This window comes from Ranitomeya imitator, chromosome 7 (genome assembly GCF_032444005.1).
Source record: "Ranitomeya imitator isolate aRanImi1 chromosome 7, aRanImi1.pri, whole genome shotgun sequence".
In the NCBI taxonomy this organism is placed as follows: domain Eukaryota; kingdom Metazoa; phylum Chordata; class Amphibia; order Anura; family Dendrobatidae; genus Ranitomeya; species Ranitomeya imitator.
This window is the reverse complement of record NC_091288.1, coordinates 65,105,531-65,552,614: the sequence shown is the minus strand read 5'-3', so window position 1 is coordinate 65,552,614 and position 447,084 is coordinate 65,105,531. Positions and strand designations below refer to the sequence as shown.

At 43.0% G+C, this 447,084-nt stretch overlaps 2 protein-coding genes across 2 annotated transcripts; one reads left to right on the top strand and one right to left on the bottom strand.

Moving 5' to 3' along the window:
• Positions 1-19,941: 19,941 nt before the first annotated feature.
• On the bottom strand, positions 19,942-273,506 carry ABCA12 (ATP binding cassette subfamily A member 12). The gene is made up of 58 exons (XM_069735561.1): positions 273,190-273,506; positions 251,294-251,387; positions 193,162-193,288; positions 191,385-191,467; positions 189,819-189,877; positions 188,489-188,641; positions 180,614-180,735; positions 180,357-180,460; positions 179,376-179,473; positions 178,818-178,932; positions 177,525-177,642; positions 170,802-174,773; positions 163,203-166,139; positions 151,077-156,566; positions 149,312-149,433; positions 148,946-149,034; positions 147,722-147,960; positions 146,247-146,332; positions 144,894-145,018; positions 142,325-142,480; positions 142,030-142,215; positions 135,291-135,477; positions 135,061-135,200; positions 134,128-134,256; positions 132,294-132,384; positions 131,483-131,662; positions 130,764-131,061; positions 130,538-130,652; positions 124,086-124,415; positions 122,601-122,670; positions 121,117-121,251; positions 120,888-121,034; positions 119,991-120,171; positions 115,528-115,746; positions 104,341-104,537; positions 102,469-102,626; positions 97,403-97,639; positions 93,046-93,181; positions 91,512-91,764; positions 90,954-91,037; positions 89,862-89,955; positions 81,930-82,057; positions 76,097-76,178; positions 73,017-73,122; positions 66,959-67,010; positions 63,273-63,450; positions 60,679-60,794; positions 60,413-60,584; positions 57,123-57,376; positions 54,841-55,057; positions 52,113-52,222; positions 51,875-52,025; positions 50,968-51,102; positions 41,520-41,623; positions 34,296-34,388; positions 30,276-30,381; positions 24,165-24,302; positions 19,942-22,122 (listed from the first exon to the last, which is right to left on the bottom strand). Exons 1-58 carry the CDS (start codon positions 273,256-273,258, stop codon positions 22,033-22,035), a joined length of 20,157 nt encoding a protein of 6,718 aa, XP_069591662.1. The 5' UTR covers positions 273,259-273,506; the 3' UTR covers positions 19,942-22,032.
• Positions 273,507-420,955: 147,449 nt separating this feature from the next.
• Positions 420,956-441,990, top strand: ATIC (5-aminoimidazole-4-carboxamide ribonucleotide formyltransferase/IMP cyclohydrolase). Its single transcript, XM_069733404.1, has 16 exons — positions 420,956-421,058; positions 424,630-424,756; positions 425,160-425,236; positions 427,282-427,348; positions 428,096-428,184; positions 432,499-432,650; positions 432,720-432,876; positions 433,439-433,564; positions 435,012-435,119; positions 435,245-435,330; positions 436,698-436,787; positions 437,358-437,486; positions 440,019-440,111; positions 440,308-440,490; positions 440,568-440,720; positions 441,804-441,990. The coding sequence occupies exons 1-16, from the start codon at positions 421,046-421,048 to the stop codon at positions 441,921-441,923; spliced, it is 1,770 nt and encodes a 589-aa protein (XP_069589505.1). The 5' UTR covers positions 420,956-421,045; the 3' UTR covers positions 441,924-441,990.
• The last annotated feature ends 5,094 nt before the right edge of the window (positions 441,991-447,084 follow it).

Sequence of the window (447,084 nt, the reverse complement as noted above, 5' to 3'; positions counted from 1 at the left end):
CTCCGTCCACAAAAATATCTAAAAGTTATGACTCTCAGAATGTAGAGACGAAAAAAAAAAAATTGTTGACAAAAGTAATAATGTAAAAAAACAAAATAAAACCTACGGTACTTGGTACGGCCTTAATTGTGCATGTCATTAAGGCTAGAATTACACATCCGAAGGAGTATTACCATCCAAGAGAAATGGATCAAACTTTTACTCTTCGTCACGACAGCACCCCACATGAGAGAGAGGGATCCGCCCATAGGAACAGGAAACCTACAGAATAAAAGGAGGCGGTCCCCTCTCCTCCTCAGTTTAGGTTTCCTGTTCCTATGGGAATCCCAGGACGTACCTACAGAAGATCCTGGGCCATGCACCCGCCTGCGTCGGTATCTGTGGGAACGGCAGGGGCTGCGGTTCCAGAAGCAGCGGCGGGGGAGCCACTGTGTTCAGCCTCCCCCCTCGTCTGATCGATGGCCATGGTCCGGGGTTGGTGCCGCTGGTCCGCCCGGCTCCATGAGGACGCGCGCGCTCAAGCGGCCGGCTAAATGAACGCAGCCGCCGCATGGAGAGGTGAGCGGCGCGTCTAAGCTGGAGCACTTCCGGGTTCAGGCCGGGGAGGCAGGAGATTCGGCGCCATATTTAAAAATGCAGCACTAGCGTCGGCTGGTGTGTATGTGAGCCGACGAAACGCACCTTGCTGTGCCAGAGCGTTCTCCTAGTAAGGAGCAAAGCGCCAGAAGCAGCACTAAAGATGGTGGTCGACAGGAGCGATCTTCCACCAAACCAAAAGATCCCTCAAAGAATCCGCCTCCAGATCCGGTACCTGTCAGCTTCTCTGGGTGAGTTTAAAGACTTCTCTACCTATATGCTGATGTATGTTCCTCCTATGTCCCCTTCCTTTAGTCCAGGAAAAAGGCACACAAATCCAAGCACAAACAATGTGCTTTATGTATACAGCCCCTACCAGATTCCTATATGAAGAGATTATGCTCAGATTGCATCATACTGACCCTATGTCAAGAAAACATTACGACTCCATCTGACGTTAGAGCCATGATTCGGGAAGAGATGCAGGGACTGACGCAGGCCAGTAGCACCAGTTCCCGCCATCCTAGCAAGTCCCCATCTCCAGAAAATTCAGAGTCCGAGGAGATACATAAGTCCTCAGACGAGTCAGAATCTCGGCCAAGTTCATCCGAAGATGAAGGAGGGTTATGTCTGCCTAACAGCGTGGACAACTTGGTGAAAGCAGTCAGAAACACGATGGGGTGTCCAGATGAAAAAGGGAAAAAGTCAGCTCAGGACATTATGTTCGCGGGGTTAGGACAAAGGAAACGTAGGTCCTTCCCCGTTGTTACCACTGTAAAAGAGTTAATTAAAAAAGAGTGGGACAAACAGAGCGCAAGAGGATTTTTACCATCATCCTCTAAAAGGCGATATCCCTTTAGTGATGAGGAGCTGAATACTTGGGCAAAAGTGCCAAAAGTAGATGCAGCCGTAGCCTCAACCTCGAAGCAATCGGTCTTGCCTGTGGAGGATTCAGGGATGCTAACTGACCCATTGGACCGTAAAGCAGAGGCCTTACTTAAAAGATCTTGGGAGGCCAATACAGGGGCATTTCGACCAGCCATCTCTGCTACCTGTATGGCGAGATCGCTGCTGGTTTGGATGGAACAACTGGAGGAGCAGATCAAAGGTAGAACTGCAAGAGACTCCATTCTACCAAAGATCCCTCTAATGAAGGAGGCTGTAGCATTCCTGGCGGACGCCTCAGTGGATTCGCTACGCCTAGCAGCCAGGTCAGCCGGCCTAGTAAATACAGCCCGGCGAGCACTCTGGTTGAAGAACTGGAAAGGGGACGCACAGGCAAAGGCAAAACTTTGTGCGCTCCCCTGCCAAGGTGAGTTCCTTTTTGGAAAGACTCTGGATGAGCTTTTAAATAAAGCGGGAGAACGGAAGAAGGGTTTTCCTAACCAATATCTTCCGTCTTACAGGAGAGCATTCAAAAGACGACCCTTTACCAGAAAACCGTTTGAGCAAAGGGATCGCTGGGAAGCGAAAGACCCTAAGCAAAAAGGAGCTCTGTTTACCGGATCTTACAACTCAAAACGTGGCAAGTACCGCTAACCTTGAAGTGGGCGGAAGGTTAAAATTTTTTCTATCCAAGTGGGATCATATAACATCCAGCCGTTGGATTCTGGACATTATGAGAGATGGTCTAAAATTAGAATTTTTTAGAATCCCTTGGGATTCTTTTATAATAACATCACCAAAGGGACGAGAACAACAAGAGGCTCTAGAGTCCGAGATCATATCTCTTCTATCTAAGAAAGTGTTGGTGGAGGTTCCCCAAGATCAAAAAGGAAGGGGATTCTACTCCCCTTTGTTTTTGATCAAAAAACCAGATGGTTCATTCAGAACCATCATAAATCTCAAAAAATTAAATTCCTTTTTATATAATCGAACTTTTAAAATGGAATCCATTAGTTCTGCCATCAAGCTCTTGTTTCCTAGGTGTGTCATGGGCGGAATAGACCTAAAAGATGCCTACTATCATCTTCCCATACATGCCGAACACCAGCAATACCTAAGGGTAGCGGTCATCCTGGCAGGACAGGTTCGTCACTTTCAGTATGTAGCAATGCCCTTTGGGCTTTCTATGGCTCCCCGCATCTTTACAAAGGTGATCCTGGAAGTGATGGCTCACTTACGCCAGCAGAACACTCTAATAATACCCTACTTAGATGATTTTCTTGTTATCGGAAATTCCATATCCCAATGTGAAATGCGGTTGTCTAATGCGATCTCATCCTTGCAGGATCTAGGTTGGATCGTGAATTACGAAAAATCCAGGTTGAATCCAGACACCATCCAGATATTTCTGGGAATTCAACTAGATTCAGTAAGTCAGAGAAGTTTTCTGCCACATTCAAAAAGAATAATTATACAATCAAAGGCGTCAGAGGCAATGTCAAAACCCTGCATGACCCTGAGGAAGGCCATGTCCTTACTAGGATCACTGTCCTCATGTATACCAGCTGTGTTGTGGGCTCAATATCATACCCGTCAATTGCAGTATGAAATATTGTCTATCCAAAAGGAAGTACGACATTTAGAGACTAAAATTACTCTTTCCAGTGATGTAATTGAATCCCTAAGCTGGTGGTTAGACATGGATCACCTTTCAGGGGGTGTACCATGGATGATAAATCCTTCTAAAACAATTATCACTGACGCCAGCCCTGTGGGTTGGGGCGCACATATGGGAGATAGTCTGATCCAAAACACCTGGAATCAGGCAGAGCTGGAGTGTTCTTCAAATTGGAAAGAGTTAAAAGCAGTAGAATATGCCCTAAGTCATTTTCTCCCACAGGTTCAGGGAATGCATGTGAGAGTTCTGTCGGACAATTCCACCGCAGTGGCGTACATAAACCGTCAGGGAGGTACGCGATCAGGAACCCTGATGAACGTAGCAGCAAACATCCTCCAGTTGGCAGAGTTTCATCTTCCATCCTTAACAGCCCTGCACATCAAGGGGGCAGAAAACATCAAAGCGGACTACCTCAGTCGAAACAGGCTACGACAAGGAGAGTGGTCTTTAAACAAGGACATATTCAACATGATAGCAAAAGCATGGGGCGTACCCCAAATAGATCTGTTTGCCACAAGAGGCAACAGACAGGTAAAGAGATTTGCTTCCCTGAACCTCAGGGATCACCCAGACATGTTGGACTCTCTTCACCATCCTTGGAGCTTCAAGCTAGCATACGCCTTCCCTCCAATGTCTCTGATACCTCTAGTGATCAGGAAGATCAGGAGGGACCAAGCCAGAGTAATCCTGATTGCGCCCTTCTGGCCAAAAAGACCATGGTTCTCATGTCTCCAGAGCATGTCTCTATGCGATCCATGGATCCTTCCTTTACACAAGGAACTGCTGTCTCAGGGCCCATTTTTCCACCCGCAAGTGAAAGGTCTTCACTTGACGGCATGGAATTTGAGAGGCAGTTATTAAAGTCAAGAGGGTTCTCAGAACAACTAGTTAACACCCTGATGTTGAGTAGGAAAAGATCTACCACCCTATTATACAGTAGGGTATGGAAAAAGTTCTTAGATTTTCATACAAGACCGTTCTCTAGGCAAATTCCGATAGTTCTGATTCTAGAGTTCCTACAAAAAGGTAGAGAATTAGGTTTATCGGTAAACACTCTAAAGGTTCAAGTCTCAGCTTTAGGAGCCTTGTATGGAGACAACATAGCAGCTAACAAGTGGGTCTCCAGATTTATTAAATCCTGTGAACGTTCCAATCCGGTCCATATTCCCCGTCTACCTCCGTGGGATTTGAATTTAGTCTTAGAAGCCTTAACTGACTCCCCATTTGAGCCACTAGATGCCATACCTCTAAAGGTCCTAACATACAAAGTCGCCTTATTAGTAGCCCTAACCTCAGCTAGAAGGGTTAGTGACATCCAGGCCCTATCGGTAGACCCACCTTTCTTAATGGTTTTTCAGGATAGAATTGTCTTAAAACCTGATCCCTCATACCTCCCTAAGGTAGCATCCATCTACCACAGATCTCAGGAAATAATTCTGCCTTCCTTTTTTAATACACCTGTAACCCCAGAACAACATAAGTTGCACACCTTAGATGTCAGAAGAGCCATCCTGACGTATTTAGAGAAGTCTCAGACATGGAGGCAGAGTAGGGCTCTGCTTGTCTCCTTTCAGGGCCGCAAGAAAGGACATGGGGTCACAAAGGCTACCATTTCTCGATGGATTAGAGAAGCTATCTGTCTGGCCTACACATCGAGAGGTGAAATCCCGCCAGTGGGGATAAAAGCGCATTCCACGCGGGCCATGGCTTCCTCTTGGGCAGAACATGCGGATGTACCGATCCATATGATATGTAAGGCCGCAACCTGGTCCACACCTTCTACCTTTTACAACCATTACAGACTTGACCTTTCTGCTTCCTCTGATTTGACCTTTGGTAGAGCTGTTCTTAGTACAGTAATCCCACCCAAATAATGAATCTCTGAAAATCTCTCATGTGGGGTGCTGTCGTGACGAAGAGTAAAAAGCCGGATTACGTACCGGTAATGCTCTTTTAATGAGTCCACGACAGCACCCATGTATTACCCTCCCTAAATTCTGTGTAGTTCTTTCCTTTAAGTTCAAAAAAGTAATGGTTGTATAGGGTTAAGAATTTTATGTTACTGAATAAGAATGAATACTAACACTTTTGCGGTTCCCTTTTTATACTCTGTAAACTAAACTGAGGAGGAGAGGGGACCACCTCCTTTTATTCTGTAGGTTTCCTGTTCCTATGGGCGGATCCCTCTCGTGTGGGGTGCTGTCGTGGACTCATTAAAAGAGCATTACCGGTACGTAATCCGGCTTTTTTTTTTTTTTACTGAAGCGGTGTACTTGCTTCCAAGCGAATAAAAGACCCCCAATAGGTCAAGTTTGTATTCAAGTTTATCACTCAGTAACAGATTAATTCATAGGGATGCAAAGCGGAAGCCTTCTTATTTGCATCCATGTCTCATGGATCCCTACAGATCTGACTTGCAAATTGGATCAGAATATAACCAGCTCTGTCTTGCAGATCTCCAGCTGGGATCCATGATTTTAAACAGATGTGTGAATACATACAATCTATTTTATGGCCAAGTAAAAACTGGACAGCACTCGGATGTGTCACGCAGATATGTGAATGTAGTCTTATACTGTGCCCTGAACTTTATAAAATTGAAAACCAAAAACACAAATCCTCAAAAGTTGATGTTAATTTTTGCAAATTTCCCGAAAACTGATTTATAAAAGCTAATCTATAAATATGTACATCAAAACAGCTCCATTAAATAATACAACTTGTGCTGCAAAAAAGACAGAACATCAACAGAGGAATAAAAATGTTATAGCTCTTATTGGGGTTAATCATAGAATGGTAGAGTTGCAAGGGATCTCTTGGGTCATCTGGTCGAACCCCCTGCTCAAAGCAGGATTCACTAAACCATGTCAGACAGATGTCTGTCCAGCCTCTGTTTGAAGACTTCCATTGAAGGAGAACTCACCACCTCTCATGGCAGCCTGCTCCACTCATTGATCACCCTCACTGTCAAAAAGGTTTTTCTAATATCTTATCTGTGTCTCCGCCCATAGTATAACGACTTAGACTAAGCAGGGTCTCCAAAAGTAAAAATCATGTAGTAACCCAAATATTCTTTATTATTAAAATCAAGGCAAACCATGCCACGATAAGTGACCAAACAAAAAAACAAACCAAGTTTTCAACCCAATTAAAATCTATGGGGTGGTACTAGGCAATCCCTAGATAGGACCCTAGATAAACCCTACCTGCCAGCGGAGGTTGACACCCTAGGGGGGAACGTATTGGCGCCCCCGCTCCACAATGGCTGACCCTAGGGGCCCTGATGAACCCTGCAGCCGCTAATGAACCCCTCTACCCGCAGACTACAGGGCCTCTATTGCTAGACAGAGAAGTGCTGTCCTAGGGAAAAAAAACTAGACCCCAAGAAACCATAAAAACAATATGAACACAAATAGGGCAAAAGATTGGTGTGATAGATGTTAGATATCAACAGAAAATAGTGACCACTCTGGTGGCTGGTATTAAATATATACCCCACCATATTCAGGGTTACGTATACCCAAAGAGGTTTCATGCTACTTGCATTTTGTGCCCTAGACCTTTGCAATCAGGGGTCTAATTTTAAAAAAAATACAGAAAGGCACATAAAATGGTTTAACAGCCAGTATATACACACATGCACCAGGTACTGAATGCCTTACAACCAATAAGGTCAAGATACAGGCCATAGATGCGCATCACCACTTTGATACATATGCCAAATATCCATAGCAGTTAGGTTTATATAGATGCACCTGGTACGATACCTCATATTGTTTTTATGGTTTCTTGGGGTCTATTTTTTTTTCCCTAGGACAGCACTTCTCTGTCTAGCAATAGAGGCCCTGTAGTCTGCGGGTAGAGGGGTTCATTAGCGGCTGCAGGGTTCATCAGGGCCCCTAGGGTCAGCCATCGTGGAGCGGGGGCGCCAATACGTTCCCCCCTAGGGTGTCAACCTCCGCTGGCAGGTAGGGTTTATCTAGGGTCCTATCTAGGGATTGCCTAGTACCACCCCATAGATTTTAATTGGGTTGAACACTTGGTTTGTTTTTTTGTTTGGTCACTTATTGTGGCATGGTTTGCCTTGATTTTAATAATAAAGAATATTTGGGTTACTATATGATTTTTACTGTGTCTCCGCCCATTCAGTTTCATCCCATTACTTCTCATCTTTCCTTGTGCAAATGAGAATAAAGATGATCCTTCTACAATGTGACAGCCCTTGAGAAATTTTGTAGACAGCTATTAAATCTCCTCTCGGTCTTCTTTTTTGCAAGCTAAACATTCCCAAATCCTGTAAGGCCATGTTCACACAGTGCGTTTTTTACCGCGGAACCGCGGCGGTTTTGCCGCTGCGGTTCCGCAGCTGTTTTCCATGCAGGGTACAGTACACTGTACCCTATGGAAAACAGGACACACTGTGCACATGGTCCGGAAATTGTAAAAAAAAAAGCCGCGCTGAATAGCTCCCGGAAAAAAGAAGGAGCATGTCAATTCTTCTTCCTGAACCGCAGCGGTTCTGCACCCATAGACCTCCATTGTGAGGTCAAAATCGCAGTAAAACACGCAGATCAAAAATATATCTGCGGGTTTTACTGCGATTTGATGTGCAGAACCGCTGCAGCAGGAAGTGCGGGGGAGCGGGCGGAAGTGCGTGGGCGGAGTGTGGCTGCCCCCCCGTGCTCCGATGCCACCCCCGTGCTCCGATGCCCCCCCCCGTGCTCCGATGCCCCCCCCCAGTGCTCCGATGCCCCCCCCGTGCCCTAATCTCCCCCCCTTATACTTACCCGGCGTCCCGGTGTCCGTCCGGCCGTCTTCTCCCTGGGCGCCGCCATCTTGCAAAATGGCGGGCGCATGCGCAGTGCGCCCGCCGAATCTGCCGGCCGGCAGATTCGCTCCAAAGTGCATTTTGATCACTGAGATATAACCTATCTCAGTGATCAAAATAAAAAAATAGTAAATGACACCCCCCCCACTTTGTCACCCCCATTGGTAGGGACAATAAAAAAATTAAGAATTTTTTTTTTTTTTTTTCACTAAGGTTAGAATATGGGTAGGGTTAGGGGTAGGGTTAGGGGTAGGGTTAGGGTTAGGGGTAGGGTTAGGGGTAGGGGTAGGGTTAGGGTTAGGGGTAGGGTTAGGGGTAGGGGTAGGGGTAGGGTATTTTCAGCCATTTTAGCCCTAAAAAGCTTCCTAGGAAACACAGTCTCTGCATAGAAAACTGCATAAAAAAAGGATAAAAAAACGCATCAAAAAAACGCATCAAAAAACGCATCAAAAAAGGACAAAAAAAGGACCAAAAAAAGGACCTGCGTTTTCTGCCAAGAGCTGCAGTTTTTTAAAAAAAACTGTCCTGAAAAAAAAAGGATGGAAATCCTGAACGTGTGAACATACCCTAACTGTTCCTCTAAGAACATGGTTTGCAGACCAGTCACCATTCTGGTCGCTCTTCTCTGAACTTGCTCCAGTTTGTTGTTGTTGTTTTTTTAAAATGTGGTGTTATCCGTAAGACATAGAGGGTGTTAATTATTAACAAGTTATATTTCCATTTTCATAGCAACTTAGAACATATAGTTACAAAACAGAAGACAATCCCCCTCAACGAACTTGTGAGCAAACCTCTTTCTTTATACACTGAAAGCTCTCAACAGAGGGTAAAACAGCATCAGCGTTGTAGGTTACATGATATGCGACATCGACTCCTTTCAGGTGGCTACACACACACTTAAATCATGATCAAGTTCATGATTAAGGGCCGCATATCATGTAACCTACAGCGCTGATGCTGTTTTACCCTCTGCTGAGAAGTGAATAAAGAAAAAAGTTTATTCACAAGTTCGCTGAGCTGGATTTTTTTCTGTTTTGTGTTTGACACATGCCTTGACACTGCGTTTCCTGTGCTCCGAACACCTAAGGATGTTTATTACTTTGAGCTGGACTTATTTCTATCACATATAGTTACACCTGAAATAATTCTGGATTGCCCCCATAGGGCAGTGGGGTACTCGGAACCAGGTCCTTCGGTTCTCAAGGGGGATGTCACAGTGGCTGACCTGGTCCGTGGCCCTCGGGACGTCCGTTGTAAATGGGGGGGAAAGGTCTTTAAAGGGATAATGTTCGTTATGCCACCTGTGGTATTCGGTCAGGGTGACCGACGCTGCTTAGGGGTCCACTGGGGTGATGTTATGGCAGCTAGATGGTGTACCTTCCCACAGGGGAAGTATGTCCCCAGGGCTTCCCAGAGTGTAGATGGTGAATGGTGAAAGGCACAGTGAAGAACGAGGACACAAGGTTGCAGTCTCTTTACCTTTACTGAAGGCTTCAGCGTCCACAGTCCAGAGCACCGGATCACAGGGCAGGCAGAGTCCGGCCGGTCTGAAGGCAAATCCAGAGTCCCCCTTATCCAGGTGGAAATCAGTAACCTTCCTCTAGCGCCTGGATATTGTAGTACCTTATTGCTGAGCCTCTCATAATGTCCTCACAACTGTTGAAGATGTTCTAGATGTTATGTCTTTCTCTCTGTCCCCCAGATGGATAGGAACAACCCGTATGACTGATGGCCTGAGGCTTTTTACAGGGACTCTAGCACGCCCCAGCCCCCACAAGTTGTCACCGTGCCTCCTGGATATAGGTCGGGCAGGTAACGTGGAATTATCTGTCCTGCCGGTCTCTGGAGCAAGGCATGGAGACGATTGCTCCCTCGGTGTTCCGGCCACCAGATGCTGCGCCTCAGAAGGAGGCAGCCTTATACAGGGCAGAACTCCTTCTGGTTTCTGCTCCTTTTGCTATGACTTCGTTTCTCACCCTCTATAATACAATTCTCTTTCGTGTCCTTACTTAGGATGCTGCCGGACGCCGGGCCGACGCAGCTCCGTGATCTTCTGTCTAGGCCTCTGACAGGATCCCACCCCTGTCAGGGACCCTCCTATCTGCAGCTGTTAGATGTTCCTCCTTTCCCACTGGCTGCCTGACAGGTGCTGCCTGGGTGAAGCCCAGTCAGCTTCTGCCTAACTTCCTATCCAGACTACCAGTTTTACCGAATTGTGAAGAGTGCCCTACTAAATAGGAGCATAGCTCCCCCTGGTGGACTGGAGTGTGAAGTGTGTTGAATGGTTTGTGATACCTGGTAAAGTGATCTCCTTTATTGCCTTCAGACGTAACACCACTCCCCCTGGTGGAAGAATGACATTACTGCAATGACCAGGATCCTGGGGCGCTGCACTTCCAATCCCCCCTTTTTTTTAACTTAGGTTATAACAATGTTCTTCTCTTTTCCTCCAGTGCCATCAGTATCTGCTGCCGATCTGTGCACAGGAGAGTGCAGGCTGCGCTATACAGCAGCATGCATGTCACAGGCGGTGTGCAAGCTCTAGGCCATTGTGGGTATGTAAACTGACTGGCCACATAATTTTGTATGTATTTGGCAATTTTACCTGGAAAGTCATGTGACCACTTGCATGATTAGTAATAGCCATGCATTTTTTGCAGGTACAATTGCTGTTTACCTGCTACATTTTTCATCAATTAGCAACGTAAATAATGTTGTAACTACATTTCTGCCTCCTTCCTTTTAGCTGGGTACGACATCTGCCTCATGTATCTGCACCTTTGTTCTGAAATCTACAAGACAAATCTGTGACAGAAAAACAAATCCTGGGTACGTGTGATACTTCTCAATTTCAACCATGGTTTTCAGGACCCCTAGGGGATAATTCATCGAACAGTGTAAAAGACACATTTTTACGTAGTGCATAGTTGTGCAATGCTGAGAAGGGGCAAAGCTATACATTCACTATCCTTTACAGAAACTGCTATAAATGATAGCAGAAATACACTCCAGTCCAATACATTGTTTCATTCTGGCCTGAAAAATGCCCCAAATTCATGAAGATAATTAAGTCTCTGGATGAACTGAATGACACATCTTATTTCAGCAGACTGAACCATCTTGATGAATTATCCCCTTAATATTTACTTCTACTTGTTTCTTAATTCTCCCCAAAATGTTCCATAGCTGATCAGCATCAAATAGAGAAAACCACAGCGCCATATATCTCTGTGTAGTTGACTCCCTGGAATTAAAGCACATCTTAAAGGGGATCTGTCAGCAGAGCATCATGATGTAGAAGACACTGATTCTATCGATGTGTGACTTATTAGGCTGTGTTTTGCTGTTTCAATAAAATCATTATTTTATCAGATGGGGAAAAAAACACTACAGGACTAGGTTTCTCGTGCCTACTAGTCCAACCACAACCCCAGCACTAATTAGCAGCTTCCTGTCGACATAGTGTGCACAAAGCTGTCAAACAGTGATATGGGTGAGGTTATCAGGGCTCAACATTCCAAGGTCCGCGGCAGAGAAAACTGTGATTTTATCATAACTGCTGCACCCAGTAACCTAAGTGACACATCACTAGAATCAGGGTCTCTGTCACCACATTATGCAGCTGTCAGATTACATAGTAAAAACCTGCTGACCGATTTCCTTTAATTCATTAAATAAAAGGATTTTATCACAGAATAGATAGAAATTTCACTTTTTAAAAACTTAAAATGATAAATGAAGCTAGGGACCATGAAAAATGACATTGGGGCAACTGTTATATTAGAAATTGATGGAAATGGAAATTATAATTTCATATCAGCTTCCTCTGCCAAAATGAAGTGATTATTGATCATTTTTGGTTCCCTGTACGATGGTAAGGATGGCGCCTTTTTTTTTTTTTCTTGTAAAATATGGCCTAGCGATAAAAGGCCGTGTTGTACTATTGTATCTGCTCCGTGGAAGGTTAAAATGAAGAATGATACAGCAGCAAATAGATATTACGCCTTTCCTGGTACAACAAAGCCCATCTGCGTTCTCTACTTTTTCTGTCCTCGTGTGTTGTGTGGAGATTTTTCTTCACCTACGGTAGTTCTTTTGTTTCCGAAAAGTGATGAAGCGCCCTAACTCCGCGCTTCTCTGATATATTTAATGCCATTTATCACACACGCTCTGTCGCTGATATATTCCTGGACGGTTTTTTTTTTTTTTCAATCTATTCCCTTAGTTTTTTATCTTAGGCTATCTACAGATACCACTCCAGGAATATTCTTTCTTTTGTGTGTGTGGTGCAATTACTGAAGCGCATAAAATGGTTATAAGAAAAATTTATCTCTTTCAGGTTCGATAGCAAAACCCCTAACCAAACAGAAGAGTGTCAGCGCCAGACACAATTTATAATACATCCTTAGACATTTTATGTCTCCGAGCAAATAAGCATCTTGCCATAAATCTAGAAGCAAATGTGATTAAGAGATGGCAGTATTCTTGCAGGAACGTAAGGATAAAAGACTTTTACATGCAAAGCAGTGGAAATTGCTTAAGTAAACATCTGACAGTAAAATGCTTTAACAGCTTGAAGTTCCAACCAGCTGCAAGAACAACCTCCGGTATTCCAGATGTGAATATGAATAAACCTAACCAAAAAAAGAGGACACCCCTTTTTCAGCCATTAATGCCCAGAGATAAGATTGTAACCTTTCTTATGAGATTGCAGTGACTGGTTTCATGATTTCTTTAAAGGGAACCTGTCACCCCCAAAATCGAAGGTGCGCTAAGCCTACCGGCATCAGGGGCTTATCTACAGCATTCTGTAATGCTGTAGATAAGCCCCGATGTATCCTAAAAGATGAGAAAAAGAGGTTAGATTATACTCACCCAGGGGCGGTCCAGTCCGATGGGTGTCGCGGTCCGGTGTGGCACCTCCCATCTTCATCATCATATCTTCTTGTCTTCACTCTGCGGCTCCGGCGCAGGCGTACTTTGCCTGTCCTGTTGAGGGCAGAGCAAAGTACTGCAGTGCGCAGGCCCCGGGCCTCTCTGACCTTTCCCTCAACAGCGCAGACAACGTACGCCTGCGCCGGAGCCGCAGCATAAAGACAAGTAGAGGACGTCATCGTAAGAAGATGGGAGGCCCCGGACCGTGACGCCCATCGTACCGGGACCGCCCCTGGGTGAGTATAATCTAGCCTCTTTTTCTCATCTTTCAGGTTACATCGGGGGCTTATCTACAGCATTCCAGAATGCTGTAGATACCGTAAGCCCCTGATGCTGGTGGGCTTAGCTCACCTTCGATTTTGGGGGTGACAGGTTCCCTTTAAACCAGATGCTTATTATTAGTCATGCACTGCTAACTCAACACTGAAAGGCGAGATATGTTTATTCCACTCATGGGGCTGGAAAATATCTTTCATACAGCTTAAAGGGTTACTGCCATCTGCCCCGCTGGGCATTATTAGATAGCGTTTGTAAAATTAAAGAAACAGTAACGGAAGCAATGGGTTAATCTGCGCTGCCGTGGAAAGGAATATTAGATGCAAATCCAAGTATGAGTAGTTTAATCGTCAACGCGTTTCACAACTTCTTCATCAGGACAAACCACGGTCAACCCATTGCTTCCGCTTCTGTATCTTCCATTTATATTGTGGGTCTGCAGCAGTCTTTAACTGTCAGTGGCTGTGCGCACACAACAGCATCCGATGAGCACCACTGAGCATGTTCTTAAGGTACCGTCACACTAAGCGACGCTGCAGCGATACCGACAACGATCCGGATCGCTGCAGCGTCGCTGTTTGGTCGCTGGAGAGCTGTCACACAGACCGCTCTCCAGCGACCAACGATCCCGAGGTCCCCGGTAACCAGGGTAAACATCGGGTAACTAAGCGCAGGGCCGCGCTTAGTAACCCGATGTTTACCCTGGTTACCATCTAAAAAAACAAACAGTACATACTTACATTCAGCTGTCTGTCCCTTGCCGTCTGTTTGCTGCACTGACTGCTGGCCGTAAAGTGAAAGCAGAGCACAGCCACAGCGGTGAGTCACCGCTGTGTGACTCACCGCTGTGCTGTGCTTTCACTTTCACTTTGCGGCCAGCAGTCAGTGCATCAAACAGACGGCAAGGGACAGACAGCTGAATGTAAGTATGTACTGTTTGTTTTTTTACGATGGTAACCAGGGTAAACATCGGGTTACTAAGCGCGGCCCTGCGCTTAGTTACCCGATGTTTACCCTGGTTACCAGTGAAGACATCGCTGAATCGGTGTCACACACACCGATTCAGCGATGTCTGCGGGGAGTCCAGCGACGAAATAAAGTTCTGGACTTTCTTCCCCGACCAGCGATCTCCCAGCAGGGGCCTGATCGCTGCTGCCTGTCACACTGGACGATATCGCTAGCGAGGACGCTGCAACGTCACGGATCGCTAGCGATATCGTCTAGTGTGACAGTACCTTTAGATTACTGTTTAACCCAGATAAGACCCTATTTGCTCTTTCTATTCCTTCCAGCTTTTGTCTTCCTGTTTGTAAAATGAAGCACTTTTGTAATTTATTATTGAAATTCCCCTGATATTACCAATTTTATTTTGTGTTTTTGTTAAGGGGACTGAAAATGTACAGTGCTTACAAGCTCTTTTCTATTGAGCTCGTAAGCACTGCACTGCAGCTAGCCAGGATTAGTGCATGATCACATCCACTGCTCTTTCGATGCTGCAGAAGCTACATCATTAGCGCTCAGTCAATCAAGCATAAGTGCCCTTTCCCCTGAGAATAGGAAGTCGGGAAACTCGTGAACAGTGCGCTTCTGAACTGAGAAGATGGAGTGAACCAGGGCATATAACTTACAGCTCACAATGACAAGTCTTAGCAACATTGCGGGCTTGTATTTTTAGGCTGGGAAGGGCCCAATAACCAGGGACAGTCCCAGGCTGATAATATAAACCTACAGCTGTCTGCTTTATCTTGGCTGGTTGTTAAAAAATAGGAGGGACTTCGCGTCATTTTTTTTAAATTATTCATTTTATAGGTTTTATAAGGTTAAACATCCTTTAGTGCCACACAAATGGCACTAAAGGGTGCTAGTTTATTATATGTAGGAGGTTTGTGACATTAAATATTTATCTATTTTAAATATCTATTCTAACTGTTCGGGCTGTGAATTTCCTTTGAGATGTGTGAGTAAAAATCGGGCAGCACCTGCATGGTCTGTGTGCCGTTAGATTTTTTTTTTTTTTCTTGATTTGGCGAGTGCTATCCGATTCATGCATCCACTCACAGCTCGCTGCAATTATTTTGTCAGTCCGAATAGAGCTGAGGAATAACCACCAGGTGAGCACTGACTCATTTACTAACATTGGTTACTGCAATGCAATGAATTCTGGCATTGTACTGCTCCGTATTATAGGCCAGTGTGAATGAGCCCTTACAGTCCTGCATGACCCCATTATGGCTGTTATTGCAGGGGTTTGGCTTACGTATTTAAATGATGTGGTCAGCCTCCTTTAGGCATGTCACTCACTCACAGAGGAGAAGGAAGGTCAAAGCAAATGTAGAGCTGCAGGGAAGGCAAGAATGGTGCTGAAATAGGAGCATATTTAGCGGGAATCTGTGAGGTCAGGCAGCACGAATCATCTGATATGTTTCCTTTTGGAAATAAAGTATGGTATATATTAGTAATTGCAATTACCATATTTTTTGGATTATAAGACAAACTTTTTCCCTAAAAAATTAGGGGGGGGGGGGGAAATGGGGGTGCGTCTTATAATGTGGATATACCTTACCGACCGCTGTGGAGCAGGATCCCAGGGTCGCTGCTGGAGGAGGCAAGAGTGGAGCGTTGCTGCAGCCTGGGATGCGGGAGTGTTGGTGCACGGCTGCGGGTGCGGATGTGCGGCGCACCGCTGCGGATGTTTGGTGGTTCGGGGGGCTCTGCCGACATTTTGTGAAAGCCCAGAGCCCTCACAGTTACATGGTTTCCTATGCGGTGGAGTCCGGGAAAATGGCTGCCGGGGTGGCGCAGATGGAGATCTCAGCACCAAGATCTCGCGCAATGAGATCTCATCTCCCGAGATCTTGGTGCCGAGATCTCCATCTGCACATGCACCGCCCCCGGCAGCCATTTTCCCAGAGTCCACCACATAGTAAACCATGAAACTGCAGGGGCTCTGGGCTTTCACAAAATGTCGGCAGAGCCCCCCGCACCACCGAACACCCGCAGCAGTGCACCGCACATCCGAACACCACCTCATCCCAGCCTTTGGCCTGCAGCAACGCCCCACTCTTGTCTCCTTCAGCAGCGACCCTGGGACCCCCCTTCAACGCAGCCACCACCCCCGGTAAGCAATAAGACGCATGGATTATAAGATGCCTCACCATTTTATTAAAAAAAAAAAAGTTTTTTTCCTATTTTCCTTCTCAAAATTTGGGGGGTGTCTTATAATCCGGTGCGTCTTATAATCCGCAAAATACGGTAAATAACATTTCACTCACAATGGAAAATGTGTTCCTAGAAAACCCCTATAAACAGATAAGAGTGCCTGAACTGGGGTTGCATGCAGAAAAAGTGAAAGCTTGAATATGCTGTACCAGATGCAAGCTATAGGCTGGTGGTAAAGGCTGAATATTACGGGCCTCTCTATCTGTATCTATAAATATCAGTGTGGGCACCATCATTATCACCATCATTATCACCATTATCATCACTATCAGAGCCTAGTTGTTTTTTCTTTATAACGATGTGCCATCCCTAATATGATGATGCATATGTACAAAGGACAGAAGTCTGACCAGCAGAGCAAATTACCTTCCTCTCATTAAACTACACTTTTAGAATTTATAGAGGAAATGTATCATCTGTACGTCAATAGGTTAACTGGTCTGTGACCCAGAAAAACTGCAGTCACAGGATCCTCTTCTTGGAAACCACCTAGAAGACATGATATCGGTAAGGAAGGCATCATAAAGAGATGTCACTGCTAAAATTAATTAGGCAGAGGGCAGTAGTGATGTTCAACCAGACCCAGAAGGACAGAGGTGCGGACAGAACCGAAGGCCTTATTTCTTATTGCACGCGGTCCTGTGAAAGCGAATGTGATCAATGCGTCTGTTCCACAGATAGAGCACTACATAGATTCAGTTCCAGTGGGTATTACATGACGTACCTGTTACTGCAGTGCATATGTAGAGATGAGTACAGTTATGAAAGTGAAGCTATCACTAGGATTGTCCATCCCATAAAATAATGACTGTACCCTGATTCTAGCACTTTATTTTTTATTTCACAGCCATTTTTTAAAATCCACGGTTATCTGTTCCTCATATCTGTCAGCTACATCTCGCTGCCATTACCCTCTGTTTGTGAGCTTTCTTCCGATACTGTGTATAGGGTGTGGTATGGCGACTGGTCATGTGGTTAATGGGCGGTATGTATCACAGACGTGGTGGCCCTGTGATGGAAGCCTGAGCATGTCTTCTCAGCAGATCTTCTGCTGAGGGTTTACCATACTTTGGGAAGGCTTTCAGGTGACTTGGAGAGATGGTTGAGTCCAGTCACCTACATACCCCACTCAAGGGGGTGTATCTAGAGAATCAAGATGGAGTCTGTGTGTTTGTGTACGGGCGGCAGTGCTTGAGAGTCTGAGCGGGAGTGAGAAGTGTTTGGAGGATGCCACTGAGAATAAGAGGTATCTGGGGAAACCTGTGCAGGGTTTCTGACAGGTAATGGACTCCAACCAGTATTATGCATACCAGAGCTTAGCGAGGACCATGGGTTCTATGAGGCCGAATGGTTGCTGGACGATGTACGGGATGCTGTATATTACCACGTTCCTGAAAAGAGATTTATGCTGTGTATGAATAAACCAAATGACTTTTAACCTTGAGTGTCCCGGTACATTCCTCAATGACCAGCCAGGTGAGTACTCACTGATCACCGATGGTGGAGGCACGCCACAAGGTATATATATATATATATATATATATATATATATATATATATATATATATATATATATATATATATATATATATATATATATATATATATATATATATATATATATATATATATATATAGCAGATGGTGGGCAGGGTAGCTGCTAGTCATGACACTGACAACTCTGCAGCGCATGCACATAATCAGGAGGACTCCATTGTTGCTGCAAATAACCAGGGATTTTATGAAAATGGCTGCAAGAGAAATACTTTATACTTTTTTTTCTGAACATGATGGCTGTAGTGAAATGTGTGTGTATATACAGTATGTGTGTGTGTATATATATATATATATATATATATATACCGTATATTATATATAATATGTATTTTCTGGAGACAGCAGACTTCTGTCTCCAATCTCACCAGGGGGTTGTGCTGGGAACCAAGAAGAAAGGGAACATTTGACACCTCCTAGCTCTTTGGAAGAGAGATGTCAATTGCAGCCTGACATTGTCTATCTGGGAACTTTTACACAGGGAGTCTCGGATGAAATGGTGTGTTCATTGGGGAGCGGCCGCTGTCCAATCAAAAACAAGCAGTTATGGTGTTGGCCTGAGGGGCAGACTTGGAAGTTTGACCTCCAGAGTAAATCTATAAATTAGGCCTGTATACATAGAATCGTGTTCACATGTGAGGGCAGCCTGGGAAGCTGATGTAATCCAGTCTATATTCATCCTACCCTCAGGGAGCAGAAGCAGACTACCAGTTAGCTATTTCTGTAAGTTTTCTCCTGTTTATTTTATACTGTTTTGCATACCTGTATGTCTTTTTTTATTACCATATGTTTGTATCTTTTTCTTACTGTAAGCACTGTACGTTTTGTATTAAAGCATAATCTTTAACAGTTAAACCTTGTATGTTCTAAAGAATCCATAGCCTAAGGTGTGTGAGCCTTATGAGTGGTAGACAGTATTAGTAGTATTTCCGGGACTCATCGCCCATGTTTCAGTGAGTGGTGGCAGCGTTTATGAGCGGGTGTGGCTTGGGTCAGTGTGTGATTTATGCTGCCATTACAGCATAGGACAGAGGCTGAATGTTGGACTGACAGAGGGGAGGCAGGCACAACTCCAAGTCACGTGCGGAGAGATGATGCGTGACGAATTAACGGCAGCACGGAGAGGGATCTGTGACAATGGAAGATTCCCCTTAAAGGTAGAGAATAAAACACAGTTTTCAGTGATGCCAATCTCATCAAGCTGTGAGGTTTTGTTTGCTGACAATGATTGTTTTAGCACCAGGAGCTTATCATTGCTGTGACTAGCTGGTCACTGTGAGCCCTGGTCTGACACGCCCCCTACTGTGATTAGCAGCTCACTGTCTATGGACATTGTATATAGAGAGACTGGTGTGGGCTCTGATTCATTGCCAAATCTCTGATTGTGTGAGAATGGCTGCACCCAGTAATCTAAGTGATACATCGGTGGATTCAGCTTCCCTTTGCCAGATGAGTTAGCAAAATCCTGCTGACAGATTCCCTTTAAGAAGGAAGGAATACAGATAAGCCAGAACTATATAACAGAACCAGAGGACACGGTATTTGTGAGGACATGGCTGTTTCATTTCTCCAGCAGAGACACAGGACGTAAATTTCTTTATTAGTGCATTGGTATATTATTTATATTGTAAAAACATTAAAATCCTGAAATTAGGTGAAGAAATTACTTTTATGCACCTTATTTAGCCAAAACAAAATGTGTGTGGAAAAGAGAAGTAGTAGGCTTTCCCTCTCTGTAAGATCCATTTGGATAAAAGCCAGGGGCAGACTTACTAACGGACCATGCACCAAAATTATGTCTAAATTTGGTCAGCAGCACTGTATAGTGTGGGTCATATATTAAAAAAAACTTTGCAATAATGGCAGTTACACTTATACTAATTTTGTGTAATAGTTAATCTGCCCCACGTTGTCTAAAACTACACCCTGTGTGATCCTGGCCATGAGGCTAAAACAAGATAATCCATAAATTGATGAAAACTACCGTGAATAAAGAAACATTACAATTTATTGTAAACTTTTTTTAACAATCATTTTTGTAGGCATCAGATCAGTTACAATGGCACTGTTAACATAAATGGGCAAATATCTGGAAAAGTTTTGTTGCTGCTCGCAATCAAGAATCCTTCAGTAACTACATTTGTTTGTTTTTTTTAAAAAAATGCCATACACACGCATGGTTTCCATTCCTTGCATGCTTAAAAATGCCCATATATACTATATACTAAGGCTACTTTCACACATCAGGTTTTCCCTGTCAGGCTAAATCCGTTTTTTTTTGTTTTGTTTTTTAAAAACGTTTCAGGCGAATGTTGCCGCCGGATCAGGCTTTTTTCCCATAGACTTGTATTAGTGCCGGATTGCACCGGATGACATTGCATTTCGTCCGGTTTTCACCGGATCCGGCAAGTCTGCCGCTTCCGGTTTCTTGAAAAAACGTCCATAGCAACGTTTTCTGTGAAAAAGCCTGAAGCGCCGGATCCGGCGCTTCCGTCAGTTTGCTAGAATGGAAGCCTTAAGGAGCCGGAAGGTGCCGGATCTGGAAAAGGGCAGATTCGGCGGGCTGATCTGGTTTTTTAAACTGAGCATGCTCCAAATTTTTTTTCTTCATCCAATAATCTAGATAGGCTAGCCGGATCCGTCAAAAAAACGGATCCGTCGCATCAGTTTTTCACAATCTGCGCCGGGTCCAGTTTTTCCAACATTCGCCAGATTTAGCCTGACACTGAAAACCTGATGTGTGAAAGTAGCCTAAGAAACAACAACATGAAATCAAATGGTCACGTAGGGCAGCTTGTACAAAACGGAGTATGGAAGAGTCTGCCTTTCGACTCTACATCAAAAAAATAAACAAATTATAATATACATTTTTCTTTGTAAGTCAGTGCAATAATTTTCTTTTTTTCCATTAAATTAATTAAAATCTAGGTAGTCAACATGAATATACAGTACTGTGTTAGCATCTACTTGATCTATCCACTTTTCTGGATGCTATCAGTCTTTTTGTATAGACATTCAATCCTTGTATTGAAATACACAGACCAGCAGTAAAGGAACCTCATACATAACACAATGCATTACACAAGGTCCGTAGAGTAACAGGAAAACATCACATCATTTTTGCCAACATAATATTTATGGGGATAGCCAAAGAAGGGAGCCACGTGTCCATGGTGCTGGGTGCTCAGAGGTGATAACACGTCACTCTGCCCCAGGTGAAGGAAAGTCTAGCTATGCATCTGGCAATATTTTACATACTTAATAGGACTGATGAGTATTATAAGTGCTACAGGCTTCATTAGTGGTAATTAAACTTGTCATATAGAGATTGGTTGATATCACTGCCAGAACCATTCACTGAAATAAAAGGCTGGCAATAGTTCTCATTCGTCTTGCTTGCCATGGCTCTTGGAGTTGGGTTGTCATGTCGGGATGGAGCAAGGGCATATGTGCCAAGTTTTGACCACCATTGTTTGGTATATTCTGTCAGTTCACAGTAAATGTGACAAGCACAAATAAATTACACAATTCGGGGGTTTTCGTTACATTTCGAGATCACTCACTGGGAGCAGGTTGACCTAGAACTGGTTTCTGTAACTGGTTTAGCTTGAAAACCCATTGCCAAGGGTCTTAATTTCCTTTATTAATATAAAAATTGCTAAAATTTAAACATCTGTAAAACTTCTACCTGCAGAAGGGTTTAGTCTTATTGGTCTTCAGAATGTTGATACTTTTTGTTTCGACTGAAGAAAATTCTAAATTCACGATGCGTGTGTCGATTCTTCATCACCAGGGTCCTGTCAGTGTAACGATGAGACAGACCCCGCTGGTAGTGTCGGATATGTTGGGGCGTCTTTTGCACGATCATAGAAGCCGTTACTCATTTAAAAGCATCTCGGAGCTACTTTGTAAGTATGAGGTATCAAAGTGCAAAAAGTACAAATATCACCTTTTTTTAAAAAAAATAATTTTTGCTTGTTGAATATTAATAATGCGACATACAGCCACGTTTTATCAGTTTTATCAAGTGACCATGCCTTTGAAAGTGCTTGGGAGAAACATTCAAGCCAGGATGAGTCCTCTACGCGACCACCACCTGCTGTGGTGTCTCATCACCGCTTTCCCTGGAGTTATCAGGACTTGTCTGAGATTGGGCAAAGTTGATGAAAACCTGGAGAACAAAACCAGCAATAAGCCAACAATGCAGCCATTAGGTGATATAAAAAGGCAGAAGTTTGTAAAAAAAAAATATATATATATGTATATTAGCATATCACTATTTATATTAAAATAGAATTAAAACCAACTTGTAATTTTTCTCACCACTAAACCTTAAGGGTATGTGCACACGTAGAATGGTCCTCTGCGGATTTTTCCGCAGCGGATTTGATAAATCCGCAGCGGTTTTTACTGCGGATTTATCACGTTTTCTATTGCGGATTCCGCTGCGGATTTACATCTGCAGTTTTCTATTGGAGCAGGTGTAAAAATGCTGCGGATTCCGCAAAAAGAACTGACATGCTGCGGAAAATAAAACGCTACGTTTCCGCGCGTTTTTTTCCGCAGAATGGGCACAGCGTTTTTGGTTTCCCATAGGTTTACATTGTACTGTAAACTCATGGGAAACTGCTGAGGATCCGCAGCTGCGGAAACGCTGCGGATCCGCAGCAAAATCCGCATCGTGTGCACGTAGGCTAATACTACACTCACACTTTCTGTTCAGCAATCTCATCAGCATAGTGACAGATAAAACTTTTATACATCAGGTAAATAGCAAAGGAGCCATAGGAGCATGTAAAAGTTTGGGTCCCCCCTGTCAACATTACTGCTATTGTGAACAGTTAAGCAAGTTGAAGATTAAATGATCTCTAAAAGGTCAAAAGTTAAAAATGACACTTTTCCCTTTTTTTGTTAAGGTGTTCAAACTTTTGCATCAGCGCATTTCCCTTTTTGTAATATTTAAAATGTAAAAAATTACTATATATATAATTTTTTTTTCCTAAAATGCAGAGGAAATGTGTCATGTTTAACGTTAGGCCTTTTAGAGATCATTTCATATTCAACTTGTTTAAACTTGCTTAACTGTTCACAATCGCAACAGTAATCAGAGTAGTTACCCATCAGAGAAGCGTCACCTTGCCGTAGTTGATGGGCCCACATGAATTGGCCAATTTATGCGCTAAGAACCTTCATTTTTGTAAGTGCATTTTATGTAGCAACAATGCATTCTAGACCTGCTGTATTCAGTGTTTGCATATACTTTGGCCTTTATAGAGTGCTGCTTTATCTGAAGGTGACCTGAACTACTGTACAGGCATCTACCTCTCCAAATTTTAATCTAACAAAGTCAGGGGATAAGAAAAATCAAAAACCTCTAGTTACTGAAGAACCCTGCAGACATTATTGGACCCAACTATGCCGGCTATCACTTAGAAGTAGACAATAATAGGAAGTTTGACCGAGGGCTGACGGTACTGCTCATGTCACCTCCTGGAATATTTGGTTGTAGAGCAAGGACAGAAAAAGACCATTTACTCCCACATATGATTTTGTGAAAGTTATGGTTAATCTGGCCGCGGATTTTTGCTATGTTTTCTGACAGCAGCATGAGGTAGGGAGAGAGACCCCGATTCCAATGATGTATCACATAGTTTACTGGTTGCAGCAGTTGTTATATAATATAACCCCACAAACACCACAGCTTCCTGCGTACATTGTATAGTGACAGAGAGCTGCTAACTAGTGGTTGGACTAGGAGGCCCCAGGACAGTTGTCCCGTAGTGATAATCTCCTGCTGATAAAATACTGATTGTATTGCAACAGTAAAACACAGCACAATAATTGGCACATCCCTGTAACCAGGCTCTTTGTCACCTCATTATGATGCTCTCGGATTACATAGCAAAAACCTGGTGACCGATTCCCCTCAGATACTTTGGTAAGGTCAGAATGGTAACTATTGCACAGTTTACATTGTTGCTACATTTTTGGAAAGTCAGAGACAGTCAGCTAAGTAGACCACTACATTTTCAAAGGAAATATTTTTTTAACCAAGTTGACCAAGTGGCAGAAACTACCTCCCCACCAACCTGGCGTGTCACAGAAGCCTGATCAATAAGGTAATGTACTGTATTCAAGCAGTCATACCAAGAGATTACATAAATAAGACACTTTGCGAAGAATTGTGTCAAGAAGTAGAAATTCATTAAGTACCTCATCAAGTGTCGTCTGACTGACTGAGAAGTGAATGATGTTCAAGTGTTTCTTGTTGGATTCCAGCTGGTCAAATATACTGGCGACTCCTCCTGCAGATACCGGAACATGGTACTCCGCCATAGTGAAGTGTTGTTCCTGTAAAAGATGTTGGATTACCACCAGTGTCCAACGTACTGGTGCCAGTGTAGGAGACTGGCGATGACTTCCAAAATAGGCTGTGGATGGTGTTTCTCCTATCTATGGTATGACGGGGGCAGGACGCTCCTTATGGGTCATTTGTCAGATCCCAGGAGAGTCCTTACAGTATTCGATATGCCGAGAAATAACATTTTAAAAATACGAATACTAAAGGGGGATATTAGTCTTTCCGCAGATTCATCTAGCAAAGCAGTAGATTGGGTATATGTTTATTTCTGTACAGGGATTATAGAAACTTTATTGCTGCAACACCAGGCGCAGCCCATGGACTCCAGTGGTCAGTGGTGGTGTTTCTGGAGGAAACGGACATGTTTTTCTAATCCCTTACAACTTGTTTAGACATACAGGTCCTTCTCAAAAAATTAGCATATAGTGTTAAATTTCATTATTTACCATAATGTAATGATTACAATTAAACTTTCATATATTATAGATTCATTATCCACCAACTGAAATTTGTCAGGTCTTTTATTGTTTTAATACTGATGATTTTGGCATACAACTCCTGATAACCCAAAAAACCTGTCTCAATAAATTAGCATATTTCACCCATCCAATCAAATAAAAGTGTTTTTTAATAACAAACAAAAAAACCAACAAATAATAATGTTCAGTTATGCACTCAATACTTGGTCGGGAATCCTTTGGCAGAAATGACTGCTTCAATGCGGCGTGGCATGGAGGCAATCAGCCTGTGACACTGCTGAGATGTTATGGAGGCCCAGGATGCTTCAATAGCGGCCTTAAGCTCATCCAGAGTGTTGGGTCTTGCGTCTCTCAACTTTCTCTTCACAATATCCCACAGATTCTCTATGGGGTTCAGGTCAGGAGAGTTGGCAGGCCAATTGAGCACAGTAATACCATGGTCAGTAAACCATTTACCAGTGGTTTTGGCACTGTGAGCAGGTGCCAGGTCGTGCTGAAAAATTAAATCTTCATCTCCATAAAACATTTCAGCCGATGGAAGCATGAAGTGCTCCAAAATCTCCTGATAGCTAGCTGCATTGACCCTGCCCTTGATGAAACACAGTGGACCAACACCAGCAGCTGACATGGCACCCCACACCATCACTGACTGTGGGTACTTGACACTGGACTTCAGGCATTTTGGCATTTCCTTCTCCCCAGTCTTCCTCCAGACTCTGGCACCTTGATTTCCGAATGACATGCAAAATTTGCTTTCATCAGAAAAAAGTACTTGGGACCACTTAGCAACAGTCCAGTGCTGCTTCTCTGTAGCTCAAAAGTGGCTTTACCTGGGGAATGCGGCACCTGTAGCCCATTTCCTGCACACGCCTGTGCACGGTGGCTCTGGATGTTTCCACACCAGACTCAGTCCACTGCTTCCTCAGGTTCCCCAAGGTCTGGAATCGGTCCTTCTCCACAATCTTCCTCAGGGTCCGGTCTCCTCTTCTCGTTGTACAGCGTTTTCTGCCACATTGTTTCCTTCCAACAGACTTACCATTGAGGTGCCTTGATACAGCACTCTGGGAACAGCCTATTTGTTGAGAAATTTCTTTCTGGGTCTTACCCTCTTGCTTGAGGGTGTCAATGATGGCCTTCTTGACATCTGTCAGGTCGCTAGTCTTACCCATGATGGGGGTTTTGAGTAATGAACCAGGCAGGGAGTTTATAAAAGCCTCAGGTATCTTTTGCATGTGTTTAGAGTTAATTAGTTGATTCAGAAGATTAGGGTAATAGGTCGTTTAGAGAACCTTTTCTTGATATGCTAATTTATTGAGACAGGTTTTTTGGGTTATCAGGAGTTGTATGCCAAAATCATCAGTATTAAAACAATAAAAGACCTGACAAATTTCAGTTGGTGGATAATGAATCTATAATATATGAAAGTTTAATTGTAATCATTACATTATGGTAAATAATGAAATTTAACACTATATGCTAATTTTTTGAGAAGGACCTGTATATGGAGGAACACTATATGGACAATAGTATTGGGGCAGTATACATTACAGGAGCTTTTATGACATGCCATTCTAAATCCATAGGCTTTTACAAGATTTTAGATGAGGTGAAGCTCAGGGCTCTGTGAAGCTCACTCATGTTCTTCCACATCCAACTCTCCCACCCATGCCTTCATTGACCTTGCTTTGTGCACTAGTGAACAGGAAATGGTCTTCCCCAAACTGTTCCCACAAAGATGGAATCCTAAAATTGTCAAAAATGTCTTTTATGCTCTTGGATTAAGAGTTTTCTTTACAGGAACTAAGGGGCTTAGGCTGACCCCTAGAAATCATCCCCATAGTGTTATCCTTCCTCCACTAAACTCTACAGTTGGCACAATGCAGTCAGCAGGCGATGGTCTTCTGACATTTGCCAAGCCTTGACTCATCTATCAGATTGTTGTTGGGTAGAAAAGCATGATCTATCACTCCACAGAACACTTTCCCACGGCTTCAAAGTCAGGGGTGGTGGCTTTACACCGCTCCATCTGAATGTTGGCTTTGTGCTTGGTGATGTAAGGCTTACATGTAGCTACACTCAAATTTACCAAGCTCTTTATTCAAACTATTCTTTTTACTAAATGTTAGTAAAAACCCACTGCATGTTCAAACTATTCTTTTTACTAAATGTTAGTAAAAACCCACTGCATGAATTCAATGATTAAGAGATAATTGAGAAATATGTCCTGTTAATCTATACCATAAATTGTATGCGTGTAAGGAATCTCCTAGGTTGAACGGAGATATAGGCAGAACACTATACTTTTCTTTTCAAAAGCCCTGAAAGCTAAAAAAGTTCTTTCTGCAAATATGCTGTGTTTTTTTAGTGGATAAGAAATGGGCTTTATTCTTGTTTAAAACGTGGCCTATTGAGGAAAAAAAGACTATTATTTGCAGCTGGAGGGACCATTCCAGATAAATGTAATTTCTCTGTGTTTCAGCTCCAACTCGCATATGCTCGGCGCTCACAGTCCAGTGCTTTACACATAATAGAACATCCTCTGCACAAACATGTTATTTACAGAGCAGAGAATCTGTGTGCTTACAGCAAACAATAATCTTTTATTCTGAATAATCCATTCACATTGCCAGAAATCACCAACCCTATACTTTGTCATTTTTACATTCAGTACCATTGAAATATATATATTTTTTTAACTTGTTTTAACTCTTAAAGAATGAGACCGACCCGCCAGTAAAAGGAAGAAAGAAGTCAATTATTTTGAAGAATAAAGTTTCAAAAGAATAATTGTTTTCTACCATTCTACTTCATTTCTATAAAGAATCATTTAACTGTATGGGGCCCATTATCCAAGGTTTCTCCTGAATGGTAATACGCATATAACACAAATAAAACCCCATCAGGGGCGATTAATTAAACGATCGGCTTTTGTTTTACTTGATACTAGAAAGCCGACACGGAATTATTAAGACGTATCGCAGCGGAGGTTGTTTTTTCACTTTGCTCTTTTGCTGCACAGACACGGCTCTAGGCGAAAACAAAGTAGGATATTTGTTTTGGCAGCAAGTGCTCGGAGAGCATCATTATGAGAACCGGCTAAGGGAAAAGCTCTCAGCAGCCCAACATCATAGCCGAATCTGGCCATTACGGAGCTATATCTCCCGTTATCCTCTGTCAGATGAGAGCCAGGAGGCTTGTAACTAAACAGTTGATGGAACATATCAACAATCTGGGGTCAGAATTAACGATTGTACATGTTAGCCGACTTTCCAAGAAGCGTTAAATGGGACGTGTAATAAGGAATGGAAAAAAATAATGAAGTAAAAGGTCCATCCTAAATTCCAAGATACTCGTTTTCTAAAATTCCTAAAAGATTGCAAGCAAATAAAAAAACCTGCATAACTAATGTACTTTTCCAAATGTTTAAACTCTGTTGGTGCCAGTTAAATATTTCTTTAAATTTTTAGTTTATTGATTTGATTTGTGTACATCCAGCTGCAATTGGATAATTAGCCACAGTCGCTAAGAATAGCTATGAAAGACCATAGGGACGAGTCAAATCTTTTCCACCAGAAAACTGGTATGAAAGCTTTGAATAGTCACCAAAGTTTTGTACAACAGAGAGTTGCATAAAAATGTTGTAACTTTTGGCGTTTTCACAACAGTTTGAAGAAGCTCCGCCGAAGTAGGCAGAAAAGCAGTCAAGGCAGGAGATGGGCATCCCTGGCTCTAGTAACATTTAAGGCATGGCGCACACTACTGAGAAGAGGAGCCAAGTTCATTAAATGGCATGCGCTACGCCAGTCTGGATGAATCTGACCCCCTATGTGTGTGTCCAAATACCAGCAACAGTAAGAGTGGTTCGTAAACAGCATCTGGACTTTGAAGATGCCTCTTACATCATGAAAAATTTTGAAATAATTTCTGTATACTTCTTATCAAGCCACATCCATCTGTTAACGTGGCTGTCCTTTATGTGGACAAATTAGGACTTACTGGGGAACCTCTCCATGATATAAGTATGCCTTCACAGGGTATCCGGGCAAGCAGCTGGTAGGTAAACCATCAAATGATAGGTCTGCCTCCACTAAGATAACATAAATGTACACAGATCACTGGAAGACCAAAGAAATGACATTATCCAAGGGCTGTGGCATCACTTCTGTACATTATTTCTATTTCTGTTATGCTCTGTGTTACTTCTGTATATGATTCCTCTACAATAACAGCACTTTAAGAATTATTTCTGTGCTGTGATATCACTTTTGAGCTTACTGCATATACTCTGTTAAACCTCTTTCAGACCACCTCCCAAGACTGCATCAGAAAATGTGGTCTTTTGGAGGGTTGCTCTTAATGAATATAGACATTATGTAAAATATATGGTGAAACTTGTGATGACACAGTGTTTATTCTTATTTAAGCCAGACTTATTGTTAAGTAGATCAAGGGACACGATCCATTGTTCATATGAGCCTGTACGTTGATCTGTGGAATGTCTGCCAATTGCGTATTGTATCATCCCCCTGCAGTTTACTATTCTACACACCTTGAAGGACAAAAATTCAGGTTAATTGAGGAATCGAACGATGAGGGATTATCTTCCCCCACATTCCCCCATTCCCGTGGGAGAGTGCTGTGAGTGATAGCTGTGGAATATAAAAAAGGCGCCTACTCTGCCTACAGGGAGACTCTACATGATCAGCCCAAGGAACCATGGCTCCATCTGGTGGGATACAGATCTGCTCCACTGCCCATCACTGAACCCATGAAGATGTTTGGAGAACCCAGGTTGGTACAAACAGGTCACTTGCCCACATACCTCACTGTACTCAGTCAGCCTTCTATGCTTGCCGCTAGCTACTCTCTGTTGGTGTCCACCAAAAGCGTGGTGCTAGTAGTTGGGGTTGTTGGTCTTGGATGCCCCAAAGTCATAGTTTCTAATCCCCGGTGAGACAGCTAAGGCTGAGACTTTGTCATTTGCACCATCTTTTGTACTTGTGGGGACTGTACTTTATGTTGTTGCTGGCTGGAGCTGGATGTACGCACTACGGTCATGGCATCCGTTGTCTGGAGGAGCATGGACTGTGACTACAGACTATACCAGTGGGATATACAAATCTGTGGGCCAAACAAAAGTTGAGAGACAGTTGCTATTGCCTATTTTGGGGCAGTGGAACTACCGGCCCCGGGTATGGATCTTGTCTGTACAAGTCCCCTCTATAAGTTGTAAAGCGCTGCGGAATATGTTGGCGCTATATAAATAAAAATTATTATTATTATTGTAGACTGGGGGTATTGCATTGTGGCCATCTACCTGGAGTTGCTATAAGACTATGGATGTAAGGAATAAAAAATGGTTGCGTCGTTAACCTGCCTATTACAACCCACAACCTCAGATCTTCACAAAACGTAAAATATGTTAAATAAAATCTACTTTAGATAAGGGGTGGTGTTTACAGTAAACAGTTTGCTAAATTGTACCTTTAAATATGTGTTGGGAAATTGTGCGTGCATAAAGTTCGTAATTGTCTCAATACTGACGGAGAAGTCCTTCAAATGCATCTTCACCGTGAACCCACTTCCAAATCTGAAAATAAAGCAGAGGATCATCGCATTTTAATAAACTGGAGAGAGCACCGTTCGCATGTTACCATAGAAGCCTGGAGCTTGGAAACAAATCCAGTCTTATAGTGAGAACTGAATGATGGGGCATCAAAGCCACAACTGAAAACATCAGGAGCTCACATAAGATTTACAGTACGTCACACAAAGACTTGACATTGTGATTGCCCCTGGGATGGAAATTATTAATTGCAGGTAAACGCTTTATTATTATATTAATGCATTCGCCACTATTTAGAAGCCTGGAATTTGTTGTTCGTGATTAGTAAATTCAAAGAGGTTTTCTGGAATGAAACCGAACTGAGAAGAGGCTGCAGCACCCACAGCTTTTCAGTAAGGATTTGATATTGATAACCTATTATAATGAAGCTATCAATATTCTGATTCTGGAAAACTCCTTCAATAGTTAATATGATGGGACCATTCTATTAAACAGGTTTGACAAACAGCGTTCGTGGAACCATCTCACAAGAACAAATACAAAACGAGGAGCAATATTAGCTTCTTTTCTCATCCAATATTTGGTGGCTTCTATTGAAAGTGTTTGTTGGGAGGACTTCCAATGTATACCTCTGATGGAAGGGATACAATGAATAATTGGCATACAGGTCCCAACTTGATACATATGAGCATTAAGGGCTGATTACCCACATATACTGGTGGTGAACGTGCCCCAAAGTCCCTGGCAGACGCAGCAGATTTCCTCCTTTATCACGAATGGCTGCTGGTGTGGAACTAACCTTCCCTCATCTCTTATTTCTAACCCATAGCTTTTTTTTTTACTGGAATATGTTACGGAATAGTGTAGACTAAAGGTACCTTCACACTGATCAACTTTCCAACGATCACGACCAGCGATACGACCTGGCCGTGATCGTTGGAAAGTCCTTGTGTGGTCGCTGGGGAGGTGTCACACAGACAGCTCTCCAGCGACCAACGATGCCGAAGTCCTCGGGTAACCAGGGTAAACATCGGGTTACTAAGCGCAGGGCCGTGCTTAGTAACCCGATGTTTACCCTGGTTACCTTTGTAAATGTAAAAAAAAAAAACACTACATACTTACATTCCGGTGTTTGTCATGTCCCTCGCCCTCAGCTTCCCGCACTGACTGAGCGCCAGCCGTAAAGCAGGGCACAGCGGTGACATCACCGCTGTGCTTTACGGCCGGCGCTCACAGTCAGTGCGGGAAGCTGACGGCGGGGGACGTGACAAACACCGGAATGTGAGTATGTAGTGTTTTTTTTTTACTTTTACAATGGTAACCAGGGTAAACATCGTGTTACTAAGCGCGGCCCTGCGCTTAGCAACCCGATGTTTACCCTGGTTACCCGGGGACTCATCGCTGGATCGGCATCACACACGCCGATCCAGAGATGACAGCAGGTGACCTGACGACAAAATAAAGTTCTGGACTTCTAGCTCCGACCAGCGATGTCACAGCAGGATCCTGATCGCTGCTGCGTATCAAACACAACGAGATCGCTATCCAGGATGCTGCAATGTCACGGATCGCTATCGTTCAAAAGTTGCTCAGTGTGAAGGTACCTTAAAAGTCCATTTCATACCATTGTTTGGTAATGCAGTGATGTTTACCAGCCAGACAGTGGAATTAAAGACCATTTGTTGCCTTCTATCTGGCAATAGAGCTCTATGGACACATGTTGCTTGTATGTTAGGAGGTTTCACATTGTAAACACTAAACATAGGGCAAACACTTTATTTGAACAGCACCAAAGTCTATTTTTCTTTTTTCATATTTTTTACATCCACTCCTGTTACATAAACAACTGCACCAAGAACAACGTGTGTGATTCCAGGCCAAATAATACCCGACAGCATTTTCCTGATATCCTAAAATGAAACTCACTGATCAACTAATCATATCAAAATCTTGTATTTTTTGCGTTTTCAGACCTTCACAGATGTATAATTTAGTGTGAAAAGTTTAATAGTAAAAGGATGAAGAATTTCCTCGATATCCTTGTGAGTGAAATACTGTAATGTTCTGCACTTCATCGTGAAATATAAATTTTCCTTCTTGTGACCTCTACAAAGCCTTCCATAGAATTGTGGTTAGCTTTGTTACATGGATTTTAAAGACTTCTCACTAGCATAATAAGTGAGCAGTATATCTACATGATACTGAAAACTTAGCAGTACCTACTTGCTCCCACTGGAAACAAATATTTTAGTCGTCAGAGAATTAAAAGGAGCTGGTCATGTCCCAAAACGCTATTAACCTGCAGATGTGGGGTTAATCTGCAGGCTAATACTGTTCTAAAGCCTTGTGGCCACCGTACTGAAAGCCCGGCTTCCCTGAGGAAAGTAACTTTATTCCTCCTGTCTGCCTCCAGCTTTCAGTCTAGAGGCGCAGGCGACTTCAGTCATCACTCACTACATTGTCAACGGTAATTGAAACCATGCCTCGACACTGACTGACAGCCGACCTTGTACTGTTGAACTACTTAGCTGGCTGTCAGTCAGTGCCGGCGCCGCGGTTACAGCCGCCTTTCACTATGGACTGGGACTAAGGCTGTGCCCTCATGACTGAAAGTTGGAGGCTGCAGAGGAATAAAGTTAGTTTCCTCTTGGCAGCCAGATGCCAGACTGCTTAAGAACGTTATTAACCTGCAGATTATTCCTCTATCTGCAGGTTTATAGCATGTTTTGACATAACAGGTTCCCCTTAAGTTTATGTATGTGTTTGGGATCATATAAGAAAAACAACCCTTTTTTTGTTATTATGGAATGGTGCACTCATTTGCTCTTGGCAAAATGGTGCTCTATGCCTAAACCACGTGTAATATTTTATATAGATGCCAGTCATTTCTAAGGGTTAAATTTAGATAGGCATGGCCGATATTAATTGAATTTAGCAGATGATAAAAATTTGTTCTGCCAATCAACAGAGTATTTAATATCGAAAACAAGAAGTCAAGAGGGCACTAACCATCATTATACAAACTTCGGTCACGATTCATCAAAGATTTAAAAAGTTGTAAAATTTAGGCAAATTTTGTCGTTCTCACAACAGTTTCTGTCATCTCTATCAAAATAGGTGGAGCTGGGTGGGATCGGGGGCATCATGTCACTGCTTGTCTAAATCATGACAAGCTGTGGCATTTCTTATGCCAGAAATCTCACTCTAGTATCCGAGAAGAGTAAATTTTCTGGCGTGGCGAACATCAGATGCTTCAGATTCATGAAGAGGGATGAATTGGGAGCGTCTGACTCCAGCACGCCTGCTCAACAAGACTGGCATGAACAATGTCGATCTTGATGAATGAGACCCTTCATGTTTATTTCATCTTCATGAAAACAATAAGTGATACCGCTAGCAGTGGAGAGATCAGGAGCCACAAGGCAACGGCCGTTTCGCATTACGTTTCCACTGGTCTTTTAGAGCCTCCCGAAGGCCAGCAGAAGCGTATGTAATGCGAAACGGCAGTAGCCTTGTAGCTCCTGCTACTTCCCGTGCTAGTGCTGTCACCTATTGTTTTAATGAAGATGGAGTAAAGATGAAGTTTTTATAGCGATGGTGAGTTCCCTATTGACCCCTTGTTTTGGATATTTGCATATACTGTTTTTTTATTTTTAGAAATTAGAGCACCTATGATATAGCATAAGTGAAAAATTCCCCAGGACTAAGCAGTGCCGATGCATACTTTTTCTCTCTTGTTGCATTAAGAGAGTTTTTAATGAATGTGCCACATATCCTCATTAGTGTAATGAAGTAGACTGGTACTGCTGATCCATATTATATTTATATATGTACAGTATGCAATGTATAATTATTTCAGCATGGCTACATTTTCAACCTCCATTTAAACCTTATCTAAATAAGCAGAGAAATGGAAAAGAAGCATAAAAGACACTGACCTGCTCTTTATGTGCTGCAGAGAACCAATGCATTGAAATGTTCCTCTCACCATTATGGCCAATCTGGTACACAGCGCCTCACACTCCTCCATGCTGGGAGCAAGGAATAGAGAGAAAAGCAGTATATGCAATTAGTAAAATAAGGTTGCTTTTTTAAGACCACATATTGTCTAGCATGCGAATATTGACAAATAAGTTATTAAATTCACATATTGAATTAGACAGTATGATCACATGTGTATCACATAGAAACCTTTTAGTAACCATCCACCCTTGAACACCGTTTTGTATTTTTGAATCTCAATTATGTCCAATATTCTGTAATTTCTTAATAAATCTTTATAGGGCTGAGCTAAATCCTGGTAGCAGGAATCTACCTGCATCGAGCAGACAGCAGATGGCCTAACAGTTAGCAGAAGAGCCATGTTCACACTATGTGGTTCTTGCTGCTTTTTTTAATGCAAATTGAAAGCTGCTTTTTACAGTACCAGCAAAAGCCATGAAATCAGAAATCTCATGCACATACTTGTTTCTTTCCCTAAATAAATTGGAAAACTGCTGGGTTTTTCTAAACTTCAGCATGTCAATTGTTTCAGCGTTTCTGCAGCGTTTTTTCACTCGTAGAAAGAATAGGACAGTACAAAAAAGCAGTAAAAGTGAATCAAAAACACTGCTAATCACTTTTTGCAGTGTTTTGGGGGAAAATGCAGGTATAGCAGGATGTGAAATCAATTGATTTTTGTGATTTTTCTCAAGTTTAAACCATAATGTTTTGGTGTCCTCACCTGACCATGGCTTTTAGTATTAATACATTTTAATTTAATTAGTGATATGTGTGAAAGTAAACAATGCCCTTCTAACTCAATGCCATACCAATATGTTAGGTAAACAATGCCTGACCAACTCAATGCTCCACCAATGGGTTAGGTAAACAATGCCTGACCAACTCAATGCCCTACCAATGGGTTAGGTAAACAACGCCTGACCAACTCAATGCCCTACCAATGGGTTAGGTAAACAATGCCAATTCAACACCCCCAGGGTTTTTACATTTGCAATTGTGTATATTTTAATGACCTCATATATCCTTAGATCACTTCTGCACTTTATACATGAAGCCAGCTTTTTGTTTCAGAAGTCACTATTTTTCCAGAAATAATAAAAAAAAAACCTTTCCCCCTAAATAATTAGATCAAATTTCTCTTTTTTCAAAAATGTTTTATTGTTTTACATACATCTTGCTTTGGTGGTCTAACACCTTGTATTGTTTGTGCTTGCCAGATGGAATTAAAGTGTTCACTTTGGTAATCCTCAAAAATGCAGCAAGAAAAGCAGCATGTGTTTTATCTGCAACTTTTTTTTTTTTTTTTTTTACTGCCAAGTGATCATGTTTTGGCTGCATAAAAAAACATGTGAACATAGCCTTACAGCTTGTTGATGTGTATGTATTTCCTCTCTTTGGTGAATTATGACTTCTCTGATTTGCTTACGTCAGTTCTCCATTGTTATCCTCCATGTATTGATGATGAAAATGCTTACTGTAGAAAAACATTTAATTCTCCCACAAGATCCGAGTGCTGATGATTCCGGTGAAAGCTGAAACCTGCAATGCTCTACTCTTTTTGCCTAGTATGGCCACTAAAATACAATGTTATAAACTGGCCAATGATTGGCGCTTGCTACATCTGTACAAATTTCATGGGTGGAAATTTATTTTTATTAAGGAAGCTGTCCCATGAATAGATTGTGAAATTGGAATTTGTCCCATTAATAGATCTTGGAATAATTGAATAATAATTTCCACAATTGGATGTGTTTATAAAAGTGTTTCTGTGCCGAAATAATCTTATAAATGTGTCTCTGCAATGTATTGTGTTATGGACAGAGCTGCTCCATTTCATGATCGGCACATACCACAGCACCTAGCCAGGGGAGATTGTATACTGTATTATTATAAGTGACTTATGCTGACGAAACAACAGGAGCTCTCAACTGTTATTTTCTGATTTAACACATGTTCCTGCCTGTTTTATCACAGGAGTGAGTGTTTCTGCCGTGTTACCAGTCCTGTGAGCTCATCATAAATCAAGTCTGTGACATAAAAGTTTCGTGGCCACCGGAACTCATGTTTCTGACTTGATTTATGATGAGCTCAGAGAGCTGGAGACACTCACTCCTGTGATAAACCAATCTGATAAATGTGTTAGCTTAAAAAGTAGCATCTGCTTACCCATGCTGTTTTGTCTGTATACTCACTTATCATAAGTCACTGGCTACGAGCTGTAGTATGTGTTGACTGAACTGGAGAAGATCTGCATATCGGACACAACACATAGCAAGGGCACATTTATGAGATTATCTCAGCAGAAGAATATTTTTTTGACACATCCAAATGCGGAACTTATTATTATTCCAAGATCTATTGATTAACATGTATTTTATTTGTTGAATAACCCCTTAAGGTACCGTCACACTTGACGACGCTGCAGCGATACCGACAACGATCCGGATCGCTGCAGCGTCGCTGTTTGGTCGCTGGAGAGCTGTCACACAGACCGCTCTCCAGCGACCAACGATGCCGGTAACCAGAGTAAACATCGGGTAACTAAGCGCAGGGCCGCGCTTAGTAACCCGATTTTTACCCTGGTTACCATCCTAAAAATAAAAAAAACAAACAGTACATACTTACCTACAGCCGTCTGTCCTCCAGCGCTGTGCTCTGCACTCCTCCTGTACTGGATGTGAGCGTCGGTCAGCCGGAAAGCAGAGCGGTGACGTCACCGCTCTGCTTTCCGGCCGCTGTGCTCACAGCCAGTACAGGAGGAGTGCAGAGCACAGCGCTGGAGGACAGACGGCTGTAGGTAAGTATGTAGTGTTTGTTTTTTTTACTTTTAGGATGGTAACCAGGGTAAACATCGGGTTACTAAGCGCGGCCCTGCGCTTAGTTACCCGATGTTTACCCTGGTTACCAGTGAAGACATCGCTGAATCGGTGTCACACACGCCGATTCAGCGATGTCTGCGGGGAGTCCAGCGACCAAATAAAGTTCTGGACTTTCTTCCCCGACCAGCGACAGCACAGCAGGGGCCTGATCGCTGCTCCCTGTCACACTGGACGATATCGCTAGCGAGGACGCTGCAACGTCACGGATCGCTAGCGATATCGTCTAGTGTGACGGTACCTTAAAAGTAAATTTCAATTACGGTAAATGTTCATTACATGTTCGTGAAACACCCGAGTAGCAAACATGCTGGAGACGACAATGGGCTTTCATATTTCCTTCTGCTAGGCACACACTTTTTTCGGGAGGTGCAGATTTTACTTTGATCAGCGAAATAGAAAAAAGGAGCAGCATCCATTCCAGGTGAAAAATATATGGAGTCTTTATTCCACCACCATCATACAACGTTTCGGCCTGGTATGGCCTTTGTCAAGTACTTAGGCCATACCAGGCCGAAACGTTGTATGATGGTGGTGGAATAAAGACTCCATATATTTTTCACCTGGAATGGATGCTGCTCCTTTTTTCTATTTCGTGAGTTTTTGTCCGGTGGATCCATGGACGTTGGAGCGGGCATCCTGACCGATTGAGTGCTGCTGGTTGCTGTTTTTCTACATATTTACTTTGATCAGCGTCTTCTACTTGGGCCTTTATGACTGTACTAAAGGAGTATTAAAACAAAGTATAAAACGCATTTTTTTCCGCTGCAAAATGATGTGTTTGTTCATGTTTCTTTCTTGTGTGTACAACATTGCCTCCATTAAACAATTCCTTAACCCCTCTCTTATTCCTGCACACCCGATTCACATCTCATCGTATTCTTTTACATTTTTAAAACCAATTACCCTTCCTGTTGCCCTATGTGATGACAGGCTATCACAGCGCTCGCCGTTCCCCATTCTCCCTTCCGTTATCGTCTTCACCTCCTATCACACAGCTGCTCTCCAACCTTTTCCCCACACAAAGAATAAAAAGCAAATTGGAGCAAACATCTTAATTTATTGACACAGCCCAGCCAGGCCTTCCTGCTTCACTTTTCAATTTCTTAAGCTTGACATGTGCACCTCAATATGTCATATTATAGTAAAGAGCAAGAGGGATTTTATACGGTGCACAAAATACTGCAAAAACTAAGACATGTGCAGTCATTATGTGATGGAATCACAGCACTAAATCAAACAGAGTCGGTGCGCTGGGTCCATCTGATTTATTATCACTTGTACATACTCTTCCATATCCTCTCAGAAGACATCGGCTATGCAATCCCAGATCTTTAATTTCAGATTCCGGAGAGGCTTATTAGGTGATAAAATGGAAATCAAGAGATAAGAAGAAGCAAGAAGCAGCCGAATCAAATCGTATAGAAAAGATTAACAAAGAAATATACTTCTTTTTTTTTTAATGGTATTATTTCATTTCCCTGCATCCACAGTTCTCACAATAACTAATAATGTTAAGATCCGAAACAAAACCACTGATGTACCATTGTGCTGTATCAATTGTACGTCTTCATAAATAGCGCCGTTGCTCGCTTTAAAAATATCCCATTCACTGTGTGTTGTGCGCATAGTGCTTGCACAGCTAGTAATCAGATACTCCCTATTTGATATGGATGCATTTGTGGCAGATGGATTTGATATGGATGCAGTTATGATTCTGTTTTTTTATCCTTGAAGATTAAAACTCTCAATTTACCCTTAGTAAAACAATTAAAAAAGGACCTCTGTTGCCAAGTGGATTATAACAGGTTCTCCAACCTACTACCTGATTGAAAGGGGTTGTGCGACTCTAGGCAACAAGTCTGCAGTCACTCTGTGATTGCAGACTTGTGAATCCTCGCATTGCATGCATTGGGTGCTGTGAGGATTCTCCAGCGTTGGTAATGGCAATTTACATATATGCAGTCACATGCCAACTAGACGTGCACGGCTTTACTCAATGCAAGTGTATTGAGCGACGCCGGACACGTCTAGTTGGAATGTGGCCAGAAGTATGAAAATGACATTGTTGCGGTCACATGACTCGCAGCTCCTGGCAGTAGAGAATACTTAAAGCTCACAGTAACTGCAGATTTGTAGCCTAAGGTGAGACAACCCCTTTAATTTCAAGTTATTGAATATGTGGTGTTTAAAGAAAAGCAAGAATCCCTTTATGAAACTCATAGAATCCAATAAAAGAGTTAATATACTGGAAAAAAGTTTGCCAGGAGTCAATAACCAACTGTACGCTATAAGCATCCTCCGGCACCAGACAAGTATAGGATTTCCGTACATTCAGTGACTTGCCAACTAGATGTGCGCAGCCTCCCTCAATGCGAGTGTATTGTGCAAGGACAGACACAGTCTAGTCGGAATGTGGCCGGAAGTTTGTAAAGTACATTCTTGCAGACACATGGCTGCCCGCTTCCTGCGCTGGCACCGTAGAATCCTCACAGTGCGCAGTGCGTGTGATGTGAGGATTCACAAGTATTCCAGCAGAGTGACTGCAGACTTGTAGCCTAAGGTCAGATATTCAGATTTATAGGCAAAAAGACATGGCAGTCATGTATCATTGTGAGTCCTCCTGTTGTATAAAGTATATCTCAGCAATATTTCGGGGGGTTTGTTACTTTACAACTTTGACCATGGTCTGAGCCTGTTGTATCTAGCATGGCATTTGACATTGTGGAAGTGTACAGCATGGTAAAATCAGTAAAGTGCGGCTTATGAAAAGGTTGGTTTAGCCCAATCATAGACAGCGCAAGTCGATGTATACAGTCATGTCTACAGGCCAGGAGTGAGGAGCCCAATTGTGGCATAGCACTGCAGACTTTTCTTATGAAAAGTTGTAACATTTTAGTAAGGTCAGGTTCACGTTGCTTTAACAGCAGCCCGTTCAGCACACGCGTTAACGGGCTGCTGTAAACGCAAGTGCCGATATGTCACATCGCTAGCGCAGATAGAGATAGCAGATGCTCTATCTGCGCTAGCAGTGACGGACCCGGAAATGCTGCAGCCCGCGTCCCAGGGTCCATCACTCAATGACGGCACATCGCTGGTGCACGCCCATTGTGGGCATGCGCTAGCGATGCATCCGACATATGACTTAATGGTGGTGTTAATGGACTACGTTACACCGCGGCATAACGCAGTGTAATGTAGTCTGTCTAATGTGCCATATAAACGCAATGTGAACCCGGCCTAATTCACTGATTCTAATTTGGAAATACCCTCTTCAGAGAGGAAGAGGACAGGAACTCTAGTGCCACCTATTGGAGGTACCAATCCTAAAAGTCAATATACACCCTTTAAAAGGATTCTATCACCCAGGTTTTTTCTCCCTTATTTGAGAGCAGCATAATATAGAGATAGAGACCTGATTCCAGTGATGTATCACTTACTGGGCAGTTGGCTGTAGTTTTGATAATCTCCTGCTGATTAAACAGTAATTGTATCACTACATGGCTAGTAAACCTGCTGCTATGTAGTCCTTCATGTTCAAGAGCTCTATATAATCCCACCACTGATTGTCAACTTTCTGCCTCTGCACAGTGTACACAGAAAGCTGCCAATCAGGGTTGTGGACGAGCGAGGGATTTTATCAAAACTGTAGTGACACCTTGATGGAATCAGGGTATCTCTGAGTTTCTGCCCCTACATCATGCTGCTCCAAGAGAGGGTAGCAAACTCCTAGTGACAGATTCCCTTTAAGGGGCCTTGGCCACATGACTTGAGATAAGAAAGCAAACCAGAAACTCCATTTGCAGACACTTGTTTCGGGGTGATTGCCCACCATCGGGGCAAAGACTGATTTGTCTGGGTGAGAGGCCTCTGACAAGTCTAAGGGGTAAAGTCTCTCCTTGTGGCAAGTGCCAAGTTGACGATGAAGTTATTCTCTGGGAATTTAAATATGGAAAGAGCCTCTTCAGAGAGGAAGAGGACAGGAACGTTAGTGCCATCTTTTGCAGGTAGCAATCCTAAAAATGCTTTAGATTGTTTCCATTAATTGTTAGTTGGCAAAATGCTTTTGCATTACGCACATACATACAGAGAAAAAGGCTACCTGTTTGCTCCGCAAATTGTATACGATAATTGTGGTACCGTCTTTGAGCCAAAATGACACGTACTGGAGTATAGATAAGTCCAGTTTTCTCTTTTACAATAATGGAAACCAAGTAAATAACAAGGCCAGGTTGGTTATTTTCTTATGGCTCTGGTTATTGTGCTTATCATACGGTTTCTTACCTGTGAGATGTCAGGATAACTGCACGTTTTTCTTTGACTTCTTCAGAGATGATTTTCCACAGATGTCTTTTTGTTTTAGGGTCCATTCCTGAGCTTGGTTCATCCTGGAAGCCATGAAAAGTAATGAATAAGTACATAATTCTATTGGTATATGGCAGAAATATTGTGTCTTTGGACAAACATTTGAAAAAATAGACGACGGGGCCGAAAAAATACTGAAACCAAGGACTCAACTATGTAGCTCCATAACATATGAGACAATGTCCTCCTACTGTAAAATGTAAGAACATTAGCAATAACCAAGGAGTTCCTTGACCATATATACCAAGGAAGGTGACGGGCACAAGGGGGCATTCTTTGCGTCTGGAGGAGAGAAGGTTTTTCCACCAACATAGAAGAGGATTCTTTACTGTTAGGGCAGTGAGAATCTGGAATTGCTTGCATGAGGAGGTGGTGATGGCGAACTCAGTCGAGGGGTTCAAGAGAGGCCTGGATGTCTTCCTGGAGCAGAACAATATTGTATCATACAATTATTAGGTTCTGTAGAAGGACGTAGATCTGGGGATTTATTATGATGGAATATAGGCTGAACTGGATGGACAAATGTCTTTTTTCGGCCTTACTAACTATGTTACTATGTTACTATGTTACATATAGAGCTGACGGATGCAGTGAAAGTACATTTATATGGGTGGTGGAATCACATGATTACTACTAATATTCATAATTTATAGCCCAGGTACACTATTCCATATGGCACCTCAGCTGCTGAAGGGGTCATTTTCACATTTCATGCTTGGGATAGGGGATAACTTCTCCATCGTTGGGAGGTCCAACTGGTGTGATCTCAGAATCAGGGCTTTTCAGAGCTCCATTCAGTGAGGCCTCAGCATCAGTCAGAATAAGGGATCAGGGCCCCCTGTTCTGGTCATAAATACATAGGTTATACCCACATCTATTAAACATGTATGGTACATCCTGTGGATATGTCATGAGACAACCCCTAGTGTCTCAGATGCCTTTAGTCACCTCTAGTTATAATTGTAGAGAATCAGGCCCGGATTTAGGGGGTGCCCAAGGGGTCCAGGCCCTGGGCCACCCACCAAGCGGGGCCTCCCACCAATATAGGGATAAATATCTCAAAACATCTATATACATAATTGTCTAAGGGGTACTTCCGTCTGTCTGTCCTTCTATAACAGTTATTCGTTCGCTGATTGGTCTCGGCAGCTGCCTGTCATGGCTGCAGCGACCAATCAGCGACGCGCACAGTCCGGAAGAAAATGGCCGCTCCTTACTCCCTGCACTCACTGCCCGGCGCCCGCATACTCCCCTCCGGTCACCGCTAACACAGGGTTAATGGCAGCGGTAACGGACCGCGGTGTAATGCAGTCGGCTACCGCTGCTATTAACCCTGTGTGACCACTTTTTTTACTATTGACGCAGCCTATGCAGCGTCAATAGTAAAAACATTGAATGTTAAAAATAATTTAAAAAATTAAAAATTATGATATACTCACCTATGCCGCCTTTCCCGCTCCTCGCGATGCAACCGTCACGCTCTGGTCGCACGGATGGTCTGGCAGAAGGACCTGCCATGACGTCACGGTCATGTGACCGCGACGTCATCACAAGTCCTGTGTGCATGCGCGAAAAGGACCTGCCGTGACGTCACGGTCATGTGACCGCTACACGGTCATGTGACCGCGACGTCATGGCAGGTCCTGCACAACAAGGACCTGCCGTGACGTCACGGTCATGTGACCGCGACACGGTCACGTGACCGCGACGTCTGTTATGCAAGGCAATTTCAGTAACACAATGTACATAGCGATCAGAGCCCATACAGTGATCTGACAATAACCCAAAATAATAGAACGAGCTCTGAGACGTGGAAACTCTGTAGACCGCAATTCCTGATCCTCTCCAAACACAACTAGAGGCAGCTGTGGATTGCGCCTAAGGCTCCCTATGCAACTCGGCACAGCCTGAGAAACTAACTAGCCTGGAGATAGAAAAATAAGCCTACCTTGCCTCAGAGAAATACCCCAAAGGAAAAGGCAGCCCCCCACATATAATGACTGTGAGTAAGATGAAAAGACAAACGTAGGGATGAAATAGATTCAGCAAAGTGAGGCCCAATATTCTAGACAGAACGAGGATAGGAAAGATAACTTTGCGGTCTACACAAAACCCTAAAGAAAACCACGCAAAGGGGGCAAAAAGACCCTCCGTACCGAACTAACGGCACGGAGGTACACCCTTTGCGTCCCAGAGCTTCCAGCAAAACAAATAGACAAGCTGGACAGAAAAAATAGCAACAAATAGCAAAGAAGCACTTAGCTATGCAGAGCAGCAGGCCACAGGAATGATCCAGAGAAACACAAGTCCAACACTGGAACATTGACAGGAAGCATGGATCAAAGCATCAGGTGGAGTTAAGTAGAGAAGCAGCTAACGACCTCACCAGATCACCTGAGGGAGGAAACTCAGAAGCTGCAGTACCACTTTCCTCCACAAACGGAAGCTCCCAGAGAGAATAAGCCGAAGTACCACTTGTGACCACAGGAGTGAACTCTGCCGCAGAATTCACAACAGTACCCCCCCCCTTGAGGAGGGGTCACCGAACCCTCACCAGAGCCCCCAGGCCGACCAGGATGAGCCACATGAAAGGCACGAACAAGATCGGGAGCATGGACATCAGAGGCAAAAACCCAGGAATTATCTTCCTGAGCATAACCCTTCCATTTAACCAGATACTGGAGTTTCCGTCTTGAAACACGAGAATCCAAAATCTTCTCCACAATATACTCCAATTCCCCCTCCACCAAAACCGGGGCAGGAGGCTCAACAGATGGAACCATAGGTGCCACGTATCTCCGCAACAATGACCTATGGAATACGTTATGTATGGAAAAAGAATCTGGAAGGGTCAGACGAAAAGACACAGGATTAAGAACCTCAGAAATCCTATACGGACCAATAAAACGAGGTTTAAACTTAGGAAAGGAAACCTTCATAGGAATATGACGAGAAGATAACCAAACCAGATCCCCAACACGAAGTCGGGGACCCACACGGCGTCTGCGATTAGCGAAAAGTTGAGCCTTCTCCTGGGACAAGGTCAAATTGTCCACTACCTGAGTCCAAATCTGCTGCAACCTGTCCACCACAGTATCCACACCAGGACAGTCCAAAGACTCAACCTGTCCTGTAGAGAAACGAGGATGGAACCCAGAATTGCAGAAAAACGGCGAAACCAAGGTAGCCGAGCTGGCCCGATTATTAAGGGCGAACTCAGCCAAAGGCAAAAAGGACACCCAGTCATACTGATCAGCAGAAACAAAGCATCTCAGATATGTTTCCAAGGTCTGATTGGTTCGTTCGGTCTGGCCATTAGTCTGAGGATGGAAAGCCGAGGAAAAAGACAAGTCAATGCCCATCCTACCACAAAAGGCTCGCCAAAACCTCGAAACAAACTGGGAACCTCTGTCAGAAACGATATTCTCTGGAATGCCATGTAAACGAACCACATGCTGGAAGAACAATGGCACTAAATCAGAGGAGGAAGGTAATTTAGACAAGGGCACCAAATGGACCATCTTAGAGAAGCGATCACAGACCACCCAAATGACTGACATCTTTTGAGAAACGGGAAGGTCAGAAATAAAATCCATAGAGATATGTGTCCAAGGTCTCTTCGGGACCGGCAAGGGCAAAAGCAACCCACTGGCACGAGAACAGCAGGGCTTAGCCCGAGCACAAATCCCACAGGACTGCACAAAAGTACGCACATCCCGCGACAGAGAGGGCCACCAAAAGGATCTAGCCACTAACTCTCTGGTACCAAAGATTCCAGGATGACCAGCCAACACCGAACAATGAAGTTCAGAGATAACTCTATTCGTCCACCTATCAGGGACAAACAGTTTCTCCGCTGGGCAACGATCAGGTTTATTAGCCTGAAATTTTTGCAGCACCCGCCGCAAATCAGGGGAGATGGCAGACACAATTACTCCTTCCTTGAGGATACCCGCCGGCTCAGATAAACCCGGAGAGTCGGGCACAAAACTCCTAGACAGAGCATCCGCCTTCACATTTTTAGAGCCCGGAAGGTACAAAATCACAAAGTCAAAACGGGCAAAAAACAACGACCAACGAGCTTGTCTAGGATTCAAGCACTTGGCAGAGTCGAGATAAGTCAAGTTCTTATGATCAGTCAATACCACCACGCGATGCTTAGCTCCTTCAAGCCAATGACGCCACTCCTCGAATGCCCACTTCATGGCCAGCAACTCTCGGTTGCCCACATCATAATTTCGCTCAGCAGGCGAAAACTTCCTGGAAAAGAAAGCGCATGGTTTCATCACTGAGCAACCAGAACCTCTCTGTGACAAAACAGCCCCTGCTCCAATCTCAGAAGCATCAACCTCAACCTGGAACGGAAGAGAAACATCTGGTTGACACAACACAGGGGCAGAAGAAAAACGACGCTTCAACTCTTGAAAAGCTTCCACAGCAGCAGAAGACCAATTGACCAAATCAGCACCCTTCTTGGTCAAATCGGTCAATGGTTTGGCAACACTAGAAAAATTGCAGATGAAGCGACGATAAAAATTAGCAAAGCCCAGGAACTTTTGCAGACTTTTCAGAGATGTCGGCTGAGTCCAATCATGGATGGCTTGGACCTTAACCGGATCCATCTCGATAGTAGAAGGGGAAAAGATGAACCCCAAAAATGAAACCTTCTGCACACCAAAGAGACACTTTGATCCCTTCACAAACAAAGAATTAGCACGCAGGACCTGAAAAACCGTTCTGACCTGCTTCACATGAGACTCCCAATCATCCGAGAAGATCAAAATGTCATCCAAGTACACAATCAGGAATTTATCCAGGTACTCACGGAAGATGTCATGCATAAAGGATTGAAACACTGATGGAGCATTGGCAAGTCCGAACGGCATCACTAGATACTCAAAATGACCCTCGGGCATATTAAATGCAGTTTTCCATTCATCGCCTTGCCTGATTCTCACCAGATTATACGCACCACGAAGATCTATCTTAGTGAACCAACTAGCCCCCTTAATCCGAGCAAACAAATCAGATAACAATGGCAAGGGGTACTGAAATTTAACCGTGATCTTATTTAGAAGGCGGCAATCTATACACGGTCTCAGAGAACCATCCTTCTTGGCCACAAAAAAGAATCCTGCTCCCAATGGCGACGACGACGGGCGAATATGCCCCTTCTGCAGGGATTCCTTCACATAACTGCGCATAGCGGTGTGCTCAGGCACGGATAAATTAAACAGTCGACCTTTTGGGAATTTACCACCAGGAATCAAATTGATAGCACAATCACAATCCCTATGCGGAGGCAAGGCATCGGACTTGGGCTCATCAAATACATCCCGGTAATCAGACAAGAACTCTGGAACCTCAGAAGGGGTGGATGACAAAATTGACAGAAATGGAACATCACCATGTACCCCCTGACAACCCCAGCTGGACACCAACATGGAATTCCAATCCAATACTGGATTATGGGCTTGTAGCCATGGCAACCCCAACACGACCACATCATGCAGATTATGCAACACCAGAAAGCGAATAACCTGATGTGCAGGAGCCATGCACATGGTCAGCTGGGTCCAGTATTGAGGCTTATTCTTGGCCAAAGGTGTAGCATCAATTCCTCTCAATGGAATAGGACACTGCAAGGGCTCCAAGAAAAAACCCACAACGTTTAGCATAATCCAAGTCCATCAAATTCAGGGCAGCGCCTGAATCCACAAACGCCATGACAGAATACGACGACAAGGAGCATATCAAGGTAACGGACAGAAGAAATTTTGACTGTACAGTACCAATGGCGGCAGACCTAGCGAACCGCTTTGTGCACTTAGGACAATCAGAGATAGCATGAGTGGAATCACCACAGTAGAAACACAGCCCATTCAGACGTCTGTGTTCTTGCCGTTCAACTCTGGTCATAGTCCTATCGCACTGCATAGGCTCAGGTTTAATCTCAGGTAATACCGCCAAATGGTGCACAGATTTACGCTCACGCAAGCGTCGACCGATCTGAATGGCCAAAGACATAGACTCATTCAAACCAGCGGGCATAGGAAATCCCACCATGACATCCTTAATGGCTTCAGAGAGACCCTTTCTGAAAATGGCTGCAAGCGCAGATTCATTCCATTGAGTGAGCACGGACCATTTTCTTAATTTCTGGCAATATAGCTCTATCTCATCCTGAGCCTGACAAAGAGCCAGCAAATTTTTTTCTGCCTGATCTACTGAATTAGGCTCATCATACAGCAATCCAAGCGCCAGGAAAAACGCATTGATATCACTCAATGCAGGATCTCCTGACGCAAGAGAAAATGCCCAGTCCTGAGGGTCGCCACGCAAAAAAGAAATGACGATCCTAACCTGTTGCGCTGAGTCACCAGAGGAGCGAGGTTTCAAAGCCAGAAACAGTTTACAATTATTCTTGAAACTCAGAAATTTAGTTCTATCTCCAAAAAACAAATCTGGAATAGGAATTCTCGGTTCTAACAAAGAATTCTGAACCACAAAATTTTGAATATCTTGAACTCTTGCCGTGAGCTGATCTACACATGAAGACAGACCTTTAATGTCCATTGTAACACCTGTGTCCTGAACCACCCAAATGTCTAGGGAAAATAAAGACAAATCACAGTGCAAAGAAAAAAAAATGGTCTCAGAACTTCTTTTTTCCCTCTATTGAGAATCATTAGTACTTTTGGCTTCCTGTACTGTTATGCAAGGCAATTTCAGTAACACAATGTACATAGCGATCAGAGCCCATACAGTGATCTGACAATAACCCAAAATAATAGAACGAGCTCTGAGACGTGGAAACTCTGTAGACCGCAATTCCTGATCCTCTCCAAACACAACTAGAGGCAGCTGTGGATTGCGCCTAAGGCTCCCTATGCAACTCGGCACAGCCTGAGAAACTAACTAGCCTGGAGATAGAAAAATAAGCCTACCTTGCCTCAGAGAAATACCCCAAAGGAAAAGGCAGCCCCCCACATATAATGACTGTGAGTAAGATGAAAAGACAAACGTAGGGATGAAATAGATTCAGCAAAGTGAGGCCCGATATTCTAGACAGAACGAGGATAGGAAAGATAACTTTGCGGTCTACACAAAACCCTAAAGAAAACCACGCAAAGGGGGCAAAAAGACCCTCCGTACCGAACTAACGGCACGGAGGTACACCCTTTGCGTCCCAGAGCTTCCAGCAAAACAAATAGACAAGCTGGACAGAAAAAATAGCAACAAATAGCAAAGAAGCACTTAGCTATGCAGAGCAGCAGGCCACAGGAATGATCCAGAGAAACACAAGTCCAACACTGGAACATTGACAGGAAGCATGGATCAAAGCATCAGGTGGAGTTAAGTAGAGAAGCAGCTAACGACCTCACCAGATCACCTGAGGGAGGAAACTCAGAAGCTGCAGTACCACTTTCCTCCACAAACAGAAGCTCCCAGAGAGAATCAGCCGAAGTACCACTTGTGACCACAGGAGTGAACTCTGCCACAGAATTCACAACAGACGTCAGCACACCCTCGGACCGGAAGATGCCGCCTGCACCCCACAGAGGCGACAGTGCTACAATGCGCCTGCGGAAGGTGAGTATGTGTTTATTTTTTATTTTTTTAAACCTGTGTCATACGTGGCTGGGCAATATACTACATAGCTGGGCAATCTACTACATAGCTTGGCAATATACTACATGGGCTGTGCAATATGCTACGTGGCTCTGTGCTGTAGGCAATATACTACGTGATTGGGCAATATACTACGTCACTGGACAATATACTACGTAACTGGGCAATATACTACGTGGCTGAGCAATCTACTACGTGGCTGGGCAATATTCTACGTAACTGGGCAATATACTACGTGGCTGGGCAATATATTATGTGGCTGGGCAATATACTACGTGACTCGGCAATATACTACGTGACTCGGCAATATACTACGTGGCTGGGCAATATACTATGTGGCTGGGCAATATACTACGTGGCTGGGCAATATACTATGTGGACATACATATTCTAGAATACCCGATGCGTTAGAATCGGGCAACCATCTAGTGTAAAATAAACGTCTCTTTGCTGTGAACCGTTTCTAATGAGAAGAAACTATTGAAAGTGTAGGGGCCTGGCTCCGGTCCTACATCTCAGTGGCTGGCGCAGAGCAGCAGAGTCATAGCACCTGACCTGCGTCAGCATCCATTGACCTTGCTAGCCTAGCCAGACTTCCTTAGTACCCTCCCTGTACCTAATGCTTAGCTTATGGCATGCGGCAGCCTTCTCCGATCCCAACAGAAGCTTCTAGGTGCTACCTATTCAGCTATATGATCGCTCCATCGGATTAGATCAGATGAGAGTTTGTTCAGCTACCTTCAAGGAAGGAGGCGGAGCCACGATGTCGGTGCGAGAAGAGGATTCTCCACTGCAGAGCGCGGCAGGACTTCACTCTGGATCTTCAGTCACTGAAGATCCAGAGGTGAAGTGGTTCAGTCTTCAGAGTGTCACAGTGGGAGAGTATGATCTCTGTGTGTGTGTCTGTCTGTCTGTCTGTCTGTGTTTGTGTGTGTATCTTTCTTGCAGCTCCTGTCCTACACAGTACCATACTGTATATACAAGTCCACACTATATCCTGCATTACAGTGTGTCTGTGTATACTGTATGTATATAGTGTGGACCTGTATACAGTATGGTGCTGTGTATACACTTTATACAGCCCCTCAGCCTCTATTCTATATACAGCCAGCACAGCAACAGCCTCTGATATATACAGCAAATATTGAGATCACTCTAAGGACATATCTAATTTTGATGGTAACAAACTGCAGTTCCTTCTCAAAACTCAAATTAGTTGAAAACCGATTAAGGACATGCATGAAGCAGGAACGACTTGTAACTTTGGCGATCATGAGCATCGAGTCAGATATACTGCGTGAATTGGACTTTAGTGACATCGTTAGTGATTTTGCAGCACGAAAATCAAGATAAGTGCCTGGATTGTAAAAAATGAATGCTTTTACATGAGTTACTCTGCGTAAATGATTTTTGTAAATAAACTTGCGTTCGTTTCATTTTGTGTTTTTGCATTACATATTGCAACACCTTGAAAAATGGTCCTCCCTCCAAAATGGTCCCCGGGCCACCCACCTCTTAAATCCGGCCCTGTAGAGAATACAGATATACCAAGCACCAATCTACACAGGTAAATCTTTACATCTGCTTGAAAAGGGCACCGTGGCCATGCTAATTGTAACTGTGGAAAACTCCAGCAGCAGTGTTACATGGCTGTTACCTTGGTGGTCGCAATATCAGTTGTCAGAAGCCAGTGAAATAAATTATACATAGTGTATATGAAGATTGTTGTATTTACCAGAAGAAGAATGGACGGTTTTCCAACAAGGGCAAGCGCTGTAGAAAGTTTTCTCCTAGTGCCACAGCTGTAATTGGCAGTAATTCTGTCCTTGTATTGTACAAGTTGTAGTTTTCGAAGTAGTTGATTTGTTACCTGGGAAATCAAGCACAAAATACAAACATGAATGCAAATATTAGAGGACTTCTCTGGTATGGACAAGCCCTTTTCAGATTGCAAGTTCACTTGAGACAAGTGAAGAATGGACAGTCTTCCTAATAATTCCAAATTGCAAAGTACAAGAAATGCAACGCTTACAAGCTTCTTACAGTAGAGCTTGTAAATGCTGCTCTGAAGCTGGCAAACTTCATTGTACCTGTGTGCCAACAAAGGCATTGCTGTCTTATATAGCAGCACCTGAAAGTGCACAGTTCTGTCCAGCAGTCAGTAGGAGCGTACAACCCTCCAGGAAAAAGGAAGGCAGGAGGCAGAGTGGCAATGCGCTCCTAAAAGTAAATGATATGACAACCACCTTATGGAATGCTTATGTAAAAGTTTATTCTATCTTTATTAGGTCTTCTGCAATACTCCAGAAGTGAGAGATGTACTAATTTTGAATATTAGCTAACATTACGTAAACTCTAGTAGAGCATGTAGCAAATCATTTTCCCAATAAAACAACCAATTAGACAATTCTGTATATAACAACAATTGTTCTGATTGCCACACACGGGAATGAGAAGTAGTCTGATTGCCATATGTGGAGTTGGGAAGGAATTTTTCCCCTAATATGAAGCTATTAGTATTTGCCACCTAGGGTTTTTTCCTCCGTCTGGATCAACCTGTTAGGCTATAGGTTAAACTTGTTGGACTTAAGTCTACCTTCAACCTTGTAAAACTCATTATATTTAATGACAAGCTTAGTTACATGCTTGAGCTTTTTTTCTGGAACTCCATATATTCTGGCATAATAATATAAATGCTCTTCTCCAGTCATCAGTTCATCCAGTGCATCCTCCTGTGGACAGTACCCAAAAGAAGACCAGTCTCTTTTGAACCCTAAAACATTCACCAGATTCCTAGACAAATGAAAAAAAAGCCAGTAAGTAATGCTCTTATGGCAGAATAATAAGACTATTGGATAGGATTTCACAAGCATCACGAACCCGATGTGATTTCTGATTTGGATGTTTCCACTTGATGGTGATAAATCTCCGGTAAGCATTTTGAATGTTGTTGTTTTCCCAGCACCGTTCACGCCAAGGAGTCCAAAACACTAAAAAGTAAAATATATTAATTTACAAATTAGTAAGGTAGACATTCTAGTGTTAGGTAGTTAATATAAAAAGTGTAATTTTAGAAATGTTAATTGGTAAAAATAATTATATACGGTATATCTCACCACAGTCTTCATTCCAACCCTAAGGGTATGTGTCCACTCTCAGGATGGCCGGCGGTATCGTCGGAGCGGCTTAGCCGCTCTTCGGTAAGCCCCGCCCCCTTTCTGGGACGCGATGATGCCGGATGTGTTCACAGCACACATCCGGGATCATCGCTCTCCACCATAGGGCCATGTGCTATATCTTGCGGCGACGCAGCGTCGCCGCAAGATATACGGACATGCTGCGATCTGAAAAGACGCGCAGCATGTCCGGAGTCGCAGGGCCACCGCGTGCGTGTTACCACGCATAGTGGAGACGGGATTTCATTCAATCCCCTCCACTATGCTGTAACATCTGGACGCTGCGTGTTTGACGCTGCGTCCCTATGCAGCGTCAAACACGCAGCATTTACTGCACGTGGACACATACCCTAACACACCTCTTCAACCTTTCACTTACAAATGGTGTCTTCCCCTCATCCTTCAAGCATGCCTCGATCACACCCATACTCAAAAAGCCCTCCCTCGACCCATCCTGTGTATCTAGCTATCGCCTGATATCTCTTCTCCCTTATGCCTCAAAACTACTGGAACAGCATGTTCATCTTGAACTGTCCTCCCACCTCTCTTCCTTCTCCCTCTTTGACCGCTTACAATCTGGCTTCCAACCACATTCACTCAACTGAAACTGCCCTAACTAAAGTCACTAATGACCTACTAACTGCCAAGAGCAAACGACACTACTCTGTCTTCCTTCTCCTGTACCTCTCTTCTGCCTTCGACACTGTCGACCATTCCCTCCTTCTACAGATTCTTTCATCTCTTGGCATCACAGACTTGTCCCTATCCTGGATCTCGTCATATCTAACACCGAACATTCAGTGTCTCCCTCTCCCACACCACCTCCTCACCTCGCCCCCTGTCTGTCGGTGTTCCCCAAGGCTCAATCCTAGGGCCCCTGCTCTTTTCCATCTACATATTTGGCCTGGGACAGCTCATAAAATCCCACAGTTTACATTATCATTAGTGATGAGCGAGTATACTTGTTGCTCGGGTGCTCACCGAGTATTTGTTAGTGTTCGGAGATTTAGTTTTCATCACTGCAGCTGAATGATTTACAGCCACTAACCAGCTTGAATACATGTGGATGTTGCCTGGTTGCTTGGTTGCTAGGGAATCCCCACATGTAATCAAGCTGGCTAGTAGCTGTGAATCATTCAGCTGCGGCGATGAAAACTAAATCTCCAAACACTAACAAATACTCGGAGACCACCTGAGCATGCTCGGAAAAACCCGAGCAACGAGTATATTTGATCATCTCTACGCCAATGACACGCAGATCTACCTCTTTGGACCTGACCTCACTTACTGACCAAAATCCCACAATGTCTGTCTGCTATTTCAGCTTTCTTTTCTGCTCACTTTCTAAAACTGAACATGGACAAAACAGAATTCATCATCTTTCCCCCATCTCACTCTGCTCCTCCACGAGACATATTCATCACTTTCCCCAGTCCCACACACTCGGTGCCTCGGGGTGATGCTCAACTCTGCCCTCTCTTTCAAGCCACATATCCCAGCCCCTGCCTCCTCCTGCCGACTCAAACTCAAAAATATTTCCCGGATCCATGCATTCCTTGACCATGAAACCACAAAAACACTAGTGCACGCCCTTATCATCTCCCGCTCTACAACCTCCTACTCTCTGGCCTCCCCTCTAGCACCTCTCCAATCCATCCTACACTCTGCTGCCCAATTAATCCACCTGTTTCCCCATTATTTCCCAGCCTTCTCTTCTGCCAAGACCTTTACTGGCTTCCTATTGTCTAGAGGCTCCAGTTCAAAACCCTAACTATGACATACAAAGCGATCCACAACCTGTCTCCTCCATACATCTATGACATGGCCTCCTGGTACTAACCCACACGCAACCTTCGATCCTCTCAAGATCTCCTTCTCCACTCCCCTCTTATCTCTTCTTGCCACAACCGGATACAAGACTTCTCCCGTGCTTCCCCCATACTCTGGAACTCTCTACCCCAACACATCAGACTCTCGCCTACCACTGAAACCTTCAAAAAGAACCTGAAGACCCACCTCTTCTGACCAGTCTACAACCTGCAGTGATCTTTAGTCTTCTGAACCGCCGCACAACTAGCTCTACCCTCTCCTAATGTATCCTCACCCATCCCCTGTAGACTGTGAGTCCTCGCGGGCAGGGTCTTCCCTCCTTATGTACTTATGTGTGCCTTGTTTTGCTCATATTTATTGTACTTGTCTATAATTGCCCATTCCACGTGTAAATCGCCATGGAATAAATGGTGCTTTAAAAATGAATAATAATATATAGTTTGTATCTAATGAACATTTTGAGTCTTATTTCATCACTCATGAACAAACTTTTAGAAGTAGCTATAAACTAACCAATTATTAGAAATCTCTGAAATCATAGGTACAAGCATTACCTAGTACACCGAATACTGTATATCAATGCATAGAAAGCTGCCATTTACCTCTCCGGGTGGAATACCAAGGGTCATGTTGTTTACAGCAATCGTATTTCTTTGGACCTGATGGAAAACTTTGGTGAGGCCTTTCAGAAGCAAAAGATCTCTGTAAGCATTGCCAGACTCAACCCGATTCCTTTCTGCTGTGACATCTTCATCCTCATCAGGATTCTTTGCTCCTATACTGTAGTAAGTCTTTAGGCAAGTATTCTTAAAAAATGTCCTTAAAAAGAATAAAATAAAAAAAATCACCTTGATATGTGATCCAAACAGCAAACTTTATAGTTTTGAGCTAATTTCCTTCTCTTCCTTGTTTTTCCCAGCAGAAAATCATTGGATACAAGAACATGGCAGCTACTGGAAATAACAAGCTAAAAAGAAATATAGTGCTGCCTTTAAAATGATATTGCCTAATGGCACACACACAATATTTTTCTTTGCATCCCTCTTCTACAAAATTAAAGGTCATCCTATCAAAAACTCTGTGCAATAGCCTATTATACCCTATATTATTTACTATGACTTACAATACTCTATTTAATTAGTAGTGAGTGGAAATAATGAAAATTGCAATAGAATGTGACATTTTCTAGTGAGACAAGCAGCCAATGCAATGGCTGACTGCCAACGATAAAATTACTGTTCTCCACCCTAATCTCATAGATACTTTGCATCATAATAATTCATCAGTGTTCCTTGCTCCAATCAAATGTGAAATGCCAATGCATGTAATATTGCTATGTATTACTATTGCTATCATTATACAAAAGTTTATCTTATAGACCAACTTAAAGTGGATCTGTCACCGATCTTCACCATGCAAACTGCTCATGTTAGTAAATGAGTCAGAGCGGATTATGGGTCACTCTAAAGAGCCTGACTGACAGCTGCAGCTTGTACAGAGCAGTGTGAGATCGAAGCAATAGCAGGGAGGAAGGGCACTGAGGATCTGTAAATCAGACTAGGTGGGCAGAGATTAAATTTAAATTTTGATAGTTACATCCCAGCCTGGACCTGTTTCTGTGACGTCTGTCACCAGGTGACGCCATATTCACCCTGTGAGTAGCTCTAGTGTTAGAGGAGATGTCATTGCCAATATCACTGCGAGGCTCTATCCACTGTCCAGCCTGGGATCCTGCTGTGGTTTGGAACTGTAGTGCCATCCAGTCACTTAGAATACATGTGTGCTGTCTATCAGTTCAACAGGAGTAATCCGCGCCCCTCTCTGGCCATTAGGGAAAGGCCACACACTACACACATGATGGGAGTTGCCAGTTATTGCTTAGATTTATCTCTGTCCTTTGGTTTTGTTTTACAGTTCTGTTTATACTGATCTTGACCTGTCTTGTTATCTCAACTACATCAGTCTCTTTATCAGAAGCCTTTCTGACTTTGACCTCGGCCTGTCTGACTTAGCTTTTTTTTCTGATCTGCTAATATCTTACTCCGGCTATTTCTTAGACTATAGTTTTGACTTCTGTTTTTTTGTGTCTGGTTTTGGTCATCCCTGATACTGACCCAGCTTGGTTTGACCACCCTTGCCTCATACTTGCTTCTCCGACCAGCATCTACTCTGAGGATAGAACACAGGGGTCCCTCTTGTATATAAGTATTATAGGGGGAAGACCGAAGTTCCTTTGGGATCTGCTAGACTGAGTGGCTTGTGGCAAGTCTGTCTGAGGTTGCTTTATTTCAGATGTTGGCCTCTGCCAGACGTTACACTGTTATGGATTTTCAAAGTAAGAACACCACCGTAAAGTCTAAGGGTACCGTCACACAGTGGCATTTTGATCGCTACGACGGCACGATCCGTGACGCTCCAGCAACGTAACAATATCGCTCCAGCGTCGTAGACTGCTGTCACACTTTGCAATGTACGACGCTGGAGCGATAATTTCATGACGTATGTGCGATGTAGAAGCCGTTGGTTACTATGCGCACATCGTATACGATATCATGCACACCTTTGTTACACCATGCGATCATGCCGCCACAGCCGGACACTAGACGATGAAAGAAAGTTTCAAACGATCTGCTACGACGTATGATTCTCAGCGGGGTCCCTGATCGCAGGAGCGTGTCAGACACAGCGAGATCGTAACTATATCGCTGGAACGTCACGAATCGTGCCGTCGTAGCGATCAAAATGCCACTGTGTGACGGTACCCTAAGGGATCCACTTATCTGGTGACAGATCTGTTTTAATCTATGTACCTAACCATAGAAACTATATATACAGTATATATATTATTTTGCCAATTATAGCAGTGCTCATCAGAGATACTTACTTTACACTGTAGATAATGCCATCACTAATCAGTAGTCGTAGAATGAAGCAGAATGTTCCTTGGACAGTCATGGCTACATACATATAGCCCAAAATATTCATTCCAAAAACATCCGCCTTTTCATAATTTCCAAAGATCTCTAATTGATCTGATATAGCTTGTTGTTGTGACAGTGAAATCAACCCATATCCAAAGCAAAATTGGGGGAAGATCTTAAAAACGTTTATGAGGGTGTTATAGGTTCCATTTAGGCTCTGTAAATAAAAAAGACAATGTCATAGAAACAAGGGCTGGTAAAGACATGAAAAACTATATACTGTAAATCATAAAAGAAAAATCTATTTTTATAGTGTGATTAAAATCTATTTTTATAGTGTGATTATGTCCATAAAGCAGTGAAAGTGCCCCAAGAATTCTTGCATGCTAGAATTATTTTAAAAAAAAGGTAAGAGCATTTTAGGAGTTTATCATGGTTAACTTAAAATGTTTAAGGTATTTTACTTAAAATATTCTAAAAACCTTGATAAGGACAAGAGAAATCAATAAATACAGCAGGACAATCAGGAAAATATTTATTCACAAAAGCTACCCAATAAAGGGAACCCGTCATGTGAAAAAACACAATTAACCTTCAGGTATGGGATAAATTTCCAGGTTAAAGGGGTTATCCACTACTAGGACAACCCCTTCTTTATCTAAATGTTTGGCTCTGATAAGATAAAAACCTATATTCACCACCCGTGCTGGTGCCATTCCAGCAGTGTCAGCACTCGTGGTCCTGGAGGTCTCGTACAATGTTGTGACACGTGATCATGGCACCCAATCAGCACTTGCATCACTGTCTCCACCTTCATACAGACTGAACATGAAGAGGAAGCCAGGGATGCAGCTTATTCCTGACTTCTCATGTTCAATCCGTATGAAGGCGAGTCTGTGATGTCAGCGCTGATTGGGCACCGAGCACCACGTGTACTGACACCGCTGGAATGGCTCCAGAATGGGAGGTGAGTATAGGTTTGTATATTTTATTGGGGGACAAACATTTAGTTCAATGTTATTCTAAAGTTTTGCGGTTGCTACATTTCGAGCCCATCTGTCGGGTGGAAATTAACTTTATTCTAATCTGCAGCCTTAGGCTTTCGGCCATAAAGGCTTGACTGGCCTTGGCTCAGCCACCGCTCAATCCATACACCACTTTCCAAATTATTATGCAACTTGAATTTAAGTATCAAAGATTTTTTTGTTTTTCAAATAAACACATGGATGGTTTGTGTCTCAATGCTCTTTGTGTCCCTGAAATCAACCTCAAACGCCTGTGATAATTTGTTTGCCAGTTGAGCCCAATTAAAGGAAAACTACTTAGGAAGGACGTTTCACATTACTAAGCAGGACACAGGTACAAAGCAATATGTGATAAAAAAAACAATCTCTGAAATCTGAAAAGCATCAAATGGTGCAATGCCTTCAACAAGGTATGAAAACATCAGATATTTCATGAAAACTTAAATGTGATCATTCTATTGTGCGGAGATTTATGGCTGATAAACAGCACACACAGGTTTGTGCAGATAAAGGAATAATGAAGAAGTTTTCTGCAAGACAAATTCATTAGATTAAGAGAGCCACTGGTAAAATACCATTGCAAAGCAGCAAACCGGTATTTGAAACTGCTGTTGCCTCTAGAGTCCCACAAACCTCAAGATGTAGGATTTTCCAGAGGCTTAAAGTTGTGCATAAACTTATGCTTTGGCCACCCCTAAACAGTGTTCACAGGCAGAAATGGTTACAGTGGGCCCAGACATGCATGAAGGCTAATTGTAAAACAGTCTAATTTACTGAATAGGGTCGTGCAACCCTGGATGGCCCAGATGGGTGGAGTAGTAGATGGTTGGTGGATATCCACCAAGTCTCAACAAGGTTGTGGCATCAGCAAGGATTATGGGCAGAGAGCTGGTAAGCTCCTCTTAGGTCCCTGAAGGTGTAAAATTGACCTTGTCAAAGTATACAGAGTTTCTGACTGACCACTTCCATGGTACAAAGAAAAAAAACAGCCATCCATAGAAAAATCATCTTCATAAATGACAATGAACCATCTCATGTCACAGAGAATACCTCCAAGTTATTGGCTGCTATGGGCATAAAAGGAGATAAACTCATGGTTTGACCACCATCTTCCCCTGACCTCAACCCTATAGGGAACCTTGGGAGTATCTTCAACCAAGAGATCTGTGAGGATGGGAGGCAGTTCACATCAAAACAGCAGTTCTGGAGGCTCTTCTGACATCCTGCAAAGAAATTCAAGCAGAAACTCTCCAAAAACTCACAAGTTCAATGGATGCAAGAATTGTGAAGTTGAAGTCAAAGAAGGAGTCCTGTGTTAACATGTAACTTGGCGTGTTAAGAAGTTTTTGATTGGAAAAGCTATTGATTTCATTAAATGTGAGTCTTAGGGTAAGTTCACACAGGGTGTTTTTGCTGCGTTTTTTATGCTAATTTTCAGCTGCTTTTTACAATACCAGCAAAGCCTATGAGATTTCAGAAATCTTATGCACACACATCGTTTTTTTTTTTATCAGTGTTTTGTGCTTTGCTGCGTTTTTTGGACATAGAGCATGTCACTTCTTTCAGCGTTTATGCTGTGTTTTTTTCACCCATTGACTTCAATGGGTGTTGAAAAAAATGCAGCAAAAACGCAGGTATCATTATTTGCTGCGTTTTTGCTGCTGAAAATCCAAGGACATTAGCATGGACAACAAGGAAAAAAAAAGCACCAAAAAAACGCAGCAAAAAAATGCACCAAAAAACGCATCAAAAATGCACCTACACCTGCTTTTTTAGCGCAGCTTCTTTCCTGCCAAGAAGGTCAGGTTTTGCTGCAGAAAAAAAAGCAGCAAAAACGCCCAGTGTGAACTTACCCTTAATGTTGCAAATTCAACAAATGACCATTTTCATTTTTTACAACCTATGACATTTTTGGAACCTCTGTTCTGCATAATAATTTGGAACAGTGCATTTTGCCTTTTGTTAGTTTTGAAAAAAAAAATACTGTGATCATTTGGAGGTTTGTTCAATAAAATTTGATTGATACTCTTAACGGTTGCTGATATTAACATTGTATTGACTTATTTGCATCGACCATTTAGGAAAATCGGAGAAAAATGGCATTTGCCTCATAATTTGGAACACGGTGTAGTAAACTTCAGCAGATGGCCCAATATCAAGACCACTCTAAAATACCTTTGTCGTTTATTTATTCTGTATAGTTTGATGAAGGGACAAGGGATGAATACCTTGAAATCACTGTCAGTTGAACTCTTTTGCTGAGTGAGCATATAAACTACAGAAGAAGAGATGATGGTGTTAATGCCAATGAACAGGTTGATACAAACGTAGGAAATGAAAGCCATTCCGGGGTTCTTAAAGGTTCCCGCTATCAAATACATCCATGAGAACGTTGCATAACTAAAAGACAGAAAAAGAAAGATTTTGGCTCTCCCATTTTAGAGATAAGAAAGCGTTATTAGCTTGTCCAAAGGCAATTAACTTAATAACTTACCCAAATAAAATAAATAGTATTGACACTGCTCCTAGGTTGGGAAACTCATAGAACGCCGGTAGTTTAAAGGCCGCTATCATTGCTAAAGAAAGTGCCACTGGTATGAAGTAGATCGCCTAAATAAAAAAAAATGTATAGGTTGTCTGTTAGTTACATACAGAAACTTTGATACTGAAGGGGATTTTACATAATATTATTAAATATTCCCTAGAATAAGGAATCCCCCACGTTTCCAGAACGGGCACTTTGTGATTGATAGATGGGCTGTCATCAGTTGTGGTACTTGTGGTGATGGGACACTGTCTCCTTATTTAGGGCATGGTTATACTTTTGGCTGCCTGGTTTTGTCGTGTCGTGTCTGGTTTTGGTGCTCATTCACATTCAAGTGGATGGAGCTATGCTGTGCTGAGATACAGTTATTGAACGAGAATGGTGCAGTTTGTGGAACAGAAACAAAAGCAATTTTCCTAATCCTGAAAAGCAACTTTTGTATTTTTGCTAATCTTTTAGAACAATATTTTACCAGTGAGAAGTTTGAATTTACTAAATTAATTTTCCACTTCTAACTCATTTCCCGCTGCTAATATTTGCTCAGGATTTAGCGCTGTTATTCAACTTTTTGATGCCTCGTCTATAAAAAAAAAAAGCGAAATAATTAAGAATTTGAACTCGCATTAAAAATTGAATTTTGTAAAAGTTCTCAAAATAAAGTCATATAGTAATGTATGATAACATAAGTTGTATCCAAACCTACAGAACGTTCTTATTCCACACAAACGTTATGTGCTGTGTATATGACTTATGAAACCTTTTAATTGTATAAATCCTACAGTCTCTCAGATTGATGTCCAAACACATGGCCGAGTGTGAGCCGCTTCTATTCCTCATAAGTTCATTTTTATTTTTGTGTCTCCGAGATGCTCAGTCAGCAGATATCAGCCTCCAGTCCATAAAGCGTAGTGACAAACACATGACAAATGGCAGGGACCCGTCCTTCACTGATCTTCTTAGTGATGTACCCTGTCACTGGCAACGCCAAGGTCGGTCATGGAGTTTTGGCGGTGACTGGGCCAATTAGGGTTAATGAGGTGTAAGAGACAAGCAGAATAGCTACAGTGGCGCAGACAGAGCTGGATGACTGGAGACATTTGACTTGGCTTGGGATGCAGCTTAACTTTCCTAAACGAGGGCTTAAGGCAGTTGTCGGAGGTGCTCAGATGATTTCTATTAAATATTCATATCTGGTTTTCGAAACATTACACTATGTATTCAGGGCAAGACTGCTAGCCTTTCACTTCTTAAGTTGCTTCAATCAGAAGCGTAAAAACGTTAACATGGATTCTACATTCTGTAGCGTAAACAGGTTCTGAAATAAAAAAGTAGTGTAAAACGCCAAAATAGTAAATATTTAGAGTGTATGTATACATATTATATCTATATCTTTATATTTAGAGTATAAATGTTTATTTATACATATTATGTCCATATATTTATATTATGTCTATATACAATACATATTTATATAAATTATGTCTATATATTTATATTTAGGGTATGTGTGTGTGTATATATATATATATATATATATATATATATATATATATATATATGTATATGTCCATATATTTATATTATGTCTATATATATTTATAGAACCAGAAACACATGGGCTACTTGCACAATGAACAAGTCTGTAGGAACCTGTTCACACACCACCAAGAAACTTGAAGACACAAAAGAGCACAGTGAGGTCAAAAATACTGTTGTAAAAAAAATCACAGTAATAAGCAAGTGGTTGTCAAAAGATGGAAAAAAAAATATCAACTAAATACCCTGTTTTTTCCATTTTTTGACAAGCACTTGCTTATTACTGTAATTTTTTTACAACAGAGTATTTTTGACCTCACTGTGCTCTTTTGTGTCTTCAAGTTTCTTGGTGGTGTGAACAGGTTCCTACAGACTTGTTCAATGTGCAAGTAGCCCATGTGTTTCTGGTTCTATAATTGTTCTCTTGTTTCTACAAGACTGGGGAGTCCACCACTCCTTATGGGTCATTTGCATTTAAGCTGTTCCATCTTCATGTCCACATGGATATTCCTTCTCTGAACCCTGCTTATACAGGTACTATACAGATGATCAGGTTTTTAAATACATCAGATAGGGATTATATACATTAGATAGGACTGCTCTATAAGGGTATACCTTGACGATTGGTGGAGCAGCTTAGTATACATTTTTTTGCAAAAAAAACGTATCAACTAAATACCCTGTTTTTTCCGTCTTTTGACAAGCACTTGCTTATTACTGTGATTTTTTTTTACAACAGAGTATTTTTGACCTCACTGTGCTTTTTTGTGTCTTCTATATATATTTATATATATATATATATATTATGTCTCTTTATATTTAGGGTATATAGATATACATATATCTTTTACGTAGAGTATAAATATATGTTTATACATATTATATATTATACATAGCTATATATTTATATTTAGGGTATATATATTTATACATACTATATCTATATATTTAAAATTCTAATATATATACATATATATATATAGATTTATATTTATATGCATATTTACCAAGTCATAAAGAAAATTTGTCAGCCAGTAGCAGACTTCCCCGATGCCGGCAATGTGCTGTAACCTCTTTGACCCATTGTCGTACTCTTTTACTACGTAGGTGACAAAACTTGCAGTGGTGATGGAGTAGCCCACCAGAATGGAGAGAGCCACCAGCGTATTCACCAAGATAGTGGTCCTGCAAAGCGAGAAGAATGAGTGTCTAAGGTGGGAGCTTGCATTTAGCAGATGGGAGCCGTACAGTTCCCGGGCTTCTTCATTTCTCAGCTATTACTTATGAATAAAAACGCAGAAAGGACTGCTACATGGTTGTTAAAGAGATAAATAACGGTGCCTAGAAAACCAGACAGGTAAATACATCTTCTGCATTACTGCAGCACGGCTTTTAAATTATGAGTGTGACCATAATACCCAGAAACGTATTAAAGTCCTAACGGAAAGAAGAATTTCTAGAATTCTGGAATCCCAGAGGAATATGAGGCTACATAAAAGACGGCAATATATTTTGTGGGAAGCTGAAATGTTTGCATGCAAGCTCTGCTGCCGGATGCTTCTCTGTGCTGTGTCTTTCACTAGCCGCAAAATGACAAAGAAGAAATTATTTTGAGATCTGTAATTAACTAACCATTGATCTGCCATGCTCCATGGAGCTTTTAACAGTAATACACTATGTAGAGGCAATATGTATATAACATTTACTCTCTATACTCAGTATTTATGGGCACCCAGCTCATACAGTTATACTAATAGGGTTATACCCTAGTGAGTGCTGGTTGTATTCACCATGCAGCTCAAGGACAATTGTACCAACGGTTCAGAAACATTGTACTGTGCGTCAAACTTAAAAATAATGTATAGTGAATCCTCATCAGCAGTGAATGGTAACATTTATACTCACCTCTGGTGCCGGTGCTGTGCCATCGGGGTCATCACTGGTTCTCCCGAGTCTAGCGTGATATTGTTATGTCATGCTATCCTTGAAGCCAATCAGCTCTGGCTTCACTCTCCCCTTCTTTGGACAAATCACATATATCCGGGGGAAGAGGGAGTACTTGCTTTCCTCTCACTTCCTCCAGGTGTCAATTAGGTTCATAGGAGAGGAGAGTGGAGCCAGTGCTGATTGGCTGCAGGGATCGCGTGACATAATAATGCCACGTGAGCCCTGGGACAGCCAGTGCCGACACCACCGGAACGGCGCCAGCACTGGATGTGAGTATAAGTGTTATTATTTTACTGCTGGGGAAACAGGGATTCAGAAGGGGATGACCGAGTAGTGGACAGCCCCTTTACGTGGCAATCTATATTTGTATGTCCTTCGTTATGTTATTAAACAGGTGCTGGTAAAGGCAGCAAAGTTTTCTGTGAGCTACTGCTAAAAGTAGCTGACAGCTGTAGGGGAAATTATTCCTTAGCTACAGTGTACTTTTTGTACTACTAGAACAGCCCCTTCTTAAACTAAATGTTTGGCCCCAATAAAATAATAAAGCATATGCTCACCTTCCATGCTGGCACCATTAGAGGCATCGACACTCTTGGTCCAGGGGCTGTGATGCGGTGGAATGATACATGATGCCCAGCACCCAATCAGCGCTGGTGTCACTGTCTCCACCTTCGGACAAGCTGAACATGAAGAGGAAGTCTGGGATCAGCTGCAGCCCTGGCTTCCTCTTCATGTTCAGTCCATACATAGGCGGAGACAGTGACACTGGCGCTGATTGGGTGCCTGGGTCACGTGTCACAACACCACATCACAGTCCTGAGGAGAGCAAGTGCAGACACCACGGGAATGGTGCCGGCAGTGGAGATGAGTACAGGCTTTATTATTTTATCTGAGCCAAACATTTAGTTTAAGAAGGGCTTGTCCTAGTAGTGGACAACCCCTTTAATATTAAAGGTAGGTGGGCCTTATATTGATATTTTTAGAACATTCTGGGGTGTGGCCCTCTCCAGGGCTCAGCACCCTAATGAGCACATCTTTCCAAAGCAAGTTTTTAATTGCAACTACGCCTAGTTTCTCTTCATTTCCCAGTGCACATGACGCCTAGTTTGGCACATGGAGAGGCAGGACATTAATGATAAGGACTATCCATATTTAGGCAAACCTTGACGTGGTTGGATGGTTTTTGCGCTTTTTTTTTTATAAAAAACACTTATGTTTTTAAAGTGTACAGCAATATTGGAGTTCATGTGTTCATTAGTCGCAGTTTGCTGACCCATCGTGTATATATATGGTTGTAACGAGAAATAAGTAGATTTGAAAAGTTGATTATGGCAGTGCAGCAGAGATGGCTCGCAGAGCTTGAAAATGGGGATTTTTACTATATAGGAAGGAGAGGTAGTGGACATATTGGAGACAATTAGGAAATGGAGGGGCATGAAAGGGACTGCGCAAAAGCTGTGCATGAAACAGATCCTCAGCCTTATCTGCTTTGTTTGCAGCAGTTCACAGCTAACAGAAGCATAGTCCACCTCACCTCCTGTCATTCTTCTCTGCTACTCTGTTAGTAGCGATGGATCTAACCTAACAACAGGCAGCAGACAGCAAACTCGCTAGATGGGAAACTCTAGTGACCAGCATTTTAGGGCATTTTTATAGGGGTGCAACAACATTCTCTATAAGTGAAGTTGTTTATTATTTTGCCATTTAGGACGTTGAATACCAAATGCAAAAAAATGTATTGAAACACAAGTGACCATTTAATTTTCTTTCTGGCAGTCATAACTTTTTTTTTCGTTTTACATCTTGGTAACTGAGATCATGTATAGTAAACTTATAACTTAGTAATACATATAGATTAATATGTTATGCTCAAAAATGTTGCATAAATATTGATGGTGGAGAGGCTGCAACTTCTGCTGGGCTTTGAAACCTGAAAGAGCCAGATAGGGCACTGTATTGGGAAACCATTAACACATATGACTTATGATAGTTTGGGGGCGACCACTGATTTTACATTTGAGGCCATGAGCTGTAGGCTATGCCACTTGTCCAGAACTTTTTATTTTACAATGTACCTGCCTGTTGTACACATCTACAGCATAGAGCAGTCAACAACCGCTTCTGCCAGCGATTTAGCTGCTCTACAACAACAGAGCAGTTCTTCCTCTTCCGGGTTGCTCTGTTGACGGGGCGTAACTTCCCGCAGTTCAGCAACAGGGCGCCCACAGTCAATCAGCATGATGTCAGCAGTCACACCCCATCAACAGAACAGAGCAGAAGTGAAGCCACTGCTCAGTTTATGTAACATCAACCAGGGCTATTGAATCGGTCTGTGACCGCTCTGTGCTGGCGGAGTCCAGCACCGGGCACAACAGGCATGTTGATTGCTACTACCTGCCTGTTAGTTCTTAGGCACATTATAAAAATACGGTCCTGGATATCCCCTTTAAGGAAAACTTCCAATAATGCAAAGTAGTAATTATGGCTCTACTACAATTTGTCTGGCTTGTTAGAGTCTCAGAAAGGGAGACTTTGGCAAAACAATATTTTTAAGAACATAGTTCTTTTTAACACTTAGAGTACAGACAGGTCACACATTCAGAAACAGTGCAAGAAATCATCCTTTTTGTTACTAATTATGAACTTGAACAAGAAACCGGGAGCCAGAATTTCATGTAGGATAATTGGTTAAGAATGAAAACATTGAATCTGTATGTAATTATCAAGTGAATAGAAATGTTCTTACGTGGTTCCTTGTGCTATATTTCCAGGTAGAGGCTTGCTGTACACTGAAATACCTACAAATATAAACATATATCATAGTTATATCATGCTTAGTGTTTTTAATGATCTTAAGGATCCTACTGTATTCTATAGCATGGGGACTAATTGGGTATTGAATGAACAGATACAATATACAATAAGTAATGGGTACAATTTTATAATAGCGCAAAGGACTTTCCAATAGCAGCCAATTAGGTCACTACAATAATTCTTCCAAACCCCTTAGAGAAGTCGCTAGATGCACAAATGACAATACTGAATCTTATTATGTACATAACAGAAGACCGTCCAGTTTTCTGGAAAAGATATTGCAAATTCACTTTGAATTAACCCCTTCATGCCGCAACCCATTTCCGTTTTTGTGTTTCTGTTTTTTTGCTCCTCTGCTTGCTAGAGCCATAACTTTTTTATTTTTCCATCAATATAGCCGTGTGAGGGCTTGTTTTTTGCGAGATACGTTGTACTTTTGAACGACACCATTGTTTTTACCATATTTTGTACTGGACAACGGGAAAAAAATTCCAATTGTGGTGAAATTGCAAAAAAAAGTGCAATTCTCCGACTTTTTTTTTTTTCTTTACCATGTTAACCAAATGCTAGAACTGACCTGCCATTATGATTCTCCAGGTCATTACAAGTTCGTAGATACCAAACATGTATAGATTGTTTTTTAATTAAGAGGTGAAAATAAAATCCAAACTTTGTTAAAAAAATTGTGCCATTTTCCGAGACATGTAGCGTCTCCATTTTTCATGAACTGGGGCTGGATGATGGATTATTTTTTTGCACGCTGTGCTGACAATTTATTGATACCATTTTGGTATAGATATGGTCTTTTGATTATTGCATTTTAATGCATTTGTTGCAACGACCAAAAAAACGTAATTCTGGCGTTTTGACTTTTTTTGCTACGCCGTTTACTGATTGGATTAATTCTTTTCATATCTTGATAGATCGGATGAATCTGAGCACGGCGATACCAAATATGTGGGTTTTTTCTTGTTGTTATTTTCAATGGGGGGAAACGGGGTGATTTGAACTTTTACATTTTTATTTTTTTTAATATTTTTAAACTTTTTTTTTTTTTACTTGCTTCAATAGTCTCCATGGGAGACTAGAAGCTCCTCTATGTAGCAGAAATGCTCACTTGCTATAAGCGCCAACCGCTGGGCAGTGCTCATAGCAATTTGGCAATGATAACCACAGGTGTCTGCTCGAGTAACGAGTATACTCGCTCATCACTATTGAAATCCTCTCCAAACTAGACACTGTCCACTTAGCAGGATGCAAAAAAAAGTTTTAGTAACAACTATTCAAACGTCTTCAGGAAATGCTACAAGAAAAGGAAAGCACCTCCAAAAAAGAACATTCCTTAAAATGATTTTCACTTGATAAACTTTCATTTTTGAATGCCCGAACAAAAACTTTGTGTGAACATACTGCAGCCTAAGGCCTCTATCACACTTCCGTCTTTAGCCATACGTCGCAATCCGTCGTTTTGGCAAAAAAATGGATCCTGCAAATGTGCCCGCAAGATGCGTTTTTTGCCATTCACTTTTATTGACGATGGATTGCGACGAATGGGCACACATCGCATCCGTCGTGCAACGGATGCGTCGTGATTTTGCGGCCCGTCGTGATGAAAAAACGTTCAATGTAACTTTTTTCGACCGTCGAAACCGCCATTTCCGACTGCGCATGCGCAGCCAGAACTCCGCCCCCTCCTCCTGGAACTCATAATGGGCAGCGGATGCGTCTGAAAACTGCATCCGCTGCCCACGTTGTGCACTATTTGCACAACGTCCGTCGGTACGTCGCACCGACAGAAATGTGAAAGAGGCCTAAGCCCACAATGTATTCTTGTTTTAGTAGATAGAAGGTAAATTAATATTTGTCACTTCTCCCAATTACCTTAAAATTTGCCAATGTTTGATGTTCATTGCTAATGGTTAGATCCTTCTGTAGTCTTTCACGAGTAGCTGAATGTCCAGGGTGAACATACTGTATATAGTGCAGACCAGAGAGAGCATTGTGTGTGAAGATACCATGGCATATGTGTAGTAGGCCGTCCATCACTCATCTGTGTTTATTGGCTGAGAACAGCCACAGCCTCTGGTAAATATAGTTTTAGAAGGCATGTAAGAGTCTGTGCTGGACACACTTCGATAGCTGAGGCGGAGTGCGCAGTCAGCTGTCAACTTTCTCTCTAGACCACCTAATACACATGAACACTTGACTTCGCAGAATGGTTATTTGTTTGGGAGGGGAGAGTGAAGTGGCTCTGCCAGCGGCTTATTTCTGAATAACAAAAGTGTTGAGGGTTAAAATTGAAACTACCTGATCCTTATCTCTCTCGACATTAGTTGGGCGATCCCACCCATATTGGACGGTTCAATCAACTTTAATGTAATATATTTTGAGGCCTTCACTCTCTTCACTTGCAAGAATAACATCCACGGAGGACCAAAAAGTGATCATTAAATGTCACCGTAAGTGATTACTGGCAATAAAGTGTTAAATGGGTTGTCTAACCTTAGGCTAACAGTGTGCAGTCAATATATGTGATTGCAGACTTGTAAATCCTCACATTTCGTGCACTGTCAGTATTCTGTGAGCACTGTCAGGTGTCAGAAACTCCAGTTTCAATACATGCGGTCACATGCAGACTAGACGTGCGTTGAGCGAGGCCATACACGTCTAGTTGGAATGTGGCCAGAAATATGCAAATCACATACTTGCGGTTGCATGACCCGCTCCCGGCATCGGAGGATTCTCACAACTCGCGGTGACCGCAGACTTGTAGCCTAAGGCCGGACAACCTCTTTCATTTAAAGTGAAGGAATATGTGGCATTTAAAAAAAAGCAAGAATCCCTTTAAGACATTTGTATACCTCAATAACAAAGTTGATATACTTGAAAAAAAGTCATAGTTTGCGAGGAGTCAAAAACCAACTCAAGATATCCTTTTTCATATGGGAGCCGAGTGTAGTAGCTATTCATGTTAATGTCCGTGCATGTAATACCTGAAGGGCCTGAGTCTGCCTGAGTGGCTCCTTGTTCTGGGCGTTTTAGTTACAGAGTTATACATCTCTCCTCCCTTTATAATGTTCATATTTTAAAATGCATACGTCATAGTGTGGGACAAGAGGAATTGTATATTGTTTAATCATATTAAATTGTTAAAGAGGTCTAGAATGTAAAGAGGTTGTCCCCTCTCAGACAATGATCTGCCCCAGCTACTGCCTGTTAAAAAAACTACAAATCCTGCTGTACTCAGTTTCTCTGAGTCCACCGGCAAGTCTCGGTCACCGCTTTCTGTGTCTGACATTGGTTGGAGCGCTGATGTCATATCAGTAGTGTGGCAGCCAATCAGTGAGCTTAGAGGCTCTGCCAGTGCAGGAGGAACTCCTGCTTCCGAGCTGCTGATTGGCTGCCAAACTATTCATGTGACATCAGCCCAGCAACCAATGCCAAAAACAAGATGCAGCAATGGACCTGGGGTAGGTGAGTACAGAACGGTTTGTTGCTTTATACAAATTACACCCGTGGTTAAACACTATCTGAAAAGGAACTATCCCTTTAAAGCTTAGTTTCTTTTAACGATTTAGAAACCAAAACTGACAGCATCTAAAATACTGACAAGTGGCAATAGTAAGGACTGTATGTTACTAATTCAGAATAGTGCATTGTCACAGAGCCAACACCTGTACTTTTAAGAAAATAAGCACTATTCCTGGACTGAGAGACTCTCAGCGGACTCCAAACCGCACAATGGACGCTGTATTTCTTATTTATTTCACAGGTTGAATAATTGCAGTGAAATCCAAATGTCCGGGCCAAACCCATGATCCAGAGTTCTAAAGCTGGAAAGTGACAGGGTGAAAATCCCCTTTATTGGACTTTTTATGATTATTTTTTTTATAGGAAGCCTAAATCCAACCTCGAAAATAGGATTTGATTCCCTTTCAAATCACTAAAGCTGCAGCAGACTTTTATCAGGCCATTTTAATCCCTCCTTTTTCAAGTGTCAAAAGCTCTTCTACTAGGAGGGATTTTTGATGCATTGTACTTTAGAGTAGTTTATCTCCATTCATTGTAGCACAGCCTGTCGTTTATTCTCGACGGGAAAGTAAAGGAACAGAGAGAGCAGCAGTAAGGACAATGAATTGTACAGTATGAGTGGCAATCAGAGAGTGGATAGAAGACCGGCCCAATGGTTCCACTTATAAAAGCAGAACCTTTTGGGATGCCAAAATATACAGTATATGGGGCGATCTTGAGGTATGTGACTGGACAAACTAATCATATTCAGCTTGTTAAATATTATATACTTCTGGAACATAATATTTTTTTTTCAGCAAATTCTGAATTGCCGTCCTCCTTCCTTGCTTCATGTGGATGACGCATCTTACGTCATCCACACAGTGTCCCCGTTACGCTGATGGCAGAGTAAAGTACTGCAATGTGCACGCAACGGCTTTACTTACGCTCTTTACATCAGCGCTCTTTAGCCTTTTGTGGCACATGCGAATTACAGGCAGCGCAGACAGAAGTGCGCCTGCACAGGAGCACGATGGGGACACTGCGTGGGCTATGTGGGATGCGTTATCCACACGAAGCAGGGAAGAAGGAAGGTGATTGTGGGAAGAGAGGAGGCGTCGTATCAAGATCAGAGACTGGACTGCAGAGTGTGGGCATAGTAAAAGGTCTTTTTTTGTGCTATGCATAGTTTATTTTGGGAAAACCTGGTGACTTATAGGGTAGCATCAGAGAGCCAGCTTCCTTTTTCCTGTGGGGAAGACGACATCCACCTTATAATACACCAGGTCAGAATATGATTATTAGTCTATGCACTTTCTAAACCATCATGCATTAGTCCTTAGCTCAAAATTTGGTTTGGAAAGATTAGATATGTACAATCTCGCAGTGAAAAACCTGGTGACTTATAAGGGCAGTACCAGAGAGACAGCTTCCTTTTTCCTGTGGGGAAGAGGACATCCACCTTATAATACACCAGGTCGGAATACGATTATTAGTCTATGCACTTTCTAAACCATCATGCATTGGTCCTTAGCTCAAAATTTGGTTTGGAAAGATTCTTTCAAAATGAACCATGAAGAATGAAGCAGGCAAAGCATCTGTATTTTATCGGAGATAAAGCCTGGTTATTTTTAGCAGAACAGTGGCACAAGTGCAGGAGCAGTTAGGAAACTGACTCAAGGGAATCTCCCTGGCGATCTGGAGGAGAAGCTAAAAGCTATAATCATGATGGATTGTGGTATAATTAAGCTGTAATGTCAGTGGGATTGAATGCAGGACCTGCATAATGGCTTCTCACTGTAAGATAAATGCAGACCTAAATCTAACGTGTTTATGGAAAATAAGCGGTGCCTAGAGATCATCAAAATGCTTTATTTTCTCAGCATAAAAATAAAAAAATCTCAAGTCCTCCAAGAATGACTTCTACCACCGCTATTGTTTGCTCTGTTGCTAAGAGACTAAACTTTTATCAAATATTTATTGGGTGCTGCCCACAGCTCGGTGGGAGGTTTCGGCATTTAATTAGAGGTCTACGTTTCAGATGGAAAATTGAGATTTTTTAGCTCCATTGAAGACGTCTTTATTGGGAAGTAAAATGCATATTTAGACCCTAATGAGAGACGTAAAGAAAAAGCAGAAAAAAGATTCAAGTCTTTTAAGCACTACGGGGTAGGGGCCTAGTTGCCTTGCATGTGAAGTAGGATACAGCTGTGTGAACAGCGTGCTGCTCATTCATATTCAACCCATGGAAGTACCTTGCTTCATTCATGTAACTTCAAACACTGCCGCTGAGCATCAATTTTACATGAAGTGTCGGATACTGAACTTTTATGTACTAGTTGTCCTTGTCTGTGCAAGGAATCTTGATATCTTCAGCTTATGATACCAGAATAAACTCAAGTATCACATACATTTACCTTACGGTCCTCTTGGTGACTTTTTTTTTTCTAAAAGTGATTATTTAATACTTTTTTACTTACTATACTGTGAAGATTCGGTGCTTGGCAGATTGGCCCTCAAAAGGAAGTTACTAAAGCTGTTCAGGAAAGATGGCAGACTGTGAGGACCCTCATTGTTGTACCAGACCTGGACACCAAGAGAAACAGTCATAAGTAATTAGTAGCAAACAAATCCAGGAATTTAAGGGTATAAATAATTGTAGACTCTAATCTATCATTTAAAGGAATTATTTTAATGAATTAACGGTGACCTTCCACTGGGCCTTTTAAATTTAAGCTGAGTAGCTCATTCAATTGATGCTGCTCCATTTATTCTAGCGCAGTTTTTTTCCCCATCCATTCCAACGTTATGTTCCCCTGTAATAAGGGTGTAAATTGTCCTTTCAACCAATTGGGCACATACACAGAACGTTTCTGTGAGCGTTTGTTTTTTCTCCTCTGACTCTGGCCAGTCAAAATAGCCTTGCCCACAGAGAAATTCTGTGCTATAGGCCCAGTTGTTTGAAAGGCCAATTTGCATCTTTATTAATAGGGTTCATCTACATACAAAGTGAAAAAGATCACACCCCCACTATAGCTTAGAGTTGGCGTTGTGTGAGACATAATGACACAGTCTGCGCTCCTCAATGTTGTCGGCACTGCCCTTGCTTTGGCAATGCGAATGTGTATTTGGTCCCGCCAATAAAACTCATTTGAATTTGAGAGAAGAGCAACTGGAAGTGTTTGTAATGAGACACAGCTCTGCAGCACTGCCTTTCCCCCCACACTGACTGCCAGAGATGAGAGCTGAAATCTGTCAGTTAATCACACTCAGATCTGCTGTGCTCCAGCACGTCATCACTCTGCAGTGAGGAGAGCAGACTGTAAAAGCATGGCTCACACTGAGTCTGTTCTAAGCTATTGTTGCCGAATACTTTGAGCATTAATATCTCCGCAATAGAGGAGCAAAACAATACCGTAATAAAAAAGTTTTATTCTGCTCTGCAGCATATATTACATTGTGTGTCCTGTTTACCATGAAACTATTGATAAAACTTCCTCTCTAAGAGGGATATTCTGGTCTACAAACTTTATAAGCTATTATTCGATCATAACTGATTTATCGGTGTTGGTCCGGCCACTAGTGATGAGCGAGTATACTCGTTACTCGGGTTTCCTCGAGCATGCTCGGGTGATCTCCGAGTATATGGATGTGCTTGGAGAATTAGTTTTCGTCACCGCAGCTGCATGATTTGCAGCTCCTAGAGAGGCTGAATACATGTGGCAATTCCCTACCAAACAGGCAACCCCCCACATGTATTCAGGCTGTCTAGCAGTCGCAAATCATGCAGCTGTGTCGACATAATCTCCGGGCACATCAAAATACTTGGAGACCACCCGAGCGTGCTTGGGGAAACCCGAGAAAAGATTATACTTGCTCATCACTACCGGCCACCAATCCAGACTCACAAGACTCTGAGTAAATCGAATTGAACAGAATGCAGATTGTGCATTCAAACTACCGCTGTTCTCAAGCTGTGAGGGAGAGATCAATATAGCCAAGCACAAGACCCCTGTCCTGTGTGATCCCAAGTCTAGTGGTTGGACCTAAGTCTATCAAACTTTTATCACATAGCCAATGGTTAAGTGATAATTTATGTAGACCGGAATACATCTTTTATCTGGTTAGCCAACATTTTAAAAATAATAGGGTTGTCCCATTAGGGCATATCGTTGTAGACTGAGACCCCCGGATAAGACACCCTTCTACAAGACAAAGTGTAGGACCACTAAACAAGCAGCAGCTATCACACTGGTAAAATTGCAAGTCTGAATGGCCACTATGCAGTACTGCATTTTCCCTGCTGAAGTCGTTGCATACGAAATCAAGTTACAGCAACTTCTGACTGGCAAATCTTGAAAGCTCGCCCTGGGGATATTGGCAGCTCACATGTTATAAATTTGTCTATAGTGACACAACCCCTACAAGGAATAGTAGGCCATCCTTGGTTTTCACTATTGTCCGGTCAGCAATCAGAACATAATTAATGATCATATATTGTCAAATTGAAAATACAAAGATTAAAGGAAAAATGTCTCACTAATGAAATTAATCTATCTATATAATCGTCTAAGGGGTACTTCCATCTGTTTGTTTGTCACGGAAATCCTGCGTCGCTGATTGGTCGTGGCCAGCCGTGACCAATCAGCGATGGACACAGTCCGGCTGCTAAGTCGCCCCTCCCTACTCCCTCCAGTCAGTGCCCCCTCCCTACTCCCCTCCAGTCAGTGCCCCCATGGCGGTTTAGCAGTCCGTTAAACAGACTGCGTTATACCGCGGCATAACGTGGTATAACGCAGTCCGTTAATGCTGCTATTAACCCTGTGTGACCAACTTTTTACTATTGATGCTGCCAATGGCCTGTGTTATATACTGCGTGAGCTATGTTATATACTACGTGGCTGTGCTATATACTGTGTGGGCTGTGTTATGTACTACGTGGCTGTGCTATATACTACGTGGGCTGTGTTATATACTGCATGGGCTGTGTTATATTCTGCATGGCCTGTGTTATATACTACGTGGCTGTGCTATTTACTACATGGCTGTGCAATATACTATGTGGCTGGGCAATATACTATGTGGGCTGTGCTATATACTACGTGGCTGTGCTATATACTACGTGGGCTGTGTTATATACTGCGTGGGCTGTGCTCTATACTAATATACATATTCTAGAATACCGGATGCGTTAGAATCGGGCATTCATCTAGTGTAATATAATCCCACAACTGTTTTTTTAATTTTATTGACTCAAGTAAACAGTAAGAAAATAATATATTATAATTGAGAATTTACAACTGGTTTTACCCAATATATTTCCTTTTGAACTTATTTTTTTTTTACAGCTGAAATGAGTAAACGTCTGTAGAAACTAAATAAAAACATCAAAGCTGAAAGATATTTCCCAATAAGACCTTGAAGACTGCGCATGATGAAAAAGCGGATATTTTGAAGACCACTTGAGGTGAAAACATTTTTACTACTAAATATAGCACACAAGAAAATTAAACTTTCACAAGATTGAAGTGTATCGTTTTGACTTGTATTTTTATATTACCTTATTCAAAGTCAGATTTTCAGACACTGATACAAAGCTAATGATCTGTGATGCTGGAATTCCAAAACTCCATCCTCCGTACCTACACAAAAACACATCCTCATTATTATCAGTCATATCGATTATCAACTCCTAAACATTGGGATGTAATTATGTAATTGTAGTTGTCAGCAGTATCCCTTTTTTCTCCAGGAGTGAACAGAGGGTCGGGTCTGTGGGACCTTTTTCATCAGCATACCTGTTACTTACATTTTCTTATGTTAAAAAAAAATTACTGACAGGTAAAATGTAAGTAAACTTTTTTTTAGTATTTAATTACTGATCAGGAGTCTATAATCCAAAAATTAATTCCAATATAAATAAGAGCACACAGAATAAAGATATAAAAATATACAAGTGTTACTCCAAAATAAGCATGAATCAGGCAAGTGTATATAAACAATAAATATATCATTGAAACACACAGCAACACACAAAAAAAAAAAGAAAATTGATAAGTAAAATCAAGAAGCAATGAAAGAAAGGAGAGGGCAATGAGAAACACAAAATATTAAGGATAATACATAAAGAAACCACCCAATGGCAGTAAACCAAAGCATAATGATCACAGGTTTGTACAAGTGCTTCTCACTAAATTAGAATATCATTAAAAAGTTAATTTATTTCAGTTCTTCAATACAAAAAGGGAAAATCATATATAGAGTCATTACAACCAGAGTAATCTATTTCAAATGTTTATTTCTGTTAATGTTGATGATTATGGCTTACAGCCAATGAAAACCCCAACAGTCATTATCCCAGTAAATTAGAATACATTATAACACCAGCATGAAAAATGATTTTAAAATCTGAAATGTTGTCCTACTGAAATGTATGTTCAGTAAATGTGCTCAATACTTGGTCGGGGCTCCTTTTGCATCAATTACTGCATCAATACGGTGTGACATGGAGGTGATCAGCCTGTGGCACTGCTGAGGTGTTATGGAAGCCCAGGTTGCTTTGATAGCAGCATTCAGCTCGTCTGCATTGTTGGGTCTTATGTCTCATCTTTCTCTTAACAATACCCCATAGATTCTCTATGGGGATAAGGTCAGGCGAGTTTGCTGGCCAGGGAAGCACAGTGACACTGTTGTTTTTAAACCAGGTATTGGTACTTTTGGCAGTGTGGACAGGTGCCAAGTCCTGCTGGAGAATGAAAAAGCTTGTCGGCAGAGGGAAGCATGAAGTGCTGTAAAATTTCTGGGTAGATGGCAGCGCTGAGTTTGGTCTTGTTAAAACATAGTGGACATACACCAGCAGATGACATGGCTCCTCAAACCATCAGTGATTGTGGAAACCTCACACTATGCCTCAAGCAGCTTAGATTGTGACCTCTCCACTCTTCCTGGAACCTTAATTTCCAATTGAAATGCATAATTTACGTTCATCTGAAAACAACACCTTGGACCACTGAGCAACAGTCCAGTTCTTTTTCTCCTTTGCCCAGGTGAGATGCTTCTGGCGTTGTCTATTGGTCATGAGTGGCTTGACACAAGGATTGTGACACTTGTAGCCCATGTCCTGAATACATGTGTGTGGTGGCTCTTGTGAATCTCCCACAAATTTTTGAATGGCCTTTTCTTAACAATCCTTTCAAGGCTGCGGTTATGCCGGTTACTTTTGCATCTTTTCTACCACACTTTTTTTTCCACTTAACTTTTCATTAATATGCTTGGATACAACACTCTGTGAACAGCCAGCTTCTTTAGCAGTGACCTTTTGTGGCTTACCGTCCTTGTGGAGTGAGTCAATGACTGCCTTCTCGACATCTGTCAAGTCAGCAGTCTTCCCCATGATTGTGGAGCCTACTGAAACAGACTAAGGAACCTTTTTAAACACTTAGGAAGCCTTTGCAGGTGTTTTTTGTTAATTAATCTAATTTATTGAGATAATGACTTTTGAGTTTTCATTGGCTGTAAGCCACAATCATCAGCATTAACAGAAATAAACACTTGAAATAGATCACTCTGTTTGTAATGACTCTATATAATGTGAGTTTCACTTTTTGTATTGAAGAACTGAAATAAATTAACTTTTTGATGATATTCTAATTTAGTGTGAAGCACTTGTATATGTAAAAATGTATATCTACAGAATTAATAGTGATATAATTCAAAACGTTAAATCTATAAAGATTGGTGCAATATCATGCACACAATTAGTGCAATGTTATACACAAATTTGAAACATTAGTGAGGAAATAGAGAGGCATTACAATATGTCATCACATTGGCCCCTAGGCTCTGAAGCCGATGTGGTGACACATTCTATTTTTAATTATGGGTTTGTTTTACTTGCCGAAATTGAACCAATCTTTATATATTTAACTTTTTGAATAATATTGTTATTAATTCTGTGGATACACACACATGCACTTTTACGTATACTTTTTGTATGTTATGAATTTCAATAAAATATTTGTTTATACACGCTTGCCTGATTCATGATTTTTAACGACTAACATTTTTATGTGATTTTCTTTATTACTGATCAGGCTTTGCAAACTTATAAATCTTTGCAATATACTCCACTATCTTATTTTGCTTCCTTCTCTCTCAAATGCTGCTGAAAGTGCCGTTATAACTCCCTAGTTCCTGCTCTTTCAGGGTATACACACGCAGTGGTTTTTTTTTTTTAAGCAACAATTTTTCGAGTAGAATCCGCTTCAAGAAATGATCTGTCTTTTGAAATTTTTGGTGGTGTTTTTCGTTTCCTGACGTTTTAAGAGTTTTAAAGAATTTTGGTGGAGTTTTGTTTTTCTCTCTGAAGCATCTTTTGCAGCCTTTTGAATGGCCAGTGGCTAATTTAGAAAGAGAAAAGAAATTCTCAAAAAATTAAACATTTGAACAGTAATTGATTTTACTATAGAAATAAATAGAAAGAGTTCTTCAAGCTGTTTGTAAGTGATTTCCCAGCATTTTAAGCAAATACGCTTCCACAATCTAAAACAAAAATGCTGCTCTAACAAGAATCCGTACTCAAGCACTATTGGAAAACACTGTCCCTATGAGATCTTCTCTGCGCTCATACTCAGGCAGTGACTGTGTTTGTATATAGTGTTTGAGCTTGGATTTCTGCTATAGAAGCAGTTCAAAGCAGCTTCTAAAAGCACATCAAGTAGGCAGTTAAAACAGTACTTTCAGGGTGTTATTTAGGAACGAAGAAAGCAAAATGAGGTCATAGAATATACAGTGGGGCAAAAAAGTATTTAGTCAGTCAGCAATAGTGCAAGTTCCCCTACTTAAAAAGATGAGAGGCGTCTGTAATTTACATTATAGGTAGACCTCAACTATGGGAGACAAACTGAGAAAAAAAAATCCAGAAAATCACATTGCCTGTTTTTTTTATCATTTTTTTTGCATATTATGGTGGAAAATAAGTATTTGGTCAGAAACAAACAATCAATAATATGCAAATAAAATGTTAAAAAAACAGACAATGTGATTTTCTGGATTTTTTTTTTCAGTTTGTCTCCCATAGTTGAGGTCTACCTATGATGTAAATTACAGAAGCCTCTCATCTTTTTAAGTGGTGGAACTTGCACTATTGCTGACTGACTAAATACTTTTTTGCCCCACTGTATAATTATAAAAATGTAAAACGTTTCAAAGACTGATCAACAATCAAATAATAAAAATAACTTTACGTATTAATGACTGGTATTATCTCTTATAGGCGGTACTCTTTAGTGATGGTAGTCTATGCTAGGAAAAGGGTTAATGGTAACATCCCTGATAGTCTAGGCCCTAGACTCTAGGCCAATCAATGCACTGCGCCGAACAGTGAATCATTGTGCAGAGAACTAGCTGTGATCGGAGTGACTGAGCCTGTGTGACACGTAGCACTTTGCTCATTAGTGGACTTACATAATGCTATACAGAGTGAATACTGGGTAGTGTCATTATTTGTAGGTTAATATCAAACTCTTCACTGGATGTTTGTTTACAGTCTGTAAATTGAAAATAATCATTTTTTATGATCTGTACAGTGGATGTGATATGTAATTGTGGGTTTGAGTTCTAGAGCTGTAAAGTGGTTAAGGCTACGCTCACATTTGCGTTGCGTCGGGCGCAGGTTCGGCGACGCATAGCGACGCATGCATCATGCGCCCCTATATTTAACATGGGGGCGCATGGACATGCGTTGTCTTGCGTTTTGTGATGCATGCGTCATTTTTGGCGCAAGCGTCAGGGCGCAGAGGACGCAGCAAGTTGCATTTTTTTGCGTCCAAAATCATGCCAAAAAAGGACGCATGCGTCACAAAACAATGCGTTTTGCATGCGTTCTTGTTTGCGTTGTGCGTTGCGTCGCCGACGCAGCACCGCACAACGCAAATGTGAACGTAGCCTAATACAGATGTGCGGACCCAAGCAGAAATGTTCGGCGATTGCAGCGGACAGTCAATTTTCGGGTCTGAACACAGAGACAGAAAGATAATTTTTCTCTTTTCTTAGCAGTTCGGCTGTCCGTTATTTTCAGTTGCGTTCGGGGTTCTGGTGGAAGTTCGGGTACTGTTCTGATACCCAAATGGAACCTTCTAAAAAGTTTGGGTAAGGTACCAGAACCCGAACTTCCACCGATGCACACATCCCTAGTGGTTAATTGTGGCATTGTTTATGGGTTAGGACAGTGAAAGAGGCTATGATGGCATCCCTGGCGGTCTACAGACTGCTCCTACACACAGATATGACATCATCAATTATTAAAATAATTGTCCACAAAAGGATAACACCTTTTCAAGGAGCCTGCCAAAATGAAAGAAAGCATACTTACCTCCTTGACTGGCGCCAATCCTCCATTTCGAGCAATCTTTCCCTTCAGTGATCTTGTAACATTGTTTTCATGACGTGAGCTCTGCAGCTTATCAGTAACCACTGATGGGCTGCAGCTGTCACCCTTCCATCACAAGAGAAGATATTGACTCCTTCTCTGACATCTTTTAACGGGGTTGTCCACTACTGGCTGACAGAAGTGCGAAAGCATGCTCCTTACCGAGTTTATTATCTACTCTGAGACTGCAGGGTGGTCGGTAACCTAGGCAACGAGCTGTACACTAGAATAAAAAAAATCCCTCTTTTTTTGAGACTGGAAAAGATTTTCAATTTTGGGTACATTACAAAATTGATTATTTTTACAAGTGTTTTGCAATTTTAGCCATTTAAGATCTTGAGAAAAGCCCTTTAAGAAGATCTTCCATACAAATCTACTTGTGGCGATGATGATCCTGATTACATAGAGCTCGCTGGAAGGAAAGCAGGATGCGAATACACTCCACACTAAGGGCACACCTGCTGTTATTGCATATGTTTGTCTGAAGAAGGTGCGTCTCCAAGGAGATAGGAAAAAAAAAACTAGGTTAAAGATGCCAACACAGACATTACACCAATTGTTTTCTTGTTTTCCTCCTGTGCAGACATTTGAACATTCGCGGAAGCAAAATGGAAAAATAGTATTTTTTGCTTTCACTTGAGCAGTGAATCTCTGAACTCATAAATACATATATCCACGTATCGAGCATAGCTATGTGCTGCTGGATGATGCGCAGTTCTGTATGACAATCGATCCAACAATTTACATTACAAAAAAAGTGAAAAATGCTGCTTATCATCTCTATTTCTATAGTGCTATAGATCGCACTATTATGTTTCATTTCTACCACACTTAACAATGAATTTGAAGCCGAGAATATCGTCAATTCACGAGAATACAGCCAGAAAATAAATCCAGACCTAACAAGGGAGGACAGTGTTCAAAAGTTAGAAGGAAGATGGTAAGTTAGAGGTAAGAAACTTACCGTTTCTGGACAAATTGCAAGGCTGTTGAGATTAGATAGCCCTCCGTGCTTTTCCCTGAGAGATCGTACAACGTCTGTTTAGAGTAAGTCATCCGATGAGGAGGGACGACACCCGCTGCGTTACATGCCTGGATAATAAAACACAGTGCACTCAAAACATGATGCAAATATATATTTCAAATATAATTACTGGGCGCCACAGTCAATACATGTCTATTACAAACTCGCCATTAACTTGGTCACTGAAAGAGGATCAATCACTTGGAAGAAATATATATATATAGAGTGGCATGTACAGTAGAGTAGGACCCATCAGAGGGAGATCACCTTTCCGTGGTTGATGGGCACACATGAATTGGCCAATTTATGCGCTAAGAATCTTCATTTTATCTATAACTGTAAGTTTTATGAAAAAAAATTTTTTGAAAATTTTTTATGAAAAAATATTTTTGAGTAGTATGATTCATATCGAATATTTGTCTGTGTTTTCACATGGCCTAGATTCATATACATGTGCTGCTGTGTTTCTTTATATCTATATGATACAGCTTGCAGCTTGCATGTGTTCACATTGGGAGTGCTGGTTGTTTTTTTTTTTTTTTCTTTGTTTAGTGTATGGATGTGGCTGCATCCAGACTGATCTTTCACTCCTCCCATTGACCTTGCAGGTGGCGGTACTCATCTCTACTTGCCCATAAATTGTAGGTTTAGCCCAGAGTGACATGTTTGTCCTAAGTTGTAGGCTGGTGGCCCAAGAGTGGCATGTACAGTAGAGTAGGACCCATCAGAGGGAGATCACCTTGCCGTGGTTGATGGGCACACATGAATTGGCCAATTTATGCGCTAAGAATCTTCATTTTATCTATAACTGTAAGTTTTATGAAAAAACATTTTTTGAAAAAATTTTTATGAAAAAATATTTTTGAGTAGTATGATTCATATCGAATATTTGTCTGTGTTTTCACATGGCCTAGATTCATATACATGTGCTGCTGTGTTTCTTTATATTTATATATATATATATATATATATACTAGATGGAGGCCCGATGCCATCACATTGGGCGGCGGGGGAGTCCCAGCTGCTGGTGGTCCGGCGATGACCCACTGGTGGTACTGCGCAATGGCCTGGTACCATCAGCGGGTGCCATATTGGAATACCCATCACTTGGGTACTCCAATATGGCGGCGGCGTACTTCCTGTGCGGCGCGGTGGATTGTGGGATTCGAGGACGTCCAGACGGAAGTGGATGACAAGCAATTTAAGGTAATTATATAAATAGATATATATAATATATATAATCTGGTGTAAGAGCCGCAGTATTCTGAATTCGATGTTGTTTTTCTTTTGCTCCTGTGCCTCTGAATTCCTGAGATATGGCTCGCTCTACCTTGTATGCAAATCCAGTCTTTATAGCAAAGTGGGCGTTGTCCTCAACTTTTCAAATTTTTCCTTGAAGACCACACCCACCTTGCTTAAAAGATTAGATTTATATGCAGTGACAAGCGAAATATATCTCAGAAATGGAGTGGCGCAGAAACTAATAACGTATAAAACCAGATTCAGGATTACATGGTCATTTGCACCAGGTAAAAAAAATGACATTTTCATACAAATAACAGATCCTTTTTAATCTTTTCACGCACCCTGTCTTACATGTGCAGTCGGGGGGAGTGTGCATGGAGCAGGCTCAGGAGCTGCACAGGTCATTTCCTGCTGTAATACATAGCTGGCATCTGCCTATAATAGCAGCGTTTGGCTCTAGATGCTATTTAACTATTTAAACGCCGCTGTCAAACCGTAACAGTATCAATGAATTCGCATTAGTGGCAGTGTACACGCTCCCTGGCACCGCCCTTCCTTCCGCAACACCCCATCACTGCCATCTTAGTACTCCTTTTCAAGCTTAATACTCTTCCGAAGCTTTCGCCTGGAGCATCAAAGGCAAACGTGATTTATACTATAAATTGCAACACTGTAGTATAGCACTCTATAGTAAAAATGATTTCAGGTTCAAGTCCCTTAGAGAGACTAAAACATAAAGGAAAAGATTATAGACAGAAGTTTTAAAAAATATAAAAAAAATATAAAAGTTTAAAATGATCTCCAATCTTCCCAGTTTTAAAATAAAGAATCTACTATATAATTATCTAAGGGTCACTTCCATCTTTCTGTCTTCATTGGTCGCGGCCTCTGTCTGTCATGGATTCCAAGTCACTGATTGGTCTCGCCCAGCTGCCTGTCATGGCTGACGCGACCAATCTGCGACGGCCACAGTCCGATTAGTCCCTCCTTACTCCCCTGCAGTCAGTGCCTGCCGCCCGCTCCATACTCCCCGCAGTCACTGCTCACACAGGGTTAATGCCGCGGGTAACGCACTCCATTACTGCCGCTATTAACCCTGTGTGACCAAGTTTTTACTATTGATGCTGCCTATGCAGCGTCAATAGTAAACGGATCTAATGTTAAAAATAATAATAAAAAAAAAAATCATTATATACTCACCTTCCGCCGCCTTTCCCGCTCCTCAAGATGCTCTGGTAACCGCTCCATGCAAGCGGCAGGTTCCGGTGGCAAGGATGGTATGCGACAAGGACCTGCCATGACGTCACGGTCATGTGACCGCGACCTCATCACAGGTCCTGCGCGCCTGCGCGAGAAGTACCTGCCATGACGTCACGGTCATGTGACTGCGACGTCATCACGGGTCCTGCGCTACCAACCCTGGGACCGGAAGCTGCCGAGTGCCCCACACACAGGCGACATGACTACAAGGGCTCCCTCGGAAGGTGAATATATGTTTATTTTTTAACCTGTGACACCCGTGGCTGGGCAATATACTACATGGCTCTGTGCTGTATACTACATCGCTGTGCAATGTACTACGTAACTGGGCAATATACTACGTGGCTGGGCAATATACTACGTGGCTGGGCAATATACTACGTGACTGGGCAATATACTACGTGGCTGGGCAATATACTACGTGGCTGGGCAATATACTACGTGGCTGGGTAATATACTACATCACTGGGCAATATACTACGTGGCTGGGCAATATACTACGTGGCTGGACAATATACTACGTGGCTGGGCAATATACTACGTGGCTGGGCAATATACTATGTCACTGGGCAATATACTACGTGGCTGGGCAATATACTATGTCACTGGGCAATATACTACGTGGCTGGGCAATATACTACGTGGGCTGTGCAATGTACTACATGGACATGCATTTTCTAGAATACCCGATGCGTTAGAATCGGTCCACCATCTAGTTAATAATAAGCATAAGGCTACATTGATGGAAAAATGAAAAATTATGGCTATTGGAAGAAGGGGAGGAACCCCCCCCCAAAACAAATGGTTTTGAAGGGGTTAATCTTGCATAGATTCATGATGTTACATAATAACATTGTTTTTGTACATTTTCTATCATGCCACAATATTTGAAACATCATAACACTACAAATAGAGCTAAGCACCAGGCGCCACAGTGATCAGTAGTGGGGGTTGGAACAGAATTTCAACATGTTGGATCAGATGTTCTGGCTTCATGGCAACCTTTATGTACATCTTAAGTTTGTATTAAGGTCTCTATCAGGGATTCCAGTTTTTTACAGTATGAGTAGTAGAGGAATCAGTAATATGCTTACTGTCAAAAATAATGGAACCCCAATGGAAATCAGACTGACCCCATTGTAATTCAAAATTACGGACTTGTTGGAATCTCTTGAAAAAACAATAGCTTATAGCCATCGCGGCTACCGAAGTCCCTGGTGCTAGTATGAGCACAGCAAGTTATACGGCATCTGCACCAATTCCTGAAAGTTTTGACCTGTACTAAGCTGCTGAGACAGACACATAGGAGACCTTGAAAGCTGTTTGAACATATATTTCTGTACATCCTCAGAATAAGCTAGAAAAAGTTTTAATCCCCATTGTACCATAACCGCAAGTGCCCTGGAGGAGCAAACTACATGTGTACCGCCCCAACTCTCTGAACTGAGCACTCCCCAATCCCGCGCCTTTACTAGAGCCCTCACTCATGTCATAGAGGGGTAAGGGAGCGTTCGTGAACTTCAGGGCCCTTGCAATCATGGGTTCTCGTATTTCGTGATGCATAAATAAAGGTGTTTAATCGTTCTTCCAGGTCTTGTATCTAACACTCAGTAGTTTTACAACTGCCAACAGACATACTTTTATATTAGGGAGAAGGCACATCATTTCCAGTAATAATATGCACTGTTAGCGCTGTAGTTTTGTGTCACGGGAAATAATGGCTCTTTGTTGAATAGAAACTAAACAAACAGAAAAAAAATGTTTGCTCTCTGAATGCCGCTAATTGTTTTATTTACAATGCACATCACAAAAGGGACAGTAATTAAGAATTGTGCTTGGTAGTCTCAACAAAACAGTAGTAAAGGTTATTCAATCAAATTCCTATTTAGCCATAACTTTGCATTTATGTGCATTGGTAACGGTGAGGTTCTGCTGTTAGTGACATCAGTCCATTCCAAATTTCATCTGCACTGTACTTTTTCTCCATTTTATAGCAAACATAAAATAAGAATTATGAAAGTCTTCTTAGCACATTATTCCATTAGAGTGGTTCCGAGAGCACAGTTTAATGTAGATGACCTTAGTATATCATGTGTTGGTGAGTGGCATACAGAGAAACCATGTGGCCCCATGAGACAAATTAAGAATTTTTTGCCCTAGATGTTACAGAAAAAAAAAAGAAATGTTCTGCAAGCTGCTCAACTCTGTTCAGTCACAATCAAGCTTCTTTCGGCTCAGTCGCTAACCCCTCTTTCTCCTTTTTCAAACACGTTACTACCTTCAAATTTGCTATTACCGTACCTAAATTGAGCTGAGATGGGAGATCACAAAAGGAGAGAGAGCGGGAGACCGAGCCGACAAGTAGTTTGCTGTCAGGATTGAGACTGAGATCAGTCCCAGGAGCGCTGAAGGAAACTCAGACAACATATGTAGTTTACCACAATGCGTTTCAACGGTAACCACCGTCTTCTTCAGGTGGGAGAAGACGGTGGTTACCGTCGAAACGCGTTGTGGTAAACGACATATGTTGTCTGAGTTTCCTTCAGCGCTCCTGGGACTGATTTCTGTTTGATACATGCTCTTATCCTCCTTTGGAGGTATTCAGCTGGAGCTGCGGTGGTGCTCTACAACTCCCTTTGATCTCCCCTGGGTCGATTCCTCTGCGCTCCCCTCTGACTGCTTTCACTTATCTTGAGGATTGAGACTGAATCAGACAGCTTGCAGTGTGCTGACATTCATGCAAGCTGCAGGAAAAAAACAACCAAATATCTTTAATTAAATTGCAGAAATATTTTATGCCACATCAAAGTTACAGGGCACAAAACTAGATGCAAAGCTGTCCATACCTAAACCAGGTCCACCACATATCATTACACTGATAAGAGCTTTTTTTTAAATCCCAAACCTAATGGTTCCCTTCTCACAGTTTCTGGGCTCGCTTACACCACCGTGCAAACTGGACAAGTGCTATCTGATTTTTTCTATTGGATAGCCAAGGACCAATATTATTCAATGCTGCTGACGACCAATTTTTTTTTTCAAGTACAGAATTTGTGGGGTAAAAAAGAGCGCAACATGCTGTGATGTGACTCCAAAATCGGATGGGTGCAAGAATAAAAATCGGATGCCATTATGAGCCACAGTAAAGAATCGGATATTTATGGATACATTACAGTTCTGTAGCATAGGAAACTGTAATTGGTTCTGTAAACGATCACTAACTGCTCTAAAAAACGGATACAGATGACAAGTGAGAAAACAATTGTCTCACTTTTCTAGATGAAAATCAGACCGATTTTTAATATGCTCTTGCGACCCTAGCCTTAGTGTAAGTCTGAATGCTACAGAATTTTTTCACTGTAGATCAATTTACAAATCCACAGGGAATTCACAGCTAAATCCACACGTGTTCCATGCAGATTTTGGAGGGGATTCATTGTAGATTTCTCCACTGCTTCACTGAAAGCAGCGACGTCAGCAGTGAAAATCTGAGCCATTTATGCAACAGAACAAGTATTTTATGTCATTTTTGTACATATGCTCAGAGGCGTAACTACCACGGTCGCAGCGGCAACCGCTGCGACCGGGCCTGGCAGGTCAGAGGCATTCAACTCCCCCCGCCGCACTGAACTATCCCTGCGTCTATGACGCCAATACAGTTCAAAGCAACAGGGCTGGCGTTAGGGGCAGGCAGCTGCCTAGGGCCCCCGCTTCCCCAGGGGCCTCCAACTGGCGGCACATCACGCAGCTGCTATGGGGCCCCTGAGAGGCAGGGGGGCCCGCCTGCCGCCACAGCCGACTCCCCCCGCATTGAACTATACCGGCGTTTGCCAGTACAGTTCAAAGCAATGATGGAGGAGAGAGCTGACGTTCCCTCTCCCATCATTCACCGCTCTGCCTCTGACACTGCGGGTACACAATGACGTCATCGCGCACTCACTGTGTGCCAGGCAGTGCAGCCATTGAGACAGGAGCAGAGAGCAGCGCAGGCACGAGGAGAGGTGAGGAGTGTTTTTTTGTTTTTTGTTTTTCTTATAGTGAGTACTGGACTGTGGGGCCATTCTCGAGGGGGGAGCTATATACTATTCTTGCAGTGCTATATACTACGCAGGCAGCACTATATACTATGCGGGCAGTGCTATATAATATGCGGGCTGTGCTATATACTATGCGGGCTGTGCTATATACTACGCGGGGTCTGTTATATACTATGCAGACTGTGCTATATACTACGCGGGCTGTGCTATATACTACGCGGGCTGTGTTATATACTATTGGGGGGAATATTATATTCTATGGGGGAGGCTGTGTTATATACTATGGGGGGTATATTATATTCTGTGGGGGAGGCTGAGTTATATACTATGGGGGTACATTATATTCTATTGGGAAGGCTGTGTTATGTACTATGGGGGTTGCATTATATTCTATGGGGGGCTACATTATATACTATGGGGAGGTGGGCTGTATTATATTCTGTCGGGGTGTGGTGAAATATGTATATATATATGTGTGTGCAGTGACCTTATGTATTATATTATATGGAGGACTGAGGAGTGAATTATACTATATGGACGACTGACGAGTGTATTATACTATATGGAGGACTGAGGAGTGTATTATACTATATGGAGGACTGAGGAGTGTATTATACAATATGGTGGACTGAGCAGTGTATTATACTATATGGAGCACTATGAGGAGTGTATTTTAATATATGGAGGACTATGAGGAGTGTATTATACTATATGGAGGACTATGGGGAGTGTATTATACTATATGGATGACTATGAACTGTGCAGTATATTATATGGAGGACTATGGGGGTGCATTATATTATAAGGAGGACTATGGGGGTGCATTATACTTCTTATATGGATCCCCATGACGTCTATGTAAGCCCCTGATGAGTATAATGGTTTATTTTCTTTTATACATTACATAACGGCAGTACGGGGGACAAATATATACCAGGATGGGGCACCGGATAGTTACGACACTGAGGTCACACTATACAACTTTGCAATAAAGCTACAGTGAGCGAAATGAATAGGGAAAATGTGAATTTGGGTGGAAAATATTTTGGCGGGGCCTATTTGAAAGTTTTCATCCGGGCCCATAACTTTGTAGTTACGCCACTGCATTTGCTCAAATAATTGCGGCCAAATGACGAGCACAGACTTCATGGAAGTATATTGTGTCATTTAATTCATTTTTATGAAATACTTTTGGAGTTTTTTGGAGTTCATCTTTGTGAATAGCTGAAAATTACCGCACAGACGTATTTCTAAAAGTTAAAGTTGCATTAGGTTGTAAGAGCTACCAAAATAATTCCAGAGCAGAACTCGCAGGTCCCGTTACACTTACCGAATATCCAGTTGAGCAGTTGCAGTTACCATATGTAAATGTCTGGTCGCCTGTATAGTTCCATGACCCCAAGCTGTTTTCAGCCAAGCATTGCCTACAAGGAGAGTAACAGATGTAACACATCATTCCACTGGTGCATTTTCTAATCCATTACATATCTCAACGCACGACCCATTACGCTCGGGAAACAATGTTTTACGGTTTTATATAGTTTTGTTTTATGCAGTAATTTTACTATAAGAAATAATAAACCCCTTCTATGTATGATCATGAATATTACAAATTGCTTTGAAGATCTGTTTTCTCTGTAAATGTACTCTGTTGTCGACCTGGCGCTTTTATACAGTCATAAAAATCCTTGGTGACTTATAATATGTTTATAATTTACAGCAAGGAGGACATCATGCCATATACAGTATTTTTCATTTTATATTGATTTGTTCTGCACCTTCTTCCACCCATTATGTTTTCCATAATGTGGATTTATTTAGCTCTCTACGGCAGAGGTCTTCAGCTTCTGTCTCTTTTACTGTTGCAAAACAACAACTCTCCGTATGCTCAGTCAACCAAATGCCAAAATTACAATTTTAGGCTAGTTTCACATTTGCAGTCGGGAGGGCTGCGGATAGCAGCGTACTTCCTCCATGAAGCCCCGCCTATACTCCGCCTGCTTCTCCATGCGTCCTGCGTTGCCCTGCGTAGCTATCTTTAACATTGGGTGCACAGGGACATGCATTGTATGTGATTTGCCATCCTCAGCCCTCCTGACCGCAAATGTGAAACTAGCCTTACCTTCACTTCCTTATGGACACAAAAGTATAGAAAAGTGGTATTATAGTGTTGGTTCTATGTGATCCCAGTGTGAGAATTAGATGTTATGAGAAAGGAGAATTTTTTATTTGGTAATTTACTGATGTTAAAATTCTAAAATTTTTGCATCTCATAGTTCAAAACAGTAAGTCAATTCAATTTCAAGTAGTAGGACCCCAATGGACATCTTTTCCGATCAACCGAATTTACTCAATGGACTCTGCAAACTGCTCATTTTGTTAAAACAGTGGTTGACTTGAAAGAGTGAGCTACTGTGCTTACGAGTTTTGGTCCAAGCAGGCGTTGTCTATGCCAGGAAACGAGGACATTGCATTCATCAGGTCTTCACTTGTGTTATTAGACAATCTGCAAAATGAATCGAAATGCAATTTAGAAAAACATGAAAAATGTGCTGTCATGAAGAATAAAGTTCTGACAATAGAAACAAAGGCTGTTCTGATGCCACTTCACCATCATGAGTTTGTAAGCATATAAATCATGGTAAAGAATATTAATCTACATTTATATGCACTTTCTTTACTAATGTATTTAAATTATATAATCCAATCAGATGGATCGTTGTTCTGCTTGTACCTGAGATACAAAGTACCTATGATCTGTACAACTGCACCTACAGAGGTAGATGTATCCCTACCAGTTTCTTTTCCAGCAGATCCCTGTAGGAGAGCATCTCCATGATACAGTGTTATACAGTGGCCCCATACTAAGTCATGGCAGTAGAACGCTGCAGGAGCTCCATGTGCCTCCATATATGCTACTTGAATGGTGCTTCAGGGCTTCTTTGTTAAAAATAAATTGAAATACATAAATCTTGCTCACCCAAACACTACGACTTGCTCTTTGGTGCCATACAGCTCAGGAGTCAATAAGAGTTCTGGGTATTCTGCATATCCCATAGAGAGTGATCCCAATCCCATGGCAGCAATGACAAATAATATTGGAAGCAGAATTTGAGAAATCAAACCCTTCCAGTTCCTTTTGGAGTTGTGAAACCTCTTTATGAACATGGCCATAATCTTCTTCAGTAGCAGCTTGAAACCTTTCGCATGTTCCATCCTGGTCAACGGTTGATCTGTGCAATGACATGAATACAGCTAAAGTATACAACTGTCAAGGACATGAATTGATTGACAAATTTGTCTGGATCAATAAACCAATGAAACAGGGCAAGTTGACATTTCTGTATCAATGGATGCTACTTTTTATATGCAAATGATGTCCAGGACAAATTAGTAATGACAGGTGGCGATGAGCGAACGTGCTTGGATAACGTCTTATCTGAGCATGCTCGGATGTTATCCGAGTATCTTGAGCATTCTCATATATTATGGGCAAGTCCCCGCGGCTGCTAGACAGACACAACACATGTGGGGTTTCCCTAACTAACAGGCAATCTCTGCATGTTTTGAGGTTGTCTAGCAGCCACAAATCATGCAGCCGCAGGGACTGGAACATAATGTACGAGCACCCCCGAGATACTCTGATAACACCCGAGCATGCTTGGGTAACAGGTTATCCGAGCACGTTTGCTCATCACTAATCACAAGGTCTACAATAGCATAGTACTGTGCTCGAATGTTCCAATGTGTGTATCGTTTTATGCTCTCAGGTGCTTCCTACCGTTTTCATCTGTGATCTGCATGTTGGATTTCCACTACAGCTTTATATCATGAAGACTTTGAGACCTCACCTCAACCAATGCTCCCAGAAAAGCAAAAACGAGCACGCCATCCATTTCTGTCACCTCTTATTAATATAATTTTTGTGTCTTCAGAGCTAACCTTGCTATACAATTTTTGGCAATTACTCCCATGAAACTTGAGGAAAGCACTGAGGAAGCCACTGTTCAGAGGTGATACGCAAGGGGTCTTCCTCTTCCTCTTCCTCATCCTATCATTGCCTACTATACAGGTGTTTGGCTTTATATAATGCCACTTGACGATTCAAGTTTCAATAGTTAGTGCACTGTTGGTCTAGGTTGTGCCAACAAACATATTAGTTTCCCTTTTTGTGGAACACTATTTTATGTGTTTTTCACTCATGTTTTATAGATTTTTTGATTTGTTATATGTATGTGGATATTCTCTTAATAGCCATTGCTGTGGCAGACATATATCAGACATTTATATATTTATGTATCACTGATATTATCCTGTATACATCTTTATCTAGTCAAATGAAGTTTATTATGGGAACACGTAGCTTTGTACCTAGGACCTGTTGGTGTTTTTAATTGTTTTTATATGTGTTTTTTAATGTCTTTTTCTATAATTGAAAACAGTCTATTTGCTGGTGATCCCTTTATTCTAGGCATACTTCTTATCTCGCCATGGTCCACTTCCGTGAAACTTACCATCTCTGTTAAAAAAATTGTATGAGTTTGTAGAAGATTCATCATCTACTATATGATTGTCATTTTTAGAGATAGGCACAACCCTTGAAGTTAGATCATTTTCTTCGTCCAGCCCATCAGTTAGTTTTAGGAACACCTGCCAAAAAAATAAATGCAGTAAACCAGTGTACTGGGTATTTAATATAGAGTTTTATATTTTCTTCTCTGTTTGTGTGGCTTTACTAGTAGTGAATAAATTGTTTTCAATTAGGAGAAGGCTAAGTAAAAAATGTGTTAATGGCCCTTTAAATTAATGGGTTTATCTGGGACATTATCTTACGGCTGGCGGAACGCACCGAGTAATGATATGAATTGTTATTGGTGCGTTCGCAGCCCGGGGTCCACCGTGCAGGAGAGAAGCCTGCTGCAAGAGGAATGGCGGCCCTATATGGCGGTATAATGTTAAATTAGACGCGAGTTCCGTCACTCGGTCAGTATAGCATGACCCCTGTTGCTTCACAGGGTCGTGGAATAATAAGTGGGACTAAAGACCCTAACTAGGGTTGTGCTTGCTCTGGAACTCTTCTGTGCTAACCGCACACATGAAGGAACCAGATGCTAAGCCAAGCGACTAATTGCCCCACTGACACTAGCTGCCTGCCTATAAGAATTTCCACGGTTAACGGACACTCTCCACGTGTAGCCTGAGTGGCAGAGTATGACTGGTGACAAGCAACAAAATACAAATGATACTAGTGCATGGCCGTGCAAACCTTTTATAGCTGCAGCAACTTCCGGACCTTCCTAGAGGACCAATGGGAGCTGCTACAGGACCTGAGCATGTGACCCCTGACCTCCAATAAGAGGTCCTTCCTTGGGCATGCTCAGAAGGGAAAAAGCAGGACTTAGTCCCAGAGACGTCTGTTCGCCGCAGACCAGTACTGGCTACAATGACTGAGCCTGGAAGAGCAGCAGTAACCAAGCGCAGAATATCAGCCTGAGCCAGACGCTGGGACCGACGTCTCCGTTGAGCAGACTCCACTGCGGCTGGAGGAAAATGGGAGACCGCAGCGGAGGTGGTACGAGATTCCCCCTGTGCAGCGGCGGGAACCCGACACCTAACACTTTGTTTATTTTTTCCTATGAGGGAACTTGCAGGCAATTAGTTATTAGCTACTAGCCTGTTCTCCACTGGCTCACAGCGAGTATGGACTATTCCTGCTGGCAAATCTGCTGCTTCATTTGACCTCACTTCAACAGAGCAGCTCTTTCATTTCTGGTCTACTAAGTTGATGGAACTTCATTGCTGACTTCATGTTGATTGACAGTTGGCTCCCCACAGTTAGGCAGCAGGGAGCCAACTGTCAATCAGTATGACGACATTGACACTCTTCCATATCCAGCCCAATAGGGAAAAATAAGCAAAGTCCCACATAACACCTTTAATTTTCTCTTTGATTTATTAAACAATAAAAAAGGAGAGCAAAAAAAAAAGGTGACGGCACCACTTTGCAGCAAAGTCTGATAATCACATATGTGGCGGCACACATGCGTCAACTATACCATAGGATACCGGGTGCTTATCCAAGAAAAAACATCATAAGGAGTATGCAAAAAATAGAAAAAACTTGCTTTATTTCAACGTTTAAAACATCATGGCCAGGAGAACAGATGGAGTGTGTGAGCCAGTGCTGACGACGGCTGTTTCAAACTTAACAGCGCTTCTACGGTGAGTGCTATCCGTTTTTTTCTATTTTTTGCATACTCTTTATTAAACAATAATAATTCTGGAGGACCCGCCTTTCTCCAAACATTACATGGACACCTTATCAATTTCAATAGGCAACATGTAATCTCTTATTATCCCGTGTTGGTACTGGAAGAACATTGAACATTTGCTTTCAGTTGCTTTTTGGGTCTTTTATAGTCATACTGTATTTTAGCTAAAATGTACACTTGTTTTTCTTTGTTACAGGCATTATAGAATACACTACTAATAATAATTCAATTTGTGAACCTGCGCTGATAACTTGTTTTTGGAGTACAGTCACAAATTATATTTTTACACTTTGTAGATGATTAACTAGACTGTATATATATGTTTCATTTTTAGAAAACACCACTGAAAGGGCAGCCATTGGAAGGAATGTTCACACAGCTGAAGACATTATTAATTTTATGTTTGTTTCCAGGCACTAACTTACTGCACATTATATGTTTATTTCTTAAGCATTATTTCTAAATTGGAAAGCAACATGAGCGGAAAATGTCAAGAGAACAAATGTACCAGCAAGCATTGTTGTTTTTTTTTTCTTCCAATGATATTAATATAAAATATAGTACTCTTGGCTATAAGTGAAAATGGTTTTCTTTTAATCTTGTAGTTACCACTCACTTCATTGATTTTAAAGGGATGAATATACAGTAAAGGGGATAACGTCTCAATCACTGGGGGTCTCACTGTTGGGACCCCTACTAAATCAAGAACTGGAGCTCTGCAGGGCTCAGTGCATATGGAGTGGTAGTCGACCATGTTCTCATCAGCTTCGTTCATTAACTATGGGACTGCTGGAAACAAGCGATCCCTGCACTTAGCTGGTTTTCATTAAGAATTAATGGAGAGCAAGGGCGCACGATTGACCACCGATTCATTCACACAGGGTTCTTCTGATTCCCAGTTCTTGGGATTTGTGGGAATGCCAGTGGTTGGACCACCAGCAACTGGGATAGGAGATATGTTCCAAACTTGAGACAACATCTTTACGTGATGCTCATCAGTTCAGTGATGTTAGTTAGTCCTTTTGGGTGAAGGAAATTTTTAATTTACCGTTATAACTATTTAATAATCAAAAATATTATTTAAAAAGGATCCTTCAGCAAAATTGGAGAAACCCTTATTCCCTGGAGCTGGGTCACTCTACCCATTGTACAGTATTATACTCTGTGATGGTGTGATATGGTGTGTGGGGTATCATTCTGTCTATGTTCATATTTTTACTGATTTTAGGAGTGTTGTCTTTTGCTCTGTATCATTCTGTCTATTCATTATCTTGTCTAGAGTCTTAATTACCTTACAAAAGGTACGATATTTGAATTAGCTCAGTTACCATCTGCAGCCTGAATGTGTCCATGCCTCTTGATGAACCTGTGCTGACATTTCCTGACTGTCCATTCATGACCCCTATGCTTTCCAAATGCCGCAAATCACCCCATGTAGTGCCTTGATCTCTGAAGCACCATTCTCAGGTCTGGGGGGCCTGAAAACAATCGACCCTGTCTGCCTACCCCTGGATATAAGGAGGGGACCTGAGGAGGACAGATAGACAAGTAAGATCGATCCTTTGTGGGATAATGATGCTAAGACTAGCACCCAGAGAGACTTGGAAAAACTTGGGATTACCCTGGAAAATACTGCTGGAGGAACCCTTATGGAGACGTATCAGGAGCCGCACTGCCATATCGATCTACAAGCGGAGGCTTTGACTCATCTCCCGGGGCATTTATCCCTTTACTGGACTGTATCCGTGTTCTTGGACTGTTTTATCCTCTGTGTGGTGGATTGTTTTATGGATATTTCGGTTTGCATGTAATAAAGGTTCTTGGGACTTTTCATTCATTTCACGCTCTGTTGATTGTGTGATACCGGAGTAGGACTCCATGACATATACCCCTGACCGAGCTGAGATATTCAAGACCTTCATATTTTCTGTGTGCTGCTTTGTAGCATTATTTATGTGTACAGTATGGCAGCATTATTTACATACTTAGGCTACTTTCACACTAGCGTCGGAGTCGGCCCGTTACAATGCGTCGGGCCGAGATTCCGACGCTAGCGTTTGATGCGCTGCACAACGGAGGCAGCAGATGCATTTCTCCGGTGCATCCGCTGCCCCATTATGAGGTGCGGGGAGGTGGGGGCGGAGGTCCGGTCGCGCATGCACGGTCGGAAAAAGCGGTCCGTCGGTAGCAAAAAATGTTACATTTAACGTTTTTTGCTCCCGGCGGTCCGCCACAACACGGCGCAACCGTCGCACGACGGTTTGCGACGTGTGTCAATACGTCGCAATGCGTCGGTAATGTTACTCTATGGGGCAAAAACGCATCCTGCAAACAACTTTGTAGGATGCGTTTTTTCTCCTAAACAACGCATTGCGACGTATTGAAAACAACGCTAGTGTGAAAGTAGCCTTACTGTGTATAGTGACAGTATTAATTCACCTTAAAATAGGGTCAATGACTGTCTCTTTCAAATATATATACTATTCGTAATTGCGTATACTACAGAAGTGACAGATGTAGGTTATTCATGTACAGTGGAGTCTTGTGGATGTGGTTGTCTTGACTTTGATCAGGGAGTAAATGTATTGCCTATGCTTACCTCTTCTATGGTGGTGTCTGAGATGCCGTAACAGCCAATATGCAGGTCACTCAGGTTATTATCCAAATCATGGAGGAGTGAAAGGTAGGCACCGGATACCTCTGCACTGAATGGTGGAAGGACATACGCTAGTTCTCCACCAACATCTTCCTTCAGTTTAGCTTCAGGAATATGGGATTGGATTAAAGCAGTCACTCTTTCTGAATCGCAGACGTTTTCATCTTTTTGATCAGGCAACTGTAATAAAATATTGCATGTTAAAAACTTGATTTTTATCTTAATATATTTTTTCTTCAGTTTTGGATGAAAAGATCATCTTGATATTATTCTAATGGCTGAGTTATCATTTAAAGGGAACCTGACAGCAGGGTTGTGCATAGTAACCTACAGACAGTGTCAGGTCGGCACCGTTACACTGAATAAAATGATACCTGGGTTGATGAAATCGGTCTTGTGGCTGTTTCTTAATCTTTATTATTATTTAAGTAAGTCTCCTGATCTGAACCCAATTGCACACATATGGCAAATTCTGAGGAGACAAGTTGTTATTACTCTCCATCCTTCATCCAGGCTCTAGCAGAGGTCGTTCTTGAAGAATGGAAAAATATAGATGCAGCAATATGTCGCCAACTTGTTCGTTCATTCCATTCCTAAAAGACTTGATACTTTCCTTAAAAATCATGGATGTGTTACAAAATACTAGATGCAGTAGTTTTTTTTTGTTATTTGGGGTGTATTCATTTGTGCTTCAATTAATTTGTGTAAAACTGAAGGTTTTGTAATGAAAGTTATATTATTAATCTTATTTTCATGTTATGGGTAGTGATGAGCAAGTGTGCCCGTTACTTGAGTTTCTCCGAGTATTTCAGCGTGCTCGGAGATTTAGTTTCTGTCTCCGTAGCTGAATCATGTGCGGCTGCTAGACAGCTTGAATACATGTGGGGATTCCCTAACAAACAGGCAACCCCCACATATATTCGAGCTGTCAAACAGCTGTAAATCATGCAGCTGCGTCGACAAACTAAATCTCCGAGCACGCCGAAATACTCGGAGACCACCCGAGCATGCTCGGAGAAACTCGAGTAACGAGCACACTCGCTCATCACTAGTTATGGGTTAAAGAATGTTTAATAAAACTCAGACTTGTCAAAATCTTATTCTTGCGTTCAGTGAGATATTGATTAAAATCTTACTTTTCATCGGGAGTGTACGCATTTATATTGAGCACTGTATTTCCATCTGTTTCCTTTCTTATGTGACCAGGTAGATTGCGATCTAAAGTATGCAGCCTATGTCAAAAGTATTCCCAAGTCTGCATTTACCCGATAGAGTATAAAAGAATATCCTTTGGTCTTCACGGGGCTTGTATACCTTTGTTTGGGCAGTATGGAAAAGCACTAGTTTTCTGGACTGATTCTTGCAGAGGTATTTTGCAAAAGACATACTGCGCACCCATGTTTGTCCCTGTATGGCTTAACAGTGACATCTGTTGGGAAATCCTGGCCACATATATATCCGAGGTCCACTGCAAATACAGGGGTGCATGGACAGTATCAGCGCAATGCTAGCAACGGCCACTTGGGCCACATGGCTTCAGTCTATGGTCTGGCGCCAATGATTGTCACATTGTGTCAGCCTTCTCCACCTCTTCCAAAGCCCCATTGTGCCCCAGATAGCTTCAGAGTCCACCACCAACCAATCTTAATATCATCTGTGCCATTATAAATACAGTTCCATAACCCACTTTAGTTGTTTTTAACTTCCACAGACATTTAAAGAGTTTGGTTTTGTTTATTCAAGGTCATTCTGATAACAGGGCATTGCAGAATGGATACAAATGAGATTATTAATTGGTTTGCAAAACCCTTGCATTTACCATACAGTTTTCAGCTACCGGTTGTCGGGTTTCCATGGAAAAAGAGCAGCATGTCTGTGTCTAATTGTTTGGCCTTGTATATCTCCAGTGCCTTCATTAATGTATGGTCTCTGTATTCAATCGCAAAGTTCTTTTATCATAGGCTGATGGAGCTATGAAAGTATAGTCAGAATCTGCTCCTTGTCCTGGCGCCCACTTATCATGGCTTTATGCATGCACGATGCATCATTATTCTGCCTTTTGCTTTTATTTCCTGGCCTTGTGATTAAGGCATGTCTGGATTGTGAATTAGGACTTCTGGAGTCGATAAGCTGGTTCACATTTGAGGTCAACCCAATAAGATGCATCAGTCCTGGTATTTTAAGACCAGAGAAGAATTAATTTGTTTGGTAACTTCTGTTCTCGGAGTTTGTACTGAGTTGGGGAAGAAGATTGGAGAAGAAATCTTTGTTAACTCTTTTCAATCTGGGTCTGGTGGTTTTTTTTTCCATATAAAGCCTCTTCATTTGATTTTATTTAGAAAATTGTCTCACTAATATGTATAGACCATAATGACAGCACTGACTCGTATTGAATTGATGAGCTGCAGTCACATGAAGGAATGAATAATGAATGGCATGAGAAAGTGCCTTAGTTATCTCATTTGTTCTTGCCGAGACTAGAAAATGTCTCCCTGCTGATATAAAAGCACGAGGGACATTTTATATTCTAATATGTATACACATTTGGCTCACCAATAAAGCTGTGATCACACCGGCTTCCATTTTTTAAAAGAGCTCTCTGGGAACAAAAATTATCTATTGCCCTGTTCTTCAATAGGAGCTGATTTTCAGTACCCGGCAGCGGTGGCTACTCATTACATGAAGCTCCATTCAGTGTTCACATCCGGCTGCCACTGAAGGTAATAACAGCTGGTCAATGGGGGAGATGGATGTTGTACTCCCACTAATCTGATATTGATGACCTATTCTAAGGAAAACCCCTTTTAAAGGAGAATTATCACTTTTTGAAGTTATCCCCTATCTATTACACAGACGGTAACGTTCCTATCACTGCGGTCTGTTTGCTGGGACCCCCATCGATTCTAAGAACAAAGGATCTGAATTGTCTCTTGTGATTTAAAAGGTGATCGATTATGTGCGCTGCCGCGACATTCTTACGGCGAAGACCCGACGATTGGTGTGCTAAGCTATCTCTGCCACTCCAATTGAAGGGGTTGTCCAGGCCTTTTTTTCCCTATGGGGATAAGAACTTATGGGTAAGTAGAAGTTAACTACCTTCCTGTTCTGCCTTATGACGATCCCTTCTGGCTCAGACGGCGATTCTCCTGCTTCCTTTGACCTCACATCGACAAAGCAACTCTTCCGCTCTACTCTGTCGACAGGGTGATTTGACAGCTGGCAGTAAGGCAGCAGGGAGCCGGCTGTCAATAAACATGATGTTGGCAGTGATGTCCCATAGATAGAGCAGAGTGTAAGAGAAGAATATGCTCTGTCGACATGAGTCGAATGACCGTCAAGAGTGGCCCGTGACCGGGATGAGATCGTTGCAGGGCAGAAAAGGCAGGTAATTAGCAACTACCTGCCAGTAAGTTCTTAGCCCTGCAGGGAGAAAAAAACAACAAAGTCCTAGAGAATCTCTTTAAGAATGAATTGAGCAGAAGTTCACATGATCAACCAGCGGTCCATCCACATGGGGCGAAGAGTCCCAGTTCTTAGCATCGATGGGCGTACCCCAGAGATCGGTACGATATCTCCTATCTTGAAAATACCCCTTTAATGGTAGGCTTTCAATGAATAGACAAGAGATTACAGCTCTGAAGGGAAAGCATAGTGATTTTGAAGTTTCTTGCAGTCCTCTGTTATCAGCCTCTTTATATATCTAAATTACCCACAAACCATCAACTACGAACCAATGGGAGATTCACATGCAGTCAATATTTTTTGGTGACATTTATTGAAGTGGCTTATTTATTTTACTCACTTTTATAGCGCTATCATGTTCCACAGCACTTTACTGACATCATCATCACTGTCCCCATTGGGGCTCACAATCTAAATTCCCTATCAGTATGTCTTTGGATTCAGAGTGTAGGAGGCAACTGGAGGAAACCCACGCAAACATGGGGAGAACATACAAACTCCTTGCAGATATTGTCCTAGCTCTGTAAGGATACAATGCTAACCACTGAGCCACCGTGCTGCCTCAGGAAACTGCGGTGGTTAGCCACAAATATATTAGCCATTTTGGATTGGGCTAGTTTGTGGGCAGACCAAAAAAGAGACCCGCAACAGATCAGACTACAAATCCACAGCAGAAATCCGAGAGTCGGCCTCCTAATTGTGGGGTGGCTTTCCCTAAAAATACACTTTGATTTGTAAAGACTCCACGTGAACATACAAGTAAAGTGGCTCCTAAACAGGCCAAATACAGAAGTAGCAGCTTACCGACTTTATAAGAGAGCTTTCAAACAGCATTTTTGTCCACTTTCATGGGTCCCGTCTGGGACCCACCACAAAACGGGATTCAGACGTATGTGCTGACGGGGCCATAGACTATCATGGTGCTGACAGAGTCACCGTGTGCTCTGCAATGCATCATTTTTGGGCATATATGCTTACCTGACTCAGATGTAGTAGACTGCGTCTGGGTGTCCGCCTCTAGTAGGCGTACATGCCTGAAAACGATGCATGAAAGAGCACACGTTGGCACCATTATAATCGGCGCATGAGCTTGAATCCCGTTTTGAAGGGGATCCGGACGTAAACCCTGATGGGGCCAACAAACACGGGTAAGAACATTGCATGAAAGCACCCTTAGAGCGACTGAATTACACAGATTTCTTCTGAACATTCGTTGCTCCAGATCAACGTTTGTGAAGCCATGAACATTCATGAACGGAGAAAGTACGCAGCCCTCCACAGCTCTGCCCTACACAAGTGTGAAACCAGCCTAAGAAAATCTTGTATCATCACTTTTCTGGAATTTTCTTCAGTAAAAACATTTCCAACATGTCCAATATTATTTGCACAGAGGATTAAGACAATTTCAAAGAAAAAATTAATCCTCAGACCTGTCATATGAGCCTCATTATCTCCAACTATTGACAGCTCAAAAAGACAAAGTTCCATACTATTTCCACACCATACTGTACCGTAATAACTTTTTTTCCAGATTTAGAAAAATTTACCTTTTTGGTGAGAGTGAGACGGTAACCACTTCCAAATTTCTCTTTGAGGAACCTTGGTGTACCACAGCACCTCAAACCTCCCCTCTCAAGGAAAGCAATGCGATCGCTTAGAACTTCTGCCTCATCCAAATGGTGAGTGGATAAAATGATTGTTTTATCTGAAATAGCAAAGCAAAAAATCTTTTTTATTTCCATGCAAGAAAAGCAGTCAGAGCTAGACTTCACCCGAGACAAAAATCGAGTTCTCTGCGCTCCTCACACTGTATCTAGATACCTTGGTTTAGCCAAAGTGGTTTATTGATGCACTTCTGACAATCTGCCCCTCAGGTACACACCTCGTTTGTCCCAACTCTGTTATCTTCATCCCAAGGAAAAATGGAAAAAAATTGTGCAAAAACACAAAGGTGAAGGCTTCAGTTCTGCTGGACTCTGCTGCATAGGCTGCCATTTGTGATATGGAAAAATAGGGGAGAAAAGCAGTCCACCTCTGCAGAGATTTTTTTTGTTAATAAAGCACCATTCCAGTGTTTTTTTTAACTGCACAACTGGAGTGGTGCTTTAAATGTAATTCCCCTGCTCCCCGTTTCGTACTCACCTGCCGCCTCCTTCATTGTTTTCCTGCATCACTCCTGTCGGTCTCCGGCGAAAAGTGACCTGCCGGCAGCTCTTGTGTTTCATGGAGCGGCACGGAGGTCACTTTTCAATACAAGTCTATGAGAGCCTCGTTCTGGCCTCGTTCTGGCTCACATAGACTTGTATTGAGAGGTTGTGACATAGCTTCTGACCAGTCAGGAGCTGGGCTCACAAGATGGTGCCGCAGGACAGGAGCATTGTGTCGTTTGACTTTTATAACCTCATGGTTTCTCTGCACATTCAACCTTGATATGGACTAGGGTCCTACATCAGCTCAAAAATCATAGATAAAATAATTACAAACTCTCCTATTGGACTACAAATATTGAAAAACTAGACAAGTGTGAACAGGTACGAGCTAAGAGAGACTCTCTATAAATGACTAACAAGCCAAAGCTGCATTCTGTAACGCTATAGTATGCAAACATTGAATATATGAAATTGGACCTGCATTACTACTGTAGAAAACATATTATAAAATATAGGTACTTAGCGCACAAATTGGCCAATTCATGTGAGCCCAACAGCCAGAAACAAGGCGTACCCCTTTGTTGGGACCCTAAACCTGACATGTTGCCTTTCCCGGGCTAAAAGCCTACATTTATATGGGCAGGTAGGATAAAGCTCTATTTAAAATCTCCTTAAGCTGATGGTAAAAGTGCTGAGCGCTCTCAGATTAGACAATGCAAATGATTTAATGGATCAGCCTTAAAGGGGATGTCTGGCCTTAGGGTGCAAGTCTGCAGTCTCTCTTTGTGACTGCAGACTTGTGAATCCTCACGTCCAACACTCCATGCTGTGAGGCAACTCCGGTGTCGTTGGTGGGCAATTAACGGCAAGTATGTGATCTACATACATGTGGTCACATACCGACTAAATGGTGAAGCTTCACGCAATGTAAGTGAATCGAGTGAAGCCGGACATGTCTAGTCGGAATGTGGCCGGAAGTATGCAAATAGCAGACTTGCTGTTACGTGATCGTCCGCTCCTGGCACTGGAGAATTACAGTGCACGCAATGTAAGGACTAACAAGTCTACAGTCACATAGGATGACTGCAGATTTGTACTGCTGGACAACCCCTTTAATGCTCCTCAACCTCAATGCTAACTTTTTGCCAGGGTTGAATTGCTTTCCTTTTATGGGAGACCGCTTAAGACCCCTTTAAACACTAGGACCTGTGTACAACCACAATCATTGCACTCCTTCAGCACAATCTTCAGTGTTATAGGTCTTCTTACCCTTTTTATTTTTGGAAATGACTTCCCAGATACTTCGCCTTGAACAAGGATCCACCCCAGTGGTCGGTTCATCTAAAATGACCACTTTGGAGCCACCAATCAGTGCTATGCAGATAGACAGCTTCCTTCTCATCCCACCAGATAAGGCCTTTACTGGTTTGTGACGATGCTTGTATAATCCAGTGTCTTTAAGTGTCCTGAAAGCAAAATAGCAAAAATATGGAAGCTTAATATTAATATGTCAAGAAGCGGTATTACTCTGTGTGACTTTATGGAACACTGTATGTGTGAGGATTACATATTCTTCAAGGAGCATTTCATCTCTCTGCATATTTATATTTTATTAAAGAGTGGGAGCTGCTGGTGATTGCGGAAAGAGCGGCGTTCTAGCTTCCAAAAGAATTCAGTGTCAACTCTGGTCACCAGTGAAAGAGCGACACCCAGTGGCCAAGTGTTAAATAGCTTCTTAGCTGCAATTTCTAGTTTTCTGAATATTTTTGAAAGCAACAATTAGATTTACATTTTTCTGAGGGCAAAAACAATGTAACATCCAACATAAAAAAAAAAGCTAGCACATTTTATGCTACAAATGCCAAGAGTCAACGTTCAGGGGTTTTACATATTTTTTGTGTTGTATGCAGCCTTTTATGTCCTATAGTTCTAGGTTTGCAAAAAATTAAAATATATTTCACGAGACATAATATTAACTGTACCTAGGTGCTGGGCTGACTGTGTGTGGTGGAGGCTTAGGAGCATAGTTGTCTCCATACGCGGCCAACACCATCTATATAAAATAGTTGGCCTCTGTCTCTAACTGCCGCAGCCACAGCTGAGATCAAACAGCAGCTGTTAACGATTTAGATGCTGCTGTCAGTCTCTTTATATGCTGCTGTCCTAGTAACCCACTAGTGCCCCCCTATGCACAATCCCTGTCATTGCTATTTGGGGCTCTTTGAAGCTCAGATATATGCTGTTCTTCTTAGGAGCCTTTGATTTTTACTATGTACCTCAGCACTGCTGATGATTGCAGGTTCATTTTCCCTAAGAGAACTAAATAATAAGTGGAAAAGTTAAAATAATGTTTTAACCCCTCTTTGACATCGGGTGTAATAGTATGCCGATGTTGGACTCCCCCTGTTTGGTGCGGGCTCCGGCACTGAGCTTACACCTTTCTGGGCACATGTCAGTATATATATAAAGCTGACATGTGCCCACAACAGCCATGGGTGGAATCACAATCCACCCGTGGCTATTAACTAGATAAATGCTGCTGTCAATTTCTGATCAGAAGCACGTCGTAAATCCTGCCCATCGGTGACCCATCACATGATCGTGGGTCACCAATGAGTTGGCATGACAACCAGAGGTCTCAAGCAGACCTCTATGGTTCTCATTGCCTGATTGTTATGAGTTACACCCGATGATCGGCATTCATAGCAAGGGAACATTTCTGCTACACACAGGCGATCTGATCATCGCTATAGGGTGATCAAAAGATCGTATCTGCACCAAAATGGTATCAATAAAAATGGCTGCTTGACGCGCAAAAAATAAGCCCTCACCCAGCCCCAGATCATGAAAAATGGAGATGCTACAGGGGTCCTGAAGTTGTCAGGATCTAGCGATCTGTCCAGCTTCAGAGCAGTGCTTACAAACTCAATAGAAAAGAGCTTGTAAGTCCTGCACTCCTTATCAAAAAACACCTGCCGTCAATGGGCAATGAGCAGTACACTATGAAAATAAAACTCAATCTATTCTTAAACTAATAAGAGATAAAATGTAAATTTGCTTGTTTTTACAAGCACTTAGTAATTTTTCCCATTTGAGAAGGTGACAAATCCCCTTTAAAGAAAATATGCCATCATGCAGAATCTAAAACCTAATATCTACAGTTAGTGAAGAGTAAAATAATATATCAGTTAAAAGCATGACGATTGGACTGGAGTCCCAAACTCATCTGATTTAGGCTACGTGCTTTCTGCTCTCTGCTGAGCACAACATCCGAAAAAGATGGAGACCAGAAGGAATCTAAAGTGACTCCATCGGCCTCGTAATAGTGAATGGCTCTGTCGCGGTTTCTGGTGTTTTTTTAGGGATTCCGATTGAAATCCTGATGCAATTCTTATCGGAGAGCACCGTAAATATGTGAACCTAGCTTATTTACTCATTTTACTTACTGTACTTACGGTAATTCTGAAATAAACAGGTTGGAAAGCTAATTCCTAACTGACATACTGCTGCTTTAGTAGCCCCGATTCTCTAGAGCGTAAAGAACCTGCTCTGCAGTACCCAGGAGCAGCCACTACACTCTGTACACTGCCCATATATGGAGCTGGTAACAGCTGATTGGTGGAGATGACGGGCATCAGAACCCCACCGTTCTAATATTAATGACTTATCCTACAGAACAACATTTAAGCTCAATCAGTGCTAGAAGTAAAATAAAACTATGCTAATATTTTTGTTTAGCCTGGGGATATTATTTTTTACTTTTCCTATGCAATATTTAGACAACTGCTTCTTCTGAGTATGTGATTTTAATTGTTGAAGGTGTCATTATAGAGAGTTATTGTTGAGCACATAACTATTCAGCTTACCCGTACATAACAATGACAAGAAAAAGCAAACCCTACTTACACACTACATCTTCCAATTACATTTGTCTAAATGAGACAATGAATTAATTCATAATATCATTAGTTTTGCAGTAATCTGCTTCTTGTAAGAGATTTACACGCCGTTCACTGCAGTGAAGGAAATATATCCACCCTGATCCTGATGCCGTGTCTGATACATGTACATAGGATCAATATCATCTGAAACACATGCGTATTATATAAAATAGTACTACAGGGTGTGCCATGTATATGGATACACCTAAATAAAATGGAAATGGCTGGCTATATCAACTTCCTGTTTGTGGCACATTAGTATATGGGAGGGGAAACTTTTCAAGATGGGTGGTGACCATGGCGACCATTTTTAAGTTGGTCATTTTGGATCCAATTTTATTTTTTTCAAAGGGAAGAGGGTCATGTGACACATTAAACTTATTGAGAATTTCACAATGGTGTGCTTGGTTTTAACGTAACTTTATTCTTTCATGAGTTATTTACAAGTTTGTGACCACTTATAAAATGTGTTCAAAGTCCTGCCCATTGTGTTGGATTGTCAATGCAAGCTAAGTGGCTGGAAGATATATGAAAAAATACAAGGACTGTAGTACAATTTCAATCTCCCTACAATGATCTCAGGAAAAGTATGGCAGCAATAAAAAGGACTGCTGCACACAGAAGTGTGGACAAATAAACAAGATAACTGCAGAAAGGAGCAACAGGATTTTTGCTTTTAAAAAAGCAGTTGGTTTGCACAGCAGCGTGCAAACAGCAATGCAGCTATCAGGGAGCCTTATAAGGCAGCCTAATAAGCTACAGAGCTGATACACAAAAATATAGCCTCCACTGTCCCTGCAAACAAATGGTGGTGTTGGACAGTGGAAATCTCTACAGCACAAGCAGTTTGGGGGTTAATCTTCCCTCCCTAACTATATCCCTTCTTCTGATGAAGCTGCAGCAACCTCTCCCTATGCTAAGATCGGCAGAAGTAAGATGGCGGCCGGCGTGCACGCCCCTTTATAGCCCCTGTGACACCGCAGAAAGCAAGCCAATCACTGTCATGCCCTTCTCTAAGATGGTGGGGACCGAGACCTATGTCATCACGCTGCCCACACTCTGCGTCCTCCTTCATTGGATGAAAAATGGCGCTGAAAGCATCATACGAAACGCGACTTTTGCGCGCAGATCGCAGACCTCATGGCCGATCCCACACTAGGATCGGGTCGGGTTTCATGAAACCCGACTTTGCCGAAAGTCGTCGATTTTTGAATTTGTCCGATCCGTTTCGCTCAACCCTAGTCACCTCCCATCTTGAAAAGTTTTTCCCCTCCCATATACTAATGTGCCACAAATAGGAAGTTGATATCACCAACCATTCCCATTTTATTTAGGTGTATCCAAATAAATCGCCGCAAGGTTCCGCTCCATTAGGGCGGTAGGACCCACTACGAGGTTAGCCGTGACATGGCAGTGGGCTTCATACAGTCTGATCAGAATGTTAAACTAAGAACCTCATGTTCAGTTATATAAATTTTTGCCTAGCGGCTTTAGATCAACGTATGACTTTTGGAGGTGCTGTCCATTCTTTTTTTCAGCATATTGCATGATCTGTCCTTTTTTTTCTTCGGATGTGCATTCCTCCCATTTGGCACAGGTGATTTTAATTAGCAGGAGACTGCAAAGTAAGGGGTCTAGCCCATTTTGGCTCTCACTGAAGAGCTGGAGGAAGGTGAGTTTCAATGCTCCTTTCATTTTGGTGTTGGTGCTGTGTGGCGGCCATTGTTGCTGTGGCTTTGTGCTGGTGGGGCGGCGCGGTCTGGAGTCATGGGGACTCAGTCTTGCAGCATGGGTGCTGTGGGGCACCAGGCCGTCCGCCCTGCTGGTGCATTGCCGCTGTGAAAGTGATCGCTGCACAGCTCCACTCCGTTAGGGCAGTAGGACCCACTATGAGGTTTGCCGTGATGTGGCAGTGGGCTTCATACAGGCTGATCAGAATGTTAAACTAAGAACCTCATGTTCAGTTATATAAATTTTTGCCTAGTGGCTTTAGATCAATGTATGACTTTTGGAGGTGCTGTCCATTCTTTTTGTCAGCGTATCCATAAAAATGGCCCGCCTTGTATATACAGTACAGCCTAATGCCCAAAATCAAGGCTGTAGTGTGTTTTCCACTAGGACACTCCTTATTAGATAATTCCTACAAGAAACATGGAGTCCAAGTCCATACATATATAAAATATATCACATTTTATTACATAAAGGTGCAACGAAAACAGGCAACAATTAGACATAATTATAAAATTGTGATAACACAGGTGTTTATGGCACGTGGCCCACAAAAAGTGGCGGGCATGGGTGGTGTAGTTCCTAAATATATATTATGTTATGTTGGAGTAGTAATATATCCTTACCCCCATGTAATGATGTAAGGATTTAAAAAGACATTAGAAAAAATCCTAAATGTCTAAACTAATGGATCTAATAAAGTGCATGTGCATCTGACCTGGGAACATAAAGCATGTCGATCATTAACCAGACTCTACATAAGTAAGTGCAAAGATAATTATACTAATGGGGAAAAGAGTTGGCACCAAGGTAAAGAAACACCTTACCCATCACAGACCCATGTGGACCCACGCTAACAGCAGTACCAAGACTGTTTTTATAATTGTTTATGGTTATTGTTTGATTTTGTATCTTTATGTAATATATCTATAATAATATAATATATATATATATATATGTATATATATATATATAATATATCTATATAGTACTATATCCTTACCCCCATGTAATGACGCAAGAATTTAAAAACACATTAGAAAAAATCCCATGTCTAAACTAATGGATCTAATAAAGTGCATGTGCATCTGACCTGGGAACATAAAGCATGTCCATCATTAACCAGACTCTACGTCACAAAACAATTCAAAGCACATAAGTAAGTGCAAAGATAATTATACTAATGGGGAAAAGAGTTGGCACCAAGGTAAAAAAAAACACCTTACCCATCATAGACCCATGTGGACCCGCGCTAACAGCAGCCCCAAGACTGTTTTTATAAATGTCTAATTATTGTTTGTTTTTGTTGTATCTTTATGTAATAAACTTTGATATATTTTATATATATATATGGACTTGGACTCATGTCTCTGGTAGGAATTACTGATACATGTACAGTACAGACCAAAAGTTTGGACACACCTTCTCATTTAAAGATTTTTCTGTGTTTTCATGACTATGAAAATTGTAGATTTACACTGAAGGCATCAAAACTATGAATTAACACGTGGCATTATATACTTAACAAAAAAGTCTTAAACAACTGAAATTATGTCTTATATTTTAGGTTCTTCAAAGTAGCCACCTTTTGGTTTGATGACTGCTTTGCACACTTTTGGCATTCTCTTCATGAGCTTCAAGAAGTAGTCACCGGGAATGGTGTTCCAACAATCTTGAAGGAGTTCCCAGAGATGCTTAGCACTTGTTGGCCCTTTTGCCTTCACTCTGCGGTCCAGCTCACCCCAAACCATCTCAATTGGGTTCAGGTCTGGTGACTGTGGAGGCCAAGTCATCTGCCGTAGCACCCTATCACTCTCCTTCTTGGTCAAATAGCCCTTACACAGCCTGGAGGTGTGTTTGGGGTCATTGTCCTGTTGAAAAATAAATGATGGTCCAACTAAACGCAAACCGGATGGAATAGCATGCCGCTGAAAGATGCTGTGGTAGCCATGCTGCTTCAGCATGCCTTCAATTTTGAATAAATCCACAACAGTGTCACCAGCAAAGCACCCCCACACCATCACACCTCCTCCTGCATACTTCACACTGGGAACCAGGCATGTAGAGTCCATCCGTTCACCTTTCCTGCGTCGCACAAAGACACGGTGGTTGGAACCAAAGCTCTCAAATTTGGACTTATCAGACCAAAGCACAGATTTACACTGGTCTAATGTCCATTCCTTGTGTTCTTTAGCCCAAACAAGTCTCTTCTGCTTGTTGCCGGTCCTTAGCAGTGGTTTCCTAGCAGCTATTTTACCATGAAGGCCTGCTGCACAAAGTCTCCTCTTAACAGTTGTTGTAGAGATGTGTCTGCTGCTAGAACTCTGTGTGGCATTGACCTGGTCTCTAATCTGAGCTGCTGTTAACCTGCGATTTCTGAGGCTGGTGACTCGGATAAACTTATCCTCAGAAGCAGAGGTGACTCTTGGTCTTCCTTTCCTGGGGCGGTCCTCATGTGAGCCAGTTTCTTTGTAGCGCTTGATGGTTTTTGCCACTGCACTTGAGGACACTTTCAAAGTTTGCCCAATTTTTCGGACTGACTGACCTTCATTTCTTAAAGTAATGATGGCCACACATTTTTCTTTACTTAGCTGCTTTTTTCTTGCCATAATACAAATTCTAACAGTCTATTCAGTAGGACTATCAGCTGTGTATCCACCAGACTTCTGCACACTTAAAAATCCCACTTATTAAACCTGACAGGGCACAATTGTGAAGTGAAAACCACTCCTGGTGACTACCTCTTGAATCTCAGCAAGAGAATGTCAAGAGTGTGCAAAGCAGTCATCAAAGCAAAAGGTGGCTACTTTGAAGAACCTAGAATATAAGACATAATGTCAGTTGTTTCACACTTTTTTGTTAAGTATATAATTCCACATGTGTTAATTCATAGTTTTGATGCCTTCAGTGTGAATGTACAATTTTCATAGTCATGAAAATACAGACAAATCTTTAAATGAGAAGGTGTGTCCAAACTTTTGATCTGTTCTGTACATGTCTGCAAAAATTTAAACCTGCATGAGTGACGGCCATCATATACCACTTATGGTGTGGAAGAGTGGGGTTTGTAGGGCATAACAGAGCTGAGTTTACCATTAGTACAGCTTATTATAGTGGTGTACATACTTTTACATAGAGCTACACATTAACCCTATATCAAAAATGCAATACCCAAACTGAGAATATTCCAAACTGTTCAATGACAAATTCAGCTCGCCTACATCTGGACGACATATCCATATAAATAAATATCACGCACCCATATCTCAAGCAGTCTGCCTGGTAAAGATATTCAGCTATGGTAAGAATACATTACATTCAGACCATTCCAAGTGCACTGGGACGGAGCCCTTAATGGGAATTTGCATTTATATTGTGTTTTATGTGTATACAGCATCCCAAACTGCTCCACAACATTTTGCAATCAATATAGGATCATCCGGTAGAGAAAAAAAAACGCAATGAGGCATCTTTTTGCCATCTTCTATCATTTTTCTGGACCATTGATCAGAAAGTTTTGAGCCGCAGATATTTAACTGAGATAAATCAGTACCTCCGTCTCTAACTTCCACATGAGACTGAAAGGAGGAAAAAAAAGCTAAAGTGCTATCAGATACTCACTGAAGAAAAAAGAAAAACAAAATGATCTTCTGCTGGACATGTGACTGATGATAACAGTTTGTGACGGCAAAAGTCTCTAAATGAATTTATCAATTATTGTATAATTTACCAGATGATTAAGATTAGTTATCAGCTGCAAATCTGCAATGTTACTGTAATAAAATGTATTAATAAAATGAGTTACGGTATATAAAAATATGTAAAAAAAAAATGGATGCTCGGTGCAAGGACTTTTCAGGCTATTATAGGTGCAGTATATTTTAGTCATGGAAAAAAATCTGCAAAAATGTAATTCAAACGATTTGCTTGAATTATATTTGATTTCCATCCAATTTATTCACTACAAAGTAAATGTGCCTTAGAGCAGGGGTGTCAAACTGCATTCCTCGAGGGCTGCAAACAGGCCATGTTTTCAGGATTTCCTTGTAGTGCACAGGTGATAATTTAATCACCAACTCATTATTTGTGTAGGTGATTAAATTATCACCTGTGCAGTACAAAGAAATCCTGAAAACATGGCCTGTTTGCAGCCCTCGAGTAATGCAGTTTGACACCCCTGCCTTAGAGGGAATCCATCAGCAGGCTTTTGCTATGTAATCTGGGGACAGCATGAGGTAGGGGTTAAAACACTGAACTCAAGGACGTATCACATGTCTTGCTGTGTGGTGTTGTTTACTTACACCAAAGGATAAAATAGATGGTGATTAACATGGCTCTGACTATCAGGCATGTAGGCAGTCATCTGACTCCGCCCCCTTCTGAGATAAGCAACTCACTTTCTATAGACATTGTATATACAGAGCCTGATGTGGGCAGAGTTAGCTTCATCAGCTCTGATTCTTTCACAACTGCTGCACCCAGTAATCTAAGGCTACGTTCATATTAGCGTTGTGCGGCGCAGCCACGGCGACGCATGCCTCATGCGCCCCTATATTTCACATGGGGCGCATGGACATGCGTTGTCTTGCGTTTTGTGACGCATGCGTCATTGTGGCGCAACTGTCAGGGCGCAGAGGGCGCTGCATGATGCAGTTTTTTCTGCGCCAAAAATCATGCAAAAAATGAATGCATGCGTCACAAAACCCTGCGTTGTGCATGCGTTTTGCATGCGTTGTGCGTTGCGTCGCCGACGCATCGCCGCACAACGCTAATGTGAACGTAGCCTAAGTGATACATTGTTGGATTCAGCTTCTCTTTATCTACATCATGCTGCTGTCAGATGAGGTAGCAAAAACCTGCTGACAGAGTCCCTTTAAGATCCATTTATGCTGCATGATGCACAGTATTAATAGACTGCCAACCTACAAAATGTTTGCTTGTCAGTGGTCGTTTAATAGCCTGTTTGCACAGGACCATCCCGCTTCAGATTTGCATTGAACAATCAGTATTACTTATCCATTCCTGCACGCCCTCGCTGCTTCTCTCCAGTCTTCAAGTGTTCTCTCCCATTGTGTCCCAGCATTTTTGGCCTGTTCACACCTACTAGACCTCAAAATGTCAGAATGTAATCCAGGGGCCAAAAATGTCTGGATGCATCAGGAGAAGACATCTTAAAGAGTCTACGGATATTTGGTGATTTTTCACTTAACAAAAGTGGTCAGAAGAAGTAACCGCAGTGTCCCCTAAAAGGATCCAACTTTCTAGCAAAAGTGTGACCTAAACTTCTGGGTTGTGTGGTCCCGCAACCCTCCATGGCCGCTCTTGCTTTAAAAAGAGCGATATCTTGTGAGATAATAATAATTTTATTTATATAGCGCCAACATATTCCGCAGCGCTTTACAAATTATAGAGGGGATTTGTACAGACAATAGACATTACAGCATAACAGAAATCACAGTTCAAAATAGATACTCTCTGCACTAACCCAGCACTCCCATGTACCTTACTAAGCTATTACTCAACGGTAACATTAATAGAGCAATGACATTGATAGCGCTGGACAATCTCTGCTCCTGCTGTCACTGTGACTGGTGTATAGAAGGCAGACAGTGCCGTGAGAACTCCGCCATGCCTCTCTGCACGCCGGTCACCAGAGCCGCTCCTGCACCGCGCTGTCTGTGGCTAAGGTATCATTCTACCATTCTAATTGCCATAAGAGTGTTGTGCAGACTCCGCTCCTGCACTCCTCTCACGGTGTCGGGTGGTACGTCCATACACCAAGCATCCATCCAGTCGTCACCGCATCTTCTGATCACCACTGATGGTGCTGAAATCCTCGGGACTTCTAGCTCCGATGAGGCCCTTGAGGGTTTTGCCAAAACACCTCATTTGAGCTGCAAGTCCTGGACTATCGTGAAAGACTTTGTGATTCCTATGTGAGTGGCGGTGATCAGAAGATGTGTCGTGGATCGGACAGAGATCAGTGAGGAAAAATGGCGATGGAGAAGTCAGCGGCACGGTAGGTATAAGGATTTTTTTTATTTTCTAACCTTTTGGTGGCCTCTTATTGTTCAGAAAAATGAGGGCCAGCCCGCCCCCCCCCCCCCCAAAGAAATCACATATTGGTGAAGGTGGATGATTGTAAAATTCAAGTAGAATTCAATTCCACTCAAATTTATTCACTCATCTCTTATATACAGCAATAAAATTAAAAAAAACAACAAGTTTTATTATTCTTTAAACGGAATATGTCACCAGATTTTTTTCTATAATTGTAGGGTACCTTTATTGACTGGGTACACATGCTACAGATTGAGATCTTCAGTTGTAGAAAATCCTGGGGGAAATCATCAAGCGTCCTTCATTTTTAATAAATGCCAGGAGTTCAACATTTTTTTTTTTTACAAAAAATACCAATGAATCTTTATTATCTTAATATTATCTCAATATTTTTTTTGCATTGTTTTCTACAACTGATTTATGGCCCTAATTTGCCTTAGTTTATTAACCTTTCTTTTAGAAGAGATGTAATTTAATGTTCTGTCAACTATCCGAATACTAATAACTCTTAGGCTTAATACATTGTCTTCAGTCACTATTCAATTTCTCTTTCATACATTGCAATCTTTTAAGATAGGGAGATATGTTGTATATCAAATATATAACGTTGTTTTATTTAGTATTTTTTTTCTTTCTTTACTAGAACAAACTAACGTTCACCAAAAGTAGTTGTTTTCTAACTAAGCTTCACACAGACTCTATAGATCACCAGGTATCAGGGACGTACCTCTTCACTTCCTCGTGCAGCTGCCGCTTGCCCCATTGTGGAGCTTTAGTAGATCCATATAGCAGTAAATGTTCCTTTGTGGTGAGATAGTCAAATAATACATCGTATTGCATGCAGACTCCCATATTCTTTCTGGCCTGGTCAAGATGTGTTCTTATGTCATTGCCATAAACATATATGGTTCCCGAGGAGGCACTGAAGAGTCCTGTCAACATGGAACTGATGAAAAAAAAAATAGACAATAGTAAATGATTTTACAGGAATTGAAAATCATAATATCTTGCATATGTCCTTACAAACTAAGACTGATGTGGCCAGCTTAGGCTTCTTTCACACTTGCGTCGGTATGGGTCCATCGCTAAGCGTCGGCGCAACGTACCGACGCACGTTGTGAAAATTTGGCACAACGTGGGCAGCGGATGCAGTTTTTCAATGCATCCGCTGCCCATTGTAAAGTCCCGGGGAGGAGGGGCGGAGTTTCGGCCGCGCATGCGCAGTAGGAAATGGCGGATGCGACGTATGAAAAAACGTTACATTGAACGTTTTTTAGTGATGACGGTCCGCCAAAACACGATGCATCCAGTGCACGACGGATGCGACGGATGGCCATCCATCACAATCCGTCGCTAATACAAGTCTATGGGAAAATGCAGGCTCCTGCATTCTCAAAAAATGACGGATTGTGACCAAAGCTGAAAAACACAAGTGTGAAAGTAGCCTTATTTCTAATGCACTGAAGCCCCTTCATACTTGCACTGGTGAGTTCATTTCGCCATTTCATGGTAGTACTCTCCAGTTTCTAGAATTTCTGCTACCTGTATGATCTGTGCATGATATCCACCCCCTCCTTCCTTAATTAGAGCAAAGTTTAGCTGGATGCTATTCTTCCTTAGTTAATCTGAGTCCTAGGCACAAAGAGAGGTGGGTCTGCTTAAAAGAGCTCAGAGTCGTTGGCAGATGGACTCATACACTTTGATTAAAATATACCGTACACCAAGGTGACTTGCAGCCCATCATTGGTTGTTTTTATGATAACATGCTGCTCCAGTCAGTTGAATGCTGTAGCCAATCACTGATCGCAGCGGTCCTGCTACTGATTGAACAGTGACACCTCCTCTTCCGGTACCAGCACAGACCTTGGATCGGCCTACACTGGATTCACCCGGATGTCGGTAGGCAATTATTAATTAAGGTAAATAAAAAAACTCTTTCACTAAACATGTTAGTAACTTGCCCAGCTGCCTAGTTTGGTGGACAACTACTACCTGTTGTCTGAAAATTGTACGCAAAGGGTAAAGGTACCGTCACACTAGACGATATCGCTAGCGATCCGTGACGTTGCAGCGTCCTCGCTAGCGATATCGTCCAGTGTGACAGGCAGCAGCGATCAGGCCCCTGCTGTGCTGTCGCTGGTCAGGGAAGAAAGTCCAGAACTTTATTTGGTCGCTGGACTCCCCGCAGACATCGCTGAATCGGCGTGTGTGACACCGATTCAGCGATGTCTTCACTGGTAACCAGGGTAAACATCGGGTAACTAAGCGCAGGGCCGCGCTTAGTAACCCGATGTTTACCCTGGTTACCATCCTAAAAGTAAAAAAAACAAACACTACATACTTACCTACAGCCGTCTGTCCTTCAGCGCTGTGCTCTGCACTCCTCCTGTACTGGCTGTGAGCGTCGGTCAGCCGGAAAGCAGAGCGGTGACGTCACCGCTCTGCTTTCCGGCCGCTGTGCTCACAGCCAGTACAGGAGGAGTGCAGAGCACAGCGCTGGAGGACAGACGGCTGTAGGAAAGTATGTAGTGTTTGTTTTTTTTACTTTTAGGATGGTAACCAGGGTAAACATCGGGTTACTAAGCGCGGCCCTGCGCTTAGTTACCCGATGTTTACCCTGGTTACCGCCATCGTTGGTCGCTGGAGAGCGGTCTGTGTGACAGCTCTCCAGCGACCAAACAGCGACGCTGCAGCGATCCGGATCGTTGTCGGTATCGCTGCAGCGTCGCTAAGTGTGACGGTACCTTTAGAGAGAGTGTGCACATACAAAACCCACATAGGGCTGAGCCTGTAATCAGATTACTAATAGTACTAATAAAATAGAGCTGTAGCAGAATAATAGTGCGTATTGTATCACCATGTATGGTTTTATGCCCAGGGGGTCAATATGGTGTATAACTACTAATAATGGAAATTTTAAAACCTCATTTATAAGGATGATCCCTGACTATAGAGGGGAGAGTAAATAAGTATAACAATAAATAATAATAATAATAATATGGTTCGTTTCTAAATGAGTGAGATCAGTGTCTCTGAGTGTCAATGGTATGAATGGTATATAGGAGAAAAAAAATGTTTTACCTGCTGCACCACTGATAGGAGATAAATAGCATTCACAGTCTCTGTTTCTAATCTTCGGGAGAAATAAAGAGAGGTACCATGGTCCACTGATCTTGTGTTAGAATACCAAAGGGGTGCAAGGCATCCAACTGATCCGGGTAGTGGGTATCCAAGTGTAGAGGTCAGCCAGACCCGTAGTCATGGCTGAGCTTATAATGTTTTGCGTGCCCTGACCTCCCTCCACATATAAATCACGTTTCACTTTCAGCGTACTTGTTTCTCTGTACACTGCGCAGTCAGGGTTCTTCTTTGGTTCTCTAGAGTCACCTTTTGCCATTTGTGTAATAACAGAGACAGAGTCCAGTAGTAACTCATAACGCAGAGCTTTACTTTCATAACTTCGCAGCACATCCAGGTTCAACGCAGCATCCTCCGCAGATTTCACATTACACGTCATTACAGATTTCCCCTCACTTTTCTCCCTGTCACACAGCTCAATATCAGGTCGTACCACACTGTACGTTTTCTCAGCATCCTCCCTGTCCAGGCTCACTTCCACTGGGGATTCCTTCAGCCATTTCGCACCGGATCTGAGGGCATCTACCCAGGCCAGAACCTGCCACATAGTGAGCGACCCACCTGTCTGTCCTGCTGTGTCTACCTTTATAGCTTCCAAACTTGAAGCTCAATCTTCTGTAACCTCTGTAGCTGCGTCTGTGCTGTTTCCCACACACTGAATGACTAGGTCTTGAATGACTGGGCAGCAGTCTTAGTGGTTAGCACTGCAGCCTTGCAGCGCTGGAGTCCTGGGTTCAAATCCCACCAAGAACAACATCTGCAAGGAGTTTGTATGTTCTCCCTGTGTTTGCGTTGGTTTCCTCTGGGTACTCCGGTTTCCTCCCACATTCCAAAGACATACTGATAGGTAATTTAGATTGTGAGCCCCATTGGGGACAGCGATGATAATGTCTGTAAAGCGCTGCGAAATATGTTAGCGCTATATAAAAATAAAGATTATTATTAGCGTTACAGGGTCTTACAGTTGTCCAGGCTTAAAGCCCACCTGAACTCTATGGGCGCCCTCGCCCTTCTGCCTCTAATCAGGAAGCTCCCTTCCTCTTACTATGGTGACCCCTCCTACAGTTAACTATCTACAGTGTGGAAGCCTATCTTTCCTAATGGGGGATCTAGTGGCCAAAAATGGGCATAAAAACTCTCTCTTACACTAATATCAATATAATACATTACAATATATATATATAGCAGAATAGAAAACTGAAAGGGGTAGACTTTACATCCCCGTAGACAAGTTTCAGAGTTCAAAGTTTGTGCGACAAGTCAGAAGCAGCAGCGCAGCCTCAGCCATGTGCAGGAGGGAAGAACTTGCGTGCTGCTGTGTGCGGGAGATGCGTTGGATACCCACTACCCGGACCAGTTGGATGCTTTGCGCAACTATGATATTCTAATACAAGATCAGTGCACCTCTCCTTATCTCTCCCGAAGATTAGAAACAGAGAACACTATTTATCTCCTATCATATCACAGATATGCCCATATACAGTATTAATAAGTCACGATATTTTGAAGCAGCACAAATCCTGTGCTTATCACCCAATGTAAACTTATAATAAAGGTTTCTCTGCATCAGATAACCTAAGGGTACCGTCACACTATACGATTTACCTACGATCACGACCAGCGATATGACCTGGCCGTGATCGTAGGTAAATCGTAGTGTGGTCGCTGGGGAGCTGTCACACAGACAGCTCTCCAGCGACCAACTATGCCGAGGTCCCTGGGTAACCAGGGTAAACATCGGGTAACTAAGCGCAGGACCGCGCTTAGTTACCCGATGTTTACCCTGGTTACAAGCGAACGCATCGCTGGATCGCATCGCTAGATCGCTAGATCGGTGTCACACACACCGATCTAGCGATGACAGCGGGAGATCCAGCGATGAAAGAAAGTTCCATACGATCTGCTACGACGTACGATTCTCAGCAGGATCCCTGATCGCTGCTGCGTGTCAGACACAGCGATATCGTAACGATATCGCTGGAACGTCACGAATCGTACCGTCGTAGCGATCAAAATGTTATAGTGTGACGGTACCCTTAGAAAAGTACTTACAGTGTTGTTGTTTTTCCAGCTCCATTATGTCCCAGCAGTGATGTTATGTGACCTTCGTAGAACTTTAGGTTTAGGTTTTCCACAGCTGCTTTCGACTGGTAGATCTTTGTCAGGCCATGAAGAGACACTCCTACATTAAGATCTGAGGGTTCCTCCTCATTATGTGGATAGAGGTCGTCTCCTGCAGAAAAAGTTTGTGAAAATATAAGTACACCTCATATTTTGATCGGGTTTTACAATGTTTGATATTAACACCTGGACATTGAACTTTAAAGTAATATCCATAGACTCAGTGGTGTAACTCAAAGCTCATTGGCTTGAATGGAAAATCTCCAATGGATCACAGGTCTTTAATATTAATAGTCTTTTCGTATTGCCAAAGGAACCCTTTGAGTCCCTTTAGGATCCAGGCCTGGGTGTATGTACAACCCATGCACTTACTATAGTTACACCCCTGCATAAACTTCAACATACTAGTAAGTGGCAAACAATTTTTCTAGGGACAGTTTATATTTTATATTTTAAGATGATATTTTCCAAGTAATTGAATGGTTAGTGCTTGTACAGAAACAGATGGCTGTGTTCCTCCAAAAAGAGTTCTAAACCCATCCATGGGTTATAGGTGGTGTTCCAGCTAACTCCATTCACCACAGTGGAGCTAAGCAGTAATTCCAGACACAACCTACGGCAGTGCTTCATGTGGAAGACCGCAACTGCAGGAATTAAAAATAACATTAAATCAAACGTTCTACGTATAGATGAACGGTAGGACGGTTTATAGGACCAAAGTCTTGATTTTTTTCTGTACACTGAACAATAAATAATGAATATATAAATGTACTGTAAGATTTGAAGCAACTATCTAGAGATCTTCTACTTTGTCACTTTTCTCCTTACCCTTTTTCTCAGGAATGCCATGAGCTACAAGATTAGAGATCATCAATCCACTTGGTTTCATGGAACAGACATTTTGTAATCCACAACATTCCTTCCAGAAGGATGGGAGAACAGGATAATACCAGGGAACTGCAATGCCATATTTTCCTTTAATAAAGCATATATAATTAGTATTAATGGCTAGTTAACAAAACAAAGAAAAAGATCTAATCAGTCACATAATTCTTACCAGGGAAAACTATCCTTATGTACCAGCCAACAATAAAATAAATCATAGCATCTATCAGCATAATCCAGCACAACCAGCCAAAACAAAACGTGTCACTGGCCATGGGGGAGGTATACATGTTATGCCACTGAATCCCTGCAATGACAAACAAAGAGTTAATTCTGGTAAGGGCAAAAAATAGTAAATCTTAGTCTTTTGAAATAGAAAATATCAACAATCCTTAAAAATGACAACCGAAAAGCTATTTTTATACTTGTCCACATTCTAGACCTATTTAATTTTATCTTTGGATCTTAATGGATTTTAACACTTGAGGAAGCTTTATTCAAGCTAGATGAATCACAAGTAACGTCCCATTGTTAGATGTGTACAGTCCCAAATGCAGTGCTTGGATTAGGCCAAGTTCCAAAAATGTCAAATATATATATATATATATATACATATATATATATATATATATACACATACTGTATGGCACAGTATGGGGTTACTTCGGTTTCGCTCCGTCTTTCTGATGTTCCAGTTCACGTGCTGTTTCACTTCATCAGGAGCAGTACACAAGGGCTGTGGATGGTGGACCACTCTGTATTTTCAGGAAGCACTTTTATTATACTCACAGACACAGACACGATCCTAAAAATTTCTGTTACAGAGCGGGAAAGCTCATCTCCTCTCTAGCCCAACTAAGGTTTTGCCTATTCGGCTTCTTCTGAGTATAACAAAGCCATTTGCGAAGATATCGGACAGTCCACAATGCTTAAAGAGATTATCCAGTTCATCTTCAATTTAACAGATTTGTTGAGGACTTAAGTTTGTATAACAAAGATTTTTTTTATTCTAGTGTCATTTTGTGAGCATGTCTTTTTTTACCCTTTTTTAAGTCCTATAGAAAAATGTATTTTAATAATGGCAAATGCCCAGACCCTTACCCTAAACACACTGGATTACAAAAAGACCAAAACCTGTCTTTGTCATACTCTCTTATTTTTATATATTAGACATGTGTATTTTTTCGACATTGACTGGGCTAGTAACAACTAATTATATTAGCAGTGACTTTTTTTAAACTTTATATTTAACAACTTTTACTTTAATTATTTTTAATTTATTTCTCATAGTGACCCCCATAAGGTCATAAAAAACCTTGTTGGGGGAGGGGCATTCAACATTTAAATACTTTTTTTAAATCTGATTTCTCCTGTAACTGGAGCTGGTAGATTAGCCCCAGTTACATTGGGAATGCAGCCTCATGGCTCACGCAGCCGCACAATCTCATGCAGCTGCACTTTTATGCAGTGACGTTTTAGAACGCCTCTGGAGATTAGAGCGCGGACATATTAAAGCTATGGTTGGTCTAAAGGCGGTGAAATACCAATTTTTCCCATAGTGATATTTTGTATAGAGATTGCATGGCTAATATGCAGATTGGACAGATGTATCATTGAAATGTTATGTTTGTCTACAAATGTTAATGAGATTCTTACCTTCATCCTGTTCCTCATAGCGAATGATATACTGTGTGGCATAGCTCAAAGCCGTCGGAGAGAAAAGACTCTAAATATAATTAAAATAATGACAAGATGTTAATAGTTGAATCAATTCATAGCATTTGTGTCAGGCTTACCATGATGCTAAGGAGCAGTTCACACAATGTTTAGTGTGAGCATTCAGTATACTTTTATTTTTAAAGTTTAATTGGACGGCTTAGATAGCTTTGGAATTCGAATGTATCCGACAAAAATGTGTATATAGCGAAGGGTACATTTGCTTAAAATTTGAGTCAATGGCAATTGAATGTAGCGTTATAGCATAGGTCCATGATGTGATGTCACTGTTCAAGCAGCCACTGGACCGCTGCAGTCTATCATTGGCTAGAGCAGTCAAGCAACTTTGTGCAGCAATCATCCTAAAACAGCTAATAATGCGCTGCTCAAAGTCACCTGACCTCTGCTGCCAATCACAGTGCAGAGCAGTCCATGAGCTGTGAAATAATGATATTCCAGCTTTCTTTATCTACAAAGACCATGGATCCACCTGCATAGCAACCAGGTGGGTGAGTATTACTGAGAATGTTATTTTCTATGTATTATGCCCAGACAACCCCTTTAAAGGGAATCTGTCACCTCAAATTGGTGGGCTATGTAAATGTCCTGCGTCCGGTCCGATGGGCGGTATTTCTGTCCGTAATATCTTTGTGAATTTGAGTAGGTGTCCTCCATAGTTCGCGCGTGTGCGATGCAATCTTGCGCTGGCGCGCTATGTCCCGGAAGATTTTGCTGTGTTCCAGGACATAGGGCGCCAGCGCATGCGCAGTAATGCTTTTCGGCTTTGCCTGCAGTTGGGCAAAGCATACTGCGCAAGGCAAGATTGCATTACGCACGCACAAACTATGGAGGACACCTACTGAAATTCATGAAAATATTGCGGACAGGATGGGGTGGAGAAAAGAAGACGAAATATCGCCCATTGGACCGGACACAGGGAATTTACATAGCCCGCCAATTTGAGGTGACAGATTCCCTTTAATAGTTTGTAAGCTATTATTTTTTTAGCATCTTAGAAAACAAAATCTGTTTTTTTTTCCCAGTTTTCATTTTTAACCACAATTTACTGGTAGGTAGAGATCTACTATGTACCAGTACCATATTCCTGTAAAGAAGAAGAATACCATTTAGATCTTTAGGTAGGGAAAATCCTCTTTTACAGAACAATGCTGCCAGTAACTCATTTTGAATGTTTCTGCCTTTTATGCTACAGGTCCTAAGTTTATGTTCTAGATAAGATCAACTTTAAGAATAATCAAATAATGAATTAACCCATTTAGAGGCATCTACTGAATACAGTCAGTAGATGGCCAATCCCTAAATGTCCTGTGTGGTCAGAGGAGAGATGATAGAACATACAGGGTAGATGTGATATATTCACCCATGCCATAAATAATTATACCAGCAAACAAGGTTCAGACTCACCAGTAAGGTTTTTCCGGCAAAAGACAAGCCTGTCTCCTTAGAAACCACAACAATGAATGGAAAGAAGGTGATGATGTATATGAGACTGCCACTAAGAGCAGCTACATTCGTGTTGTGGAAGAAAACGCTGATGAGGTAACTCATTGCTATCACTGTCAGGCTGTAATCCAGGAAGAAAAGGAACATAAGGAAACCATTGCTGTGAGGCAGAATTTTGCCAAACTTTAGAATGAGGATAAGAATGGCAACAGTGATTATTAGGAAACAGGCACATTCAATGAACCAAGCGAAAAAGTGACTGCAGGAGTTGATTCCCATCATCTTCATGAACTGCAAAAAGAAAGAAAAACTCAATTTGCATCAAATTTTACATAGTAATACTAGACTGGAAATGAAACGTGATGTCACCCACAGAAAAAAAATGGCAGGGCTTTACAGTAACTGGACTGTGAGACTCAATGACCGTACATCCTGTGTTTTTCTTGCTTTAGGTTGTTAGTCAACATTGCTTTATAAGTTTCAAATTCAGGCAAAGTTCCTTATACATCCAAACATTTGTGTTAATACCATCATCCTACCTACAGCAACCACTAGAGGGAGCTCAAAAAGACCCTCTCACCAGGATTTTATACCCCAAACTGATGTCATGTGTAGACAAGTGCTTTAATGCTGATTAAATCCCTACATTTCGTATAGAAATCCGTTTTGCTGTTTAGGAGAAATCCAGAGATGAAATTGTATGCTAATGAGTTGGAAGAGCACTGATACCATCCCTCCCAACTTTTGAAGATGGGAAAGAGGGGCAAAGACTGCGGTGCGCAACGCGCGCCGTGGCAAATTTTAGGCCACACCTCTGACCACACCCATTCATGACTAGTCACACCCATATCCACGTCCCAACCACACCCATTTAGCACTGCTGATCACACTATTTCATAAAGAATAATTATAAACAAAAAAATATGGCCACACAGTGCTCCATACTGCATAAAGGCCACACATGATGCTCCATACTGTATAATGACTGCACATGATGTTCCATACTGTATATTGGCTGCACATGATGCTCCATACTGTATAATGACCGCACATGATGCTCCATACTGTATAATGGCCACACATGATGCTCCATACTGTATAATGGCCACACATGATGCTCCATGCTGTATAATGACTGCAGATGATGCTCCATACTGTATATTGGCTGCAAATGATGCTCCATACTGTATAATGGCCACACATGATGCTCCAAACTGTATAATGGCCACACATGATGCTCCATACTGTATAATGGCCACACATGATGCTCCATACTGTATAATGGCCACACATGATGCTCCATACTGTATAATGACTGCACATGATGCTCCATACTGTATAATGACTGCACATGATGTTCCATACTGTATAATGACCGCACATGATGCTCCATACTGTATAATGGCCACACATGATGCTCCATACTGTATAATGACCGCATATGATGCTCCATACTGTATAATGACCGCACATGATGCTCCATACTGTATAATGGCCACCCATGATGCTCCATACGGTATAATGACCGCACATGATGCTCAATACTGTATAATGACCGCACATGATGCTCAATACTGTATAATGACCGCACATGATGCTCCATACTGTATAATGGCCACACATGATGCTCCATACTGTATAATGGCCACACATGATGCTCCATGCTGTATAATGACTGCAGATGATGCTCCATACTGTATATTGGCTGCACATGATGGTCCATACTGTATAATGACCGCACATGATGCTCCATACTGTATATTGGCTGCACATGATGCTCCATACTGTATAATGACTGCACATGATGCTCCATACTGTATAATGACCACACATGATACTTCGTACCATATAATGGCCACACATAGCTACTCCTACACATGCGGCTGCGCTCCGTACACTTTGCACACACGGCTCCGCTCCGAACACATGCGCTGCGCTCCATACACCTCGTACACACTCGGCTCCCCTCCGTACACCTCGTACACATTTAGCTCCGCTCCATACACCTCATACACACACGGCTCCACTCCATACACCTCATACACACACAGCTCCACTCCATACACCTCATATACACACAGCTCCGCTCCGTACACCTCATACACATTCAGCTCCGCTCCATACACCCCATACACACACTGGTGTTCATCTTTCACTCTGCAATCACACAGCACTGAGCAGCCGAGGCAAACAGAGGAGGCTGTGAGATCCCACCCTGCTCAGCCCCACTCATTCCACGCAGATTACTAGCCAGGCATTAGCTCCAGTCCACTGGTCTTCTGCTGCTTACTTTGCGGCACCCAGGCTGTGTTCGGCAGGTAAGCCCTGGTAAGGTGGTGACTGTTACGTACCTCAAAGAAGTGTCCCCTCTGAGCCCTCTCTCTCCCTCTCTGAACTGTACCGCACACACACACTGGAAGACTCAGGAACATACGGAAGGGGAAGGGGCGTGGCCTAACACAAGGGGGCGTGTGACGGCTGCTTCTCCTGTTGTCTGCGGGAAGCAGAGTGTCCCGTGCGGGACAGTGGGGAAAAGCATCAAAACTGGGACAGTCCCGCACAATGAGGGACGGTTGGGAGCTATGTGATACAGGAGTGACCGGTCCAGTCAGAGACAGGAGGCAGACAGTAGGTGGGAACAGGGAAAGAGGCAGGAGAGCTGGAAGTGCAGCGTCCACCCCACTGCACTGGCTCCCTCTAGTGGCGGCTGCAGGTAGCCAGAAATCCACAACTTAAAGTGGATATCGATTGAAATATAATATTCTTTGCAGTGTTTCTAACATAGATACATAAAACTTACTCATGTAATCAACTGCACCCTTCATTATCTAAAGATATTGCTGCAAGTTCACTTCTGGCTTGTGCTCAGAAGTCGATTTCCTGAGTCAGCACAATATTAACGCTGCTTCTAAAGGGGACGGTCTAACCCATTGAAATGAACAGGAAGGCCTTGTGGTATAGGGTATTACATAGGTTATTTAGGATATAAGATAATAGCTTAGGGTATTTATATTTATTAAGGGGTCTCTAATTTCAGGTGGTGGACAATCCCTTTAACTGTATGCAGGGGATTTAGAACTTTAATCACAATAAACATATATTGAGAAATTCATCAACACAGAATTTGGGGCCTATTTAGGTTGGTAAAATAAAAGTGTTGTTCAATTTTGATTTTTTTTTACATGGAATTATAGAAAGCCTAAATTTACACAAGGGAAAATCACCTGAATTAAAGACTAACTACATTTTTTTAATAGAAATGAACAGTAAAAGTGAAAATATGAAACTTTATAATTTATCTTTTTCGAGAAAAATGCCTCACTCTCCACAATCAGTCACGTCTTCTCTCCCTGCACAGAATATTTTATTCTCAAAAACTATTCAAAATATTTACGAATCTGTTTTTAATGAGGGACCAAATTACACCTGCTGCTTATAGAAGTCTATGGAGATGGGAGTAGGGAGAAGGTGTGGGAAAAAAAGTGAGAGTACACAAAGGGAAGCTGTGGAGGGGAAACAGATGAATAATGTAGGATACAAGCCATATAATGGCCAGACATAGTGTTGTACCTTATACACACACACACATACGACACTTTACTCTGAAAAGTCACCCGACTTTAGGTAACTACGGTATATGTGGTCCTGGTGGACTAAAATATGAGCAAAAAAACTTTTCATAAAAATGAAGCCTGGGTATCTCTATTATTCTGAAATCTATATGGTCTGAGAAATTCATAACTACAGATTAGCAGCAATAAAAAAATCTCCTTCAGTTTAATCCGCAAATCTCAAATATGGAACCATATTTGTCCCTATATTTTAAGGGGTTGTCCAGTGAAGAACTCTTATCACCTATCCCGGGGTGGACATATCATTGGTGCCACCAGTGTGGCCACACAGGGGCCCAAGAGGTAGAGGGGCCCATTTCTACCTCCAACGCCAGTGGAATTATGCATTATAATGACCTGATGGACTGCAAAGGGTCCATATATTGTTCTTGCTCACGGGCCTTTTCTATCTGTGTCTGCCAGTGACCTATCCACTTGTTGATCGGTGGTGGTCCAACCGCTGAGACCTGCACGGATCGGCAGAAGAGGGAACTTTTATCTGTGTTAAAATAGAGTGGCAGACCGCCATTCCATTCATGCCCTATGGGCTGCCGAACACTGTGCACTGCTTTTTTTGGCAGCTCAATAGAGAATGAATGGAGTGATGGTAAGGCGTCTGCTTCTCTGTTTTGTAACGGGATAAAATTGCCATGTTGTAAAAGGCTACCTCGGACAGACTTGGTACAAGCCACTCTGCCTGGAAGATTTCAGTGGAATCTGACCTTCACCCAGTAATCAACATAGGGGAAATACAAAACTGAACACAGGAGCCAAATAACAGAGAGCACAAGCCTAGCTGAAACAAACTAATAACTCTCAGTGACTGCTGGGGTTTACATAGAAGGGAGCCCTGCTCATGGCTCACTGCAGAGAGCTAATTACCTACCAGCTTACTGCAGCAAAACACAAGTGTGTAAAAGGGAGAACTAGCATCAGTAATCTAAAAGCTGGACACCCACACGCCGTGGCTGCCAGCTGTAACAGTAGTGTTAGTGCGGCGCCACCTACCGACCAGGTCAGAGGTTGCAGCAGTACGTTCAGACATGGATGTGACAGATAATCAGACAACTTGTTTTCACTGGATAACCCTTTTAAACTGGTTGATCCAAGTTACAGTGGGGCAAAAAAGTATTTAGTCAGTCAGCAATAGTGCAAGTTCCACCACTTAAAAAGATGAGAGGCGTCTGTAATTTACATCATAGGTAGACCTCAACTATGGGAGACAAAGTGAGAAAAAAAAATCCAGAAAATCACATTGTCTGTTTTTTTAACATTTTATTTGCATATTATGTTGGAAAATAAGTATTTGGTCAGAAACAAACAATCAAGATTTCTGGCTCTCACAGACCTGTAACTTCTTCTTTAAGAGTCTCCTCTTTCCTCCACTCATTACCTGTAGTAATGGCACCTGTTTAAACTTGTTATCAGTATAAAAAGACACCTGTGCACACCCTCAAACAGTCTGACTCCAAACTCCACTATGGTGAAGACCAAAGAGCTGTCAAAGGACACCAGAAACAAAATTGTAGCCCTGCACCAGGCTGGGAAGACTGAATCTGCAATAGCCAACCAGCTTGGAGTGAAGAAATCAACAGTGGGAGCAATAATTAGAAAATGGAAGACATACAAGACCACTGATAATCTCCCTCGATCTGGGGCTCAATGCAAAATCCCACCCTGTGGGGTCAGAATGATCACAAGAACGGTGAGCAAAAATCCCAGAACCACGCGGGGGGACCTAGTGAATGAACTGCAGAGAGCTGGGGCCAATGTAACAAGGCCTACCATAAGTAACACACTACGCCACCATGGACTCAGATCCTGCAGGGCCAGACGTGTCCCACTGCTTAAGCCAGTACATGTCCGGGCCCGTCTGAAGTTTGCTAGAGAGCATTTGGATGATCCAGAGGAGTTTTGGGAAAATGTCCTATGGTCTGATGAAACCAAACTGGAACTGTTTGGTAGAAACACAACTTGTCGTGTTTGGAGGAAAAAGAATACTGAGTTGCATCCATCAAACACCATACCTACTGTAAAGCATGGTGGTGGAAACATCATGCTTTGGGGCTGTTTCTCTGCAAAGGGGCCAGGACGACTGATCCGGGTACATGAAAGAATGAATGGGGCCATGTATCGTGAGATTTTGAGTGCAAACCTCCTTCCATCAGCAAGGGCATTGAAGATGAAACGTGGCTGGGTCTTTCAACATGACAATGATCCAAAGCACACCGCCAGGGCAACGAAGGAGTGGCTTCGTAAGAAGCATTTCAAGGTCCTGGAGTGACCTAGCCAGTCTCCAGATCTCAACCCTATAGAAAACCTTTGGAGGGAGTTGAAAGTCCGTGTTGCCAAGCGAATAGCCAAAAACATCACTGCTCTAGAGGAGATCTGCATGGAGGAATGGGCCAACATACCAACAACAGTGTGTGGCAACCTTGTGAAGACTTACAGAAAACGTTTGACCTCTGTCATTGCCAACAAAGGATATATTACAAAGTATTGAGATGAAATATTGTTTCTGACCAAATACTTATTTTCCACCATAATATGCAAATAAAATGTTAAAAAAACAGACAATGTGATTTTCTGGATTTTTTTTTCTCAGTTTGTCTCCCATAGTTGAGGTCTACCTATGATGTAAATTACAGACGCCTCTCATCTTTTTAAGTGGTGGAACTTGCACTATTGCTGACTGACTAAATACTTTTTTGCCCCACTGTATATAATTCACGTCTCAAAAATTATTATAGGTCATGAAAAAGTCATATTGTATGGGAGAACATCTATCCTGGTGTGTCCTACCTCATGTAGCCTAAGTTCTTTCTCATGAACAAGCTTCTTTACAAAGGCCGCGATGAAAAGAACCCATGAAATCATCAAGGCGATGGGAAGGGAGAAGGACATGCTGTAGAGAAAACTGCCAAAACAAAAAAGGACGGAGTTGTTAGTGCTGCCTATTTCCTATAACATGGTGATGGAGTAGTGAGGTGACTGAGAGGATGAGGGACACATTACTGCACGTGCTTACCTGTTCTTCTTGTAGCAGGGGAAAGGCATGGGCTGGTATTGCACGCCAACATCATCCAGGCTCTTGTTGGTCTGCATCTCAATGATAGCTCGGTCAATGTTTTCCTGCAAATACACAAAGCCACGGCTGTATTTGTTCACAGTGGTATGTGGCCCGGGAACCCAGTAAGAATCTCTGATGTAGTTGGTGTCCTCCGATAGCAGCGAGCGCATGGTGATACTATAAGTTATGTGCTTCGGCAGGCCAGAAGCTGAGCGTGTATTCCTACTGGTGCCGGAGGGAAGGTTGAAGGTAACCGCTGTACGGACAAAGAAATTACGGTTTTAGAAATGATTTAGTCTTACAAAAATATAAATGGCTCTAAAGTAGTGATGAATGAACGTGCTGGGATAAGGCATTATTCAGGCATGATTGGGTGCTAACCGCGCGACTTCGGCATTCTCGAATAATATGTTCCGAGTCCCAGCGACTACATATCTCGCGGCTGTTTGACAGCCTCAAGAAATGCAGGGATTGTCGGTTTATTCAGTAAACCCTGCATGTGTTGTGGCTGTGTAACAGACAAGAGACACGCAGCCGCTGGGACCCGGAACATATTATTCGAGCACGCCAAAGACACCCGGTTAGCACCCAAGCATGGGTGGATAACGCCTTATCCAAGCACATTTGCTCATCACCGCTCTAAATTTAGAGCAAAAAACTTTTTTTCTAGCCGTCACCTGCAAAGAGCTCATTGGTCTTCTGCAGCTCATCGGCCTTGGCCAGCATTTCTGTAGCACTGCTGAAAGGTTTAATCCGATTATACGACATGCAGGACAGAAGGTTGTCCATGACCTGACTTAACGCTTGGCTCACTCTAAGGTAACTTTCATTATCAATCAAGAATTGGATATAACTGTCTGCGGAAATAGAAACGAAGAAGATCATTAAAAATGAGGCCGCATCTGGAAAAGTGAATAGTTTAACTTTTTACTATGATTCTTATGCTATGTAATCTATAGACTAGAACTATTAACACTGACAAACTTCTCGTGGCACATCTGACTCTGAAAATTGGCATCTACGGAAATATCCAATTTACATAGTAAACTACCTTTCCGGCACCTATAAACAACTTACCTAAATGATGGTCATTTCAGAAAGAATCACTATTTTCTACATGCATTACTGTTCTGTATAATTTTCTAGAATATATATAAATTTCTAGATTAAAGAAAAAAAAACCCTTGCTGGTGCAGGTGAATGGAGTATTATATTATTAGTCACGTTATTACAGGTTTTATAACATTTATATAGAATGTTATGTAGAAAAATATAGGGTTATATTAGCTATTGTTATTAATTATTATTATTAGCTACTAAATCCAAATAGCCATGAAAAGTGCTGTATATTGAGACTGTTCCGTGGTACACAGCACCTTCTAGTGCATAAATACAGCATTGCCTTTAGGAATGAATCTCCTTTGTTTTTTATAGGTAATAAACTTTCTGCACCACAGACACAATAGGAGCGCAGGCAGAGTCACTTACTGGCTGTAGTTAATTTTGCAGATAGATCGGTTGTATTAATCTGTAGAAATTCCTCCAAAAATCCCTTGATGACTGTATTGTTCAGAATTCCCTATGGATTCAAATGTTATTATTGGTACAAATCAAAATCTTTTTTCTTAAATATTCTAATAGTTACAATTGTAAAGTGCTGTGGGATATGTTGGCGCTATATACCGTAACTAAAATTATTATTAGTTATAATATTACAAGACAAAAAGATTTCTGTTACCACATTAAGGCACGTGACTTTTAGACAGCTGAAAGGATTCAATAAAGCAGATCTTTATCTGAATTGTGAAAACATTAAAGGGGGTGTAATATTGATGGCCGATCCTTAGGATAGGTTATCAATGTCTGATCGGTGGGGGTGACACCCAGCACTGATCAGCTGTTCCTGGTGTCAGTGGCACCCGAAACTGCAAAGTTACAAAGTTGTATATTGAAGGTGGCCGGGTACTACACATCGCCACGTATTCAAGTTAATAGTGGGTGGAAGTGCAGTAAACAGATAGATCTGTGCTGTGCAGCTCCATAACGTTGAAGTTCCAGCCAGTGGCAGTGCTGGGTGTTGGACCTCCACCGATCAGACATTGATGACCTATCCTAAGGATAGGCCATCAATGATAAACTCCTGGACAACCTCTTTAAAGGCTTTCTTCAGTAAAGACATTGATGGCGTCTCAAGGAATATTACACCTGATCCATCTGATGATTTTGGATTGGACCCCTGTGAGCTTGTAGACCGTGGCAAGAATGCTAGGAAACCTTGATGCTTTCTTGACTCCTGGCAGCACATGCCCTGTTGCCTAGAAAAGAGCTAAAGCCGCTCAGCACTTTCCTAGCACTGTAGTCCTAGCGATCTGCGGGCTCACGAAGGGCAATTAGTCTTTAGTGTGTAACCTAACAACATAATAGACGCTATAGTATACAGCTGCATAAAAGTAGTAAATGGTAGTTATAGCGCTTCCACTAATATGAGCTATACTCTGATCATGGCTCTTCTGCAGATGTATTCACAAGTTGCTACAACCAGGGGTACAGCATAATCTAATTTTGCAAGTAGTCAGAGCGGCTATTGTAAAAAATAACATTTTTCAAGGTTCAGAAATCTCGAAGGTTCAGGCTAATTCAATGAGTTTTTATGCTTCTTGCGCTTAGAAGTAAAAGTAAGTAATAGTTTATTAGGGACAATATAATAATGTATACCGACTGGGCCGATTAGAAAGTAATTACGCTGCAACTGATTTAAAAAAATAAAACATATTACAGACTATATACAGACCACCTCAACCCCAAATCAAGGAACTGAATTCCTGCAATAGGATATGTGAATATTTTTCTGCCCAATGATGACAGAAGTATTCTAGGAGTGATACCTTTATTGGCTAAGCAGAAAATAATATGTTTGCAAGCTTTCAGAGCACAGTGGCTCCTTCTTCAGGCAAGATTACAAATAGATTAATAAGAAAACTTATTGCAAGCTTTCAGAGCACAGTGGCTCCTTCTTCAGACAAGATTACAAATAGATTAATAAGAAAACGTATTAATCTATTTGTAATCTCGCCTGAAGAAGGAGCCACTGTGCTCTGAAAGCTTGCAAACATATTATTTTCTGCTTAGCCAATAAAGGTATCACTCCTAGAATACTTCTGTCATCATTGGGCAGAAAAATATTCATATCGATTTTTCTGGCTAACACGGTACCACAATACAATTTGTTATTGTACATCATGCAATAGTATATGAATTTTACAAGCCAAATGTCACGTCAAACCCCTAGGTAAATCTGCTACCAGATTAGACAAGCACTTGCCTGCAATGTGGCTATCAGCTTGTCAGCTTCTGTTATGTATTTCCAGTTATCCATAAGTTTCAGAATTTTGGTGGATATAGTGTTGAATGTTTTCTTGTAATTTTCCACTTCTAGTATCTTGTTGCTAGTCTGGAAAACATTAGAAAATGATAGATACTGTATATTTCCTTTTATAAGAATAGAAAATACAGTGAACATTTGATCTGTATAAAACAGTCACATTGGGAGTATATCGGTCTTACAGTAAGGGCTCAATCAGACATCCATTTTTTCACATACAAGAATAATGGGCTGCATTTCATCAGTGTTTTTGATCAGAGTGTCATCAGGAGTTTGGTCAGAGTTTCATCAGTTTTTCTTGGAAAAGAAAAAAAGATGTTTCTCCAGCTTCTCCTATCAACCAGTCCAGGAAAAGCAGACAGCACATGGATGCCATCTGAGTGCACTTCGATTTTTTCACGCCCATAGACTTCAATTACCGATTTTGAGCTGAAACCTAGAGCAGTATTGGACATGTCTCCACAATTTTGCATGGAGCACTTGATCTGACAAAAAAATTGAAGAGCTCCATAGTCTATAATAGATATGAGTTTTATCCATAATACTCGTATGTGAAAAACGGACATCTGAATGAGCTCTAACATGATCAGCGAGCCCGACATACCTCTACATACCTGTCTTGCAACAATTTTAGTGACGGCAGAATATCCTATTAATTATATCAATGATATATGTATTTTCTAAAACCTGCACACATGTGGGTGCACAGCATCATGTACAGGAGTAGCAAGCATCAAACTAAATTGCATAACATGACTGCGATGTTACATAGTTATTGGCCATAAAAGTAGCACAAACAGAGTGAGACCAACACAATCATTTGGCGCTTGCTACATCTGTATGTAAGTTTTTTTTCTTCATGTGGTTTTGTACCTTCTCCATTATCTTCTGAGTTTCCGCAGTGTTTGGTGAGTAAAGAATTTGTCCATATAACAACGGTTTCAGCAGAATCCAATAACTGGCTCCAGAAGACGTCTTCACCAGATTTGTGAATAAGTCTAAGCAAAATGAGTCTGAAAAATAGACAGTTATGAAATAGGGGTGGAAACAAGAAGTAATGAGCACATATAATACCTCTAATATCCTCCCGAGTCCGGACTTACTGTTGGTAGGTATGCCATATAACTGGTCAAGCGTCTTGGCTCGGCTTTGTTTTGCAGATGATTGTAAAGTAGGGTATAACGAGTAGAGGGCCTGGCTCAGTCCCCTATAGTTCCCACTACACAGAAGTTTTGTAATATCAGTAAATGAGGCAGTGATCGCCCGGTTACTTGGATCGAATGGAAGATCCTGAAAATAGAAAGCATATGACAATACGTCTTTAAGGTATATACCATGGCATTTGAAAAAAGGAAATTATGCAGCTTTGTAAATTGACTTGTTTAAAAATTATCCCAGTGTTTTCTCTCTACAGCTCATATGCAGACCCATGTGCCTCCTTACAAACCTTGTGAAGACGGATCTTGCAGTCATACTATGTTCTATTTGCATTGAATATAATGCTAGTAAGAAAAAGTGGACAGACTGAAGGGAGTCGGGCTGTCTAAGAATTGTGTGTAGACTGTATTTCAGCCATGGGGAGCTGGGTCTGAAGAGGATTCACCACACTGTGGAATATTTGCATGAAGACTACTTGTAAGGTTGTCAAGTTAGTTTTATTGTAGATAAGTTACAGTAATACAAGAAAACAATATATACTGTATATATATTAGGATTTCTCTCTCACAGGTAGGGATTAAGCATTAGGCCTTAGGTACCATACATACAGGCAATGCAGTTTGGTCCAAATGTGCAGTTTTTATTGCTTTCCACAAGTTGCACATCACCAGAACAAACTCATAAGGAAATCCTTAGCCTTGTCTGGGCACTGGGCTATTCATACATGGCTCAGCTAGCCCCAGCTTGGTCAAACAAAACAGCCATTGTCCATAGCAACCACTGATACTTGCAGTTCTCTGTACAGGACCTGTGTGGTCTCTTCTCAGAGAGGGATTCTGGACTTTGCTACATTCAGTAGACTGACTGACTCCCCAGCCACTCCATTCAGACAGAGGCCCTGACAAGCCTCTCTCTCTCAGCTGCAGCTCACATTTTTGCTGGTCACCTGCAGCACCACTCATCCAGCAGACTAACACTCCCGCAGGAGACTGAAACTCCATGAAGCTACTTCCTGGTTCTTATCTAAACCCTACAGGTGTATCTAATCAAGACTGCAGAGCTTGGATTTAACACTGCTCTTCCCAGCTATGCTAATATATATATATATATATATATATATATATATATATGCTAATATACTGTATATATACAGTACTCAAACAAATAAAGGGAACACTAAAATCCCACATCCTAGATACTGAATTAAATCTTCCAGTTGCAAATCTTTTTTCATTACATAGTGGAATGTGTTGAGAAGGTTGGAACATAAAAATGATCAATCTAAATCAAAATTAACATCCCATGGCGGCCTGAATTTGGAATAGTACTCAAAATCAAATTGGAAAGTCAAATTACAGGCTGATCCAACTTCAGTAGAAATGCCTCAAGACAAGGAAATGATGCTCAGTAGTGTGTTTGGCCACCAAGCACCTGTATGACCTCCCTACAATGCCTGGGCATGCTCCTGATGAGGCGGCGGATGGACGCGTGAGGGATCTCCTCCCAGACCTGGACTAAAGAATCCGCCAACTCCTCGACAGTCTGTGGTGCAATGTGACGTTGGTGGATGGTGCGAGACATGATGTCCCAAATGTGTTCAATCGGATTCAGGTCTGAGGAATGGGAGGGCCAGTCCATAGCTTCAATGCCTTCATATTGCAGGAACTGCTGACACACTACAGCCACATGAGGTCTGGCATTGTCCTGGATTAGGAGGAACCCACGGCCAACCGCACCAGCCTATGAAATCACAAGGGGTCTGAGGATCTCATCTCGGTACCTAATGGCAGTCAGGCTACCTCTGGCGAGCACACGGAGGGCTGTGTGGCCCTCCAAAGAAATGCCACCCCACACTATTACTGACCCACTGCCAAACCGGTCATGCTGAAGGATGTTGCAGGCAGCAAATTGCTCTCCACGGCGTCTCCAGACTCTGTGACATCTGTGACATGTGCTCAATGTGAACCTGCTTTCATCTGTGAAGAGAACAGGGCACCAGTGGCAAATTTACCAATCCTGGTGTTCTGTGGCAAATGCCAAGCATCCTGCATGGTGTTAGGCTGTGAGCACAACCCCCATCTGTGGATGCCGAGAACTCAAACCATCCTCATGGAGTCGGTTTCTAACCGTTTGTGCAGGCACATGTACATTTGTGGCCTGCTGGAGGTCATTTTGCAGGGCTCTGGCAGTGTTTCTCCTGATTCTCCTTGCACAAAGGCTGAGGTAGCGGTCCTGCTCCTGGGTTGTTGCCCTCCTATGGCCCCCTCCAGGTCTCTTGGCGTACTTGCCTGTCTCCTGGTAGCACCTCCAGCCTCTGGACACTACGCTGACAGACACAGCAAACCTTTCCACATCTCACATTGATGTGCCATCCTGGAAGAGCTGCACTACCTGAGCCACTTGTGTGGGTTGTAGAGTCCGTCTCATGCTATCACGAGTGTGAAAGCACAACCAACATTCAAAAGTGACCAAAACATCAGCCAGAAGGCATTGGTACTGAGATGTGGTCTGTGGTCCCCACCTGCAGAAACACTCCTTTATTAGTGTGTCTTGATAATTGCCAATAATTTCCATCTGTTGTCTATTCCATTTGCACAACAGCATGTGAAATTGATTGTCAAACAATGTTGCTTCCTAAGTGGACAGTTTGATTTCACAGAAGTTTGATTTACTTGAAGTTATATTCTGTTGTTTAAGTGTTCCCTTTATTTTTTGAGCAGTGTGTGTATATATATATATATATATATATATATATATATACATGCCTAAATTGGAGTAGTGGAGAGGAGGGGGAACCTAACTGCCAGCCCTCCCATCAGATGACTTTTATCAGATCTGCCTTATATAGTGATGAGCAAAAGTCTAACAAGGTTTTGAACTTTTGACTTTCAGGCTCCATATCTCACTATCTACTACTGCTTCGATCGTGAGAATAACATAATTTTATAGGCAATCATCTTGGCTACCTCATACATAAATTTGCATTGCAACTATTTAGCATATTATTAGTTGTGCAGACTCTTGTAATTTTACTGCATTGTTACTGTTTTGCTCCTGGTGGTGGAAAAATCTTTTTGTTCCTAAATACTACAAATTGCAGCCTGTTCTCCTATTACCTAATAGCTCAGTGTGTTTTTAGGTTGATTACCAAGCGAAAGGTCCATTTATTCATTCAGAAGCCAAGAAGTGAACATCCAGGCAAATTATCAAAGTCAACAAGTCATCTTACCCTCCCTTCCTTTGAGGTGCACTCTGTGCGCATCTACTCCCCCTCCAACCTCAAACTGGCTGTTATCTACTGCCCCCCAGGGCCAGCCACCACCTTCTTTGACCACTTCACCACCTGGCTACTTCATTTCCTTTCCGCGGACATCCCTACTATCATCATGGGCGACTTCAACATCCCTATTGACACTTCAGCTGCCACTAAACTTCTATCTCTCACTTCCTCCTTCGGCCTCACTCAATAGTTTTCTACAGCCACCCACAAAGATGGCCACACACTGGACCTCATCTTCACCCGCCTCTGCTCCCTATCTAACCTCTCTAACTCACCTCTTCCTCTCTCTGACCACAAACTTCTCACATTCTCTTCCCTCTCCACTCCATGTCTACAATCCCCACCCCACAAACTTTCACACCCTCGCAGAAATCTTAAACACCTTGACTTACACTCATTCTCTGAATCAATCCTCCCTCTGACAGATATAAGTTCCTTACACAATGCGGATGACGCTGCCGCTCTATAACACCACAATAGCTGCAGCTTTGGAATCTGCTGCCCCACTTACAAATACCAAAGCTCGCAAAATCAACAGACAGCCTTGGCACACCAGCCTGACCAAAGAACTGAGGCAAGCTTCCAGGGCTGCTGAGCGCAGATGGAAAAGATCCCACTCCAACGAGCACTTCATCGCATTCAAACAGTCCCTCACTACTTTCAAGACCACACTCGCAACAGCTAAACAAACCTACTTCTCATCTCTCATATCCTCCCTGTCTCACAACCCTAAACAGTTATTCAACACCTTCAATTCTCTCCTCCGTCCCCCAGCACCTCCTCCCTCCCCACTCATCTCAGCTGAAGACTTTGCCTCATTTTTCAAGCAGAAGATTGATAACATCAATCACTTCTCCCCTTTGCCTCCAAGCTACTGGAACAACATGTCTACCTTGAACTGTCCTCCCATCTCTCTTCTTGCTCCCTCTTTTACCGCTTACAATCTGGCTTCCAGTCACAACACTCCACTGAAACTGCCCTTACTAAGGTCACCAATGACCTCTTAACTGCCAAGAGCAAGCAACACTACTCTGTCCTTCTCCTCCTGGACCTGTTGGCTGCCTTTGCCACAATGGACCATTCCCTATTATTACAGACCCTCTCATCCCTTGGCATCACAGACTTGGCCCTATCCTGGATCTTATCATACCTAATAGACTGGACATTCAGCATCACCCACTCCCACACCACCTCCTCATCTTGCCCCCTGTCTGTCGGAGTCCCACAAGGTTCAGTCCTAGGGCCCCTGCTCTTCTCCATTTACACCTTTGGCCTTGGACAGCTCATAGAATCTCATGGCTTTCAGTATCATCTCTATGCTGATGACACACAGATCTACATCTCTGGACCAGATATCACCTCCCTACTAACCAGAATCCCTCAATGTCTGTCCACTATTTTATCCTTCTTCTCCGCTAGATTTCTGAAACTTAACATGGACAAAACAGAATTCATCATCTTTCCCCCATCTCACGTGACCCCCAATGAACCTATCCATTACAATAAATGGCTGCCCACTCTCCCCAGTCCCACAAGCTCGCTGCCTCGGGGTAATCCTTGACGCTGATCTCTCCTTCAAACCACATATCCTAGCCCTTTCCACTTCCTGCCAACTTCAACTCAAAAATATTTCACAAATCCGTTCATTCCTCAACCAAGAATCTGCAAAAACCCTAGTCCATGCCCTCATCATCTCTCGCCTTGACTACTGCAACCTCCTGCTCTGTGGCCTCCCCTCGAACACTCTTGCACCTCTCCAATCTATTCCAAACTCTGCTGCCCGACTAATCCACCTGTCCCCCCGCTATTCCCCAGCTTCTCCCCTCTGTCAATCCCTTCACTGGCTCCCCATTGCCCAGAGACTCCAGTACAAAACCCTAACCATGACATACAAAGCCATGCACAACCTGTCTCCTCCATACATCTGTGACCTTGTCTCCCAGTACTTTCCTGCATGCAACCTCCGATCCTCACAAGATCTCCTTCTCTATTCCCCTCTTATCTCCTCTTCCCACAATCGCATGCAAGATTTCTCTCGCGCATCACCCCTACTCTGGAACTCTCTACCACAACATATCAGACTCTCACCTACCATTGAAACCTTCAAAAAGAGCCTGAAGACCCACCTCTTCCGACAAGCCTATAACCTGCAGTAACCACAGATTGACCAAACCACTGCATGACCAGCTCTACCCTCACCTACTGTATTCTGACCCATCCCTTGTAGATTGTGAGCCTTCGCGGGCAGGGTCCTCTCTCCTCCTGTTCCAGTTATGACTTGTATTGTTTAAGATTATTGTACTTGTTTTTATTATGTATACCCCTCCTTACATGTAAAGCGCCATGGACTAAATGGCGCTATAACAATAAATAATAATAATAATCTCATCACAAAGTCTATCAATTCTGGAACAACAAGCATGGCAGGTGGCTTCTATGCATCGTAACAATGAGATCACAGACGTCCATGCTAGCACCGTGTGGTGCACATTACATAATTCTGGAATGGTGGCCCAAAAAAAAGGTGTAGAGTCCTCAATAGGAATAAGAAGCAACGACTCGAGTTTGCCAAAAAGAATTAAATTCAATATCTGGCTCTGATGGGTGAAAATGGGTCTTGAAGAAACTAGGGAAAAGGGGCTAAGGATCGAGAAATTGAAGGCAATGTCAACTTCAGTGGAGGAAGCTGAAAATATGGGGTTGTTTCACAGCCAAAGGCATTGGATACTTGACTAGGATTGATGGTAGTCTCAATGCTGAGCTATATGTGAGTATCCTACAAGACGAGTTACTTTGTTCAATCGAGTACTATGAGTATGAAAAGGATGACATAGTGTTCCAGCAGGACAACAACCTGAAGCATATGTCAAGATTGGCAAAGAAATGGTTCAGTGGCAATGAGAGGGAGATGCTGGCTTGGCCCCCACAATTTCCAGACCTCAGCCCAATTAAAATACTTGTGGGTAGAGTTGAAGGAAAACTGTCTACATACCCAAGTGAGTCAACCAGTATGCACCAACTTTGGTAGTAAAGGCCTGGGATCAGATTTCAGTCAAGACATGCTAATCTGATCAAGAGCTGCCCAGAAGGATTCAGGCAGTGTTGAAAGTCAAAGGTGGATTTACACAGTATTAACCAAATAATAAAAATTAAAATTTGGTATTTACGAGCATAACAGTAACAATGCAGTCACATGACAAGAATCTGCATAAGTAATTATGTGCTAAATAGTTGCAAGTCAAGTTTTTGCATGAGATTACCAAGATGATTGTCTATAAAATGATTGTTTTACTTTTGAAGCAGTAGTGGGTGGTGAGATATGGAGCCTGAAATTAAAAGTTCAAAACATTGTTACCCTTTTGCTTGTCCGTGTATACCATTAAATTCATTTATGAAAAACTTACCACACTTCTTCTCTGCCTGAGTGATCGGGTCTGTACACCCAAAAGTCTCTTCATGATACCCAGCAGACTGTTTAGCTCCTCTTGGGAAGGCAAGTCTGCAAATATCTCATCCATTTTCTGGAGCAGGTTAATCAGTGCCGCTTTGATAATATCAAGATCCTTTTGCCATGTTGATGGAACCACCATCTACAATACGACATAAGTCTCTGTAAGGTGTAGCCTTAGCTAAAAATATAAACAATATATATACACTAATGCAGGCCATATATAATCATTGTTAGTGTGTGCCACTTACCCTGTATATTAGTTGAAGAATATCTATATTCTGGAAAAATATTATGGCCGTTTGGTATCCTTTATCTGGAGGTAAGTTACAAAATACTTGCAGTGGTTCAGCCACCAGAGAGAGGTTTGTACTACACTGATACAGAGTGATGAACCAGTCGATAATCTATGGGGAAAGAATTAAAAATATGACCATGATCCAGCTTAAAGTGAGAGTCGTTTACTGGTAGACGTAAACTACTAACACTAGTAATTGCCTAAAAAAAGAATGGAATGATTGACGCTTACTTCTGAAAAGTTAATGCCTGTTATATGTAATTACATGAGATTGATTGGTAATCCTGTCTGATATAAAGAAGTGCAGAAACACCTTTGGACCCGTAAACTTCTTCAGGTAGTACCGCATTAGTATTAGTATCTCATTGCTACATACTCAATTGGCCCCCTTCCTAAATCATCTCCCTCTCAGGTTTCGGTGAGTGGCACTGACGATGGAGGGGGTGGTGATAACGTAAGAGCTGGGCGGCGCTCTTTCTGCCCGGCCTGGTATTCTAATAAGGTCTGTTCTGCTAGACAGTATGACTGATGAAGGGCAGTGTTCGGTAGCCAATAGCACATCACGGCATCCTGCCCCTTATCAGTGTTTATTCTCATCCTGGCGCGAAATTCCTGATCGCTATTTCTGATATCTGACACAATTTGTCAATTACTGCTCTACCATCTTACTTGGATAGATGCTCGCACTTGCTTTCTGGCATCATCTTTAATTATATCACTTTGGTTTCTCTTGTTCTTGTACCTACCCCAAGATCACTAGCATTAATACCGTCCCTGCTGCCAACTCAATTCACCAGCCAGCATCTACTCTGTTAATGGAACCTAGGGGTCTTTTCACTGAAGGCTAAATCTCTGTACAAGGGGGGCAAATAAGAAAGTGTTCTCTGTGATCTGCTAATCGGTGTGGCTAGCACAGAAACCATACATGGAAGACCTCTTATCAGTTGCCAGAATCCAAGGACAGGCCCATAAGACGCATCACTTTGAGAGGAGGACCTGTAAGTTAGTATTGTTTCTTAATAAAGGGCTTGAGTTGGCATCTTAGAGGGATGGGAAGGCCATAGTTATCCACTGTTTTAGAAGTCTTATGTGTTTTCAAGGGACATTATTTTAAAAATAGGCTAAAGTTGAAAGAGCAAATTATGCAGCTATAATATATTTTAAAAAAATACAAAAGATGGTGACGCTTCCCACAGGTGAATTGGGGTCCCCCAGGGCTCCCGGTGTGCTGGGCAGTTATGGTGTATGCCGGCAAATAAGTGGAGGACACAGAGTTGTCACGTCTTTACCTGGTTTATTGGTTGTAAGCAGGCCACAGTCCAGGGTACCAGGAACAGGTGGTGATATGGTCCGGCCGGCCTGGAGGCAAAGGTGATCCCTCTCCCAGGTGAGGTCAGTAAGCCTTTCTACTCATGCTCGTATGCGAGGTTCTTGCTGCCTGTGGCTTCCATACAAAGTCCTCTCTCTCCTGTCCTGGGACAGTTACCTGTATGATGGGCAGTGTGAGCCTTTTTATAGGGTCTCTATCACGACTCGGGCTCTTAGCGTACTGCTTCACCTTCAGGTGTAGGTGTGGGCAAATTACATAAAGTCCTATGCCCTCCGGTTCTGCCGTGTGACCTGGAGTACAACAGCTTCGGGCTCCCGGTGCCCGGTTCCTGCGCTTCGACTCTGAGGGTGCCCAGTCAAGCCCTCTCCTGCTCCTGTGCTTCTGTCCTCAGATGCTTCACTACATTCAACCCCTCAGGTTCACTTCCTTTCCTGGGGCTGCAGCTCAGTCCTGGCTGCACGGCTCTGCTGTCTGCTCTCACTCCTCACTCCTTCACTCTCTTTTCCAGACTGAACTAACTCCTCCTCCAGACCAGAACCCTTAAAACTGGGGAAGCTCCCCTGAATCCGGGTACAGAGCTCCCCCTTCTGGCCTGGATTCAGAATGTGTTGTATGTAGGTGCATTACCTGGTAAAGGAAATTCTCCTTGCCTCCAAGCATAATATTGCCCTCCCCGAAAGGAAGGCAACATCACTGTAACAACCGGTTACCTGGGGTGTTACACACAAATCAATCTACAGTAGCTTTGATCAGAGCAGTCACAATCTGCAGTCTGTAAATGGTTCTCAGTACCCATGCTCTCTAGGACCAAATAATGATTTTTTATTATTATGCATGAGATTTCATTTATCCTTTTTTTTAAACAGTAGATCCCCATTCATCAAATGATGTTCTCTCTTAGGCTGGGGTTACACTTGCGAGTGCAATGCAAGAAACTCATGCGAGTCTCTCGCCTCAATACCCACACTGCAGCCGGCACTCGGGACCGGAGTTTGCAGCTGCATGTATTTCTATGCAGCTGAACACTCTGGTCCTGAGTGCAGTGCTGGGTATTGATGAGAGACTCACGCGAGTTTCTCGCATTGCACACACAAGTGTGACCCCGGCCTTATTCTGAAAACATGACGACGGGACTTCATTGTTTGTCTGGTTAATATACAATCATTAAAAAATAATTTAATGAAAAACTCACATCAATCTTGTTACTTGGCATCTGCACACTCATCAGTGCACTGACAGTTGGTTGACTCAGGTTTACTACTTGTCTTAACTGCTCCTCGACATGGCTGCTGTTGTGGAATATGCTTCCTAAAGGTACTAGGATAAAATAAAAGTTAGTATTGCTACTTATTTTATTATTTAGTTGCTTCATATGTATCACATGTAAAGACCAGAAGAAATATCCTCTAAAGTGCATACATTTTGTATGGCTATAGCCTTATTATGAGGACTTATTGGTTTCATCTCATTATCTCTCTTCGGAATTGAATCAGCTCAACAACCTGATGCCTTCATGTTGAGGGAAAGTAGGGGCTTTCAATAATACTTTTTTTCTACTGAGAATTCCCTAAACTGTATAATATCATGCCTTAAAATTGCTACGTTAAAGAAGGACAAATAACCCTCAAGATAGTGCCAGCGAGGCCACGTCTAGGAGAGGCCTTAAGGTCTCCGTACACATTAAATTTGGGCAACTGGCAATTTGGCAGATAAGAAGGATAGGGCAGCTGGAATTTCAACAGCTGATTCTTTTATTTTCAAGACTAATAAGCTGCTGCCAGAAGAGTCTGGCAGAAGCTTTCCCTTCTCTCCCCATGAAGCCACACGAACGAATGTCCAAGTGTGGTGTCGGGAAACATAGCTGTAGGTCAACAGTCATCTTATGTGTATGGCCAGTTTTATTCAGTTACAACATTTATTTATGTCTAAAGGGGTTTACTCTGGTAAAAATAAAAGTTCCTCAGGGGCTTGGAACTGTAAAAAATAACAAACTAAACAATACTCACCGACATGGATCTGGCGCATTGTGCTCCTTTATCTGTGCTGACACAGGAAGAGGAGAAATCATCATTCCGCCAGCAAAAAGATTGCTGTGGCCTGTGATTGTCTGCAGTGGTCAGGTGATTTGTACAGCATGACCTCTGATATTTTTCTGATGACAGGCTGCTCAAGTCTCCTGACCGCTGCAGCCAATCTCAAGTACAGCAGTTCAATTACTTAAGGAATGGTGATGTCTCCTCTTCCTGTGACAGCACAGACCACAGAGAGCTGTGTTAGACCCATGCGGGTGCCAGTAGGTGAGTATCGTTTAGATTATTAATTTTTTTACTATTCTTTTAGCCATGACCACCCTTCTAATGGTTTGTTCTTAAAAAAAAAACAAAAATGTAAGTGATGCGATTTCTTCCAATGCAAATCATCAACCTAAAGGATGAGAGTGATGGCTCAGTTTCATGACTAACGTATCGTGACTTTTAGTGCCAGAGTGACCAGATCACTCACAGTTCGCCCCTGGTTAAAATGATTACTTTAATTTGCGGCGTACCTTGAATATCCTCACTTGTTCCATTAGTTACGTTGGCAAAGTTGATTAGCAACGAGGTGATGTTTGATAAGTCACTTACTGGAAGCCTGAAAGAAAATGCAGGAGATAATTGTTCAATTAATCACAGAAATGTTCAACACTGAAAGAAAACTAGGGTTATATTGTAAATGAGAATCAGAAATGAAAAACGAAATTGTCCCAATTTTAATCACATTGGAACACTTTTTATATAACTGGAAGGCTCCTTCAAAGGGAATCCGTCAGCAGGCTTTGACTACTCCATCTGAGAGCCGCATAATATAGGGACAGAGACCCTGATTCCTGCAATGTTACTTACTAGGCTGCTTGCTGTAGTTTTTATTAAATGCTGTCATTTGCTGCAGATCTAGCAGTGCCCTAAGTGCTGAGATCTGTATAACTCCGTCCACATGACTGACTTTCAGCTTTCTGTGTACACTGTGCATAGGCAGAAAACCTCCAAAAAGTAGTGGGAGTGGAGCTATACCCAGCTCACAAATATGTAGGATTGCATAGCAGCAGGTTTTACTAGTCCTCTAGAGATAATCTCCTGCTGATAAAACAGTGATTTTATGAAAAGTACAACAAGCAGTGCAGTAGACAACACATAGCTGGAATCAGGGTCTCTGCCCCTACATTATGCTGCTCTAAGATTAGATGAAAAAACTTGGTGACAGATTGACTTTATACTCAATGAGTCTGTAGAATACCATTTTTAATTTGTTGCCCGTAGTCACAACATTGTGCTGAAAAAATGCATTTTTATTTTACAAAACGGTGTACAAATGGAAATGATTTCTTTATCACATACTATATGCAAATTGCCTCTTCAGACGGGAAGAGGACTAGAACTATAGTACCACCTATTGTAAGTAGCAATCCTAAAAGTCAATATCGACCCTTTAATGAGCCCTGTCACATGACTTAGGATAAAAGCCAAAATAGAATCTCAGCAGACACGGTGTTTCGGGATGTTGCCTCTCATCAGTGCAAAGTATGAGATCTGATTTGGCTAGGTGAGAGGCTCTGGACTGGGGACTAAGGGGTAACGTTTCTCCTTGTGGAGAGTGACAAGCCAGGCCTGGCATGTCAGAGTGAGGAGACTTAAAGGCCATGCATGCTCCTCTGGGAAATTAAATATGCAAATTGTCTTTTCGGAGAGGAAGACGACTAGAACTCTAGTGCCACCTATTGGAAGCAGCAATCCTAACAGTCAATATTGACTTTTAAACATACCCAAAGTTAAAATGTTTTAAAATGTATTAGTAATGCATTATTCAGTGTAAATGGGGCCTTCATTTATGTAATAAAAAGAAAAATCAGGCCATTTACACTATGTCTGTGTAACCTGTAGGAAATGAATAGGCGCACACGTCTAGTATGAATGTTACAAATGATCGAGCATAGTCTTACAGCCTTTATACGACATCTACCATCTCATCGGTACGTTGACTTACACAGAGCTGATCATTTGGTTTAGGTCGCTCTCGATGCTCATAAGTATGCTGTCCAGTACTGATTTTATTATTGTCGGTGCACTCTGCCTTTGAGCGGTCTGGACAACTTGAATTCCCGCTGTTGTGATATCAGCCACATCTTGGAGCAACGTGAAGTACTGACATGACACATAGCAGTACGCATTGTTTGACCCATTCAATCCACAGAGTATAGCGGTGACATTTTGCAGTTGATAAATCTGTAGGAAAGAAAACATTAGAGTGAACGATGTAAAAAATGTTAGTGAGTTCAGTGTGAGACAGTGAAGGGAGAGGATGTGAGGAGAGCCTGGGAGTGGAGCTGCGATTGAGCTCACCCCATGATTGAGGGCAAGAGAGCGGACACCGGAGTCTGTGGTTGTGAGGGAACTACAGGCCCCACAGCCAAATCTGGAGGACAGGAGATTGCAGGTCTCCTGGCCACAACTGACACCCAAAGGCACCACGAGGGAGTGACACCTGGAAAAGGCTCAAGCCGCCTGCCATGCGGGCAGTGTTTCACTAAGTTGACAGACTGAGAGAAGGACTTGAGGAGAACTACAAGCATCAGGAACCAAGAACAGTAGGGAGGCTTCCAACCCCACCTGGCTAGGGGAATTCTGAACTGCTTCCAGGCTGCCCGGAACTCTAATACCACCTGTTAACTGTGCTCCGGATTGCACGTACAATTAAAGGTAAAAAAAACTATAGTCCCTGTGTCCTTCAATTATTCTTGCACCCCAATGTCCACAACCCCTCATAGACTGATCTGGCAGCCCTGGGGCTACGCTCCACCTGTAGGGAGTCAAACCAGCTGCAACACCACCGATCCCAGCGGTCCCCTTTAGCAGCGTCGGCCATCTCTAGCCGAATACCACAGGTGGCGTCACGAATAATCCCCTACAAACATTTCCCTCATCCCTTTTATTGGACGCCACGGACCGGGTCACTGCTGTCGTGACCACCCCTTTAAGACCAATCCGACCCGGTTACGAGTATCCCACGGCCCTAGCGGGTGTTGCATATGCAGAGAGGTGTACAGACCCATAGACTTTCTATTAAGCTCGTACACCACTCTACGCACTCTCAAGCATGCTTCTGCCCCTTGGTTTGAGCCATTGGTGGGGGACCCAGATGAGTACTATTGGTAAGTTAGGGGTGGGTAACATTTCGTGATTATTATGTATACGATATGACATTGCTTGCCTTTTTATTGAGTAACTCCGGAACCATTGATCCATTTGCTAATTCATTGCTTGGAGTAAACAAATCCTGTATTGCCACGTCAAGGTGCCCTAAAGAAGATAAGATGATTAATAAGAGACTTTACAAGAAGAAAATCCATACTGAAATCAGTTCTTTAGTGCACATTCTCAAATCCTCGGTAAGTGCATTAATTGCAGAAAAATCTATATTGCATTATAGAATCCTGCTTAATTAGTGGTTTTCCTGTCTTGGCTATTGGAGCTATTTATTATAGTTTAGTGCCAAGACCATTTAAGGTTCCTACAATAAATGGCTGAAATGGCTGAAGACATTGAAATGTTGGCTACAAAGTCACATTCACTATACCCGTTTCATGATCAGTGAGGTCGGCGGCCACATTTTTCACACAGTTCATGGCAGTTTCATAAGGTTCTGTCAATGGAGGAATCTGCACAGTAACCGTGAATTGTGTCGTGGCATTCGTTAGTCTGCAAAAAAAAAACAATATATTTGTGACTAATATTAGTAATTTAGGTTCTAAAAAGAACACAATTAAAAGTGATAACTTTATATGTGCCTGATTAAAATCGAAATCACATAGTATAGGACTAGAGTATTCTATTGTACCAGGAAATGGTGGCATTTTGCAGCACGGCAACATTTGAATAGAGTTACAGTATGTTGGAGTTACCATAATGTGCATTTACACTGCATGATTACCGTGGGCAAGAATTCCTAGTTGGAGCGGACATATCTCTGGTGCAACGTGTACAACCAGGGGCTCAAGAGGTAAGGGGGCCCATTTTCAGCTTCGAATCATGAATCAGTTCTTTTCCCATACACATATACTGTTCTTTCACAGTGCCCCTTCTGCACAGAAAAAAAAGCTGCCAATAACCTGACGAATAAGCAAAACACTCGTTCATCAGGTTACATGATGCTCTGGATTACCCAAAATATCATTGTTCTTGGCAGCCTATGCTCACTGAAGTTCTTTTAGTAGAGATGAACAAATGTATTTGAGGATAATTGAATTGTCTTCAGATTTATCAAAAACTTGTTATTCTTCTGATCCAAAGTTTTTGCAATTAGCCATTTGCCAGTTCAGCAAAATGTTGGCCACATGGGCCGCCATTTTGCTAAATCGTGGAGGATCGGGAAAGAGTTAAAAAAATGATGTTCTGTCTCATCCTCCTCATTTGTTTTACTTGACAACAGGGCTCGAAGCACTAACTAAGTACAAAAGCTTGGCAGCACGTCATATGTGGCACCAGAACATCCAGCACGATGTCTAAGGCCTAGTCGGTGCCGTAAGTCTATGTGCCGAGAGGTGAAGGCCAAGGAAGTTGATGTACACTTGTCAACTTTGGAAGAGTCCAGAGTACACCGACGACCAGGTAGTGGTGGCAGACCAGACGAGTGGTGAGGTGAGTACTCATTTTCTTTTATATTTATTATGCTCTATGGTCAGGAGAAAGAGACCCCCGGAACATAATAAGGAACAGTCAATTCACAGCAAATAACTTCAATATAAATCAAATTTTCCTGCCAAATTTGAGTGAGCTGCCAAATTTGAATCTCAGTCAATTTGCTCACCTCTTTCTATTACTTATCGTTCTGTAGGCATATTGAGTGTTGGTCATCAAAGAGGTTGATTATCGGTCGTTTAGTGCCACAAATCGGCATGTGTAAACTGACCATTACGGGGGCTGATCAGATGTGCTGATATTTTAAAGAAAAAACAAAAGTGACTTTGATCTCTTTGTTTTTAGGAGCAACAAAGGTCTCAGAGGTCACACCTTTGCCAAATGTCATGGTATTTCCTTACAGTAGGAAATACCAATTTACCAAACTCTAAATGTCTCTTTTTATTAATTACAGAAATAATTTGGCAGCCTATTATGGGTATGTAGCTCAAGTCACCTATATTGTTGTTTTGCATTTATAAAAATCCCATTTGGTGATGCATTATTACGGTAACAGTTACAATAATAGTAATTTGAGTCACCTACAATGAAATCTTCAGGCCTATTTGAGAAGACTTCATAAAGTCTACCATAGTGGAGTCTCAGGGGTCTCATTAATGCAAATTTCAATATATACACTTAGTCCAACAATCCCAGATACTTACTGTTGAATTATTCCACTGCTGTTCGTTAAGCTGTTGATGACATTTGCCATATCTAGCAAGAAATCAGACAACACTGAAATTCCTTGTGAGTATGATTCAGCTTTAAGGCTTCCTGACAGTAAATTAAAAAGACCTGCTTCTAAAACAATGACTTGGTGATCCTTAACAGTATTGACGGGACTTAATAGAATGGAGGTTACATTTCTTACAGGAATTTTTTCCAACCAGTCGGCTATAATCGCAGTGTTATTAAAGATCCTCAATTCTTGGATAAATAGTTCATAAACGCCAATTATTAACTTCTCCTGGGAGATATTTGGAAACTGAAAAATTTCCAACACAAATGAAATGATCTTCTCAATAGCGGTGAAATAGCCATTCATTTCTGCCGGTACGTAATTTGACAAATTTGATAAAATATTGTTAATGATTTCCAAATTCGGAGTCCAGGAATAATTTGTTGATTGTATATAAAGTGTATTACAAGCCAGGAAACCAAAGTTAGAGAGAAGTTCTTCCATGTTTGATGGGTCTTGACCGAATATTGACCAAATAGAGTTTGAGAAGTTGGCCACAGCATTCACAACAGCCGTACATTCTGCTACAGAGGATATTGTGGGATTAATCAGCTGAGCATTGGTTACATTAAAGAGGACAGAGAACATTGGATTTTTCATCAATAAAGCTATGGCCTGATGGATCTGGAGTGCCTTATCATCCGTAACACCATTTATAGAAACCAGTGCTTTTCTCAAGGTTTCCAGCAAGGAAAGAGACACATCAATGTTGGAATCTGTCCAGCTCATGGATATATTATCCAGATTCTGCCAGGATTCCAACCTGTTGGGTTGTATTGTCAAATTCACCGCAGTCTCAATGAGTTCATAAATGTGACCCTCAACTGTTCCGTTTGTTATAACTATAGTCTTAACGATCTTTGATATTTGTGTCCATACCTGCTGTAAGTCTGAAGTCTGAAGGGTGGAATTATAATGTTGCCTAATAAATTGAATAAAAAGGTGGACTGGGCTGGACTGATTGAACAATATGACTCCTAGGTTTTTCATTATCTGTGTTTCTGTCTCGACTGTAGAATTATGATCTGGAATATTGTTGAAGATAAAGGTGACACTATCATTAAGGGACTGAATCAGAGGTGCTTGAAAGCCAGATATGATGCTTAACTCTGCCAAGACATTTGTGGACATCCTCATCACTTGTACTAAGCACGTCAGCTCTTCAGCCAGTGGTAGTAGGTTGTCTTTACTGCATACGGTATGGAATATTGGGGAGCTTTGTAATGCCAGATAAATCATGTCATCCAATGTGTGGTTGCTGCTTGCTGTGGCATCAGAACTATTAAAAATGAACTGCCAGTCGCATGTTGCCAACTCCTGTGACTTATTGGTGGTGCTATTCTTGAATATGGTCTGTATCAAAATTTGTAGCACCTCCTGTGCAGTGCAGTTTCCACTATATGCCTGAGAACTATTATTGCCTAAAAACGGTGTCATTGCTAAGTAGAAGACATCCAGAAGCTCAGCTTCCATTGCTGATATGTTTTGAAATGGAACCCAAGACCATTCATCTTGTACCAATAAATAGGTAAAGTTGTACATTTGGTAGATATCCTCTTTTCCTATTGTCCCTTTAGCTTGGATGTTATTAAGAATCTTTATTCCTTCTATGATTATTGTGATTTCTTTTTGGGAGATTATATTATTGTAAAATGTATATTCCAAGCCAAGGCCTTTCATATCCCGTAAAGTCTGTTGCAGTTGATTTATGGAAGTTAAAATCAAAGATATGTTGGCACTTTCCATTTCTTGTAATAGTAGCCATGTAACTTCAGAATCTGGTTGTATGCTCTCATTAAAAAGATTCCAAATAAAAGAGATATTGATAAAGCCCAAATCAAAAAAATCATTTAATGAAGTCATGATAAGTTCAACATCGCCTAAAATCAAGCTAATATTTTGGTTATTCTTTTCGATCCACTGAACTATTGAGTATATAGTATTTCCAGGCAAAGAACTATTAAAATTCCATTTTGTTTCTACAACTTGTAGCAATAGCCAGTTCATGGTATGTAGTTGTGATTGCATGGCTTGCAGAGCTCCACTGATATTGCTTTGTAAAATACTGGAGATGTTGTCTATGCGGGGACCAGAATCGAATAGTTGTATCATCCCAGAAAGAATGGTCATGGTAATGTCTGTTTCATTCACGCTAATATTCTGTAGAATACCCATGTCATGTAAAATATATGTGATATTTATCAAACTTGTGTTTATTGCTTGTAACGTGAACTGTTGGTCAAATGCTAGGATGGTCACATTGTAGAGATCAAGGAGCTGTTGGTAGCTCGGCATATTCCTATCTAGATGACTTAACCATTGTCTGATTATTGAAGAGATGATTGAAATGTTGCCACGAGTTGTCTGTGCCAAGGGAAGTTGGCTTAGAAACTGTGTGAGTTGCAATGTCATGTTTAATTTGCACAAAAATGGTTCCACATCAGTCTGGTTGGTACAACTTGACGTGTTGAGCAGAATTTCGACCTGACAAAGAACCTGACTAATGTTGATGGACGTTAATACTTCAGAAATGCTCTGAAGGTAAGTAATGGTGACATTCAGGTCTTCTTCCATTGATGTATTGGGGAACATGCTTTTCAGTTTCAGGAGATCTTCATATATTGTATTTTGGACTGTAGAAGTGTTGTATGTATGACCCATTGCATATGAAAGCATCATAAATAGTTCATTTACTAGGACAATCCGTGACTGATTATATGATTCAAACAGCAGAAGAGAGTTATTTGCCAGGGTTCTGTTGTGCACAAAAGTCTCAAATAGGGCTACATCCACCAAAAAGTTCTCCATTCCTTTAATAAGATCTGAGCAGGTTTCTGATTTACCAACACATGCCTCCATAGCCTCGATGACAATCAGGCTTGCATTTGCTGCTTTCTCAAACCTTTCTTGATCTTCTGGTGGTGCATGTCTAGAGATAATGTTGACAAGCCAATATATTATTTGACTTATATTAGTATTTTCATTTAGTAGAAGGTTGGACTGTAAAAATGGTAACATTTTGATAGCAGTACTACTTATGTTATTTGATTGCCCAAGTGTTAAATTGTTAAGATATTGCCAAAGGTTAAAGACGGCATTTAGAGAATTTGGTGCTTTGTTAGTGGTTTCTGAATTAAATTGTAGATATTTCACCAAAATTGCAGAAAGATCTTGAACAGTAACATTGGAATTCATCTGATCAAAATTATTAAACATCTTTAGTGCATTGAGTAACTGCCTATAATTGGAAACAATGAAGAACTTGATAAATTGTCTTATTTTAGGTATGATGCTAGATTGATTCAAGGCTGAAAGAAGATTGAGTAGTTTAGTAGGATCATTGGAAATATCTGATTGAAATGTCAAAAAATTGTTAATGAATATATGAATTTGTTTAATCGTGTCTGGCCCAGTTACGTTAATGAGAAACCTTGTTACATTAAGCACAATCTTTAAAGACTCTATTAGATGTTCATCTTCTGATTGTGGTAAGAAAGCATCCAACAGATCCTCCACTATCGTCTTCAAAGCATCTATAGTAGCGTTAGGGGAAAGAGGGTTGAATGAGTTGACCACAGTCTGTACATCTCTTATCAGTATGTTAATGTGTTGGTAATTATTAATAATCCATTGCGCCACTATATGAATTATGTTGGCTCCTGAAGAATTGGCGATAATTCCGGTTTGATTTTGTAAGTGAAGCATCAACCAGTTGGCCATGTCCAACTTCAATTGTATAGATTCTAGAGATTCGCTGATGTTATATTGTAACAGGCAGGAGAGGTTATATATGTTTGGTCCAGACTCAAGTTGTTTTATCATCTCTGATAAAATGCTGGTGGCTATTTCTGTTTCCTTCATACTTATATTCTGCAGTAAACCCATGTCTTGTAGGATATGTACAATATTCACCAGAGATGTGTTTATTGCTAGTAGTATAGGCTGGTGATGAAGGGTTAAAATCGTTACGTTATAGAGATCAATGAGCTGCTGGTTGGCCGTGCTATCAGAATTAAAGTTAATTATTACCCATTGTCTTAATAATGAAGAGATAACTAATACATCGCTTTGAATTCTGTCGTCTAATGGTACTTGACTTAGAAGTTGTGCCAGTTGAAGTACCACCTTTAATTTACATAACAATTCATTGTTGCCGGTCTCATTGGCACAGGCGGAGCTTTCAAGAACATTTTCTACTTGGAGTAATAACTTGGTTATGTTGACAGAGTTTAGTACGTCTAAGATGTTTTGAGGAGAAAGGGCGGTAGTAAAATTTGGATTATTTTCCATTGTTGTGTTAAAGATCCAGTCTTTCAGCGTAAGAACATCTCCATAGATTCCATTCTGGCTTGATGCATTATATGGAAGACCCGTTGCATATGAAAGTAGCAGAAATATTTCATTTATCAATGTGATCTGCGATTGATTGTAGAATCCAAAATGCAGGAAAGAACTATTTACCAGACTTCTGTTTTTCATGAAAGTATCAAGTGTATTTACATCTGATATAAAGTTCTGTATTCCTTTAATGAGATCTGGGCAGGTCAGTATATTAATACTACATGTCTGCACAGCATCAATAAGGTGTAGGGTAGCATTCGCAACTTTGTGTAACTCATCTTTTTCCGCTGTTGGTATATAGTTAGAGATAACGTTGACAAGCCAAGACATTAGTTCACTAACATTAGTATTTTCATTTACTAGGGACTGGAACATTGGTAGCATGAGTTCAGTGATGTTATTCAGGTCAATGGACTGTGCAGCTGTCAGATTGTTAAGATACTGCCACATATTAAGGATGGCATAGAGAGATGCTTGTGTTTCATTGTTGGACCCTACAAATATGGGTAGATAATTAGCAAAGATGGCGGAAAGTTCTTGAACAGAAATGGTGGTATTCATCTGGGCAAATTTGGTGACTATCTTTTGTGCATCCAGAAACAGTTCCATATACTTTGTATTATTAGAACTCAGGAGAATCTGGGTATATTTCAAGATAAGGTTGAAAAGATTAGCTTCAATATTGATGGCGTTGGTTGGCACCTGCATTGTAGTCACACTGCTCAATAACAGTTGAAGTTCACTGAAAATCATTGACATGTTCATCCCTGTTTGAGCATCACCCAACCCCAGCGTAAAGTTCTCAGGCTGTGGTACAAAAGTCTCCATGAAACTATTCAGAGCCATTTGTAGTCCTGTTATGGTCACGTTTGTGCTTCCATTAGAAACGATAATTGTTGTATCTGAAATCAGTGAATCTGTGATATTAAATACGAGCTGCAGCAGATGATCCAGTAGAATTGCATCCCCAGAATTTGCAGAACTATTATTCAGGACAAGGTCATGGACTACTGAGATTATTGCACTTTTCAAGCCATTTTCATTGATGGAATCCCAAACTTGTTTTAGCAAGCTGAAAAACAAGTTATAAAATCATTATTATTTAGTGCTTAGTGAGTAGGAAACACGTCAGTAGAAACACAAACCATGTATTTAACATTGCACAACTATAATTTGAAATACAACCACTATTACAATTTTTTTTTTGGCTGTATATAAGGTAAAAAGGTCAGGCACTTAATTCCTTCCTGTGCTTTCTAAGCAATCGGCTTTAGAGTATAAATGTCAGCCAAAAATTATCTAACCTGCATGGCTGGTTTAATTAAGCACACATCGTTGTAGGAGTCAGTCATAGTCAAAAGTATTGGCCCCTTGAAATTGCGAAAAGAAAATTAAGTATTTCTCCCAGAAAATTATTGCAATTCTTGTTAAACACATGTTTATTTTCTTTGTGTATATTGGAACAAGAAATAAAAACAAGAAAACAAGGCAAATAGGACATATTTTCACACAAAACCCCCAAAATGGGCCAGATAAAATTGTTGGAACCTTTCCAAAATTATGGGTAAACAACTTTGTTTCGAGCATGTGATACTCGTTCAAACTCACCTGTGGCAAATAACAGGTGTGGGCAATATAAAAATCATACCTAAAACCAGAAAAAAAGGGAGAAGTTGACTTAATCTTTGCATTTTGTGTCTGTGTGTGCCACACTAAGCATGGAGAACAAAAAGAGGATAAGAGAACTGTCTGAGGACTTCAGAACCAAAATTGTTGAACAATATCAACAATCTCAAGGTTACAAGTACAAGTACATCTACAGAGATCTTGATGTTCCTTTGTCCACGGTGCACAACATAATCAACAAGTTTACAACCCATCGCACTGTTGCTAATCTCCCAGGATATTGACAGCAGAGAAACACTGATGAAAGGTTTCAATGCAGGATAGTGTGGATGGTGGATAAGCGGCCCCAATCAAGTTCCAAAGAAATTCAAGCTGTTTTACAGGCTCAGGGTGCATCAGTGTCATGGTGAACTATCCATCGAAATTTGAATAAAATTAAATGCTATGGCAGGAGACGCAGGAGGACCCCACTTCTGACACAGACATAAAAAAGCTAGACTGCAGTTTGACCAATTGAGGGAGCTAACAATTTTATCAATTTTGGGCCATTTTTTGAGTTTGCGTGAAATTATGTCTAATTTGCCTTTTTTCAGTTTTTTTTGTGTTATTCCAATACATACCAAGAAAATAAACATTTGTATAACAAACATGTGCACTTGCAATAATTTTTTGGAAGAAATACTTTATTTTCTGGAACAATTTCAAGGGTGACAACACTTTTGGCTATGACAGTAGAACCTATAAAAATTACACCTTTTGTGATCTAATTGTTGCATCCGTTCTACAGAAATTGAAGTTTAATCAAAGTATGCTGATTAAGATGATAGGTGCCAAGACGCTTAATGCATTCTACCTGAAAGGGGATTGGAGATTATTTTTTCTGACAGAGCTATAAATCCATTTCAGATTTCACAGCCATCTACAGCCACGGCTGAAACAAGCTTGCTGCTCCATAGAAAGCAATAAGAAATATATCTATATTATTATTATTATTATTATTATTATTGCACCATTTATTCCATGGCGCTTTACATGTGAGGAGGGGTACACATAATAAAAACAAGTACAATAATCTTAATTAATACAAGTCACGACTGGTACAGGTGGAGAGAGGAACCTGCACGCGAGGACTCACAATCTACAGGGGATGGGTGAGAATACAGTAGGTGAGGATAGAGCTGGTCATGCAGTGATTTGGTCTATTTGGTCTATATTCTATAGTATCCTTCTTCTTATGGTTGCTGTTGGCATTATTTAACTCTATTGTGGCAGGTGGCTTAAGCACACCATATACATTAGATAAATATACATGTTAGTGGTGTTTTTAGCCAACATTAGTCTAACGTATATGTGGGACTTTAGAGTATTACTTATTTGGCTGAGTCCTGAAGCAGTTTGTGTCCTGTTCTTGATAGTGGCCCTGACCACACACTACCATTTAATAATTTTAAAAAGTTAATGTATTAACTTTACAAGTCCAGAGTGTTAAAGGCATTGTTCACATCACTCTAAATGTTTGCCCTCTAAGATAAAAAACACATATACTCACCTTCCATGCCGACGCCTTTCTAGCGGTGTCGGTACTCAAGTTCTCATGGCTCATGTGAGGCTGATATGTCACGTGAGCCTTGCGCCCATTCAGCAACAGCATCACTGTCTACTTCTTCGGATATATACAGTTAGGTCCATATATATTTGGACAAAGACAACATTTTTCTAATTTCGGTTACAGACATTACCACAATGAATTTTAAACAAAACAATTCAGATGCAGTTGAAGTTCAGACTTTCAGCTTTCATTTGAGGGTATCCACATTAAAATTGGATGAAGGGTTTAGGAGTTTCAGCTCCTTAACATGTGCCACCCTGTTTTTAAAGGGACCATAAGTAATTGGACAATTGACTCCAAGGCTATTTCATGGACAGGTGTGGGCAATCCCTTCATTATATCATTCTCAATTATGCAGATAAAAGGCCTGGAGTTGATTTGAGGTGTGGTGCACGCATTTGGAAGGTTTTGCTGTTAAGTAGACATGCGGTCAAAGGAGCTCTCCATGTAGGTGAAACAAGCCATCCTTAAGCTGCAAAAACAGAAAAAACCCATCCAAGAAATTGCTACAATATTAGGAGTGGCAAAATCTACAGTTTGGTACATCCTGAGAAAGAAAGAAAGCACTGGTGAACTCATCAATGCAAAAAGACCTGGGCGCCCACGGAAGACGACAGTGGTGAATGATCGCAGAATAATCTCCATGGTGAAGAGAAACCCCTTCACAACAGCCAACCAAGTGAACAACACTCTCCAGGAGGTCGGCGTATCAATATCCAAATTTACCATAAAGACAAGACTGGATGAAAATAAATACAGTAGTGATGGGTAATTCGTGAGTGAGTAGTTCAAAATGAACTAATCTTCAGAGTGAACTAGTTCATCTAGTTCACCATCCTGACAGAGATTAGTTCATTATGAACTAAACAGCAAGTGGGAGGAGACAGAGAGTGATCCCTCACACAGCTCCTCACACTGAAGATCCCTGCTCTCACACTTGCTCTTTATAGCTCCTGATGCTGGAAAAGAAGGTAGTAAAACACTATACCACACATCAAATAGTAAATACAAATATAATAGTAATAATAAAAAATGAAATTGTACAGTAGACAGACACAGCTCATGTGTGTATGAGAGAGAGTGTTCTGTGGTGGTTCATGCCCCTCACCAGTCTGTGTGATAAGATCCGCCTCCTGTAGAGGATCGGCCTCAATACAGAACATCTAGTTCAGCAGTTCACATAGTTCATTTAGTTCACATGTCACATGACATGATGCATTTCCTATCAGCTCCTCCCAGGATAGGGTGGAGAATTATCAGGCTGTCTAATAGGAAGATTTTCTTTGCCCCATAGCAACCAATCACAGGTCAGCTTTCTGATACTGCAGTAGTGCAGTGCTCTGCCAAGTGAAATCTGAGCTGTGATTGGTTGCTGTGGGCAGCAAAAGATCCATTTACTGTGCGGCAGCTTGGTAAATCTGTAGTTCTGTGTAGTTTCACCACATCTCTTCCATTTGCCACCTATTGCAGTGGTGTGAAATGAATCCTGTCTGACTGCTCAGTGCTCAATACCAGAGACTGCAAGTGACCGTAATGTGTGCAGATAATGCACTGAAGAGAAAGAGAAGCCAGGTATGGAATCATTTCACACTTAGGCTACATTCACATTTGCGTTGTGCGCCGCTGCGTCGGCGACGCAACGCACATAAAAACGCACCAAAACACATGCAAAAACGCTGCATTTTGCGACGCATGCGTTCTTTTTTGCCAAAATTTGGACGCAAGAAAAATGCAACTTGTTGCGTTTTCTGCGCCCGACGCTTGAGGAAATAAAAAACGCATGCGTCGCACAACGCATGTCCATGCGTCCCCCATGTTAAATATAGGGGCGCATGACGCATGTGTCACCCGACGCAAACACGCAAAACACTAATGTGAACATAGCCTTAGTGGAGATCAGAAGAAAGCAAAATGTTCTTACTGCTCAAATGTGATAAGTGTAGCCTGCGGTTCTGTGGGCAATCTGTCACGCCATTTAAATAATATTAATAATAATAAATATTTCACAAAGAAAAAAAAAATTACTAACTTGAATAAATAACTTTTGAATTTTTTTTTCTCCAAACTGAGTACCCCTTTAATAAGAGTTTGTTATGTAATGATCAGATGTATTAACTATTTCTGATCATTTTAACAAAACTATAACTCATCCTAGGAGCCACAGCTTCTGTGTAACGAACTAGAACTGATCCATCTCTTCTCAGCAGAATCCAGAGAAATACTGAACTAAATGAACTAAATGAACTAATCTTTTGAACTAATCTTTTCAGTGAACTAGTTCATGGTGAACTAATCACCAAAATGAACTAGATTTCCCATCACTGAAATACAGAGGGTTCACTGCACGGTGCAAGCCACTCATAAGCATCAAGAATAAAAAGACTAGACTGGACTTAGCTAAAACATCTAAAAAAGCCAGCACAGTTCTGGAAGAACATTCTTTGGACAGATGAAACCAAGATCAACCTCTATCCGAATGATGGAAAGAGAAAAGTATGGCGAAGGCGTGGTACAGCTCATGATCCAAAGCATACCACATCATGTGTAAAACACGGCGGACGCAGTGTGATGGCTTGGGCATGCATGGCTGCCAGTGGCACTGGGTCACTAGTGTTTATTGATGATGTGACACAGGACAGAAGCAGCTGAATGAATTCTGAGGTATTCAGAGCCATACTGTGTGCTCAGATCCAGCCAAATGCAGCAAAACTGATTGGTTGTAGATTCATACTACAGATGGACAATGACCCAAAACATAAAGCCAAAGCCACCCAGGAGTTTATTAAAGCAAAGAAGTGGAATATTCTTGAATGGCCAAGTCAGTCACCTGATCTCAACCCAATTGAGCATGCATTTCACTTGTTAAAGACTAAACTTCAGACAGAAAGGCCCACAAACAAACAGCAACTGAAAACCACCGCAGTGAAGGCCTGGCAGAGCATCAAAAAGGAGGAAACACAGCGTCTGGTGATGTCCATGAGTTCAAGACTTCAGGCAGTCATTGCCAACAAAGGGTTTTCAACCAAGTACTAAAAATGAACATTTTAGTTAAAATTATTGAATCTGTCCAATTACTTTTGGTCCCTTTAAAAACAGGGTGGCACATGTTAAGGAGCTGAAACTCCTAAACCCTTCATCCAATTTTAATGTGGATACCCTCAAATGAAAGCTGAAAGACTGAACTTCAACTGTATCTGAATTATTTTGTCTAAAATTCATTGTGGTAATATCTATAACCAAAATTAGAAAAATGTTGTCTTTGTCCAAATATATATGGACCTAACTGTAAGTAATCAAGAGGAAGTGAGAGCTGTGGTGAATGCTGACACTGCTGGAACGGTGCTGGCACGGAAGGTGACAATAGTGATGTGGACGACCCCTTTAATACTCTGGACTTGTAAAATTAATACATTAACTAAATGACAGTGTGTGGTCAGGGCCGCTATCAAGAATAGGACAGCTACTTCTTCAGGACTCTGCCAAATAAGTAGTATTTTTGAGTATAGATGTTTTTGTCTTAACAAGGGCAAACATTCAGAGTGAGAAGGGGTTGCACCAGTAGTGGACAACCCCTTTAATGATCCCTTGCTGACCAGGAATTATATTGTAATGTTTTATAATAATGAGACAGAAGTATATACTGCTAGGCTTCTTAATAAATATCTGAATGATCATCATCCTTAACATGTAGAATGTTCTTCTTCTCAATGTTTCAGCAAGTCTAAGGCACAATGTTGCAAGACACTTAATGTTGTCACACAGACATATTGATCCAACTTGGGCAGATACCAAGGTCCAATAGAATTGGAGTTCTTGGTTCAACTTCCACCATTCTTAAGCCAAACCGAGGTAGACAATGGCCTACACATTGAGTATCTGGCAATGTTCTGATTCAGGTTTGTAATTATATGCAATAATACTGTGGCAGGGGAGCTCTGGTTGGTTTCTGAAAAAATCAACCAATCATATGTTTGAGTCTATTTGGTACACCCTAGTTATACACCTCCGCAGGTGCTTTCCAGTGCCTTGTTGATTGGGGAGGGAAGGGGAGCACATGAACAGAAAACCCAACATAAGGCCTAGGGATTGTATAAGATTGCAATCACCAATCTTTGATGTTGTATCCATCCACTGAGTGATCTTTGATGCATATTCATGTCACTGTTATCCCCTCAGCCCTATCTACTGTTATGTGGGTCAATATATGTCTGTACTCTGCTACTTTTTGGTACAAGGCAGGTTCATGTCAGCAGGTTAGTGGTCATATGCCTCTGATCTGCTACATGCCTAAAGCCAATAACGTGGACAACATTACCATTGACTATGGCCAGATGCCAATATTTACTTTCAGTAAAAAACCCTTTAATCTTCATTTAGAAAACTAAAATGGTAATATGATTATCTTCAACTACTGTTTCTTAATATATGACAGCAATTATTAGGAAGTTCATAAGACGTGGAAAAAAAACTTACGGCTCTTCAGAAGAAGAATCTTGTGTACCATTCATGATGATTTTTAGAACATCCAAAGCAAATGACACCCAGGCTTTATACGAAGAGGCAGGTTGGGCCACGAGCATGTCTTGTATATCCTGTACCATTGTAAAGGTAAAATTTTGTACTTTGAGGAGCAGAATTTCTGTGGAAGAAGAAGAAGTCCAAGCGAGATCCAATAAGAAATAAGCAAGCTTCTGGAAAGTTCCATTTTGTATCCAGTCCATTGTGTTATTAGTGAACAGTTCACTAATGGTTGGGACAACACTTAGGATGTTCATTATGTTCTTATGTGTAAGGGCTGGCTCTGCGATGAACTCGGGTGCCACCTTAAGGATGTATTCTACAGCATTCAAATATTTGCTCATGTTATCAGTTACGAGAGGAATTGCATAGGAAACTAACCCTCTGGAGGTTTGGAGCAAAGTAAGCCAATCATCCTGGGAGTTATTCCATTGCAACAATGTACAGACATCAAAAGTGAAGTTTGAGAAAAACAGTTCATCCACCCTTGTACTTGTCTGGTTGGAGGTATTCAATATTATTTTATATACAGCAGTAAATATTCTGGAAATATTATGGCAGTCCATCGCTTGAAGCGAATCCAGAGTGAATTTGAGAAACTCTGTGAGGTTCATGTTTTCGGTAAAATAAATCTGATTAAGAATCTCAAGGAATAAATTATAAGGTTGAAGAAATTCTTCACCCTCTGTAGTATTGTGTTTTGTAATCACAGCCTGCAAAATCTTCACCATTTCATCTATCTGTGTCCCATTAAACTCTCCGGACATTAGTCTATTGATAATTTGCCAGATTGTTGTAAAGTCCGCAGTGTTAAGACCTTGAATTGAGTTGATCTCCTGCAGAATATCTGATAAGTGAATCACATTTTTTAGTTGATTTATTGCCCCTGTCTCATTTGTGGACAATAACTGAATCATATTTTCTATTTCATGGAATGACAAATTGGACATGTTCAGGAACTCAACCCAGTTTTGTAAACTTGACAAGATATCTATCAGTGAGATCTGTATTAATCTGTAAAGAGCATATGGGTCACCAAGCAAATTATGATTTTCTGTTAGATTTTTTATATATATGATGTACCACTCTATGATCTGGACTTGACTTTGCACATTTTTCAGCTGTGTGCTGTTGATGTTGAGTGAAGTTAGAGATGCGTTAAGGAAGTTCCCATCTTGTAACACCTTAAAAATACTTAATGTAAGGTCTTCTAAAATGGAGAAGGATGTGTTCTCCATCTTTATATCCTCAATGGTCTTTGAAATATTTGATAATGTCCAGAGTATTTGTTGGAGTGTGGGTTCATTTAGTAATGCAACGCTTGTAAGCTCATACATGGTAATCATTTGTTGGTATACATCAGCAGTTGTGTTTATTTCACTCAACCAAAATTGAGCAATTGAAGATCCCGCCAATACTTGTTCCATCAGTGGTTTAGGAACTTGCAATGTTTCCAGGAAATGCAAGAATTCGGAAGTGAAATTTAGTATGCACAACAAATTTTGGTTTGCACACTTGAAGTCCTTCTGCAAATTCATTATCTGGAGGAGGCTGTGTGTTACATTGGCTGACGCAACTTTTTGAAAATTACCAATTAATTGTGTAAAATTCTTGAGCTTTTCCAAGTCTGAATGAAATGCGCTGGCATTTGGGTCTTTAGTGATGTTAAGAATGAGTTGACTTACTGAAAGGATATCTTGGTAGACATTCTGTAGATCTCCAGACAAAGTGTCAGTGGTATTTTGCAAGTTCCAAAACAATGAAAAAATATGATTTATCAGAGACATCTGAACATCAGTTAGTTTTTCCATTTCCATCAGTGTTTCATTAGAAATCTCCAAGTTAAGTGTTCCGTTTCGAATGTTGGTAATGACATTAACCACATTTATAGCCAACACTTCAAAGCCAGATACTGCACTGTCACAAGCCATTGAGTCATTGTTGCATTTCTCTATTAGCTCCATAAGTAATAATATGGTATCAGTGAAATTGGTAATGGCAGGTTGTTGGTCAAGAGGTATGTTTGAGGACAGAGCATTAAGTAATGTGGCGACAAGGCTGCTACTACCTTTACTAATATTGTAAAGACTGGACGGGTAAAAAAATGTCAGTAACTCTAAAGCAGCACTCCCAATTTCGCTGGTTTGAAAAGATGATAATTTTTGACTTGCAGTGAATAAGAAACTCAAGTCTATGATGGTTTGGTTTATTTGGCTATTGGATATAAAGCTGGACAGCTGCTTAATGTATAGTTCGAGTATATTCCTGTTAACGGTCTTATTCAAATTTAGCAAATCATAGAAAATTTCTAGAGTGTTGACCAAGCCTGGAACATTTATGGTGCCATTACGAAAATTCAGGAAATAATGTATTGCTTTCATAACCTGATCTTTTTCACCTCCAGCAAAAAAAACAGCAAAAACATTGAGCAGGGTGGTACTGTAGTTATAATAGAGTTCTGTAGAGTTTTGAGAAAGCAAGTTGTTGAGTAAACCTTCAAGTTCCTTTACTGCTTCATTCGATCCATTCTGAGGAAAGGTTATAACCAGTGACACATTATTCCAGTTCTGGACAATCTGTAGTATGTCAGTTGCTAGAGAGAAGATCACTTTGGTGATATCCCTTTGTTCCACAAGGCTTTCCATTGCATAAGTGCGATTAATGTTCCTGACAATATTCTGTATGATGTTGAATACTAGACTGTTGTAAGATGGTGGCTGTAGTGCAATTTCAGAGATTGTTTCATTGACGACAGATACAAGAAGACTCAATAAGTTCTGCGTCATTTTCTGCTCTTCCGATGAAAGGTTGAGGATTTGATTTTGTATAGACTTGATGAAAATGTTCTGAAGGCCACTGTCTTGGAAATATGTCAATATCTGACCCAGAATCCTAAGAATAAAAAAGAGGATATATTTTATGTACTGATTATATGCTTTTTACTTTTGTTTACTTTTTTTAATCAAGCTTTTCATTTTTATAGCAAATTCTATGATTATTGTGCATTTTGTGTGATAATTCTAATGCTCGATATCCTCAAAAAGGCTGCTAGGTTGGATTTTTAACAAAAAAGTGGCTTTACTCTATGAACTGCATATATATAGTACAATTGTCAGAATCGTTCTTTTCATGACAAAAGAGATCTTATAATAACACATAACAGTAGTTTAAAAAATCAAACACCTTGTGTCTGAGGACAGATAAAGGAACAACAGGGAACTGTCATTCACCACGTCGTCCATTCTGTATCATCATACAACCCTGCACATAAAGGCAGCAATTCTGAAGACATATACTAAGTACATAATTTCTTATTATAGTCAAATTTCCATAAGTCAGCCTTTACAGAACCTAAGGCAGATGCTGGTCTAAAAGTACGTGTGAATTAGAATTTTTCAGATTAACCTCTTCCTGACGTAATAGCACATCTAACGTCGGGTTCCAATGTATGTTGCGGATTCAGCAGCTGAGTCTGCACCGTACCTGGCAGATGCCGGCTGTATGTAATAGCATCAGGAGCTCGCGCTGATCACTGCTGTTTAACCACTTAAATGCAGTGAAATACAAAAAGTCATCTAAGAAGGCTAAAAATTAAGGTAAGTAGGAATAAAAAAAGTGTATATATAATTGGATTAAACATGAGAATGTTTGGTACTGTTGCTTCAATAAAAGTCCAATTTATCAAAATATAAAATGAATGTTGAATTTGCTAAAGAGAAGAAAAACAGTATGCCATAATTGTGTTTTTTTCTAGCTATTGCAACATCGTTAAAAAAGCACAATAAAAAGCAATCAAGATTTTACGTGTACTGCAAATTTCTATACAAATGTCAGCTCAGCCTTCTAAACTCACTTAGCTCCATGTGTGGAGTAAACATTTTACGGATTTCAAACAATAGAGACTCAACCAAATTTATTTTTGCAACATAGATGTTTCCAAACTTTTTTTCATCACTTAAAAGAGTTTTCCAGTTTAAAAAACCCACTCTTACCTAGTTGCAATTTGTTGAAAACAAACAATCTGCGCTTTACTCACCCTCTTCACATCCAGTGTTGAGTCTCCACCACTGATCCTGGTGTCGGTTATTGCCTATAGCAGAGGTCCCCAACTCCAGTCCTCAAGGCCCACCAACAGGTCATGTTTTCAGGATTTCCTTTGCATTGCACAGGTGATGCAATTATTACCTGGGCAAGACTAAGGAAATCCTGAAAACATGACATGTTGGTGGGCCTTGAGGACTGGAGTTGGGGACCTCTGGCCTAAAGGACCTGGTCCCTCTGCCGACTTGGAAATAGCCGACTTTGTGTAAGAAAGCTAAATCCCAGTGCACAGAAGGACCAGGTCCTTTAGCCGACTGGGATTTAGCTTTCTCTATACTGAGCCGGCTAAATCCAAGTCGGCAGAGGGACCAGGTCCTTTAGGCCAGAGGTCCCCAACTCCAGTCCTCAAGGCCCACCAACAGGTCATGTTTTCAGGATTTCCTTTGCATTGCACAGGTGATGCAATTATTACCTGGGCAAGACTAAGGAAATCCTGAAAACATGACATGTTGGTGGGCCTTGAGGACTGGAGTTGGGGACCTCTGGCCTATAGCACTGTCAGTGTGACGTCAGCGCTGCAGCCAATAACTGAGCTCAACAGGTCTAACTGATTTCACAGCATGCGCCGCTGAGCTCACTGATTGGCTGCAGCGCTGTCAATGTATGATCAACAATTAATATAATAACAGACAACAGGAACAGGGACTGAGACTTAGTGCTGAACCCAGAGATGGTGATTAAAGCACAGTTTAATTTTCTAAACTATTTGGAGATAAGGATGACGATTTTTCCAAAATCAGAGGAAACCCCTTTAAATATAAGAAACCTATATAAGTTTGGTATCACATAATCTCCTGTAAAATAATGCTGCCAGGTCAATGGAAACCATAAAAATGAATCAAAATAACAAAGACGTAATTTATGTTTCATTTCCCCTGGACTCATATTCCTTTGTTTTCCAATATATTATATGATAAAACGAATGGTTTCATTCAAAACTGAAAGCCTGCCCTGCAATAAACAAGCCCTCATATGACTATGTGGCTGAAAAAAATTTAAAAAATACAACTCTTGGAACTAGGGGAGTAAAAAACAAAATAAAAAAAAAAATCTCAGTCATGAAGGGTTTAAAAGACCTTTACTCTGTATCATTTTAGATGTATAAGTTATACCCGAGAGCCACTAATGAATGTAAATGTTACAGACGTAATCTTCTATTTACTAAGCCTTTGGGTTCACCGGCTCGGCATACATTCTTAATCAGGTTGTTGAAATGGCTCTAGGCAAATGTTAAAAGTAAATACCCGATACATTGTCACAGAAATAGAAGCTGTCAGCTGGTGAAAAATGATGAAATAGCTTTAGACATGAAGGTCATACGTACATTCTATCCAGATTTATCATGAAAAAAAGAGGTCAGTCAATGCAGCGACATGAAATACGTGGTGTGAAGGCAGAAGCATGGCCGAAGGAAGCCTTCAACTTTTACAACTGGTTTGAAGATGGGTTCACTGTATTACCTGCAGTCAGGTACGGACTGGGGCGGAAATTCAGTCCTGGCATTTGAAATCACACAGGCCCGTGTTGTCCCCATCCCCAAGTACCAGATGGGACATATTACTAATATTACCCTGGATGGAGGAGAGGAAGATTTTCAATATGACCAATATTTCTAATGATACCCGTGGCCTGCTGGGGTAAATGAGGGAGTCAGTGACTTTGTGCTCCATCACAAGTCTTAACAGTATGGGTGTCTTGAGAACACCGATTCTGTTAACATCATAGCAGACAAGGCAGCCCATGACCAGACAGGCTATCTGGCATTTGCCAGAATTGCCAGATGGCCAGTTTGGCCCTGCCTGCAGTGGAAACTATTTGCTAATACTATAACTAGAACTTCCTTCTCTGAACCTTATCGCCTGCAGACATAAAGGTCTGGGTATGTTGAAGTTCAGCATACCTAAATTTTATTTTCTCGGGGAAGCTTCAAGCGATTCCATACTTAATAAATAGCTGTTCCAACCTCTCCTAATCGGTGAAGACTTTTGTCTAGTGTCTATGTTCAGCTAAGGGCTTGGGGATGGACTCTGAATGGCAGCACCCAGAGTCATTATTGATCTTTATTATGTCCCCCTTGGAATGCCATGAGCTAACATACATTTGCTTTATATGAAGAATGGATTCATATTCATATATCATTAAAGTGTACTAATGCCCTTACTGTCAGAATGCCCCAACTGAACATAATGTGATTCGTATTTTTACAGGTAGTACATACTCACCTTAATGCACCACTCAAGCTTTTTTTTTTAAATTTCAGCACTGGAGTGATGCCGCTAATCTAAGTTCCTTGACCTTAGTCGTATACCTTCCAGTGGCTGCTCCGGTCCCGCACAGCTATCTTATGAACACTACTTCTGACTGACCGGAAGTCATAGGTAATGGTCACAGGCTCTCAGTGTAAGTCTATAGGAGCCTTGTTCTGGCCCCATCCAGATCACACAGCAAACACTAGAGTGATCTGGCAGGTCACAAACTGCTGGAGACAGACCGGAACTAGTAAGTATGAAACTAGGTGTAGGAAACTTAGATAAGTGGCACCACCCCAGTAGTAAAATTAAAAAATATGCGATTGGGTGGTACTTTAATGAGAATGTACAAATTTTCAGTGGAGTTTCCGATCGAAGGACAAGATAAGCAAAAAATAATTTTTTGCCATATCAGCTAGACACGTGTTTACAAAGTTTCTCAAGATTTTGTATGGATAATATCTAGATTGGTGTTCACTTATGTACAATAACTAGAGATGAATAAATCTTGAAATTAGAATTTGCCAGCTTCGTCAAATTTTTCCCCAAAATTTGATTTGCAGCAAATTGCAAGTACTTTAATTGCCTTGAAAATATGTGTATCACACTCTGAGGTCTCCTAGAACTATATCAAACTAAACTAATTTTAAGCTCTTTAACGCAAATACATTATTAGTAATATCAAAGTGACCTAAAAATTTATGGCTATGGATAAAAGGATGGTTACTGTTCTTCACTACCTGTAATGTTTATTCGTTGGTTTTCTCTCCCTGACTCTATTGCTAGGCTGTGAGCTGTGATGTATTCTCATCCAGATTTCCTCCTAATTGGTCGCTGCATTCCCTGCCTCTGCTTTTATACAAGGATTGTTCCACCTGAATGGCTATGTTATATCATGTGATGTGATAGTTGCAAGCTATTATGGGGAAGCCGCTTATATGTGCTTGAAATCATGTGAACCTTTTCTGGTTGATACAATCTTCTGTACTGGGTAAAATGGTGGTGGGCATGTTTGACAATGAAGGGCAAATTGTTTACAAATTGTTCAAATTCACGGAGTCCTGCAAAATTTCAAAAAAATTCAACACAAACTTGGTTTGCATGGAATCGATTTGCTCATCTTTAACTATAACTTTTCAATTATATGCATTTTTACAATACAAACGAGACTGGCTTGTTAATTAAAACTTGAAATGACACTTACTTTTCAGCAAAGTTATCCAAGGGCAACGCACTGTTTTTAAAATCAAAGTACACTTGAAGGATATCAGAAACAAATGCAAACATCTCATCATGTCCAGTGATATTGAGGCTTTTGAGAAATGCATGTGCAGCTTCCACCACATGGACTGAGAAATTATCCACTGCAGATCCAGAGTTACTGTTCATACTTGACAATACTTGAGTGACTGCAGACTGTAAAGAAGTAATCAAATCATGTAGAGCTTGGAATACAATTGTGTTCATTTGAGGATGTCTTCTAATGAAAGTTTCAACAATGGATGTCACAAAGGTTTCAAAATTGGCTGCGCTGGTGAAGGTCACAAACTGAATGAAAGAGGAGATTATTTTCATTGTTGCATTTGTCTGGGTGCCTGGTTCTAAAGAAACTATCATATCTGTAATTTCTTTCAATTCTTTTAGCCAATCGGAAGAAGAAATATTGCTGAATAACACGCTGCATGTCCTTGAGGTCAAGTTGGAGTAGAAGGGTTCACTCAATGATAAGTTTATGCTACTTTGATAAAAAGTGATAAAGGTTAGAAATGGGTTTTCACAACTTTCAATTGATGTCGCATTCACGTCTAAAGTCGTAAGTTTTATAAGATTATACATGAATATAAAAAAATGTTTTTCAAAAATATTAGGGATGGAAACATGAGACCCGCTTGAGTTCACATGAAGGCTGGCAACTGTAAGATCGATAACCCTGTTTACGATGGTAGAAAATTCTCTAAACCCTTCAATTGCTCCAATGTTGGTTGAGACATTGCTCAGAATGTTGAGAATTTCTGATGTTAGGATCCATTCACTTGAGTTTGGGTTGATTTCAAGTATCTGTAACAGGGTATCATTCCAGAGAGCAACCAAAGTATTGTTCAAACTAAGGTCACCTTGAGTGGCAGCATAAAGCTTTATAACGTTAAACATTTCATTCATGTATTCTATATACTTAGAAGGATTGAGACTGGAAGATGTCTGGCCAGATAGTAGAGGAACCAGAGATTGCAAAAAATCTGTCTGGTTTTCAAACAGCTGATGAATAAAATAAGCCATATTTTTGTCTATTGTAAGACACGTGACATTGAAGGTAGATAATCTGTCAGTAATTTTGACCAAAGCTCTGTCCATCTCAGGAATCCAAGTAGTATTGAGACTCAGGTGATTGTTCACTCTAGAAACCAATTGGAGAGTTATGTTCAGCATTTTAGTAAGGCATGCTAGTTCTTCTGTAATGGCAATTTCTGGGTTGGCTATACTGATATTTACCAGCCATGTGGAATTGAAGATGTATTCCAAGATGCTATTCATTGTAACATTCTCTTCTGTTTTAGGAAAACTCAAGTTTGTCTGATTACTGAACTCAAGGAGTATCAGTTGTGCAACATCTACTATGTCTGTAAGAGAGCAGTTCTGGGATGGGGAAGAATCTGATCTCTCCGACAGACACTGCATACTTAAATTTAGAAGAACCATCACGTTTTTCTTCAACATGGGAAACTCCTTGAAGATGCTTCCATTCCAACCTTCCAGTAGCAAACTATAAATATCATAAATTAACTTTTTGTTTATACTGAAGGTATGATCAGCGTTATAAAGAATGCTAATAATTCCTTGGGATATATTACACACAGTTTGCAAGTTATAATCAAAGGTTGTCGCTGGGTATAAGACATTGACAAGAGATTCCACTGTTACAAGAACTTTCTTAGTGGCCAATAAAACTGATGACAGATTTGCTAGTTGTTCATTGTCATATTCTTGTAGAAGCTGAATCACAAAAGTAATATCATTCTCGGTGATGTTATTAAGTAAAGGGGTCCAGAGAGTGCCATTGACAAACTCTTGTTGGATAATCATTTCAATGACTGAGGCAGTATGATTGATTAATGTCTCTAAATTGTGTCCTCCATTTTGCAGGGAAGCATCCAGTACACTTTTAAGACCAGGTATTATTTGATACTTCTGTAACCAATTCATGACATTTAGTATTTCACCTGCAATGGGCACCAGGGAAGGATTGCTTTTCATACTAGAAAGAACATTGCCTAAGATCACTTGTGCCATTGTAACAAAAGCATTTATACTTCCAGTGGCTTGAAATGCATCAGTCTCATTCTTTATAAAATTAATGTACCACTCTATAGTCTGTACTTGTGTTTTTAGCATCTCCAGTCCTTGACTAGTTTGCAGTAGCCACAATATTGGTAATGTATAGCTAACATTGGCAAGTTTAAGAGTCTGCAGCAGATCTTCAATCAATGTAGTGGTTGATTTTGATGTCGCATTTAATGTTTTTCTTAATTCTTCCAATTGTTGCACAATATTGAGAAGACTTGTCTGTATTTCCATGAAAGTAGACTGATTCTGGAATGCCATGCTTGACAGATTGTGAAGATAATCTAGCTGGTGATAAATATCCGTTGTTCCATTAAATGCTACAAGCCAGTTTTTGACAATGGTAGATGCAACAAGAAGAGTCTCATTTGTAGACTTTGGAAATGGTAGTTCTCGGAGGCAATCCACAAGGCTCAAAGACAATTCCATAGTACATTGTATGGAATTACCTGGTGTGTTTGTGTAACATGTAGAAAATTGTGTGATATTATCAAGCTGAGAAGTCAACTTTGTAATATCTACAGATTCAAGCACCTGGGATATGCGGTCAACATTTTCTTTGACTTGGTCTAAAATTGGAAGTATGGAAACAAAGTCTGAGCCATTACCCAATGACATGTTAATTATTGAACTGACTTGCTCTACTATTGTGTTATAGAAGTCTTGTGTAGTTGAACATGAGACATTTGCATGTGCTTGTGAGCATGATATCATCTGGAGCATGGCATTCACAATGGCAATCTCAGCATTTCTAAGGTTTACAAAGTTAAGGGTAATGTTATTGTTAGAAATGGCCTGTGTGTTTCCAGAATTAAGATTGTTAATATACTGTATGATATCTGAGAACTGTTGTTCAAACACAAAGATATAGCTGGTACAATTAGAAAACTCTTTCTGGCAGGTGGAGACTAAGTCAAGAAGAGTTCTAAAGGTAGTTTCTACTTTAAGGAAAGTTCCCTTTTCTTTGGTAGGAATGAAGCCAGAAATGAGCTTCAGCAACTCCAAGGATACATTATTGGGGTTCAAGCTGATGTCCTGTAAATTTGAAGGTGTGAAATAGGACAAAATGTTTCCTGCATAACTTCCAAAAGCTTCAGACTGTAAAAAATCAAGTTGAGTGCTGTTGAGAAAGAAGTTTAGGAAGGCGAGATTGTTTACCAAGGAAACATCTGTTTTAAAAAGTTGAAGGATTTCTTTTATGAACACGTCTACAGTTATCGAGCTGTTAGTGCCACTGGAGTTACTCATCAACTCCACCAAAAGATTAAATGCATGAATGACGGTTTGTGTAATATTGGAAGAAATGGGATTGAAGTTCAGAAGTGTATGGATGGTTTGTTCTAGTTCCTTAAATGCTGGGTGGTTAACGACAGCAAGAATTTGGAATAATGTTGTGCTATTTGTGGCAGACATTTCTGAGTTCATGGTGGACAATACATTGATTAAAGTCTGGAGGTCTACCAAAGATTGACTGGACTCGTTAGATGTTGAAAGTAAACCACTCAGATTCATCAAATATTGAACCCCTCTAACAATACTCTGGGTTATGTTAGTCGTAATTTCAGTGCTGTTCGGTAACTGCATGTTCAGGAGTTCGGACCCAATAAGCGCATTCATCTGATCCAATAACGTCTGCAGGACCGCCAGGTATTGGCCTGTGTTTGACTCTGTGGTTAGAGGTCCAGTAGTATTGAATATGAGGCGAAGAAGCTGTGTGAGGACTCTCTGCAGTTGGGGATTGGAAGGGTAACTGACAGCAATGTTTTGTTCTAGTTGCTGGAGTATCATTGAATCAGATCTGTTTAGCTTTAAGATGGTCCATGCCTGTTGCAAATATCTGTGAACACCAAAAAAAAAATAAAATTAGATTGTAATATGCATCGGACTGTCATTGAACAAAAATTATATATTTTTCTTATGTATAATATTGCAAGAATAAATGCATTTTCACCAGGGAAATAATGGGAAGATAAAAACTTTTGTATTCATTATTAGAAGAAATATCTGGTGAAATCAACTGGATGTCAGGAGCTGGACCCATGATGATCTGCTGATCACCTCTGAAACTATGATATAAAGAGTTAAAATGGCTTAAAGGAGAGGTCCAAATACAAATTAATCTTCATACTAAATCACTCTCTATTTAATGCCATAATCTAGATTATTTTCTCATATACTTTAATTATAAATTCCCTATGCTTCCCTAACTAAACTATCTAACTGCTTTTCTTTTTTTGACAACTTAGTAAGAAGATGCCTCTAACACAATGGCAAGGCCACCACCAAACCGGTATAGGACAAAGACCATCGACTTTTTTCTGACTCAGCTTTGCTTAAGAAAATCTTGGCGTGTTTGCTGGCTTCTTAAGGACAATTTGTGTACATACCCTTAAAGGGATTATCTTGGGCTAGAATATATAGCCACTTTTCTCCACAAACAGCTGGTGTATTTCAGCCCAACTCTAGTCAAGTGAATAGGATTTACTGTCAACTGAACCTGCCGATATCAACGGGTTTGGCTGAAGGTCTAATGTGCATGGGGTGCTTTGGACAATTGATTGACGGGGGAGTTAAGGATCCAGCATATCAGATTTCAGACGCCTGCAGATCCATTTGTTTTTCAGGAGCTAAACCACCGGCAGTGATGTCTTCTGACAGTGTCTCTCGTAGAGACACAGGAGTCCTTGGTCGAACAAGTGCTCCTGTGTATAGGAGAACCGGCTGAATGATTGGAATAAACGTTGTTTATCTGACAGTCATCTAATGTGTCTGGTGGGTTTAACCTGCAGTACCAGTTTTTTCCATGGATAAAGTGGGGATGTTTCTTGAAAAAAAACCTGTCCTTTTGTTCTTATTTCAGACAAACCCAATAAGTAATTAATTAAAGACTAAATAGTAATGATGAGCGAGTATACTCGTTGCTCGGGTTTTCCCGAGCACACTCGGGTGGTCTCCGAGTATTTGTGACTGCTCGGAGTTTTAGTTTTTGTTGACGCAGCTGCTAGCCAGCCTGAGTACATGTGGGGGCTGCCTGGTTGCTAGGGAATCCCCACATGTAATCAAGCTGTCTAGTAGCTGCAAATCATGCAGCTGCGGCAAGGAAAACTAAATCTCTGAGCAGCACAAATACTCGGAGACCAACCAAGCGTGCTCGGGAAAACCCGAGCAACGAGTATACTCGCTCATCACTACTAAATAGTTGTTACAAAGATATAACAATTCAAGCAATGTTAATTGTCACAATGTGTATAGGCCTTTATGTGGGCAAATTATGATAAACGAAAGTGATTTTTTTTTAAGCTTATGGACTGATCATTTATAAAATTAACTTCACATTGGGGACATCACATGCATGACAGTATGACTTATAGTAACACTGGGACATGCTGTCATGCTGTGGTTTCCTGTGTAACTCTGTATATTTATAGCCTGTACTATATGTTTGACAAATACAAGTCTGGAAAAACCTGTCCATTCTCATTCTTCAAGATTAACAGGAAAATCTTAATATCACTCAGAAAATAAAGCTTCTTTCACCTGCCATGTGACAAAATTCTTTTGCATCACTTTGTACTATGTAGTGTCCTAATACCAAAATAATATAAGTACAGCATTCAGGACATGTCCCAACAATAGCTGTCATTACCCCGGAGATATACGGTACATACGACCGACAAGCATTTGCAGACTACTTGTATAATGTGCTAATACTAATATACGGTAACGGTACATTAAAAACAGAACACGTTTCAGCTGAATAACAGCCTTCTTCAGGTGCTACCATAGACATAACCTAGACACCTGAAGAAGGCTGTTATGGAGCCGCCATGCATTGTGTTTTAATTGTTTTTAATATTTATCTTTTTTTGTAGGAAAACCAGTTCATTACTCTCATTTCCAATTCTCTTTCTCGTGATGGGACCGCCATATTCCTGGATCCTCCTTTCTCAAAACAGAATTTAGATTTTTGTTATATATTTTATCGTTTTGATAATGTAAAAAATAATCCTGATTTGTTTTTCCACATTCTAGGACTTATGATTTTTTTTAGCTGCTTAAACTATGCTATGATGTGTCAAATTGTAGAATTTGCTTTGCAAAGTAGAGCTGGAGTTTACAATGGTACCATTTTGACATGCATTCATTTATATTTTTTTTATCACCTTTTATGCTATTTTTGAGGTGGTGAGTTGACAAGAAAATGCAATTCTGCCATTTTGAACTTCTAAAAAAACAATACCCAAAAAACAATTGTGGAATTGAGGGGTGTTTGTCTTTGCAGTTTAGCCACATTTTACATTTTTTCCCCTCATTTTCTAGTATATCTCATGATAAAATGGATGGTATCATTCATAACTACAATTCATCCAGTAAAAACAAGCCATCGTGTTGCTTTGCAAAAAATAAAAATAAAAAAGTTCTGTATCTTGGAAGTAGGAAGGAGAGGACAAAAAATGAAAGCGAGGAAAGGAAATTAAATTTTTCCAAACTTTCAAAGAATCCCAAAAGCGTGTTACATTTAAAAGTTTGTATAATGCATAATGTCTTAATACCAGTAAGATTGGACCAGATATATTAAAGTGCTCACCTTATTATAGCATCTGATGAATTGTTACTAATCTCCTTCACTACATCCAACACAGACTGAAGAAATATATCGAGGTTGATTGTACCATTACAAGTGATGTTCACACCATTAAATTCACCTGAAGGTAGACCAAATAAAATACGTCAGTATTAACTAAATTATAGGACATTGCAGGTAAAAAAAAAATCCCTGTAAAGATTAAGGGTAAAAACATGTAGAGCACAACAGGTCTGGGTCTATTACAGGTCCCTAATCAGCTTTAGCCTAAAGCAAATACGATGGGCGTCCTCATTACTCATAACTAGATATCATTCATTAGATATTACTATCTCTCCCTGCTTGATAGAATTGATCAAATGTAGACTTGATCCTGAGGGACGTAGTCTCTAGTGGTGGGAAATATCTTTGGGAACCAAAAATTTGGGAATCCTCAGTCTGCAGGGTTTTTTGCAGCGTTTTTTTCCTGCAGAAAATGGATACCACCCAGAACAAAAACTGTGTCAAATGCCATCTCAACATTTTAAAGTATGAATACTATTGTCAATTCTTTGTATACGATCTATGATCTAGAGTAGGGATCCCAAACCTTTGGGTCGGGATCGACACGTGGCTCGTAGGCCTATGATGTGTGCCTTGTGGCTTTCTGATAACTTTATGCATTAGCACAAGGTCTAACAAACAGCTATGAAGAGCAGGTGTCCAAATAGTGACCTTTGTGAGTAGCCCTCACAGAAGAGCTAATCTGCATACACATATTCTTGTCTTGGGTTTGGAGAGATTAATTAAGTATGGTACTCTGCTGATAGGATGGTAACTCCAGATAGAGGAGGTGGTGGAGACTGCATGTGATAGTGTGGTGGAAGAATACCGAATGAGGGTAGGGTGGGAAGTCCTGGAAGTATACTGCTGCGGTGGTATTCTGTGATTTGTCTTTCATGATACTGGCAATGTGGGCTCTGGTTGTCACTAATGTGGGGTAGGTGGGAGCTGGATGTTACTATTCAGAGGCGGCTCTTAATGTGGCTCGCGACCCTCTCTGAGCTGAATGTGGCTCTCAAGGTGAGAAATGTTGGGGACCACTGATCTAGAGGAATACATGAAGTATTGAAATAACTCAGGTTCTGCCTTGAAGGACAGAATAACATGTGAAATAGAGTGCTCTGTGCTTGGAATTTGTATGTTCTCAGATATAATCACTCGAAATACCTTGAATGCAAGTGAAGCTGGAATTCCAACCTTACGCCATATGTAAATATACGGCATTGTTGACTAATAACCTTAAGCTTGACTTACAGACATTACTGGAGGTTTTGTTCGACAGAGATGACATCAACCAGTAGATTTTTTCCAATGTTTGTTCCATCTCCAGCCAGCACTGACTAGACCCACTCAATCCACAGGGCACTCTCTGCGGGTGGAAGTAACACCATGTATAAATACATCATTATAATAACTATGTGATGAGAGGTGTGACGTAGTATTGTCACTGATCACTAATTACAACCAAGGGTAAAAAGTCAACCATGTAGGCATGGCTAGAGCTACGTAGAAACTCTGATAGCAAATGTATATGACACAATATATGACTGATTGGCCTTCTTCCTTTACCATTTTACCCTCTTTTTCCTCATCATATTCTTCTGTCTTTATGTGGAAAGTCTTAGCTATACAGGGTGCAGAAGTAACTGAGAGGTGCCTAGGGACCCTTATGTCACAAGAAGACACCAGTGATATATACGGCACATGGTAGCTAGCAGGACCAGGAACTTCACCTTCCACAACTCAGATAATATTTTCCTACAATTCTGTTGGTATAATAGAGGACCAGGATAACTATTGTAGGATTATTACCTTAAACGTGGAAATACAGGATTTCATGTCATTCATGTTTTGGTCTAAAACAATCTCCAAGATTCCGAGTGGATTATTTGTAGATGACCGGTTCTGCACTGCATTACACATAGAAATCACACATTAAAAATGACATCTATTCTAAAGAAATAGCATAATAACACCAAAAATATATCAAAGGGAATCTGTCATTGAGTTTTTGCTACCTTATCTGAGAGCAGCATGATGTAGGAAAGTTGACCCTGAATCTGGCGATGTATCACTTAGTTTACTGGGCGCAGCAGTTGTGACAGACTCAGAGGTTTTAGTTGTAGCTTGTAGCAGAGCTCAGAAAGCTTCCACGGCCCAACCACAGCTTCCTGTGTATATTGTCTATTGACAGTGATCTGCTTATCAGAGGAGGAGGCGTGGTTAAACAATTTGGCACAAGAGAGCTTGGCTGGGCATTGATAATCTCCAGATGATAAAACATTCATTGCATGGGATCAACAGTACACAGCCTAATAAGTGACACATTCTTAAATTCAGTGTCTCACCCCCTACCTCATGCTATCCTCAGATTTAAAAGCAAAAACCTCCTAACAGATTCCCTTTAATAAGCAGACCATTATGGACGTTTTAAATTTCAAAAACCATTGAAGACATGTAACCACAAGTGACACCAAGAGTACTAATATATCTGGATATCTAACGTCTCCTACAGAAGAGCTGGTCTCTGGTTCAGATCTTTATAATCTGTAATATTGAACACTTTGATCAATTTTCAAACTTTGCATTGATCTGAATGGCGGCATAGTATATTTCTACTACGAGGATGGACACCACCCGAAGGAAGGTCAATTTGAATTCAATGTTTCATATTTTGGACCCTGCCTTCTAAAAGTTATTAATAAGACACTTATTCCTTGTTAGCAGTGCATCATTTCAACAAGGTACACACCATTAATACATGTATTACAGTATGAACAATTCAATTCTTACCTCCATTTATGGTTTTCACTATGTACTTTACACAGGACTGTAAATCTGCCAGTTCTGAACTGATTTCTGGGAACAGTAGATGAAATTCTCCTTCATATATTAAACTATAAGAAATAGAAACACACCGTATTCATGGTAACAGCCAACAAGCAAACTATATAGTCCCATCCACAGTAATATTAATATTGCAAAAATGCAAGCAAAAACGCTAAAAAACATGCGAACAAACCCTAATAAATCAATAGAACCTTTCTTACCTTGGATTCTTGATCCATTCTGGCAACATTAGCAAAATATTCCAAAGCGCCGTGTTACTCTGCACATTTTCTATCTGCGTTGCGATTATGTGTAATGTCGTGAAGAAATTTGAGCCACTCGCCTTGAAAAATGAATAAGAAAATAAAATAACATATTTGGAAACATGATAGATGAATTGTACAATTCGATGCATTCAGATCGAACTTCCCCGGACACGTCATTCTTTTGTCAATGAGCACGAGAAGAAGCAAAATCTAAAATATAAAGCTGAATGTGTGTATATATGTGTGTATGTCCGAGATTGGCATCTGCACCGTCGCAGCTACAGCCACAAAATTTTGCACAGTCACACGTCTGGACCCCGAGAGCGTCATAGGCTATGTTGTGAGGCGAAATTTTAACCCCGCGCTTTCCAATTCACCAAACAATTTTGCCCCTATCTACATAATGGGGAAAAAGTGAAAGGAAAAGTGTTGGAGGCAAATTGACAGCTGCCAGATGTGAACAAGGGGGACTTAAAGAATGAGAGCGATGGCGCCAAAGAGTATATACCGTACAGTTGCTAAGGTGGGACCCTGACATGGGATACTCACCACACACGGGGATATGAACACACACACAAAATGCGCCACACACTACCACGTGCTTGAACACATATCACCCTCAGCACACATTTCACCACACATACACCAACCTCGCCACATAAAAGTCGAAACACAAAAGTTATCACTCAAAACTCGCAACGCGCAAAATTCGCCACATGCAAAACTAGGCTCACGCAAAACTCGCCACACGTGCAAAACTCACCTCATGGAAAACTCGCCACAGGCAAAACTTGCACACGCGGAAAAATTGCCACATGCACAAAAGTTGCAACACATGCAAAAGTTGCCTCACACAAAGCTTGTACCTACTCAAAACGCACCACACATAAAACTCGCCATGCGCAAAACTTGCTGCACACAACTTGCTACATTAACCTGTCACATGCAACTCGACACACAAAGTTGCTACAGGCATGTCGCCACACAAAACTCATCTCACAAAAGTCGCTACATGCATGTTGCCACATGCAACTCAACACACACAACTTGACAAATGAAACTTGCCCTAAAACACACACAAGTCTGGTATTATCCTTCAAAAATAAAAAATCTTATAAATAAGCAGACAAACTACAAGAGCAACAAATGTACCATATAGGAAATCCGGCAGCTGTCAGTCACATGACCTGTCTATTATGTGTATGTGTGAGCTAATATATACTGCCAGGGGGGAGGGCTTCCTGTTGGCTGGGGATTTATCAGGCTGCCAATTTAGCTTACAAATACGGGGTAAAAATACTGACCAAATAACATGTGAACGTGGTCTAATACAGGAGGAGATGTTATACAGGTACATATTATATACAGGGGAGATGACATACAGGTATATATTACATACAGGAGATGACATACAGGTATATACTATATACAGAAGAGATGACATACAGCAGGTATATACTATTTACAGGGGAGATGACATACAGGTATATACTATATAAAAGAGGAGATGACACATAAGTATATACAGGAGGAGATGACATACAGCAGGTATATACTATATACAGGGGAGATGACATACAGGTATATACTATATACAGGAGATGACATACAGGTATATACTATATATAGGAGGAGATGACATACAGGTGTATACTATATACAGAAGAGATGACATACAGGTATATACTATATACAGGAGGAGATGACACATAGGTGTATACAATATACAGGAGGAGATGACATACAGCAGGTATATACTCTTTACAGGGGAGATGACATACAGGTATATACTATATACAGGGGAGATGACATACTGTACAGGTGTATACTGTATACAGTAGATGACATACAGGTGTATACTATATATAAGGGAGATGACAAACATGTATATACTGAGGGGAAATGAGAGGTGTGAGGTGAAAATGAGAGGTGTGAGGTGAAAATGAGAGGTGTGAGGTGAAAATGAAAAAGTGTGAGTGCAAAATGAGAGGAGTGAGGGAAAATAGTGGAGTGATCGGAAAATGACAGATGTGAGGTCGAAATGACAAGTGTTAGGGGGAATGAGAGGAGTGAGGGAGGAATGAGAGGAGGGGGGAAAATGAGAGGTGTGAGGGAGAAAATGAGAGATGTGAGGGAGAAAATGAGAGATGTGAGGGGGAAAATTAGAGGTGTGATGGGAAAATGAGAGAAGTCAGGTGCTAAATGAGAGGCCTGATGGGAAAATAAGAGAAGTGAGGTGCTATAACTAACCACAGATATTTACTATGCCCAGGCAACGCCGGGCTCTTCAGCTAGTAGATACTAAAAATGAATGACTTGTAATCATTATTTACCAGTACATCAAGAAATGAGCGCTAATAGATAAGTAATTGATGTGGTTTTATGACTATTCCCATACTAGGCAAGAAAAATGAAAGGCTCTTTCCATGGTTCAGCAAACATGGTAGATATTAATAGTCTGTGTGGGACACACTTGGTGAAACGTGTGTTTACAGGTAGGGCAGGGTCATTTTGCTTCTGTAATTAATGCATACCCTGCTATTATAAAGATATAAATAGAGGGAACCTGTCATATAGAAAATGGGATCTGATCTTCATACCAAGTGTTATAGAGCAGGAGGAGCTGATGAGATTTATATACATTTTTGTTGGAAAAGTTTAATTAAAACGTTCATTTTAATTGAAATCCCTCGTATTTTTTAGGCATATAAGTTCAGTCATTACCAGTCTTTCCTATATGACTGTGCATACAGAGATATACAATGGATGAAAAAAAAGTCTACGCACCCTTGATAAAACGTCAGGTTTTTGTCATGTTTTTAAAATCATACCAAAAGGAATAATTTCAGAACTTTCTCCAACTTTAATATTACCCATAATCTGTACAAATACATTGAGAAACAAACTGGAATATTCTGAGGTGGATTATAAGAATAACAAAACTATAATAATGTGGTTATAATTGGGGATGTGGTTGTGTTCTGAAATAGGGTTCAGTCGGACGGCCGTATAAATCGGACGGAGATCAGAATGCTATCCTCGGACTGTCCGGAATCTCTACCGACCCAAATGTGGCTGCTGCATAGAAATACATGTAGCTGTCACGCTTTGGTCAGGAGAACTCCTGGTAAGGCTGAGCATTGCATTCCGATCTTCACTCGAATTATACAGCCGTCTGATTGCGCCCTTAGCCAATCACATTTAAACTCATGTTAAATAGTAGTCAGTACACAATTGCCGTCAATTACAGTAATTCTGATTAATCCCATATAGCCATGATTCCAAAAGGTATGTTTGGCACACTGTGCATCACCAAAAGAACACCCTAGCTACAGTGAAGCATGGTGGAGGCAGCATTTATGCTTTAGGGCTGTTTTTCAGCAGCTGGAATTGGGGCTTTACTCAAGGTGGAGAAAATTATAAACAGTTCCAAATATCAGTCATTTTTGCAACAAAACCGTCAGGTCTCTGCAAAAAGCTGAAGATGAAGAGCAATTTCACATTTCAAAACAACAACCACAACCCTAAGCATACCTCCAAATTAACAAAAGAATGTGTCAGACAAAAAAAGATTAACCTTTTGGAATGGCTCAATGACAGCTCAGGCCTGAATTCAGTTGAAAATCTGTGGGTTGACCTTAAGAGGGCACTGTACCCAGGAGATGCCCTCGCAATTTGGCAGATTTGTAGCACTACTGCAAAATAGAGAGGGCAAAGATTGCCAATTCTAAATGTGCTATATTTATAGACTCCTACCCAAAAAGACTGAATGCTGTCATAAATCCAAAGGCTATTTCAATAAAGTATTGGTTTTAGGGTGTGCATACTAACACAACCACATTGTTTTAGTTCTTTACTTTTCTCTTTCCACCCTAAAAAGTTCAGTTTGTTTTTCAATTGATTTGTACAGATAATGGGTGACCTTAAAGGTTAAAAAAATTCTGAAATGATTCTTCTTGATATGATTTTACATGACAAAAAAACTTGCATTTAATAGGGGGGGGGGGGTGTAGACCTGTTCACATCTACTGTAGCTCTAAATTACTAGTAGTATTTCCCACTGGACTCATATACATGCAAACACCAGGTATTGCAATTAATACAATATTGAAGTTGTACTGAATCTTATCCAATAAGCCTACATTCCATTCTCCTCAGCTTCTCCTTCTCTCTTTCATGTTGTCCACAGAGCAGACGGATTGTAGGACGTGACAGGTTCCCTTTAATAAACTACTACAGAAAACCTCTAATAGCTTGTACTCTCAACAGTGTTTAGGTTCTACCTAAAAATAGAACAATATTTTCTTTGAAGGGTAAAAAACGTGTGCCGGCTCCTGGCCTGGAATCTGGCCAAACCAGCCACCAGCCTTAGCTATGTTCTGTGACATCTGCATTGATGTCAGCCCTTACATTCTTGTTTGGCCATGACCAATGTATTGAGAGACAAGTGGATTAATAGCTTAACAGTTATGGCAAAAGAGTATTGGTTTGTGTGGAAGACAAGTTTCTTAATGGTTCCAGTACAGACAGCAAGCTACGCAAGATAGACACCTTGCTTTCTACAACAATTCAATTGTCTATTGTGCGAATGGCCCTGAACCATAAAAATTATTGTTACAGATCACAGAAATGGCTCATAATTGAGATTGGTAATGTTTCCCGAAAGGACCCACAAATTTCTCCAAAGAAAAAAATTACGGCATTCGCATTATTATTATATTTAAACCAATAAATGACCAAACTGGAAACTGTCCAAAGTAGAACCTTTATTGTAACATATTGACCTTGTGTTGGTTGTCCTCATCTGACTGTGACTGTACCTGACTGCAGGTTGAACTTTACCAAGTCTTGTGTCCAGTACAAGACCAGGGATGGGATCCATTCTGTTTGTGTCGGTTCTTACCATTTGCTAAACTATTAGCTCGTTCTGGGAGCTGAACAGTAGAGAGATTCTGACCAGCTTTTCGGTGAATTCAATTGTATTGCCGATCTTAGGGTACAGATACAATTGAAATACCTGCCACTGTCAAGTTCAAGTGATCCCTTGGTTTCATGCAGCGTTCCCGTTGGCATACATGTACCACCAACATATCATCCTGACACCTGCGATGTTCTGTAGTAGCCAGGCCTGGCCAGAAGTGGCCAGACCTGCGTAGATGGAAGACAGTACAAGAACTGTCAAAGGATGAGTATTGTCAGATTGCACAGGGTACGTTATTATTTATTCAGGGGCATATTGGACATAATTAATAATTTCAGGACATTAGTGTTTAATGAAAGGGGCATGGTCTACAATATTATATATTTCAGGAGGCACAGTTTAGATTATTATTCATTTAGTGCATATTATTCTTTTCGGGGGTACAGTGTATATTTTTATTCTTTCCAGGGAATAAAACATATATTATTATTCTTTCCAGGGGCACTGCGTATTATTATTCTTGTCAGTGGGTCACAGTGTATGTTATAATTTTCATGGGGCACAGTGTATATTATTATTTTTTCATGGGGTACACTGTATATTATTATTGTTTTCACGGGCACAGTGTATATTATTATTCTTTTCAGGGGGTATAGTGTATACTATTATTCTTTTCAGTGGATAAAGTGTATATTATTATTCTTTTCAGTGGGTACAGTGTATATTATTATTCTTTTCATGGGGTACAGTGTATATTATTATTCTATTCATGGGGTACAGTGTATATTATTATTCTTTTCATGGGGAACAGTGTATATTATTATTTTCAGTGGGTACATTGTATATTATTTTTCTTTTTAATGGGTACAGTGTATATTATTTTCAGTAGGTACAGTGTATATTATTATTCTTTTCTGTGGGTACAGTATATATTATTATTTTCAGTGGGAACATTGTATATTATTTTTCTTTTTAATGGGTACAGAGTATATTATTTTCAGTGGGTACAGTGTATATTATTTTCAGTGGGTACAGTATAAATTATTATTCTTGTCAGTGGGTACAGTGTATATTATTATTTTCAGGGAGTACAGTGTATATTATTTGTTAGTTCAAGGTGAACAGTTCACTTTTTAATTTTTTTTGTACAGCTTATCACAAAAATCACAGACATTTTTTTACTGACACATTGAAAAGCCATAATAAATCATTAAGATTCTAAGTGATGCGTATCTCTGAAGCTCGTACTTCTGATATGAAGCCATTAGCGGCATTCTCTGTGAACTGTAAAATGATGATAATTACAGTCTTAATAATCAGTACAAGTTTCTTCAGCTTAAAAAAAATGTTTGCATCGAATGTTTTTTATTGACAGAGGAAAAAGTGACCTATTTGCACGGGGTATCCAGGAAATTTTAGATGGTTTTCAACCCTGCCTCCACTCCATGCATTGTCCATAGATGACAAGAAATTGCTGCTTGCAACTTAATATTTTAATCTTGGCTCATATTAGAAAAAGTTGTCGGTAAAGTTTTTATACTTAGTGCTATGTCATTATCGTATTTGTATTGATTTACATTATTACTGAGGCAACCAGGATAAATATTGCAGCTCAGCAACAGTACGGAGCTGATGAAAAGGACAGAAGAACCTTGATTGCTAATAGACTACAACAACATGTTCAGTAAGTCTCAAGTAGATTTTCAAAAATGAATAATCCCTTTAAGAAAGCTTGTAAAAACGGGCACAATACATGAGTAATATATGAGTAGTGTCATCTGCATTCTTAAAGCCAATTTTAGATATTCTTATATTTTAAGATTTGTTGTCTTTTCCTGATAGATTATAACCATTTTACTAGTTGCATAGAATCGATGGGTTTTACCAGAAAATATGATTAACAGCTAAGTTCTTCTCCGTGAATCGAATGCTCACTGTTATGCTCTGGGTTCTTTGTAAACCACAGAGGATAATAAATGTAACATGTAAAAAATAAAACCCAATACTCACCTCACTCCTGCAGCTTCTGGTTCCCGCTGCTCACCCATCCATTCTTCATGTCCTACAGTACACGCGTAACAGTGTCTTCCATCTAGAACAAGACTTCTGGCCTCTATCAAGCCTTGGAGGTCACAGCATGTTGTAACAAAATGACTTGCTGTTACCTCCAAGGCCTGTTCGTATCTGGAAGTTGTGTTCTGAAATGAAAACACCGGTGTGCGACTGCGGAAAGAAGAGGTCCTGAACATGATGGTTGGCAGCACTCACCAGAGGAAGCTGGGGTACTACTTCACTAGCTCTTAGCAGATCAACAATATGGCAACCATAGCTGGCCACAATTTTGCTGGATTCGTGCGAAATACAAAAATTCTGTATTCAGGCATTCTCTAACCATAAGGTTTGCATCGGTGAGTGTAAAAGAGCATTAAAAAAGTGCCTTTCAACATTGGGCATTGGCAAAGAACAGAAATCTACACATGTAGGTTCCCAGGACATTAAGGCCGCGAATGATCAAGACCGGTGTTCTTCATGCCATTCTTGATGCGGGTGTGCCGTTTAGTCAGATTGATATAAAGGTGCATGCCTCTTAATAAGTCAGGCGTGTCTCCAGAGTGGTTTGTACTTCCGTGCGCCTCGCCACAAATCTTACTCTTGTAAGAGACGTGAGTAACATTTGTGGCATAAGGTACTTCACAAAATGTCATGAATTAGAAGAGCATGTGCTGCCATGCTTCATCCTTCCCCCATCTTGCACCAGCTCCACCAATTTCGACATTGGTGTGAAAACATCAACATTCGTAAAAATTTTGCGACTTTTGCAATCAATGAAACAACAGCCATGATTTTACCATTGAGGCGTGTAGTTTATATTGCGTTATTCTTCTGAAATATCTCCATATTTACGATACCTGCGAGAAGAGCAGCTGCAGTCCTAAACTTGTCAACGTCTGGTTAGAATTGCAGAATGTCCGAAACGTAGACTGCTGTGCAGGGGGCAGCAAAGTAATAGTCGTACACAAAGCCCTCTTGATGTCTCCTGAACTTAACTCTTCCACTGCCGTCTACAAGAAAGCAAGTTAGGACGAAAAACATTAGCTATCACCTTACAATGCACATATTCAGCTTCTCAGTGACTGGTAGTGAAGTTCCTTCATGCACCATAGCATTGTAGGCAAAAGTCATTTTTCAGAAATAGCATTTGTATGGTTGAAATGTTGAAACCAATGTGGTGGCACTTAATGAGACTCTGTCAGTAGTTAAATGCTGCCTGAACCATGAACAGCATGAGATCCCAACAGAGACCCTGATTACAACGTGCGACATTGGTGAGCTCATTGAGATTACTGTATAATCAGACCATGTATTGTTTGTATTCATAACGGGTAGTATATGCACAACACACTGACCAAAGCAAGTCTATAGGTTGGTTCACATGAATGTTTTAACACATGGACCAATGGTCTTTGTGTAAAAAAAATCACTTATATGGCCCCATTGATTCCACAGCACTTTACCCACTTTATAATCACTGTCCCCAATGGGAATTCACAATTTAACTTCCCTATCAAGATGTCTTTGGAGTGTGGAAGAAAACCGGAAAAACTGGAAGAAACCCATGCAAATATATGGAAAACATACAAACTCCTTGCAGATGTTGTCATCAGTGGGATTTAAACCCAGAAACCCAGCGCTGCAAGGATACACTCTTAACCACTGAGCCACCGTGCTGCCCCACTGTGACTGAATTGTCTAGTTCTATCTGTCCTTTTAGGCTACGTTCACATTAGCGTTGTGTCGGGCACAACCGCGGCGACGCATGCGTCATGCGCCTCTATATTTAACATGGGGGGCGCTTGGACATGCGTTGCACTTGCGTTTTGTGATGCATGTGTCACTGCAGCGCATGCGTCAGGGCGCAGAGGACGCTGCATGATGCAGTTTTTTCTGTGCCAAAAACCATGAAAAAGTGAACGCATGCGTCACAAAACGCTGCGTTGTGCATGCGTTCACATTTGCGTTGTGCGTTGCGTCGCCGACGCAGCACCGCACAACGCAAATGTGAACGTAGCCTTACAGTGATCAGAAATATAAGTGCAATGTTGAATGGCAGTTTCATTCTCAATTATTTCAAGCCACGTGCAATAAGATACGCCAATGATAAGGTAAGATTACATGTTCTATTATTTGTGTTAAACCGTATAATTTATAAAATTGAAAAATGCATTTTTGAACACTTACCTTCACCACACTGATGTTATTTAAAATATTTTGCCAGTTCTTTCCCGCTGTGCCGTCCCCTAAGTGACAAAAATAAGTTAGTTTTTTTTTCACCTGAATTCTACTCCATTTGCGTTTATGAGACATATTGCATAAAGAGCAATTTCTATGAAAACTGGTTAAATAAAGTTTCATCTTTGGGTCACACATTGGATAAGGTCCACCTTCTAAGGTTTTTAATCTTTTGAATTATTTTTTATTTTTTAGGTTGTGCAGACCTAGATCTCCTGTAATTACCTGGAACAAGCAGGTTAGGAGGTGTTGGAATATTATAATATGTTTTTTTTTCTCAATGTTATAACTATTATGTTCTAAAACCATAATAAAGTATGGGTTGTTAGATAACATTAGGGGTTTTTTTTCAAAGTCAATATTGAAAAACATAAAAAATTGAAAAAAAGATGTAAAATGAGTATTTATCTACAGCTAGCTCTGTTGAGATCATGTTTAAACCACACAAGGAAGGGCTCAGAAATTAGAAAAAAAAATATTAGAAAATGCAAAAACGGAATAAATAATTTAAAGATCTAAATGTTTCTAGAAGAATGAACTATTTTTTGTTCTAAAACATTTTTAGTTACGGTACTTGTTACATCAAATTAAAGATAGAGATGTGTTTAGTAGCAGTTAGTTAAATGACATATATTAATTTAGGGGTAAGGGATGAGAGACAAGTGCCTATATGAACTTTATTTCAATCATAACAGAAATTAAATGGATTCTGACAGCAGAAAATGACTGTGCAAACCAAGCTGTGCAACTTGTAGAGGGCAGAGTTCTAATAAAATCATACCTTTACTGCTCAAGTAGTTAGTGTTTGTCACAATTTGCTCAATATGCTAATGATGTGCAATTGGCATGTCCAAACAGTTCAATGCTCCTTCCTAATTACTTGTTTTCCATATGTCTCTGCCCCCATCTTTCTTGAATGACAGCTCTGGCTTGAGAGAAACCATAGAATGGAAAAGAAAGATGGAAAGTGCTCTGAACAATTTTGGCCAAAGGTGAACTGAGCAGCATTTTGTTAGAATATTTAAATAAAGAACAATTTTTCACAATTAATTTTGCCATTAATGGTATATTTTTTTTTATAAAGGCTATGTTGTTTACAAGATGCTGTGCTTGGTTCGAATAGTTAGTATGTGCTGAAAGACTCCATTAAGTTGTAATTTTATGATGGATATTGTTTATCACTAGTGATGAGCGAATATACTTGTTACTGGAGATTTCCCGAGCACCGAGCATTTTTTAGTGCTCGGAGATTTAGTTTTCATCACCGCAGCTGAATGATTTACATCTGTTAGCCAGCATAAGTACATGTGGGGGTTGCCTGGTTGCTAGGGAATCCCCACATATACTTATGCTGGCTAATAGCTGTAAATCATTCAGCTGCGGCAAAGAAAACTAAATCTCCGAGCACTAAAAGATACTCGGAGGTCACCTGAGCGTGCTCGGGATAGCTCGAGTTACGAGTATATTCGCACATCACTATTTATCACATATACTCGAAGAAAGGGACTAACTTACATAAAGTCGCTATTTGATCATTTGAAGATCCAATCTGTGATATGTTACTTCCACCACCAGAATCAACAGATCGCTTCTGTAATCTAGAAATAGAGAACAACAGATACAATTCTCTAGTAATAGAACATATTACATCTGGTATTGAGAACTGCAGGTGGAACGCCAACTTTTATACAGGGTCAAGAAAAAGGATGCCTTATGTTAGATGGGTCACTTTGCAACCTCAGTAAGCCAAAAATGTTCTTAATCAGTCATGCTCAATTCAACCTCCAATTATGTCTTAAAGTGGATCAGTCTCTAGATTGCCCCATTGAAACTGTGTACATTGATAAATAGCCATCGTAGACCTGAAGACGCTGGTGTATTTACTCTGAAAATCCATGTCATAATGCTGGATTAAGATGATTCCTGCTATAGAATGAAACAGATCATGAGCCCAAGTGTCTTCTATCTCCAACCTCCAAGCCTGACTGATAACTGCAGCTTGTACTGAGCAGTGAAAGATCTCAGCAGAAAGAGGGCTGCTGAGAAGCTGTCAATCAGGCTTAGTCGGCAAGATTGAGTTACACTTTCATAACTTTTGTACATTAACTGTGTCACGGAAAGTAAAGGCCCAACAGGGGGTCGGACAGCAGACGGCACACACACAACTGGATGGAAATGGGGAGAGGAAGGCTCTACCAATAGGGAATGAGGGATGGTCACCACCTGAGCTCAAACCTGAGCCTGTCACTGCACTCCTCTAATGCCCTAAGTGGGTCCTTCCCCCACCGCCATCAGGAACCTTGTCCCTCGCTGTCATCTAGCACGGCCCTAGCTAGTGCACTGGCCGGCAAAGGCGCTAGCCTTACCACTGCAAAAGATACAACACAGGGGACATTGACAAACACGCAACAGACAAGGAGAAAACACCAAACTTAGCTTAATAGCCTTCTCTGTGGCAAAGCACCGCACAACAGAAGAAAGGCACCCAGACCAGCAGATTCACCACTGCAACCAGAGAGCTCCTTACTCCAGGCTTGGTCAACATAGATTGCTCTATCACTGACAGTCAGCTGATGCATCAGGTGACTATTTAAAGGATGGTGGAAGTGGTCACCACCCACATCAGCTGACCTAGCAACTCTGCAATTGCAGTACATAACCAGCAAGGGAATCGGACATTAACCCCTGCTGGCTTGAAAGGAAAAAAAGCTACATTTAAATTGTAGTGGAACCAGAGCTGCCACGCATCCAAAAATGGATCGTGACAGTACCCCCTTTCAATGAGAGGCCTCTAACTCTCAACACCAGACCTCACTAAAAACAGCGTATGGCGAGGATGCCTCGATCCACTAGGGTTCACCTCTGCAGTCACCTGATCCTCAGGTTTACGGCAAACGCAGCCCAATGGAGATGGCAATAACGTAGGCTCCGGAGGCGCCACAATCTCCAGAGCGCCGACCTGTGGAATACATTATTGCCATCTCCATTGGGCTGCATATGCTTTGACAGTTCTGGTTTCATAGAGCCAGAAAAGGGCAGAGGTAGATGGAAAACAAGCAGATGGGAAGATGCACCTAAATGTTTGGCTCCATCATGGTGCCCGGTCGCCTGCACTTGGATTGAAGAGTCATTCTGTGCTAACAGACTCCCTTTAACTGGATATTTTGGAATATAAAGATAAGTCCAAAGCAACAGATACAGATAAGCTAGCTTACTAATATACTCAATGTCTGAACTCCGGGACATTGTCACCAATGTGTAACCTCATCACAAACATTTTTTTTCCTCCTACCTGTTGCTTGTAATTAATGTCTTTGGTATGTATGACTTGTTTGCACATTTAACATCTGAATCACAGAGAAAGCTCTGTAGAAAAGGGACCATCCCCGTACTCTGGAGATTTCTGGGAGCCAGGTAACCTGCAAAGAAGAAGATGGGGATCAACAACAAAGAGATGACAGTCATATACTTCACATTATGAATGCATCAACCTAAATATTAATCCGGAGTCCCCTAGTGATGTGGGGTATAATCTCATACATTTTTAGTCCACCTCTAATAGTTTATGATATAAAAATGATCTGCATCATTAGATGTCTAATAGTTGCCTACAATCAAAGTAATATTTTCAATAGCACATACATATATATATTTCTGTTTCTAGCATTAGTAGTTATCTGATTTTTAATAAATATGTAAGTAGAGAACAATCAAGACCAGACAAAATTAGTAATTCTTTTCATATTTTATCTGCCAAACGCGCTGTCGGGAATTCTGTAAAGCATTTAAATATAACTTTATGTTATTATTCAGTCTTATAGTATTAGGATTTAGCATAATTAAGCTTCCATCGCTCCCATCATAAAAATAAGCAGAGAATAATAAAAGCCATCAGTTGCGTCACTGAAGTAGCGAGTTCCAAACCATGATCTAATGAAAACTTTGTCACGCCAGTTTAATTAGTATTTCTTGTAGCGTAATGAATATATTTCCTTCCTCGGTTATGTAACTTCTTCTCATGACTTGCAGAGCTGCATTCCGAAGCTAATAATTACCCCACCTATTGACATTTACATAGGTGGGACTGAAAGAAGGAAAAATCACACCAAAAAGTCCTACTATAAACTACCTTTCCCTGACAGGTGGTGATAACCAGTGACAACTACGTTATAATTATAGTTTAGAAAAAGTTATTGCTTACTTTTAGGGCAGGTGCAGATGATTGTTTTCTTTCCATACAAGAAAATCGGCACAATTATGCTAATCGGACTCTGATCAGAGTGTGATCTGATTTTCTCAGAGGTTGAGATAAAAAAAAAGATGGACCATACTAGAATGCCTTTTCGAGTGTTGTCCATTTTTTTTCACGGATCCATAGACATGAATAGGAGAGTGCTATCCAATTTTCGGAGACAAATCTTGCATGCTGCGATTCTTTTCCTCAGACCGCTCGGTCCAAGGAATAAATCAGACGTGCAGAGCCCCATGCAACAATCCCAGGAGACACCGCTGCCATCAATTGTCAGGACAATGACCCAATTGACTGACGAATAATGGACAAGGTAATGGCTGCTATTGCTACTGGGCAGGTTATTAGACAGTGAACATGTGGTATACACACATCTAGTTCCACCCTTGATCAGCAACCGTCCAGAGGAAGTCAACACACATGGGTATATATATATATATATATATATATATATATATATATATATATACTAGATGGCAGCCCGATTCTAAAGAATCGGGAGTCTAGAATCCATATATACTTTATTTATTCAAATGTAAGAATAATACAATCTAATATATAATTGCCTAGAATACTACTTCCTGCAATTTGTGCCAACTTCCGTGGCTTTGTCCGGAGCTAATGTCCGGAGCTAATGTCCGGAGCTAATGTCCGGAGATAAGTGACGTCAACAGTGTCCAGTGTCTGATTGGTTGCCGCCTGCTGCGAGCGACCAATCAGAAACGTGCCGTACTGTGACACACTCCGCCCGCCATTTTGGTGTGATTTTTGAATTTTTACCTCACAGCAAGTTTCTACTGCGTGGAGGCGGGCCCAGTGACGTTGCTCTTCAAGCTCCTGCCGAATTTCGTCAAAAAAATGATAATACCATTTACCAAAACTATATATATTTATTTGTGAAGTGGTTCAGTGACATTTTCACACCAATTTTGAACTTTTGTTTGGTGTTTTCTCCATATACTGCCTATTATTTTTGTTCTTTCTTACTATTATTTATTAATTGTATTATTCTTACATTTGAATAAATAAAGTATATATGGATTCTAGACTCCCGATTCTTTAGAATCGGGCTGCCATCTAGTTAATAAATAATAGTAAGAAAGAACAAAAAATGGCTGCACTCACCAGCTCTTGACAATTCTTGTTATTTAAGGTACAGTTACACAGGATCCATGAACATGCTTATGAGGGGAGGGATGAAAGACATAAGACGACAACTTTGCGTGTTGTGGCAAATGCCACAACAACGGTTCTTTGCTTAAGAACAATAATGTAAATAATAAATAATATGTCGGCGTCTTTTTGCTCTGCATTATTAGTATACTTTCTATCAGACCTAATCTTACGTGCGCCATCAGCAGCTTTGGGCTCTGTGTCATTAGTATCCTTACTATTAGAGCTCATGTTGGCTAAGCTAAACAGCTTTAAGCGTGGTGGTGGCAAACAACAGGTTAATAAGAGGCAGTGTCAGGTAGTAGGAAAATAGCCAGTTAATAATAGGCAATAGTTCTTTGCAGGAATGCAGATATTAATAAATAGGCAGTTTATATTGCAGAGAAATTGCTGGGCAATAATGGACAATGTCCTTATGTGGCAAATAATAGAGCAATATACCCAATGTGGCAAAGAAGAGGTTAATAAACGGCAGTCTCTCAGTATAACAGTCAGTGAATAATAGGCAGTATATGGAGAAAACACCAAACAAAAGTTCAAAATTGGTGTGAAAATGTCACTGAACCACTTCACATCTAAATATATATAGTTTTGGTAAATGGTATTATCATTTTTTTGACGAAATTCGGCAGCAGCTTGAAGAGCAACGTCACTGGGCCCGCCTCCACGCAGTAGAAACTTGTTGTGAGGTAAAAATTCTAAAATCACACCAAAATGGCGGGCGGAGTGTGTCACAGTACGGCACGTTTCTGATTGGTCGCTCGCAGCAGGCGGCAACCAATCAGACACTGGACACTGTTGACGTCACTTATCTCCGGACATTAGCTCCGGACATTAGCTCCGGACATTAGCTCCGGACAAAGCCACGGAAGTTGGCACAAATTGCAGGAAGTAGTATTCTAGGCAATTATATATTAGATATATATATATATATACAGTATACAGTTATTGCCAAGCTCCACAATGACCAAAGAAAAACTAGCTTCCACCACCAATCGTTTATTGCAGGCCGATTGGACGCCCATCCCTGGTAATGTTGAGCCTCACGAGGCTTCAGGGGTGCGATTGATAGAGCGAGAAGAACAAAGCTATTAAATTTGATATATTTCATCCATAAATTAGGCATTACTAATATACAAGAGATGTTGCAAAGGGGACAAGACAATATAGTATATACAGTTACATAAAAATAAAATGGAGAAGCAAAAGAATATTACTAGACCTGTTGTCACAGGAATGTTGCAGATCTTACAAAGGAGAGCGCTCCATTTATAAAATGGCGCAGTCCTTACAGCACGCTGTATCTGCCAAAACTGAACAATGGTTCTAGGTGAGAACCTGTTTTTACCAGGAACCATCCACTCCCACCTTCCTCCACCGGTGACCTCAGATGGGGTCAGTAAATGAGATGCAGGCTCAGGTATCACAAATTATGAGATCCTCAATCATAAGGATATTTGTCCCTCCGGAGGTCCCAGGCGGGAGATATTAATGCCATATTTCTGATCACTATTTTTGCTTTCTATTCATATGAGACATGGTATAAACAACTTTATTCATCAGGTCATTGTGAAAGGGAACCTGTCACCTGAATTTGGCGGGACCATTTTTCGGTCATATGGGCGGAGTTTTCGGGTGTTTGATTCACCCTTTCCTTACCCGCCGGCTGCATGCTGGCTGCAATATTGGATTGAAGTTCATTCTCTGTCCTCCGTAGTACACGCCTGCGCAAGGCAGGCTCTCCAGTTTCCTCCCACATTCCAAAGGCATACTGATAGGGAATAGAGGCTGAAGGCAACCTGAATTTAAATTAATTACCCTGTCTTTATTTTTAATTATTAGCTTTTCCAAAGTTATGAATTTTTGCAGTCTACTTCATTACCTTATTTTGCCTGTCCCAAGTACTATGCTTCCGCACTATATTAAGTTTTTGGTTGAAGTTCACTAAGAATCTGCTTTCAACTGTTGCTGGACAATAATCAATATTCTATATACAGAGTATTGGACTTTCCCTATCTGAGCCCTTCAGCTCTATGGACCCCATCACTAGAGATTTCTTGTAAATAGAGTAAGGATTCTTGCTGAGCAGCAGATGAAAGCAGATTCTAGGGGTATGTTCACACTGAGCCTTATACCAGTGGTCAAAAACAACAGTTTTTCACTCTGATGTTTTCTTGGCGTTTTCTAAGCGGAATAATTTTGTGGTAATTTCTTAAAGCGCTTTGTCGACTTTTTGTCCACCGACATTAGATATTGGAGCAAAATTTGGCCATTTTAGCAATTAAACATGATTTGAGTTACCGCTATAGAACCCACGCCCAGAGATTCTATAACCTTTATCAGGATCATATTTTTTAATACCATTGTACTACCAACTGTTCTTTTCTAATGAGTCGTGCAAATGTGCTCTTTCTTAAGTTTTCATATATTTTTCTTTTTTTCTCTTCCTCTTTTTTTCATAAATGAACAAGTCTACTCATTTTTTTTAAATCTTGGGTAAGAATTCACCAATATTTGGAAATTGTTATTTTTTTTCCACCAAAGTGGAATAAATTATTTTTGGCGAATATTCAGAAATTACAGATTTTTTATCGAAATTTCTGTGACTGTCATTTCATCTAAATTACACTTGCAGAAATCCTTGTGTTTTGCTCCAAACCAACACCATTCACATGAATGGAACTGATTTTGATTTGCAGAAATGTCAGCAACAAAATTGCCGAGTCTGAATATACCCTTAAGCCCACCACACACATTACCTTACAGTTGGGCTAACCATGTTATGACTACTTTGTATATTCTATGTAGTGTGCAAAATGTATTGATTCCTAACATATTATACCTAACCATAAGCACACAAACTAATGTTACCTATCACCAGTTTTTTGCTACCCCATCTGAGAGCAGGGTGATATAGGGGGAGAGACCCTGACTCCAGAGATGTGTCACTTACTTGGCAACTTGGTGCCGTTTTGATAAAATCACAGTTTTATCTACTGTACTCTGTATGCTGAGCTCTGTACAACCCCACCCACACCACTGATATGGCGGCTTTCTATGCATAGGCAGAAAGCTGCCAATCAGTGGTGGGGGCAGGATTATACAGAGCTCATGATTATGGAAGACTACATGGCAAAAGGTTAGTCCTAATCTACTTCTAAGGCTGCCGTCACACTATCAGTATTTGGTCAGTATTTTACATCAGTATTCCTCAGCCAAAACCAGGTGTGCGTGATAAATGCAGAAGTGGTGCATATGTCTCTATTATACTTTTCCTCTAATTGTTCCACTCCTGGTTTTGGCTTACAAATGTAAAATACTGACCAAATACTGCTAGTGTGATGGCAGCCTAACACTGTGATTTTATCAAAACTACAGCAAACAGCCCAGTAAGTGACACATCACCAGCATCAGTGTCTCTGCTGATGGTCAGGTTAAATGGCAAATACTCGGTGACAGATTCCCTTAAAGATCCGTGAAATTTGGAGGGCAAGGCAATACCATGATTTTTTGTCATGCTCCTTAAACTATTTCTTTTTTTGCAGTGTAGTGGTGCCCATTATCCTGGTAAAGAGGCCACAGCCACACACTGGCATAATGTGGTGCACTTGATCAGCAGAAATGTTCATGTAGGTGGTATATATCTATGAAATACCCTCTTACATTCCGGCCTCTTCTGACGTGCCATCTTTAGTAGTTAGAACTGTTGCCTTGCAGCGCTGGGGCCCTGGGTTCAAATCCCACCCAAATGTCATTGTAATCAGATAGGATGAGATACTCTTATGGCTGAGATATAGACTATATGCGAGTTTGATGCAGAGTCACTGGAGAAATCAATGCTTTGTTGTTATAATGCATGTAAATTCTCTATGGTTTGATATAATCATTCTATGTGTTGGCGCTGGATGTCATGCGCCCACCCAGAAATAGGTTTAAAGGGGTTTTCTCTCTCTTTAGAATTGTATTAATTATTGATCTTTACCTAGTGGTCAGAATCTAAACAGATTGCACAGCGCTGACAGGTTCTTTGCTATGGAGCTTGTAAGCACTGTCTGCGCAGACTTCTACAATGCAGTGAGGTCATTACGGGGTTAGTGTTTATGGACGACTCAGGTGAAGGTGCCAGATAAATGTAATAAGCGTAATAAAATAATTTAGCTTTATGGCAGAATTGTATCTACTAAGTGATCTTATGTGTCCTTTATGTCTTCTGCATCTATATATAGAGAAGACTCCTACCTGCATGTAAGAACCTGTTGTATCTCCCAGCTAGAAAAGTGTACAAGCTTCTGACTCAGACTGGTAATTGGTGGTTTCGTCACTGCAGTCTTTGGTGTGTGAGACCCAGATATTAGACAGGTTCAGCAGGGTTATGTCAGAGGGATTTGTTGTGTTTTTTAGTAGTCAGACAATTAGGGATGTGAAGAGTGTGCCAGGCCGGTGTGTTCTTAGCTCCGCGGCAGGTCCCGTGTGTCACTGTCCTGATTGTTGACTTTCTCTCATGATGTCCTGGGAGTGACCTGCCCTCCATTCAGGGATAATGCTACTAATGGCACCGTGATGATTGCTTTACTTTTTCATTGCCAGTGGGGTGGAGAGTGCTACTTACTAAGTGCATCTCATCCCGGTGTCACTCCACGTGATGTGCTGGGGATATCGACTGACTGCTATGTAAATACATACATTATATACAGAGGAGAGCGCAGTCTGTCATCTGACATTATAGTCATAGATAGATAGATAGATAGATATGGGATAAATAAATATACAGTACAGACCAAAAGTTTGGACACACCTTCTCATTCAAGATTTCTCTGTATTTTCATGACTATGAAAATTGTACATTCACACTGAAGGCATCAAAACTATGAATTAACACATGTGGAATTATATACTTAACAAAAAAGTGTGAAACAACTGAAATCATGTCTTATATTCTAGGTTCTTCAAAGTAGCCACCTTTTGCTTTGATGACTGCTTTGCACACTCTTGGCATTCTCTTGATGAGCTTCAAGAGGCAGTCACTTTCAATTCACAGGGGTGCCCTGCCAGGTTTAATAAGTGGGATGTCTTGCCTTATAAATGGGGTTGGGACCATCAGTTGTGTTGTGCAGAAGTCTGGTGGATACACAGCTGATATTCCTGCTGAATAGACTGTTAGAATTATATTATGGCAAGAAAAAAGCAGCTAAGTAAAGAAAAACGAGTGGCCATCATTACGTTAAGAAATGAAGGTCAGTCAGTCCGAAAAATTGGGAAAACTTTGAAAGTGTCCCCAAGTGCAGTTGCAAAAACCAACAAGCGCTACAAAGAAACTGGCTCACATGAGGACCGCCCCAGGAAAGGAAGACCAAGAGTCACCTCTGCTTCTGAGGATAAGTTTATTCAAGTCACCAGCCTCAGAAATCGCAGATTAACAGCAGCTCAGATTAGAGACCAGGTCAATGCCACACAGAGTTCTAGTAGCAGACACATCTCTACAACAACTGTTAAGAGGAGACTTTGTGCAGCAGGCCTTCATGGTAAAATAACTGCTAGGAAACCACTACTAAGGACAGGCAACAAGCAGAAGAGACTTGTTTGGGCTAAAGAACACAAGGAATGGACATTAGACCAGTGGAAATCTGTGCTTTGGTCTGATGAGTCCAAATTTGAGATCTTTGGTTCCAACCACCGTGTCTTTGTGCGACGCAAAAAAGGTGAACGGAAGGACTCTACATGCCTGGTTCCCACCGTGAAGCATGGAGGAGGAGGTGTGATGGTGTGCGGGTGCTTTGCTGGTGACACTGTTGGGGATTTATTCAAAATTGAAGGCATACTGAACCAGCATGGCTACCACAGCATCTTGCAGCGGCATGCTATTCCATATGGTTTGCGTTTAGTTGGACCATCATTTATTTTTCAACAGGACAATGACCCCAATGTTATGAGAGGCAATTCAGTATCACAATGGACATGGAGGTCAGAGCACATACAGTGATCTGACAATAACCCAAAATAATAGAACGAGCTCTGAGACGTGGGAACTCTGCAGACCGCAATCCCTGATCCTCTCCAAACACAACTAGAGGCAGCCGTGGATTGCGCCTAACGCTACCTATGCAACTCGGCACAGCCTGAGAAACTAACTAGCCTGAAGATAGAAAAAATAAGCCTACCTTGCCTCAGAGAAATACCCCAAAGGAAAAGGCAGCCCCCCACATATAATGACTGTGAGTAAGATGAAAAGACAAACGTAGGGATGAAATAGATTCAGCAAAGTGAGGCCCGATATTCTAGACAGAACGAGGATAGGAAAGATAACTTTGCGGTCTACACAAAACCCTAAAGAAAACCACGCAAAGGGGCAAAAAGACCCTCCGTACCGAACTAACGGCACGGAGGTACACCCTTTGCGTCCCAGAGCTTCCAGCAAAACAAATAGACGAGCTGGACAGAAAAAATAGCAACAAATAGCAAAGAAGCACTTAGCTATGCAGAGCAGCAGGCCACAGGAATGATCCAGAGAAACAACAAGTCCAACACTGGAACATTGACAGGAAGCATGAATCAAAGCATTAGGTGGGGTTAAGTAGAGAAGCACCTAACGACCTCACCAGATCACCTGAGGGAGGAAACTCAGAAGCAGCAGTACCAGTTTCCTCCACAAACGGAAGCTCCCAGAGAGAATCAGCCGAAGTACCACTTGTGACCACAGGAGGGAGCTCTGCCACAGAATTCACAACAGTACCCCCCCTTGAGGAGGGGTCACCGAACCCTCACCAGAGCCCCCAGGCCGACCAGGATGAGCCACATGAAAGGCACGAACAAGATCGGGAGCATGGACATCAGAGGCAAAAACCCAGGAATTATCCTCCTGAGCATAACCCTTCCATTTAACCAGATACTGGAGTTTCCGTCTTGAAACACGAGAATCCAAAATCTTCTCCACAATATACTCCAATTCCCCCTCCACCAAAACCGGGGCAGGAGGGTCAACAGATGGAACCATAGGTGCCACGTATCTCCGCAACAATGACCTATGGAAGACGTTATGTATGAAAAAAGAATCTGGGAGGGTCAGACGAAAAGACACAGGATTAATAACCTCAGAAATCCTATAAGGACCAATGAAACGAGGTTTTAACTTTGGAGAGGAAACCTTCATAGGAATATGACGAGAAGATAACCAAACCAGATCCCCAACACGAAGTCGGGGACCCACACGGCGTCTGTGATCAGCGAAACGTTGAGCCTTCTCCTGGGACAAGGTCAAATTGTCCACTACATGAGTCCAAATCTGCTGCAACCTGTCCACCACAGCATCCACACCAGGACAGTCCGAAGACTCAACCTGTCCTGAAGAGAAACGAGGATGGAACCCAGAATTGCAGAAAAATGGCGAAACCAAGGTAGCCGAGCTGGCCCGATTATTAAGGGCGAACTCAGCCAAAGGCAAAAAGGACACCCAGTCATCCTGATCGGCAGAAACAAAGCATCTCAGATAGGTTTCCAAGGTCTGATTGGTTCGTTCGGTCTGGCCATTAGTCTGAGGATGAAAAGCCGAGGAAAAAGACAAGTCAATGCCCATCCTACCACAAAAGGCTCGCCAAAACCTCGAAACAAACTGGGAACCTCTGTCAGAAACGATATTCTCTGGAATGCCATGCAAACGAACCACATGCTGGAAAAACAATGGCATCAAATCAGAGGAGGAAGGCAACTTGGACAAGGGTACCAGATGGACCATCTTAGAAAAGCGATCACAGACCACCCAAATGACTGACATCTTTTGAGAGACGGGAAGATCTGAAATAAAATCCATAGAGATATGTGTCCAAGGTCTCTTCGGGACCGGCAAGGGCAAAAGCAACCCACTGGCACGAGAACAGCAGGGCTTAGCCCGAGCACAAATCCCACAGGACTGCACAAAAGAACGCACATCCCGCGACAGAGACGGCCACCAAAAGGATCTAGCCACTAACTCTCTGGTACCAAAGATTCCAGGATGACCAGCCAACACCGAACAATGAACCTCAGAGATCACTTTATTTGTCCACCTATCCTCGACAAACAGTTTCTCCGCTGGACAACGATCAGGTTTATTAGCCTGAAATTTTTGCAGCACCCGCCGCAAATCAGGGGAGATGGCAGACACAATTACTCCTTCCTTGAGGATACCCGCTGGCTCAGATAAACCCGGAGAGTCGGGCACAAAACTCCTAGACAGAGCATCCGCCTTCACATTTTTAGAGCCCGGAAGGTACGAAATCACAAAGTCAAAACGGGCGAAAAACAGCGACCAACGAGCCTGTCTAGGATTCAAACGCTTAGCAGACTCGAGATAAGTCAGGTTCTTATGATCAGTCAATACCACCACGCGATGCTTAGCTCCTTCAAGCCAATGACGCCACTCCTCGAATGCCCACTTCATGGCCAGCAACTCTCGGTTGCCCACATCATAATTCCGCTCAGCAGGCGAAAACTTCCTGGAAAAAAAAGCGCATGGTTTCATCACTGAACAATCAGAACCTCTCTGCGACAAAACAGCCCCTGCTCCAATCTCAGAAGCATCAACCTCGACCTGGAACGGAAGAGAAACATCAGGTTGACACAACACAGGGGCAGAAGAAAAACGACGCTTCAACTCTTGAAAAGCTTCCACAGCAGCAGAAGACCAATTGACCAAATTAGCACCCTTCTTGGTCAAATCGGTCAATGGTTTGGCAATACTAGAAAAATTGCAGATGAAGCGACGATAAAAATTAGCAAAGCCCAGGAACTTTTGCAGACTTTTCAGAGATGTCGGCTGAGTCCAATCATGGATGGCTTGGACCTTAACAGGATCCATCTCGATAGTAGAAGGGGAAAAGATGAACCCCAAAAATGAAACCTTCTGCACACCAAAGAGACACTTTGATCCCTTCACAAACAAAGAGTTAGCACGCAGGACCTGAAAAACCGTTCTGACCTGTTTCACATGAGACTCCCAATCATTCGAGAAGATCAAAATGTCATCCAAGTACACAATCAGGAATTTATCCAGGTACTCTCGGAAGATGTCATGCATAAAGGACTGAAACACTGATGGAGCATTGGCAAGTCCGAATGGCATCACTAGATACTCAAAATGACCCTCGGGCGTATTAAATGCAGTTTTCCATTCATCGCCTCGCCTGATTCGCACCAGATTATACGCACCACGAAGATCAATCTTGGTGAACCAACTAGCCCCCTTAATCCGAGCAAACAAATCAGATAACAAAGGCAAGGGGTACTGAAATTTAACAGTGATCTTATTAAGAAGGAGATAATCTATACAAGGTCTCAGCGAACCATCCTTTTTGGCTACAAAAAAGAACCCTGCTCCTAATGGCGACGATGACGGGCGAATATGCCCCTTCTCCAGGGATTCCTTCACATAACTGCGCATAGCGGTGTGCTCAGGCACGGATAAATTAAACAGTCGACCTTTTGGGAATTTACCACCAGGAATCAAATTGATAGCACAATCACAATCCCTATGCGGAGGTAGGGCATCGGACTTGGGCTCATCAAATACATCCCGGTAATCAGACAAGAACTCTGGAACCTCAGAAGGGGTGGATGACGAAATTGACAAAAATGGAACATCACCATGTACCCCCTGACAACCCCAGCTGGACACCGACATGGATTTCCAATCCAATACTGGATTATGGGCTTGTAGCCATGGCAACCCCAACACGACCACATCATGCAGATTATGCAACACCAGAAAGCAAATATCCTCCTGATGTGCAGGAGCCATGCACATGGTCAGCTGGGTCCATTATTGAGGCTTATTCTTGGCCAAAGGCGTAGCATCAATACCTCTCAATGGAATAGGACACTGCAAGGGCTCCAAGAAAAACCCACAACGCTTAGCATATTCCAAGTCCATCAAATTCAGAGCAGCGCCTGAATCCACAAACGCCATGACAGAATATGATGACAAAGAGCAGATCAAGGTAACGGACAGAAGAAATTTTGACTGTACCGTACCAATGGTGGCAGACCTAGCGAACCGCTTAGTGCACTTAGGACAATCAGAGATGGCATGAGTGGAATCACCACAGTAGAAACACAGCCCATTCAGACGTCTGTGTTCTTGCCGTTCAACTCTGGTCAAAGTCCTATCGCACTGCATAGGCTCAGGTTTAAGCTCAGGTAATACCGCCAAATGGTGCACAGATTTACGCTCACGCAAGCGTCGACCGATCTGAATAGCCAAAGACATAGACTCATTCAAACCAGCAGGCATAGGAAATCCCACCATGACATCCTTAAGGGCTTCAGAGAGACCCTTTCTGAACATAGCTGCCAGCGCAGATTCATTCCATTGAGTGAGCACTGACCATTTTCTAAATTTCTGGCAATATACCTCTATCTCATCCTGACCCTGACAAAGAGCCAGCAAATTCTTTTCTGCCTGATCCACTGAATTAGGCTCATCGTACAGCAATCTGAGCGCCAGGAAAAACGCATTGATATTACTCAATGCAGGATCTCCTGGCACAAGAGAAAATGCCCAGTCCTGAGGATCGCCGCGCAAAAAAGAAATAATAATCAAAACCTGTTGAACTGGATCACCAGAGGAACGAGGTTTCAAGGCCAGAAATAACTTACAATTATTTTTGAAACTCAGAAACTTAGTTCTATCTCCAAAAAACAAATCAGGAATAGGAATTCTTGGTTCTAACATAGATTTCTGATCAATAGTGTCTTGAATCTTTTGTACTCTTGCCGAGAGCTGATCCACAAATGAAGACAGACTTCTAATGTCCATCGCTACACCTGTGTACTGAACCACCCAAATGTCTAGGGGAAAAAAAAGACAAAACACCAAGCCAAGAAAAAAAAATGGTCTCAGAACTTCTTTTTTCCCTCTATTGAGAATCATTAGTACTTTTGGCTTCCTGTACTGTTATGAGAGGCAATTCAGTATCACAATGGACATGGAGGTCAGAGCACATACAGTGATCTGACAATAACCCAAAATAATAGAACGAGCTCTGAGACGTGGGAACTCTGCAGACCGCAATCCCTGATCCTCTCCAAACACAACTAGAGGCAGCCGTGGATTGCGCCTAACGCTACCTATGCAACTCGGCACAGCCTGAGAAACTAACTAGCCTGAAGATAGAAAAAATAAGCCTACCTTGCCTCAGAGAAATACCCCAAAGGAAAAGGCAGCCCCCCACATATAATGACTGTGAGTAAGATGAAAAGACAAACGTAGGGATGAAATAGATTCAGCAAAGTGAGGCCCGATATTCTAGACAGAACGAGGATAGGAAAGATAACTTTGCGGTCTACACAAAACCCTAAAGAAAACCACGCAAAGGGGCAAAAAGACCCTCCGTACCGAACTAACGGCACGGAGGTACACCCTTTGCGTCCCAGAGCTTCCAGCAAAACAAATAGACAAGCTGGACAGAAAAAATAGCAACAAATAGCAAAGAAGCACTTAGCTATGCAGAGCAGCAGGCCACAGGAATGATCCAGAGAAACAACAAGTCCAACACTGGAACATTGACAGGAAGCATGAATCAAAGCATTAGGTGGGGTTAAGTAGAGAAGCACCTAACAACCTCACCAGATCACCTGAGGGAGGAAACTCAGAAGCAGCAGTACCAGTTTCCTCCACAAACGGAAGCTCCCAGAGAGAATCAGCCGAAGTACCACTTGTGACCACAGGAGGGAGCTCTGCCACAGAATTCACAACACCCCAAACACACCTCAAGGCTGTGTAAGGGCTATTTGACGAAGATGGAGTGTGATGGGGTGCTACGCCAGATGACCTGGCCTCCACAGTCACCAGATCTAAACCCAATCGAGATGGTTTGGGGTGAGCTGGACCACAGAGTGAAGGCAAAAGGGCCAACAAGTGCTAAGCATCTTTTGGAACTCCTTCAAGATTGTTGGAAGACCATTCCCGGTGACTATCTCTTGAAGCTCATCAAGAGAATGCCAAGAGTGTGCAAAGCAGTCATCAAAGCAAAAGGTGGCTACTTTGAAGAACCCCAGAATATAAGACATAATTTCAGTTGTTTCACACTTTTTTGTTAAGCACCGTATTTTCCGGCGAATAAGACGACTTTTTAACCCCCGAAAATCATCTCAAAAGTTGGGGGTCGTCTTATGCGCTGGGTACGGCATGTGTAGTATGGCGTGTGCAGGAAGCGGTCCTGAAAAAAAAAAGAATAAAAATAACAAATATGGATATACTTACCCTCCGACGGCCCCCGGCTCTCAGCGGTGCAAGTGGCGGCCTCAGTTCCTAAGGATGCATTGCGCGAAGGCCAGAAATGACGTTGCAGTCGCGTGACCGCGACGTCCTCTCAGGTCCTTCACTCAAGGAGCCGAGGGCCGTCGAAGGGTAAGTATATCCATATTTTTTATTTTTATTTTACATGAATATGGATCCCAGGGCCCGAAGAAGAGTCTCCTCTCCTCCAGACCCTGGGAACCATCCGGACCGTACACGCTGTATAAGACGACTGGGCATATAAAATGACCCCCGTCTTATACAGCGAGTATATCCCAAACTCCATATCTTATATGGAAAAGTTGGGGGTCGTCTTATACGCTCAGTCCTCTTATACACCAGAAAATACGGTATATAATTCCACATGTGTTAATTCATAGTTTTGATATCTTTAATGTGAATATACAATTTTCATAGTCATGAAAATACAGAAAAATCTTTAAATGAGAAGGTGTATCCAAACTTTTGGTCTGTACTGTATATATATATATATATATATATACTGTAGATAGATATTATATATAATAAAAAGATAGATAATAGATAGATAGATAGATAGATATTATGGATAGATTTTTAAGTAAAAATGGAACAGCACAATTTTCAAAAGGTGGGCTTGATAAAGGCTCAGGGTGAGCCAAAACGTCCCCGTGCCATGTGGGCCTGATAAAGTCCACCTTATTTTTCAAATATACCTTGGAGTGCTGCTTCCAGATTTTTGGTTTCTAGATAGATAGATAGTTAATAGAGAGATAGATAGATAGATAGATAGATAGATAGATAGATAGATAGATAGATAGATAGATAGATAGATAGATATGTAATTCTACATTACATTATTGGCCTTGTTGGGATGTCCTTGTCTTGGTTAATACATTAGGCAGAGCCTTTATAATTAGCGTATCTCCATACCTGTATACATACTGATCTGTAAAGTCCTTAAAATTGCATCTGTTTGTATACGAGTCCTACATGTTGTTTGTGCTTGGTAATGCAAACCCACACCCAATTACCATCCAGCAGATGTTCCTGGAATAGCCATCAAGGTTAACAAATATATTTCAATCAATCAGACAAGTAATGCCATGTAATTGTCAAAAGGTGGGATTGGGATAAGAGATAGCAGTATGTGTGAGATGTAATCCTAGTAATTGAATATACCATACTCAATTATACATTCTACATTATGGATGAAAATGTCCATGTCAGACGTTGGCCATGTAGTATTTTAGTGGGTGATGCAATGAGGACCTTAGTTGTATCTTTTTTTTAATATACTAAGTGAAACTGGGCCAGAAATGGTAACTATTACCATAAGGAAATGAATGCTATTATAACATATAAAAACACTGTTAACCTAGCTGTTACATGTTTATTATTAGCGCCCTTGGGCATATGAGCCGGGAACACCCTTTTCTAATGAACCTGAAGAAGCAGGTTATTGTGTTACCAAGATCTGTATCATACATACTGTAGTATAGGAAACTGTTCTCTGACTTAAAATCTATCTTGTAACACCCAATGAATTCCTCTCTTGGCAGGAAGATTCTTTGTTTGAGGCTGAGAAGGTTTTGCTTAGCAGTTATTGGCGAGTCAACAAGTTGTACAGTCAGGTATGGTTTCGAGGCTCAAGCCTCTGAAGACCGAGGATTGCTAGAAAGCTGTGACGCACTTAAGGTTTTGAGCTCTGGATCTAATGTGCCTCCAGGGTGATTCATTGTGTCACTTGTTTTGTACAACAAATGTTCCTGTTATAATATCTAAAGCTGAATAAAGCCACAGAGAATGGGATTATTAGAGAAATGAAGGACCTCCCTGGAGAGAAACAAGAGATTTCTTTTCAAAAGATCATTTATAATAATAAGACTTTTTCTTCCTCTCTGCCATGAGATGAGAATGTTTATGCATCTATTTGATAGAATATTAGATGATGACACTGTCAGTACCTAATGAAAGCAATCAGACTAGAGAAATGGAATGTAGATGGAATCCAGTGCATGTAGATGTAATGTGGCACGGGCGGTAGTTGGGAGCGAGGTACTTGCCTCTTGCGCCCTGGCATGGTACATGAAGTTGGGGTCCTGGCTGGGTATGTGGACTTGTTCTGTAGGGGCACTACGCTCTTGCAGGCAGCATGTAACTGATGACTTTGGTTTGCCAGGACCAGATGTTTGACAGTTCAATGAGGGAGGCCACCAGTCAAAAATAAGCTTTTAACTCAACAATATACAGGAGGTAGCAGGTAGACAACTTGATGAACATTTCCTTGACAATAAGGAGCATTTTCTACACATAGTTTCAAGTCTTTCCTCTTTACTCGCTGATCCTCTATCTTCAGCGTTCCTTTCTACTTCACCACAGCCCAATTCAGTACTACAGTCTACTAAGAGTGTCCAATTCTCAACCCGCAGTTCCTCGTTTTCTTTTCTCTGTAGGGAGCTATATTGCCAGTATGGCCGTTACTTATCTTCTCTGTCTCTGATGCCCTAGATTTCCTGCCTGGGGCGCTCTCTTTGTCATACGTACTCTGTTCCACTAAGGCCCACTACCTCTGAGAGTTATAAACTCTGGGCCGTACTGCTAGGCCTCCTGACCAGGACCCGATCACTCTGTTCTTTCAGTCACTTTTCTCTTACTCTCTACTAGGATCTCACTTTCCTCTATCTCTGTCTTCTCTCTCATTAGGGACACTACTTCTCACATTAGACCTTTGGTCTTCTTTCTAACACTCTAACAGGAGTCCGTCTCTGTCCTTTCAGCTTGGTCCTTCCTTCTCTGGACTAGTCCCAACCAGGCTCCGAATGGCCCATAGGGTAACAGGGGAATCCCCCGGTGGCCCCAGTGCAGATCTGGGCCCCCAACCCCACTATATAGGCATTATTTGGCATAATTAAATTGATTCACTCTGTACATAAAAAGTAGCATCTCACCACTGATTAACCAAACTACCCAGTTTATTATTATATAGAGATATAGGTAAATTTGTGAATGAGGGGAGTGTAATATATGCATGCATGTGAAAAGTAAGCCCCTAAAGTCAATATTACTGGTGGGCCCTTACCACCCCAGTTCGACACTGGTCCCAACCATTAGCTGTTAATTTCCTACTGTCAAAAAACACCCATCATTAACACATCGCAAAATTCCCATTGTACAATATAACAATACACTTGTTCTTCAAGGCAGAAACGTGGGCAATATGTCCATCCCCTTAAATTTATGTCAAGTTCTGTATAGATTCTAGCATTATAGGGAAGCATCAAATTTGGGTGTGGTCAGTCTGACCAAGCCAATGAAGCTCACTGTGTCCAAACTTATGTAGAACTTGGATTGGACAAGTACAAACTCTTGAATCACTAATTTTAATATTTAGACATGAGAGGTTTCTGCAATGTTATTCTAATTGATTCATTTCAGGAAAACAAGTCTGAGAATGTGAGTAGGTCATGGTCATATGGTGATCAGAGGTGGGTGAAAATGACATTTTGCTCATATCATTTTTTTAGATGTTGTGGAGGACCATTGTATGAGATAAAATGATAAGCGAGTGAGCTTGGAGGCAGCTGGTGTGTCTCAATGGGCATGTTGAAGTCACCCATGGTGATGGTGGGGATGTCAGCAGAAAGTACAGAAACAAAGAGGTCAAAAGCTCGATAAAGGCAGTGGCAGGGCCCGGAGATCAGTATTTGATGGCCACTTAATGGTTGGAGTGAAAGTTAATAAGGACAGTGAGTGCTTCAAAAGAAGGGATAGAACGTTGGTAGGAGTGAGATTGGGTTGAAGGAGTAATTGTAAGACAAGTGAAGACCAACTCCTCCACCATGTTTGTTTCCAGGGCAAGGAGTGTGGACAAAATTAATGAAGGCTGCTATAACACAGTAAATGGGTTTAACTCAACATCTACAGGCAGTATGGAGGCTTCACGTAATTGAAAGGCATGAAGAGCATATAGGAAAAATGCACCAAGGAACCAAAGGGTAGAAAGATGAAAAATAATATTTATTACTGCATATTAATAATGTAAAGGGTATTATGGACAAGGGTAGTGACAAATGAAAGAAACCAAAGAAATGGCACCACAGTAAAACAAGGTAATTGATAACTACATACCATGAAAAATGCAAGAAGTGTTTACAATGAGATGTTTTACCAGATAGCACTGGCCCAGTGTTATACGATGGGGCAGTGCAGATCTTTGGGTTTTTTCTCTATTCGGCATGGGGAAAAAAAATTGTAGATACTGTCACTTGCTCCGGAATTTAGATTGCACTCACCATCATCAATACGATTCTATGGGTGCGTGTGAAACATTGGACTGCGCTCCGATGTTATCTGAGTGCAGTTCGACATCCGTGGATAGAGGCAATGGACAAAATGGAGAAATTACTTCCTCCAGATTATCCACATCTGTGCTGTGATTCTTTCATGTGAGAGAATCCGAGTGTAAGGAGGAAGACCATCCTGCAAGTACCAGACCCGGCTCAATACAGGAAGTGCTGAAGCTGCGTCCCTTGTTTTCTGGGGGAAGGCAAAAAGGACTGGACCGGGGCTCTGACCCGGAAGCTGGGGGCACGGTTATAATTGAAAGTGCGCACAGCATTGGGCAGTTTGCCAATGGCGGTGACAGAGGCAAGGTGCGTGTGCAGAGGTCTCCAAGGGGTGCGCAGCTAGGTCGCAACAACATGCGGCCGCTCCGATGCCAGGACGCTGCCGGAGCCCTCCGCTGTAATAAGGAAAGAGCCAGGAGCCCCTGTTCAGTTAAGTGCCGCACGCCAGCCTAAGAGCCAGGGCAGAGTTCAGGACTGTTCACTGCTGCCCTCGTCGTACGACCGGGATCTGCAGTACCCCGCCAGAGAAGCAGCGCGCCAGTGGTTGTCGGCGCTTCAGTCTTGGTGGGAACAGTTAGCGAGCAGCATAGAGAGAAAAGTGCAGCGTGCCCCGTAGCTGGCAGAGATCGAGGTGCCGTGTGCTTTGTGACCGTGAGTGCAGCGCACGTGCTGCAAAGAGAGACCCGAGTACTGGATAGACTTTGAAACCCACCTTACCAGCATATACTTTCCCGCCCACGGGAGACCCTGATTGTGCTGCGGCCTTGTTTGCTGCGGCCACATATGTTCATGGACAAGGGGCTCACTGTCGCCAGAAGATGGGGCATCGTTGCCCACAGGACCCCACTGGAAAAGACAACGCGTCAGCCATTGTCGGCGCTATTCACTTCATGGACTTATGAACCACTGACTTTCATCAGAACTGTCTTTATCTGAACTGTTGTTCTTCATCTCACAATATCCTTTGCCATTTGAACTGTTTAATCCCCAGTTTAAACCTTTACCTCCCTGTATGGAGTATTCCCCTGTTATTAAACTTGTTGACCCTTGCTCTGCCTCCTGTCCGTCACTGCATCCCGCGCACCTGCTTACAGAATCACACTCAGATGATACTCGGATCAAACTCTGGCAGAGTTGCAGCCAAGTGGCATTAGCATACTTGTCCCGATTCTCTCGCATGAGAGAACATGCGACCATGTGACGCCAACCTTAAAGACGCAGCCCTTTTTGTTTTTGCATTTTTGTTTTTCGCTACCTTTCCTTCACAGAGCCATAACTTTTTTATTTTTCCATCAACAAGGCCATGTGAGGGCTTATTTTTTGCGGGACGAGTTGTACTTTTGAATGACACCATTGGTTTTACCATGTCTTGTACTAGAATTGCAAAAGTGCAATCCCACACTTGTTTTTTGCTTGGCTTTTTTGCTAGGTTCATTAAATACTAAAACTGACCTGCCATTGTGATTCTCCGGGTCATTACTAGTTCATAGACACCAAACATGTCTAGTTTCTTTTTTATCTAGGTGGTGAAAAAAAAATTCCAAACTTTGCTAAAAAGAAAACAAAATGTGCAATTTTCCAATACCCGTAGCGTTTCTATTTTTCATGATCTGGAGTTTGGTGACAGCTTATTTTTTGCGTTTCAAGCTGACGTTTTTAATGATACCACTTTTCTGCAGATACGTTCTTTTGATCGCCCATTATTGCATTTTAATGCAATGTGGCGGCGATCAAAAAACCATAATTCTGGCATTTTTAATTTTTTTCTCGCTACGCTGTTTAGCGATCAGGTTAATCCTTTGTTTTATTGATAGATCGGGTGACTCTGAACGCGGCGATACCAAATATGTGTAGGTTTCATTTTTTTTTAATTGTTTTATTTTGAATGGGGCGAAAGGGGGGAGACTTAAACTTTTATTTTTTTTATTTTTTTCCTATTTTTTTAAAACATTTTTGTTTACTATTGCCATGTTTCAATAGCCTCCATGGGAGGCTAGAAGCTGGCACAACTCGATCGGCTCTGCTACATAGGAGCGATCATCAGATCGCTCCTATGTAGTAGATTTACCGCATTGTTATGAGCGCCGACCACAGGGTGGCGCTCGCAGCAATCCGACGCATCGCTAACCCCAATCACCGGAAGCGGTAGTTAAATGCCGCTGTAGTGATTCCACCTGCCGCTATTGTGCGCACATGTCAGCTGTACAAAACAGCTGACATGTCGCGACTTTGATGTGGACTCAGTGCCGGAGCCCACATCAAAGGGGGAGACGCGACATGCGCCGTACTAGTACGGCACATGTCGCGAAGGGGTTAAAGGTAATCTGTCACCAGGTTTTTGCTATCACATATGAGAGCAACATGATGTAGGATAAAAGACCCTGATTCCAGTGACTTATCACTTACTAGGCTGCTTGCTGTGGTTTTGATAAAATCACAGTTTTCTCTGCTGCACCCCCCTGACGAAGGACACTGTTGTGAATTCTGTGGCTGAATTCACTCCTGTGGTCACAAGTGGTACTGCAGCTTCTGAGCTTCCTCCCTCAGGTGTTCTGGTGAGCTCGTTGGCTGCTTTGTTGTTTAACTCCACCTGATTCTGTCTTCCTTGCTCCTTGTCAATGTTCCAGTGTTGGATCTGAGCTTCTGGATCTTTCCTGTGGCCTGCTGCTCTGCTTAGATATGTGCTTCTTTGCTTTTGTTGCTACTTTTTCTGTCCAGCTTGTCAATTCGTTTTACTGGAAGCTCTGAGACGCAAAGGGTGTACCGCCGTGCCGTTAGTTCGGCACGGTGGGTCTTTTTGCCCCCTTTGCGTAGTTTTTTGCTTTAGGGTTTTTTGTAGACTGCAAAGTTCTCTTTGCTATCCTCGCTCTATCTAGAATATCGGGCCTCACTTTGCTGAATCTATTTCATCCCTACGTTTGTCTTTTCATCTTGCTAACAGTCATTATATGTGGGGGGCTGCCTTTTCCTTTGGGGTATTTCTCTGAGGCAAGTCAGGCTTGTTTTTCTATCTTCAGGCTAGTCAGCTCCTCAGGCTGTGCCGAGTTGCATAGGTAGTGTCAGGCGCAATCCACAGCCGCCTTTAGTTGTGTTTAGGTTAGGTTCAGGTATTGCGGTCTACAGAGATTCCACGTCTCAGAGCTCGTTCTATTGTTTTTGGGTTATTGTCAGATCACTGTATGTGCTCTGATTGCTGGCACACTGTGTCACTGGATTGCCTACATAACAGTACAAGGAGCCAACCTAATGATTCTCAATAGAGGGAAAAAAGAAGTTCTGACATCATTTTTTTTTCTCAGCTCTGTGTTCAGTCTTTTTTTCCCCTAGACATTTGGGTGTTTCAGGACACAGGTGTGGACATGGATATTCAGGGTCTGTGCTCTTCAATGGATAATCTCGTTACAAATGTACAAAGGATTCAAGATACTATTGATCAGAAATCTATGATAGAACCAAGAATTCCTATTCCTGATTTGTTTTTTGGTGATAGAACTAAGTTTCTTAATTTCAAAAATAATTGTAAGCTATTTCTGGCCTTGAAACCTCATTCTTCTGGTAATCCTATTCAACAGGTTTTGATTATTATTTCTTTTTTGCGCGGCGACCCTCAGGACTGGGCATTTTCTCTTGCGCCAGGAGACCCTGCATTGAGTAATGTCAATGCGTTTTTCCTGGCGCTCGGATTACTTTACGATGAGCCTAATTCAGTGGATCAGGCTGAGAAAAATTTGCTGGCTTTGTGCCAGGGTCAGGATGATATAGAAGTATATTGTCAGAAATTTAGGAAGTGGTCAGTACTCACTCTGTGGAATGAATCTGCGCTGGCAGCTTTGTTCAGAAAGGGTCTCTCTGAGGCTCTTAAGGATGTCATGGTGGGTTTTCCTATGCCTGCTGGTTTGAATGAGTCTATGTCTTTGGCCATTCAGATCGGTCGACGCTTGCGCGAGCGTAAATCTGTGCACCATTTGGCGGTATTGTCTAAGATTAAACCTGAGCCTATGCAGTGCGATAGGACTATGACCAGAGTTGAACGGCAAGAACACAGACGTCTGAATGGTCTGTGTTTCTACTGTGGTGATTCCACTCATGCTATTTCTGATTGTCCTAAGCGCACTAAGCGGTTCGATAGGTCTGCCGTCATTGGTACTGTACAATCCAAATTCCTTCTGTCCATTACCTTGATATGCTCTTTGTCATCGTATTCTGTCATGGCATTTGTGGATTCAGGCGCTGCCCTGAATCTGATGGATTTGGATTATGCTAAACGTTGTGGGTTTTTCTTGGAGCCTTTGCGGTGTCCTATTCCGTTGAGAGGAATTGATGCTACACCTTTGGCCAAGAATAAACCTCAGTACTGGACCCAGCTGACCATGTGCATGGCTCCTGCACATCAGGAAGTTATTCGCTTTCTGGTGCTACATAATCTGCATGATGTGGTCGTGTTGGGGTTGCCATGGCTGCAAACCCATAATACAGTATTGGATTGGAACTCTATGTCGGTATCCAGCTGGGGTTGTCAGGGGGTACATGGTGATGTTCCATTTTTGTCTATTTCGTCATCCACTCCTTCTGAGGTCCCAGAGTTCTTGTCTGATTATCAGGATGTATTTGAAGAGCCCAAGTCCGATGCCCTACCTCCGCATAGGGATTGTGATTGTGCTATCAATTTGATTCCTGGTAGTAAATTCCCTAAAGGTCGATTATTTAATTTATCCGTGCCTGAACACGCCGCTATGCGCAGTTATGTGAAGGAATCCCTGGAGAAGGGACATATTCGCCCATCGTCATCACCACTGGGAGCAGGGTTCTTTTTTGTAGCCAAGAAGGATGGTTCGCTGAGACCGTGTATTGATTACCGCCTTCTTAATAAGATCACTGTTAAATTTCAGTATCCCTTGCCATTGTTATCTGACTTGTTTGCTCGGATTAAGGGGGCTAGTTGGTTCACTAAGATAGATCTTCGTGGTGCGTATAATCTGGTGAGAATCAGGCAAGGAGATGAATGGAAAACTGCATTTAATACGCCCGAGGGTCATTTTGAGTATCTAGTGATGCCGTTCGGACTTGCCAATGCTCCATCTGTGTTTCAGTCTTTTATGCATGACATCTTCCGTGAGTATCTGGATAAATTCCTGATTGTTTACTTGGATGACATTTTGATCTTCTCAGATGATTGGGACTCTCATGTGAAGCAGGTCAGAATGGTTTTCCAGGTCCTGCGTGCTAATTCTTTGTTTGTGAAGGGATCAAAGTGTCTCTTCGGTGTGCAGAAAGTTTCATTTTTGGGGTTCATCTTTTCCCCTTCTACTATCGAGATGGATCCGGTTAAGGTCCAAGCCATCCAGGATTGGACTCAGCCGACATCTCTGAAAAGTCTGCAAAAATTCCTGGGCTTTGCTAATTTTTATCGTCGCTTCATCTGTAATTTTTCTAGCATTGCCAAACCATTGACCGATTTGACCAAGAAGGGTGCTGATTTGGTTAATTGGTCTTCTGCTGCTGTGGAAGCTTTTCAGGAGTTGAAGCATCGTTTTTGTTCTGCCCCTGTGTTGTGTCAACCAGATGTTTCTCTTCCATTCCAGGTCGAGGTTGATGCTTCTGAGATTGGAGCAGGGGCGGTTTTGTCACAGAGAGGTTCTGGTTGCTCAGTGTTGAAACCATGTGCTTTCTTTTCCAGGAAGTTTTCAGCTGCTGAGCGTAATTATGATGTGGGCAACCGAGAGTTGCTGGCCATGAAGTGGGGATTCGAGGAATGGCGTCATTGGCTTGAAGGAGCTAAGCATCGCATGGTGGTATTGACTGATCATAAGAACCTTACTTATCTCGAGTCTGCCAAGCGCTTGAATCCTAGACAGGCCCGTTGGTCGTTATTTTTTGTCCGCTTCGATTTTGTGATTTCGTACCTTCCGGGCTCTAAAAATGTGAAGGCGGATGCTCTGTCTAGGAGTTTTGTGCCCGACTCTCCGGGTTCATCTGAGCCGGCGAGTATCCTCAAGGAAGGAGTCATTGTGTCTGCCATCTCCCCTGATTTGCGGCGAGTGTTGCAAAAATTTCAGGCGAATAAACCTGATCGTTGTCCGGCGGAGAAACTGTTCGTCCCTGATAGGTGGACTAGTAAAGTTATCTCTGAACTTCATTGTTTGGTGTTGGCTGGTCATCCTGGAATCTTTGGTACCAGAGAGTTAGTGGCTAGATCCTTCTGGTGGCCATCTCTGTCACGGGATGTACGTACTTTTGTGCAGTCCTGTGGGATTTGTGCTAGGGCTAAGCCCTGCTGTTCACGTGCCAGTGGGTTGCTTTTGCCCTTGCCGGTCCCAAAGAGGCCTTGGACACATATTTCGATGGATTTCATTTCTGACCTTCTCGTTTCTCAAAAGATGTCAGTCATTTGGGTGGTCTGTGACCGCTTTTCTAAAATGGTCCATCTGGTGCCCTTGGTTAAATTGCCTTCCTCCTCTGATTTGGTGCCTTTGTTCTTCCAGCATGTGGTTCGTTTGCATGGCATTCCTGAGAATATTGTTTCTGACAGAGGTTCCCAGTTTGTTTCAAGGTTTTGGCGAGCCTTTTGTGGTAGGATGGGCATTGACCTATCTTTTTCCTCGGCTTTCCATCCTCAGACTAATGGCCAGACCGAACGAACCAATCAGACCTTGGAAACATATCTGAGATGTTTTGTTTCTGCAGACCAGGATGATTGGGTGTCCTTTTTGCCGTTGGCTGAGTTCGCCCTTAATAATCGGGCCAGCTCGGCTACCTTGGTCTCTCCATTTTTCTGCAATTCTGGGTTCCATCCTCGTTTCTCTTCAGGACAGGTTGAGTCTTTGGACTGTCCTGGTGTGGATTCTGTGGTGGACAGGTTGCAGCAGATCTGGACTCAGGTAGTGGACAATTTGACCTTGTCCCAGGAGAAGGCTCAACTTTTCGCTAATCGCAGACGCCGTGTGGGTCCCCGACTTCGAGTTGGTGATCTGGTTTGGTTATCTTCTCGTCATATTCCTATGAAGGTTTCCTCTCCTAAATTTAAACCTCGTTTTATTGGTCCGTATAGGATTTCTGAGATTCTCAATCCTGTGTCTTTTCGTCTGACCCTCCCAGACTCCTTTTCCATACATAATGTATTCCATAGGTCGTTGTTGCGGAGATACGTGGCACCTATGGTTTCATCTGTTGAGCCTCCTGCCCCGGTTTTGGTGGAGGGGGAATTGGAGTATATTGTGGAGAAAATTTTGGATTCTCGTGTTTCTAGACGGAAACTCCAGTATCTGGTTAAATGGAAGGGTTATGCTCAGGAAGATAATTCCTGGGTTTTTGCCTCTGATGTCCATGCTCCCGATCTTGTTCGTGCCTTTCATGTGGCTCATCCTGGTCGGCCTGGGGGCTCTGGTGAGGGTTCGGTGACCCCTCCTCAAGGGGGGGGTACTGTTGTGAATTCTGTGGCTGAATTCACTCCTGTGGTCACAAGTGGTACTGCAGCTTCTGAGCTTCCTCCCTCAGGTGTTCTGGTGAGCTCGTTGGCTGCTTTGTTATTTAACTCCACCTGATTCTGTCTTCCTTGCTCCTTGTCAATGTTCCAGTGTTGGATCTGAGCTTCTGGATCTTTCCTGTGGCCTGCTGCTCTGCTTAGATATGTGCTTCTTTGCTTTTGTTGCTACTTTTTCTGTCCAGCTTGTCAATTCGTTTTGCTGGAAGCTCTGAGACGCAAAGGGTGTACCGCCGTGCCGTTAGTTCGGCACGGTGGGTCTTTTTGCCCCCTTTGCGTGGTTTTTTGCTTTAGGGTTTTTTGTAGACTGCAAAGTTCTCTTTGCTATCCTCGCTCTATCTAGAATATCGGGCCTCACTTTGCTGAATCTATTTCATCCCTACGTTTGTCTTTTCATCTTGCTAACAGTCATTATATGTGGGGGGCTGCCTTTTCCTTTGGGGTATTTCTCTGAGGCATGTCAGGCTTGTTTTTCTATCTTCAGGCTAGTCAGCTCCTCAGGCTGTGCCGAGTTGCATAGGTAGTGTCAGGCGCAATCCACAGCCGCCTTTAGTTGTGTTTAGGTTAGGTTCAGGTATTGCGGTCTACAAAGATTCCACGTCTCAGAGCTCGTTCTATTGTTTTTGGGTTATTGTGAGATCACTGTATGTGCTCTGATTGCTGGCACACTGTGTCACTGGATTGCCTACATAACAGGACACGTTCCGAAACGCGCGTCGTGGTGTGCGCTGCACCAGTGACCGTCAGACACTCAGGTAATCTATTGTGCCTCTGCTCACAATATCCTATCTCATTCTGATCCAATGTATGTACAGGCATTGCATCTCCTGCTCGTATTCATTTGCTCTAAGTGATTCACTGTAATTACCATTACTTTTTTGATCGGCGTGTGCATCTTATATTGATTTCTTACCTGGTCTCCTGTATTTTGGACACGCTATACAACTATTGAGTGACATACTATTAATGTCGATATATAGATTTACACTATTGTGATATTTCCTTTTACTGTACATTAATTATTATTATATTTTCTATTTTTACCTTCATACTCTGATATCCACACGATTGCTTCATTATCCCAGTCACACTGATACTGTAAGGCACTTTCCTTGTGGGCTTTCTTGCCATTTATGCTGATATACCTGCATATTATCATTTTGCATTTATTATCTAGTGTTTCGGCTTTTACTATATTTTATTGTTTTGTATAATCATGTTTTATTACTTGTTCGGCACCTCTTTTGCTTGTAGTGACACGTCTCATTACCCTCACAATTTTCCTTGACCATATGTTTGGTCTTTCTCTTCTTGGTTTTCACAATGTTCCCGAATGGTCCGCCATTCTCCTTTATACAGAAGATATATACCACTCACTCTTTATAGAGTCTATTATACCATTTCTCATGATTAGTGATATGCATCCATTGCTGTGTTAAGTTTGTGTTTGAATTTCTGCTGCAAATCTAGCAGTTCTCTGATTGCTGAGCTCTGTATAACCCCGCCCACACCACTGATTGACAGCTTTCTGTGTACGCAGTGCATAGGCAGAAAGCTGCTACTTAGTAATAGTGGGGGTTATGCAGAGCTAATGAATATCGAGGACTACAAAGCAACAGGTTTACTAGTCCGCTAGAGATGATCTCCAGCTGATAATACAGTGCTTTTATCAAAATTACAGCAAGCAGCCTAGTAAGTGCCATATTGCTGGAATCAGTGTCTCTATCTATACTTTATGCTGTTCTCAGATTAGGTTACAAAAACCTGGTGACAGATTCCCTTTTAACGTTCTCATTTCCAATAGTAGTAGATATGTGGATAAGACTCTGACTATTGGCACCTTTCTCCTTGTTTTGCACACTTCTTGCCAGTTTTATTGTGAACCTTTGTCCTGAATTCTGAATGTTCTAAATACATGTCAGCGACCAATGTTGTTTAAAGGTGAACCACGTGACAAGTATTTCGCTCTGAGCACAACATAAACACCTCTGAGATTAAAAGGAATTTACAATTCACATGATTAACAATGGCAATGCAAAATTGAAATTCATGGGAAAATTGCAAAAATTAATAAACCGCTTTAGCCAGAATTACAATTTATTTGAAATTTCATTTTTAAAATCAATGTGTAATGTGCAAATCACCGTTCAGCCTATATTCAATTAACATCAAGTTATCAAGAAATTCTTATCAAAAGGAAAAGGACAACCTGAACAAATGAAGAGCAGATTTGAGGAGGGTGACTAGAACCGGAGCTTAGTATTTTAAACTAGCAGGAGCTGATGGGAATGAAATACCTACACTCAAAAAGAAAACCCCTTTAAGGCCCTTATTCACATGAGCAGAAAATTGACCAAGCCCACTACCCGATGTTTATAGGGGCCTCCAAACTCTTACCCGTAAATGGTGGTTAGGAAATAAGTTTTAAAAGGAATCTAGCAGCAGCTATTTGCTATCAATGAAGAGAAAAAAGTATTGCTGCACAGCCTGAATGTAACGTACTGGTAAGAACACAGTCACTTGTGGGTGTAGGGCTTCAGTAACTGGAGGTGCTCGCATACGAAAAAACAAACAATCCAGTATAAATATGAAAGAAGAAGAACTGCGGCAGCACTCACCAGATAGCGTAGATCAAACCTTTATTGAAGGTAAAAAATCCATCATGACGTGTTCACGGCTCGGGGGAATGCGGACATAGTGGAAGTGAGCAGGGGAAGACAACAGCTGTTTCACGCTCTACCAGCTTCATTTTCCCCCTCACATCTCTCATTTTCTCCCTCACACCTCTCATTTTCTCCCTCACTCCTCTCATTCCCCCCTAACACTTGTCATTTCAACCTCACATCTGTCATTTTCTGATCACTCCACTATTTTTCCTCACTCCTCTCATTTTGCACTCACACCTTTTCATTTTCACCTCACACCTCTCATTTTCACCTCATCACCTCAGTATATACATGTTTGTCATCTCCCTTATATATAGTATACATCTGTATGTCATCTCCTGTATATAGTATATACCTGTATGTCATCTCCCCTGTAAATAGTATATACCTGCTGTGTGTCATCTCCCCTATATATAGTATATACCTGAATGTCATCTCCTTCTATATATAGTATATACCTGTATGTCATCTCCTCCTGTATATAGTATATACCTGTGTGTCATCTCCCCTGTATATAGTATATATCTGTGTGTCATCTCCTCCTGTATATAGTATATACCTGTATATCATCTTCTATATATAGCATATACCTGTGTGTCATCTCCTCCTGTATATAGTATATACCTGTATGTCATCTCCTCCTCTAAATAGTATATACCTGTGTGTCATCTCTCCTGTATATAGTATATATCTGTGTGTCATCTCCCCTGTATATAGTATATACCTGTGTGTCATCTCCTCCTGTATTAGACCTCATTCACACGTTATTTGCTCAGTATTTTTACCTCAGTATTTGTAAGCTAAATTGGCAGCCTGATAAATCCCCAGCCAACAGGAAGCCGTCCCCCTGGCAGTATATATTAGCTCACACATACACATAACAGACAGGTCATGTGACTGACAGCTGCCGTATTTCCTATATGGTACGTTTGTTGTAGTTTGTCTGCTTATTAATCAGATTTTTATTTTTGAAGGATAATACCAGACTTGTGTGTGTTTTAGGGCGAGTTTCATTTGTCAAGTTGTGTGTGTTGAGTTGCGTGTGGCGACATGCATGTAGCGACTTTTGTGAGATGAGTTTTGTGTGGCAACATGCGTGTAGCAACTTTTTGTGTGTCGAGTTGCATGTGACAGGTTAGTGTAGCAAGTTGTGTGCAGCAAGTTTTGCGCATGGCGAGTTTTGTGCGTGGCGAGTTTTATGTGTGGTGCCTTTTGAGTATGTGCAAGTTTTGTGTGAGGCAACTTTTGCATGTGTTGCAACTTTTGTGCATGTGGCAATTTTTCTGCGTGTGCAAGTTTTGCGTGTGGCGAGTTTTCCATGAGGTGAGTTTTGCACTTGTGGCGAGTTTTGCAAGAGCCTAGTTTTTGCATGTGGCGAGTTCTGCGCGTGGCGAGTTTTGAGCGGCGACTTTTGTGTTTCGACTTTTATGTGGCGAGGTTGGTGTATGTGTGGTGAAATGTGTGCTGAGGGTAATATGTGTTCAAGCACGTGGTAGTGTGTGGCGCATTTTGTGTGTGTGTTCATATCCCCGTGTGTGGTGAGTATCCCATGTCGGTGCCCCACCTTAGCAACTGTACGGTATATACTCTTTGGCGCCATCGCTCTCATTCTTTAAGTCCCCCTTGTTCACATCTGGCAGCTGTCAATTTGCCTCCTACACTTTTCCTTTCATTTTTTCCCATTATGTAGATAGGGGCAAAATTGTTTGGTGAATTGGAAAGCGCAGGGTTAAAATTTCACCTCACAACATAGCCTATGACGCTCTCGGGGTACAGACGTGTGACTGTGTAAAATTTTGTGGCTGTAGCTGCGACACCTCCAACACTTTTCCTTTCACTTTTTCCCCATTATGTAGATAGGGGCAAAATTGTTTGGTGAATTGGAAAGCACGGGGTTAAAATTTCACCTCACAACATAGCCTATGACGCTCTCAGGGTCCAGACGTGTGACTGTGCAAAATTTTGTGGCTGTAGCTGCGACGCCTCCAACACTTTTCCTTTCACTTTTTTCCCCATTATGTAGATAGGGCCAAATTGTTTGGTGAATTGGAACGCGCGGGGTTAAAATTTCGCCTCAATACATAGCCTATGACGCTCTCAGGGTCCAGACGTGTGACTGTGCAAAATTTTGTGGCTGTAGCTGCGACGCCTCCAACACTTTTCCTTTCACTTTTTTCCCCATTATGTAGATAGGGCCAAATTGTTTGGTGAATTGGAACGCGCGGGGTTAAAATTTCGCCTCACAACATAGCCTATGACGCTCTCGGGGTCCAGACGTGTGACTGCAAAATTTTGTGGCTGTAGCTGCAACGGTGCAGATGCCAATCCCGGACATACATACACACACACACACACACACATTCAGCTTTATATATTAGATATATATATATATATATATACACACACACACCCACACCCCATCACCTTTCAGTGCTGACATATAGTATACTATAATGCTGTATATCTGCCCCCAACTCGACCTGCAAGAGAAGAAAAATAACTTTTATTATACTCACCTGCGAGGTGGTCTAGTCCTAGGGGTGTCGCTCTTCTTGGTCCTCCCATCTTCTTACGATACCGTCATCCTGCTTGCTTCGTGTGGATGACATGTCCCTGCATCATCCACACAGTCTCCTCGGCTCAGCGCTCCTGTGCAGGCATACTTATCTGCCCTTTTGAGGGCAAAGCAAAGTCTTGCAGTGCGCAGGTGCTGGAAAAGATCAAAGAGCCCTGGAAGAAGGCAGAGAAGTACGCCTGAGCGGGAGCTTGGTGCCGAGGGGACTGTGTGGATAATGCAGCGATGTGTCATCCACAAGAAGCAAGCAGGAGGACAGCGATCATAGGAAGATGGGAGGCGCTGGACCCAGAAGAACGACACCCCTCGGACCAGACCGCCCCGCAGGTGAATATAATAAAAGTTATTTTTCTTCTCTTGCAGGTCGGGCTGGGTCAGATATACAGCATTATAGAATGTTCTATATAAGCCCTGAAAGGCAGTGGTCGTATTTCTTATCGGCCAAACCTGGTGACAGGTTCACTTTAAGTGTATTATGACACCATCAGAACACTGCAATGCAACTTACAATATCTATTCAACGTCCTAGTTATGTGCACTGTCTTTTTCTAACAGCTAAACAACATCTGATGAATAATGCTTAGCCGGATACAGTCACTGTAAACAATGTTTCTGTTTGTCTTCACTCTGACCCCAACAATCCTTCACTTTCTACTACCCCCCTAATCCCTACACCTAGTAAGGAACTGTTATCTCTCCCTCCATCCTCCCCACCCATCTCACCTCCTCCTCAGAACTGTTCCTCAACATACAATCCTCTGTCTCCAAACACAGACAGCCCCCTCGTGCCCTATCCAGCTCCCACCTGCTAACACTTTCTCTGCTCCTCCTCACTGCCGGCGAAATCTCTCCAAATCCTGGTCCTCCTCACCACATCCCCACAGTCAGTTCTACCTCCCATCCACACTCTATCACAGATTTCCGTAACCTCTCTAACCTTATATCCATTCGCCCAGCCCCCGCTTCCCCAGTCCCACTAACAGGAGCTCTATGGAACGCTCACTCTGTCTGCAACAAACTTGCCTACATCCATGAACTTTTCATTAATCACAAACTTTCCTTCCTCGCTATCACCGAAACCTGGCTTATCCCCTCTGACACAGCCTCTCCAGCTGCACTTTCATATGGTGGATTCCAAGCAGCAAGCATGGTGGAGGAGTTAGTTTTCTCCTGTCAGATAACTGCTCTTTCACCCTCATCCCACTGCCAACCTCTGTTACCCTCCCTTCCTTTGAGGTGCACTCTGTGAGCATCTACTCCCCCACCAACCTCCAACTGGCTGTCATTTACCGCCTCCCAGGTCCAGCCACCACCTTCATTGACCACTTCACCACCTGGCTACTTATTTTCCTGTCTGCTGACATCCCCACTATCATCATGGGTGACTTCAACATCCCCATTGACACTTCCTTCTCATCTGCCACTAAATTTTTATCTCTCACTTCCTCCTTCGGCCTCGCTCAATGGTCTTCTCACAAAGATGGCCACACACTGGACCTCATCTTCACCCGCCTCTGCTCCCTATCTAACCTCTCTAACTCACCTCTGCCTCTTTCTGACCACAACCTGCTTACATTCTCTTCCCTCTCCTCTCCAGGTGCACAATCCCCACCGCACAAACTTGCACACCCTCAGAGAAATTTCAAACACCTCGATTTACATTCACTCTCTGAATCTCTTCTCCCTCTTACAGACATAAATTCCTTACACAATGTGGACACGGCTGCCGCTTTGTATAATACCACAATAGCTGCAGCTCTTCAATCGGTAACCCCTCTCGCACATACCAAAGCTCCCAAAATCAACAGACAACCCTGGCACATCAGCCTGACAAAAGAACTGAGGCTTGTCTCCAGGGTTACTGAGCGGAGATGGAAAAGTTCACACTCCAATGAGGACTTTACCGCATTCAAACAGTCCCTCACTAATTTCAAGACCGCATTCGCTGCAGCAAAACAAACCTACTTCTCATCTCTCACATCCTCCCTGTCTCACAACCCTAAACAGCTATTCAACACCTTCAGTTCTCTCCTCTGTTCCCCAGCACCTCCTCCCTCTCCACTCATCTCAGCTAAAGACTTTGCTTCATTCTTCAAACAGAAGATTGATAACATCAGAGAAAGTTTTGGCCTACAACCCCCACAACCCCTATTCCTAACTACTCAGCCCTCCTCCTCCAAAACCAGATTCTCCACCATTACAGAAGACCAACATTCCACCCTACTCTCAAGATCACATCTCACCACCTGTGCACTTGACCTGATCCCATCCCACTTCATCCCAAATCTCAGCACAGTCTTCATCCCAACTCTAACCCATCTCTTCAACCTATCAATAACAACTGGTGTTTTCCCTTCACGCTTCAAACATGCCGCAATCACACCTATCCTCAAAAAGTCCTCTCTTGATCCATCCTCTGTATCTAGCTATCGTCCAATATCACTTCTCTTTTTTGCCTCAAAACTACTTAAACAACATGTCCATTTCGAACTGTCCTCCCACCTATCTTCCTGCTCCCGCTTACAATCTGGCTTTCGGCCGCATCACTCTACTGAAACTGCCCTACCTAAAGTCACCAATGACTTGCTGACTGCCAAAGTCAAGCAACACTACTCTGTCGTCCTTCTCCTAGACCTGTCCTCCGCCTTTGACACAGTGGACCTCTCCCTATTACTATAGACCCTCTCATCTCTTAGCATCACAGACTTGGCCCTATCCTGGATCGCATCATACCTAAAAGACCGGACATTTAGTGTCTCCCACTCACACACCACCTCCTCACCTCACCCCCTATCTGTCGGAGTCCCGCAAGGTTCAGTCCTAGGGCCCCTGCTTTTCTCCATTTACATCTTCGGACTGGGACAGCTCATAGAATTTCACGGCCTGCAGTATCACCTCTATGCTGATGACACACAAATCTACCTCTCTGGACCAGATATCACCTCCCTACAAACCAAAATCCCACAATGTATGTCCGCTATTTCATCCTTCTTTTCTGCTAGATTTCTAAAACTTAACATTGACAAAACAGAATTCATCATCTTTCCCCCATCTCACTCAACTGTCTCAACAAACCTATCCATTAAAATGGCTGCTCACTCTCTCCAGTCCCACAAGCTCAATGCCTCGGTGTAATTCTCGACTCTGATCTCTCCTTCAAACCATTTGTCCAGGCCCTTTCCACCTCCTGCCGACTTCAACTCAAAACATCTCCAGGATCCATACATTCCTCAACCAAGAATCTGCAAAAACTCCAGTGAATGCCCTCATCCTCTCCCATCTTGACTACTGCAACCTCCTGCTATGTGGCCTCTCTTCTAACACTCTCGCACCCCTCCAATCTATCTTAAACTCTGCTACCCGACTAATCCACCTATCCCCCACTATTCCTTGGCCTCTCCTCTCTGTCAATCCTTCACTGGCTCTCCATTACCCAGAGACTCCAGTTCAAAACCCTAACCATGACATACAAAGCCATCCACAAACTGTCTCCTCCATACATCTGTGACCTCATCTCCCAGTACCTACCAGCACGCAATCTCCAATCCCCACAAAATCTCCTTCTCGACTCCCCTCTTATCTCTTCTTCTCACAATCGCATACAAGATTTTTCCCGCACATCGCCCCTCCTCTGGAACTATCTACCCCATCATATCAGACTCTCGCCTACTGTGGAAACCTTAAAAAGGAACCTGAAGACATACCTCTTCTGACAAGCCTACAACCTGCAGTAACCACCTATCCACCAAACTGCTACATGACCATCTCTGCCCTCGCCTATTGTATCCTCACCCATCCCTTGTAGATTGTGAGCCCTCCCGGGCAGGGTCCTCTCTCCTCCTGTACCAGTCATGACTTGTGTTGATTAAGATTATTGCACCTGTTTTTTATTATCTATACCCCTTCTCACATGTAAAGTGCCATGGAATAAATGGCGCTATAGTAATAAATAATAAAAAATAAATATATCAGCTTAATGGGCGCCACTATCAGAACTAGGCACGTCCCCGTCATAGTCTCTGTACACTCATCTGATCAGCCTAGTGGGGTCCACCAGTATTTCCCACTAGGCCACAAGTCCTAGATATGCAAATCACTGGGCATACAGTGTGCTTGAGGCACTGGCTGTCTCTGTTCCCTGAAGCAAGGCCCCAGCCCACACCCTGTACCGCACCTCTGTGCTGGAAGTAACGGCCCACCAGAACAACCATCTGCTACAGCCGGATCATCTCCCGTGCCTGGTTTGGATCTGGTCACAGTCTGCTTATGGTCTTCTACTGGCACTGTGTACAGTCTTCTATTGGTGCTGCGTACAGTTTTCTACTGGCTCTGATAAGGATCTTCTCCTGGTGCTGCTTACGGTTCTTCTACTGGCGCTGCTTATGGATTTTCTACTGGCGCTGCTTACGGATCTTCTCCTGGCACTGCTTATGAATCTTCTACTGACGCTGCTTATGATCTTATACTTGTGCTGCATACAGTCTTCTACTGGCGCTGCACACAGTCTTCTACTGGTGCTGCTTATTGGTATTTTACTGGCTTTGCTTACAGATCTTCTATTGGAGCTGCCTACAAATCCTCTACTGGCGCTGCTACTGGTGCAGCTCACAGATCTTCTACTGGCACTGCTCATGGATCTTCTACTGGCACTGCTACTGACGCTGCTTACGGATCTTCTACTGGAGCTACTCACGGATCGTCTACTCAGCTCAGGCCTTCGCCAGCATCGGACTGCTCTGAAATGCTTCGGTGACTATGGTGGCTTTATGCCCACTCTGCAGCCACATGGCATGCCTGGTCCAGGTTCTGGCCCCAACTCCTCCCTTCTCTGCCCACCCAGGACTTTTATAATTAGAACTGCAACACAGGTGTCACCTGACCTGGTGTCTTCTTCAAATTCTTCCTCTGGAAACATAGGTTCTCACTTTTAGATTCCTACTAGTGTAATTCCTTCTTTATTTCACTTTTGCCTTTGACCAACAGATGGTGATGTGCACTTGCAGTTACAAGGCATAAACTAGACTCATCTTCTGTCTTGTCCACTTCCTTACACACAGATCGATCTGCTACTGAACATTCTGTTCACATCATAAATGTGCTTAAACAGCATAAAAAACGACTGCTAATAAATAAACATAGTTGCCGATCATCTCCTCATGGCATTACAATCCACTGCAAATGTAACATGGAGAATTTAAGATCCCAAATCTAACAATGATGTTCTGTACATTTCACCAGCTGCAACTAAAGGCAGCAGTACATAGTGCAAAAAAGTCAGATGAAAAATCTGATTTTGGTGAGGAGCTCAAATAGTTTAGTTAATGGGCATAAGACCATCACAACTCTCCCACTAAGAGTTTGCTCACCCCATCTTATAAATCGGACGAGTGCAATCCAATAAAATAAATCACGTTGCGCTCGGACCAATGTTATTCATTGAGGTAGTGCAGATCTGAGTATTTTCTTCTTAGCTGTAATCAGCGTGTGAAAAAAATCATATCCTGCTGCAATTTCACTCCAAAATCTGCACAGTGCGAGAAAAAAAAAATCGCATGCTATCCGGACCATCGGTATACCATCCGTTTTTTACGGCTACATTACAGTTCTGTAACATAGAAAACTGTAAATGCTCCTGTAAAAAAATTAATAGCTGTTGAGTAAAAAAATGGATTGTATATGAATAGCACATGGATGACAAGTGAAAAAAAATCGTCCCACTCTCCTGGATGAAAATGGGACCGATTATTTTTATACGCTAGTGTGAGCGAATCTTAACAGAAAATCTCATGGGAGAGAAAGGCTGAACAAGTTGAATTTTAAAGCACAATCCTTTTTGTGCTCCGTGACTGCAGATTTGTGAATTCTCACAATGCGCACACTGCACGCAGTCAAGATTCTCTGGTGCTGACTAAAGGAATGGCTGATCATGTGACCGTATTGTGAGATATGCATGCATACTTCTGGCCACATTACGACTAGATGTGTCCATCCTCACTCAATTCACTTGTCTCAGTTAGGCGGCATGTGACAGCATGTATGCAATTCACATACTTACGGTGACGCACCTGTCTGCTCCCAGCGCCGGTGAATCCTGACAGAATGTGCACTGCGTGCTGTGAGGATTCACAAGTCTGCAGTAACATAGAATGGCTGTAGACTTGTACCCTAAGCATGGACAACCCCTATAAGCCATATGGGTATTTTTATATTGTATTCAATAATATCATAATGAAAGAAGAAATTGATTGCTCATTTAGTGCTTCTATCTAGGCAACTAAGACACAGACCAGATGAAAGCTGTAAAGCACTGGGATGCTGCTCTTTCCATGGGGAGCAATTATAAATTCAGCACATACTCTAGAGAAACGTCACCCGTAATGGTATCATGGATGTTTCTCTTATGCTTCCTCGGTCGGTTCCCTCTGCTGAATAACATTTCCAAGCAGTCAGGATTAGGGTTGAGCGAAACGGGTCGAACATTTTCAAAAGTCGCCGACTTTTGGCTAAGTCGGGGTTTCATGAAACCCGATCCGACCCCTGTGCGGGGTCGGCCATGCGGTACGCGACTTTCGCGCCAAAGTCGCGTTTCAATGACGCGAAAAGCGCCATTTCTCAGCCAATGAAGGTAAACGCAGAGTGTGGGCAGCGTGATGACATAGGTCCTGGTCCCCACCATCTTAGAGAAGGGCATTGCAGTGATTGGCTTGCTGTCTGCGACGTCACAGGGGCTATAAAGAGGCGTTCCCGCCGACCGCCATCTTACTGCTGCTGATCTGAGCTTAGGGAGAGGTTGCTGCCGCTTTGTCAGAAGCAGGGATAGCGTTAGGCAGGGTCCATTAACCACAAAACCGCTTGTGCTGCAGCGATTTGCACTGTCCAACACCACCCTCGGTGTGCAGGGACAGTGGAAGTTTTTTTTTTTTTTTTTTTCCCCTCAGCGCTGTAGCTCATTGGGCTGCCCTAGAAGGCTCCCTGATAGCTGCATTGCTGTGTGTACGCCGCTGTGCAAACCAACTGCTTTTTTCAAAGCACAAATCCTCTTGTTCCTTCCTTTCTGCACAGCTATCTTTTTTGTTTGTCCACACTTTTTATTTCATTTGTGCATCAGTCCACTCCTTATTGCTGCCTGCCATACCTGGCTGAGATTACTGCAGGCAGGGAGATAGTAGCTGCCTGCCATACCTGGCTGAGATTACTGCAGGCAGGGAGATAGTAATTGTAGGACATTCCCTGTTTTTTTTTTTTTTTTTTTTTTGGTGGGAGATTAAGATTGGCAATTTGGCATTTCTGCTAGAGTGCCATCCCTGTGTGTGCCATCTCTCTCACATAGTGGGCCATAGAAAGCCTTTTCATTTTTCTGTATTTTTTTTTGTGGGGTGTATAAATTCTCCCTGATAAAAATACAGTGGGAGATTAATATTGGCCTTTGGGCTTGTGTGCCAGTCCTGAGTGTGCCATCTCTCTCACAAATAGTGGGCCATAGAAAGCCTATTTTATTTTTTTTTGGGTTTTATAAATTCTCCCTGAAAAAAAGGGAGATTAATATTGGCCTCTGGGCTTGTGTGCCAGTCCTGAGCGTGCCATCTGTGCCAGCCCTGAGCGTGCCATCTCTCTCACAAATAGTGGGCCATAGAAAGCCTATTTAATTTTTTTTTTGGTTTTATAAATTCTCCCTGAAAAAAAGGGAGATTAATATTGGCCTCTGGGCTTGTGTGCCAGTTGTGAGCGTGCCATCTGTGCCAGTCCTGAGCGTGCCATCTCTCTCACAAATAGTGGGCCATAGAAAGCCTATTTAATTTTTTTTTTTGTTTTATAAATTTTCCCTGAAAAAAGGGAGATTAATATTGGCCTCTGGGCTTGTGTGCCAGTTGTGAGCGTGCCATCTGTGCCAGTCCTGAGCGTGCCATCTCTCTCACAAATAGTGGGCCATAGAAAGCCTATTTAATTTTTTTTTTGGTTTTATAAATTTTCCCTGAAAAAAGGGAGATTAATATTGGCCTCTGGGCTTGTGTGCCAGTTGTGAGCGTGCCATCTGTGCCAGTCCTGAGCGTGCCATCTCTCTCACAAATAGTGGGCCATAGAAAGCCTATTTAAATATTTTTTTGGTTTTATAAATTCTCCCAGAAAAAAAGGGAGATTAATATTGGCCTCTGGGCTTCTGTGCCAGTCCTGAGCGTGCCATCTGTGCCAGTCCTGAGCGTCCCATCTCTCTCACAAATAGTGGGCCATAGAAAGCCAATTTTTTTTTTTGGGGGGGTTTTAGAAATTCTCCCTGGAAAAAAAAAGGGAGATTAATATTGCCCTTTGGGCTTGTGTGCCAGTACTAAGCGTTCCATCTCTCTCTCTCTCTCAGTCAGTGGGCCATAGAACGCCTATTTTTGGTTTTATTTGTTTTCTAAATTCTCCCTGAAAAAATCATTTTATTTTATTTGGTTTCTAAATTCTTCCTGATAAAATCATATTTTTTTTATTATTTTTTTTTCTAAAGTCTCCCTGAAAAAAAAAAAAAAAAAAAAAAAAAACAGTGGGAGATTAATATTGGCCTTTCTGCTTGTGTGCCAGTCTTGACTCCTGGGTGCGTCATCTCTCAGTCAGTGGGCCATAGAACGCCTATTTTTGGTTTTATTTGTTTTATAAATTCTCCCTGAAAAAATCATTTTATTTTATTTGGTTTCTAAATTCTTCCTGATAAAATCATATTTTTTTTATTATTTTTTTTTTCTAAAGTCTCCCTGAAAAAAAGAAAAAAAAAAAAAAAAAAAACAGTGGGAGATTAATATTGGCCTTTCTGCTTGTGTGCCAGTCTTGACTCCTGGGTGCGTCATCTCTCAGTCAGTGGGCCATAGAACGCCTATTTTTGGTTTTATTTGTTTTATAAATTCTCCCTGAAAAAATCATTTTATTTTATTTGGTTTCTAAATTCTTCCTGATAAAATCATATTTTTTTTATTATTTTGTTTTCTAAAGTCTCCCTGAAAAAAAAAAAAAAAAAACAACCAAAAAAAACAGTGGGAGATTAATATTGGCCTTTCTGCTTGTGTGCCAGTCTTGACTCCTGGGTGTGCCATCTCTCTCTCTCTCTCTCTCTCTCTCTCCAATTGTGGTCCATAGAAAGCCTATATTTTTTTTCCTTGATTTGGGTTCCAAAATCTACCAGAGAAAATAACTCCATCAATCATTGGTAGAAAAATATTGGCCTCTGGGCTTGTGTGCCACTCCTGATTCCTGTGTGCGTCATCTCTCAGTCAGTGGGCCATAGAACGCCTATTTTTGTTTTTATTTGTTTTATAAATTCTCCCTGAAAAAATCATTTTATTTTATTTGGTTTCTAAATTCTTCCTGATAAAATCATATTTTTTTTATTATTTTTTTTTCTAAAGTCTCCCTGAAAAAAAAAAAAAAAAAAAACAACCAAAAAAAACAGTGGGAGATTAATATTGGCCTTTCTGCTTGTGTGCCAGTCTTGACTCCTGGGTGTGCCATCTCTCTCTCTCTCTCTCTCTCTCTCTCCAATTGTGGTCCATAGAAAGCCTATATTTTTTTTCCTTGATTTGGGTTCCAAAATCTACCAGAGAAAATAACTCCATCAATCATTGGTAGAAAAATATTGGCCTCTGGGCTTGTGTGCCACTCCTGATTCCTGTGTGCGTCATCGCTCACTCAGTGGCCCATAGAAAGCATATAGTTTGTTACATTTGTTTTCTAAATTCTCCCTGCAAAAATCAAATTTTTTTTTTTGGGGGGGTTTCTAAAGTGTTCCTGAAAAAAATAAAAATAAAAAAAAAATAATAGTGTGACATTAATATTAACATTTGTGCTTCAGTGACAGTCCTGCGTGTGGGGCATCTCTCTAATTTGCAGCCACCAAAAAAAGAGTGTGTAACATTGGGCCTGATTTTCGCTGTGGTCTCACCAACCTGTAAAGGGGTAGCTAAATCATACTGAAGTTATAGCTCACCGTGTAAGTTGTGTGACTGCAACAAATAACGTTAGTTTGGTTACGTTTTTAAAACAATGAGGAAGTCTAGTGGAAGAGGTCGTGGCCGGGGGCGTTCATTGTCAGCTGGTAATGAGGGTAGTGGTAGTGGTGGAGCATCAGGTGGTCGTGGGGAAAAAAATATTGCACCTAAGTCTGGAGCTGTGGAGCCAGGTTCGTCGTCCGGCTACACAAGGCCTCGAACGCTCCCTTTTCTGGGATTAGGAAAACCGCTTTTAAAGCCGGAGCAGCAAGAGCAAGTTTTGGCTTATCTTGCTGACTCAGCCTCTAGCTCTTTTGCCTCCTCTCGTGAAACTGGTAAAAGTAAAAGCAGCGCGTCGTTAGTGGATGTTCACGGTCAGGGACAAGTCACTTCCTTGTCCTCTTCAGCAAAAACAACAACAGAGAAGAATGCAGCAGGCGACACAACGGGTTACTCCATGGAGCTCTTTACACATACCGTCCCTGGCTTAGAAAGTGAAGCAGTTAACAGTCCATGCCCATTACAAATTGAATCTGACATGGAGTGCACTGACGCACAGCCACAGCCAGACTACTATGCTGGTCCTTTGACTCAGACCACAACATTGCCCTCGCAGGGTGCTGATCAAGAATCAGACCCTGATGAGACTATGTTGCCCCATCACGAACGCTATACCACCGAACGACACGGTGACACAGACGAAGTTGCGCAGGAGGTACAAGAAGAGTTATTAGATGACCCAGTTCTTGACCCCGATTGGCAGCCATTGGGGGAACAGGGTGCAGGCGGCAGCAGTTCTGAAGCAGAGGAGGAGGAGGGGCCGCAGCAGGCATCAACATCGCCACAGGTTCCATCTGCCGGGCCCGTATCTTGCCCAAAACGCGTGGCAAAGCCAAAACCTGGTGGAGGACAGCGTGGCCATCCGGTTAAAGCTCAGTCTGCAATGCCTGAAAAGGTATCCGATGCTAGAAAGAGTGCAGTCTGGCATTTTTTTAAACAACATCCAATTGATCAGCGCAAAGTCATCTGTCAAAAATGTTCTACTTCCTTAAGCAGAGGTCAGAATCTGAAAAGTCTCAATACTAGTTGCATGCATAGACATTTAACCACCATGCATTTGAAAGCTTGGACTAACTACCAAACGTCCCTTAAGGTTGTTGCACCCTCGGCCAATGAAGCTAGTCATCAACGCAACATCCCTTCCGGCAGTGTAGGACCACCATTTAGCGCACCACCTGCTGTATCTGTGCAGGTATCTTTGCCAGGCCAAAGCAGTCAGGGTCAGGGAATCACCAGTTTCGTAGTAGGAAACACTGCATCTAGGGCACCGGCGGCAACAATACCATCTCCCACCGTCTCTCAGTCTGCCATGTCCACCGGCACCCCCGCTAGTTCCACGATCTCCATCTCTCCAGTCCAGCTCACCCTACATGAGACTATGGTTAGAAAAAGGAAATACTTAGCCTCGCATCCGCGTACACAGGGTTTGAACGCCCACATAGCTAGACTAATCTCGTTAGAGATGATGCCCTACCGGTTAGTTGAAAGCGAAGCTTTCAAAGACCTGATGGACTACGCTGTACCACGCTACGAGCTACCCAGTCGACACTTTTTTTCCAGAAAAGCCATCCCAGCCCTCCACCAGCATGTTAAAGAGCGCATCGTCCATGCACTCAGGCAATCTGTGAGCACAAAGGTGCACCTGACAACAGATGCATGGACCAGTAGGCATGGCCAGGGACGTTACGTGTCCATCACGGCACACTGGGTAGATGTGGTGGATTCAGGGTCCACAGGGGACAGCAAGTTTGGGACAGTTCTGCCTAGCCCACGGTCTAGTAAACAGTTGTCTGTAGCCGTTCGCACCCCCTCCTCCTCCTCCTCCTCCTCGTCCTCCTGCAGAAGCAAGAGCTCGTCCACAGACCGCAGTCGCACAAACACTCCATCCGCACCTGCCACTGTTGCACACCAGGTCTCCCATTATGGGGCAGCTACTGGCATACGTCAGCAGGCTGTATTGGCTATGAAGTGTTTGGGCGACAATAGACACACCGCGGAAGTTCTGTCCGAGTTCTTGCAGCAAGAAACGCAGTCGTGGCTGGGCACTGTAGATCTTGAGGCAGGCAAGGTAGTGAGTGATAACGGAAGGAATTTCATGGCTGCCATCTCCCTTTCCCAACTGAAACACATTCCTTGCCTGGCTCACACCTTAAACCTGGTGGTGCAGTGCTTCCTGAAAAGTTATCCGGGGTTATCCGACCTGCTCCTCAAAGTGCGTGGACTTTGCGCACATATCCGCCGTTCGCCTGTACACTCCAGCCGTATGCAGACCTATCAGCGTTCTTTGAACCTTCCCCAGCATCGCCTAATCATAGACGTTGCAACAAGGTGGAACTCAACACTGCACATGCTTCAGAGACTGTGCGAACAGAGGCGGGCTGTTATGTTTTTGTGGGAGGATACACATACACGGGCAGGCAGTAGGATGGCAGACATGGAGTTGTCAGGTGTGCAGTGGTCGAAGATTCAAGACATGTGTCAAGTCCTTCAGTGTTTTGAGGAATGCACACGGCTGGTTAGTGCAGACAACGCCATAATAAGCATGAGCATCCCCCTAATGCGTCTGCTGATGCAAAGTTTGACGCACATAAAGGATCAGGCGTCTGCACCAGAGGAAGAGGAAAGCCTTGATGACAGTCAGCGATTGTCTGGTCAGGGCAGTGTACATGACGAGGTACCGGGCGAAGAGGAGGTGGAGGATGAGGAGGATGATGGGGATGAGTATATTTTTAATGAGGAAGCTTTCCCGGGGGCACGGGAAATTGGTGGCGTGGCAAGGCCGGGTTCTGGTTTTTTGAGGGACACAAGTGACGTAGATTTGCCTGCAACTGCCCCTCAACCAAGCACAACCGCAGATTTGACAACGGGAACTTTGGCCCACATGGCGGATTATGCCTTGCGTATCCTCAAAAGGGACACACGCATTACAAAAATGATGAACGATGACGATTACTGGTTGGCCTGCCTCCTTGATCCTCGCTATAAAGGCAAATTGCAAAATATTATGCCACATGAGAACTTGGAACTAATATTAGCAACAAAACAATCAACTCTTGTTGACCGTTTGCTTCTGGCATTCCCTGCACACAGCGCCCGTGATCGTTCTCACACGAGCTCCAGGGGCCAGCAGACCAGAGGTGTTAGAGGGGCAGAAATCAGAAGTGGCGTTGGCCAGAGGGGTTTTCTGACCAGGTTGTGGAGTGATTTTTCTATGACCGCAGACAGGACAGGTACTGCAGCATCAATTCAAAGTGACAGGAGACAACATTTGTCCAGTATGGTTACAAACTATTTTTCATCCCTTATCGACGTTCTCCCTCAACCGTCATTCCCATTTGATTACTGGGCATCCAAATTAGACACCTGGCCAGAATTGGCAGAATATGCATTGCAGGAGCTTGCTTGCCCGGCAGCTAGTGTCCTATCAGAAAGAGTATTCAGTGCTGCAGGTTCAATACTAACAGAAAAAAGGACTCGTCTGGCTACCCAAAATGTAGATGATCTAACCTTCATTAAAATGAACCACAACTGGATTTCAAAATCTTTTGCCCCACCCTGCCCGGCTGACACCTAGCTTTCCTATGAAAAGGTCTTGCCTGTGGACTATTCTGAATGACTTTTCCAATCTCGTAATTTTCTTCACCTGATTGTCCAGCATACGACATGTTTCCACCTCACGAAATGGCCAAACTCCCCACACGGGGCCGTGCTATCGCCACTTTGCGCTTGGACCCTTGAGAGTGCTGTTTGTCTGAAGAGGTGGGTGTGGCCGCTTTTGGTCGACGGCACTGCCACTGGGTCCCTCATAGTACAATAAAGTGTCTCTGGCGGTGGTGGTGCGCACCCAACATCAGACACACCGTTGTAATATGAGGGGCCCTGTGCCTGTACCGCCGGCCACAAGACAGTTCCCCCCCCCAGCTCAAACAGTGCTCTACCACTAGCAAAATTATCTCTCACAGCTTCACCAATGTGTAGTCTAGGCGCTGACATCCTTCAATGCCTGGCACTGACAATACCATTGTTTTGACATTTTTGTTATGTTAGGCCTTCGAAGCCTGTCTGCGGTCCCTTCTTTCTACAACTACTACACTGACCAGGCCACTGCTGGCCGTGTTACCCTGGAACCAATTTAAAAGTGCCTACAGTCAGCCCAATTTTGTTATGTTAGGCCTTCGAAGACTGTCTGCCGTCACTCCTTCCACTAGACTTCCACTGACCATACACTGCTGCCCATGTACCCCTGGAACCAATTTAAAGTGCCTACAGCCAGCCCAATTTTGTTATGTTAGGCCTTGGAAGCCTGTCTGCGGTCACTCCTTCCACTAGACTTCCACTGACCAGACCACTGCTGCCCGTGTACCCCTGGAACCAATTTAAAAGTGCCTACAGCCAGCCCAAGTTTGTTATGTTAGGCCTTCGAAGCCTGTCTGCGGTCACTCCTTCCACTAGACTTCCACTGACCAGACCACTGCTGCCCGTGTACCCCTGGAACCAATTTAAAAGTGCCTACAGCCAGCCCAAGTTTGTTATGTTAGGCCTTCGAAGCCTGTCTGCGGTCACTCCTTCCACTAGACTTCCACTGACCATACACTGCTGCCCATGTACCCCTGGAACCAATTTAAAGTGCCTACAGCCAGCCCAATTTTGTTATGTTAGGCCTTGGAAGCCTGTCTGCGGTCACTCCTTCCACTAGACTTCCACTGACCAGACCACTGCTGCCCGTGTACCCCTGGAACCAATTTAAAAGTGCCTACAGCCAGCCCAAGTTTGTTATGTTAGGCCTTCGAAGCCTGTCTGCGGTCACTCCTTCCACTAGACTTCCACTGACCATACACTGCTGCCCATGTACCCCTGGAACCAATTTAAAGTGCCTACAGCCAGCCCAATTTTGTTATGTTAGGCCTTGGAAGCCTGTCTGCGGTCACTCCTTCCACTAGACTTCCACTGACCAGGGCACTGCTGCCCGTGTACCCCTGGAACCAATTTAAAATTGCCTACAGCCATGTGTTATTATTTTAGGCCTTCGATGCCTGTCTGTGGTCACTCCTTCCACTAGGCCTCCACTGACCACACCACTGCTGCCCGTGTACCCCTGGAACCAATTTAAAATTGCCTACAGCCATGTTTTATTATTTTAGGCCTTCGATGCCTGTCTGCGGTCACTCCTTCCACTAGGCCTCCACTGACCACACCACTGCTGCCCGTGTACCCCTGGAACCAATTTAAAATTGCCTACAGCCAGCCCAATTTTTTTATTTTAGGCCTTCGATGCCTGTCTGCGGTCCATTCTTTCAACTACTACTACACTGACCAGGGCACTGCTGCCCGTGTACCCCTGGAACCAATTTAAAATTGCCTACAGCCATGTGTTATTATTTTAGGCCTTCGATGCCTGTCTGTGGTCACTCCTTCCACTAGGCCTCCACTGACCACACCACTGCTGCCCGTGTACCCCTGGAACCAATTTAAAATTGCCTACAGCCATGTTTTATTATTTTAGGCCTTCGATGCCTGTCTGCGGTCACTCCTTCCACTAGGCCTCCACTGACCACACCACTGCTGCCCGTGTACCCCTGGAACCAATTTAAAATTGCCTACAGCCAGCCCAATTTTTTTATTTTAGGCCTTCGATGCCTGTCTGCGGTCCATTCTTTCAACTACTACTACACTGACCAGGGCACTGCTGCCCGTGTACCCCTGGAACCAATTTAAAATTGCCTACAGCCATGTGCTATTATTTTAGGCCTTCGATGCCTGTCTGCGGTCACTCCTTCCACTAGGCCTCCACTGACCACACCACTGCTGCCCGTGTACCCCTGGAACCAATTTAAAATTGCCTACAGCCAGCCCAATTTTTTTATTTTAGGCCTTCGATGCCTGTCTGCGGTCCATTCTTTCAACTACTATTACACTGACCAGGGCACTGCTGCCCGTGTACCCCTGGAACCAATTTAAAATTGCCTACAGCCATGTGTTATTATTTTAGGCCTTCGATGCCTGTCTGTGGTCACTCCTTCCACTAGGCCTCCACTGACCACACCACTGCTGCCCGTGTACCCCTGGAACCAATTTAAAATTGCCTACAGCCATGTTTTATTATTTTAGGCCTTCGATGCCTGTCTGCGGTCACTCCTTCCACTAGGCCTCCACTGACCACACCACTGCTGCCCGTGTACCCCTGGAACCAATTTAAAATTGCCTACAGCCAGCCCAATTTTTTTATTCTAGGCCTTCGATGCCTGTCTGCGGTCCATTCTTTCAACTACTATTACACTGACCAGGGCACTGCTGCCCGTGTACCCCTGGAACCAATTTAAAATTGCCTACAGCCATGTGTTATTATTTTAGGCCTTCGATGCCTGTCTGTGGTCACTCCTTCCACTAGGCCTCCACTGACCACACCACTGCTGCCCGTGTACCCCTGGAACCAATTTAAAATTGCCTACAGCCAGCCCAATTTTTTTATTTTAGGCCTTCGATGCCTGTCTGCGGTCCATTCTTTCAACTACTACTACACTGACCAGGGCACTGCTGCCCAAGTACCCCTGGAACCAATTTAAAATTGACTACAGCCATGTGTTAATATTTTAGGCCTTCGATGCCTGTCTGCGGTCACTCCTTCCACTAGGCCTCCACTGACCACACCACTGCTGCCCGTGTACCCCTGGAACCAATTTAAAATTGCCTACAGCCAGCCCAATTTTTTTATTTTAGGCCTTCGATGCCTGTCTGCGGTCCATTCTTTCAACTACTACTACACTGACCAGGGCACTGCTGCCCAAGTACCCCTGGAACCAATTTAAAATTGACTACAGCCATGTGTTAATATTTTAGGCCTTCGATGCCTGTCTGCGGTCACTCCTTCCACTAGGCCTCCACTGACCACACCACTGCTGCCCGTGTACCCCTGGAACCAATTTAAAATTGCCTACAGCCAGCCCAATTTTTTTATTTTAGGCCTTCGATGCCTGTCTGCGGTCCATTCTTTCAACTACTACTACACTGACCAGGGCACTGCTGCCCGTGTACCCCTGGAACCAATTTAAAATTGCCTACAGCCATGTGCTATTATTTTAGGCCTTCGATGCCTGTCTGCGGTCACTCCTTCCACTAGGCCTCCACTGACCACACCACTGCTGCCCGTGTACCCCTGGAACCAATTTAAAATTGCCTACAGCCAGCCCAATTTTTTTATTTTAGGCCTTCGATGCCTGTCTGCGGTCCATTCTTTCAACTACTATTACACTGACCAGGGCACTGCTGCCCGTGTACCCCTGGAACCAATTTAAAATTGCCTACAGCCATGTGTTATTATTTTAGGCCTTCGATGCCTGTCTGTGGTCACTCCTTCCACTAGGCCTCCACTGACCACACCACTGCTGCCCGTGTACCCCTGGAACCAATTTAAAATTGCCTACAGCCATGTTTTATTATTTTAGGCCTTCGATGCCTGTCTGCGGTCACTCCTTCCACTAGGCCTCCACTGACCACACCACTGCTGCCCGTGTACCCCTGGAACCAATTTAAAATTGCCTACAGCCAGCCCAATTTTTTTATTTTAGGCCTTCGATGCCTGTCTGCGGTCCATTCTTTCAACTACTATTACACTGACCAGGGCACTGCTGCCCGTGTACCCCTGGAACCAATTTAAAATTGCCTACAGCCATGTGTTATTATTTTAGGCCTTCGATGCCTGTCTGTGGTCACTCCTTCCACTAGGCCTCCACTGACCACACCACTGCTGCCCGTGTACCCCTGGAACCAATTTAAAATTGCCTACAGCCAGCCCAATTTTTTTATTTTAGGCCTTCGATGCCTGTCTGCGGTCCATTCTTTCAACTACTACTACACTGACCAGGGCACTGCTGCCCAAGTACCCCTGGAACCAATTTAAAATTGACTACAGCCATGTGTTAATATTTTAGGCCTTCGATGCCTGTCTGTGGTCACTCCTTCCACTAGGCCTCCACTGACCACACCACTGCTGCCCGTGTACCCCTGGAACCAATTTAAAATTGCCTACAGCCATGTGTTATTATTTTAGGCCTTCGATGCCTGTCTGCGGTCACTCCTTCCACTAGGCCTCCACTGACCACACCACTGCTGCCCGTGTACCCCTGGAACCAATTTAAAATTGCATACAGCCAGCCCAATTTTTTTATTTTAGGCCTTTGATGCCTGTCTGCGGTCCATTCTTTCAACTACTACTACACTGACCAGGGCACTGCTGCCCGTGTACCCATGGAACCAATTTAAAATTGCCTACAGCCATGTGTTATTATTTTAGGCCTTCGATGCCTGTCTGCGGTCACTCCTTCCACTAGGCCTCCACTGACCACACCACTGCTGCCCGTGTACCCCTGGAACCAATTTAAAATTGCCTACAGCCATGTGTTATTATTTTAGGCCTTCGATGCCTGTCTGCGGTCACTCCTTCCACTAGGCCTCCACTGACCACACCACTGCTGCCCGTGTACCCCTGGAACCAATTTAAAATTGCCTACAGCCATGTGTTATTATTTTCGGCCTTCGATGCCTGTCTGCGGTCACTCCTTCCACTAGGCCTCCACTGACCACACCACTGCTGCCCGTGTACCCCTGGAACCAATTTAAAATTGCCTACAGCCAGCCCAATTTTTTTATTTTAGGCCTTCGATGCCTGTCTGCGGTCCATTCTTTCAACTACTACTACACTGACCAGGGCACTGCTGCCCGTGTACCCCTGGAACCAATTTAAAATTGCCTACAGCCATGTGTTATTATTTTAGGCCTTCGATGCCTGTCTGTGGTCACTCCTTCCACTAGGCCTCCACTGACCTGTCTACTGCGGCCCGTGTACCCCTTGAACCAACCTAATAAAATATTTAAAAAATTAATTTGATTATAAAAAATAAGATCGTGTTGAGATCTCAAATGCAGACATTTTAACAATCAAAACAAACACACAACAAATATCTGGAACTGTACTACAAAGGTCCAACAGCTACAATTTCTTTCTCCTGCAAGAAGTTAACTGAAAGTTTTTTGGAGTTGTTAACACAGATATGGCATCCACCGAGTGTTGTCCTGTCGCGTCTCCTTTAAATTATTTCCAATAAGATGTTAAACTATTAATTTAATAAAATCAATAATTAAAAAAATTATTGAGTAAGTCAAAAGCACATTGCAAATAAACATTAATTACAAATCAAGAAGCATGGCGCGTCCGAGGGTGAGTAGATACCGAATAAGAATATAATCACCCTCGGACGCGCAATGCTTATTTACAACAGCCTTCCTTCCTAAGAATCAGCCCTTCCGTGGTGTAGAGAGAGGTTGTTGTTACACTCCAAGGTGTTCCCCAGGTTGCCTTTCCTGAGCTTCGATCTTCCGGCTCTCGTTTAGTAGCTGTTGGAAACTACGCTGCATTAGGCCTACTAATTGTGTATGGGTGAAACAGTGGCGCATCTGCGGTCCCTCCTTCCACTAGGCCTCCACTGACCTGTCTACTGCGGCCCGTGTACCCCTTGAACCAACCTAATAAAATATTTAAAAAATTAATTTGATTATAAAAAATAAGATCGTGTTGAGATCTCAAATGCAGACATTTTAACAATCAAAACAAACACACAACAAATATCTGGAACTGTACTACAAAGGTCCAACAGCTACAATTTCTTTCTCCTGCAAGAAGTTAACTGAAAGTTTTTTGGAGTTGTTAACACAGATATGGCATCCACCGAGTGTTGTCCTGTCGCGTCTCCTTTAAATTATTTCCAATAAGATGTTAAACTATTAATTTAATAAAATCAATAATTAAAAAAATAATTGAGTAAGTCAAAAGCACATTGCAAATAAACATTAATTACAAATCAAGAAGCATGGCGCGTCCGAGGGTGAGTAGATACCGAATAAGAATATAATCACCCTCGGACGCGCAATGCTTATTTACAACAGCCTTCCTTCCTAAGAATCAGCCCTTCCGTGGTGTAGAGAGAGGTTGTGTTACACTCCAAGGTGTTCCCCAGGTTGCCTTTCCTGAGCTTCGATCTTCCGGCTCTCGTTTAGTAGCTGTTGGAAACTACGCTGCATTAGGCCTACTAATTGTGTATGGGGTGTAGAGACAGGTTGTGTTACACTCCAAGGTTTTCACCAGGTTGCCTTTCCTGAGCTTCGATCTTCATGCTCTCGTTTAGTAGGTGTCGGAAAGTAGGCTGCATTAGGCCTACAAATTGGGTATGGGGTGGAGAGAGATGGTGTGTTACACTCCAAGGTGTTCCCCAGGTTTCCTTGCCATTGCTTCGGTCTTCCGACTCTCGTTTAGTAGTTGTAGAAAAGTACACAGCATTAGGCCTACAAAATGGGTATGGGGTGGAGAGAGATGGTGTGTTACACTCCAAGGTGTTCCCCAGGTTGCCTTTCCTGAGCTTCGATCTTCATGCTCTCGTTTAGTAGGTGTCGGAAAGTAGGCTGCATTAGGCCTACAAATTGGGTATGGGGTGGAGAGAGATGGTGTGTTACACTCCAAGGTGTTCCCCAGGTTTCCTTGCCATTGCTTCGGTCTTCCGACTCTCGTTTAGTAGTTGTAGAAAAGTACACAGCATTAGGCCTACAAAATGGGTATGGGGTGGAGAGAGATGGTGTGTTACACTCCAAGGTGTTCCCCAGGTTGCCTTTCCTGAGCTTCTATCTTCAGGCTCTCATTAAATTGTGGTTAAATGGAACAACTGCATTTGGCGTACTAGTTGGTTTGGGGCCTACTATCGGTGTCTGCCACTCCTTGCTGTTCTCCTGGTTTCCTGTCCTGAAATACCATTTTCAGCCTCTCGTTAAGTAGTTGTTAATGTTAGACTGCATTTGGCCTACTAGTTGGGTTGGGGCCTACTATCGGTGTCTGCCACTCCTTGCTGTTCTCCTCCACTGAACAAAGCTGTGCCGCCTGTTTACTACGGTTGCCAATTTTGAACTGCATTTCGACTACTTACTGATTTGGCCCTACTCTCTGTGTCAGCCTCTCATTCCAGTTGTCCTCCACTGCAATGCCCCCTGGTTATTCCTGTGTTACCAATTTTGAACTGCATTTAGCCAACTTTATTCTTTGGGTCTATATCTGTGTTTCCTCCTCATCCTGCCCATTGCCCAGCCAGTGATAGATGAGTCTGCTGGTACATTGACCCATAACGCAACATTCCCCGTGCACGCTACACAACAACATTGTGACCCTGCTGAAAGTCAGGTTGCTCTTCCCGCATACCATACCACCTTACACGGGGACAAAGAGGAAGGTGCAGATGAAAGTGCAGGTTCCTTCATCAGGTGGGGGGAGGAATACTAGTTGGCGACGTCACTGGCACAGGGCCTCTCATAGTACGCAAAAGTGTTGCTGCCGGTGGGAGGCACCCCCGCCGTGCAAACACACCGCTGTACTTTGAGGGGCCCTGTGCCAGTGCCAATGCCAACGAGTGGGCCCCCCCTGCTTGCTCAGGTTCACAGCACTTGCAAAGTTGAAATACTTACCTCTCCCTGCTCCACTGCCGTGACGTGGTCCAGATTTCCTGGGCCCACTAATTACTTGAACCAGCCCTACCCCCCACAACTTTAGCCAAATGACCCCCAATTTCAAATGCCTTCCAATTATTATAAGGTAAATTACGCTTGACAAGCTTCATTAAGAAGAATGGATGGTTTTGACATTAAAATGGGCACTCTAGGTGTTTTCCTGGCCCCCACTCACTGCCGACTATGCTGCCCCATTGACTTGCATTGGGTTTCGTGTTTCGGTCGATCCCGACTTTACGTCATAATCGGCCGATTTCACTCGACCCGACTTTGGACATAGTCGGGTTTCGCAAAACCCGGCTCGACTCTAAAAAGGTCAAGGTCGCTCAACTCTAGTCAGGATGGCTCACTGTACACTGGTTTCAGGGTTGTTGCACTAGACAGGAGATCCATCACAGATCAGCACAGAGGATCGCCTCAGCCGGCCATGCAAATGTGGGTTTTGTTTCCAGCTTACTATTTTTTACTGAACAAATTCTAGGATTTTAAATAATGCCAGTCTATCACATTCCCTTGTTTACATGAAGATGACACAAAGAAGCGATAGAAATAGAAACCATCAAACCTAGTAAAGCTCTTCTGCCTCTTATTTATATGGAAGCTTCTTCTTTTAAATACCGCATTTCCATCGGTGCCAGCCTTGTCTACAGTGGCAGCTTTAGGCCGGAGTCACACTATAGCAAGATACGGCCGAGTCTCGCAGGTTAAAACCAAGCTCTGGCACCGGCACTCCGGAGCGGAGCGTGCGGCTCCATGTATTACTATGCGGCTGTACACTCCGCTCCGGAGTGCCGGTGCCAGAGCTTGGTTTTAACCTGCGAGACTCGGCCATATCTCGCTGTGTGTGACTCCGGCCTTATAGTGATGTTTTATCAGAAGCTAAAGGTCAGCAATACTCCAAGGTTCAAAAACAAAACCGGGATAATTTATAGAAAGCAAGTATTAAAAGAGCTTGTTCAGGACTATTTTTTTTTACTATGGGCCTGAAAAGGCAACTATCTGACTGTTCTACCCGGTGAAGGCTCTGAGCGGTCACTGACCTCTCCTGCTGGTAATCCAGCTGCTACATGTGAACAGAGCAGCTCTTCTTCTTCTGGGCTGTTCTGTCAATGTGGACTGCTGACGTCATGTTTATTGACAGCTGCTCTGTCAACATGACGTCAGCGTAAGCTGCTGAATCTTTGACCACTTTGTGCCAGTAGAGATTGGTGCTGGGCACAACAGTCAGGTGGTCAGTAACTATTTGCTTGTTAGTTCTTAGGCCAATATTAAAAAAAAATAATTTGTCCTGGATAAACCCTTTAAACGTATTGTGCTGCCACTACAATGAAAGCCCAGCGACTAAGAAACAATTAACTTCATTCCAGCCGGCAGCCTCGGGCTTTCAGTCATGGAGGCGCGGCTGGCACAGCTTCAGGCACCACTCTGTACACACAAGCAGACACTGACTGACAGCCGGCTCTGTACTGATGCACTGCTGAGGCGGCTGTCAGTCAGTGTGGGGACATGGTTGTAGCTCACTATGTACTGAGTGATGACTGAAGCCATGCCTCTACTAATGAAAGGTGGAGGCTACCAGGAGGAATAAAATTCACTTCCTCCCAGTGGCTTTAGAATGCTATTAACCTGCAGATTAACCCCATATTTGCAGGGTAATAGTGTTTAGGTACATTATAGATTCCAATTAAATTAAAAAAAAGAAGAAAGAAAAAGAAATTTTAATAATTGTGAGAGCAGCAGCAGTAATAAAAGAGCAAACCCTGACCACGTTTGTATATGCGGCAGGTCCTCTTTAAAGCAGAATCAACCGACTATCTAAGATAAATGAGGTTGACCTAACATTTCCTTGATGAAATTGTAGATTTTAAGGCCAATCCTTTATTATAATGAGGATAAGAAACTGGTAGCTTGCATCAGCTTATTCACTTCCTTTCACTGAAACATGCAAGCTCACTAATACAGTGAGCATACAAATGTGCAGCGCCCCAAAGTCCTGGTCGTTGCAGTAATGTTATTTTTCCACCAGGAGGAGTGATGTTACATCTGAAGGCAATGAAGGAGATCTTCTGTCCAGGTATCACAACCACAAAACACACTTCACACTCCAGTCCGCCAGGGGGAGCCATGCTTCTATCTACTAGGGCACTCCTCATACTTGGGTAAAACTGGTGGGTTGGTTAGGAAGTTAGACAGTCTACCCCAACCGAGTTTCGCAGAGGCTGGTTGGAGTGGGTTCCAGCCAGCTCCAGACTGTGGCCTGCGGGAGGCGAGGGTACACGGAGCTGCACCTGCATCCCATGCGGCAGCATCCCAAGAAAGAGACATTGAAAGGAATTGTGTTGCAGTGAGTGAGAAACGAAGTCATAGCAAAAGGAGAGTAACATCAGAGGGAGACCAGCTAGAAGCAGGCTGCCTGCTTCTGAAGCGCAGTACCGGTAGCCAGAACACCGAGGGAGTAAGGATCTCTATCCTTTACTTCAAAGACTGGCAGGACAGTTGATTCCATGTTGGCTGCCCGACCATATACCCTGGAGGCACGGTGGCAACTTGTGGGGGCCGGGACGTCTCTGGGGTCCCTATAAAAAGCCTCAGGCCACCAGTCATACGGGTTTGTTCTATCCATCAGGGGGACAGAGGAAGAGACTTAACATCTGCAATAGTTGTGAGGACTTTACCGAGTTGCTCAGCAGGGAGGTACTACAACACTCAGGCGCTAGAGGAAGGCTATTGAATTCCACCTGGATAAGGGGACTCTGGATTTGCCTTCAGACCGGCCGGACTCTGCCTACCCTGTGGTCTGTACCCTGGACTGTGGATGCTGAAGCCTTCAGTAAAGGTAAAGAGACTGCAACCTTGTGTCCTCGTTATTCACTGCGCCTTGCATCATCCACCATCCACCATCTACACTCTGGAAAGCCCTGGGGATACACTTCACCTGTGGGAAGGTATACCATCTAGCTGCCATAACACCACCCCAGCGGACCCCTAAGCAGCGTCGGTCACCCTGACCGAATACCACAGGTGGCGTCACGAACATTATCCCTTTAAAAACCTTTCCCCCAATTTATCAACGGACGTTCCCCTAGGGCCACGGACCGGGTCAGCCACCGTGACATCCCCACTGAGAACAGAAGGGCCTGGTACCAAGTAACCCCTAGCTCCTGGGGGCGCTTCATATGTATATGAAGAGGTTGGGTAGGGGGTAACTATAAGCAGGACATGGGTTGATCTGATGTAGCTACCAGGAGGGCAGAGTGTGTGGTCGCCCCGGGCACCATGCTCAGTGGGGTCACCAGGAGCTACGCTACCCTTAACTGTATCGGCGTGCTTACAGAAAACTTTTGACCTCTGTCATTGCCAACAAAGGATATATAACAAAATATTGAGATTAACTTTTGTTAATAACCAAATACTTATTTTCCACCATAATTTGCAAAATAAATCTTGCCAAATCAGACAAGGTGATTTTCTGGATTTGTTTCCTCATTTTGACTCATAGTTGTGGTCTACCTATGATGTCAATTGCAGGCCTCTCTCATCTTTGTAAAGTGGGACAACTTGCACAATTAGTGGCTGACTAAATACTTTTTTCCCCACTGTATGTGTCGTTGTTGTAATCTCTCTACACAAGTCATGGCTGGAAGAAGTTGTCATGTCGGTCTGGGCCAGAAGGAAAAGATGAAAAATTGATGACTCAATCAGAAAGAATGTCAGCTGTAAGTTACTTTATATAACTGTTGTAAGATGGCCGCCGGACAAGTCTTCGAGGGGAGATGTGTATTATCGAGGTTGGTAACTTTGGTGATGTAAGACCGGGAAAGCAGTTTCCAGCATGTATAGTGCTGAGAGAGTTAATAAGTAATATCAGAGCCAGGCTTACGAGCAGTCAGAGAGATGGGGGAGACTGGCTGCTCACATATCCCCATCCCGGAGCTTAGTACGGCAGATAAAATAGAAGACCAGTTGTCTCGTTCAAGGTCTATGTGTGGAGGTGTGCAGACTTCCAGTGTTGGTCCTGTTTAAAGTGGACATTTTTCTGCAACCTCCTCCTGTGCCTACCTCAAGCATAACCGAACGAGTAGAAACCCTACACCTTACTGTAATTACTTGTATGTTCCGTAGTACTGGTATATACAACAATATGTCACCATATGGTGGTAATATCAGTGTGCCATCATAGTTGTAATCAGGGTTACCGGTTAGGGGCCCACTCAGATGTTGTGCTCCTCCCCGAGCTGAACTCCTAGCTACGCCTCTGATTTGACAGCTGTCTAATATGTATGGCTGGAAAGAACATATTTACTTTGATCACCACAGGCCCCAAAATGTCAGTGTGCCCTGACATCTGCCCTGGTCTGAATTTTTATAAAAAAAATATTTACATAGACATAAAATCCTTAAAGGGGTTGTCCTATGAAACAAGTACATTTAAATCACTAGATCTTGGAGTAAAAAAAAAAATTCCACAGTTGGATGTGTTATAAAAATGTTCCTGTGCTGAGATAATCTTATAAATGTGACCCTGCTGTGTACTGTGTAATGGCTGTGTCTGACTGTGCCAGAACATGGTCTGATCATACCAAAGCTCCTGGGCGGGGGGGTAAGCAAAAGAGAATATACAGGTATTACAGCATAGCATCACTGCTGATTCTGTTTGTAAGCTAAAAGCTTTCCCTGCCTGTTTTTAAACAATGTTTTACCTCACAGAAAGAATCAGCCTCATTCCCATGTTGTCCTGTCTGTATACTTTTTTGCTTTCCCCCCTGCCCAGGAGATGTGGTACAATCAGACCATGTTCCTGCACAGTTAGACACAGCCATTACACAGTACACAGCAGGGGCACATTTATAAGATTATCCCATCACAGGAGCATTATTTTAAACACATCCAATTGTGAAACGTATTATTATTCTAAGATGTATTAATTAAAATGAACTTTCTTAGTCGGACAAACCCTTGATGATCTAAGGTAAGAAGAATGGATAATGGCAAGAAGATTTTCCAAAACATAAATACATTCAACACATTTCTGAAAGGCAACAGATTCTTGTCGTTGTTTACTGTACAGATTGCCAGATTACATGACACAGTAAAGGCCATTGTTACGGATCCATCTGATACTCACAGTCTGATACTTGTGTGGGAGGATATCTAATCCGCGTCATTGCGAAGATGAAAAATATGACAACAGGCCAAAAGATGAGGACCACAGACCATACCTAAAATACAAGGAAATAAAACCAATCAGGACTGGACAAAGTGATAGAGACAGTATGAAGTATACAAAAAGAACAATTGTTAAAGACTTAACTTCTCTTGCATGTTATGATTTAAAGGGAAACTGTGAGGTGAAAAAAATGCTATTAACCTGCAGATATGGGGTTAATCCGAAGTATAAAAGCTTTCTGAATCTGCCCTGTGCTGGCACTTAGACCCCAAATACTGCCAGGAAATTAACTTTATTCCTCCCGGAAGTGTTTGGGTTTCAGCCATAGTGGCAGTGCCATCACAAATTCAGTCACCGCTCTATGTATAGAGAGTGACGGCTGTAACTGAGCCCCTGGTACTGACTGACAGCCAGCCCTAATGCTGAGCTGCTGTCAGTCAGTCCTGAGGGCGCGGTCACTGCCACCACTCTATACACAGAATGGTGACTGAAGCTGCGCCTGGCCCATCCCCGTGACTGAAACCCAAACACTGCCAGGGGGGGAATAAAGTTCACTTCCTCCCGGCAGTGGGGGTCTAACTGTGGGAGCTGGGCAGGTTCATAATGCTATTAACCTTCAGATTAACCCCATATGTGCAGGTTAATAGCGGATTTTTTCACGCGACAGGTTCCCTTTAACAGGTTTATAACAGATAAAAGCTGCTTGCTGCCAGTAATCAGATACACTAAAGGACTGATTGAAATTCATTAAAACTGTATTTTTATCAACATTAAAAGTGGCTATCCGGTCACAAGGATAGGACATCAATATCAGATGGGTGGGGATCCGGCACCCGACTCCCCCACTGGTAATCTGTTATAAACTAAGGCAGCGGCTGGATGGATGGATGGAAACATGTTGAATAGAGCATTGTGCACATTTCTCACTGTTTTCATGTTAGTGATTGGAATCATTCATTGTGTTCATCCAGACACTGAAAGCTTCTTTTAACAAAGGTGTAATGTTAAAGGGCCCCAAACTTCGGAAAGCATGAATCAGACACTGGCGGCACAATTGCAGATATAGATTTGTTACTCTGAAGTGACGTTTCAGAAAAATCTTACTTTGAAAGACCTTCCAGGGACTCCCCAGGTCTAACTGAAGACTGACAAGTCTCTCCCTATGTATCTAAATAGGAAGAAACCTATCAATCTAAGGGATCGGGGTGAGGAGAAGCTGTCAAGGGACCTGGTTTGGACTAGGCCATGCCTGTTTTGTTAAAGTAGCAGCATGAATCTGATGGCCGGTTAGCGCTCAGACAGACTCCAGGATTGCTGAGTATTATACTGTAGTTCAGTGAGTATTTTTGACACAGTATCACAGTTAGGTAAATAGCATTAAAATCTAGTTAGGCTTCCTTACTTGAGCAGCAGCCACAGGGAAAAAGATGAACTTATATCCTCCCTGAAGCCACTCCCTTTCAATCCTCACTGCTGTGCTGAGAGCGATTAGACCGGGTCACACTTGCGAGTGCAATGCGAGAAACTTGCGCGAGTCTCTCTCATCAATACCCGGCGCTGCCGCCGGCACTCAGGACCGGAGTGTGCGGTTGCATGTATTTCTATGTAGCTGAATGCTCTGGTCCTGAGTGCTGGAGGCAGTGCCAGGTATTGCACTCGCAAGTGTGGCCTCGTCCTTACTTTCATCACTCACTTCTCAGTGAGCGTGTTGTAATCATGCCCCTGCACATTGATTGACAGCTTGCTCTCCAGCGTGTGTAGTGTTTGTAGCTTGTGTGCAGAGCAGGCCGCTGACGAGTGATTACACCCATTGCTTCAATGACTGGGAGCAAGCAGCTACAGGGAGGATATAAGTTCATTTTCTCTCTGCAGCCGTTGCTCCAGTAAGGCACCCTACCAGGATTTTAATGCTACTTACCTGCAGACTACTCCTTTGCAGGTAAGTAGCATTTTATGGATGTGACAGGTTCCTGTTAACAATGCTATCACGTTCATATTAATATTTCAAGTTATAAACATCTATTCAAGGGATTTTGCATTAAAACATTACATTTGGGAACCTGATTTCTGAAACATCTCACAAATCCTCACGGCCCATCAAAATGTTTTCTTTCACATTGTTCATTGTTGGGGCTTCCTTTCAGATATGTAATAACATTACATGATGGGAATAATATATTTAAGTGGAAGATAACTTTGGCACTCATATTTGCAGAAAAGGTTGATAATTTTATTTAAGTGAACCAACCCATAAAATATAGAAATGAGCCAATGTTTTGGCCACATATGACCTTTATTAAGTTGTATCTGTACAGGATCTGATCGGGGTATCCTGAGCAATGCAGATCTTAGTTGTGCACGGGACCGGAGTGTGCGGCTGCATGTATTTCTATGCAGCTGAATGCTGCGGTCCAAACCGCCGCCGGCAGTGCCGGGTATTGAGGCGAGCGACTCACATTGCACAAGGAAGTGTGACACCAGCCTAAAGGATAGTAAAGGAACAACCACATACTAATAGATACTAATAGTTATAATATTATTAGCTGATTAGAGGCTCCTTCTATAATCTTGTGTAATTTACTTTAGTTTGCATAGATATTGGCATGCTATCGCTTACATTACGCCTTGTTGTGTATGCATGCTAATTAGGACATGATTTGTTTCTGTCATTTTCCAATAAACACAACATAAAAACCTTTGAATAGGTGCCAATTTAGAACAATTTGGAAAATAAGTAACAGCAAAAGAACATAAAAGTATATAAAAAAAACCTCTTTGCAGAGACAGTAAACCTTCAGCCAGATAATAATGTTCACATTGATTTTTTGTTTTTCAGTTAAAAAAACACAAGTTTTCAGGAAGCTCTCATTTTTTAAAAAGGTTTTGAAGGAGTTTTCTCTGCTCCTGGTCATGTGCACACAACGTCTTTTTCAGGTGGATTCAGCACATAGTCCGAATGAAACAGCATTGCAAAACCACCTGAAAAATGGACATAATCCACAGCAATGTCCAAACAACTGTTTCCAGTTCAGAAATCCTGGCCTGGTAAGAAGAAGTAATATGATCATTCATCACCCGACTTCGTTTGGAACCCACCCGTCTCTTAATAGAATATATAGATAAAGGAGCACAAACATACTGGCCGAGTCACTTAAGAAAAGAAGTCGCCAGATTGTTCCTGAAGTGGTTTTGTGAAAGAAAACTATGGCCATCGGTTTGAAAAAGCCGTGTGCACATAAGGGCTCGGGCACAAAACCAATTTTCTCAGACGAGCGCTATCCATGATTTTCATGGATAACACTTGTACCTCTGATATTCCGTGGAGCTGTACACATGTTCAATATTTTCCTTGGGGTCAGTGGTTCACGGAAAAAAATTGGAGACATGTTTGATTTTGATCCAAGTGTCAGATCAAAAAACATCAATGCAAGTCTATGGGTCCATGAAAAAAAATTGGACCAAACTCGAATGACATCCCAGTGTGGTCTGATTTTCACAGACTGATAGAATGTGGAAGGTGGGGAAACTTTTTTTTTAATCTCCACATCCAAGAAAAACTGATGCCACTTTGATCAAACTCTGATCAGAGTAACTGGACCGTTTTTTGGATGTGGAGAAAACCGTAATGTGATCCTACCCTGATAGCTACGGAAATGTTTCCTGAAGCTGTGTTCAAGAATTTTTGAAGCGCTTTTTGCAACTTTTCTAAAATATTCAGTGTGACTATATCCAAGGCTGTGATAAAACTGAGTTTATTGTGGCATTTTTTTTAGCAGATTCTCTCCAAAATCCTCCTCAAAAACTGCTTTAAAATCTGTTCAAACAATCTTCTTACTCATTTCTTTGGGAAACCCACTTTGCAGCAGTTTGTATGATGAGTGGGATTTTTTTTTACCTTTTTTTTCCCGAAGAGGTTTTGAAAAATATCTATTGGATAAAAAGAAATTATGCAGTCACTTCTCCGAAGAGCCCCTGGTGCCGGTGGGCTTAGCTCATATTCGATTTTGGGGGTGACAGGTTCCCTTTAACTCCTCTCTGACCTTAGACATACTATCCCGTCGAGGTGACCTGGGCCTATCTGACCCTCGACGGGATAGTACGTCATAGCGATCGGCCGCGCTCACGGGGGGAGCGTGGCCGATCTCGGCCGGGTGTCAGCTGCCTATCACAGCTGACATCCGGCACTATGTGCCAGGAGCGGTTATGGACCGCTCCCGGCACATTAACCCCCGGCACACCGCGATCAAACATGATCGCGGTGTGCCGGCGGTATAGGGAAGCATCGCGCAGGGGGCTCCCTGCGTGCTTCCCTGAGACTCCCACAGCAACGCGATGTGATTGCGTTGCTGTGAGGGTCTCTTACCTCCTCCTCCTTGCAGGCCCGGATCCAAGATGGCCACGGCATCCGGGTCCTGCAGGGAGGGAGGTGGCTTCACAGCGCCTGCTTAGAGCAGGCACTGTGAAGCCTGCAGCTGTGCATGTCAGATCGCTGATCTGACACAGTGCACAGCAAAGTGTCAGATCAGCGATCTTACACTATAACATGATGCCTCCCCTGGGGCAATGTTATAGAGTAAAAAAAAAATTTTCACATGTGTAAGAAAAATAAAAAAAAATTCCCCCCCCCCAAAAAAAAAAATATTGTCCCTATAAATACATTTCTTTATCTAAATTAAAAAAAAACAATAAAAGTACAGATATTTAGTATTGCCACGTCCGTAACGACCCCACCTATAAAACTGTCTCGCTAGTTAACCCCTTTAGTGAACACAGTAAAAAAAAAAAAAAAACGAGGCAAAAAACAATGCTTTATTATCATACCGCCAAACAAAAAGTGGAATAACATGCGATCAAAAAGACTGAAATAAATAACCATGGTACCGCTGAAAACGTCATCTTGTCCCACAAAAAACGATCTGCAACACAGCATCATCAGCAAAAAAATAAAAAAGTTATAGTCCTCAGAATAAAGATGAAGACACAAAAGAGAATGGTAAAACCAAAAACACTCAGTTTGAAAAAATGTTTGCAGTAATCCGCAAGTGCTAGTAAAAGATGTAAATAACAGGGTATTTGGTTGATACGTTTTTTGCAAAAAATGTATACTAAGCTGCTCTACCAATCTTCACGGTATACCCATATCAGAGCAGTCCTAACTAATGTATGCAATCCCTATCTGATGTATTTAAAAACCTGATCATCTGTATATTACCTGTGTGAACAGGGTTCAGAGAGGAAAAATCCATGTGTGCATACAGGGCAGAACAGCTTTTGTGCAGCTAGCCCAAGAGGAGTGGTGGAACTCCCCAGTCTTGTAGACACAAGAGAACAATCATGGAAACAGGAACACATGGGCTACTTGCACAGTGAACAAGTCTGTAAGAACATGTTCACACACCACCAAGAAACCTGAAGACACAAAAGAGAATGGTAAAACCAAAAACACTCAGTTTGAAAAAATGTTTGCAGTCCTCAGAATAAAGCGATGCAAAAATAATTATTTTTTCTATAAAATAGTTTTTATCGTATAAAAGCGCCAAAACATAAAAAATGATATAAATGAGGTATCGCTGTAATCGTACTGACCCAAAAAATAAAACTGCTTTATCAATTTTACCAAACGCGGAACGGTATAAATGCCTCCCCCAAAAGAAATTCATGAATAGCTGGTTTTTGGTCATTCTGCCTCACAAAAATCAAAATAAAAAGCGATCGAAAATTGTCACATGCCTGAAAATGTTACCAATAAAAACGTCAACTCGTCCCGCAAAAAACAAGACCTTACTTGACTCTGTGGACCAAAATATGGAAAAATTATAGCTCTCAAAATGTGGTAACGCAAAAATTATTTTTTGCAATAAAAAGCGTCTTTCAGTGTGTGACGGCTGCCAATCATAAAAATCCGCTAAATAACCCGCTATAAAAGTAAATCAAACCCCCCTTCATCACCCCCTTAGTTAGGGAAAAATTAAAAACATTTAAAAAATGTATTTATTTCCATTTTCCCATTAGGGATAGGGTTAGGGTTAGGGCTAGGGTTAGGGTTAGGGTTAGGGCTAGGGTTAGGGTTAGGGCTAGGGTTAGGGTTAGGGCTAGGGTTAAGGTTAGGGCTAGGGTTAGGGCTAAGGTTAGGGTTAGGGTTGGGGCTAACGTTAGGGTTGGGGCTAAAGTTAGGGTTTGGATTACATTTACGGTTGGGAATAGGGTTGGGATTAGGGTTAGGGGTGTGTTTAGGGTTACCATTGAGATTAGGGTTAGGGGAGTGTTTGGATTAGGGTTTCAGTTATAATTGGGAGGTTTCCACTGTTTAGGCACATCAGGGGCTCTCCAGATGCGACATGGCGTCCGATCTCAATTCCAGCTAATTCTGCGTTGAAAAAGTAAAACAGTGCTCCTTCCCTTCCGAGCTCTCCTGTGTGTCCATACAGGGGTTTACCCCAACATATAGGGTATCAGCGTACTCAGGACACATTGGACAACAACTTTTGGGGTCCTATTTCTCCTGTTACCCTTGGGAAAATACAAAACTGGGGGCTAAAAAATAATTTTTGTGGAAAAAAAAAAGATTTTTTATTTTCACGGCTCTGCGTTATAAACTGTAGTGAAACACTTGGGGGTTCAAAATTCTCACAACACATCTAGATAAGTTCCTTGGGGGGTCTAGTTTCCAATATGGGGTCACTTGTGGGGGGTTTCTACTGTTTAGGTACATTAGGGGCTCTGCAAACGCAATGTGACGCCTGCAGACCTTTCCATCTAAGTCTGCACTCCAAATGGCGCTCCTTCCCTTCCCAGCTCTCCCATGCGTCCAAACCGTGGTCCCCCCACATATGGGGTATCCGTGTACTCAGGACAAATTGGACAACAACTTTTGGGGTCCTATTTCTCCTGTTACCCTTGGGAAAATACAAAACTGGGGGCTTAAAAATAATTTTTGCGGGAAAAAAAAGATTTTTTATTTTCACGGCTCTGCGTTACAAACTGTAGTGAAACACTTGGGGGTTCAAAGTTCTCACAATACATCTAGATAAGTTCCTTGGGGGGTCTAGTTTCCAATATGGGATCACTTGAGGGGGGTTTCTACTGTTTAGGTACATTAGGGGCTCTGCAAACGCAATGTGACGCCTGCAGACCATTCCATCTAAGTCTGCATTCCAAATGGCGCTCCTTCCCTTCCGAGCTCTCCCATGCCCCCAAACGGTGGTCCCCCTTCCCACATATAGGGTATCAGTGTGCTCAGGACAAATTGGACAAAAACTTTTGGGGTCCTATTTCTCCTGTTACCCTTGGGAAAATACAAAACTGGGGGCTAAAAAATAATTTTTGTGGGAAAAAAAAGTTTTTTTTTATTTTCACTGCTCTGCGTTATAAACTGTAGTGAAATACTTGGGGGTTCAAAGCTCTCACAACACACCTAGATGAGTTCCTTAGGGGGTCTACTTTCCAAAATGGTGTCACTTGTGGGGGGTTTCAATGTTTAGGCACATCAGGGGCTCTCCAAACGCAACATGGGGTCCCATCTCAATTCCAGTCAATTTTGCATTGAAAAGTCAAATGGCGCTCCTTCCCTTCTGAGCTCTGCCATGCGCCCAAATAGTGGTTTACCCCCACATATGGGGTATCAGCGTACTCAGGACAAATTTTACAACAACGTTTGGGGTCCAATTTCTTCTCTTACCCATGGGAAAATAAAAATTGGCGGCGAAAAGATAATTTTTGTGAAAAAATATGATGGTTTTTTTTTACGGCTCTGCATTATAAACTTCTGTGAAGCACTTGGTGGGTCAAAGTGCTCACCACACATCTAGATAAGTTCCTTAGGGGATCTACTTTCCAATATGGTGTCACTTGTGGGGGGTTTCAATGTTTAGGCACATCAGGAGCTCTCCAAATGCAACATGGCGTCCCATCTTAATTCCAGTCAATTTTGCATTGAAAAGTCAAATGGCGCTCCTTCGCTTCCGAGCTCTGCCATGCACCCAAACAGTGGTTTACCCCACATGTGGGGTATCAGCGTACTCAGGACAAATTGTACAACAACCTTTGGGGTCCATTTTCTCCTGTTACCTTTGGTAAAATAAAACAAATTGGAGCTGAATTAAATTTTTTGTGAAAAAAGTTAAATTTTCATTTTTATTTAAACATTCTAAAAATTCCTGTGAAACAACTGAAGGGTTAATAAAGTTCTTGAATGTGGTTTTGAGCACCTTGAGGGGTGCAGTTTTTAGAATGGTGTCACATTTGGTTATTTTCTATCATATAGACCCCTCAAAATGACTTCAAATGAAATGTAGTCCCTAAAAAAAATGGTGTTGTAAAAATGAGAAATTGCTGGTCAACTTTTAACCCTAATAACTCCCTAACAAGAAAAACATTTTGGTTCCAAAATTGTGCTGATGTAAAGTAGACATGTGGGAAATGTTACTTATTAAGTATTTTGTGTGTCATATCTCTGTGATTTAATTATATAAAAATTCAAATTTGGAAAATTGCGAAATTTTCTAAATTTTCGCCAAATTTCCATTTTTTTCATAAATAAACGCAGGTGATATCAAAGAAATTTTACCACTATCATGAAGTACAATATGTCACGACGAGAAAACAATGTCAGAATCACCGGGATTGGTTGAAGCGTTCCAGAGTTATAACCTCATAAAGGGACAGTGGTCAGAATTGTAAAAATTGGCCTGGTCATTGATGTGCAAACCACCCTTGGGGGTAAAGGGGTTAAAGAAAAAACGTTGTGATCATACCTTTTTAATACTTTTCTCCTGCAACTTCTAGAAGTGATAACAGTGGATCGCTGTGGTTTGCAGTAGCAAAATTATGGTTGCATTCTGAAATATTTTTTTTTCTGTTAAAAAAACCCCTGTAATAAAGGGGACCTCTCATCTCTCCTGATATTTCTATATATATACAATTTTTTGAACGTTACATTGTGCCCATCCTCTGTTATTCTTCACACAAATTTATAAAGAAGCAACTGGATTTTAACATTCCCTGTGTCAAGAGGGTCTGTCCCGACAAAGCGTGGCACTGTCAACACTGATTGGACAATGCCAGGTTGTGAAGAAACACCCCCCGTTGGTAACACCCATATGTCAATGTCAATGTATTAATAAACTCTTAGTAGTATTAACAGAGGAACGGGAAAATGCCAAATTCTAAGGAAGACGCTGAAGTATTGTAATTTCACAGGGGATATAATTATTTATTCATTAAGAATAGGTGAAAGCCTTTAATTCACACTAATATCATCTTAATGCTGTGAGCCCACAATGAGTTTTTGGTGAGTTTTTGACGATGCGTATTGTCGCTGCATCTAAAACACGGCATCTTAGGTCCTGTGCACACGTTGCTGATTTGTCCTTTTTTTCTGCACAGATTTGTCATAAAACCTGAATGAGAATCCGGAAGTCTCATGAATGTGTTGCCTTATTTTTTACTTAAATCCTCAGCATGTCAATTCTTTCTGCTTTTTTTTTGCTGCAGATTTCACTCAAACTAATGAGTGGGGAAAAATCTGCATCAAATTGTAAAAAAACGCATAAAAAAATGAGGAAAAAACCCTAATTTACACAACTTTGTACCTGCAGAGAGATGCAGAAATGGGCATATACTGTACCCTTCACAGTTTCAGCAAAGTGCATGAGATTTATAGAAATTTCATAGTCACTGTGTTTTTCTTTAGTGTAATCTGACCTGCGGCACGCGTTTCAAAACTACAACATGTCAATTTCTTTTGTTGGTGCACTGAGTGTCATTTGCAGATTTTTCACACATTCTCGCATTAGATATGTTTTTAGTGTATTTCCACAGTGAAAACGCACTAAAAATGCATGTAATATGAATATGTCAATAATGTTTTGCCAAAGCAAAACACCAGGAAGTATCAGAAACAAAGCAGCATTATTTAAAACATATTAGCAAAAATTGTCCAAAATTAGAACTGGCACTTCAAACACAATCATAAATCCACCATTCTACTGACAATCTTCAATAGAAGTATGAAGAGATCCAGAGTGTATAAAAGATATAGAATTTATTCATTAAAAAATGACAACAATAGAAAAAAATAAAAAATAAAAATCAGAAAATGCCTCACACAAAAAGGGACGCCACAAAATCCATAAACATAACTCATCATAAATTATAACCAGGTGTATCAACAGCCAAATCCATTTACATAATTTATCATAAATTGAAAACCAGGTATAACAGTCTGTAAGTACAATTAGGCAAACTAGTTGTCATTAACAATCCCCTAACGATAAATTATGTAAATAGATCTGGCTGATGATACACCTGGTTATAATTTATGGCAAATTATGTTTATGGATTTAGTGGCGTCTCCTTTTGTGTGAGACATTTTCTGCTTTTTTATTTTTTATTTTTTTTATTGTCATTTTTTAATGGATTATTAATAAATACTGTATATTGTATACACTCTGGATTTCCTCATACTTCTATTGAAGATTGTCAGTAGAATGGTGGATTTATTTAAAACATGACACACCAGAGTCAAAAACCGCAGACTCAAAAACATGGTAAAAACACACTTTATAAAACACACTAAAAATCAATGAATAAAACGCAAATAACCTAATTTACACAATAAGTGCAGAAATAATTCAGAAAATCTGCAATGTCAAAAATTCATTGAAAGCACATTGTGGCAACATGGCCTAAACAGTATGAAACCAGCCATTACTATCTCTTTTGTGTTGCTATAGATAGGCAAATAAGATTTATCTAAAGATCACATACAAGTGCTTCTCATAAAATTATAATATCTTCAAAAAGTGAATTTATTTCAGTTCTTCAATATAAAAAGTGAAACTCATATATTATATAGAGTCTTTACAACCAGAGTGATATATGGCAAGTGTTTATTTCTATCAATGTTGATGATTATGGCTTACAGTCAATGAAAACCCAAAAGTCATTATCTCAGTAAATTAGAATACTTTATAACACCAGCTTGAAAAATGATTTTAAAATCTGAAATGTTGGCCTACTGAAATGTATGTTCAGTAAATGCACTCAATACTTCGTCAGGGCTCCTTTTGCATCAATTACTGCATCAATGCGGCGTGGCATGGAGGTGATCAGCCTGTGGCACTGCTGAGGAGTTATGGAAGCCCAGGTTGCTTTGATAGCAGCCTTCAGCTCATCTGCATTGTTGGGTCTGGTGTCTCATCTTCCTCTTGACAATACTCCATAGATTCTTTATGGGGTTAAGGTGAGGCGAGTCTGCTGGTCCATCAAGCACAGTGATATTGTTGTTTTTAAACCAGGTATTTGTACTTTTGGCAGTGTGGACAGGTGCCAAGTCCTGCTGGAGAATGAAATGTCTATCTCCAAAAAGCTTGTTGTCAAAAGGGAAGCATGAAGTGTTCTAAAATTTTCTGGTGGATGGAAGAAATGACTTTGGACTTGATGAAACACAGTCTACCTACACCAGCAGATGACATGGCTCCTCAAACCATCACTGATTGTGGAAACTTCACACTAGACCCAAAGCAGCTTGGATTGTATGCCTCTCCACTCTTTCTCCAACCTCTGAGAACTTGATTTCCAAATGAAATGCCAAATTTACTTTAATCTGAAAACAACACCTTGGACCACTGAGCAACAGTCCAGTTCTTTTTCTCCTTGGCCCAAGTAAGATGCTTTTGGCATTGTCTAGTGGTCATGAGTGGCTTGACACAAGGAATGTGACACTTGTAGCCCATGTCCTGGAAACCTGTGTGTGTGGGGGCTCTTGAAGCAATGATTCCAGCAGCAGTACATTCCTTGTGAATCCCACCCCCCCTCCCCCCCGAAAAAAAAATTGTGAATGACCTTCTCTTAACAATCCTTTCAAGGCTGTGGTTATCCCGGTTGCTTGTGCACCTTTTTCCTACCACACTTTTTCTTTCCACTGAACTTTCCATTAAAATGCTTGGATATAGCACTCTGTGAACAGCCAGTTTCTTTAGCAATGACCTCTTGTAGCTTACCCTCCTTGTGGAGTGTGTCAGTGACTGCTTTCTGGACATCTGTCAAGTCAGCAGTCTTCCCCATGATTGTGGATCCTACTGAAACAGACTAAGGGACCTTTTTCAATGCTTAGAAAGCCTTTGCAGGTGGTTTTTGTTAATTATTTTAACTAATTTACTGAATTTATGAGTTTCACTTTTTGTATTGAAGAACTGAAATAAAAATTAACTTTTTGATGATATTCTAATTGTGTGAGAAGCACCTGTATATATATTATTTTACATTGCTGAGGTGTTATATTTCCAGAAAAGCCAATACAGCTAAAGTCTGTGAATTTCGCATGAAAATTCATCTTGTGAACTATGGATCAGAATGTCAGGTTTTGGATTGAGCAATGTAAGTGCAAACAGGTTCTTGGGATGCAACAGCACAGAAGATGGGGACACAGGGGTAACTTGACTAAAGATTTATTACTCTAACACAACAGTTTGAATATAATAATGATAATAATTTTTATTTTTATAGCTCCAACATATTCCGCAGCACTTTACAATTTTAGAAAGGAACTTGTACAGAAAATAAAGACATTATAGAATTGACATAACTGAGATACCAAAAGTAAATGGTAAAATGTGCAAAATACTAAATAGGGTATGCACACAATGCTACATGAACCTGTCACCAGCTAGTATGTGTACAGTACAGACACAGGGCTATTAAGTGCATGGAGGGTGTGTGAACAGATGTTACAAGGGTCATGATTTTTAAGAATATCTTGTATGGCCAAAGCGGGAGTGAGCTGAGGTGATAGGCCATTCTAAAAAAATGTATTTTTAGGCCACACTTAAAACTGTGGATATTGGGAATTATTCGAATTGTCCTGGGTAGTGCATTCCAAAGAATTGGCGCACCACGTGGGAAGTCTTGGAGAGAGGAGTGGGAGGCTCAGGTTATTGAGGATTTAAGTTTTAAATCATTAGCAGCAGGGAGGACACGAGTAGGGTGGTAATGTAGGGATGTGGACTGTCTGACCCCGTTGCTGCACCTGAAGGCAACAGACACACTGTGTGAATACCGTTGTGCAGTTTTATATGTGAAAGTAATGTGTGTCTAATGTAAAGTGATAAAATGTATTATGGTGATGTTCAGTATATAAAGTGTTAGCGCATAATGTGAATGTAGCATAAGGATAAGCTTAGGGTATCATGGGATGTAGAACAGCTTAGCATGCAGATAGGAAATGGTTAAGGTTGAAATTAGCCCAGTTGGAGGGCACTAGTGCTGATAAGAATGGGGGCATTTCCTGGTTAGAGGGAATTTAGTGTCAGCAAGGGAAGTGTGGAGAAGAGTTCAAGTTGAGGTGAGGGGTGTTGCTAGGGGCAGCATGGGCCAAATGTTCAGGGCAGTAAGCGGCCAAATGGAGATCCCTGATGGACATTCCATCCACCTGATAAACTTGGACTGTTTAGTAAAAGTTTGACTGTTACAAAGAACCTGGTGTCTAATGCATTGAGTGTGGTGTTTCCTACGGATACAAGCCTGGAGGCTGCAGAGACCCGCTGCCTACAAGTGAGTGTGATATACCCACACCCTACAGCACACTGGGACACCCCTTGTCTGTCATGTTTCAGAGCGCAATCACGACTACTGCTCTGCAGCACTTTACAGTAGACTGAGACGACGGAGGAGATGTAGGGTGGTGCTGAACCGTGAAGCGCTTTGTGGGTGAGAGTGATAAGTTCATATTGAACTTTTTATTAGATAGGCAACCAGTGCAATGACTGTCACAAGGTAGGGGCATCGGTGTAGCAGTTGGAAAGGAATATGATCCTGGCTGCTGCATTTATAATGGATTGGAGAGGGGAGAGTTTGGTAAGAGGGATACTGATTAGTGATGAGCGAATATACTCGTTACTCGCGATTTCTTGAGCATGCTTGGGGGTCCTCCGAGTATTTTTTAGTGCTCAGAGATTTAGTTTTTCTTGTCGCAGCTGAATGATTTACATCTGATAGCCAGCATAAGTACAGTACATGTGGGTGTTGCCTGGTTGCGAGGCAACCCCTACATGTACTTATGATGGCTATCAGATGTAAATCATTCAGCTGTGGCAAGAAAAACTAAATCTCCGAGCACTAAAAAATACTCGGACACCCGAGCGTGCTCGAGAAATCTCGAGTAACGAGTATATTCGCTCATCATTAATACTGATTAGTAAAAAGTTGTAATAGTCCACATGAGAATGATAAAGAAATATAGAAATATATTTATTATTATTTATAGGAAGTAGAATAAATTGATACTTTGATATTTACAATCTGATTAATGGTTCCAGACAAATCTTAATTTCTTAAGATTTCAATGATAGTAACATAGTAACATAGTAACATAGTTAGCAAGGCCGAAAAAAGACATTTGTCCATCCAGTTCAGCCTATATTCCATCATAATAAATCCCCAGATCTACGTCCTTCTACAGAACCTAATAATTGTATGATACAATATTGTTCTGCTCCAGGAAGACATCCAGGCCTCTCTTGAACCCCTCGACTGAGTTCGCCATCACCACCTCCTCAGGCAAGCAATTCCAGATTCTCACTGCCCTAACAGTAATGAATCCTCTTCTATGTTGGTGGAAAAATCTTCTATCCTCCAGATGCAAAGAATGCCCCCTTGTGCCCGTCACCTTCCTTGGTATAAACAGACCATCAGCGAGATATCTGTTAAGATCTATGGGCCAGGCAGAAATCTCCATAAGAATCTGCCTCCTGAGCTTTTTTTTTAGGAAAGGAGCATTACCAGTGTTAGACATGTAATGACTAACAATTTACACTGGTTTACTCCCAGTACACACTAGGCATAAAGAGCAAAGGGTCCAAATATGACTATATAAGTAAAACAGCAACTTTTCACTCTATAGAGTCCTTATCAAGCTGACAGAAAAATGTACAAACACATCCATATATAGGGATTAAATGCGGTAATCAACCAACGATAGATTGTATACTTTTATGTCCAGCAGTGGCACATGTGGATTTATGGACCCACTGTGCCGCAGGGCCGGGCCTGCCCAGGAAGGGGCGTAGCTAAGCGGCTACCTAGTGTTCACTGAAGCTCCTGATGGTGGAGACAGACTGGGCTGCAGGTAGGCACCACGTACCCCTCCTAGGCAGATTCTGGTACTGCAGCTGCTGACCCCAGGGTTCAGGTTCGCTAACACTGGTTTGAGCTATGTTCAGAGACAGTGGTCTGGGACACTGGATCAGGGACTTGCCACTCATGAACTGAGGGACAATGTGCAGACACTGGCCCACTGGTACCAGAGGACTCCAGGAACTGGACTGGCTAAGTGGACTTTGGAGTCAGGACTGGCCACTCCAGGGCCAGGGGACAACGTTAAGGCACTGGCTGCACCGGGACCAGGGGACTTCAGGAACAGGACTGGACTAGGGGACAGCATTCAGAACCTGGCCGCACATGGAGTAGGGGACAACGTTCAGGACATTGGCCACACTGGGATCAGGGATTTGGATTCAGGACACTGACCACATCAGGATCAGGGGACCTCACAACGACATTGGTAAGACACCAACTACCTAATGATTGAATTCATTGCTTGGCGACTTAAAACGAGAGGGGGAGTCCTTTAAGCAGGATGACTCTTAATTACACAGTTTTAAAATATTATTTATGACCAACACAAATATATCCTAAAAACACCAAATATTAACCTGATGCACAGTTTTGATTCTTACTAGACCACATTTGTGGCTTATGAAACCAGATAGAAGTACTGTTCGTATATCCAGCCTGGCTATTATGACAATGGTTAAAAAAACGTAGGGCATATTAAAATGCTACTCTTATATCTCAAAGTATGGCTGCTGGTATGGATTAACAGATAAAATGGAAAGATCTCACTTAGTCTAGTTGCAGTAATCTCCTTCAGTCAGATATCCAAGCGACGCCTGCCTTCTGGAATGGATGTATAGAAAAGAGGGGAGGGAGATCTGGGTCTAGCCTTGGTATGCACTATTCAATGCTATTTAGACCTAGGGCCTCAAGACACCTGCCCTTACAAGGGCAGTCCACAGCTCACCTTAGTGTGAAAATGCCCCCGCAAGCAATACTATGTGCCTCCCGATGCGTTTCCCCTTCATAGGTCTTCAAGGGAGAAAAAAATGCACTTTACCATAACTTAGATGGGCTTCTATTCCCCTGTCCATTCACTGTCTGTACACCAAATGCTAAAGGATGACTGATAACCAAAGTTCCCTGGTGACATATGATAATTGTAAAGCAAAAAGTGTAAGTATATAACACTACATCCTATAAAGAAGAGACAAAGAACCTCCAAATAACAGAGTAACTGGTCAATGGTGTGTATTGAGGTATAGAACATACTTGTCAACAATGGACACCTAACACATGCATCAACCATATCTCAATGTAATGTTAAATGTCTGCAACAAGTATTGCACCCTTACCCATAATAGAAGGTGGTTGTCACCAGGTAATATAAACCCCTACGCGTGTTTTGCATCTTTTGTATTGTAGCTTCCTCGGAAAATAGGACCTTTCACTATCTTATAACCGCTAGGACCTGCGGTCATATGGTCAAGTAAGACCAATCACAGATGGGAATATCGGCGCATGCACACATCAGCTGCACCGCACACAGCAATCAAGGGAGGCCATGCATGGAGGGTAACCATGACTCCCGGTGAATGCATGTCCACCATAAAGATGCCAGAAGCAGCACTGAAACACGGGACAGCAGGGCACGCACGCGCACACCAAAGGCTGATACCAAAACAGACCAGATGTATCTGGACAATTGCAGGGCTACATAACAGCAGTCAGAATAGGTCACACCCAAAAGTACAATAATGTGACAAATAACAAATATAACAAGACACCATTGTATTCATAATCCACAGCGTGTGATTGCCTGATCAGTTGAGTTGAAGTCTGTATATGTATATTATAAAAGTCCTTGGCTGGTTCACGACATATGTTCATACAATAGAAGTAAAATAAATAACAGGTAAAATCAAAGCATTAATAATTCCTAAAAAGATATATACATTAAAGAAAGGAGGTGAGACTCAAGGATACGTTTAAACCACTGGAAGCAATAGTTACTAATTCTATGTTCCACTTCATGTCTCTTTGGGCCAAAAATGTCTTAATTTTCCCACCACGTATAACACCATGAATTATGTCAATGCCACGTATCATAAAACTTTTTGGATTGTGATCATGGTACAATCTAAAGTGGCGTGGTATCATCTTCAATGTTGCTGTGCCAGCCACTAATGTCACCAATGTCTCTCACATGCTCTCATACTCTTATGTGCAGTTCCCTGGATGTAAGGCCTATATAAATTTTGCCACAGCCACAAAAAGTAGTGTAGTAGATCACGTGGCAACTACTGCAAGCAATATAATGATTAATTGTATATTGGCGATTACCAGAAGCAGATTCAAATACCTAGTAGCGAGAGAAATTGGTGTAGGACAGACAGCGGCGCATGGAAAACACCCATGTGTTGGACCCCTAGTACCATAGGGGTTACTTTTAGGTGGAGTATAGTGACTCTTAACCAAGATGTCCATGAGATTTTTTACTCAATTTTCAAGGGAGATGACAAAAGATGTGACTTACCAGAGGGTTCAGTGAGAAATATAGAGTAGTGTCCCTCCAGAATAGATCTCATGACAGCCCAATCTTGATTATAAGTGAAGATAAATCTCAACTTTCATGAACTTCATTCCACTTCATTTTAGAATGTAAAAGTTGGCAGTGGGGGTCGATTTAGCCCTTTTATAAGCCTGTTTAATGCATCTTTTACTACAGCCCCCCTCAGCAAACCTAGCTGATAGATCCCTAGTTTGATTCTCAAATTTTTAAATCAGACAAGCAGATCGGCTTCATCCTAAGGAATTGGCCAACTGGGACATTGTTGATAAGTATATTCTATACCTTGATGCACAAAATTGACTAGTACCATGTTATTTGGAGGTGAACGACAGCATTCATGTTTTTAATCATAGAACTTAGACTCACTGCACCTCATGGAGCAATAGGGTCAACGATAAAAATCTCTTTTGATCAAAACGTCACAACTGAAGGCAAAATAAATGTGATGCAAATTCACTTGTGAACCACTGTCCTTATTTATATTTTTGGTTTTGGACGTGTTCTGAGAAGGACTTCTTGGATGTGACATGCGCTTCACCTTTGGGTAACGTTGACCCTATTGCTCCATGAGGTGCTGTGAGTCTAAGTTGTATGATTAATCATTCATGTTTTTATCTTGCATCCAATGAAATTACATCCTACGCACCAAATTGCTTTCAGCTGGACTGTGTTATCGTTATACTCAATGAGTGTAGTGTATACAGTGTCGGACTGGGGTGCCAAGGGCCCTCCAGTACTCTGTAAAGGAATACGTGGACATTGACTTAGAGGGGGCCCACTTTTCACCTGTACACAAATCATACACTACTCTCATTCACAAATTTACCTATATATCTATATAAAAATAAACTGGCTAGAATTATTCCAATTACTGCCCATACAGTGGGGTTAGGAGCCCAGATCTTCACAAGGGCCCACCGGGGAATTCCCCTGTTACCCTATGGGCCAGTCCGAGCCTGAGTGTATATAATACTGGAAGAGGCTTGATTACTCCTTGTATAAAGCTGTCGTTCCACTTTAGATAAATGTAAATTCACATGATATCTGTTTTTCCAGTGTGTCGGACAGGGAGAAGAGGCGGCTCATTAGTTAGCACTGTTGCTTTGCAGCACTGGGGTCCTGGGATTAAATCTCACGAAGGACAACATCTGCCTATCATGTAAAAGTAGCACCATTTTTTTTTATCACAAATTCTGCATAACGTTACAGTATAGGCTTCAATTCCTACAGGTCTGTTGTGTGCATCAGGCCTTATAAAGACCTGTGTAAATGTTAATAAAGTAGTAGCAAGTATTTATAAAATCAAGCAAAAATCTCATCAAGCAGATATTAAAAAAAAGTTTTTGCTCACTTTCTTTTACATCACATTACAGATTTCCGTTCTATTTTATGTTTTTAGAGCCAATTATCAGCCAAAAATAGTGCAAATAATATGAGAAAACCTAATAATACACCCAAAAATGTATAATGGCATCATAAAGCAAAAATATTACATATTATAGCTATAATAAATACTGTATAAGCCTATTCACAAAAATATAGCCAAAAATGGAGGAAGTGTAAAATATAAACCTTGATTAGATAATAATATAGACAAAAATGTTTTTTCAATATTAAAACGCTGGATCCGTTTTTTGTCATAGAGTTGTATTAGCGCCGGATTGTGCCTGATGTCTGAATGTTTCATCTGTTTTTTTGCCGGATCCGTCAAAAATTAGTTTTCTGGCGGATGGAGAAAACATCCAGAGCAACGTTTTTTCTGTCCGGCGGAAAACCGCACAACGACTGATCCAGCCAAAAACATATGAAATGCAGGCATAAATGGCCGAATCCAGCGACCGGATCCAGCTTTTAGAGGAAACAATTCCTCAGCAAATATTAGCTGCATTCTCCTCCAATGACTGATCTAAAATCAAAGTACAAGAATACTTCAGACGTTTGATTTTTTCACAAGAAAAACGGATCAATTATTCTGATTAGATTTTGATCAAAGTTTTATCCGAGTGTGGTCTAAGCGTCATCTGTTTTACTTGTAAAGAAAGAAATTACAAAAAGAAAAGTTTCTCCACCTTTTTCTTTCTGACAGTCCAGGAAAATCGGACCGCACTTTGATGTCATCTGAGTGCGGATTTATTTTTTTCACGAACCCATTGACTTGCATTGCCAATTTTGATAATAGAATCATAGAATGTTAGAGTTGGAAGGGACCTCAAGGTTCATCGTGTCCAACCCTCTGCTCAATGCAGGATCCACTAAACCATCTCAGACAGATGTCTGTCCAGCCTCTGTTTGAAGACTTCCATTGAAGGAGAACTCACCACCTATCTTGGCAGCCTGTTCCACTCATTGATCACCTTCACTATCAAAAAGTTTTTCTAATATCTAATCTGTATCTTCTCCATTTCAGTTTAATCCAACCCTCATATCAAAATGAGATATGTCTCCGCGATTTTCCGCAGACCGCAAATGGCCCCATAGACTATCACGGGTACGAGTGCTATCTGTGAAATACAGTCTATGGGGTAATTCACATCTCTGACTTTTTACTAAGACCGAGTGGTCTGCACAAAAGCAATATTGATCCAAGCGTCGGATCAAACTTTTCAAAGCAAGTATATGAGTCAGTGAAAAAAATGACGTAATTCGGATGTTATCCGTATGCTATCTGTTTTTTATGGACTATTTATTAGGTGATAGAAAAAGAAGGTCAGCACTCCGTATAAAAAGAGGTGCTCATCAGAAAAAAAGCCAAAATTGTTTAGATACAACACTCTTTGCATCAGCAGTAAATTTTTATTGTAAACTCAGTTATTATAATAAGAAGACTGTGACTTTTAGTGTTATGATGACGCTTCAGATCATAGTATGTCACCAAGTTTACACCAAGTCCGAGGGCCATAGGAGATCAGGCTTGTCTGCGTATGGTATTATGGCAGATGTATTTGGCAGCAGCCTTGGTGTAAACTTGGTGACTAGTTCTTACCACCGTGACTATGTGACCAAGGCTCAGGATGTGTCGAAACGTCATAAAATTGAAAGTCACAGTTTTCCATTATTAAAGTCATTGTCTTCGTACTATATTAACTGAGTTTCCAATAAAAATTGACTGTTGATGCCTTTTTTTCTTATGAGCACCTCTTTGTTCTTACGAGTGCTAATCTTTTTCTATCTCCTACGAAATAGTCCATGAAAAAAAGATAATATACGGATAACGTCCGAATGATGTCCTTTTTTTTCACAAACTCATATACTTGCCTTGGCAAGTTTTATCCGACACTTGGATCAATATTGGACAAGTCTCCATGCTTTTGTGGAGAACACTCGGTTTTAGTAAAATTCAGAGATGTGAATTTCCCCATAGACTATCAGAAACTGACGTCTGAATGAGCCCTTATATTGAAATAGCTTTTTAGGACTTGAGTCCTTCAGAAAAGCAATAGTTATGATTAGTCGGGGTCTAACGCCAGTCTTCTGACCAATCAGTGCTTGAAGTATCGCAGTCTCTTTAGTGTCATGAGTCTGACCAGCTCTGATCAAATATTGATGACCCATCTAAATATATATAAGGTTCTACATGTGTTCTTGGTATAGAAAAACTCAGTGGACACCATATTTTAAGCATAGGGGTTTCAAAGTCTCTTGGCCCGACATATGCATACAAATATTTGTCAAAGTGAATTGTGCTTAAATGTGTTATTTTGGTGTTTTCGAGCAGTTGTGCTGTCTGTTATATTTGCAGGAATTCGTAGTAGTTTCATATAAGAAATGACAGACCACCCCGTAACGGAAAGTCCTGGGAACACATGATAGTCATCTACTGTCACATTACCAAACTCCATGGACCTTTTACTGATGCCTGGAGCTATAGAGGCTAGAAACAACCCAAGAAAAGGACCCTTCTAATTCTAATATCAACTCCGAAGATTAACGTTTCTCACGTGAAATGGACTGGAAACATTTAAAGCCACAATATCAGACTAAAGGACTGGATAAAGAAGGTTTTATATTACTAATAAATTAACTCACAATTTTTTTAAGCAGAACGACAAAACTCATTAAACAAAATCCTTGACTAATGACCCCATGGACTAGACTAAATTACTTTCTCATTAACTACTTTAATGTATGCATAATACAATTTTACAACTTAGTAATAGGAGACTGCGCTTACCGGCTGCCTGAAGACACTTAACCAGTTTTTCCAAAGTAGCACCTTGAGTTGATGTAGAAATGACGCCATTATCCGCCTCGGTTAATTTACAATAAAAGTTTGAAATAAATAAATAAATTGCATTAATTTAAAAAAACTAAAAAAAAAATCAGTCTGGCATTAGCTGTTCATGTTGAGTTGACTGGAGAGCGAGTTTTATCACTCCAGATTGAAGCAGTCTCTGAGGTCCTGATTGACTGGTTGTGTAAGGCTGGGAGATTTCGTTGCTAACCAGCCCTGCCTGTTGTTGGTGTCTTGTTAAATGGAAAGCAGAGATGCTACTGATTCACAGTATGGCCTTAAAAACACACACCTGCCGTCTTCCCTCCCCTTGCCGTGCAATGACACACCTAGTGCAATGTGTCACATCGAAGCAAGCAGATAAGGTGTGTTACTGTACAATTTTTTTTCTAGGTTCATACTCCAGAAAACGAAGTAACTGGATTATATTACCTAAGTTAATAAAATAAATCCCGAGGCTGAGATTTACAGAGAACAAGTACATTGTCTGGTGATATTACAATCCATATTATATTACAGGTCACTTTCTAGTTTTATTACAGATTTATTACAGATTACTTTTTTAGCTTTATTATATCTGTGCAGTAAATGTAAAGTTCAGGACATAATAAAAAAATATAATTTAATGATAAATGTTATGATATGTTATCACATATCCATAGTTTAGGCGGTAACTTGCTGATCATTGGGGGTTCGACGACTCTGACCCCCCCCCCTCAATCCTGAGAACTTGGCTCTTGAATGCTCCATTCTCATTGTCTCTATGACCACTAACGATAGCTAAGAATTTTCAGAGTCCTATCCTCAGATCGGTGGGTATCCTGTGGATAGATCATGACATGGGCAGGTGGTGATAACCCTTTAATCTTTTTGAGTAATACTTTAAAGGAGTGGTCTGGCACCTAAAAAGTATTTTCTAACTACTGTATCTATCCTTGCACCATACCACTATTGTAATTTCCTTTATTACACAATTCCCTACACTTCTTATCTATCTAATATCTAACTACGTTTTTTTAACTTCACTGCTTGTGTCTCAAAAGTGACATCACAGGAGGCTGGGGCTGCACTCACTCCCTGCAGCATCCATTGCCCCACCTGGAATAGGACATCTCAGGGGCCAGAGCTGCAGTTACTCCCTAGTTTCTTGCATTGAAGCCCCCTTTGAAGATTTCCTGGATCCTGGGTGATGGGTGCTGTGGCTGATGTGAAAGAAGATGTCATCAGGGGCGGAGGTAGAAGCAATGAGTGACACCAGCACCACTCCACAACTTCTAGCACCACCCCTGTTGTGAATTCTGTTGTCGGGCTCCCTCCTGTGGTCATGAATGGTACTTCGGCTGGTTCTGTCCATGGACTTCCTCTGGTGGGTGTTTCTGAGTTTCACAGGTGTCTAGGTTTATTCGTTAGCTGCTGCTCTATTTAACTCCACTTAGATCTTTGCTCTATGCCACCTGTCAATGTTCCAGTATTGGTCTAGTTCTCTCCTGGATCGTTCTTGTGACCTGTCTTCCCATCAGAAGCTAAGTTCCAGCTTGTATTTCTTGGGTTTTCTATTTTTCTGTCCAGCTTGCTATTTAATTTGTTGTCTTGCTTGCTGGAAGCTCTGGGACGCAGAGGGAGCAGGGGTCTTTTTGCGCCCTCTGCGTGGTCTTTTTGTAGGTTTTTGTGCTGACCGCAAAGTACCTTTCCTATCCTCGGTCTGTTCAGTAAGTCGGGCCTCACTTTGCTAAATCTATTTCATCTCTGTGTTTGTATTTTCATCTTTACTCACAGTCATTATATGTGGGGGGCTGCCTTTTCCTTTGGGGAATTTCTCTGAGGCAAGGTAGGCTTTATTTTTCTATCTTCAGGGCTAGCTAGTTTCTTAGGCTGTGCCGAGTTGCATAGGGAGCGTTAGGCGCAATCCACGGCTATTTCTAGTGTGCTTGAAAGGTTTAGGGATTGCGGTCAGCAGAGTTCCCACGTCCCAGAGCTCGTCCTTATTATCAGTAACTATCAGGTCTTTCCGTGTGCTCTTAACCACCAGGTCCATTATTGTCCTGACCACCAGGTCATAACAGTACAGGTGGCCCAAAGTACTAATGCATCTCAATAGAGGGATAAGAGAAGTTCTGAGACCATTTTTTTTTTCTTTGCAGTGTGTTTTGTCTCTATTTTCCCCTTTACCTCTGGGTAGTTCAGGACACTGGTGTAAACATGGACATTCAAGGTCTGTCCTCTTGGATGGATAATCTCACTACAAGGATACAAAACATTCAAGATTTTGTGGTTCAGAATCCGATGTCAGAGCCTAGGATTCCAATTCCTGATTTGTTTTTTGGTGATAGATCTAAGTTCTTGAATTTCAAAAATAATTGTAAATTGTTTCTTGCCTTGAAACCTCGCTCCTCAGGTGACCCTGTTCAACAAGTAAAGATCATTATTTCTTTGTTACGTGGTGACCCTCAAGACTGGGCATTTTCCCTTGCGCCAGGAGATCCGGCATTGCGTGATGTTGATGCGTTTTTCCTGGCGCTTGGATTGCTTTATGACGAACCTAATTCAGTGGATCAGGCAGAGAAAATCTTGCTGGCTCTGTGTCAGGGTCAGGATGAAGCGGAGATATATTGTCAGAAGTTTAGAAAGTGGTCTGTGCTCACTCAGTGGAATGAATGTGCCCTGGCAGCAATCTTCAGAAAGGGTCTCTCTGAAGCCCTTAAGGATGTCATGGTGGGGTTTCCCATGCCTGCTGGTCTGAATGAGTCTATGTCCTTGGCCATTCAGATCGATCGACGCTTGCGTGAGCGTAAAGCTGTGCACCATTTGGCGGTACTATCTGAGCATGGGCCTGAGCCTATGCAATGTGATAGGACTTTGACCAGAGCTGAACGGCAAGAACACAGACGTCGGAATGGGCTATGTTTTTACTGTGGTGATTCCACTCATGCTATCTCCGGTTGTCCTAAGCGCACTAAGCGGTTCGCTAGGTCTGCCACCATTGGTACAGTCTAAATTTCTATTGTCTGTTACTCTGACTGGCTCTTTGTCATCCTATTCTGTTGTGGCATTTGTGGATTCAGGCGCTGCCCTGAATTTGATGGACTTGGAGTATGCTAGGCGCTGTGGTTTTTTCTTGGAGCCCTTGCAGTATCCTATTCCATTGAGAGGAATTGATGCTACGCCTTTGGCCAAGAATAAGCCTCAGTATTGGACCCAATTGACCATGTGCATGGCTCCTGCACATCAGGAGGATATCCGCTTTCTGGTGTTGCATAATCTGCATGATGTGGTCGTTTTGGGGTTGCCATGGCTACAGGTTCATAATCCAGTATTGGACTGGAAATCTATGTCTGTGTCCAGCTGGGGTTGCCAGGGGGTACATGGTGATGTTCCATTTTTGTCTATTTCGTCTTCCACTCCTTCTGAAGTTCCAGAGTTTTTGTCGGATTATCGGGATGTATTTGATGAGCCCAAAGCCAGTGCCCTACCTCCTCATAGGGATTGCGATTGTGCAATTAATTTGATTCCTGGTAGTAAGTTTCCTAAGGGCCGATTGTTCAATTTATCTGTGCCAGAACACGCCGCTATGCGGAGTTATATAAAGGAATCCTTGGAGAAAGGCCATATATTCGCCCGTCGTCATCACCGTTAGGAGCAGGGTTCTTTTTTGTGGCCAAGAAGGATGGTTCTTTGAGACCTTGTATTGATTACCGCCTTCTTAATAAAATTACAGTCAAATTTCAGTATCCTTTGCCGCTGCTGTCTGATTTGTTTGCTCGGATTAAGGGGGCTAGTTGGTTCACCAAGATAGATCTTTGAGGGGCGTATAATCTTGTGCATATTAAACAAGGCGATGAATGGAAAACTGCATTTCATACGCCCGAGGGCCATTTTGAGTACCTGGTTATGCCATTCGGGCTTTCCAATGCTCCATCAGTATTTCAGTCCTTTATGCATGACATCTTCCGAGAGTACCTGGATAAATTCCTGACTGTGTATTTGGATGATATTTTGGTCTTTTCGGATGATTGGGAGTCTCATGTGAAGCAGGTCAGAATGGTGTTCCAGGTCCTTCGTGCGAATTCCTTGTTTGTGAAGGGGTCAAAGTGTCTCTTTGGAGTTCAGAAGGTTTCATTTTTGGGGTTCATTTTTTCCCCTTCTACTATCGAGATGGACCCTGTTAAAGTCCAGGCCATTTACGATTGGACTCAGCCGACATCTGTGAAGAGCCTGCAAAAGTTCCTGGGCTTTGCTAATTTTTATCGGCGCTTCATCGCTAATTTTTCTACTGTTGCTAAACCGTTGACTGATTTGACCAAGAAGGGTGCTGATGTGGTCAATTGGTCTTCTGCGGCTGTAGAGGCTTTTCAGGAGTTGAAGCGTCGTTTTTCTTCTGCCCCTGTGTTGTGCCAGCCAGATGTTTCGCTTCCGTTTCAGGTTGAGGTTGATGCTTCTGAGATTGGAGCAGGGGCTGTTTTGTCGCAAAGAAGTTCTGATGGCTCGGTGATGAAGCCATGTGCTTTCTTTTCTAGAAAGTCTTAGCCTGCTGAGCGTAACTATGATGTTGGTAATCGTGAATTGTTGGCTATGAAGTGGGCATTCGAGGAGTGGCGTCATTGGCTGGAAGGAGCCAAGCATCGCGTGGTGGTCTTGACAGATCACAAGAATTTGACTTATCTTGAGTCTGCCAAACGGATGAATCCGAGACAGGCTCGATGGTCGTTATTTTTCTCCTGTTTTGATTTTGTGGTTTCGTACCTTCCGGGCTCTATGAATGTGAAGGCTGATGCCCTGTCAAGGAGTTTTGTGCCTGACTCTCCGGGTGTTCCTGAGCCGGCGGGTATTCTCAAAGAGGGGGTAATTTTGTCTGCCATCTCCCCTGATTTGCGGCGGGTGCTGCAAAAATTTCAGGCTGATAGACCTGACCGTTGCCCAGCGGAGAAACTGTTTGTCCCTGATAGATGGACTAGTAGAGTTATCTCTGAGATTCATTGTTCAGTGTTGGCTGGGCATCCTGGAATCTTTGGTACCAGAGATTTGGTGGCTAGATCCTTCTGGTGGCCGTCTTTGTCGCGGGATGTGCGTTCTTTTGTGCAGTCCTGTGGGACTTGTTCTCGGGCTAAGCCCTGCTGTCCTCGTGCCAGTGGGTTGCTTTTGCCCTTGCCGGTCCCGAAGAGGCCCTGGACGCATATTTCTATGGATTTTATTTCGGATCTCCCCGTCTCTCAAAAGATGTCGGTCATTTGGGTGGTTTGTGATCGCTTTTCTAAGATGGTCCATTTGGTACCTTTGTCTAAATTGCCTTCCTCCTCTGATTTGGTGCCATTATTTTTCCAGCATGTGGTTCGTTTACATGGTATCCCGGAGAACATCGTTTCTGACAGAGGTTCCCAGTTTGTTTCAAGGTTTTGGCGATCCTTTTGTGCTAGGATGGGCATTGATTTGTCTTTTTCCTCGGCTTTCCATCCTCAGACAAATGGCCAAACTGAACGAACTAATCAAACTTTGGAAACATATCTGAGATGCTTTGTTTCTGCTGATCAGGATGATTGGGTGTCCTTTTTGCCGTTGGCTGAGTTCGCCCTTAATAATCGGGCCAGCTCGGCTACTTTGGTTTCGCCGTTTTTCTGCAATTCTGGTTTCCATCCTCGTTTCTCTTCAGGTTGAGTCTTCAAACTGTCCTGGTGTAGATACTGTGGTGGATAGGTTGCAGCAGATTTGGACTCATGTGGTGGACAATTTGACATTGTCCCAGGAGAAGGCTCAACGTTTCGCTAACCGCCGGCGCTGTGTGGGTCCCCGACATCGTGTTGGGGATTTGGTTTGGTTGTCGTCTCGTTATGTTCCTATGAAGGTTTCCTCTCCTAAGTTTAAGCCTCGTTTCATTGGTCCGTATAAGATTTCTGAGGTTATCAATCCTGTGTCATTTCGTTTGGCCCTTCCTGCTTCTTTTGCCATCCATAATGTGTTCCATAGGTCGTTATTGCGGAGATACGTGGCGCCTGTGGTTCCATCCGTTGATCCTCCTGCCCCGGTGTTAGTTGAGGGGGAGATGGAGTATGTGGTGGAGAAGATTTTGGATTCTCGTGTTTCGAGACGGAAACTCCAGTACCTGGTCAAGTGGAAGGGTTATGGTCAGGAAGATAATTCCTGGGTTTTTGCCTCTGATGTTCATGCTGCCGATCTGGTTCGTGCCTTTCATTTGGCTCATCCTGGTCGGCCTGGGGGCTCTGGTGAGGGTTCGGTGACCCCTCCTCAAGGGGGGGTACTGTTGTGAATTCTGTTGTCGGGCTCCCTCCTGTGGTCATGAATGGTACTTCGGCTGGTTCTGTCCATGGACTTCCTCTGGTGGGTGTTTCTGAGTTTCACAGGTGTCTAGGTTTATTCGTTAGCTGCTGCTCTATTTAACTCCACTTAGATCTTTGCTCTATGCCACCTGTCAATGTTCCAGTATTGGTCTAGTTCTCTCCTGGATCGTTCTTGTGACCTGTCTTCCCATCAGAAGCTAAGTTCCAGCTTGTATTTCTTGGGTTTTCTATTTTTCTGTCCAGCTTGCTATTTAATTTGTTGTCTTGCTTGCTGGAAGCTCTGGGATGCAGAGGGAGCGCCTCCGCACCGTGAGTCGGTGCGGAGGGTCTTTTTGCGCCCTCTGCGTGGTCTTTTTATAGGTTTTTGTGCTGACCGCAAAGTACCTTTCCTATCCTCGTTCTGTTCAGTAAGTCGGGCCTCACTTTGCTAAATCTATTTCATCTCTGTGTTTGTATTTTCATCTTTACTCACAGTCATTATATGTGGGGGGCTGCCTTTTCCTTTGGGGAATTTCTCTGAGGCAAGGTAGGCTTTATTTTTCTATCTTCAGGGCTAGCTAGTTTCTTAGGCTGTGCCGAGTTGCATAGGGAGCGTTAGGCGCAATCCACGGCTATTTCCAGTGTGCTTGATAGGTATAGGGATTGCGGTCAGCAGAGTTCCCACGTCCCAGAGCTCGTCCTTATTATCAGTAACTATCAGGTCTTTCTGTGTGCTCTTAACCACCAGGTCCATTATTGTCCTGACCACCAGGTCATAACACACCCCTTCTTGTAGCACAGCTAGAAATGAGTCGCCATTGGAGGGGCAGCGTTAGGGTCACTCATTGCTCTATCACCACCCCCAGATGATGACTTAATTGAGAAAAAGTAATAAATGTAATAAAGACGATTGCAAAAGTGGTTAGGGTGTAAAGATATACGTCTTCTAACAGAAAGTTATTAATTTCCTTGAAGGGGCCATAAATGTAACAAACTATATAAGAACTATGATTAACGATCCCATACTTTTCTTCATAGATAACAACAATTTTCACAACAGCCAAATTTGACATATTTTAATTGATTAACTTTTATGATGTGCTGATAATCCATGAACACAGTATTTACTGTTAGTCACAGACAACATTTTTATGCTGGCTCTTGAGATTACCAATCAATCCACCATTATTATTGAACCATTATTATTGACATTAAATTATCATTTTAACATGTGTGCCAATTTTGACATATTTACAAGTATATGTGTCACTTTTTTTTCCAAAGATCACAAAACTTTCAGTCGATGGTATACCACTAAATGAAAATTTGGGAAGAGCTTCACCGTGTGGTAAATGTAGCATTGCTCCTTGTTAAACAGCATGGATCCAATACCGATGACCACTGGAGAAAATTGACATAAAAAGGAAGAGAAGGATCCACATGGCCGTATGGATAAAAAATATTTAACTTTATTTAACATGGTTAAAAAAGGTGTCCCAACAATTAAAAAACATTGGCTATTCCATTGTATGTTTCTGGTCAAAGCCGTTAGTCACATATTCACATTCTATGACTAAGGGCTTCAGCCAGAAACGTATGTCAGATTGGGCAATGTTTTTTTAACCCCTTAATGTTCGCCGATACGCCTTTTAATGGTGGCAGTTACAGGTACTTATTCCTCATCGCCGTTTTTTAACAGCACTGAGAAATAAGGTTATAGCGCCCTCCAGCGTCAGAAATTCTCTGGGGTCTCGGCTATCAAGAGTAGCTGAGACCCCGGAGAACATGATTCGGGTTGGTTTTTACTGTCCCCAGTGTTGTGATCACCGTTATTCATGAAATAACGGTGATCGCAAAAAAAAGGCTGATTTCCTATTTATTTCTCTCGCCTCTGATACGATCTAGCACATCAGAAGAGAGAGTAGTGGGGTTCCCTAAGCCCCCCGGTACCTCCGGCACTTCCTGCATCCCCCAGTGATGTCCCCCAGCCCTCGGTGTCTTCTTCTGTGAAGAAAATGGTGGGAGCATGCGCAGTGCGCCTGCCAAGATCTGCAGGCCAGCAAACTCCCCTTTGTCACCCCCTTAATTAGGTAAAAATAATAAAATAAAAAAGGATTTATTTTAATTTTTCCATGAGGGTTAGGGTTGGGGTTAATGTTGGGGTTAGAGCTAGGGTTAGTGTTGGGGCTGGGGTTACAGTTGGGGTTAGAGCTAGGGTTAGGGTTAGAGATAGGTTAGGTTTGGGCTAGGATTAGGGTTAGGGCTAGGGTTAGAGCTCGGGTTAAGGTTGGGCTAGATTTAGGGTTGGGGCTAGGGTTAGAGCTAAGGTTAGGGTTGAGCTAGGGTTAGGGTTGGGGCTAGGATTAGGGTTGGAGCTAGGGTTGTGTTGGGGTTAGGGTTATGGTTAGGGTTGGGATAAAAATTAAGGGTGTGTTGGGGTTAGGGCTGGGGTTAGGGCTGTGTTAGGGTTGGAGTTAGAATTTGTGGGTTTCCACTGTTTAGGTATGTCAGGGGGTTTCCAAACGTGATATGGCACCCGCCATTGATTCCAGACAATTTTGCATTCTAAAAGTCAAATGGTGCTCCCTCCCTTGTGAGCCCTGCCATGCGCTCAAACAGTGGATTTCCCCCACATATGGGGTATTAGCATACTCATAGAAATTGCACAACAGATTTTATGGTCCATTTTCTCCTGAGATCCTTGAGAAAATAAAAAAGTTTGGTTCAAGAGTACATTTTTTGTGAAAAAAGTAAAATGTTCAATTTTTCCTTCTACATTGCTTTAGTTCTTGTGAAGCACCTGAAGGATGAATGTGGTTTTGCGCACCATGAGGGGTGCAGTTTTTAGAATAGCGTCACTATTCGGTATTTTCTGTTATATTGACCCCTCAAACTCACTTCAAATGTGAGGTGGTCCCTAAAAAAAGGTCTTGCAAATTTTGTTAGAAAAATGAGAAATCGCAGGTCAACTTTTAACCCTTAAAACTTCCTAACAAAAAAATGATGTTTCGAAATATGTGCTGATGTAAAGTAGACATGTGGGAACTGTTATTTATTAACTATTTTGTGCAATATGACTCCCTGATATAAGGGCACAACAATTAAAAGTTTGAAAATTGCTAAATTTTCAAACTTTTTGACAAATTTCCGTTTTATTCATAAATAAGCGCAAGTCATGTAGAAGAAATGTTACCTCTAACATGAAGTAGAATACGTCACGAAAAAACAATGTCAGAATCAGTGGGATCCATTGAAGTGTTCCAGAGTTAATAACCTCATAAAATGACAGTGGTCAGAATTGCAAAAATTGGTTTGGTCATTATAATAATAATATAATAAACTTTATTATTAATATGTCATTAAGTCCAAAATTGGCTCTGTCACCAAGGGGTTAATTGTCCGAACAACTTTTTTTTTTTTAATGATGTGAAATAAAGTTGCATATTTTTTATCCATATGGCCATGTGGATCCTTTTCTTCCTTTTTTTGTCAGTTGACAGTATAATTGTACTAGTAATCATTATGAAGGCTCAATACTGAAATTCAAAGAAAAAAAACGTCAGGTGTATCAGGGTGAGCTATGGTCGTATTCCCTGGATTTAAAGGGGTTATTCACTTTGACACAGAAACAAAATTTAAAAAGCTCAGAATATTTCTTGTTCCCCCTCGTTATACAGGATATGTAACAGGACACCCACTCACCTTTCTCAGTGATTTGCTTCAGTGAGGTAAGTATTGCTTAATTCTTTTATTTATATATTTTTGTTTGTATTTTAAAACTTTAAAAAAATGTTGAAGTGTACAACCCGCACTTCATAGATTTGGGTCACAAGACTGTATTTTCTCTCATCCAAGAAAATCGGTTTGATGATTCTGATCCCACTCTGATCAGATGAGACTGTCATCAGAGTGAGGTCCAATTTTGCTCAGATCAGAAGAAATGGGAACAAACAATTCTCGTTCTTCCCCATTCTGTGAGTCTGTGAAAATCTTATGCAGTGGAATGTCATCCGAGTGCAGTCTAATTTTTTTGACAGGAACAACACCGTATGCACTACCCGAAAAGGTGCCCAAGTAGGGTCCAACACCATATATCAAGAGAAAATAAACTTAGGCACTCAACTTAGCGGAGTTTTGTGATTTAATGTAGTCATCAAAATAAACGTTTCGGCCACAATAGACGGCCTTCTTCAGTAACTACAAAAGAAAATAAATATATACACACCAGTATAGACATTAACATTGGTGTCCCAACACCATAAAGATCCAAAACAAGAAAAATCAAAACAGTAATACAACATAAAATATAATAAATAAAGTATATACAAGGTTGTAGGGAGTTCGAATAAGTAGGCCACAGAAACTCTATGTACATTCTGAACAACAGGGAAACTGCATACAGTACATTGCTCAAAACATCATTAGTGAAAATCTTTATTTCATAAAGAAATATTGAAAGCCGCAGAAAAGGAGACAACAATAGCTTGAATCTAGGGACCCATACAGATAAAAGTACGTGTGCTAGGAGAAAATGTATCTAAAAATGACCTACCAATGTGCAGGATTAGAGATATGCGTGAATGACCGCATGTAAAAGTGTCCCACATCACCACTGTAGCTGTTGATACTGAAAGTAAAAGGTGTTAGGTGCCTTTATTAACCCCTTCATGACCCAGCCTATTTTGACCTTAAAGACCTTGCCGTTTTTTGCAATTCTGACCAGTGTCCCTTTATGAGGTAATAACTCAGGAACGCTTCAACGGATCCTAGCGGTTCTGAGATTGTTTTTTCGTGACATATTGGGCTTCATGTTAGTGGTAAATTTAGGTCAATAAATTCTGCGTTTATTTGTGATAAAAACGGAAATTTGGCGAAAATTTTGAAAATTTCGCAATTTTCACATTTTGAATTTTTATTCTGTTAAACCAGAGAGTTATGTGACACAAAATAGTTAATAAATAACATTTCCCACATGTATACTTTACATCAGCACAATTTTGGAAACAAAATTTTTTTTTGCTAGGAAGTTATAAGGGTTAAAATTTGACCAGCGATTTCTCATTTTTACAACGAAATTTACAAAACCATTTTTTTTAGGGACCACCTCACATTTGAAGTCAGTTTGAGGGGTCTATATGGCTGAAAAAACCCAAAAGTGACACCATTCTAAAAACTGCACCCCTCAAGGTACTCAAAACCACATTCAAGAAGTTTATTAACCCTTCAGGTGCTTCACAGCAGCAGAAGCAACATGGAAGGAAAAAATGAACATTTAACTTTTTAGTCACAAAAATTATCTTTTAGCAACAATTTTTTTAATTTCCCAATGGTAAAAGGAGAAACTGAACCATGAAAGTTGTTGTCCAATTTGTCCTGAGTACGCTGATACCTCATATGTGGGGGTAAACCACTGTTTGGGCGCACGGCAGGGCTCGGAAGGGAAGGAGCGCCATTTGACTTTTTGAATCAAAAATTGGCTCCACTCTTTAGCGGACACCATGTCACGTTTGGAGAGCCCCCGTGTGCCTAAAAATTGGAGCTCCCCCACAAGTGACCCCATTTTGGAAACTAGACGCCCCAAGGAACTTATCTAGATGCATAGTGAGCACTTTGAACCCCCAGGTGCTTCACAAATTGATCCGTAAAAATGAAAAAGTACTTTTTTTTCACAAAAAAATTATTTTAGCCTCAATTTTTTCATTTTCACATGGGCAACAGGATAAAATGGATCCTAAAATGTGATGGGCAATTTCTCCTGAGTACACCAATACCTCATATGTGGGGGTAAACCACTGTTTGGGCACATGGTAAGGCTCGGAAGGGAAGGAGCGCCATTTGACTTTTTGAATGAAAAATTATTTCCATCGTTACCGGAAACCATGTCGCGTTTGGAGAGCTCCTGTGTGCCTAAACATTGGCGCTCCCCCACAAGTGACCCCATTTTGGAACCTAGACCCCCCAAGGAACTTATTTAGATGCCTAGTGAGCACTTTAAACCCTCAGGTGCTTCACAAATTGATCTGTAAAAATGAAAAAGTACTTTTTTTTCACAAAAAAATTCTTTTCGCCTCAATTTTTTCATTTTCACATGGGCAGTAGGATAAAATGGATCATAAAATTTGTTGGGCAATTTCTCCCGAGTACGCCGATACCTCATATGTGGGAGTAAACCACTGTTTGGGCACATGGCAGGGCTCGGAAGGGAAGGCGCGCCATTTGACTTTTTGAATAGAAAATTAGCTCCAATTGTTAGCGGACACCATGTCGCGTTTGGAGAGCCCCTGTGTGCCTATGCATTGGAGCTCCCCCACAAGTGACCCCATTTTGGAAACTAAACCCCCCAAGGAACTTATCTAGATGCATATTGAGCACTTTAAACCCCCAGGTGCTTCACAGAAGTTTATAACGCAGAGCCATGAAAATAAAAAATAATTTTTCTTTCCTCAAAAATGATTTTTTAGCCTGGAATTTCCTATTTTGCCAAGGTTAATAGGAGAAATGGGACCCCAAATATTGTTGTCCAGTTTGTCCTGAGTACGCTGATACCCCATATGTGGGGATAAACCACTGTTTGGGCGCACGGCAGGGCTTGGAAGGGATGGCACGCCATTTGGCTTTTTAAATGGAAAATTAGCTCCAATCATTAGCGGACACCATGTCACGTTTGGAGAGCCCCTGTGTGCCTAAACATTGGAGATCCCCCAGAAATGACCCCATTTTGGAAACTAGACCCCCAAAGGAACTAATCTAGATGTGTGGTGAGGACTTTGAACCCCCAAGTGCTTCACAGACGTTTATAACGCAGAGCCATGAAAATAAAAATAAAAAACTATTTTCTCAAAAATGATCTTTTAGCCTGCAATTTTTTATTTTCCAAAGGGTAACAGGAGAAATTTGACCCCAAAAGTTGTTGTCCAGTTTCTCCTGAGTACGCTGATACCCCATATGTGGGGGTAAACCACTGTTTGGGCACATGCCGAGGCTCGGAAGTGAAGTAGTGACGTTTTGAAATGCAGACTTTGATGGAATGCTCTGTGGGCGTCACGTTGCGTTTGCAGAGCCCCTGATGTGGCTTAACAGTAGAAACCCCCCACAAGTGACCCCATTTTGGAAACTAGACCCCGAAAGGAACTTATCTAGATGTGTGGTGAGCACTTTGAACCCCCAAGTGCTTCACAGAAGTTTATAATGCAGAGCCGTGAAAATAATAAATACGTTTTCTTTCCTCAAAAATAATTATTTAGCCCAGAATTTTTTAATTTTCCCAAGGGTAACAGGAGAAATTTGACCCCAATATTTGTTGTCCAGTTTCTCCTGAGTACGGTGATACCCCATATGTGGGGGTAAACTACTGTTTGGGCACATGCCGGGGCTCGGAATTGAAGTAGTGACGTTTTGAAATGCAGACTTTGATGGAATGCTCTGTGGGCGTCACGTTGCGTTTGCAGAGCCCCTGATGTGGCTTAACAGTAGAAACCCCCCACAAGTGACCCCATTTTGGAAACTAGACCCCGAAAGGAACTTATCTAGATGTGTGGTGAGCACTTTGAACCCCCAAGTGCTTCATAGAAGTTTATAATGCAGAGCCGTGAAAATAATAAATACGTTTTCTTTCCTCAAAAATAATTATTTAGCCCAGAATTTTTTATTTTCCCAAGGGTTACAGGAGAAATTGGATCACAAAAGTTGTTGTCCAGTTTCTCCTGAGTACGCTGATACCCCATATGTGGGGGTAAACCACTGTTTGGGCACATGCCGAAGCTCGGAAGTGAAGTAGTGACGTTTTGAAATGCAGACTTTGATGGAATGCTCTGTGGGCGTCACGTTGCGTTTGCAGAGCCCCTGATGTGGCTTAACAGTAGAAACCCCCCCACAAGTGACCCCATTTTGGAAACTAGACCCCGAAAGGAACTTATCTAGATGTGTGGTGAGCACTTTGAACCCCCAAGTGCTTCACAGAAGTTTATAATGCAGAGCCGTGAAAATAATAAATACGTTTTCTTTCCTCAAAAATAATTATTTAGCCCAGAATTTTTTAATTTTCCCAAGGGTAACAGGAGAAATTTGACCCCAATATTTGTTGTCCAGTTTCTCCTGAGTACGGTGATACCCCATATGTGGGGGTAAACTACTGTTTGGGCACATGCCGGGGCTCGGAATTGAAGTAGGGACTTTTGAAATGCAGACTTTGATGGAATGGTCTGCGGGCGTCACATTGCGTTTGCAGAGCCCCTGGTGTGCCTAAACAGTAGAAACCCCCCACAAGTGACCCCATTTTAGAAACTAGACCCCCCAAGGAACTTATCTAGATGTGTGGTGAGCACTTTGAACCCCCAAGTGCTTCACAGACGTTTATAATGCAGAGCCGTGAAAATAATAAATCATTTTTCTTTCCTCAAAAATGATGTTTTAGCAAGCATTTCTTTATTTTCACAAGGGTAACAGGAGAAACTGGACCCCAGTAATTGTTGCGCAGTTTATCCTGAGTATGCTGGTACCCCATATGTGGGGGTAAACCACTGTTTGGGCACACGTCAGGGCTCGGAATTGAGGGAGCACCATTTGACTTTTTGAATACGAGATTGGCTGGAATAAATGGTGGCGCCATGTTGCGTTTGGAGACCCCCTGATGTGCCTAAACAGTGGAAACCCCTCAATTCTACCTCCAACACTAACCCCAACACACCCCTAACCCTAATCTGTTATGCTGTGCTATCAGGCAACACAGTGTGCAGTAATCAGCGCACATACAGTGATATGGCAGTAACCCAAAAACAATAGAACAAGCTCTGAGACGTGGAATCTCTGCAGACTGCAATACCTGAACCTATCCTCACACAACTAAAAGCAGCAGTGGATTGCGCCTAACACTACCTATGCAACTCGGCACTGCCTGAGGAGCTGACTAGCCTGAAGATAGAAATACAAGCCTGACTTGCCTCAGAGAAATACCCCAAAGGAATAGGCAGCCCCCCACATATAATGACTGTGAGTAAGATGAAAAGACAAAACGTAGGAATGAAATAGATTCAGCAAAGTGAGGCCCGATATTCTAGACAGAGCGAGGATAGCAAAGAGAACTATGCAGTCTACAAAAAACCCTAAAGCAGAACCACGCAAAGGGGGGCAAAAAGACCCACCGTGCCGAACTAACGGCACGGCGGTGCACCCTTTGCGTCTCAGAGCTTCCAGCAAAAGAGAATAGCACAGCTGGACAGAAAAAACGGAAACAAAAACAAAGTAACACTTATCTAGCAGAGCAGCAGGCCACAGGAAAGATGCAGTAGCTCAGATCCAACACTGGAACATTGACAAGGAGCAAGGAAGACAGACTCAGGTGGAGTTAAATAGCAAGGCAGCCAACGAGCTCACCAAAACACCTGAGGGAGGAAGCCCAGAGGCTGCAATACCACTTGTGACCACAGGAGTGAATTCAGCCACAGAATTCACAACAGTACCCCCCCCTTGAGGAGGGGTCACTGAACCCTCACCAGAACCCCCAGGCCGACCAGGATGAGCCACATGAAAGGCACGAACAAGATCTGGGGCATGGACATCAGAGGCAAAAACCCAGGAATTATCCTCCTGAGCATAACCCTTCCATTTGACCAGATACTGGAGTTTCCGTCTAGAGACACGAGAATCCAAAATTTTCTCCACAATATACTCCAATTCCCCCTCCACCAAAACAGGGGCAGGAGGCTCCACAGATGGAACCATAGGTGCCACGTATCTTCTCAACAACGACCTATGGAATACATTATGTATGGAAAAGGAGTCTGGGAGGGTCAGACGAAAAGACACCGGATTGAGAATCTCAGAAATCCTATACGGACCAATAAAACGAGGTTTAAATTTAGGAGAGGAAACCTTCATAGGAATATGACGAGAAGATAACCAAACCAGATCCCCAACACGAAGTCGGGGACCCACACGGCGTCTACGATTAGCGAAAAGCTGAGCCTTCTCCTGGGACAAGGTCAAATTGTCCACTACCTGAGTCCAGATCTGCTGCAACCTGTCCACCACAGAATCCACACCAGGACAGTCCGAAGACTCAACCTGTCCTGAAGAGAAACGAGGATGGAACCCAGAATTGCAGAAAAATGGAGAGACCAAGGTAGCCGAGCTGGCCCGATTATTAAGGGCGAACTCAGCCAACGGCAAAAATGACACCCAATCATCCTGGTCAGCAGAAACAAAACATCTCAGATATGTTTCCAAGGTCTGATTGGTTAGTTCGGTCTGGCCATTAGACTGAGGATGGAAGGCCGAGGAAAAAGATAGGTCAATGCCCATCCTACCACAAAAGGCTCGCCAGAACCTCGAGACAAACTGGGAACCTCTGTCAGAAACAATATTCTCAGGAATGCCATGCAAACGAACCACATGCTGGAAGAACAAAGGCACCAAATCAGAGGAGGAAGGCAATTTAACCAAGGGCACCAGATGGACCATTTTAGAAAAGCGATCACAGACCACCCAAATGACCGACATCTTTTGAGAAACGGGAAGGTCAGAAATGAAATCCATCGAAATATGTGTCCAAGGCCTCTTCGGGACCGGCAAGGGCAAAAGCAACCCACTGGCACGTGAACAGCAGGGCTTAGCCCTAGCACAAATCCCACAGGACTGCACAAAAGCACGCACATCCCGTGACAGAGATGGCCACCAGAAGGATCTAGCCACTAACTCTCTGGTACCAAAGATTCCTGGATGACCAGCCAGCACCGAACAATGAAGTTCAGAGATAACTTTACTAGTCCACCTATCAGGGACGAACAGTTTCTCGGCCGGACAACGATCAGGTTTATTAGCCTGAAATTTCTGCAACACTCTCCGCAAATCAGGAGAGATGGCAGACACAATGACTCCTTCCTTGAGGATACTCGCCGGCTCAGATAACCCCGGAGAGTCGGGCACAAAACTCCTAGACAGAGCATCCGCCTTCACATTTTTAGAGCCCGGAAGGTACGAAATCACAAAATCAAACCGAGCAAAAAATAACGACCAACGGGCCTGTCTAGGATTCAAGCGCTTGGCAGACTCGAGATAAGTAAGATTCTTATGATCAGTCAATACCACCACGCGATGCTTAGCTCCCTCAAGCCAGTGACGCCACTCCTCGAATGCCCACTTCATGGCCAGCAACTCTCGGTTGCCCACATCATAATTACGCTCAGCAGCAGAAAATTTCCTGGAAAAGAAAGCACATGGTTTCAACACTGAGCAACCAGAACCTCTCTGTGACATAACCGCCCCTGCTCCAATCTCAGAAGCATCAACCTCGACCTGGAACGGAAGAGAAACATCTGGTTGACACCACACAGGGGCACAGCAAAAACGACGCTTCAACTCCTGAAAAGCTTCCACGGCAGCAGAAGACCAATTAACCAAATCAGCACCCTTCTTGGTCAAATCGGTCAATGGTCTGGCAATGCTAGAAAAATTACAGATGAAGCGACGATAAAAATTAGCAAAGCCCAGGAATTTCTGCAGACTTTTCAGAGATGTCGGCTGAGTCCAATCCTGGATGGCCTGGACCTTAACCGGATCCATCTCGATAGTAGAAGGGGAAAAGATGAACCCCAAAAATGAAACTTTCTGCACACCGAAGAGACACTTTGATCCCTTCACGAACAAGGAATTAGCACGCAGTACCTGGAAAACCATTCTGACTTGCTTCACATGAGACTCCCAATCATCAGAGAAGATCAAAATGTCATCCAAGTAAACAATCAGGAATTTATCCAGATACTCACGGAAAATGTCATGCATAAAAGACTGAAAAACAGATGGAGCATTGGCAAGTCCGAACGGCATCACCAGATACTCAAAATGACCCTCGGGCGTATTAAATGCCGTTTTCCATTCATCTCCCTGCCTGATTCTCACCAGATTATATGCACCACGAAGATCAATCTTAGTAAACCAACTAGCCCCCTTAATCCGAGCAAACAAGTCAGATATCAATGGCAAGGGATACTGAAACTTAACAGTGATCTTATTAAGAAGGCGGTAATCAATACACGGTCTTAGCGAACCATCCTTTTTGGCTACAAAAAAGAACCCTGCTCCCAATGGTGATGACGATGGGCGAATATATCCCTTCTCCAGGGATTCTTTCACATAACTGCGCATAGCGGTGTGTTCAGGCACGGACAAATTAAATAAACGACCCTTAGGGAATTTACTACCAGGAATCAAATTGATAGCACAATCACAATTCCTATGCGGAGGTAGGGCATCAGACTTGGGCTCTTCAAATACATCCTGAAAGTCAGACAAGAACTCTGGGATGTCAGAAGGAATGGATGACGAAATAGACAAAAATGGAACATCACCATGTACTCCCTGACAACCCCAGCTGGTTACCGACATAGAGTTCCAATCTAATACTGGATTATGGGTTTGTAGCCATGGCAACCCCAACACGACCACATCATGCAGATTATGCAGTACCAGAAAGCGAATAACTTCCTGATGTGCAGGAGCCATGCACATGGTCAGCTGGGCCCAGTACTGAGGCTTATTCTTGGCCAAAGGTGTAGCATCAATTCCTCTCAACGGAATAGGACACCGCAAAGGCTCCAAGAAAAATCCACAACGTTTAGCATAATCCAAATCCATCAGATTCAGGGCAGCGCCTGAATCCACAAACGCCATGACAGAATACGATGACAAAGAGCATATCAAGGTAATGGACAGAAGGAATTTGGACTGTACAGTACCAATGACGGCAGAGCTATCGAACCGCCTAGTGCGCTTAGGACAATTAGAAATAGCATGCGTGGAATCACCACAGTAGAAACACAGCCTGTTCAGACGTCTGTGTTCTTGCCGTTCAACTTTAGTCATAGTCCTGTCGCACTGCATAGGCTCAGGTTTACTCTCAGACAATACCGCCAGATGGTGCACAGATTTACGCTCGCGCAAGCGACGACCGATCTGAATGGCCAAGGACATAGACTCATTCAAACCAGCAGGCATAGGAAATCCCACCATGACATCCTTAAGAGCTTCAGAGAGACCCTTTCTGAACCAAGCCGCCAGTGCAGATTCATTCCACAGAGTGAGTACTGACCACTTCCTAAATTTCTGACAATATACTTCTACATCATCCTGACCCTGGCATAAAGCCAGCAAATTTTTCTCAGCCTGATCCACTGAATTAGGCTCATCGTAAAGCAATCCAAGCGCCTGGAAAAACGCATCAACATTACTCAATGCAGGGTCTCCTGGCGCAAGAGAAAACGCCCAGTCCTGTGGGTCGCCGCGCAAAAAAGAAATAATAATCAAAACCTGTTGAATAGGATTACCAGAAGAATGAGGTTTCAAGGCCAGAAATAGCTTACAATTATTTTTGAAGCTCAGGAACTTAGTTCTGTCACCAAAAAACAAATCAGGAATAGGAATTCTTGGTTCTAGCATAGATTTCTGATCAATTGTAACTTGAATCTTTTGTACATTTATAACGAGATTATCCATTGAGGAGCACAGAGCCTGAATATCCATGTCCACAGCTGTGTCCTGAAGCACTCTAATGTCTAGGGGGAAAAAAAAAAAAAAAAAAACTGAAGACAGAGCTGAGGAAAAAAAAATGATGTCAGGACTTCTTTTTTCCCTCTATTGAGAATCATTGGTTTGGGCTCCTTGTACTGTTATGCTGTGCTATCAGGCAACACAGTGTGCAGTAATCAGCGCACATACAGTGATATGGCAATAACCCAAAAACAATAGAACAAGCTCTGAGACGTGGAATCTCTGCAGACTGCAATACCTGAACCTATCCTCACACAACTAAAAGCAGCAGTGGATTGCGCCTAACACTACCTATGCAACTCGGCACTGCCTGAGGAGCTGACTAGCCTGAAGATAGAAATACAAGCCTGACTTGCCTCAGAGAAATACCCCAAAGGAATAGGCAGCCCCCCACATATAATGACTGTGAGTAAGATGAAAAGACAAAACGTAGGAATGAAATAGATTCAGCAAAGTGAGGCCCGATATTCTAGACGGAGCGAGGATAGCAAAGAGAACTATGCAGTCTACAAAAAACCCTAAAGCAGAACCACGCAAAGGGGGGCAAAAAGACCCACCGTGCCGAACTAACGGCACGGCGGTGCACCCTTTGCGTCTCAGAGCTTCCAGCAAAAGAGAATAGCACAGCTGGACAGAAAAAACGGAAACAAAAACAAAGTAACACTTATCTAGCAGAGCAGCAGGCCACAGGAAAGATGCAGTAGCTCAGATCCAACACTGGAACATTGACAAGGAGCAAGGAAGACAGACTCAGGTGGAGTTAAATAGCAAGGCAGCCAACGAGCTCACCAAAACACCTGAGGGAGGAAGCCCAGAGGCTGCAATACCACTTGTGACCACAGGAGTGAATTCAGCCACAGAATTCACAACACTAATCCCAACTGTAGCCATAACCCTAATCACAACCCTAACCACAACCCTAATTCCAACCCTAACCCTAAGGCTATGTGCCCACGTTGCGGATTCGTGTGAGATTTTTCAGCATCATTTTTGAAAAATCCGCGGGTAAAAGGCACTGCGTTTTACCTGCGGATTTTCCGCGGATTTCCAGTGTTTTTTGTGCGGATTTCACCTGCGGATTCCTATTGAGGAACAGGTGTAAAACGCTGCGGAATCCGCACAAAGAATTGACATGCTGCGGAAAATACAACGCAGCGTTTCCGCGCGGTATTTTCCGCACCATGGGCACAGCGGATTTGGTTTTTCATATGTTTACATGGTACTGTAAACCTGATGGAACACTGCTGCGAATTCGCATCCAAATCCGCACCGTGTGCACATAGCCTAATTCTAAAGGTATGTGCACACGCTGCGGATCCGCAGCAGTTTCCCATGAGTTTACAGTTCAATGTAAACCTACGGGAAACAAAAATCGCTGTACACATGCTGCGGAAAAACTGCACGGAAACGCAGCGGTTTACATTCCGCAGCATGTCACTTCTTTGTGCGGATTCCGCAGCGGTTTTACAACTGCTCCAATAGAAAATCGCAATTGTAAAACCGCAGTGAAATGCGCAGAAAAAAACGCGGTAAATCCGCCATAAATCCGCAGGGGTTTAGCACTGCGGATTTATCAAATCCGCAGCGGAAAAATCCGCAGAGGACCAGAATACGTGTGCACATACCGAAACCCTAACCCTAACCCTACCCCTAACCCTAACCCTACCCCTAACCCTACCCCTAACCCTACCCCTACCCCTAACCCTACCCCTAACCCTAACTCTACCCCTAACCCTACCCCTAACCCTAACCCTACCCCTACCCCTAACCCTACCCCTAACCCTACCCCTAACCCTACCCCTAACCCTACCCCTAACCCTACCCCTACCCCTAACCCTAACCCTACCCCTAACCCTAACCCTATTCTAACATTAGTGGAAAAAAAAATTCTTTATTTTTTTATTGTCCCTACCTATGGGGGTGACAAAGGGGGGGGGTCATTTATTATTTTTTTTATTTTGATCACTGAGATAGATTATATCTCAGTGATCAAAATGCACTTTGGAACGAATCTGCCGGCTGGCAGATTCGGCGGGCGCACTGCGCATGCGCCCGCCATTTTGGAAGATGGCGGCGCCCAGGGAGAAGACGGACGGAGCCCGGCAGGATCGGTAAGTATGATGGGGTGGGGGGGAGCACGGGGGGGATTTCGGAGCATGGGGGGGAATCGGAGCGCGGCAGGCATGGAACGGAGCACGGGGGCGTGGAACGGAGCACGGGGGGGCTGGAACGGAGCACGGGGGGTGGAACGGAGCACGGGGGGGTGGATCGGCGTGCAGGGGGGTGATTGGAGCACGGGAGGGTGATTGGAGCACGGGGGGAGCGGACAAGAGCACGGGGGGGAGCGGAGCACTGGACGGAGGGGAGCCGGAGCAGTGTACCGGCCAGATCGGGGGGCTGGGGGGGCGATCGGTGGGGTGGGGTGGGGGCACATTAGTATTTCCAGCCATGGCCGATGATATTTCAGCATCGGCCATGGCTGGATTGTAATATTTCACCCGTTATAATAGGTGAAATATTACAAATCGCTCTGATTGGCAGTTTCACTTTCAACAGCCAATCAGAGCGATCGTAGCCACGAGGGGGTGAAGCCACCCCCCCTGGGCTAAACTACCACTCCCCCTGTCCTTGCAGATCGGGTGAAATGGGAGTTAACCCTTTCACCTGATCTGCAGGGACGCGATCTTTCCATGACGCCACATAGGCGTCATGGGTCGGATTGGCACCGACTTTCATGACGCCTACGTGGCGTCATGGGTCGGGAAGGGGTTAATAAATCCCAAAAATGGGGTGTGATCTTAAAAGGGCCATATAACATACCAGAGTGAATCTGCAGGGATGTGAAATGTCCAAAAACCGGGTAACCGGTAATACATGGGAGCCTGTAGAGAACGTGCATACTTAGTTAATGTATTCTGTCGTTTTGTATAGTGTAGCGCTGGAGGTAATAATATGGTAGACTCACCCAGGTGAACGGCGTGCCGGCGTGGCAGGCAGAGAAGCAGTATCCACCGCTAGTCAGAGCTGCTTAGAAGGGGAAGTGTATGGCATATAACGCCGGTGGGTGGGACTATTGAGCGATCACATGATCACACAGAGCTGCATACAGGAAATAATAGTGGTGACGTCACAGGGAGGTGCTTGTCTATGCGTTCCAGGACTGATAGCTTGAATTCCAGCAGCCCTTGTGAGGACGTCACTGTGTGGAGGCCATTTCTACTAAGTAGTGCACTATTGGTGTCAGTGCTCCATAGTAACGTTAGACAATGGTGAGATGTGAGCACGGTAGCCGGTATAAAGGCAAGATTTCAGTGGTGGGTCCAAGTGAGAGTGCACTAAGGCAGAATCAATATAGACGGCTCTGTAAGAAAGGAACAAGGATGTCAGTAAAAATATAATACACAGTCATATAAATATCACAAAAAAACACAGTCTAAGGAACAAAGTGAACAGTTAGATAGCCTGGCAGTCAGAAATTAAGAGGAATTACATGATCATGCTGCAAGGGAATTGCTGGATAAATCTAAATAAGTGACATAAGGTCATAATCTCTATTTAAGCCCCAGGGATGCAGAGTATTTAAGGTGTGGATCCAGAAGGCTAAATAAGGCTAAAAAAAAGTCTATCCCTAGATCGCAGACACAGAGGATCAACCACATCGTCTCTGACGATATTACACGTCAGCTACGACAGCAGGAACTACATGCTAAGTTTCATGATAGAAGTTATCCATAACACATTCTCCGATCCTCCATTGATACTAACCCACACCCTAAAGTCTGGGTATTAGAACAAAAAACCTATTCAGACCTCCTAATGGCTCTCATGCTTTGGAGGCCTTTATAGGCTTTGTGAATAAATCCTTTTCAGATCTCTGTAACAGCGTGGATCGTGGGTTATTGCACTATCCTCCTAATTTGTCTCCTATTGACCGTCAGGCTTTAAAATCCTTACAAAATGATCGTGATCTGGTTATCAAACCAGCAGACAAAGGGGGCGCCATAGTAGTCATGGATAAGTCTTACTATATTCAGGAAATCCAGAGACAGCTCCATGATAGTACCATCTACACTGAGTTACCCAGAGACCCTACACAACAGATTTGTGAGCTTATTACTGAAGTATTGTCTAAGTATACTGGCCTGGGAGTGTTAGACATTAAAACCTGTGAATTTTTAACAAAAAACCACCCTATAACCCCGGTATTTTATATTCTGCCAAAAATACATAAAAATCTGGAACAACCCCTGGGAAGACCGATCGTGGCATCTACCGAGTCTATTTTATCTCCATTGTCTATATTTCTGGAGAAAATTCTAACTCCCCTGATGCAACGCACTCCGTCTTTTATACTTGCCACTGCTGATTTTCTAAGTACTATTCGTACATTACATACTATACCTAGTGATGCTCTTCTAGTGTCCTTAGATGTACGAGATTTATACACCTCTATAGACCACATGGAGGGAATTAATTCGGTACAGAAAATGCTATCTAACTTGGGTATGGACTCCGATCAGGTGAATTTATGTGTGGAACTCCTACATCTAGTACTCACTAAAAACTTTTTTCTTTTTCAGGACAAGTACTATTTACAAAACAGGGGGACCGCAATGGGCTCAAATGTTGTGCCTCCATACGCTAATTGTTACATGGCCGACTTTGAAGCCACCATCATCTATAACAATCCCCTTTTTGTATGATATGGAAACGGTACATAGACGATGTTTTCTGCATATGGAAAGGTTCCCGTGATAACCTTCAATCATTTTTGAGTTCCCTAATACATCCTGGCCAGGACTTTCATTTACTATGGCAGCAGACCCATATAAGATTAATTTCCTTGACACTTTGGTCATTAAGAGCGATAATGCTACCCTCTCCAAAGATCTCTACACAAAAAGCACAGACCGCAATAGCTTACTGCATTTTTAAAGTTTTCATCCCAATCCCATAAAAAAGTCTATCCCTAGATCGCAGACACAGAGGGTCAACCGCATCGTCTCTGATGATATTACACATCAGCTACGACAGCAGGAACTACAAACTAAATTTCATGATAGATGTTATCCAGAAAACATTCTCCAATCCTCCAGTGATACTAACTCACACCCTAAAAAAAATCTACACGAATTCCATTTGTACATTTGTATCACCCTTACATGTACATTCTTCATAGAACGATAAGACGACACTGGCATTTACTGGGGGAAGCATACCCCACCATCATTGAATTCAACCAACCAACCCTTTCTTCCCTGCTTCAAAAGAGCCCCTAATATCAAGGACAAACTGGTTTCGCGCCCGACACAGAGCTACGTGGAAGCGCTCTGTCGGGCGCGAAACGGCCGTGTCGGTACCTGCACACTTCTTTGTTTTGCACACCCCTGAGCCGTGTAAGGCTTTTTATTATGATTGAATAAAGGAACCACACTACTTCAAGAATCGGTGAGTGCTGTCGCATTTTTTCTATTCGTGGATTAGTATTCCTATATTTTCTTCAATTTACATTTCCTGTTTTACATATCTTTGTAATGTAATATTTTCATGTCTTCTTTATGCTTTATTATAAAATAAATATTGCCATATAAATATTGCCATATCAGAAATTATATTTTATCTGAAACATTCAGAAAACAGTTTACATGGTTGGAGAAATGTATTCAATAAAGTCATGTTGCTGTGTATTGATTTTTTTTAATCTCAGAAAGAGATATGAGTTAAAAGGCGTTGGTCACTTTCTACTTCTTTTATCAAATAATGTTTGCACATTAGGGGCTCTGCAAATACGACATGGCTTCTGCAATCTATTTCAGCCAATTTTGCACTCCAAAAGTCAAATGGTGCTGCTTCCCATCCAAGCCCTGCCATGCGCCGTTACCCACGACATATAGGTTATCGGTGTACTCAGGAGATATTGCGCAACAAATTATATGGTCCACTTTCTCCTGTTACTCTTGTGAAAATGAAAAATGTGGGGCTAAATCAACATTTTTTGTGGGAAAAAAATTAAAATTTTCATTTTTTCTTTCCATATTTTTTAAATTCCTGTGAAGCACCTAAGGGGTTAATAACCTTCTTGAATGTGGTTTTGAGCACTTTGAGGGGAGCAGTTTTTAAAATATTGTCACTTTTGTGTTTTTCTGCCACACCCTTCAGAGTCCCTTAAAAAAATTTTTGCTAATTTTCTTGAAATTTAAAAAAGAAAAAAAACACTAACTTTTAGCTTCCAAACAACAAAAAAATGTTTTATGAAAAATTATGCTGATGTAAAGTATACTTGTGGTAAATGCTATTTATTATCTATTTTGTGTAGTAAAACTATCTGGTTTAAGGGCATAAAAATTCAAAGTTTAAAAATTATGATTTTTTTTATATTTTCAGAAATAAACACAAATCATATTGTCAAAAATGTACCACTAACATGAAGTACAATGTGTTGCAAAAAAAAAAATCTCAGAATTAGTGAGATTTGTTGAAGTGTTCTAGAGTTATTATTTCATAAAATGACTCTGGTCAGAATTGTAAAATGTGGCCTTGCCAGGAAGGTGAAAAAAAGTCTGGGATTGAAGGGGTTAAAATAAGCTCTGGAGGCAGGTTCTCAAGGAGATTAGTGTCCCAATTTACTGTAACATTATGTTTATATGGCATTTGGGATATTAGTGATCTGCAGCCTTTGGCTTTTAACCAATAACAAGTTACAGGGAATCAATAACCCAATTTGACATATCTAAGCTATTAATATGGGCATACAGGTTACAGACCACTGAGGAGAATGATACCTGTATGTCTCATTTCAGATGCCTTGTTGTTGATAAATCATCTTTAGTCCATTTGTGTAAATTACCTCTTCCAGGCTATGGGGAGGACTCTGAACAACCCAATACCAATAATGCGGAATCCCAGAGAAAAATATATATACCAAAACAGAAAAACAGAGATCCCTAAAAAATAACTTTTAATAATGTAATTAAAAAGACTATATTTACCCACAATATTAATACCCGTAGAGGAGAAAAAAAACAAAACAAAATAGAAAAATGAACCTAAGAAAAATAATATAAATAACGAAAAAGATGGCACTTTACTCTACCAGTATACCATAGAGAGCAAACAAAGATACTATGATGGGGAAAAAAATAAATTGTTGCCCTCCAGGTAACATATAATAGAATACTTCAACCTAAATACGGGTATACTGGGTGCAATAATATTTATGTCCACAAAAAGAGACCCAGCACTTAAATAAGGTCCACTCTTGTTTTGTTTTGTTGTTTTCTCCTCTACGGGTATCGGTGGTGTTTGTGGGACAAAATCTTTTTGTCTATCCCGTATTATAGGGATTACTAGGGACCCTAGGGCTAGCCGCCGCTGAGTGGGGGCGCCTACCGCAGAAAATTAGGGTGCCTACCTCCACTGTCAGGCAGGTGACCATCTTAGGTATTATGAGTAGGGCTAATTTAGCCTTTCTTTATTATAGGTCCTTATAGGGCTTGTAAGGGTGAGCCGTCGAGGAGTGGGGGCGCCAACCGCAGAAAAGTAGGGTGCCAACCTCCACTGCCAGGCAAGACTCATTGTAGGTATATCTAGGGTCTACTAGGTACATTTAATACTGTTTTATTAATATTGTGGGTAAATATAGTCTTTTTAATTACATTATTAAAAGTTATTTTTTAGGGATCTCTGTTTATCTGTTTTGGTATATATATGGGGAGGACTCTGCCTGGAAGAAAACTCTGCCTCCGCACTTCATCTCCATGTATCTTGACTCCCTTCAGCCTTACTCTGTCCCTGTGATGTCAGCCACTTGAGAGGAATTCTCGCTCATGTAAGGTGGCATGGGGGGTAGCCATGGGTGAGGCATTCATCTCTTACACCCCGCTATGTTACATGAAGGTGGAGGTCCTGTCTGGATGTGTAGACTTGTGGCGTGGGGACGCTATGCCCTTGCAGGTCGCGTGTAACAGATTATTTGGGTTGGCCAGGACCATGTGTCTGACAGTTCAGTAAGGGAGACCACCAGGGAAAAATAAACTTTTACTTAATGAAAACTTGACAGGGATTATATACAGAAGATAGAGGGTAAACATCTTGGTGAATGTTTTGTTTAAAATACAGAGCACTTTCAATACAGTTTCAATTTCTTACTCTTTACTTGCTTGTTCTCTATTTTTACCGTGCCTTTCTACTTCACCACAGCCCAGCAAACTACTACAGTCCATCAAGCAAGAGTCCTTTACTTAACCCACGGTTCTGTGTCTTCTTTCACCCGTAGGGAATTATATTGCCAGTATGGCCAGTACATATCTTCTCTCCCCGGGTACTGTTTTCACCTCACATACTCTGTCCCATCTAGGCCCGATACCTCTGAGAGTTATTAATTCTGGGCTGTACTGCTTGATACCCTGACCCAGGACCCTTCTTGGATTTATCACTCTGTTCTTTCGGCCACTTATCTATCTTTCTCTCCTCCATGATCTTGCTATCATTTGCCTCTGTCTCCTCTCTCATTATGGACACCCACGTCAGGCAGCACTGTTCACATTGGACCTTAGGTCATTTTTCTATTCACACTGGGCCCTATCTATCTTCCTGACAGGAAGCTACCTCTGTCCCTTCAGCTTAGCCCCTCTTACTCTGAGCTAGTCCCAACCATTAACTCTTACTTTACTTAATGTCAAACAACAGACATCATTAACACCATTAATGCATCGCACAATTCACATTATACAATATAGCAATACATTTGTTCTTCAAGGGGGATTGTTGGGCAATATATCCATCCCCTTACATACGTGTGTTTTTCCTTTTCTCCACAGTCTTCTGCCCTTCTGTAGGCATGGGAATCGAGTGCCTTATCCGCAGGTATCTCTCCTAATGTTCTCTTGCACAGGCATCTAATCACGTTGGGAACACTGGGCACATATTGATAACCTGCAGCTTTAAAGGGAACCCGTCACCCCCAAAATCGATGGTGAGGTAAGCTTACCATCATCAGGGGCTTATCTACAGCATTCTATAATGAAAAAGAGGTTAGATTATACTCACCCAGGGGCGGTCCTGCTCCGATGGGTGTCTCAGGTCCAGAACAGCGCCTCCCATCTTCATTCCGTGACATCCTCTTCTGGTCTTCACGCCGCGGCTCCGGCGCAGGCATACTTTGTCTGCCTTGTTGACAGCAGAGCAAAGTACTGCAGTGCGCAGGCGCACGAAAGGTCAGAGAGGCCCGGCGCCTGCGCACTGCAGTACTTTGCTCTGCCCTCAACAGGGCAGACAAAGTACGCCTGCGCCAGAGCCGCGGCATGAAGACCAGAAGAGGTCGTCATGGAATGAAGATAGGAGGTGCCGGAGCAGACCTGAGACACCCATCGGACCACACCGCAGCGGGACCGTCCCATGGGGAGTATAATCTAACCTCTTTTTCTCCTCTTTCAGGTTACATTGGGGGCTCATCTACAGCATTACAGAATGCTGTAGATAAGCCCCTGATGATGGTGAGCTTACCTCACCATCGATTTTGGGGGTGACAGGTTCCCTTTAATGACATACTGGAACTTTTATTATCACAGTGGATAGAGAGCTACAGACTGTAGAGTGCTGCTGAAAACTGTATGAAAGAAAGAAGATCAGGTGCCGAGTCAGACCACACACAGCAAAACACTACCTTCCATAAGGCTGAAATCTCCAATGAGAATGTTATGCTTTTAGCAAATTATAATTATTGAGAGGCCATATTTGAGACGTTATTATCTTTTCTCCAGTCTCTTCCCTTGCACATTACTGCCTTACTTCCCTTGCACAATTAGCAACTAGTGATAAGACAAGACTTACACGATTGTGGGCTGGAGTAATTTGCTTTCTCAGAATTACATTTTCTCCCTATTATAACTAATAAAGGTGTCATTCCTGCTCAGCATTGGAAGGGTTACATGTGCACACGTCCTCTGTATGTTGTACTCCCTTGGAGAATTATGTATGATACTCGATTCTCTTCATTACTGGATAGCAGTAAAGTAGAAGCTCCTTCGACGACCAGTATACACCTTGGGGACGACTGGGAGGAAAGTGAAACCCACACACGTTTTACAATGTATGTGGTAACTAATGACAGGCAACTCCTTACTGCACGACCAAGGTTTTCAGGCTTCCCACTCCATGAGATGAGATGATTCTAAACCTGGAAATGTCTATAATGTGTGTTCAAATAAGTAGATATGGAAGTGGCAAATTTATTGTAACTAGAGATGTAGAGAAGAACTCATTCATCAACAATGGGATTAGCTTCTAATCAGTTCGCTAGGCATCTATTACCATCCATATGGAAGAGAACCATTACATGTATGTTCATATATGTAATAATGGAAATTTATAAATACATTACGCATCAGGTATCATGTAATTATAGAAATTCCAGAACAGTACTATAGAATTTCCAAGTGTTCACGCTACAACATTTAATGAAAACATTTTCAATTCTAGTAACTTTATTTTTATATGGTGTTTTAATTAGACTGTTTAAAAAAAGAAAAATTAACAACCCTCACCAATGCATCCACCTATTGCAGCACCCATCCTCTTCTCCATTCCCTGGTCTACCCTCAACATTCAAGAAATGGCCATAAATGCCCACTAAGCCAACCAATGTCTGCCGGGGTGATCCCTCTGAGCCAGTGTTTAGCTCAGTAAGATCCCACGGACACCTTTCATTTAATGACATTGGACCAGGAAACAGAGAACAGTGGGGACTGGGCAAACCCAAAAGTAAAAAGGTCTTAGGGAATCTGAGTTTTAATTTTTTTTTATTGAACAGTACCTAACCTATAAAAACATAAAGATCAGAATAGCAGTGATATGCATCGTTTTACCCTCGTGTTGCCAAGAATTTATGCTACAGTGGTTACGAAAAGTATTCCCTTTAAATTTGTCACTCTTTGTTTCATTGCAGCCATTTCGTAAATTCAAAAAAGTTCATTTTTTTCTCATTAATGTACACTCTGCACCCCATCTTGACTGAAAAAAAACCTTTTGAGCTAGTACAGCCATGAGTCTTCTTGGGAATGATGCAATGAGTTTTTCACACCTGGATTTGGGGATCCTCTGAAAATCTTCCTTGCAGATCCTCTCCAGGTTGAGTGGTGAATGTTGGTGGACAGCCATTTTCAGGTCTCTCCAGAGATGCTCAATTGGGTTTAGGTCAAGGCTCTGTCTGGCCCAGTCAAGAATGGTCACAGAATTGTTCTGAAACCACTCCTTTGTTATTTTAGCTGTGTGCTTAGGGTCATTGTCTTGTTGGAAGGTGAACCTTCGGCCAAGTCTCAGGTCCAAAAAAGTCTGGAAGAGGTTTTCATCCAGGATATCTCTGTACTTGGCCGCATTCATGTTTCCTTCAATGGCAACCAGTCATCCTGTCCATGCAGCTGAACAGTACCCCCATAGCATGATGCTGCCACCACCATGTTTTACTGCTGGGATTGTATTGGGCAGGTGATGAGCAGTGCCTGGTTTTCTCCACACATCCCGCTTAGAATTTTCACCAAATAGGTCTATCTTTCTCTCATCACACCAGAGAATCTTATTTCTCATAGTATAGGAGTCCTTTATGTGTTTTATAGCAAACTCTATGAGGGCTTTCATATGTTTCGAACTGAGGAGAGGCTTCCGTCTGGCCAATCTGCTATAAAGGCCCGACTGGTGGAGGTCTGCAATGATAGTTGATTTTGTGGAACTTTCTCCCATCTCCCTGACTGCATCTCTGGAGCTCAGCCACAGTGATCTTGGGGTTCTTCTTTACCTTTCTCACCAATACCCTTCTCCAATGATTCCTCAGTTTGGCTGGACGGCCAGGTCTAGGAAGACTTCTGGTGGTCCCAAACTTCTTCCATTTAAGGATTATGGAGGCTACTATGCTCTTATGAACCGTAAGTACTGCAGATATTCTTTTGTAACCTTGGCTAGATCTGTGCCTTGCCACAATTCTGTCTCTGAGCTCCTTGGCCAGTTCCTTTGACCTCATGATTCTCATTTGGTGTGACATGCACTGTGAGCTGTGAGATCTTATATAGACAAATGTGTGCCTTTCCAAATCAAGTCCTATCAGTGTAAACATAGCTGGACTCCAGTGAAGGAGTAGAACCATTTCAAGGAGGATCACAAGGAAATGGACAACATGTGACTTAAACATGATTGTCTGAGTACTTATGACAATGTAATATTTCAGTTTTTATTTTTTTATAAATATGCAAACATTTCAACATTTCTGTTTTTTTCAGTCAATATGGGGTGCAGATTGTACATTGATGAGAAAAAAGAACTTTTTGAATTTACCAAATGGCTGTAATGAAACAAAGAGTGAAAAATTTGAAGGGGTCTGAATACTTTCCGCACCCACTGTACTTTTGCCACTCACCGACCTGTGGTTCATTTTCCTTAATAAAAATAAATTGACAAAGTCTCATATATTGACTCATTTGTTTTATTTGGTTTCATTTATCTACTTTTAGGACCTGTGTGAAAATCTGATGTAGTTTTAAGTAAAATGTCTACAAATTATTCAAAAATAAGGAAAATTCTGAAGGGTTCACAAACTTTCAAGCACTGCTGTGTGTCAGGTTAATGAGGCTTTATGGATATTTTTAGCATATGTGCTCCAGATATTGAAGATAGCCACCCTATAAATGAACGCCCAATATTTTAACAAGCCTTTCAGCACGCAAAATGTAATGCTGGTTAAAAGGTTGGACACTGACTGGCTTATAAGGTAGGTATGTAGTTCTTCTTCAGTCTTGGAGAAAGTGACGTTTCATACTTTTTATTCCCATGGAGAATTGCCAATAAAACTCCTTACACTACTTTTCTCTTTAATGAAAGTACCTCCTCCCAAAACTGTCCCAATGTGATTTTAGATGTAGTTCAATGTGCTTTTAAATAACATTATTTGAACAAAAATTTAAACAGCATTTTTAATTTTTGTGGGAGTCAGTGGCAAATGTATACTACAGTATGTGTCACTCATCGTAATACCCAGAAGTAGAGTAAAACTAGCCTTACCTGTGTTTGTTTCATACACACCTTATTTCTGGTTGTAACCAGTAATTAGAAATGGAAATAGGTTTTGCAATTGTATTTGCTGAAAAATCCTAAATATAAAGGAAGCAGGAAGTAATATAGCGTTTTGCATGTTTGCAAGTTTTTCAAGTTTTATGCAGTCACTGTTTACAGTTTATGGATGGATTATTGTACTTTAACAAGAGTGGATAATCTGGATTTATTTGAGCCTGACGGATTTCAGGTAATTTAGATAGTATGAAAGATTTGGAAAAATGGAAGTTATAATATGTGTCAGGATGCAAAAGCATTTTGTTTTTATGATTACAAATGTTTTAAAAATGAACTGTAAATTACAGATCATAGCGTTAATGCGGTTGACCATTGAAAGCAAGTAACTAGAGATGAGCATAGAGATTAAGTTTTCCCAATAAATTAAATTTACGACAAATAAATTCACTGTAACCTCAATACTCAATATTGGAAAGCTTGTAATTGCTTGAAAAATGCAAATTTCTGGAAGTTGAGAGAAATGACCCCCCTGACAAAAAAAATCTTTCACTCTGCAGGAGAGAGAGGACCTAGATGACTATAACAGCTTACACTTTCCAGGTAAGAGAGAGGAGGCGAACCCTGCTGACCATAAGAGCTTACACTTTATATGCGAGAGAGAGGACCCTGCTGACCATAAGAGCTTAGAGTCTCTACATTAGAGACACTTACCAAGTGACTCTGGAGATGGAAAACAACTCCACCATACAAACTGTGTACAAATCTTTCACTGGGAAGCCGTGTACTGATCAACACTGTACAAGGCATGATAATCCATAAGATGTGATTGGTACAGGACTTTGGGGAGGCCCGCCGAGAAAGACAAAATGAAAATGAAATAAAACTGACACATAATTTAAGTTGTATGGTGAACATGATAAGAAAACAAAATAGAACACTGCAAAAATATTTTATCATACACCACAAAAAAATTTAAATAAAAAGTGATCAAAAAGTCATAACTAGGTATGAGCGAACCCGAGCTGTAAAGTTCGAGATTCAGTACCGGGCCCCAGACACAGACTTTTAACAGGCTGTCCAGTTTACTGTTCGAGTTCAGATGCCTAATAAAGTTTGTTGAAAGGCTGCAGCGCAGTGAATCAATAATGTTTTAGTTTGTGGGCATTTCCAGAGATATTACAGCCTTGACAAGTATTGACAAGGCTGTGATTGGTCTGCAAGGTCTGTATAAATGCCGAATCCATAGTGCCACAACCATTTGGCTTTGATTAGTGTAGAGATAGGATGCAGCTGGAGTGAGGGACAGTGTTATGTACTGCACTCTGCCTTTAAGCTGCTGTGTATACTCTGCACCCATATCTGTGGGAGTACTGTATCAAACGCCGCTGTGTGTACTCTGCACGCCCTCCTGTGGGAGTACTGTGCCAAAGACCACTGTGTGTACTCTGCAACCCCCACCTGTGGAAGTACTGTGCCTTTCAGCTGCTGTGTGTACTCTGCACTCATATTTGTGGCAGTACTGTGTCAAAAGCCACTGAGTGTACTCTTCAACCTCACCTGTGGGAATACTCTGCCAAAAGCTGCCATGTGTACTCTACTACCCTGCCTGTGAGCGTACTGTGCCAAAAGCCGCTATGTGCACTCTGCATCCTTGCCTGTGGGAGTACTGTGCCTTTAACCCCTTAATCCCATATGACATACTATCCCGTTGAGGTGACCTGGGACTTAATTCCCAGTGATGGGATAGTACGTCATATGTAATCGGCCGCGCTCACGGGGGGAGCGCGGCCGATCGCCACTGGGTGTCAGCTGACTATCGCAGCTGACATCCGTCACTATGTGCCAGGAGCAGTCACGGACCGCTCCTGGCACATTAACCTCCGACACACTGCGATCAAAGATGATCGCAGTGTTCTGGCGGTATAGGGAAGCATCGCGCAGAGAGGGGGCTCCCTGCGTGCTTTCCTGAGACCCTCAGAGCAATGCGATGTGATCGCATTGCTCCGAGGGTCTCTTACCTCCTCCTCCCTGCAGGCCCTGGATCCAATAAGGCCGCGGGGCTGCTTCCGGGTCCTGCAGGGAGGTTGCTTGCAAGCGCCTGCTCAGAGCAAGCGCTTGCAAGCGTCCCTGCAGTGCCTGTCAGATCGCTGATCTGACACAGTGCTCTGCAAAGTGTCAGATAAGCGATCTGACCCTATGACATGATGCCCCCCCCCTCCCCCCGGGGTAATGTTATAAAGTAAAAAAAAAAATATTCACACATGTAAAAAAAAAAATAAAAATTCCTAAATTAAGGAAAAAAAATATTGTTCCCATAAATACATTTCTTTATCTAACAAAAACCTCCTAAAAACAATAAAAGTACACATATTTAGTATCACCGCATCCGTAATGACCCGACCTATAAAACTGTCCCACTAGCTAAACCCTTCAGTGATCACCGTAAAAAAAAAAACGAGGTAAAAAACAACGCTTTATTATCATACCGCCGAACAAAAAGTGGAATAACATGCGATCAAAAAAATGGATATAAATAACCATGGTACCGCTGAAAACGTCATCTTGTCCCGCAAAAAGACCCGCCATACAGCATTATCAGCGAAAAAATAAAAAAGTTATAGTCCTCAGAAGCGATGCAAAAATAATTATTTTTTCTATAAAATAGTTTTTATCGTATAAAAGCGCCAAAACAAAAAAATGATATAAATGAGATATCGCTGTAATCGTACTGACCCAAAGAATAAAACTGCTTTATCAATTTTACCAAACATGGAACGGTATAAACGCACCCCCCAAAAAGAAATTCATGAATAGCTGGTTTTTGGTCATTCTGCCTCACAAAAATCGGAATAAAAAGCGATCAAAAAAATGTCACATGCCCAATAAAAACGTCAACTCGTCCCGCAAAAAACAAGACCTCAAATGACTCTGTGGACCAAATTATTGAAAACTTATAGCTCTCAAAATGTGGAGACAGAAAAACTACGTTTGCAATAAAAAGTGTCTTTTAGTACGTGATGGCTGCCAATCACAAAAATCTGCTAAAAAACCTGCTATAAAAGTAAATGAAACCCCCCTTCATCAAAATAATAAAATAAAAAATGTATTTATTTCCATTTTCCCATTAGGGTTAGGGTTAGGGTTGGGGCTAGGGTTAGGGTTGGGGCTAGGGTTGGGGCTAGGGTAAGGGTTGGGGCTAGGGTTAGGACTAGGGTTAGGGTTGGGGCTAGGGTTAGGGTTGGGGCTACAGTTAGGATTGGGGCTAAAGTTAAGGTTAGGGTTGAGGCTAAAGTTAGGGTTAGGGTTGGGGCTAAAGTTAGGGTTAGGATTACATTTACGGTTGGGATTAGGGTTAGGGGTGTGTCAGGGTTAGGGGTGTGGTTAGGGTTATGGTTGGGATTAGGGTTAGGGGTGTGTAGGAGTTTGGGGTGTGGTTAAGGTTGGGATTAGGGTTAGGGTTCTGTTGGGGTTAGGGGTGTGGTTGGGGTTAGGGGCATGTTCGGGTTAGGGGTGTGGTTAGGGTTATGGGTAGAGTTTGGATTAGGGTTAGGGGTGTGTTTGGGCTAGGGTTTCAGATAGAATTGGGGGCTTCCACTGTTTAGGCACATGAAGGGCTCTCAAAACATGACATGACGTCCAATCTCAATTCCAGCCAATTCTGCATTGAAAAAGTAAAACAGTGCTCCTTCCGTTCCGAGCTCTCCCGTGCGCCCAAACAGGGGTTTACCCTAACATATGGGGTATCAGCGTACTCAGGACAAATTGGACAACAACTTTTGGGGTCCAATTTCTCTTGTTACCCTTGGGAAAATAAAAATTTGGAGGGCTAAAAAAAACATTTTTGTTGGAAAAAAGTTATTTTTTAATTTCACGGCTCTGTGTTATAAACTGTAGTGAAACACTTGGGGGTTCAAAGTTCTCACAACACATCTAGATAAGTTCCTTGGGGGGGTAATGTTTCCAATATGGGGTCACTTGTGGGGGGTTTCTACTGTTTAGGTGCATCAGGGGCTCTGCAAATTCAATGTGACGCCTGCAGACCAATCCATCTAAGTCTGCATTCCAAACGGTCTCCTTTCCTTCCAAGCTCTGCCATACGCCCAATCTGTGGATCCCCCCCACATATGGGGTATGAGCGTACTCAAGACAAATTGGACAACAACTTTTGGGGTCCAATTTTTCCTGTTACCCTTGGGAAAATACAAAACTGGGGGCTAAAAAATAATTTTTGTGAAAAAAAAAGAATTTTTATTTTCACGGCTCTGCGTTATAAACTGTAGCGAAACACTTGGGGGTTCAAAGCTCTCACAACACATCTAGATAAGTTCCTTAGGGGGTCTACTTTCCAAAATGGTGTCACTTGTGGGGATTTTATTGTTTAGGTACATCAGGGGCTCTCCAAATGCGACATGGTGTCCCATCTCAATTCCAGTCAAACGGCGCTCCTTCCCTTCCGAGCTCTGCCATGCGCCCAAACAGTGGTTTACCCCCACAAATCGGGTATCAGCGTACTCAAAAAAAATTGCACAACATCTTTTGGGGTCCAATTTCTTCTCTTACCCTTGGGAAAATAAAAAATTGGGGGCAAAAAGATCATTTTTGTGAAAAAATATGATTTTTTTACTTTTACGGCTCTACATTATAATCTTCTGCAAAGCACTTGGTGGGTCAAAGTGTGAACCACTCATCTAGATAAGTTCCGTAGGTGGTCTACTTTCCAAAATGGTGTCACTTGTGGGGGGTTTCAATGTTTAGGCACATCAGGGGCTCACCAAGCGCAACATGGCGTCCCATCTCAATTCCAGTCAGTTTTGCATTGAAAAGTCAAACGGCACTCCTTCCCTTCCGTGCTCTGCCGTGCACCCAAACAGTAATTTACCCCCACATATGGGGTATCAGTGTACTCAGGACAAATTGCACAACAACTTTTGGGGTCCAATTTCTTCTCCTACCCTTGGGAAAATAAAAAATTGGGGGCTAAAAATCATTTTTGTGAAAAAATATGATTTTTTATTTTTACGGCTGTATATTATAAACTTCTTTGAAGCACTTGGTGGGTCAAAGTGCGCACTACACATCTAGATAAGTTCCTTAGGGGGTCTACTTTCCAAAATCGTGTCACTTGTGGGGGGTTTCAATGTTTAGGCACATCAGGGGCTCTCAAAACGCGACATGGCGTCCCATCTCAATTCCAGTCAATTTTGTATTGAAAAGTCAAATGGCTCTCCTTCCCTTCCAAGCTCTGCCATGTGCCCAAACAGTGGTTTACCCCCACATATGGGGTATCAGCGTACTCAGGACAAATTGTACAACAACTTCTGGGGTCCATTTTCTCCTGTTACCCTTGGTAAAATAAACAAATTGGATCTGAAGTAAAGTTTTTGTGTTGTGAAAAAAAGTTAAATGTTCTTTTTTTCCAAACATTCCAAAAATTCCTGTGAAACACCTGAAGGGTTAATAAACTTCTTGAATGTGGTTTTGAGCAGCTTGAGGGGTGCAGTTTTTAGAATGGTGTCACACTTGGCTATTTTCTATCATATAGACCCCTCAAAATGACTTCAAATGTGATGTGGTCCCTAAATGAAATGGTGTTGTAAAAATGAGAAATTACTGGTCAACTTTTAACCCTTATAACTCCCTAACAAAAAAAAATTGGTTCCAAAATTGTGCTTATGTAAAGTAGACATGTGGAAAATGTTACTTATTAAGTATTTTGTGTGACATATCTCTGTGATTTAAGGGCATAAAAATTCAAAGTTGGAAAATTGCAAAATTTTCAAAATTTTCGCCAAATTTCCATTTTTTTCACAAATAAACGCAGGTAATATCAAATAAATTTTATGACTATCATGAAGTACAACATGTCACGAGAAAACAATGTCAGAATCATCAGGATCTGTTGAAGGGTTCCAGAGTGATAACCTTATAAATGACAGTGGTCAGAATTGTAAAAATTGGCCCAGTCATTAACGTGCAAACCACCCTTGGGGGTTAAGGGGTTAAGCTACTGTGTGTACTCTGCAGCCGTATCTGAAGGAGTACTGTACCAAAAGCCACTGTTTCTACTCTGCACCCATAACTGTGGGAATATTGTGCCAATAGCCACTGTGTGTAATGTGCAATCCCATCTGTGGGAGAACTGTGCCTTTAAGCCACTGTATTTACTCAGCAACCATATCTGTGGGAGTACTGTGTCAAAAGCCACTGTGTGCACTCTGCAAGCTTGCCTATGGGAGCACTATGCCAAAAGCCACTGTGTGTACTCTGCACCCATATCTGTGGGAGTACTGTGCCATAAGAAGCTGTGTGTACTCTGCAAGCCCAACTGTGGGAGTACTGTGAGAAAAGCCACTATGTGTACTCATAGTATCCACGGTATTCACGGTGGAAAATGAAATGCTAGGTGAAATCCCAAGAAACAATGAAAACCCTATATTAAGGGTCACCAATCTAACCCAAGAAGAGGTGCGAAACCGGCTAAATAAGATTAAAATAGATAAATCTCCGGGTCCGGATGGCATACACCCACGAGTACTAAGAGAACTAAGTAATGTAATAGATAAACCATTATTTCTTATTTTTAGGGACTCTATAGCGACGTGGTCTGTTCCGCAGGACTGGCGCATAGCAAATGTGGTGCCAATATTCAAAAAGGGCTATAAAAGTGACCCTGGAAATTATAGGCCAGTAAGTCTAACCTCTATTGTTGGTAAAATATTTGAAGGGTTTCTGAGGGATGTTATTCTGGATTATCTCAATGAGAATAACTGTTTAACTCCATATCAGCATGGGTTTATGAGAAATCGCTCCTGTCAAACCAATCTAATCAGTTTTTATGAAGAGATAAGCTATAGGCTGGACCAAGGTGAGTCATTGGACGTGGTTTATCTCAATTTTTCCAAAGCGTTTGATACCGTGCCGCACAAGAGGTTGGTACACAAAATGAGAATGCTTGGTCTGGGGGAAAATGTGTGTAAATGGGTTAGTAACTGGCTTAGTGATAGAAAGCAGAGGGTGGTTATAAATGGTATAGTCTCTAACTGGGTCGCTGTGACCAGTGGGGTACCGCAGGGGTCGGTATTGGGACCTGTTCTCTTCAACATATTCATTAATGATCTGGTAGAAGGTTTACACAGTAAAATATCGATATTTGCAGATGATACGAAACTATGTAAAGCAGTTAATACAAGAGAAGATAGTATTCTGCTACAGATGGATCTGGATAAGTTGGAAACTTGGGCTGAAAGGTGGCAGATGAGGTTTAACAATGATAAATGTAAGGTTATACACATGGGAAGAAGGAATCAATATCACCATTACACACTGAACGGGAAACCACTGGGTAAATCTGAAAGGGAGAAGGACTTGGGGATCTGTTGTGATAGGCAATTCAGTATCACAATGGACATAGCGGTCAGAGCACATACAGTGATCTGACAATAACCCAAAATAATAGAACGAGCTCTGAGACGTGGGAACTCTGCAGACCGCAATCCCTAATCCTCTCCAAACAACACTAGAGGCAGCCGTGGATTGCGCCTAACTCTGCCTATGCAACTCGGCACAGCCTGAGAAACTAACTAGCCTGAAGATAGAAAATAAGCCTACCTTGCCTCAGAGAAATACCCCAAAGGAAAAGGCAGCCCCCCACATATAATGACTGTGAGTAAGATGAAAAGACAAACGTAGGGATGAAATAGATTCAGCAAAGTGAGGCCCGACTTTCTTAACAGAGCGAGGATAGGAAAGATAAATTTGCGGTCTACACAAAACCCTAAAGAAAACCACGCAAAGGGGGCAAAAAGAGCCTCCGTACCGAACTAACGGCACGGAGGTACACCCTTTGCGTCCCAGAGCTTCCAGCAAAACAATTAGACAAGCTGGACAGAAAAAATAGCAAACAAATAGCAAAGAAGCACTTAGCTATGCAGAGCAGCAGGCCACAGGAATGATCCAGGGAAAAACAAGTCCAACACTGGAACATTGACAGGAAGCCAGGATCAAAGCATTAGGTGGAGTTAAGTAGAGAAGCACCTAACGACCTCACCAGATCACCTGAGGGAGGAAACTCAGAAGCCGCAGTACCACTTTCCTCCACAAACGGAAGCTCCCAGAGAGAATCGGCCGAAGTACCACTTGTGACCACAGGAGGGAGCTCTGCCACAGAATTCACAACAGTACCCCCCCCTTGAGGAGGGGTCACCGAACCCTCACCAGAGCCCCTAGGCCGACCAGGATGAGCCACATGAAAGGCACGAACAAGATCGGGAGCATGGACATCAGAGGCAAAAACCCAGGAATTATCTTCCTGAGCATAACCCTTCCATTTAACCAGATACTGGAGTTTCCGTCTTGAAACACGAGAATCCAAAATCTTCTCCACAATATACTCCAACTCCCCCTCCACCAAAACCGGGGCAGGAGGGTCAACAGATGGAACCATAGGTGCCACGTATCTCCGCAACAATGACCTATGGAATACGTTATGTATGGAAAAAGAATCTGGAAGGGTCAGACGAAAAGACACAGGATTAAGAACCTCAGAAATCCTATACGGACCAATGAAACGAGGTTTAAACTTAGGAGAGGACACCTTCATAGGAATATGACGAGAAGATAACCAAACCAGATCCCCAACACGAAGTCGGGGACCCACACGGCGTCTGCGATTAGCGAAACGTTGAGCCTTCTCCTGGGACAAGGTCAAATTGTCCACTACATGAGTCCAAATCTGCTGCAACCTGTCCACCACAGTATCCACACCAGGACAGTCCGAAGACTCAACCTGTCCTGAAGAGAAACGAGGATGGAACCCAGAATTGCAGAAAAATGGCGAAACCAAGGTAGGCGAGCTGGCCCGATTATTAAGGGCGAACTCAGCCAAAGGCAAAAAGGACACCCAGTCATCCTGATCGGCAGAAACAAAGCATCTCAGATATGTTTCCAAGGTCTGATTGGTTCGTTCGGTCTGGCCATTAGTCTGAGGATGGAAAGCCGAGGAAAAAGACAAGTCAATGCCCATCCTACCACAAAAGGCTCGCCAAAACCTCGAAACAAACTGGGAACCTCTGTCAGAAACGATCTTCTCTGGAATGCCATGTAAACGAACCACATGCTGGAAGAACAATGGCACCAAATCAGAGGAGGAAGGCAATTTAGACAAGGGTACCAGATGGACCATCTTAGAAAAGCGATCACAGACCACCCAAATGACTGACATCTTTTGAGAAACGGGAAGATCTGAAATAAAATCCATAGAGATATGTGTCCAAGGCCTCTTCGGGACCGGCAAGGGCAAAAGCAACCCACTGGCACGAGAACATCAGGGCTTAGCCCGAGCACAAATCCCACAGGACTGCACAAAAGTACGCACATCCCGCGACAGAGATGGCCACCAAAAGGATCTAGCCACTAACTCTCTGGTACCAAAGATTCCAGGATGACCAGCCAACACCGAACAATGAACCTCAGAGATAACTTTATTCGTCCACCTATCAGGGACAAACAGTTTCTCCGCAGGACAACAATCAGGTTTATTAGCCTGAAATTTTTGCAGCACCCGCCGCAAATCAGGGGAGATGGCAGACACAATCACTCCCTCCTTGAGGATACCCGCCGGCTCAGACAAACCCGGAGAGTCGGTCACAAAACTCCTAGACAGAGCATCCGCCTTCACATTTCTAGAGCCCGGAAGGTACGAAATCACAAAGTCAAAACGGGCAAAAAACAGCGACCAACGAGCCTGTCTAGGATTCAACCGCTTAGCAGACTCGAGATAAGTCAAGTTCTTATGATCAGTCAATACCACCACGCGATGCTTAGCTCCTTCAAGCCAATGACGCCACTCCTCGAATGCCCACTTCATGGCCAGCAACTCTTGGTTGCCCACATCATAATTTCGCTCAGCAGGCGAAAACTTCCTGGAAAAAAAAGCGCATGGTTTCATCACTGAGCAATCAGAACCTCTCTGCGACAAAACAGCCCCTGCTCCAATCTCAGAAGCATCAACCTCGACCTGGAACGGAAGAGAAACATCTGGTTGACACAACACAGGGGCAGAAGAAAAACGACGCTTCAACTCCTGAAAAGCCTCCACAGCAGCAGAAGACCAATTGACCACATCAGCACCCTTCTTGGTCAAATCGGTCAATGGTTTGGCAATACTAGAAAAATTGCAGATGAAGCGACGATAAAAATTAGCAAAGCCCAGGAATTTTTGCAGACTTTTCAGAGATGTCGGCTGAGTCCAATCATGGATGGCTTGGACCTTAACAGGGTCCATCTCGATAGTAGAAGGGGAAAAGATGAACCCCAAAAATGAAACCTTCTGCACACCAAAGAGACACTTTGATCCCTTCACAAACAAAGAATTAGCACGCAGGACCTGAAAAACTGTTCTGACCTGCTTCACATGAGACTCCCAATCATCCGAGAAGATCAAAATGTCATCCAAGTACACAATCAGGAATTTATCCAGGTACTCTCGGAAGATGTCATGCATAAAGGACTGAAACACTGATGGAGCATTGGCAAGTCCGAATGGCATCACTAGATACTCAAAATGACCCTCGGGCGTATGAAATGCAGTTTTCCATTCATCGCCTCGCCTGATTCGCACCAGATTATACCCAACACGAAGATCTATCTTGGTGAACCAACTAGCCCCCTTAATCCGAGCAAACAAATCAGATAACAATGGCAAGGGGTACTGAAATTTAACCGTGTTCTTATTAAGAAGGCGGTAATCTATACAAGGTCTCAGCAAACCATCCTTCTTGGCTACAAAAAAGAACCCTGCTCCTAATGGCGACGATGACGGGCGAATATGCCCCTTCTCCAGGGATTCCTTCACATAACTGCGCATAGCGGTGTGCTCAGGCACGGATAAATTAAACAGTCGACCTCTTGGGAATTTACTACCAGGAATCAAATTGATAGCACAATCACAATCCCTATGCGGAGGTAGAGTATCGGACTTGGGCTCATCAAATACATCCCGGTAATCAGACAAGAACTCTGGAACCTCAGGAGGGGTGGATGACGAAATTGACAGAAATGGAACATCACCATGTACCCCCTGACAACCCCAGCTGGACACCGACATGGATTTCCAATCCAATACTGGATTATGGGCCTGTAGCCATGGCAACCCCAACACGACCACATCATGCAGATTATGCAACACCAGAAAGTGAATAACCTCCTGATGTGCAGGAGCCATGCACATGGTCAGCTGGGTCCAGTATTGAGGCTTATTCTTGGCCAAAGGCGTAGCATCAATTCCTCTCAATGGAATAGGACACTGCAAGGACTCCAAGAAAAACCCACAAAGCTTAGCATATTCCAAGTCCATCAAATTCAGGGCAGCGCCTGAATCCACAAACGCCATGACAGAATACGATGACAAAGAGCAGATCAAGGTAACGGACAGAAGAAATTTTGACTGTACTGTACCAATGGTGGCAGACCTAGCGAACCGCTTAGTGCGCTTAGGACAATCAGAGATAGCATGAGTGGAATCACCACAGTAGAAACACAGCCCATTCAGACGTCTGTGTTCTTGCCGTTCAACTCTGGTCAAAGTCCTATCGCACTGCATAGGCTCAGGTTTAAGCTCAGGTAATACCGCCAAATGGTGCACAGATTTACACTCACGCAAGCGTCGACCGATCTGAATGGCCAAAGACATAGACTCATTCAAACCAGCAGGCATAGGAAATCCCACCATGACATCCTTAAGGGGTTCAGAGAGACCCTTTCTGAATATAGCTGCCAGCGCAGATTCATTCCATTGAGTGAGCACGGACCACTTTCTAAATTTCTGACAATATACCTCTATCTCCTCCTGAGCCTGACAAAGAGCCAGCAAATTTTTTTCTGCCTGATCCACTGAATTAGGCTCATCGTACAGCAATCCAAGTGCCAGGAAAAACGCATCGATATTACTTAATGCAGGATCTCCTGACGCAAGAGAAAATGCCCAGTCCTGAGGGTCGCCACGCAAAGGAATTGACGATCCTAACCTGTTGAACTGGGTCACCAGAGGAGCGAGGTTTCAAAGCCAGAAATAGTTTACAATTATTTTTGAAACTCAGAAATTTAGTTCTATCACCAAAAAACAAATCTGGAATAGGAATTCTCGGTTCTAACAAAGAATTATGAACCACAAAATCTTGAATATTTTGAACTCTTGCCGTGAGCAGATCCACACATGAAGACAGACCTTTAATGTCCATTGCTACACCTGTGTCCTGAACCACCCAAATGTCTAGGGGAAAAAAAAGGCAAAACACAGTGCAAAGAAAAAAAAATGGTCTCAGAACTTCTTTTTTCCCTCTATTGAGAATCATTAGCACTTTTGGCTTCCTGTACTGTTATGAAAGGCAATTCAGTACCACAATGGACATAGCGGTCAGAGCACATACAGTGATCTGACAATAACCCAAAATAATAGAACGAGCTCTGAGACGTGGGAACTCTGCAGACCGCAATCCCTAATCATCTCCAAACAACACTAAAGGCAGCCGTGGATTGCGCCTAACTCTGCCTATGCAACTCGGCACAACCTGAGAAACTAACTAGCCTGAAGATAGAAAATAAGCCTACCTTGCCTCAGAGAAATACCCCAAAGGAAAAGGCAGCCCCCCACATATAATGACTGTGAGTAAGATGAAAAGACAAACGTAGGGATGAAATAGATTCAGCAAAGTGAGGCCCGACTTTCTTAACAGAGCGAGGATAGGAAAGATAACTTTGCGGTCTACACAAAACCCTAAAGAAAACCACGCAAAGGGGGCAAAAAGACCCTCCATACCGAACTAACGGCACGGAGGTACACCCTTTGCGTCCCAGAGCTTCCAGCAAAACAATTAGACAAGCTGGACAGAAAAAATAGCAAACAAATAGCAAAGAAGCACTTAGCTATGCAGAGCAGCAGGCCACAGGAATGATCCAGGGAAAAGCAAGTCCAACACTGGAACATTGACAGGAAGCCAGGATCAAAGCATTAGGTGGAGTTAAGTAGAGAAGCACCTAACGACCTCACCAGATCACCTGAGGGAGGAAACTCAGAAGCCGCAGTACCACTTTCCTCCACAAACGGAAGCTCCCAGAGAGAATCGGCCGAAGTACCACTTGTGACCACAGGAGGGAGCTCTGCCACAGAATTCACAACAGGGATCCTAGTTAATGATAAACTTACCTGGAGCAGCCAGTGCCAGGCAGCAGCTGCCAAGGCAAACAGGATCATGGGGTGCATTAAAAGAGGTCTGGATACACATGATGAGAGCATTATACTGCCTCTGTACAAATCCCTAGTTAGACCGCACATGGAGTACTGTGTCCAGTTTTGGGCACCGGTGCTCAGGAAGAATATAATGGAACTAGAGAGTACAAAGGAGGGCAACAAAATTAATAAAGGGGATGGGAGAACTACAATACCCAGATAGATTAGCGAAATTAGGATTATTTAGTCTACAAAAAAGACGACTGAGGGGCGATCTAATAACCATGTATAAGTATATAAGGGGACAATACAAATATCTCGCTGAGGATCTGTTTATACCAAGGAAGGTGACGGGCACAAGGGGGCATTCTTTGCGTCTGGAGGAGAGAAGGTTTTTCCACCAACATAGAAAAGGATTCTTTACTGTTAGGGCAGTGAGAATCTGGAATTGCTTGCCTGAGGAGGTGGTGATGGCGAACTCAGTCGAGGGGTTCAAGAGAGGCCTGGATGTCTTCCTGGAGCAGAACAATATTGTATCATACAATTATTAGGCTCTGTAGAAGGACGTAGATCTGGGGATTTATTATGATGGAATATAGGCTGGACTGGATGGACAAATGTCTTTTTTCGGCCTTACTAACTATGTTACTATGTTACTATGTTACTCTGCACGCATATCTGAAGGAATACTGTGCCAAAAGCCTCTGTGTGTACTCTGCAACCCCGCCTATGGGAGCACTGTGTCAAAAGCTGCTGTGTGTAGTGTGAACCCATATCTGTGGGAATACTGTGCTAAAAGCCACTGTGTGCACTCTGCAACCCCCCACCTCTTTGAGGGACAAATCACACACCATGTAGGACCTGTGGACATTGATCATACAGCAGACAGATGAGTGATTGTTACTGGTGAACCTCAAGCCCGGCCTGGTGGTGTGCGACAATGTGCGAAATCTCGTAGCAGCTTAGGGCCTAGTTGGTTTGATACACATCCCTTGCCTGGCACATATGCTGAACTTGGTAGTCCTAATAAACTACTCACATATGTTAGAGCTGCGGCTTAAAGTGCGGGAACACTTTTAGTGTTCTCAACCTGCTGCTGCTCGCATCTGTGTGCTGCAAAGTCACTTCTGCCTTCCCGCTGATATGAGATGTGCCAACAAGGTGGAACTCCACCTCGCATATGCTGGAGAGACTGTGTGAGCAGCAGCAGGCAATAGTGGAGTTTCAATTGCAGCACACACAGTGGAGTTGCTCTGCTGAACAACACCACGTCACCATCAATGAGTGGACCTCCATGCGGTACGTGTGTGCTGTGTTGACCTGCTTTGAATATTCCATTAATTTTGCCAGTGCAGATGAAGTCATGATCAGCGTTACTCTATGCCTGCTGGAAAAAACTATTCAGATGATGAATGAGGTGGTGGCACAGGAGGAAGATGAGCAGGAGGAGCAGAGTCAATTCACACTGTTATCATTGCTGTCATCAACACATGGCTTGGAGGGTGGATAACTGTTCCAACAGTGGCCACGTTCCCAAATGTACAGCCAGGGGACAGTATGGGAGAATGAGGAGGAGGACAAGGAGGAGGAACAACCGTGTTCACAACAGGGTGGCGTTCAGAGCAGCTCTTGGGTATCACTTGAATGTGGCTGGGGGATACAGAGTACCCAGATGATACACCACCAACTGAGGACAGCTTGTCATTGCCTCTGGGTAGCCTGGCACACATGAGCCAATACATTCTGCTGTGCCTCCCCAAGGACCGCCAAGTTGACTGTATTGTTACCAGTGCAGATTACTGGGTGTTAAGATCTTTGTCAGGCCCATAGATCTTAACAGATCATTTACATATTAAAAAAACATGGATTTCTTGGGATTAAGACATCAGATCTTTCTGTGAGTTATTTAGAAAGGAGAATTCATCTCTGTCTGTGTACTGTGTTTAGGAGAAATCATAGCAGCTAGTCTCCACTCACTAGCTCAGACAGAACTAAAAATTAGATATAGGGCATGTAGAGGGAAAAACTGGTGATAATGCAAGATACAAGTCATAAAATGGCCAGAAATTGTATTACTTCTCATGTTTACACACACAATAGCTTATTTTAAGAGTTTCCTTAAACAGATACACCAATAAACCAATAAAGTGAATATTATTTATTTGCAGATAAAGGGATTGTCCACAAGATGGAAAATCCCTTCTGAATCCCTAAGTTTCCTCTCAGTAAAATAATAACACTCATCTCTCCTAGGGCTCACATGACATAACATCAGCACTGACTTCACTCTCCCCTCTTTTGGACAAATCAAGGCATCCGGAGGAATTGAGAGAGCAGCCGCACTTCCTGTGGATGTTTGGGGTGTCCAAAGGCTGGGAACAGCGAAGCCAGAACCAGTGCCGACACCTCTGGAATAGTTCCGGCATCAGAGGTGATTATTATTTGATGAGAGTGCTTCTTTAAAAGATTTTTAAGTAGTGTATTTTACTACAGTAAAAATAGTAATTTTACCATAATTTTGGTTTAATTATTATAGTCTTTACAAGGGGGCGTTCCTCACAGGGTAATAATGCAGAGCCGACTAAAGACACGCCACTAAAGAATCCTGTGAGCATAGCCCCCTTGGTACAGACCTGAAAATTTGCTCTAAATAAAAGACCCATATCTATGAAATCATGTGGAGGATTTGAAAAAGGAAATTAACCAAGCAAAAACACAGAATACTCAAGGAAGCAGCAGGAATAAAATTGCACACTTTTAACTTGGTGGCCGGTCCTCTTTAATCAATTATTTTGTTTGTCAGCAACTCAAACCGCACCTCCACCATCCCCCACTCACTTTATAAAAAGGAAGTAAATGTCCATTCTATCTGCTTTGCCTCTTAGAAGGTGCTCAGGCTGCTTGTTCTCAGTGAAATTGAGAATACCTGTAGGCACAAAGCCTCTGCCTATTGAGCAATTTTTACATTTCAGACTTCTCTTTTAGCGGACTTAAAGTTACAGACATCTTGGAATATTTCCCAGAGCAGTAATATTATGTGACTTGCAGAGCAGGTAAAAGATTACAGAGGATGAGCAATCTGAAGTCACGAGACGTCCTACAAATATGACTTGATTTATTATCCACGTGTTCAGGTGATGTTACGCAACAAGCAATAGTGTCAATCTTCTTCACATTGCTTAGCAAGGACCTGCACTAAGTGGCAATAAAACGCATATAAAGCATTACATTATGCAGTCTGTGAACGCCTACTTTGCATCTGCGTCAGTTGATCATGTCAGCCATTAAAGTGAACTACACGGGTTAAACTAGTTTTCTCATTATAAATGGGTAAAATTGCAAAGTGCTTATAAAAAAAACAAGTAATTTTGCAAATAACCTCTTAAAAAACCTCTCGCCTTCTCTAGAGTAGAGAATAGTTTACAGATTGTGGCTAGCAGTCTAGCAGAGGTGGCTGATATCCAAAGCAAGAAGTGCAGCGCTTGCAAGCTTTTGACTTTATAGCTTAAGGTACTTTAACATTGCATTCCAGCACCCGTTCGTTGGCCTCGTCAGGTGCCGGAACGCAATGTGAAAGCTCCTTAATAAGCCCTGCTCTGACACTTTCCAGATCACTGGTTTGGGCCAACTTCAATGTCCATGAGTTCCTCTGATGCTGCAGTGGCATCTGTCTCTGCTTGCTGCCTTGGGAGAGCTCAGAGTTTCAGCCAGTGGCGCAACCATGCTACTGGCAATCATCAGGAGTAGTGATGAGCGACTCTACTCATTGCTCGGCTTTTCAGGAGCACGCTCGGGTGACCACCGAGTATTTATGACTGCGCGGAGATTTAGTTTTCATGGCGGCAGCTGAATGATTTACAGCTACTAGCCAGGCTGAGTACATGTGGGGGTTGCCTGGATGCTAGGGAATTCCCACATGTAATCAAGCAGGCTAGTAGCTGTAAATCATTCAGCTGCCGTGATGAAAACTAAATCTCCGAGCAGTCATAAATACTCGAAGGTCACCCGAGCGTGCTCAGGAAAACCCGAGCAACGAGTTGTTGTGAATTCTGTTGTCAAGCTCCCTCCTGTGGTCATGAATGGTACTTCGGCTGGTTCTGTCCATGGGCTTCCTCTGGTAGTTGTGAGTGGGGCTGCGGCTTCTGAGGTTCCTTCCACAGGTGACGAGGTTAATTCGTTAGCTGGCTGCTCTATTTAACTCCACCTAGATCCTTGTTCCATGCCACCTGTCAATGTTCCAGTATTGGTCTAGTTCACTCCTGGATCGTTCTTGTGACCTGTCTTCCCAGCAGAAGCTAAGTTCCTGCTTGTTTTTCTTTAGTTTGCTATTTTTCTGTCCAGCTTGCTATTTTGATTGTTGTCTTGCTTGCTGGAAGCTCTGGGACGCAGAGGGAGCGCCTCCGCACCGTGAGTCGGTGCGGAGGGTCTTTTTGCACCCTCTGCGTGGTCTTTTTGTAGTTTTTTGTGCTGACCGCAAAGCTACCTTTCCTATCCTCTGTCTGTTCAGTAAGTCGGGCCTCACTTTGCTAAATCTATTTCATCTCTGTGTTTGTAATTTTCATCTTTACTCACAGTCATTATACGTGGGGGTTGCCTTTTCCTTTGGGGAATTTCTCTGAGGCAAGGTAGGCTTTATTTTTCTATCTTTAGGGCTAGCTAGTTCCTTAGGCTGTGTCGAGTTGCATAGGGAGCGTTAGGAGCAATCCACGGCTATTTCTAGTGTGGTGTGATAGGATTAGGGATTGCGGTCAGCAGAGTTCCCACGTCTCAGAGCTCGTCTTATATTATCAGTAACTATCAGGTCATTCCGTGTGCTCTTAACCACCAGGTCCATTATTGTCCTGACCACCAGGTCATAACACGAGTACACTCACTCATCACTAATCAGGAGTGCTTCACCCCTGACTAGCAGGAAACTGGGAGGTTTTTTTGCATGGACTGATCCTGAAAATTAATAAACAGATCCCTTTAATTACTGATTTGTGCTTTTCTGATATGAGAAATTACCATAGGACAAATAGTTTTTAAGAAACAATGTATTGCTGACCTTCCCTGTGAAAAAAATAAAAGTATGATCCACCTACAAAAAGTCTCGCATCTGCCAATATCTAAATTTCATAATTTCTATTTTATTATAGAAGCGTATGCTTCCTCATAACAAAATTTTTTTCTGACAATTAACTTTATGCATCTTCTAGAGACAAATGAATCAGAAAATTTCTAAGACTCATGATTGGTTTTTCAAGTGCGATAAAATAATAAGCATAGGGGAAGATTTACTGTTACTTGTGCAATAAATATGTGAGACTCATCCCCCAATGAAGCAGGGAGTGAAGCAGGGAGCTAAAGAGAAAGAAAGAAAAGAATCATTAATATGTAAGAGCACTGGTCCTGAAGGTTTGAGGTTATCTCTCACGCATACTACTGGTTGTTTTTTACAAGTGTCTTTGGTTACCAAATCTGGAGTTATAGTTACCTCTGCATTTGGTGACACAGGTTCCATCTTAGATCTCATTGACAATTGTTTTGCTATGTGTGGGTGCACTCTTGGTCAACGTATTCGAGTAACCTGACTGTAGCGAGTAAAGAACCTGAGGTTCTGCGGTCGGAGACCTGCGTCAAAACACTTGGCATGGTAACAGAGGAGGACTAAGAAGCAGCAGATGCGATTGATGGGGGAGTTGATGGTTGTTGAGGTCTGCTGGTCCACATTTTAGCGCAGTGAGATTCTCAGAGTAATGCATGTTGATTGCCCATGTGAAGATTCATCCACGTAGTAGTCAAATTATTGCACTTTTTCCCGCTACTCAGTTGTTGTTTTTTTGCAAAGTTGGCAGATTATGTGAGTTGGCTCATCTTTTGTGGTGCAACATCAACAATAACTCTTTTCAAGGATAACTATTAAACGAATACATTTTATTAATACAATGAGCATAAAAAAACAAGGGTTTATAAAGACATAAATAAAAGACTAATGGGAAGAAACAAAATACAGGAGAAAAGGGGTGGGTATGGCTTAAAAATGGCAAAACATGCATGCATAAATAAGAGGGTGCAATACTACATTACACAAAGTGCAAATGTCTACATAAATTCGTATGCAATATAACACCCACACTGTAAATGTGCAAACAAATGCTGTAAGAGAAATATATATATATATATATGTATATATATATATATATATATATCTATATATATAATTGCCTAAGGGTTTTTCCGTCTGTCTTTCTGTCTGTCTTTCTGTCTGTCTGTCCTGGAAATCCCGCATCTCTGATTGGTCGAGGCCGCCAGGCCTCGACCAATCAGAGACCGGCACAGCATCGACGTAGAAATCCAGCGTCTCTGATTGGTCGAGGCCGCCAGGCCTCGACCAATCAGCAACGGGCACAGCGACGATGATGTCATAAAGGACGTAGACATTACGCGTCTCTGATCGGTCGAGGCTGCCAGGCCTCGACCAATCAGCAACGGGCACAGCGACGATGATGTCATAAAGGACGTAGACATCTCACGTTTCTGATTCAGCGACGGGCACAGTATCGACGTAGATTTCATAATGGTTGCCATGGCAACGATGATGTCATAAAGGTTGCCTCGACCAATCAGCGACGGGCACAGTCTGCCGCGAATTCTGGAATCATCATTGTCCATATACTACGGGGACATGCATATTCTAGAATACCCGATGCATTAGAATCGGGCCACAATCTAGTATATATATATATATATCTATCTACCGTATATACTCGAGTATAAGCCGACCCGAGTATAAGCCGACCCCCCTAATTTTGCCACAAAAAACTGGGAAAACTTATTGACTCGAGTATAAGCCTAGGGTAGAAAATGCAGCATTTACCGGTGAATTTCAAAAATAAAAATAGATGCTCCATACCGTTCATTATTGCCCCATAGATGCTCCATATACAACTGTGCTATATAGAATGCTCTGCACCGTTGATTATGGCCCCATAGATGCTCCTTATAATGCTGTGCCATATATGCTCTGCACCTTTGATTATGGCCCCATAGGTGCTCCTTATAATGCTGTGCCCCATATATGCTCTGCACCTTTATGGCCCCATAGGTGCTCCTTATAATGCTGTGCCCCATATATGCTCTGCACCTTTATGGCCCCATAGGTGCTCCTTATAATGCTGTGCCCCTTATATGCTCTGCACCTTTATGGCCCCATAGGTGCTCCTTAGAATGCTGCTGGTGCTGCCATAAAAAAAAAAAAAATCACATACTCACCTCTCTTCTCAGGACGCCGGCGCTTTCAATATTTACCTGCTCCTCTGCGGCTCCGTCTCCAGCACTGACGCTCAGCAGAGGGCGCGCACTGACTACGTCACAGCGCCCTCTAACCTGAGCGTCACTGCTAGAGGACGCTGCAGACGGAGCCGGAGCGAGGAGCAGGTAAATATAGCGCTGCGCTCCCCTTACCTGCTGCGGCGCGGTCCCTGCAGTCCCTGGCTTCTCCGGCGCTGCAGCTTCTTCCTGTAATTGAGCGGTCACATGGCACCGATCATTTACAGCAATGAATATGCGGCTCCTCCCCTATGGGGGTGGAGCTGCCTATTCATTTCTGTAATGAGCGGTGCCATGTGACCGCTCAGTGCAGGAAGAATCTGCAGCGCCGGAGAAGCCAGGGACTGCAGGGACCGCGCTGGGAGCAGGTAAGTATGACTACACAGCCCCCGCTCCCCCTCCCCTGCTGACACCCGGGTATATGACTCGAGTATAAGCCGAGAGGGGGACTTTCAGCCCAAAAAAATGGGCTGAAAATCTCGGCTTATACTCGAGTATATACGGTATATATATAATTGCCTAAGGGTTTTTCCGTCTGTCTGTCTGTCTGTCTGTCCTGGAAATCCCGCGTCTCTGACCAATCAGCGACGGGCACAGCATGGCGACGATGATGTCATAAAGGTTGCCTCGACCAATCAGCGACGGGCACAGTCTGCCGAGAATTCGCCTCGACCAATCAGCGACGGGCACAGTATCGACGTAGATGTCATAATGGTTGCCATGGCGACGATGATGGCATAAAGGTTGCCTCGACCAATCAGCGACGGGCACAGTCTGACGCGAATTCTGGAATCATCATTGTCCATATACTACGGGGACATGCATATTCTAGAATACCCGATGCGTTAGAATCGGGCCACAATCTAGTATATATATATATATATATATATATATATATATATACACCGCTCAAAAAAATAAAGGGAACACTTAAACAACAGAATATAACTCTAAGTAAATCAAACTTCTGTGAAATCAAACTGTCCACTTAGGAAGCAACAATGTTTCACAATAATTTTCACATGCTGTTGTGCAAATGGAATAGACAACAGATGGAAATTATTGGCAATTATCAAGACACACTCAATAAAGGAGTGGTTCTGCAGATGGGGACCACAGACCACATCTCAGTACTAATGCTTTCTGGCTGATGTTTTGGTCACTTTTGAATGTTGGTTGTGCTTTCACACTCGTGGTAGCATGAGACGGACTCTACAACCCACACAAGTGGCTCAGGTAGTGCAGCTCATCTAGAAAAGCATGGCATGTCTTTAGGCATTTCAACTGAAGTTGGATCAGCCTGCAACTTCATTTTCCACTATGATTTTGAGCATCATTCCAACTCCAGACCTCTGTGGGATATTAGTTGTGATTTACGTTGATCATTTTTAGGTTTTATTGTTCTCAACACATTCCACTATGTAATGAATAAAGATTTACAACTGGAATATTTAATTCAGTGATATCTAGGATGTGGGATTTTAGTGTTCACTTTATTTTTTTGAGCAGTATATATATATATATATATATATATATATATATATATATATATATATATACACATATACAGTACAGACCAAAAGTTTGGACACACCTCATTCAAAGATTTTCTGTATTTTCATGACTATGAAAGTTGTAAATTCACACTGAAGGCATCAAAACTATGAATTAACACATGTGGAATTATATACTTAACAAAAAATTGTGAAACAACTGAAATTATATCTTATATTCTAGGTTCTTCAAAGTAGCCACCTTTTGCTTTGATAACTGCTTTGCACACTCTTGGCATTCTCTTGATGAGCTCCATTTGGACCTGGAGGAAGACACATGTGGTGTCGAAACATGTCGTCCATAAGGGATTGAATGTATGCAATATTTTTACTGAAGAAATCTGGAACTTTTTAATGGATAAATGAAAAGTATATTTTACTCTACCATTGGACTGATCGCTGGAGAAGCAAAAAGTTTTCTCTTTACATGTGTGGATTTGTCCCAATCCATTTTCCGTGCGAACTGTAACCACAGGTTGGATGTATTCCTGTTCCTTCAAAGCGGTAACCTGGTTTTGCCAAAAACTCATGTGTATATATATATATATATATATATATATATATATATATATATCTGTATATATACAAAAATCAGCAAATGAAGGCAGCACTCCAAATCCTTTCAAAGGTGAAGAATGTGACTTTTATTGAACCCACATCTCTGTGCGACGTTTCGGCTCACACTGAGCCTTTTTCAAACCTTATATATATATACATTATGGGTGTCAGGTCCGAGCATTCCTACATGAACAGTTTCCTGGAAAGTGGATTGGTCGTCGTGGGCCAGTTGAATGGCCACCAAGGTATCCTGATCTGACCCCCTTAGATTTTTATCTTTGGGGTCATCTAAAGGTAATTGTCTGTGCTGTGAAGATACGATGCTGTGCAGCATCTGAAACAACGGATTCCATGATGAAATCTAGAAACTTTTGAAGTACAAATCATGCAAGCTACAGTATATATTGCAGACCATTAGGATAGTTTTCCTTGTTCCCTAGATGGCAGCCTGATGTATATTGTGCTCAGTTGAGACAAAACATTTGCATATTGGCATCCTTTAAGGAGTCAGGTACTATTATTTTTTAATTTCTGAATTTTTTTTACACCATAACTTTAGCCCATTCTGGTAGGGGGATTTGATGGGGGCCCATGCTACTTGTTGTCTAATTGTGCTTTTTCCATACTTTGTAAAAAAGGTTGTGTAATTTTTAGGACATGCAGCTGCCTTACCATCGAGTGACATTTTAGATGGTCACTGTATATTAGAACATAGACCACTTGGCTGTTTCAAGTTTTTGGGTGGTCCGCAAGTACAACCTCAATTTCAGAAATGTTGGGATGCTGTGGAAAGCCGAAATGCAATAATTTGGAAAGTCTGTTACAGCCATATTTAATTCATAACAGAACATAGAACACAGATCAGAAGGTGAACGTTAGACATTTTTACATTTTGTTTGAAAACATTAACTGATTTAGAAACTGATAGCAAGTGATACAGCTCAAAAATGTTGGGGCAGGTTTAATAATAAAATTCCAGAAATTTAAGTGCCACTAATGTCACAGGACTGTGTATAAAAGGAGCGTGTTAGAGAGGCAGAGTCTTTCTGAAGCAAAGATGGTCAGAGGATCACCAATTTGTGAACAGCTGATTCTAAACATTGTGGAAAATTGTCAGAAAAATGTTTCTCAATGTACAATTGCAAAGACTTTGAATATAAAACCATCCTCAGTCTATATCATCCTCAAAACATTCATAGGTTCTGGAAACATTAATTTGTACAAGGGACAATATGGCACCCCAGGAGTTCAGGTACCACAGTGGTATTGCCTTCCTCTCGGGGAGGGTGATGCCATGCCTGGAAATAAGGAAAATCCCTTTGGCAGGCAAGGCTACGTTCACATTTGCGTTGTTGGGCGCAGCATCGCCGACGCAACCAACAACGCATATACACAACGCTGCTTTTTTTGACGCATGCGTTGACATAAACTAGTATATTCATGAATTTTGGCGCAGGGAAAACGCTACAAGTAGCGTCGTCCGCGCCCTGTCTGGTGCGTCAAATTGACGCATGCGTCGTAAAATGCAATACAACGCATGTCCATGCGCCCCCCATGTTAAAGATAGGGGCGCATGACACATGCGTCGGTATGTGTCGACGACGCTGCGCCCAACAACGCAAATGTGAACGTAGCCTAAGCTATACATTCAACACATTCTGACTCCAGGCCAGAAGAGGGAGCTCTGAACCTGGTTTTAGGGGAGCTTCCCTTGATAAACATTCTGGTCTGGAGGAGGAGTTAGTTTGGTGCAGACAAGGAACAGAGAAGGAGCACAGGAGCAGTGAGGAGCTAGAGGAGAGCTGCGAGTGGGCTCCCTCTAAGCTAGAGCACAAAAACCGGGCACCGGGAGCCCAAGGATGTGAGGAACTACAAGTCCCACGGCAGAACCGAAGGGCAGGAAACTGAAAGGGACTTGCCCACATTACACATGAGGTACAGCAACAACCAGAGCCCAGAGTCACCGTGAATAGAGACCCCAAGGAAACGGCTCGAGTTGCCTACCGTGCAGGTACTGTCCCAGGAAAGGAGAGAAAGAGTACCTTGCCAGAAAGCCGCAGGCAGCAAGGGACTAATATTCAGTGCATAGTGGAAGGCTCCCAATCTGACCTGACCAAGGGGGTTCAATCCGTTTCTAGGCTGCCTGGACTCTACCGTCACCTGTTGCCAGTACCCTGGACTGAAACTGACTACCAACAGTAAACCAGGTAAAGACATTGCAGCCCCATGTCCTTTGTTTATTCTAGCAATACACCACTCTGGCCAAACGCACCGGGAGCCCTGGGGACCCCACTTCACCTGTAGGAAGTGATACTATCTTTGCTGCAGCACCATCACCCTCAGAGGACCCGTTTAAGCAGCGTCGGTCATTCTTGACCGAGAACCACAGGTGGCATCACAAACTTTTATTCTTTTCACATCCCCTTGAAAGACTGTTCCCCTTTTACTTGGGCGCCCAGGGCCACGGACCAGGTCGCTGCCACCATGACCTCCCTTTTAACAACGACCGGACCTGGTACCGAGTACCCCTAGGCCCTGGCGAGCAACTCAACAATAATTGATGCTTGTCATCTCAGGGGCCCCCAGGTAACACTGCATAAAGGACAAGCATAATTCGAATGATTGCAAGGGCTCTGAAACAGAAATCATTGCCCGAGAACTTAGTTCACTGTATAATCCACAAATGAAAGTTAGAGTTCTATCATGCAAAAAAGAAGTCATATATTAACACAATTCAGAAAAGCTGCTGTCTTCTCTGGGCCTAAGCTCAGTTTAATGAACTGAAGCAAAATGGAAAACTGTTCTGTGGTCAGATGAATCAAAATATTACATTATTTATGTAATCCAGAGATGCCGTGTTTTCCAAACTCAAGAGGACAGCGACCATCCAGCTTATTCAGTGCACAGTTTTAAAGACTGCATTTCTTATTCATTGCATTAGTGCTTGTGGAATGAGCAGCTTAAACATCTTAAAAGGTACAATCAATGCTGAGCATTAGGTTTTAGAATGCTATATGGTCCATTCCAAATGTTTATTTCTAAGAAGGCCTTACATATTTCAGCAAGATAATGCTAAATCTTAAACAGCATCCACCGCAACAGTAGTGTAAAGTGGTGCGGTGGCTGTGGGCGAGGTACTTGCCACTTATGCCCCCGCACGTTACGTGAAAGTGGGATGTCCTTGCTGAGTATGTGGATTTGTGCTGTGAGAGAGTTTTGCCCATGCAGGTTCACCATTTGAAAATAAACCTTTTACTGAACAGGAACTTCGTAGGGAATATATATATATATATATATATATCTATAATATAACGCTGGGAGCGTCACTCTGTCCGAAGCCTTTATAGACTGCGCAGGCGCAAGCGCCGGCGCAGTCTGGCCCCCACAGAGTGACGCTCCCAGGAGATCGCGGTATGCGTAAGCACTGAACGCATACCGCGATCTCCACCGGAGAGTCAGGGACCGTGGACGCGCCAGGAGGGAGGGTAAGTATATTCACCTGTCCTCCGTTCCAGCGCTGCGTGCGGCTCCATCTTCCGGCACCTCTGATGTGACAGAGCCCAGTCACAGGCAGAGGAGCCGGAGTGTGTGTTCAAGAAAATGGCGCCGGAAAGCGCGGACTGCGCATGCGCCGATTCCTGCTGCCGGAATCGGCGCCTGCGCAGTCCGCGCTTTCCGGCGCCATTTTCTTGAAGACACACTCCGGCTCCACTGAAGGTGTGTCTTCAAGAAAATGGCGCCAGAGAGCGCGGACTGCGCAGGCGCCGATTCCTGCTGCCGGAATCGGCGCCTGCGCAGTCCGCGCTTTCCGGCGCCATTTTCTTGAAGACACACCTGCAGTGGAGCCGGATGATAGGTGAGTATGGTATTTTTTTTTTTTTTATATGGCAGCAGCATACGGGGGCATATAATACAATAGTGGCGCGGGATGGGAGCAGCACATGACAGAACGGGCGCAGGATGGCAGCAGCACATGACAGAACGGGCGCAGGATGGCAGCAGCGCATGACAGAACGGGCGCAGGATGGCAGCAGCACATGACAGAACGGGCGCAGGATGGGAGCAGCTCATGACAGAACGGGCGCAGGATGGCAGCAGCACATGACAGAATGGGCGCAGGATGGCAGCAGCACATGACAGAACGGGCGCAGGATGGCAGCAGCGCATGACAGAACGAGCGCAGGATGGCAGCAGCACATGACAGAACGGGCGCAGGATGGGAGCAGCACATGACATAACGGGCGCAGGATGGCAGCAGCACATGACAGAATGGGCGCAGGATGGCAGCAGCACATTACAGAACGGGCGCAGGATGGCAGCAGCGCATGACAGAACGGGCGCAGGATGGCAGCAGCACATGACAGAACGGGTGCAGAATGGGAGCAGCACATGACAGAACGGGCGCAGGATGGCAGCAGCACATGACAGAACGGGCGCAGGATGGCAGCAGCACATGACAGAACGGGTGCAGGTTGGCAGCAGCACATGACAGAACGGGCGCAGGATGGAAGCAGCGCATGACATAACGGGCGCAGGATGGCAGCAGGATGGGAGCAGCACATGACAGAACGGGCGCAGGATGGCAGCAGCGCATGACAGAACGGTCGCAGGATGGCAGCAGCACATGACAGAACGGGCGCAGGATGGCAGCAGCACATGACAGAACGGGCGCAGGATGGCAGCAGCACATGACAGAACGGGCGGAGGATGGCAGCAGCACATGATGGAGACCATATACCAATATAAATGCTCGCCACCCGGGCGTAGAACGGGTTCAATAGCTAGTCTATAATATAACGCTGGGAGCGTCACTCTGTCCGAAGCCTTTATAGACTGCGCAGGCGCAAGCGCCAGCGCAGTGTGGCCCCCACAGAGTGACGCTCCCAGGAGATCGCGGTATGCGTAAGCACTGAACGCATACCGCGATCTCCACCGGAGAGTCAGGGACCGTGGACGCGCCAGGAGGGAGGGTAAATATATCCACCTGTCCTCCGTTCCAGGGCTGCGTGCGGCTCCGTCTTCCGGCTCCTCTGATGTGACAGAGCCCAGTCACAGGCAGAGGAGCCGGAGTGTGTGTTCAAGAAAATGGCGCCGGAAAGCGCGGACTGCGCAGGCGCCGATTCCTGCTGCCGGAATCGGCACCTGCGCAGTCCGCGCTTTCCGGCGCCATTTTCTTGAAGACACACCTGCAGTGGAGCCGGACGATAGGTGAGTATGGTATTTTTTTTTTTTTATATGGCAGCAGCATATGGGGGCATAAAATACAATAGTGGCGCAGGATGGGAGCAGCACATGACAGAACGGGCGCAGGATGGCAGCAGCACATGACAGAACGGGCGCAGGATGGCAGCAGCGCATGACAGAACGGGCGCAGGATGGCAGCAGCACATGACAGAACGGGCGCAGGATGGGAGCAGCACATGACAGAACGGGCGCAGGATGGGAGCAGCACATGACAGAACGGGCGCAGGATGGCAGCGGCACATGACAGAATGGGCGCAGGATGGCAGCAGCACATTACAGAACGGGCGCAGGATGGCAGCAGCGCATGACAGAACGGGCGCAGGATGGCAGCAGCACATGACAGAACGGGCGCAGGATGGGAGCAGCACATGACAGAACGGGCGCAGGATGGCAGCAGCACATGACAGAACGGGCGCAGGATGGCAGCAGCACATGACAGAACGGGCGCAGGATGGCAGCAGCACATGACAGAACGGGCGCAGGATGGCAGCAGCACATGACAGAACGGGCGCAGGATGGCAGCAGCGCATGACATAACGGGCGCAGGTTGGCAGCAGGATGGGAGCAGCACATGACAGAACGGGCGCAGGATGGCAGCAGCGCATGACAGAACGGGCGCAGGATGGCAGCAGCACATGACAGAACGGGCGCAGGATGGCAGCAGCACATGACAGAACGGGCGCAGGATGGCAGCAGCACATGACAGAATGGGCGCAGGATGGCAGCAGCACATGATAGAACTGGCGCAGGATGGCAGCAGGATGGGAGCAGCACATGACAGAACGGGCGCAGGATGGCAGCAGCGCATGACAGAACGGGCGCAGGATGGGAGCAGCACATGACAGAACGGGCGCAGGATGGGAGCAGCACATGACAGAACGGGCGCAGGATGGCAGCAGCGCATGACAGAACGGGCGCAGGATGGCAGCAGCGCATGACAGAACGGGCGCAGGATGGCAGCAGCGCATGACAGAACGGGCGCAGGATGGCAGCAGCACATGACAGAACGGGCGCAGGATGGCAGCAGCACATGACAGAACGGGCGCAGGATGGCAGCAGCACATGACAGAACGGGCGCAGGATGGCAGCAGCACATGACAGAACGGGCGCAGGATGGCAGCAGCACATGACAGAACGGGCGCAGGATGGCAGCAGCACATGACAGAACGGGCGCAGGATGGCAGCAGCACATGACAGAACGGGCGCAGGATGGCAGCAGCACATGACAGAACGGGCCCAGGATGGCAGCAGCACATGACAGAACGGGCGCAGGATGGCAGCAGCACATGACAGAACGGGCGCAGGATGGCAGCAGCACATGATGGAGACCATATACCAATATAAATGCTCGCCACCCGGGCGTAGAACGGGTTCAATAGCTAGTATATATATATATATCAATCAGAGATAGCCGGTACACAGTTTTATGAACATTTCCTTTACCATTCGATATTTTCCACACACAGATTCCCTCCTCTTTCTTCTATTATTTTCCTTTTGACGTGTTTCCTTTTTCCTCTTTACTTTCTCTACTTGTCCTCTGTCTCCACTGTTTCTCACTTCTTCACCACAACTCAGCTCGACCTTACAGTCCTGCCTAGCAAGAGTCCTTTACTCTCCTCACAGTTCAGTGTCTTCTTTCCCCTTAGGGTACCAGTATAGTGGGGCTTAGCTTCAAGTTCTCTGATGCTCTAGAACTCCTGTGTGGGACTTTCTACTCATCTCACGTACTTAATCCTGTCCAGGATGGTTACCTTCAAGAGAAATAAACTCTGGACCTTTCTACTAGGTGTCCTTCCCAGGACCCGTCTCCAATTGATTACTCTGTCTCTTAGTCACTTCTGCTCCGGATCTCACTATCTCTTTCCTTCGGTCTCTTCTCACTTTTGGAACCCCCCAGAATGTATCACTGCTCTCAATGAGCCTTGTGTCCTCTTTCTGTGCCCTCCAGGCCCCATGTGGCTTCCTAACAGGAAATTGTCACTTTCCCTTCAACACAGCTTCATATTATATATATCTATACAGCTGTCATGCTTGGGTCAGGAGAGCCGTGGCAAATCCATGCATTGCGGTCTGCGGTCTCCCTTATTGAAACATGGGGATTTACACAAGTAATACTCATAACAACAATAATTTCTCTCTTTTTTCTCTCTCTTTCTCCTTAATCAAGGTTTCCTTATCTTCCCCAAGAAACCCATCATCAAAAATTATTAATAGCAGGAAATAGCTATTCATTGCAGCGATGTGGGTGGAACAGCAGGTAAGACAGCCGCCACACCCGGTAACTGTTACGTCCGAATGGAGGTGTTGATCATTAGAATCACATGCTGCTGGTTGAGGAGTGGGAGTTATTGTTGGTTCAGTTCACAGAGAACAAGCTATCTGTAACTTCACAAAAGATAGAAGTCAGGGTGTGGGATCCACATACAACAGGCGCCCTCCCATGCTATTCACTTAAACAAACTATGGTTACCACATGCTTTGCACTGCAGAGCTTTGGCCCGGTATTAATGAGTTTTCATGTGACTTATGACGTAAGTATGTCATAACGTGTCATGTGAGAACCTGACACCTGAGTGATATATCACCCACAGGTAAATTTCTTGTACAGAGGTTATGTGGAATCTAAATTACTAATACTAAAACTCATGGCACCAGTTATTTCACAATCAGGCTTTTTGTAAGTTTATCACAGAATTGTGCTTACAAACTCAAAATGAGCGAATATGTCAAGTGGAAATTAATTTTAATAGAAATTCACACAGATCTGCACATGGTGCACAATGGGACCTTTTATGCACTCGTGCAAAATACTCCTGGACCTCATCAGAGCAGGAAGTCACAGACTCAAATGAGAGGCCTGGAAATTTCAGTTTGAGCTGCAAAATTAAGAAGAAAAGTCGAGGACCGGAGAGGTGGCGGTGAGGGGCAGAGGGTCCAGAGAGGTGGATGGTAAGGGGGCTTTATTATTTTTTACATCTTACTTTTATTATAATCTGTGGTCTGGAAAGATCCGAGACCCTAGGGCATAATAAGGAGCATTCAATTTGTAGACAACAACTTAAATTTTGCCTGATTTGTTCATCTCTATTTCACAGAAGTCATTGACTTTAGTACCAAAATATTTTACCATAAAAAACATACAGCAATTACCGTACTTTTTTCAGATAAAATAAAGTGATTGTTGACGGCTAAGGCTGCTTTCACTCATCAGTTTTTTGCCATCGGTCACAATCCGGCAAATTTTGAAAAAAACGGATCCAGCGAATGTTGCAGCTGGATTCGTTTTTTTCTCATAGATTTGTATTAGCAACTGATAGCCTCACGTTTCATCCGTCATTCGCCGGATCCGTCGAAAATTGTTTATCTAGCAGCCGGAGAAAACGAACATAGTAACGTTTTTTGTGTCTATCAAAAAAGCAGAAAGCGACGCCATCCGTTGTTTGCTAGAATGATAGTGCATTTGTTTGAGGCCTAGGCAGGAAAGCATCTCTGCCTTATTTTGCTGTTTTTTCTCATTTTTGGAGGATCTCTGAATCCTCTTTTTGTCCTCTTGCTATTTAGAATTAGGACTCATGAGCGTGGGAACCCTTGTCGCGGGTCATGAGCTTCCGTATTTTGGCCAAAATATCAACTAATACCTCACATAAAGAATTTTTTTATGTGTTTTTTTTTCGGGGTGCAGTTGGGCCCATTTTCGTCTTGTAAACTGTGGTGTCTGTTCACATGGGGTGCATTTGTTTAGCACTGGGCAGGCCCGCCTGATCTAATAGAAGGGTCTCACTACTAGGCTTGCCTGGATGCTGTGCATCTCCATTGTGTGAACAGTGCCACATACAAGTCTTTTATGTGCAGCAATGTGCCAAGCAGCCACCCCCTCCATTAGTTTGGCAGGTCGAGAGTGGCTGCCTCATCGGTTATGCTGCACCTGTGTTTTTTCTATCTTAACCACATGGGTCACACCTCACCACTTGCACTTGCATCCATCCCATCCCACCTCCTCCCCAACCTCACCACCACACTAATCCAATCCCTAACCCATCTCTTCAAATTATCACTAACTTCTGGTACCTTCCCCACTGCTTTCAAACATGCCACAATCACACCTATCCTCAAAAAGCCATCACTTGACCCAAGCGCTATGTCCAGCTATCGTCCCATATCTTTGCTCCCATTTGCATCCAAACTCCTTGAGCAGCACGTCCATGCTGAACTTTCCCCTCACTTTGCATCTAACTCTCTCTTCAACAACCTACAATTTGGCTTCCGTCCCCACCATTCCACTGAGACTGCCCTGACCAAAATTACTAATGACTTACTTACAGCCAAAGCTAACAGACAATTCTCTATACTCCTCCTTCTAGACCTGTCCTCTGCCTTTGACACAGTTGACCACCGCCTCCTACTACAGATCCACTCTTCCTTTGGGGTCAAAGACCTCGCCCTATCTTGGATCTCCTCATACCTTACCAACCGCACATTTAGCGTTTCCTACTCCCATATTACCTCTTCATCTCATCCCCTCTCTCTTGGTGTCCCTCAAGGCTCTGTCCTTCGGCCCTTACTCTTCTCGATCTATACACTTGGCCTAGGACAACTCATAAGGTCTTATGGCTTCCAGTGTCATCTATATGCTGATAACACTCAGATCTACCTCTCTGGCCCAGATGTCACCTCTTTGCTCTCCAGAATCCCAGAGTGTCTATCAGCCATATCCTCCTTCTTCTCCTCTCGATTCCTCAAGCTCAATGTGGACAAATCTGAACTAATTATCTTTCCTCCATCTTGCATATCTTCCCTACTTGATCTATCTATCAAAATAAATGAAATCACACTTTCCTCTGTTCCCAAAATCGGAGTAACCCTGGATTCTGCCCTGTCCTTCAAACCGCACATCCAAGCTCTCGCCACCTCCTGTCACCTCCAGCTCAAAAATATTTCCTGAATCTGTCCTTTCCTCAACCCTCACTTCACCAAAATGCTTGTGCATGCCCTAATCATCTCCCACCTCGACTACTGCAACATCCTCCTCTGTGGCCTACCTTCTAACACTCTCGCACCCCTCCAGTCCATTCTTAACTCTGCTGCCCGACTAAATAATCTCTCTCCTCGCTACACTTCTGCTTCCCCTCTTTGCAAATCCCTTCACTGGCTCCCAATTTTCCAGCGTATCCAGTTTAAACTAGTAACACTGACCTACAAAGCCATCCATAACCTTTTTCCTCCATATATTTTCAAACTAATCTCTCAATATCTTCCCTCACGTAATCTCTGGTCCTCCCAAGACCTCCTTCTCTCATCCACGCTTATTCGCTCCTCACCCAATCACCTCCAAGACTTCTTCCGAATATCTCCCATCTTCTGGAATTCTGTGCCCCAACACGTCCGGTTATCTACCACATTTGGATCCTTCAAAAGAAACTTGAAAACCCACCTCTTCAAAGATGCTTACAACCTGTAAAGACCACACGGCCACCTCAACACCATCGGACCAACTGCTACCCTGAACCTACTGTCTCCTTCCCCATAATCCTTTCGAATGTAAGCCCGCAAGGACAGGGTCCTCTTCCCTCTGTATCAGTCTGTTATTGTTAGTTTTGTTTACTGTAAGTGATATTTGTATTTTGATGTAACCCCTTCTCATGTACAGCACCATGGAATTAATGGTGCTATATAAATAAATAATAATAATAATAATGATAGTGACCTGGTCGGCTTTTAAATATATATTTTCTTTGAAAAGTCGCAGGGTTTCATTGTAAAAAATGAAACAATGAGTCAGTGACTGATTCATGCTGCCTCTGGTTCGAGCAGCATGAATCAGCTGTCAAGTTCCCCTTAAAAAGATATCTCAACAATTAGCTCATAAGAGGCCACTGAATCTTCATAACCTTTCCAAACATGGTGCTACACAGAGATTAGTAGTGGAAATCAGTGGTTCGTCTGTTTATTCTACAGATTTGCCACATCACAAGAAGACAGCTACATAGAAATTTCTTACGTAATTTTACACTAATTTTGGCACATTTCCTGATATTAGTTCTTGCACACGGTATCTAAATTTATGTGCACAATACAGTTTTTTAACACAAAACCTAAATGATATATTGTTCAGGAATGCTAAGGCTATGTGCACACAGAGTTTTTTGAGGTGGCCAAAAATAATAAGTTTTCTAGTGGAAATTGTTGCAGGAAAAACACCTTTTGGGGGACATTTTTAGAGGAATATTTTCATTCAACTGAAGCAGTTTTTGAGACCTTTGTTTTTTTCCCTGAAATGTTTTAAAGACAGACTTAAAGCCACTTTTCCAGTAAGCATTTGTCAAAACATGAAATCCAATGCTAAAAAAGCTGAACATATGAACAGCAAAGTGGTGGTACAATAGAAATGATTAAGAAGAGTTTTTCTTGCATTTTTAAGCAATTTTTCCAAAAATTCTCAAAAAACAAATGTGCACCTACCCTTACATGTGTAATACATAAGCCTCCTGTGTATAGTGCTGCATTTTACTACATGCTCTATTATCAAATATTAACAATAATTAATATGATAATATATGAAATTATGTTGATAATTACACAACCATGACCAGAAATAAAAGAAGTGGAAAAACATGACTGCATGGAAATTGCTCAAGCGTAGATAAACTCTTTCCATATACACCAATAGCCAGAGCAAAGTCCCACTTGAAACCCTAGCTCTTACTCTGGCAGACCCAGCCTTCTCATACATAGAATGAATGGCTGGAATGTAATACAATTTTTTTTTGCCGTTTCTTGATGCAATCACATTATGAAACAATTTTCGAGGATTATCTTCATTGTGTGGTACTGCATTCAAAAGTAATATAAAAAATCCACAATGCACATACTACATTTTAGTGAAAGTGAATCCTCTAGGCCATACCTAGTGTACAAGCAGTGGCTTCATATACAGTAGTATCATTTTGATCTTTCTGGTCCCACTGATTTCAATACTGATCCTTGTTGTCCCCACTGCTCCCAGAACTGATCCTTGTGGCCCCACTATTTCCAGTACTGATCATTGTGATGCCCACTGCTCTCACTACTGATCCTTGTGGCCCCCACTGCTTTCAGTTCTGATCTTTGTGATCCCCACTGCTCCCAGTACTCATCCTTGTGCCCCCACTGCTTCCTGTACTGATCTTTGTGATCCCCGCTGCTCTCAGTACTGATGCTTGTGGTTCCCACTGCTCCCAGTACTGATCTTTGTGGCCCCAACTACTCCCAATACTGATCCTTGTGGCCCCCACTGATCCCAGTGGCCCCTGTGTTTCCAGTGCTGATCTTTGTGATCCACATTGCTCCCAGTACTGACCTTTGTGGCCTCACTGTTTCCAGTACTGATGATTGTGATCCCCACTGCTCTCAATGCTGATTCTTGTGCCCCCCACTGCTTCCAGTACTGATCTTTGTTATCCTCACTGCTCCCAGTACTGAGCCTTGTGCCCCACTGCTTCCAGTGCTGATAATTGTGTTCCCCATTGCTACCAATACTGATCTTTGTGATATCCACTGCTCCCAGTACTGATCCCTCGGGGAGACTCGGTGTTGGATGTTTTGGTCTCCCCGAGGCCAATCATCTGTGCCTTTATAGCCTTTTTACTAGGCACTGCTCCTAATAGCCATATTCCTACTCCACACTGATGAGGGGCAAAAACCCCCAAACAGCTGTTTGTGGATGGATACCATGCTTGGCATAGGTGGCTTTCCTTCATAGGATGCTGCCCTTCCCGTGGTTGTTCCTTCCCGGGGAAAGGCCTGGCTATTCACTGCTTGCGTCGAGAAACACGTGATGGTGTCTCCGCAGCTTCTTTACATGCATCAACATGTTGATTAGACACAAATGTACTTTCATGAGCTCTTGCTAGTTGTCAGTTACATTATTCGCTGCAATATATTTTTGCAAGTCATCTCTGCACACCACTGCTATCAAACTTACCAGACGTTGAGTAACAACAATACAGTTTACTATAAAGAAACAAAAACTCGCAGCACAATAGAACAAAAGCAAGTGTGAACAAGTGCAAGCCACTGTGACTGTATGACACACAAACCAAAGAATACAGCAGCTTCTGTAAACGCTAAGATTTACACTGTATTATTGTAAAATACAGTATAGTTATAAAATGAAAGTACTTAGCGCACAAATTAGTCAATGCCTGGGAGAAGTAAGTCTTATCGAAATGGTTAGATTCTACTGATGGGTGAACCTGTGGATGTTTAGGCACGCTATGTTCTGCCAAACATCTAAAACAAAGTTTGGGTCAGGTACCAGAACAGTGCCCGAACCCAGACCCATTCAGATGAATGGTGGTCTCGAACATCTGTTGTTTGCCGTGATGTCATTCAGCGTGGCAAGCATGGGCTCTGAGCGGCGGTAAGATCATTATCACCGGTCAGAGAACTGCAGATGACTGCATGAGCCAGCAGCTGTGACCTGCAGTTAAAAGGTTACCGCCAGTCACAGATAACAGTGAGAGCAGGCGCCGCTGATGGGAGTTTTCATCAGCTGGCGCCTGTGCGCTATAAGTAAATAAATAAATAATAAAAAAATGACATGATGTGTCTTCTATTTTTGATAACCAACTCTGGCAAAGCTGACAGATGCCGACTGCAACCCTCAGCTCTCAGCTTTATTGAGGCTGGTTATCAAGGAAAGAGGGGTCCCATGCAGTTTTTTAAAATTATTGTTAGAAAGTTCTCATGCACCGGCAAAAAAACGCCGCTAAAAATTACTACATGTTGCATTTCTGCAACACAACGCATGCATACAAAAGATGCATGCGGCGGCAAAACGCATGCAAAAAAACGCATGCATTTTTAATGTTAAGTATAGGAAAAAAAACATGCGTTTTATTGCGCTAAAACGCAGCGGCAAAAAACGCAAATGTGAAACCAGCCTTACCTGGCTGGAATGTGCAGATTAAATTTTCTCCTTCCCTTTTCTAGCTAAAAGCTCCAGTAACTTTAAAATATCCCTCAAAGTTTCCCATGAGGTTTCCGGGCCTTACAGCTGCCGGGAGACCTGGTGGCTAAACTTTTTCAAGCAGCGAGCGGTGTCTTAGGTGAGGTCACCGGCGTTCATCAGCTATGAACTCCAGTGAAATTTCCCCAGGCAGCTCAGGGCTAGACACTGCAGGAGCGATTATGCTCCTCTATAAATGTGAGCTGGCTGTCAGGAAGAGTAGTCACTGATGCGAATGCTCTCCAAATCATCTGGACCCTCGTGGGACAGCATTATCTTCACATCAGCCAGGAGAGGAATATGATTGTTTAATATTTTTCTTCTTTTTCAGGGGATATGGACAGTGGTGAATTGGGAGTAAAGCTGAGTAAGATGGTTGTTTGTTATTTTCTGTATTTTACAGGTGACATGGGCCTCAATGGATTAGGCGTAAAGGTGAGTATAAGGCTACTTTCACACTAGCGTCGGAATCTCCCCGTCGCATGCGCGGTCGGAAAAGCGGTCCGTCAGGAGCAAAAAACGTTACATGTAGCGTTTTTTGCTCCCGACGGTCCGCAAAAGCACGACGCATCTGTCGCTCGATGGATGCGACGTGTGGCAATCCGTCGCAAATGCGTCGTCAATACAAGTCTATGGGGAAAAAACGCATCCTGCAAGCACTTTTGCAGGATGCGTTTTTTCTGCAAAACGACGCATTGTGACGGATTGCAGAAAACGCTAGTGTGAAAGTAGCCTAACTGTGTTTTTTTTTTATTTCAAATAAAGGAGTGTGGGTCATTATTTCAAATTTTCAAATAAAGGATTTTATTCTGTGTCTTTTTTACAATCTAACTTTTGGTTTAGTAGTGGGGGGCGTCTTATAGATGCCTCTCCATTACTATCCTGTGGGATTGATGTAAGAGGCCATAAAACACCCGACATCAACTCCACAATCATTACCCCACTTGCCAACGCACCAGGGCAAGTGGGAAGAACCGGGTAGAGGGCCAGAATTGGCACATCTAATTGATGAACATTTTCTGGGGCGGCTCCAGCGTGCTATTTTTAAGCTGGGGTGCAATATATGAATCTGATAATACCGGCATCCAACTCTTTGTTTTAGCTTGGCTGGTTGTCAAAAATGGCGGAGAGGACCCAAGCTGTTTTTTTTAATTATTCATTTAAATCATTAGAAAAAACTGTGGATCTCCTCTATTCTTGATAACCAGCCATGATAAAGCTGACAGCTGAGAGTTGCAGCCGACAGCTGTTAGTGTTGCCTATACTGGTTGTGAAAAATAGAAGAGACTCCAAGTCATTCTTTTTAAATGTCTCTATAGTGCACAGGCACATCAGTGGCGCCTGGTCTTGCTGCCATCAGTGAGAATAAATAACACGAATCAAGGGTACCTCCCAAGAGAATATATTAAAGTATCTTATATTTGTATATATATATATATATATATATATATATATATATATATATATATATATCGAATATATAAAATATATAAAATATCAAGGAGGTTGGACCGATAAATGAAAGGACAGCCGGTAATGCAAGCAAACACCTCAAAGAAAGAAAGAACGACAAAAAAGTCCAATTTTATATCATAACCATATAATTTTTATTAGTAAATAGCTTAAAAACAATGAGATAAAAAAAACATACTGTACATATAATAAAATGTTTAAAAATACTTTCTGTATATTACTAGGGTTGAGCGAAACGGATTGGTCAAATTCATAAGTCGCCGACTTTTGGCAAAGTCGGGTTTCATGAAACCCGACCCGATCCCTGTGTGGGATCGGCCACGCGGTCGGCGATCTTCGCGCCAAAGTCGCGTTTCATATGATGCGTTAAGCGCCATTTCTCAGCCAATGAAGGTGGACGCAGAGTGTGGGCAGCGTGATGACATAGGTCTCAGTCCCCATCATCTTAGAGAAGGGCATTACAGTGATTGGCTTGCTGTCTGCGGCGTCACAGGGGCTATAAAGGGGCGTGCACACCGACTGCCATCTTACTTCTGCAGATCTGAGCATAGGGAGAGGTTGCTGTAGCTTCGTCTGAAGCAGGGATATTGTTAGGAAGGGAATATAAACCCCCAAACCGCTTGTGCTGTAGCGATTTCCACTGTCCAACACCACATTTTCTTTGCAGGGACAGTGGAGGTTTTTTTGGTGCATCAGCGCTGTAGCTTATTAGGCTGCATTCTAAGGCTCCCTGATAGCTGCATTGCTGTGTGTACACCGCTGTGTAAACCAACTGCTTTTTTCAAAGCAAAAATCCTGTTGCTCCTTCTTTTCTGCACAGTTCTCTTGTTTCTTTGTCTACACTCTTGTGTGCAGCAGTCCTTTTTATTGCTGCCATACTTGTCCTTTGATCATTGTAGGGAGATTGAAATTATACTACAGCCCTTGTATTTTTTGATATATCTGTCATCCACTTTCTGCCACTCAAACTGTAGTGTAATACAGTGGGCCTGATTTTTTTCTGCTGTCTCCCACACATAAAAAGGGAGATTTATATTGCCACTGAGTGCATCTGCATCAGTCCTGTTTGTGGCATCTGTCATCCACTTTCTGCCACTCAAACTGTAGTGTAATACAGTGGGCCTGATTTTTTCCTGCTGTCTCACACACCTATAAAGGGAGATTTAAACTCACAACAAGTTTACGTACACCTTCTAACTGGTTTTACAGTACCATATAACGTTTGTTAGTTTGGTCACATTTTTCCAAGAATGAGGAAGTCTGGTGGAAGAGGTCGTGGCCGTGGGCGGTCATTGCCAGCTGGTAATGATGGTAGTGGTGGTGGAGCATCAGGTGGTCGTGGGAAAAGCAGTAAAGCACCTAAGTCTCGAGTTGTTGAGCCAGCGTCATCGTCTGGCTACACAAGGCCTCGAACGCTCCCTTTTCTGGAAGTAGGAAAACCGCTTTTAAAGTCGGAGCAGCAGGAACAAGTTTTGGCTTTCCTTGCTGACTCTGCCTCTAGCTCTTTCGCCTCCTCTTTGGAAAGTGCAAAATTTAAAAGCAGCGCGTCATCAGTGGATGCTCCCGGTCAGGAACAAGTAGCTTCCTTGTGTCCTTCACCCAGAACAACAGAGAAGGATGCGTCAGGCGACACAACAGGTTACTCCATGGAGCTCTTTACACATACCGTGCCTGGGTTAGAAAGGGAAAGTGTTAACAGGCCATGCCCATTACAAGATGAATCGGACATGGAGTGCACAGATGCACAGCCACAGCTAAATTATTATGCTGTTCCATTGACTCAGATCACTACATTGCCCTCGCAGTGTACTGAGCCACGATCTGACCCTGATGAGACTATGGTGCCCCGTCCCGAACGCTATAGCACTGGCTTACACGGTGACACAGAGGAAGGTGCACAGGACATAGAAGAGGAGGTGATAGATGACCCAGTTGTTGACCCCGATTGGCAGCCATTGGGGGAACAGGGTGCCGCTGGCAGTAGCTCTGAAGCAGAGGAGAAGCCGCAGCAGGCATCAACATCGCAACAGCTTTCATCTGGCAGGCCCGTATCTGGTCCAAAACCTTTAGCAGACCTTTAGCAGAGGTTGGAATGTCAAAAATTTAAATACAAGTTGCATGCGTAGACATTTAACCACCATGCACTTGTAAGCCTGGACTAACTACCAAACTTCCCATAACGTTGTTGCACCCGCTCACAATGAAGCTAGTCACTGACCCAGTCCCAGCACACAGCGGTGGTGAAGGTGATGGTTCTGACACGAGCTGCAGGGGGCAACATGGCACAGGTGTTAGAGGTGCACAAATCAGAAGTGGCATTGGACAGAGGGGTTTTCTGACCAGGTTGTGGAGTGATTTTGCTATGACCGCAGACAGGACAGGTACTGCAGCATCAATTCAAAGTGACAGGAGACAACATTTGTCCAGTATGGTTACAAACTATTCTTCCTCCCTTATCGATGTTCTCCCTCACAGGTCATTCCCCTTTGATTACTGGGCATCCAAAATAGACACCTGGCCTGAATTGGCAGAATATGCATTGCAGGAGCTCGCTTGCCCAGCAGCTAGTGTGCTTTCAGAAAGAGTATTCAGTGCTGGTGGTTCAATACTGACCGAAAAAAAGAGTCGTCTGGCTACCCAAAATGTTGATGATGTGACGTTCATTAAAATGAACCAATCATGGATTTCAAATTATTTTGCCCCACCTTTCCCGGCTGACACCTAGCTTTCCTGTAAAAAGGTCTTGCTTTTGGACTGGTCTTACTGACTGCTCCAATTTCTCCATTAGCAGCTGCTGTATGTGCAGCATACACCATTTTTACACCTCACCAAATGGGCTGACTCCCCCCACGGGGCCGTGTTCACCACTTGGCGCAAGCACCCGTGCGAGTGCCGTTTACCTGAAGAGGTAGGTGCGTCCACTTTTGGGCGACGGCACTGGCACAGGGTCCCTCATAGTACAATGAAGTGTCTCTGGCGGTGGTAGCGCACACCCAACATCAGACACACCATAACATGAGGGGCCCTGGGCCAGTACCGCCGCCCACGAGAGAGTGTTCCCCCCCAGCTCAAACAGTGCTCTACCACATGCAAAATTATCTCTCAATGCTCCACCACTGTTTAGTCAATGCGGTTAAATCCTTCAATGGCACTGCCAATACCAATTTGTTGACATGTATGATGCTAGTAAAAATATTCAGGGGCCCTTTCCTACATTTACACCAGTTAATACTTTGCACCAAATACCACTGTCTGCAAGTCAGCAGAGGAGCCCACCCCTGTACCAAGGTATGCCACCTGTTTATTTGTGAAATTTTGTTTGGGCCAGATATTAACCTCACTTTATTGTTTTGGCCTACTAACTGGGTAAGACACTCCTTCCAATTGTCCTCCGCTGACCACACCAATGCTGCCTGTGTACCCCTGGTACCTATTTAAACCTGCATGGAGCCAATTTTTTTTATTTTAGGCCTTGTCAGTCTGTCTGCGGTCCCTCCTTCCAATTGTCCTCTGCTGACCACACCAATGCTGCCCATGTACCCCCGTAACCTTTTTTAAACTGCATTGAGCCAACTTTGTGGTGTAAGGCCTACTACCAGTGTCTGTCTGCGCCACTCAATACAACTGTTCTCCTCTTAAAAAAGCTGAGCTGCAATTGTCAGGTTTTCAACCAATCGGAATTTGACAACTGCATTGGGGCTACAAGTTTGGTTGGGTTCTACTAACGGTGTCTGCCGCTCCAAGGTGTTCTCCAGGTTGCCTATCCTGAGCCTCAATCTTCAGGCTCTCGTTAAATAGTTTTTAATCTAACACTGCATTTGGCCAACTAGTTTGGTTGGGGCCTACTAACGGTGTCTGCCGCTCCAAGGTGTTCTCCAGGATGCCTTTCCTGAGCTTCAATCTTCAGGCTCTCGTTAAATAGTTTTTAATCTAACAACTGCATTGGGGCTACAGGTTTGGTTGGGTTCTACAAACGGTGTCTGCCGCTCCAAGGTGTTCTCCAGGTTGCCTTTCATGAGCTTCAATCTTCAGGCTCTCGTTAAATGGTTTTTAATCTAACAACTGCATTGGGGCTACAAGTTTGGTTGGGTTCTACTAACGGTGTCTGCCGCTCCAAGGTGTTCTCTAGGCTGCCTTTTCTGAGCTTCAATCTTCAGGCTCTCGTTAAATATTTTTTAATCTAACACTGCATTTGGCCAACTAGTTTGGTTGGGGCCTACTAACGGTGTCTGCCGCTCCAAGGTGTTCTCCAGGATGCCTTTCCTGAGCTTCAATCTTCAGGCTCTCGCTAAATAGTTTTTAATCTAACAACTGCATTGGGGCTACAGGTTTGGTTGGGTTCTACAAACGGTGTCTGCTGCTCCAAGGTGTTCTCCAGGTTGCCTTTCATGAGCTTCAATCCTCAGGCTCTCGTTAAATAGTTTTTAATCTAACAACTGCATTGGGGCTACAAGTTTGGTTGGGTTCTACTAATGGTGTCTGCCGCTCCAAGGTGTTCTCCAGGTTGCCTTTTCTGAGCTTCAATCTTCAGGCTCTCGTTAAATAGTTTTTAATATAACACTGCATTTGGCCAACTAGTTTGGTTGGGGCCTACTAACGGTGTCTGCCGCTCCAAGGTGTTTTCCAGGATGCCTTTCCTGAGCTTCAATCTTCAGGCTCTCGTTAAATAGTTTTTAATCTAACAACTGCATTGGGGCTACAGGTTTGGTTGGGTTCTACAAACGGTGTCTGCCGCTCCAAGGTGTTCTCCAGGTTGCCTTTCATGAGCTTCAATCTTCAGGCTCTCGTTAAATAGTTTTTAATCTAACACTGCATTTGGCCAACTAGTTTGGTTGGGGCCTACTAACGGTGTCTGCCGCTCCAAGGTGTTCTCCAGGATGCCTTTCATGAGCTTCAATCTTCAGGCTCTCGTTAAATAGTTTTTAATCTAACAACTGCATTGGGACTGCAAGTTCGGTTGGGTTCTACTAACGGTGTCTGTCGCTCCAAGGTGTTCTCCAGGTTGCCTTTCCTGAGCTTCAATCTTCAGGCTCTCGTTAAATAGTTTTTAATCTAACAACTGCATTGGGGCTACAAGTTTGGTTGGGTTCTACAAATGGTGTCTGCCGCTCCAAGGTGTTCTCCAGGTTGCCTTTCCTGAGCTTCAATCTTCAGGCTCTCGCTAAATAGTTTTTAATCTAACAACTGCATTGGGGCTACAGGTTTGGTTGGGTTCTACAAACGGTGTCTGCCGCTCCAAGGTGTTCTCCAGGTTGCCTTTCATGAGCTTCAATCTTCAGGCTCTCGTTAAATAGTTTTTAATCTAACAACTGCATTGGGGCTACAAGTTTGGTTGGGTTCTACAAATGGTGTCTGCCGCTCCAAGGTGTTCTCCAGGTTGCCTTTTCTGAGCTTCAATCTTCAGGCTCTCGTTAAATAGTTTTTAATCTAACACTGCATTTGGCCAACTAGTTTGGTTGGGGCCTACTAACGGTGTCTGCCGCTCCAAGGTATTCTCCAGGATGCCTTTCATGAGCTTCAATCTTCAGGCTCTCGTTAAATAGTTTTTAATCTAACAACTGCATTGGGGCTACAAGTTTGGTTGGGGCCTACTAACGGTGTCTGCCGCTCCAAGGTGTTCTCCAGGATGCCTTTCCTGAGCTTCAATCTTCAGGCTCTCGTTAAATAGTTTTTAATCTAACAACTGCATTGGGGCTACAAGTTTGGTTGGGTTCTACTAACGGTGTCTGTCGCTCCAAGGTGTTCTCCAGGTTGCCTTCTCTGAGCTTCAATCTTCAGGCTCTCGTTGTTAGGGTTGGCGGAACGCACCGAATATATTTATTAAGTGAGATTGGTGCGTTCGCAACCCGGGATCCACCGTGCAGGAAAGAACCTGCTGCTAAGTAAATGGCGGCACTATATGGTGGTATGAACCAGCTCTGTTAGCTTCACAGAGCAGCCGAGAAGGCAAGGCTCTGTGCCCTGTTAGACTTTCACAGAAGCACAGGCTAACTACCCAAATGAGAGCAGTCAGTGGTCCTGCATGCACACAAAACTCCTCGCCGGAGGTGCCAGCATTCTAGGGGCTTATTTCAACCGGGTCCCTGAACACACATAAACACAATCTTCTCGCCGGAGGTGCCAGCATTCTAGGGGCTTATTTCAGCCGGGTCCCTGAACACATGCAAACACATGAACACACTGGCGCAAAGCACATAACATAAGAAGATACTAGCGCATGGCGATGCGGCCATGTGAGCCTTAAATAGATGCAGCACGTACAGGACCTTTCAAAGAAGGACCAATGGAGTTGCTGCAGTACCTGAGCATGTGACCCTAGATCTCCACTGAGAGATCTTGCCCTGGGCATGCTCAGTGTGTGCAAAGCAGGACTTAGTCCTAGCACCTACAGGACCTTCCAAAAAGGACCAATGGAAGTTGCTGCAGTACCTGAGCATGTGACCCTAGATCTCCACTGAGAGATCTTACCCTGGGCATGCTCAGTGTGTGCAAAGCAGGACTTCATCCCAGAAAAGCCTGCTCGCCGAAGATCAGTGCAGGGTACAATAGCAGAGCCTGGAGAGGCAGCAATAACCCTCTGCACAGTATCAGTCTCAGTGAGACGCTGGGAGCGACGTCTCCGCTGAGCAGGCTCCACTGCGGCCGATGCAGAATGGGAGACCGCAGCAGACACGGATCGATATTCCCCCTGTGCAGCAGAGGAAACTCGACTCCTAACACTCGTTAAATAGTTTTTAATCTAACAACTGCATTGGGGCTACAAGTTTGGTTGGGTTCTACAAACGGTGTCTGCCACTCCAAGGTGTTCTCCTGGTTGCCTTTCCTGAGCTTCAATCTTCAGGCTCTCGTTAAATAGTTTTTAATCTAACACTGCATTTGGCCAACTAGTTTGGTTGGGGCCTACTAACGGTGTCTGCCGCTCCAAGGTGTTCTCCTGGTTGCCTTTCCTGAGCTTCAATCTTCAGGCTCTCGTTAAATAGTTTTTAATCTAACACTGCATTTGGCCAACTAGTTTGGTTGGGGCCTACTAACGGTGTCTGCCACTCCAAGGTGTTCTCCAGGATGCCTTTCCTGAGCTTCAATCTTCAGGCTCTCGTTAAATCATTTTTAATATAACAATATAACACTGCATTTGGCCTACAAGTTTTGTTGGCCCTACTAACGGTGTCTGCTGCTCCTTGCTGTTCTCCTCCACTGAACAAAGCAGTGCCGCCTGTTTACTACTGTTACCAATTTTGAACTGCATTTAGCCTACTTACTTATTTGGGCCTACTCACTCTGTCAGCCTCTCATTACATAGTAGATATAGAAAAACTGACTGAACAGCAATATAATCTGAACTGGTGCATAACCAAAAAAGTCATATAGCAAATAGATTAATGGCTGCACTCAAAATTAATCTGTGCTAGAGCAAGGAAATGTGTAATACTTGAAATGGGAATAGCATAATGGCTTGTGAAATATATGAAAAAACACATGAGATTCTTAGCACAAGATTTGGCCAAAAATTGTGAGCCCATCCACCAATCGTCAAGGTAATCTCAGAACGGATGGGTAACTGAGCTGACTGCCTAGTGTGAACACTTACCTGGCTAATAACGTGGTAAAGCCTGCTTATATAGGAAGCTCAGAACCAACTGTCTTAGGATGTAATTAAAATCACAGCATGGTGAAGGGCGGGGCGTTCAAGTCAGAAAAAATGTACATAGTAGATATAGAAAATCTGCAATATAATCTGAACTGGTGCATAACCAAAAAAGGTTGGTTCTGAGCTTCTGTGACGCCCAGGAGACCGGGATACCCAGCACCGGACCAATGGGGTCTGTCTCTTGAGGGGGATGTCACAGGTGGCTTGACCCGGTGCTGTGGCCTCAGGCAATGCACAGTGTAAGGGGTATCGTGAGGGGACAGGCACTTACTTGATCAGCAGCAGGTTCTCCCAGCGGTGACGATCCCGATCCTGGATAGATGGCTATTGTCCAAATGAAAGACTGAGGCACTGAAACGTTTAACCAGTTTACTTTAACATAAAAGGATTTACAACCAGTCCTGTCACCGGAGTCTGTATGGGAACTCTGAGTTACTTTGACCCTGCCGGGGTCTTCGCCTCTTATTGTGCGCAATTTCTGTGTGGCCCTGCTGCTGTATGTGAACTGGCTGCCGGCCCAATCTGTCCCCTCCGGGTCCTGGTTCGACGGGCAACCCGAGTCCTTTTATCGGCTTACCCCCTCCGGGAGTACCGCTGAACTCTGTGTCTGTTGCTGCGTCCGGCCCTAGTGAAGCTGATATCACCTCACGTTTTTCCGGTTGCTGTATTATATATAATGAATACAGCCACGGATCCGGTATCCGTCTTTGCGCCTGTTCTGGGTAGTGATTAATGCTACCCGGTTCTCACAATGTCCCTTTTCTCTGTCCCTCTTCTCCTCAGGCCGGTGATTTGGGCCTGGAAACCGTCATAGGGCTGTTAGAAATTCAGCTGTATGACCTCTCACTATCAGCTCCTTAGCCCAACTGCCATTTCTTCTCTCAGACCAGAATGGATTAAGGGGAGTTTCTGGAGCTCCCCCTTCTGGCCGGAGGTGGTAGTGCAGTTTTGCTATCTTAATATTTGTGTTTAGTGTCAGTAACTATTTTTGTGGCAAATACCCCTAGGGGTGCCACATTCCCCCTTAGTTAAGAACAGTACTCCGGGACTGTGGGACGATAACATTTTGAAATAACAATTAATATGTACAGAGTCTTAAAAATGAAAAGTTACAAAAACCACTCAAGGAAACAAAAATAGAGTTCTGTAAAAAGTCACTTCAAATAGCGTCCATTAATACAGTTCTACCCTTGAAGGTACTCAATAGAAAGTCTAAAGAAAGTTCAAAAAGAGCAAAAAGCAAAGTTCAAAAAGCAGTCTTTCCGGAGCTTTGATTTAGTGCCTCCGGGCTGATAACAAGTTCAAGAACATGCAAGAAGTTCATACAGACAAGTCTCTGTAGGTACTGGGCTTAAACGTTGCAGACTGATAACAATGACTATACTACATTTTCTGTTTAACTATATATGGCATAACATATATACAATTCACATTATGAGCTTTATAGTTGGTAATCTGCATACCTGGCCGGTAATTGGCCCTGGGTACTACGCTGTGATCTACGTAATAGCGGTATCTCTTCATGTGGTGTACTACTGTCTACTGCGGATGTAGTATCTGCCCGCTCTGCTAAAGATAATTCCACGGCTATGGAGTTGGCAAGTCCACCGTGAATGGGATTACTCTGATCAGGAATCTGTTCTTCCTGGCCTGGAACCTCCTGTAGTACGGGGTCAGCCTCTTCCTGTCTTGGGACTTCTGGTATTGGGTTCGGTGTTGGGTAAAAGGCCACCATGGGAACCACTACTGCACCATGGTATGTTAGTAGGGTTTTGGGAAAGTCTCCTATACAGGTGTGATACATTTCCTCTTCTTTTTCCGTTACTGGTTGAACCTGTATGGGTTGAATAACTTCTGGTTCTGGCTGGACAACTTCTGGCTCTTTCAATGCTTCCGGACACAATTTAAGATTGTCTCTTGACACTAGTACAGATGTTAAGCCTCCGTTTTTGCTAATGAGACACATTTTAGGATTATCCATTCTTGTTGGTAAAACTGTGTAGGGTACGGCTTCCCACTGATTGTCTAGTTTATTGGTTCTACGATTTCTCTTGAGCACTTGGTCACCCAGTCTTAATGGGGTCGCTAGAGCATTCTGGTTGAAAGTTCGCTCTTGTCTTTCTCTAGTTTGCTGAAGGCTTCTTTCCACACTCTCTTGCACTTGGCGATACTGCTTTTGCCGTATGATATCCCAATTGGAGTCTTGAACTTCTGCGTCTGGTTTCAGAATTCCCATTTCTAGATCGATTGGTAATTGGCCGGGTCTTGCACGCATAAGGTAAGCTGGGGTGCAGTTGGTGGAGCTTACCGGGACATGATTATATAGATCTACCAAGTCAGGCAATTTCTCTGGCCATTGATTCCTTTCTGTCTCAGGTAAAGTCTTTAGTAGGTCTAATATAATATGGTTCATCTTCTCGCATAAGCCGTTTGTTTGTGGATGATAGGCCGTCGTCCGGATCTTTTTGCAACCATACATATTACAGAATTCTCTGAAGATCTCTGATTCAAAGGCTGTACCTTGGTCGGTGAGAACCTGTTCCGGATATCCATGGGGTCTACAAAAGTACGTTTGGAACGCTTTGGCTGCTGTTTTTGCTGTCAGATCTTTTACGGGTACTACTACCAAGAAGCGTGAATAATGGTCCACGATGGTCAAGGCATAGACATAGCCGGACCGGCTTGGTATTAACTTCACGTGGTCTATGGCTACAAGTTCAAGTGGTTGTTTGGTGATTATGGGCTGCAGTGGTGCTCTTTGGTTCTTTTGATCGTTTCTTCTGAGGTTGCACGGGCCACAATTTCTGCACCACTGTTCGATTGATTTTCTCATCCCGACCCAATAAAATCTTTCTCTTAGAAGTACTTCTAACTTTTTCCAACCAAAGTGACCAGCACCATTATGGTAAGCTTCGAGGACCATCTTGACATCTTGTTTAGGCACGATAATCTGCCAAACCAATTCATGTGTTTTCGGATTGGTGTACCTTCTACAGAGCTTCCCTTGATACAGGAACATTTTGCCTCTCTCTTTCCAGAGTTGATGCGTCTCTTCTGGGGCATCCTCATCGGGATATGCACTTTGCTCAGTTAACAGTTCCTTCACCAACTTCACAGCCGGATTGCTGTCTTGGGTGTCAGCCCATCTATGGTGTGCTAACGGATTAAAATTCACCTCTTGTTGTTTCTGATAGGTACTTGACTGATGATGTTTTGCCTTGGGATGATGGAAGGCTGGTAGTTCAATTTCTTCAAGCTCCCCCGTTTCTTCTTCTACATCTCTCAAGTGTGGCATCCGGGATAGGGCATCGGCATTTCCATTCTTGCGACCTGCTCGATACTTGATCTTGAAGTTGTAATTAGATAACCGGGCTATCCATCGCTGTTCTAACGCACCTAATTTGGCTGTGTCCAGGTGGGTCAACGGATTGTTGTCAGTATAGACAATAAATTCTGCAGCGGCCAGATAGTGTTTGAAACGTTCCGTCACAGCCCAAACTACTGCCAGTAGTTCCAATTTGAAGGAGCTATTATTTTCTGGATTTCTTTCAGTAGGCCGGAGCCTTCTACTTGCAAAGGCGATGACTTTCTCCCGACCTTCTTGCTTTTGTGACAGCACCGCTCCTAGTCCCACATTACTGGCATCGGTGTAGAGGATGAAAGGTTGATGGTAATCTGGGTATGCCAGAACCTCTTCTCCGGTTAGTGCCTTCTTTAGTTGTTCAAAGGAGTCTTCCCTTTCGTCGTTCCACTGGAAAGGAGGGTTTCGGTTTGAAGGTTTCTTCGTCTGCCCTACCAAGGCGTCTTGCAAGGGTGCTGCCAACTTGGTAAATCCTTTTATAAATCTGCGATAGTAACCCACCAATCCCAGGAATTGTCTCACTTCTTTTGCGCTGGTAGGTCTCGGCCAATCCCTTATGGCGGTTATTTTCTCGGGATCCGGTGCTACTCCCTCCGAACTCACGATGTGTCCCAGGTACTGTACCTTTGGCTTGAGAAGGTGACATTTGGATGGCTTGATTTTCATGCCATACCTGGATAAGGCTTCGAACACTTCTGCCAAGTCTTTTAAGTGTTGTTCGTAAGTCTTTGAGTAGACGATCACATCATCTAGGTACAGGAGGACGGTCTCGAAGTTCTTGTGTCCGAGGCAGCATTCCATCAGCCGCTGGAAGGTACCGGATGCATTGCAGAGTCCGAACGGCATGCGATTAAATTCACTTAGACCCATTGGTGTGGTGAATGCCGTCTTTTCCTTATCTCTCTCAGCCACAGGGACTTGCCAATACCCGCTTGTTAAGTCTAAGGTGGAAAAATAATTAGCAGATTTCAAAGCAGTCAAGGACTCTTCTATCCTAGGCAAGGGGTAGGCGTCTTTATGGGTGATGTTATTAATCTGCCGGTAGTCTACGCACATTCTCATAGTTCCATCTTTTTTTTTGACAATCACTAGAGGGGCCGCCCAGGGGCTACAGCTGTCTCTTATTACCCCGGCCTGTTTCATTTCCCTCAGCATATCTTTTGCACATTGATAGTGAGCGGGCGGTATGGGTCTATATCTTTCTTTTATTGGGGGATGGTCACCTGTGGGGATTGTGTGTTCTACCCCTTCTATCCGTCCGAAGTCCAATGGGTGTTTACTGAAGACTTGTTCATATTCCGTCACTAGCCTATACACCCCTTGTTTTTGATGGGTAGGTGTTGAATTTATGCCCACGTGTAGCTGTTGGCACCAATCCTCCATTTCTCCATCTGAGCCATTGCCTTCCACCTGACAGGTTGGTTCTAAGGGCTCAATGGTTGTGATGGCATTGTTGTCAACAGTATATAGCTTTGCCATTGTAGTATACCTTGGCAAAGTGACCTCTTCCTCTCGACAGTTCAAAAGTCGTACCGGCACTCGTCCCCGGTGTACCTCGACTATCCCTCTTGCTGTGAGTATAGTGGGCCTGCTGTCGGTGTACACTGGTTCTATTAAGGCTTGATAATCTCGTCCCTTAGTACCAATGGCTGCTCTACACCATACCAGCATTTCTGTTTTTGGTGGGATTACAATAGACGTTGGATCACTTACCCTCACACTGCCGATTTCTCCACCTGCAACTTCTACCTGTTGCCTTAACATCAATACTTTTATTTCCCTCCGGAGAACTCTCTGCTGGCAGGATTGGGCAGTTTCAGCAATTTGCTGTAAGACAGAAATGACTTCGGAAAAGCAGTTCTCTAACACATTCATTCCTATCAATACAGTTGGTTCACAGTTCCGCCGGTCAACATCAACAACAATTATACCCTGTTTCTTCAATTCTACTTTACCAATCTTTATGGTCATCTCCCTGAATCCTAGTTTCGGTACCAACTTACCATTACTGGCCCATATATCTAGTTCAACATCAGAGGGCCCTTTATCAATATCTGCATCAGCCCAGTACCTCTTATAAAGGTTATACGGTATAGATGAAATCTGGGAACCTGTGTCCAGCAAAGCGTTGAGGGGCATTCCGTCCAGCACGATAGGGATAATGGGTCGTCCTCCGATGTACCTGTCGTGCCAGAGTGTTGGGCCTTGAAAGTTCATTCCTGCGAAGCGGCCCGCATTCCCAGGGGATTCCCGTTTAAATCACAATCTCGTGCAAAGTGGCCTGGCTGCTGGCAACGGCGGCAAATGGGCTGTCCATCCGGTTGGTAGCGGTCGCGGGGTCGTCCTCTCCATGTCGGGTATCTCCGGGGTCTCATCCATGGAACACCTTCTCTACGGTTTGACAACTCCATCTTGGGTCCTCTCATCTCCTGCATGGTTTTAGCCATTGAAGCAACAACATCAGTTAAAGAGTCAAGCTTTTGTTGAAAAGCCTCATTAGTACTGGTCCCCAGGGGCTTAGCAATGGCCCCGGACATAGCTGATGTCACTGGTACTCCATGTTGTTGAGGAGCCTCTGCCATGAGTTGCGCAGGCTCCTGATCCCGAGGTGCCTCTGCCAGCTGGAGACGGATAACGCTCTCCTTTAATTGGGCAAATGTCAATTCAGGGTTCTTAAAAACAAGCATGCTCACATGCCCCCGGTGAGAAGGGGTGTAGAGTCCCTCAATAAATTGATCTCTTAGCAGTTTATCCGCTCCGGTGTTAAAAATGGGTCCAGCCAGTGTAAGTGATTTAAGGGCTTCCTGCAGGTTTAAGGCAAAGTCTCTCACGCCCTCATTAACTTTTTGTTTGCAATTAAAGAATCGTACTTTAGCTTTGCTGCTGGCAGTGGTTTCAAATGTAGCTTTTAATCCAGCAAATATGCGTTCAACAGTGCCTTTTAGATCAGCTGCCCATGCTGTGACTTCTCGCTTAGCATGGCCACTTAACGGCATCATCAGGAGACTAACACGCTGAACTTCACCCACGGGGAACATGTCAAAATGGGCCAGCATCTTTTCTCTGAAATCGTCAAGGGTATTAGGCTCACCTTCATACATTGGAAGCCATGGGCCACCCGGGGTATATGGCATCAGCACCGGCATGATGGGCGCCACTCCTTGCACCGCTGCGCTACCGGACTCTCTATCGACACTCTGTCTTTCAGCTGCATTAGCGTCGCCGGATGCTGCGGCGTCTCCGTGCTGCGACATACTGTGCCCCCTTAGTTAATCCGGACCCTTCCGGTCCTCCGCTTCCGTCGGGATAGTGTAGATTCGTTCCGCTGTGCAGTAGGATCGATTTTCCCCTTGCTCTGTCAGAGCGCTCAGCTTGGTGCCGCCCACAATGACACGCCCCCTGCTGCTCCTGCCGGCCGCGCGCTCTGTAATGGTGGATTCTGAAGTTTTTCAGTTAGACTGGGGCTCAGGTGATGGCGTAGCTCAATTAACAGTCTCGTGCCTAACGGTTATGAGGTGATTACTTCAGGGGATGGCGGCCATCTTTACTCCATTATAACCAATGGGGAAAAGTCACTTTCAATAGTTTTCAATGGGGAATGGATTTTTCTTTAATAAAGTCAATTTTCAAGATTTTTCATCCAAGTTTTCACAGTTTTGGGCTCCAATCACGGCACACAATACCCGGTATACGGGCTGGCTAGATCCTGTTCGTGATGCCAATTGTGACGCCCAGGAGACCGGGATACCCAGCACCGGACCAATGGGGTCTGTCTCTTGAGGGGGATGTCACAGGTGGCTTGACCCGGTGCTGTGGCCTCAGGCAATGCACAGTGTAAGGGGTATCGTGAGGGGACAGGCACTTACTTGATCAGCAGCAGGTTCTCCCAGCGGTGACGATCCCGATCCTGGATAGATGGCTATTGTCCAAATGAAAGACTGAGGCACTGAAACGTTTAACCAGTTTACTTTAACATAAAAGGATTTACAACCAGTCCTGTCACCGGAGTCTGTATGGGAACTCTGAGTTACTTTGACCCTGCCGGGGTCTTCGCCTCTTATTGTGCGCAATTTCTGTGTGGCCCTGCTGCTGTATGTGAACTGGCTGCCGGCCCAATCTGTCCCCTCCGGGTCCTGGTTCGACGGCCAACCCGAGTCCTTTTATCGGTTTACCCCCTCTGGGAGTACCGCTGAACTCTGTGTCTGTTGCTGCATCCGACCCTAGTGAAGCTGATATCACCTCACGTTTTTCCGGTTGCTGTATTATATATAATGAATACAGCCACGGATCCGGTATCCGTCTTTGCGCCTGTTCTGGGTAGTGATTAATGCTACCCGGTTCTCACAATGTCCCTTTTCTCTGTCCCTCTTCTCCTCAGGCCGGTGATTTGGGCCTGGAAACCGTCATAGGGCTGTTAGAAATTCAGCTGTATGACCTCTCACTTTCAACTCCTTAGCCCAACTGCCATTTCTTCTCTCAGACCAGAATGGATTAAGGGGAGTCTCTGGAGCTCCCCCTTCTGGCCGGAGGTGGTAGTGCAGTTTTGCTATCTTAATATTTGTGTTTAGTGTCAGTAACTATTTTTGTGGCAAATACCCCTAGGGGTGCCACACTTCCTATATAAGCAGGCTTTACCACGTTATTAGCCATAGGTAAGTGTTCACACTAGGCAGTCAGCTCAGCTACCCATCCGTTCTGAGATTACCTTGACGATTGGTGGATGGGCTCACAATTTTTGGCCAAATCTTGTGCTAAGAATCTCATGTGTTTTTTCATATATTTCACAAGCCATTATGCTATTCCCATTTCAAGTATTACACATTTCCTTGCTCTAGCACAGATTAATTTTGAGCCTCTCATTCCAGTTGTCCTCCACTGAACAAAGCAATGCCCCCTGGTTAGTCCTGTTACCAATTTTGAACTGCATTTAGCCCACTTTATTCTTTGGGCCTATATCTGTGTTTCCTCCTCATCCTGCCCATTGCCCAGCCAGTGATAGATGAGTCTGCTGGTACATTGCCCCATAATGCAACATTCCCCGTGCACGCTACACAACAAGATTGTGACCCTGCTGAAAGTCAGGTTCCTCTTCCCGCATACCATACCACCTTACACGGGGACAAAGAGGAAGGTGCAGATGAAAGTGCAAGTTCCATCATCAGGTGAGGGGGGGATTCTCGTTGGCGACATCACTGGCACAGGGCCCCTCATAGTACGCAAAAGTGTCGCTGCCGGGGGGGAGGCGCCCCCGCCGTGCAAACACACCGCCGTACTTTGAGGGGCCCTGTGCCAGTGCCAATGCGAACGAGTGGGCCCCCCCTGCTTGCTCAGGATCACAGCACTTGCAAAGTTGAAATACTTACCTCTCCCTGCTCCACTGCCGTGACGTGGTCCACATTTCCTGGGCCCACTAATTACTTGAACCAGCCCTACCCCCCACAACTTTAGCCAAATGACCCCCAATTTCCAATGCCTTACTATTATTATAAGGTAAATTAAGATTGGCAAGCTTCAGTAACAAGAATGGATGTTTTTGCCATTAAAATGGGCAGTGTAGGTGTTTTCCTGGCCTCCACTCACTGCCGACTATGCTTCGCCATTGACTTGCATTGGGTTTCGTGTTTCGGTCGATCCCCGACTTTTAAATGGCCGATTTCACTCGACTCGACTTTTGATATAGTCGGGTTTCGCGAAACCCTACTCGACCCTAAAAAACTAAAAGTCGCTCAACCCTATATATTGCTATAAAGACGCAAACAAATCCAGTGTAACATAAATTATGGAATACACTGACAATAATAGTTGGCTTTTAAATGTGTATTGAGATATATATATATAGTGCACATATAGTGTAAAACTCATGTGCAAAAAAAAATGTAAAGATTGGTAAAAAACTATTTGATATGTATACAACCGAATATCAAACATAAGTGAAAAAGGAGTGCAATATATAAGGATAAAAATATATGGATAAAAAATAAATATAAATATAAACTCTATCAAAAGTGCAAAAAGTGCAATTCTCAAAGCCGTCAGTAGAGGTCAGTGTTTTCCACATGTAGATATAGTTAGACCAGAACAATATCATAACTGAAAGCTACATGTTCGCACAGCATATTACATCTTAAGTTGAGCTTTGCTTGGCTGACTGTGGTGCGCGCGCTGTGTTGGGGGTCGTCCGGGCATTCCGCGTCGGACTGCGTCTTTCCAGTCCCCTTGGCAATAACTTGCCGTGGGGACCTGACGCGCCTGGTTCGGATTTGCCTGGTGGACCTGCTGCGCTGCGTGCGCCAATATGCTTTCGGTCTCGCAAACCTATTGCTTCTGTCATCAGCTCATCCACACTCTGTTGCGCATTACAATGATGTGGATATACTTGTAAATAAGATTATTATGTGTGTGGTTCAGCTTCTGGCTATGTGCTGTTTTTCTCTTATTTTTAGCCATTATTACTTCTTGTAATTGTCTTCAATGTGTTTCATATTAGTTACATTATGTGCCATTATAGCTTGAGTTATATAATTGTATGGCCCTTTATGTATATAACTTACATTGCCCCGCCTACCATGTTGATGTAATGGGAACTACTTCTTCTGGTTTCCATGGTGTTATTTTGCGTTAGGATTCAGATATAACAAACTGTTTCCGGTCAGGCGCAAACTTATGGTTTATACTTGCGGGGTTATGGGATAATATGTTAATCTCTATGCGTAACATAATTCACATGCCGGTCTATTTATATCATGGCACCATATCCATAGATGGATTCTATTGCTTTATATTCATATATTATGGCAAAGCAGGTATTATTTTTTTCCAGTAAACACCGGTCGCGTAGTTCTTCCGGTCTTGCGCAGTCTAGTGTCTATCCTCCATCCAAGGATTAGGGTTTAGGAAATGGTGTCATGCGCATTTGTAACATATTGGTAAGGTGATGCAGGACGGCATTCTTGTCATGCGCAATAGAGGCTCTAATGATGCCCATGTTACTGGTTTTCGGCCAACACACCTTCCGTTCTGATTGGCTGTACGTTTTGTTTATGCAGGACGACATTCTTGTCATGCGCAATAGAGGTTCTAATGATGGCTCTTTTCATTGGTTCTCGGTTTACACACCTTCCGTTCTGATTGGTTGTATGTTCTATTTATACTTACCTCTCTCCTAATGGCACCACCCCCTGACGAAGGCAACGCGCCGAAACGCGCGTCGGGTGTTGGACGCCATACTAGGAGACCAGGTAGACTTTATATTGTTCTGTGAGCATTCCATTACTTTTTACTCCTCATATTTGGGGCTCTAATTGGAAATATGTAGCTTTCAGTTATACTCGTCTAACTATATCTATATGCACTGACCTCTACTGACGGCTTTGAGAATTGCACTTTTTGCACTTTATGCACTTTTGATAGAGTTTATAGTTATATTTTTTTATCCATATATTTTTATCCTTATATATTGCACTCCTTTTTCACTTATGTTTGATATTCGGTTGTATACATATCAAATAGTTTTTTTTACCAATCTTTACATTTTTTTTGCACATGAGTTTTACACTATATGTGCACTATATATATATATATATATCAATACACATTTAAAAGCCAACTATTATTGTCAGTGTATTCCATAATTTATGTTACACTGGATTTGTTTGCGTCTTTATAGTAATATACAGAAAGTATTTTTAAACATTTTATTATATGTATGTTTTTTTGATCTCATTGTTTTTAAGCTATTTACTAAAAAAAATTATATGGTTATGATATAAAATTGGACTTTTTTGTCGGTCTTTCTTTCTTTGAGGTTTTTGCTATCAGTGAGTGTAGACATAGGCTGATGAAAACAGTACTTTCTCATCAGCTGATGCCTGTGACCAACAATAACCTTCTTACTGCTGGTCACAGCTGCTGGCTCATGCTGTCATCTGACAGCATGGGAACTGCAGCTCTCTGACTGGCGGTAATGATCTTACCCCCAATCAGAGCTGCTGGTGTTTCTCATACTGTCATGTGGATGACAGTATGGGACACACCCGTAGTTTGGGGTGCTGAACCCAAACAGTAACACGGACTTCCTGGAGAAGTCTGTGTTCGAGGTCCATGTACGATCACTAGGTGTTCGGTACAGATCCCGAACTTTATTGCTCGTGTTTGCCCATCTCTATTGGGGTCCCATCAAAAGAAAGATTGCTTTGCCATGGCTGGTGTGCAAACACAAATTGGTCAATTTGTGTTGCAAATACCTTCATTTTATAAGTATATTCTACACTGCTCAAAAGCATAAAGGGAACACTTAAACAACGCAATGTAAGTCACAGTCAATCAGACTGTGAAATCAACCTGTCCAGTTATGAAGCAACAGCAATTGTGGATCAATTTCTCCTGCTGCCGTGCAAATGGACCATACAACAAGTAGAAATGATAGGCAATTAGCAAGACAATCCTTATAAAGGAGTGATTTTGTTTGGGGTGACCACAGACCAGTTCTCTGTTCTCTTCCTTTTGACTCTTGTTTTAGTCACTTTTGCATTTTATTGTTGCTCTCAACCCTAGAGATACTGTATAGTAGTATGAGGTGGTATCTACAACCCACAGAAGTTTCTCAAGTAGTGCAACTCATCCAGGATGGCACATCAATGCAAGCTGCAGCAAGAAGGGTAGGTGTGTCTGTCAGCACAGTATCCAGAGCATGGAGCAGATACCAGAAGACAGGCCAGTACACCAGGAGACATGGAGAGACCCATAGGAGGGCAAAACTCAAGCAGCAAGACCGCTACCTCCTCCTTTATTGCAAAGAGGAACGGGAGAAGCAGTGCCAGAGCCCTGCAAAATGACCTTTAGCAGGCTACTAATGTCCATGTGTCTGATCAAACTGTCGGAAACAGACTCCATGAGGGTGGTATGAAGTCCCGATGTCCACAAGTGGGTATTGCACTTAAAGCCTAACACTGTGCAGAATGATTAGCATTTGCCAGAGAACACAAAGATTGGCAGATTCAACATTGGTACCCTGTGCTCTTCATGGATACAAACAAGTTCACACTGAGCAAATGTTGCAGACATGACAGAGTCTGGAGATGACTTGAAGAATGTTCTGCTGCCTGCAACATCCTCCAGCATGACCGGTTTGGCAGTGGGTCAATAATGGTGTGGGGAGGCATTTCTTTGGAAGGCCGCACACCCACCATGTGCTAGCCAGAGGTACCCTGACTGCCATTAGGTACTTTGAGTAGGTATTGAGATCGTCAGACCCATTGTGAGACTTTATGCAGGTGCAGTGGGCCCTGGGTTCCCCCTGCTGCATCACAATGCTAGGCCTCATGTGGCTGAAGTGTGTCAACAGTTCCAGCATGATGAAGGCATTGATGCTATCGACTGGCCCGCCTGTTCCCCAGGCCCAGGAGTAGACTGATGATTTAATCCAGGTCTGAAAGGAGATTCCTCGGGAGAACATCCGCCGCCTCATTAGGAGCATGTCCAGGCATTGTAAGGAGGTCATACAATAAGGAGAAAGACTGGACCATAAGTACCTGCATCCCAGGTCTGGAACTGAGAGGGCTGCATCCTCTGTTCCTGGGGGAAAGCATTGAGGAGGCGGACCTTCCCATGCAGCCTGGGGGAAGCTGTAGTGAGACGGAGTTTCCTGCTGCCTCAAGAAGGCGGGGAGAGCTAAAGAAGCGCGCGCAACAAAGAAGTAAGAGAGGAGGAAAGCGCATGAAGCAGAACAGTCTGGCACCGGCGGAGAGCAGCGCAGAGAGCAGTGTACAGAACAGTGAGCGGAGCGCTCTGCTTTCCCCACCTGATTTAATGTGTCCAAATTTCCCCGCCTGAGAGGACTAACTTGGTGTCGGGCCATACAGAAAGAGCCCCTGCTGCCTGTGGAGAGAGCTGTGCCAGCAGAGAGTGCCATGTTGAGCAGATTCTTGCAGAGCCATGCCCGCAGAGCAGAGCCAAGCTGCGTGATGGAGCAGCCAAAGAGTGGATTGCTCCATCCAGGGAACACCAGCGCCACACAGACCAACGTTGGCGGGCAACAGCGGGGACCAAAGAGAGAGAGACGTGGAGTGTGTGCCTGGTGACCGCCATAAAGCCAGGTGCCAGTCGCTCCAGGACAGTGAGTACCACATGCGTGCTGCTTGACAAAGACCGGAGTGTGACCGTCAGCTACCCCTGACTGTGCTGGTTAATATCGGCACCCAGACACTTGTGACCTAACCTTGCCAGTGTATGTTAGCAGGGCCACACTGGGCTCGTACAGGACTGTGGCCCTCACCGTTAGTTAGCCACTACAGTATACGGACTAGGGGCAGTGGAAGATACCGGAGACTGACCACTGTCACCAGGAGACAGGGTATTGTTGTGTGCTGAACCCCATTAGTAAGGACACTGGACCCGCCATTGCCGGCTGCCACAACTTGATCGGTTCTGCTACATAGAGGCGATGCTCAGATCGCCCTTATGTAGCATAATTACTACATTGCTATGAGCGCCGACCACAGGGTGGCGCTCATAGCAATCTGGCATCAACAACCATAGAGATCTCAAGGAGACCTCTGGTTGTTATGCCGACGACCGATGACCCCCGATCATGTGATGGGGGTCACCGCTGCGCGCATTTCCGGACAGATATCCAGAGGCGCTTGTTAAATACCGCTGTCAGAGTTTGACAGCAGCATTTAACTAGTTAGGCTGCCATCACACTATCAGTATTTGGTCAGTATTTTACATCAGTATTTGTAAGCCAAAACCAGGAGTGGAACAATTAGAGGAAAAGTATAATAGAAACATATGCACCACTTCTGTATTTATCACCCACTCCTGGTTTTGGCTTACAAATACTGATGTAAAATACTGACCAAATACTGCTAGTGTGATGGCAGCCTTAATAGGTGCGGGTGGATCGTGGTTCCACCCGTGCCTATTGTGGGCACATGTCAGCTGTTCAAAACAGCTGACATGTTCTGGCTTTGATGCGGGCAAACCATCAAACGCATCAAAGCTGGGGTTCTGCCATCAGACGTACTATTCCGTCCGAGGGCAGAAAGAGGTTAAAACTCTGGAGGTTATTCTGATATCCTGCAAAGAAATTCAAGCAGAAACTATCCAAAAACTCATAAGTTCCATGGATGCAAGAATTGTGAAGGTGATATAAAAGAAGGGGTCCTATCTTAACATGCAGCTCAAGTTAAAATGTTTTTGATTGAAAAAGTTTTTGAATTCAGCAAATATGATCTCATAAGTGCTGCAAATTCAACAAATTACCATTTTTCAATTCTTTACAACCTACAGAAAGTTTGGAAACTCTGTTGTGCAGAATAATTTGAATGGTCGATGATTTGAACATTGTATTAACTCATATGCATCAACCATTTAGAGAAAAATAGTGTTTGCATAATAATTTGGAACTTGGTGTATATTTAGTATAAATACATATCTGATTCCAGCCTGAATAACATGCCTAAATAATGAAACCGAATAAAACATGTAAAATATAAAAGATTAGTACAGATGAATAAAATGCAAAGGAAGGGGAATAGCCCAAGTGAAGAATGAAAATAAATTGGGTAAAATCCATCACTGAGTCCATTGCTTCTTTAAAATGGTAATGTCTTTATTTCATAATGATAAATATCCACATAGACAGATAAAAAGAGGTTCTAGCCAGAGAGCTCTTCTGGATCTTAGGATTAGATACCAGAACGCTCTGTAGCATAAACTACCAAAATGACCTATTGTATGTTTACTGAAAAAAGATTCTTTAAACTATCATATAAGAAAATGTTTATGAAATGTGTTGTATTAACAAGTGATCATAAATATTTTTCACTACTAATTTGTATTATACTTTTCTCTCTAATACTTACATGTGTTTCAATCAAGTGACAAATTTAGATAACAGGCTAAGAGGTTTAGTTTTGCAATTATTAATTTCTTTTAAAGTATGCATTTTTTACTGTTCAAATCACACCATAAGTAAGAACTGTATTAATTCTAAACATGTAGGTTTTCATTCCTGGCTGTTACTGTTACTGTTTCAATGAAGCACTGGATTACGTGATGGGATTTGTCCAATTTGCTTGATGTCCTGACTGCTGGTTCCTCGCACTCTCTTTGATGACTATAAACGGCTGAGAACTTTACATTACTACGATGTAAGCACGTGCCTCACTTTTCTTGTACCTTAAAGAATTCAAATTCTCCTCTAAAAATATATGTAGAGAAATGAGATCTAGAGATATCCACATGTCGTCATATCTTTCTAGAAATATTTCTACCTTTAGGCAAAGATTCCATAATGAAATCTAGAAACTTTTGAAGTACAAATCATGCAAGACCATTAGGATAGTTTTCCTTGGTATCTGGATGGCAACCTGAAGTATATTGTGTTCAGTTGAGACAAAACATTTGCATAGTGGCATCCTTTAAGGCCATGTTCACACTATGCGTTTTTTACTGCGGAACCGCAGCGATTTTGCCGCTGCGGGTCCGCAGCTGTTTTCCATGCAGGGTACAGTACAATGTTACCCTATGGAAAACAAGAACCGCTGTGCCCACATTGCGGAAATTCACTAAAAAAGCCACGCTGAATTGCTGCGGTAAAAAAGAAGGACCATATAACTTCTTTGTGCGGAACTGCAGCGGTTCTGCACCCATAGACCTCCATTGTGAGGGTCAAACCCGCAGTAAAACACGCAGATCAAAAAATATCTGCGGGTTTTATGCGGTTATGGGTGGAGAAACCGCTGCAGCAGGAAGTGCGTGGACGGAGTGTGGCTGTCCCCCCGTGCTCCAATCCCACCCCCCCATGCTCCGATGCCACCCCCGTGCTCCGACGCCCCCCCCCGTGCTCCGACGCCCCCTTGTGCCCTCATCTCCCCCCCTTATACTTACCGGGCCTCCCGGTGTCCGTCCGTCCGTCTTCACCCTGGGCGCCGCCATCTTCCAAAATGGCAGGCGCATGCGCAGTGCACCCGCCGAATCTGCCGGCCGGCAGATTCGTTCCAGGCATATTTTGATCACTGTGACAACCTCACAGTGATCAAAATAAAAAAAAAGTAAATGACCCCCCCCTTTATTACCCTCATAGGTAGTAACAATAATAAAATAAAGAATTTTTTTTTTCCCCCACTACAGTTAGAACTAGGGTTAGGGTTAGGGGTAGGGTTAAGGGTAGGGTTAGGGGTAGGGTTAGGGGTAGGGTTAGGGGTAGGGTTAGGGTTAGGGTATTTTCAGCCATTTTAACCCTTACTTCCTAGCAAAAAAACTTCCTAGCAAACCCACAGACAATCTGCAGAGAAAACTGCATAAAAAACCGCACTAAAAACCGCATTAAAAAACGCACCAAAAAACGCACCTGCGTTTTCTGCCAAGAGCTGCGGTTTTTAGTGCAGAAAAATCCGCAGGGAAATCTGCAACGTGTGAACATGGCCTAAGAAGTCTGGTACTATTATTTTTTAACATGTCTGAATTTTTTTTTACACCATAACTTTATCCTATTCTGCAAGGTGGATTTGATGGGGGCTGATGCTACTTATTGTCTAATTGTGACTTTTCCATACTTCTTAGAAAAGGTTGTGTAATTTTTAGGACATGCCTCTGCCTTACCATGGTTAATATTTTCTCCCCCTGGAGTAACATTTTATATGGTCACTGTACAGTGTAGTAGAACACAGACCACTTCGATGTTTAAATTTTATGGGCGGTCTGCAAGTGCAACCCCAATTTCAGAAATGTTGGGATGCTGTGTAACATGTAAAGAAAGCCGAATGCAATAACTTGGAAAGTCTCATATAGCCATATTTAATTCGTAACAGAATATAGAACACAGATCAGACCCTGTCACAACTTTTTTGAGATGTGTTGTCATCAATTTCCAATTGAGTTAATTCTTTTCAAATGAAATGGAAAAATGTCTAACATTCAACTTCTGATCTGTGTCCTATGTTGTCATGGGAATAAAATATGGATGTAAGGGATTTCCAAATGAAAAATGGTGGCCCCATCTCAGTATGACTCTCCAACAGTATAATTAATGGCTACCAAATGTGCTCCATACAGTAAAATGGGCCCACAATGTCCTCCATACAGTATAATGGGGCCCTGCATTGCCATCCATACAGTATACTGGCCCCATATAATGCTCCACATAGTATAATCGCTCCACATCGTGCTCTATGCAGTGTAATGGCCTCACATAGTCCTTCATACAGTATAATGGCCCCACATAGTGCTCTATACAGTATAATGGTCCTATATTTGCTCCATACAGTAAAAATGCCTCAAAAAGTGCTGAATACAGTATAACAGCACCACATAGTGCTCCATAAAGTATAATGGACTCTCTTAGTGGTCCATACAGTATAATGGCCTCATATAGTGCTCTATACAGTATAATTTGCCCCATACAATGCTCCATACAGTACAATGTGCCCCATATAGTGCTCCATACAATATAATGGCTCAATTTAGTGCCCCATACAGTATAATGGTCCCACATATTTCGCCAACAGTATAACGGCCTCAAATAGTGCTCCCTACAGTATATTGGCCCCACATAGTGCCTTATACAGTAGGTCATGGGTGAAACACCCTCACCCTGTGGGACACAATTCACCCGCGGTTCTGAGATTGACATATTTACCTTAGAATGTATTCACAAGCTGCTGCTATGTTGCATTTTAGCAGCGATTTTTCAAAAAATCACAGCAAAACTATGCGTTTTTTTTAAAGCATCATGACAGCTGCATGTGGATACAACCTTAGCAAAGTAAGCGTTGCCAGTCTTCAAAATCAGAACACTGTTTAGATTTTGCAACGAATGGCATGATTTGCTGTCACAATTTTGATGTTTATTAGCAGTGTCTGCCAGTGGCCATGTACATAATTAGATCGTAAAAGGTTGTCCAACATCTTATATCAAGGTGTTGCAAATGTTATTTTACCTAAGTAAAAAGCATATCCTACAATGGGTGAAATTTACAAGCGGCAAATTTGGCTTTTGCATCCATCAGATGAGAGCTTGCATAAAGTTATGAGATTGCAGACAAAACAAATCCCCTTCACATGAATGGAACCGATTTTCAGTCACAAAAGTTACAGCAACAAATCAGCTTTTTGTGAATCTACCCTGCATGGTTTGCCCAACAATAAAAAAAACTGTCTATTTTTTTTCTTCAGAAACACTGCCACTTTTGTTCATGGTTTTGTCTGGTGTCCTGGCTCATCTTGATATAGAAGAAAATGGAATCTTATTTCTAAGCCTCACTCAGCAACCACTTAAATTCAATTACATAACCTGTACAGGGTTAATTAAAATGTGATATTTTAACTCTTAAGGTACCGTTACACTAAACGACTTACCAACGATCACGACCAGCAATACGACCTGGCCGTGATCGTTGGTAAGTCAATGTGTGGTCGCTGGGGAGCTGTCACACAGACCGCTCTCTCCAGCGACCAACGATCTGGGGAAAGACTTCGGCATCGTTGAAACTGTCTTCAACGATGCCAAAGTCCCCGGGTAACCAGGGTAAACATCGGGTTACTAAGTGCAGGGCCACGCTTAGTAACCCGATATTTACCCTGGTTACCATTGTAAAAGTTAAAAAAAAAATACACTACATACTTACATTCCGATGTCTGTCACGTCCCCTGCCGTCAGCTTCCCTGCACTGACTGTGTCAGCGCCGGCCGTAAAGCAGAGCACAGCGGTTACGTCACCGCTGTGCTCTGCTTTACGGCCGGCGGCGCTGACAGTCAGTGCAGGGAAGCTGACGGCGGGGGACGTGACAGACATCGGAATGTAAGTATGTACTGGTTTTTCTTTAACTTTTACAATGGTAACCAGGGTAAATATCGGGTTACTAAGCGCGGCCCTGCACTCAGTAACCCAATGTTTACCCTGGTTACAAGTGAACACATCGCTGGATCGGCGTCACACACACCGATCCAGTGATGACAGCGGGTGATCAGCGATCAAAAAAAGGTCCTGATCATTCCCCACGACCAACGATCTCCCAGCAGGGGCCTGATCGTTGGTCGCTGTCACACATAAGGAGATCGTTAGCGAGATCGTTGCTACGTCACAAAAAAGCATGACGTTGCAACGATATCGTTAACGAAATCGTTATGTGTGAAGGTACGTTTAGGGAACATTCAGATGACCGTATGAATAAGTGCGAGTGCTGACCGCAATGCTCGGACTGGCTTTGGATCTCACAAGCTGAGCGTGACATCTTCATATTATATATCTCTTTGCAGCTGTCATGCTTGGGTCAGAGGAGCCATGGCTAGTGCATGCATTGTGGTCCACGGTCACCCTTATTGAAACGGGGAATTACACAAGTAATAGTCATAACTAGAGTTGATCTAATATGTTTGGAATCGGTCATTGAATTTGAATTTGACATAGATTTGCCATATTGGTACCCTATTCATGCCAAATTTATGTTTGACGATCGGTTCTGAACATATTCAGTCATTTCTACTCCCATTGACTCCAATGACGTTCGGCTGTGTTCTGCAAATATTGCAAAAACAATATTTGCCGCCGATCATAATCGGAACCAAATTTTGAAAAATTCGCTCAACTCTACTCATAACCACAATAATTTCTCCCTTTTTTTCTCTCTCTCTTTCTTTCTCCTTAGACAGGGTTTCCTTATCTTCCCCAAGAAACCCATCCTCAAAAATGATTAATAGCTATTCATTGCAGAGATATAGGTGGAACAGCAGGTAACAGTGCCGCCACACCCGGTAACTGTTCCGTCCGAATGGAGGTGTTGATCACTAGAATCACATGCTGCTGGTTGAGGAGCGGGAGTCATTGTCGGCTCAGTTCACAGAGAACAAGCTATCTGTAACTTCAAAAAAGATAGAAGTGAAGGTGTGGGATCCACATACAACAGGCGCCCTCCCATGCTATTCACTTAAACAAACTATGGTTACCACATGGTTTGCACTGCAGAGCTTTGGCCCGGTATTAATGAGTTTTCATGTGACTTATGACGTAAGTATGTCATAACGTGTCATGTGAGAACCTGACACCTGAGTGATATATCACCCACAGGTAAATTTCTTCTACAGAGGTTATGTGGAATCTAAATTACTAATACTAAAATTCATGGCGCCAGTTATTTCACAATCAGGCTTTTTGTAAGTTTATCACAGAATTGTGCTTACACACTCAAAATGAGCGAATATGACAAGTGGACATGAATTTTAATAGAAATTCACACAGATCTGCACTCGGTAAAATGCTTATTTTTTGTCATTTTCTTGTGCTCAAATTCGGCAAAATGAAAAGCTATGAATATTATTTTTCTGAACGTTAGAGAGTCATTGAAATGTTGAAAAAATTAAAAAAATTATTATTCTCACCTTACTACTCTTCTCTTTACACCCTCACCATCACTTGTCTGAGGATTCGGAGAGGTGGGTGGTAAGGGGACTTTATTATTTTTTACATTTATTAGGATCTGGGGTCTGGAGAGATCCGAGACCCTAGGGCATAATAAGGGGCATTCAATTTGTGGACAATAACTTCTTTACAGATCGAATTTCCCTGAAAAATCCTAGCAAATAGGTGAATTTGAATTTTGCCTGATTTGTTCATCTCTATTTCACGGAAGTCATTGACTTTAGTAACAAAATATGTTACCATAAAGAACATACAAAAATTACATTTTTTTCAGATAAAATCTGAAAATAAAGTGGTTGTCGACGTTTAACACATTGATGACCTAATCATAGAAAAAGTCATCAATATAAAATTGGTAAGGGTCCTACAATTGGTTCTCCCATCGATCAGCTGATATCTGCTATAGCAGCAGGTGGATGTAAGCAAAGAATGAAGCGAAACACTGAAGCTGTTTAGTGGCTGCCTCCGAGTGCAGCAGTTTATCTCCCACTCACTGTTTCTCCTGGCTTGTATGCAATGTAAATGCTGCAGCCAATCACTTGTGGATAATTGGCTTCAGGGCTCACATGGTACCATCACCAGGTGTTGATGCTAACAAATGGCGGATGTTCCAGTAAGTATGGAGGAGAGCAACAGTCGGGAAGTATCTAACTTTTTTTCCCGTTGGGCCTGTTGATATGGGATTGTACAATAGTGGACAGCCCCTTTAAAAGGACTGTCTTCATTATTAAAAACCTGACAGCTAATACATGCTGCCTGAACCATAGGCAACATGTAACAGTCACTGACTACATCCTTTCAACAAAACATGATCTACTCTGAATCACTGTAGCGTTTCAGGGAAAACTTACATTTCATAGCCGGTTGGGGACCATGCTGCTCCGGTCAGTAGTCCCCTTGAGTGACAGTTCTCATAATGACCTGGTCATCTTTTAAATATATATTTTCTTCGAAAAGCATCAGGGTTTTAGTGTAAAAAATGAAATAATGACTTAGTGACTGATTCATGCTGCCTGTGGTTCCAGCAGCATGAATCAGCTGTCAAGTTCCACTTAAAAAGATATCTCAACAATTAGCTCATAAGAGGCCACTGAATCTTCATATCCATCCAAACGTGGTGCTACACAGAGATTAGTAGTGGAAATCAGTGTTTAGTCTACAGATTTGCCACGTGTCACAAGACAACAGCTACATAGATATTTCATACATAATTTTACACTAAGGTTGGCACATGTCCTGATATTAGTTCTTGCATACGGTATCTAAATATCTGTGCTAAAATACAGTTGTTTTTTTAACACAAAACCTTAATGACATATTGTTCAGGAACAGCAAGGCTATGTGCACACAGAGTTTTTAGAGGTGGACAAAAATAATAAGTTTTCTAGTGGAAATTGCTGCAGGTAAAGCACCTTTTGGGGAGCATTTTTGTAAGGGTATTTTCATTCAGTAGAAGCATTTTTGAAGACTTTTGGAAGAGTTTTTTTTTACCTGAAATGTTTTTATCAGATTTGTTAGAAATTACAAAAATAATTAGAATTGAGAGTCCTCAGTGGTTGATACCTTTTAATGGCTAACTGAAAAGATGGTAACAGATTGCAAGCTTTCGAGACTACACAGGTTTCTTCATCAGGCAAAGACTAAAAGAAATTCTGAAGAATCACATATTTATGCAGAACATAGCACAGAAAAAAAAGAAAAACCATGGATAAGACAGGTGACATGAGGCAGAATTACCATGAGAGATAAACAGTTATGTCCATAAATATTGGACCACTTCTTAGATAAGGAATGTTTTATTGTCCTCTGATTAGGGTCTGGTTCTGTTGTAATGACCCCACATGGTCTGAGGGGCAAGTTCCTTAGTTGATGTAAAAAGACATAAATCCATGCGACACATTCGTTCCTGCACTAAGACTATCAAAGGTCTTCATCAGCTTATATTCCCAGACTCTTCTATCTCTTTTAGATTTGAAGCTACCTTTTAAAACAAGTAATTTCATGTCCATAATGTCATGATTTGGGAGACAAAAATGTATTGCCACAGGTAGATCCATTCTTTTTTCTCTTATTGTGTGGCGGTGAGAATTCATTCTTGTTCTAAGTTTTGCCCTGTCTCCCCCACATACAGACCCCCAGTTGGACATTTAGTACAAATAATTAGGTAGTAGGTAATTAGAAGTGACGCAGCTGAAAGTACCTGGTATCTTGTAGTCCTGATGTGAATTGGGGATCTTTATCTTGTCTGTGGTCATTATAAATGGACAGGTTTTACATTTTTGCAAGGAAAGGTACCTGCAGCTGTTGGAGAGGACAGGGAGCTCTTGACAATGATGCTTCTTAGATTTGGTGGCTGCCTAAAACACAGTAGTGGGGGAGTTTGGAAAAATGGATTGTAAGCGGGCATCTTTTTGTAGTAAAGGTTGTAATTTTCATGCAGCTCTCCTTAGCACTTCCAGATTTGGATTGTACAGTAGGTAACTAATAGAGATTCACAGTTATTTTCTTCTTTAGCTTTGTAATTTAGCAGGTGATTCCTTGATCTTTTAATCTGGTTTTCAATTGTTCTTGGATGGTAGCCTTGATTCAAAAAGGTCTTTCTGAGGCGACCAAGGTGTTCATCCCTATCCATTGGGTTGGAACATATACGATTGTATCTGATTGCTTGGCTGTAGACAGTATAGTTTTTTATGTGTTTTGGATGGAAACTGTCCCATTTAAGGTATGTTGGATGGTCGATTGGCTTCTGATACAGGGATGTCTCTATTTTATTGTTCTGCAGCTTAATGATGGTGTCCAAAAAGTTAATTTCAGTACAGGAGTAGTTGAGTGTCAAGTTGATGGTAGGATAAAATTGATTAAACTGTTCATGGAACGTCTTTAGCTGTGGTTCAGACTCCATGCAGATGATTAAAATATCATCAATGTAACGGTATTAGGCCAGAGGCCTGATGGGACATGAGGACAAAAAGTCGCTTTCAAGCTTGGCCATGAAAAGATTTGCATACTGTGGGGCCATTTTATTTCCCATTGCTGTGCCAGTCTCCTGTAGATAGATCTTGTTGTCAAATTCAAAGTAATTGTGGGTGAGGATGAATTTTATAAGTTTCACCACAGAATCCGCATCAGTCCCTGCATTTTCCAGGAAGAATTTGCAGGCATTTAATCCATCCTGGTGTGGGATATTGGAGTACAAAGATTCCACATCCATGGTGGCCAGGGTGGTTCCTTCTGGTAGAGGACCTATTGCTGATAGTTTATTCAATATGTCATTTGGGTCCTGAATGAAGCTGGGTGTATCCTTTACCAGGGGTTTAAGAATACCCTCTAACCATCCAGATATCTGCTCAGTAAAGGTGCCCACACATGAAATAATTGGTCTTCCTGGATTTCCATACTTGTGGATTTTGGGAAGTATGTAGAATGACCCTGTTCTTGGACTTTCTGGTATCAGGTCATTGGCTCTTATGGATTCATCGGGCACACAAGATACCAACTTGTTTAGTTCCTTGTAATAGTCCTGTGTAGGATCCGACTCCAATTTTTTGTAGTAGTGTGTGTCCATAAGTTGTCTGTTTGCTTCTTTCATATAGTCTGATGTGTTCATCATGACTATTGCACCTCCTTTGTCAGCAGGCTTGATAATGATTTCTTTGTTGGTTTTCAGAGACTGTATGGCCTTTCTCTCCTGGGCACTGATGTTGGATGCTTGTCTCCTGTTAGTATCTATGATGGTGCATTTTATCAAATGCCTGAAGGAGTCTATATATTTATCCAAATGAGGGTTGCGTCCAGGTGGAGGTGTCCAGTCTGACCTCTTCTTGGTTGTTAGGATCCCTTTTCCTTCAATCCAGATGGGATCTCAATCTTCTGTATCATCATATCCCCCTGTGCCAACTTTCACGCTTGACCTCAGTGCCGAGCTCTGCTGCATACCACTGCACTGCCACCTCCATTCCAAGCACTGCCGGACACCACTACAGCACCACCACCATGCTGAGTGCTGTTGGACAGCCCACTGCCACCACCATGACAACTGCTGCTCCTGCTTGGACCTCCTCCACTGACACCACCATGCAGCAGCAGCAACAGCAGCAACCGGACCCTGCCATGGCCTTCCCCACCACCACCTTGCAGCAGCAGCAGCAGCTGGACCCTGGAATGGCCTTCCCCACCACCACAACCATGCAGCAGCAGCGGCACACGGACCCTGGCATGGCCTTCCCCACCACCACAACCATGCTGCAGCACACGGACCCTGACAGGTCGTCCATCATGGCCAGGGCGCTAGAAATGAGCCCAATGAGGCTCCCCGTACCGCAGCGCAGATCCCAAAAAGGGAAAGGAAAAAAGAAAGAGAGGACTATCGCTTCCCCCCTCACCTCCCAATGTGTCTGTAATGTCTGGTTTGTCTCACCCTTCCAGTGTGTCTCTGCCCTCTCATGCGTCAAGCCCCATCCCCGAACTGCCAGACCCCAGTAATTTAATTGCCCCTTCTCCTGTCACCCCTGCGTCATCCACAGTTAGTCAAGCTGCACAGCTACATATCCCCCATTTCCGGTACTCTACCCCAAGCAGGCGTAGTTAAAAAAAATTTTGTGTAAAAATAAATAATGATTTTTGCCCCCAATAATGTTTGGTCAATTGTGTATTTTGCCGCCGGCAACACATGCCGTGCACCAAATAAGACATTGCGCCGCACACTTTATTTTCTTGCCACCTCATAGCTCCAGTAGTTAGTGAGTACAACACTGCAGCTTTGTGTGTGTTTGGTATAGAGATATGAGGTGGCCCAAAAACATAATAATTGTATCTTCTCCATAATCTTTCTTCTGCTTACTCTGTGACTTTGTATTGCAGACTGAAGAGAAAATGGTGGTAATACAAAGCAGAACTATACTCAACAGGTCATGTGTCCAAAAACTCATTAGTTATGATACCTGACCTGGTAAGTAGAGAACTGCCTTGTATAACCTCCATTTTCACTTCTGTGTACGTAATCTATTTCACACAAAGTGAAGGGACGATGGAGGTCATACAAGGCATATCTATACTCACCTGGACATGTGTCAGAAATAGTGAATTCATGAGGCTGTTATTTGTGCATCATGAATTCATTATTTCTGACACCTGACTTGATGAGTATAGATCTGTTTTGTAAACAGCCATCGTCTCTTCAGTCTGTGTCCAATGAATACTGCAGAACAGAATCATGATGCAATAACGTTAACAACCTTACCACTAGCAACCTAAGTAGTTTGTAGAGAAAATACATAGGAGACACAGTCAAGATAACAAAACATGTAGTTTATTAACAACAAATATTAGTAACATTTAAAACATAACTGGTACAGACCCAAACCCAACAGGACATTTTACACAATATTGTCCTTCCATGCCACACGTCCAATATCAGAATCAAAAAAGGCAGCAAATTGTTCCCACATGTGGCCAACTTCAACAGTTGATGCTGGTAATCTGGCAATGGGTTTGCAACTGGTTCATCCTGTTCAATGTTGGGTCGCTCCTTAGCCATAATGTAATTGTGGAGAACCACACAGGCTTTGACCACCTCATCGACTGTCTCCATTTTTAGATTAATGGCTGTTGCAAGAATGCGCCATTTTGAGACTAGAATCCCAAAGGTAAACTCTACTGTTCTTCGGGCCCTGGTCAGTCTGTAGTTAAAGATCCTTTTAGTGTGGTTCAAGTCCCGACTGGAATATGGCTTCAGTAGGTTTTCACACATCTGAAAGGCCTCATTCCCAACCATAGCAAATGGCATCGGTGGGCTTTGAGTGTTGGGGAGAGGTCACGGCCATGGAAAATTACAATTTTTGCCATACACACGTCAGCCCATATCCGAGTTCTTGAAAGTCTGGGAATCGTTGCCACGGCCAAAAGCTCTAATGTCCACGGCGATGAAGTGACAGTCCGCATCTGCTATTGCCATGAGCACAACAGAAAAATATTTTTTGTAGTTGAAGTACTCCGATCCAGTTCTGGTGGGTTTGATAATGCGTATGTGCTTTCCATCCACCGCACCCAAACAGTTGGGGAAATCACACACACTCCAGAATTTCTCTGCAATTCCCATCCACATGTCCTCGGTGGGTATGGGTATAAATTCATCCTGGAGAATGCTCCACAAAGCCCGGCAGGTGTCCGCAACTATTCCAGACAGGGTGGAAATTCCAAGCCGGTACTGGAAGTGGAGGGATGATAAGCTCTCTCCAGTTGCCAGAAATCTGTAATAAAATAAATAAAAAAAAAATTACAATCAATTCTATTTATGGTGTTGTTCTGCTAAAGACATAAAGGAAACTACACAGAATACATGTCAGACCAACAATAATTATTACTGGCATTTGTTTAGAATTATTACGTACCTTAATGTAACCAGCAAACATTCCTCTGCAGGAATCGCTCTACGGAGCTGGGTGTCCTGGCTCCTTGGACACGACCAAGCAAATCCTGAAGAGTCTTGCGACATCCGGGTATTTTCCGGGAATTCGTCCGGGTTGGCATTAAGCTCGCCATATAACGTGTGATAGGCTCCACGGCTCTCCTGGAGTTCGATAATGGGGTGTCGCCAAAGACGCCGATGCCGTGTCCTTCTCTGTCTTTCTCAATTTCTTTGTTGCTCCCAAGCAAACGCACAGGCAAGAAACAGCCTGATGCTTAAATCCAGGTTGAAATAAAAGCTCTCCATGCTAAGATCCATCATGACACAGGATACAGTAGCACACTGTTAACATTTCAGCAGTCCTAGGGTCTATATATAGATATCCCATAATACATGCCCTCTGTAGTCTCAATGGCGGTGTCTGGTTATCTAGATTTTTCTCCTGTAAAATTTTCCACCATGCGCACAAAAACCGCAAACGCATGCAAAACGCATGCAAAAGCATGAAAATGCCGTGTTTTTTAAACCGCATGTGTTACCGTAAGCATCTAAAATACGCTGCGTTTGTACACGTTTCCATGCAGTTTTTCCTTCATTTGCGCTTGCAGATTAAACGCTGCGGATTCTAACGCAAATGTGAAACTAGCCTTAGTGCAGGAATGAATGTGTCGCATGGATTTATGTCTTTTTACATCAACTAAGGAACTTGCCCCTCATACCATGTGGGGTCATCACAACAGAACCAGACCCCAATCAGAGGACAATAAAACATTCCTTATCTAAGAACTGGTCCAATATTTATGAACATAACTGTTTATCACTCATGGTAATTCTGCCTCATGTCACCTGTCTTATCCATGTTTTTTTTCTGTGCTATGTTGTGCATAAATATGTGATTCTTCAGAATTTCTTTTAGTCTTTGCCTGATGAAGAGACCTGTGTAGTCTTGAAAGCTTGCAATTTGTTACCATCTTTTCAGTTAGCCATTAAAAGGTATCAACCACTGAGGACTCTCAATTCTAAATATTTTTCTATCTACTGGCTAACACGGTACCAAGATATTTATCTTTCCTGTATTAGAAATTACAGCAACTTTCTTTTTTTCCCACCAGGCATTTATCAAAACCTGAAAACCAATGCTAAAAAAATTGAACATATGAACAGCAACTGGTTTTACAATAGAAATCATTAAGAAGCATTTTTCTTTTTGAGCAATTTTTCAGACGGCCAGCTCCCAAAAAATTCTCAAAAAAAAAATGTGCACCTACCCTTACAGGTGCAATACATAAGCCTCCTGTGTATAGTGCTGCACTTTACTGCATTCTCTGTTATCAAATGTTAACAATAGTTAATATGACATTATATTGCTACATACACACCCAGAACCAGAGGTAAAAGGAGTGGAAAAACATGACTCCATTTAAATTCCTCAAGCATTAATAACTCTTTCCATATGCACCATTAGCCAGAGCAAAGTCCCACTTGAAACACTAGGTTTTTTGCAGTTTCATGATGCAATCACATTATGAAACAGTTTTTGAGGATATTCTTCATTGTGCGGTACTGCATTCAAAAGTAATATAAAAAAATCCACAATGCAGTTATTACATTTTAATGAAAGTGAATCCTCTAGGCCACAACTATTGTACAAGCAGAGGCTACATATAGTATAATCTTGATCCTTGTGGCCCCAGTGATTTCAATACTGATCCTTGTAGTCCCCACAGCTTCCAGTACTGATCCTTGTGGTCCCCTCTGCTCCCAGTTCTGATCCTTGTGGACCCCACTGATCCCAATAAAGATCCTTATGGTCTCCTCTGCTCCCAGTAATGATCCTGGTGGCCCCACTGCTCCCTTTACTGATCCTTGTGGTCTCCACTGCTCCCAGTACTGATCCTTGTGGACCCCACTGATCCCAGTACAGATCCTTATGGTCCCTTCTGCTCCCAGTAATGATCATTGTGATCCCCACTGCTCCCAGTACTGATACTTGTGGCTCCACTGCTTCCAGTACTGATCTTTGTGATCCGCACTGTTCCCAGTATTGATCCTTGTGGCCCCACTGCTCTCAGTACTGATCCTTATGGCCCCACTGCTCCCAGTACTGATCCTTGTGGCCCCCACTGCTCCCAGTACTGATCCTTGTGGCCCCCACTGCTCCCAGTACTGATCCTTGTGGCCCCACTGCTCTCAGTAATGATCCTTGTGGCCTCACTGCTCCCAGTATTGATCCTTGTGGCCCCACTGCTCCCAGTACTGATCCTTGTGACCCCCACTTCTCCCAATACTGATCCTTGTGGCCCCCACTGCTCCCAGTACTGATCCTTGTGGCCCCTCTGCTTCCAGTACTGATCTTTGTGATCCTCACTGCTCACAGTACTGATCCTTGTGGACCCACTTCTGACTTTATACCATTTACAGAGTTTACTATTTACAACAACTCTGTTTCCTGTCCTTTGGCAGTTTTTACCCAGGTGCATATAGTGTCCCCTAGTGTCTGCTTCTGAAGCTTCAGTGCAAGGCTGTTGTGTGCTGCAGTATCAAATGCCTTTGTAAACTCCAGATATATAATGAACTGCATGACCAACATCCAGATTCACAATTATTTTCTCATAGCTGATCAGACACAAATGTACTTTCATGAGCTCATGCTTGTTGTCAGTTACCACATTATTCTCTGCAATATATTTTTGCACACCACTGCTGTCAAGCTTACCAGATGCTGAGTAACAACAATACTGTATACTACAAAGAAACAAAAACTGACCATCACTTTCTAACAGAATAAAGCAAGTGTGAACAAGCAGGGCCACCATCAGGGCATTACTGCCCTTACTGCTGTATGGGGTCCAATGAACAGCAGTACACAGAGGGGCCCGCAGGTCCGGGGCCCCGCTTATGTGCTTCTGTCTATCGGGCCCCATCGCCTCGGGGCACACCTCAGCGCTGGGGTCCGGGAGCTTTCTCGGAGCTATGCACGGCCGTCTTACCTTGACAGCTGAGCAGCTCCCGCTCCCTCCATCTTCTGTGTACTTCCTGTCAGGTGACAGTTCGTATGCAATGACATAATCGCGCATGCGCCGCCCAACATGTACTGGACGCTGGAGGCAGAGCCGCGCTGCTGGGGAGCGACTGTGAGGTAAGTATAAAAAAAGTTTTTGTTTTCTGTATAAAAGGAATTAAATGGGAGAGGGGAGGAGGAGGAACTGCAAATGATGACATGGGGAAGGAGTAAAGGGGACTGCACATGATGATTTGGGTGGGGGTTTAATGGGGACTGTACATGATGACGTGAGGGTTAAAGAGGACTGCACATGATGAAGTGGGGGATTAAAAGGGACTTCACATGATGAAGTAGGGGGTTAAAGTGGACTGCACATGATGAAGTGGGGGTAAATGGGACTGCACATGATGAAGTGTGGGGGTAGGGGGATTGCAAATGATGAAGTGGGGAGGTGAGGGGGACTACAAATGATGAAATGGGGTGAAAGGGGATTGAACATGATATAGTAGGGGTAAGGAGACTGTACATTAAGTGAGGGAAAGGACTGCACATGATGAAGTGGGGGAAAGGGGGGCTGCACATGATGAAGTGGGGGGAGGGGACACGAGACTACAAATGATGATGAGAGTGAGGGACAGAGACAGCAATTCAATTGAAGGTGGGGGGTGGCAAGAGCAAATGATGATCTGGGGAGAAAGCAAATAATAATGAATTTTGAGGATGGGGAGTAAATGACAATAAATTGGGGCGGAAGGGGCAAGTAAATATAATGAGTCGGGGGGAGCGGGAGGTACATAGAAGGGGGCATTGAGTATGCAGTGACTGGTAATGAATTGAGGGAAAGAGTACATGAGCTAATTAATTTACATATTTATGAGGTGGGGAAAGTGGCTATGTATAGCTAGAAGGGGCTCAGTGGTGTATTATAATTTATATTTGGAATGGTGAGTTGTATAATATCCAATTATGTATTAATGGTGGGTGCATATCTGTATTCAGATGTGTAATGTAGAAGAAAGGAAAAAAGTGGGGAATGTGCTCTGGAAGCTGTGCTCTAGGTAACTATGTGTTATTTTATGCAGAGACGAGTCCTGGCTGGAAGAAATGATGGCGGTCTACGCTGCATGAAAAAAGCAAAGATGAAGGACTTCACCTAGAGACGTCACTGGTGAGTCAGTGTGTTACCTGTACACTGACACTATACACTGTATTACTGTACAGAGCTCCTGTGTATATTGTCACCAGTTATCACTATATTATCTGTACACTGACACTGTATACAGAGGTCCTGTGTATAATGTTACTGGTGATCACTGTATTACCTGTACACTATATACAGAGCTCTTGTGTATAATGTCACTGGTGATCACATTATTACCTGCACACTGACACTATATACAGTGCTGATCACTGTATTACCTGTACACTGACACTATATACAGAGATCCTGTGTATAATGTCACTGATGATCACTATATTACCTTACACTGACACTATATTCAGAGTTTCTGTGTGTAATGTCACTGCTGATCCCTGTATTATCTGTAAAGTATACACTATACACATAGCTCCTGTGTATTATGTCACTGCTGATCCCTGTATTACCTGTAAACTATGAGCTATATACATAGCTCCTGTGTATTATGTTACTGGTGATCCCTTCGTTATCTGTACACTGACACTATATACAGAGCTACTGTGTATAATGTCACTGGTGATCACTGTATTATCTGTAAACTATACACTATATAAATAGCTCCTGTGTATTATGTCACTGGTGATCCCTTCAGTACCTGTACACTGACATTATATACAGAGCTCCTGGGTATAATGTCACCAGTGATCACTGTATTACCTGCGCACTGACACTTTATACTATGTGCAGAGCTTCTGTGTATAATGTCACAGGTGATCACAGTATTACCTGAACACTGACAGTAATTACAGAGTTCCTGTGTATAATGTCACTTAATATTGTGTGTTTTTTTTTTTAATGATCAGTATTGTAGCATTCAGTCACTATGTAGTGGTAATATGTGGTCTGACCATGGTGTGGTGGTATTTGTTCCTTGTATGTGGTATTATTTGGTGACTATGTGGTAGTAATATGTGCTTTGGTCATGGTGTGACGATATTTGTCCCTTGTATGTTGTATTAATGGTATTTTTTTTAAAAACGTATGTGACTCATTCCCTTAAAGAAAAATACATAAAACATATTTATATTTAATAGGTTAGAGTACAGTAGAGCCGGCAAAAAGAGTCTACCGTGTCGTAGTGGCAGCTTAAGGCTATGTTCACACGTTCCTGATTTCCTTGCTGTTTTTTCTGCACTAAAAACCGCAGCTCTTGGCAGAAAACGCAGGTGCGTTTTTTGGTGCGTTTTTGGTGCGTTTTTTTATGCGGTTTTTAGTGCGGTTTTTTATGCAGTTTTCTCTGCAGATTGTCTGTGTGTTTGCTAGGAAGTTTTTTTGCTAGGAAGTAAGGGTTAAAATGGCTGAAAATACCCTAACCCTAACCCTACCCCTAACCCTAACCCTACCCCTACCCCTAACCCTACCCCTAACCCTAACCCTAACCCTAACCCTACCCCTATCCCTAACCCTACCCCTACCCCTACCCCTAACCCTACCCCTAACCCTACCCCTAACCCTAACCCTAGTTCTAACTGTAGTGGGGGAAAAAAAAAATTCTTTATTTTATTATTGTTACTACCTATGGGGGTGATAAAGGGGGGGGGGTCATTTACTTTTTTTTTTTGATCACTGTGAGGTTATCACAGTGATCAAAATATGCCTGGAACGAATCTGCCGGCCGGCAGATTCGGCGGGCACACTGCGCATGCGCCCGCCATTTTGGAAGATGGCGACGCCCAGGGAGAAGACGGACGGACGGACACCGGGAGGCCCGGTAAGTATAAGGGGGGGAGATGAGGGCACGGGGGGGGGGCGTCGGAGCACGGGGGGGTGGCATCGGAGCATGGGGGGGTGGGATTGGAGCATGGGGGGACAGCCACACTCCGCCCACGCACTTCCTGCTGCAGCGGTTTCTGCACCACAAACCGCAGAAAACCCGCAGATATTTTTTTCGTCTGCGGGTTTTACTGCGGGTTTGACCTCACAATGGAGGTCTATGGGTGCAGAACCGCTGCAGTTCCGCACAAAGAAGTGACATGGTCCTTCTTTTTTACCGCAGCAATTCAGCGCGGCTTTTTTAGTGAATTTCCGCAATGTGGGCACAGCGGTTCCTGTTTTCCATAGGGTAACATTGTACTATACCCTGCATGGAAAACAGCTGTGGACCCGCAGCGGCAAAATCGCGGCGGTTCCGCAGTTAAAAACGCATAGTGTGAACATGGCCTAAAAATTCTTTTGGCCAGAAAAAAAAGCTGCTGGTTATGAATGTGGTCTGGTGTTTGATGGGAACTGTTAATATCTGATTGATGAGGACGTGGTGGAGAAGTTGAGTTTTTCCAAGAGTAGGCAATGGAACTGTGGAAGGTTAAAGGGTGGAGGCAGAGCTGGGGTGAAGCTGGGTATAGTCTCAAGGGGGCCTGAAAATTTTGCCAGTATGGGGCCCTGAAATTCCTAGTGGCAGCCCTGCAGACAATGATAGACATCAGGTGCAGCAGTGGAGACTCAGTGCAAAAAATAACTTAGCAATGAGTACAGGGATCGGACTCCTTAGGACTGGGGTAAAATTATTTTCTCTGATGAAGCCCCCTTCAGACTGTTTAGGACATCTGGAAGAATGATTGTCAGGAGAAGAAAAGGTGAGAGCTAACATGAGTCATGTGTGATGGCAACAGTAAAACATCATGCTTCCATTCTTGTGTGGGGTTGCTTTTCATCCGAGGGGCCACTAACAATGTTCCCTAAGAATGCTGCCATTAATTAGAATGGGATTTCAACATCCTCCAAAAGCAACTTCTCCTAGTGATTCTGAAATGATTTGGTGATGAACTATGCTTTTTTCAGCATTATGCAGACATCTCACAAGGCAAAAATGATAACTAAGTGGCTTGATGAAAAAATATTGAAATTTTGGATCCATGGTCAGGAAACTACCCAGATCCAAATTACATTGAGAACCTGTGATCAATTCTCAAAAAGCGGGATGACACACCATAAACAGAAGCTTCAAAAACAATGCAAACAAACAAGTAAACTAATTTAAATAATATATGCAGTTCCAGACCCTGTGTCTGTCAAAAAATCACTAAGATATATCTGTTTTTAATCAGTGTCATGGATGAAAAGTAGCAATAAAAGTCTATGGGTCTGTGAAAATCAGGGACAGCACACGGTCTGCCACAGTTTTGTGCACTTCTGAAAAGAAGGACACTGCTGAACAGAGGCCAGACGGAGTCCAGAGTAACTCGGCTGCCTCATTATAGTGAATGGATCCATCAGAGATTTCATCAGAATCACATCACTCGGAGATTGAGATGGAAACTTCCTAACAAAAAAATTTATGTTTCAAAAATTGTGCTGATGTAAAGTAGACATGTGGGAAATGTTATTTAATAACTATTTTGTGTGACATATCTCTCTGATTTAACCCCTCTGTGACCTTAGACGTACTATCCCGTCGAGGTGCCCTGGGCTTATCTGACCCTGGACGGGATAGTACGTCATAGCGATCGGCAGCGCTCACGGGGGGAGCGCCGCCGATCGCGGCCGGGTGTCAGCTGCTTATCGCAGCTGACATCCGGCACTATGTGCCAGGAGCGGTCACGGACCGCCCCCGGCACATTAACCCCTGGCACACCGCGATCAAACATGATCGCGATGTGCCGGCGGTGCAGGGAAACACCGAGCAGGGAGGGGGGCTCCCTGCGGGCTTCCCTGAGCCCCCCGCAGCAACGCGATGTGATCGCGTTGCTGCGGGGGTCTTACCTCCCTCCCTCCCTGCTCGAGCCCCGGATCCAAGATGGCCGCGGATCCGGGTCCTGCAGGGAGGGAGGTGGCTTCACAGAGCCTGCTCAGAGCAGGCACTGTGAAGGCTGCAGCACTCTGAGACAGATCAGTGATCTGACAGAGTGCTGTGCAAACTGTCAGATCACTGATCTGTGATGTCCCCCCCTGGGACAAAGTAAAAAAGTTAAAAAAAAATTTTCCAAATGTGTAAAAAAAAATTTTAAAAAATATTCCAAAATAATGAAAAAAAAAAAAAATATTATTCCCATAAATACATTTCTTCATCTAAATAAAAAAAACCCAATAAAAGTACACATATTTAGTATCGCCACGTCCATAACGACCCGACCTATAAAACTGTCCCACTAGTTAACCCCTTCAGTAAACACCGTAAGAAAAAAAAAAAAAACGAGGCAAAAAACAACGCTTTATTATCATACCGCCGAACAAAAAGTGGAATAACACGCGATCAAAAGGACAGATATAAATAACCATGGTACCGCTGAAAACGTCATATTGTCCCGCAAAAAACGAGCTGCCATACAGCATCATCAGCAAAAAAATAAAAAAGTTATAGTCCTGAGAATAAAGCGATGCAAAAATAATTATTTTTTCTGTAAAATAGTTTTTATCGTATAAAAGCGCCAAACCATAAAAAAATGATATAAATGAGGTGTCGCTGTAATTGTACTGACCCGAAGAATAAAACTGCTTTATCAATTTTACCAAACGCGGAACGGTATAAACGCCTCCCCCAATAGAAATTCATGAATAGCTGGTTTTTGGTCATTCTTCCTCATAAAAATCGGAATAAAAAGCGATCAAAAAATGTCACGTGCCCGAAAATGTTTTCAATAAAAACGTCAACTCGTCCCGCAAAAAAAGACCTCACATGACTCTGTGGACCAAAATATGGAAAAATTATAGCTCTCAAAATGTGGTATTGCAAAAAATATTTTTTGCAATAAAAAGCGTCTTTCAGTGTGTGACAGCTGCCAATCATAAAAATCCGCTAAAAAACTCGCTATAAAAGTAAATCAAACCCCCCTTCATCACCCCCTTAGTTAGGGAAAAATAAAAAAAAATGTATTTATTTCCATTTTCCCATTAGGGCTAGGGTTAAGGCTAGGGTTAGGATTAGGGCTAGGGTTAGGGCTAGGGTTAGGGCTAGGGTTAGGGTTAGGGCTAGAGTTAGGGCTAGGATTAGGGCTAGGGTTAGGGTTAGGGCTAGGGTTAGGGCTAGGGTTAGGGCTAGGGTTAGGGCTAGGGTTAGGGCTAGGGTTAGGGTTGGGGCTACAGTTAGGGTTGGGGCTAAAGTTAGGGTTAGGGTTTAGATTACATTTACAGTTGGGAATAGGGTTGGGATTAGGGTTAGGGGTGTGTCTGGGTTAGAGGTGTGGTTAGGGTTACTGTTGGGATTAGGGTTAGGGGTGTGTTTAGATTAGGGTTTCAGTTATAATTGGGGGGTTTCCACTGTTTTGGCACATCAGGGGCTCTCCAAACACGACATGGCGTCCGATCTCAATTCCAGCCAATTCTGCGTTGAAAAAGTAAAACAGTGCTCCTTCCCTTCCGAGCTCTCCTGTGTGCCCAAACAGGGGTTTACCCTCACATATGGGGTATCAGCGTACTCAGGACAAATTGGACAACAACTTTTGTGGACCAATTTCTCCTGTTACCCTTGGAAAAATACAAAACTGGGGGCTAAAAAATAATTTTTGTGAGAAAACAAAAAGATTTTTTATTTTCACGGCTCTGCGTTATAAACTGTAGTGAAACACTTGGGGGTTCAAAGTTCTCACAACACATCTAGATAAGTTCATTGAGGGGTCTAGTTTCCAATATGGGGTCACTTGTGGGGGGTTTCTACTGTTTAGGTACATTAGGGGCTCTGCAAACGCAATGTGACGCCTGCAGACCAATCCATCTAAGTCTGCATTCCAAATGATGCTCCTTCCCTTCCGAGCCCTCCCATGCGCCCAAACGGTGGTTCCCCCCCACATATCGGGTATCAGCGTACTCAGGACAAATTGGACAACAACATTTAGGGTCCAATTTCTCTTGCTAACCTTGGAAAAATACAAAACTGGGGGCTAAAATATAATTTTTGTGGAAAAACAAATATTTTTTATTTGCACGGCTCTGCGTTATAAACTGTAGTGAAATACTTGGGGGTTCAAAGCTCTCACAACACATCAAGATGAGTTCCTTAGGGGGTCTACTTTCCAAAATGGTGTCACTTGTGGGGGGTTTCTACTGTTTAGGTACATTAGGGGCTCTGCAAACGCAATGTGACGCCTGAAGACCATTCCATCTAAGTCTGCATTCCAAATGGCGCTCCTTCCCTTCCGAGCCCTCCCATGCGCCCAAACGGTGGTTCCCCCCCCACATATGGGGTATCAGCGTACTCAGGACAAATTGGACAACAACTTGTGGGGTCCAATTTCTCCTGTTACCCTAGGGAAAATACAAAACTGGGGGCTAAAAAATAATTTTTGTGGGAAAAAATTTTTGTTTTATTTTTATGGCTATGCATTATAAACTTCTATGAAGCCCTTGGTGGGTCAAAGTGCTCACCACACATCCAGATAAGTTCCTTAGGGGGTCTACTTTCCAAAATGGTGTCACTTGTGGGGGGTTTCAATGTTTAGGCACATCAGTGGCTCTCCAAACGCAACATGGCGTCCCATGTCAATTCCTGTCAATTTTGCATTGAAAAGTCAAAAGGCGCTCCTTCCCTTCCGAGCTCTCCCATGCGCCCAAACAGTGGTTTACTGCCACATATCGGGTATCAGCGTACTCAGGACAAATTGGACAACAACGTTTGAGGTCCAATTTCTTCTCTTACCCTTGGAAAAATAAAAAATTGGGGGCAAAAATATAATTTTTGTGAAAAAATATGATTTTTTATTTTTACGGTTCTGCATTATAAACTTCTGTGAAGCACTTGGTGGGTCAAAGTGCTCACCACACATCCAGATAAGTTCCTTAGGGGGTCTACTTTCCAAAATGGTGTCACTTGTGGGGGGTTTCAATGTTTAGGCACATCAGTGACTCTCCAAACGCAACATGGCGTCCCATCTCAATTCCTGTCAATTTTGCATTGAAAAGTCAAACGACGCTCCTTCCCTTCCGAGCTCTCCCATGCGCCCAAACAGTGGTTTACTGCCACATATGGGGTATCAGCGTACTCAGGACAAATTGGACAACAACTTTTGGGGTCCATTTTCTCCTGTTACCCTTGGTAAAATAAAACAAATTGGAGCTGAAGTAAATTTTTTGTGTAAAAAAGTTAAATGTTCATTTTTATTTAAACATTCCAAAAATTCCTATTAAACACCTGAAGGGTTAATAAACTTCTTGAATGTGGTTTTGAGCACCTTGAGGGGTGCAGTTTTTAGAATGGTGTCACACTTGGGTATTTTCTATCATATAGACCCCTCAAAATGACTTCAAATGAGATGTGGTCCCTAAAAAAAAATGGTGTTGTAAAAATGAGAAATTGCTGGTCAACTTTTAACCCTTATAACTCCCTAACAAAAAAAAAATTTGGTTCCAAAATTATGCTGATGTAAAGGAGACATGTGGGAAATGTTACTTATTAAGTATTTTGTGTGACATATCTCTGTGACTTAACTGCATAAAAATTCAAAGTTTGAAAATTGCGAAATTTTCAAAATTTTCGCCAAATTTCCATTTTTTTTCACAAATAATCGCAGGTACTATCAAAGAAATTTTACCACTATCATGAAGTACAATATGTCACGAGAAAACAATGTCAGAATCACCAGGATCCGTTGAAGCGTTCCAGAGTTATAACCTCATAAAGGGACAGTGGTCAGAATTGTAAAAATTGGCCTGGTCATTGACGTGCAAACCACCCTTGGGGGTAAAGGGGTTAAGGGGATAAAAATGCAAAGTTTGAAAATTGCAAGATTTTCAAATTTTTCCCCAAATTTCCTTTTTTTTTTTTTTTTTTTTTTTTTACAAATAAACACAAGTCATATTGAAGAAATTTTACCACTATTATAAAGTACAATATTTCACTTCAAAAAACAATCTCAGAATCAAGTGGGTCCATTGAAGCGTTCCGGAGTTATTACCTCATAAAATGACATTGGTCAGAATTGTAAAAATTGGCCTGGCCATGAAGGTGAAAATAGGCTTGGGGAGAAGGGGTTAAAAGACGTGACCTAAGGGTATGCTTCCACGTTAAGGAAACGCTGCGTGTTTGACGCTGCATAGAGACGCAGCGTCAAACACGCAGCGTCCATATGTTACAGCATAGTGGAGGGGATTTCATGAAATCCCGCCTCCAATATGCGTGGTAACACGCATCCGGCGGCCCTGCGATTCCGGACATGCGGCCCGTCTTTTTAGATCGCAGCTTGTCCGTTTACCTTGCGGCGATGCTGCACCACCGCAGGGTATAACACAGGGCCCTATGTGTGGGGTCCGACGATACCGGATGAGTGCTATGAACACATCCGGCATCATCGCGTCTCCAGAAGGGGGCGGAGCTTTGGACGGAGCGAGTTCGCCACTCTGTCAAAACCGCCGGCCATCCTGAACGTGGACACGTACCCTAAGAGGGAACATGTGCACAGGAACATTGTCTTTATATTGCTGTATATTATCTTAATTTTATGGGACTCTTATTCAGGCGTATTCCGGATAGAATCTACTTGAAAAAGACTCAGTGTGCACAGGTGTACTCGTAGAAAGGTGCTCTGCGGATTTTTCCGCAGTGGATTTTAGAAATCCGCAGGTAAAAGGCACTGCGTTTTACCTGCGGATTTACCGCAGTTTTTATGCGGATTTTGTGCGGATTCCACCTGCGGATTCCAATTATGGAGTAGGTGTAAACCGCAGCGGAATCCACACAAAGAATTGACATGCTGCGTTTCCGCGCGTTTTTTTTCGCAGCATGGGCACTGCGGATTGCGGTTTCCATAGGTTTACATTATACTGTAAACGCATGGAAAACTGTTGCGGACCCGCAGCAAAATCCACAGCGTGTGCACATAGCCTTAATGAATTGGGCGCTGAGGTTTTTAGATAGGGGGCTATATCAATTCAGGATCTCTTGGTCAGAGTAGCAAACATTACAAAAAAGTATATTTAACTTTGGAGAACGTGTTCCACACCCTACATTATACAGCTCACTCATTTAGTCATTACGTAATATTTAATTTTCTCTTTGGTGGTAATGCAGGGAAACTGAGCACAATCAAAGTGGATGTGATTTCATTAATACTCATGCCCATTGTGCATTTAAAAACACTACAGAACTGTGCATTTTTTGGCATGGTTTTTCTCTATAGGCTCCCTAAGAGTAAGGCCGGCGTCACACACAGCGTAAAACAATACGGTCCGTATATTACGGCCGTAATACGCTGAAAAGTCCCGAAAAAAGTGGTCCGTAGCTCCTCCGTAGGCAGGGTGTGTCAGCGTTTTTTGCGCATGGCATCCTCCGTATGTAATCCGTATGGCATCCGTACTGCGTGGTTTTCTCGCAGGCTAGCAAAACCAACATACCGCTATAGAAGTGATCCATGTGTCCCAAAAAGAAAAGAAAATATATATATACTGTCTATATATATATATATATATATATATATATATATATATATGTATATATATATATATATATATATATATATATGTGTCAGTAGACACATATATTAGAGAGAAAAGCCGGTAATTCAGTGCGGTGTACAGTAAAATCACACTGACAGCTTACAGTAGAATAGGTAGAATAAATGTGTACACATAGAATAGGTATATATATATATATATGTCAGTGAGACACATATATGTATATATATTAATATTTATTCCAGCGCTAGACAGCTTGAAAGCCGGTAATTCAATTACCGGCTTTTTCCTTCTCCTTCCTAAAACCCGACATGATTTGAGACATGGTTTACATACAGTAAACCATGTCTTCTCTCCATTTTTTTTGCAGATTCCACACTACTAATGTCAGTAGTGTGTATCTGCAAAATTTGGCCGTTCTAGCTCTTAAAATAAAGGGTTAAATGGCGGAAAAAATTGGCGTGGGCTCCCGCGCAATTTTCTCCGCCAGAGTAGTAAAGCCAGTGACTGAGGGCAGATATTAATAGCCTGGAGAGGGTCCACGGTTATTGGCCCCCCCCTGGCTAAAAATATCTGCCCCCAGCCACCCCAGAAAAGGCACATCTGGAAGATGCGCCTATTCTGGCACTTGGCCACTCTCTTCCCATTCCCGTGTAGCGGTGGGATATGGGGTAATGAAGGGTTAATGCCACCTTGCTATTGTAAGGTGACATTAAGCCTAATTAATAATGGAGAGGCGTCAATTATGACACCTATCCATTATTAATCCAATACTAGTAAAGGGTTAAATAAAACACAAACACATTTTTTAAAATTATTTTAATGAAATAAAAACAATGGTTGTTGCAGTATTTTATTCAACGCCCAATCCAGTCACTGAAGACCCTCGTTCTGTGAGTAAAAAAACATAATAAACCAACAATATACTTACCCTCCGCAGATCTGTAACGTCCAACGATGTAAATCCTTCTGAAGGGGTTAAAACATTTTGCAGCAAGGAGCTGTGCTAATGCAGGCTGCTCCTCGCTGCAAAACCCCAGGGAATGAGGCTAAAAATAGATCAATGAGCTATATTTAGCTTCATTTGCGGTGAGGCGCCCTCTGCTGGCTGTTCATAGATCGTGGGAAATTACCTAGAAAGCTCCCTGGCTTGGGAATGGGAAGAGAGTGGCCAAGTGCCAGAATAGGCGCATCTTCCAGATGTGCCTTTTCTGGGGTGGCTGGGGGCAGATATTTTTAGCCAGGGGGGGGCCAATAACCGTGGACCCTCTCCAGGCTATTAATATCTGCCCTCAGTCACTGGCTTTACTACTCTGGCGGAGAAAATTGCGCGGGAGCCCACGCCAATTTTTTCCGCCATTTAACCCTTTATTTTAAGAGCTAGAACGGCCAAATTTTGCAGATACACACTACTGACATTAGTAGTGTGGAATCTGCAAAAAAAATGGAGAGAAGACATGGTTTACTGTATGTAAACCATGTCTCAAATCATGTCGGGTTTTAGGAAGGAGAAGGAAAAAGCCGGTAATTGAATTACCGGCTTTCAAGCTGTCTAGCGCTGGAATAAATATTAATATATATACATATATGTGTCTCACTGACATATATATATATATATACCTATTCTATGTGTACACATTTATTCTACCTATTCTACTGTAAGCTGTCAGTGTGATTTTACTGTACACCGCACTGAATTACCGGCTTTTCTCTCTAACAGCGCTGCGTATTTCTCGCAAGTCACACTGCTTGTCCGTGTGTAATCCGTATTTTTCACGCTTCCATAGACTTTCATTGGCGTATTTCTTGCGCAGTACGGTGACAAACGCAGCATGCTGCGATTTTGTACGGCCGTAGAAGACCGTATAATACTGATCAGTAAAATACGGCAAATAGGAGCAGGGGCATAGAGAATAATTGTGCCGTATTTTTTGCGAGTTTTACGGACGTAGATTCTGCGCTCTTACGTCCGTAAAACTCGCATGTGTGACGGCGGCCTAAATCTGGACAGTGCTTTTTTTGCAGCATTTTTTTTCCACATGAAAAACGGAGTGCTAGTGAGAAAAACATTGTGTACATTCTGTATTTTTGCCGTGGTTTTTGATGCAGTAAAAAAAAACTCTGAAAAAAAATGCATAGTGTAAGATTTTAGAAACAAAATTAATTTAATTTAATTGCTATTCTATTATGTTGCATTTTTTAGAACGAACGTCAAATGTAGCAAAAAGGCTATGTGTTAAAAAGTCCTTAGGGAAACCTGAAAAAAATGCAAATAAGAAGCAAAATTGTGGTTTTAATTGAACAATTAATTGTACTAAAAAAATTCACTAAAATATGCAGCTTAAAATCTGCATTAAAAAATGCCTCAAATGGGAAACTCAGCAAAAATGCAATAATAAGAGGATATTAGTATTGTATATTTTGGTTTGAACACCTGCATAAAACATGCAGATAAAAAGCAGCAGAAATAAATGCTACATGTAAACAAGCCTTTAGTCGTTTTTATTATTCTCCCTGCTGATAATACCCCCTGTGATTAGGTCATTTTAATGGAACCCTTCTGTCAATTTAGGATGGTCCATATTGAAGAGGCCCTCTTAGGCCGGTGTCACGCTTGCGAGTGCAATGCGAGAAACTCGCGTGCGTCTCTTGCCTCAGTACCCGTCACTGCCGCCGACACTCGGGACCGGAGTGTTCAGCTGCGTAGAAATACAGTACATGCAGCCGCAGAGTCCGGTCCCGAGTGCCGGCAGCAGTGCCGGGTATTGACGCGCGAGTTTCTCGCATTGCACTCGCAAGTGTGACCCCGGCCTAAATCTTCCAATCTCTTTATATTTAAATAACTATAAGATATGGCAGCCAAGACGGCTGGGTTGTTACCTATTGTTAAATAGACTCCTGAATGTCTAATCTGCATCGATTAAGGGCTCCTTCTCACTTACGAGAAATACGTGCGAGTCTCGCATGTTAAAACCAAGCTCTGGCGCCAGCACTCCGGAGCGGAGCGTGGGGCTACATAGCAACACATGGAGCCGCACGCTCCGCTCCCAAGTGCCGGCGCCAGAGCTTGGTTTTAACATGCAAAACTTTGCTCATATTTCTCGCAAGTGAAAAGGAGCCCTTAGGTGCGGACAAGGTGTCAGCGCATAATCAGATGAAGCAACAGCCGGAGAATTTTGAAGAAAAGAATAACTCAAGGGCTTATGTTTACTTGTGAGTTGTTTCTAGCTTGAATAAATCTTTAACAAGTAATAGTGCACAGCACGTATACACCTCTACTGATATTTGCATTACACACCCATGTACAGTAGTTTGTCAAGAAAGGCCGTACTGGGGGCCCACGGCACGTAAAGGGAGGCCGCCATGACGGGGTTACGTGGGACCTGGGGAGCTGGAGCAGTTAGAAGGGATACGGTGGTAAGGGGTTAACTGGGAACTTGAGGGGTGGCTTTAGGGGCATTTTTGAAAATAAGGGGTGGAACTAGGGGACTGTGGGGAGGGGGCACATAAAAAGGGGCACGCTCCTCACGCAGGCATCCATTTTAGGTGCCTGCGTGACAAGTGAGGAATCTCTGTCACACTTACCAGAATGGACGTTGAAGCGATCCTCCAGCGTCTCCGGACGGCAGCCAGCTCCCAGGGGACAGATTGGCTGAATGCATCCGTTAACAGCCTGCTCCAGGGGACATCGGGAGCACCATCGCAGGCACCGCAGGACGGGCGCCGGCCGCGGAGGACTAGGCCTCCGGCGCGCCTAAGCCCGGACATCATCCCCAGGGCCCGGCGCCGAAATAGGAGCCCCTCTGCGGACCCTCCGGTAAGCAGCGCTGTTCCCTCCACCTCACAGCGCGGCGCCGGGAGGAATCCTCCAGTGCGGCGGGGCCTACAACGGGGGGTGGATCCTTCCTCCCCTCCTTCAGTGTCCGGGCGACGTGGGGCGGCAGGAGCAGGAGCCGGTACGGCGGCCGCCAGCATGCCCGCTGGCGCCGCTCAGCGTGGGAGGCAGCGACAGCCGAGGAGACGGGGGTCAGGTGCGGTGGCCCCTCAGCGCCGAGGATTATGCGGGCGGCAGTCGGCTGGCCCTGGCATCAGCGTGCGGCCTTCTGCAGTGCACAGCTCTGGAGTCTTCAACGCAGCAGCGCCCTCTGCTGGTGGTGGCCTGGATATTGCAAGTTCTGCGCCCTCTGCTGGTGTTGGCCGGGATTTTCCTGCAGCTGCGCCCTCTGCTGGTGATGGCCGGGATTTTCCTGGATCTGCGCCCTCTGCTGGTGATGGCCGGAACTTTCCTGGATCTGCGTCCTCTGCTGGTGGTGGCGGAAATTTTCCGGATTCCGGCAGGCGACATTCCGTCGCTTCGGTACGCAGTGCCGGGGACGTATCCGTGGCAAGGAGCCGCACATCTTCCATCGGGCGGCAGGATGCTGGCTCGGCCTTTTTCCCTTTCCGCAGCACCAGGGCAGTCGACGGCATCACCGAGTCGCCAGGACACGGATACGGCCGCCAGGAGTTCGGCGGGCAACATCGCGGATCAAGCCGGTCGGGATGCAGGACACCTTCGGCTGGGAGCTGGATCTTCGGCTGCTGGGCTCACAGCACCCAGGCAGCTAGGTGAGAACATTTTCCCTATCTTTAATTTGCCAGGCATAGTTTCCCCTGAAGCTAGGAATAGTGACATTACTTCGGGAGTTGCTAGCGGGGGTATGGGTTTAATCCTTAGAGGTTTAGGGGAGCTAGCGGGCTTGTGGGGGTCCGGTCTTAGCAGGGGGTCTTTGCCGTCAGCTGCTTGGTTGGGAAATACGGGGTCGTTTGAGGGGTCTAGACAGTTGTCTGAAGTTACGGGTACATCCAGCAGTGCAGGTCCTGCGGCAGACACGGGGAGCTCATCAAGGGAGAAGGACGGAACAGCACCAGGGCCTGGGTCAGGAATTGATGCACCAGGTGAGGGAGCTTTGCAGGATAAGGAAAAGGAGGATGTACCGCAACTAGACGATGCGGCTAGGGGGGAGGTCTATGTCTGCTTCGAGGGCCCGTTAGGGGCACATTTAAAACAAGAGGTTAGGGAAAAAATCTGGAAAGGGGAGTACATAGAAATATTTTCTCTTTTACCCCTAGAGAGATTTAATTTGGATAGACCTAGAAGGGAGGACTCTAAAAAAGAAGATGAGGAGAAACGGAGATATAGGCTGATTCCCAGATCATTTTCAAATTGGCTGCAAGCTTTCGCTATTATGGCTAGCGTAATCGGGGAGAAGGCCCCGGAAAATTGCTCGGCATTATTTTGTTACTTAGATGCCATAGGGGAGGCTTACAGGACCTATGGGGGACAGGGTTGGTTACGCTATGACGAACAGTTTCGTCAGCGTAAGGCTTTTAGGCCAAGTATCAGGTGGGATCACAAGGACATAGCGTTGTGGATGAGAGTTATGGTCCCGTCCCGTTTAGGTCAGACTAGCCAGCCTTTTCACGGGGGCGCCGGGAGTTCAGGGCAGTCAGGACACTCGGCGGCTTTGCAGAAGGGACTGTGTTTCGCCTTCAATGATGGCATATGCAGATTCGGGAGCAAGTGTAAATATAGGCACGAGTGTTCAACCTGCGGGGGGGTGCATAGCGCTTCAAAATGTTTCAGGGGTAACAGGCAAAAAGTTGGAGATTCAGCTGACAAAAGGGGTGACTCCGGTGCAGTGGGTCGTGATGGAGGCCTTTCTAAGTAGATACCCTGATAGGTCAGCTGCAGTTTTATTGCGCGACGGTTTTAAGGAGGGTTTCAAAATCCCTTATGTTGAGCAGGATGTTAGTTTAAAAAGAAAAAATTTGAAATCGGCGTTACAATTCCCGGAGGTCGTGTCGGAGAAGTTGAATAAGGAAGTTGCTCTGGGAAGAATGGCAGGCCCGTTTGTCGCCCCTCCGATTGCAAATCTGAGGGTGTCACCTCTTGGCGTGGTCCCTAAGAAAGAACCTAATAAATTTAGGTTAATCCATCACCTGTCATTTCCGAAGGGATCTTCGGTTAATGATGGTATTGATCCCGAGTTGAGTTCGGTGTCGTACTTATCATTCGATTCAGCGATGGAGTGGGTTAGAGCATGTGGAAAGGGGGCTAAGCTGGCTAAGACCGACATCGAAGCGGCCTTTCGTTTGTTGCCAGTTCATCCTGACAGTTTGCATTTATTGGGTTGTTTTTGGGATGGCGGCTTCTTTGTTGATCGTTGTCTTCCCATGGGTTGCTCGATTTCATGTGCTTACTTTGAGGCCTTCAGCACGTTCCTAGAATGGGTGGTGAAAGATGTGTCTGGGATACGCTCATGTTCGCACTATCTGGATGACTTTCTGTTTATAGGGCCAGCGGAATCAGCAGATTGTTCGATTTTGTTGCATACAATGGAGAGTGTGACAAAAAACTTCGGGGTGCCTTTGGCGGAGGATAAAACAGTTGGTCCGGTGACAGTGTTGAGCTTCCTAGGCATTGAAATCGACACGGTAGCAATGGAATGTAGGCTACCTGCAGACAAGGTTACCGCGTTGCGCCAAGATGTGGTTAATACGATTGGTTTGAAGAAGATAAATTTGCGCAGTTTGCAATCGTTGTTAGGGAAACTGAACTTTGCATGTAGGATCATGCCGATGGGTCGAGCGTTCTGCCGCCGCCTATCCTTGGCAACAGTAGGGGTAAAGTCCCCTTTGCATTTCATCAGGATAAAGAAAGAGTTTCGGGACGATTTGAAGATGTGGGCGGATTTTCTGGACGAGTACAATGGCAGATCTCTGTGGATTCAGCCGGTGGCAGATGCTACCTCCTTGGGCATTTTGGTGCATGTCGTTGAAATGAGTGGCTTTGGTCTTTTCTTTCATGGTAGCTGGTCAGCAGCGGCTTGGCCGGAAGAATGGAAGGAGGAGGGGTTAACAAACAACCGGCTACTGTTGCATTTGTTCCCCAGGGTAGTTGCGTTGGCCCTGTGGGGTGACAAATTGAGGAATTTGAAGATTTCTTTTCATTGTGAGCATGTTGGAACGGTGACGGCGGTAAACTCGTTGTCAGCGGCTACGCCTGCAGTAGTGAAGGTCTTGCAGCACTTGGTTTTCCTGGGTCTTAAGTTTAACTTATGGATTGTATCTGAAGTTAGCTTGTCAGCGCCTGATCCAATAGTTGTTGCTCTTTCTCAATTTCAGTGGCAGCTTTTCCGGGATTTGGCACCACAGGCGGAGAGCGCGGGCCGGGATTGTCCAGTGGAGTTGTGGAACCTGCCGCGAGGGCCGAAACAGAGTTATTTACCAAATCGCTCGCGGATTCATCTTGGTCTCATTATAATCAGGCTTGGAGCTTGTGGGAATCCTGGATGTCAAGTATGGACCAGGATATGGAGGAGGAGTATGGTTTGTTGTTGTTCTTAGGTCATCATTGGGAGGCAGGTTGGTCTGTGACACGTTTGAATAAGTTTCTGGCGGGGCTAGCCTTCAACCTTAAATGGAGGGGGGGTAAGGATATAACGAAATCCTTCTTGGTTCGGCAAGTTGTTCGGGGTTGGAAGAAAGGCTGGAAGGCTTCGGACGGTCGCCGACCCGTATCTTATGAGGTGCTCTCAGCCATTGAGCGGAAGTTGCAAGAGGTGTGTTTTTCCGAATGGGAAGTGGTTCTGTTCCGTGCAGCCTTTTCTTTGGCCTTCTTTGGGGCATTTCGGTTAGGTGAGTTGGTTAGCCCGTCCGTTAGTAAAAAAGGTATTTTGTTAAGAGAAAACGTGGATGTCGAAGGGAATAAGGTGGTAGTGTTTATTAAGGCTTCCAAAACGGACGTGTATGGGAAAGGGTGCAAAGTGGTGTTGTTCAATGTTGAAGGATCCCCGGTGTGCCCGGTGGCATCCGTGAAGAAGTACATGGCAAAGGGCGGGGTGTTAGACGAGCCATTCTTGGTGCACGAAAATGGGTCTTTCTTGTCCCGTTTTCAGTTTATTTCTGTTTTTAGGAAATGTTTGGCGGCAGCGGGCTTACCTGCAACACAATATAGTGGTCACTCCTTCAGGATCGGGGCAGCGACTGAGGCCGCTAGGTGGGGCCTTGGTGAGGATGTGGTTCGGAGAATTGGGAGGTGGGAATCTTCAAGATTCCAGTCGTATGTTCGCCCAAACCTATTGTGAGTTAGAAGCTGTGTTAAGTTAATTGTTTGTTGCCTTTCTTTCTGTGTTGCAGGGCCTGATCCAATGCTCGTCTGGATCATGGGGCATTCGTATGTTGTATGGGCTGCGTTGCGTGCTGCGGTTCGTCCGGACGGTCGTCAGTTGGGTCTTTCTCGAGAGACAGTGACTTTACGATGGATCGGTAAAAGGGGGATGGTGTGGAAGGAATGGTTACCTGAATTTCATCGTTTTGTTAGACTGGATAGAGTGCCGGAGATCGTGGTGATACATTTAGGGGGGAATGATTTGGCTAAACGGTCTTGTAGGGAGCTGATTAAGGATATCAAATTCGATATCCTGAGGTTCTGGGTCATGTTTCCAAAAGTGTTGTTGGTGTGGTCCGACATCATTCCCCGTAAAAGATGGAGAGGTGCTAGATCACACGAGGGGGTGAACAGGGCCCGGATTAAAATAAACAGGGCCATATCTCGGTTTATGGTGAGGAATGGCGCGTTGGCCGTGAGACATGTGGACTTGGAATCGGGTCAAGGAGCTTACTGGAGAGCTGATGGCGTGCACCTGAACGCGGTGGGTAATGATATGTGGTGTTTGGCTATCCGTAGTGGCATTGAATTAAGCTTGAAGGTGTGGAGGGACATGAATGGCTAAGGTGTCAGGCCATTCGTGCTCGTGGCGGGGGTGGAGGTCCTCGAAGTCGGTGGAAATGGTAAATCGTGGTTCAATGGGGTGGGGATCTTGAGAGGTCCTGGACACCCCATGAGAGAATTTAACAAGGCGCGGTACGGTTATTCCGCGTGAGGTGGATTTATGGACCCCTGGCATGGGGGTGGGTTCGGTGGACCAGGATTGGTTGTTATCTATCCCTGAGCTGGTGCTTTACGGCTGGGGGTAAGACTCATCCTGGGCTGAACATTGTGGAGTTTTTGGGATACTGAGTTTTTTATAACTTTGGGGCTTCGAGGACCGCCCCTCCTATTCTGGGTTGTCATAAAAGTTCTGTTATCTTTTATTTAATAAAATGGCTGCTGTGGCCAATTAAATCCAACATATGTCTCCGTCTGCTGTTTTGAGTACGTTAGAAGTTTATTCTTTAGATTGTTAAGAGATCTGTTTAAGGGGGTTGGGGTAATTTTTTCCAGGTCACGGAACTCACGTATACCCTATGTCAAGAAAGGCCGTACTGGGGGCCCACGGCACGTAAAGGGAGGCCGCCATGACGGGGTTACGTGGGACCTGGGGAGCTGGAGCAGTTAGAAGGGATACGGTGGTAAGGGGTTAACTGGGAACTTGAGGGGTGGCTTTAGGGGCATTTTTTGAAAATAAGGGGTGGAAGTAGGGGACTGTGGGGAGGGGGCACATAAAAAGGGGCACGCTCCTCACGCAGGCATCCATTTTAGGTGCCTGCGTGACAAGTGAGGAATCTCCCGCCCACCCTCCCTTTTTTGGTTAGGGTAATGGGGGGGGTGAAGTCGGCATATGTGGGCTTTTGGAGTATTGTTTTAAGAGGCGTCTAAATGTATTTATTTTGTTATGTGAATGCTGTCAGGGTATTGTCACGGCAGTTGGCGGGGGTGGAGGTCCTCGAAGTCGGTGGAAATGGTAAATCGTGGTTCAATGGGGTGGGGATCTTGAGAGGTCCTGGACACCCCATGAGAGAATTTAACAAGGCGCGGTACGGTTATTCCGCGTGAGGTGGATTTATGGACCCCTGGCATGGGGGTGGGTTCGGTGGACCAGGATTGGTTGTTATCTATCCCTGAGCTGGTGCTTTACGGCTGGGGGTAAGACTCATCCTGGGCTGAACATTGTGGAGTTTTTGGGATACTGAGTTTTTTATAACTTTGGGGCTTCGAGGACCGCCCCTCCTATTCTGGGTTGTCATAAAAGTTCTGTTATCTTTTATTTAATAAAATGGCTGCTGTGGCCAATTAAATCCAACATATGTCTCCGTCTGCTGTTTTGAGTACGTTAGAAGTTTATTCTTTAGATTGTTAAGAGATCTGTTTAAGGGGGTTGGGGTAATTTTTTCCAGGTCACGGAACTCACGTATACCCTATGTCATGTCTATATATGAATACCTTTTGTGCTATGTTACCAGAATGAACATGTATATCGGATTATCACAAATCTCTCTTCTTAGAATCAGATATTCAGTTATTTCCCTCTGTCAATAATTTCTCCCTTTCATCTTCACCCATTTTTTGGTAAACTAATAACAGTAGAAAAGAGAAAGAGATTAAAATCAAAGACATTTTTTATGACTACTAAGTAAATTACCGTAGGTTACTTGTGCTTATTCATTGAATTTTTCTACTGGTGTTTTTGTCGTGTTTTTGGCGCTGCTTTTTTTTTTGGTCTCATGTTGATATGTCATGTTTTAAACCAAGCTGCTTTGTTTTTGACACTTCCTGGTATTTGGCTTAAATAAAAACAATCATATGCGGATTGCAAGCATTTTTGATGCGTTTCTGCGGCGGAAATGCATGAAAAATATATGTGGGTTTTTTACATGCGGGTTTTTCGCCTCTAAAGTCTATGGTAAAAATCTACACACAAAACCCTACATACCCGCAAGAGAAATTGACATGTTGCTGATTTGAAACACGAACCAGAGGTCACTTTATGCTGTGTAAGCTGTAAGCACAGTGGACGTGAGGCTTCTATAAATCCCGTAAACTTTGCTGGGACTGGAAAATGCTACATTTTTGACATAGAGAAAATATGCAGTGTCAGAAACTCACCAAAAACTTATACGGGGCACACAGCCTTAGGCCGGGGTCACACTTCCAACTGCAAAGCGAGAAACTCGCACGAGTCTCTCTCATCAATACCCGGCACTGCCGCCGGCACTCAGGACCGGAATGTGTAGCTGCATGTATTTCTCTCAGGTCCCTAGTGCCGGCGGCAGTGCCGGGTATTGATGCCAGAGACTCCAGCAAATTTCTCGCATTGCACTCACAAGTGTGACCCCGGCCTAAGGATTTGTTCCCACAATGAACTTTTATCGTCTTTTTAACACTGTGTGTTTTCCCTGTGTCAAAAACTAGTGATGAGCGAATAGCATTGTTGCTCCGGTCTCGCCGAGCATGCTCAGGTGATCTCCTGGTATTTTGTAGTGCTCGGACATTTAGTTTCCGTTGTCTCAGCTGCAAGATTTACGGCTTCTGGACAGCCTGAATACATGTGGGAATTCCCTAACAAACAGGCAACCCCCACATGTATTCAGCCTAGATAGCAGCCATAAATCATGCAGCTGAGGCAACGAAAACTAAATGTCCGAGCACTACAAAATACCAGGAGATCACCTGAGCATGCTCGGCGAGACCGGAGCAACAATGCTATTCGCTCATCACTATCAAAAACCCAACATCTTAGGCTGCGTGCACATGTTCCGGATTTTTCACGTTTTTTTCATGTTTTTTCGCTATAAAAACGCGATAAAACTGCGAAAACTGGGGAGTGCTTTACACTTCTGCTACTGGGCCCCATGACTTTTATGCATTCCCCTGCTAAGTTTAATGGTAAATACAGTGGGTACGGAAAGTTTTCATACCCTTTAAATTTTTCACTCTTTGTTTCATTTCAGCCATTTAAAAAAATTAAATTCAAAAAAGTTCATTTTTTTCACATTAATGTACACTCTGCCCCCGATCTTGCCTGAAAAAAATGTAGAATTTTTTGCAAATTTAATAAAAAAGAAAAAATGAAATATCACATGGTCATAAGTATTCAGACCCTTTGCTAAGACACTCATATTTAAGTCACATGCTGTCCATTTCCTTGTGATCCTCCTTGAGATGGTTCTACTCCTTCATTGGAGTCCAGCTGTGTTTGATTAAACTGATAGGACTTGATTTGGAAAGGCGCACACCTGTCTATATAAGACCTCACAGCCCACAGTGCATGTCAGACCAAATGAGAATCACGAGGTGAAAGGAACTGGCCAAGGAGCTCAGAGACAGAATTGTGGCAAGGCACAGATTTGGCCAAGGTTACAACAGAATTTCTGCAGAACTCAAGGTTCCTTAAGGTACCTTCACACACAACGATTTCGTTAACGATATCGTTGCTTTTTGTGACGTAGCAACGATATCGTTAACTAAATCGTTATGCGTGACAGCGACCAACGATCAGGCCCCTGCTGGGAGATCGTTGGTTGCTGGGAATGATCAGGACCTTTTTTTGGTCGCTGATCACCCGCTGTCATCGCTGAATCGGCGTGTGTGACACCGATCCAGCGATGTGTTCACTGGTAACCAGGGTAAATATCGGGTTACTAAGCGCAGGGCCGCGCTTAGTTAAAAGTTAAAAAAAAAAAAAAGTCTGTGACGCCGGGGGACGTGACAGACATCGGAATGTGAGTATGTACTGTTTGTTTTTTTTTAACTTTTACAATGGTAACCAGGGTAAATATCGGGTTACTAAGCGCAGCCCAGTGCTTAGTAACCCGATCTTTACCCTGGTTACCCGGGGACTTCGGCATCGTTGAAGACAGTTTCAACGATGCCGAAGTCGTTGGTCGCTGGAGAGAGCTGTCTGTGTGACAGCTCCCCAGCGACCACACAACGACTTACCAACGATCACGGCCAGGTCATATTGCTGGTCGTGATCGTTGGTAAGTCATTTAGTGTAACGGTACATTAAGAGCACAGTGGCCTCCATAATCCTTAAATGGAAGAAGTTTAGGACCACCAGAAGTCTTCCTAGACCTGTCCATCCAGCCAAATTGAGCAATCGTGGGAGAAGAGCCTAGGTGAGAAAGGTAAAGAAGAACCCCAAGATCACTGTGGCTGATCTACAGAGATGCAGTAGGGAGCTGGGAAAAAGTTCCACAAAGTAAAGTATCACTGCAGCCCTCCCCAATTCGGGCCTTTATGGCAGAGCGGCCTGACAGAAGCCTCTCCTCAGTGCAAGACACATGAAAGCCCACATGGAGTTTGCTAAAAACACATGAAGGACTCCCAGACTATGAGAAATAAGATTCTCTGGTCTGATGAGACAAAGATAGACCTTTTTGTTGATAATTCTAAGCGGTATGTGTGGAGAAAACCAGGCACTGCTCATCACCTGCCCAATACAATCCCAACAGTGAAACATGGTGGTGGCAGCATCATGCTATGGGGGTGTTTTTCAGCTGCAGGGACAGGACGACTGGTTGTCATTGAAGGAAACATGAATGCGGCCAAGTACAGCAATCTCCTGAATGAAAACCTCTTACAGAGTGCTCTGGACCTCAGATTTGGCCGAAGGTTCACCTTCCAACAAGACAATGACCCTAAGCACACAGCTAAAATAACAAAGGAGTGGCTTCAGAACAACTCTGTGACCATTCTTGACTGGCCCAGCCAGAGCCCTGACCTAAACCAAATTGAGCATCTCTGGAGAGACCTGAAAATGGCTGTCCACCAACGTTCACCCTCCAACCTGACAAAACTTGAGAGGGTCTGCAAGGAAGAATGGCAGAGGATCCCCAAATCCAGCGGTGAAAAACTTGTTGCATTATTCCCAAGAAGACTCATGGCTGTACTAGCTCAAAAGGGTGCTTTAACTCAATACTGAGCAAAGGGTCTGAATACTTATGACCATGTGATAGTTCAGTTTTTCATTTTTAAAAATATTAGCAAAAATTACTAAATTTCTGTTTTTGTTCACTTAAGATGGGGTGCAGAGTGTACATTAGTGAGAAAACAGAGTGTACATTAGTGAGAAAAAAATTAACGTTTTTGAATTTACCAAATGGCTGCAATGAAACAAAGAGTGAAAAATTTGAAGGGGTGTATACTTGACGTACCCAGTGTGTGTGTGTGTGTGTGTGTGTGTGTGTGTGTGTGTGTGTGTGTGTGTGTGTGTGTGTGTGTGTGTGTGTGTGTGTGTGTGTGTGTGTGTGTGTGTGTGTGTGTGTGTGTGTGTGTGTATTCAGGATGGGGGAAACCCAGTCTAAATCTTGCACAAGGGCCCATCAAGATTCTAGTAGCGCCACTGGGTTTTATGCAAACAGAAAACCCCTTAAACGCCCTTCTGCCGGTAGAGCTTAATTCGTTTTTGTACACGGAAGCCATGAGCCATTGCTACGTCTCTGATTTGCCATGGCAACCAGAGTCAGGGTCCTGAAATCTGACATACCTTCATCTCTTCCTAACCAGGCTGCAGAGAGTAAAGGAGATACAGTACAGCTTTATACAGCATCCATTAAGGCGTGCGCCTCGGAGGTGACCTCAGTTACTTGCTGATCAAAAAACCCTGATAAGTTATGCATAAGTTTAAACTAGAGTTTAATGGTATTTCATATATAACAATGCCATCTATAGACAGAATGTAAGTACTGCACCTTCATGTGTAGAGCAATTTTGAAAATTGCTTTTGCTTTTTAAAAGGAACCTGTCACTAGATTCATGCTGCCCAAACCACAGGCAACATGACCCAAAGCCTGGCTGTGTGAAGGCAGCCAGGTATTTTCTACAATGAAACATTACAGCTTTTCAGAAAAAATAGCATGAAAAGGCAGCCCAGAACCAGAGGGAGAGACCTGACCAATCTGGCACGGACCCTGTCGGCTTTTTCTTGGCTTGCTCCACTTGATTGACTGATCACTCCTTATGTAACCACATCTGAGAGACCTGTCAGTTATCTGGGGCAGGACGGGGAGAAGCTGGTGGTAACCAGGCCTCTCCATATAGTCCCCAACTGGATCATTAAACTATGTTTCCTCTAAAATCCAGCAGTGTTTCAGACTCAGTAAAACATATGTGGTTGCAATAAGGTGAATTAAATTATATGTGGCATTGTCATCACATCTGTCATGAATTACATTTTGCTGGAGCAGTCAATAACCATGTATGTCTGTCCCCTTCTCTTCCATGATGGATAAACTGAAAAAGAAATCAGGGAGACAAGGGCGCTTTCATGTGTGATCTTGTAACAACTGATATAGGTGGTATGGAAAATTAAGCGCTTAAGGCCCCTTCACATTAAGCGATGCTGCAGCGATACCGACAACGATCCGGATCGCTGCAGCGTCGCTGTTTGGTCGCTGGAGAGCTGTCACACAGACAGCTCTCCAGCGACCAACGATCCCGAGGAACCCGGTAACCAGGGTAAACATCGGGTTACTAAGCGCAGGGCCGCGCTTAGTAACCCAATGTTTACCCTGGTTACCAGCGTAAAAGTAAAAAAAAACAAACACTACATACTTACCTACCGCTGTCTGTCCCCGGCGCTCTGCTTCTCTGCACTCCTCCTGTACTGGCTGTGAGCACAGCGGCCGGAAAGCAGAGCGGTGACGTCACCGCTCTGCTTTCCGGCTGACCGACGCTCACAGCCAGTACAGGAGGAGTGCAGAGCACAGCGCCGAGGACAGACAGCGGTAGGTAAGTATGTAGTGTTTGGTTTTTTTTACTTTTACGCTGGTAACCAGGGTAAACATCGGGTTACTAAGCGCGGCCCTGCGCTTAGTTACCCGATGTTTACCCTGGTTACCAGTGAAGACATCGCTGGATCGGTGTCACACACGCCGATCCAGCGATGTCCACGGGAGATCCAGCGACGAAACAAAGTTCTGGACTTTGTTCAGCGACCAACGATCTCCCAGCAGGGGCCTGATCGTTGGTCGCTGTCACACATAACGATTTCCTTAACGATATCGTTGCTACGTCACAAAAAGCAACGATATCGTTAACGATATCGTTATGTGTGAAGGTACCTTTACTACTCTGCGGATAACCTCCTGGGTATGTGGACAAGGGAAGTAGATAGAAAAATAGAAAGTTCAATGGCGCCGTCTGATTGAAACCCTTTTATTTCTGCTGAGTTAAAACAAGGATAAACCCATGGTAAATTACAAAAACAATTGAATAAAAAAAAGTTAACATAGGTTAACCTAACGCATTTTCACCCTTGTATCAGAACTTTTCTCAGGTTTAATAGTTTAGACTTTTTTTATTTTATTGTTTTTGTAACTTACCACGGATTTATCTTGGTTCTTCTACCTACTGCACTTCTGACTATAACAAAGCAGTCATAAATGTAGTTCATGTGCAGTAAGGCTCAGCTCCAGAACATGTGTAATGTGGCACGGGGCAGTATCCGTGGACGAGGTACTTGTATCTTACGCCCTGGCACGCTACATGAAGATGGGTGTCCTGGCTGGGGGTGTGGGATTTGCCTGTAGGGCTCTATGCCCTTGCAGGCTGCGTGATGCTGATGACTTCGGCTGGTCAGGACTAAATGTTAAGCAGTTCACTGAGGGAGAACACCTGTCACGCTAAGACACAGGTAAGTCCGGTGGACGACACAGCATATAAATCCAACGGGATGGAAAAAGGAGACGAAGGCCCTAATGGTAGGGAGCGAGTGATGGGACACCTCCTGACACCAACCTGTGCCTGTCCCTGAGCTTCCCTAACGTCCTATGTGGGTCCTCCCCTCTCCCCCCCCCCCTCCGCCGTCACGTGCATAGTCCCTGTTACCTCTATCCTTGCTGGCCAGCAAGGATGCTAGACTTGTCACTGCAGATGATAATACACAGGGGGAGAGACAAATAGGGGACAGACAAAAACGAAACTACTCATCTCAGGCTCTGCTGCTAAGCTCTGCAGCAGCAGAGAAAATGGCACCAGGACACCTGAACTCGCACAGCAGCAACACCATTGTCGTCTGCCTGCAAAATAGAAGAATTCTATATCAGCCGATGGGTCATGTGACAAGTTAAAGGGAGGAGAGTGTGGTTACCAACCAACATCAGCTGACCAGCCTGAAAGGAACTTCCAGCAAGAGACTGACATTAACTCTTGCTGCACCAAAGGAAAAAAAACAACTTTTCAGTTTCAGCCGACCCAGAGCTGCCACAAATCACTTAATGATTCGGACACCACTTGAAAATAAACAGTCTTTCACTTAGGTGGGAACTATGTACAATAGACAGCAGGTGTATAACTTCACAATATGGACCATCTTCACACACGGTCTTGTTTCTGCCTCAAATTTCTCTGTCTTCACCACAACCCAGCACGGTACTACAGTCTACTAAGTGAGAATCCTATACTTCAATCTGCGTCTTTTTTCCATTAGGGGAGTTAGTTTGCAACTCTGGCTGTTACTTAACTTCTCTGCTTGCTGATGCCTTGGAACAACCAAGCGGGGAACTCTCTTCATCTCATGTTCCCTGTTTCAACCTGGATGGTGCCAAGATGAGAACTGGGAACGCAGCCTCAGTGACCTAAACGCTAGTCACAGAGGCTGCTCTTGCAGCAATTCAGTCTCCAGTGGTTCTCAGCCTGGATGGTCGCATCATGGCACCGTCCAGGTTGAAAACTAATTATCCCCAGACATGGATTTCGGCGTGGGACAGAACGAAGGACAGGTAAGGCATATTGTTGTTTTCTTATTTTAGTTTTATTACTGGAGAACCAGGGCTTTAGTGGAATTAGGCAAGGTTGTAAGTATGGTTTAATTAAGAATATTAAAGGAGTCCGTGTCATTCTTTCATTAAAGGCCTTTTTCTGGGTGTCTGTGTTTTCTTACAATGTGACTATAGGGTTAGTAATCGGGGCGTCTTATTGACACCTCTCCATTACTAACCTTGGGAATTGATGTCACCTGACAATACATAGGTGACATCAACCCCCCAACTATCACCCCACTTGCCACCCCTACAGGGCAAGTGGAAAGAGTGAGTGCCAGAACAGGCGCATCTAAGGCTACGTTCAGACTAGCGTTGTGCTAGTGTGCGTCGGGTTAGCGTCGGGCGACGCAGCGGCGACGCACGCGTCATGCGCCCCTATGTTTAACATGGGGGACGCTGTTATGATAAGGTAATTCAGTACCACAATGGACATAGGAGTCAGAGCACATACAGTGACCTGAAAATAACCCAAAAACATAGAACGAGCTCTGAGACGTGGAAACTCTGCTGACCGCAATCCCTAATTCTCTCCAACACAACTAGAGGCAGCCGTGGATTGCGCCTAACGCTCCCTATGCAACTCGGCACAGCCTGAGAAACTAGCTAGCCTGAAGATAGAAAATAAGCCTACCTTGCCTCAGAGAAATACCCCAAAGGAAAAGGCAGCCCCCACATATAATGACTGTGAGTTAAGATGAAAAGACAAACGTAGAGATGAAATAGATAAAGCAAAGTGAGGCCCGACTTTCTGAACAGAGCGAGGATAGGAAAGGTAACTTTGCGGTCAACACAAAACCCTACAAACAACCACGCAAAGGGGGCAAAAAGACCCTCCGTACCGAACTAACGGCACGGAGGTACACCCTCTGCGTCCCAGAGCTTCCAGCAAGCACGAGAAAACAAATAAGCAAGCTGGACAGAAAAAAACAGCAAACAAAAAGCAAAAGCGGAACTTAGCTATGCAGAGCAACAGGCCACAGGAACGCTCCAGGAGGAAACAGGTCCAATAATAGAACATTGACTGGAAGCCAGGATCAAAGAACTAGGTGGAGTTAAATAGAGCAGCACCTAACGACTTCACCACATCACCTGAGGAAGGAAACTCAGAAGCCGCAGTACCACTTTCCTCCACCAACGGAAGCTCACAGAGAGAATCAGCCGAAGTACCACTTGTGACCACAGGAGGGAGCTCTGCCACAGAATTCACAACAGGACGCATGCGTTTTTGTTTGTTGCGTTTTGCGACAAATGCGTCTTTTTTGCCGCAAGCGTCGGACCAAGAAAACGCAACAAGTTGCATTTTTCTTGCGTCCGATTTTTGGCAAAAAACGACGCACGCGTCGCAAAATGCAGCGTTTTTGCGTGCTTTTTGCCGCGTTTTTGCGTGCGTTGTGCGTTGCGTCGCCGATGCAGCGGCACACAACGCTAGTCTGAACGTAGCCTTAGAGTTGCGCTTTTTCTCGGGCGGCTGAGAGCTGATGTTTTTAACCTGGGGGGGCCAATATCCACGCTCCATAGTTCAGCGCAGGTCAGGCTGTGAAGCAGCATAGCTTCAGTGATGGCACCGCTAGTCACTGAAGCTGCGCAGGCAGCATCTCCTCATTCACCTGTAGTTTTCAGCCGGGGCGGCCGCATCTTGACACCCTCCTGGTTAAAAACTGTATATCCCCCAGACATGGATTACGGCGTGGGACATAACCACGGACAGGTATGGGTATATTGTTGGTTTATTATTTTACCTTTATTACGGGAGATCGAGGGCATCTCTTGGATTAGGAGTCACAATAAAATGTTAAAACTGTGTTTTATTTGATTTCATTAAAAGACTTTATTCTAGCTGTGTCTTTATTTAACATGTACCAACTATAGGATTAGTAATGGAGAGGTGTCTTATTGACACCTCTCCATTACTAAGCCGGGCTTGATGTCACGTTTCAATACAAAGGTGACATCAACCCCACAACTATTACCCTACTTGCCACCGCTACAGGGCAAGTGGGAAGAGCGAGGCTAAATGCCGGAATTGGTGCATGTTAGAGATGCGCCTTTTCTGGGGTGGCTGAGTGCTGATGTTTTTAGCCAGGGGGGCCAATATCCATGGCCCCTTCCTAGGCTATTAATATCAGTCCGCAGCTGTCTGCATAGCCTTTGCTGGTTATTAATTATGGGGGAACCCCATGTCATTTTTTGGGGAGCCCCCATTTTAATAGCCAGTAAAGGCTAAGTATACAGCTGTGAGCTGATATTAGTAGCCTGAGAAGCTCCATGGGTATTACCCACTTCCCAGGCTATAAACATCTGCCCCTAGTCACTGGCTTTCCCTCTGCTGGTTTTGAAAATTGCATGGGAGCCCAGGCCATTTTTTTCCAATAAATAATAATTTATTAATTAAATACATGCCCAGTAATTTGCACATACACTGTACTAATTGTATTTGTCACAGACATCTATATATCTACCTGGTCTATATGTATTTACTGTATGTAATCCATCTCTTCTGTCCTGTCTGCTTCTGCAGTGATTTTATAGAAGCCAGCAGATGAATTACCGTCTTTTATTCTATCTATATTTCTGTGCAATATAAATATACAGTATATATATATATATATATGTGTGTGTTTCTGACATGTATATATATGTATTCTATGTGTATATTTCCATTCTATCTATTCTATTCTAACCTGTCAGTGTGATTTTACTGTACACCGCACATGAATTACCAGCTTTTCAAAGGACACCGATGCATATAAAATGGACAGCACTCGCATGGTGCGAGTGCTGTGCATTTTTTTCTCGCATCCATTGGCTTGCATAGGCTAGTCTCATTCTGCATGCTGCGTTTTTTTCTCAGTCCGATTTCAGCTGAGAAAAAAATCGCAGATGAGATGTTACCCATTGAATAACATTGGTCCGAGTGCAATCCGATTTTTTCTTGGGTATGAGCCCTAAGAGAGCAAATTCTCTAAAATGAGGGGATCACTGCTCATGTGACCCGTCCTTAAACCACAAATCTGCTTGCAACAAGCAATCTATTGATTTTAAAGGGAACCTGTCACCTGAATTTGGCGGGACTGGTTTTGGGTCATATGGGCGGAGTTTTCGGGTGTTTGATTCACCCTTTCCTTACCCGCTGGCTGCATGCTGGCTGCAATATTGGATTGAAGTTCATTCTCTGTCCTCCTTAGTACACGCCTGCGCAAAGTAATCTTACCTTGCGCAGGCGTGTACTATGGAGGACAGAGAATGAACTTCAATCCAATATTGCAGCCAGCATGCAGCCAGCGGGTAAGGAAAGGGTGAATCAAACACCCGAAAACTCCGCCCATATGACCCAAAACCAGTCCCGCCAAATTCAGGTGACAGAGTCCCTTTAATAAGAAAACTCCTACTATATTGGACATGGCACATGTTTTCTGCGTGTTTTTTAATGCATGAAAAAAGTGGCAAAAAATACATAAAGATAACTATTTGAAGAAAAGAGCATGAATTTACAAAATCATAACAAAAAAACAAATGCTTTTTAGAAGCGGTTTGTACATGTGGATTATTGGGGCTGAAAAGTTCATATAAGAAACATTTTGTGTGAACATACGCGTAGGCCGGAGTCATACTAGACCGTAATACGGCGGAGTGTAATGCGATAAAAAATCGCATAGCACTCGGCTCAATGTTAATCAATGGGGCAGCTCCTATTATCCGTTGTTTTCTCTGCCGTATTCAGGATCCGAGTGAAATCGCAGCAAGCTGCGATTGTCAGCGTATCTCGGCCGAGAATCGCCAATGAAAGTCTATGGGAGAAAAAATCGGAATACACACGGACCATCAGTGTGACTTGCGAGAAATACGCAGCGGTGTTCTATAGAAAAGCCGGCAATTCAGCGCAGTGTACAGTAAAATCACTCTGACATGTTTGAATAGAACAAATAAAATTAATTTCTACACATAGTATAGGTATATATATATATACAGTGGGGCAAAAAAGTATTTAGTCAGTCAGCAATAGTGCAAGTTCCACCACTTAAAAAGATGAGAGGTGTCTGTAATTTACATCACAGGTAGACCTCAACTATGGGAGACAAACTGAGAAAAAAAAATCCAGAAAATCACATTGTCTGTTTTTTTATAATTTTTTTTGCATTTTATGGTGGAAAATAAGTATTTGGTCAGAAACAAACAATCAAGATTTCTGGCTCTCACAGACCTGTAACTTCTTCTTTAAGAGTCTCCTCTTTCCTCCACTCATTACCTGTAGTAATGACACCTGTTTAAACTTGTTATCAGTATAAAAAGACACCTGTGCACACCCTCAAACAGTCTGACTCCAAACTCCACTATGGTGAAGACCAAAGAGCTGTCAAAGGACACCAGAAACAAAATTGTAGCCCTGCACCAGGCTGGGAAGACTGAATCTGCAATAGCCAACCAGCTTGGAGCAGTGGCGTAGGAAGGGGAGTGCGGGGGGGGGGGCGGGCCGCCCCGGGAGGCACAATGCGGGGGGCGGGCATCTAGCCCTGCTGGCACAAGCATCTTTTCAGTCAGTGCAGGGCCAGGCAGTGCAGGCACATCGGGGTTAAGAACGCAGCCTTCGTGACATTGTTTGTGGGCGGAGAGTTCTCCTGCTCTGCTCTCCCGCCCGCCCCTCGCTGGCTGCTGAACTTATCAGGACAGGCAGATTCCAGAGGAGCTCCTTGCCGCCCTGAGGTATTCTGACAGTCTGGGTGACCTGGGGCGGCCACAGCTGATATACTGTATATTATATACTTCAGCAGCCGCCCAGGCCCCCAGCACCCGTCCTGTATATGTATATACTGTATCTGTACAGCCTGCATGACAGTATATATAATATATATACAGGACAGGTGCTGGGGGCCTGGGCGGCTGCTGAAGTATATACACTGCACAGTAACACTGCCCTGTATATATACACTGCACAGTACCACTGCCCTGTATATATACACTGCACAGTACCACTGCCCTGTATATATACACTGCACAGTACCACTGCCCTGTATATATACACTGCACAGTACCACTGCCCTGTATATATACACTTCACAGTACCACTGCCCTGTATATATACACTTCACAGTACCACTGCCCTGTATATATACACTGCACAGTACCACTGCCCTGTATATATACACTTCACAGTACCACTGCCCTGTATATATACACTGCACAGTACCACTGCCCTGTATATATACACTGCACAGTACCACTGCCCTGTATATATACACTGCACAGTATCACTGCCCTGTATATATACACTGCACAGTACCACTGCCCTGTATATATACACTGCACAGTACCACTGCCCTGTATATATACACTTCACAGTACCACTGCCCTGTATATATACACTGCACAGTACCACTGCCCTGTATATATACACTTCACAGTACCACTGCCCTGTATATATACACTGCATAGGACCACTGCCCTGTATATATACACTGCACAGCACCTCTCCCCCTGTCCTGTATATATACACTGCACAGTACCACTCCCCCTGTATATATACACTGCACAGTACCGCTCCTCCTGCCCTGTATATATACACTGCACAGTACCGCTCCTCCTGTCCTGTATATATACACTGCACAGTACCACTCCCCCTGTATATATACACTGCACAGTACCGCTCCTCCTGCCCTGTATATATACACTGCACAGTACCGCTCCTCCTGTCCTGTATATATACACTGCACAGCACCTCTCCCCCTGTATATATACACTGCACAGTACCACTGCCCTGTATATATACACTGCACAGTACCACTGCCCTGTATATATACACTGCACAGGACCACTGCCCTGTATATATACACTGCACAGCACCTCTCCCCCTGTATATATACACTGCACAGTACCACTGCCCTGTATATATACACTGCACAGGACCACTGCCCTGTATATATACACTGCACAGGACCACTGCCCTGTATATATACACTGCACAGTACCACTGCCCTGTATATATACACTACACAGTACCACTGCCCTGTATATATACACTGCACAGTACCACTGCCCTGTATATATACACTGCACAGCACCTCTCCCCCTGTATATATACACTGCACAGTACCACTGCCCTGTATATATACACTGCACAGTACCACTGCCCTGTATATATACACTGCACAGGACCACTGCCCTGTATATATACACTGCACAGGACCACTGCCCTGTATATATACACTGCACAGCACCTCTCCCCCTGTATATATACACTGCACAGTACCACTGCCCTGTATATATACACTGCACAGTACCACTGCCCTGTATATATACACTGCACAGGACCACTGCCCTGTATATATACACTGCACAGCACCTCTCCCCCTGTATATATACACTGCACAGTACCACTGCCCTGTATATATACACTGCACAGTACCACTGCCCTGTATATATACACTGCACAGGACCACTGCCCTGTATATATACACTGCACAGCACCTCTCCCCCTGTATATATACACTGCACAGTACCACTGCCCTGTATATATACACTGCACAGTACCACTGCCCTGTATATATACACTGCACAGGACCACTGCCCTGTATATATACACTGCACAGCACCTCTCCCCCTGTATATATACACTGCACAGTACCACTGCCCTGTATATATACACTGCACAGTACCACTCCCCTCTATATATACTCCGCACAGTACCACTGCCCTGTATATATACACTGCACAGTACCACTCCCCTCTATATATACTCCGCACAGTACCTCTCCCCTGTATATATACACCGCACAGTACCACTCCTCCTATCCTGTATATATACACTGTAGAATTTGCAATAGCTGTCACTCATGTTAGAAGTGAAATCTGGCATTGTACTATACCTAGATTTCTCTGCCGTATCTGGGCATCATGAATCGTGGTATGTGTTAAAGGGGGGACCCACTGAGACTCTTTTGCCCGGGGCCCTCAAAAACCTGGAGCCAGCCCTGGGGGTGGGTCACCGGGCCGCGGCCGGCGCTGCAGCTGTTCAACGCTATTGACGCACCCGCACGTCAATAGTTAACAGCCGCCAGCCAATCTGAGGCTGGCAGCTGACGTCAGTCCCAGTGTGCATGTCGCCGGCGTCTGACATCATTGTCAGTCGCCGGCGAGTGCACGTTTCAGCTGCGTGGAGAGAGCAGGAGCGCGGTCAGGTAAGCAGAACTTGTTTTTTTTTGCAGTCCCGTTCATGTGATGGTAACATTCACCAGCGAAACAATTTAACTTCTCCATCTGAGGTCTTATTCCTGCTGGGGGGGGGGGGGGGGGGGTGCCAAGCTCGGGAACAGCCCCGGGCGGCAAAAGCTCTAGCTACGCCTCTGGCTTGGAATGAAGAAATCAACAGTGGGAGCAATAATTAGAAAATGGAAGACATACAAGACCACTGATAATCTCCCTCGATCTGGGGCTCCACGCAAAATCCCACCCCGTGGGGTCAGAATGATCACAAGAACGGTGAGCAAAAATCCCAGAACCACGCGGGGGGACCTAGTGAATGAACTGCAGAGAGCTGGGACCAATGTAACAAGGCCTACCATAAGTAACACACTACGCCACCATGGACTCAGATCCTGCAGTGCCAGACGTGTCCCACTGCTTAAGCCAGTACATGTCCGGGCCCGTCTGAAGTTTGCTAGAGAGCATTTGGATGATCCAGAGGAGTTTTGGGAGAATGTCCTATGGTCTGATGAAACCAAACTGGAACTGTTTGGTAGAAACACAACTTGTCGTGTTTTGAGGAAAAAGAATACTGAGTTGCATCCATCAAACACCATACCTACTGTAAAGCATGGTGGTGGAAACATCATGCTTTGGGGCTGTTTCTCTGCAAAGGGGCCCGGACGACTGATCCGGGTACATGAAAGAATGAATGGGGCCATGTATCGTGAGATTTTGAGTGCAAACCTCCTTCCATCAGCAAGGGCATTGAAGATGAAGCGTGGCTGGGTCTTTCAACATGACAATGATCCAAAGCACACCGCCAGGGCAACGAAGGAGTGGCTTCGTAAGAAGCATTTCAAGGTCCTGGAGTGGCCTAGCCAGTCTCCAGATCTCAACCCTATAGAAAACCTTTGGAGGGAGTTGAAAGTCCGTGTTGCCAAGCGAAAAGCCAAAAACATCACTGCTCTAGAGGAGATCTGCATGGAGGAATGGGCCAACATACCAACAACAGTGTGTGGCAACCTTGTGAAGACTTACAGAAAACGTTTGACCTCCGTCATTGCCAACAAAGGATATATTACAAAGTATTGAGATGAAATTTTGTTTCTGACCAAATACTTATTTTCCACCATAATATGCAAATAAAATGTTAAACAAACAGACTGTGATTTTCTGGATTTTTTTTTCTCAGTTTGTCTCCCATAGTTGAGGTCTACCTATGATGTAAATTACAGACGCCTCTCATCTTTTTAAGTGGTGGAACTTGCACTATTGCTGACTGACTAAATACTTTTTTGCCCCACTGTATATTTGGTATCGTCGTGTTCAGAATCGCCCGATCTATCAATAAAAAAAGGATTAACCTGATCGCTAAACAGCGTAGCGAGAAAAAAAGTCAAAACGCCAGAATTCCTTTTTATTGGTCGCCGCGACATTGCATTAGGCCGGTTTCACACGTCAGTGGCTCCGGTACGTGAGGTGACAGTTTCCTCACGTACCGGAGACACTGACTCACGTAGACACATTAAAATCAATGTGTCTCTGCACATGTCAGCGTGCTTTCACAGACCGTGTGTCCGTTTGGAAAACACGGAGACATGTCAGTGTTCGTGGGAGCGCACGGATCACACGGACCCATTAAAGTCAATGGGTCCGTGTAAAACACGTACCGCACACGATTGTTGTCCGTGTGCAGTCCGTGTGCCGTGCAGGAGACAGCGCTACAGTAAGCGCTGTCCCCCTGCGTGCGGTGCTGAAGCTGGAATTCATCCCTTCTTCCCAGCAGCGTTCGCTGGAAAGAAGGAATAATCTTTTTTCTTTTCCCTTAAAAATAAAGTTTGTGCGTCCCCTCCCGCCTCCAATCCCCTGTGCGCCCCCCCCCCCCCCCCCCCGCTTGCCAGGAAATACTCACCGACACCCAGCTCAGCAATGTCTCCTCTCAGCGGCTGCAGCCTGTGCTGTGTGAGCGGTCACGTGGTCCTGCTCATTACAGTGAGGAATATGCGCATATTCCTCACTGTAATGAGCGGGACCACGTGACCGCTCACACAGGGCCTGCTGCCGGCGCTGAGAGGAGACATCGCAGGAGCTGGGTGTCAGAGAGAATTTCCTGGCGGGGGGGGGGGGGGAGACGCACAGGGGATGGGAGGCGGGAGGGGACGCACACACATTATTTTTAAGGGAAAAGAAAGAAAAAAAGATTATTCATTCCTTCTCTCCAGCGAACGCTGCTGGGAAGAAGGGATGAATTCCGGCTTCAGCACCGCACGCAGGGAACAGCGCTTAACTGTAGCGCTGTCTCCTGCACGGTCCATGTGGTCCTCATTCGGCACACGGGCGGCACATGGGTGCCGCACTGATGTGATACGTAAGCACACGGACACGGATAATTCCGATACCGATTTTTACGGTACCAGAATTATCTGGACGTGTGGGACAGGCCTTCAAATGCAATACTGGGCAATCAAAAGAACGTATCTGCACCAAAATGGTATCATTAAAAACTTCAGCTTGGCGCACAAAAAAATAAGCTCTCAACCGACCCGAGATCACAAAAAATGGAGACGCTACAGGTATCAGAGAATGGCACAATTTTTTTTTAGCAAAGTTTGTAATTTTTTTTCACTACTTGGATAAAAAATAACCTAGTCATGTTAGGTGTCTATGAACTCGTAATGACCTGGAGAATCATAATGGCAGGTCAGTTTTAGCATTTAGTGAAGCTAGCAAAAAAGCCAAACAAAAAACCAAGTGTGGGACTGCTCTTTTTTTTGCAATTTCACCGCACTTAGAATTTTTTCCAGGTTTCTAGTACACGACATGCTAAAACCAATGATGTCGTTCAAAAGTACAACTCGTCCCACAACAAAACAAGCCCTCACATTGCTATACTGACGGAAAAATAAAAAAGTTATGGCTCTGGGAAGGAGGGGAGCGGAAAATGAAAACCGAAAAAAGCATTGAGGGTTAAACGGTTAACGTTAGTTCACACTGAGGCTTTTTTTCGTCAGTTTTTGGAGTTAAACTCTTCGAAATCTCAAAAGCTTTATTGCTCCAAAAACTCTGCAAAAGCCACTGTGTGAACGCATACCTGGAGGATAAAACACAGAGGAAAAGTAAAAAAGAATATAAAAAAAAGTCAGTGCTCCCCGTGTGAGGAAAGCGCAAACTGAAACTACCCCATCCGCAGAGCGGTGTGTGTGTGACTGTGTGTGTGACTGTGTGTGTGACTGTGTGTGTGACTGTGTGTGTGACTGTGTGTGCGACGTGTGCCGGTCCGAAACGTCATGTGACCTAGTCCTCACACCAGGCACAACACAGCGACTGCTGCGCAGACTCGGAGAGGACAGCACTGACTCCGCCCACAACACGGACTGACAGCCCGTCACCCCAGGCCACGCCCTAACTCCGCCCCCTAATCAAAGCTTCACATCCGTGATATATGTGAGCCCCGCCCACCGCTTCACTGCACAGGCCCGGACTGACGGCTGCTCCACGTGTGTTGCGAGCAGAGATGGCGGAGCTGGGTAAGGTCCGGTGCCGCTGTGCGGAGCGCGCTCTGCTGTGCTGCCGCCATAGTGGTTCCTTCCCCTATTAGGACGCCGCATTGATAGAAGCCTGTGTCGATCTATGAGGGATTCCTGACTGCCCTGCTGCTGTCCATGGCCTGATTAGGAGGGGAGATCCTGGCTTCTCCTAGATCCCCCCTCTATCTTGCTCAGACTCGGGGCCTACATTGTCCTCCTGGTGTGTAGAATTGGGCAGACCCCTCTCCCACGTGGGAGTTTGTAGGAAGTTTCCTGACTATAGGGTCCTATTCCTGCAGGATTCTTGCTCTGATCCACTCTGCAGGGAGCGGAGTCCTGGTTCTGGTTCTAATGTCCGATAGATCATGAGGCTGAAGTTGGTTTCTTATTCGTTCAGTTTCTAAGGCAATTTTTTTAAAAATAGGTTTAACAACAAACAAATAAGCATCACAGTAATAAAACACCATGCAGCGAGGCGCCCTGATATGAATACGCTTAAAAACCGCTCCAAGAATTAGGCATCAAATAGGAAGAAATAGGCATCAAAGTGAGCACTGAAGGTGTTAAAGGGTTAACTGACTTTGGGCCACTGAGATCACACTAAGAATAATACACACTTGTGTGTTTTTCAGTGTGAGGTCAGTGGCCCAAAGTCAGTTAACCCCTTAAAAATATCAGATACTTTTTCAAATCTGTAAAAAAAATCTGCTGTTTGCCCACTTTGATGCCATTTGGGCCAGGCTGGAGGGACCTGGCTTTGATGCAGGGCATCACCATCTGTGTATTCTAAAGGTACCGTCTTCGCTCTTCTTTCCAGCCGCTGGGCTTACAAAGGGCAGAGAAGCACAGCGCCGAGGGACAGACAGCGGAAGGTAAGTATGAAGTGTTTGGTTTTTTTTTTTTAACTTTTACGCTGGTAACCAGGGTAAACATCGGGTTACTAAGCGCGGCCCTGCGCTTAGTTACCCGATGTTTACCCTGGTTACCGGCATCGTTGGTCGCTGGAGAGCTGTCTGTGTGACAGCTCTCCAGCGACCAAACAGCGACGCTGCAGCGATCCGGATCGTTGTCGGTATCGCTGCAGCGTCGCTTAGTGTGACGGTACCTTTAGTGTGAGATCAGTGGCCCAAAGTCATTTAACCCCTTAAAAACATCAGATATTTATTCAAATGGCTACAATTGACTGTCTACTTTGATGCCAGTTCTGATGCCTAGAACCCATTTGGGCCAGGCTGGAGGGACCTGGGTTTGATGTGGGGCTCCCTGTTCTATATGTCTGCAGTGTGAGATCCGTGGCCCAAAGTCATTTAACCCTTTGAGTAATACCCTTCTGTGCCCACTTTGATGCCAGTTTTACAATTTCAGCAGCTGTTTTTAAGTGTATTCACATCAGGGCACCTCGCTGCATTGTATGTTGTTCTTGTGGTGGTTTTTTTTTTCTTGTGTGTGTTAAACCTATAAGAAACAGAAAAAAAAAAAATTGCCGAATAAGAAACTGACTAATAAGAAACCAAATTCACCCTCACCGATAGATCCTACTGAAGACGTCTTTGTTGTTCGGCGGCTCATGTGGCCTCATGCTCTTCTCATTCTCCCTCCTTATTATCCAAGTGATGGCTGTATAGGATCTCGTGATCTTCCAGCTCTTATCCGTTCTCTCTGCTCCTTGTACTGTATAGCTGAGGATCCTGGGGTCTGTTTCCTTCTGGGAAGAAAAAAAAATTGATTTCCTGTTTGCAGATATATTAGGATATGTTCCCACGTTCAGTATACCCTGCAGGTTGGATGCTGTGTAAATCTGCAACGTCCAGCTTTCAAGAAAGCCCATGCCCGCTGTGTGCACCGATACCCTCGGATCACCTGCATAGACAGACATGCGGTGCGTCTTTCCAGACCGCAGAATGTCAATTTATGTAGCGGAGACGATAACTCTGTCCCTGGCGGTCACGTGCACTGCAGTTCTCACGATCAGCTCAGCTCATCGCGTGAACTGCAGTGTAGGTGTACTTCCAGCTGAAACAAGGTACGCCATTATTTAAATTCGTACACATGCGTAGTATGCTGCATTCCTGCAGCACTTAATATGCATGTGACTGAAAGATAATGTGGTTTTTGCCTCCTCTAATGAAAGTGTATGGGTTATTTACGCTGCTGAGACTGAGCGTCTCCACCACATAAATTGACATGCTGCAGTCTGGAAAGATGCGCCGCATGTGCGTCTCCGCAGGGAAGCCGGAGGCGTCCGTGCATGCATAGTGTAGATGGGATTTCTTGAAATCCCATCCACTATGCTTGAACATCTTTCTCCTGCACATATCACACCACCTCTTTGCCAATGTCGCAGCAGCACCCATCATCCCTGGTATCAATAGAACCACTACGGTAACTTTCTGTACTTTGATCTTGGCGATGCTTTCCCAAAAAGATGCCCTTTCCAAAATCAGTTTGAAGAGACCGACTTTAGAAGATTGTAACTTATATGTTTAATATATCTGTATGTACTTGAAAAATTGAATAAATCGGTTTCATATATGGTGGTATCTCTCTGCACTCCCACCCTTAAGGCCAGGTCCCCCCTACCCAGATGTAGCGGCATATATTCGCTGCTTCTAACGCACTGCCGTCTATTGAACATGTGAATCTGCATGTGATCACTGAACCGTGTGAATTTTGCGCATTCAATACATGCTATTAATATAACTTCTCTTGCGGAGACTTGTCTTCGCAAGCGAAAATGACAAATTGCGTTCTGGAAAGATGTGCCACTTTTTTGTCTGGAGTCGCGGGCATATGTGGATGCACAGTGGACATGGGGTTTCTTGAAATCTCATCCACTATGCTGTAACATCTGAAACCTGTGCTTTGGAAGCTGCATAAATAAGCAATTCCTGATCGTCTGCACATACCCTCAAGGGATTGTCTGGTCTTCTGACTATAAGGAAATGTGGCGTGACACAAGTTTCAAAATCTTGTGCTGTATGGACATAAGTTATTCATGGAAAGCTGCAGGAATCTGTCACCATCCTGACTGCATGGAGTGTGGGAGACTGAGAAAACAAGGGACCAGGAAGAGAAAGTTTGAAGTAGGGGGAGAAAGTTTAGTGAAAAAGCCTAGAATCACTGACCATGTCAGTTATGGTCCAGTTCAAAGACCTCTCCAGCACAGGTTATTGCCTATGGGTACTATCTACAGGGTGAACCATTTATATGGTTACACCTGGGTGGGCTATTTATAAAATTGCATCCAAAATGGCTGACTTTAAAATGGTCACCACCCATCTTGAAGTTTCCCCCTCCCATATACTAATGTGCCACAAACAGGAAGTTTGATATCGCCAACCATTCACATTTTATTTAGGCGTATTCATATAAACGGCCCACCCTGTACTATGTATCTACTATGTAAAGTGTCTGGCCAGATTTTATTAAAGAATGGTCTTTGTTATACTCCATGCAGCTTCTGATCAGCGCCTGCCATGCATCCTAAATGTACAGTTATAAGGACATATACAGATATAAGGACTCATCCATATGACCATCGGTGTATGTAAGAGTTGACTTTGCCTTCCAGCTCTCTTCAGTGTTTCTGATAAGACGGGGATTGTGGAGTTTGCCCAACGGTTGAGTGCTCTTGGTCTTTCCTTGGTGGCATCGGGTGGAACTGCAAAATGTCTCCGTGTTGCCGGTCTCGCTGTCAGGTAACACATGATCTTGGGTCAATGGGGACTGCTGTTTCCTGACATAATAAAGGCGTTTTTGTGAACTACTTTAACTATCCATGTTCCTTAGTGTCAGTAGGTGGCTGTGACCTGCAATCATGGGGCATTATTGCTAATTACATATGCCCCCAGAATGCCTATTCCAGATTAGTGTACATGTACTGTAGGTATTACTGGCAGGATTATTTTATCAGTGTCGTCTTGTAGACCTCCATATAGTGTAAAAATTAGTTTATAATTTACATCCACAATTCACCGTCGTAGAATTGTGGTTCCATGTACAGATGTGTCCTAAAACCACCGTTCCAGATATCTGCTCAAGGCAACAAAAACGCTAATCTGGATTTGGTTCTGAGTGTAGAACTTGTTTTCCCTTCTTCAGAGATGTATCTGAACTCACTGGTTTCCCAGAGATGCTCGGGGGTCGTGTGAAAACCCTTCATCCTGCGGTTCATGGAGGTGAGTGTTAAATGTGGAGAACCTGCTCATGTATGCAAGTGCTACGTATACTTTACTGAGTAGTTATACATGGACTGCAAACTGTGTGGTCTGGGCATAGAAAAATTGCTAGTTTTTTTTTTTTTTTTATCATTATCCCCCCCCCTCCCCTTTCAACTCAATGGCTGTATTAATAAAAACTGCTGTCATTAGGACACCGTCCTTACGGGACCATTGCAATTCTTAACGTAGAAAACCCGGCCTCTGACTGTAGATCTCTGTAACCGAGGAATAATCTTGTTAGTAGCCATTCGGTCTATTAGCCAAGATGGCTACACTGATCTATGCAGACTTGGGGCCTATTCACACAATTGATAGAGGAGCTTGTGTTGTCCACGTGGCTGTTGGTCACCACTTTGACTTTAATGAGTTTTTAGTCCTTGGGCCAATTCGCATGCAATTTTCGAAGGATAAAATTTCTGCATGTCCTACTTTGATCTCTCGGATGACTCTCCACCAGGTTGGTGGTCCGGTGAATTTAGGACATCACAAGGGCACACAACGGACTGCATTGGGATGGGAAGCTGGCTATTTTACCCTGGTGAGTCAAGTTTTATATGGTTTGTCTCGATACAACCTTGGGGTATGTGCAGTGTCTTTTAGACCCTGGCTTGCCTGCATCAGTTTTGAAGCAGAAGACTTTTTAGAAAAAAATGCCGGCTGTGTTTTCTGATGCTTTTGTGGATATTTTGCCGCAGCACTGTCATTCATTCTTTTCGTTCTTCCCTTTACTGCATGGATATGAAAACTATTGGTTGTGATGGTAGACTGTCATCCTGCCATATTTTTTTTTTTTTTTTCTTCAGTACGAGCTTGCTCACTGTGAATATTATGGTTGTATTGCAGACCCGGCGGCCCCTTATGGCCTAATATTGGACTCCATGCAGCCTCTCACATGTTGCAAGGATGTAAATGTTTTAGGTGCAACACAAACTTTGTGCATCTCCTATTTTAACAACCCAAGTGCATTAATGCGCCTCTAGTGCACTTCTAGTCTGTTACGTATATGGCTTCCTAAGCTAGGTGTCTCATGACCGGCACTTCAGATTTTTGCAAAGGAAGGTAATCCATTTAATCGGAGAAGCGCCCACACACCACACCACTGCTTTTGCACGTAAAAGTACCCAGGCACAAATGAGCGAATGTACTCGTGCTAAGTGTCTTCTTTGGGTAATCGCTGCATGTGTTGCTGCTGTCAGCCATGAGACATGCAGCTGAGGGGACTCAAGCATATTTTCCGAGGACTACAAAGGCTCGGTGAGCACACGAGCATGGTCAGATAACACCTTATCCGAGCATGTTTGCTCATCGCTACCAGGTTCCAATTTATTTGTGGTATCCTTTTACTGAATTCCATACTATTCCAATAAAAATATTGCAGCATACACCTATGGATTCTCTCCTTTTTAGAAGTATTTTTAGGAAAATGTTAGGTTTCTGGGTAGACCTTTTCACACTGATCATTGGAGCAGTTACAACAGAATGACACATCTGTTTTCTGCAGCTTTGCTGTACAGACTAAGGCCGGGGTCACACTTGTGAGTGTGATGCGAGAAACTCGCGCATCAATACCGGCACTTGGGACTGGAGCATGTGGCTGCCTGTATTTCTGTGCAGCCTAACGCTCTGGTCCCGAGTGCCGGCAGCAGTACCGGTATTGATGCGCTAGTTTCTAGCATCACTCACAAGTGACCCCGGCCTTAGTCACCTGAGTGTGCTGATATTCTTCACCCTAGTACTGGGTGATGGTATACAAACGTTAGAAATTCTTTATCCCATATGGCTTGAAAGCTTTAGAAGTAGTGAGAATATAGTTAATAAGAAACGATTCCTATGGATGTATTTAAATAGAACAATGTCGCTAATTGGTCATAATGTCAGCAATTATTTCACACTGATTTCCAGGAAAATAGATCTGTTCTTTAGAGTGCAAAATGGTACCCTTCTGCACATGGAAATATTTGGTACGACATAATTACACTGGACTTTTGGTTTTCTTTTGGCAGGTATTCTGGCGAGAAGCACCCCTGAAGACCAGGCAGACCTTACTAGATTAGCCTTTAGCTATGTCAGGTTTGTAAACCATCAGGCGTCCCCCAATACCTGCAATGGTAGCTTGCAAATGATGTATGTTAAAATGATACTGTGATGCAAATCTGTTGATTATGCTCTACCTATATTTTAAACTTGGTAGCAAAGCCACAAGAGAGGACTGAAAAATCCTCCAAAAATACAGCTGAAGGGCAGCACCGCTTAGGCCTTTCACACTTCCGTTTTTACAATCTGCACAGGATCCGTTGAAATGACAAATCGTGTGCACTGGGCCGTCTTTCTGACGGACCCGTTGAGGCTATGTGCACCTGTTGTGTATGCGTCTTCGCAGCGGTTTTCCACTGCGAAAACGCATACACAACACAACCCACGTAAAAAAAAAAAATCGCAATATTCTTGCCTTGCAGCGTCCCGCGCAGCGTTACCGATGCTCCTGGCAGCTGGCGTTCCCAGTAACGCCTTGCGTTACAATGACTTGGTGGTCTTGCGAGACCGCGACGTCATCAGGTAATTTCACAAGGCATTACTGGGAACGGCAGCTGCCGGGAGCATCAGTAACGCTGCGAGGTGAGAATATTGTGGTGTTTTTTTTTTTTGTTTTTTTTTTTAACACGTATTGGTACATTTTGTTCCTCGAGCTCCAGTATCACTCAGCTCAAATTTTACCATTGGTTTCCCCACTTGCCTCTTGTAGGAAATGTAGAGTGAGGTGTTACTTTTCGACTTCTGATATTTATTTACAGTATCTTATTTTTTTTCCCCTTGCAGGGTGGTGGTCTGCAACTTGTATCCCTTTGTGAAGACCGTGTCTGCATCTGGTGTGACGGTGGAGGAAGCTGTTGAGCAGATTGATATTGGTAAATGTTTCTCCACTTCTTCCTGACATGAGTTAAGAGCTCTTCACTTGTTTGCTTCCTGTGAACGGATCCCTGGAAGCGTGTGAAGGGCCTACTCCGGTCTACCACGAGGAGTATACATGCTTGGAACGTGTGTACCGTAATTCTGCCTATCGCATCTCCTTGCTTTAGGTATTCTGTTCCGTGTTACACTCTGGAGTTAGTGTAAGTCTATGGATGTCATAAATGTCTGCAGAAAACTTAGGAGAGGCAAATGATGAAAGTAATAAATGGCCTAAAAGTGAAGCTAAAGAGTCCAGAACACAACTTGCTCTTACACATGCTTGAAATATTTTACAAAGAAATAAACGAAAACCACTCCACTTATCATACAATATCTCGGCACATTGCTTGCTTCGAGAATCTGTTCAGAATGGTCAAGAACCCTGTAAGGCTATGTGCACACACTGCGGATCCGCAGCAGTTTTCCCAAAGTTTACAGTACCATGTACAGGTCCTTCTCAAAAAATTAGCATATAGTGTTAAATTTCATTATTTACCATAATGTAATGATTACAATTAAACTTTCATATATTATAGATTCATTATCCACCAACTGAAATTTGTCAGGTCTTTTATTGTTTTAATACTGATGATTTTGGCATACAACTCCTGATAACCCAAAAAACCTGTCTCAATAAATTAGCATATCAAGAAAAGGTTCTCTAAATGACCTATTACCCTAATCTTCTGAATCAACTAATTAACTCTAAACACATGCAAAAGATACCTGAGGCTTTTATAAACTCCCTGCCTGGTTCATTACTCAAAACCCCCAACATGGGTAAAGGCCCCTTCACATTTAGCGACGCTGCAGCGATACCGACAACGATCCGGATCGCTGCAGCGTCGCTGTTTGGTCGCTGGAGAGCTGTCACACAGACCGCTCTCCAGCGACCAACGATGCCGGTAACCAGGGTAAACATCGGGTAACTAAGCGCAGGGCCGCGCTTAGTAACCCGATGTTTACCCTGGTTACCATGCTAAAAGTAAAAAAAAACAAACACTACATACTTACCTACAGCCGTCTGTCCTCCAGCGCTGCGCTCTGCTTCTCTGCACTCCTCCTGTACTGTCTGTGAGCCGGAAAGCAGAGCGGTGACGTCACCGCTCTGCTTTCCGGCTCACAGCCAGTACAGGAGGAGTGCAGAGCACAGCGCTGGAGGACAGACAGCGGTAGGTAAGTATGTAGTGTTTGTTTTTTTTTACTTTTAGCATGGTAACCAGGGTAAACATCGGGTTACTAAGCGCGGCCCTGCGCTTAGTTACCCGATGTTTACCCTGGTTACCAGTGAAGACATCGCTGGATCGGTGTCACACACGCCGATCCAGCGATGTCTTCAGGGAGTCCAGCGACGAAATAAAGTTCTGGACTTTATTCAGCGACCAACGATCTCCCAGCAGGGGCCTGATCGTTGGTCGCTGTCACACATAACGATTTCATTAACGATATCGTTGCTACGTCACAAATAGCAACGATATCGTTAACAATATCGTTATGTGTGAAGGTACCTTAAGACTAGCGACCTGACAGATGTCAAGAAGGCCATCATTGACACCCTCAAGCAAGAGGGTAAGACCCAGAAAGAAATTTCTCAACAAATAGGCTGTTCCCAGAGTGCTGTATCAAGGCACCTCAATGGTAAGTCTGTTGGAAGGAAACAATGTGGCAGAAAACGCTGTACAACGAGAAGAGGAGACCGGACCCTGAGGAAGATTGTGGAGAAGGACCGATTCCAGACCTTGGGGAACCTGAGGAAGCAGTGGACTGAGTCTGGTGTGGAAACATCCAGAGCCACCGTGCACAGGCGTGTGCAGGAAATGGGCTACAGGTGCTGCATTCCCCAGGTAAAGCCACTTTTGAACCATAAACAGCGGCAGAGGCGCCTGACCTGGGCTACAGAGAAGCAGCACTGGACTGTTGCTAAGTGGTCCCAAGTACTTTTTTCTGATGAAAGCAAATTTTGCATGTCATTCGGAAATCAAGGTGCCAGAGTCTGGAGGAAGACTGGGGAGAAGGAAATGCCAAAATGCCTGAAGTCCAGTGTCAAGTACCCACAGTCAGTGATGGTGTGGGGTGCCATGTCAGCTGCTGGTGTTGGTCCACTGTGTTTCATCAAGGGCAGGGTCAATGCAGCTAGCTATCAGGAGATTTTGGAGCACTTCATGCTTCCATCGGCTGAAATGCTTTATGGAGATGAAGATTTCATTTTTCAGCACGACCTGGCACCTGCTCACAGTGCCAAAACCACTGGTAAATGGTTTACTGACCATGGTATTACTGTGCTCAATTGGCCTGCCAACTCTCCTGACCTGAACCCCATAGAGAATCTGTGGGATATTGTGAAGAGAAAGTTGAGAGACGCAAGACCCAACACTCTGGATGAGCTTAAGGCCGCTATTGAAGCATCCTGGGCCTCCATAACATCTCAGCAGTGTCACAGGCTGATTGCCTCCATGCCACGCCGCATTGAAGCAGTCATTTCTGCCAAAGGATTCCCGACCAAGTATTGAGTGCATAACTGAACATTATTATTTGATGGTTTTTTTTGTTTGTTATTAAAAAACACTTTTATTTGATTGGATGGGTGAAATATGCTAATTTATTGAGACAACCCAAAAAACCTATCAGGAGTTGTATGCCAAAATCATCAGTATTAAAACAATAAAAGACCTGACAAATTTCAGTTGGTGGATAATGAATCTATAATATATGAAAGTTTAATTGTAATCATTACATTATGGTAAATAATGAAATTTAACACTATATGCTAATTTTTTGAGAAGGACCTGTAAACCCATGGGGAAAAAAAACCACAGTGCACATGCTGCGGAAAAAGCTGTGTGGAAACGCTGCGGATTATTTTCCGCAGCATGTCAATTGTTTGTGTGGATTCCACAGCGGGTTTCAACCAGCACCAATAGGAAAGTGCTGGTGAAAACCCGCAGAATAAACCGCAAGAAAATCCGCAGTGAAAACCGCAGTGGTTTTGCACTGCGGATTTTCCAAATCCGCTGCGGAAAAATCCACAGCGTGGGCACATACCCTAAAAGTCCGTGTTCCCCTGATTCTGCCACTACACTCCTAACCACCACCTCCATGTAGCACTTCTTTAGAGATATTCAAATTTGTTACTTTTGGAGAGCAGTATGTGAAATCTCTGCTTGCAGACCAACTGGAGGTTTCTTCAGTGTCTTCTCTAGAGGGTTGTGCTATTGTCCCTCTCTTCCAGATGGCGTCAATTACAATTCGATTGACCTAATGGTCTCAGACTCTGTAGGACTGTGACTGGGAGCGAGGGGTAAAGACTCACACCTCCAGAGAAGATGCTAAAAAAAAAAAAATGCTTTGACTGTAAAGACATTTTAAATGTTGCGCTCAAAAGGCAACAAATGTTAATCTCTGCAGTGGAGCAACGCAAATTGGAAAAGAGCAGCAGTATCAGGGGAGCTCATAGATTTGAGGACGGGACAGGTCCCTGTTAGAAGAATAATCCAATATTTAAAGTTTGTGTATTAATTTGTTAGTTAGTACTTGTTCATTGGAAGTCCTACTGTTATGCTTTAACAGCATCAATTGGCAATGCCACCGATCGCTGCTGTTGGCTTCTTAAATTCAGCTGTCAATCACTGGTGCAGTTATCAGCTCCAGGAGTTCGTGCTCCCGTTGGCACTCAGCGACGCAATCGCAGGGAGCTGTTGGTTTGCCTTGACAGGTGGGGGGGGGGGGGGGGGGGCGGTATTGATGGTCCTGCTTCATGTTGGGTTAGTTTTCCCACATGCTAGGCATCCTACGAGAGACACTGACTTTTACCATATGACGTAGTACAAGTGATCAAACATTTTCAGGTTCAAGTCTCCTATGGGGACTGGAGAGGCAAGCGAAAAGTTGAAACATACCGTAACTTGTTTTTCTACACTAAAAAAAAGTTACATTGGCAAAATTGAGCTGATTGCTGATGCTGCAAGCAGCTTTGTCTACAGCATTGGAGGAGCACAGGGGCTCTGAAGCTGCCTAGATGCAACCTAGTGTCAGGGTAATACCTACAAGCTGGTTTTCAGGCTGCGGAAGACATGTTTTTCCTGGCCTAGTAAAAGCGGCCATCTCTGAAGTGGCTGGAGATGATCCACGAGCAGTACACTAGAGATGAATGATTTATTTATTTTTTTCCATTCTCATGACTGATGGGGATATATAATGGGAGGCGAATTGTAAAATATCTTTTTAAACCCTCTTTGCAATTTTGCCACTTAAAGATAACACTTTAATTTTAGGTGGTGTAACGCTACTTCGTGCAGCTGCCAAAAATCACGCACGTGTCACTGTCGTGTGTGATCCCAGCGATTATGACAGTATTGCAAATGAAATGGAAAAATCTGAACAGAAAGACACAACCCTAGAGAGCCGCTGCCAACTGGCCCTAAAGGTAAAGTGTCGATGGGGCCAGAAATGTGGCCCGTTATATCCCTTGTTACAGCTTCTGCTCTTGTCACAGGCGTTCACTCACACCGCCCAGTATGATGACGCCATCTCGGATTATTTCCGTAAGCAGTACAGTAAGGGGGTGTCTCAGCTTCCTCTGCGGTACGGCATTAATCCTCACCAGGTGCCTGCTCAGATCTTTACTCGGGGACCACGACTTCCATTAACCGGTAAGTGACCAATGAATAAAAAGGACCAGAAAACATTGGTTTATCTACAGGGTTCCTATATTTTAGTCCATGATTCATAATGTTCTGAAAGATCGGCCTCATATTGCTCGATTTCCTAACAGTTGTCCGTTCTGTCCTACTCCATGGTGTAACACGATCACTATACATCAGGAGTGTTCTCCAACTGTTAATGCACATGTTGCCCAATGGTCACAAGGCTAATAGTATCTTATATAGTTGAGGCTGACAGTTTGGCTTTCAAACTTCAATGTTTTCAGACTTGGCCTATCATGGAGCCAAAATCTTAATGTCTTGCTCACTGAGCCACTTACCACTCTTGTCTTGTGACATGGTCTCCAACGAGCTGACAAAAGCTTTGATCACCAAATTGCTCATAGAAGATATTTGGATCCCATTCTTTATTCATGCCCATATTCTTAAGTTGTGCATGCGCCCCTCCATAAATAAGAAGCTTTATGTTGTGATGACCCAGGAGTGTATGGAACAGATGGTTCACAATATAGTGACATGATTTTACGTCCTTATGATCTCCCTTCTACAGTGCTGAATGGCTCTCCGGGGTTTATTAATCTGTGTGATGCCCTGAACGGCTGGCAGCTGGTGAGAGAGCTGAAAAATGCGTTGGGCCTCCCTGGGGCCACCTCCTTCAAACATGTGAGCCCTGCAGGTAACAATCCATGTCATAAAATCCTGTGATACTTAGTTCCTGAAACTACGCTTTAATTATATTGCTTAGACCATTCTCGACATGTCGATATTAACCCCTATCTGACCTCGGACGGGATAGTACGTCCGAGGTCAGAAGCCCCTCTTTGATGCGGGCTCCGGCGGTGAGCCCGCATCAAAGCCGGGACATGTCAGCTGTTTTGAACAGCTGACATGTGCCCGTAATAGGCGCGGGTAGAATCGCGATCTGCCTGCGCCTATTAACTAGTTAAATGCCGCTGTCAAACGCAGACAGCGGCATTTAACTACCGCTTCCGGCAGGGCAGCTGGAAATGACGTCATCGCCGACCCCCGTCACATGATCGGAGGTCGGCGATGCTTCAGATTGGTAACCATAGATGTCCTTGAGACCTCTATGGTTACTGATCACCGGTGGCTGTGAGTGCCACCCTGTGGTCGGCGCTCACAGCACACCTGATTTTCTGCTACATAGCAGCGATCAGCAGATCGCTGCTATGTAGCAGAGGCGATAGTGCTGTGCCAGCTTCTAACCTCCCATGGAGGCTATTGAAGCATGGCAAAAGTAAAAAAAAAAGTGAGAAAAATAAAGTTTAAATCACCCCCCTTTCGCCCCAATCAAAATAAATCAATAAAAAAAATCAAATCTACACATTTGGTATCGCCGCGTTCAGAATCGCCCGATCTATCAATTAAAAAAAAGCATTAACCTGATCGCTAAACGGCATAGCGATAAAAAAATTAGAAACTCCAGAATTACATTTTTTTTTTTTTTTTTTGGTCGCCAAGACATTGCATTAAAATGCAGTAACAGGCGATCAAAAGAACGTATCTGCACCAAAATGCTATCATTAAAAACGTCATCTCGGCACGCAAAAAATAAGCCCTCAACCGACACCCCCCCCCAGATCATGAAAAATGGAGACGCTACGAGTATCGGAAAATGGCACTTTTTTTTTTTTTTTTTTTAGCAAAGTTTGGCATTTTTTTTCACCACTTAGGTAAAAAATAACCTAGTCATGTTTGGTGTCTACGAACTCGTACTGACCTGGAGAATCATAATGTCAGGTCAGTTTTAGCATTTAGTGAACCTAGCAAAAAAGCCAAACAAAAAACAAGTGTGGGATTGCACTGTTTTGCAATTTCACCGCACTTGTAATTTTTTTCCCATTTTCTAGTACACGACATGCTAAAACCAATGATGTCGTTCAAAAGTACAACTCATCCCGCAAAAAATAAGCCAAGTTGACAGAAATAAAAAAAAAGTTGTGGCTCTGGGAAGGAGGGGAGTGAAAAACGAACATGGAAAAAACGAAAAATCCCAAGGTCATGAAGGGGTTAAAGAACAGATTGTAGGATCTTGTATGTTCCAGTGCGGTCTTGCTTCTAACTTCCTCCAGTCATCTTGTAATATCCCTTTCTACCACCAGGGGCTGCTGTTGGCGTTCCTTTGACAGAAGAGGAGGCCCAGGTGTGCATGGTACACGACCTGTTTGCCACGCTCACTCCCTTGTCATGTGCCTATGCAAGAGCCAGAGGTAACTGACAGGTTTTCTTGATACGGCGTTCCTTGCAATGTCAACATTTTTACATGTAATTATTTTTGGGAAATCCTCAAGAATTTGGCCAGTTAATTGCTGTTCTGTCGGCTTCTATTCCTTAGGGTCTGACAGGATGTCGTCGTTTGGTGACTTTATTGCTATTTCTGATGTGTGTGACGTCCCCACTGCAAAAATCATCTCCAGAGAGGTAAGATCATCTCACTAGGTGAAACCTTGGGCATTGATGACTGAAGGTGTTCAGTGTGTGTTAAGGTACCTTCACACTGAACAACTTAACGATATCGCTAGCGATCCGTGACGTTGCAGCGTCCTGGATCCTGCTGTGACATTGTTGGTCGTAGCAGAAAGTCCAGCACTTTATTTTGTCGCTGGATCTCCCGCAGACATTGCTGAATCGGCGTTTGTGACGCCGATTCAGCAATGTCTTCACTGGTAGCCAGGGTAAACATCGCGTTACTAAGCGCAAACACTACATACTTACATTCTGGTGTCTGTCACGTCCCCCGGCGTTCTGCTTCACTGCACTGTCAGCGCTGGCCAGCCGTAAAGCACAGCGGTGACGTCACCGCTGTGCTTTATGGCCGGCCCTCAGTCAGTGCAGGAAGCAGAACGCCGGGGGACGTGACAGACACCAGAATGTAAGTATGTAGTGTGTGTTTTTTTTTTTTTTTTTTTTTTTTAACGTTTACGCTGGTAACCAGGGTAAACATCGGGTTACTAAGCGCGGCCCTGCGCTTAGTAACCCAATGTTTACCCTGGTTACCAGGGGACTTCGCATAGTTGGTCGCTGGAGAGCTGTCTGACAGCTCTCCAGCAACCACACAGCGACACTGCAGTGATCGTCATCGTTGTCTAGATCGCTGCAGCGTCGCTAAATGTGACTGTACCTTTAGTTTCTCGCCTCTGGTACAGGGGGCTGCACAGGCAAGTGATATTGGGGTCTATAAAGTGAGGGCACGTTGCCTCCAGTGGAGTTATGAGTTACATGCTTTAAGCCAACAGTTGGGAAACTCCGCATATCATAATGTGAATCTTATTAACCCCTTCACACTATGCCTATTGTCCTTTTCTCCATGTTGTGCATTCTTTGCCAACCCAAGCTATAGACTTGAATGGGGGATATGGTGTAGTACTGGGTGCATCTGTGTTCCTCCTCCTGCATCACTTAGGGCGCAGTCAGATGGCCGTATAAATCGGGCCACAATGCAAGACTGGCCACAGCTCTCCAGACCTGAGCATAGAAATGTATGAGGTAGTCCCACTCGGTTAGAGGGCCACCGGCCAGTCCGTGCATTGCAGTCTAGGTCTATCCCGATTATATATGGCCGTCTGACTGCGCCCTAATATCCAGCCTTTCATCGGTTAGCTCCCAGGCAACCCCTAATGGAATAGCTCTCCACCTCTGCCTCCCCTGTGCCGGTGCCTGAACTCTGCTACATGGGAATCCCTCCTTTATTCCAATGCAGATGGAAGGATTTTGGTAGATGACGAATCCTCCTGTAATCTGTAGCCATCAGTCACTAATGGTCCGCTCTTAATCTTGTATTCTGCTAGGTTTCTGATGGCATTATAGCTCCAGGGTACGATGAAGAGGCTCTGAAAATCCTCTCCAAAAAGAAGAATGGAAATTACTGTGTCCTGCAGGTAATGTATGATTATACACGGGGCCTGGCTTCCATTAAACGGTGCCCAGCCGCACAGATCTCCGGTACGAAGAAATCCGGAGAATGCTGTAAATATAAAGGTATTTGGGTTCCTAGAAGTTAGGCGGACTACATTAGGATATGATGGGCTTTTTCCATCTGGATTTGATTAGCGAAATTGTAGGAATTAATTTTTTTTCTTCCTTCTCCTTTCCCATCGTCCTTACATTAGTTCTAGCTGCCCATACACGGCTTGATCCCATAATTTGGTAATAAGCGCCTCCGGATAGTTGGAAGCACATGTTGTGGTGAACAGGGTGATCTCCATGTGCTGGGAGACAGGTCTGAGTGGGCACACTTCTGAAATTGTGGCTGCCAAATAGAGACTGCCACATAAATGAAGGCAATTTCAGGGTCTGTAACTTGGGTTATGGTGTGGGTTCCGCTTTCCAGCATGGGCATCTGAAAGCAATCTGCATTATACATGTAAAGCAGACTAGTGGTGTTGGCGCTATATAAAAATAAAGATTATTATTTTATTATAATATTTATATATAATTTTTCTGTTTAGATGGACTCCACTTATGAACCCGATAATACTGAGATACGAGCCATTTTTGGTTTGCAACTGGAACAACGGAGAAATGATGCAGTTGTGGACGGCTCCCTCTTCAGCAATCTTGTTACAGCAAAGAAAGAAGTACAGGCTTGCAGTCCTTCATATTATTATTTTTTTTTTTGTTTGGGTCGCTAATTCTGTTTGTCATATTGTAGTGGCTTTGTGCCAGGAGAGGTCGTGGAAATACACTAAACTTATTTCTAGGGATCTGTACACCTAGCACATGCCAAGCAAACTGTATTGTCATGCTCCATTTTAAGAGCCCCAAATATGTGCAGTACCGTAAACTAGATTATCACACAGAGCTACAGTTAGCAAATGTGTATACCATGTGCTGTGTGGTTTTTACATTTGTTCTATATATTGACACACTGCAGCCTTCTACTAAAGTGAGTCGGTCGCCACTCATCAGTATTATGTAGGGGCAGAGATCCTGATTCCAGCGGAGTATCATTTACTGATCTGCTTGCTGCAGTTTTGATTGATTTTTATCTGATAGCTGAGCTCTGTATAAACCTACCCACACTGCTGTGCATAGGCAGAAAGCTGCAATCAGTGATAGGGATGTGACTGTAGAATTTATGAATATAGAGGACTACATGGCAGCAGGGTTACTTTCTTTATCGCCTCTCATTGGGGGACACAGGAACCATGGGTGTATGCTGCTGCCACTAGTGGTTATCTTCTGATTTAAACAGTGACTTTGATGAAGATTATAGCAAACAGCTGAGTAAGTGACACATCACTAGATTCTGGGTCCCTGCCTTTACAAAAATGTTATTTTGTAGGGAATCTGCTTCAGAATCCACATCAAAACTTTTGAACCAGCTTCCTATTTTTTATTTGGGGCAGAAATGCTCCTATAGTGCACAGCTAGTGAATGAAGTTTACAAGAAGCTTGGGTCAAACGCCTCAAATTACAGGTTTCAATTTCTGGCAGATTACAAAGGAGGGCAACAAAATTAATAAAGGGGATGGGAGAACTACAAAACCCAGATAGATTAGCGAAATTAGGATTATTTAGTCTAGAAAAAAGACGACTGAGGGGCGATCTAATAACCATGTATAAGTATATAAGGGGGCAATACAAATATCTCGCTGAGGATCTGTTTATACCAAGGAAGGTGACGGGCACAAGGGGGCATTCTTTGCATCTGGAGGAGAGAAGGTTTTTCCACCAACATAGAAGAGGATTCTTTACTGTTAGGGCAGTGAGAATCTGGAATTGCTTGCCTGAGGAGGTGGTGATGGCGAACTCAGTCGAGGGGTTCAAGAGAGGCCTGGATGTCTTCCTGGAGCAGAACAATATTGTATCATACAACTATTAGGTTCTGTAGAAGGATGTAAATCTGGGTATTTATTATGATGGAATATAGGCTGAACTGGATGGACAAATGTCTTTTTTCAGCATTACTAACTATGTTACTATGTAAATACTTAAATATTCCGAAACTGACTTGTGTGTATATGTATAGAGATATATGTGTGTGTGTAGTAGCAAATTTTATTGAGTCTTCACAATTAAAACTTCATGGCCGGGGGAGAAGAAAAGGAGCTCGTGCGAGCAGGGGAGACTATGGCCGTTTCGTGCGGTCTTCGCGCTTCAACGGGTCACTCATGCAGACCCGTTGAAGCGCAAGGACCGTGCGAAACGGCCGTCTCCCCTGCTCGCACGAGCTCCTTTTCTTCTCCCCCGGCCATGAAGTTTTAATTGTGAAGACGCAATAAAATTTGCTACTTTGAAGATTGGTGAGTGCATCCTGCTTTTTTTCTTTTGCTACCTGGGACACATATGTTATTTCATGGTTTTGCACCCGATATCTTTTTCGCCACGGCTGTTGCTGACATGATATAGCTTTTTAGTACCGGCTTTCCTGAAGATTATGGATTTAGTTGGGGCAGTGCTGTCCATATGCTATTTTTTTTTTTTTTTCTTTTATTCGTTTTTGATATATATATATATATATATATATATATATATCTATATATATATATCTATATATATATATCTATATATATATATCTATATATATATATCTATATATATATATCTATATATATATATCTATATATATATATCTATATATATATATCTATATATATATATCTATATATATATATCTATATATATATATCTATATATATATATCTATATATATATATCTATATATATATATCTATATATATATATCTATATATCTATATATATCTATATATATATATCTATATATATATATCTATATATATATATCTATATATATATATCTATATATATATATCTATATATATATATCTATATATATATATCTATATATATATATCTATATATATATATCTATATATATATATCTATATATATATCTATATATATATATCTATATCTATATCTATATCTATCTCTATATATATATATCTCTATATATATATATATATCTCTATATATATATATATATATCTATATCCCGCACTGCTGACCAGAACCTTAAAAGTTTACAAGATACAATTATTGATTTTTTTTTTTTTTTTTTTTTTTTTTTTTTTGTCTTGCTTAAGCTTCATCCATACTAAAATATAATGCTAAAGATGCGTTTTTGATCTAACTTTGTTTTGTAGCTCTCGGAGTCTGCAATCAGAGACTTGATTGTCGCCACTATTGCGCTGAAATATACCCAGTCTAATTCTGTATGCTACGCCAAGGATGGGCAGGTAAAGAAAGCGTTTGCGGACTTTCACATTACGTCACGATAAATGTATAGAGGATATGGGGGATGGGTCGGCCAGGGTTAATGGTAGTAACTACTGAAATGTCCTAGTGATAAGCTGCCACTTTATATTAAAAGGATATTCCATTAAAGCTTCACTTTCTGTAGTACATGTCTAATCGGATCTTTTTTCGGGACAGGTGGTGGGTATGGGTGCTGGGCAACAATCCCGCATACACTGCACCCGTCTGGCTGGGGACAAAGCTGATAACTGGTGGCTGCGGCACCACCCGCGTGTCCTGGGAATGAAGTTTAAAGCCGGAGTGAAGAGGGCCGATATTTCAAATGCCATTGACCAATATGTCAGCGGGACCCTAGAAAAGGTATTGTATGACTGGTGCACATTGGATTAGCATGCGACAAATGACTGAACTCTGATACATGTGGCGTCTGTCCCCAGGAGGAGCTGGAGCAATGGAAGTCCCTGTATGACCAACCTCCAGAGCAGCTGACTCCAGAAGACAAGAGGCAATGGATCTCTACCCTAGCTGGCGTTTCCCTGAGCTCTGACGCATTTTTTCCATTCAGAGACAATGTGGAACGGGCAAAGAAGGTGAGATGACGAGCAAATTGTGGGGGTTCACCTTGATCATATTATACAGGGATCTATGAACAAAAATGGTCTTATATCTAGAGTACAGTGATCGTAGATATTCTGTGAAATGGTGCAAGTTCTCCAAGGGACAGAAGACTGATTAAAAAGGTTTGTTTCCTGACCTCCTGTATATATCTGTGTGATGATGGTGCGGGGAGGCTCCTTGCACATTTGGTGCTTGCTTTAATACTCTACTGTAATGTCAAAGTTTTACAGAAAGGGGAAAAAAAAGCACCATCAAATGCATTTGAGTTGAAAAATGGTACATGACTTTAGATTTCATTAGCATAAAATATGCCTAACTCGATAAGTCTACTTCTTGGTATTCTATAAAAACCCAAACAATATCAAGACAATGACTCATGAGGAAGAGATAAAAAGCGTTAATCTGCCTTTACTACCCAATTAATTTTTAATGGCTGTAAATCACTGAAAAGATCTTTGAACTCAGTCCAGATTACTTCAAAAAGCTCCAGAGTGTTAATGCTGAGCTATTCCGTACTTTGAAGAACATCCTGTTTACATGGCTGTAACTCGCTGCTTGGAGATTCGAGGGGACATCCATTTACAAGCGATCTAGCAGCTGTTGTCACATGTAATAAGTTCTAAGGCCTATAAAAATGACGGCATATTGTTGTCTTCATGGGACGATGTGACCTCAAACTGTATGGGAGCAAAGAAACCTCTTAATTATTTGGTGTCCATACAGTTTGCAGTGTTCGGTATAAAAAGGCCTTAAAGTAGCTGTTTTTTTATAATTTGTATTTCATAAATTAATAGTGCACATGGATATTTCTGACCAGATATATTAAAGTTTCTTATTTCTGTGGAACATTTAATTTATGAAATTAAACCGGTTACTCTTTAAGCACCAATCCACTAGTTATAGTGGCCGATGTCTACCCTTTACTAGCCACAATCGACAGTCTAAATCCATTTTTAGAATTTCTTGTAACATGTCGTATTCTCTTAATGACCGTCCTGTGCACTCTTACAACCAGAAACCACATTCATATTCTAATTCCTATATTTTCCTTGCAGAGCGGGGTTCAGTTCATTGCTGCTCCTTCTGGATCTGCAGCCGACAAATTGATAATTGAAGCATGTGACGAGTTGGGTATTGTTTTGGCGCACACCAACCTGCGACTTTTCCACCACTAGCATTCCAAAAACAAAAAGTTAGAGGATTTTTGTACTGTTACAATAAAATATGGTATTGCATTGGTAATTGTGACTTGTTCTTTATGGCTTTGTCTGAATATTTGGTGTAAGTATAGGCGACAGAACTGCTGCTCCATAAGATGCAAAGCTGGTTCACCCAAACTGGTGGCCAACTTCCCAGGAGAGTAGTGCTCACATTACTGGCTGTGTGTAAGAAAAATACCAGGATTGATTGATTATAAGTGCCTTTGAATGCTGCCGTGTGCCATTCCTCTGGATTTTCTTCATGATGGCAGGATCTGAGATGCCTAGCGGCTACCCTAACACTTCCAGTGTGGTAGTTTCACCACTTAGAAACAGATGAGTACCATAAAATCATGTAGTGGCTGATTGTTTTTATTGCATGTTTGGGTGTTTTCAAAGTATCTCAGATGTGCTCAAATAATGCTTGAGTCCCCGTGGCTTGACTCGCAGCTGTTGTCAGACTGCTGCAACACATGCAGGGATTGCCTTATGGCTGCGGGGACTAACACATTGTGCCTGAGATACTCGGATACCACCATACCTGAGCATGCTCACTCGCGTGAATACATCACCAGAACCACCATCAGTGCATTACTACATCACAGGAACTAAAATTTCAGTATTTGAGAAGGTCGAAGGGGTAAGGTTTCTCCTTGTGGAGAGTGACAAACCAGCTCTGGTTTGTCAAGTTAAGGAGGCTTATTTGCTGTGGTCTCCGAGTATTTGAGTGCTCAGATTTAGTTTTCCTTTCCGCAGCTGCATGACTTGCGGCTACTAGATAGCTTGATTACATGTGGGGATTCCCTGGCAACCCCCACATGTGCTCAGGCTGGCTAGCAGCTGTAAATCATGCAGCTGCGTCAACAAAAACTAAATCTCCGAGCAGTCACAAATACTCGGAGACCACCCAAGCGTGCCTGGGAAAACCCGAGCAACCAGTATACTCGCTCATCACTATTCAAGTCCTCTTTTTCTCTGAAGAGGCAATTTACATACCATATATACTTGAGTATAAGCGGGCCCCCCCTTAATTTTGCTACAAAAAAAAACTGGGAAAACTTAATGACTCGAGTATAAGCCTAGGGTGGGGAAATGCAGCAGCTACCGGTAAATGTCAAAAGTAAAAATAAATACCAATAAAAGTAAAATTAATTGAGACATCAGTAGGTTAAGTGTTTTTGAAGATCCATATTGAATCAGGAGCCCCATATAATGCTCCATAAAGTTTATGATGGGCCCCATAAGATGCTCCATATTAAAATATGCCCCATATAATCCTGCATAAAGGGTAACAAGGGCCCCATAAGATGCTCCATAGACACATTTGCCCAATATAATGCTGCACAAATGTTGATTATGGCCCCATAAGATGCTCCATAAAGATATTTGCACCATATAGTGCTGCACAAACGTTGATCATGGCCCCATACAGACACTTGCCCCATATAGTGTTGCACAAACGTTATGGCACCATAGTCAACACAACCTATAAACTTATTCCCCCCTACAAGGGAAATATATGCTCCCAAAACAGCAGGATATAGTTATGGCCCCATAGTGCTGCACAAACGGTATGGCCCCATATAATGCTGCACAAACGTTATGGCCCCATAGATGCTCCATACAGACACTTGCCCCATTTGCTGTTGCTGCGATAAAAAAATTAAAAAATCACATACTCGCCTCTCCGTCGCTCAGGCCCCCGGGATTTTCAATATTCACCTACTCCTCGTTCCGGCGCCGCTCCATCTTCAGCGTCTCCTGCACTGACATTTAGGCAGAGGGCGCGCACTAACCACGTCACCACGCCCTCTGACCTGAGCGTCACAGCTGAAGACGGCGCGGCGCTGGAACGAGGAGCAGGTTAATATCGCGCAGCGCTCCCCTCCCCGTTATACTCACCTGGTCCTGGCGCTGTGCAGTCCCTGCTTCCCCGCGCCTGCAGCTTCTTCCTGTACTGAGCGGTCACCGCTCATTACAGTAATGAATATGCTGTTCCACCTCTATGGGAGGTGGAGCCGCATATTCATTACTGTAATGAGCGGTACCATGTGACCGCTCAGTACAGGAAGAAGCTGTCAGCGCCGGGGAAAAGACATGCAGGGACCGTGCCAGGAGTAGGTGAATATAACTAGACAGCCCCCGCTCCCCCTCCCCTGCCGACCCCTGGGTATGAATTGAGTATAAGCCGATAGGGGGACTTTCAGCCCCAAAAAATGGGCTGAAAATCTCAGCTTATACTCAAGTATATACGGTAATTGAGACATCAATAGGTTAAGTGTTTTTGAATATCCATATTGAATAAGGAGCCCCATATAATGCTCCATATTAAAATATGCCCCATATAGTGCTGCACAAACGTTGAATATGGCCCCATATGCTGTTGCTGCGATTTAAAAGAAAAAAAAATGACATTCTTGTCGCTCAGGCCCCCGGCACTTGCAATACTCACCGGTCCTCGTTCCGGCACCGCTGTGTCTTCTGCACTATCCTTCAGGCAGAGGGCACGGACTAGCCATGTAATCGCACCCTCTGACCTGAGCGTAACTTTAGAGGACGCAGAAGGAGCTGCGCCCGGAACGAGGACAGGTGAATATCGCGCAGCGCTCCCCATTATACTCACCTGCTCCTGGCACGGTCTCTGCATCTCCGGGTGCTAACAGCTGCTTCCAGCGTTGAGCAGTCACCGCTCATTACAGTAATGAATATGCGGCTCCACCCCATGGGAGTGGAGTTGGGTCCATATTCATTACTGTAATGAGCAGTACCACGTGACTGCTCAACGCTGGAAGAAGCTGTCAGCGCCCAGAGATACAGGAACCGCGCCAGGAGCAGGTGAGTGTCACAGCCACCGACCCTACCTGGGACAATGACTCGAGTATAAGCCGAGAGGGGCACTTTTAGCCTAAAAAAAAATGGGTTGAAAATCTCAGCTTATACTCGAGTATATACGGTATTTGAGAAGGAATCGGAGAATGTGAACACAAGCTACCTTTTTAAATGGAGGTTTTTTTTTTTTTACTAAAAATTTAATTGGTTTAATTTATTGGTTATTTTAAATTTTTGTGGAAAATCAATAACTGAAAAGTGGGGCATGCAGTATTCTTCGGCCTCTTTACTTTCAGTGCAGCAAACTCACTCCAGAAGTTTGAAGCACACAGTGCATCATGAAGACCAAGGGAAAACAGGCAGGTCCGTGATACTGTTGTTGAGAAGTTTAAAGCTGGATTTGGATACAATGATTTCCAAAACTTTAAACATCCCAAGGAGCACTGTGCAAGCGATCATATTAAAATGGAAGGAGTATCATACCACTGCAAATCTACCAAGACCCGGCCGGCACTCTAAACTTTCATCTCAAACAAGGAGAAGACTGATCAGAGATGCAGCCAAGAGGCCCATGATCACTCTGGATGAGCTGCAGAGATCTACAGCTGAGGTCGGACAGTCTGTCCATAGGACAACAATCAGTCGTACACTGCACAAATCTGGCCTTTATGGAAGAGTGGCAAAAGATAGCCATTTCTAAAAAAAACAGGTTATATTCTACTCACCCAGGGGTGGTCCCAGTTCGGGTCTGATGGGTGTCCGGGTCCGGCGCCTCACATCTTCATACGATGACGTCCACTTTTCTTCCTGCCGCGGCTCCTGTACTGGCGTACTTTGCTCTGTTGAGGGCAGCGCAAAGTACTGCAATGTGCAGGCACTGGGAAAGGTCAGAGAGGCCCGGCGCACTGCAGTACTTTATGCTGCCCTCAACAGGGCAGATAAAGTATGTCTGTGCAGCAGGAAGGAAAGAAGACATCATCGTATGAAGATGGGAGGTGGCGGACCCGAACCAGGGCCGCCCCTGGGTGAGTATAATATAATGTGTTTATCTTATCTTGCATGTTACATCGGGGGCTTATCTGCAGTATTACAGAATGCTGTATATATAAGCCCCTGATGCCGGTGGCCTTAGCTTATAGGCGAATTTTGGGTGACAGATTCCCTTTAAGTGACTACATCTGATTGGAGTCATTCCCATCCCTTTTGTCTCCATGTAGCACATAAGCCATGATGAGATTTCATGCCCAGAGCTTCTCTCCAGATTTGTCTCTTCTCAATCCTCAGCAGCACATCCCAACACAGTGCAGTTACAAATAAATGCATCATTATACTGTTCGATAATTAAAAATATATCGCCCATGCTCTGCCTCCCCCTCTATGATTCTTGCACAAAATAACCCCCACACATTGCCCTCTCTCCAAAATACTCTCCCACACATACTCTTTCTCCAAAATATCCCCCACTATGACAATCTGTATAATATGTCCCTCACACTGCCCTTCTATGTAATGTCTCTCACACACAACTCCTCTTCATAATGCCCCCACTACTCCTATATTATGCGCTTTCAAAATAATATCCCAAACTGCCACATTATGTGCCCTTGTAGTAACACACCCATTCCCTCCTTGGCCCCTCATCTAAAATAACATGATAGAAGTCTTCGGCTCCTCCTTGGAGCGCTTTTCACGGCCTGATGTCTCCTCTATGTCATCCTGGCAGCAGTGTAATGATGTCAGCAGCGTGTAGACCTCATCATGCTGCTGCACATCGGGGCGGGGGCTGACCGACATTTCGGGGCGGGGGCTGACCGGCACTTTGGGGCGGGGGCTGACCGGCACATAGGGGCGGGGGCTGACTGACACATCGGGGCGGGGGCTGACCAGCACAGCAGTGTTTTTAAATGTGGGAAGTGAGCAGTTTCTTCCAGACATCTCTGCGGGCCTCATGTTGTGCAGGCCTGTCCTCTAACATAGGCCCAAGAAGGCTTTGTGTGGACAAAAACAAGGAATGCTCCCTGTGCAGATAAAAAAAAAAAAATAGCCTAATTCTTACAATAAGAAGCTTTGTCGCTCCTGTTTTGAGAATACTGTCAGAGCAGTTTTTCAGGAGATTAATACTCGGACAGAATTGATAAGCCCTAGCATATATGCTGTTGGGGGAAGGGTTGAGTTTTTTAAATCAGTGGGCTTTGCTGCCAGCCAGTAAATGGGTAGTGGACACAGTCCGGGTCTCAGGCTAATTTTTTTTCCTACCTATGTGAGGAGAGAGGGAGTCGGCTCACCAACAAGAATGTACTGGTGTTCA

Excerpts from the sequence above, each read along its gene's own strand:
- ABCA12 (XM_069735561.1), bottom strand. The coding sequence starts at position 273,258 with ATGGCGTCATTTCTACATCAACTCAAGGTGCTACTTTGGAAAAACTGG. Across the intron at positions 191,468-193,161 it reads ACATTAATTACAAGCAACAG|ATTACAGAAGCGATCTGTTG; the intron begins GTAGGAGGAAAA and ends CTCTATTTCTAG. Across the intron at positions 156,567-163,202 it reads GATTCTTCTTCTGAAGAGCC|CTTGCTAAAACAAGTTTGGG; the intron begins GTAAGTTTTTTT and ends CTTGTTTTTCAG.
- ATIC (XM_069733404.1), top strand. Across the intron at positions 436,788-437,357 it reads GAAATTACTGTGTCCTGCAG|ATGGACTCCACTTATGAACC; the intron begins GTAATGTATGAT and ends TTTTCTGTTTAG. Across the intron at positions 440,721-441,803 it reads ATGTGGAACGGGCAAAGAAG|AGCGGGGTTCAGTTCATTGC; the intron begins GTGAGATGACGA and ends TTTTCCTTGCAG.